Source organism: Periophthalmus magnuspinnatus, chromosome 5, assembly GCF_009829125.3.
Source record: "Periophthalmus magnuspinnatus isolate fPerMag1 chromosome 5, fPerMag1.2.pri, whole genome shotgun sequence".
Lineage (NCBI taxonomy): Eukaryota > Metazoa > Chordata > Actinopteri > Gobiiformes > Gobiidae > Periophthalmus > Periophthalmus magnuspinnatus.
Genome location: NC_047130.1, coordinates 16,940,421 through 17,398,936, shown reverse-complemented (window position 1 = coordinate 17,398,936; position 458,516 = coordinate 16,940,421). Strand labels below are relative to the sequence as shown.

Genomic DNA, 458,516 nt, shown 5'->3' with positions numbered 1-458,516 from the left:
TGTCTCCCGCCTCTCGCTCTCTCTCACCTCTCCCTCTGCCCCTCTACCACCCTCTCTCAGTTCCTCTCTCTCCCTCTCTTTCCCTCCCTCTTTCAGTCTTTCCCTCCTTCCTCCCTTTCTCTCTCAGTCCCTTCCTCTCCCTCCCTTTCTCTCTCCCTCTCCTTTCCTCTTTCAGTCCCTTTCTCTCCCTCCCTCTCTCTCTTCTTCCCTCTCTCAGTTCCTTTCTCTGTCCCTCTCTCTCCCCCCCTCTCTCTCTCAGTTCCTTTCTCTCCTTCCCTCTCTCTCTCCTTCCCTCTCTCTCTCCTTCCCTCTCTCTTCCTCCCTATCTCTTCTTCCCGTTCTCTCCCCCTCTCGCTCTGTCCCTCAATCCCTCTCTCTTCTTCCCTCTCTCAGTTCCTTTCTCTCTCCCTCTCCCCCCTCTCTTTCAGTTCCTTTCTCTCCTTCCCTCTCTCTCCTTCTCTCTCTCTTCCTCTCTCCCCCTCTTGCTCCGTCCCTCAATCCCTCTCTCTTCTTCCCTCTCTCTCCCTCTCTTTCCCTCTCTCCCTCTCTCACATTAAATCTTTGAGATAACACATGAGATCAGTTTAAACTCACAGGACGTGTGTAAATCTGCAGGTCTGATGTGAGAATCGTTCTTTCTTAAACTTTTTCGTTTCTCTCGTGAACATTATTACATTATTGACAGATTTGGCCGCTCTCCTCGTGTTTGGAAACCTTTCCTTTGGACTGAGCTGGGAGTATTAGTTTTCCTGTTTGACCAATGGGAGCGGCGTTAGTGGGACACACAGATGGATTCTGGGAACTGTGATTGATGATGTCATAGTGCTAGGGGCTTTGAGGAGGGAACTACAGCACAGTTACAAGTACATGGACTCACAAGTACATGGACTCACAGGTACATGGATTCGCAAGTACATGGATTCACAGGTACATGGATTCGCAAGTACATGGATTCACAAGTACATGGACTCACAAGTACATGGACTCACAAGTACATGGACTCACAAGTACATGGACTCACAAGTACATGGACTTGCAAGCATACAGACTCACAAGTATACGAACTCACAAGTACATGGACTCACAAGAACATGAACTCACAAGTATATAGACTCATAAGTACATGGACTCAGGCAGGTTTCTTTTACTATTCTAGTTATTCTCCTGTGTTGTTGGTAAAGTACTTAAGTAAAAGTACTGATAAAGAGGCAAAAAGGTACTCAGGTAAAAATATCCCATGAAAATCTACTTGAAGGGCCCATTTTACAGTGGTTTATGATCTCTGTTATAATGTTGTTTCCTCATCAGAAACAGACCTGGAGTTGTGTTTTGTTTCATTCACACATGTTTAACTCTTCTCTCAAACAGAAAACACTCTGTTCCACCAGGAAGTGCTCCACTGTGTTTTTAAACTCCATACAGTGTCACTTTCACTAGAATCATTTGCATGATTTCAGTCCTGGAATTGAAGGTTAAAGGTAGATGTGAACTTGAAAACTACCACTTCATGACATCACGGGGCGACAGTGGCTCAGTGGTTAGAGTGTTGGTCCCCCAACCCGAAGGTCGGAGGATCGAGTCCCGCTCGGACCAAGTTCTGTTGTTGTGTCCTTAGGCAAGACACTTCACCCACATTGCCTAGTGTGTGCACGAATGATAGGTGGTTGGAGGGGCTGATGGCACAGATGGCACAGATTTGACAGCCTCGCTTCTGTCCGTCTGCCCCAGGGCAGCTGTGGCTACAATAGTAGCTTACCATCACCAAGTGTGGAAATGAATGAACAATGACTATAGTGTAGCGCTTTGAGAGGCTTTGAAAAAGCGCATTACAAGTGTAAGCCATTATTATTATTATCACAAGGTGGAGACAGAGCATTTTGAGCTTTGAAGCTGTAGATAGACTAATAATAAAGTGTTACTCAAACATATGAGAATGAAGCAAAACACACTCTTTAATACCCCATAGAAGTAAGCCTCTTTAAACCCTGTCACATACTTTGAGCAATACTCAAACACAAACCTTTATACACATTTTCTGTTCTTGCCTTGTCTTGGCTCCTATATCTGAACTGTAGAGTGCACTTTGAAGTACTTCTGTGTGTATCTGTGTGTATGTGTGTGTTCTTGTGTATCTGTGTGTATGTTTGTCTCTGTGTGTACTCTTGTGTATGTGTATGCACTCGTGTGTACTCATGTGTACTCATGTGTACTCGTGTGTACTTGTGTGTACTTGTGTGTATGTGTGTACTTGTGTGTGTGTGTGTGCGTGATGGGTGGAGGTGGGCGAGGGGATGACGCAAACCCATCTCAGAGCTCAGTGACACAAACCAGATGAATGATGTTTTCACTTAATCCAAGAAAGATCCAGAAAAAACCCACCAACATGACTTCGAACTGGACCCATCCCAACACGGCTCTCCCAACACAACTCCAAACTGGACCAATCCCAACACAACTCTCTTAACATGGCTCCGAACTGGACCCATCCCAACACGACTCCGAACTGGACACATCCCAACACGACTCTGAACTGGACTCATCTCAGCTCGACTTTCCCAACACAGCTCCGAAGTGAACCCATCTGAACTGGACCCATCCCAGCACGACTCCAAACTGGACCCATCCCAACACAACTCCAAACTGGACCCATTCCAACACAACTCCAAACTGGACCCATTCCAACACAACTCCAAAGTGGACCCATCCCAACACGACTATTATTATCTAATTTTGATTTCATTTGGTGAAATAACAGCTGTTGTGAATATAAATGATAGTTTTACATCAATCAAGACATAATTTGTGAAGAAAAGTTCAAGTATATATTGAAAATTACAGGAAGTAGAGTCCCACTTTGATGACATCGCCCCAGGAGAATTTTATCCAAAAGTTCGGCACAATTTGTACAAAAATCACATTTTTTCATCAAAATAAAGGTGTTGTCTTATATTTTTACTTGCCAAATAATCATTTCTGTGTACATTGCAGGAGTTTGGCCCAGTGTATGGTGTGGTTGCTAGGTAACACTTCCCTAGAGTGATGTCACAATTTAAGGAAAAAGATGCTAATGTTTTTAGCTAAATTTTAAATATAATGATCTTAAATCTTTTAATGAAATGAGTCGCTCCACCTCTCATAGGCACTTTAATGTATTTATCCATAGGTGACTTTTGACTTTTTAAGGCTAAACTATGACCTTATAAGGCAAAAGTATGGCATTATAAGGCCAAAGTATGACCTCATAAGGCAAAAATTTGACCTTATAAGGCCAAAGTATGACCTCATAAGGCCAAAGTATGACCTCATAAGGCAAAAGTATGACATTATAAGGCCAAAGTATGACATTATAAGGCTAAAGAATGACCTCATAAGGCAAAAGTATGACATTATAAGGCCAAGGTATGACATTATAAGGCAAAAGTATGACATTATAAGGCTAAAGTATGACATTATGAGGCCAAAGTATGACATTATAAGGCTAAAGTATGACATTATAAGGCTAAAGAATGACCTCATAAGGCAAAAGTATGACATTATAAGGCCAACGTATGACATTATAAGGCCAAAGTATGACATTATAAGGCTAAAGTATGACATTATGAGGCCAAAGTATGACATTATAAGGCTAAAGTATGACATTATAAGGCTAAAGAATGACCTCATAAGGCAAAAGTATGACATTATAAGGCCAACGTATGACATTATAAGGCCAAAGTATGACATTATAAGGCTAAAGTATGACATTATAAGGCTAAAGAATGACCTCATAAGGCAAAAGTATGACATTATAAGGCCAACGTATGACATTATAAGGCCAAAGTATGACATTATAAGGCTAAAGTATGACATTATAAGGCTAAAGTATGACCTCATAAGGCTAAAGAATTACCTCATAAGGCTAAAAAAATGACCTCATAATGCTAAAGTATGACATTATAAGGCTAAAGAATGACCTCATAAGGCTAAAGAATGACCTCATAAGGCTAAAAAAATGACCTCATAAGGCTAAAGTATGACACTATAAGGCAAAAGTATGACATTATAAGGCTAAAGTATGACATTATGAGGCCCAAGTATGACACTATAAGGCTAAGTATGACATTATAAGGCTAAAGTATGACCTCATAAGGCTAAAGAATGACCTCATAAGGCTATAGTATGACCTCATAAGGCTAAAGAATGACCTCATAAGGCTAAAGTATGACCTTATGAGGCAAAAGTATGACATTATACGGCTAAAGTATGACCTCATAAGGCTAAAGTATGACCTCATAATGCCAAAGTATGACATTATAAGGCTTAAGTATGACATTATAAGGCAAAAGTATGACATTATACGGCTAAAGTATGACCTCATAAGGCTAAAGAATGACCTTATAAGGCTAAAGAATGACCTCATAAGGCTAAAGTATGACCTTATAATGCTAAAGTATGACCTTATAAGGCTAAAGTATGACTTTATGAGGCAACTGTGAATAAAACATGTGTTTTTCTTTTGACTTAAAATACAGAGAACTGGTCCAGAACTGTTGATGCAGTACGTTTATTTTAATTATAATATTGCATCAGCTAATATTGCCATATGGATATTGCACAGCACTAGTTACGTTGACAATTACTGGCCTACAAGTACCATAACTTTAAAAGGCTCTAGTTTGTAAAGCACTTGAATGTTACCTAAATATCAGGATGGGTCAAATGCAGATCTAAAAACATGTGTGTGGGCTGTCATGATCAAAGTGTCTCTTAAAAACTCTTTTTTCTTTTGCCTTTTTCTCACAATTTGAGCAGCAGACTCTGTTGTACATTGTGTTTGCAGTGAGTCTTATTTATCTTTAGTGAGGAGCTCCCCCTGCTGTTTGACTGAGTGTGTCACAGAGAAATACTCGAGAGATGTATTTCCAATAAATATTTTATTAAAAACTGTATTCAAGTTTTTGTAAATTATGATATTAACTCCATCTAAAGAACACTAATCAGGGAGGGTTTTTGTTCAAGTGTTCGACCTACACTTGCTATCAGTGTAATCATCCAAACAGTCTGGTTGTTGGAGGCTGTGCAAATATTAATATTAAGTAGAACAGCGCCCCCTAAAGGAAGAGCTGGCCACTTGTGTAAACCTCTTGTTAAACTTCACATAGCTGTGGTCAGTCTCTGCTTTTTTAGGGTTTTATTTTGAAAGTTTCTAAATGTATGTGTCATTCCTCCCGCTCTCTCTTTCTCTCCTCCCTCCATCTCTCCCTCCCTCCCTCTCCTGTCTCTCTATCTCCCCTCTTCCTTTCTTTCTCGCTTCCCTCCCTCTCACTCTATCTCCCCATTCTCTCTCTCGCTCTCTCTTCCCTCTAGCTGTCTCGCCCCTCCCTTTTCAGCCTCTCCCCTCTCTCCTCGATCTCTCGCTTTTCCCTCTTCCCTCTGCTTCTCTGCCCCTTAGCCCCCCTTCTCCCCCTTCTCTCTTCCCTCTCTCTCTTTTCTTTCTCTTCCCTCTGCCTCTCCCCCTCTCTGCTCCCTCCCTCCCTGCCTCCCTTTCCCTCTCTCCTCTCTCCTATGCCTCTTTCTCCACTCCCTCTCTCTCCCCCTCTCCATCCCTCTCCCCCTCTCTTACTGCCCTCCCTCTCTCTCCTCCCTCCTGTCTTTCTCTCCTCTCTCCCTTGTTCTCCCCTTCCCTTTTTTCTCCTCCCTCACCCTCTCTCTTCCTCCCTCTCTCTCTCCTCCCTCTTTCCTCCTTCCTCTCTCCTCTCTCTTCTCACTTTCTCCTTCTCTCTCTCCCTGTCTGTCCTCCTCCCTCTCGCCTCCTCTCTCTCTCCTCCTCTCCTTTTCTCCTCTCTCTCTCTTCTCTTTCTCTTCTCTTTCTCTTCTCTTTCTCTCCTCCCCCCTCTCTCTCCTCTCTTTCTCTCCTCCTCTCTTTCTCTCCTCCCCCCTCCTCTCTCTCCTCTCTCTCCTCTCTCTCCTCCTCTCTTCCCCCTCTCTCCTCTCTCTCTCTCTCTCTCCCCGCACTCTCTCTCTCCTCCGCTCTCTCTCTCCTCCTCTCTCTCTCCCTCCTCCTGTCTCTCTCTCTCCTCCTCTCTCTCTCCCTCCTCCTGTCTCTCTCTTCCTCCTTCTCTCTTTCTCCTCCGCTCTCTCTCTCCTCCCCTCTCTCTCTCCTCCTGTCTCTCTCTTCCTCCTTCTCTCTCTCCCCACACTCTCTCTCCTGCTCCTCCTCTCTCCCTCTCTCTCCCCACCTCCTCCCTGTTGTGTCTGTTTTGAGTTAAAGCAGAAACATAGGAGACGTTTTTGGGGCGTCTCGTTCTCTCAGTGAGAGTGAGCTTGTTGCTATGAGACCAGAGCAGAGCCGTTAATCCAGAAGCAGCGTGAGCCAAAACAAACGTATGGACGAATAAAAGTGAACCACGATAAATCCAACTTCACTCAATGTGTAGGAGCTGTAAAGGCCTGTATGAAACTCCACAGGGATCAGTGTGAGGGCCGCTGACGCTCACGCAGAGGACTGAACAACCTGAGACCATACTCAGACTCAAACTTTGATACTAAGCAATAGACTCGATACTCGATACCAATTCCGATGCCATTATGATGATAAAAACACTCTTTCTTTAGACAATAGAATGTAATTTTCCACATTAAATAGTAGCACATGTGTCTTATATCTGTGTAAATCCTCAGTCGTGCAGGTACATAATAACAGAGACCTTAAAAAAATGTAATATAGGCCCTTTAAAGGTGCACTATGTAACTTTTCTGGTGGGTTTGCTGATGTTATAGGTTTGCCTGGGATACTCCACTGTATGTTACTATTTTTTAAATTTATCATTTCAGTTACATGTGTTTTATTTTTCAAAAACACATGACAAAAACAAACATTCTCATGGTGAGTGTGGTGCTTCCCCACAGATCTGATCTGTAACTTGGTCACACTGTGTCCTGTGCTTGTTTCCATGGAGACAGACACATTTAATGCCATAGTGGTCCATGGGTGTATAGTAGTCTGTGTGTCTTATACTTTTTCTGATACAGCTCGACATCATTATAAAGATATTCAGGAAACATTCATTTCTGTCCCGTGAATGTGATTTTTTTTTTTTTTTTTGTATTGATTCCTGTGAAAAATTTGTACCTAGTTTCGATACTGGTTTTAGTATCGATTAGTATTTGATTCTTGATTCTTTTGACGGCCTTTGAGACACAGGTACACTTTGCATGTGAATAATGGGTCAAATGCAGAGAATAAATTTAAAAAGTATCCCTTTCTTTACTTTACCTTCCTACATAGCTGTCAGAATGCTCTGTTCCACCTTATGATGTCATGAAGTGGTAGTTTTCAAGTTAACATGTACTTTTTATCTTTTATCTTTTATCTTTAGTTCAGTAGAGTTCGGCAATTCCAGGGTTGAAATGATCCAAATGATTCTAGTGAAGGTGTGTGGAGTTTAAAAACACAGTGGAGCACTTCCTGTATTACCACATGATGACATCACAAGGTGGAACAGAGCGTTTTCAATCTGAGAGAAGAACTCAGCCTAAATATGCAGGGTTTGTGTGTTAAACATGTGTGAATGAAACAAAACACAACTCCAGGTCTGTTTGTGATGAGGAAACAACATTTGAACAGATCAGAAAACAGTGTGATATGGACCTTTAAAGTTATTTTATTAATCATCATATTATTATTTTCTATATAATTACACTGATTTTCCTTATTGTTACTTAAGTTAGTAGTTTTAATTTTTTTGTGTAATACCTCCCTCTAGTGTTCATTTTGTGTTAATGCTTTTGTATTTACACCTCTGTTCATGTCTGGTTGAGTGTTTAGTTCTGTTCTGATTAAATGGAGCCCAGTTGAGCCCAGCTTTTTGTTAATACTATTTTCATCATTTTGAGCCTTGGTAAATGGCATTTTTGACTTTATTAAATTTAAACTTATTTTTTATTCAATTTAAACTTATTTTTACACCTCTATCCTGATCATAGACTGTTTATATAAATGGACATAGCTAACCTGTTAGCCTCTGAATTCCAAATAGGAAGTGAACATGAACGCTCATCTGACTCCATCGACCCTGTCCTCTCTCTCTGTAACTGCTGCTGTCAGACTCGTCATTTTGGTCTTAAATGTTTGTATTAACCCGCTCTACATGATCCTGTTTTTTTTTTATTTAACGTTTGTATCTGTAACTCAAGATATGAACATTAATAACAGACAAATCAAGAACCTTCTTTTCTAAAGTTAGCTCCCGCTAGCGTTAGCAACAGGTTTAATAGAATTGCTAAGCGCCCGCTCCCTGTTAAACCAGCGGTGTGGGCGGGAAGGGGCGTTATCTTCAACAGCCTCACTCCGGATTGGCTCTTTGGTTGCTATGATACTCATGGTCGGAATTACAAATATGGAACTCAGCTCCAAATTGGCCCCTATAACTGCTCTAACCTCGATGAGCTTCATTTCACTGTAGCCAAACTCTGTGGATAACGTCACAGTCGCTCAGTCCTTTTCTTTATACAGTTGTCCCTCACTATATCGTAGTTCACCTTTTGCCGTCTCACTATTTTGCGTATTTGTTTTTGTACAGTTTTTCATGTTTTTTTTTACAGTGTATAAACGTGCATTGTGTTCTGCGTCCTGATTGGCTGAGGGACTGTAGACCAATGTCCATCAGTCTCCTCTGTGCCGTGTCTCCTGTACAGTACAGAATGTGTTCAGACAAATTTACATAAATGTTGGATCGCAGTGTGACTCTGAAGTGCTGTATGTTTGCAAGTTTTCTCCCCGACAAAACCCACAATGTCGATGAAACGTTCTGCACCGACAAAGGCATCAACGAAGGTCTGAACTTTGAGAGAGTTTAAACAAGTGTGAGGTGAGGGGTTTTACAGCTGCAAAACATATAGAATAATTGTAAAAAATAAAGCTGACTACTTCAGGGATTTCGCCTGTTGCGGGTTATTTTTAGAATGTAACCCCAGCGATAAATGAGAGGCCACTGTACAGACTATGGTCCTGACAAATACCATGAAATAAATCTTTATAATAGGATAACCATAAATTACCAGTTTGACCAACTCATTCTACTCAAATCTACTTAACACAAATAGATTTAACATTTTGCCAAAACATTGTGTAGTTTTCTATTTTTTGACAGTTTTGGTGAATCTATTGGATTTACATTGTAGAGGTAATTCCATAACTGTGACCTTTATTCTGCCGGAGGAACATTCAAACTGTCAAAAACATGGAATATATGGGTTTGGAATCCTGTTCTGTTGGAAGGAGTCCATCTATGTCATGCATGTTTTAGAACTTCCTGCAGTTTTCAGCTTTTCCTTCCAACTTTTCCTTAAACGAGCCACAAGACGGATGTAAAACTCTGATTCATATTTACCACACGCACACGTTGTCCCAAAAACCACGGCTTGATTAGAAAAAGATGAAAACCTCTGCTATGTACGGTACTTTAATCTCACTTATACATTTGGATATTTGGATGATTTCAGCCCTGGAATTGTCAATCTCTACTGAACTAAAGGTAAAAAAGGTAGATATTAACTTGAAAACTACCACTTTATGACATCACAAGGTGGAACAAAGCATTTCGAGCTGTGGTGATGTAGACAGACTATTCAGAAAGGGTTTTGCTTTGTTAAAATCTTCTCAAACGTCATCTTTGTTTTCAACATACGTGAGGAAATATACAAATTCTTGTGGATTTTATGGATATACATTGTTATTTGTTGACGGGAGTACACAGCACGAGCGACATGTGTGTTTGGGGTTGACCGATTTGGCGGAATATTGTCCTGCGGGCCACAAAGTATTGCCTCGCGGGCCGCAATTAGCCCCCGGGCCGTGACTTTGAGACTCCTGTTTTAAGGTGAAGCACATTAAAGTGTATTTGTTCATGCAGGGAAAGTTACCTTCTGCACTTTATATTACTTCTGTGCAGCAGTTTGAGCAGCCGGGGTTGTTTTACATTTGACTTGACCCGTGTCCAGACCTGGAGCCTAGTCTTGGTCAGGACTACCTCAGCCTACGGACCGTATACTCACCACCGTATACTCACCACCGTATACTCACCACCGTATACTCACCTCACCCACAGCAAGAAACATGCAAATTTAAAATACTTTGGTTTTTTGTAGTTTTAAAATGTTGGAGTTTATAATTTGACTTCCTGTTTGGACACGAGCTGCAGATCTGACATACTCTGAGGTAAGAGGGAGGGAGGAGAGAAAAAGGGAAGGGGAAAAAGAGGGAGACAGGAGAGAAAAAGGGAGGAGAGAGATGGGGAGATAGAGGGAGAGGGAGGGAGGAGAAAAGAGAGTGAGGGAGGGGAGAGAGGGGGAAGGGGAGAGAGAGGAGAGGGAGAGAGATGAAAGAGGGAGGAAAGAGAGAGGGAGGGAGGAGAGATGGACAGAAGAGGAGAGAGAGAGGAGTAGGGGTAAAAGAGGGAGGGAGGGGAGAAGAAGGAGAGAGGGACAGAGTAGGAGAGAGGGAGGAGAGAGAGGGTGAGAGAGAGAGAGGGAGGGGAGAAAGGGGGAGGGAGAGGAGAGGAAAGGGGCAGAGAGGCGAGAGAGGGGGGAGAAAGGGGGAGGGAAGGGAGAGGAAGGAGAGGGGTAGAGAGGAGAGAGGGAGGGAGGGAGGGAGGGAGGGAGGGGGGGAGAAAGGGAAGGGAGAGAGGAGAACGGGAAGGAGGAGAGGGGGAGGGGCAGAGAGAGAGGGGAGGGGGGAGAGAGAAGGAGGAGAAGGGGAGCTGAGGGGCAGAGAAATAGAGGGAAGAGGGAAGAAAGAGAGAGATGGGATAGTCTGAGAAGGGAGGAGAGGGGAGTAGTGTAGGGAGAGAGAGGAAGAGAGAGGCAGAGGGAAGAGAGAGCGAGAGAGAATGAGGGAGATAGAGGGAGAGAGAGGCAGAGGGAAGAGAGAGCGAGAGAGAATGGGGAGATAGAGTGAGAGGGAGAGGAGAGACAAGGCGAGAGGGGGGACCAGATAGAAAGGAGAGAGAAGGAGGGAAAAAGATGTAAGAGAGAGAGAAAGGGAGATGGCAACCATAATGTTAACAGGGGCCAAAACTCATCTAAATATCACAATAGTTATAATTAGATGAATAAAAATAGGTGGTAACTGCATTATTGAGTTAAATCAGTGTTGTGTCGTCTCGTGTGTGTCACATCCAGACACGGTTTGGCAGATAAGGTTGTACAGGGTCAGTGTGTTTCCTTTGCAGAGTGTTATGTCAACATTCCTCCACAAAGATCCCATTGTCCAGAGGCTACAGTGACATCATAGACCCACTAGGGGGCAGTGCTGTGTTGCGTTTTACTCTTAGGACAGCTCCATTTCAGTGTCTGGGGTTTCCTTCATGAATAAACGTGACTTCAGATATTCTGTTCAGTGACTGTGAAATGATGGATAAAGATTTATGATAAAAATATGATAAAGATGTATAAACGTTTACGGTGTTGTGATGCAAATGTTTCAAGACTGAAGGTACAGTGGTGCAGAGGAGGGACAGTGATACAAAGGAGGGACAGTGGTGCAGAGGAGGGACAGTGGTGCAGAGGAGGGACAGTGGTGCAGAGGAGGGAGAGTGGTGCAGAGGAGGTACAGTGGTGCAGTGGAGGGACAGTGGTACAGAGGAGGGAGAGATACAAAGGAGGGACAGTGGTGCAGAGGAGGAGAGATACAAAGGGGGGACAGTGGTGCAGAGGACAGAGAGTGGTGCAGAGGAAGGAGAGTGAATATGGTACAGAAGATGGACAGTGGTACAGAGGAGGAACAGTGAACATATGATGAAGGGAAGACTAAATATATGGTACAAAGGAGGGGCAGGGATGCAGAGGAGGACATATGGTACAGAGGAGTTAATAGTTTGTATGAGAATGAAGACATAGAGGAAGATTTCTGCCATTTTAACAGCAGCTGAGGTTCTAACCCGGTTCCCTGTGTGTTTAGAGTTAGTCCCATTGAAATCTAGAGAGAAAGGATTCTTCAAGTCAGTCTTTTTAGGACACTTTAATCATTCTTTGTAGGACACTCTAATCATTCTTCTTAGAACACTTGAATAAGTCTTTTTAGGACAGTTGAATCATTATTTTTAGGACATTTGAAAAAAGTCTTTTTAGGACACTTGCATAAGTCTTTTTAGGACACTTGAATATTTTTTTTCCAAAGGCTGATAATCTCTAAAGATATGGCCCCAAGTGTATTTCCAGCGAATGTGAAGAAAAGACTCAACTCTTCTTTAGAAATGAACAGCATTCCCAGACACAGTGTAGAACGACACATTCAGTTCCAGCTTTGTCTCGTGTGTACTGTTGTTGTGTCCTTGGGCAAGTCATTTATAGTCCACACAAATTAATGTGTATTGTGAGTGAGTGATGTGAGACCAAATTCAGTTCTCTTTAAATTTATTTCTATAGCACATTTAAAACCAAGATATCCTGTGTAGCTAGTGTTAAATGCCAGGGAGAAGAGGCTGTCTGTCTACATCTCCAAAGCTCAAAATGCTCTGTTTCACCTTGTGATGTCATAAAGTGGTAGTTTTCAAGTTAACAGCTTGCACCTAACACCTTTTTCCTTTAGTTCAGTAGAGATTTGGAAATTCCAGGGTTGAAATGATCCAAATAATTCTAGTGAAGGCTAGTTTGAAAACCCAGTGGAGCACTTCCTGTATTACCACTTGATGACATCACAAGCTGGAACAGAGTGTTTTCAATCTGAGATCAGAACTCAGCCTAAATATGCAGGGTTTGTGTGTTAAACATGTGTAAATGAAACAAAACACAACTCCGGGTCTGTTTGTGATGAGGAAACGACATTAGAACAGATCAGAAAACAGTGTAATATGGGCCCTTTAAAAGACTGACAGGCAGGTGGCGCTGTTCGGACGCTATGACATAACATTAAGGTTAAGGAGCTGGAGCAGTGGACGCTCATCTCCATCTCCATGCTTGGATAAAACGTCCCCATTTTGACAGTTAAAAGTTATGTTACCTGAAAACCTAATGATGTAAGCCAGGAGCAGCAGGGATTGTGGGAAACAAAATGGCGGCTAATTTTGGTGTATTTGTGGAGGGATGTAGTAAATTTGTTTTAGGTTTGTTAAAGTTTAGTTTGATTAGGAAAAGTTTGAAGGCCTTGAAGGGAGCGATTCAGGACGTAGCGGAAATTGTGTTCGAACATATGGGCAAGAAGGGTTTGTGTAATCATCTAAAGAATTAGAACGTATATGAGTTTACGCGAGGATAAACGGAGCCGAGGGGGTAAGAACTGAAGAACGCTGAGATGTAAAGGGACAAACACTGTTGGATTTAAAAGGAGCCATTTTTTGGGACAACACCAAGGGACAGTTTAGACAGTTTAGGTAAAGAAAGTTGTAACTGGATTTAAAGTTAATTTAGAAGTTCATTACGTGGTTTCAGTGGCGTGAATCTCAGGACATCAATACACCGAGGTACTGTCCATTCAAGCCTGGCTATGCTTCTGTTGTAGGGAGTATTATACCTGCCTATCAGATCCTCTCAGTCTTTTAAAGGGCCCAAATTACACAGTTTTTAAAAAAAAAAAAAATCTATGTTCTAATGTTGTTTCCTCATCACAAACAGACCTGGAGTTGTGTTTTGTTTCATTCACACATGTTTAACACAAAAACTCTGCATATGAAAACACTCTGTTCCACCTTGTGATGTCATGTGGTAATACAGGAAGTGCTCCACTATGTTTTTAAACTCCACACACCTTCACTAGAATCATTTGGATCATTTCAGCCCTGGAATTGCCCATCTTTACTGAACTAAAGGTGAAAAGGTAGATGTTAACTTGAAAACTGCCACTTCATGACATCATAAGGTGGAACAGAGGATTTTGAGCTTTGGAGATATAGACAGACTAACAATAAAGGATTACTCAAACATGTGTAAATGCAGCAAAAACACAATTCCAGGTGTGTTTTTGAGGAGGTAACAGTGTTATAACCTGATTTAAAGCTCACAAGAGTCCATTTTGTGTAATATAGGACCTGTAAGCTCTTTTTCGGACACTCGTGGACTTGTTCTGTGGTCACAACAGTGGCGTCTTGTGAGGTAAACTGAAGGAGACACGGCTCTGTGCCACTGGCCGTACCCGCTCGTCAATGCCCCACTTCATCAGATCTCAGACGCTCAGCAGGGCCGGGCCTGGTTAGAACTCGGATGGACGACTGCAGAGACGAGCCAGTCACTCTAGTGGAAACTGCTGCTGTGTCCTTCAGCAAGACACTTCACCCACATTATCTAGTGTGGCTCCAATTCCACAGATTCCATCAGTCTACCCCTTTGCCTTACTGTGAACGGCCTCACCTTTTCACAGATCTGACCTGTAACGCGCTATCATCTGCTTATCTCAGTGGAAATGGATAATGGATGGATTTAATGCCATGCTGTGGAACATTCTCGCCAAAGCAATAATAATGTCAATGGAAACAGGCAGGTGTTGAGTTCTCCATCAGAAAAGTGCCATAGTACAGCTTTAAGAGAGAAAATTATGTGAGGATTTGGGAAAAATGGAGAATGTAAGAATGTAATATGGCGCGTAATAAGCTGTAAGAGCCAGATTTAGGGTCATAGCCGGGGTTAAGGAGTCTGTCAGGGGTGTAGGACAGATTTGGAAGGTGCTTTCTAGTGCGCGCGGGGCAGGGGCGGGGGGTGTGAGGGCAGGGGCGGGGGGTGAGGGGGGGCGAAAGGGGGCGAGCCTGAGCGCCTCTGTGTGCCCACGTCACGGAGCTCTGAGTGGGACCGTACGAGCGCCTTCCCCCGGCTCCACTCTCCAAGCGTCCACCCAGCGGCGCGCACAGACAACACAACAAACCGCCTCCGAGTGCTCGTTCCCCCGGCGTGAGAGAACCACAACACCCCCGGGGCCAAGAAGAAGCGCATGCTCCCGTGGCACCGCCAGCTCCACCAGCTCCACCAGCTCCAGCAGCAGCCACACGTCGCTCCGTGCCTGCCCGTGGGCTAGCTCGATGCTCTGCCTGCCTGCTGGCCTTTGTGACGGGGCTGTGCGGGCATCCGAGCGGGCAGCCCTCACCCAAACGCGTGCATGGTTGTGGATACGCGGGGCTGGATTCCTCTGCGCTTCGTTTTTCGCTTTGACACCGGAGCAGGACTAGTGTGCGCGCAGAGTGGGCACTGGACAGCGGTTTTTACGCATCTTTCCTTGTGTTTTCCTCGGCTTGGACAGAGAACCCCAAAATCCAGGACGCAATTGATGACTAATTCCCCTTGATCCACGTAAAAGCCGTAGCGTTGCAACATGCTGGCAGCCGGGTTGGTCGTGTTTGGATTGTTGCACAGTTTTGAAGTAGTGGCTCCTGCAGTCTCCTCTATTGATGGTAAGATGAATGCACAACACAGGGTAATGTTTGTGGTCTGAACTCCCATTTGGATACATGGAAAAGTGTGTTTCCTTAAGCAGCGTGGAGGCAGAGACTGTGATGATGACAGGAGCGAGGCTATAGGAGCGCTCTTTTGTCTGTCTGAACGTGCCACATGTGAATCTTGCAATGTCACAGCAGTGCTCCCTCGCGCATGCATGCACGCACAACTGTATAATGTATAGACAGGCCCCATACACGTTACAACCACGTACACTGCACCATTATATTGCATTTTTGTATTTACGTGCTTAACACTAAATGGGTATTTCCTTATAATGGCTGTGTTTGTCTATTGGGCTGTGTTAAACCGAGGGCAAAATAATAACAGCTTTATAATGAAATTTGAGATTATTCTTGGTGTGGAAAGACTAAATCAGGACTAAACCCTAAAAGAAATATAGTAAAACAGTTGTCATTCCTGTTTATTTAGAGAGTAAATTTTGAGATTTCGAAATTAGAGTTCATTATATCCACTTTTTGTCCTAATTTGGATCAGTTTTTGCAGTGGAAATTATATAGTCCACTTTATAACCTGGTTTAGTCCTAGATTAGACCTGGAATAGTCCTGTTATAGACCTGGTTTAGTCCTAGATTAGACCTGGAATAGTCCTGTTATAGACCTGGTTTAGTCCTAGATTTGACCTGGAATAGTCCTGTTATAGACCTGGTTTAGTCCGAGATTAGACCTGAAATAGTCCTGTTATAGACCTGGTTTAGTCCTAGATTAGACCTGGAATAGTCCTGTTATAGACCTGGTTTTGTCCTAGATTAGACCTGGAATAATCCTGTTATAGACCTGGTTTAGTCCTAGATTAGACCTGGAATAGTTCTGTTATAGACCTGGTTTAGTCCTAGATTAGACCCAGAATAGTCCTGTTACAGACCTGGTTTAGACCAAGATTAGACCTGGTTTGTTCCTAGAATGGACCTGGAATAGTCCTGTTATAGACCTGGTTTAGACCTAGATTAGACCTGGTTTGGTCCTAGATTAGACCTGGAATAGTCCTGTTATAGACCTGGTTCAGTCCGAGATTAGACCTGAAATAGTCCTGTTATAGACCTGGTTTACTCCTAGATTAGACCCAGAATAGTCCTTTTACAGACCTGGTTTAGACCAAGATTAGACCTGGTTTGGTCCTAGAATGGACCTGGAATAGTCCTGTTATAGACCTGGTTTAGACCTGGTGGTACTCAGAAAACCAAATCTTATTAAAGACCAGTTTGAGCCACTGACTTAATAAACAGCACAAAAACATTCCTCCAGTTAGCTACTGTCTCTATAACTACATCTGAAATTACATAGTACAAGTTATAAATGTACTTTGCTTATAAATCAATATGGTTATTATTGTGACAGACTGATTTACCACCTTGTGATGTCATGAAGTGGTAGTTTTTAAGTCTTCTTTTACATTTAGTTCAGTAGAGATTGGCAATTCCAGAGCTGAAATGATCCAAATGATTCTAGTGAAGGTGTGTGGAGTTTAAAAACACAGTGAAGGACTTCCTGTATTACCACATGATGACATCACAAGGTGGAACAGAGTGTTTTCAGTGTGAGAGAAGAGCTCGGTCTAAATATGCAGGGTTTGTGTGTTAAACATGTGTGAATGAAACAAACACAACTCCAGGTCTCTTTGTGATGAAGAAACAACTTTATAACATAGATCAGAAAAAAGCCGCCGTTTCAGTTTTCTTAGACTTTCTGCTGCAGGAAAAACACAACATGAGACTACCTAAACAACTGAAACTCATACAGATCTGAAGCAATAGAAGTGCAAAGTGAAGCAGTGGCCTTGTGTTGTAAAGTCTATATGTGCTTGCAAATGTTTTTATAAGGAGCCATCTGTAAATCATGGCAACAGACAACAGATGAAAACTAGCCTTTTGGCTAATTCTGGCATGGTAAACAGTTACTGTTGGTCAACATGCACTGTCCGCTATAAATAAATAAATTAAATAAATAAATATGTCACTGTCTGCTTTTGTCCTGTCCCCTTTAAATAAACAAATGCATCAATAAATAAAGACCAGTTTAAATCCCAGACAGGCCTGTCACTAAAACCACTGTATCAACTCATCGTTCACTACATGAAAGATGGAACTGTATTTTTGCTGTCAGTATTTATCATGTGTACATTTTCTTTGCGCTACTTGGACATTTCTGGTTATTTTTTGGCGATATGATGGTTGATGATGATTTAAGCTCTAAAAGGTTGAATTATTAACGTCTATGACTCATTACAAATGAAAAATAACGACTAAAGTGTTTAAGTCTGCTGTTTATTTATTTCACCTCATGATTTTTAACAATATTGTAAATTTAGAATAGTTTTTGTGGTTTAAATCTGTTCTTGGGTTTTTGTGTCAGAGAAAAGAAAAGAGAAAGGGAGAGAAGAGCGAGATGGAGAGAGAAGAGAGAGAGAGTAGTGTGAGGGAAAGAGAAGAGAGGGAGAGAGAGGAGAGAGAAGAAAGAAAGAGTAGAGAGAGGGAGAGAGCATAGAGGGAGAGAGAAGTGAGAAAAAGTAGAGAGAGGGAGAGAAAAGAGAGAAAGAGTAGAAAGAAAGAGCGACAAGAGTAGAGAGAGGGAGAGAGATGAGAGACAATAGAGAAAGAGCAGAGAGAGGGAGAAGAGAGGGAGAGCGAAGAGAGAGAGTAGAGAGAGGGAGAGAGATGAGAGACGATAGAGAAAGAGTACAGAGATTGAGAGCGAAGAGAGAAAGAGCAGAGAGAGGGAGAGAGAAGAGAAGGAGAGACAAGAAAGACAATAGAGAAAGTGTAGAAAGAAGGAGAGAGAAGAGAGAAAGAGTAGAAGAGAGGGAGAGAGAAGAGAGAAAGTAGAGAGAGGGAGAGACAAGAGAGAAAGAGTAGAGAGAGGGAGAGAGAAGAGAGGGGGAGACCAGAGAGACAAGAGAGAAAAAGTAGAGAGAGGAAGAGAAGGAGAGAGAAGTGATGGAGAGAGAGAAGACAGGGAGAGAGAAGAGAGAGTAGAGAAAGGGAGAGAAGAGAGGGAGAGAGAGAGAAGAAGATGAGAGGGAAGGAGAGAGACAAGAGAGGAGAGGGAGAGAGTAGAAAGAGAGAAAAAAGAGAGAATAGCGATGGAAGAGATGGAGAAGGAGAGAGAGTAGTGAATGGGAGAGAGAAGAGAGAGAAGAAAGTAGAGAGAGATACAAACTAACGACTGACATGTTCCATTCAGATATTTATTTATCGCAGCTCATGATTTTTAACAGTATTGCAGATTTATAATAGTTTTTGTGGTTTAAATCTGTGTGTGTGTCAGTGACATAAGTCAGTTTCAATATTATCGTTTATTGTCTGCATTTACTTCAGCGATACATCAAACTTCAAAATGTATGATCGTGACAGGCCATGGCGCGTGAATCGGACTGATACCTCTCTATTTCAAAAACACAGAGGTATATATACGCTAAATGCTATGATGCTATTTCTTGTCAGACTCCAGGCTCCAACAGGTGAACTTTACTTTCCAGTTTCCAGTCGTGATTCAGTCCAGTCCCAGCTGAACCTCTGCTGTTGCTGTGACACACTTCTCCTGTTCAGTGTGATTGACCGTCAGACAGGGCTTTATTATGATGTCACCCGCAAAGTCAAATGAAAATATATCATTATGTGAAGAATTATGCAAGTCAAAGCAACACCTACACTTGTGTTCACTTTATGGAGCTGTTATGAGGGTCAGCACTGCACGATTGCACAACATGATGCAATATCAACCACAACACACAACTTTTAGTACGGAAAGTACTCAGGCCACGATGTCCCTGCAGAACACAGTGTGGAACTAGTTATATAATTAATTCTGTCAAGGGTCAAAAATCAGATACTAATCGATATGGAAACTAGTATCAAAACTAGAGACTCGTTTGAGCAAAAGGAGCATTTTTAATATTCATCGTGGTATCAGAATCGGTATTGAGTGACTCCTTAGTATTGAAATCAAGTTTGAAATGTTAGTATCGTGACAACATAGTAATTGTTTTGTCATAATAATAACCATATCACTGTACTGTGTCCTGTATGCCTTTATGGAGGTAACTTTTTATTTTTATTTAGTTTATTTGTAGGCTACTATATTAACATTTGAGATGTACAGGGTCAAATAATTCCAAATGATAGATACTAACTAAGATCAGGTATTTATGTGTATGTATATGTATTTATTATGTCAGTAAAGGTCCTATATTACACAAAACTGACTCTCGTGAGCTTTAAGTCATGTTATAATGTTATTACCACCTCAAAAACAGACCTGGAGTTGTGTTTTGTTTCATTCACACATGTTTGAGTAACACTTTATTATTAGTCTGTAACATCTCCAAAGCTCAAAATGCTCTGTTCCACTTTGTGATGTCATGAAGTGGTAGTTTTCAAGTTAATAGCTCCTTTTACCTTTAGTTCAGTAGAGATTGACAATTCCAGGGCTGAACTGATCCAAATGATTCTAGTGAAGGTGTGTGGAGTTTAAAAACACTGTGGAGCATTTCCTGTATTACCACATGATGACATCACAAGGTGGAACAGAGTGTTTTCAGTTTGAGAGAAGAACTGGCCTGTTTTTGATGAGGAAGCAACATTAGAACAGATCAGAAAATAGAGTAATATGGGGTCTTTCCACTTAAGTCCATATAGTGATTATTACAACAGGCCTAACCAAGAGAGACCCTTTTATAGCATTCAGTGTGTACCTCTATGTGTTTTTTATACAGAGAGAGTCAGTCAGTCTGGTCCCCACGCCCACATGCTCATCGTCCAATCAGATTTGTTTATTTCAGTGACTCATGTGAAAGAAAGGAGCTCATTGGTCTCCATCATTTACAAACAAAATCACATTTCTCTCCCGTCAGATTAACAGTTTACTTCTTCGCTCATTGATTTTCTTCTCGTGAGCAGCCATATTTGTTTTGATACAAATAGACCATGCATGTCCCTGATTGGCTAATCCACCTGTCAGTCACACCCATCTGGAAACAGGGAGATTCACTGGTGAACAGGTCCACAAGTGTTAAAGAAGTGTGTGTTCTGCATCGTACAGGTGACACGCTATAACTCCATCCTCAGACCCAATGCAATACAAAGAGAACAAAGAGAACAAAGAGAACAATAGGCCTAGCCAAGATGCTAATAGGTGTGAAATCACTCATTAGGGGCTTGAATGACTATGCTAAGAAGGATTCAGGCACAGTGCGCACTTAGAGTAACACAATAGACCTAGCCCACAAACAGAAACTGTAAACAAAAGCTGTTTCCAGGTTCAGTGTAGTTCGCTCCCTCCTTTCAGACAGTCAGCCAAACGTCTTTACTCCAACAACGATTTGTCCAGTTGACAGATTTTATTTTTGTTTTGCTATAGATCAGACCTGGACGACTGAGAGATTACACAGATACCTCCAGAAAGTTGCGTAATTTACCTTTAATACAAAAAAACAATTGTATTTTTTACTTCAATATTTTGGAGTAAAACCGTGATCCAAATGTTAAAACAATAATAATGATATAACGATAATCTTTCCTCATTTTTCTTACCAGTGTTAGCAAAAGGCCTTGTATCTCAGCCCGTTTAGCGCTAAAGCCTGATACGCGTTGCCTTGAGAGCTGTTGTTTACACTGGGTTCACACTGAGCTCACGTGGCTCCTCCTCTGACCTTGTTCTTGCACCTCACGACTTCTGGAAACGATTATGCTTTTTACAGTCTCGCTCTGCCCGTGTTAGTGTGAAAGAATTTACCCCAGTCTAGGTTTTGTTTTCACAAAATAGCAGACATCCTGGCTTTAAAACGTGTCCAAAAATGTGTCCGAACGTCTCGAATGTAAGAAAAAGTGCAACTACAGATCACCATTTTGGCCAAAATACCCCTGCTCTTTGAAGCCGTGGCTCCGTGTGTCTGGATCTGCGCTTTTCCAATGGCTCTGATGAGGGATAAAAAGCCTGGGTTCATGTAATGTCGTATCCTTTTAAACTGTCCGTAGTTCAAAATGGAGCTGGAGGATTCTATGGGAGGATTCTGGTGGACGCTGTAGTCAAAGGTGAGAGGCCAAAGGTCAAAGGCAATTTTGTTCAAATACATGCGGGAAAAACGCTTCTTGCCCAAGTACAGATCTATTATGTAAAGCAGCTCTTGAGGTCAATATAAGTCCACTGTGCACTGTCTGCATCTAAATATAAAACGTTTTACTGTCAGAAAGAAAATCAGAAAGTGCGCAGTTAGCATGCTAGTTGGTGTTAGTGTTACAGCTCTGGATCTGACCCAAGTGTACCCGCTGATACCAATACCAGACCGATACCGCATAGTGTGAAGAAGTAGACTGAGACACGTTTTAAGTTGTGTAGTTCTGATACCACTTACTTTGGATCTGATCCGATACCGATACTTGACCATAGTGTACGCGCTGATACCGATACTGCATAGTGTGAAGAAGTAAACTAAGGCATGTTTAAAATTGTGTTGTTCTGATACCACTTATGTTGGATCTGACTCAAAACCGCCACTTGACCTTAATATACTCACTGATACCCATACCAGGCCGATACCGCATAGTGTGAATAAATAGACTAAGGCATGTTTTAAGTAGTGTTTTTCTGATACCTTTTTTTTAATCCCATACCGATACTTGGCCTTAGTGTACTCACAATGCCAATACCTGACCAATACCGCATCGTGTTAAAAAGTAGACCAAGGCATGTTTTAAGCAGTGTTGTTCCGATACCTTTTTTTTAATCCGATACTTTGCCTTAGTGTACTCGCTGATACCGATACCAGTTTGACACAGCATAGTGTGAAGAAGTAGGCTAAGGCACGTTTTAAGTAGTTTTGTTCCGATACCTTTTTGTATAGATTTGATCTGATACCAAAAGTGCGCAGTTAGCATGCTAGTTGGTGTTAGTGTTACAGCTCTGGATCTGACCCAAGTGTACCCGCTGATACCGATACCAGACCGATACTGCATAGTGTGAAGAAGTAGGCTAAGGCACGTTTTAAGTAGTTTTGTTCCGATACCTTTTTGTATACCGTAAATTTCGGATTATAAGCCGCTACTTTTTTTCCACGCTTTGAACCCTGCGGCTTGTACAGCAGTGCGGCTTATTTATGGATTTTTTACTGGATAACGGCCCCTGGGTTTTATTTTCACGGACAAGCCTTCTACACGTGGCAGATAAATATGGCAAAAACAACTTAAGTGCATTAAAAAAATACAACTCACCATAGCGCTGCATCAGAGGGAGCCCTGCGCTGATTATGTGATTATGTGTACTCTGCTCCGCAGTTTCTTTCAAAAACTCTAAAGGCGTATCGTTTAATCCCAGGTGCTTATTCTCCATATGCCAAAGCAGTTTTGAAGGTTTCATTGCCTTATTTGCTTTTCCCGTATGTTACGCAGAGCGGACTGTGCGCGTGAGTCACCTGCAGCGACAAACCCAGGTTTTAAGTAGGCATTGTCTGTTAAATTTATCTTTCTTTTTCTTGGAGGTGTAGTCTCCTCTTCTGGCTCCTCAGTTGTCCTTTTACCCTTTGTTAAAAGCTCTCCAAAGACTTTTGTTTTGGCTCATTTTCACTCGCTTGTGGCTCTAGTTTTGTGCGTCGTGTCTGATGTGTTATACGTGATACGTCACCGCGGAGACAAGAGCAGATAATAAACTTGCTACTACATCAAATAGATTTCTGTGGCGATTTCCAGCAGGATTTTCATGATACATCTATGGACGAGCTTATTAGTGCGTCATTAGGGACGGGCCAAAGTTGCTCCTGACCCCTGTGCGCACAGCGTCTGAAAATCAGGGCTCTTTACGCAGGACTGTGAGCTGTGTCTGTGTCTGTGAGACGTGAGACGTGAGACGTGAGCGGTGTTTGTTTTGAACATTGTTCCGCGAGTGTGACGCTTATTTTGAGCAACGAAAAATAAGAAAATATAATTTTATTTTAAGATCATAATAATCTTCCAATTTAAACTACAACAAAAAAGAACTAACACAAATAAAATACACTTCAGCCACGCAGAGCCGCAGTATGAGGCTGAAAGAGGCGCATACGGCTCCGGAGCCGCGGGTTGCAGACTCCTGAAATAGAGCCACTGCACGTAAGCTCGACATCAATGAATCCAACTTGGTCAATGTAAAAGACGACAAAAGTTTTCAGAGGAAATAAAAGCAGATTTTCCGTTTTGGTGCAGTTTTATTTTCTAAACCTGCAGATGTGTTCATCCCGTGTTGTTGTCGTGTTGGTTCCAATTTTCAGGCACAGTTTAAAAAAAAAGCGTGTCAGTGCACCGTCTTTCTGTGTAAATATCTCATGTTACAATATGAAAACCTGCGGCTTTTATTCAGGTGCGGCTTATATATGTACAAAATTGATTTTCTCTTCAAATTTAGCTGGTGCGGCTTTTAATCAGGTGCGCTCTGTAGTCCGAAATTTACGGTAGATTTGATCTGATACCAAAAGTGCGCAGTTAGCATGCTAGTTGGTGTTAGTGTTACAGTTCTGGATCTGACCCAAGTGTACCCGCTGATACCGATACCAGACCGATACTTCATAGTGTGAAGAAGTAGACTAAGGCTCCTAAATTTTGCGGCAGGACAAGAGCAGACAATAACTCTAGTAAAAGTCTATCTCTAAAGCACATCTATGAGAATAAATGAGATTTTGAGACTAAAGTAACGATGGTGATGAGCTGTGCTGATTTAAGCGCTTTCTACTCGAGAGTGTGGATTAAAACAGCACGAGGTCCTTCGAAATATCTCAAACCCTCAGCCTGTTCACGTGAAACAAAAACTGGCATAAAGTCCAGTATCTTTACATGGTTGTATTACAGGATTTAGTCACAAAAAATCATTGTAGTTGGTCATACTTTTAAAGGTGCACTTTGTAACTTTTCTGGTGGAGAGTCTGCTACCTATTTGTCTCCATGGAGATGTTATTGCTTTGACAGGAATGTTTCACAGTATGGCATTAAACATACTCTGGAACATTCTCGCATACAGATAAAATGATCATTATCCGTTTATTTTAGGTTTCCACGATTTTGGGGGAAAATCGAATTGTTTGTTTGATTTTTTTTAAACAACTGAGATTTTGATCAGATTTGCGATTTTCAGAGATGTTAAATATGAACTGAACTCATACAGGATACAGTGGCTCAGTTGGTAGAGCATTTGTCTACTGAGCTGAACGTTGGCGCTTCCAATCCTGCTCTCGAGATAAACATCGTTGGTTGAGCGGTCAGATCCACTGAAACACAGATTGGCGGTGATATTATAGCTCCCACAGATGAATACTGCTGTTGTGTTATTGGGCAAGACACTTAACCCACCTCGCGCCAAGTGCCCGTGTACACTGGTGTGTGACTGTGTGTGTAAATGGGTGAGTGGTTCCTTGATGTAAAGCGCTTTGAGTGACTTGAAGGTGGAAAATCAGGCGCTATATCACAAGTTTGTAGAGCTGTCCAACTGGGAACAGCAAGATTTTGAAAAGACAAGATGTTTTGTTCTTCGCAGAGGACATAATGCCATCTAAATATATTTCTATAATGTAATGAACGCAACGTGTTTATGAAGGAGGCGTTAGAAGCAGCAGGAGGGAGTTTTCTCTGAGGGACGAGCAGAGATTTGAGAAAAGCTCCTTGCTGTGAACATGAAGCGTACGCTGTCACTTCAGATGTGTTACAAAAAGAGCAGAGGTGGAGGGTTTGAAGGACAATCCCAGGAGAACCAGACCTGTTACAAACAACAACATGAGCTTCAGCTGATAACAGACACGGTAAAGGAATGAGGACGTCTCGCAGCTCTTGTATCATGCTGGGGTAGTCTCTGAAGAGAAAACACATACCTCTGTTAACATTAAAGTAGTTTATATTAGCTGTAAGATTCATTGGATCGGTGCAATTCCAGCTCTCACAGATGAATGCTGTTGTTGTGTCCTTGGGCAAGACACTTAACCCCACCTCGCTCCCGGTGTCTGTGTGAATGTGTGAGTGGTTCCTTGATGTAAAGTGCTTTGAGCGACTTGAACGTGGAAAAGTCAAGCCAATCTAGTCATTTTTAGGCCAAATTGAGTATTCTGTATCTTTCTCTGGACCCTGCAGCATCTGTCGGCGTCATTGGCTCCTTCCTTGGCCAATCAGAAAGAGTCGTCAGCTGTTCATTTTTGTATTTTTCCGAAAACCCTGAAAAATAACAATTATGGGCAGACAGTTGCTATAAGGCTATAACAAATATGAATCAGTTAATAATAATAATAATACAGGCTTGTCAAAGCCTCTCAAAGCACTACACTATAGTCATTATTCATTCATTTCCACACTTGGTGATGTTAAGCTACTATATAGCCACAGCTGCCCTGGGGCAGACTGACGGAAGCAAGGCTGCCAATCTGTGCCATCGGCCCCTCTGACCACCACCTATCATTCGCACACACACCACTTTCATACTAGGCAATCTGGGTGAAGTGTCTTGCATAAGGACACAACGACAGAACTTGGTCCGAGCAGGACTCGATCCTCCAACCTTCAGGTTGGGGGACCAACACTCTAACCACTATCGCAGTTAAAGGTACAGTATGTCACTTTCAGGGGGTGGCGTGTCACCTGCATGATTCCATGGAAATAGAATAATGCAGCCAAAGTTTGGAACATTTTACATGGACATAGATATGTTTTATGCCATACTGCATTTCCATGGAAACAAGCAGAATAAGGCCCTCTTCCAGTCAAATTAGAGTCAGGTTTGTGGAGTAAGGACCATGTTTTTCTCTGTATTTCACTGCAATAAACAAAACCAAAGTGAAGTCTGTGTTTTGGCTAAAAAGTTCCATACTGTGGCTTTAACAAAGGATTCATAAATGGGCCCTGCATAGTATACTTTTCTCTAAACCCTAATTGTAACCGTAAACCCATAACCTAAATTGTAACGCTGCGTCTAAACTTCACTTCAAATGACCAAATGCAGCAGACTGTCCCCCCGGAGCTTACTGCACTGCTGTGATAAAGTATTTGCTCCCTTCGTAATTTCAGACTTTTTTGCATGTGTAACTGTTTCAGATCATCAAACAAATTTAAATATTAAACAAAGATAACCCAAGTAAACAGAAAATGCAGTTTTTCTGTGATGATTTTAAGATACTATGCAAATCTACATGATCCTGTGCGAAAAAGTAATTACCCCCCTTGTTAAATGATGAGGTAAATGTGATTAATCATACTGTGGAAATCTGAGTTCAGTTTCATAGCCACACCCAGGCCTGATGCTGCCAGACCTTTCAAATCAAGAGATCACTTAAATAAAACATGTCTGACAAAGTGAAGTCGGCCATATTGAACCCAAGACCTCCTGCCACGATCCAAAGAAATTAAGGAGCAGATAAGAAGAAAAGTAATTGACATGTTTCAAGCTCCCCTCCTATGCTCCCCTCTCGTATCCTCACACTCCTCCACTCATACTTCCGCCTCATACTTCTCCTCTCATATTCCCCCTCTCACACTCCTCTCATACTCCCCTCTCATAGTCCTCCTCTCTTGTCCCCCTCTCATACTCCTCCTCTCACAGTCCCCTCTTGCACTCTTCCTCTCATACTCCCCTCTCATATACCCCCTCTCATACTCCTCCTCTCACACTCCCCTCTTGCACTCCTCCTCTCATACTCCCCTCTCACACTCCCTCATACTTCCCCTCTCATTCTCCCCCTCTCATATATCCACTCATACTCCCCTCTCTTACTCCTCCTCTCATACTCCCTCTCTCACACTCCCCTCACTTACTCCACCTCTCATACTCCCCCTCTCATTCTCCTCCTCTCATATACCCCCTCATACTCTTCCTCTCATACTCCCCTCTCATATACCCCCTCTCATACTCCTCCTCTCACACTCCCCTCTCGTACTCCTCCTCTCACACTCCCCTCTTGTACTCCTCCTCTCATACTCCCCTCTCACACTCCCTCATACTTCCCCTCTCATTCTCCCCCTCTCATACTCCTCTTCTCATACTCCTCTTCTCATGTCCCCCTCTCACACTCCCCCTCTCATACTCCCTCTCTCACACTCCCCTCTCATTCTCCCCCTCTCATACTCCTCCTCTCATATCCCCCTGTCCTCTCCTCCTCTCATACTCCCCTCTCACACTCCCCCTCTTATACTCCTCCTCTCACACTCCCCCTCTCACACTCCTCCTCTCATTCTCCCCCTCTCATACTCCTCCTCTCATATACCCCATCATACTCCTCCTCTCATACTCCCCTCTCACACTCCCCCTCTCATACTCCTCCTCTCACACTCCCCCTCTCATATCCCCCTGTCTCCTCTGTCACGGCCTGCTCTTTTGGCCTGCAGCACACTGTCCACTGGCTCTGGTTTAATTGGACTCAAACTGCACTGAAAAACGCCTAATGGGGCTCCAACTAACAGCTCCTATGAAAAACCCACATAGATCTGCACTCTGCTCAAATCACTCTCAGAGAAGATCCAGGGCCATTTACTGTAGCGCCAAATCATCAATGAAAGACAATTTGAATCGTTGCAATCAACAAAGACCACAGACTTTGCTGTTCTTTTCAAAAACATAATCAAAATGGGTTTAATTGTTGATTAAGGATATAAATAAGGCAGATTTACACTTTGTGACATCTAACACAAAAAATAGTCAGATTACTTACTCCAAAAGATTATCATGGCCAAAATAACTGAAATAAACAATTATATTATTATTAAAGTGGCTAACAGTTAAAAAAAAAATGTTGTGGATATGAATAATTCTAATGTTTTTTAATGTTCTGAATAAGTTACATATTTAAACTTTTTATATAATTGTATTTTGTTATCAGTCAAAATAAGTACAATCTAGCGGAGAAGATTATGACTGAGCAGTCAACAGAAATTTGGGGGGCCGGGGCAAGAAGCTTCACATGGGCCCCCCTCTAATACAAATTAATAGGAAGAGAGTCCAATTCTGGGCCCCTAAGAGTCTGGGGCCTGAGACAACAGACCACTTTGTAGGCCTGCCGGAAAAATTACTATAATGAACAATAGTTTTTGGGGGTCAGTAATTTTTTTGTGAGGACTTTTTCTTTCAGACCATCAATCAGAAAGTCGCATAGTGCATCTTTATAGAAATACCATACAGTAAACAAAAAAACAAAACACAATATTTGTCAGATAAATTCCAAAAACTGATGACTTTCCATTTTTACTGCGATCTAAATCTTGATTTAAAGGTCCCCTATGTAACGTTTCTGGTCGGGGGTCCACCTGTTTGACTCTATGTAGATGTTGGTGCTTTGCCGGGGATGTCTCACAATATAGCATTAAACTTCTCTAAGACCTGACCTGTAACTTGGCCTGATGCTGTCACCTGCTTGTCGTCATGGAGATAGATGCGTTTAATACCATACTCATGGAACATTATGGAAAAAAGCTATAACATCCGTCTCAATATTTGTCCGATTAAAGTCACAAACACTTTCTGTTTACTACGAATTATCCACCCAGACTGTTCCTTTTTTGCTTTTTCAAATTTTCCCATTCACTGAACATCTGTGGTTTGAATCTCAGTTCCCCTCTCCTCTGTGCTCCTGTCTGCTCCTGTCAGCTCCACTCCCTTCCTGTCTGATCCTGTCTGATCCTGTCTGCTCCTCTATCCTCCTGCCTGCTCTTGTCTGCTCCTGTCTATTCCTCTCTGCTCCTGCCTGCTCCCGCCTTCTCACGTCTGCTCCTCTCTCCTCTTGTCTGCTCCTATCTAATCCTCTCTGCACTTGCCTGCTCCTGTCTGTTCCTGCCTCCTTGTGTCTGCTCCTGCCTCCTTGTGTCTGCTCCTGTCTGCTCCTCTCTCCTCCTGCCTGCTCCTGCCTACTCCTCTCTCCTCCTGTCTCCTCCCTGGACCCCTGATGGCTGCAGTTTTGGAGCAGATGAGCTGGGCTATGGTCTGTTGTTGAGGAGAGACTGTATTGTACTGGGAGACAGAGGAGTAAAAAAGGCTCCTCTGTAGCTTTAAACAGGCTGAGGGCAGAAGAGGAAGTGAAATGTGCAGAGAAGGGACCATAATCGGTTGCAAAACATTGTTCACTGCATCCTCCTTTATCTCTGTGCGTCAGATGCCCTTCCTTCTGTAATGGGGCGATTCAAAATTCTATTAATAGAATTTGCCTTAACCTGGTTTATGGTTAATATCTGTGTAAATACTGGGTCTATTCACATGAAACAAAAACTAGCTCAAAGTTCAATGTCTTCTGTGTCAATACTAGTTAATTAGCAAATAAATTTATACTATGCAGTGACAGCACTCTGGGGGTGTTCTGCCAGTATGCTTATGGCGGAATGTTCAGCAGTTACCATGGTGACACGAAAGAGTTTTAAGATTGTGTGAAAACATAAGAGAAAATACAGAATGGATTTAAACAACACATGTTCTGGAGTCTGTTATCAATGCAAATGTTCATGGTCCAGTTTGATAGCGACTGACTGGAAAACTGTTGGCTAATGCTAGCTAGCTTATGACTGTAACGTTATTTGAGAGGGAATTGTTTAACAGCACAACTCAGCTCACCTGTTTCAGTTCCTACTTGGATCTTTATTGTCAGATTGTAGTAAAATTAAGTTCAGACTAAAGTCGAACGGAGCTTCAGACAGACAGACAGAGCAGTGCCTACAGTTAGCGTCCCACACACACACACCTAAGGAATATTGCTATTGCTATAGCTGATGTCATAGCTATGGAATCTACCTGTGGAAAATCACCTTCTATCGTTTAAAGAAAGAGTGTTTTTATCATCACCGTGGTATCAGAATCATTATTGAGTATCGAGTATATTCCTTAGTATCGATATCGAGTTTAAAATTTTAGTATCGTGGCAACACTACCCAGTCTGAGACACTGAGAATCATTTGTAGTTAGTTGTAGTTTTTTAATCAATTTTTATACAAATATATTATTTAATAGGACTGAACACCTGGGAAAAATAACTCAGGTTTTGTGTTTTGAATAATATGAAAATTGTGATTGTTTTTCTGTTTTAAACATTGTTCATTCTTGTGTTTGCTCTTAGACGGTTGTGGAGTGTTTGGCTTTAGCTCACGTCTTTCTGCTGGCGCTCTCTGCCTCAAGTAGCTATTGTGTTGCTACTGCGGCTGCTGCTACCTTTTTGTTGCCAGTTTAGAAACGCTCAGAGTCTTTTCTTCTCTTTTCCAATGCTCAGTTTGAACTTTTGCTGGTCTGTCTTTACCATGACAAAAAGCCTCAGAATGTCAGTCATGTGGGTGGAAACGTATGGAAAACTATATGTTGTTGCATTGTCTTTAAGTGTCTTAAAGGCCCTTTTTCTTATGTATTTGAGCTAAATCGGTCTCACCCCATGTATCGCCTACTCATGTATATTTACAATATAATGTAGATACTCACTGCGCTAACTGCTAAGTGTGGGCGTACTTCATCATGGGCAATTTTTGACCAATATGGACAAGCTATACCTCTTGGAAAAGGTTAGTCTAGCTTTGTTTGTCAATTACAATAAGTCCAAATACATGCACAAGAAAAGAATCGCCTTAGCCACGTTAGCCATGTTAGCCACGTTAGCATGCTACTATCATAAACACAGCACTGAGCTGAAATCTGCTTTGAAATAAAGAAACCTTTAGAGTCCTAAATATTTTTACAGTTCATGTTCAGTCAGTATGATTAAAACTGATGTGCACAATAATTAAAGTGTTTGTTTATGGTCACCTCTGCTCAGGGCGGCTCTGCCCAGAGGAGCTGTGAGCGTCAAATTAAGACTTGGTGCAGTTACAGTGGTATCGGCTCTTGGTATTGGCAGCACATTGATGAGTACTGATATCTGGTATCAGACTTATACTCGATACTGGTATCGATGCATCCCTAGTACAAGCTTGAGGTCAAAATATGTCCGCTGTGTGCTGTCTTCATGTATTTATAAAGTAATTTTTTTACCAAATAATCAAGAAGTGTTCAAATGTTGTTGTTAGCATTACCATGATGGCAAAACTTCGCTCTGGCCTCTGAAAGTTCATCATCATGGTGAATAATTAGGATGTTCAGAATGAATAAGGTAAGTGAAGAATTACTTTGGACCACGGCAAACTTCATGTTTTAAGACAGTTAAAACCCAGTACAGCAACTTAAAGAAGTTTAAAAGCCAAGCCCAAGCAACAACATCTCCATGGAGACAAGCAGGTGGCAATCCCCCACCAGAAAAGTTACGTAGTGCTCCTTTAATAGCCTATTTGAGGACTGGGGATGGTCCAGTCTCTTGAGGACACGACTAAACATATTGTCCATTGGTTTCTATTTACACTGTTATAGAGGGATGGGATTTCACTGTAAGTTATTGGCATGAAAACTGGCCTGGGCGCTGCTGATTCTGCCAACAGGCTCTGAGTTGTGGCTCCAGCCGGATCCAAAATGGAGGATGTATTGAGCATAAAATGTGTTTAATGTTTTTTGGCAACGGAAAAGGCCAAGAACGATCACTGCAAAACTCTTATCAGTTATTCTATATGCCTTAAAGCTAGAAATATGCCCTCTTTATATGTGAACCCAAGCTCTGGAATACCATCAGCTCAGTTCAAAGGTGGACTCTGTAATTTATCTGGAATCTGTTATTGGATTGTCTGTAATCTTCCACAGATTGATATTAGACTTTATCTAGCATTTATTCAGTTACATATGTTTTATTGCTCTAACAGCACCTTGAAAAGCATGTATTCTTACTGTTAGTGTGTTGCCTCTCCACAGATCTGACCTGTAACTTGATCTGGTGATGTCACCTGCTTGTTGTCATGATATAAATGATGTGATGTTTTGTGTTTATTTCAGAGTTGACACCTTTTGTTTGTGTTTATTTGTTGTTGTTACCAAGATATCTGCTTTTGTATGGGACATTTGGTTGCTATAGCGACAAATTGATGTTATGGTTCTGTTGGTCGGTTACTGGTCTGTTCTGGAGACTGGCTCCAGTGAGTTGAGGCTTCTGTTATTTTGCTCTTGTGTTCGGCGTGTGTTACGGTCTACAGTAACCCTTGTGCTCAGTCAAACTTGTTATCTAAACCTTAGTCAGATCTGTGGAGAGGCAAGTCTGTTCACTTGATAAGAATGCATGTTTTTCAAGGTTATGTTGAACGAATGTTGGAACGTTCAAGGCAAGACGATAACGTGTTCAAGGAGAGAAGCTGAGAGTCCATCCTCCCTCCCGTTCACAGTAACAGTAAAAACCATATGCAGATAAAATGACTATTACAACATAAATGCCATTATGTGTTTCTATGTAAGACGACATCTGTGAAGAAGAGAGGTCACTACATTAAAGCAATAATACTAGTGTTAGAGATACTAAAATTTCAAACTCAATTTCGATACAAAGGAATGAAATCGAAACTCAATACTGATTCAGATACCAATGATAAATTAATGATTAATGATAATAAAACAAAAGTAATTGCAGGCAGTTTTTCTTTCTGTCTTAGAATTGTTTGGTGATAAAAACAATGTTGTGACATCCTGTTATTTATATCATTGAAACAGTAAAAAACACGTGATAAAGCATTGAGATCATTATTAGCCAGAGGTAAGTTTAGTTATGTATCGTCCGCGTAACAATGGAAATTATTAATATTTTGTTTTCTAAAAATATGACTGATTGGAAGCATGTTAATTGGTAACAAAATTGGACCGAGAATTGAGCCTTGTGGAATGCCACAAGAAAAGAGAGGTAAAGATGATGAGAATTGTCCCAATACAACTAAAAAAAACAAAACTTTTTGATTAATAAGATTCGAGCCATGTGAGAGCTGTGCCTCAAAGACCCATCCAGCTCTCCCGTCTCTCCCACAGAGTCTTAGGGTCGATAGTATCAAAGGCTGAGATCAAACAAGACTAAGATGGAGCTGTCCTCACTGTCTGCTGCCAGAAGCAGATTTTTTACTTTAATAAGTGCTGTCTTTGGACTATGGTTACTACAGAAACTAGATTGAAATTTTTCAAAATATTTCTTATTATCCATGTGGGCAATTAGAGGTTTTTCTCGTACTTTTGAGATAAATGGCAAGTTTGAAATAGGCCTAATTATTTAAGTCCATGGGGTCAAGTGTTGGCTTTTTAAAAACTGTTTGGACCACAGCCTGTAGAGAAGGAGCACTTCACAATGAGAACAAGTCAGGACCAAGTCTATGAAAAATGACTTTTAGGAGTTTTGGAGGTCCGACAGCTGACAGCCAGAGCAGCTTGTTCGAGTCATGAGGTTTTGTAACTCAGACGTAGTGATTTGGTCAAAAATGTCCAGTTTGGAGGTGGGCTCACACTAAATACACTCCACTGTGAGTGGAGTGATATTATGCCTTATCATCTCTATTTTATTTGTGAAATGGAACTGTTCACATTTTGCAGTGGAGGCATTAATCAACTGATCTGTGTGAGGGCTCATAATGGAATTTATTGTTTTGAAAAGTCATCTTGAATCGTGGCTATTGTGACGTCTCAGATCAGATTGATTTGCATCTTGTGCATATTTTACAGCTTGTTGATAGGCCAGTGTTTCATCTTTTAAGTTTTCGGGAAACACAAGATGATCGTTTTTCCACTTGCTGCATTGTGTCTGTAATTCTCTTGTGTGATCGTTAAACCAGGGAAGAAAACTGGATTCATGTTTTTTGGTTTTGAAAGGGACAATCTAATGAGGTGTCAAGACACATGTCTGTGTCAGGAGCCACGTCTGTGGAGGTGTCGTCTGAAACAGCCAAAAAAGTTCCATAAAAAGTCAGGTTGAATCTGGTTTAAAGGTCTTTGAGGGAGAGCCTGAGAGGCAGAGAATTCAAGTTGTATCTGACAGGACTTTGCGGTCAGACATAATCAGATCAATAAGATCTAAATGTTCAATTGAAATTTAATACAATAATATTAGATCAGGAGTCTGGAGCATTCACATGTTGAGTTAAATTAAATGATTCAACAATTTGAATAAAGTCAGAAGCTGTAAGGCAGAACACATGTATATTAAAGTTGCCAAGAACAAGAACTCTGTCATAGTTTGATAAAGTTTGAAAGAATCTCTGAAGTTTTGTTTGGAGGGTTTGTATGTTAAGTTGTTTTCCCATGTTCCCATAGATCAGGTTTGGCAGGTGCATCAACATGTAGACAGATTTGGACTGCACAGAGGGAACATCAGATATTCAGACAGTGAAAATGATTCAGTAGTAGTAGACTAGAGTAGTGCACTTTAGGTATTCTTTATAATCACAGCTCCACCATCACGACCATCACAACCAGACAAACAAGGCTGAAACATGAGTAATACAGAGGACATGCTTCATGTCTGCACGAGAGCCTCAAGTTTCACTCATGAAAAGCAGGTCAGTGTTATTAAACGTTACGGACTTGGTTGTTTTTACAGATAGAACCCTTCTGGTAGTACTTTCTTTTATACTCCCATCTATGTGTCTTATACCTGTTCTGATGCAGCTCAAGATCACTCTAAAGATATTCAGAAAGGTTCATTTCTGTCCTGTGAATGTGACTTTATTAGTATTGATACCTTCTTAAATCAGTATCTAGTTTAGATCTGATTTTCGATCCTTCTGACACTACATTACGCCTCCATTACAGTCAGCGTTAAACGGTTTGGAGTGTGATATACGGCTGAGGTCTCATGTATTTGCGTCTCAGCATCTGCAGCACCTGTCTCCAGGCAACAGGGATATTCCAGGAAACCACAGTGTCCACATTTATAACAACACGTTTATCATAATAATACACAGCGAGGGCCAGTAACCTGCTTAGTCACTGCGCACGCTTTATTTATCCAGGAAAACACTTCACTCTATGCTGTTGTGTTGTTCTTTCTTTGTTTGATGGGAATAACATTGGCGCCTACTGGTTTAAAACTGCATTATATTCAGCGCTGCATTTGTCAATCAATACAAAGACAAGCTGAATTTCCATAAAATGCCACAAAACAAAGACTAGGCTTGTCAAAAGTATTGGAATTGTTTATTTTATATTTTATTTTTTAATAAAAGTTAGGATTAGCTCTGAGGCGCAGTGAGCTAGCTGCTGCGTCGCTGTGTTGCACTGCTCTTGATTTGATTGTGAGATGCAAACTGTGAGTGTGGAGTGAGTGAATAAGGGATGGGAAACGTCTTTGAGTGTCTGAAAAAGTGTTGTATAAATCAAATGCACTGTTAGATTTTAAACTAATTATGTTGTAAAGGTCAACAAAGTCATTAAGAAAAATTGTGGGTTTTGTAAAGTCGCCAGAAGTGATATCTCCTGCATGGTTGACGCTAGCGCTTTTTGATCAAGATTATATTCATTTTACTTTTTATTTTATAATTTTGACTGTACACATTTTTTTTTTTTACAATTACAATACTTACAATTATTGATTTATTTTTTATCGAATTATTATTATTATTATTATTATTATTATTATTATTATTATTATTATTATTATTATTATTGTTATTATTATTATTATTATTTATTTTTTTACAATTTGGAAATGACTGTATTTATTGGTGAACAGTTGATGGATTATTGTCACGATACTGAAATTTCAAACACGATTTTGATACTAAGGAATAGACTCTACCATGTGTCTTATATCTGTGTAATCCCTCAGTGTCCAGTAGTGGTCCATGGTGTATACACGTCTATGTGTCTTATACTTGTGAAAAATACAGAGAGACATCATTATAAAGAGAAAAGGTTCATTTCCGTTCTGTCAGTGGACCTTTTTCATATCGTTACCTGCTCTAATGAGTATCTAGTTTCGATACTTGTTTTAGTATTTCTGTATGTTTGACCTTGCGTCAACACAAAATGGAGGTCACATGTGTAATGGCCCAAACTGGAACAGAGGCTGATTCATGGTGAAAATGTTAATCCCAAACACAAAGCTCTCAGCTCCATAACTGTTCTCAAATCCACAGACACGTGAGCCCAGGGCACCCAAGGCAACCAAGGCATCAAAGGACCAGGGCACCTTAGGAACCATGGCACCCACAGGACAAGGGCACCCATACAAACTAGGACACTCAAAGGACCAGGGCACCCATGGGACTAGGGCAGGCATACCCAAAGTCCGGCCCGGGGGCCAATTGCGGCCCGTGTACAAATTTCCACTGGCCCGCAGCCTCTGGAATAAAAATAATTATGTGTGGCCCGTTGCACTGTTGACCAACGTAAAATACACATTTACAAGCAATATTATATTTCACCAAGGATGGCAGCAGATCCGAGCCGTACTCCGAGGTCGCGCTCTTACTGACCTTTAATGACAATTGGATAAAGACATGTTTAAAGAAATTCGAACATTTGCTAAGAAAATGCTGAGTTTGTTTAGTTCTCGGTTATGAACTTTAACAAGAACCGTGCGAGGACAAGACTGACTCACCTGCGTGACATTTTGCGCATCCAAACCACCATCTTTGAGCCAGACAAGGCCTATTTACTACAGTCCAGATCTCAGTTTCAGTCCAGTCTCAGTTTGTTTGATGAATAAATTTGAAAATCTCAGTGAATTAATTTTAATGTGATAATCAAAACCACAGATTAAATGTTCACTTTTTCATATTTATAATCTGTGATAATTCATTTTGTTTTAGAAAGGTGAAAGCCAATTGCAATAAAAAGTAAATAAAAAATTAAATAGTTCATGTGCATTTAATATTAATGGTTTAAAGAATGATCAGGGTAAATGGTCGGCCCCCGCACCTTTTCACCTCACCAAATCTGGCCCTCATTGCAAAAAATTTGGACACCCCTGGACTAGGGAAACATGAGTTCCTATTGTGCACAGACTCGCCTCTCCTCATATCTTATCTGTACATAGGAAGTATCATATGTTTTTGTATTTATGCACTGTAGACTTGGTTTTGGTTATGGGAAGTAAAATAAACAACCAGAATATTCAGAACAGAATTGAATTTTTTTAACACACCATTTTTGTGGAGGTTTAAAAACCTTAGAAAATGGATGGATGGCTCTTATTATCTGTATAGTTGTTTTGTTTTTGTTGACAGCTCCTGTCGTAAACACTGGCTGTAGTGAGTGGAGGGGCCCTTGTGGTTGTAGTGAGTGGAGGGGCCCTTGTGGCTGTAGTGAGTCGAGGGGCCCTAGTGGCTGTAGTGAGTGGAGGGGCCCTTGTGGCTGTAGTCAGTGGATTTGTCCCTGTGGCTGTAGTGAGTGGAGTGGTCCCTGTGGTTCCTGTGCTGACACTGGCTGACATTCACACTGGACCGGTCCCACGTGGAGGCCCAGCTCCTGTGGTCTGACTGAGCCCAGTGTAAGTCTATTATTCATGTGGCACAGAAAAGAGCTTATCAAAGAACTGCCAACTGAATGAAACTGTCACTAAAATCCAAACTGTTTAAAGCGGTCAGAGAAATGACAAGTGTGCAGGCTGTGTTTGGGCGCGTCCTGGTTTGATCATGGTTTGATCCTAGTTTGGTTCTGTTTTTTGTCCTGATTTAGTTCTGGTTTGATCCTGGGTTGATCCCGGTTTAGCCCTGATGTAGACTTGGTTTGGTGCAGCACTTGTCCTGGTTTAGCCCCAGATTTGAGGTAGTGTAGAGCAGGTAAACCTTTGCTTTTGCACAGGTGACTTTGGTCTAGTTTAGTATAATGTGTTTGAATAGTAATTCACATCAATGTTAAAGATGCACTATGTAACTTTTCTGGTGGAGGATCCATTGACTACTTGTCTCACTGGAGATGTTATTGCCTCTTAACTTATGTATGGACGTGAGCAGGTGATGCCACAAGACCATGTCACAGGTTAGATCTGTGGAGAGGTGACGCGGCTCAAAGTAAGAATGCATGCATCTTGTTGTCATGGCGATGTTATTGCCTTCCCTTGAACCTTCCAAAATTAGGCCTTAAAGTGATCATGTATTTATTAAATGACCAGTGTTAAGCGATGGCCGATACACCTGTTCCAGCTGATACTGGCTGATACCAATATTTGATACAGATATTTTTTTGCCGCTGCCTCATTCTCTGTGTGCCCCTTTTTGAACAGAATGAATCCAAATGGAAATAGTGTTTTATGGCTGTATGTGACACAGACATGCAACCGATCACTTGATATTACAGATAAATGCATTTTGTTATAATTTTTTGTGAAAAGTGAATTTGAGATCTTTACTTCAACTAAAGATATGTATTTTAAAGTTCTTAGATTACGCAAAACTGACTCTTGTGAGCTTTAAGTCATGTTATAACATCTGCAAAGATCGAAATGCTCAGTTCCACCTTGTGATGTCATGAAGTGGTAGTTTTTAAGTTAACATCTACCTTTTACCTTCAGTTCAGTAGAGATTAGAAATTCCAGAGCGGAAATTATCCAAATGATTCTAGTGAAAGTGTGTGGAGTTTAAAAACACAGTGGAGCACTTTCTCCTTTTTACCAAATGACATCACAAGGTGGAACAGAGTGTTTTCTGTTTGAGAAAAGAACTCAGCCTAAATATGCAGGGTTTGTGTGTTAAACATGTGTGAATGAAACAAAACACAACTCCAGGTCTGTTTGTGATGAGGAAACAACATTAGAACAGATCAGAAAACAGTGTAACATGGACTCTTTAAAAGCGAAATATCAACATCAGGTTAAATATCGGCTCAAAAAACAAAAACACCCCTAAAAAACTAAAAAAACAACATATCAGCCTATCGCTACAGCTGTTACATTGCTAAAAGACAGTTCTAAAACACAGTAGTCCTCTTTGTCAGTGATGTTCAGCCATATTGGATCATTCAAATCAAAATCCTTCACCTTCAGTATTTGAACCATGATACTTGGATGTAATAATTACGGCATCAGGCCTGTAGTGTCTGTCAGCGTATAACTCTATTCACTTTTGCCGCAGAAGGTTCCAGAGACCCCAGCTCCTGCGTCACACTCTGTTTCCTCACGAAATGCAGTGAAGAATGCCCTAAGCCGCTTTAATCAGCGTTCCAGTGCGGCGCGTGCTAACAGGGTTTAATATGGCTTTGGTTCTTGCTTTGTACAGCCTATTCCTCTGCTACTGCTTACAATGAAGGATTACACCGCTGTGGTCGGAGCTACGGTGGCCCACGAGGTTCACCACATTTCCAAAACACGGGACAAAAGACAAATCGTTATTGGGCCGCAGTGGGATTCAAACAAACAAAACAAAATGCCTCTAAAACGGTTTCATTTTGTGGCTTGTGTGGTGCTAATTAAATTCCTTATTGTCTGAAACTTGGGTGAAATCGACAGAAATAAATCGTCTAGTTTTATTCCTAAGAAATATAATGAATATGTTATCATTTTTCTATCTCACTGAAAAAAACAAGCAAAATCTAAAACATAATTTGATTTCATGAGCAGTTATTTTCTGAGGAACTTTGCAAATTGTAAAAAGTAATAGTCAAACCAAAACATCGTCGTCTGGTCTGGCCTTGGTAATAATGACTCCAATATGAAACTTTTGATTAATATTGATTTGGTATAACTCTGTGGGAAATGGACTGTTTTTGAAAGAATATACAAACTTCTGAGCCACAAATGTTGAAACTTAATCTTATGGTTTAGTCCTTTCAACTGACAACACTCAGATTTGGGGTTGAATAATGGCTCTGCTTTCTAAAGACACAAAATGACACAAAATGGACTCTTATGAGCTTTAAGTCACGTTATAATGTTGTTTCCTCCTCAAAAACAGACCTGGAGTTGTGTTTTGTTTCATTCACACATGTTTGAGTAACACTTTATTATTAGTCTGTACATCTCCAAAGCTCAAAATGCTCTGTTCCACCTCGTGATGTCATGAAGTGGTAATTTTCAAGTTAACTATCTAGCTACCTTTTACCTTTAGTCCAGTAGAGATTGGAAATTCCAGAGCTGAAATGATCCAAATGATTCTAGTGAAGGTGTGTGGAGTTTAAAAACACAGTGGAGCACTTCCTGTATTACCACATGATGACATCACAAGGTGGAACAGAGTGTTTTCAGTTTGAGAGAAGAACTCAGCCTAAGTTTGTGTGTTAAACATGTGTGAATGAAGCAAAACACAACTCCAGGTCTGTTTGTGATGAGGAAACAACATTAGAACAGATCAGAAAACAGTGTAATATGGGCCCTTTAAAGGTGCAATATGTAACTTTCTGGTTAAGTGTCAGCTATGTGCTTGTCTCCATAGAGATGCTATTGCCTTGCCTAGAATGCCCGACAGTATGGCATTACAACTTAAATATATCCAAAGAGACAAGCAGATGAAGTGAGCAGGACAGGTTACAAGTTAGATCTGTGGAGAGGCGACCCCCCCCCCTCACAGTTGGAATATATGCGTTTGTTTTTTTCAAAGTAACACCTGTAATTCAATATATGTGAGATGTATATACGTTTAATGATGTCCTGCAGAACATTTTGGCAATAACATCTACATGGAGACTCTAAAGTGGCACCAGAAAAGTTACACATTTCATCTTTTACCAGAAAATTCCACCCTAGAGTTCTCACCTGTCCTCCAGCTCCATTTTTTAACTGGCTTTGCTCTATAGTTGAAATTCCATAGCCATATTGTTCCAGTGCCCTGAACTCTGTCTCAATCCAATCTGGGTTTAAATGGACAAAGTAATGAGATGTGAATTTAATTAAGAGCCGTTTGCGAGTGGGCTCCGGCCTGGCCCTGTCTGAACCCACAGTGTAATCAGCTGTGACTGCAGTTTGGATGAAGATGGAGGAGGAGAGACGACAAGCACTTTTACCTCCGCTACATCTACATAGGAATTACAACAACAGTGCCGCGTGTGTGTGGAGTTTAAGTTTGACGCCAGTGCAAAAAATACATGGACCTATAAGCACTGTTCCCTCTAAACTGCGCGCGTGCGCAATTGCGCACTGCTGACACGGTCTCCGCGCACAGAAAATCTGTGCTGCGCACAAAAAAATCGAACCGGAATTGAAAATAAAATAAACACACAGCATTCATTCTGCGCTATTTGTCAATGTGAGTCAGTGAGTGTGACCGGGGACGAGCTGCTCCAGCCACGTACGTATTTGTGCAGCTTATCCACGTCATTGACAGGCTCCTCATGCGCCGCTACCAGAGTTTTAACCGATGTGACCGACGTGGAGTGAAAACTCGCTAATGATGCTAATGATGCTAATGATGCTAATGATGCTAAGGATGCTAAGGATGCTAAGGATGCTAAGGATGCTAAGGATGCTAAGTGCTGTTTATCCCCTTAACGTTCCGACGGCCCGCGCTCTGGCGCACTGTTTTGTAGCAGTTTTGTGTTTTAAACATGACGAAACGGACAAAACAAAGGAAGTACGCGACCGAGGACACTGTGGATGTTTGTACAAGTTAAACTAGAGGCATCTCGGACCCGGAGCGGTTCGTGGAACCGAGTGAAGATCTCATGATGGACTCTGGAGTAGAGGACCTTATGTTTTGATGGACTGGATGCTGTTGCTGATCGGTAAGCGAGGTTTATTCTGCTATTGACTTAATTGTGGGTCAAATATATCATGCGTAATCATTAGCGTTAGCTAATCAGAAAAGACTTTTACATGTGCCAAATGCCAAAGTGTCTTGCCTAAGGACACAATGACGGAAGTTGGTCCGAGCGGGACTCGATTCTCCAACCTCTAACCACTGAGCCTCTGTCACAGACTGACTGTCACTGTCACATGTCCAGTGTGTTCTTAGTTTCCAATGTGTGTTTGTTTACATTTTGAAGTGTGTGTGTTTGTTCACTGTTTGCAGTGTGTGGTTTGTAAATATATATTTATTTTGACCCATACAACTTGTTTTGAATATATTTTATATACAAATACACATTATACATTGTGTTTTGATATGATATATAAATGTACAGTAATAGAGCAGCTGTGCAGATACAGATTCCTCTCAGTGTGTGTTGGTCATTGACTGTCATTAGTTTATGAGTTGTAAAAATCAAATGATCGTGTCATAAACTGAAAAAGAGTTATCGGACTGTCTCCCAGACACAGTAGGACAATCTCACTCAGTCACAGCAAAAGCTTCACACATTGGCTTATACTCATAATACAAGTCAAAGCTTTATAATACAAATTTTAAGTGTGTTTTGAACATTGGAGTTTACAGTTGGCTTGGTTTGGTTGAAGCTCATGTTTTGCCATAGTTAAAATTAAATATTTATACTTCCAATAGCATTAACATACTACACAGGTCATGAGCAAGATTTTTGTCATTTTCATTGCATAAGTGGCTAAAGCACTTAATTAAAAGTCTTATAACAGAAATGTAAATGCGGCAATTTGATTCTTTTAATAACCATTTAACTTGGATGGATTCGATGCAGCATGACCACAGTGCGCACGTCTGATGTCGCTCACACTGGTCCATGGGACTGCTCAGGGAGTTTGTGTGTTTGCTCAGACTCGTGAAAAATTAGAAGGAACATTGCCTATAAGTCAAGCAGTGGATTTGTTTCTTTTATTTTAGATGAGTATTGTGATTTAAAATGTGCAAATTCTAACATAATGATCCATGAGTGTCAGAAATTATAACTATAGAACAGACACAAGCACAGTAGGTTTGCTTTAACAATGTTTTGGGAAAATTTGGATGTTAGTATCATTAAAACAAGGAATATTAGTAATAGCTGAGTATTACTGTGTACTGTAGTATAAATACCTTGTACCTGGTTTAGTCTGAGTTAACTCTTTAAGGACTTAGCACACTATGGACCAGTATAGCTCACCTAGACTTCTTTTTTTAGCCATAAAAATCATGTTGAAGGAAGTATCAGAATTTACTGCATTTTTTCATACAACTACCTCTATTTTACACATCCATCTGTATTTTTTCTTTTACGCATCGAATAAATGACTGGGAAAATCCCCGCAGCCCCGCGCTCTCATTCGTCACCTTCGAGGGACAACAGAGGCAGATTACCGTAATGATGTTAAAATATTTAAATAGTCCCATTCCTCCGCTTTGAGACGCCGTTTGAATTTACATGAGAGCACGACTGGCTGCGGAGTTACACTGCTGGAAAGTCTGCAACCTGCTCTATCTGCGACAATAGCATCTGACGCAATAGGGTTAAAGATTTGTGTTTTCTCGAGACACAAAAAGGTTCTGAAGTCAGTATAAAGAGGTGGACGAAGTGAGTGTGACGTCACCCACAGCGTTCGGCTCCAAATGAAACTCATCAAGGCTAGCGGTTATGGTCCCAATTTGGAGCAAAATTCCATATTTGGAATTCTGACTGCGAGTATCATAGCAACCAAAGAGCCAATCTGGAGGGAATCCTATTGCTAACGCTATCGGGAGCAGCCTCGGGAAAAGAAGGCCCCATATTTGTCTGTTATTCATGTTCATGTGTTGATTTACAGACACAATAGTGAAATAAAAAACCCCGGATCATGTAGAGCGGGTTAATACGAACATTTTAGGACCAAAATGACGAGTCTGACAGCAGCAGTTACAGAGAGAGGAGCCGCAGTTTTCGAATGTGAAGGGAATTGGAGCCAGAGCCGATGGAGCTGGAAGTGCGCCTATGATCACTTCGGATTTATAACTTGTCGGCTAGCAAATTAGCTATGTCCATTTATTTATACAGTCTATGATGGAACCACTGCAGTACATCACAGTGAGTTTTATGTGGGGCTGTGTATTCGTAGGTCGTCGTTGTGTATAGCCTGCTCTGGTCCTCTGCCTCCTCCTCAGATCCAGCTCCACAGAACAGAAACTGTGTCGACTTCAGACTTGGCCAAGGCCGATGCGATTACTCAACCTGCTGTTTACCCTTGTGTTTATTCTCCAGCTTTATATTAAACATCTCTGTGTAAACACCCGGCCGCCATCAAGCTGCTTTACATCCATTATTATTATTATTTGGGCCATTCGTTCCCCCTGAGAACCACCTCCTCTGTTTTATGAGCTCAGAACATGCTATCTGTCATAGACTAAACATGTTTATCCAGCATGGCCAGGGAAACGTGTTTGAGTACACCGCCCAGACTCTAGGAACAAGTGTAGGAGGAGAACTTCTACCTGAGGAATATTTAAAGGCAATTTCGCACCATCACTGAAAAAAACATGTTTCTGCATTAACTGTTTGCCCCACCCACTCAGTCCCTTCTCTCATTCAGACGTCACAGGGAATAGACGGAGTTCACATGACTTTTTTGGGCAGATTGGTTTTCAAATACTTTCTTCATAATTTGTAAGACTTGCTATTTCTTCATAAAAAGGTGAATCTCCCATAGAGTTACACAGGCCCCAGCCCATCTGAAATTATGACATTATCAAATTCTACAATGTGAATGTAACCTATTGTTTCCACATGGTTCTCATCCAACAAAATATCTTTTAAAATGTATAATCATTCACTCTTATTCAATGTACAGTGTAGTTATTATGTCGGGATAGTCGTACCTGAATACTTAAAGCCCCAATATGTAATTTTTAGCCGTGTGTCGTTGATTGGGCTTGCATCTCCACAAACCTGACTCTTACTTAACCTAGAGGAGGGCCTCTTCTTGCTTGTTTCCATGGGAATGTTGTTCCTTGAGCCATAATATTCCACAGTGTGGCATAAGCGTGTCTGTCTCCATGGAGACTGCTCTGTAGTTTGGATATAACTGTTGTGTTGTTGCTTGAACTTATCTTCTTTGCATATTCTTTATAATATGTTGCTGAGTTTCGTGCTCGACTCCAGACGGGCCGTTTGTTTACGTGAGAGCTGGATGCAGCCCAGGGATTGTTGACTCAGGAGCAGATGTGAGCAGCTGCACTAGAGTAAACAACCCACTCTGAAAATGGACAAATAAATGATGAGGGAAACAGACAGAACTTTGGAAGAATATATAAAGACATGTTTTTCCAAAATTCTTCAGCCCTGGATACTCTTAGAGTTTTTATTTAGACTGGATGTTTTACTGTTTACAGAAGAAGTTTGTATTTTATTTACAGAACTGCAGCATTTTCTGCATTATTCACTTCACTAAACAGAAATTATATGGAGACGTACAGGGTTTGTACCACTTAAATCAGCACTGTGTAACGTTTCTGATGGAGATAATGCCAACTGCTTGTCTCCATGGAGATGTTATTGCTTTGCCTGGAATGTTCCACAGTATGTCATTAAACGTACCTATTTATTCAGTTGGGCATGTATTCAATTGCTAAAAAAACCTGAAGTCTTGGAGTTCGGCCTGGTGGCGTCAACTGCTTTTCTCTTTGGAAATGGGTGTTTAATGTTTAATGTCATGCTGTGGGACAGTCCATGCACAGCGATATCTCCATGGAGACAAGCAGGTGGTGTTTATCCTCAAGCAGAAAAGTTACATAGTGCCCCTTTAAGGACAGAGCAAAAAATACCCAAAACCTACAATTATGACTTTTCTTCTCCTTAGGACATTTTAAATGTTTTTTTTTCACTTTCAGAAGGTCCTGGTTTGAGCCCTAAAGATATATGCTATAATGGGATTTTTAAATTAAGTTTTAACCCCAAAGAGTATTTTGTCTTTGGCTGTGTCCATCTTATAATTAATACTTTGCGGTGACATCACACTGAGGGGCCTATGTGAATGTCTGTGGCTGAATGTTCAGCAGTTACCATGGAGACACAATGCACACATTAGCAAACGTTGAAGAAAAACTACAAAATGGATTAAACAGCAGATTTTCAGGAGCCTGTGATCAATCCGAGCGTTCATGGTCCTGTTTAGGACTTTGATTTTCAACAAAAACATGAGTGTGACTAACTGACAAACTGTTGGCTAATGCTAGCTAGCTTGTGACTATAATGTAATTTAAGAGGGACTTGTTTAACAGCACAAATCCACTCACCTGTTATAGTTCCAACTTAGTCAGTTCTTTTTGGTGAGACTGTGTTGAGTAGCAGAGCTTCAACCAGAACAGTGCCTCCAGTTAGCATCACACACCCAGGGAATATTGATGATATCAACTAAATGTAATGTATTTTTTACTTATAACCCAAAAGTAAGAACCGAAAGCAGCACTGTGATGGCTCACTGGTTCACCCCAGTTCCACTTCTGTATAAATGGATGTGAATATTAAGAACATGCCAAAGGGTTTGTGAGAGGGAGGAACTAGTTATTCTTAATGATCATTTTGTCTTTGCGGTTTGGAAATTGGTTGATGTAGCTTTAAGACAACGGCGTTGTAAATGTACTCTTCAGATTGACTTCTCCTTTCACTTCGGGTAATAATAGTAATAATAATGTCTTAAACTTGGTGATGTTAAGTTACTATTGTACCACAGCCACAGCTGCCCTGGGGCAGACTGAATGAAGCCAATCTGCACCATCGGCCCCTCTGACCACCAATTTTGGAACCAATCACATGTAGCATTATTAAATCCAGTATGTTTCAGACGCTTCAAGATGACTCCATGATCCACTGAATCAAAAGCTTTAGTTAAATCAATGAACAGAGCTACACAATCTTGTTTATCATCAAGGGCTGAGAAAATATCATTTAAAACTTTTGTGGTTGCAGTGACAATACTATGCCCTTTTCTGAAAACTGATAAGATTCAAAATGGGCAATTTAGTTAAATAAATTAACTTGATTTGCAACTAATTTTTCTGCCTTTCTAACTGCTGATAAACATTTATTTCTCTTTTTGCGAAAAAAAAAAAAATCCCAATCCATATCTGACCTAGTTGTGTGTGCAGTTTTCCAGACAGCATTTCTTTCTCTAATTAAACTTAATATTGCTGAGTTGAACCAAGGACTGTTATAGTTTTTCATTCTAAGTTTTCTTTTAGGCGCATGTCGGTCTACAATTTCATTAAATTTGGACCCAAACTGAACTCAGAAGACTACACCTGCAGGGAGAGTTCATGCAAAAACTAATATTTACGCAGAAAATAATTACTAGGAAGCTATGTATTTATATAAAGACAGATTAAACTGGTGATTCATGAGTTTAATCCATCGACTGTATATATGAATGGATAATCCGCTCGCCGTTGTGTTCCAAAAAGGAAGTATTCTGGCTCCAATTCACTTTCTATTGAAAAACTGTGTCCTCTCTCTGTAACTGCTGCTGTCAGACTCATCATTTTGGTCTTTAAAATGTTCGTATTAACCCGCTCTACATGATCCTGGGGTTTTTATTTCACTATTGTGTCTGAAACATTGAACATAAATAACAGACAAATTAGACGCCTTCTTTCCCCAGGGTCACTCCCGCTAGCGTTAGTAACAGGTTTGATTGACAGTGTTGCTAAGCGCCCTAAACCAGCTCCTTTCCGCCATTGTCTCGTATAAATCCTTATAATCTAAATACAATGATTAGTCGACTGATACAAACAGTGCTGAGCCACAGCTGTGTCTGAGCGGAGCTATTACGTCAATGAAGCAGGTAGGACACTGGGGAAACTCTATCTGTTATATAATATACGCACATTGGCGCTGCAAGATTACACACAATCAAATCGAAAGAACAGTTTGAATGGTTGCGGTTAGCTAATAGCAGAGTCAATTATTATTTAGGTAATACAGCATTCTCCACAAACAACATATTATCTCGTCTCCATAGGGTCTGATTCTGTGGAAAATGTGCTCACCCTGTAGTTTAGACCTCTATAAACACGCTCTGAAATGCACGCGACGCTTGTGTTGTTTTAGCAGTTCATATTTCAGTTTTCTCTCAAATGCGAGCGCAGCTGGATGTGAGGCGACAGTGGCTCAGTTGGTAGAGCGTTTGGCCACTGATCTGAAGGTTGGCGGTTTGACATAAACGCCATCAGTTGACCGGTCAGATAATTGTGTCCTTGAGCAAGACCTCGCCCCCAGTGTCTGTATACGCTGATGAATGAATGTGTGTCAATGGTTCATGGTGTTCAAAATGTGCACTGAAAACTTAATCTTGAATTTTAAACCAAATTTCAAAATTATTACAATTGTGATTTCTGTTATTAAAAACACAGCTTGATCTTTTAACGGTGCTGTACCTAATTTTTTACGTTTGCAGTGGTCCAGAGTTATTCCTCACTTACTTTATGCATTCCGAGCATCTTAACAATAAGCAGAGTTTTGCCTTCACGGTAAAGCTAACAACAACTAGCATTCTAATTGCACACTTCCTGCTTTTTGGAAAGTGCTATATAATTAGATGACAATTAGACCATTAGCTTGTTTGTTGTTTTATCCTTTTTCATTTTCATACAGCAGTGACTGGAGCTATTACTGAAGCTTCAAACTTTGCACCTTGACGTTAAACCTTATTGTCGCTGTTGGGAAATGTGTCCTGGTTTGAACTGGGATAAGCCTGGTAGGACAGTTGGCCATCCGGAAGATTATTTTGTTTTGATTTGTTACTCTCTATGACAACAGTCCTCACTTTTCATCATTCTGAATCCCATGGAATGAATTACATGATATTCTCAAAAGATTATCCACAAGTCTTGAACCAATTATTGATCAGAGTAGACCCTAGTACTCTCTAGATTATAAAAGCATCCATTTTACCAATATTCACTTTAGTAATACATTACGCAAACTCTATTTTTGTGAGCTTTAAGCCGTGTACTGTTACCTCCTCAAAAACATATCTAGAGTTCTAGATATCTAGAGTGCTTTGTTTCACTCACACATGTTTGAGTAACACTTTATTATTAGTCCAATGCTTCAAATGCTCTGTTCCACCTTGTGATGTCATGAAGTGGTAGTTTTCATGTTAACAGCTCCCTTTACCTTTAGTTCAGTAGAGATTGGCAGTTCCAGGGCTGAAATGATCCAAATGATTCCAATGAAGTTGTATAGAATTTAAAAACACAGTGGAGCACTTCCTGTTTTATCACGTGACATCACAAGGTGGAACAGCGTGTTTCAGTTTAAGCGAAGAACTCAGCCTAAAAATGTAGTGTTTGTGTGTTAAACATGTGTGAATGAAACAAAACACAACTCCAGGTCTGTTTGTGATGAGGAAACAACATTGTAACAAATCAGAAAACGTTGTAATATGGGCCCTTTAAATATTATCGGTCTATAGAATGTTGTAATACCATTTAATCTCTCCTATACTGCGCTGAAGGTATGCTCAGCAGCAGTAGTAGAAGCTGAAGTTTGGGTGGAGAGAGGTATGCGAAATCCATATTTGCTCCGACCACAAACCTCGGATCATTTCAGGAAATTGTCGCTCCGATTTCACCATTCCAGCGTGTGTGATTGTGCAGACCTGACCGAGTCCAAACACTGCAAAAAACGCTGCAATCTGGGACATTTCAGTCCACCAAATCAACTCGCTGCCCTCGGAGTTATGGAGTTATGTCATGTCATGAATATCTTTGTGCAATAATTGACTTTTCCTTAATCATGGTATAATCACTTAAAACAAAGCTCAGATTAAAGTGTAACTTGAGTAACAGAGCTTCAGGCAGAACAGTGCCTCTAGTTAGCATCACACCCCCAGGAGATGACGACAGTTGATGGAATCAGTATAAATTAAATATAATGTATTGAATGTATCTTATCGATTGGCCACAGTTTAGCGGTTTGCTCCAGTTTCACTTCGCTAGTTTATAAAAGTTGTTCTAAAGTTGTGCACATCTGAAAATCCATGCATGTGAATATTAACAACATGCTTGATTTTTGTGAGACCCAGGAACTATTTATTTGTAAATGGGTAATGTAGCTTTAAGACAACATGTTTATAAATGTATTTTTCAGGTTGGCTTCCCCTTTCCCTTTGTATAAGAACTGTTGAATGGTTTTCTGTCGCCCTCTGCTGGCAACATTTAGAAATGGAGCATGTAAGAAAAGCTATTAGCAGACTCTCGGCCGGAAAAGAGACATAGTTAAATGTGATTTCTCCTGGTTTGATCCAAGTTTAGTCCTTTAGTCCTTTAGACTTGGCTTGGTCCTGGTCTAGTCCTGGTTTGGTCCAATTTTATTCCTGATGTTTAGACTTAGTTTGGTCCTGTTCTAGTCCTGGTTTAGTCCTGATGTTTAGACTTAGTTTGGTCCTGTTCTAGTCCTGGTTTGGTCCAAGTTTAGACTTAGTTTGGTCCTGTTCTAGTCCTGGTTTAGTCCTGATGTTTAGACTTAGTTTGGTCCTGTTCTAGTCCTGGTTTGGTCCAACTTTAGTCAAATTTGTAGTAAGTTGCAAAAGTCCTTTTAGAGAGTAGTACTGGACGTAGTTTGCCTGGGATCCATAATACACCCTTCCAAAAGATGTGCGTCTGGTCATCGGTGAATCTCCCACAGTTCAGATGGGTGTGACTGACAGGTGGATTAGCCAATCAAGGACAAGCATGGTTCGTTTGTATCAAAACAAATATGGCTGCTCATGAGGGAAATAGAAAGGAACAAAATATCACATTGGGCTGAAAAAAATGGCGGATTTCTGTAGAATCAATGAGCGAAACACTAAACCCTGTAATCTGAGGTGAGGGAAATGATTTTGTTCAGTATGACGGGTGACCAATGAGCTCCTTCGTTTCACAAAAAAGAAATTTAATTGGACGATCATGTTTGGTTTTGGCTTGAGGCGTGACAGAGGGAGTGAGGAGAGATCATTCTGGACTTGAAGGAAGTAGCAGTGATATGTTAAATCAAAACGTCTTAATCTTTTATACCATAACAAGTAAGGCTGAAAATTATATCAAAAACTGAAATGAAAAAGGAAAAAAATCCAATGATATGACGGTTTTATGAGTGTAAACTAAACCAAACCAAATTGGAACAAGACCAGGACTAAACTAGGACTAAACCAGGACCAAACCAAGTCATCATAATTTGTGTCAACCCATCCTATTTTAGCATAAGCCTAAACAAAAAAATACTGTAATTCCATATAAAACAATAAACTAACAGGACCAAGTAAATCCACACTTTAATTCTGTGACTAATGCTGATTCAGTGCAGTTTCTCGTCATGTTATTTTTCTTCAAATAACCAGTCCTTCTTCTGGTTCTGCTTTCACTCCACTAAATAGTTGGTCTCAAAATGGCTGAGTTTCCCAGTTGGAAACGTCTAAAAAGGTTTGGCTGCACTGCTCCGGATGTGACAGGCACGGAGCAAAGGATTATAACAGAAAGAAGACGTTTATTTGCATGTCAGAAAGGATCACGTTTGTGCAGTTTCCATGTGGAACTGAAGGAAACATAGGAAAGGGGTTTAGAGGGACCTATTTTTAGCGACGCAGAGTGACAAAGTAGTTAACTGGTTTACCTGATACATACCTCCATCATGATCTCTGCGTTTTTAAAGGAAATGTTTTGCCAAAGTTACGTTTAAGAGCTTTGAAGCGTGTTATATTTGTTTACCCTTTCCCACAGACCCACTTAAAGTTGTATTAAGACTGATTCAAGCATGTTTGAGTCATTTTTATGGGCCCATATTTAGCTGTTTTTTTTGATCATGTGGTGACTGAGGAAGTTAATAGTTAATAAACTGTTACTCAAACATGTGTGAATGAAACAAAACACAACTCCAGGTCTGTTTTTGAGGAAGGAACAGCATTATAACATGGCTTAAATCTCACAAGAGTCAGTTTTGTGTAATATAGGACCTTTAAAGCTACCATTCGTACGTAGATTAGCGGACCCACCCGTGTTGCATTCTCACATGTCACCACTAGATGCTTTCCGTGTTATTGCTGTCTGAATTTGTGCAGGGCTCTTTTTTGACAGAAGAAGATCAGGAAGCATAGGTGAGCTTGAACAAAGGCCAGGTGAGGGAAAAGGGGGGAGGGGCCAGTGGAGATGGGAGGGGCCAGGTGAGGGGGGAGGAGGGGAACAGGTTTCACATCATCCAATTACTGGTAAAAAACAAAACAAAAAATAAAACCTTACAGATCGCATCTTTACGGCTGAATGATTTGGTACCAACATCTAATTGCGATTTTTCTGACAAGATTTACGACACATTTTAAACACGTCCAGAAGAAATGACGGAAACATTAAAAAACACAACTGACAAACTGATACAAGAGTCACATTTCACAGCATGTTCGTATAGACAGAAACTGCAGGGATAGCAGCGTTTTTTATGTGGAGTAAGACAGGATATTTAATGCCTAGAAAATGTTGATACTAAAAAAACTGTGGTCTTTGGTTTTGCTATTTGTGTCCATTCAAATTGCGATTTTGGTTTGATTTTGATTCATCTTGCAGCCCTTTTCAAGACGCCATTGCTCAGAAAATTTCCGTTTCGCCTTACCTACCATACGCAAACTGTTCTCAACCCTAAATTAGGTCAGATATAGTTCAGGTTTAGATCTGGTGAGACTCAGAAAGTTATTTTTTCCCTAGGTGGTAAAGTTTGAGAACTACTGGACCATTTCTACCCAGTATTTTCGCCTTCTTCAGCCTCTACATTCACTCTCTAGCTTTGGCACTCTGCTTGCTCCTTTGTCTCTCACCTCTCGACCTACTTCCACTGTGACGTGTTTCTACAGCTGTGTCTCTGCCTTTTTCTTCATTACAAACAACAGAGGGTCAAAACATGTCAGCATCAAGCACCGCCGAGCCTGCTAACCCCGCTCACCCGCTAATCTCGCTAACCCCTGCTAACACAGCGCCACAGCCAACCGCTACCTGCTGTGAGCGACAACAAACACTAACAAAATAAAAGATATGATAGGTAGATAGATAGATAGATACATAGATGCATAGATAAGATACATAGAAAAGGCAGCATAAAACCCTTTCACCATGCATCTGTCTAGGTATCATTAATACAGTACAGTATCCTGTCCGATTTTGTATAAAAAGATGCTAACCCTGTACACATTCAACACATTCAATTCTTAGTACAGTTGCTAACCGTGCGAACCATTTCTTTCATGAAAACAAGCCTTGCATTAAGTTAAATTTCAAATAAAGCAAATACAAACATGTGTTTATAATGACTGCACTTGAAGCCAAAAAGTGTGTCAAATCTTTAAAAAGTCTTAACTCCAAAGCAGCTCTCATAATCCACCTGCATCCACAGAGCAGAGGCTCTATGACTGCTCTGTTATGTTTGAATTTTACCTCTGAAAGTTTTGGGGGAGGAGAATTCCCGAGGGAGGAACTTAACGAGCCTTAAGACAGCTGCAGTACATCCAGAACACTGCTGCTCGGGTCCTGACTAGAACCAGGAAGTACTTCACACATGTGTCCTGTGCTCAGGTCTCTGGCTCCTGTGGCTCAGATAATAGACTTTAAAGCAGCTCTGTGTGTGAACAAGTGTCTCCATGGACCAGCACCAAAGAACATCTCCCACATGAGCCACATGAACCATCTCACATGAGGAGGACTAAACCAGGACTAAACCAGGACTAAACCAGGACTAAACCAGGACTAAACCAGGACTAAACCAGGACTAAACCAGGTCAAAGCCAGGACTCAACTAGGACTAAACCAGGACTGAACCGGGACTGAACCAGGACTAAACCAGGACTAAACCAGGACTAAACATGGGGAATCAGTGTTTCAGTTTTATGCAGTTAAAACCTGGAACAGTCTTCCTGAAGATGTGAGACAGTCCTCTACTTTGACAATGTTTAAATCCAGGCTTCATGTTTTCTCAGCGTGATTAAACATGCAGGTTAATCAGATCACAATGAAGCTGCCTTTGTAAGACTTAAACATGTTGGACAGTGAACTGTAAATAAATCATGTTAATGTTGTAAAATTAGTGTTTGCAATTTGAGCAGCCCTATGTGTTCACAGTGGAGATGATGTAGTCCACTTTTAGACATGGTTTAGCGTTTAAACCTGGGATAGTCCTGTTAGAGACCTGATTCAGATGTGACGATACTCAGGAAGCCAAATCTTTCCTTTGGTACTTGATGCGGAACGTTTGAGAGCCATTGAAATAGACAACTGCTTTGGCACAAATATAATGCATTTTACATATACATGGAGGAGTTTCATGCATAATTCAAAGATAAACGCTGCATGGTTTGAGCTCAGCAGCGTGGCGGCAGCTCACACGGAGCAGATAAGTGGAGACGGAGCGGAGGTAGACAGGTGTGTGCTCAAGCGTCATGTAGAATCAGTGATATTTAGGGTGAGTGGCGTTCACAGATCTGCCTCACAAGTCGCTGGCAGTGGTTATGTAAATACTGAGGCAGCTTTTGTAAACCTGTTGCTTCCGTTTAGCGTCATCTGGGGGAGGGTCTGTCACCTACTTGTGTCATAAAAAAAATGTTATTGCTTTTGCCTGGAATGTTCCACAGTGTTGCGCTATGGTATTAAACGTTTATAGCTTTAAAGAGCGGGTACTGTGTGTGAGTCTTTGGAGCTTATACCATGTTATGATGTTGTTTCGTCATCAAAAACATGCCTGAAGATGTTTTATATGTCATCCGTGCATGTTTGAATAATCTAGTGATCTCTCCCGCGCTCTATAGCAGTATACTGAGTTCAGCTCCACCTTGTGATGTCATCATGTGGTAATACAGGAAGTTCTCCGCTGTGCTTTTTAACTCCACACACCTTCACTAGAATCATTTGGAGCATTTCAGACCTGGAATTGTCAATCTCTACTGAACTAAAGGTAAAAGGTAGATGTTAATGTGAAAAACTACCACTTTATGACATCACAAGGTGGAACAGAGCATTTTGAGCTTTGAGTAATCCTTTATTATTAGTCTGTCAAAATCTCCAGACATGTGTGAATGAAACAAAACACAACTCCAGGTCTGTTTTTGAGGAGGTAACAGCATTATAACGTTCACAAGAGTCCACTTTGTGTATTATAGGACCTTTAAAGTCACGCTGCGCCTCAGTTGAGACAGTAGTTTACTGTTCATTTCATATCCAGACTTTTGCAGGGCTTTTCTCCATTGTGCTTTTCCTCTTGCGTCATCTGTTTTTGTGTTGATGAAGTAACTCTCTGGTCCTAATTAGAGCCTGTGTAGGACCCCATTGACTTCAACACAACAGGCTTCGCTCCTAATGAGACTTCAGGCCGAGGTCTGCACTTTGAACGAGTATTGGGAAAGGAACAAACTCAGATTATTATTGTGGTATTTTTGATGGGGCCATTGGGCGATATTGAACAAAAACATTTATTTAATTTCATGTTTTCAGATGTTGTTTTAGTAGTCAATCCACAGTGCGCTAAAACATACATGTGTACATCATAGCTAAAGGACGCTATACTATAAAAATCCTATGAAATGAATTAGATTTACCACTATAATCGAACACCTGTAAAAATAATGTCTGGTATCGGTGAAGTACTCAGTATCGGTGGAGTACTCGTACTCATTTTGCACAAAGTGGTATTGGTGCATCCCTAAAAATATCTTAAACCTGGAGTCGTGCTAATCTTTTGACACCCACTAACATGCTCTGAAATGTGATTCTTGTCTTAGTTTAATAATTCATATTTCAATCTACTCTCAAATGCTAAAGGTGCACTATGTAACTTTACTGGAGTGTACACTGCCTGTCTCCATGGAGAGGATGTTACTTTGCCTGTAGTGTTACACAGTATTAATCTTGTACACAGACGATGACGATACTAACAGTAGTGGTTGATTTGTGTGTTTGTTTCAGCCCCAAAGACGTGCAGCCCAAAGCAGTTTGTGTGTAAAGATGGAGTGACGTGTATCTCAAAGGGCTGGAGGTGCGACAGAGAGAAGGACTGTCCCGACGGCTCTGACGAGGAGCCAGATGTCTGTAAGTCTGCACCGCTCTGCACTAGGGATGGGACGATAATCAATAATATCGTTTATTGTGACAAAAAGGGCAACAATAATTGTTTGTGGGACGTTTTATAGAATCGTGAGAAACGCTAACAGAGATAATCGTCTTTATATCACCAGAATGTGCAGAACAAACCTCTCCATGACGATCTCCTCTGTATAAATATGGAACTTATTCATAATATTATGTTCAAATTATCATTATTCATATCCATTAACTTATCAACCTGTTACCAACTTTATTTTTAAACTGTTACCAACTTTAACTCTATACTGTTAGAAACCTTAACTCAAAACTTTTAGCACCTTTATTTTTAAAGTGTTAGCAAATATATTTTTAAACTGTTAGCAACTTTAACTTTAAACTCTTAGCAACTTTATTTTTTAAACTGTTAGCACATTCACTTTAAATTGTTAGCAGCTTTATTGTTAAACTGTTAGCAACTTTAACTTTAAATTGTTAACAACTTTAATTTTAAACTGTTAGCAACTTTAACCTATTACCAACTTTATTTTTAAACTGTTAGCAACTTTATTTTTAAACTGTTAACAATTTTAACCTATTAGAAACTTTATTTTTAAACTGTTAGCAACTTAAATTTTAAACTGTTAGCAACTTTAACTTAAAACTGTTACACATTTGTTAACTTTATTTTTAAACTGTTAGAAAATTGAATTCCAAAGTGTTGACAACTTTATTTTTTAAAGTGTTAGCACCTCTATTTTTAAACTGATAGCAACTTCAACTCTAAACTGTTTGCAACTTTATTTTTAAATTGTTAGCAACTTTATTTTAAAACTATTATCTTATATTCTTATTAGCAAGAGATTTTCTGTGTTCTTAGTAAAGACTGAATTTCATTGAGTTGTTAATTGGAGTTATTTTGTCCATGATAATCGTGACGTCCCATGTTTACACTGCACTGGGCTAACCTACTTTTCCCAAGGATAATGCTAACACTCTTACTGCTACTGTTTCTGTTGTTACCATATTTGTTGTTGATAATGTTGATAAAGATAGATAGACAGACAGATAGATAGATTGATTGATAGACGCCATGTTTGTTTTCACTGCCTATGACCCCCTTTTATGTTTGATGTGGACTTGATTTGTTCCTGTTCTAGTCCTTATTTAGTCCTAATTTAAACAGGTTTTAATCAAGTTTAAGTGTAGTTAGCCCCTATAGTGATTTCTGAAACCTAATGTGGAATTTCGTATTGTCATCTCATTTTGAACACTCTGTGGTATCCATTTGAATATTTTTAGCCGAGATTGAATATTTCGGAAAGTGGGGCAAAAATCAATGGGGGAGCTATGGAGAAGCATTGGCCATTTCTTTAGAGAGTTTATTTTTTTTTGCTTTTGTTTTAGTCTACTTCTTCACATTATGCAGTATCAGAGTGGTATCTGTATCGGCACATACGCTGAGGCCAAGTATCGGTATCGGATTCTATTGTTACCAGGGCAAGATGTTAGCTAGAGGAAAAGAGGAGAGGGGATGGAGAGTTTTGGGTTTGATTATAGACCTGTATCTGCTGTTGATAATGTAGATAAAGAGAAAGATTGATGCGCTTTGATTTTATGTGCTTCTTTGATTTGTAATCTGCTTGTCATCTGTTGGACTTTATGGAGACAGGATACGGTTCCAGACCATGTGCCTTTGTAGAGTGAAAGCATGTTGTCTTGGCCGGCCAGGCAAGAAGTAACACTAAAGACCCTGGAGTCTGTGGGGTTTGGTCCAGTCCAGTGGCCACTTCAACACAGCGGTGAGGAATTGTGCTCGGAATAGGAAAAGGCATGATGCATTTCACAGACTTGTTTTTGTATTATCCATCCATTTTCTTCCACTTATCCGGAGCCGGGTCGCGAGTGCAGCAGTCTAATCAGGGAATTCCAGACTTCCCGCACCCCAGACACTACCGCTAGCTCCTCCGGTGGGACCCTAAGGCGTTCCCAAGCCAGCTGAGAGATATAGTCCCGCCTGCGTGTCCTGGATCTTTCCCGGGGCCTCTTCCCAGTGGGACATGCCCGGAACACCTCCCCAGGGAGACGTCCAGTAATTGAACATCAGTGCTTTGCTAATCTTCCCTCACTGCGTTTTATCTTTAAACATTTGTTGACAGACGCGTTTATCACAATTACGTCCCATTTGCTATTTTCTGTTAAAGAGCGGGTTTATGCAAAATCGACTTATTGAAGCTTTGTTCCATGTAACGTTCCCTCATCAAAAGCATGACTCAAGTGGGTTTATATGTCATCCATCCATGTTTGAGTAATCTAGGGATCTTTTCCAGGTCCTATTCGAACTCTCCTTGTGGTTAGCAGTATAAGGAAACTCATTTTGGCTGCTTGTATCCGCCAACTTTTCCTGTTTCCTAGACATTTGGTCCTGATGTAGACTTGGTTTGGTCCTGTTCTAGTCCTGGTTTATTTGGCTCTTGTATTTATGGCATAGTCTTAGTTTAGCTGTTCAAGTTTCTAATGGTGATGTGTGATTATCTGCTTTTTTAATATTGTTTTGACATAGTAAATTGTATTCACATTTTGATCCTGCTTTTGGTTAGTCTTAGAACTGCTTTAGTCCTTTCCTAGTCCTGGTTTAGTACTACTTTAAATCGGTCCTCATATAGACCTAGTTCAGATCTGGTGGTTCCTGGATAACCATTTGTTTCTTGAAGATTTTAACTCCTGATCTAGAACAAATAGCTTTTTGGTTTAATGTTATTGTTTTGATCCTATTTCCTTTCATTCTTAACCCATTTATTTTCGGTTTCTATCTGATCTTAGCAAATGGTAGATATTTTGTCAACAAAGTATTCAAATCCGTGTGTCTTATTTCAATATATTAGCAATTTAAAGCAGTTGAACATCAGTGCTATGCTAATCTCCTCTCACTGCGTTTTATCTTTAAACATTTGTTGACAGACCAGTTTATCACTATAAGTTCCGTTTGCTAACTTCTGTTAAAAAAGGGGTTTATGCAAAATCGACTTTTTACAGCTTTGTGCCGTGTAATGTTCTCTCATCAAAAACATGGCTCAAGTGGTTTTATATGTCATCCATGCATGTTTGAGTAATCTAGGGATCTCTCCTGGGCCCTGTTCAAACCACACCGCAATTCTCCATAAATACACAAAAACATGATACAAAATGGAACACTACAACTTTAAAAACCTGAGTTTCAGTAGCAAAGCTGTGTTATGATTGCGCTCTGAAGGGGGTGTGACTTAGTCCGGGGAGCAAAGGGAGGGGGGGACTCAGAATACATGCATAATGCATTACTCTTATCCAGTTCCAGTTTACAATCCATCCATTTTCTTCCGCTTATCCGAGGTCAGGTCGCAGGGGCAGCAGTCTAAGCAGGGACTCCCAAATGTCCCTCACCCCAGACACGTCCTCCAGCTCCTCCGGTGGGACGCTAAGGCGTACCCAGGCCAGCCCAGAGACATAGTCCCTCTAGCGTGTCCTGGGTGTCCCCCGGGGCCTCTTCCAGGTGGGATCCCTCCGACCATCACCAACACACCACATTCATTCTAGGTCATGGTGGTATTGAAACTCCCAGATGTTGTGTCCTTGCCTAAATCAGTTTTTGCCACTGGGTCCTTCCTGTGGCCACTGGTATTCCCATTGGTCTCCCATCCAAATCCTAACCAGGCCCAGTCCTGCTTAGTTTCAGAGATCTGTCGAGATCAGTCACCTCCTTGTCAGAGCCTCAGCTTGTCAGAGCATCAAAAAACAAAAGTGAAACTATGTTAATACATTGTTTTGGTTGAATATAGTATTTTCAAAACAACAAAATGTCATGTGTTGTAGTTAATACCCCAAAGAGGAGCAATAATACCCCCTCTTTAAGACTTTATGTGCTTTTGTGTTTAGAGATGAGACAAAACAACAAAAAAATATCCAATTCCTCATTAAAACACAAAGTCTGTAGGCGTGTTCCCCGTGGAGAGCTTGAAAGCAGCCCCCGTGGTCAGCCTTTCTTTCAGATGGAGTAAACAGAAGGTAGGGTTAGCTGGAGGGTGAAGGAGAGGGGGTGGGGGGGGGGGGGGGGGCAGGTGGTAGAAGCGTCCCAGGACAGTGCAGTGTGTGTGGGGTGTGAGAGCTAGACCACAGTGGCTCTGGAAGTCATTAGAGTCGCGCCTGGAGCTATGAAGAAACCTGCTGTTTTTCACAACCTGATCGAGCCTCCATTTTGCTGTGTCCCTGAGGCTGGCTGTGTTTACGCTCGCTCTGATGTGACTGGACTGAAGTGGACTCTGTCTGTCTCATTAACACAGTGCTGCGTCTGCGTTCATTTAAGGCGATGGACCCTGTTTTCTTCCATGTATTTGAGCAAAATTAGTCCCGCCCCAGTTCAGATATACTGTATAAGGAGCTCTTGAGGTGAAAGTAAATCTCTGCGTAGTATCCGCATCTAATTACACAGCATTTTACTGACCGATAATCAGGAAGCGCGCAGTCAGCATGCCAGTTGTTTTTTTTACTTTACTGTGTACTTTACTAGTGGTGGAAGAAGTACTCAATTTTGTTATTTGTTACATGAAAAAAATCTACTTAAGTCAAAGTATTAAAGTACCCATCTAAAAATGTACTTAAAGAGTAAAAAGTAAAAGTATTTCGTGCAGATTTTGAGTCTTATAAAGCTTCAAATGTGGTGATTTTGATAAAGATTTGAGCTGAATTTTGTGCAACAGAATCAACTGAATCTATCATTTTTTTATTTGTATATTTTTGTTTTGCTCAAATTATGAACATGTTAAAAATAAATCCTCAGCCTTTTCAGCAGGTCTCACACAATAATAAAAAAACACTTTTACTTTTCGGTCCTGATCAAAAATGTAGTGGAGTAAAAGTAAAAAGTATCCACTGATAAATGTAAGTAAAGTATAGATACCTAAAAATTCTACTTAAGTACAGAACTTTACTTACTTTATTACCTTCCACCACTGCATCTAATTATAAAGCATTTTATTGTTTGATAACCATGAAGTGGGTGCATAGCATGCCAGTTGTTTTTTTTTGTTTTTTTTTACTTTGACAGCCTCTGAAAGTTTGTGAATAGTGCTTATAAACTCATCATGGTGAATAATTAGGATGTTCTGAATGCATAAGGCAAGTGAGGAGTAACTTTGGACCACTGCAAACCCTTTAAAATGAACTAGTTCTGGTTTTCTCATTCATAAGACAGTAAAATCAGATACAGCACCTTTAAGGTATTTCATTTCTATTACTAAAACTAAAATATGTCTTGCTCAATGACTCTTGCCATTAGCTGAAATTAGCTGTGCCATTAGTCAAATTTTCAGTCATTTCAAATGATCGATGATGAGTTTGGGTCTTTGTAGTGGAGAGGTCCATGGCCGCTCCTCACTCAGCAAAACCATGTGGTTTGGAGCAGAGTTCAGAGTTTGGAGAAAGAATTTTTTGTGTAAAATGGAATTGATTAAAAGTCTGTATTGTTAAAGGGCTAATGTAGAATTGCCGATCTCTACTGAAATAAAGGGAGATAGGAGCTGTTAACCTAAAAAAAACACCGCTTCATGACAACACAAGGTGGAACAGAGCATTTCGAGCTGTGGAAATGTGGACAGACTAATATTAAAGTGTTACTCAAACATGTGTGAATGAAACAAAACACAACTCCAGGTCTGTTTTTGATGAAGTAACAACATTATAACACGACTTAAAACTCATAAGACTAAATTTTGCAAAATATAGGACCTTTAATGTTCAGGAAATTAATATGGAAAGACATTTTTATTAGTTTTTAATAGGACATAATAAAACCAAACGGAAAATTGGCCCAAATAATAAAATACGTGATTAATATGTGATTTTAGTTTATGTATTAACCACACCAGCCTTTGGGTAAGTGGAACTGTCCAAATTTTTAAGTGATTGAAGTCAGTCATAAGGTGCTTCCTAAACAAACAAACAAAAACTTGGCAGTGTCAGCAGAAAACTAGAGCTTTTCTTAATTTACATATTTTACAAGGTACAAGTACAAGGTGCTGTTGAAGTAACATTTCCCAAGAAACACTGGAATGGTTTAAGTGCTTGGACCAAAAAATAAAGAAAACATGGAAAAGTACCCAGCCCTAATCCAGCATGATTAAGGATTAGCAGCTTTCATTTCCTTGTAAAAGAAAGTCTAAGATTGTTCTGCTAAAAAAAATACATAATATGACTGTAGTATGGCATTAGCTTTGTTGTTTGAAAGCTCAGACTGTATATATAAATGTACTTAGCTAACCTGCTAACCGCCGCGTTCCAAATAGGAAGTGATCATGGGCGCGCTTCCAGCTCCATCCACTCTGGCTCCAATTCACTTTCTACTAAAAAAATATGGCCCTCTCTCTGTAACTGCTGCTGTCAGACTAGTCATTCTGGTCTTTAAATGTTTGTATTAATCCGCTCTACATCATCCTAGTATTTTTATTTAAGTATTGTGTCCATAAATCAAGATATAAACATTAATAACAGACGAATCAAGCACCTTCTTTCCTAGAGTTTGCTCCCGCTAGCGTTAGCAACAGGTTTGATTGACAGTGTTGCCAAGCACCCGCTCCCTGCTAAACCAGTTGCGCGGACGGGAAGAGGCGTTATCTTCAACAGCCTCGCTCTGGATTGAGTGTTTCGTTGCTATGATACTTGCGATCGGAATTTCTAATATGGAAATTAGCTCCAAATTCGCCGCTAAACCTGTTCTAGCTTCGATGAGCTTCATTTGACTTGGGTAACGTCACACTCACTTAGTCCACTTCGTTATACAGTCTTGAAAGTTATAATCAAACAAGCACAGTTATACAAAGTTTTTTACTCTGCACTCTTCTCTTAATGTCTTTCTTATTCTGTAAAGCACTTTGAATTACTTTGTGTACCGATTGTGCTATACAAATAAACTTGCCTCGCCAATACACATTTCAATACATAAATAATATAAAAAAGTGCTGATCTCAGGCTGTACCTTCGCCTCAGTTTAAGTTGTGCTGAACGCCCAAAAGTGGCAAGAACCTGAGGCATGAGTCAGTCTTATCTGAGTGTGGGCTGTTTTTGTGAGGTCGATTATTACGCTGTACACGCCTGAGATTAGCCACTTCACATCACGCTAATCTCAGGCACAACTGCAGCCAATCAGAGACGTCACCGCTGTTTAGTCCAAAGACCTGATCCCGGAATGATTACGCTGCTTCAAAATGGGAACATGGTTTAGAAAAATACAAATTGTACCAGTGGAGAAAGACGCAAGCAAGTTTTTCTCGTTCTTAGTGTATTATTAGCGAATACTGCAGAAGGAGAAGCTGCACTAGCATGGAACTGGGGTTTAGGTAGTGGACAATCAGATCAGAGCGAGGGAGTTTAGGGTTAAACCAACTGGATTTCAGCGTTGAAACTGGCAGCACAAATGGGAGAGTCATGTGAGGCTTATTCTGCGTTCTGATTGGACGGGAGACAGTAGCTCAGTTGGCCGTATTTGAGTATTTTAATCGGTTCGAATGAATGTGTGAGTGGTTCCTTGATGTAAAGAGCTTTGAGTAAGTTTGTCACAATAATTAATAATCGTTATCGTTCAGTACATGAAAGCTGGAACAATATATTCTGAAAGTGGGGAGATTTTTGCCACTTTTATATAATAAGGTCAGATTTGAGCTGTCGAGCGTGGAATAGGTCACTTCTAAGGCTCATTATTGGTACATTCTGCAGCTCAGGCCTTTTAGTGATTCGTTTTATTTAAAGAATGGTTCACTGGGATTATCCTGCTTTATTTTAATTGTGTCAGTGGCATAAAGCAGCTTCACTATGGTCGTTTGTCGCAGTATTTCTCTGTAGCGACATATCAGGCTCATTCATTTCATTTTTCATTTATTAATTTATTTCGAGCACATGTATCCAGTTCACTTTCTGCACATTTCACAATTTTTTGCTTATTTGAGCTTGAAAAGGTGTGGGAACTTACTAAAACTTATTAAATCCCACCCCTGTCTTCCATTAGAACATAAATTAAATGCTTTCTATTAAAAAATGTTTAATTTGTTGTTGTGTTGTGAAGTCTAGTTTTGCCTTAAATCAGGGGTCTCAAACTCAAATTATCTGGGGGCCGCAGGAGGCAGAGTCTGGGTGAGGCTGGGCAGGTATTCCACAAAAAAAGCTTGGTTAAAATTTTGTCAAACGTCATCGCTGTTTTCAACATACATGATAAAATATGCCAATTCTTGTGGATTTTATGGATATACATCGTTATTTGTTGAATCTTTTGTGATGGGAGTAGCGTGTGTTTGGGGTTTACTGATTTGGCAGAACCTCCTACACACAAAATAGTTATACCACACTAACATTAAACTTTCATATTGTCCTGCGGGCCACAAAATATCATCTTGTGGGCCGCATTTGGCCCCTGGGCTGCGAGTTTGGGACTTCTGGTTTAAAGGTAGAAAAGAGCTATATATAACATGTGACCATTTACCATTACTGTCTTTAGACCCAAAACCATGTCCAGTGTTTTTGCAAATAAGAATACAGAATATATCATCATTTTAACTATCAGTAAAAGCTTTTTAAGGATGCAGTCAGGCCGAGTTTAGGAAATTTATAATCAAAATCTTACATACAGGTCCTTTTACAAATTTTTGTTGTACTGCCGTAATATCTTGCCATAATTTTTGGCCGAAAAACATTGAGAAGAATGTAGAATGTAGAATGTAGATTTTTTTTTTTTAAACGTGATGACTGAGATTGGACCAGTGCTAACAGTTTACACTTTGAACTATCTCAGTCTCTGTCACTGTTTGAAAAAAGTGGAAAATGGAAAAACTCATTTTTGCCACGATTTAGTTTTTTTTAAAGTTTTTTTCTTAAGTTTTTTTTTTTTAGCTCTGCTGTTTTTCCTACAGGAATAGCACTGACCCAATCACGCCTCGACTCCTCTGTGTCATCTGCTCTGATTGCAGCTAAAGGAGGAACGCTAACTCCAGTTCAACTCTTTCCATTTTGACCAAAGTCTGGAGACAGCGCCACTGGAAAATCTGCTCAGTCACTTTCCGAATATGATCTGGAGACAAAGCACATTTTATGGTTTAACTTTCTCAATATTTGGCGAAAATGGAACCATTTCACATAAAAAAAAACTAAATCTGCAGTTGAGTTTAGTTTAATCTGTGTTAGCATGTTAGCATCTGCCATCTGTTTGTTTCCATGGAGAGGTAATTGCTTTGCCTGAAATGTAAACTTTTATTAATCATATTTATCTCCATGGATATAAGCAGATATAATCTGGAAGCGTGCCCATACTCACTTCCTGTTTGGAAAGTGGCGGCTAGTGCGTTAGCTATGTCCATTTATATATACAGTCTATGCTTGTACCTGATTTACCATCTTAAAAACCATTAAAAAAAAAACACAAACTAGTTCATCAACAGTTTGCATTGGTCCAAAATTATTCCTCACTTACCTTATGCATTCAGAGCATCCTAATTACTGCGATGAATTTATAAACGCTTTCCACAACTCTCAGAAGCCATGAGACGTGATGGTAACGCTAAGAGCAACTAGCATGCTAACGCACTTCCTGATTCTCTGACAGTATATCGCTGTATAATCAGAAGCAGACAGCACACAGCAGACTTATTCTGACCTCGAGCTGCTTATGTAATAGATCTGTACTGGGGCAAGACACATTTTGCTCAAATATGGAACAAAATCAGATACAGGGCCTTTAATCAAGCTGTCCAAATCGAGTTAGCAAACGCGCTAGCCCTATTATAAACCTATGCATTATGTAGTTTGAGCACTGCCCTCTCTCTGCTCAAACAAAACTCACAAAACTGATCCTGAAAAGTTGTGACAGGCTGAAGCCCCGTGTTATATAATGCCGTGTCATGTCTCCCTGTTGATACGTTGGCTTGTTGTTGTGCTTAAATGTGCTCTTTGTCCTGCGTTTTTGGCATGAGCTGGTTTATTTATGCACTCATGTGGATGGTTCTGTGTGGCTCTGTGGGCTCAGACTGTCCACTGCAGCTGTAACCTCATCAATGATCGCCTTTGTGCTGACGGAGCGCGGCAAAGATAGACACCGACCAGCAACAAACATAACAAAAGACTTTATCAGTGTTTGGCTTGAACCGTTTGGGGAAAAAATATAGGACTGTGTTTTTTCTGGGAAGCATTGTGATTAGATTTGCGATTTACTTTTTTATTGTTTTCTATCATTCAAAACTTGTGTTGTCAACTTGATACTTAGGAATAGACTCAATGCTCAATACTTGATAATAAAAACACTCTTTCTTTAGACAATAGTAGGTTCCATAGTGGTCCATGGGCGTATACTGGTTTATATGTCTTATACTATCTGATTTCGATACTTTTGAAACCCTTGTGCATACTGTTGTTGCGTCCTTAGGCAAGACACTTCACCCAGGGCAGCTGTGGCTAAAATAGTAGCTTACCACCACTGATTATGGAGCGAATGAATAAAGCACGAAATTATACTGCGTCTGGAAAAGAGCTATATAAAACTATGGTATTATTACTTATGACTGAACTTTCATTTTCAGCATGAATTATGATGTTATACCAGCGGCATTTTAAATCATAAGACACATTTCACTCTTTTCCTTCACTCCTTTGTCGGCCTTGAAGTGGAACTAAACACTAAATCCACTTTTTATTGCTACTAAACTGAGTATATGATGTTTTAATAGCCTTATCTACGGTTCCAGGTCATTCTTTTTGGCAGCTTTAGTGCAAACTTGGAAAATTTGGAGCTTTCTTGTTCAAAACGCCTAAATCTAAGTGGGTGCTGCCTTCAAAGGACTCTGCACTTTCAAGTAGTTGGTGACATCACACAGGACTGCCCTGATTACAGCCAGGTGTTTCTGATTGCAAACACCTGACTGCAGGGGGCGGAGTTTGAAGTGTGGATGGCTGTTAGACCAATCACACTGTTCGTTATATGTCAAGACCCCGCCTCTCCTCCCCTTTTCTTCTCCCCTTTTCTTCTCCCCTTTAGTCCTCCAGACCCCACCCTGCCCACTTTATCAGCTGTATTTGAAATGTGTTTGGGGGCAGAGTTTAGGCGTTTAGTCGCACTTTAAATCATTTTTTTCTGGCCTTTACGCTGATGTGTCTGTATCAGTGGAGCCATCTGTCAGGTCAGATGGTCATCTACAAAGACAAAGTCAACACCAGGAGCCGGCGCCTCTTAAACGTGCGTATGACTGGTCACACTACACATTTAGCAAAATTATTGGCAGCATAATTAAATATAAGATTTTACTAAACAAAACAAAAAAATCTTGCCTAATTTTTTTTATTTGTGTGAAGGTTATATTTGTACTTCCTGGTTGGACACAGGCAGCAGATGTGGTACAGACGTTGCTTGATTTGGACCTTTGCCTGATTTGGCTCTGTTTTTCATACTTTGGTGCAGGTGCTGAAGTTGCTATAGTAACCGCACTTAGGACAAATCTACTTTTTGAGATTCATTCGATCAAGTTTACTGCAATATAAACTGTTTTACTGATAAATACTTGGTCAGAGCCTGATAAAAATTAGGTATTTAAACAGAGCAGAGCTGAGTTGACCCTGACTTCAGTAAATCAGCTAAGTTATTGTTAAAGACAATCACTTTTGTTTCTATTTCCAACAATAAACTGTGCAATGGTCAAACTTTGATGTGAATATGATTAAGTTTAGCAATAGGTGTGGCTCCAGCAGACCGAGCGCAGAGTAAACACATTGAAAAGAGTTAAACAAGTTCAATTTAAAAGATGCCAAATTTAGGTAATTTCATAACTGTTACCTCGCAACCAATGTAAACAAGGGCCAAAACATTTCGAAATCATACAGTTGGTAAGATTAGGCTAGTACAAATAAATATAACAAATTTATTTTGTTAAATCAGATCTATTCTGCTAAATTTTAAAGAACTTTTACCATCTTATAGTTGTTTCTTCTCATTGAGCCTCTGAAGTTGTGTTTGGAGTGATTCAAGTTTGAATAGTCTTTAATCGACTATTTTCAAGACGCCATCTTGTCGATCTGCCCCCGTTTTCACCTCCACTGATACACGCCCACTGTAACGTACACACTTCCTTCTCCAGTTTTATTTTTTTAATCGGTGATACTCGTAGGATTCTGTAGCATCGCGTAGTCATTTTGGTACAAATGAAAAAACGGCACTTTATTGTGATGATGTTTACGGCGGCGTCAGCTCCCGTTGGACACCTCAGATTTCAAACGCAAAAGTTGGCGGACATGTTTCTTTTATTAAGTCGTTTTAGATGAATATTGTGATTTAAAATGTGCAAATTCTAACATAATGATCCACAGTGTCAGAGATTATAACTATAGAGACACAAACAAAATAGGGCTGAAACATAAAATGCCTTCCCTGCATTTTGGATGTTTTCTATGTTCATTATTTGGGCAGAAAGAGCTCAGTGCTACTTCCTGTATTTTTGTGTTTTTGTTCTTAGCCTTTTACCACAAACAGGTACAATCTCAGGAAAAGCAAGTAATAACTGAAAACACCTGAAAACCTGTCACATGTACGTTAAGACGGCGTCCTGCTGACTCAAGCCTGTTCTCATTTATTCACACTTTGACGTAGATTTGTTAATGATTTTAATTATTCTATTTCAACTAATTGCTGTGAAATTTCACTTTGAAGTGGCACAATTATAAAATCTCAAAAGCTGCAGTTATGTTCATGATAAAATATCCAAAAACAACATGGAGGAGAGATTAGCCGACGTCATGTTTTACAGGGAGCCAACACAACTGTAATATTCTGACACCTTCAAGGATCAAAGGTGAATCACTTTGTAAAAACATTCTACCAGTCAAAAGTTTGGATACGCTTTTGGATTTCTCTGCTTTATTTTCCTGATTCCTGCATCGGGGGCAACAGTGGCTCGGTTGGTAGAGTGTTTGAGAGCCAAAGAGCCAAAGCGGAGTCTGGACTAGAGAAGGGGCAGAAGAGAGGAGCTAAAGGGGAATCAGGACCAGAGGGGGAGCAGAAGAAGAGCCAAAGAGGAGTCTGGACCAGAGGAGGAGCAGAAGAGCCAAAGAGGAGTCTGGACCAGAGGAGGAGCAGAAGAGAGGAGCCAAAGAGGAGTCTGGACCAGAGGAGGGGCAGAAGAAGAGCCAAAGGAGAGTCTGGACCAGAGGAGGGGCAGAAGATAGGAGCCAAAGGAGAGTCTGGACTAGAGGAGGGGCAGAAGAGAGGAGCTAAAGGGGAATCAGGACCAGAGGGGGAGCAGAAGAGCCAAAGAGGAGTCTGGACCAGAGGAGGAGCAGAAGAGAGGAGCCAAAGAGGAGTCTGGACCAGAGGAGGGGCAGAAGAGAGGAGCTAAAGGGGAGTCTGGACCAGAGGAGGGGCAGAAGAAGAGCCAAAGAGGAGTCTGGACCAGAAGAGGGGCAGAAGAGAGGAGCTAAAGGGGAATCTGGACCAGAGGAGGGGCAGAAGAAGAGCCAAAGGGGAGTCTGGACCAGAAGATGGGCAGAAGAAGAGCCAAAGGGGAGTCTGGACCAGAAGATGGGCAGAAGAAGAGCCAAAGGGGAGTCTGGACCAGAGGAGGGGCAGAAGAAGAGCCAAAGGGGAGTCTGGACCAGAGGAGGGGCAGAAGAAGAGCCAAAGGGGAGTCTGGACCAGAAGATGGGCAGAAGAAGAGCCAAAGAGGAGCCTGGACCAGAGGAGGGGCAGAAGAAGAGCCAGGGGACCACATAGCAGAAAACTTAGAGAAACTTATATTTTAGAGAACTATGTAACTTTTCTAATAAAGGTTCTACCACCTGCTTGAGATGCTTTGCCTGGAATATTCCACAGTATGGCTTTTAATTTCTACAGGGAGTGTTTACAATGCGACTCATCACCAATCTGCTAATCCCTTTTTCAGCATGTTTTTTTTACAGCTATGTTACCCAAACATGTAGGGGTCTGGGGTCCTCTCCCATGATTTTTTCACATATACAAACACATCCTGTATTCTGCTGTGTTATTTTTGACACTAAAAATGGGCCCATTACAATAAGTTGGTGAAACCTCATCTGTCACACGATACACACTGTACATCTACTAAACTCACTGACCTCACGGCTCGTCTTTGTTCAGAGCGGCTCCGTGAGTTCAGTGGTGTCACTGTGTGTTTTTACTAATTGCTCTGGTGGGATTAATAAAGTCGTCTGACTCTGGATCTAAATCAAACCAAAGGCCCGCGGCGGTCGTTCAAATGAAACCATCAATTTAAGTCAAATGTTTGAATGTGAATGTCCCACATTCACTAAATCTGAGTCTACGGCTGACAGGGAGATCCCCCGTGCCTCCTGACTGCATCTCCTCCTCTTCCTCCTCTCCCTCCTCTCCTCCTCTACCTCTACCTCCTTTCCTTCCTTATTCCTTCTCCTCTCCTCCTCGCTCTCCCCCCTCCTTATTCCTTCTCCTCTCCTTCCTCCTCATCGCCTCCTCTTATCTCCTTCCTCCCACATCTTTCCCCTCATGTATCTTTTAGTGGAGGAGACAGCAGACCTGATATAGACAGAGCTCCTCTCCCTCCTTCCCTTCCTCCTCTCTCCTCTCCCTCGTCTCATCTCCTCTTCCTCTCCCTCCTGTATCTTTCAGAGGAGCAGACAGCAGACCTGATACAGACAGACCTCCTGCTGTGCTCCTCTAGCTGCTCTGAGTGAGGAGGGGCTCATCTGCATGTCTCTGTCCTCAATGTTTCCTCAGTGTGTCCTGCCTGTGTCTGTATACTTCATGTACTGTGTGTACTTCATCTACTCCGTGTACTGTGTTTACTCCATGTACTGTGTGTACTGCATGTACTGTGTCTAGTGTGTGTAGTAAATATAGATTCATTATTGAAGACTCAGCTGGAACGTTTAACTTCGTCTGGCCTCTGCAGATTTCTTATGTCAATACTTCTATTCTCTCCCCCCTCGTTCTCTCCCCCTCCCTCACCCCTTCTTCTCTTTATTTCTTCTTTCTCTTCTCTCTCACCCCATCCACTCTCTTTCTTGCTCCTTTCTCTCACTCTCTCTCCCTGCTCTCCATTCTTCCCTCTCTCCCTTTTTCTCTCTACCTCCTATCTCGCTCTGTCTCCTCTCTCTCTCTTTCCCTTTCTCTACCCCATCCCTCTCTCCCTTTGTCTCTCTATCCTCCCCATTCCCCCTCTTTCTCTTTCTCTCTCCACTCTCTCAACCACCTTCCTTCTCTTTTTGGCTCCTTCTCTCCCCCTCTCTCTCCTGCTCTTTCTCTTTCCCCCTCTCCTTCTTCCCCACTCTTTCTCTCTCTCTCTCCCCCTCTCCTTCTCTCCGTGCCTCTGCCTCGAGCCTGTAGTATCATTTGCATACATTAGCTGGCGTGCTAATCTAATGGTGGAGTGTTTTTATGAATGGGAGATTACAGTATTATCTTTGTTTACAAGTGCTGCAGGTGCTCTTATATTATATTTAGGAGTTATCCACTCTTCTCCCATAATGCACCGCTGTTTAAGATTCGGTGTGATGTCATGTATCTACTTCTTTAGTTCTCACGAAATTAAGTTTTTTAGCACAAATTAGGTCTGAGTTTTTATGTTGTTTTTGTTTCATTTGGCCAATCCTCAGCCACTCCTCCAGGCAGACAGTGTTTGGCACGACACGTTTATTTATACAGCACAAGTGATACACAAGGTAATTCAAAGTGCTTTACAGATTAAGAAAGACATTAAAATCACAATACAACAAATCAAAACATAAATAATCATCGTAAAGTGAACATTAAAACAGAAGAGGCAGAGTAAAACCCTTTCAGTCATATGCGCAGCTAAACAGAACCGTTTGAGTCTGGATTTAAACATTGTCAAAGTAGAGGCCTGTCTCACATCTTCAGGAAGAATGTCCCAGGTTTTAACTACATAAATCACAAACACTTGATTCCCCAGGTTTAGTCCTGGTTTAGTCTTAGTTTAGTCCCGGTTTAGTCCTGGTTTAGTCCCGGTTTAGTCCTGGTTTAGTCTTAGTTTAGTCCTGGTTTAGTCCTGGTTTAGTCCTGGTTTAGTCTTAGTTTAGTCCCAGTTTAGTCCCAGTTTAGTCCCGGTTTAGTCCCAGTTTAGTCCCAGTTTAGTCCCGGTTTAGTCCCTGTTTAGTCCCGGTTAATTCCAGTTTAGTCCCTGTTTAGTCCCGGTTTAGTCCCGGTTTAGTCTTGGTTTAGTCCTGGTTTAGTCCCGGTTTAGTTCCAGTTTAGTCCCAGTTTAGTCCCGGTTTAGTCCCGGTTTAGTCCGGTTTAGTCCCGGTTTAGTCCCGGTTTAGTCCCGGTTTAGTCTTAGTTTAGTCCCGGTTTAGTCCTTGTTTAGTCCCGGTTTAGTCTTAGTTTAGTCTTAGTTTAGTCCCGGTTTAGTCCCAGTTTAGTCCCGGTTTAGTCCCGGTTTAGTCCCGGTTTAGTCCCGGTTTAGTCCTGACTCTGGGCTCCAGCAGAAGGTCGGTCCGTGTAGTCCTCAGATTATGAGATGGCTGATGTGGCACTGACATGTGGAAGATGTTTGCACCTGTACAAATGTGATTTAAGGTGTTTCATAATTCCTCACATACTGGGATAAGATCAGAAAGAAAACCTGAAGATCTTCCTCTGTTTGAAAGTCTACAGTTGGCCCTTTTGCCCATCCATATACCCATCCCTTTAATATGATACATTTTCTCATCACAAAATATGAATCCCTCAAACAAACTGCCCTTTAAACAGCACAGTCTTTTGGTCCAGTTTCTACATTTGGGCCTTTGCGTTTGTATATTGTGTAAATGTTTGAATGAGATTTAAGTCCCCAATAACTTCAACAATGGCCCTTTTTCTACTGCTAATCCTTCATCTTTTGTGTGGAAATCTGAACCAAATACTGGACCCTTCAAAAGAATTAGGAAACAAAAGAAGCACGGGGCTTTTGTATTTACACCAAAGGCCTTAAAATGGAACTAAACTTTAAACGAAACTTTATTTTACTACTAAACTGTGTATGTGGTTTTGCACAGTTCCTAGTCCTTATTTGTCATTTTTTGTGCAAACTAGGTCAATTTGCAGCTTTATGTCAGCTTTCTGTGCACTACGTGACATCACACATGACTGCCCTGATTAAAGCCAGGTGTTTCTGGTTACAAACAGATGGCTGCAGAGGTGGAGTTTGAAGTGTGGATACTTCTTAGATCAATCACACTGTTCTTTATATGTCCAAACTCCGCCCCCCACCTCTCGCCCTCTCCCCTTTAGTCCTCCAGACTCCGCCCCTCCTCCCCCCTCCCTCTCTCCTTTAGTCCTATTATGAGTGATGTAAGATGATTTTTTTTGTTTTTTTGTTCTCTGTTCATGAAAGGGGAACCGTGCTGATTAACAGTTTGTAATAGTTTGTAGTGGCTGAATCTAGTGCTTACTGATTGGATTGTCCCTGAAAGTGCTGGTGACCCTCACAAAGACCCCAACAGGGACCCTCACAGGGACCCTCACAGGGACCCTCACAGGGACCCTCACAGGGACCCCACAGAGACCCCTACAGAGACCTCCAGAGACCCCGACAGAGATCCCCTGAGAGAACCCCACAGATACCCTCACAGATACCCCCTGAGAGAACCCCACAGAGACCCCACAGAGACCCTCACAGAGACCCTGACAGAGACCCCGACATAAGAGACCCTGACAGAGACCCCCACAGAGACCCCCCTCAGGGACCCCCACAGAGACCTTCACAGAGATCCCCTGAGAGAACCCCACAGACACTCCCACAGATACCCTTGCAGAGACCCCCCTGAGAGAACTGCACAGACACCCTGACAGAAACCCCACAGAGACCAGGAGCAAAAATGGGCGTATCAGAGTCAGTGAAGACATGTCTGGTGACAAACACTGTGTCACTGCTTGTCTCCGTGGACAGGTTTATTTAAGGGGAAACACTACAGGCAAAACAGTTTCAGTGTTTTGTTTTTTGGTCAGTTTGGTCTCTTAGCAACAAGCTTCATGTGGAAACATCCAGACTGTCACTCTGCTCAGAGAGGCTGTAATATTTAATATAATCAACCTGCTCCATAGAGTTATATGGGACAGGGTCATTGTTTGTCCAAATGCATTTCCTCCACAGGGACATAAGGATCAGCTCTTAAAGTGGCACCGACACACACCAAACTTTACAGTCTTGGACTTAACAAGATTTTGACGAATCGTACAGAAGGATTTTGTGATATCTTATTCCAAGTCTGATTTATTCAAATTTTAACCAAAAAAATGACTTGAAATGAACATTTTTAGGCACATTTTCAAGCAAATGTAGTTTATTCAAATACAATTTATTTTGAAGGATTGAATTATTTATTTAGTTTTCAGTGGGACAGTGCACATTAATAACTAACATTAGCATTATTATAAAAAGCTAGTTTTCAACAGCCCCTCACAGTCCCCCTGAGAGAGTAATACACTCCCTAAAAGTTCAAAAGTTCATATAAAAATTATGTTGTTTTACTACTACTACTACTACTACTATTGCTGCTGCTGCTACTTCTACTGCTAGTATACTACTAGTATTGCCACTACTTATACTAATACAGGATAATCCTTTTTATAGTTTAGATGGAGGAAAATATTCTGTACTAAGGGATTTTTTAATTTAGTTTTTATCTTTAATCTAGATCAAATTAAATAAAAAGTCACTGAGGCCCAATATAACTTCTTCACTTATAAATAAATAATTCAAAACTACAAAAACGAGCCTGTTGTTTCTGTCCCAGCTGTTTCTCTGAGGGGCTGATTGAGTCCTGCTTGTCTGTGGGAGTTTGCGTTTTTGGCAGGTCAGACAAGACAGAGGTCAGCGAGGTCGTCGTCATGGAAACATGAGGTTCAGAGTCCCCAGGTCCAGTGCGGCTCAGTGACTCCCCCTGTGGTTTTAGAGGGCAGTAGTAGAGCGTCATTAGGAGTGGCTGTAAACTGGTTCAACCTGGTTTATTTATGAAGTGTATTTGTGGATCAACATGTGAATTATTGATGTGAAGATGTAGATTTTACTGTAGAACTGGACCAACTTTAAAGAAAAAACACATTTTAAAGAGCTCGTGTTATGCTGTTTTCTGTTTTTATCTCTGTTATAATGATATTTCCTTAGTAAAAACATACCCAGAGTTGTGTTTTGTTTCATTCACACATGTTTAATACCCAAACCCTGCATATTTAGACTGAGTTCTTCTCTCACACAGAAAACACTCTGTTCCACCTTGTGATGTCACGTGGTAATACAGGAAGTTCTCCACTGTGTTTTTAAACTCCACACACCTTCACTAGAATAATTTGAATCATTTCAGCCTCGGAATTGTTAAGCTCTACTGAACTAAAGGTAAAAGGAGCTGTTAACTTGAAAACTACCACTTGATGACATCACAAGGTGGAACAGAGCATTTTGAGCTTTGGAGATGTAACAGACTAATAATAAAGTGTTACTCAAACATGTGTGAATGAAACAAAACACAACTCCAGGTCTGTTTTTGGGGAGGTAACAACATTATAACGTGGCTAAAAGCTCATAAGAGTCAGTTTTGTATAATATATGACCTTTAACCCCATAACATGAACTCATAAACATGTCTAAAATAAGCATCTCTAAACATCTTAAATTTGAATAATCCACAAAAAAATGCATGCATGATAAATATTGACTCCTAAAAATTATTTCTGCTGTCACTAGGTCAAGTTACATGAGATCTGTGGAGAGGCAAGCCCACTCACAGTAAAAAATGCATGTTTTCGAGGTGTTTTTGAGCTATGAAAACACCTACACCTACATTCTTAAATATGATGTCACGTTCAGGTCCAAGACAGGCAGCACTGTGAGAATTTTTCTACATTTAACAACTCTATAATAAGACAAGTTAAATACTGAAAAAAAAAGCGTATCCTACTAGCGCTTTTTTCTGCATAAATAGTAGTTTTTGCATTAACTCCTCCTACAGGTGTAGTTTTGTGAGTGCAGTTTGGCTCAGATACACAGATATACGTAGTAGTTTTGAGAGCTTTTGCCACGCCCCCTTTTTTGTGTTGTATACTTTTCATGTCACTGTTTTCTTAAAGCCTATATGTCATAGTCAGTAGCTGTATACTACCTTTAAGAGTGAAATAAGGCTAGATTCTCCTTTTGAGAGTCCATACATCACACTTTGATTGGTTAAATTCACCTGTCACTCATTCAGAGACTGACCAATGAGAGGAGAGGGCGGGGAACAGAACCACATTACAAAGATAAGCACTAAGTTGCCATATAACTGTGTACTCACATCTAATTGGACTGGATTTTATAGTGATACAACGTCCATTCCATACTCCATACTTTTGTTTTGTTTTAGGTGTAAATCTCATAATTCCAACTTCTGAGTTTACCAAAGTCCCTAAGTATCGCATTAAACTGCCCATATCTCCATGGAGACAAGCAGGTGGCATCGAAAGTTTTTTTATTGATTTAATTTAATTTTTTAATTTGTATTTCTATTTGTATTTCTATTTTTATTTATTTCATTTTATTTATTAAGTTTTATTTTTATTTATTCATTAAATTTTTTTTCATTGTATTTCTATTTTTATTTTTATTTCTATTTCTATTTATTTCATTTCATTTCTTTTTTCATTTTTATTTTTATTTATTCATTTTTTATTTTATTTTATTTTATTTCATTTTTATTTGTGTTTATTTAATTTCATGCCATTTTTAATTTTTATTTCTATTTCAATTTTTATTTGAATTTTTATTTGAAGCATATTAACTAGAAGTGCTCTTGTATAATACAGCAGAGTTAGCCAAGAAGCCGTTGAGCTGAAATAACACTTGTAATTAAATAGATAAAGGATACAAGAACACAAACTGGGAACAATGCAGGAAAAGCAATAACATCTCCATGGAGACAAGCAGAAAAGTTACACAGTGCACCTTTAAATCAAACATAACCCTGTGTGATCCGTTGTATTCCATGTGTCTCAGGTCGGGCTCTGCTCTTAACACGTGACCTGCAGCTCCAGCCGATTTGTGTGATCCAAAACAATGAACCTCCCTCTCATGTGACTGTGCCAGGGCTCACGCAGGCCGAGGCCACGGGGAGCCGGGAAAAAATAGATCCTTAATAAGATTGAAATTCTACGTCTTAATGTTTCTGAATCGATTCCAGATCCTCAAAATAATCTATTGCAAATTATGTTAAATACAGTGTTTTTGCTGCGGTAAAATGCAACTGTTAAAACCCAAACAACCTCAACCCGTCATCAGCGACTGGGGAATGAGCCGTTTCTCTCTCTTTATTTATACAAGGGAACCCAATGAGTGCACTTGGGCTCTTTTTCATGGGTGCTCTGTTTAAAATGCAATATAAGCAGAAAAAAAAACAAGTATATAAGTTCATATAAAACATTAAAAACAGGAGCAAATGTGTCTACAGCAGGGGTGTCCAAACTTTTCTCATTAAGGGCCACATATAAAAACAGAGACAAAGCTGAGGGCCGATTGAGGGCCATAGACTGGTCTCCAATACAGTGAATACTTCAAATCTGTGTGTTTATTACAAGTTAGACTGAACCACTAGACCAGGAGTCGGGAACCTTTTTAGCCGAGAGAGCCAAAAAAGTCACATATTTTAAAATGTATTTCCGTGAGAGCCATACAATATTTTTTAACTCTGAATACAACTAAATGTGTGAATTTTTAAACAAGTCTCTGAATGTATTGTTAATATTTTTTTTAATAACATCTGTGGGAGCCAAGTTTTGGTTTACGTTTGGTAATGCATGCAAATTCTGACTGTTAATATTTTAATGTTAATAAATTATGTTTTATGTCAATATTTGATTTATATGTATAAGCTACACTTGTTTTACTACATTAATGTTGATTTTGGAAAATATCTTAGGATTGTCATTATTGAACTTTTATGTAAATATGTTACCGTCACTTTAAGAGCGATAGCGCGCACGAGGGAAAACAGCACGCGCTGTGACAACGTGTTAGTTGAGGCACTAGACCTTTATTCATGCACATCCTCAGTGGGACACATTAAATATTTGATATGGGCTTGTTAAAGTAGATTTTCAGAAATGTACAGTAAAAAGTAATGTTTAAGGTAATATGGGCCAATTCACCTGGAAGCTTGAGGGCTAAGAAAAATTGGTCCGAGGGCTGCATTTGGCCCCCGGGCCACAGTTTGAGCATGTCTGGTCAGTACAGTACAGTATCCAATTTTGCTTTTTTATTCCATTTTTATGAAGCAAAACAGCTAAAAAACTCTTTCTCTTCTCAGTTTTGGTGCAGCTAGCCTTATCCTTAGTGTGATCTGGTATTAAATGTTCTGGTGTCAATGATTAACAAGCAGGTGAGGGATTCTGGGAGTTTTTGAGGTAGTCCCTTATAGATACATTTCATACAGTGCTGTTCTCTTCAGACAGACAGCGACGGCCAACCCACTTTTCCACAGAGAAAACAGAGATGGGTTTAATATTCATCACCTGTAATAAAACAAAGGGCAGAGTGAAAGAGTGGATCCATCTCGGCACCGATACTGTATCATTAGCTGGATCAGGTATCGGTTGAATCTGTTAAGCCAATATCCTGGTTGGTTCTTGGGTCTTATGTGGGTATAATAACGATGAAGGATTTTGGCCTAGAATGTCTCATAATGTTGAACTTTTATCCATACAAAGTTCTTCAGTTCACTTTTTTCTCCATAAATAGTCGTTTTTGCATGAGCTCCCCCTGCAGGTGTAGTCTTGTGAGTGCAGTTTGGCTCAGATACATGGATATACGCAATAGTTTTGAGAGCTTTTGCCACGCCCCCGTTTTAGTCCATTGACCGAGAATTTCTTTAGTCGACTACAACCTCAAAAACATTATTACGGATCTGAAATGTGCTAAAGCTTTGCCGTGTGTTCATGCCTTGTTTACTTCTGAACATGGCAGCATCATTTCTTCCACATTGCGTGTTCTTCTTAATCCATTTCGCGTGTTTCTCTGATGCAAAAATGTAAAACAGACCAAAATAATCCAGCTTTTTAGATCTTCAAAAGTAAAAGCAGCTGGATTCCAAGAAGTACTTTTTCCTCTGTCAGAAGTTATAATACGTACAATACATCAGCTGTTTGAGGCTGTGATACGGAGAGGCTTTACAGTAAAACGCCGTGGTTATATTACATTTACATCTTACGGCGTTTTTAAATAGAGCTCAGGACTGTGACGTTACCCAGTGGAGATTTTGGCTGTGTCCAAACGTCCACGCTATTCCTACAGGGGGCGCTATTTTGGGGTCATGTCATTTTTAGTGCCGTCTAAATGTCTGATTAGTATTTATGACACAAATCAACTTTTATCAGTAGATTTTTAGGCTTTTTTTCAGCCAGACCGAGAGTCACATGGCCTGAAAGTAGTGAACCGCACGTCTGAATCTCTGTGAACGAGTCTCTATGGAGTCCACTAAAGAGTGAGAGCTGTGGAGTGAACGAGGGGAGAGGGACGCATTTACCAGACGTGACCCAGCACTTTTATTGAGTTGTTCCATCAAGATTTTGTTCACTTTTTAACACTGTTTTGGCTGATGTATGTCTATGAAAAGTCTACTTAAGTAAAAGTATTAGAGTACCCCTTTAAAAATGTACTTAAAGAGTAAACAGTAAAAGTATTTCACACAGATTTTGAGTCTTATAAAGCTTCAAATGTGGTGATTTTGATACAGATTTGTGCTGATTTTTGTTCAACAGAAACAACTCAATCAATTGTTGTTGTTTTTTTAATGTATGAACATGTTAAAAATAAACCCTCAGCCTTTTCAGCAGGTCTCAGACAATAATGAAAAACACTTTTACTTTTCAATCCAGTTCAAAAATGTAGAAATGTAAGTACAAATACTAGTGTAGGTAGTGAAGTAAAAGTAAAAAGTCTGTAAACAAATACTAAAAAATAAAGTACAGATAGCTGCTAGTTTTACTTGGTGACGTTTCTTCACTGGTCTATCAACATTTTGCACTGCTGCCACAAACATGGCGGATTTCCATGGTTAACGGACAGTCATTTTGGTAATTGGTACATTTTTGATGTTTCATCCCAAGTTTTATATAAACATGGAAGTGTAGTCCTGAGCCCAGTTTAGTCCTGACAGACCTGGTTCAGTTCTAGTTCAGGTGAAGTTCTGGGTTCAGTACAAGTGTGTGTGTTTGTGTGTGTGTGTGTGTGTGCTAAATGACTCAATATAACTCAAAAATGCAGAAATATCGCAAAAGAACAGATTGCAAAACATGAGACTCCAAATCACTCATTTCTGGTATTGCAAAAATGCGTTTATATCGATCACATCAGCATTTCCCTTTGCTGCCTGTGTCTGGTCAGTGTCTTTGGCTCTTATACTTTGGCATAAACAGAAAAACACAGACTGAAAGTACTGAGGGCTTAAATGGAAAGTGAAATGGGTCGGGCCGTTCCTTCGCTGGTGGGAGTAAATGATGAGGAGTCGCCAGAGCAGATTAGTCTGTCAGGATTGAACTTTACACAATTTTATTTTGACTCACTGGGACCAAAGGAAACACTGACGCACGTCCCTCTATCTTGACCAAAAGGAGGTTTGAGTTTAGGAACAGAGAAGGAACATTTTGGTGTGTGCAGACACATTTTGCCAAAAAAAAAAAAAAAAAAGGAAATCTGATTTGTTCTACCTAGGGATGGGCAGTGTAGTGTGGCTGTGGTAACAGTTATAACAGTGGCTACTGCAAAGATGTACTAAATATCAAAAGTTACTGCTCAAAATTACAGTGTTCCCTCGTTTACAGTGTTCCCTCGGGTTACGTTCCAAAAATAACCTGCAATAGGCGAAATCTGCGAAGTAGTCAGCTGTATTTTTTACAATTATATATATTTTAAGGCTGTAAAACCCCTCTCCACACACTTTTCTCACACAGGCATTAACATTTTCTCACATTTCTCTCTCGTTTAAACACTCAAAGTTCAAACCTTTGTAGATTTAAAAAAAATAAGCACAGTATTATAGAACAAAACCAAATACTACACTACACTGTAAATAAAAATGACAGCTTTTGGAAATACTCTAACACATTTAATTTTAATGATCAGCCTACGAGGTTGGACACATAAGAAATGATTAATAGTGACTCACATGTATTTCTCAGTTCCTCTTTGTCCTGGCGCCGCTGTAATGTCTCGTAATGTTCTTTTTGCTGCAGTCACTGATCCACAGCTAAAGCAGACGCCATCCACATGATAGTCCTGTTGCAGTTACAACCCTTTTTGCATCCTTGCTAAAACTTATTGCTGCTGTTGTCCTTATCTTATTTTCCTCTTATTTTATGTGACAAACTGAAAATTCATTTATTCCGTAATGGCCCTACAGCCGTGTAACTTCTACCCTCCTCAGCATGTCCAGAAGTCCAACTTTTTCTGCGATGATTAACATCTTCCTCGGCCTTTTGGGGGCGGGCGCAGGTGCCTTTGTCGGTGCAGAACGTTTCATCGACATAGTGGGTTTTGTTGTGGAGAAAACTTGCAAACATACAGCACTTCAGAGTCACACTGCGATCCAACATTTATGTAAATTTGTCTGAACACATTCTGTACTGTACAGGAGACACGGCACAGAGGAGACTGAGGGACAATGGGCTACAGTTCCTCAGCCAATCAGGACACAGAACACAATGGACTTTCATACGCAGTAAAAAAAAGCATGCAAAATTGCACTAAAAACAAATTCGCAAAACAGCGAGGCCACGAAAGCTGAACGGCGATATAGTGAGGGACAACTGTATACTGGAATTATATCTAACTATAGTGAGATGGAGATAACTAGATAGAGATAAGATTTACCACTGTAATGGGACCTTTTAAAAATAATGTATGGTATCGATACTCGTTATAGGCAAACGTGGTATCGGTTCATGTCTTTTTTCATCTCTGCTTTCTCCTTCAATTGTGCATTAAGTATTTTCGGTTTAAAGGTGCTGTTTGTGACTTTTTCTAGTTCATTTTAAACATTTTGCAGTGGTACAAAGTTATTCCTCACTTATGCATTCAGAATATCCTGTTTACTCACCATGATGAGTTTATAAGTGCTTTTCACAACTGTCAGGGGCCAGAGGAGTTTTTCCGTGAGGGTAAAGCTAATAGCAACTAGCATACTTATGTGCACTTCCTGATCACCTGTCAGTAAAACACATTCTAACTGGATGCAGACAGTACACAGTGGACTCATTTTGACCTCCAGAGCTGCTAAAGTTATGACTTGACTTTTTGTGTCATTACATCATAATTTAAAGCTGCACTGGGTAACTTTTCTGGTCGAGGGTCGACCAGCTGCTTGTTGCCATGGAGATGCTGAAGCTTTGCAAATGGGTAACTGCACCAGGCCAAGTTACAAATCATATCTGTTAATAAAAACACCTGTTAAACCTGAGTTAATGAAAGATAACACTGTGGAACATTCCGGGCAACAACATCGCCAAGGAGACGGGGATAAATGTTCCATAGACGAAATTATAATGGTATTTGAAAATTTGAAAGTTGCACAAGACCGTTTTGCAATATTGTGCAATGTTAGAACGTCCTCTTACACTGATGGTAAATGAGTCAGAGACGAGGCTCAGGCACAAGTCAAACATGAAACATCAATAAAGACAAGACTTTAGATACAATCAACACGGATGGACTTAAAGGAGTAGTACTAGGATTGTAGTAGTAGCTTCTTAGTAGCAGTAGCAGTAGACTTGTAGTAGTAGCAGTTGTGGTAGGAGTAGGCTCTTAGTAATAGGAGTAGTCATAGTAGTAGTGGGTTCTAAGTAGTAGGCCTAGTAGTAGTGGTAGTAGCAGTAGAAGTAGGCTCTTAGTTGCCGTATTAGTAGGCTGTTACTAGCAGTAGTAGTAGGCTCTTAGTAGGCGTAGTAACAGCAGTAGTAACAATAGCAGTAGATTTTTAATACTAATAGGCATAGTAGCAGCAGTAGTAGTAGCAGTAGGTTCTTAGTGTAGGCCTAGTACTGGTAGCAGTAGTAGTAGGCTCTTAATAATATGAGTAGTCATAGTCGTAATAGGTTCTTAGTAGTAGCCCTAGAACTGGTGGTAGTACTAGTAGAAGTAGGCTCTTAGTAGTAGGCGTCATAGCAGAAGTAGTAGTAATAGGCTGTTAGTAGTAGTAGGCCTAGTAGCTGTAGCAGGACCAGGCTCGTAGTAGCAGTAGTAGTCACAGTAGCCTCTTAATAGTAGGAGTAGTCATAGTCATAATAGGTTCTTAGTAGTAGCCCTAGAACTGGTGGTAGTACTAGTAGAAGTAGGCTCTTAGTAGTAGGCGTAGTAGCAGCAGCAGAAGTAGTAGTAGTAGTAGTAGTAGCAGCAGTAGTAGTACTAGGCTGTTAGTAGTAGTAGTAGGCCTAGTAGCTGTAGCAGGACCAGGCTCGTAGTAGCAGTAGTAGTCAGAGTAGGCTTTTAATAGTAGGAGTAGTTGTAGTAGTAGTGGGTAGTAGTAGGCCTAATAATAGTAATAAATGTACACCTTCTGAGACGTTCTCACACACCTGGAGCCTGATATTTGCTCGGACAAACTTTGGTCATAGTGTTGCCGTACGATGTAACTTCCTCACGTCGTGTAGTGCGACATCCAACAATCTCACAAGACGAAACACAACTGCTGCAGTGGAGCCCGGGCCTGAGACGCTCGGAGACACAAACCACACAGAACAATTACAAGTGGACCCTGTTGAGATGTACACAGCAGACACATCATACTCTGGATTACATAAGAGTGGATCTACGGATTTAGAGACCTCTGCTCTGGTTTGACCCACAGTTTGTGTGATGACTCACTTTGTTAAGCAGACATCTGGTCCACATTCCACTCACAGACAGACTCGGGATTCAAATGGAAAATACTGCTCCACCAGAGGAACTGCACTTTTGTAAACAACATGGCCACTAGTACAATGTGGACTTTTACATAGAGGATACTTTAAAGGTCCTATATTACACAAAATGGACTTTATGGGTTTATGCCACGTTTTAATGCTGTTAAATCATCAAAAACAGGAGTTGTGTTTTGTTTCATTCACACATGTTTGAGTAACACTTTATTATTAGTCTGTTTCATCTCCAAACCTCAAAATCCTCTGTTCCACCTTGTGATGTCATAAAGTGGTCATTTTTAAGTTAGCAGCTACTTTTTACCTTTAGTTCTGTAGAGATTGAAATTATGCAAATGATCCTAGCGAAAGTGTATGGAGTTTAAAAACACTGTGAAGCACTTCCTGTATTACCACTTGATGACATCACAAGGTGGAACAGAGTGCTTTGAGTTTGAGAGAAGAACTCAGCTTAAATATACAGGGTTTGTGTGTTAAACATGTGTGAATGAAACAAAACACAACTCCAGGTCTGTTTGTGATGAGGAGACAACATTAGAACAGATCAGAAAAGAGTGTTGATTTTTCTGAAGTTTTTAAAATGTCTGTATGAAATAAACTAAGATTATTTTGTGGTGAAAATGATATTCTGTTGTCGTAGAGTTTTAAAATTCGATCCATCAGAAGCTCCAGACAGTCTCTATTTCTGCTGCCTGCGTCTGTGGAACGTAGCCAACCATAAAACTGGACCAAAACCAAAATTGGACTGTTTTGTGGCACAGACTGCGGCTCAGACAGTGGGCCGCGGTGATAATGTGGGACGGGGCTGGTGCACTGTAAAAACAAACAGTCTAACGTTAAAGTTAAAGCGGCATTATGTAACTTTTCTGCTGGAGAGTCCGCAACCTGCTTTTTTCCATGGAGATGTTATCGCTTTACCTATGGTGTTCCACAGTTTGGCGTTAAATGTAGCTATCGTTATTGACACCAGCCATTGATACCACCAGGCCAAGTTACAGGTCAGATCTGTGGAGAGGCGACCTGCTCACTGTTAGAATTTTGTGTTTCTAGGTATTTCTTTTTAATAAGAAACAACACTTAAATGTGAGATAGAAATGCCAGGCTCTGAACCAAGTTACTGACTTCTGCTGATGTCCACGGAGATGTCATTTTGTTACTCCAGAAAGTTCCGAAGTATGGCATTAAACTTATCTATCTTGCATTTATTTCACTGTGAGTATATTTCATTCTCAAAAATACATTGAAAACCCTGCTTTTTTATTGCAAGCGGGTTTCATTTCCCCACAGATCTGACCTGTAACTTTCCCTGATGGTGCCACCTGCTGGTTTCCATGGAGATTCTAGTTTTAGTATCGATTAGCATCTGATTTTCGATACTTTTGACAACCCTACTCCTACAAATTTTACTTTAAAGCCTTGTTGTGCTTCATTCCAGTATAACATCTCCATGGAGACAAGCATGTGGAGCACCCCAAACCAGTAAAGTTCCGTGGTGCAGCTTTAAAACGAGCCGCGACACAGACTCCAGACGTCACCCCTCTGCTCGTGTGCGCCCACATAGAGACCTGAGTTTGGTGTTGTGTGTGATGGTTCTATTATATATTGACATCTTTGTGACAGACGCTCCTCTGGCTAAAATTGGTTTTGATTTTGTGGCTTTTCTATTATAGTGATAAGAGCAGAGAGGTGAGGAGGTGCTCTCAGGGACAGAATCAATCAGACCAGAGCAGCCCGCTCAAGAGGCTCAGTGTCTGGGAGCCGCTACCTGCGCTCCGGACTTATTCTCCTGTCTTCATTTCAAATACCAATGTTGAGTTGTTTTTTTTTCCACTGTCATATCTCAACTTTCTCTCATGTTTGAACTCCAGTAGTTTTGTCAAAAGTATCGAAAATCAGATACCAATTGATACTAACACTGGTATTGAAACTAGATACTCATTTGAGCAGGTATCAATACTAAAAAAGGCCAATTCACAGGACAGAAATAAACCTTTCCTGAATGTCTTTAGAAGGAGCTGTAGTATACACCATGGACCACTATGAACCTACTGGACACTAGGATTACACAGATATAATACACGGGAATAGAAAACAAAGTACTACCATTGAATGTGGAAAATCACATTCTATTGTCTAAGAGTGGTTTTATTATGATTGTGGTATCAGATTTGGCATTGAGTATTGATTCTATTCCTTAGTATCGTGAGCCTTTAAAGCACAAGTTGATGCAAAGACAAATATTGCAGTAAATCACACGTCCTGTGTTTTATCCAAAAATCTTCTGTCAAGTGTTTGTTTTACATTGTGCAGAGTGTGAACAGAATTCTACTTTTTTTCTCATAAATCTCAAACCTAATATATATATATTTATTTTCAAAATTGTGCAGGTCTCGTTCACACTTCATTAAACCCAGAGTGTGACTGCAGCCCTGGAGACTGAGGGGGTGACACATACTGCACCTGGATGCTGTTTTAATCACATTTTGGTCTAGAAACGCACCACATGAGGCTAAGGTCACACTCACACTAGGACTTTTGAACTGAGGCGTGCTCGAGCACGACTGTGGAGAGTTCTATGGCCCACACACACACCTGCTCTACTGAACGAGCCACGGCCCGGTGACATCATCATGCGGTGCTGTTTGTTTACATGTGACGCAGCAGATCTAATGCTTCAGTGGAGAAAATAAGACCAGCGGCATGAAATATATCTTAAACAGTGAGTCAGATATGAGTCCTGCTGTGAGACTCCCCTTTGAGTTTATGGATGAAACAACAGTGTGGAGCCGCGAGGACGACAGGAGACGAGGCTTCAGAGCTTCTGTCTGTCACAGTCCTGGCTGAAGCTGTGGATTCACCTGGAGTTTTAGGGCAGAATTCAGTCACTTTTTTGTAAACATAAATTGTGCGTGTTTCACATACATGAGCCGCCGTGCTCGAACCAGGCCAAAGTCCATCTCACACTGGACAAACGTGCGGTGCTTTGGGGGCTGTCGGAGCCCACGGTCTTATTGGGCCAGTGTGGATGCAACCTCATTTTAATGTTGTATTCTTTGTGTTTGTGTCCAGGTCCCCACAGCGCTGTGTCGCGGTGCCCCCCAAACGAGTTCCAGTGTGGGGGGACAGAGTTGTGCATCCACATGAGCAGACTGTGTGATGGAGCTCCAGACTGTACAGACGGATGGGACGAGGGCCCGCACTGCAGAGGTAACACTCCCTGAGCCGTCACGTTGAAGGACCTGGACCTCATATTAATGCATTCTTGTCACGAGGCTCTTTACATAGTTTGGTAAAAGCTGTTAGTGAAGAAGAAAATGAAACTGTAAAATATAATCTATTCATTTTACATTGAATTTCATAATGACTAATACAGACACTACTGACAGAGTCGCTTTTTTCCTCCAATCAGGCACATTGTTACAAAGAATCATGGGAAACCAACTTCCTGAAACTATCCCAGACACTTGATTCTGTATCATAGACTCTATAAGTGAGTGTGACGTCACCCACAGCGTTTGGCTCCAGTCACATGAAGCTCATCGATTCAATCCTGAGTGAGGCTGTTGAAGGTGACAATAGTGAAATAAAAACCCCAGGATCATGTAGAGCGGGTTAATACGACCATTTAAAGACCAAAGCGACAACATCAGTTACAGAGAGAGGGGCCACAGTTTTGGAGCCGGATGCACGCCCATGATCACTTCCTACTTGTAATGTGGCGGCTAGCAGGTTCGCTATGTCCATTTATATGTACAGTCTTTCTCTGGTCATGGTGCACTATCAGAATGGCAGAAAGGACTAAGTGGGCGGGGCTGACTCCTGACTCATGGTTTGAAATCAGGCACCAGCCTTTTAAACGCTCATATCAGCACAGACCTCTCACAATGTGTCATTACTGAAATGTCACAGATGCAGGAAATCCAGTTTGTCGATGCAAACACAACTCCGCTGTACAAATGCCATATGTGTATTAATAGAAGTCAGAGCTTTCGTTTCCTTCTGCAACAGTAATTCTGCTGATGACAGAAGATGATAATATAAACTGCAGAAGTGAAATGATTATAACTATATATTTAATGATGGAGCCAGTTTAGACTTGATTACTCTGGTTTAGACCTGGTTTAGACCTGTTTTTAATCCAGGTTTAGTCCTGGTTTAGACCTGGTTTAATCCAGGTTTAGTCCTGGTTTAGACCTGGTTTAAATCAGCTTTAGACCTAGTTTAGACCTGGTTTAGATTTGGTTTTGAACTGGTTTAGTCCTGGTTTAGTCCTGGTTTAGTCCTGGTTTAGACCTAGTTTAGACCTGGTTTAGATCTGGTTTTGAACTGGTTTAGACCTGGTTTAGACCTGGTTTAGTCCTGGTTTAGACCTAGTTTAGACCTGATTTAGACCTGGTTTAGACCTGGTTTTACACTGGTTTAGTCCCGGTTCAGTCCTGGCTCAGTCCTGGTTAAGTCCTGGTCTAGACCTGGTTTAGGCTTGGTTCTGTCTTGGTTTAGTCCTGGTTTAGTCCTAGTTTAGCACTGGTTCAGTTCTGGTTCAGTTCTGGTTTAGTCCTGGTTTAGACCTGAAATAACTGAATGGTTTGGACCCTGCTGCAATGGAAAGCACATTTGTCTTTGGGGGGTAATAATTTTGGTCCCGTTTGAGTTTTTCCTTGCTGAGGAGGAGGGTCTAAGGACAGAGGATGTTCCAGGACACTTCTCCATTTGCTTGTTTCTGTTGTTGATTTTCAAACTTTCTGTTGGTTAAATCATTTCTCATGTTCAGCGCTAAGATGCAACTGCTGCTGTGATTTTGGGCTTTAGAAAAATGAATTGAAACTGAACTGAATTTTGGTTTAGTCCTGGTTTAATCCTAGTTTTAGACCTACGGAGGCACAGATCAGATATCGGTCTCCAAATATGGGTTCATCTGACATGTGGGACCTGGTTTAGTCCTGTTTTCTGGTTTAGTCTTGGTTTAGTCCTGGTTCAGTCCTAGTTTAGTCCTAGTTTAGTCCTGGTTTAGTCCTGGTTTAGTCCTGGTTTAGTCCTGGTTTAGTCCTGGTTTAGTCCTGGTTCAGTTCTGGTTCAGTCCTGGTTCAGTCCTGGTTTAGTTCTAGTTTTAGTCCTGGTTTAGACCTGGTTTAGTCCCAGTTTTAGTCCTGGTTTAGTCCCAGTTTTAGTCCCAGTTTTAGTCCTAGTTCAGTCCTGGTTTAGTCACAGTTTTAGTCCTGGTTTAGTCCTGGTTCAGTCCTAGTTTAGTCCTTGTTTAGTCCTTGTTTAGTCCTGGTTTAGTCCTGGTTCAGTTCTGGTTCAATCCTGGTTCAGTCCTGGTTTAGTTCCAGTTTTAGTCCTGGTTTAGACCTGGTTTAGTCCCAGTTTTAGTCCTGGTTTAGTCCCAGTTTTAGTCCTGGTTTAGTCCTGGTTCAGTCCTGGTTTTGTGCTTGTTTAGTCCTGGTTTAGTCCTGGTTTTGTCCCGGTTTAGTCCCAGTTTTAGTCCTGGTTTAGTCCCGGTTTAGTCCCAGTTTTAGTCCTGGTTTAGTCCTGGTTTACTCCTGATTTAGTCCTGGTTTACTCCTGGTTTAGTCCTGTTTTAGTTCTGGTTTAGTCCTGGTTCAGTTCTGGTTCAGTCCTGGTTCAGTCCTGGTTTAGTTCTAGTTTTAGTCCTGGTTTAGACCTGGTTTAGTCCCAGTTTTAGTCCTGGTTTAGTCCCAGTTTTAGTCCTAGTTTAGTCCTGGTTTAGTCCCAGTTTTAGTCCTGGTTTAGTCCTGGTTCAGTCCTTGTTTAGTCCTGGTTTAGTCCTGGTTCAGTTCTGGTTCAATCCTGGTTCAGTCCTGGTTTAGTTCCAGTTTTAGTCCTGGTTTAGACCTGGTTTAGTCCCAGTTTTAGTCCTGGTTTAGACCTGGTTTAGTCAGTTTTAGTCCTGGTTTAGTCACAGTTTTAGTCCTGGTTTAGTCCTGGTTCAGTCCTAGTTTTGTGCTTGTTTAGTCCTGGTTTAGTCCTGGTTTTGTCCCGGTTTAGTCCCAGTTTTAGTCCTGGTTTAGTCCCAGTTTTGTCCTGGTTTAGTCCCAGTTTTAGTCCTGGTTTAGTCCTGGTTCAGTCCTAGTTTAGTCCTGGTTTACTCCTGGTTTAGTCCTGGTTTAGTTCTAGTTTAGTCCTGGTTCAGTTCTGGTTCAGTCCTGATTTAGTTGTAGTTTTAGTCCTGGTTTAGACCTGGTTTAGTCCCAGTTTTAGTCCTGGTTTAGTCCCAGTTTTAGTCCTGGCTTAGTTCCAGTTTTAGTCCTGGTTTAGTCCTGGTTTAGTCCTGGTTTAGTCCTGGTTTAGTCCCAGTTTTAGTCCTGGCTTAGTTCCAGTTTTAGTCCTGGTTTAGTCCTGGTTTAGTCCTGGTTTAGTCCTGGTTTAGTCCTGGTTTAGTCCTGGTTTAGTCCTCTCTTAGTCCTGAGGTTGCACATTTGACATGATTGGCCCGGGTTCTTGGCTGCAGTGAAAGCTCGTGTCTCGATGGGGGAGCAGCAGCTCTAATGGCCTCTCCGTGTGAAGTCGTGTTACAGAACGCAGAAGGACACAGGAGACATGGCATCAATCAATCCCGATCCATCAGCTTCAGCCCCACGTTTCTATAAATAACACAACGTACGGATAGAATTCTTGTCTTTTTCCCTGTCAACTAAAATTGCAAGATATATATCGCAGTCAAAATCACATCGAGATTTGAATTATCACGATTAGATAATGGTTAAAAGAACTGTATGTCAGATTTTGATTTTAAATTCAATAAATATGACCAAACTGTCCCAGAATTGGACTTTCTTCTTCTTCTTATTATTATTATTATTACTATTATTATTATTATTATTATTATTATTATTATTATTATGTATTTAACTATTTTTTATTTATTAATTTATTCTTTTTTTAAATGTATTTATTGATTTACAGAAACATTGGATTTGATGGCCAACATATTCATGTGTTGTTTTGGTTCTTAACGTGATTATCCAATCAGAAAGCAAAATGAGCCTCACATGAGTCTTTCTTTTGCGTTGCCAGATTCAATGCTGAAAGCCAGTTGGTTTGAATACTAAAAGGACGCTCTGATCTGAATCCTCACTACCTAAACCACAGCACCTGTAGCTAATAATTAATCAGTGCTTCTCCTGCTGCGGTGTAATCTTGTCCAAACTCCTCAATCTGCAGGTTAAGACACTGCCAACCCAGCTTCAGTGTTATTTATTTAAAACCTGCCAACCCTGTACTTTAGACCTTTACAAACATGTTCTGAAATACATTTTTGGATTAGATTAGCAGTTCAGAAATCTTATCGCAACATATTTACCCAAAGCTGTTGTATAGTTGCTTGAGAGATACATAACAGCTACATAACATAGTTAGATCAGTTGTCTCTAATTTTATTTAAAACCAAATAAATGCTGTTTTCAATCCCTGCTCTGGTATTCGTTGATATCGGTTACCGGCAGACACTTACAGCTATAGTATTGAAATCGGTATCAGAACTGAAAAAGCTGGATCGATGCATCTCTAGACATCTCTATAGTCGACCGAGAATTTCTTAAATCAACTAGATCGTTATTCACTGAAGGGCCCCCTTAGGGCTCCTCTGCCTCTTTTCATTCACCTATGCATTTCCACATCTCCACACTTCAACTTAGAAATGAGCAGAATCAAATATTTATTAAAGAAACATGGAGAGCCACAGGGAAGACTATGAAATTTTTATGTTTTTTTTCTGGCCCACTGCTGGACTTGAGGCAGATTAGACCAGTGTGTGTAAGAGGATGTGAGGGGCTCGCAACATGTACTCAAAAACAACAAAAGTACAGAAATAGTAAAGGATTCAAATGAGAGATGTTTTTGTATTTGTAGTAGTTGTAGTTTTGTAGTCAGGGGAGTCAACAGGAGGGCGACAAAGGGGTCTGTTGTTCCAGGAAAGGACCCTCTGACTATTAATTTATATTAATGGGGGGCCCACGTGACGCTTCTTGCCCCGGGCCTCCAAAAATCTGTTGATGGCCCTGGTTGTAGTTGTTCTAAACAGTTACATTTGCACTATGTAACTTTTCTGGCATTGGACATGTTCTTGCATTGCCTGGAGTAGTGTTGTTACCATAGATCCGCGTAAAAACACGAGACTGGATATAAAGATTACGCGCGCGTATTGCGTAATTTTACGCAGCAGTTTTGTGTTTTAAACATGACGAAACGGACAAAACAAAGGAAGTACGCAACCGAGGACACTGTGGATGTTTGTACAAGTTAAACTAGAGGCATCTCGGACCCGGAGCGGTTCGTGGAACCGAGTGAAGATCTCATGATGGACTGAGGAGTAGAGGGACCTTATGTTTTGATGGACTGAATGCTGAATGGTTTATTCTGCTATTAACTTAATTGTGGGTCAAATTAAGTTTGACCCCCCCACACCCCCCCCACCCACAGCGTTCAGCTCCAGTCAAATGAAACTCATTGAGGCTAGAGCAGTTATAGGGCCGATATTGGATTCATATTTGGAATTTCAACAGTGAGTATCATAGCAACCAAAGACACAATCCGGAGCGAGGCTGTTGAAGGTAACGCCGCTTCCCGCCCACACCGCTGGTTTAGCAGGCAGTGGGCGCTTAGCAACGCTGTCAGTCAGACTTGTTGTTAACGTTAGCAGGAATGACCTCAAAGAAAGAAGGTGCCTGATTTGTCTGTTATTAATCTTGAGTTACAGACAAAATAGCCAAATAAAACCCCAGGATCATGTAGAACGGGTTAATACGAACATTTTAAGACCAAAATGATGAGTCTGACAACAGCAGTTACAGAGAGAGGGGACACAGTTTTTCAATAGAAAGTGAATTGAAGCCAGTTGATGGAGCTGGAAGTGTGCCCATGATCACTTCCTGTTTGGAGGGCAGAGGCTTGCAGGTTAGCTATGTCCATTTATGGTTATCACAATACTAAAAATTCTTGATTTAGATACAAAAGAATACGCTTGATAATTAATACAGATGATAATAATTAAAAAAACAAAACAAATTCAAACAATAAAATGTTATTTTCAGTGCTCTTACCATGTAGTCAGTGTTACTGTGACTCCGGTCTCTGAAAGGTGTGAATAGTGCTTATAAACTCATCATGGTGACTAATTAGGATGTTCAGAATGCATAATGTAAGTGAGGAATAACTGTAAACTGCTGCTAACCTTTTGTTTTTCACATTTTAAGACAGTAAAAATCAGGTACAGTGTCTTTAAAGAGGTTAGAAAACTTCTACTACTATACAAATTTATATTAAACATTAAACAAAAGTATTTCTGTCATTTCATTTCTGTAAATATTTGTTCACGACCTGTATGGCCTCTTTTGTCCTATATTCTCTCCTGTTCTATCTTTGCGTGGGGCTGTTAGTTTGAGCCATTTTAGATCCAAATAAATAAACATCTTTGTGACCATGTTTACACTGTTGCCCACATCAGTTTTCCGAAGAATTCCAGAGCTGTTCGGAGCTTCGACTTGTTTTGGAAAATTCCTGGCATGTCCGTAATTTGAACTGTGGTTGCCCTGGACCGCGTTCTGGTTAAAGTCCTCACTTCCTGTCTGCTCTAAATATAAAATGGCTCGTCTGGTTGGCAGCTTGTCCGAATATATTGTTGTTTACACTGGAGAAGTGGTCCTATTCCGAGTTTGTTTTGTTGAATCTTATCCAGCCTGTTCCTGTATTCCACACTCTAAACTGACAACTTTCTGCTCACATTTATACTACCTTAGGTCAAATAAGTGTGGAAATTAGCTAAAGGTGCTCTATGTAACTTTTTTTGTAGAGGGAACACCACCAGCTTGTCTCCATGGAGACGTTCACGCTTTGTCTAGAATGTTTCAGAGAATGATCTTGAACTTATTTATCTCCATAGTTACAAGCAGGTGAATGTTGTTTTTTTTAATCAATAAAACACCTGTAATAGAATAAATGCAAGATAGAGCAGTTTAATGCCACACTCTGGAACATTCAATACAAAACAAGAACATCGCTAAGGTGGCAGCCCCCTCACCTTTAATGGAGCAGCAGTAGCTATAGCAGTAGTAGTAGCAGTAGTAGTAGTAGTAGTAGTAGTAATAGTAGTAGTACCAGTAGTAGTAACAGTAGTAGTAACAATAGTAATAACAGTAGTAGTAGTAGCAGTAGTAGTAACAGTAGTAGTAACAGTAGTAATAACAGTAGTGGTAGTAGTAACAGTAGTAGTAACAGTAGTAGTAACAGTAGTAATAACAGTAGTAGTAGTAGTAACAGTAGTAGTAACAGTAGTAATAACAGTAGTGGTAGTAGTAACAGTAGTAGTAACACTATGAATAACAGTAGTAGTAGCAGTAACAGTAGTAGTAACAATAGTAATAACAGTAGTAGTAGTAGCAGTAGTAGTAACAGTAGTAGTAACAGTAGTAATAACAGTAGTAGCAGTAGTAGTAACAGTAGTGTTACATTAGTACTGACATAATAGTACTTCTTTTGCCTGGGATACAGAATACACATTTCTACAGTACTTTACCAAGATGTGAGTCTGGTCACCGGTGAATCTCTTCGTTTTCAGATGGATGTGATTGACAGGTGGATTAGCCAAACAGGGACAATCATGGTCTGTTTGTAACAAAATAAATGTGGCTGCTTACAAGGAAAAAAGATCACAGGAAATGGAAAAATATTTGTGGATTTCAGCGGAATCAGTGAGCAACGCTCTAAACTGTTAATATACGTGAGAGAAATATTATTTTTGTTCAAAATGACCAGTGACCAATGAGCTCCTTCGTTTCACATGCCTCACTGAAAAAACAAAACAAATCTGAAACAAATCTGATTGCCATTTGGTTCTGGCTTGAGATACGGTGGAGAGTGTGGGGGCCAGACTGATAGTATTCTGTATTAAAAGTACAGAGAGAGTCAGGATGTACCAGGCAAGTAACTGTTACCAGCCGTTACAAAAGAACTATGCACTGGACTTATGCATTGGTACAGTTGTTGTGCATAGCTGTATGTTCTGTTCATTTCAGTTACTTCCAGTGAATGTTCCCTTGCCTCTCTTGTCTCCTCCTTCCTGATATTTGGAAAGTTTGAATATTGTTTTTTAGATTTTTTTTATGTGACATCTGTAATTATTGTATTTAGACATAATTCTTCATAAAAATGTACCTCAAATATTAAACCTGTTTTTTTTTTTATCAGTGATGAGGCCTGTCATTCAGCCAAAATCAGATCAAATAACAGTAATCATACCTGTTCTTTATTACTATTCATGCAATTTATTCTGTGAAATTACTTTTTCCTGTTATTAGAGCCATTTTGAATCCTTTTGACCATTCAAAAGATAAGAGGTTTGTTTTAAATTGTTTATAACCGTGACATTGGCATTTACAAGGCCTCATTTTTCATCTCTGCAAAACGTGGATAAAATACTGCAGCCTTGTGTCTTGTTTTAATGTAATCTGACTGAAGCTTAGAGGTAACTCCGTTTGACAGTATGAGCCGGACTCTGTGTAGTAGAACTGGAGGAGAGTGAAGTCCACGAGTATCATAGCAACCAAAGAGCCAATCAGGAGAGACGCTGCTGAAGGTATCGCAGGGATGTGATTTTCAACACAAAATTATACCACTTTCTTTGTCATCATGTGATCTTCCTAAAACGGTTCAGATATGTCAAATGTTTTTCTGTTTATGTATTTTTTAAGCATCAGTGCGTGTTCAAAAGAGTATCTAGTTTCGTCACTAGTTTTCGTTAACGATTATATTGTTTAAGCAGCTCTTGAGGTCAAAATAAGTCAGCTGTGTACTGTCTGTATCAAATTATAAAATGTTCTCATGCAGTGAAGTGCGCGCTTTGCATGCTAGTTTTGGTTAGCATTACCATGACGGCAAACTCCGCTCTGGTCTCTGAAAGTTGTGAAAAACCCTTATAAACTCATCATGGTGAGTGAATAAGTGAGGAATAACCTGCAAACCAGTTCTGTTTTTCACATTTTTGAATCCTCTTGACCATTCAAAAGATAAGAGGTTTGTTTTAACTTGTTTATAGCTGTGACATTGACAACGCCCCTCATTTTTCACCTCTGCAAAAACCCTTCAGGCTTCTATCTTGTTTTAATGTAATCTGACTGAAGCTTAGAGGTAACTCCGTTTGACAGTGGTATGAGCCGGACTCTGTGCTGTAGAACTTGAGGAGAGTGAAGTCCCTGAGCAGATATTGATCGTGAAAACACAGAAAGCTGCTTGGTGGTTTGGTGCTGTCAGTGGTCCGTATAATAGCGTTTGATCGTTCATGCATTCTGTGTACAAATTAATTGACAATATTTCAGAGTTATAGCATTGGACTGCAGAAACATGTGCGGGGTAGATATGTAGCAATTTAACACAAGATAGAAAAGCTGACTGTATGTTTTATCTTCAGTAAATGTATTTAAAGGGAATTTCAGTTTGCATTGTGTTCAACTTAAAGCTACAGTGTTAAACTTTTACAGCATAACAGGATCTTTCAGTCTTAAACTATTTTAAACATGCAACAAAAAGCGCAGAACACAGATGTGAGGAGAATCGGATGGGATTTTAAACCTCTGAGCGCAAAGGCAGCAGCGGGATATGGCAGTGAAGAGACTGTACACCACAAGCTTCAGCTCTTTACTGTCTATAGTAAAACAATTTTCTATGAGAAAATGTTCCAAAGATCAGGGTATTGCACTTTGACTTTCAATGTGTTGTGGTCATTGTAGCTAATCTGATCTGATCATCACTATGAGGATTTATGTAAACAGACACACGTGAGGACGACTCTCACCTTTTTACTTTTTAAAGATTGCTTCAAAATGGGTGTCATTATTTGCACAGGACAAATGGATAATATGGATAAGGGCCCATATTACATGATTATCTGATCTTTGTTATAATGTTGTTTCCTCATCAGAAACAGACCTGTAGTTCTTCTCACAAACGGAAAAAACACTCTGTTCCACCTTGTCATGTCATGTGGTAAAATAGGAAGTGCTTCACTGTGTTTTTAAACTCTATACACGTTCACTAGAATCATTTGGATCATTTCAGCTGTGGGATTGCCAATCTTTACTGAACTAAAAGTAAAAGGTGGCTACTACATGATGACATCACAAGGTGCATTTTAAGCTTTGTATATTTAGACCAACATAATAATACAGGGTTACTCAAACATGAATGAAACAAAACAGAACTCCAGGTCTGTTTTTGATGAGATAACAATATTGTCACATGGCTTAAAACTTACAAGAGTCAGTTTTATGTAATATAAGAACTTTAACTTTACGACGTTTGAGAGGAGAATGATAGATTCGCCTTATTATTTTTCACTATTTGTATAGGCAAATTATCCTATAGTGTTTGGCGGGGCTTAAGGCTAGCATGGTTATGTGTTATTAACCATGGAGTTCCACAGGGCTCAGTGCTCGGACCAATACTTTTTAATTGTGTTTAAATTTTTCGTTATGTCTGACCTTACCATGACTTTGACAATATTGTTGCTTTGTGGTTGGACAAACTATGGCACAAATTAGCATCTTGATACGTTGGCAGTAAAGTCTATATATGCTACTTTTCAGGTCTTTTTAGGTGAGCATAAACACGTATTTCATAAACCCATTGGTATAGAGAATGAGAAAATTGTGCTCTCAAGTCTTTGAAAAGGCTCTCCATTTTCTATGAGCAATCCAATTCTGATCTCCTCTCCTCTCATTGTAATGACTAAATTACAGTTTTGAAATGTAATAAATGGCTGTGTTTGAATGCCCGTATTATGTCACATCTTCAGCCTGTGCTATGAAATGTTTGACCTCACCTAACATAGTACACTTTTAAGGTTATTATGATTGAAATATATGCGGCACAGATAACTACTTGTAGGTCTGTAGCTTCTGAAAAGACACTGTTGGCGGCGAAGAGGAGGAGAAGCTGGTGGTTGCGCTGCTGCGGTGGAAAATGAGGCAGAGGAGAGTTTTGTTGTGTAGTTTAAATGCCTGGATGATGGAGTGGTGAGAGAGTGCATCTATATGGACGGTTTGAGAGGTTGAGAGTCAAAGGTAGCAGACTTGGATTGGTTGACAGTAACAGAATAGAAACTTTCCAATACGGTTATAACAATATCCAAATCTATCTTGCAGTATTTTTGTAATATTTTGGCCCGGTTAATGGTAGAAATAAATATATACATGTATAAATCCGACTTTTTCTGCCTTAGTGTTACATTCAACAGCGGTTTAAAAGTCGCTGCAGTTGATTTATGCAAGCTGCACTGAAACAAAGCAAAGGATCATGGTCTATGTAGTTCCATCTGTTTTTTTTATACCATACTACTTCAACCGAACAGTACATTTGGTCATAGTTGCTTGCAGTTTGATAATAATTGTGATATTGTTACAAACTATAATAATTCATATTAAAATGAAAACAACATTATGCAAAGAAATCTAACCAGTCCTAACCAGATGACACTGACTATACATAACACAGGCTTTAATACAATCTATACATATTTCTGCATTTTCCATAATCCATTCCGCACTTCACTGCCCACGTTCTGAGCCTCCTCCTGAGCTGTTCCTACTAAAGACACCTGCTTTTATTCACTTGAGGTGCTCTGAGCCAAAGCAATAATAAACCAAATCAATCACGCTCTCATCTCTTCACAGTCGAGTTACATAATTAACCTCAAATCCACCTGAAGCACTCAAGACACCACGGCAACGACCTCAAAAACAAGAAAAAGTCTTTATGGAAAGTAGGGCTGGGGCTTTCAATTCTTTTACAGTACTTGCTCTTCCTATTCTCAGTTAATTGTTATGTACAACAAACAAATAAAATAACAAAAATGTTCAGAAATACCATTAAATACTATTTCTGCAGTTTTTCGCATTCATTTGTGGTGACACTGCCAAGAAACTGTTTGTAGTTCTCTCTGAGCCTGCAGATTTTTAAAGATATTTTGATACCAGTCCCAGAACATAAAGTTTTTTGGATATCAGCAGTACCTTAAAGAAGACATAAATATGCTTTTTCAGGTATTTAGTATGAAACTTTAATATACACATTTCACATTTTGTTCATCAAAAACTACAATGCTGATCTAAAATTATTTGGTAACAAGGTTCATTCACTGTTAAAACTGCAGAATGTATGACCCGGAGTCGAATTTTTGGAATATCTGTAAAAAAGCACAGAGCAATGGGATGACACTCAAGCTGCAAATGTAGGACAATAAAGGATTACTCAAACATGCATGAATCAGTCGAAATACAACTTTGCTACTGCCACAATGTTCCTCGCGATCACAGTCTGAGGAGAAAAGGTGGCCCTTTTCATTAGAGCTGGGCCAATATGGATTTTTTTTTGAGCCGATACCGCTATCTGACATTTGGCCTGCTGCTGTATTGAGCTTTTAAAATCCATAGAAAAGCCCACAAATGTATATTTAGTTGAAGTAAACATCACAAATTTTGTTACTTTTTGTTAAAATAATATGTTCATCTGGGATTAAAAAAAACAAAAACATGAACATACAGAAATAGAAGGATCTTTTATGTCTATTTTTACTCATAAATCTGTAAACAAAAAACAAAAAACAAAAAAAACAAATATGATGCGTTGAGGACAATCTGGTAATGACACACGACACACAAAATGGGGCAGCAACAAAAAATATTGGTATTGGGTATTAATATCGGCCGATACGGATACTGGAACCAATATATCCCTACTTTTCATTGCAGACTGACAAGAGCAGTTAAATAGAGACCAGTGGTTCAAACTCTTTTCAAACTTTTAAACAAAGCTATACTTGTGGTCGATATAAATGGTTCATAACAGACGGCACATAATGGTCAAGCTGTTTCACAAATTGCTCCCTTAACAGCATACTCTTTGGGGACATTTTTCACAGGGTATTTTATTACTTGTACTTTTGTGTGTTTTTGCAGAGTTGATTTCAAATTGCAGTATCTGGGGCTGTCAGGAGCACTGTGCCGTCACTCCAGATGGACCGGCGTGTTACTGTAAGAACGGATATGAGATCAAACAGGACGGAAAAACATGCAAAGGTGAGTCATTCAAATCATAATTATACAAATAAATAGGTAGCAGAAATCTGTTTGTGATTGTGGGGGCAACTATGTAATATTTTAGGTTTTATCCATTGATTAGACTGAAATACAGAGTTCAAAAAGAGGGTAGGTAGCTAACGACAGAGAAGTCTGAACTGACAAATTATAACTTGGATACATTTAGAGGGCCCATATTACGTTGTTTTCTGATCTATGTTATAAAGTTTTTTCCTCATCACAAACAGACCTGGAGTTGCGTTTTGTTTCATTAACACACAAACCCTGCATATTTAGGCTGAGTTCTTCTCTCAAACAGAAAACTCTCTGCTCTACCTCATGATGTCATGTGGTCAGGAAGTGCTCCACTGTGTTTTTAAACTCCATACACCTTTATTTTGAGCTATGGAGATGTAGATAGACTAATAATAAAGTGTTACTCAAACATAAATGAAACAAAACACAACTCCAGGTCTGTTTTTGAGGAGTTAACAACATTATAACATGGCTTAAAGCTCAAAAGAGTATCATATAGGACCTTTAAATTTTGTATACTAACAGATTTGAATGTGAAAAATACAGACCTTTCAACTTGCACTTAAAATGGAATCTGTATGGTACGATTGGACACCATATGCACATGAATCATATTTCATAGCAGTAAACAGCAATCATCATTCAACACATGTCTGTTTGGCGTAGTTGTTTTGGTTTTCATGTGTGACTCCAATATTAAATGTTGTCATCTTGGCTGCGTGGCACAGCTTGTAAAACAGACTTGGATGATCAACACGTCTCTCCATCTGCGGCTCTATTGGCTCTGGCTCCCTTTAAACTCCTCTGGGACCGTCTCTGTGTGTGTTTCAGATTTTGATGAGTGCACTGTGTACGGGACGTGCAGTCAGACCTGTACTAACAGTGAGGGGGGCTACAGCTGCTCGTGTGTGGAGGGCTACCTGTCCCAACCAGACAACAGGTCGTGCAAGGCCAAGAATGGTAAAACACACATTACTGCACTACACAATAATCTAAGCAGTATAGTATGTACTTTTATTACAGATGGATTTGATGGATTTGAAACACATGACTGTTTTCTCTATGGAAAAGTGGGTTGGCCATCACTGTCCATTAAACGAGAACAGCACTGTATAAAATATATCTATAGGGGACTACTTCAAAAACTTCCAAAATACTTCACCTGCTTGTTCATCATTCATACGGGAACATTTAATACCAGATCACATGACTCACAAAGATGGAATACTCTCCAAGGAAAAGGAAAACTGGATACGTCGGTAACAAAATCGCAATTTATTAATCTGGTAACAAACTTTTATACACACACCTGCTCCTGTTTTTTGTTTTTTGTGGGCTTGTATACTTTTATTTGTTCTTCTGCTTGTATTTTAAACAGGGCGCTCATGAAAAAGAGATTAGGTTCCCCTGTATAAATAAAGATAAAGAAGAAATATTGACAAATCGGACTCATCTACCCAATCTAATACATAAATAGGGGAGAAATTCACTTGTTAAAGCCACAGTATGTAACTTATTTGGCCTGGAAGAGGGCCTTCACCTTCTGTTCCCATGAGGATTCAGCTATAATATTCTACAGTATGACATCAAACTCCTCTATCTCTATGGAGAATTTTCCGAAGTATGAGTTAACTTTGTTTCCGTGGAATCATGCAGGTCACTTCCCACCTCCAGAAAATTACAGAGAAGTCTTTTTCGAAATTGAGTTACTCATGTATTCTTACGTGTGTAGGGATTTTGTTTTTAAGTAAAAACCCATTACCCTGTTCCATTGTGCTATCCATGAGTTTCAGCAAGATGAGAAACTAAGACCGTTGCTATAGCGATTACCCATTTAAAACAAAATATTATATCTTTTGAATGGGACAAAGTCCTCAAAATGTTACTTATAACAGGAAGCTGAAACCTATAATTATGACGATTATTATGGTCACGACTTTAAACCTCAAAGTCTCAGAACTGCCCAGAACACAGATAGAACCTCATGATTTGACCTTATGATATTACCTGACGAGCCAAAACCACACGCTTTGAAAAAACTTCATGACCTCAAGATGTGGGTCTGAAACATTATCCAGTCATGCATCTCTCTGATCAACCAATCACAGAGATGCATGATATTTTATGTCAAAACAAACATTGTGCCTTACATTAGGCCTGTCACGATAACACATGTTGAAGTATTTTGCTGAAGTAAATAACGATAATATTTAAACAAATTTATTCCACTGACACAAAACCCAAGAGCAGATTTAAACCATAAAAACATTTCTAAATCTACAATATTGTTAAAAACCATGAGCTGCAGTAAATAAACATCAGAATGAAACACTTTAGTACTTAGTTTGCATCTGTAATGAGTCATACAAGTTATTCATTCAACCTTTTACGGCTTCAATTATTCTGTATTGCCAAAAAATAACAAAATATTTCTACAAGGAAGAAATGTTGAAAATCCTCTTCTCTTTCCCTCCAGTCCCTGTGGACCGTCTCCCCGTGCTCCTCATCGCCAACTCCCAGAACATCCAGGCCACATCCCTCAGCGGCACCACGGTCCATAGCCTTCTGTCCACCAGCACCAAGCAGACCACAGCCATGGACTTCCTGTACGCTCAGGAGACAGTCTGCTGGATCCACGTGGGAGAGTCGTCTGCCTCCACCCTCCTCAAGTGTGCCAAGATCCCCAACCTGAAGAGCTTCACCGAGGAGAGGGTCATCAACATCTCCCTCAGTCTGCACCGTGAGTCAAACACTGAGGGCTGTGATTTTTGTCCCTAGATATTCATACTCTCACTGATGGACTTCAGATGACTTCACAATATTCTATAGGCCAGTAATATTTCAGACAGATGGAGAGTGGCTAAAATTAATATTGCTAATCCATGGACATATTATTACTTTGCTGGGGATGTTCCATAGTATGCCATTACTTGTATCTATCTCACATGTATTCAATTTCAGTCATTTTTATTGCTAATAGATACGTGGATAAGATAAGACGAAGTTGATGACCGACCCTCCACGAAGAACGTTACATTGTGCAGATAATCAGGAAATGCACATTAGCATGCTGGTTGTTGAATAATTAGGATGCTCAGAATGGATAGAGTAAATGAGGAATAACTTTGGACTAAACCGTTTAAAATTAACTAGTTCTGTTTTTCAGTCATGCTAAAATACATATTTAAAAAAAAAGGCAGTGGACAGGGAGGTGCGGGTGGGTTAGGGGTCAGGGGTCAGAGGTTAGGGGTTTAGGGTCATACAGTGGACAGGGAGCTGTGTGTGGATGTCACTGACAAGAATGTTAAACACTGCACAAATAAAATGAATAGGTCACCAGAGACACTTCTGTGTTTAGAAAGAGACATGTTTGTGTCTCAGTGCTAACGCTATTACTAATTTTGAAGCATAATAAGTATCAAACATAGAGTGTGTAAAGAAGTGACTAAGCGAGTGTGACATCACCCATAGTGTTCTGCTCCAGTCAAATGAAGCTCATCAAGGCTAGCAGTTATTTGAATTCCAACTATGAGTATCATAGCAACCAAAGAGCCAATCAGGAGTGAGGCTGTTGAAGGTAACGCCCACACCACTGGTTTAGCAGGGAGCGGGCGCTTAGCAATTTTATCAATCAAACCTGTTGCTAACGTTAGCGGGAGCAACCTCAGGGAAAGAAGGCGCCTGATTGGTCTGTTATTAATGTTCATATCTTGACTCACAGACACGATACTGAAATAAAAACTCCAGGATCACATACAGCGGGTTAATACAAACAAGGCTCAGTGCAGGAGTTACAGAGATGGTGACAAATTTTCAGTGTAAAGAGAATTGGAGCCAGAGGCGATGGAGTTGGAAGTGCGCCCATGATCACTTCCTATTCGCGAGCATGTTAGCTATGTCCATTTATTTATACAATCTATGATATCAAAACGATGCCGCAAACTGAAGTATTTTACATTTAAAAACAGTAGGGTAGTCTTTAATTAAAATCATTTGAATATTAATAGGTTGTTTATTTTATATTTTAAGATTTGAATAAAAGGGACTGTTAGCTTTGAGATCCAGTGAGCTAGCTAGCGTGCGGTTGTGCACAGAGCCTATTGAAATTATGATCTAAGCACCAAAAACATTTGAATGGGCGTGGGAATTTGTTACCCAAGAACCAACAACAGCTCTTTTGTTGTCAGTGAATGTATATATATGAATTACTAATACTTCCCATCTCGCCCTCGTCATCCCTATTTCCAATTGGCTGACATTATGTAATACACATTTACAGGGTGAAAATGCCACAGCTTTACTCTAGGGCACTGGCATGTTAAGTACACACTCCAAAACCATAGAACATACCAAGCTCGTGCATAAAAGGGACCTTTATATTCCCTGAAATGAAAGAGTCCAAACCAGAAGTGGAAAAGCAGAAACTGTGGTCCAGAGGTGGGACACATCTGGAACGCACATCTGGAACCACGAGGTCATGACTCACCGCGCCACAGTGACATCACTTCCTGTTATGACCCCCCGGGACACACCCACCACAATGACATCACTTCCAGGATTACCCCCAAACCACTGGACTGTAGTGTGTTTATTGAGAGTTGTAGTACTGCTCTGACAGTAGAAAATTGTTACCATCTATCTACTACTACTACTACTACTGCTATTTCTACTCTAAATACAAAAGGTGCATTATATAACTTGGGTCCCCTACCTGCTTGTCTCCATGGTGATGTTGTTGTGTCATGATTATCATTGCGATTAAGGATTATATCACGATAATTATTAAAGTTGCTGACAGTTTAAAATGTTCTGGATATGAATAATTATCATTTTAATCTTGAATAAGTTTGATTTTACTGTTATAGTCTTGTACTTTGTCATCATGAAAACATCTACAATCTAACAGAAAATATTCTGGATGAGCAGGGCCGTCTACCTCTAATACAAATGAATAAGAAGAGAGTCCAATTCTGGGCCCCTAAACCCCGTTGACTCCCCTGTGGATAATTAGGCTTTTTTCTGCACATTCTGGTGATGTAACGGCAATTATCTTTGTTGCCGATGATCACGATTGTATAAAATCTCCCACGGATGATTATTGCGACTTTTTTATCACGTTAAATGATATTTTTATTTATTGTCCCATCCCTAGTTGTTGCATTGCAGTGGATGTCCCATAGTACGGCATTAAACGTTGTCAATCTTGCATGTAATCAATTTCAGTTTGATTTATTGCAAAAAAATAAGTTGGGGGAGATACATAGATAAGTTTAATGCCATACTGTGTAACATTCCAGGCAAAGGAATAACATCTCCGTGGACACAAGCTGGTGGTAGACCCATGTGAAAAATTACATAGCTCATCTTTAAAGTCCCTGTAACCAATGTATTTGATCAAAATGTGCCTTGCCCCAGTACATATATATTGTATAAGCAGCTCATGAGGTTAAAATGAGTCAGTTTTATTGTCTGATAAGCAGGAAGTGCATATTAGCATGGTAGTTGTTGTTAGCTTTACCATGATATCAAAACTCTGGGCTGTGTAAGCTGTGACAAGTGCTGTATAAACTCATTGCTGTGAATAATTACGATGTTCTGAATTCATAAAGTAAGTGAGGAATAACTTTGGACCGCTACAAACTGTTCACTAGTTCTGTTTTTCACGTTTTAAGAGAGTAAAAATCAGGTACAGCGCTTTTAAATTCCAGGGTACTTGCTGTGTATAACTCATTGTGTTTAAATGTGTCAAACTGACCCTTGGAGATAAATATAAGTCATTTGATTGGTTGGTTGTAAAACAGCGAGGCAAACCGACGCTGAAATACTGCTCTTGTCAAACGCATGTGTGGTTGTGTTACCTGGTCTAACCCCCCTCTCTCTCTCCTTCGCTTTCTTTCTTGCTGTTTTGATTGAAGTGGACGAGATGAAATGCCCGGCTCATCCCAGTCACTTCACTTTGAGTTCAGATCCATTCAACCCCCATTTATCAAAAACTCCTCTCCATCACCCCAAAATAACACAAAAACAGCAGGAAGTGGGAGCCAAAAGATGGCTTTTTTTTCCAGAGTGTGTGAACTTTGATGGAAGGGAACGTCTGCATGTTTTTAATTCCTTTTTTTTAATGTGGAGTAGATGTGGAGGTACAGGTGGCTCATGGTTCTGCTGCTGCGGTAGAGGAGAGTTGATGCACATTTGTAGCTGAAATAGCAGGATAAGAGAGGGGAGAGAGAGTGCATTCATATGAAGCACATATGTAACCTGTAAAAATACATTGAAAAACTGCATTTTTACTGTGATCAGCATCGCCCCTCCTCAGATTTGACCTGTAACTTGGCGTGCTGGTGTCACCTGTTTGTCTCCATGGAGATAGAAGTTAAATGCTAGACTATGGAACATCCCAGGCAAAACAGGTGGCTGACCCTTCACCAGAAAATGTTACATAGTGTGTCTTTAAAATGGCTAGAATTGTGAGCTTTATCTTGATTTCAGTGCATTTATACTGTATTTGAGTACAGATTTGTAGAAGTCTTGATAAAATGTGTGCATTTCAAGTCAGAATATACTCAAATTAAGGTTTATATTCAATTCAAGTTATTTCAACCTAATCGAAAATTGAAAATCGGATACTAACAGATAATAAAACTATTAATAAAACAAGATATATTACGCAGATGAGCTTTAAGTCATGTTATAATGTTATTACCTCCTCAAAAACAGACCTGGAGTTGTGTTTTGTTTCATTCACAGATATTTGAGTAACATTTTATTATTAGTCTGTCTATATGTCCAAAGCTCAAAATGCTCTGTTCCACCTTGTGATGTCATGAAGTGGTAGTTTTCACATTGACAGCTCCTTTTACCTTTAGTTCAGTAGACATTAACAATTCCAGGGCTGAAATGATCCAAATGATTCAAATGAGGGTGTGTGGAGTTTAAAAACACAGTGGAGCACTTCCTGTATTACCACACGATGACATCACAAGGTGGAACAAGGTGGAGTGTCTTCTGTTTGTGATGAGGAAACAACATTAGAACAAAGAAAATAGAGTAATATGGGCCTTTAAAATGTTGAAAACCACATTGTCTAAAGAAAGAGTGTTTTTTATCATCATCGTGGTATCAGAATCAGTATCAAGTATCAAGTCTATTCCTTAGTATCAAAATGTCGTTTTGACGTTGGCCTTTTCCTGATCCTTGTTCTTGATCCAGGTCATGTGGAGCGGAGCACTCACTCAGCACATTCTCTGAACCTCTGCAGCTTTTCTGCTTTGACTTACATTAACTCCCTCTTTCAGATACATGTGATGTGCGAGGGGAGCTAAGGCTAAGCTCCAACTTATTTTAAGCCCAAGATAGAAATATGCTCACGGAATAGTCCACTGCTCTCAACTCAGTACGACTGCCTCCTCTCTACACTCACCGGACCAAACCTGGACTAGAACTGGACTAAACCACTTAACGTACTACACAAAGGTCACAATAGCGTCATAAAAAAATTACTTCTTCTCACTTTAATAAAGGCGCACTTTGGAATTTTTCTGGAGCAAGCTCAAAATGCTCTGTTCCACCTTGTGATGTCATGAAGTGGTGAAGTTATTTTCAAGTTAACAGCTCCTTTTACCTTTAGTTCAGTAGAGATTGGTAACTCCAGGGCTGAAATGATCCAAATGATTCAAGTGAAGGTGTGTGGAGTTTAAAAACACAGTGGAGCACTTCCTGTATTACCACATGATGACATCACAAGGTGGAGCAGAGCGTTTTCAGTTTGAGAGAAGAACTGGACTAGACCCGGACTAAACCACTTTACATACTACACCAAGATCAAAATAGCATCATGAAAAAATATTCTTCTTTGGAATTTTTCTGGAGGCGGTTGCATGGAATATTTCACACACACATGGCATTAAACTAGTAGAAATACAGAAGTAGAAGTAGTAGTAAGTAACAGTACTAGCTGCAAATATTAATATTGGAGTGACAACACGAACAGTAGACAATAGCTAATAGCTAAATAGCTAATAGCTAAATGGACATAACTAACCTGTTAACCACCGGACTCCAAATAGAAAGTGATCATTGGCGTATTCTGGCTCCAATTCACTTTACATCGAAAAACTGTGTCCCCTCTCTCTGTAACTGCTGCTGTCAGATTCATCATTTTAGTCTTAAAATGTTTGTATTAATCCACTCTACATGATCTTGGGGTTTTTATTTCACTATTGTGTCTGTAATTCAAGATATGAACATTAATAACAGACAAATCAGGTGCCTTCTTTCAGCGGTGTAGGCGGGAAGGGGCATTTCCTTCAACAACCTCGTTCCTGATTGGCTCTTTGGTTGCTATGATACTCGCAGTTGGAATTCCAAATATGGTACTTGGCTCCAAATTAGCCACTATAACTGCTCTAGCCTTTTGCTGTTTCTTGCTGGTAATTTAATTATTTATCTGCATATTTGACATTTAAGTTTGTCGTTTGATTCCCTCTACCAGCATTTCATACTGACTGTATGAATGAGCAAGACACTTCATCCACCTTTCCTCAATAAAAATAGAAAAATACTATGAAAGAGGCTGTAATACTATGAGGTATATGTTGTCGTAGCAGTTAAAAGTTCTTAACCTGGATTTGTATTACTTTATCTGTTTTAGGGCTGTTAAAAGTATCGAGAATCAGATACTAATCTATACTAAAATGAGTAGAAAGAAAGAGAGGGAGGGAGAAAAGAGAGAGGCGGGGTAGGGAAAAAAGCGGAGGAGGAAGAGAGAGAATGTAAGAGGGGGAGGCACAAGAGAGGGAGGGAGAAAGAGAAACAGAGGGACAGGGGCATAAGGGATGGAGGAAAAGAGAGAGAAAGACAGGAGAAGGCGTAAGAGAGGGAGGGGGGAGAAGAAATGGAGAGAGAGGTGGAAAAGAGGTAGAAGAGAGCAAGAGAGAGGGAGGAGACATAAGAGGGAGGGAGATGGAGGGAGAAAAGGGAAGAAGAGAGAGAGACAAAGGGAGAACAAAAAGGGGTAGAGATGAGAGAAAGAGGAGAGAGGGGAGTCAAAAGAGAGGAAGAGGAGAGAGGGAGGGGAGAAGAGAGATAAAAGAGAGAGATTCCTTGTTGTAAAACGCTGTGAGTGCGTTGAAGGTGGAAAACCGCATCATAAAAATGTGACTATTTACCATTTACCAAGACCACATAGACTAGTACAGTAGATACATCTCCTCGTCTTCCCTCTATTCCTCCTCTTTCCTCTCCTCTTCCTCCCTCCTCTGTTTCCTGTTTACCTCCTTCCTCTCCCCCATCCCTCCCCTTTCTCTCTCTCTCCTCCTCTCTCTCTCATTTCCTCTTTCCTCCTCTCCCACTCTCCATTCCTTGACCTGTCTCCTCCCTCCTCTCTTTCCTCCGTCCCCCTCCTTCCTCTCCTCTTCCTCTTCTTCTGAGAGCAAGTATAAGACCATTTAACATTCTATTGTGGTATCAGAATCGGTTTTGAGTATCGAGCCTATTTCTTAGTATTGAAAGTTTGATGTTTTATTATCGTGACAACACTTCTTGTTAATTTTGAAATCCAATTATAATGTAGTGTCTACTCTTGAGTTATTTAGGCCTGTGTAAGTGTCTGTGCTGTAGCGCCTCCTATAGACCAAAGGCTTCAGTGTGATTCAGGTAAACACTGTTATCTGCTGCTCCCAGGAAACTACAGCCATCAGCCTGGATTATTATTACCACTGTTTATATATACAGCCCTGAGCCCAGGGAACAGGGCCAGTCTGAGTATATGGACCATATATGCACCAGAGGACACACGGAGGGACATGTGCACCAGAGGACACACAGGGGGACATGTGCACCAGAGGACACACAGAGGGACATGTGCACCACAGGACACACAGAGGGACATGTGCACCACAGGACACACAGAGGGACATGTGCACCAGAGGACACACGGAGGGACATGTGCACCAGAGGACACACGGAGGGACATGTGCACCAGAGGACACACAGGGGGACATGTGCACCAGAGGACACACAGAGGGACATGTGCACCAGAGGACACACAGAGGGACATGTGCACCAGAGGACACACGGAGGGACATGTGCACCAGAGGACACACAGGGGGACATGTGCACCAGAGGACACACAGAGGGACATGTGCACCAGAGGACACACGGAGGGACATGTGCACCAGAGGACACACAGGGGGACATGTGCACCAGAGGACACACAGAGGGACATGTGCACCACAGGACACACAGAGGGACATATGCACCAGAGGACACACAGAGGGACATATGCACCAGAGGACACACAGGGGGACATGTGCACCAGAGGACACACAGAGGGACATGTGCACCACAGGACACACAGAGGGACATATGCACCAGAGGACACACAGAGGGACATATGCACCAGAGGACACACAGAGGGACATGTGCACCAGAGGACACACGGAGGGACATGTGCACCAGAGGACACACGGAGGGACATGTGCACCAGAGGACACACGGAGGGACATGTGCACCAGAGGACACACGGAGGGACATGTGCACCACAGGACACACGGAGGGACATGTGCACCAGAGGACACACGGAGGGACATGTGCACCAGAGGACACACGGAGGGACATGTGCACCAGAGGACACACAGAGGGACATGTGCACCACAGGACACACGGGGGGACATGTGCACCAGAGGACACACAGGGGGACATGTGCACCAGAGGACACACAGAGGGACATGTGCACCAGAGGACACACGGGGGGACATGTGCACCAGAGGACACACAGAGGGACATGTGCACCACAGGACACACAGAGGGACATGTGCACAAGAGGACACATGGATGAGGACTTTATGTGTCCCATAGAGACAAACAGGTCTGTGAAGAAGAGAGGAGAGACAGGGACAAAGAGTCATACAACAGGCTGCTTTTATGACACACACAACTCCTGTAATGATTCATATGGACCTACACCACGAGGAGGAAGAGAGAGGGAGAGAAAGAGACAGAGAGAGAGAAAGACAGAGAGAAAAAGAGAGACAGAGAGAGAGGGGAGACATTAGAGAAGGAACTACTGTAATGGATTCATATGGACCTACACCTCGAGGAGGAAGAGAGAGGGAGGGAAAGAAAAAAAGAGAGAGAGGGGAGACATAAGAGCAGGAACTGCTGTTATGGATTCAAATGGACCTACACCTCGAGAGATAAAGAGAAAAGAGAGAGACAGAGAGAGGAGACATAAGAAAAGGAGATAAAGCGAGAAAGAGAGAGAGGATGACATACGAGAAGGAGGGAGAGAGAGAAAGGGAGTTGGGGCAAAAGAGAGGGAGGAAGAGAGGGAGAGAAACAGATGGTGGGAGAGAGAAAGAGAAAGAGGAGACATAAGAGAAGGAGGGAGAGAGAAAGGGAGGGGTGCATAAGAGAGGGAGAGAGAGTAAAAAGAGGGAGGGGAGAGAGAGAAAGAGAGGGGAGGCAGGAGAGGGAGAGGAGAGAGGCAGAGAGGAAGAGGAGAGGGAGGTGAGAGTCTTTCTTTGGGTTGTGTTGATCAGTGAGTTTATCACAGAAAGGCACTGCAGTATGAGAGACACAACACTCCATAGAGACACACTGATCTGATACCGGTATCAGATATCAACTTCCAAATATCGGTTCAGTCGATATCCTGGTTGGAAATATACAGTGATGTATATGATATGTTTACACGTCGTAGTCGCCCAGAAAGTCTCAGAATGTTTGAACTTTTATTTATACAAAGCTGTTCTGTCGTTACTTGGGAGATGCGTAACATGGAGATACAAAACACATCTGGATCAGTTTAGTCTTATTTTGTTTTTTTTTAAAGAAATTAAATACAATTTTCAGGCTCTGCTCTGGTATCGGTCGATATGGGCAGATACTGGAAGTTATAATATCGAAAGTGGTATCGGAAGAGAAGCTAGATGGAGGCGTCTCTCCGTACTTTTTATTTAAATGTTATTGGAAAAAAACATATTTTTCAGATTTATACTGTTCATTTTGAGTTTGGCCTCGTTTGTTCTTGATCCAGTCTGGTCTGGTAAAGAGTCTCTCATGATTCAAGACAATACTCTCAGTACAGTCACAGTACAGTGATGTAACAATACAACGTTATGGTGGTATTTTACAATGTAGACAGTACAAACATGTACTTATACTTCTGTGGGTCAGAGTGTTACGCCCCGTCTGCGACTGGACAAAGCTTCAGTCATAAGAGGCGGAGAGAAACCAGTTTTGTTTATAGGAAATCGAAAGTATGCGGTTCATGTACTCAACGTGAGTAGTAGTTGCAGTAGTCGCAGGAGTAGTAACAGTACTAACAGTAGTATCAATAGTAATAGCATTAGTAGTAGCAGTAGCAGTAGTGACAGCAGTAATAGTAGTAGTAGTAGCAGTAATAGTAGTAGTACAGGAGAGAGGAGGAACTATAGATAGACAGTTACCTTTACTGCAGATTTGTGGTCCATGAGCATAGTACTAGTAGGAGTATATAAGATGGGAGGAAGCTGCATTTATAATGAGTAGTGTAGAAGTAGTAATAGTAGTAGTAGTATGGGTTTGAACGAGAGCAGATGGCTTTCAGACACAGATGTCTTTCTTGCAGACTTGTGGTAGTACTAGCTGTAGTACTAGCAGTGGTAGTGTTTGAGATTGCAGTAATAGCAGTAGTAATTGTAGTACAGGATAGGGGGGAGTACATAAATGTATTGCAGACTCCTGGCCTATGAGTGCAGTAATAGTACTAGTATTAGTCCTCATAGTAGTACTAGTAGTAGTGTTTTTCGAGGGCTAAAAGCTGCGTTCATACTGGTCAGAGATGTTGTTTTGTTTTTAGGAAGTCAAAAGTATGCGGTCCACGTACCTGGAGTATTACTCAGAGTGGTACCCGAGAGGCAGCTGGACGTGTTTAAATAGAACTGTTAAAGTGACGCACACCTCTGGGAAATACTCGCTCTCCTCGTTTCACACAAAGCTCCCAGAATGCCCCGGGAACAAAGGCCAACTTTCCACAGGCCTCCACTCTCTCCCCCTATCTCCCCCATGCTGCTCGCTCGCCCATTTTCCCACTTTTACGTAAAACTGAAATATTTGATCTGGCTCCATGTTGTGCTCTCTCTCTCTTCTCTCTCTTCTCTTTCACAATGTCTGTCTTTCTCTGTCTTCTCCATCCATTTATGTCTCTCTTCTCTCTCACAATGTGTCTCCCTCTCTCATCCATCCAATTCTATCTGTCTCTCTCCATCTCTTTTCTCCCTCTTCTGTTTCTCTCTTCTTTTCATCCATTTCCTCTCTCTGTTTCTCCCCTCTCTCTTTCTGCCCTCTTTCCTCCTCACCCCTTTGCCATTGCTCTCTCTTTTGCACTGTATCTCTCTGCCTCATCTTGCCCTCCTCTCGCCCTCCTCTCCCCCCTCTTTATCTCCCCTTTACATGTCTCTCTTTCAGTTCCACTCTATTCTCTCCTCTTTTCTCTCTCTCTTCTCTCTCGACTTATTGGCAAACATCAGAATTACAGGTCTGTTTTTTATCCCATAGCTGCAATTTTTCACTACCCACACTTTTTATTACATCCCCCTCTCTCCATCTCTCACTCTCTCTCTATATATATATTCACCCTCTCTCATTCCATCTCTCTCTCATATCTATCTTTTTACCTCTTCTCTCTCTTGCCCCTCCCCCTCACTTTCTTTATTTATGTACCATTTTCTCTTTCTCTCTTCTCTCTCTCTGTCTCTCTCTCCTCTCTCCCCCCCTTTCTCCCCCCTCTGTCTATACTCGTTTCCTCCTCTCTCTCTCTCTCTCTCTCTCTCTCTCTCTCTGTCTCTCTCCTTCTCTCCTTCTCTCTCTTTAAACATACTCGTTTTATTTGACCGCTGGAATCTGCCTGGTCGTTTCCTCCTCTCTCTCTTTCTCGCTCTCTCCTTCTCTCTCTCTATACATTCTCGTTTTATTAGTGCACTGGAATCTGCCTGGCCGTTTCCTTCTCTCTGTCTCTCTCTTTCTCCCTTCTTCTCCCTCTCTCTCCTTCTGTCTCTGTCTGGTGTCCGTGTGTTTTTTCGCTCTCTCTCCCTCTCTCTTTCTCTCCCTCTTTCCCTCTCTCCTTCGCTCTCTCCTTCCTTCTCTGTCTGGTGTCCGTGTGTTTTCTCTGCCTCTTTCTCTCCTTCTCTCTCCTTTCCTCCCTCTTTCCCTCTCTCCTTCCTTCTGTCTGGTGTCCGTGTGTTTTCAGTTTTATCATGTGCTAAATCACATCTATGTAAAGAAAAACAAACTTTCACTTCACAGCTTAACAGGGAGAATGAGATGAGTAGCAGTAAAAGTGACTGGATGAAGCTGTAGAAGTACTGTGAGTAGTCGTAGTACTAGTACTAGTAGTAACAGTAGTAGTAGTAGTAGTAACTGTGGGAAAGTAGTAGTAATTTTACCAGAAGCTATGTAAAGTTTTATATAATCTTAATAATGTCTCACACTTGTAATGCCTGTCAAAGCCTCTCAACGTGCTACACTACAGTTATTATTCATGTTTGTCTAAGTAATAATAATAATAATAATAATAATAATAATAATAATAATAATAATAATAATAATACATAGATCTGATCATGACTGTGATATTAATTATGTTTCACTTTCACATTTACATTTGAACAAACTGAAAAAAAATACTAAAGAATTAAATAAATAAAAAAACTTGAAAAATTTTAACAAGCTCAAAGAATCAAATGAATGAAAAAAAAAAAAGATGTCAGATGTTACATTAAAAAATCCAAAACAAAACAAAATAGATGATAGATTTGACATTAACTATAATTTTTCACTTTGAATGAGCCTGAAGTGTGGACTGGACAGTGAGGCCATCTCTGCTCAGACCCCGCTCTGGATACAGAGGAATGAGATGGAGGGATGATGGAGGGATGATGGAGGGATGATGGAGGGATGATGGAGGGATGATGGAGGGATGATGGATGTTAGTAGTGTGGCCACATGAATGCAGCTGTTGAAGTTGTAGTAATACTTCTCAGTACTTTACAATACTTCAGTTCTACTCCAGAAACATGTAGTGAGTCCGTGTTCACATAACAGGTTTAAAATGCCTTTGTCCCTGTGTCTGTGTCTTGTTTTTAGCTCGATGTTTGGAGCTCTCCAGGGCCACAGCTGTAAAAATATCTCTTGTGGTTGTGAAGTCCCCTCACTCACTTTTCTCTCTCTTACCTTCTCCTCTTCCTTCTCTCTGTCTGTCTCTCTCTCTTTCCCTCTCCTCCATCCCCGCCTCTTTCTCTGTATCTCTCTCTGTTTCTCTCTTTCCCTCTCTCTCTCCCTGTCTCTCTGTCTCACACACACACACACACACTGCTCTCTCCATCTCTTTCCCTCTCCCCCCTCTCTCTCTTTCTCTCTCACTCTTGTCTCTCTCCCTCTTTCTCACTCTTCTCTCCCACTTTATTTCCTTCTCTCTCTCTGTCTCTCTGTCTCTGTTTATAGCTCTCTTTTCCCTCTGTCTTCTGTCTCTCACTCTCCCTGTCTCTCTCTCTCATTCACACTCCTCTATCCCCCCTCTGTCTCTCTCTTTTCCTCTCTGTCTCTTTCCCTTTTTCTCTTTCTCACTCACTCTTCTCTCCCTCTGTCTTTCCCTCTCTTTCTCTTTGCCTCTCTTCCTCTGTTTATCTCTCTGTCTCCCTTGCTCTTTCTGTTTAACATCTCTTCTCTTTTCTCTCTCTCCCTCTCTTTCATCCTGATTCACTTTACTCTAAAGGTCTAAATATCTCTAGTTTGATTCATCCTGTTTGTTGTTCTTCCATTCATCTTCATATTGTGCTCAGAAAATCTCCATTTTCACCTACCCCCTATCCCCGCCCATGGATCGGTGCTATGTCATTATTATTAGTGTGTTTTCTAATTAAGATGAGAAGGTATTATTTTAATTCAGAAAACTTATTTTAATGCTACAAGAATGCAGAATATATCCACTTTAAGTCAATAGAACCATTGTTTTAGCTCAATAAACTGATTTAAAATGAACACAGTGCAAACTAACACTCTCCAAATGGGACAAAAAGAGACTTAAACATTCTTTATTTATGTATTTATTCTTTATTTGTCAAGGACATTGTACAAATGCATTAAATAACAGTATAAGATCAGTTCAACATTAACAGTAGAAATAAAATACAATAAAATGTCCCCATGCCCAACACATAATGTGTCCTACAGTCCAAACACATATAAATATGGGCAGGTTTTTACAGTGAAACAGAATAGTACAAATGAACAGATCAGACATTGGCAAACTACGGCCCATGGCCCTTGGGGCGTATTAATCCAGCCCGCCAAATGTGACCAAATTATATTAAAATAGGTAAGGGTAAACCTTGTTCAAAGTTTTTCTGCTGTGTTTAACTGAAATTTAATAAATAAAAAATGAATTTAATTAATGCATTTGGAAAACAATTTGTACAATCATGAGCCAATGAGATATATATATATATATATATATATATATATATATATATATATATATATATATATATATATATATATATATATATATATATATATATATATATATATATATATATATATATATATATATATATATGGCCCTGCTCCTCTGTCAAATTTTACAACCCACCGTGGCCCTTGTGTCAAAAAGTTTGCCCACCCCTGACCTAGACTGATGTCGACACATTTGATGATCTAAAATGTACTTTTTCAATTTTCTAGTAAAATTATTCAAATCTACAGACAAATTCAGAGTCTGGGGCTGATTCTCTGTCTGATGGTTTGAAAAGAAAAGGCCGACTGAGCAAAGTTGGAGCTGCATTATTAATTTTGAATAATTTTCTTCAATTTGAATACAAAATGAAATTGTTGAAAAACATTTTGTATTTATTTCAGATATCACAGTGGTGATAATGTATATTTTTGAATGTACTACTTCTTCCTGTTCTGTTCTTGTGTCTAAACTGTGGAGGGTCTGAGCTCTGAAATAACTCCTGCTGATTTAACATCAACTCAGCCCAAGTCGTTTTAAAACAGCGTCTTGTCTTTGATTTGAACAATAGCGTCTGTGTGCGCTGGGTGCTTGTGGTCGGGGCGGTTGTTTGAGTAAAGGAAGGAAGTGGCTCCACAGAATGACCCAATGTTACAGCTCTATTAATGTCCCGTGTTGATTCTTTACCTCTTCCCCTGTGGTCCAAGCTGTGTTCTGAGGGGCTTTTCATGGAGGGGTTTGGTGGTCGCTCTCTTGTTGCCGTCTCGTCAGCGCGGCCTACGTTGGTGTGGTGGTGGTGGTGTTGGGATCTATAGGTACGGGCGCTGCTTCAGTGGGTGGGGCTACATATGGAAAATAGTACAGATCTTAACCTTTATAATGGCACTAAATGTGGTCAGAAATGCTTATGTTGGAATAACAACTGGTAAAGGCAGGTTGGCTACACAAGTGAATTCAATTTACAGCTTGTATTAGCATTAGCATTAGCATTAGCATAACTACTTCCTGTCTAATTATATCTTTGCGTTTTATGCAGAGTCACGCTAAAATGGATAAATATTTAAACATCAGGCAGTGGACAGGGAGAACTCTTCTGTGCTAACCTGCTAGCCGCTGCATTCCAAACAGGAAGTGAGCATGTGCGAGATTTGGGCTCCATCGACTCTGGCTCCAATTCACTTTCTATTGAAAAACTGTGTCCCCTCTCTCTGTAACTGCTGCTGTCAGACTCGTCATTTTGGTTTTAAAATGCTCGTACCCACTTTATATGATCCTGGGTTTTTTATTTCGCTGTTTTATTTCGCTGTTGTGTCTGTAACTCAACATATGAACATTTGTAACAGACAAATCAGGCACCTTTTCCCCGAGGTCACACCCACTAGTGTTAGCAATAGCTCTAAATGTGCCGCTATAACTGCTAGCCTCGATGAGCTTCATTTGACTTGAGCTGAACGCTGTAGGTGACGTCACACTCACTCAGTCCACCTTTTTATATAGTCTATGGTTTAGAAAGAGAGATGTTTGTGTCTCAATGCTAACGCTAATACTAATGCTAATTTTGAGGCATAATAAATATTAAAACAATGCCACAAACTGAATTATAATACATATAAAAATAACGTTGTAGTCTTTATTTTAATTAATCTGAATTTTAATAGGTTGTTTATTTTATGTTTTATGATTTTAATAAAAGTGATGTTAGTTTTGAGGCACAGTGAGCTAGCTAGAGTGCTACTGTACACAGAGACTATTGCAGTTTTCTGTTGTAAAGTATAAAAGCCTTTCCTCACTGCTGTCACTGTTCGGCAATTATTTTTAAGGATATCACAAAATGTCCGGAGAAAATGGTGCCCATCAATTTAATTGTCTAAAGTATTTTTATTCCAGCTGTGTGCAGTGTGTACTGTTGGTTTGTTCTTGGGCAAGACACTTCAGACTCCTTTCCTCTTTGCGGTGTGTGTGTTGAGTGTTGGTGGTGGCTGTGGTGACAGACATGGCTGACCTTCTTAAGTCTGGAGTAAATGAATAATGCACAAAATAATTAACCAGATGTAGAGAGACTTATCCATGCATTTGTCTCCAGTAGGTTAGATCACTGTAATGTCCTGCTCACTGGCCTCTCCACACGAGCCTTAAGACACTGCAGTACATCCAGAACACTGCTGCTCGGGTCCTGACTAGAACCAGGAAGTACTTCACACATGTGTCCTGTGCTCAGGTCTATGGCTCCTGTGGCTCAGAGAATAGACTTTAGACTAAACCGTAACTAAACCGGGACTAAACCAGGACTAAACCAGGACTAAACATGGGGAATCAGAGTTTCAGTTTTGTGCAGTTAAAACCTGGAACATTCTTCCTGAAGATGTGAGACAGGCCTCTACTTTGACAATGTTTAAATCCAGACTCAAATGGTTCTGTTTATCTGTGCATATAACTGAAAGGGTCTTTTAATATTAAATTTATGAATATTATTTATGTTTTGATTTGTTGTATTGTGATTTTAATGTCTTTCTTATTCTATAAATCACTTTGAATTACTTTGTGGACCAGTTGTGCTATATAAATAAACTTGCCTTGCCTTAAGCGACTGAGCATTTAAAAAAAAAAAAGTATGTTTTATCTGTTTCTAAATGTGTCTTCAGGACTAACATATGTTTGGAAATGGAGTTGTCCAAACCAAATTTGATTAGCTTTTTTTAAGAATGAAAAACAAACCAAAAACCAAAAGTATTGAATCAGAATTGAATCACGTCACACTGAAAGAGCTCTTCCTCCTTCAGACTTCCTTTTTTCTATGTTTAACTTTGATTTACGTCCGTGTTCTCAAATACAACTTCCTCTGGTGTGTCCATTACAGTAAACCGCCCGATGTTGACATCTTTGAATGTAATCTGTGCAATCAAATTCTACTTTTACCTCATAATAAAAGGCTTTTACTATGGATCAGACCTAGACGACTGGGGGATTACACAGATATTTACTTAATACTGTTTTAATGTCCTTATTTACAAATATTTGAGCTTGTGGTAATGTTTTGTTTTGTGAAGCGCTCCGACTTAATAAGTGGCTAATAAAACAAACATGGCTGTGACTTGGCTGCGTGCTGCAAACCTCTCACTGTGTGCCGGTCCTGTCCCTGTGCAGATGTGGAGCAGATGGCGATCGACTGGCTCACGGGGAACTTTTACTTTGTGGATGACGTGGATGATCGCATCTTTGTGTGTGACCGTGAGGGACAAACGTGTGTGACGCTCCTCGACCAGGAACTCTACAACCCAAAGGGCATCGCTCTGGACCCAAACATGGGGTCAGTACAACGCAAACACGCCATCGTAACATGCAAATGTTAATACACACGCAGATAAACACTTAAACTCCGCCCACAATCACATTTCAAATAGAGATGTAAACTGGGCGGGGTCTGGAGGACTAAAGGGGAGAGTGAAGGAGGAAGAAGAGGTGGGGTTGGGAGGATTAAAGAGGACAGTGAGGGAGGAGGAGGCGGTGGGGTCTGAAGGACTAAAGGGGAGAGTGAAGGAGGAAGAAGAGGTGGGGTTGGGAGGACTAAAGGGGGACGTGAGGGAGGAGGAGGAGGGGCGGGGTTTGGAGGACTAAATGGGAGAGTGAGGGACGAGGAAGAGCTAGGGTCGGGAGGACTAAATGGGAGAGTGAGGGAGGATGAAGAGGCAGGGTCGGGAGGACTAAAGGGGAGAGTGAAGGGAGAGGAAGAGTTGAGATCTGGAGGACTAAAGGGGAGAGTGAGAGGGGAGGAGGGGCAGGGTGTGGAGGTATAAGGAACAGTGTGATTGGTCTAACGGGTATCCAGACTCCGCCCCCTGCAGGCAGATGTTTGTAATCAGAAACACCTGGATGTAATCAGGCAGTTCTGCATGATGTCACATAGTAGTTGAAATTGCTGTCACCACTGGAGACAGCACACGCTTAACTGTTTTGACAAGAAAGCTGTAAATTTACCCAGTTTGCGCTAACATTGTGAAAAGGGACCAGGAAGAAAAAAAACAAAAAAAAACAACACCATATACAGAGTTTAGTAACAAAAAAGTTGCTGAGTTTCATTTTAATCCTAAAACCAAAACATATTCGTAAACTCCTCCCTTAAACGTACACATAAAGAGCTGTAATAACTAAATATATTTAAAGACACATATGAAGAAGCTTGTTGATATTTATGAGAATAGGACCTTTAACTTCCTTTTTTACGCAGTATTGACTCTTGTGAGGTTTACCCCAAGTTATAATACTGTTACCCCCTCAAACTTTTACCTTTAGTTCAGTAGAAATCGACAATTCCAGCACTAAAATCATCCAAATAATTCTAGTAAAGGTGTATGGAGTTTAAAAACACAATGGAGCACTTCCTGTATTACGCTTGTGCAATAAAAGTACACAGATATTTGTTGACCTCTTAAAATACCGTCCGATCTGTCAAGTCCATAAAGTAATATTCGTGGTAGTACAAAGCACCCTTTTTAATCGCGACCCCCAGAAGTTCTCAAAGGACATTGTGCAACAGTCCTTGGTCTTTTTTTTTTTTTTTTTTTCCACGGCAACTCTTAGAGGTCAAAGCTAACCGGAGGCGCCGCTCTGTCTGAAGCTCTGTTAATAATCTGGACATCCCTAATCCGAACCTGTTTTATTTACTCATATATTATAAACAGTATTTGCACTTGCCAAAGACGCGTCCCGGCCTGTATCTATAATAGTCTATATATTATAATTGGTTTAACAACAATGTCCCGGTTTGCTTCTCTACATCACTTCTCCTTTGGCCTTATCACAGTCAAAGGAAATGGGACTAAGTAATAATTTCCACATGCGCTGATGGAGGTTTTGTGCGGAGTTGTTGTGCCTGAAGCGGTCTCATCTCCACATGGTGTGAGTGTGTGTGTGTGTGTGTGTGTGTCTGTGTGTGTATGAGTGAGTGTGTGTGTGAAAGGCAAATGGACACCAAGGTTAATAACTTTAGGTGATTTGAATATTCCGGTGTGACGTGTTTTATTTATAGCCATTTTGGAAAATATGTGCATTTTTGTCAGGGTGTTTTCATGACCTCTATCCAGACTGCTGTTTAAAGAGGGTATTTTACTTCTGTGGGGTATTAAAGAGGGGTATTTTACTTCTACGTGGTATTAAAGAGGGGTATTTTACTTCTACGGGGTATTAAAGAGGGGTATTTTACTTCTACGGGGTATTAAAGAGGGGTATTTTACTTCTACGGGGTATTAAAGAGGGGTATTTTACTTCTACGGGGTATTAAAGAGGGGTATTTTACTTCTGTGGGGTATTAAAGAGGGGTATTTTACTTCTGTGGGGTATTAAAGAGGGGTATTTTACTTCTACGGGGTATTAAAGAGGGGTATTTTACTTCTACGGGGTATTAAAGAGGGGTATTTTACTTCTACGGGGTATTAAAGAGGGGTATTTTACTTCTACGGGGTATTAAAGAGGGGTATTTTACTTCTACGGGTTATTAAAGAGGGGTATTTTACTTCTATGGGGTATTAAAGAGGGGTATTTTACTTCTGTGGGGTATTAAAGAGGGGTATTTTACTTCTACGGGGTATTAAAGAGGGGTATTTTACTTCTGTGGGGTATTAAAGAGGGGTATTTTACTTCTACAGGGTATTAAAGAGGGGTATTTTACTTCTACGGGGTATTAAAGAGGGGTATTTTACTTCTACGGGGTATTAAAGAGGGGTATTTTACTTCTGTGGGGTATTAAAGAGGGGTATTTTACTTCTACGGGGTATTAAAGAGGGGTATTTTACTTCTGTGGGGTATTAAAGAGGGGTATTTTACTTCTGTGGGGTATTAAAGAGGGGTATTTTACTTCTACGGGGTATTAAAGAGGGGTATTTTACTTCTGTGGGGTATTAAAGAGGGGTATTTTACTTCTACGGGGTATTAAAGAGGGGTATTTTACTTCTACGGGGTATTAAAGAGGGGTATTTTACTTCTACGGGGTATTAAAGAGGGTTATTTTACTTCTGTGGGGTATTAAAGAGGGGTATTTTACTTCTACGGGGTATTAAAGAGGGGTATTTTACTTCTGTGGGGTATTAAAGAGGGGGTATTTACTTCTACAGGGTAATACAAGGGGGTATTTTACTTCTATGGGTACTAAAGGGGGTGTTTTACTTCTATGGGGCATTACAGAGGGGGTATTTTGCTTCTATGGGGTATTAACTACTAAAACATAACATATTTAGATCATAACATTACATTTTATTGTTTTGAAAATGCTAAATTCGCCCCAAAAAAACCTATTAACATGTTTATTAATAGGTTTGTTTCATGTTCATTTTTGACGGTCTGAATCCCCCTCCCTTTGCTCTCTATGCTAAGTCATTCCCCCTTCAGAGAGCTATCACAACACAATCAGCTGCATCCCACTAATGAAAATACTGCATCACATTGGGTTTGTGAAGTTGCAGTGTATTGTTTTGTATCATGTTTTTGTATATTTATGGAGATTTGTCGTGTGGGAGCATGGGTGATGTAGGCTTGTGGGCGGAGTCTTGGACTGGCTCGTACAGCTAACTGTAAGGAAGGTTCAAACAGGGTCCAGGAGAGATCGCTAGATTACTTATTTACTCAGTGGTGGATAAAGTACTCAAGTTTTATTACTGAAGTACAGATACAGAGGTAAAACTTTACTCACGTAAAAGTAAAAGTATTGTCTTAAGTAAAAGTATTGAAGTACCTGTTTAAAAATGTACTTTAAGAGTAAAAAGTAACAGATAGTATAAAAATGATGGATATTTTAATCAACAGCTGCAATATGAATCAGTGTCTTAACCTTTCTTATGAATTTTGTGTATTTATTATTTTTGTTTTGCTCAAAATAGAAGCTTGAACTTAAAAACTTTAGTCAGGATGTTTCCACGAAAATGGTAAAAATAAACCCTCAAATCATATGAAAAGTACTTTTTACTTTTCAGTCCAGTTCAAAAATGTAGTGGAGTAGAAAGTACAGATACTGCTTTCAAATGTACTGAAGTAAAAGTAAAAAGTATCTACTGTAAAATGTACTTACGTAAAGTACTGATACCTAAAAAGTACTTTGTTACGTTCCACCACTGGTCTCATTATATCGTAGCAATATCCTAAAGATGTAAGCTTAGATGAGTGAAGAAACATAATATTCTCATTTAAAACGCTCAGTTGACAGAATTCAGTGTTCGTTTGCCGTGTCCCCCACCAAGACAACTGAGACACGAGTACACAGATGTACTTTTTATACAAAGTCAAAGCTTCAATAACTTCCCTCTCTGTATTCTGTCTGTGTAGGAAGGTGTTCTTCACAGACTACGGTCAAATCCCCAAAGTGGAGCGCTGCGACATGGATGGGCAGAACCGGACTAAACTGGTGGACAGTAAGATTGTGTTTCCTCACGGCATCACCCTGGACCTGGTCAGCAGACTGGTGTACTGGGCCGACGCCTACCTGGACTACATCGAGGTGGTGGACTATGAGGGCAAGAACAGACACACCATCATACAAGGACTACTGGTGAGGGACTGCAGTATTTTCAACTTTATCTTTAATAATATTAATGGTGATGATAATAATAATGATAATAATAATGATGATGATGATTATGATGATAATAATTAATAACAAAATAAAATAAAAAAAATGATGATGATGATAATAATATGAATAATAATAATAAAACATATAATCGAATAAAAAATGAAAATAAATAAATAAAAAATGATAATAATAATAATAATCATCATAATAATCATCATAATAATAATTGGCCTAAATAATAATAATAATCAACAGCTAAAATGTGAGTGATTTAAAAAAATTAAAGCTGCACTACGTAACTTTTCTGATACAGGCAATCAGGTGATGCCACGTGGCCAAGTTACAAGTCAGATCTGTGGAAAGGAAATGCATTCTCACTGTAAGAATGCATGTCATTTTACAGCCAAAAAAAAGAAATCAATAAACCTATAATTGAATAAGAGCCAGATCAATTGATTTAATTCCATACTGTGAAGAATTACAGATAGAGCAATGATGTGACCATGGAGACCAGCAGGCGACAGAAAGGTTTCATAGTGCACCTTTAACCTATCTAGGACAGCAAGATGGATTCTCGTGGTATTTATGAGTTCACAATCTCACGAGATCCTCTGTTTTGAGATCCTCCAGCTGTGTGGTTCAAATGTGCCCAGCAGCTGGTCGACCAATCACAGAAGAGCACTGACAAATGGTGACTATGACTGATCGACCGCAGCCGACTTTAGTGAAAATACAGACCCTGTTTGTAAAAAACGTGCAGAAGGTAAACGCTTAGTGAACGCCTGTGCTTTTCTCTCTAGTATACCTTTGAGTTTTGCAATATTTTTTAGATGTTAAAAAGCTGCAGTGGCTGTTAAAGTTCAAGTCTGAGTCCATTATTACCCCTGGATTTCTAGCCTCATTTGAGTGTTTTAGAGCAAGATATAAAGAGAGATAAATAGCTATCGCTCCTTTGTATATCCCAAAATCTCCTCATGTCTCTGGTATTAAACCTGTGTTTCTCTCGTCTTGAGTTACGATCACAGACAAAGGACAACTTCCTGTTTCATTAGCTCTCCTGATGAATACTGTGTAATACTCTCAGTGTGGGGCTGCAGACACATCCTTAAACCTGTCCAAGTGCGTCCAACAGACAAGAGAAATAGGTTTAATTTAACTGAAGCCGCAAGTCACAGCGTAGAACTGGCTTTTATAGACGAGTCTGTGTGGAAAACCAAATTAGACTTGAGGTAAAGAGGTGAGGTGTGTTCAGTTAAGCAAAATAATTGTTGTTTAATATAGTAGACTCAATTACAGGTTTTATTAGATGAGTTTATCAATTGGAATAAGTCAGATACGGTGACGTCTCTCATGTTTCTTACCACATGCTAGCCTGGTCTGTCCAGCACAATCGATCCTAAAACTAGTAGCTGTAGAACCCCGGTTAACCCCTTGTCCTGTAGCGTACGCCTCTGTAGCCCGTTTGCCGTTGGCCTTCAGTTTCCCGTCTCTCTCGTCATGACAACTCCACAAAACATTGAATACATCCATTTAAACTGCACTTCCATTTTGTCTGCGGGGCTGTACGATGTTTTGTGAAATTGTTGCATCAGGTTTGAGTTTGAGTGAGGACACACAGCCACCGAATATGAATATGTTTCAAATGCAGTTTTGTGTTGTACTTTTACGAAATAAAGATGTATTTAGATGTAAACAGTTGTAGATATAGGAGGAACGTTCTGTTTTGAGTTGTAGAAAAGAAATGTTCCACCTGCCTTTGTTTCTATGTTAGATTCTGGAGGTTTAATCCACACGCAGACTTCAGCCTCTGCTTTGAAACGTTCAGATTCACTGTTTCACTCAGACCCTCGTTTCATAACAGACGATGATTTTAAACGCATCACTGTTCAGTCTGTGAGAAAGTACGTAGGTTAAACATCACATCTGTGAGAAGAACAACACTGAATACATGTATTTATGAAGGAATATAAGCACAGACTGAGTCAATATGTCACCTGTTTAGAGACGAGGAAGAGAGGGGGAGGAGGAGAGAGGAGGAGAGAGGGGGAGAGAGGAGGAGGAGAGAGGAGGAGAGGAGAGAGGAGAGAGGGTGAGAGGAGAGAGAGGGAGTGAGAGGAAAGAGAGAAGAGGACGAGAGGGAGAGGAAGAGGAGAGGAGGAGAGTGTGAGATAGAGGAGAGGAGGAGAGAGGAGGAGAGGGGGGGCGAGAGGAAGAGGAGAGGGGAGTGAGAGGAAGAGAAGAGGAGGAGAGGGAGTGAGAGGGAGAGAGGAGAAGAGAGGGAGTGAGAGAGGAAGAGGAAACGAGGAGAGAGGAAGTGGAGAGGAGGAGAGAGGGGGAGAGGAGAAAAAAGAGACAGAGAGCAGTAAGGAGAGGAGGAGAGAGGGGAAGACAGGTAGAGGAGAAAGGGAGAGAGGAAGAGGAGAGAAGGAGGAAGAGGTAGAACTTTCTCTCCTTCATATAAAATTGTTTATGTCTAAAAACTGGACAATAGAGAGGAGAGAGGGAGTGAGAGGAAGAAGAGAGGAGAAGAGAGAGGGGGAGAGAGGAGGAGAAAGGGGGAGATAGGACAAGGAGAGGGAGTGAGAGGAAGAGGAGGAGAGAGGGAGACAGAACAGGAAAGAGCAGAGGTGGAGAAAAACCTTTAATCTAAGCTCTCATGATTGTCTCTGTGTAAAAACTGTCCGCAGTAGAACTGAATGGGACTGAAAAATCTTTTGGTTATTTCACTTCCCACAAATGGAACACATCTGAAGGACATGAACAGTGAACAGAGCCACTGCAGAACTTTAATAATGTGGAGACAAACATTTATAATCACACCTGCTCCTGTTTATAATGTTTTAAATGGACCTATGCAGTTTTTTTGGGGTTTGCTTGGTTTTGTTTATATTGTTGTGTATTTGAACAGGCCTTTAGAAAAGAAGAGTCTGAGTGCTCTTGTTGTGTCTCCCTGTAGAAATAAAGATAAATAAATAAATAAAAATGACTATCCTTAACATAGAAAATTAGTTTAACATTTGAATATTTTGTCTGCTCCTGTTTGCATTATTTTGGGAGATTATATTTGACATTTTACAGTTTACAGTCCCCTGCAGTCTCCATGTTGATGCATTTGCTAATGGACTGACGTAGGTTTAGTTTTTGTCCTCCATTGGTTAAACTCAGGTCTTTGTCTCTGTCTCGTCCTGTCTGCAGATCGAGCACCTGTACGGTCTGACGGTGTTTGAGAATTACCTTTACGCCACAAACTCGGACAACGCCAACATGCAGCCGAAGACGAGCGTGATCCGAGTGAACCGCTTCAACAGCTCTGACTACCAGGTGGTGACGCGCGTGGACAAGGGCGGAGCTCTGCACGTGTACCACCAGCGGAGGCAGCCCCCCGGTGAGACGCTCCATCACGTCTTTAATTTTTGAAGGTGTCTCAGTTGGTAGAGCGTTTGTCCACTGATCTGAAGGCTGGTGGTTTGAATCCCGCTCTTGACATAAACGTCATTGGTTGAGCGGTCAAATCCACTGAGTGACCACTGATGCCCTCTGCTTTTCAAGGTGCATTGTGGGAAATTTTGAGTGCACTACTTTTTCACCAACTGGACATTCGGACACCACTAAAAATGGCGTGACCCCTAAATAGCGCCTCCTGTAGGAAATAGTGTGGAAATTCGAACACAGCCATGGATTCTTAAGGTGAATGCGGTGGCCTCTCCACAGATCTGACCTGTAACTTGTCCTGTTGGTGTCACCCTCTTGCCTCCATAGAGATTGAGGTAGATGTGAAGCAGGTGGTGGACCCCGATACAAAACTCCCACGAGAAAAGTTAGAAGAAGAATGTTCACTCACAGAAAAATAACATGTTCTCTCCGCCATCCTTCCCCCCTCACTCTCTCTCCCTCTTTCTTTCCCTCCTGTTTCGCTTCTTTCTCTCTTTCCCTCTCCTGCTCCCCCTCCTCCTTTCTTTTCCCTTCTCTCCACTTCCTGACCCAATCCCCTCTTCTTCTTACTGACTCCCTCTTCTCTCTCTCTCTCTCTCTCTCTCTTCTTTCTCCCTCCCTCTTCTCTCCCTCTCCTCTCCCTCTCCCTCATCTCTCCCTCTTCTCTCCCTCTTCCTCTTGTCTCTATCTCCCTCTTCTCTCTCTCCCCCTCTTCTCTCTCTCTCCCTCTTCTCTCCCTCCCCCTCTTCTCTCCTTCATCAGTTCGGAGTCATGCCTGTGAGCTGGATCAGTTCGGTAAACCCGGCGGTTGCTCGGACATCTGTCTCCTTGGTAACGGGCACAAGACTCGGACCTGCCGGTGCCGCTCGGGTTTCAGCCTCGGCAGTGATGGGAAATCCTGCAAAAGTGAGTCAAAAGTGTGACACAATTCTAGACAAACTGTGTGATTCAGTTGACAATTTGGGTTTTACAAATTTGGACTTATTTAATTTCATATTTTTGAACTTAACAAAAAGTATTCTTAAATGCACTTGTTCATTTTAAACCATTTGTAGCCGTTCAGAGTTATTCCTATATAATTCCTTACTCCTTTCCTAATTAGATGCAGACGGGACACAATGGGCAGATTTTAAGCTCAAGAGCAGCTGTATATCTGTAAACGAGCAAGAAACATTTTCCTTTAGTTCTTCTCTCAAACAGAAACACTGTATTCCACCTTGTGATGTCATCATGTGGTAATACAGGAAGTGCAGCACTGTGTTTTTAAACTCCACACACCTTCACTAGAATCATTTGGATCATTTCAGCCCTGGAATTGCCAATCTGTACTGGACTAAAGGTAAAAGGAGCTGTTAATGTGAAAACTACCACTTCACGACATCACAAGGTGGAACAGAGCATTTTGAGCTTTGGAGATGTAGACAGACAAATAATAAAGGGTTAATGAAACAAAACACAACTCCAGGTCTGTTTTTGTGCAGCTAACAGCATTATAACATGACTTAAAGCTCACAAGAGTCCATTTTCTGTAATATGGGATGTTTTAGTACTTGTTTCAAAAAACACCTTTTGTTTTACATACCAAACAAACTGAAGTGTACCCAGCCCTGTGTGTTAATATGGAAAAGTTCGTCATTTATTTTAACCACCAGAATTTAAAGCACTTTTGTTAATGGGTTTTTCCACTCTGACCATAAACAATCTAATCAGTTGTGAGTGTTTGTCTCCTTATAAAAAAACTTTGGGCGCCTGTCTGTATTGATCTAAAACCAAGGACGACCAAGGTTAGACTGTAGACGCGCGGCTGTAGAACAAGAACTCAAATATTCTGTGAAATAATTATAGAGTTGTATTGATCTGCTAAAAACGCCCTTGGAAATAACATGGCTGATTAAAGGCACAACATTTATTAGGGCAACAAACCGTTTTCCACCAATTTATCTAAACTACATAATCAGTCCTTCATGTTACCTCTGGGGCCTTGTCCTAAATGCATACACTGTAGTAGTAAGAAGTACATTCAAACTCGCATCGATATCTTGTTTTTCAAATGATCTTAAGGCTTGAAATCAAACCTAGAAGCAGTGAGCAGATGTCTAAGGGATTGGCGATACCAGTAATTTTTGTTTTGATCCGATACCTTGTAATACCATGACAATTAATTTTTGCTTTTTTAAACGTGTATTTGAGCAAAGTTTGCCTTCCCGCTGTACAGATATATTGTATAAGCAGCTTTTGAGGTCAAAATAAGTCTGCTGCGTGCTGTCTGCATCTAGTTATTAAGCGTTTTATTGTCTGATAATTCAGGATGTGCACTGTTGGCATGCTACAGCATTACCGTGACAAATGCAAAACTCTGCTCTGGTCTCAGAATGTTGTGTAAAGTTGTGTTATGATGCTCTGAATGCATAAGTTAAGTGAGGAATAACTTTGGACCACTGCAAACTGTTTAAAATGAGCTAGTTCTGTGTAAAAAAATCAGGTATAGGGTCTTTAAAATATACTGAAACTCTTCTACTACACAGAATTTCACATTGGCTTTTTTAACTGATTTAAAATGAAACAAACTAAAATAAACACATTTGCAATTTTAGTCATTTTGTATTTTTGTTTTAGAAAATTTGTAGTATCAATATTTTTGCATGAGAATCAATAGAATTTCTCCAATACCTCAGTCAATATCAATGTTTTTGTATTAATCTGCCCCTCACTACCAGCCAAATTGTGCAAAAACATGATCGGAACAAGTTTGGTGGAGATTTTTGGACAATAAAAACACAAGAAACATCATGGAGAATGACTTGTGTAACGTACAGAGAGGGAGACACAAAAGTGTCTATATTGCTGTTTGGCTGCAGAGCCCGAGCACGAGCTGTTCCTGGTGTACGGTAAAGGTCGCCCGGGGGTCATCAGAGGCATGGACATGAACGCCAAAGTCCCGGATGAGTACATGATCCCCATCGAAAACCTGATGAACCCGCGCGCTCTGGACTTCCACTCCGAGAGCGACTTCATCTACTTCGCCGACGCCACCAGCTACATCATCGGACGACAGAAGATCGACGGGACGGAGAGGGACACCATCTTGAAGGAAGGTTAGCTAACTACCTACAGTACCATTCATAATTCAGCTGATTGTGTTTAGCCCAGAATCATAACAGCTGACGGTTCGCAAGGCCAACAGAAGCCAAACAGTTATCTATGTCCATTTATATATATATTCTATGGTCAAAGGTCACTCTTATACAAGCTGGTTTCTTGTGACGAAATAGCCTAAACCGCTCATAGTTTGTGGTAGAATTTGCCTTTTAATGTCAAAATACAGACCTGGTTTATGGTTAATATCTCTGTCATTACTGGGCCCACCCACATGAAACAAAAACTGGCACAAAGTTCAATGTCTTCCATCAGAAAGGACTTTAAGTTATAGATTTAATATGACAAGTTTATGGACCCAAACTCTAACAAATAACAATGAGGTTCAACATTTGTGGATTTTCCTTTTAAATATTCTTTTAATGAAAATCCCATGCAATTGAAAGGGAAAATAGTCTTATTCTCCATCTGGGAAACATCACATCCGACGTACAAACAGTGTAAAGATATGACGTTTTTCATTGAGCCACTTCCTGTTTTGATCGACTTTTTGAGGACTTGCCCATTCAAATGACATAATATTTTGGTCACTGTGAAACCGATGCATAATCAATATTCAAGAAGATTATGTCATAATTTCAGGCGGTGGACGGGGGCTGATGTAACTGTGTGTACCAGTCATTGTTTTCTAAAGAAATAACCAAAATGAACTTTTGTAGAGACTTTGAACAGACTGTTTTGCAATCATGACGTTTTGAGTCCCATCCAGAAGCCATTTTTAATTTGTTGGAACTGGTTTGAAGCTCTGGGCTTTATCCTGCCCTGAGTCCAGCACCAAAAGGAGGAGTTTTAAAGTGAAACTGACCTGCCTTTGTTTACTTCCCAGCAACATTATGGGTCCCATTTAGGCCTTTTGAAGTTTGATATATTGCTAAAGTAAATATAGACAATTAATAATAATACTGGAACCAATTTATGCCACTGACACAATAACCCAAGAGCAGATTTAAACCACAAATACTATCCTAAATCTACTATCTAGTAAAAAAAAACAAAACTTTAGTACTAGTTTGTACTAAGTTTGCGTCTGTAATGAGTCATAGAAATTAATTTAACCTTTTTACGCCTTAAATCTTATCATATTGCCAAAAAATATCCAAAAACATCTCAGTAATGGAACGATAAATATTGACCTCCAAAATAATTGTTCCAGCTTCATATACTGATAAAGTCATTATCGTGACAGGCCTAATCCCAGTTCTTCATGCCGGTTCCATCAAATTTAAAATGGCTTCTGGATGGGAGCCGAAACGTTTTGATCGCAAATACAACTTCCAGATGACCACCGTTGAAGCTTTCTCTACATCGAGCCACCGCACGAATGTGGAATTACACCGTCTCAAACTGAAAACGATAATGTTGAGCCTGATTTGTTTGTAACTAGTCCCTTGAACTTGTTACGTTTGTTTAAAAATCTGCCTATTTACAGATGACATCACAACATTCTATAGGCTGATAATATTTATACAGATGGAGCAGCTACAATTTCTCACCAATTAATTGTCGTAATGATCTGGCACTCAGCATTAAGACACTTCCTGGTCTGGTTGTCATGCAGGTATTCACACAGTAGAGGGCATCGCCGTGGACTGGATGGCTGATAACCTGTACTGGACCGACGACGGGCCGAAGAAGACGATCAGTGTGGCCCGACTGGAGAAGGCCTCACAGACCAAAAAGACTCTGATCGAAGGAAAGATGACCCACCCGAGAGCCATCGTAGTGGATCCTCTGCACGGGTAAGAGAAGAGAACAAGGGGGGTAAGAGAAGAGAAGGAGGGAGGTAAGAGAGGAAGAGGGAGAAATGGGAGATACAGAGAGAGAAAGAGAGAGAGAAGGCCTCACAGACCAAAAAGACTCTGATCGAAGGAAAGATAACCCACCCGAGAGCCATGGTAGTGGATCCTCTGCACGGGTAAGAGAAGAAAAGGAGGGAGAAAGAGAGAGAGAAAGAGAGGAGAGAAAGAGAGAAGGCCTCACAAACCAAAAAGACTCTGATCGAAGAAAAGATGACCAACCTGAGAGCCATCGTAGTGGATCCTCTGCACGGGTAAGAGAAGAGAGGAAGAGAGAATAAGAGAGATGAGAGAGGGAGAGACTAGTATTAGAGGTGAAAGAGGGGGTTAAGGGAGAGGGGGAGAGAGAAAGAGAGAAGGCCTCGTAAACCAAAAAGATTGATAGAAAGAAGACACATCCAAAAGCCATTGTAGTGGATTGTCTGCACGGGTAAGAGAAGAGAATGAGGAAGAATGAGGGGGATAAGAGAGGGAGAAGGAAGGATAAAGAGGGGGGGTAAGAGAAGAGAGGAAGATAGAAAGAGAGGGGTGAGAGAAGAGAAGGAAGGAGAAAGGGGGGGTACGAGATGAAGAGGAGGAGAAAAGTAGACACATCTAAGGGCCATCGTAGTGTTTCCTTTGCATGGGTAAGAGAAGAGAGGAAGAGAGAATAAGAGAGATGAGAGAGGGAGAGACTGAGAGGGGGTTAAGAGAGGGAAAGAGAGAGAGAGAAGGCCTCACAAACCAAAAAGACTGATTGAAGGAAAGATGGCAAAGATGGATCCTCTGCACGGGTAAGAGAAGAGAGGAAGAGAGAATAAAGAGAGATGAGAGAGGGAAAGACTGATATTAGAGGAGAAAGAGGGATTAAGAGAAGGGTTAAGAGAGGGGGAGCGATAGAGAAAGAGAGAAGGGCTCATAAACCAAAAAGACTGATCGAAAGAAGATCAAACATCCAACATAACATCCAAAAGCCATCGTAGTGGATCCTCTACATGGGTAAGAAAAGAGAACGAGGGAGAAAGAGGGGGATAAGAGAAGAGAAGGAGATATAAAGAGGCAAGTAAGAGAAGAGAAGGAGGAGAGAGGGAGGGAGAAAAAGGCTCTGATCGAAGGAAAGAAGACACATCCAAGAGCCATCATTGTGGATCCTCTGCATGGGTAAGAGAAGAGAAGAAGAGAGAATAAGAGAGATGAGAGAGAGACTGATATTGGAGGAGAAAGGGAACAGGAACAGAGTAGAGGTGCCTCAGTCAGAATGCACTTAGAGCAATTGTGACTGTGGTGTTGGAGCAGTGCCACTCACATAAAGAGTGGAGCTGTGCTGTCGTGGTCACAGACTTTGAAACCTGGACATGTGAAACCACAAGTTCACACAACTAAAGATTTACTGCCAGAATTAAACCAGACGACTGCACCTCCTGTGAATTAGTTGCTCTGCATAAAGTCTGAGCGGGGGGAGAGAGATCTTTTTTAATTGTATAGACAGTACTTTTTATGCTCCTCCTAATTTGCTAATCTAAAATACAGAATCTTCAGAATATAAGTAGCTTTAAAAATGCAACAAACAGAGAAACACACAACAGCCTAAACGCCATCCATCCATTTTCTTCCTCTTATCCAGGGCTGGGTCACAGTTTAAGTAGGGACTCCCAGATTTCCCTCACCCCAGACACTTCCTCCAGCTCCGTTGGTACCCCAAGGTTTTCCCAGGCCAGCCGAGAGACTTTTGTTGCATTAAAAATCCAACAAACAGGCAAACACATGACAGCCGATACACATAGGACCTTAAATAAATGATCATCACCATAGTAACAGTTGAATTCACTGACAATCCCACCTGAATAATTGCTAAATCAGTACAAAATAAATGTGTATGACTCTCCCAGGTGGATGTACTGGACTGACTGGGAGGAGGACCCCAAGGCGAGTAAACGTGGTAAAATCGAGCGCGCCTGGATGGACGGGACAAACCGAAACGTGTTCCTCACCAGTAAAACCGTCCTGTGGCCAAACGGACTGAGCCTCGACATCCCCAAAGGAATCCTGTACTGGGTGGATGCCTACTACGACCGCATCGAGATGGTTTACCTCAACACGTCTGAGAGGAAGGTAAGATGATTAAAGTGGGACTAAATAGCTAAACTCTGCCCATGACCGTGACCGCATTTCAGATAGAGCTGCTAAACTGGGCTGTACCTGGAGGACTAAAGGAGAGAGTGAGGGGGGAGGAGGGGCGGGGTCTGGAAGTATAAGGAGCCGTGTGATTGGTCTAACGAGTATCTACATTTCAAACTCCGCCCCTGCAGCCAGGTGTTTGTGATCAGAAACACCTGGCGTAATCAGCAGTGTTGCCAGGTACACGGATTTCTCCAGAATTGGGCGGTTGTCTTTCACCTGAGGCTTTAAGAGCTGCCACAGGTGAAAAACATTGTGCTTGGCCAGAGCTGTAAAGACCTATTAAACTTATTGATTTTAAAATAATCCTAATGACAGTCAGGTGGTAAATCTTCATATCCAAAGCTCCACAGAGAAAGGGAAGGGGGCAGGTCTGTGTTACTGGAAGAACTCTACTTTCATAAATCCAGTAGAAAATACAGCTCGGTGTACGCTCTTGTGGGGGTTGGGTCGCTGAATTCTGGCAACCTTGGTAATAAGGGCAGTTTTGTGTGATGTCACCAAGTACTGGGAAATGCAGACTCCATTGAAGTCAGCACACACTTAGATTTGGACATTTTTGACCCGAAAGCTGCAAATTTACTTACTGTTACTTACTTACTGTTTGCACTAAAATTGCCAAAGTGACCTGGAATAGTGGATAATGCTTTTCAAAAAACATTTAGACAGTTTAATAGGAACACAGGTTTATTGTAAAAACAAAACTGTGACAAAAGACAAAAATCAGACTGCTATACGTTGTCATAATTTAATCAGGAAACATTTGATCGTTTGGCTCTGCTGCACAACTGCACCACTAGCATCACTACTCACTCCTGTCTAAGTGTATCTCTATGAGGTTTTTTGCTAAGTCACAGTGAAATGAATAAATATTTAAAGATGAGGCAATGGACGGGGAGCTGTGGATGGATGTCACTGACATGATGTTAAACACTACACAAATAAAATGAATACTTCTCCAGATACACTTCTGTGTTGAGAAAGAGACATGTTTGTGTCTCAGTGATAACGCTAATGCTAATTTTGACCCAAAATAAATATTAAAACACCAAAAAGGGAAGTAATCTACATATAAAAAGAATCAGGTAGCCTTTACTTAAAACACTTAACTTTTATATGTTAATTATTTTGTTTGTATTTTATGCTTTTAATAAAAGTTAGCATTAGCTTTGAGATACAGTGAGCTAGCTAGCTGAGTGCATGTTAATACTAGCAATGATGCAGTGCATGTTTAATAATAATAATAATAATAATACATTTTATTTATATAGCGCTTTTCAAGACACTCAAAGTCGCTTCACAATACATAAAAGAATAAAATATAACACAATTTACAACATAAAATCAAACATTAAAAGCAATAAAGACCTGGTTTAGTCCTAGATTAGACCTGGAATAGTCCTGTTATAGACCTGGTTTAGATCTGGTGGTACTCCGAAAGTCAAATCTTTTTTGTTGATACTTGGAGTGAAAAAACACCTCTGGGCTAAAGAACAACCAGCGTTATTAGCAAAAGTCATATCTGTGTAATCATTTTTTTCGCGCAGTGTAATTTCTTTACTCCCCTGACAGATGCGTTTGCTAAATCTAATCTAAATAAAATTAATGCAAAGAAGTAAGGAGTTCCAAATCATCCCAATGAACAAACACAGATATAATCAAATAAATATTACGATTTGAAGTCATTTCGTTTGGTGTTTTTGCAGTGAAGAGTTTTCGGCTCTGGTCTGAAAACAGGAGTTGTCGCTGGAGTGAACGGGATTGTTTTGACAGGGTTTAACCAGCAGAGACTGAGCTCATTACAGGCCTCAGTGGGTGGTCCTCCGCAGAGCAAAGGCTTGTTTTAGTTTATTAATGTTTACTCTGACTGTTATATGCACATAGAGGAAGCCAGTGTAGCGTTCATTTTATGTCATATTCTGATGGGTTTTTGAAAGTTTTTCTTCTTACATAAGCTAAACTCATAAGAATCAGTTATAAAACAAGATTACGACTTATACTTTGTTACGTTCTACCACTGGACTTTATACATTTTAGGTGTTATTGTCTATACGTCCATAGTTTGAGTAAAACAAAAATATGCAAATAAAAACAGCTAGAAAAAACGTTTTGAGTCCATCGATTCTGTTGAACAAAATTCAGCTCAAATCTTTATCAAATTCACCACATTTGAAGCTTTTTAAGACTCAAAATCTGCATGAAATACTTGAACTTTTTACTCTTTAAGTACATTTTTAAACAGGTACTTTAATACTTTTATTTGAGTAGATTTTTTCATGTGATACTTTTACTTTTACTTGAGTATCTGTAGTTTTACTCAAGTAACAGAATGAGTACTAGTTCCACCTCTGCTTAAGTCTATTTTTTGTTAATCTTTGATACAGGAACATTTAATACCAGGTCACATGACTGTATAGGTCTAAGGAACCGCACATGGACTGAGAAGAAAAAGGGCTTCTGGCTGTTTTACTTCACAAAAATAGAATATATTTTTCAAGGACAAACAAAACTGAATACTTTGGTGCCACAATCACATTTTTATAATCTGGCACTGAACTTTTATACACACACCTGCTCCTGTTTTTAATGTTTTATATGGACTTGTATATTTAAAAACAGTGACTAGAAAATACAGAGCAGCTTATGGCCGATGAGCTCTACAGACATTTTAGGGCCAATATATGGGGCCATTTTAGATTATTTTCCCCAAATGATGTTATTTAAATTGTCTAAAAACTCCCCCCAAGCCTTTTTTTTTTTTTTTTTTACCACAATCCCATAAGAGAGCTGTGTAGTCATGTTTTGTGCAGCTGTCTCTTCATATTAAAGTGTTAATATAAAGCTTTGTGTGTATTCTTTAAGCAGCAGATCGACCAAAACACTGCATATTGGCCTGTGATGGACATTTAAGGCCGATAACAGATACGCTAAAAAATCCAAATTTCGGTGCGATCCATTGGCCAGAACTACTTTTGTTTGTTTCATAGTTTGTTGTGTTGTGGATAATCTGATAATTGTTTTAATAACTTGACTCTTAACTTGGTATTGACAGAGTTCCTTAAGAACAAACTTGCCGACATAAATGTTTATTTTGATTGACTTATTTTTTATTATTATATTGTCCATTATATTGTCATTTACACGTTTTTATAGTTGAGAAATGGCTGTGAGACCATTTTAAACCCTACAAGTATGATCCAGAGTGGGCGGGGATAAGGGGTAGGTGAAAACAAATCATTTTCTGACCACTTAAGCCATAAATGACCGAATCACTCAGATATGCTGAATCAATCAAACTAAAACTTTGAGTAAAAGATAATGATGATAATGAGCGGCATAACACAGAATAAAAACATCTTGTCCCTCTTTCATTTCATTCAAAAGTATTTACCTGTAGTGACCATAGACTGTGTAAAGACGTGGACTAAGTGAGTGTGACGTCACCCACAGTGTTCAGCTCCAGTCAAATGAAGCTCATCGAGGCTAGAGTAGTAGTACTAGTAGTAGTAGTTATAGGGGCCAATTTGGAGCCAAATTCCATATTTGAAATTCCAACCACGAGTATCATAACAACCAAAGAGCCAATCTGGAGCAAGGCTGATTTAGCAGGGAGTGGGCACTTAGCAACTCTGTCAATTGAACTTGTTGCTAACGCTAGTGGGAGCAACTTTGGGGAAAAAGGCAGCTTATTTGTCTCTAATTAATGTTCATATATTGATTTATGGACACAATAGTGAAATAAATATATCAGGATACCAGGATGTAGAGCAGATTAATATGAAGATTTTAAGACCAAAATGTCGAGTCTGACAGTAGCAGTTACAGAGAGAGGGGGCACAGTTTTTCAATGTAAAGTAAATTGGAGCCAGAGTCGATGGAGCCCGAAGCACGCCCATCCTCACTTCCTATTTGAAACGCGGCGGCTAGCAAGTTAGCTATGTCCATTCATATATACAGTCTATGGTAATGACCCAGCAGCTTATCTGGTTGTTCCATGGCTCTTCTGTTTTACTTTTTACACTGTTTTAGCTAATGTTTCTTTAAGGACACTCTGAACTGCTGTGTTAAACATGGCGGGTTTCCATGGTAACGGTTGTTTGTTTCCTCTTGCAGACTGTGTACGAGGGTCAGGAGCTGAACCACGCCTTCGGCCTGTGTCACTATAAACACTTTTTGTTTTGGAACGAGTATCGGAGTGGGAGCATCTTCAAACTGGACACCACCACGGGCACTGCCACCCTGCTCCGCAACGAGAGACCACCCATCTTTGAGATCCGGATGTACGACGCCCAACAACAACAAGGTGCTCCCTCCCGTCACAGCAGAATACAACAGCACGGGGGCGCATATGAGTCATTCACAGAGTGTGCTGGGTTACACCTTATGGGCCAATGGGGCATCTAGAGTAGTCTAGAATAGAGTAGTATTGACCCATTTGGGGTAGAAACGATTATGCAAAATGAGACTTAGGTGACAGTTCACACGTCAGGTTAGCTCAGTGGATTTAACTAGTTTCAGTTTAGTTGTTTTTTCCCTTCAGACAGATATTTAAGGAGTACATATTATGCATTATTGTAGTTCTATTTTAAAGGTCCTATATTATGCAAAATTGATTCTTATGAGGTTTAAACCATATAATGTTGTTACCCGTCAAAAACATGCCTGGAGTTGTGTTTTGAGTAGCCCTTATTATTAGTCTGTCTGCATCTCCAAAGCTCAAAATCCTCTATTCCACCTTGTGATGTCATGAAGTGTTAGTTTTCATGTTAACAGCTCCTTTTACCCTTTGTTCAGTAGAGATTGGAAATTCCAGGGCTGAAATTATCCAAATGATTCTAGTGAAGGTCTATAGAGTTTAAAAACGCAATGGAGCACTTCCTGTATTACCACATGACATCACAAGGTGGAACAGAGGGTTTTCAGTTTGACAGAAGAACTCAGCCTAAATATGCAGGGTTTGTGTGTTAAACATGTGTGAATGAAACAAAACACAACTCCAGGTCTGTTTGTGATGAGAAAACAACATTAGAACAGATCAGAAAATACCAATAATATGGGCCCTTTAAACCTGTGTTTGGTCAGCTGGGGATAAGTATTTCACATTTTCTAACTTAAAATAATGTCAAAGTTTGGAATATATACTTTCATAAACTTGCCGTCTGTTTCCAAAGAGGCATTTAAGCATTGGAGCCCCCTCTGCTGTCAGCAACAGAAATGAACAATAGTGAAATGAATGATTGCGGTGATGGTTTATGGGCTTAAAAACAGCGTAAGAGAAGTCCAGTGTTTTACCTGTAACGAAACTAAACAAAATGCATTAATAGAGCATTTTTGAGGGCTCAGAAAAAATGACTTTGGATGAATGTGTTAATGAAACAAGCGTTAATGAAGCTAAAATACAACTCAAGGCATTTTTTTAACAAGAGGACAGCAATATAAGGGTTAAAAGGTCAAAAAATTCAACGTCGCCTTACCGTATATGAGTTCTTTCAAACCTGAAGAAGCTACTTGGATGAGTGTCTTTTGCCCAGTTGACAGAACCCAGTTTTATCCCTAGAAGTTCCCCATTTTAAATTCCATTCTGAACAATATCACTTTTCCATTGCTCAGCTCAGGTATATATTTAAGTATATGGACCATTTACTCTACTGTCCATGTTACCGCTGAATACCATCACACATGAATCATACTTTTACTGTGTGTTTTCCCGTGTTAGGGTCAAATGCATGTCGAGTGAACAATGGCGGCTGCAGTAGTTTATGTTTGGCCACACCTGAAGGGCGGAGCTGTGCCTGTGCGGAAGACCAGGTCCTAGACCCCACCGACAACACCAGCTGTAGAGGTACTGTTATGTCTCTGTGTTTGTTATAAAGATGCACAATATATCACAAAAGTATCGGTATCATACTCAACATATCGCAATAAGGCAAAGTCATATGCGCAGCTAAACAGAACCATTTGAGCCTGGATTTAAACATTGTCAAAGTAGAGGCCTGTCTCACATCTTCAGGAAGACTGTTCCAGGTTTTAACTGCATAAAACTGAAACACTGATTCCCCATGTTTAGTCCTGGTTTAGTCCTGGTTTAGTCCTGGTTTAGTCCTGGTTTAGTCCTGGTTTAGTCCTGGTTTAGTCCTGGTTTAGTCCCAAATGTGGGCATCAGCAGGAGGCTGGGACTAAACCAGCACTAAACCAGGACTAGACAAGTACCAGACCAGGACTAGACCAGAAGTAAACCAGGAAAAAAATACAGAATTTAACACAAAGTTCTCCATCTGATTAAAATTCACTGTTTGTTTTTTTAAAATATGATTTTCTATATAAAGTCCAAAATTAGCCTTGATTAATTCCTGGTTTTGTCTCTGTTAAGTTTACATTTTGACAAGAGTTTCAGTAGTAAAAAAAATGTTTTTTTATCTTTTTGTTTTTATTATAACTGAAATTATTCAGTCAAACAGTTTTAGCAGCCATATTGTATATCACAAAAAGTATATACATATATATATATATATATATATATATATATATATATATATATATATATATATATATATATATATATATATATATATATATATATATATATAATATAATAAAAGTTATAATTGTGTGACCATGGATAATGTTCTGGTCTTGACAATAAATCTACAAAATATATTTCTTTATGAAGTTTGGAAAGGTGAAAAAAACACTGGATATTTAACAACACTATTGCCGGGATGGACTGGGTTTTTTGTTTGTTTTTTAAAGGTGCATTATATAACTTTTCTGGCAAGAGAGTCTGCCACCTGCATTTCTCCATGGAGATGTTATTACTTTGCCAGCTCAATTTAGGTCTAGTTTATTGTATCTTTTATTTTTTATTTTATACCTTTATTTAACAAGGAAGTCGCATTAACATTCCGGATGTATTTTACAGGAGAGACCTGCCAAATATTACTTTATAAACACAATACCCACCAACAAAAAAAACATCCCCATGACACTTACAAAACAAAAGCAAAGTCAGATTTAAACCAGGTCTATAACAGGACTATTCCGGGTCTAATCTAGGACTAATCCAGGTCTAAACGTGCACTACATCATCTCCGCTGTAGTTCTAAGATCGGCAGCCCCATGCAAAATTATACAAACTGATTGATGATAACGGCACCAATGGCACAGTGTGGTGTACCCCAGGGGTCTGTTTCGGGTCCGCTGTTATTTTTATTATATATTAATGATCTACCCAGTACTTAAGTTAAACTATCTATAATCTTATTTGCAGATGATACAAGTGTATGTTACTCCCACAAGGACTTGAATGTTCTTATAAATATTGTTGAGGAACTTGTCAAATGGATTCATGGCCTCACTCCACATAAAAATGTAGTATTAAAACATAAAAAGAAAAGTAAGTATTTTTCCATAAATCAGATAATGATGAGATTTTGGTGCGCGTGTAAACATAGCCATGGAGTGTGCAAGTCTGAAGCTTAAATAACATCCAAATCGGCCACAGCGGCCTCTCCTGTTGGCCTCCTCTGCTGCAGTGTTCTGACATGGAGACAGTTCATTTCTACAGCTGTAGTTCTAAACAAGAAGTGATCCAAAGGAGAACAAAAGGAGTTTGCGTACCGCCAGTAGCACACATCTGATTAACACGGCTCTAAACCAACATAAAAGTGGACCAAAGTAAGTCCTCTCTGTACCGTCACACCCAGGACATGCCTGAGTTTTACCATCTGACCTCCTCCTGTTGAGAATCCTCCATAAACTTTCACCTTGACCTTTGCCCTCAGCTGTTTACACTGAGGAAGGACCACCTGTGGCTCCAGCATGAGAAATAATAAGACCTAACCCAGCTCCGAGGGTGTTTGGAGTGAACAACGCATTCACTCAAAAATTCATTCAATCAAGACGATACTTTTATGTAACAACATGGTTCGCATAAATCCAAAAAACGTTGATTTTGTGTTTGTTTGTACATTCGCAACTTAATGATACAGTAGGAGATGTATTTACCTTGTTCACATGAGCGCCGCTGCTGCCTCAGCCTGCCACAATAACAAATTGTGAAGTGCGATATATTGCTGACGTAAATATAGACGATAAATGATAATATTGAAACCACAGAATGTATATATAAATGGACATAGCTAACCTGCTAGCTGCTGCGTTCCAAATAGGAAGTGATCACGGGTGCGCTTCTGGCTCCAGTTCCCTTTACATTCGAAAACTGTGTCCCCTCTCTGTAACTGCTGCTGTCAGACTCATCATTTTGGTCTTACAATGTTGAATTGTGTTTGTAAATCAGCAGCCTTCTTTCCCCAAGGTTGCTCCTGCTAGCATTGGCAGGGGAGCGGGGGCGTTACCTTCAACAGATTCGCTCCAGATTGGCCGCTATAACTGCTCTAGCCTCGATGAGCTTCGTTTGACTAAAGCCGAACACTATGATGACGTCACACTCACTTAGTCCACTTCTTTATACAGTGATTGAAACCAAACCATAAAGGAGAATTATCCCTCAAAAAGTATTCTAAATCTACAATATTGTTAAAAAATATGAGATGCAGTAAATAAACAGAACGCAACAGTTAAGTAGTTAATTTTTGTCTATAATGAGTCATAGAAGTTCATAATTGAATCTTCTACAGCTCAAATCTCATCATTATGCAGAAAATTAACAAAAATGTTCAATCAATACAAAGAAAAAGTACCATAATGAATATTGACTGCTAAAAATGGTTGTCCCGTCTGTCCTCTGTTGAGTGATAAGTCAATATAGTGATTATCGTGACAGGCCTACTGTTGCCTGCTTGGAAACGAGAGAGGGGGAACTTTGCTGTCATTAGCTCTGATGAACTCAGACTTAAATCCCATCAACAACAACAGACGCTGCCTGACAGTGAAGTTTGAACATGTTTGTCCCTTTAGGATTAACTAACTTCTGCGGATTATGTTTAATCCTTTCTCCCTGTACAAGTCTACTTCTCTTGAGAGTGAAATGTGGGACTCATCTGCGCTGAGTTTCCTACTTAACAATGATCCAGACCGAAATTCTCTTTTACAGTTAAAACCACAGACTGGTTTTAAAGACGTGGACTAAGTGAGTGTGACGGCACCCACAGCGTTCAGCTCCAGTAAAATGAAGCTCATCGAGGCTAGAGCAGTTATAAGGCGAATTTAGAGCCAAGTTCCATGTTAGGAATTCCGACCACGAGTATCATAGCAACCAAAGAGCCAATCTGGAGTGAGGCTGTTGAGGTTAACTTGTTAACTGTTGCCAAAGCTAGAGGGAGCGACTTTGGGGAAAGAAGGTGCCTGATTTGTCTGTTATTAATGTTCATATCTTGATTTCTGGACACAATAGTGAAATAAAAATACCAGAATCATGTAGAGGGGGTTATTACGAAAATTTTATGACCAAACTGACGAGCCGAGAGAGGGGAGACAGTTTTCTAATGCAAAGTGAATTATCTTAGAATCAGGTATGACTTCCCTTCTACATTTTAATGTCCGTAGCCTCGCTAAAAATATAATGTCTTATCTGCTTAACTTGAAAATTTAGATTAAACTTTTGATGTGAGTGATGTTTTCAGATGTAGAGAGCGCAGGAGAGGTAGACGGGTGTATTTGTTTCTAAAGCCCAGGGAGACATGACACTGAGGAGTTATTTGACTCTGCCACTGAAGTCATAGCCATAGAAACTAGGCAGTCTCTATTCTTTGTATTTATCGGCCCCAGCCATTTTTGTCGTAAATGCTGCAAAACTGTACTTTCTTTGTGGAGCCACTTCTGGTCATTTCAATTTTAGAAAGGTTTTACCATTAAAGTCTGCTATAAAGTAGGTTGATTTGTGTAAAATGTTCAAAGTCTACAGGCTTTAAAACGACTCTGTAGTACCTGGAGAATGTATTTACAGCCAAGATCGGCAGCCCCATGCAAAATTATACAACCTGATTGATGATAACGGCACCAATGGCACAGTGTGGTGTACCCCAGGGGTCTGTTTCAGGTCCACTGTTATTTTTATTATATATTAATGATCTACCCAGTACTTAAGTTAAACTATCTATAATCATATTTGCAGATGATACAAGTGTATGTTACTCCCACAAGGACTTGAATGTTCTTATAAATGTTGTTGAGGAACTTGTCAAATTGATTCATGGCCAGTAAACTATCATTCCACATTCAATTTTAGTATTAAAACATAAACAAGTATATATTTTTCCATAAATCAGAAAAGATTTTTGGTGCGCATGTAAACATAGCCATGGAGTGTGCAAGTCTGAAGCTTAAATAACATCCAAATCGGCCACAGCGGCCTCTCCTGTCGGCCTCCTCTGCTGCAGTGTTCTGACATGGAGACAGTTCATTTCTACAGCTCGGCTCTGTTACACTCTGCTGTTGTTATTTCTCAGGCGCTCGGTGAAGATGACTCAGGACGGTGACTCTGACTCCTGGAACATTTTAAACCCATTCTGTCACGTCTCCTCTGCCAGACCTGCTTCATTTTGTCCAAACAGGAAAACAAAATGTTACAGTGTTTGTTTCTGTTTTTTAGCAAGACAAAATACAATTAGGAAATCTTAATTAAGTGATTTTGTTGTTTTCTATAAATGCCAGTTTAACCACAGTTTGGCGCAAGAAATAAAAAAGTTTGCCGTAAACCCCTGAATATAAAATATGTAGTTTCATTGCAAGATTGGATTCATGGCTCAAATACAAATATAGGACACAGCATTAGTTAGCAGTGCTGTGGCTAATATTTACTTTTAATACATCTCCAAAGCTCAAAATGCTCCGTTCCACCTTGTGATGTCATGAAGTGGTAGTTTTCAAGTTATGAAATGAAAAATAGAAGTACTTTTACTTGCTTTTAAACAGTTTGCAATGGTCCAACTTATTCTTCACCTTTCTAACTCTGTAATTACTCAATGAGTTTATAAGTGTTTTACAGAACTTTCAGAACAGAGCTTTGCCATCACAGGGAAGCTAAAAACAACTAGCTTGCTAACAGTGCATTTCCTGGTTCATGGTTGATTATAACAGGTTATTAGATGAGATATTTAGCCCCTTAGAGCTGCTTTATCCATATATCTTTACTGGGACAATATTAATTTTGCTCAACTAGATGGACAGAAACCTAGAAGAGCCACTTTAATGCCCTATACATAATAAAACATCAAGTCATCTTATATAGTGCTTTTCAATGCACTCAAAACCACTTTACAATATTGTGCATATTATTCATCCAGTCCCCTCACTCCCCATATTATTCTGGATCTCCATTAGTTATTACCACGGCAACAGTTATTCTTCCTGGGTCCTGTCTACAGTTTAAAGGGCCCATGTTACGCTATTTCATGATCTATGTTCTAATGTTGTTTCCTCATCACAAACAGACCTGGAGTTGTGTTTTGTTTCATTCACATGTTTAACACACAAACCCTGCATATTTAAGCTGTGAATGAAACAAAACACAACTCCAGGTATGTTTTTGAAGAAGTAACAGCATTATAACGTGACTTAAAGCTCACAAGTGTCCATTTTGTGTAATATAGGACCTTTAAATACTAATGTTTTGACTCTGTGTCTGTAGCGAACCCGTCGTACATCCCCCCTCCTCAGTGCCAGCCCGGGGAGTTCGCCTGTAAGAACAACCGCTGTATCCAGGAGCGATGGAAGTGTGACGGGGACAATGACTGCCTGGACAACAGTGACGAGGCTCCGGAGCTCTGCCGTGAGTTTAAGGACTTTTATTTATTTATCCATTTCCAAACAATACCACTTTGAACTGTCAAGGACTGTCATGATCCATGATGACCAGTATGGAAACTAACTGATCATCCCAAAAAACAAAAGGTTTGTATCTATAATGATTTTGTAAGTTATTTATTCAACCTTCTACAGCCCAAATCTTAGTACACATAATAAACATTTCTTAAATCTAATGTTACTCTGGATCATAGACTGTATAAAGAAGTGGACTAAGTGAGTGTGACGTCACCCACAGCATTTGGCTCCAGTCAAATGAAGCTCATCGGGGCTAACAGTTATAGGGGCTGCTAAACGTAACGCCCCTTCGAGCCCGCACCACTGGTTTAGCAGGAAGCGGGCGCTTAGCAACGTTGTCAGTCAAACCTGTTGCTAAGGCTAGTGGGAGGAACCTTGGGGAAAGAAAGCACGTGATTTGGCTGTTATTAATGTTCACATCTTGATTTACAGACACAATGGTGAAAGAAAAACACCAGGATCACGTAGAGCGGATCAATATGAACCAGAAGTAGCATAGTTTTCAATATTATAGTTCTACAGTATTATTTGCTTTGTGGTCTGTATTACTACTGCCAGGTTGCTTTCAGTATATTAACAGTACAGTTGTAAAATATCTGTATTATCAAGTTTACTGAGCACAGTTTGAAATACATGCTTCACACTGGGTTTTGCAATCCAGCTTAAATACCCAATTTGTATTGCATCGCCATAGCAACTAAAGGAAACATGACAAAAATTGCAAACTATTCTATTATACACTATAAGTCAAAAGTTTGGACACAATCTTTCACTGAATGTTTTTTTGTTTCCTTTATGTTTACTGTTTTCGACATGTTTTATACAAACAGAAGACATCAAGTATATGACACAGATATATGGACTTATGTAGTAAAAACAAAACAAAACCTTTAAATAGCTCTACTAAATAACTTAAATATTTTACATTCAAATCCTCAAAGTATCCATCCTTTGCTTTGTCGACCACGCTGCAAACTGTTCTTCTAAAATGGTTTTCACTTCACGGCTGTGCCAAACCCGGGTTCAAAGCAAAGGGTGGTTATTTTAATTTAAAAGTTGAGTTTGAGTGTTTTAGTTTGCTACATTACACATGTGTAATTCCTGGTTTTGATGCCTTCAGTGAGTCTACAATGTAAATAATCATAGAAATAAAGAGGAAAAATAAATGCACTGGAACTTTTGGCTGGTGGCGTATTTTGCACAGTTGTCACATACGTAAAATCCTCATAGAAACTGTTCTTTTTTGATCCCTTGTTGCCCTCTAAATGTCCTCTCCTCCTCTTCTCTCTCTTTCCTCTCTCAGACCAGCACACCTGCCCCACAGACAGGTTCAAGTGTCAGAATAACCGCTGCATCCCTCTGCGCTGGCTCTGTGACGGAGACAACGACTGTGGCAACGATGAGGACGAGTCCAACACCACCTGCTCTGGTACGGACTGCCTTATGCCGCCTTTTCACCAGCAGGGGTCGCTGTGAAGCTCAACAGTGAACACCCACGACTTGGTTCAGAAAGAAAATCTCTATTATTTTTAGGACATTACAAAAAAATATCGAAAAGAAAATCAGTGCAGGGCAAATCTGGATAATGAAATGGAAAACAATGCATTAGCTTTAGCATTAGCCTTAAACTCCACAGTCACACATTGCAGAAATGAAGGAAAAGAGGGTGAAGTGTTTTGCCCATGGACACAACTACAGCATTCATTCAGACAAGATACAAAAAGCTGATCATTCGGTTCAACCTACTTTACCCAAAGGTTTATTAGGAAGGACATCTGGCGTATATTCCTTTTTTACAGGAGCTAGATTAGTTAGATTTTATGTGGTAAACCCAGTCCAGGAGCTGATGACACAAAAATGATGTAATGAATGTGAAATTACCTACAGTTCTTTGTATTTCCAGCTCGTACCTGTCCTCCAAACCAGTACTCATGTGCGAGCGGGCGCTGTATCCCCCTCTCCTGGACATGTGACCTGGACGATGACTGTGGAGACCGATCGGATGAGCCAGCCTCTTGTGGTAGGTTCAGTCTTTTGTTTATGCTTGGCCTAGAATGTTCCGCAGTATGGCATTAAACCCATCCATCTTACATTCCTTGAACTAAATTAATTAAGGTGTAATAAGATAAAAAAAAAAAAAAAAAAAGTCTTCTGATTCTTACCGTGGGGTCGCTTCTGCACAGATCAGACCTGTAATTTGACTTGTTCTTGTCACCTGTTACGGAGATTGATAGGTACCATATAATAATAATAATAATAATAATAATAATAATAATAATAATAATAATAATAATAATAATAATAATAATAATAATAATAATAATAATAATAATACCATATTGTGGCACATTCCAGGCAAAGCAATACCATCTCCATGGAGACAAGCAGATGGGGGTGGATCCTCTATCAGAAAATGACATAGTGTACCTTTGATTAGTGACTTGCCTCCCTGTAATATGTTTGGATTTTACTGTGTCCTTTTATTAAATTAATAATAAAAAATGGCTTAAATCTTAATAAACATTGAATACCATGTAGTTTATATACACTATTATTGTTATATTCAGTTACTTTATGGCACTTCACTAATTATTCATTTATTTGTATGTATTTATTTATTTATTCATTTATTTTATTTGAATGGGGACAATGCCAGTATTTGCTATAGAGCTTGTTTCCAGCTGTAGTCCCCAGGAGGCATGAGACCATATTGGAATTTGGTATCACGATTTTCATGATCAAAATAATTGCGATTAACGATAATATCACGATAATCTGCAGCCTGCTCGTCTATGGGAGTGGATCTCTCCTTTACTGTGGTTATCCTTGAGGTTTCTCCTTTTTCTCACTTGTTTTTTTTTAGTTTTTCCTTGCCAAGAATAAGGGTTTTAGGACAGGGGGGCTCTGAGATAGTGGTTCCTGCAGGAGGAGAGTCAAAGGACAGGGGGCGCTCTGGGACACTTCTCCATTCGCCTGTTTTCTGTTGATTTATTTGCTTGTCTGTTGTTGATTTTCTAACTTTCTGTTGGTTAAATCATTTCTCATGTTCAGCTCTAAGAGACCACTGCTGCTGTGATTTTAGGGCTTTACAAAAATAAATTGAATTGAATTATTAGTTACTGTAATATTTAAACTGTTATGGACTTGTACTTTCACAACATCGTGGTGATATAATGGAGATGATCTTTGTTAGTGTTTCTCACGATTATATAAAATGTCCCTTTATATCACGAGAAACGATATTATTGTGTAAAATGCCATGTAATATTCAAATATGCGAGATATATGCAAATATGTATGAGAGTGTTCTGGAGGCTTAGTCAAAACCAGATGTTTTGTAATTTGTTTTTCCTTCGTATTGATCACTTGTATTTATTTTTGTGAAGCTAGTCCTGTCACGATCACACATGTTAAAGTGCGATATATTGCTGAAGTAAATATAGACGATAATCGATAGTATTGAAACCAAAACTTAAACCAAAATTATCCCCAAAAAGTGTTCTGTTTGTACAATATAGTTAAAAACATGAACTGCAATAAATAAATAAGAGAATGTAGCACTTCAGTAGTAAGTTTAAGTCATAGAAGATCATAATTCAACCTTCTACAGCTCAAATCTCATCATACAACACAAAAATAACCAAACGTTTGCCACTAGCGCAATGAAAAAGTCTCCATAAATATTGACTCCCATCTGCCATGTACTGAGAGAAAAGTCTATATAGTTTTTATTGTGACTGACCTATGTATAGCCCAAATTCAAACGCCGTAGTCTTAAAAGGGCTAAAAATGATTGAAATTGATAAATAAAAGACAAGCAAATTAACCAACATTCACTTATTAACACAATTTACATTTTCCCGTTGAAAATCTTGTTCAAATCTTTAACATTGTGAGTTCTGTTGTGTTTTCAGCGTATCCCACCTGCTTCCCTCTGACCCAGTTCACCTGCAACAATGGACGCTGCATCAACATCAACTGGAGGTGTGACAACGGTGAGTGTCGAGTTATTTTACGTCAATATTTTTCCTGTGTTCAGTTTAAAGTGGAACTAAACACTAAGTCCACTTTTTTAGCTGTTTATATGGGGTTTGAATAGCGTTACCTACTACTCCTGGTCCTTTTTTGGCAGCTTTAGTGTACAAACTAGGTCAATTTGCAAATTTCTGGTTAAAAATGAGTGCTGACTTCGGTGGCCTCTGCAATTTCACGTAGTTGGTGACATCACAAAAGACTGCCCTGATTAAAGCGTAGCTACAGGGCGGAGTTTGGAGCGTGGATACCTGTTAGACCAATCACACTGTTTCTTATACCTCCAGACACCGTCCCTCCTCCCCCCTCACGCTCCCCTTTAGTCCAGTCCCAGTTTAGCAGCTCAGTTTGAAATGTGTTTTTTGGCGGAGTGTATGTGTTTAGTCCCACTTTAAACCCCTCTCCTCCTCCTCCTCCTCCTCCTCCTCCTCTTCCTCCACTTCCTCGTCACGCTGCAGAGGTTCCCATCTGAGAACGCACTGAGCTCCAGATGATCCTGATGATGCACAATAGTCAGACGGAGGGCGTGACTTAAGCAGCAGCTCTGGGCGACTCATGACCAGTGTGGCTCTATAAACAAGGCCTCACTGTTTTGTTTTATCACAATTTCACACCAACGTCAATATATAGTTTCATATTCTTCGATCGAGGCTGTGGGAAAAGCTTCAAGACGATACCACAGTTAACTTTCCACATTAATCAGTTCTTTTTTATTGATTTTTAAAACTTTTAAACATACATAAACATTACACAAAAACACAACAATACAATAGAATGAATATAATAGTTGCATAAGTTAGCACAAATAAAAATAAGAAAATAAATAAAATACATTGAGATAAATACATAAAATAAATGAAATGTAATATATTAATATAAAAATAAATAAATTACATTAAAATAAATAAGTAAAATATAATGTATTAATAAAAAAACACATTGAAATAAATACATAAAATAAATAAATACACTCTTAATAAATAAATAAATATGTAAAATACATTCAAATAAATACATAAAATAAAGACAATATAATACATACAATAAAAAAATAAATAAATAAATAAATACTGGGAACTTTAAGAAGGTGAAATAAGTGGGCTATGCACTTCAGATCCAAAAAAAAAAAAGTGGAATGGCTGCCAGGTCTTTTGATAGTTTTGAAATGATCTGTTTACAGTATATCTCAAGTGTTCAACCTTTAAATGGGGCATGACTTCTTCCACCTGACCTGATGGTGGGACTGCTTTTTTCTAGCTAAATAGTATTAAGCAGCTTGTTGTCTTTGCACAGTAAAGATACTGATATTAAGCTTATATAATCTGTAGTACAGACCAAATTTATGTCTTTTGTATTTTTTTTCTAAGAGGAGATGGAACATAAGCCATCTGATCCCTGTAAGAGTTCATACTTCACTGTGATTGGTTATATCCACCTGTCACTCAAACGGAGCATGACAAAGGCTGACCAATAGGAGTGTGTTCAAGCATAGAGCGTTTTGGTCTTAAATTGTTCGTATTAACCCGCTCTACGTGATCCTGGTATTTTTATTTCAGTATTCTGTACTTGAATCAAGATATGAACATTAATAACAGACCAATCATTTTTTCCTGTTCAAAAAGATAAACTTGATGCACAAACTGGGAATGACTCTGGGACCTGAGCAGTGCATACAAAACATCAGTGCTAAATATAGATACTTTTTCAATATTACACTGGTATTGATATCTGGGGAAATCCTACTAGAACACAGGTACCACCGATAAAGTGGAATTGCTATTAGTAAGCAGCAGCGTCCCCAGCTTTGTTCAGTGCATCTCAAGGAGGCTGTTTGGTGTTCAAGGTGAAAATTAACATATTTATAACTTACTTTCTCATTGCCAAGGTTAGCATGCCGTGGTATGAAGAAATAAACAGCTCATGTAACAGACTTCATAGTGGTTCATGTTTAGAGGACATGGGGGAAAGGCTAATCCTCTTCATATAGTTAGGTCTTACAATATGCATGAACAAAAATGTAATGTAACCAACAAACGTATTCTCTTATTTCTATTGTACACAAAAAAGCAAATAAATCAGACTCCTTAAATACCTGTACTTTTTCTCAAGACAAACTTTTCCCATAGCCGAGATTGTGATGTGTCCGTGTAGCGCACAAAGATAGCTACTTGCAATTTACTTCTGCCGTGTTTACCGACTGTATACAACACTGCAAACCTTAAAGAGGGGGTAGTATGCCAAAAGATTTCTACCATGTTATAACGCCGTTCCCTCATCAAAAACATGTCTGCAGTGGTTTTAGATGTCATCCATGTATGTTTGAGTCATTTAGCAATCTCTCCCAGGACCTATTCAAACACTCCTTAAGGTAAGCAGTAAAACGCTATCCAAAGCTCAGCCCAAAACCCAAGACAATTTACTATAAATATACAAAAGCATGATACAAAACTATATACTACAACTTCACAAACCTGATGCGATGTGCAGTAGTTTCATCTGACGTGATTTTCCTGCACTTTCATTGATAATTTTACAGTCCAGACTTAACAAAAACATTTATATCACCCAGATTTGCCCATTCCTATTACAGAATGCTGTCTCTCCATCTGAATTTTGCATCACAACATCGATACTTTTCAGCTGATATCATCAAAGTTCCCTGGGGGTGTGATGCTAACTATAGGCACTGCTCTGTCTGAAGCTTTGTTACTCAAGTTAGACTTTAATCTGAGCTTTGTTTTAACACAATCTGACCAGAAAAAACTCACTTAGTTGGGACTACAACAGGAACAGGTGAGCTGATTTGTGCTGTTAAACAAGTCCCTCTCAAATAACATTACAGTCATAAGCCACAGCTAGAATTAGCAGACAGTTTTTCAGTTAGTCACACTCACCTTTTAGTTGAGCGTCAAACTCCTAAACAGAACCATGAACGCTCGGATCACAGCCTCCTGAAAACGTGTTTTTTAAATCCATGTTGTATTTTTTTTTTCTTGAGTGCTCAGACTGTGCTCATTTTGTCATCATGGAGATTGCTGAACATTCCGCCATAGACATAGATGCATAACACCCTCAGTGTGATGTCACTGTAAAGCATCAGTTGGATCATTCAGCCAAAATTTGACTTAAATTGAAGAAATTAATGGTAATTTGGGTACAGACAACAAATGGTAACCTCTGCTATATATGACCTCTTAAATATTGCGTGTCTGTCTTTTGCTCATCTCCCTGTTGTGTTGTTGTTGTTTTGTGTATGTTTTGTTTAGCTGTAGCCTGTTTTGTGTATTTGTGTGTCCATGTCATCCTCTTGTCCTGTTCTTTCCGCTGGTTTTGTGTTTTACAGAAAAGGATTGTGCAGACGGCTCTGATGAGTTGCATTGTCCAAACGTAACACCCGGTTAGTGCATAGATCCACATGCACCACCACAGCTGCGATGCTAGCTTTAGCTTTAGCGTTAACATTAGTCCCGCATTGGCCTTAGCTTTAGCCTTAGCCCTAGCATCTGCAGCCGGCATCTCTTGCAGCTCCTTGGGTAGGGGTGGGCTCCAGATGGGATATGCCAAAAAAATGTTAGCATGATTTTCACAACTGTTTAGCACATAGTATAAGTAGCGTTATACTGTGTACTAAAAGGAGAGGTAACGTAAGCCAGCCGCCGCTTGTGAGAGTTCATACTTCACTGTGATTGGCTGTATCCACTTGTCATTCAAACGCAGCAAGACAGAGGCTGTGTTTGAGCATAGAGCTAAATGAAACCACAGACTGTTTATATAAATGGACATCGCTAACCTGCTAGCCATCGTGTTCTAAATAGGAAGTGAGCATGAGCGGTGGTTCCATTTTGGATTTTTTTTTTTTTCATTTGTACCAAAATGACAACGTGACCTGCCGAATCCTACGAGCATCACCGATTAAGAAAGTAAAGTGGAGGTGAAAACGGGGGTTGATTGGCAATATGGCGTCTTAAAAATAAGCAATTAAAAATGACTAAAACATGCACGAATCACTCCAAATACAACTTTAAGAGGGTAAATGAGAAGGAAACAACTATAACATGGTTAAAACCTCTGAAAAGTCAATTTTACATAATGGGTCCGCTTTAATTCCAGGTCTTCACTGATGCAGATGAGTATATTGTTGGAAGTTGAACGCTGCTGCTCTTGTGTATATAGTCCCAGCATTAGCCTCGCTTCACTTTGCCAAAGATAAGCGATTCTGCTGAGTAAGGCATTATAAATGAGTATATTATAGGGGCTTAGTGCTGATAAATGCAGAGACATAAGTGAGAACATAAGCAGATTAAATGGTACAGATGCTACGGTGCCAACAGTGCAGACACATTGTAAATTAGCTGAATAATATTGGGGTTAATAGTTAAAAAAGTCCATTACGTTTGATTAGTGTTAAGCTGCTGCTGCTGCTGCCAATGCCCCATGTATCAGCGCTGGTACATTCTCGTGGTGCATGGAGGATCTATGCAGTTTCTGTCTCTCTCACAATCCATTTATGATTTCAGTGTTTTTGTTATTTTTAGAAATGATTGTACCTTAAATATAATGTTATTTTCTTTGAGTAGGCACACATTTACATGCACTCGATTATCCTGGTAATTTTTTTGAGGTTTGTTTTTAAAATGACATTGCAATAGTGATGTTCAGTGGATAATTAATTCGACAGTATGTAGGCCTACTCCATGCGGTTGTGCTAAGTTGTGCTAAAATACGTACAATACATTCTTACAGCACGTTAAACGCTTTACAAATGCGGGGAAAACTTCACTTGAGGACATCACCAGAGGTCTTTGTGTGTCTTTGCTAATGCTAATGCTAATAAATATTAAAGTAATGCTACAGGCTGAAATAATCTACACCTAAATATAATCAGGAAGTCTTTACTACAAAATTAATTCCGTTGTTACACACAAAGATGTACCTTTCTAAAAGCAGAAGTGCCCTCCGGACTTAAATTGTTCTCGTTTAACTTTAAACCAAACCAGGATACCCAGTGCACGTAAACATCTCTATATGTTTGGTAGATATTTTCTTATTGTTTTTCCTTTCCAGATAATGACTGTGGAGACAACAGCGACGAGGCGGGCTGCAGTCACTCCTGCTCCAGCGCTCAGTTCAAGTGTAACAGCGGACGATGTATCCCCGACTACTGGACCTGCGACGGAGACAACGACTGTGGGGATTACAGCGATGAGACGCACGCCAACTGCACCACACAGAGTAAGATGATCTATATCACACTGTACTAGACAATGATGGAGAGATACAGAGAGAGAGAAGGAGAGAGAGAGAGAGAGAGAGAGAGAAGGAGAGAGATACTGGACCTGTGACGGAGACAAAGACTGTGGAGACTACAGTGATGAGACGCACGACAACTGCACTACATAGAGTACAGGCAAGATGATGTGTACTACCCTGTACAAGAGAATGATGGAGAGAGAGAGGAGAGAGAGAAAGAGGGAGAGAGACAGTGAGAGAGATAGAGAGATACTAGACCTATGATGGAGACAACGACTGTGGGAACTACAGCGATGAGACACGCCAACTGCACCACACAGAGTAAGATGATCCATATCACACTGTACTAGAAAATGATGGAGAGATACAGAGAGAGACAGAGATGGAGAGAGAGACAGAGAGAGAGACAGGGAGAGATAGAGAGAGAGATACTGGACCTGTGACGGAGACAACTACTGTGGAGACTACAGCGAGTGATGAGACGCATGACAACTGCACTACACAGAGTAAGATGATCTATATCACACTGTTCAAGAGAATGATAGATAGAGAGATAGAGATAGATAGATAGATAGATAGATAGAGACACAGATAGATAAATAGATACTGGAACTGTCATGGGGACAATGCTGTGGGGACTACAGCGATGAGACGCACGCCAACTGCACTACAGAGAATACCGGCAAGATGATCTGTATTACACTGCACCAGAGAATGATGGAGAGATAGATGGGGAGATAGAGAAAGAGAGAGATAGCACCACACAGAGTACGGCCAAGACAATCTATTATACTGTACAAGAGAATGATAGAGAGATGGGAAGATAGATAGTTGGTAAAGAGGTAAAGAGACTGATAGATTACTACTGGGCCCGTGAAGGCGACGACGACTGTGGGGTTTATAGAGACCAGACGCACAACAACTGCACCACACAGAGGATGAGCAACACAATCTATCTATAACAGAGAGAGTGATAGAGATAGAGAGACAGATTAATAGAGAGGTAGATAGATAGAGAGAGATCGATTGATTCCTATTGGACTTGTGATGGAGACAACATGGATGGGTGGATTGATGGACGGACAACCAGAGGGACAGATAGTTAGATAGATAGATAAATAAACAGATAGACAGATAGATAGATAGATAGATAGATAGATAGATAGATAGATAGATAGACGGATGACCGGACGGACGGATGGGCGGACAAACTGGACAGATGGATGGATAGACGGATGGACAGACGACCAGACGGACAGACAGATAGATAGATAGATAGATAGATAGAAAGATAGATAGACGGATGGATGACCAGACAGACAGATGGATGGATGGACGGACGACCAGACGGACGACCAGACAGACAGATAGATAGATAGGTAAATAGATAGATAGATAGATAGATAGATAGATAGATACTTTATCAATGCCAAACAAATTCAAACAGAAACAGAAAAACGCAGAAACATTTGCGTTATATTTATTCAGTTAATTTGTGTGTTTGTATAATTTATATGTTAGTATTCAGTTTAATGTGTGTTTGGCTCAGTGGTGTTTCTGTCCAGAGTGTGCACGCTTCTCTCTGTGTCTTGGTTGTTTTCTTCCCCTTCAACCCAAAACTTGCACAACAGACATAGTTCTTCCAGGGTACACAAAGTAGTCCTGACCAGGACAGCTTCAACAAGATGGGTCCCTGCTCCTTAACCCAAGCAGTTTTAAAGTATTTAGCTGCGTCATTAAGATTATGAAGAAATATATGTTCCGGACTAGATTATGGCTAAAGAGCGAGTTTCCAGCTGCAGGCCCTGATTTGAAGGATTAAATTATACAGTGCAGTTACAAAGCAGAGAACGAATACTCCGGTGAGGAAATGGATACTTACATTAAACTTAAAGGTCCTATATTACACAAAATGTACTTTTGTGAGCTTTAAACCATCTTATAATGCTGTTACCTCCTCAAAAACAGACTTGGAGTAGTGTTTTGTTTCATTCACACATGTTTGAGTAACACTTTATTATTAGTCTCTTACATCTCCAAAGCTCAAAATGCTCGGTTCCACCTTGTGATGTCATGAAGTGGTCATTTTGATGTTAACAGCTCCTTTTACCTTTAGTTCAGTAGAGTTCGACAATTCCAGGACTGAAATGATCCAAATGATTCTAGTGAAGGTGTGTGGAGTTTAAAAACACAGTGGAGCACTTCCTGTATTACATCATGACATCACAAGGTGGAACAACTCAATATGCCTAAATATGCAGGGTTTATGTGTTAAACATGTGTGAAAGAAACAACACAACTCAAGGTCTGTTTGTGATGAGGAAACAACATTAGAACGCAAATCAGAGAATAGAGTAATATAACTTATATACTTTAATACATTTATATAACACATTTCAAGTGTTACTTTACAATGAATTAAAGTAAGTTGTTTTAAAAGTCATTTAAGAGGTTCAGTATTTGTTTTAGTGTGAAATAAGTTGAGAAAAAAGTGTTAGACTGAAAATGGCCCCCAACACCTGCTGCATGAATCACCTTTGTTTTTGTTTTATTAAATTAGCAGTGGACTAGCACATGTTTTAAAGATGCCATTGTGTGTTTTGTTACTAAGTTCATTCAACAAAGCATTAGACTAAAGACACTAAAGACACTAAAACTCTCAATGTTATGTATCTCTAAGTATCTGACCCAAACTGCACTCACACGACTCTACCTGCAGGGGGAGTTTATGCAAAAACAGCTATTTATGGAGACAAAAGCACAAGGAAACAATGCATTTATATAAACACAGATTAAACTTGTGAATTGTGAAGTTTAGTCTGCGTTTTTACATAAAATACCAAAAAATACTAAATCTTCAGCTGACTCACTCAACTTACAGACAAATAATATCTTTTATTTCAGTTCATATTTAATTTCTACTTCATATTTTTCATGTTTCCTCTCTCAGCTCGTCCTCCCGGGGGCTGCCACACAGACGAGTTCCAGTGTCGTATGGATGGGCTGTGTATCCCCTCTAGGTGGCGCTGTGACGGGGACACAGACTGCATGGACCTGAGCGATGAGAAAAACTGCGAAGGAGTCACTCACATGTGCGACCCGGCTGTGAAGTTCGGCTGCAGGGACTCAGGTGAGGATCGAGGTCAAGGGCGCTCCAAAATCGGACAGGCCTACGCCACTGATTGTACGTTCACCGTTGTCTCTGCGTTTACGTTACGATACTTACTTTACATCGCCCTAGCAACTGTGATGGCTGCTTTTTATTCAGAGTTTAATAGTTTCACGTAGTGCTGCTGTAGGTGAGGTAAATCAGTACTTAAAGTGCATACCGTAGCAGCCGCGGACTCCATTTTCTCCCGTAGAAGAAGTGACGCAACGGTGCATGATGGGATATAGAAGGGCACGAAGTCCGCTCGGATGTACCCTTCGTTCACGGCCGATCTCCATGGAAACACGGGGCACATTTTTTGGCCGCATTCATGGGAGCATGAAATGGGGCCGAACTTGTTGCGCCGGAAGTGACAGTCAACGAAGTGTGCAGCCGTGAAATTGGAACACGGCTAAAGTCTCTCGGCTGGCCTGGGAACGCCTTGGGGTCCCACTGGAAATGCTAGAGGAAGTGACTGGGGTAAGGGAAGTCTGGGAGTCCCTGCTTAGACTGCTGCCCCTGCGACCCAGCCCCAGATGAGAGGAAGAAAATGGATGGAGTAAAAAGTCAACGTATTTTGCACAGATTTTGAGGTCTCATAAGGCTTCAAATGTGGTGATTTTGTTACAGATTTGTGCTGAATTTTGTTAAATAGAAACTGTTTATTGGTTTTTATATTTTGCTGTTATGCCACTGGCCCTTCTTGATCTGCTTGTTATAGAAATTGGACAAGTACCTTTGCCCAACTCCAATGATTTTTGATTGAATTCAATCAAGGTTTTTTTGTTTTTGAGAGAGAGGTTGTGGAACCAGCAAGTGAAGGAGAAATATGAAAGGCTCTCAAAAAGACTGATAAAACAGAGAGAAAGTGGGACTTATTGAAAATGCATTTATGCAAAAGAAAAATTATTTCCTGGCTGCGTTTCATAAGAGCAGCAGTGTTTAAAGGTTCTATATTAGACAAAATGGATTCTTGTGAGCTTTAAGTCATGTTATAATGCTGTTTCCTCCTCAAAAACAAACCTGGAGTTCTGTTTTGTTTCATTCACACACATTTGAGTAACACTTTATTATTAGTCTGTAACATCTCCAAAGCTCAAAATGCTCTGTTCCATCTTGTGATGTCATGAAGTGGTAGTTTTCAAGTTAACGGCTCCTTTTACCTTTAGTTCAGTAGAGATTACAAATTCCAGACCTGAAATGATCCAAATGATTCTAGTGAAGGTTTATGGAGTTTAAAAACACAGTGGTGCACTTCTTGTATTACCGCCTGATGACATCACAAGGTGGAACAGAGTTTTTCAGTTTGAGAGAAGAACTCAGCCTAAATGTGCAGGATGTGTGAATGAAACAAAACTCAACTCCATGTCTGCTTGTGATGAGGAGACAACATCAGAACAGATATTACAACATTAAAAGAGCATAATATGGGCCATTTAATAGGTGTTAATTAGCGTTATATAACCGTTGGTGAGGCTGACCATTGACCACATAAATGCTGTGTCTGTGTCCTCAGCGCGTTGCATCAGTAAGGCGTGGGTGTGCGATGGCGACAGCGACTGTGAAGATAACTCTGATGAGGAGAACTGTGAGGCGCTGGTTTGTAAACTGTCTCACCATGTCTGCGCCAACGACTCCACCATCTGCCTGCCCCAAGACAAGCTCTGCAACGGCAAAGACGACTGCCCCGACGGGTCCGACGAGAAGCTCTGCGGTACGACAGAACATGACACATTTATGTAGACGTGTAAAGGTGGGCGATAGGTCTGCTCAAAATGTACTAAAATATCTGTATTGCACAAACAATGAACGCAAAAGGGCAACATCACTATAACTTTTCTGAAAGATTACTCTGCAAATATGCTTTTTCTTTTTAATCTGCTAGTTTTAGTTTAAAATATTGTACTAATGGCTTACACTTGTCATGTACTTGTAGTGGCTTCAAAAGTTTCTCAAAGCTCTACACTTTAATCATTATTCATTCATAGTAAACTGCTATTGTAGCCACAGCTGTCCTGGGGTAGACTGATGGAAGCGAGGCTGCCAATCTGCACCACTGGTCATTTTCTACCTCTATCTACATGAATTCAAATGATTTCACAGGACTGTCTACTCTATATACATGGATTTTGTGATGTATTTATTTCATTTTGTCACATCACTGTTCCACCATACAATTTTGAGTTCCATATATTGTACCGCCCTCATTTTAATGGAGACATATCTGTATTTTTGCAGACCTGTGCTCCCTGGACAATGGCGGCTGTAGTAACAATTGCACGGTGGCTCCAGGAGAGGGCGTAATCTGCTCCTGTCCTCTGGGGATGGAGCTCGGAGTGGACAATAAGACCTGTCAGATCCAGAGCTTCTGCGCCAAACACCTCAAGTGCAGTCAGCGCTGTGAGCAGGACAAGCTCACGGTCAAGTGCTCCTGCTACGACGGCTGGGAGCTCGAGGCCGACAAGGAGAACTGCAAGAGCACAGGTCAGAGGGTCAGGGGGGCAGAAGGTCAGGAGGTCAGAGGTTCAAAGGATCGAGAGGTCAGAGGGTCAGGATGTCAGAGGTTCAGGGGGGCAGAGGGTCAGGGCGTCAGAGGGTTAGGGAATCAGCGCGTCAGGAGGTCAAGGGGTCAGAAGGTCAGGGGATCAGAGGGTCAGAGCATCAGGGGGTCAATGGATCAGAGGGTCAGGGGGCCAGAGCATTAGGGGGTCAGAGGGTCAAGGAGTCAGGCGGTCATTAGGTCAAGGAGTCAGAGGGCCAGGGGGTCAGAAGGTCGGGGGATTAGAGCTTCAGGAGGTCAAGGGGTCAGGGGGTCAAGAGATCAGGGGGGCAGGGGGGATAGTATGAGGGTCCCTCGCCTGTTTTTTGGGCTAAAATTTAAAGGACTGGTGTGTTGAACTGTATTTGCTCTCACAGTTTTAGGAAAGGTGCTACATTCACAACTGAACCTGCGATTTCCAGAGTCTAAACCTGCAGATGGAGGGACACATACAGGGTTTTCTCAGTGTATGGACTGTATTTTGACTGTGTAAACTGTAGCCGCAGAGACCCTGATTCATGATTGTCTGCAGGTGCTGGGTTTTAGGTAGTGAGGATATAGATTAGAGACGGTCCTTTTAGGTTTCAACCAAACCAAATGAGAGACACATGTGAGGCTCATTCTGCTTCTGATTGGATAATCATCATGAGAATCCATAGACCAAATTATAACTTTTGACGTGTCCAGCTTTTGTAAGTAAGAATCGTCCTTTTTAAACACACTGTACCTGATTTCACATGAGTGTGATTGACAGGTGGATTACTCAGTCAGGGACATGCATGGTCTGTTCATATCTTGAGTTACGGGAACAAAAGTGAAATAAAAAACCCAGGATCATGTAGAGCAGGTTAATATGAACATTTAAGAGCAAATGACGAGTCTGAGAGCAGCATTTACAAAGAGAGGGGACACAGTTTTCTAATGTAAAGTGAATTGGAGCCAGAGTTGATGGAGCCGAAAGTGCGCCCATGATCACTTCCTATTTGGAACATGGTTGTTAGCGGGTTTGCTATGTCCATTTATATACACAGTCCATGGAAATAAACAAATCTGATTGGACGATCACATTTGGCTCTTGAGACGTGACGGAGGGCGTGGTGACCAGACTCGTATCAATCTGTATAATGAAAACACAGAGACATCATTCTAGTCTTGACAGGCAAATTGAAAATGTGGATTCACTGCCTGCTGCATCCTGAAAAATGGAGACAGATACGGTATGAAAATGGGATGTGGTTGTTTACATAAGCTGGTGAGTCAGGTCCAAAGGCAGCACAAAAACAAGCCCGGATCAGAGAATAGGTTTCTCAGGCTCCTGTTGTTTCATGAATACAGATCGGCTGAAGCGACAATGAATTATTAATGTAGAACCAAGTGTCCATTTAAATATCTTTTGTTCAAGCTCCACAAGGAGAAATAAGGCAGACCAAATGTTTAAACTTTTCTTCTCATTTTCTCAAGTTTAAGTTATTATTATTTAAATGATTCCCATACATTTTTGGTACCACCCAGATATTTCGCTGGACCGGGGCTAAAACTGGACCAGGACTAAAACTGGTAGCAAGAACTAAACCAGAACTAGACCAGGACCGAACCAGGACCAAACCAGGACTAAACAAGGGTGCCATATCATGACAAAATAAAGACTAAACCAGGACTAAACCAGGACTAAACCAGAACTAAACCAGGCGATTACAATTAAAGAAGCACTAGTTTGTAACTTGCGGAGGGTCTTCTACCAGCTTGTTTCCATGGAGATATACTGTATTTGCTTTGCCTAGACTTCCACAATATGGCTTTAAGCTTATCTATGTCTAAGGAGAAAACAACGGGGGACATCACAAGGCCAACATACAAGTCAGATCTATGCAAAAGTGATCCCACTCAAATGAATGCATGTTTTACCAGATCATCTGCATATGATAAACATCTTGTCATAATATGGAACATTTCAAGGCAAGAAATGACATCTCTATTGTGTCAGATCCATAGACTGGACATAGCTAACCTGTCTGTCAGACTTGTCATTTTGGTCTTAAAATGTTTGTATGAACCCGCTCTACATGATCCTGGTGTTTTTATTTGGGTATTGTGTCTGTAAATCAAGATATGAACATTAATAACAGACAAATCAAACGCTTACTTTACCTGAGGTCGCTCCAGCTATTGTTAGCAACAGGTTTGAGAAGGGGTATTAACTTTGGCGTACTCCAGATTGGCTCTTTGGTTGCTATGATACTCGTGACTCAGATTTCCAAATATGAAACTAACTGCTAGCCTCGATTGGCTTCATTTGGCCTTAGACAAACGCAATGGGTGACGTCACACTCACTTACGTCCACTTTTTTATACAGTGTATGGTCAGAAAACGTAACCAGTAACACCAGAAAAGTTACATAGTGCTCCTTTAAGTAACTACGTAGTAATGATTAAGTAATTGTTTATGGGCTAAATAAAAATGATTAGAAGCCATACTATCACATGTGTATCATTAAACGTTATCTCCAACATTTTAATTAAGAGTCCTACACAGGTCCAAACCCATTGACCATTATAATATTAAACTGTACTTTCCTCTCCCATCACGGCTCAGTCAGTGTTGAATCTGCAGATTAAACTGGTGCAGCCGCCTGTGAGCCGCAGATAATTCATATTTACACAGATTTTAATTAACTGGGATTACAGATTTAAACCAGGCTTTTGTTTAAGCCTGGCGTCGCTGTATCATATTTACTGTACAGCAGAGAGAACACCAGCCACCGTGTAATAAACTAATTAACCAAATGTAATTATTACTGGGGAAGTTAGCTAGCAATATAACTAACTATATGAGTCAGTGTTGTCTGTCTCAATCCATGAAGACCAACACAAACACAAAATGAGCTAGGATTTTAATATTTGTAGCATAGTTAAGGGTTTGAGTTAATATAATATAAAAACGAATTGAAAACACTGAGTAATAGGCTCCGTGTATGGTAGCACGCTAGCTAGCTCACTGTCTCAAAGCTAACAGTCACTTTTATTAAAATCATAAAATATAAAATAAACAATTCAAACTAATAAAAAAAAGACTACCCAATTATTTTTATATGTAGAATATTTCAGTTTGTGGTGTTGTTTTAATATTTATTATGCCTCAAAGTTAGCATTAGCATTAGCATTGGGACATTTTGTCAGTGACATCCACCCGCAGCTCCCTGTCCACTGTCTGACCCTAACCTTTGACCCCTGACCCCTAACCCGAGCTCCCTGTCCATTGCCTCATCTTTAAATATTTATTTATTTTAGCGTGACTCGGCAAAAGGTGGTCCAATGAAATATTATGTGTGTGACCTTTTTTTTTCGTGGTGACTTTTTTTTTGGCCAGGCAGTGTAACTTAATACAATTTGGATTTTTTGGGGGGGGGTTTGTATTTAAATGAACCCTATGTAAGACTTGTAACACCGCTTTTCTAACACTGATTTATTCTTTATTACGAAATCAGTGGAAATTATGCCACATTTATTTATGTTTAATTTGGTTTTTAGGTTCTCAAAATGATTATCCAATCAGAAAGCAGAATGAGCCTCACATGAACCTCTCATTTGGGTTTCCAGTTTCAATACAGAAATCCAGGTGGAGTAAACATAAAATGCAGTAAATCATTAATCAGTGTCAGTGCAGCCACTGTGTGTGAATGCATGACCTTTCCACATGCAGAGAAAAATGTGTCTGTGTCCTCTATCTTCAGGTTTAGACTTTTTAAAACAGTACAAGCGCAGGCTACATACAGCTCCTTTAAAATTATAGAACTTAAAGGGCCCATATTACACTATTGTCTGATCTATGTTATAATGTAGTTTCCTCATCACAAACAGATCTGGAGTTGTGTTTTTTTCATTCACACATGTTTAACACAAACATTGCATATTTAGGCTGAGTTCTTCTCTCAAACTGTAAACACTCCATCACCACCTTGTGATGTCATGTGGTAATACAGGAAGTGCTCCACTGTGTTTTTGAACTCCATACACCTTCACTAGAATCATTTGGATCATTTCAGCCCTGAAATTGTCAGTCTCTACAGAACAAAAGATGAAAAGAGCTGTTAACTTGAAAACTACCACTTCATGACATCACAAGGTGGAACAGAGCATTTTGAGCTTTGGAGATGTTACAAACTAATAATAAAGTGTCACTCAAACATGTGTGAATGAAAGAATACACAACTCCAGGTCTGTTTTTGAGGAGGTAAAAGCGTTATAACATCTCAGCTCACAAGAGTAAATTTTTTGTAATATAGGAGTTTTAAAAATGACTCTGGTGGTCCAGGTTCTTAAAATTAAGATTAAATCATACATTTATAGAACAAAAATAGTTTAAATCAACTTAATAATTATGAATATAGCATCAACTTATTGCCCTGACAAAATTACTTTACGGAGATCTAGATATGAAACCTCCCTTTGGTCTTGGGATTCTTTCTTTTCTAATACAAAGACATTTTTTATTTTTTTTATTTACAAATTGCAACATTTTGGATTTTTATTGTACTAAAATCTGAATCGTATCCATTTTTCCTCCAGACCCGTTTAAGCCGTTCATCATTTTCTCAAACCGACACGAGATCCGCAGAATCGACCTACACAAAGGAGAGTTCAGTGTCCTGGTGCCCGGCCTGAGGAACACCATCGCTTTGGACTTCCACCTCAGCCAGAGCGCCCTCTACTGGACCGACGTGGTGGAGGACAAGATCTACCGCGGGAAGTTGTCGGAGAACGGAGGTGAGGGTTTGAGAATGTCTGGGTGAATTATGCAAAATCACCTTTTTGGAGCTTTCTACAACGTTTGAGTAATTTGGTGATCTCTCCCAGGCCATATCTGAACCCTCCTGAAGGTTAGCTGTACGATTCTGTCCAATGCTCCGCCCACAAGCCTACCTCACCCATGCTCCCACACGACAAATCTCTATAAATATTCAAAAGTAGAATACAAAACAATAGACTACAACTGCACAAACCTGATTATAACAATACAGAGCGCTATCACATTAAAATCGGTGTGATTGTAATGTGATAGCGCTCTGAAGGGGGAGTGACTTAGCAGAGAGATGAAAGGGAGGGATGATTCAGAGCATCAAAAACTAAAGTGAAACTGATTAAACACGTTAATCTGTTGTTTTTCAGCGAATACAACATTTTCAAAACAATAAAAGGAAACATTGTGATCTAAGTATGTTAAGTATTAGCAGTTAATACCCCATAGATGTAAATACCTCCTCTTTAATACCCCATAGAAGTAAAAAACCTCCTCTTTAAAGTGCATTTTAATGATTTTCCAATTAGGACTTAGTTTGGTGGGATAGTACCTGTGCTAAATATTGATCAAAGTTTTACAAGTGGCAGTTTGGAAGAAAAGTACGACAACAGAGGAAGTAGAGGAGAGATCTAAAATGGAAGACCTCTACCATTGTTATCAATCCAGAAAATTCAATTCAAATGCAGGAACAGTTTACTCACAAAGATCGCATTTTCCGTCACTTTAAACCCTTATTAAACATTATGGTTGCCAGGTAACCATTATGGACATCTGTTGCCCGAGTCCAACCAGGAAGTAAAGTTTTTAGCTTCACCAAAATAAAAACAAGCTCTAGGCACAATTCCATGCAATGCGCTGTAAAATTAGCTATCTGTGAAAAGAACTTATATTGAAGATGACATTTTGTTAGATGAGAACCATATGGAAGCAATGGCCTGTGAGAATCATCTTTGCTATGTAAGCATTTAGTCGGGTGAGGACCATATGGAGGCAGCCTATTCTTCATGTGCCATTGTTCAACATCAGGTATAGATTCTCCAACTATTGTCTTGTTTTTGTCATATATATTAAGAGTGACAATGGGTAAGCATTTGTTAGTGCATTTACCCACCAACGTGAAGGTCAGTGGTTCAATCCTGACTCCAAATAGTGCATACTGCTGTTGTGTCCTTGGGCAAGACACTTCACCCACCTTTCCTGCATTTGAATGTGTTGTGTCAGTAGGATTTGTAGAGGTTTTTGTACAGTTTGTCATGGGCACAGATTGGTAGCCACATGTCTGTCAGTCCACCCAGGGCAGCTGTGGTTGCTGAATTATATAATCAGTGTATTTAATAACATAGCAGGTTGTGTTCACATTTGAGTTTAATGATGTCCACAAAAGTTGAACACAAACATCCCATATTTATCCACCTTTTAACTGAGAGCAATCATATATCTGGGGTTGAATAATGGCATAACGTCTGGGGGAACAAAGATACAGACTCGGAGTAAGGTTTAACAGTTTTTTACAAACAAGACAGTGTGAATGCCGGTTGGAGGAGCGGGTAGTAGGAAGCTGGGTCGGAGGCGGAGGTGCTTGAACCGGTCGGAGGCGAAGGTGCAAGGGGTCCAAGAAACGGGATCTGGCGAAAAACGAGAAACACCAACTGAGTACTGTGACCATAACCACAAAAAACAGACTGAGCCACGCAAATACAAAAGAATACACTACAACTTCACAAACTGAAGAATGTGCAGTAGTTTTATTAGCGGGATGCGTGACAGTTGTGTTGTGATAGCGCTCTGAACAGGGAGTGACTTAAGCAAAGGGAGAGAGGCTCAAAGCTTCAAAAACAAAAGTACCGTAAATTTCGGATTATAAGCCGCTACTTTTTTTCCACGCTTTGAACCCTGCGGCTTTTACAGCAGTGCGGCTTATATATGGAATTTTACTGGATAACGGACCCTGGGGGGCGCTCTCTAGCTGTAAACGTAAAAGTGAGACAGACGTGGGGAAAGATTCTGCTCTGAAGAATTCACTAGTTTTGATTTTGAACGATCATTTTGCGCATCATGAAATGGATATGATGCAGTTTTTAAGATAAAGAAACAGAAAGGAAACAGAGCAGGGGTCGGCCTTTAACACGCAAAGAGCCATTTGGACCCACTTTCCACATAAAATAAAACACTGGGAGCCGCAAATACTTTTTGACATCTAAAATGAAGATAACACTGTATAATAACAATAATGTAACGGAATAATGTAGGTTTTATTTTCACGGACAAGCCTTCTACACGTGGCAGATAAATATGGCAAAAACAACTTAAGTGCATTAAAAAAATACAACTCACCAAACCGCTGCATCAGAGGGAGCCCTGCGCTGATTATGTGATTATGTCTACTCTACTCCGCAGTTTCTTTAAAAAAAACAACAACAAAAAAACTCGTAGCGTATCGTTTAATCCCAGGTGCTTATTCTCCATGTGCCAAAGCAGTTTTGAAGGTTTCATTGCCTTATTTGCTTTTCCCGTATGTTACGCAGAGCGGACTCTGTGCGTGAGTCACCTGTAGCGACAAACCCAGATTTTAAGTAGGCATTGTCTGTTAAATTTATCTTTCTTTTTCTTGGAGGTCGTAGTCTCTTCTTCTGGCTCCTCAGTTGTCCTTTTCCCCTTTGTTAAAAAGATCTCCAAAGACTTTTGTTTTGGCTCATTTTCACTCGCCTGTGGCTCTACTTTTGTGCGTCGTGTCTGATGTGTTATACGTGATACGTCACCGCGGAGACAAGAGCAGATAATATACTTGCTACTACATCAAATAGATTTCTGTGGCGATTTCCAGCAGGATTTTCATGATAAATCTACGGACGAGCTTATTAGTGTGTCATTAGGGACGGGCCAAAGTTGCTCCTGACCCCTGTGCGCACAACGTCTGAAAATCAGGGCTCTTTACGCAGGACTGAGCTGTGTCTGTGTTAGTTCCCAAGCCACGCAGAGCCGCAGTATGAGGCGGAAAGAGGCGCATGCGGCTCCGGAGCCGCGAGTTGCCGACCCCTGAAATAGAGCCACTGCACGTAAGCTCGACATCAATGAATCCAACTTGGTCAATGTAAAAAGACGACAAAAGTTTTCAGAGGAAATAAAAGCAGATTTTCCGTGTTGGTGCAGCTTTATTTTCTAAACCTGCAGATGTGTTCATCCCGTGTTGTTGTCGTGTTGGTGCCAATTTTCAGGCACAGTTTAAAAAAAAGCGTGTCGGTGCACCGTCTTTCTGTGTAAATATCTCATGTTACAATATGAAAACCTGCGGCTTTTATTCAGGTGCGGCTTATATATGTACAAAATTGATTTTCTCTTCAAATTTAGCTGGTGCGGCTTATATCAAGGTGCGCTCTGTAGTCCGAAATTTACGGTAAAACTGTGAATACTGCTTTTGGCGAGTATAGCAATTTCAAAACAATAAAAGGAAACATGGTGATCTAAATATGTTCTGTGTAGAAGAAGTGTAATACCGCCTCTTTAAATCGATGAACAGTTTTAGAACAGATTGTAGTACATTGTGTTGAAAAGGGTCTGGGCTCTCCATTATTTCGATACAAGTGCCTTTGTGGAGGTCCTATTGTTGCAAGTTATAATCTCTGCTTTGAAAATTGGATTAATCCTTTGCAGATCAGATTAAATCCAAGCCACTTATGAACATGCACATGATTATTTTTGTAAATTAAAAGACTTTTTCACCAGTTGCTATGAGAATAATGAGATTTTAGTTTAGTCATAATTTAAATCAGACCCATACTGCGACATAGACTTTCAGAGCTTTTAACCATGTTCTAGTTGTTTCTTCTCACTGGGCCTCAGAAGTTGTTTTTGGAGTGATTCATATTTGAGTAATTTTTAATCACTTATTATTAAGACGCCATTTTGCAGATCAACCCCCGTTTTCACCTCCACTGGTACACGCCCACTGTGACGTACTTTCTTTGCTATTCGTTTTATTTTCTTAGTCGCCATTTTCTAACACAGAATTCAGCAAATTTGTTTCTTTTATTGAGTTGTTTTAGATGAATATTGTGATTTAAAATGGGTAAATTATGACATAATGAGCCATGAGTGTCAGAGATGAGAGCTATAGAGACACAAGCACAATATGTCTGCTTTAAAAACAAGCCCTGACGTCTCTGTGTAAACTATTGAAATGACTGTAGCTGCTGCCACTTGAAGCGTTCTGATTCTACACACTCACAACGAGACAAACGAGGCGTCTATTATACTGTTTTTAATTATGTGTTTTTAATCTGCTCTCTTTAACACAACTCATTCAAAACACGGCAGCCATTGTTCTCGGAGTAGCTTCACTTCAAATCCTCGTTATAGCACAGCCCAAAGTATTATGTAAAATCGACTTTTTAGAGCGCTCTCAGCCCTCTCCAAGTTGTATTTAAAGTGATTCATGGTTTGAGTAATCTTTATTCTCACATATTCAAGATGTCATTGCTCTGATCAACTCCCCTTTTCCCTCCGCTGCTGCATGATTATAGATTAGAGCTATAGAGCAGACACAAGCACAGTATGTCTCCTTTAGATGACAGGTAAACTGAACCAGCTCACTGCAAACTTAAGGCTGCGTTCACTTATTCTGATTTGCTTTTGGTTTGAGTTTAGTCCTGATGGAGAGTTTGTTTGGTCCTGTTCTAGTCCTGTTCTAGTCCTGGTTTACTCCGGGTTTAGTCTTGGTTTTGTCAGGGTTTAGTCTGGGATTAGTCCTGGTTTAGTCCTGATTTAGTGCAGTTTTAGTCCTGGTTTAGTCCAGGTTTAGTTCTGGTTTAGTCCTGGTTTAGTCCTGGATTAGTCCTTGTTTAGTCCTTGTTTAGTCCTGGTTTAGTCTTGATTTAGTCCAGGTTTAGTTCTGGTTTAGTCCTGGTTTAGTCCTTGTTTAGTCCTGGCTTAGTCCTGGTTTAGTCTTGATTTAGTCCTGGTTTAGTTCAGGTTTAGTCCTGGTTTAGTCCTGGTTTAGTCCTAATTGAGTCCTGGTTTAGTCCTGGCTTAGTCCTGGTTTGGTCTGGGTTTATTTTAGGTTTAGTCCTGGTTTAGTCCTTGTTTAGTCCTGGTTTAGTCTTAATTGAGTCCTGGTTTAGTCCTGGCTTAGTCCTGGCTTAGTCCTGGCTTGGTCCTGGTTTAGTTTTGGTTTAGTCCTGGTTTAGTTTTGGTTTAGTCCTGGTTTAGTCCTGGTTTAGTCCTGGCTTAGTCCAGGTTTAGCCCATCTTTAGTCCAGCTTTAGTCCAGGTTTAGCCTCAGTAGGGCTGCAGCTAACTATAATTTCAGTAGTCGAGAAGTCAAGTGATTATTTCTATTGTACACTGAGATTTTTAAAAACATTTTGTATTTTTGCCGTGTGTTTTAGCGTCTATAACATGGTCCAGTTAACAATTACTATTATCAAAATATGATTTCGATTATTTAAAGGCACACTATGTAACTTTTCTGATCATAGCTTTGACTCCATGCTGACTTTTTTGCTTTGCCTGTAATGTTCCTCAGTGTGACATTAAACTTATCCATTTGTCATTTAGTCATGAAGATCTTTTTATGTCTGAAAAATACCTTGAATAACATGCATTCTACTGAGAGCAGGGTTCCCTCTCCACAAATCCGACCTGTAACTGATGACGTGACTGGCCATGGAAACGAGCAGGTGATGGACACTCCACCAGAAAAGTTACATAGTGCACCTTTAAACTGTTATAAATATTCTGATGAATCACTGCAGCTCTAAGCCCCAGACCGTGTCATTAATACCCTCTTCATTTTTGATCTAACCTTCGCATTCATGTTTTCAGCTTCACATTTTGTTTTCTCTGCCTCCGTTTCGTCTGCAGTCCCTGTTTGTTCTGGGGGCAGTCTCTGTAATGACTCATCCTGATAATTAGTTCTGTCTGTGTGATTAGAGCGTTAAAGAGCTGTTCCTCAGACGCCTCATACAGACCGCGACAACGTGAGTAAACAAAGCCACTTCTGTTAATGAAACTGACCTCTGCGGGAACATTAACCCTATCCCGCAATGTAAAAAGACAATAAAACTCCTCACCCTGTAACTCTTTACCCTCTGCAAACCACACACTAGTCTCACGTGTTTCTTTGTGTGTGTTAGGTCAGTAGGGGACGACAGTAGCTCAGTTGGTAGAGTGTTTGTCCTCTGATCCAAAGGTTGGCAGTGCTGCTGTTGTGTCCTTGGGCAAGACACTTAACTCACCTGAACATTCCTTTTGTGTTTATTGGAAAATCTATCTTGCCCTGGGTTAAACTTGCTACACAGACTTAGAGATGCATAATAATTCTATGAGCTTTTGCCACGTCTCCTGTTGACCGAGTCTAGTACAGAGAGGAGGAGCCAAGATCACTGTAGTTTTTATTGTTGATTGGACGAATAATTCCAGAAAATCATCATCTAGAGTTTGTAAGAGAGAGGGATAGATGCTGCGGCCTGATCAGAGCGAGGGAGGAGAGCGAGGGCAGGCGGTACCACACACAAGAGACAGGAGGGAGGGGAAACGGAACTTTTAGTCAGATTATGCAGATGAAAATAATACAACCAACCAACATGAAAAAAACCCAAAACACAACATTACAGACAGAGGTTTTACTGTTTAATATTTAATAATCTGCGTACCACTTACTACTGCTATTAATACATGACCTTTTCTATTATTTTACTACATGTTAAAGGGCACATATGACGCTATTTTCTGATCTATGTTATGATGTTTTCTCATCACAAACAGACCTGGAGTTGTGTTTTGTTTCATTCACACATGTATGACACACAAATCGTAAATGCAAAATATTTAGGCTGAGCTCTTCTCTCAAACAGAAAACACTTTGTTCCACCTTGTGATGTCATCATGTGGTAATACAGGAAGTGCTCCACTGTGTTTTTAAACTCCACACACCTTCACTAGAATCATTTGGATGATTTCAGATTTTGGAGTTGCCAATCTCTACTGAAGTAAAGCTAAAAGGAGCTGTTAACTTGAAAACTACCACTTCATGACATCACAAGGTGGAACAGAGCATTTTGGGCTTTGGAGATGTAACAGACTAATAATAAAGTGTTACTCAAACATGTATGAATGAAACAAAACATAACTCCAGGACTGTTTTGGAGGAGGGAACATTATAACATGACTTAAATCTCACGAGTCACTTTTGCGTAATATAGAACCTTTACTTCTAGAGACTCAGTTTGTATATAAACTCAACATTATAGTTACTGTGTTTGCATTGGCGTTTTCTTTCACTCTTTCAGATTCTGTGATGTTTTTATACATTGTTGACTTTCCAGTTCTCTCAAACAGCATTGGTGTGTTTAGATGACTTTCTCAGCGTTGAGCTTTGCATTTAAACAAGCGCTAAACAGTGAAGCGGAGCAGAAATCCAATCTGTTACAGTGAGTCTGGGAGATTTGCCGTTGGCTCCGTCTCTTTCAAAAGCTTTTATTCTCACATTTCGTAATAATGTTTGAATTAATCATAAAGTGCCACAAGCAAAGTTTATTTTGTGAAGCAGAAAGTTGAAATATTAGCCCAAGATTCTTCTTCAGATTTAAACAAAGACTAATTACTCAAAAGAGAAATTCATATGAAACCAATGAATGAAACTAATCAACATGATTTTTAGGTTAAATGTTACAGTGAGAACAATTCGAGAGCTTGGATCAAATGGTAAGTGGGGAAAAAAATCATAGTTTTTATTATGACAACAACAGTAATTGAATATTGATGGTAGAGGGCACTGTTTCATACCCATATAATGCAGACAGAGGACCCATATAATGCAGACAGAGGACCCATAAAGTGCAGACAGAGGACCCATACAATGCAGACAGAGGACCCATACAATGCAGACAGAGGACCCATAAAGTGCAGACAGAGGACCCATAAAGTGCAGACAGAGGACCCATACAATGCAGACAGAGGACCCATATAATGCAGACAGAGGACCCATAATGTGCAGACAGAAGACCCAACGAGTGCAGACAGAGGACCCATAATGTGCAGACAGAGGACCCAACGAGTGCAGACAGAGGACCCATATAATGCAGACAGAGGACCCATAGAGTGCAGACAGAGGACCCATAATGTGCAGACAGAGGACCCAACGAGTGCAGACAGAGGACCCATACAATGCAGACAGAGGACCCATACAATGCAGACAGAGGACCCATACAATGCAGACAGAGGACCCATACAATGCAGACAGAGGACCCATATAATGCAGACAGAGGACCCATATAATGCAGACAGAGGACCCATAGAGTGCAGACAGAGGACCCATCGAGTGCAGACAGAGGACCCATACAATGCAGACAGAGGACCCATACAATGCTACAGAGGACCCATACAATGCAGACAGAGGACCCATACAATGCAGACAGAGGACCCATAATGTGCAGACAGAAGACCCAACGAGTGCAGACAGAGGACCCAACGAGTGCAGACAGAGGACCCATATAATGCAGACAGAGGACCCATAGAGTGCAGACAGAGGACCCATAATGTGCAGACAGAGGACCCAACGAGTGCAGACAGAGGACCCATATAATGCAGACAGAGGACCCATAGAGTGCAGACAGAGGACCCATATAATGCAGACAGAGGACCCATAATGTGCAGACAGAAGACCCAACGAGTGCAGACAGAGGACCCAACGAGTGCAGACAGAGGACCCATATAATGCAGACAGAGGACCCATATAATGCAGACAGAGGACCCATAGAGTGCAGACAGAGGACCCATATAATGCAGACAGAGGACCCATAGAGTGCAGACAGAGGACCCATAGAGTGCAGACAGAGGACCCATAAAGTACAGACAGAGGATCCATAAAGTGCAGACAGAGGACCCATAGAGTGCAAAAATGCCTATTATCTGACCACATAATACTAAAATTACATTGTGTACTGCTCTTCAATTAGGAAACCTGTCAAGAAACCTAGAGCTGTCATTCTTTATATACATATTTTGTTAAATTAAAGCTGCGCTATGTAACTTTTTTAGTTGAGGGTCTGCTACCTGATTATTTCCATAGAGATGCTACTGTTTTACTTCGAATGTCTCAGTCAGAGGAGTCAATGGGGGGGACAAAGGGGTCTGTTGTCCCAGGGTTTTAGGGACCTAGAAATGGATGCTCCTCCTATAAATTTATGTTAGAGGGGGGCCCATGTGAGGCTTCTCAACCTGGACCCCAGAATTTCTGCAGATGGACCTGGACATTGTATATACTTCTACATCTTGTTCAACTTCAGCATCACTGTTTAGACAATAAACAAGAACATAAGAATAAAAACAACAGTAAAAAGATCATTTCAGTTAAATAAAAATAGTGCGATGAGAAAATATGGTGCAGCAGCGTCGTTAAAAAAACGTCATTCCATTATTGTTTATTTCAAAGACCAGTGACTTCCATGGAGACGAGCAGGTAAAGTCACGACTCGATTATGTCTGTGGAGAGGTGACCCCGTTCTCAGTAAAATGCAATGTTATGTTTGAGCTCTGGAAATTAGAGTGAATGCAGTGCTGGTTACATAATGCTTTCCTGTACTATTGATGGGCCATATTGTTTTTGTAGTTGTTATTTTGCAAATTTCACAACATCTTACACATAATCTTCCTCAGCAAACTCCCATTGACGGATACCTCTCTCTCCTCCTCTGTCTCCTCCCCATCTCCTTCTCTCCTCTTTCTCCTCTTTCTCTCCCTTCTCCTCCCCCTCTCCACTCTCCTTCTCCTCTCCTCCTTGACCTCCTCTTCCTCTGTTCTACTCGTTTCCTTTCCCTTTCTCTCCTCCTCATTTTCTCTCTTCTTCACTCCTTCTCATCTCTTCGTGATCACCTATCGCTCCGCCTCTCCCCTTCTCCTCCTCTCTCCTCTCCTGTCTCCTCTCTCCTACTCCTCCTCCTCCTCTTTTCTACCCCTCCTCTCTATGCTCCTCTTCATCTCCTCTCTTTCCTCTCCTATCTCTCTCCTGTCTCTCTGCTCCTCTCTCTCTTCTCCTCTTGTCCTCTCCTCTCTCTCACCTCCTGTCCTCCTTCTCTCTCCTCCTCTATCTCCTCTCTTTCCTCTCCTCCTCTTCTCTCCTTCTCCTCCTTTTCCCCCTCTCCCCACTCCTCTATTCTCTCCTCCTCCCCTATCCTTCTCTATCTCTCTCCTCCTCTCCTCCCCTGTCTCCTCTCTCTTTCCTCTCTCTCCTCTCCTCTCTCTCGCCCCCCATCCTCCTCCTCTCCTCTCTTCCTCTGTCTCCCCTCTCCCCTCTCTCTTCTTCTCCCTCTCTCCTCCTTCTCTCTCTCTCTCTTTCTCCTCCTCCTCTCCTCCTTCCCTCCTCTCCTCTCCTCTCCACAGCTCTGACCAGTTTTGACGTGGTGATCCAGTACGGTCTGGCCACCCCCGAGGGTCTGGCGGTGGACTGGATCGCGGGGAACATCTACTGGGTGGAGAGTAACCTGGACCAGATCGAGGTGGCCAAACTGGACGGGACCATGAGGACCACTCTGCTGGCTGGAGAAGTGGAGCACCCGAGAGCCATCGCACTGGACCCACGGGACGGGTGAGGGGCATGTGAGGGGCGGGGACGGGGGGGGGGCGAGGGGTGTATAGCATTTTAAAAGGCCTATATTGCACTATTTATGTTCTGTCTTTTCCTAACTTTGAAGCTACAGCTAATATTGAAACTCGTCAGTGCACTAGTGGATATTGGAGACTTTCTATTGACAATTTAATCTGTACAAAATAAAAAATAAAGATATATAAAAAAAAAAGCAAGAACATAAGCAGTTCAATTGAGGCTAAAACAGCTGTTAACCTTAAAACTACCACTGAATGACATCACAAGATGAAACAGAGCATTTTGAGCTTTGGAGATGCAAACAGCCTAATAATCCAGGATGACTCAAACTTGTGTGAATGAAACAAAACACAATTCCAGGTATGTTTTTGATGATGTAACGACATTATAAAATTACTTAAAGCTCACATGAGTAAATTCTGTGTGATATAGAAGCTTTAACTCCTGATTTATACGTATACACAGTTTACAGGAAGTTACTGTCATGGAGATTCAATTAGCTCAAAAGTAAACAGAGACGGTGTACTCTAGATGTTTACTTTCTTTTTACCATCAGTACTGGACCCATAGACATGAGCACGGGTTAATACGAACATTTTAAGACCAAATTGACAAGTCTGACGCAGCAGTTACAGAGAGAGGGGACACAGTTTTCTATTGTAAAGTGAATCGAAGGTGGAAATGATCCACCCGGAAACATGCCCATGATCACTTCCTATTTGGAACACGGCAGCTAGCAGGTTAGCTATGTCCATTTATATAAACACACTAGGGTTAAAACATGTAAAATTGCTCAAAATTAGCCCATAAATATGCCGTTATATCACTTTATACTGTTATTTGGAAGTATAAAGTTGTTGTTTTTTTTTTCATTTTCATTCTTCTTGCAGTGTTTTTTTGTTATAAATATTCAAATTTTGCAAGTTGGAATAATTTAAACCCCAACAATTCCCAACATCTCACATCTGGTCTACACAGTTTAATTAAACAACTTTTACTGAGACTTTACTGTTTGCCAGATTTTAAAAAGAACATATTTTGAGATAGGACGATTGCATAAACACATTTTGAGTCCTGTTATGTTTGTGTTGTTTAGAATCCTGTTCTGGACGGACTGGGACGCGAGCATGCCCAGGATCGAGGCTGCGTCGATGAGCGGACAGGGCCGGAAAACCATCCATAAAGAAACAGGAAACGGAGGCTGGCCCAACGGACTCACTGTGGACTACCTGGAACGCAGAATACTCTGGATCGATGCCAGGTCTGACACGAGGCACCTCAGGCATCTCCATATAAGAGAAATACATAAAAAACATTACTTAAAATACTTACATAGAGTTATGAGTAGTCTTTCTGTCCCTAGAACATTTGATTTGCTGCATCATTGTCTGCAAGTATATCAGGCCAGTCACAATAACACAGGATATGTCCTTATTCACTAAAAAGAAATACGCTTACAAATTTGAGTTCTAATGTAGATTTGGTTTGGTCCCATTCTAGTCCTATTCTAGTCCTGTTCTAGTCCTTTTTTAGTCCTATTCCAGTCCTGTTGTAATCCTGTTGTAGCCCTTTTCTAGTCTTGTTGTAGTCCTGTTTTAGTCCTGTTCCAATCCCGTTGTAGTCCTGTTGTAGCGCTTTTCTAGTCCTGTTGTAGCCCTATTGTAGTCATGTTCTAGTCTAGTTGTAGCCCCGTTGTAGCCCTGTTCTAGTCCTGTTGTAGCCCTGTTGTAGTCCTGTTCTTGTCCTATTGTAGTCTTGTTCTTGTCCTGTTCTAGTCCTGTTGTAGACCTGTTCTAATCCCGTTGCAGTCCTGTTCCAATCCCATTGTAGTCCTGTTGTAGCCCTTTTCCAATCTTGTTGTAGCCATGTTGTAGTCCTGTTCTTGTCCTGTTGTAGTCCTATTCTAATCCCGTTGTAGTCCTGTTCTAATCCCACTGTAGCCCTGTTATAGCCCTGTGGTAGTCCTGTTGTAGCCCTGTTGTAGCCCTTTTCTAGCCCTGTTGTAGCTCTGTGGTAGTCCTGTTGTAGCCTTGTGGTAGTCCTGTTGTAGTCCTGTTGTAGCCCTATTGTAGTCCTGTTCTAGTCCTGTTGTAGCCCTGTGGTAGCCCTGTGGTAGTCCTGTTGTAGCCCTGTTGTAGCCCTTTTCTAGCCCTGTTGTAGCCCTGTTCTAGTCCTGTTCTAGTCCTGTTGTAGCCCTGTGGTAGTCCTGTTGTAGTCCTGTTGTAGCCCTGTGGTAGTCCTGTTGTAGTCCTGTTGTAGCCCTGTTGTAGCTCTTTTCTAGTCCTGTTGTAGTGCTGTTGTAGTCCTGTTGTAGCCCTGTTGTAGCCCTGTTGTAGTCCTGTTCTAGTCCTGTTGTAGCCCTGCTGTAACCCTTTTCTAGTCCTGTTCTAGTCCTGTTGTAGCCCCGTTGTAGTCCTGTTCTAGTCCTGTTGTAGCCCTGTTGTAGCCCTTTTCTCGTCCTGTTGTAGCGCGGTTGTAGTCCTGTTGTAGCCGTGTTGTAACCCTTTTCTAGTCATGTTGTAGCCCTGTTGTAGTCCTGTTCTAGTCCTGTTGTAGCCCTTTTCTAGTCCTGTTGTAGCGCTGTTGTAGTCCTGTTCTAGTCCTGTTGTAGCCGTGTTGTAACCCTTTTCTAGTCATGTTGTAGCCCTGTTGTAGTCCTGTTCTAGTCCTGTTGTAGCCGTGTTGTAACCCTTTTCTAGTCATGTTGTAGCCCTGTTGTAGTCCTGTTCTAGTCCTGTTGTAGCCCTTTTCTAGTCCTGTTGTAGCGCTGTTGTAGTCCTGTTGTAGCCCTGTTGTAGTCCTGTTCTAGTCCTGTTGTAGCCCTATTGTAGCCCTTTTCTAGTCCTGTTGTAGCGCTGTTGTAGTCCTGTTCTAGCCCTGTTGTAGCCCTGTTGTAGTCCTGTTCTAGTCCTGTTGTAGCCCTGTTGTAACCCTTTTCTAGTCCTGTTGTAGCCCTGTTGTAGTCCTGTTTTAGTCCTGTTGTAGCCCTGTTGTAGCCCTGTTGTAGCCCTTTTCTAGTCCTGTTGTAGCGCTGTTGTAGTCCTGTTGTAGCCCTGTTGTAGTCCTGTTGTAGCCCTGTTGTAGTCCTGTTGTAGTCCTGTTCTAGTGCAGGTTTAGTTCTGGGTTTAGTTCCAGTTTAGTTCTAATTTTGATAATGTCATCCTACAATTGTGAAGGGACGTTTGCCCTGTCTCCTCACTGCAAGACGGGCCTGTGTTTGATTCCATAGATAGATATGTTTAATGCCATACTATGGAATATTCCAGGCAAAGCAATAACTTCTCCATGGAGACAAGTAGGATTTTCACAGAAACTCCACCAGAAAAGGTAATAAAATAATAATGCATTGGATTTATGTAGTACTTTTTGGAAACTCCAAGGCGCTGCACAGAGTTATTCAGTCTGATGGACGTGAGGCTGCCAGTCTGCACCATTGGCCCCTCCCCTTCTGTCTATACTTTTATTTTTACAGACTGATTTCGATGCTTCTGACAACCCTGATACTACATAGTTACGCACAAAAGTTACCCTGTGTACTTTTATATAAATGTAAATATTGTATTTACATTTCTATTTTCTACAGATCTGACGCCATCTACTCGGCGAAGTACGACGGCTCCGGTCTAATTGAGGTCCTGAGGGGGCATGAGTACCTGTCGCACCCGTTCGCAGTGACCATGTACGGGGGCGAGGTGTACTGGACCGACTGGAGAACCAACACTCTGGCTAAAGCAAACAAATGGACGGGAAGCAACGTGACTGTGGTGCAGAGGACCAACACACAACCCTTTGACCTGCAGGTGTACCACCCCTCCCGGCAGCCGCAGGGTAAGGAAACATGACATCAGATTGACCTTATTCCACCACGCCCACTAAACCACGCTTTCTTTGTAGTAGGACTTCCAGTTAAATGCAAATCCTGTTCCTTTCAGTGGAGAACTTGGGAAAAGTTTTGCCGCTAAAATATTATATAAAGTAAAATAGTTTGTGTCAAATGTTCAATGTTTCTGTGCAACAACAAGTCAACACTGCACCGATTCTCTGGAGGCTTTAAAACGTCCCTATAGAACTTATTTGCTGTCAAAATCGGCAGCTCCATACAAAATAATACAACCCAAATGCCGATGGCGGCGCTCACGGCAACTTCCTGAAAAACTGTGTATGGTGGAGTTCAGCTTTTAATTTTTTTCATTTATTTAAGAAGTGAAAGAAACGTTTAAATCTGTCAACTGGACAAAAAGTTCATCCACCTCCTATTTATAACTCCATCCTTAGACCTAAATCAAATCAGAAAGAAACAATAGGGCGAGCCAGTATGCTACAAGGCAGTATGCTAATAGGTGTGAAAGCACCATTAGGGGCCTGAATGATTATGCTAAATATGACTCAGGACACACTGGAGGGACTATGTCTGGCCTGAGAACACCAGAGTCCCACCAGAGGAGCTGGAGGACGTGCCCGGGGTGTGGGAAGTCTGGGAGTCCCTGCTTGGACTGCTGCCCACGCGACCCGGACCCGGATAAACAGAAGAAAAAAGATGGATGGATGAGTCAGGCACAGTTAACACTTGGTGTAGTTGAACAGACCGAGATAACAAACAGAAAATGTAAACAAACAGGTGTGTTAGTTTCAGTGTGTTTAGCTCCTTCCTTCGGACAGATATAAGGCAGTGTCCAGCAGTAATCTGACCAGAACTGAAGAAGTGGCTTGGATGAGTAGCCAAGCGAGTTCACTCCTACAACTTTTTGTCCAGTTGGCAGATTTTAAATGTTTCTTTTAGATCTGGACGACAGAGAGTTTACACAGACTTCATTTAAGATATAAAATAGTAAATAAATGAATGCTTTTTGTGTGAAATGGGGGCAGATATTACGTTTGCTCTGTTTGATTCACACAGTTCCAACTTATTGAATCTACACAGCTCTGTATTAAAGTGACATTACACAATATTAAGTGAGCAGTAGTAATACACACAATAAGGACAGCTGCAGTTGGTGAGTGCATCAGGTTTAGAACTAATGGAATATCTGTGAGTTAAAGCTGCACTATGTAACTTTTCTGGTGGAGGTTCTCCCACCTGCTTGTCTCCATGATGTTAATTCTTCACCTGGAATATTTCAGTGTATGGTATTAAACTTAACTATCTATGCCACCAAGCAAAGGCAGATCTATGGAGAGGAGACCCTGCTCTCATAATGTTTTTTTAATACCTGTAACTGGATAAATTCAAGCAGGTTTTATTTAATGCTCTAGTCTGGAACATTCCAAGCAAACCAATAACATCTCCAGAGAGACGAGAAGATGTGAGACAATCCACCAGTAATTTAATTTTAATTTTTCCAATTTATTCAAAAACAAAAGTTTAAAATACCTGAAACAATCACAACTTCTCAAAATAACTTAAAACAAACCAAGATTAATATTTTGAATTGAATTAATTTGAAGTCTTTTGCAGTGTGTCTACAGCATTTGATTAATATCCACGGATAAAACAAGTCCGTTATGGAAACCCAAAGCAAGAAACTTTCTGCCAGGCTCAAGAATCAAAATATTAACAGAAATTACACAAGTACTGTCTGTTTGTCCCTCAGCTCCAAACCCGTGTGCAGCTAAAGACGGAAAGGATCCATGTTCTCATCTGTGTCTCATCAACTACAACCAGACCTTCTCCTGCTCCTGCCCTCACCTCATGAAACTGGGACCAGACAGACGCACCTGCTACGGTAAAATACACAAATATACAAACTACTGTAAACTACTACACAACTACTACACAAACTACAACCAGACCTTCTCGTGCTCCTGCCCTCATCTCATGAAACTGGGCCCAGACAGACTCACCTGCTACGGTAAAATATTGAAAATACAGCTGCAACATTAATCACAATTTGAATGAGCACAGTTTGTAAATAGTAAAGGCTGCATTTTTGAAGTACTTACTGAAGTCTTATTGTGTATAAAAAACTGCTGATCCTGTGGTTCAGATCTGTACAAACATGATGGTGTGATTCTTGTATTAGTTTGTCAGTTCATATTTCAGTCTTTTGTCACCTCTTCTGGATGTGTTTAAAGACTAATTGCAATTGAAATGCCCCAAATCGTTGAGTCCGCCTCCAAACACAAACACACAAATACATAAACGCACAAACAAACACACAAACACTGAGTAGCTTTATGTGTGACTTTAATATGAAGAGACAGAGACGTTTCCTGCTGCTTATCTCTGCAAAACTGTCTGAATGAGGCTTTTATCTCATCCCTCTGCACAACTCCCCCCGTCTGTGTTTGAGAATGTGTGAAAGAGAGAGGAAGAGAAGGAAGGAGAGAGAGGGGGATAAACAGAGAGAGAGATCTGTGTGTGAATTTGTGAAAGACAACACAGAGAGGGAGGGAGGGAGGGAGGGAGGGAGGGAGGGAGGGAGGGAGGGAGTGGGGGAAAAAGAGAGAGATCTGTGTGTGTGTGTGTGTATGAAAGTGTGAAAGACAACAGAGAGAGGGAGGGAGAGAGAGGGAGAAGGGGAGAGAGGGAGAAGGGGAGAGAGGGAGGGAGAGGGAGGGAGGGACAGAGAGAGCGATATCTGTGTCTGAATGTGTGAAAGACAACAGAGGGAGGGAGAGAAGGAGAGAGAGAGTAGGGGAAAAGAGAGAGAGATCTGTGTGTGTGAATGTGTGAAAGACAACAGAGAGTGGGAGGGAGGGGGAGAGCAGGAGCAAGAGAGAGGGAGACAATGTTCAGCGGTGTTCAGTCGTGGTTGGTGGGTTGTGTTCAGTGGCGTTGGTGGGTTGTGTTCAGTGGCGTTGGTTGTGTTCATTGGTTTTGGTTGTGTTCAGTGGCGTTGGTGGGTTGTGTTCAGTGGCGTGGGTTGTGTTCAGTGGCGTTGGTTGTGTTCATTGGTTTTGGTTGTGTTCAGTGGCGTTGGTGGGTTGTGTTCAGTGGCGTGGGTTGTGTTCAGTGGCGTTGGTTGTGTTCAGTGGCGTTGGTTGTGTTCAGTGGCGTTGGTTGTGTTCATTGGTTTTGGTTGTGTTCAGTGGCGTTGGTGGGTTGTGTTCAGTGGCGTTGGTTGTGTTCAGTGGCGTTGGTTGTGTTCAGTGGCGTTGGTTGTGTTCAGTGGCGTTGGTTGTGTTGTGTTGACAGCTGTATCTCCTGGTTTGGTGTTGTGTGTTGAAGCTCAGATAACGTGTGTTGATTGTTGCTTTGTGGGTTTGAGATTCAGAGCAGCTCCATTATCCTCAGGCTAAAGCCACGAGAGCCTCACTCTGCCAGACCAGACACACACCAACTGTCATCAGGGCTCTTCTCCTCCTTTTTCTCTTTGACTCTCTCTTGCTCTCCTCTCTCTATCTCTTTCACATTCCCTCTCTCTCTTTCATGTTCTCTCTCTCCCTTTCTCTTTATGTCACCCTCCCTTTCTCTCTCATGGCTCTTTTACCCGCTCTTTCCCCTCCTTCCCCTCTCACTCTCCCTCCTTCCCTCCTCTCTTATTCCCTCCTTCTCTCCTTCCCTCTCTGCCTTGCTCCCTCCCTCCTCTCTCTTCTCTCTCCTTCTATCCTCTCTCTTCTTCCTCCTTCCCTCCCTCTTCTCTTCCTCCCTCTCTGTCTCCCTCTCTCTTCTCCATCCTCTCTCTTTTCTCTCCTCTCTCCTTTCCTCCCTCCCTTCCTTCCTCTTTCCCTCCCTCTTCTCCCTTCCTTCTCTCTCTGTCTCCCTCCCTCCCTCCTGCTCTTCCTCTCTTCCTCCTTTCCCCTCCCTCTCTCCTCCCTCCCTCCTGCTCTTCCTCTCTCCCTCACTTCTTCCTCTCCCCTCCCTCTTTCCTCTCTCTTCTCCCTTCCTCCCTCTCTCCCTGCCTCCTCTCTCTCCTCTCTCCTTTCCTCCCTCCCTCCCTCCCTCCCTCCCTCCTCTCTCTTCTCTCTCCCTCTCCTCCCTCTCTCTGTCCCTCCTTCTCAGTGTCTCTGGCTCATGCATGTGTAATGTAAACGGCCTGAGTTCCTCCCCTCTCCTCTCTATGTCTCTGCTTCTCTCCTCGCTCCTCTCTACATCTCTCCCTCCCTCCTCTCTCTCCTCTCTCCTTTCCTTCCTCCCTCCCTTCCTCCCTCCCTCCTCTCTCTTCTCTCTCCATCTCCTCCCTCTCTCTGTCCCTCCCTCTCAGTGTCTCTGGCTCATGCATGTGTAATGTAAACGGCCTGAGTTCCTTCACTTGTTCTTTTGAGTTAATCCGGCTGCAGACCCACTGATCCCAGAGGAGTGATTGAATTTTTTTTTTCTTTTTTTCATTCAGAAGTAAAATGCATTTGACAGGTTTTCATGTTATTCAATTATGACTTGGTTTGGTGGGATAGAACCTGCGCTAAATATTTATCAGTCAAGTGTCAGTTTGAGGGGAAAAAACTTTGCCTCGCTAAATCCATATATCTGTGTCGTCACCGCAGAAAACTCCATCCAAAATGCAGAAGATTCATGCTCAGAGAAGACTTTTCTGACAGTTTAAACCTTCATTTAACAAAATAAAGACATGGCCGTTTATTTGTATTAGTCTAATCATAACTGTTGTTTATTAGACAATAGTCTCACAGCAGCACGCTAAGTAGCTCACTGTGTCTGACTTTTATTGAAATTGTAAAACATAAAATAAACAACCTGTTAAAAGGAGTATTTATTATGCCTCACAGTTAGCATTAGCGTTAGCATTGAGACACAAACATGTCTTTTTCTAAACACAAGTGTCTCTGGTGAAGTGTTAATTTTATTTGTGTAGTGTTTAACATGTTGTCAGTGACATCCACCTGCAGCTCCCTGTCCACTGTCTGACCCTAACCCCATAACCTCTGACCCCTGACCTCTAACCCACCTGCAGCTCCCTGTCCACTGTCTGTCCCTAACCCCATAACCTCTGACCCCTGACCTCTAACCCACCTGCAGCTCCCTGTCCACTGTCTGTCCCTAACCCCATAACCTCTGACCCCTAAATTATGGTTGCTAGGTAACATTTATAGAATTACCTCTACATGTGTCATATCTGCAGCTCATGTCCAACCAGGAAGTAAAATTATAAACTTAACGAAAATGAAAACATTCTTAAATTCTTAAATAGTATTATGTCACCTGTGTGTTTGTTAAATGAGTCTCTGACCTGTCAAACGCACTTTCAAATCCCTCTGGCCGTCGCTGCAGTCGGAGGCTTTCAGGCGTGTGACCCTGAGTTCAGAGACGAGTTAAACCCATAATTACGCTGCAGTTTTTGACGCGGTAATTTCCACATTTGGGTGAAGAGAGATGATGATGATGATGATGATGATGGAGATCGCTGGAGAGAGCAGATGATGGAGGGACACGACTGAGAACTTCAAATTGTTCTCACACATTTTCTACTCACAAAAATAAAGCAAAATGTATGACTATTTCCTTAAAAAATAATCAGATGTATTGTTGGACATAGATCGGACTCTGGGTCTTGATGGAGTTTTTCTATTGGGCAATTAATCGTTTTAGTTAGATTATAGTGATTTATATGGGACAACAGCAGAAAGGACAAGTTATTGAGTGAGTTAGCTAAAGATTTGGTGTTGTTTGATTAAACTTTAGGTAAATACATTAATTCCTTGTACTTTTTTCTGCATAAATAGTAGTTTTCATTCATATGCACAGATAAACAGAACCGTTTGAGCCTGAATTTAAACATTGTCAAAGTAGAGGCCTGTCTCACATCTTCAGGATTTCATGTTCAGCCCTGGTTTAGTCCTGGTTTAGTCCTGGTTTAGTCCTCCTCATGTGAGATGGTTCATGTGGCTCTAACATGTGGGAGATGTTCTTTGGTGCTGGTCCATGGAGAGACTTGTTCACTTCTTCTGCATTAAAGTCTATTCTCTGAGCCACAGGAGCCAGAGACCTGAGCACAGGACACATGTGTGAAGTACTTCCTGGTTCTAGTCAGGACCCGAGCAGCAGTGTTCTGGATGTACTGCATTTGTCTTAAGGCTTGTTTGGACATTAGTCAAACATACTGGAGACAAATGCATGGATAAGTCTCTCTAAGTCTGGATTTGACAGTTGACAGAGATTTTTTTAACATGTTTTTAGGTGGTAAAAAACTGCAGATTTTATTGATTTGATGTGGCTGTTAAAGTTCAAGTCTGAGTCCATTATTACCCCTAGATTTCTAGCCTGATTTGAAGATTTTAGAGAGAGAGACTGGAGGTGACTGCTAACACGTTCTCTGTCTGTGGCCAGTGATGACTTCGGTCTTGTCTGAGTTTAGCTGGAGAAAGTTGTTTTGCCTCCACACACTGATCTGGTGGATGCAGTGGCAGAGTGAATCCACTGGTCCAGAAAGGTTCATGTCTGTTCTGTGAATGGGATTTTTTTAATATCTAGTTTTGACACAAGATTTAGTATCGATTAGTATGTGATTTTTGATACTTTCCACAACCCTATTTGATCTGTAATCTGTTAGAAAAGCTAAGGGTAACTTTAATTTACCTAAAACAAATTCAAACATGTTTTCTAGCCCTAAACCAGCGGTCTCCCAACCTTTTTTTTTTTTTTTTTTTTTTTTTTCCAGTGAGCTACCATTTCAAAACAATTATGCCAGAGAGCTACTAATTTTAAATATTTTATATATTTTATAATGTCTGCAAGAAACTGAGCTAATTTAAGAGGCACAGTAAGCCTAGATGGGGTACAGTTGTATGTCTATAAAACATAAACCATTATCCATTTATTAGTGCACAAGTTAGGCATAAAAAAGATGCATGTATGGTGATAATTGGCACTTAATTAACCACATTTGGGCACAATATGTATAATTTAAAAATCCCCTGGTGAGCTACATGGAAAGGGGTGGAGAGCTACTATTAGCTCCCGAGCTACATGTTGGAGACCCATGCCCTAAACGAATATTTTTCTTTCATTTCTGTCTTGCAGAGTCCCGTCAGTTCCTGCTTTACGCTCGCCAGATTGAGATCCGTGGAGTGGACATTGATAACCCGTATTATAATTACATAATCTCCTTCACCGTCCCGGACATCGATAACGTCACTGTGGTGGACTACGATGCTCAAGAGCATCGCATCTACTGGTCCGACGTCAGGACCCAGACCATCAAGAGGGCCTTCATCAACGGGACAGGGGTCGAGACCGTGGTGTCTGCTGGTACTTTTTTCTTTTTTTTTTAGTATTTGCTGTGGTTCAGATGACATCAAAACATCTCAAGGCCAAAAATATTTAATACAAATGGGAACAGCTAAAATTAATATTGTTCCAGTGTAAAGAAGTGGACCAAGTGAGTGAGACGTCACCCACAGCGTTCTGCTCCAGTCAAATGAAGCTCATCAAGGCTGGAGCAGTTATAGAGGCTAATCTGGAGCCAAGTTCCATATTTGGAATTTTGACCACCAGTATCATAGCAACCAAAGAGCCAATCCAGAGCGAGGCTGATGAAGGTTATGCCCCTTCCTGCCCGCACCACTTTTTTAGCAGGGCGCGCGCTTAGCAACGCTTTCAATCAAACCTGTTGCTAACGCTAGCTGGAGCAACCTCGAGGAAAGAAGACGCCTGATTCATTTGTTATTAATGTTCATCTCTTGAGTTACAGACACAATGAGTGAAATTAAAACACCACGATCATGTAAAGCGGGTTAATACGAACATTTTAACACCAAAATGACGAGTCTGACAGCAGCAGTTACAGAGAGAGGAAGTGCGCCCATGATCACTTGCTATTTGGAACATGTCTAACAGATTACCTATGTCCGTTTATGTATACAGTCTATGGTTGTAATACAGTGAGTTAAGGGCTCACTAGCATGCAGCATATTTAGTTAAAACTTAATTCTTCACTTTATATTATTATTTTGTTCAATAATGTCTTGTATTTGTATTGCAATTCACAAGTTTGACAATGCGCTGTAAGCATTATTCATTCATTCTCTGCATAGACTGTGGTGGTACACTGTAGGTGAATCCGCCAATAGTAACCACCAATCAGATTATGTTCCTAGCCGTGAGAGCGTGAAGAGGAGAGGTGTGGGCAGAAGCTAACACATGCTAATGAGCTAATGAGGCTATTCTTTTTCCTCTTCAGATCTGCCAAACGCACACGGTCTGGCTGTGGACTGGGTCTCAAGGAACCTGTTCTGGACCAGCTACGACTCAAACAAAAAGCAAATCAACGTGGCCCGACTGGACGGCTCCTTTAAGAACGCAGTGATCCAAGGCCTGGACAAACCCCACTGCCTCGTGCTGCATCCGATCCTGGGGTACGGCCACTCACCCAAACGGGGCATCACTGAGACCCTCTGACACTCTTAGCCTCTGTGAAATAGCACAATAACACATTTTGAAGTGCAACTATAGGCTGTAACGCACGCCAAAACAACAGATGCGACACCTTAGAAAGTTCCACAGCATTGCCTTAAACACTTGTCGATCATCATGGAGACTAAAATGAAACTTTTCACAGCCATTTGACCCTAATTTGACTCTGTAAAAATGGCTCAAGATTTTTACTTTACCTTAAAAACACAAAAAAAATCTGTACTATTTTTTATGTAAATACTTCTTCTATTTTATATACTTGGATTATGTAATTTTCTAATTTCCTTCAAAGCCTTTTCGAGGAATTTGAATCCACTCATTGTAAACATGGGCTTAAATGAGACGCAGATGTCTGGTCCAAACATTGGCTCGTCTCCCAGAATGCAGTGGGGCAAACACAGGGGAGAAGGCCCATATTATTTGTGTGTTTTTCCTCTGTATTTATAGACATGTCCCGAGTAAGCGCTACAGAATGTTACACAAATACATTATATCAGATCTACTGGGTTTACATGGAGCTCAAATAAAACATTAAGAAATTAGTAATGGGAATTCATCTGCACCACAGCCGCTCTTAACATCAGCAAGCTTTCCTCTTCATAGATCTGACCTGTAACACTGTCTGATGGCCTCACCTACTTGTCTCCATGGAGATAGATAAGTCTAGTGCAGGGGTTGGCAACCTTTAACGCCCAAAGAGCCAATTGGACCCACTTTCCACGGAAAAAGAAAACACTGGAAGCTGCAAATACGTTTTTGAACTCTAAAATGAAGATAACACTGTATATATATATTTGTTTTACCTTTACGCTTTGTATAAACAACTATAGTATTTGCAAAATATCTGCAAAATATTTATTTTCTGTGTCTGCAAATCGGGCCTGTAGAAGTCACTTTAATCTTAATGCAGGACGTAGCTGTCGTCTGTGAGGCGTGAGCGGGGTTTGTTTTTAACATAGTTCATGGTGGAGAAGAGCTGCTCACAGAAGTATGTGGAGCCAAAGATCGTCAAGACTCCAAATGCAGATTTGTCGATAAATCCACGGCGTTTTGGCGGGTATACCGGCTTCTGCGAGTGTGACGCTTATTTTGAGCGACGAAAAATAATATAATTTTATTTTAATATTTCACGATCACAGTAATCTTCCAATTTAGAACTGCAATTAAAAAAAAATAAGTAACACAAATAAAATACACTTCAATTAAATACCTGTGGAACATTTTAGGCAAAGCAGTCACATCAGATGATGTTGTCATTCCCAAATTGATTATACTTTGCAGAATCCGTTAAAAATGTTTAGTTCACCAGTAATTTGAGTTAAAGAGCCCATATTACACTGTTTTCTGATCTATGTCGTAATGTTGTTTCCTCATCACAAACAGACCTGGAGTTGTGTTTTGTTACATTCACTGAGCCGCTCAGAAAACAAACTAAATATATGTATCGTTTGCTTTTTTTTTTAGGAAACTGTATTGGACTGATGGAGACAACATCAGCATGGCCAACACAGACGGAAGCAACCAGAGCATCCTCTTCACCAACCAGAAAGGACCAGTGGGTACGTGAAACTCTGTGCACTACATTACAGCGCCCCCTGCTGTCTGTTCTGCTCACTAGCGTTGTCAAAATCAGTTACTAAACAATACTGAAACTATTATCGAAACTAGACACTCATTTGAGCAGGTATCGATACTAAAAGAGCAACATTCACAGGACAAAAATGAAGCTTCCCTGAAAATCTTTAGAACGATCTTTAGCTGTATCAAATCTAAGGCTGGGTATCATTAAGATTTTGCTGATACGATATATACAACGATACATAGGCCACGATACGATACATATCTCTATACAGTACTTTTTCGATTCGATACAAAATGATATGATATATTTCAAGCTGATTCCATACGATTCAGTGAAAAATAAAGGTTTCATGACCCTTAATGATCAGCCCCATTTTCACAAAAAATAAACCTTAATGCTGCTTTTATCTTCTGTTTACTGAAGATGAATGAACATAAAGTGCATTTTGTTCAGTGGATGTGACAAACTAGAAGAACACATCAAACTGTTTCATTGGTCAATATTATCCATCCACAGCTTATACGAGCTCCACATTTACATTTACACAGGGACATGTGCAGTTTAACGGCTCTGAAGGATCACAACATATCGACTGAAACTACTGTGATACTAAAAGTTTTTGTTAAACCATTACCTGTGCAAAGCAACTATTTTAATCATCAAAAAAGTGAATCTATGTATCGCATAAACAGATTTCTTTCCTCTAAACAAGCCACACAACTGTAGTGCTGTGACAGAAAAATACATCGATTCAGCAGCCCACGATATCGATACTGTAGCACTAAATTAAGCTATATGATATATTGATATTTTGATATTTTTGCACACCCCTAATGAGAACAAGTATAAGACACATAGACTAGTACATGCCCATGGACCACTATGAACCTACTGGACACTGAGGGATTACACAGATATAAGACACATGGGAAAAGAAAACAAAGTGCTACCATTTAATCTGGAAAATCACAGTATGTTGTCTAAAGAATGAGAGTTTTTTTTATTATCATCACGGTATTGGTATCAAGTATCGAGTCTATTCCTTAGTATTGAAATTGTCTTACAGGTCTCTCCATTGACTTCGACACTGAGCAGTTGTACTGGATCAGCTCTGGGAATAGCACCATCAACCGCTGTAATTTGGACGGCTCTGGGCTGGAGGTGATCGAGTCAGTGAAGGGGAAACTGGTCAAAGCAACTGCTCTGGCCATTATGGGTAAGACCAGACATATGGAGTCATCTCGGTGTTAATGAACCATTTTAAATTTGTTTACTGAGCTCTGGGTAGTGTCTTATTATAGTCTTAAGTAAAGAGGCTGTACAAGAAAAGTTTTAAAACCCGACTGGCTATAATTTAAGTTTATACATTGCATTTGCATAAGGATTTAGTGTGACACATGTTCCAGGTTAATGTAGTGAAATAAAAACACGAGGATCATTCAGAGCAGGTTTATGTGAACATTTTAAGACCAAAATGATGAGGAGTTACAGAGTTGGCTAAAATGTCTCTTCGGGTGTTAAAGGTTACCGACCCCAGCTCTATGGTAACTACCCACCTCTTTAAATGTGCGGTTATACAGAAATAATACGAGGCAGTTCACATTGAAATTGTCACTGACCTTGGTCTCAAAATGATCCATGTTTGAATGTGCTGAGTCATACCACACATAACACGTTTTGTAAGGTCCTCTTCTCGCCCTCGCCCTTCTGCCGATTGTTACAAAGTGAATTTCTCAGAGCGAAATAAAAAAATATTCTCTGAAGTTGAAATGAAATTGTGATGAGTCAGATTGAAATAACCGTGGACAGAAACACCCGATAAATGGTCTTTTCTTTATCTCCTTCTCACCCAGACACAGCTATAAAACACATTACGCAACAGCCAGCTCCTTCTATCGACCCTCAGACTTTTCTTACATTTTGGTCATTGGAAACATCAGTTTATTTGGCCCAGAGTTTATTTTTTCAAAGAACCACAACATCTCTCTATCTATCTATCTATCTATCTATCTATCTATCTATCTATCTATCTATCTATCTATCTATCTATCTATCTATCTATCTATCTATCTATCTATCTATCTATCTATCTATCTATCTATCTATCTATCTATCTATCTATCTATCTATCTATCTATCTATCTATCTATCTATCTATCTATCTATCTAGCTATCTATCTATCTATCTATCTATCTATCTATCTGTCTGTCTGTCTGTCTGTCTGTCAGTAGATACATAGATCAATCTTTCTTTCTTTCCTTCCTTTGTTTCTTCCTTTCTTTCCTCTCTTTTGGGTCAATAGAATGTACATTAACCTCAATTTTGCATTTCTGTGTTGTTGTAGGAGATAAGCTGTGTTCTCCTTTCCTTCCTTCTTTTCTTCCTCCCTTCCTCCCTTCCTTTCCTTTCTTTCAGCATTAAACACTGGGTCAAATGCAGATGATACATTTCTCTTCTGGGTCAATAAAGTGGTCTCTTTCCTTCCTTCTTTCCTTCCTTTCTTTCAGCATTAAACACGGTGTCAAATGTAGAGCATACATTTCTCTTCTGGGTTAATAAAGTGGTATCGTTCCTTTCTTCCTTCCTTTCCTTTCTTTCAGCATTAAACTCTGGGTCAAATGTAGAGTATGCATTTCACTTCTGGGTCAATAAAGTGATCTCCTTCCTTTCTTCCTTCCATCCTTCATTCCTTCCTTCCTTCCTTCCTTTCTTTTAGCATGCAACACTGGGTCAAATGCAGAGGATACATTTCCCTTCTGGGTCAATAGAATGTACATTAATCTCAATTTTCTGTGATATTATTGAAGGAGATAATTTGTGGTCTCCTAATTCCTTCCTTCCTTTCTTTCCTTTCTTTTTTCCATTAAACACTGGGTCAAATGCAGAGGACACATGTCTCTTCTGGGTCAGTAGACTGTACACTCTGTACATTAGCCTCATGTTTCTGTGTTGTTGTTGCAGGAGATAAACTGTGGTGGGCCGACCAGGGGACGGACCAGATCGGAACATGTGACAAAAAAGACGGAGGAAACTGGAAAGTCCTGAGGAACAGCACGTCTCCCATGATGCACCTGAAAATCTACAACGAGACTGTTCAGAAAGGTACTGCGCTCTAGGGCTGTTGAGAGTATCAATTAGTATTTGATTCTTGATTCTAAGACTAGTATCGGAACTAGATACTCATTTGAGTAGGTATCGATACTAAAAAAGTCCCTACCTGGACCACTGAACACTCTTCTCTCTTCTTTGTCTTTCCTCTCTCCCCTTTCTCTCCCCCTTTTCTCTCCCTGCAGTCTTTACCCTCTTTCTTCCCCTTCTCCTCATCTTCCTTCTATTCCTCCTCTTTCCTCTCTACTTTCTTTCTCCTCTCTCTTTCTCCCCATTCTTTTACCTCCTTCCTCTCCCACTGTCCCTCCCCTTTCTCCCCCCCCTTTCCCTCTCTCTTCTCTCTCTTTTTCCTCTCATCTTTCTTTCTCTCTCTCCCTCTCTCCTTCCTCTCTTCTAACTTCTTTTTTCTTGTGGAGAATCACTTTCTCTTGTCTAAATAAAGAGTTATAATTCATGCATGTTGTAACAATCCTGGACATTTAATTATCCTCTTTCTCAGCCAGTTAAAACACTCTCTTGGTGATGTCATTAGGTGGTGTCCTCACTTTTTGACGTTTTCCACATTTTTCACTTTTTTTCTTCCATTCCATGCATCTTATTTCATATATTTTACGTCTTCATTCCTTAATATCTAAATGTGGTATCGTGACAACACGCCTAACCTCAACAACTGTTTAAAGCTCCTATACACTGTGCATTATTCAGACTTTTAAACCTCATTTATCCTCGGTATTTCCTGTAGTATCATTTGAATGTGGCTACTACATCTGCAGTTTGTATAAAGTGAACAATAATGGTTTCATCCAGGGCTGAAACATGTCAAATCACCAAAAAAGTATTGCAGTTACAATCAGATTTGGGATTTATATTTTAATAATAGGATTCTGTTCAAATTTCACATTTTAATTCACAGAAGAATTGACAAAAAGACAGAAATATGATCTGACAAACTAATACATGGGGTGAGTGTTTATCCACTGATCCGAATGTTGGCGGTTCAAATTCCGCTCTCGACATAAACATTCGTTGGTGGTGTGTTTCCAGTTTCCACAGATGAATGCTGTTGTTGTGTCCTTGAGCAAGACACTTAACCCCCCTCGCCCCCAGTGTCTGTGTACACTGGTGTATGAATGTGTGTGTGAATGTGTGTGTGAATGTGTGAGTGGTTTCTTGTGTAAAATGTTTTGAGTGACTTGAACGTGGAAAAGTGCTGTATAAAATGTGATCATTTACCATTGCATTGCATTTTTCTAATGTTTAATTTTTTTGTAGTTTTTATGTTGTTGTTGGGTTTTGTTTTTTTTTTTAGCAGTTTTTATGTTTTTAGAACTTATTTATGTTTTTTTTTTAGCACTTTTTATGTTTTAGCACTTTTTATGTTTTTTTTAGCACTTTTTATGTTTGGTTTTTTTAACACTTATGTTTGTTTTGTTTTTTTAGCTGTTTTTATCTTTTTTTTAAAGCAGTTTTTATGTTGTTGGGTTTTTTTTAAGCGCTTTTTATGTTTGTTATTTAGCAGTTTTTATGTTTTTAGTACTTTTTATATATTTTTTGAGCACTTTCTATATTTTTTAAGCTGTTTTTATGTTTGTTTGTTTTTTAGCACTTTTTATGTTTTTTTTTTTAAAGCTGGTTTAAAAAAAAATCTTTATGTTTTGATAAGCATACATTATATAACTGTTCACCTGTCAGTAAAACATAATTCAGACACGTTAACAACATTTGGGTTCTTGTTTAGAAGTGTTTATCTAAGCGTGGACACATTTATAAAACATTAGCTGACCTACTGTTTGATTTCTCTGTGTTTTGTCTTGTTTCTGGTGTTTCTAGGCACTAATCTTTGCAGTATTAACAATGGCGACTGCTCCCAGCTGTGCCTCCCCACATCTCCCTCCACCCGAGCCTGCATGTGCACCGCCGGGTACAGCCTGCGCCGCGGACACCAGTCCTGCGAGGGTAAGAACGGACACGTTAAAGAGGGGCTATTACACAGCTATGGGGTATTAACCTTTAGATATACCATTTGTTTCATAACAGGAGATGAATTTAAAACGCATCACTGTTCACTGTGAAAAAGGCTCTCGTTATCTGTCCTGGCTCAGTCCTGGTTTAGTCCTGGTTTAGTCCTGGTTTAGTCCTGGTTTATCTCCAGTTTAGACCCATTTTGATGCTGTGTGTACCCCTGAATACTTCCCATCTCTTATTGTGGTCTATGTTGTACTTCTCACTACACTGCACCACACACCAGCCCTTGGTGCTTATACCTAAACTGCTGTGTCGCTCCCCCTGCAGGCGTGGGCTCGTTCCTGCTGTATTCGGTGCACGAGGGCATCCGGGGCATCCCTCTGGACCCTGCAGACAAGTCGGACGCCCTGGTGCCAGTGTCAGGCACCTCTCTGGCTGTGGGCATAGACTTCCACGCTGGTAATCATCATTTCAGAACACAGTATCACTGACAGTGGCCTTGTTCAGCTTGGCCAGTGCAAAATTTGTTCAATTAGTTTTAAATGTTTTTAGTATGCTTTATTTTAGTCTGTTTTGTGGCTAAAAAGTTACATATTGTGGCTTTAAGTCCACTCAGTTACATCAGTACTACACACTACTGTCAGAAGAGGGTTAGTTTTAATCACTCACTTATATTGGCCTTGTTTGATTTGGCCAATGTATATCTGGTTTAATAACTTTTAAATAGTATAAAAAAAACATTATATTATCAATTTTTTTGGCTAAAAATTTACATATTATGGCTTTACATATTATGTAAAGCCAATTTGTAAATTACATATTATGACTCAGCTACATCAGTACTGCAGTAATTTTTGCTATTTCAGAATCTATAATAATAACAATAAATAATAACAATAAATGATGATGATAATAATAATAATAATAATAATAATAATAATAATAATAATAATAATAATAATAATAATAATAATAATAATAATAATAATAATATACAGTGTTATATTGCACTTTACATTCAAGAAAATCTTAAAGTGTTACAGGTACAAAACATTTTTCAACAGAAACAACTGAATCAGTCGGGGAGTTTTTTTAAGCTGTTTTTGTTTGCATATTTTTGTTTTGCTTAAATTATGAAAGTGTTAAAAATAAACCCTCAGCCTTTTCTGCAGGTCTTAGACAATAATAAAAAATACTTTTATGGAGTAGAAAGTACAGATCTCAAATGTAGCGAAAGTAAAATAAATAAATGCAGATACCTGCATTTTTTACTTAAGTACTCTACTTCACTACTTTTACTTTGTTACATCCACAACTGGATAAAGCATAGATCCAAAGGGAGCTGTTATAATAATCTTCACCACTCTCACATACTTCTCTACTTTTCCACAGCTCTTGTAATCTTATATTTCCCTCCTCAGACAACGACACGATTTACTGGGTGGACATGGGCCTCAGCACCATCAGCCGAGCCAAACGAGACCAGACCTGGAGGGAGGACGTGGTCACCAACGGCATCGGGCGAGTGGAGGGCATCGCCGTGGACTGGATCGCAGGTCAGAGCCGCTGCGGGAGGAGAATACAGACACGCCAGCTCTCAGTGGAGTTTAGACGAGGGCACAGGGACGGTCCAGTGTGGATTCTTGGAGCCGATACCGATACCCAGTGTTTGAGTTGCTGCTGTGGCCCATAATATGTCAGATTTGCAGATTCCTATATTAAGATTTTAAAATCCATAATGACAGCCATACACTTATGTCATGTTTATGTCACATGTTTATTTTCAAGATGCCATTTTGCTGATTTATCCCCGTTTTCAACTCCACTGGTGCATGCCCACTGTGACGTAAATGTACTCAAGTAACCATTTAAAAATGGACTTAAAGAGTAAAAGTAAAAGTATTTTGAGCAGGTTTTGAAATCTAATAAAGTTTCAAATGTAGTGATTTTGATAAAGATATATGCTGATTTTTTAGATGAGATGTTTTTATTTGTATATTTTTATTTGCTCAAATTATGAACGTGTTAAAAATAAACCCTCAGCCTTTTCAGCAGGTCTCACACGATCATAAAAGATACTCAAAAATGTAATGGAGTAGAAAGTACAGATACTGCTCTCAATTGTAGTCAAGTAAAACGTCTTCACTCCTACAATGTTTTGTCCAGTCACAGATTTGAAATGATCTTTTACTATGGATCAAACCTGGACGACTGAAGAATCCCACAGACTCCTTCACGTTTTGTTATTTTCTCCGTAACAGGAAACATCTACTGGACGGACCAAGGCTTTGATGTGATTGAAGTGGCTCGGCTCAACGGCTCCTTCAGATACGTGGTGATCTCACAGGGTCTGGACAAGCCACGAGCCATAACCGTTCACCCAGAGCGAGGGCAAGTGTTTATTTATTTATTTATTTATTTATTTATTTGACTGGGACGATGCAGACGTATGCCTCTGACGCCCTGTACTGCGGAACATTCCTGGTCTGTAATAACATCTATCTAATCTATGTATCGATTATATAGATTTATAATAATTTTACTTATTTTTAAATCTCTTTAAATGTTATTTCATAGTTTTTAAATAATCTAATTACTATAAAACACTGTAGATACATGACCAGTCAAAGGTTTGGACACACCCTCTCATTCAGTGTTTTTTTTTTTTTTCTTTATTTGACTTTTTACAAAGACGTCAAATATATGAATTTAGATATATAGATTTATGTAGCAAAGAAATATAGAAATATAGAAATAAATAACTCTACAAAATATTTTTTTTATATTCAAATCACCCTTTCAAGTAGCCACCCTTTGCATTGCCAAAAAATTTTAAGTCATTTTTAAGTTTTTTTTCTTCACTATATTATTACATATATTTTATTTCATATATTTGATGTTTTCTGTAGGTATCTAAAATGTACAAAATAGTAAAAAAAAAACAAAATAAACAAATGGATAAAATTAATTAAAATAAAAAACAAATACATAAAAAACATAAAATAAAATAAAAATAAAATAAATAAAATAAATAAATAACACTGAATGAGATGTTATGTCCAAACTGTTGACTTATTGTGTAAATATTTTAGGAAATCTAGGCCTTTTAATGAAGCAAGCCTCTTTAATATAATATAATTTAGCGTTCAGGCCTTATCATAATGACCTAATGAGCCACAATTATTTATGCTGTTTCTAAATTAAACAGGAGCAGACCACAGCCACAGTGGAGCAAACAGTGCCACCAAGTATTAATACTCATTTTATTATCATCTACAAACTCTAGTTGAGCTTGCTCCTGAGCTGGGACAGCAAAGTATGACAGAAGATATGGACCAGGTTCTGACAATAGGTGATTAGCGCTGTGTAACTTCATTGCCAAGGCAGTAAAAAGAGAGCGGAAACACTATAGCTTTAACAAAATACATTTCTCTGGCAAGTACAATTTGCTTACCTCATCAGAAAATAAGTCAAATTTGAGATAAGGCTGAAATATGAACTGCTACAATACAAAACCACATTTCAGGATATTTGAATTTGAATTTTGAATTTGAATTTTATTTGAGTATGTTCATAAATCATGTAGTACATGTCATTACAGTCCATAAAATAAAATAAATTATCTTCCACAAAAAACATTGAACATTCTCAAAAGGGATGTGGGAAGAAGTGTACACTTATTTAATCCCACCCCGATATGTTTTTTAGGTTCAAACTACACGGATTTTACAACTTTAATCACTATATCGACTCTTTGTTGTACATAAGAAAGTTGGAACAATATTTTTTGGGGGTCAGTTTTTATCGTGTGTCTTATTTCTTTGCTCTATTGGGACATTTTTGGTTATTTTTTGACAATATAAGATTTAAGCCTTAAAAAGTTGAATAAATAAATAAAGAACTAAAGTGTTTCATTCTGCTGTTTATTTCTTGCAGCTCATGATTTTATAATAATGTTGTGGATGTAAAATAGTTTTTATTTAACTCTGCTCTTGGATTTTTGTGTCAGTTGCATAAATCAGTTTCAATATTATCGTTTATTGTCTATATTTACTTCAGTGATATATTGAACATTTGTGCAATTATTTGGAGAAATTCATGTTTGCTAATTATGATCATTGTAATTTTGGTTCATTTTAAGCATGTTCTCCTTCTGTTTACTCTCTCCTTATTATTTGCCCTCTGTCTTGTTTGTCCCGGGGCAGGTACCTGTTCTGGACGGAGTGGGGTCAGTATCCCAGGATCGAGCGCTCTCGTCTGGATGGGTCTCAGAGGGCAGTCCTGGTGAACGTCAGCATCAGTTGGCCCAATGGCATCTCTATAGACTATGAGGTACTGTTTACTTCATCTATAGACTATGAGGTACTGTTTACTTCATCTATAGACTATGAGGTACTGTTTACTTCATCTATAGACTATGAGGTACTGTTTACTTCATCTATAGACTATGAGGTACTGTTTACTTCATCTATAGACTATGAGGTACTGTTTACTTCATCTATAGACTATGAGGTACTGTTTACTTCATCTATGGACTATGAGGTACTGTTTACTTCATCTATAGACTATGAGGTACTGTTTACTTCATCTATAGACTATGAGGTACTGTTTACTTCATCTGTAGACTATGAGGTACTGTTTACTTCATCTATAGACTATGAGGTACTGTTTACTTCATCTATAGACTATGAGGTACTGTTTACTTCATCTATAGACTATGAGGTACTGTTTACTTCATCTGTAGACTATGAGGTACTGTTTACTTCATCTGTAGACTATGAGGTACTGTTTACTTCATATGTAGACTATGAGGTACTGTTTACTTCATCTATAGACTATGAGGTACTGTTTACTTCATCTGTAGACTATGAGGTACTGTTTACTTCATCTATAGACTATGAGGTACTGTTTACTTCATCTATAGACTATGAGGTACTGTTTACTTCATCTATAGACTATGAGGTACTGTTTACTTCATCTGTAGACTATGAGGTACTGTTTACTTCATCTGTAGACTATGAGGTACTGTTTACTTCCTTTGTGGACTATGAGGTACTGTTTACTTCATCTATAGACTATGAGGTACTGTTTACTTCATCTATAGACTATGAGGTACTGTTTACTTCATCTATAGACTATGAGGTACTGTTTACTTCATCTGTAGACTATGAGGTACTGTTTACTTCATCTATAGACTATGAGGTACTGTTTACTTCATCTATAGACTATGAGGTACTGTTTACTTCATCTATAGACTATGAGGTACTGTTTACTTCATCTGTAGACTATGAGGTACTGTTTACTTCATCTGTAGACTATGAGGTACTGTTTACTTCATATGTAGACTATGAGGTACTGTTTACTTCATCTGTAGACTATGAGGTACTGTTTACTTCATCTGTAGACTATGAGGTACTGTTTACTTCATCTATAGACTATGAGGTAGTGTTTACTTCATCTATAGACTATGAGGTACTGTTTACTTCATCTATAGACTATGAGGTACTGTTTACTTCATCTATAGACTATGAGGTACTGTTTACTTCATCTATAGACTATGAGGTACTGTTTACTTCATCTATAGACTATGAGGTACTGTTTACTTCATCTGTAGACTATGAGGTACTGTTTACTTCATCTATAGGCTATGAGGTACTGTTTACTTCATCTGTAGACTATGAGGTACTGTTTACTTCATCTATAGACTATGAGGTACTGTTTACTTCATCTATAGACTATGAGGTACTGTTTACTTCATCTATGGACTATGAGGTACTGTTTACTTCCTTTGTGGACTATGAGGTACTGTTTACTTCATCTATAGACTATGAGGTACTGTTTACTTCATCTATAGACTATGAGGTACTGTTTACTTCATCTATAGACTATGAGGTACTGTTTACTTCATCTGTAGACTATGAGGTACTGTTTACTTCATCTATAGACTATGAGGTACTGTTTACTTCATCTATAGACTATGAGGTACTGTTTACTTCATCTATAGACTATGAGGTACTGTTTACTTCATCTATAGACTATGAGGTACTGTTTACTTCATCTGTAGACTATGAGGTACTGTTTACTTCATCTCTATAGACCATGAGGTACAGTGGGTTTACTCTGGGTTCATGTTTAAAATCACTTGTGTGTTTTGTTTCATCTTTACTGTGGGGTTTAGTTCATTTTAAACCTGTTTGGGAAGAAGACCCACTGCCCTTAGCTGTACTGACTCTATCTGGCAACAAAACAATTAGCAAAAGAAACAAAGAGGAAAGGAAGGAGAAAAGGGAGTATATATATTTTTTTTAATCAAAGGCAAAAACTGTATTTGACCCATAGACTGTATATAAATGGACATAGCTAATCTGCTAACTCCATCGACTCTGGCTCCAATTCACTTTAGCATTAGCAACAGGGTTGACTGACAGCGTTGCTAAGTGCCCGCTCCCTGCTAAACCAGTGGTACGAATGGGAAGGGGCGTTACCTTCAACAGCCTCACTCCAGGTTTGGCCCTATGAGCTTCATTTGACTGGAGCTGAACGCTGTGGGTGACGTCACATCCACTTAATCCACTTTTTATACAGGCTATGAGTTGACTACATTAACAAACTGAAGCTGTCCATAAAACAAAATTATTATGATCTCTGTATTGTAAAATGTGATGTTTTTGGTGCTATAATGTTTAAAACCTGTAAAAAACCTGTTTTCTTGTCTCTCTCTTAGGATGGGCTGCTGTACTGGTGTGACGCTCGAACAGATAAGATCGAGCGCATAAACCTGGAGACGGGAGAGAACAGAGAGATGGTTCTGTCCAACAACAACATGGACATGTTCTCTGTGTCTGTGTTTGAAGGATACATCTACTGGAGCGACAGGTCAGACGCTCTTTAAACACATCTACTGCAGCGACAGGTCACTTTAAACACATGCTGGAGCGACAGGTCACTTTAAAAACATCTACTGCAGCGACAGGTCACTTTAAACACATCTACTGGAGTGACAGGTCACTTTAAACACATCTACTGGAGCGACAGGTCACTTTAAACACATCTACTGCAGTGACAGGTCACTTTAAACACATCTACTGCAGTGACAGGTCACTTTAAAAACATCTACTGGAGCGACAGGTCACTTTAAACACATCTACTGGAGCGACAGGTCACTTTAAACACATCTACTGGAGCGACAGGTCACTTTAAAAACATCTACTGCAGCGACATGTCACTTTAAACACATCTACTGGAGTGACAGGTCACTTTAAACACATCAACTGGAGCGACAGGTCACTTTAAACACATCTACTGGAGCGACAGGTCACTTTAAACACATCTACTGGAGCGACAGGTCACTTTAAAAACATCTACTGGAGCGACAGGTCACTTTAAACACATCTACTGGAGCGACAGGTCACTTTAAACACATCTACTGGAGCGACAGGTCACTTTAAAAACATCTACTGCAGCGACATGTCACTTTAAACACATCTACTGGAGTGACAGGTCACTTTAAACACATCTACTGGAGCGACAGGTCACTTTAAACACATCTGGAGCGACAGGTCACTTTAAACACATCTACTGGAGGGACAGGTCACTTTAAACACATCTACTGGAGCGACAGGTCACTTTAAACACATCTACTGGAGGGACAGGTCAGATACACTCCTTAAACACAACTCTTATCTTTATATATTTTATCATGGTTTATATTTAACTTTTATTAGCATTTGCACCATGTTGCCAAGGTCATACATAACAGACTAAGATAAAAGCTTTTTTTTCATTTTGGATACTTTTATTGCACTGAAGCAAGTAGCAAACATGGTCCTTTCTGTGAGTAGGCTTGCATCTCCACAAACCTGACTCTTATTTGGCCTGGGGAAGGGCCTCCTCCTGCTTATTTCCATGGAAATGTGGTTCGTTCCCATAGACTGCATAAAGAGGTGGACTAAGTGAGTGTGACGTCACCCACAGAGTTCGGCTCCAGTCCAATGAAGCTTGTTGAGGCTAGCATTTATAGCGGCTAATTTGCAGCCAAGTTCAATATTTGGAATTCTTACCACGAGTATCATAGCAACTAAAGAGCCAATCTGGAGCGAGGCTGTTGAAGGTAACGCCCGCACTGCTGGTTTAGCCGGGAGCGGGTGCTTAGCAACGCTGTCAATCAAACCTGTTGCTAATGTTAGCGGGAGGGACGTCGGGAAAAGAAGGTGCCTGATTAGTCTGTTATTAATGTTCATATCTTGATTTAGAGACAAAATAGCAAAACAAACACACCAGGATCATGTAGAGCAGGTTAATACGAACATTTTAAGATCAAAATGACGACAGCAGCAGTTACAGAGAGAAGGGCCACAGTTTTTCAATAGAAAGTGAAGTGGAGCCAGAGTCAGTGGAGCTGGAAGGGGTCCCATGATTACTTTCTGTTTGGAACACAGCGGCTAGCAGGTTAGCTATGTCCATTTATATATACAGTCTATGTTCCTTCCACAGTATGGCATAAAACATGTCTGTCTCCATAGAGAATGTTCTAAAGTGTGATTGTATTTCCATGGAATCATGCAGGAGATGTGCCAGCTCCAAAATGTTACACAGTGTTGCTTTAATGACACAGACATCTTTTTGTTTCTAAGTGTGTTTATTTCTGTTGTGTTTTAGGACCCACGCGAATGGCTCGATAAAACGGGGAAGCAAAGACAACGCCACAGACTCTGTGTCTCTGAGGACCGGCATCGGAGTCCAGCTAAAGGACATCAAGGTTTTCAACAAGGCCAGACAGCAGGGTGAGAGGGCCGAGCACATCCGGAGAATTTAGATTTGTGTTGTTAATCGTATGCATCAAAACTAAGACTAAACTCGGAGCTAAACCTGGACTACACTGGGGCTAATACGAGACCAAATATATCCTTATATATCCTTTACCATGTTAAAAAGGGTTAACAATAATCGTTTGTGGGACATTTTGTATAATAGTGATAATCGCCAACAAAGACAATCGCCATTATATCACCTGAATGTGCAGGAAAAAAGCACTCCCCAGGGGAGTCGACAGACGGGGACAAAGGGGTCTGTTGTCCGGGGCCCCAAAATTGGACTCTCTTCCTGTTAATTTGTATTACAGGGGGCCATGTGAGGCTTATTGCCCCGGGCCCCCAAATTTAATTCTACTAGAGAATTTCATTCTCTGTTAAAGTTATAATTAACAACTTTAATCATTAACGTGATATAATCGTTAAGCGCGATTATTCTGGCCATGATGATCGTCACACAAAATTTCAATATCGTCCCATGCCTAGTTGTGACTGTAGTACCTTTTTTTTGCCACATAAAATAAAATTTAAGTAAAAGTTTTATATTTCTGTCAGTATTGAGAGATTTGCATATTATTCCATTTAACTTTACTGTAACCTTCATATTTCTATCCACAGGAACTAACGTGTGTAAGAACAATAACGGCGGGTGCCACCAGTTGTGTCTTTATCGCGGTAACGGAGCTCGGACCTGCGCCTGCGCTCACGGTATGCTAGCAGAGGACGGCCAGAGCTGCAGCGACTACGACGGATACCTGCTCTACTCCGAGCGCACCATCCTCAAAAGCGTTCACCTGTCTGACGAGAACAACCTGAACGCTCCCATCAAGCCCTTTGAAGACCCCGACCACATGAAAAACGTCATCGCACTCACCTTTGACTACAGAGGGGGAGGAGGGAAAGGGGCCAACCGCATCTTCTTCAGCGATATTCACTTTGGGAACATACAGCAGATCAGTGACGACGGATCGGACCGCAAGACCGTGGTGGAGAGTGAGTAGGATTTCTTGTTTTGTTTTTTATATTTAAGTTAGACACTGTACCCATTTTTTTCACATGTATTTGAGCAAAATTTGTCTTTCCCTAGTACAGATAAGTGTAAGCAGCTTTTGAGGTCAAAGTAAGTCTGCTGTGTACTGTCGGCATCTTTTTAGAGAGTGTTTTATTATCAGGTAATCAGGAAGTACTTGTTAGCATAATAGTTGTTGTTGCTATACTGTCATTGAAAACTTTTTTCTTTAGTAAAATATCTCTAAATGTCCATATAAACTTTTATAGCATATAATTAAAATTACATATAACATAATCGCTCATAAGATTTGGACTCTCAAAGTAAAGTGGTTGTACATTGCATCATTCACTTCCTCCACAGTTATAGTCAAATGCTACTGTAGCCTCCGCTGCCCTGGGGACCTGAGAGAAAGACCTGACTGCCAGGTAGCGCCTATAAAAGTTCTATATTATGCAAAACTGATTCTTAGACTTATGTAAATACTATAGGTATAGATACAATTGCACTTATACGCTTATACTCAACAGGGGCGTCAGACTGGGAGGGGGTAAACGGTACTATTTACCCAGGACCCAGTGAATGGAAGGGCTCCTCATAAAGTCTGTAATGTGTATTTTTCATTAGACAACATTCAGTGAGGGCCCACCAATATGATTTATACCCAGGGCCTAGAATTTGGTTCTACCTCCTTGATACTCGAGGTAGTTTTTTGTGCCTTTGCTTTTGTCTTGCTACTTTACTATTTCCACTAGGTTTTCTGGTTTGGGGGTTGTAAGTTCACACATGCAGTAACGTACTCATGCAGGAGAAAACTATAGACCTTAATGTCACATAGATTCATTGATTAATTGTAATTTTTCTTACTGCTACAACGCTGCAGAGCCGACTAGAGCACAGCGCAGAACCAGGACAGGATCAGTGTGGGTGACGGACTGGATTAGACAGGCCAAGTACGAGAGAATACACACTGGATTTCTATGAATACATTGTTTTCTTGTGGAGCGGTGGAACAGATTTTGAGAAGACGCTCAATTTGGCGATAGGTGATCAGCACCGCATAATTAGATTGACAAGGCGGGGGGACTGTTGGCGGGGCAGGGCCTCCTGTCAACATAATGGGATAGAAACAGTAATTCAATTGTTTTGGCAAATCTTATCCTGACTGTTTCTGCTACATGTTTTATTCAAACCAAAACAACTTCAACCAATGTCATTTGTTCTTTCATGTTTTATTGAAGCTCCAGGCGTCTCTTTCTCCCATTTTTAAAGAACACAATCCAGTGTGTAACATTTACAGTATTGATGTTGTGGTTGCTGATATCTAGAACCATAAATTCCCACTTTGCAGGAGCTCTGTAAACGTCCTTCAGACTCCAGTCTTATTAGCCATTCTGTTTATGTTTGTTCAATGTCGTCCTCTGTGTCTGGCTCTTTGTGAAGCAGGAGAAAAAACCTTGGTTAAAAAAAGATGAGACACAAATGCAGCATCAGCCACAACCTGACTCAGACTGGCACCGCTTCAGTTATAAGTTTGAATGTAAAACACCGACACCATCTTTGTATTTTCACCCTTTTAGCATGACATTTTGCAAACTAAAACCAAACAAAATAAATGATAAAATAAAATTGCTCAGTACTTTTATAGCATTAAGCTTTTCTAACTCCTTCGAGGCAAGCAGTTCCAGATTGCCCCAGACTATGTTACAAGTCAGATCAGTGCAGAGGCGAACCGGCTCACCGTAAGCTTTTGTGTTTTTCATAGTCATTTTAGCATGATATTTAATGCTCTAGTGTGGAAAATTCCAGGCATAGCTATAACATCTCCATGGAGACAAGCAGGTGATGGACCCTCGACCAAAGGTTACTTAGTTCTATCTACACTTTTGGTCATAATTCTTGTCAAGATTTTTTTTATTTTTTTATTTAGCATAACAAAAAAAATAAGTCTGTAACTGGACAAAAGTTTTAAATTGAAGATGTTTGCCTGCTCATCCAAGCTGCTTCTTCAGTTCTGGTCAGATTATAAGTAGACGCCGCCTTATATTTGTCTGAAGCAAGGAGCTAACTGCACTGAAGCTAACACAACAGTTGTTTACAGTTTTTGTTTGTAGGCTCGGTCTAATGAGCTACACTAATTGTGAATTGTCCCTGAGTCATATTTAGCATAATCGTTCAGGGCCCTAATGGGTGCTCTCACACCTATTAGCATACTGGCTAGACCTCTTGTTTTCCTTGTTTAGATTTACGTCTGAGGATGGAGTTATAAATAGGAGATAAATTATGTCCAAGGCCCTCATTCCACGAGCCACAAACAAAGCAATGTGGTCTACTCCGTTCAGTGTAGTGAAGACTGCAGTGAGCGTTATATCTGAGAAGAAAAAAAACAGCCGCTCCATAAGAGAATGTACCCACACCATCGCAGGAGCAGCTCAGGACCCCAATCTGCTGTCCATCTCCATCTCAAAAGCACTAACCACTCTTTTGAACATAGTGAGGTACAGATCTTAGCCAAAGTAAATGAAATTATTTGAGAGGAGAGTTAAAAGGGCCATTTCTATGAGGAAATACAATCCTTCATTGAACAGGAATGCAGTTCATTTTGCTGGCCTGGTGTTTTAGATTCATTCTTGATTGACTTAATTCAGAGCTCTCCTGAACTTGTTTAAAGTTTTACCTCTGCTTTTACGTTACATTTATAAGATCCCATTTTGTATCAGGTTGTTTATCCCAATGATATAAAAGTCCAATATAAAAGTCCAATATAAAGACGACCGGGAAGGGACAGCCTCATCTCCTCATAACAAAACACATGTGCTCTGTTAATGTTCACCTCACTCTTTACTTTGAACCTGTTTTACAAGGAAATCTCAGATCCTGGGCTGTAATGGCGCTTTCCTAGAAACTCAGTGTTTAAGGTCATGTCATGTTAAATTGCTTCTATTTCTGGGTTTCAAATGACATAACATTCTATAGGCCAGTAACGTTTAATACAGATGGAGGGGCAGCTAAAATGAATATTGTTAAAATGCTGTTTGTCTTGTTGGTGTAATACAAGAAGTTAATGGGTCTATAGTCACTGAAAGAAATAAGCAGATGAAACATTTGTGAATTTATCTTGTAGATATTTCATGGCAAAGTACAATGTAATCAATAGGGAAAGCTGGCTCTTCCCTCCATCTGCGAGTATGACATAATCTCATTTTATAATCTGAAAACCTCTAATAGCTGTAAACAGACACAGGGCCCATGCAAATCAATATGGGGATCTAAGGCCTAATGTTCATAGCCTGGCCTGACCCAACGATAGAAATGATAGATGGTAGAAATCCAGTCTGGTTTTGCTTGCTTTGGATGTAATTCCAAGGCGGGATTAACAGTGTAACCAAATCAGAGCAATGTGCATGTCTTATCTCCCAGAGCTCAAGTGGGACTGACTGACAGGTGGATTAGCCAATCAGAGAAAGGCATGGTCTGTCGTCATCAAAGTGGTGGTTTACAAGTAAAAACAAAGAATAAAAAGAGTAGCATAGGGGGCGGAGAAATATTACACATTTCCGCAGAATCAATGAACGAAACAGTAAACCCTGTTAATCTGAGATGAGAGTTTGATTTTGTTCTTAATGATAGTTGTGTTGATCTTTAAAATCATCATAACTGATTGTAAAACCGTATCTCTGGCTACGTTCACGCTTCAGGCCAAATCTGATTGTTTTACCCATATGTGACCAGTGTGTGATTTTTACATGTCAGTGTGAACAGCTCAAATCTGACGCAGGCCTCATTTGTATGTGTCATGAATCTGAATCGATAGTCCACATTAAAATCGTGTTTTGGTGAGGCACATGTTCTCCTGCTCATCCTAAAGTAATTTTGAAAGTCTGTGCGAGTGAAGCAGCTCACATCAGTGTCCCACGGCTCCGACTCCTCATCCACATGCTCCTCCAAATGGAAGTGGCAGAAAGTTCCCCACAGACTGCCAGAACCTAAATCCTTACCCTCTTCCTTCTTGATATGCTTCGCAAAATGACTTGATTAAGTAAATATTGGCTCTGATTGCCAAAATAACTTGAAACAGCCACAAATGAGTCAGGACTGAGATGAATTGGGACCATGTTTACTTCCACAAACATGATGCACTGATGTGACATTGTGTTCTGCAGTGTTTTGTTGTGTGCTGTTTTGTTCTGTTGTGTTCTGTGTTTTGCTGTGTTCTTTTGTGTTCTGCTGTGTTCTTTTGTGTTGTGTTCTGTTACGTTCTGCTGTGTTCCTCTGTGTTCTTTTGTGTCGTGTTCTGTTGTGTTCTGTGTTTTGCTGTGTTCTGTCATGTTCTGCTGTGTTCTTTTGTGTCATGTTCTGCTGTGTTCTGTGTTCTGCTGTGTTCTGTTGTGTTCTGTGTTTTGCTGTTATCTGTCATGTTCTGCTGTGTTCTGTTTTGTCATGTTCTGCTGTGTTCCTCTGTGTTCTGCTGTGTTCCTCCGTGTTCTGTTGTGTCCCTCCGTGTTCTGTTGTGTTCCTCTGTGTTCTGTTGTGTTCCTCTGTGTTCTGTTGTGTTCCTCTGTGTTCTGGTGTGTTCCTCTGTGTTCTGTTGTGTTCCTCTGTGTTCTGTTGTGTTCCTCTGTGTTCTGCTGTGTTCTTATGTGTTCTGTTGTGTTCTTCTGTGTTCTGCTGTGTTCCTCTGTGTTCTGTTGTGTTCTGTTGTGTTCTGCTGTGTTCTGTTGTGTTCTGTTGTGCACATGCAGGTCACATTATAGTTACATAGCAGTCACATTTTGTTGTAACGTAAACAATTACATAAAAAAATCGGATACAAATAAAAAATCTGAATTTGGACACATGCTGCAGTGTGAACGCAGCCTTTGTATTCCCTCCCGTTCAGGATATACTGTAAACGCCTCATATTGTTCTGGGAGAACTCCGGCCAACAGACTGTGTTCACATTATATCACAACAGAATCTCTTTAGTTTAACATTGAGCTGGAGACAGGGCAGAATTCTATGGTGGAATTTGCTGTTTACCTGTCAGATTTCAGATGTGTTGACCTGAACTGTGTCTGAATGTGCACACTATTCCCCTGGTTAAGGCACTGTTTTGCTGTTTGTGCTGTTTGAATGTCCAATTGGTGAAAAATGCATTGGAAAAACATCAGTGGACAGAGACAGGTCTTTAAGTGGACACAACACGACTGAATGAAGCAAAGAGAAGCTCTGGTTCATCTCACTGTTGATCCTGATTATGAATAAAACACTATTAAATAAACCGTTGATGTGTAACGTTGCTACCGTTAGCTGCTTATCTTAGCTTGAACTGTGAACAGAGGGAGAATTTCCACATCTCATTTAAAAAAAAAAATCTGTTTACGTGAGATCCATCTTGACATAAACTTGTGTGATTATTATTAGTCCATAAAGACTTGTGCCAGTCCAATCTGATCATTATTTATGACACAATTCAACTTTTATCAGACCCAAGGTCACATGACCTGAAAGTAGTGAGCTGCACGTCTGAATCTCTGTGAACGAGCCTCTATAGAGTCCACTAAAGAGTGAGGGCTGTGGAGTGAACGAGGGGTGAGGGGCTGAGAGAGACATTCAGAAACAGCCCTGGATTATGGTTAATATCTGTAATTACTGGGCTTATTCACATGATACAAAAACTAAAAGTTCATCATCTTCTCTGTCAATGTAAATAAACAAAAGTGAAATTTCTCATAAGAGCTTCATAAAGTGGAGCCAATAATCAATGCCAAATATGTGATTATTTTGAGTTTAAGACTGATTTGGCAATATCGTATCAAATAACGATAAGCTTCATCTTAATATTTGGACATTTCTTCCAAAAACAGCAAATCTCCCATAGTGATGTCCAGACCCCTGCCCTCCATCTGAAATTATGACATCATCAAATTCATGATGATGTCACTTCCGGGTCCAACCAGAAACTTCACATCTGATTTCCAGCTTTGTTTTTGTTCCTTATTCATCAAACAAGACACAGTTCACTTTCATAAGTCTATGTTTAACCATAAACTGTATTAAATATGTAAATATATTCATAAGATAGCATGACATAGGATCATCACCGCTAGCTTAGCGTAGCCTAGCTTATTTTCTCAACCTCCCTCATATACTTTCTTTCAGTTATAACCATAGAGCCATAATTTTAACCTTGTTAACTTTTAACGACTGCAATCTTTTTTAATGTGAGATGTGTCAGCTGATGAACCCGGAGGTGACATTATACTTAACCACTAGAGCTAGCATAAATGTTGTCATGTCGTAGGCATAGAAACCACTCCATTGTCCTCCGGTCCTTTCTTCTTGAACAGTTTCACCAAGTCCTCTCTGAACTTTTGAGACATAAGCACATATAAAATGGGGTTAACTACAGTTGAGGAGGTGGCCATGAGTCTCGCGAACACGCTAAACGGTCCATATCGCGGTGACGTCCCAGTAGCTCCTGACGCCTCATCTGCTACGAGTGCTAGCGTTAGTCCGTAGGAAGGCAACCAGCAAACCGTGAATGCCAGCACCAACATGGCTGACGTTTGGGTTACTTTACTCTGATAGCGTTCAACTTGTGGAGCTCTCGTTTGATGTCTCGTAACCCATAGGAACATATAGATACCGCTATACGCTACTGCAATCGTAAACAGTGGTAGTAAAAATGCTACGACAAAATGAACTAGCCCGTAGATCATTTGTCCTTTATGGGATAAGAAGGAAAAGCAAACAAGCCCATCTGGAGTGCTTTTGGGAGTGCCTACATATCTGAATATCAGCTGCGGTATGGCTAATCCACAAGCAGGAATCCACAGAAGACATGCTACCAAAGTTACGCGCTTTGGAGAAAGTAGGAAATACGCTTTCGCTGGCTTGACGACAGTTAGATAGCGTGAAACGGCTAAAGCGGCTAGCGTAAATACAGAAGCAGAGGTGCAAGCTGATCCAAGAAACCCAACCAGTCTGCACATAACATCTCCGAAGGGCCAGTGTTGAAGAGCGGTCGCTGCAGTGTGAAATGGAAGCACGGAGAGGAGCAAGAGATCTGCAGCGCTAAGGGCCAGCAGCAAGATGTCCGTCCCAGTCCCGGTGACTGAATTCTGGGGAGAGGATCCAGGTGGTCCACGCCTTCGCCTTCCACACAGGATCACTATCACCATGCTGTGTCCGCAAATACCCAAAGTCAATATGAAGGCGTCCAAAATAGGGACCAAGACTCGCTCCACCTCCCCCAGACCAGAGTGGCTGCTGTTCCCATCTGGAGAGGTGGAGTTCCAGTGGTGCATTTTACCCACAGAGGAGTGAGAGGGGTGGGGAGGTCATGCTGCGACTGCGGGTAGAAAAAAAGAGCAGTTAGGGTCAGTGTGTGGTGAGCGTTTGTGTAGAGATAAGAACAATATCTTAGAGACAAAGATGGGAGAGGCATTTTAGGATGGTCTGTAAGAGTTAAGATTGCTGCAGCTTCTGTTAAACGTTCTATTTGGTGTTTAAGGGTTTTATTTTAATGCTTTTGGACACATTTACTTTGGTATTTTACATTGCAGTGGGTCATTTTATTGCAGTGTAGTCACATGCTAAATCTGTTTAATGTATTTTATTATATAACTCAGTTGGTAGAGCGTTTTGTCCACTCATCTGAAGGTTGGCTGGTGTTGTGCACAGAGCCAGTTGTTACAAATCTGCAGTAAAAATCCAGTACAGCACCTTTAAAGTTCACCTTTCTCATATTGTTTACTTTATCTGTACACGGCCCCATTTGAATGTTATTTAAAGTGGATTAGATGCAGTTTAAATGTTTCAGTCCCGCTGCTTCATTTGCTACTGTAAACAGATAAAACAATAGAGCCGCGTGTTCAGTGTTGTAAATGTGCAGATAACACCAGCCTCAGTGACGAGTCAAAGGTCAAACAGTCCACACGGAAATGCCTGCACAGATTCACACAAGCCATAGTCATAATGTACCTCTACTGGGGGGTTTGGTCCTGGTTTAGATCTGGTTTGGTCTTGGTTTAGTTCTGGTTTTGATCTGGTTTGGTCTGGGCTTGGTCCTGGTCTGGTCCTGGTTTAGACCTTGTTTGGTCCTGGTTTAGACCTGGTTTGGTCCTGGTTTGCTCCATGTTTGATCCTGGCTTAATCATGATGTAGACTTAGGTTTGGTCGTGGTTTGATCCTAGTTTGGTCCTGCTTTAATCCTGGTTTGATCCTGCGTTAATCCTAATGTACATTTGGGTTTGGTCGAGTTCTAATCCTAGCCTAGTCCAGGTTTAGTTATGGGTTTAGTTCTAGTTTAGTCCCAGTTTTTGAGGCTCTGTGTGTTCAAGTGTGAATGCAGTATAAATATAAATGATAATATTTGTGTTAAACATTAATAGAAGCAGATTTTTTTCTGAGAAACAAATATTATGCAAGTACAAATATGAAGTAGTCATTATACAGAAGTTTGGATGAAATAAGTGTTTGGTTTTACAATGGCATGACCTGTTTGATGTTAATATTAAGAAGATTTAACATGGTAAACATTGTCTGCACGATGAACAGAACAGTATTAAAGTGAATAGCTTTTCAAAATAGCAAAATACTTAACACTTTTGAAACAAATATTAGTACAATTTTGTATTAAAGGGCCCATGTTACACTATTCTCTAATCTGTTCTAATGTTGTTTCCTCATCACAAACAGACCTGGAGTTGTGTTTTGTTTCATTCACACATGGTTAACACACAGACCTGCATATTTAGGGTGAGTTCTTCTCTCAAACAGAAAACACTCTGTTCCACCTTGTGATGTCATTAGGTGGTAAAACAGGAAGTGCTCCACTGTGTCTTTAAACTCCACACACCTTCACTAGAATCATTTGGAAGATTTCAGCCCTTGAATTGTCAATCTCTACTGAACTAAAGGTAAAAGGAGCTGTTAACTTGAAAACTACCACTTCATGACATCACAAGGTGGAACAGAGCATTTTGAGCTTTGGAGATGTGACAGACTGAAGAGCCAATCCTCTGTCTGTAAAAGCATGTGGTCTGGAGCAGATTTCAGACTTAGGAGGAAGATATTTTACTATTTTTGTCTTAAAAAATAATTATTCAAAATCAGGAAATATACTAAAAATTAATCAAAACTGTGATAGATGAATAGGAGGCACAAAAAGCAGCCCTCATTAAATATACGTCACAATAAAACCTATTTACAGAGCAATTAAAGCTACAGTATGTAACTCTCTGGCGGTGGCACGTCAACTGCCCGATTCCATGGAAACAGAAAGTTAAAACCATACTTTGGAACATTCCCCATAGACATAGATTTTATGCTATGCTATTTATCCTATGCCTTACAGTAGAAGAGAATAGCCTAAGGAACAACATTTCCATGGAAACAGCAGGTGGAGACCCTCGTTTAAGCCAAATAAGAGTCAGGTTTGTGGAGATGCAAGCCCGCTCAGAGTAAGGACGCATGTTTTTTGAGCTTTTCAGTGGAATAACCAAAATCTAATTGTAAAAAAAAAAAGCTTTTGTTTGTGTCTGTTTTTCGGCCAGAATGCTACATACTGGGGCTTTAAATATAGGCACAGCAAGGCAATTTTATGTCTATAGCACAGTTGGTACACAAAGTCATTTAAAGTGCTTTACAGAAAAAGAAAGATGTTAAAATCAGACAAATTAAAACAGAAATAATCACAAATAATCATCATAAAACTAAAATAAAAAAATATACACGTTGTGATCAATTATTCTTGCCAATATAAGGTATCCAGGTATTCGTACTTAAGTAGATTTTCACGTGAATACTTTTTACTTTTATTTCACAACATTTGAGAGCAGTATCAGTACAATAAACAGAAAAAACTACTTTAGTGTGAATCTGTTTTTGGCCAAACTGTTACATACTGTGGTTTTAAATATATACACGTTGTAATGTAAATTTTTGCCAATATAATACAAAAATCTGATCAACGACATTTCCCAACCATGTGAACCTGCAGACTTAGACTTTTCACTCAGTGCAATCACTACTGGCCCAGCTAAGAGAATGTCCACTGATTTCACCATAAAAAATCACTGACTCCAGCTAAATAGACACAACTCTAAGATTTTTTTTTACCTCAAAGCAGCCGACGACTCCTCACTGTTCCTCAATCAAACCCATTCATGATCCACACGCTCCAGCCTCCAGAAAACACACAGAAGAGAGAAAAATGTGGAGAGAATTGTAATAGGTTTAAAGACATAAATGTAATGAGAAGCCGAGAGAAAAAGAGGGAGGGAGAGAAAGACAGAAACTACGCTGAACTCTGGACTCATGACTGAAGCTGCTGCGTGATTGGCTGACGTGTGCTCATGGGGCGGGGCTACGAAAGACAGAACACAGTCTTTCCCCTTTGTAATGTCATCGCTAGCTGGGTGAAAGTAACTAGATACTTTGGATTTCAGTACATTTAAGTGAAGTATATGTAGTAGTAGCAGTAGTAGTAGTGGCAGCAGTAGTAGTGGCACTAGTAGCAATAGAAGTAGCAGTACTAGTAGTAGTAGTAGTGGTGGTATTGTTGGTTGTACGAGTAGTATCGATTAATTAAATTAGTTGATTTACTTTAGGTCAAACAATATTCTTTATTGAACCATTGCAGTCCCATTCTAATAGTAGTAGTAGTGGTGGTGGTGGCAGTAGTAGTTGTAGTGGTGGTAATAGCAGTATTAGTAGTAGTAGTAGTAGCAGTGGTAAACATTTGGTGGACTCACCTGCTTGTCTCCATGGTGATTGTTTTAAGTTTTATGTCATATTGTGGAACATTATACACAGTGGTGGAATGTAGCTACTGTACCTAAGTATAATTTTAGGTATCTATAATTTACTTTATTACATTTTAATGTGGATACTTTTTACTTCAGTACATTTGAGAGCAGTATCTGTACTTTATACTCCACTACATTTTTGAACTGGACTGAAAAGTATTTTTATTATTGTGTGAGACCTGCTGAAAATGCTGAGGGTTTATTTTTGACATGTTCATAATTTGAACAAAACAAAAATATACAAATAAAAAGAGAAAAAAACAATAGATTCAGTCGTTTTTGTTTGAGCTCAAATCTATATCTAAATCACTCCATTTGAAGCTTTATTAGACTCAAAATCTGCACTAAGTACTTTTACTTTATACTCTATATCTGTGCATTTTCAATTTCAATTTTTTCATATGATTCTTTTACTTTTTGCTCTGGTATCCGTAGTTTTACTCAAGTAAGAAAATTGAGTACTTCTTCCACCACTGAGCAACAGTGCCATCATCCGTTTTCTTGGGCTTATCCGGGACCGTGTCGCGGGGGCAGCAGTCTAAGCAGGAACTCACAGACTTCCCTCACCCCAGACACTTACTCCACCTCTTCCTGTGGGACCCCAATGCGTTCCCAGGCCAGCTGAGAGACATAGTCCCTCTAGTGAGTCCTGTGTCTTCCCCGGGGCCTCCTCCTAGGCAACAGTAGAGCTTGTACTTTTATCTGCCATATATTACTCTGCGGGAATACTTTCACTTTAACTCTTCAATGTATTTATGTATTAATAGCCCCATGAGATCAAACATGTCTCTGTGAAGGGGGTGTTGAACTGGAGTACTTCTGCATTCATTATCGCTCTAAAACCAAACATTAAAAGATATGGAGTGTGTGGACAAATAGAACTTCATAAGGAGGAGAGATAGTGTGCGCTGGGAGTACACGCTGTTGTCACAAACTGCAGATAATTGTAATAAAAATACACAAGGGGCAGTATAACGAGCAGAGTTCAAGAGCTGTAAATCCCTTCATCACTGATATTATGAACAGGACGCAGAGAGTACACAGAGAGGACCCCACTCAGGCCCGGCTCCACTCTCCAGTGTAAACACGGCAATAACAGCAATAACAGGAACTTCAGAGCAGAGGTGATGGATGGTTCATTAATAAAGCCTTGATAAGTGGATTTAAAGCTGCAGTATGCAACATTTCATTGTCATACATGAAATTAAAGATTGCACTTATATTTGGTATTAACTGTTAACTAGGCATGGCATGAAATTTTGTGTGACGATTTCATGGCTAAAATAATTGTGATTAACGATAATATCACGATTAAAGTTGTTATGGATATGAATAATTATATCTTTACCAGAGAATATTGTTAGGGTCCAATTCTGGGCCCCTAAGACCCTGGGGACCCAACAAACTGACCCCTTTGTTATGGCGATTATCTTTGTGGCTGATTATCGTGATTATATAAAATATCCCACAAACGATTATTGTCGACCCTTTTATCACGATAAATGATATTATATGTTATTGTTTATTGTCCCATCCTTACTGCTAACACATGACATATTTAGATCACCATTTTACCTTTTATTTTTTTGAAATTGGTGTATTTACTCTTTTGTACTTCATACTTAGAGTCAAACAATCAAGCAAAAATGTGTTTGTTAAAGGTACAGTGTGTAACTTTCATTTTTAACAATATTTCATTCACTGATGGTTTTACATAAATTCAAACAATTAGCAATGCACTAGTAGTAGTTTTTGCAGCCACAGTAGTAGTAGTAGTAGTAGTAGTAGTAGTAGTAGTAGTAGTAGTAGTAGTAGTAGTAGTAGTAGTAGTAGTAGTAGTAGTAGTAGTAGTAGAGGTGGTTGGTTGAACAAAACTCAGTTCAAATCTTTATCAAAATCACTAAATTTGAAGCTTTATAAAACCTCAAAATCTGCACAAAACACTTGTAATTTTTACTCTTTAAGCACATTTTTAAACAGGTGCTTTAATACTTTTACTCAAGTGATACTTTTACTTTTATCTGAGTAATTTTTGCACCGGTATCTATACTTTTACTTACTAAAATTGAGCACTTCTTTCATCACTGGTATTAGTATTAGTAGTGGTATTATCATCAGGAGGTCAATGGTGGGGGGACGAAGAGGTCTTTTGTCCCATCTCTTAGGGGCCCAGAGCTGGACCCTCTTCCTATTCATTTATATTAGAGGAGGGACCCGGATCTGCAAATTTCTGTTTACAAGCCTGATCAGTGGTAGTGTTTGTAGTGCTATTATCAGTAGTAGTAGCAGTACTCAAATGCTACTCAAAAGCTGTAGAATATGAAGTTAAATGTTTTTTATGAAATAGGAATGGAAAAATATTTGAAAACTCTGCCATACAAAAGTAAATAGTGTGTATCTGATTTTTTTTTTTCATGTTCGTGTCCATTTTGCCTCCTTCTACAAACACATATATAGTATTTCTTGTGCGTTCCTCAGTATTCACCCCTCTGCTCTGTTTGTACAGATGTGGGCTCAGTGGAGGGCCTGGCGTACCATCGGGGTCTGGACATGTTGTACTGGACCAGCTACACCACCTCCACCATCACACGGCACACGGTGGAGCAGAGCCGCTGGGGCGCAGTGGACCGGCAGACTGTGGTCAGCATGTCCGGAGATGACCACCCCAGAGCCTTTGTGCTGGACGAGTGTCAGGGGTGAGACAAGATGGACACAAGAGAGGAAGTAGGAGTGGTAGGAGTGGTAGTGTTAGTAGTAGTAGTAATAGTAACAGTAGTAGTAGTAGAAGTAGGAGTAGTAGGAGTAGTGGTAGTGGTAGTAGTGGACGAGTACCAGGGGTGAGACACGTTGAACTCAAGAGATGGTAGTAGTAGTAGGAGGAGTGGTAGTGTTATGTTAGTAGTAGTTGTAGTAGTAGTAGTAGTAGTAGTAGTTGTAGTTGTAGTGGTATTTGTAGTACTGGATGAGTACCAGAGGTGAGACAGATTTAACTCAAGTGATGTTAGTAGTAGTAGTAGTAGTAGTAGTAGTAGTAACTGTAGTAGTACTAGTAGTAGTAGTAGTCGTAGCAGTATTAGCAGTAATAGTAGTAGTAGTAATAGTTCTAGTGGTAGTAGTAGTAGTACTGCATTAGTGCCATGTGTGAGACAAGTTTAACTCAAGTGATGTTAGTAGTAGTAGTAATTATAACAGTAGTAGTAGTAGCAGTAGTAGCGGTGGTAGTGGTAGTAGTAGTTGTACTGGATGAGTGCTGGAGGTGACAGGTTTAACTCATGTCATATTAGTAGTACTAAACCCCCTGCTCTGTCCCACAGCCTGATGTTCTGGACCAACTGGAACGAGCAGTACCCCAGTATCATGAGAGCCACTCTGAACGGAGGAAACGTCATCATCATCATCGGCTCAGACGTCCGGACTCCCAACGGACTCGCCATTGATCACCGAGCTGAGAAACTCTACTTCTCTGACGCCACACTGGACAAGATCGAACGCTGCGAGTACGACGGCAGCAGACGCTATGTGAGGACACGCCCTTTGGTCTAGAGATCGAGCGACATGGGGTTTTTCATGGATGATGCCGATACCGATTGTTTGGAATCCAGAAAACCCAGAGGCTGATGAACATATTTTTAGGCCAATATGTAGGACCAATTTGGATTATTTTCCCCAAATTTTAATATACTACAAACTCACCCACAGCCATTTTGACTATAAACTTATAATGAAGCTGTGTAGTCACGTTTTCTGCAGTTATCTTTTGGCACTAAAGTTCAAAGTTCAAATTCAAATTAACTTTAATGTGTGCTCTTTAGGCAGCAGGTCAGCCCAAACAAAATGTCAGAATGTACTGTAGCAGCTCTTGAGCTCAAATTATGTCCTCTGAGTGCTGTCGGCATCTAATTATAAAGCTTTATACGTTTTATTGTCCCATAATCAGGAAGTGCGCATTAGGAAGTGCTAGATATTGATAGCATTACCGTGATGGCAAAACTCCACTCTGGTTTCTGAGAGTTGTGAGAAGTGCTTATAAAGTCATCATGGTGAATCATTAAAGATGTTCTGAATGCATAAAGTGAGGAATGACTTTGGACCACTGCAAACTGTTTAAAATGAACTAGTTCTGTTTTTCACATTTTTAAGATGGTAAAAATCAGGTACAGAGACTTTTAGGGTATAAAGTGTTAAACAATTTTTTTTTATAGTTGTGCTGCCCCCTGCAGTTTGTTTGCACCAAAAATCTTTCAAAAGAAAATAACTTTCAAGGATATTTAATAAATCAGACCTATTCTGCAAAATTGACTTTTCAGAGCTTTTAAGCATATTATGGTAAATGGTAAATGGTCACATTTTTCTATAGCGCTTTTCTACCTTCAAGGCACTCAAAACGCTTTACATATTACAGTTGTTTCCTTCTCATTCACACTCTGTTGTATTTGGAGTGATTCATGTTTGAGTAATATTTAATTGCTTATTTTCAAGATGTCATTTTGCCAATTGATTCACATTTTCTCCACCACCAGTACACGCCCACTGTGACACGCCCACTGTGACACGCCCACTGTGACACGCCCACTGTGACACGCCCACTGTGACGTACACACTTCCTTCTCCAGTTTTATTTTCTTAATTGGTGATACTCGTAGGATTCAGCAGTGTCACGTAGTCATTTTGGTACAAATAAAAAAATAAAATAAACGCTTCTTGCTAGTGTGATGTGCAGCTGTCCATAGGGGGCGCCCAAAGCTCCATTACTTTTTGTTGTGATGACATTTACGGCGACGTCAGCTCCCATTGTACACCGCAGTTTTCTTACATGTAAATTAGCAGACTTGTTTCATTTATTAAGTCGCTTCAGATGAATATTGTGATGTAAAATGTGCACATTATAACATAATGATCCACAGTGTCAAAGATTATAACTATAGAGTGACAAAAGCACAATAGGTCTGCTTTAAGTGTTCTGGTTTATATTGATCTTAGTATTAGTACTTGCACACACGTTACATCACATCACAGTATCTCTCTGGCTTTGTGTCGCCCCCTGCAGGTGGTGTTGAAGAACGAGCCGGTGCACCCGTTCGGGCTGGCGGTGTACGGGGACTACCTCTTCTGGACTGACTGGGTGCGCAGGGCGGTGCTGAGAGCCGATAAATACACAGGAGCGGAGATGAAGGTGCTGAGAGCCGACATCCCACAACAGCCGATGGGAATCATCGCCGTCGCCAATGACACCAACAGCTGTGAGTGCAATATATCGCAGTATTGGCTGATGCAATAATCAATATCGCAACACTAAGTTCTCCATTTTACAAAAGACAAAAACAAAACAAATACAATGTAAGACAAGAGACAGCTCCTTTTACCTCCACATAACATCACAAGGTGGAACAGAGCAGGGATGATATAGAAATTTTGCGTGACGATTATCATGGCTAAAATAATTGCGACTAACGATTATATCACGATAATGATTAACGTTGTTATAGATATGAATAATTATAACTATAACAGAGAATATTATGGATAAAATGGGCCATCAACTGATTTTTTTTATTTAACTGAACTTGTAGAGGTAAAAAGTCAATTCAAATATTGCAGTACTTTCATGATCGCAAAAAAACCCAAAAAAACTTAAAGTTAATAAGAATATTGCATCTTTTTCTCATATTGTGTGGCCCTGATCAGTATTTTCACTGTACAAATGGCTGTGTTTTAATAAGGCAGGTGGCGTCCTTCTCTCTGGTTTAGTCTTGAACCAGTTATTAAGGTTAATGTCTTATGTAACTAATTAAAACCGTTTATGCCTCAGACCAAATAATTTTTTTTCTCTATTCAAACTATGAGGAGCAATATAACATCAAGAGCCTCTTAAGACTGTGTCCTGCTTTTGAAAGTCTGGAGAGGAGCTAAGGTCAGATATGGTCACAACAGAACATACAGAAGCAGTAACTCTATTTACTGCTCACCAGCCCATACTGCCCCCTTGTGGTGCAGTTACATTAAATTCAAGAAGCGTCACATTGCGTTTCAGTAGCAAGGACCACGATAAAGATATTTATTTATGATATGGATAGATGTGGAGGCTGGGGAGAGACGCAAGGATAAGGGCTCTGTGTCAGGAGGTTAGCCCAGCCGATTCAGGACCCTCCCTCTCTTTGAAGATGGTGAGGTCTTCAGGCTGAGAGATGAACAGTCGACACAGGGAGGGGTCGAGAGAGCGGAGACAGACGTGTTTGGCAGAGGGTGATAGGGCTTCTGGGTAATTAAAGGTGTGGTGTTGCCGGGATAGGCTTGTAAAAATAGGGCTTCTGGGTAATTAGAGGTGTGGTTGAGGTGAGCGGTGGTTCGATGGAGAGGAGCAGGAGGAGGCTGAGGCTTGGTCCTGCTCCTGAGTTAATCATATTAACTCCACATACTGATGCACTTTGTATTTTATTAAAAGTCTCCTGTTGGACTAGTGCCAGTTTGCTGTTTGTTCCCACATTAAACGCTGTGATCAGGAACTTTGTAAATATTATAATTTATAATGTAAATTTATGATGCGCCTTGAGGACATAATGACATAATGAAGTGAAAAGTGTTTGAATGCTGCCTGAGCAGAGCAGTGTCAGTTTGACTTCTAAACCTCTGATATCTTTATATGGATTGTAGATTAGTAACATATTTTAGGTTTATCTTAAATCTAAACTATTCCACTTCCACCACTGCCCGTCCCAACCCTCAACCTTTGCACTGACCTGGCAAATCCAGAACGACATTTCTCTATATGTTTTATACAGAGGGATATCGAGCCAGAACCAAACAAGGGGCTCATTGGTCACCCACTAGTTTGAACAAAATCACATTTCCCTTGCCCCAGATTTACAAAGTTATAAGCTTCTCTCTAGAAATCTGTGATGTTTTTCAATCCCTTATGATATAGTTTCCTTTCTTTTTTCCTCTTCATAAGCAGCCATATTTGTCTATACGGATGGGCTGTGCATGTCCCTGATTGGCTACTCCACCTGTCAATCACACCCATTTGAAAACTCTAGACGTGTGTATTCTGTATCCCAGGCAACCGCTGCCCCGCTCTCTTTTTCTCCAATTAAACACTTGTTAGCTGCACATAATTGAAGAGGAAGAATAGCTCGCCATCTTTCCTGCATGTTCTGTTCTTTGGTAATTTAAAATAATTGGTTTTCATTTGGTATTTTAGAATGTGGTCTATAGTGAGAGAAACAATACATTTTTTTTCTCTTTTTACAATGTAATTAAAGGGGCCGTATTACACTGTTTTCTGATCTTTTCTAATGTTGTTTCTTCAGCACAAACAGACCTGGAGTTGTGTTTTGTTTCACTCACATGTTTAACACACAAATCCTACATATTTAGGCTGAGTTCTTCTCTCAAACAGAAAACACTCTGTTCCACCTTGTGATGTCATCATGTTGTAATACAGGAAGGGCTCCACTGTGTTTTTAAACTCCATACACCTTCACTGGAATCATTTGGATCATTTCAGCTCTGGAATTGCCAATCGTTTCTGAACAAAAGGTAAAACATAGATGCCAACTTGAAAAATACCACTTCATGACATCACAAGGTGGAACAGAGCATTTTGAGCTTTGGAGATGTGACAGACTGATAATAAAGTGTTACTCAAACGTGTGAATGAAACAAAACACAATTCCAGGGCTGTTTTTGATGATTTAACAGCCTTAAAACATGGCTTAAACCTCAGAAGAGTCCATTTTGTGTGATATAGGACCTTTAAACGCATTGTAAAGAGTTTAAGAAAAAGCGATTGATTGTGATGGTCCACGGTCTGAAAAAGTGGAGTTCTAATTCACTTTATGTTTTATCTCTCCCTAATGGAACATAACAAAGCGCTGGTGTTGTTCAGGCCCAGTGGAGCTGCTAATGAAGTGACATCTGGAAATTCCACACGCACCGTTCTGGCTCTGACTCAAAAATATGAATGAACTGATGTTTGAGGCTCCATCTCTCTGTTTATCAATATTGATACTTTGCAGCTGATGGCATCAACATTCCCTGGGGGGGTGGAGCTAACTATAAGTATTGTTGTGCCTGAAGCTCTGTTACTCAAGTTAGACTTTTTAATCTGAGCTTTTGTTTTAACACAGCCTGACCAGAAAGAACTGACCAGTGGTGGATGAAGTACTGAATTTTGTTACTTACCCGTTTAAAAATGTACTTGACGATTAAAAAGTAAAACTACATCACGCAATTGTTAATTTGTTAAAGTGTAAATGTAGAGATAAAGATTCAAAATGAGACATATTTTGGTCAGCAGCAGCATTACGAATCAGTTTTTTTTTCATTTTTCTCATGAATTTTGTGTATTTCTTTTTGTTTTTCTCAAAGCCGAAGCTTGAAGTCAAAAACTTTAGTCATGATGTTTCCACAAACATGGTAAAAATACTCCCTCAAATCATCTGAAAAGTAATTTTTACTTTTCAGTCCTGTTCAAAAATGTAGTGGAGTAGAAAGTACAGATACTGCTCTCAAATATAGTGAAGTAAAAGTAAAAGAGTTTGCTAATGTGTGTCATGTGCATCGTCACCATGGTAACTGCTGAACATTTTGCCATAGACATCAAAGCAGAACCCCCACCGTGATGTCACTGCAAAGTATCAACATCTGACACATGCCCAAGGGTGCAAATTGTGAGCCCTACCTTAAAATCATCTTGGAGGGGCCCCCACTACATTTTGTCTATTGGAAAATGCATATTACAGAGTTAGTGAGGGGCCCCTCGCTGCACGGGACCCTGGGTAAACTGTACTCTTTACCCCCCCCCAGTCCGACACCCCTGCACATGCCTTACAAAAGTCAAATAAAATTACTGTTTCATGAGTTTTGACCCCTCTCCTCTGTGCAGGCGAGTTCTCTCAGTGTCGGGTGAATAATGGCGGCTGTCAGGACTTGTGTCTCCTGACCTCTGATGGAAGGGTCAACTGCAGTTGCCGTGGAGACAGGAAGCTCCTAGAGGATAACACCTGCATCGGTAAAGTACAGTGGAACTTAACACTTCAGCAGAATGTTCTTGTTAACAAAATGTGCTGTTTTATTAAGAGTATCCATGTTCAGTTTTATTGTTAAGAGTGGGATGGGACAAGGCAACTTGTAACTTTTTAAATCTGAAAAAAAGTCTCTCAGGACAGAAACCTTCCCTGAATAGCTTTAGAATGATCTTGAGCTGTAGCAGATGCAAAGTAGGAGCTTATTTTTATTCCCCCCAGATATTTGTGATAAAATAACAGGACAATACTCAGGGCTTTTATGTGTCTACCTGCATGTGTGACTTAACATTGCATTTAATTAACTGCATGTAAATTAAAATGAAAATTTAATCACATTTTATTAAATATTATTTCATTTGTGCCGACTAAATGCTGAGGTGCTCAAACTGTCCAGTAGTATCAGTACTTTAAAATGATCACGACTCACACAAAGGCTTAATATTTGTGCTTCTAATGTCACTCTCACTCAGTCCACTTATTTACACAGTCTACGTTCTAACCCCAGTGATGTTTGTGTTTCTGTCTCAGCCCTGAACACGACCTGTAACAGCATCGACGAGTTTGAGTGTGGAAACGGAGACTGTATCGAGTACGTCCGGACCTGTGACGGCACGCCTCACTGCAAAGACAAGTCTGATGAGAAGCAGTCCTACTGTGGTACGCACTACTACACAAATACACCTCTGCATGTGCCTCTAAGACCTGTTCAAGTGTGGATAGAAGTACTGCGTTATACCCTTTCTATTATGTTAGAAGGGGCAGTCGTGGTAGTAGTAGTAGTAGTAATAGTAGTAGCTCTAGTAGTAGTAGCAGCTATAGCAGTATCTGTAGCAGTAGCAAAGACTGTAGCAGTAGCAGCAGTAGTAATAGTAGTAGCTCTAATATAGTAGTTGTAGTAGTTGTAGTAGTAGCCAGGAACCCATATAACTGAAAAAGGAGACAAGTATTCAAAATATTTCAAATATAATGACTTTGATATTCTTGTTGACTTTTTTTTTTTCAAAGCTCTTTTTACTACAGTTTAGCAATATAAAAAATAAAATAAAAACATGGGCTCCAATAACGTATTGTTAGTTTTAGATACCTATAGGACTGTCTCAATGTTAATTTACTATTAAAATAATAAAAGTTGCCAGATTGTATAAAAAGCTCTTGTTAGTACCTCAGTTGTTGTTGACATTTGAATCAGTGTGATGTTTTCATGTCTCGTCCGCAGCTAACCGTGTGTGTAAGAAAGGATACCGCCGCTGTGTGAACGGTCGCTGTGTGGGACACGGCTCCTGGTGCAACGGCCACAACGACTGTGGAGACAATTCAGACGAGCTCTTCTGCAACAGTGAGTACAAGTAGTACTGTTGCTAGTAGTAGTAGTAGTAGTAATGTTAGAAGTAGAAGCTGTATTTTTGAAGTTGCAATGTTGTAGTATTAGTTCTAGCACAGTTCATGTTTTGAATGAAACCTCTTGTACTTCCTGTCTCTGTTTTAATTCCACTGCTCCTCCGTCTCAGCCACTCTTTGCTCGGCTGATCAGTTCCAGTGCAGAGACGGAAGCTGTATCTCCAACTCCAGTAAATGTAACCAGAAAGTCGACTGTGACGACGCCAGCGACGAGACCAACTGCAGTGAGTTTACTTTACTCTGTCAACTCGGGGCCAAGGCAATGGTCTGGTTAGCTTTAATTTTATTACTTTTTGGTTTAGTTTATTGATACTTCTACAGCTGACGTCATCAACATTCTCTCGGGATTTGATGCTAACTGGAGGCACTGCTCTGTCTGAATCTCTGTTACTCAAGTTAGACTTTAAAGGTCCCAGATTACACAAAACTGACTTTTTAAGTAGATGCAGACAGTACACAGCGGACTTATTTTGACCTCTAGAGCTGCTAAGACAATATATCTTTAATGAGACAAACCTTTAATTCAAGAAAAAAAAAAAAATTAACTGCAACCACCTTACACAACAGTAATAAATGAAACAATGCATTTCTGTTTGAAGCAATTTTGCCAGAAACTTGGATTTTTTGGCTGTAAACTTAAATATGTCTGTGTTTTGTGTCTCAGCTGCCACCGACTGCTACAATTACTTCCACCTGGGTGTGAAGGGCGTGACCTTTCAGAAGTGTGAGTTCACTACGCTCTGCTACGCCCCTTCCTGGCAGTGCGACGGCGCCAATGACTGTGGGGACTTCTCTGACGAACGCAACTGTCCAGGTATCTCAGACATGTAAAACTCTGGACTGACTCAGATAATAAAGATGTACATAAAAAGTATCAGTAGTTTCACAAATGGTATTTAGAGCAAAACCACCAAACTTTTATTTTTATGAATGAGAAATTAGAAAGAAGAAATAGAAAGAGTATGCGTAGTGATAGCTACAGTAACACTAATTGTTTGAGTAGTTTAGAAGGAGTATTTGAAACAGTTATGGCAGTAGTCAGACAGGGCTAAGAATATTAAATTTCTAAAGTAGCAGTAGTAGTAGCAGTATCAGCAGTAGCAAAAATAGTAGTAGCATTAGTAGTAACTTAAGCTGACCACATAGAGGTAGTAGTAGTAGTGTTAGTAGTAATAGCAGTAGTAGTAGCAGTAGCAGTAGCAGTAGTAGCAGTAGCAACAGTAGTAGTAGCAGCAGTAGTAACTTAAGTTGACCACATAGTGGTAGTAGTAGCAGTAGTATTAATAGTAGTAGGAGATGTTGTAACTTAATTAGTAGGAGCAGTAATTGTAACTAAAATATTACATAAGTGGTAGTGGTTGACATAGTAGTTGTCATAGTAGTAGTAGTAACTTAATTTGGACACATTGTAGTAGTAGTAGATGTTTTGGTAAAAGCAGTGTGTGTATTTTGCAGGAGGAATAATAGTAATAGTAGCAGTAGTAGTAGTTGTAGCAATAATAGTGACAGTTATGGTATTAGCAATGACTACACTAGCGTAGCAGTACAAGTAATGGAGACATTTTAGTCTTTTCTCAAACTGTGACAAAAATAAATCCCAGTTAATTCTTATGTTTGAGAGTCAAAGCCGTTTCGTATTTCCGTCCATTTCTCTGTGTTTGCCGAGCGTCTGGGAGCAGGTTTCGTTTGACTTTGTGCTTAAGTTTTAATTTGAATGTCTGCTCTGTGAACCTCAGGGAGCGAGAAGGTGAAGTGCCAAGCTCCGTTCTTTGCGTGTCCCAGCGGCCGATGCATTCCTATGAGCTGGACCTGCGATAAAGAGCACGACTGTGAGGACGGGGCGGACGAGGCGCACTGCGGTCAGTCAACAACCAGTATATGACAATACAATACAACACAAAACAACACAATACTTTTAATCAAATATGTGAAGGACTCCTTAAAGTGGAATTACCATAGACTGTATAAAGGAGTGGACTAAGTGAGTGTGACGTCACCCACAGCGTTCAGCTCCAGTCAAAAGAAGCTCATCGAGGATAGCGCAGTTATAGGGTGAATTTGGAGCCCAGTTTCATACGTAGAATTCCGACCACGAGTATCATAGCAACCAAAGAGCCAATCCGGAGTGAGGCTGTTGAAGATAATGTCCCCTTCCTTTAGCAGGGAGTGGGCGCTTAGCAACATTGTCAATCAAACCTGTTGCTAACACTAGCGGGAGCGACCTTGGGGAAAGAAGGCAGTTGATTTGTCTATTAATGTTTATATCTTACACAATAGCAAAGTAAAAAAACCCAGGATCACAAAGAATGGGTTAATATGAATATTTTAAGACCAAAATGATGAGTCTGACAGCAGCAGTTACAGAGAGGACACAGTTTTTCAATGTCAAGTGAATTGGAGCCAGAAGTACACCCATGATCACTTTCTAATTGTAATGTGTCAGCTAGCATGTTAGCTATGTCCATTTATATAAACAGTCTGTGGTAATTACCCACTACTCTCTTTGATTAAAAAGCCCCACTGTGCAACTTTTTAGGCAAAAGATATATATATATATATATATATATATATATATATATATATATATATATATATATATATATATATATATATATATATATTTCCCTTTTGGGAGCTTTTTATTGCTCTGAAAACATATTTATTTTTTAAAAGAACATGTTTTTACTCTGCGTGGGCTTGCATCTCCACAAACCTGACACATTTTATTTATATAGCGTATAACCTCTTCCTGCTTGTTTCCATGGACATGTTGTTCCTTTGGCATAAAGCGTATCTATCTCCATGGAGAATGTCCCAAAGTTTGGTTTTAACTTTCTGTTCCCATGCAATCATGCAAGTCCATGCCACCTTCAGAAAGTTACATGATGTTGCTTTAACATTTAGTAGGTAATGATCCTGTTGATTCAGCGTCAGCTCATTCACAAGTTCAGTGAAGATAGTCAAGATTTTTTCTCACTTTTCCCACTGCTGACAATAAAAGCAGATACCCCAACGATGACGAGTAAAGTAAAAGTAAAATGCTGTATATTTTAATTTAGTTGTACTTGTGTAAATCTAAGCGACTGTGCCGCTACATAGACCTGTCACAATAATCACTATATCAAGTTATCGTTCAAAAGTGGGGAGATTTTATTTTTGTCATAATACAATTAGATTTGAGCTATGGAGGGTGAATAAGTCCCTTTTATGGCTAATTATTGGTACATTCTGCTGTTTGGTTCATTAAAAGACATGAGCTGCAACAACTATTCTATTTAACAAGGGTTTACTGGGATTATCTTGTATTATTTAAGTCTTAATTAGTGTCAAAGTAGTAAAACTTGTTATTGTGACTCCAAAGTGTTTAGTTCAGATTTGAAAATGTTCGCCTGTTGGTCTAAGCTCGTTTTTTCTTCTGTAGATAAGTTTTGCTCCGGCTCTCAGTTCGAGTGTGGGAACCATCGCTGTATCCCGAACCGCTGGGTCTGTGACGGCGCCGACGACTGTGGAGACGCCAGTGACGAGGGCAGCCAGTGCAGTGAGTCACTCCAGATTAAATATGACCTGTTTATGTAATCTATCTGGGATGTCAGATTATTCATTATTATTATTCAGAATTTATAATGACACCCTGAGCAAACGTCTGGATACAGATGATGAGAGATTGGAGCGCTCTCCCCACCATAATTTAGGCTGAGTTCTTCTCTCAAACTGAAAACATTCTGTTTTACCTTGTGATGTCATATTGCAAGCCTGAGAACACCATCCCAATTGTGAAATACGAAGGTGGCAGCATCATGTTTTGGGTTGGGGTTTTTTTTGCTGCAGGAGGGACTGGTGCACTTCACAAAACATATGGCATCATGAGGAAAGAACATTATGTGGAAATACTGAAGCAACATCACAAGACCTCAGGCAGGAAGTTAAAACTTGAGCGCAAATGGGTCTTCCAAATGGATAATGACCTGAAGCATGCTGCCAAACTGGTTACAAAGTGGCTTAAGGATAACAAAGTCAATGTTTTGGAGTGGCCATCCCACAGCCCTGAGCTACAAACCTGACTCAGTTACACATCTGTCAGGAGGAATGGGTCAAAATTCCTGCCAACTATTGTGAAAAGCTTGTGGAAGGATATTCAAAATGTTTAACCCAAGTCACACAGTTTAAATGCGATGAAACCAAATACTAATGAAATGTTTGCAAACTTCTGATTTTGAAGAAAGTCATGAAAAATCGTCTAAAAAAAATCCTTCTCTCATTATTCTGGCATTTATCAAATAGAAATAATTTTGATAACGCTAACTGACTCAAAACAGGAAAAGTTTAATCTGATTTCATGTCAGACAGTGAGAAAAAAGCTATGTGTCTTTTTATATAGTGTATGTAAACGTCTGATTTCAACTGTGGACCAGAAAACAACGTAGTAAAGGACCTTTAAGTCACAATGATACAGTACAAATTTGTAGTAGAGATTGGAAGAAAGTTTATAAGTAAAAGTGAGGGTTCTGTACTAACCTGGCTCGCCGTGCAGTTGGAGAGACACTGTTTGTTGTCTGCAGCCAGGTAGAAGTTGGTGGGACAGGCGCATTTGAACTCTCCTCCAGGAAACAGCAGGCACAGGTTACTGCAGCCACCATTGTTGATCTGGCATGGGTGTCCCTCCACTGCAAAACACACAATATCAGTCAGGAAATGTAATTATGTAATCCTGGGATAACTTGATGGAGTATAGTTTAAATTTAAATAACTTTTTTATACTTTCATCCTTCTGCCTGTCGTTATGTTATTGCATTCGTATTGTAATCTTACACAAGTGTCTAAATCCATTATGTTTTTTTTCTTTTCTTTCTAATGAGCTTTATATTTGCGTCTGCAGATTAATGGAACAGTTGATTCTAACCGTTTTGTTTTTCCATTTCCATTTAAATCCCTCAGAATTAATTTTATATTCCTTTCTTCTGAGAGCTCTTGAAATCCAATTATAGAACCAGACAAACTGTTTGCGTCAAAGATATTTTAAAATAATTGAATGGAGGACAAGGATAAAACCAAAATTTTACGAGCTAAAGTTAATTAAAGGTCCTATATTACACAAATTGACTCTTTTTGAGCATATGCAGGATTTGTGTGTTAAACATGGGTGAATTAAACAAAACACAACTCCAGGTCTGTTTGTGCTGAGGAAACAACATCATAACAGATCAGAAAGCAGCGTCATATGTGCCCTTTAAAGTTTTACACATACATGTGACTCTTTGTATTACAGAGACAAAGACGTGCAGCCCTGAGATGTTCCACTGCCCCTCGTCTCACGTGTGCATCCCTCAGAGGTGGAAGTGCGACGGGGACAAGGACTGTCCAGATGGAGCCGACGAGAGTGTCAAGGCTGGATGTGGTGAGAGAGAGTTAGACACGACACTGTACAAAAATAGCTATATGTGCTAATGAAACCACAACATTAATTGTATTTTTGTAGATTAAGTACTGGTTTATTTACTTATTGACCACACACATTTATTTACTTGTAAAAAAGTATTTCATATAACTTTTGTGCCTGAATTTGGCACTTTGAGTTTATTATTACTACATAAGGATTTTCGAGATTTTTTTTACCTCTTTAAACATCTTGAAATAAAGATGATGATTAAATAATAAATAATTGTGTTTAAATGTTTTCTTTCAGTTTTCAACAACACGTGTAACAGTAATGAGTTCATGTGTCAGAATCAGCAGTGCATCCCCAAACACTTTGTCTGTGACCACGACCGGGACTGCAGCGACGGCTCCGACGAGTCTCCAGAGTGTGGTACGGAATACACAAATAGAGCTTTAATGCACTTTAGGTTTTATGTTTGTTTTATATATTTTTTAAGACTTCATTTGAGATTGGTTTTCATATAATACAATAACATGTCCTGGAACCCACTCCTCATTGTTTTGGTCCACTCTACATGATTGAACCTGCTAAACCAGTGGTGCAGGCAGAAGGGGCGTTACCTTTAACTGCCTCACTACAGATTGGCTCTTTGGTTGCTATGATACTCGCACTCGAAATTCCAAACATTGAACTCGGCTCCAAATTCGCCCCTATAACTTCTCTATCCTCGATGAGCTTCATTTGGCCTGAGCTGAACGCTGTGGGTGACGTCACATTCACTTAGTCCACTTCTTTACACAGTCTATGGTTTTAACATCATGACTTTGTTTCAGAGTACCCGACATGTGGAGCAAACGAGTTCCGATGTGCAAACGGCCGCTGTTTGATCCAGAGCTCGTGGGAGTGTGACGGAGACTTCGACTGTCACGACCGCTCCGACGAAGCGCCAAAGAACCCACACTGCACCGGGACAGGTGAAAAACCATTACAGTTAGTGAATTAAAGGGCCTATATTACACCATTCTCTGATCTCTGTTCTAATGTTGTTTCCTCATCACAAACAAACCCGGAGTTGTGTTTTGTTTCATTCACACATGTTTAACACACAAATCCTACATATTTAAGCTGATTCTTCTTTCAAACTGAAAACACTCTGTTCCACCTTGTGATGTCATGTGGTAATACAGGAAGTGCTCCACTGTGTTTTTAAACTCCACACACCTTCACTAGAATCATTTGAATAATTTTAACCCTGGAATTGTCAATCTCTACTGAACAAAAGGTAAAAGGAGCTGTTAACTTGAAAACTACCACTTCATGACATCACAAGGTGGAACAGAGCATTTTGAGCTTTGGAGATGTAAACAGACTAATAATAAAGTGTTACTCAAACATGTGTGAATGAAACAAAACACAACTCCAGGTCTGTTTTTGAGGATGCAACAACATTATAACATGGTTTAAAGCCAAAAGTCAATTATGTGAAATATAGAACCTTCAAACAGTTTTCTTCAAAATGGACTTGATGTTTTGAATATTTGACTGCACAGCTTAGTACTACTTTAATTGTACTGAAATAATTTATTTGTTTGTCACAGAAAAGAAATGCAACGGCACTGCCTTCGCCTGCACCAATGAAAAGTGTGTGAACGAGACACTGCTGTGTGACCATAAAGACGACTGTGGAGACGGATCAGACGAACTCAACTGTTTCATAAACGAGTGTCTGAACAGCAAACTCAGCGGCTGCTCCCAGCTCTGCCAGGACCTCAAGATCGGGTTCAAGGTAAGGCTCAACCCGGGTGAACTAGGTTCAAGAGTATATTAAAAGAAATCTAAAACTGTTAAAAAAAAAGGTTGTTTTCAGACTAGAATGTGATAATGTCATACTCCCAAAAGGGGGCGCAAGAGCCACTTTTCTCTATTGATTGATGTACTTTGCCATGAAATATTCAAAAGGTCAATTCACAAGTGTTGAACCTGATCATTTCTATTAGTGACTAGACCCAAGAATTCACTGTATCACAACACAAATCTGCATTTTAACAATATTCATTTTAAGTACCTCCATCTGTTTATAATATCATTGGCCAAAGGAATGTTGTAATGTCGTCTGAAACCCAGCAATACTATATTTAAGAAACAATCTATGTGAAGAGATGTAAAGCTGTAAAAAAAACAAAAACATTTACATATAATACAGTATAATCAAATGTTCTTGTTGTTGTCAAGATCAGGTTCAAAGTAAGCATTAATATGGTTACCCGGGGTTCAAGAGTATAGCCAAAACAAACATGGACCATAGACTGAATATATAAATGGACACAGCTAACCTGCTAGCCGCCGTGTTCCAAACACTTTCCTAGCACTTTCGATTTAAAAACTGTCACTCCCCTCTCTGTAACTGCTGCTGTCAGCCTTGTCATTTTGGTCTTAAACATGATCATGGTGTTTATTTGGCTATTTTGTCCCTAAATCAAGATGTGAACATTAATAACAGACCAATAAGGCGCCTTCTTTCCCTGAGGTCACTGTCACTATCATTAGCGACAGGTTTGACTGACAACTTCATTGCTAAGTGCTCGCCCCCTGTCAAACCCGGGCAGAGAGCAGGAGGGAGCATGCACCTTCAACAGCCTCGCTCCTGATTGGCTCTTTGGTTTTGCAGTCAGATTTCCAAGTATGGTCCCTGGTTGCAGAGTAGCTCTGATCTGCTACCAGATCTGCTAGCCTCGGTGAGCTTCATTTGCTTGCCGTTCAACACTACGTCACACTCCTATCCCCTACATTGCAGTCGTCCAATGAGGTTCATCTTGTCTTCTCATCATTTATTTAAACACTCTTTTTTCAGACTAAGGTTTAGTTTGTTTGGATTGCTCATGCTCTTCCTCAGGTGATGGCACTGTCTTCCTACCGGTGAAAGCAGGAGGACAGCACCATCTGCAGTCCAACTCTTTGAGGACAGTATCTCAGGTGTGGGAGAGTAAAAAGGCCCCTTCGTCCTGGTTTAGGCACTGCTAGGAACACAGCGCCAAAACCTGTTTAAATCAGCAGACTGGACACATCACAGCAACATCACATGACCACTCTGAGGAAGAGCGTTCGTGAGCATTCCAAACAAACTAAACTGTGGTCTGGAAAAGAACCTATTCAAATAAAAAAAATACTACTATGTGTTGCCCTTTTGGAACCTCTAAATTACCCCTTACAAATAAACTGGATTGTATTAGTTCTATCTGGTCTTTATACTGTTGTGCATTGTGGCTCACAGTGCAGATGCCACCCCGGTTTCAGACTGAAGGATGATGGGAAAACGTGTGTGGACATTGATGAGTGCAGCACCTCGTATCCGTGCACCCAGCGCTGTATCAACACCCACGGGAGCTTCCACTGCCTCTGTGTCGACGGCTTTGAGCTGAGCCCCAACAACCCCACCATCTGCAAGTCCACTTCAGGTGAGGACACGAGCAGCGAGCAACCATGTGGGAAAAATGTCTAGTTCTATTTGTCTGACATTGTTGCAGTTGTGTTTAGATTAGTGGTTTATGTTTTTATAATGGGGTTTGGTTCAAAGTTCACATTTTAAACCCGACCAGAAGAATTGACTGAAATATGAACTAACAAACAAATGCATGAATCACATTTCAGAACATGTTGGTGCTGATCTAAACTACAGGGTTAGCAGCTTTTATGCAGAATAAGACAACAAAATGTGTTTATTTTGTTGTTTTTGGAGACAATTGTGGTATTTCTAAAACTGTAGTCTTTGTGCTTTGCGCACATTTGATTTAATAACTATTTACACTGCAGCCCTAAACATGGGACATACGGTGGTTTTGGTTTGGACGGATTGCTCTACTTACATGCGCTCAAGACCAGAAGTGACAGAGGCTTTTCTGTGGCAGCGCTCAGACCATAGAAGAGCGCCCTCTGCCTGTCAGATCATTCCTTTATTCATTTTATTTATTTATTTATTTCAAACAGATTAATGAACACATGTATCCAGAGCACTTAATGCACATTTCACAGATTTTTTCATATTTAAGCTCAAAAAGGACTGGGAAGAAAAAAATCCTGTTAAATTCCACCCCTGCCTTCCTTTAAAACATAAATTAAATGCTTTGTTTAAGCTTCCTGTCAGTTCCTCTCAGTCTTTAACACAGTTTAAGACTTACCTGTCAGGTCAGAGCCACACTCTTTGATAAAACATTACAAAGACGAGTGGATCTGGAGCCGTGTCCTGTCTCCCTGATTTCAGAGAGTATGATTGACAGGTGGATTAACCAATCAGAGGGACGCATGGTGTGTTCATGTCAAAAACAAACAGGTCTTTAAAATACAATCCTCTACTTCCTGTAATTTTCAGCATATGTTTTTACTTTTCTTCTTCATTGGTGTACAACTATCATTTATGTTTACAATAGGTATTATCTCATAAAATAATGTAGAAATGAAACAATCATAAAAGCCATACGCACTGTAATGTTTGATTTAAGACCCGAATTTCTAAAGTCATGATGCATTTACATAGAGACACAAGTTTGTTTTTTTCCCACAGATGAAGAGCCTTTCCTAATCTTTGCCAACCGGTACTACTTAAGGAAACTCAACTTAGACGGCTCAAACTACACACTCATCAAACAGGTGAGAAAAGCTACAGTCTCAGGGCCCATTTTACACTATTTTCTCTCTTTTAATGTTTCCTCATCACAAACAGACCTGGAGTTGTGTTTTGTTCACACATGTTTAACACACAAACCCTGCATATTTAGTTCTTCTCTCAAACTGAAAACACTCTATTCCACCTTCTGATGTCATCATGTGGTAATACAGGAAGTGCTTCACTGTGTTTTTAAACTCCACACACCTTCACTAGAATCATCTGGATGATTTCAGCACTGGAATTTCCAATTTCTACTGAACTAAAGGTAAAAGGAGCTGTTAACTTGAAAACTACCACTTCATGACATCACAAGGTGGAACACAGCATTTTGAGCTTTATTAGTAGACAGACTAATAATAAGGAGTTACTCAAACATGTGTGAATGAAACAAAACACAACTCCAGGTCTGTTTTTGAGGAGCTAACAACATACCCCCTCTTTAATACCCCATAGAAGTAAATACCTCCTCTTTAAACACTGCCTGACTCCTGATGTATTTCTGTGTTTTTGTAGGGACTGAACAACGCCGTGGCTCTGGACTTCGACTACAGACAGCAGATGATCTATTGGACCGACGTGACCACTCAGGGCAGTATGATCCGGAGAATGTACATGAACGGCAGCGACGTGCAGGTGTGTTCTGTGACAACTCGGTAAAAAAGAAATAAAATCTAATTAAAGTCTGTGAAGGCAGCTGGTGAGAGTTGTTTGGCAATTTCGCATCTGGTTAAGTCATAAACCATCTGCTTAAGTTTGCTAATTAAAGTTCCTCGGAGATTCTGTGGTATCCAAGTTTACTTCATTTCAACTTTACATTCATATAGTTTAATATGTGTATTTTTATTATATTAAAATTAATTCTGCCTTTAGTCTTATTATTCTGAGATATTTTTTACTGTTTTTTTTTTTTTTTTTTATACCAAAGAAACATACTTTATTTTACTTACTATTTTACTTACCGATACTTTATTTACAGCTATGTTTACATTTATTTTATTTATTTTTTGCATAATATTTAGTTTAAAAAAAAACAAAAAAACAGTTTCTCTCATTTGATTGTCCCAAGGTGTGGTATTTATAGGTTTCAGAGTGATGAAAAACCAGCACTGTCATTGCAATTCACTTTTAAATGGCGAAAAGTCCTCAAAATGGCGGCTATAAATAGGAAGCTATAATCCATGAATAACAAGAAAGAAAATATTTAACTTTCCATTATCCTAACTTGTGTGATATTGATTATATTGCTTTATCGGGTCTTACACTGGACGTCCCTGAGTAACCCAGACAGTGAATGATGAAAGTCTTAAAAATGGCGCCTATAAACTATCTAAAAAGCTATAAACCCATTAATAACGGGGAAAAAAAAACATAAAACTTTGTACTGTCCAAACCATGTGATATTGATAAGTAGTATTTATCAGGTCTTAACACAGGACCACCCTGAGAAACCCAAAGAGTAAATGGTGAAAGTACTCAAAATGGCGCCTATAAACAGGAAGCTTTAATCCATGAATAACAAGAAAGAAAACATAAAACTATATATTATCCACACCGTGTGATATTGATAAGTATGATTTCTCAGGTCTTACACCGGACGTCCCTGAGTAACCCCGATGGTCTGGCAGTGGACTGGGTTGGAGGAAACCTGTACTGGTGCGACAAAGGCAGAGACACTATCGAAGTGTCCAAACTGAACGGAGCTTACAGAACCGTGCTGGTCAACTCAGGCCTGAGGGAGCCTCGGGCCATCGCTGTGGACGTCAGATATGGGTATGCACTTATAAAATTATACTGTTAGCAAGAGGAAGATCGTTTATTTTGTATGAATCAACCAAGTGCAGGTGTGCTAGGGGTGGAGTGTGACAAAAAATGTAAATGCTCATATTCTGAAATAGTTATATACCAAAGTAATAAGAAATGCCACAGCTCCACACACACACACACTCTTTCCTCCTCCCATCTTCCATACTTGCACCTTCAAATGCGAAAGGTCGGAGCTTTGTGCAACAGTCTCACAATTTTGCACACTGAAATACAACTTTGCATAATTATATTGACTAGTTTGAGGTTAGGCAGGTATAATCCGCTCCACTTTACAGTATGTCTAATAGTAGTTGTAATTCTCTCTGTCTCTCAGGTACCTGTACTGGTCGGACTGGGGGGACAGTCCTCACATCGGCAGGATCGGGATGGACGGGAGTAACAGGAGCGTCATCATAGAGGACAAAATCACATGGCCCAACGGTCTCACTCTGGACTTTATCAACGATCGCATTTACTGGGCCGATGCCAGGGAGGATTACATCGCCTTCGCCAGCCTGGACGGCACCAACAGACACATAGGTACAGCAAGTTGAGATGTTGATACTAAAACTAGTATCAAAACTGCGTACTCATTTGAGGAGGTAGCAATACTAAAAAAGTCACATTCACAGGTAGACACGGGATGATTTTGAAATTTGAGAGTCCAATTCTGGGCCCCTAAACCCCGGGACAACAGACCCCACTAATAGAAACAGAAATTCTGAACTGCAATGACAGGGCACCAGAGGCAAAACTGTTGTTATGTCCTTAGGCAAGACACTTCACTCACATTGCGTAGTTTGAATGAGTGGTGAGTGTTGATGATGATTGGAGGGGCCGATCACACATTTTTAAAACAACTTGATCTGGAAAAGAGCTCTATAAGATGAATACATTATTATTATTATTATTATTATTATTATTATTATTATTATTATTATTATTATTATTATTATTATTATTATTATTATTATTATTATTATTATTATTATACATGTATAAAATTAGATAGATTTTTGAAACAATTTTACATAAATATTTTAGACATGTTTATTTCACAAATGACAAATTACCTGGTGTTAAATTGTCATTTTTAGTTACTCTGCTCAAGTAATTTCCCCCTATGAATCTATAGAGTTTGTCTTAGAAATAAAATAAAAATCACCTAAATCTCCTAAATAGACTTAGTTTTTTTTAGTTTTAACTCAATATAAGTGCTTTTTGTGCCTGCCCTCTTTCAGTTCTGACTCAGGACATCCCTCACATCTTTGCCATGACCCTGTTTGAAGAGTTCATCTACTGGACCGACTGGGAGACAAAGTCCATCAGCAGAGCCCATAAAACCCAAGGCATCAACAAAACCATGTTGATCAGTACTCTCCACAGACCCATGGACATCCACATCTACCACGCCAGCAGACAGCCTGAAGGTACAGCGCAAAAAACACAACGAACAGACACGAGAATGTTCAGGCTCCTGATCGTCCACTTTATACGGTTAACAAGGCTTTATTTAAACTAATCCAGGACTAACTCAAAAATATGGACTTACTTTAATATATGATAGATTTGGGAAAATACTAGAAACATTTGGGGCTAAACCAAAACTAAATCAGGACTTAGTTATGTATAACTTAAAGTCACAGTGAGTAACTTTGTCACCAAAAAAAGATGAAAGAAAAACTTACTCTGAGCAGGCTTGCTTCTCCACAGACGTGACTCTTGGACTGGAGGATGGCTATAATACTCCATAGTACAGCATTAAACCTGTCTATCTCCGTGGAGAATGTTCCAAAGTATAGTTTCTTTTTCCATGGAAGGTGACATGGTGCCTCTAGAAAGTTACACAGTGTACCTTTAAGACAAAACCAGTGCAAATGCAGCCCCAAAGACAAAGTGAAAAATCATGCTTTTATTTTTTGTCCATTTTTGGGGAGGCAGGGGCAAAAAATACACAGTGGAGCTTTAAATAAGGCTGACTTGGAGTTAGCTACTTTTGTGAAATTGCCCAAGAACTAGCCAAAATCACTCAAAAATGACCACCACCTGAACACCTTCGAGGGTCTCCACATTTTGAAACCCCAGATCTGTTACTCGTTTCCAGCCTGTCAGCTCTGCCCTGTGCTCAAACCATAATTACATTTCCTGACTGATATTGTGTGTTTTGCAGTGGAGGGACACCCATGCCAGATCAACAATGGTGGCTGCAGTAACCTGTGCCTGCTGTCTCCTGGAGGGGGGTTCAAATGCGCCTGTCCCACCAACTTCTACCTGGCTGCAGACAACAAACAGTGTCTCTCCAACTGCACGGCGAGTCAGGTTAGTACAGAACCCTCACTTTTCCTTATAAACTTTCTTCCAATCTCTACTACCAATTTGTACTGTATCATTGTGTTACAAAAAGTTCCACACTCGCTGTTTTCTGATCTATGTTCTAATCTTGTTTCCTCATCATAAACAGACCTGCAGTTGTGTTTTGTTTCATTCACACATGTTTAACACACAAACCCTTCATATTTAGGCTGCCAACCCTGGCCTGACGTGATTCAATATTTCCATTGTGACATTGTAGATAAAGGTTTCTGTCTCATGTTAAGTTTGCAGGGGGCGCTGGAGAGCCACTAACAAACAAAAAAAAAGTCAACTTCACACCTCGTTATGTCCAGATTGATGAAATACACAAACACCACATAGGGTCCATCTAGATTAAATGATGTTTGAAAAGGTTACAGGGATTTATATACTTTCAAAATGTCTGCTTCTTTAAAGGCTCATTATGACCACACACTGAGGCTTAAGTAAATTCTTTTAACAACTTTTGATCCCAGATAAGTCCTGATGATGCTGCCTCAGTTTGGAGTCCGTCGGGTAAAAACCTCAGGACAAGTTAAAGTACGAGGCTAGATTTTTCTTATCAGCAGAATTACGAGGTGTTTTGGCACAACAGTGGTCAGAAAATCATCTAATCACACAGTTTATTGTCCAAACTGGCTTCGATATCCAAAACCAGTGTCGCATCGGTGCATCCCGTGACTGAGTGTAGCAGCTGTACTCTGACCCAGTATGAGTAAACCAAAATTACTTGAACTTTTTATTTCCAAATAAACAAAATACAGCAGTTCCACATCAGGTCAGACTCAGATCACAGATGAGTATCATGATGTGGAGCAGGTGTAAATACTGTACATAAACTTACATTTCTAACACAAATGTAAAACCAGTGTTACAAGTGCATTTAAACACCAGAGATACCGAGGTTCCTTGAGCTGGAGACGCCGTTGATTGAACATATGACCAGTAAGGCGGCCACTTGCTGTTATAATCATCTGCTCTATTCAAAAGTCTGTAAAATAATCCCTCTAGAGATGCTAGCTGACCAAGAGAAGTACACCAATGAGGAAAAGATGGGACTGAAGGGGCTTTCCACTCACTTACCAATCATTTCCTTCCCAACATAATGGCTGTCTGGGCCCACCGTGAAAGAGATGCAGGCAAAACACTCATTATCCAGGTGTCCCGTAAACCAAAATCCATTTAAAATAAAGCAAATATTTGTGAAATAGAAAAAAATTGAGATTCTTTTTCCTTGACAAGTATTGATTTGATTTGCAATTGGGATTTGAACTCAGGATTCAGTTTCCATTTTTCAGTTTTAATAGTAAAAAAAATTGAAAGTGTAATGCTGGCGTCTCTCTTTCTTGCAGTTTGTGTGTAAAAATGACAAGTGCATCCCCTTCTGGTGGAAATGTGACACTGAAGACGACTGTGGAGACAGATCAGATGAACCTGCAGACTGCCGTGAGTCGACACAACTATTACACACAAAATCAGTCAGGATTTTTCTAGCAGTTTTAATCTTAATATAGAATTTGATGTCAGGGGCTTAGAAAAGATGTATTACCGGTACTTTAGAAATAAATGACCAAACTAAAAATCCAGAAATGTTTTTGTTAAAGATTGGCTTCACAACTCAGGGATCACGTCTTTGGGGTTGAACAATGGCACCATTTTCTGAAGCTATTGTGAAAAAATAGTTTAACTTTTGTTTATTTACACTGACTATGTGCCAGTTTTTGTTTCATGTGGATAGGCCCAGTAATTATAGATGGATATTAACCATAAACCAGGTCAAAACATCTGCATTTCCACAATAAAACTCCATATTACCAAAGTATTCTGACCCGTCCTCCAGCTCAGTTTCAAACTATGTAAACGTTATGATTTAATGATGTCAAATGAGCTCAATCTATGGCATTGTCTTGTGTTTTTAGCTGAGTTTAAGTGCAGACCAGGGCAGTTCCAGTGTGGGACAGGGATCTGCACAAACCCTGCTTATATCTGCGATGGTGATAACGACTGTCAGGACAACTCAGATGAAGCCAACTGCGGTATGACGAGATACACACATGCACATTTTTAACATCAGAGCTGCACGGTTTTGGCTGAAAATGTGGTACAATTTGTGATTTTATGTTTTAAAATGAGGATTCAGTTCATGGAGCAGAGTTTTAAATCAATCCAGAGACATTCAAATTTGAGAAAACACTTGAATCCGAACAGCTACTTAACAATTTTAAAATCAAATTTGGATTGATTAGAAATGCACCGGTGCTCATCCAGGATGTTTTGCTGGACCTGGGCTCCATGGTAACGGTTAAGCCGATATCTTGGTTAGACTTTAATTGGAAGTTTATTTATAAAGCAAATTTAAAACAACTTCAGCTTCAAGTGCTTCACATGAAAGTAAAACAGAAAACAAAACAAAAAACCCCAACTTATATACAGATAATAAGATGCATAGAAAAAGAACATTAAAACACCAAGATATAGTGTCTAGCTTGTATTAAATGCCAGGGGGAATAGTGTGTATTAAATGCCAGGGGGAATAGTGTGTATTAAATGCCAGGGGGAATAGTGTGTATTAAATACCAAGGAAAATAGTGTGTATTAAATGCCAGGGGGAATAGTGTGTATTAAATATCAGGGGGAATAGTGTGTATTAAATACCAAGGAAAATAGTGTGTATTAAATGCCAGGGGGAATAGTGTGTATTAAATGCCAGGGGGAATAGTGTGTATTAAATGCCAGAGGGAATAGTGTGTATTAAATACCAAGGAAAATAGTGTGTATTAAATGCCAGGGGGAATAGTGTGTATTAAATGCCAGGGGGAATAGTGTGTATTAAATGCCAGGGGGAATAGTGTGTATTAAATATCAGGGGGAATAGTGTGTATTAAATACCAAGGAAAATAGTGTGTATTAAATGCCAGGGGGAATAGTGTGTATTAAATGCCAGGGGGAATAGTGTGTATTAAATACCAAGGAAAATAGTGTGTATTAAATGCCAGGGGGAATAGTGTGTATTAAATGCCAGGGGGAATAGTGTGTATTAAATGCCAGGGGGAATAGTGTGTATTAAATGCCAGGGGGAATAGTGTGTATTAAATGCCAGGGGGAATAGTGTGTATTAAATGCCAGGGGGAACAGGTGGGTTTTCATTCTAGCCTTAAAAAACACAGATAGATTAAATTCTTCCAGTTAATCAAAATTCAGCACAAATCTTTATCAAAATCACCACATTCGAAGCTTTATTAGATCTCAAAATGTGTGTGAAATACTTTTACGAAGCTTTATTAGATCTCAAAATATGTGTGAAATACTTTTACTTTTTACTCTTAATGTACATTTTTAAACAGGTATTTTAATACTTTTACTTAAAATTTTCAGGTGATAATTTTGCTTGAGTATTTTTTGCTCCGGTATCTTTACCTAACTAACAGCAGCCATTGAAAGTTGTTAACTATGACCATTAACATTTTGATGCAAGATTCTCCCACATTTTAATACTTATTTTTTCATAAAGTTTCCATTTCAAGTCTAATATTTTTCCTGTCCATTTGCAGATATCCATGTGTGCCTGCCCAGTCAGTTCAAATGCACCCATCCGAGCCGCTGTATCCCGGGAATATTCCGTTGTAACGGACAAGACAACTGCGGAGACGGAGAGGACGAGAAGGACTGTCGTGAGTACAGAACACAGCACAGGGATGATGTAATGCTCCCCCTACTGGCCGCAATGTATTTTCATAAGAAATAATCTTAAAGGCCCATATTACTCTGTTTTCTGATCTGTTCTAATGTTGTTTCCTCATCACAAACAGACCTGAAGTTGTGTTTTGTTTCATTCACACATGTTTAACACACAAATCCTGCATATTTAGGCTGAGTTTTTCTCTGAAACTGAAAACACTCTGTTCCACCTTGTGATGTCATGTGGTGATACAGGAAGTGCTCCACTGTGTTTTTAAACTCCACACACCTTCACTAGAATCATCTGGATAATTTCAGCCCTGAAATTCACAGAGAACAAAAGGTAAAAGTTAACTATTAACCACTTCATGACATCACGAGGTGGAACAGAGCATTTTGAGCTGTGGAGATGTAGATAGACTAATAATAAAGTGTTACTCAAACATGTGTGAATGAAACAAAACACAACTCCAGGTCTGTTTTTGAGGAGGTAACAGCATTATAACATGGCTAAACGCTCACAAGAGTCAGTTTTGTGTAATATATGACCTTTAATATAAATAAACATAAATTCCTGTTTTCATGCTCCCATACCCATTTTCTGTAATTTGAGGGAGATTTTTACTTTTTAATTTGCACAAATAATGGCACTAATTTTGACTAGTACTACTCTTTAGACAAACAAAATACTTACCTTTAGCCAGATTTACCCAGATGATAATTTTAGGTTTGTGCAAGTTTCTTCAAATATACCAGTATTATGATATATATTGATTTCTTTAAATAAAATAATGGATTTAATGAGGATTTTTATCACATTATATTAATCATATCTGTCAATGCAAATGAGCTAAACTGACTTTATACTGTTCTCTGTTCATCTAAAAGTTGTGTCTGATCACAAAGGTGGTGTTTTAGACAGTAGCTGGAATATTAACCATCACATTCATATTCTGTAGTAAAGCCCCTAAAATCCCCAAACATGAAACAATGAGGTTCAACATTTATGAAAATCAGGGTGAATCCAAATCCATTTTTAAGGACATCTTTTTGTCCAAACTCCGTGACATGTAAAATGCAGCGCTAAATGAGGCTATTATTAAAATCATTTCAGACCTCGTCCCCATCGCCCTGAGAGTCTCCTGACCTTTACCTTCAGCCAAAACCACAAAATCTGCACAAAAATGATCGCTGTGACATTTTATAGAACCATTAATCTTCCACTGGGACGTCACCTGCACCTGTCACACCTGCTCACATGTTAGCCCTCGGCCAAACACGTTAAGAATAGAATAAAAAACTACGAGTTCATCATTTAGACGAGTAAGGTGAGAAGCAACTACCGTAAATTTCGGATTATAAGCCGCTACTTTTTTTCCACGCTTTGAACCCTGCGGCTTTTACAGCAGTGCGGCTTATATATGGAATTTTACTGGATAACGGACCCTGGGGGGCGCTCTCTAGCTGTAAACGTAAAAGTGAGACAGACGTGGGGAAAGATTCTGCTCTGAAGAATTCACTAGTTTTGATTTTGAACGATCATTTTGCGCATCATGAAATGGATATGATGCAGTTTTTAAGATAAAGAAACAGAAAGGAAACAGAGCAGGGGTCGGCCTTTAACACGCAAAGAGCCATTTGGACCCACTTTCCACATAAAATAAAACACTGGGAGCCGCAAATACTTTTTGACATCTAAAATGAAGATAACACTGTATAATAACAATAATGTAACGGAATAATGTAGGTTTTACTTTCACGGACAAGCCTTCTACACGTGGCAGATAAATATGGCAAAAACAACTTAAGTGCATTAAAAAAATACAACTCACCAAACCGCTGCATCATGCATCGCGCTGATTATGTGATTATGTCTACTCTACTCCGCAGTTTCTTTAAAAAAACAACAACAAAAAAACTCGTAGCGTATCGTTTAATCCCAGGTGCTTATTCTCCATGTGCCAAAGCAGTTTTGAAGGTTTCATTGCCTTATTTGCTTTTCCCGTATGTTACGCAGAGCGGACTCTGTGCGTGAGAGTCACCTGCAGCGACAAACCCAGATTTTAAGTAGGCATTGTCTGTTAAATTTATCTTTCTTTTTCTTGGAGGTCGTAGTCTCCTCTTCTGGCTCCTCAGTTGTCCTTTTCCCCTTTGTTAAAAAGATCTCCAAAGACTTTTGTTTTGGCTCATTTTCACTCGCTTGTGGCTCTACTTTTGTGCGTCGTGTCTGATGTTTTATACGTGATACGTCACCGCGGAGACAAGAGCAGATAATATACTTGCTACTACATCAAATAGATTTCTGTGGCGATTTCCAGCAGGATTTTCATGATACATCTACGGACGAGCTTATTAGTGTGTCATTAGGGACGGGCCAAAGTTGCTCCTGACCCCTGTGCGCACAACGTCTGAAAATCAGGGCTCTTTACGCAGGACTGTGAGCTGTGTCTGTTAGTTCCCAAGCCACGCAGAGCCGCAGTATGAGGCTGAAAGAGGCGCATACGGCTCCGGAGCCGCGAGTTGCCGACCCCTGAAATAGAGCCACTGCACGTAAGCTCGACATCAATGAATCCAACTTGGTCAATGTAAAAAGACGACAAAAGTTTTCAGAGGAAATAAAAGCAGATTTTCCGTGTTGGTGCAGCTTTATTTTCTAAACCTGCAGATGTGTTCATCCCGTGTTGTTGTCGTGTTGGTTCCAATTTTCAGGCACAGTTTAAAAAAAAGCGTGTCGGTGCAGCGTCTTTCTGTGTAAATATCTCATGTTACAATATGAAAACCTGCGGCTTTTATTCAGGTGCGGCTTATATATGTACAAAATTGATTTTCTCTTCAAATTTAGCTGGTGCGGCTTATATCAAGGTGCGCTCTGTAGTCCGAAATTTACGGTAAACTATTTTTAGTGTTGCAATTTTCAGCTTTGCACAAACTTTTACTTAGAAAACAACGCGTCCAACCCATAGACTGTATAAAGACGTGGACTAAGTGAGTGTGACGTCACCCACAGCGTTCAGCTCCAGTCAAATGAAGCTCATCGAGGCTAGAGCAGTTATAGGGTGAATTTGGAGCCAAGTTACTTATTTGCGAGCAACCTCAGGAAAAGAAGGCATCTGATTTGTCTGTTGTCAATGTTCATATCTTGATTTATGGACACAATAGTGAAATAAAAACCCAGGACGATGTAGAGCGGGTTAATACAAACATTTTAAGACCAAAATGATGAGTCTGACAGCAGCAGTTACAGAGAGAGGGGACACAGTTTTTCAATGTAAAGTGAATTGGAGCCAGAGTCGATAGAGCCGGAAGCGCGCTCATGCTCACGGCCCATTTTGGAATGTGGTGGCTAGCAGGTTAGCTATGTCCATATATATAAACAGTGTATAGCTGGACCTGCGTTTTACTGCATAATATGTATGATCTTTGGAGTTGTCTCAGTATCAGAAATACTACAGCTAGTATTGAAACTCATTTAAACAAGTATCAATTCTAAAAACAGAACAAAACACATAAACAGTACAAACCTGACCTTTGACCTTTCCTTCATCCATAGTAATAGACTACATGGTAATTAAAGAAAATACTTTTATCTTATGTTTAAAATTACACTTTATTATCATTATGGTATTGAAATTCATGTTAATTATTGAGACACTTGTACACAGTATGTTTCAGTCACTCTGGAGTAATTCTGTTCCTCAGTGTTTGTTTACATTATTTACATGTTGTTTTTCAGCGGAGGTGACGTGTGCTCCAAACCAGTTCCAGTGTTCCATCACCAAACGCTGCATCCCCCGAGTCTGGGTCTGTGACCGCGACAATGACTGTGTGGACGGCTCCGATGAGCCCGCCAACTGCAGTAAGAAACACTCTGAAACAATACAAAACTGTAGGAAGAAACACCCTACATGAATACGACCTGGAGTAAGAAACACACTCTGAAATACAGTTGGCCCTCACTATGTCGCGGTTCACCTTTTGTGTCCTTGTAATTGTACATGCTTTTTTACAGTGTATAAACGTGCATTGTGTTCTGTGTCCTGATTGGCTGAGGGACTGTAGAGCATTGTCCATCAGTCTCCTCTGTGCAGTGTCTCCTGTACAGTACAGAATGTGTTCAGACAAATTTACAAAAATGTTGGATCACAGTGTGACTCTGAAGTGCTGTATGTTTGTAAGTTTTCTTCCTGACAAAACCTACATTGTCGATGAAACGTTCTGCACCGACAAAGGCGCCTACGAAGGTTTGAACTTTGAGAGAGTTTAAACAAGAGAGAAATGTGAGAAAATGTTTATGCCTGTGTGAGAAAAGTGTATAAAGTGTGTGGTGAGGGGTTTTACAGCTGCAAAACATATAGAATAATTGTAAAAAATAAAGCTGACAACTTCGCAGATTTCACCTATTGCGGGTTATTTTTAGAACATAACCCCGGCGATAAATGAGGGACCACTGTAATACGAAACAACCTGGAGTAAGAAACACACTCTAAAATAATACCAGACTGGAGGAAGTACAACATCTAAAAACATTGAAAACATTGAACTGGATTATTAGATTAGACATACACGTACACCACCGGTCAAAGTCTGGACACATACACACTGAAGGCATCACATACATGAAACAAGATTTTAATATCTTAGTTTCAAAGCTTATATATGGAATTTTTTTTGGAAATCACTTATACATTTTGCCAACACAGCGATACAGAAAGTGTGCAAAGCTGTGATCAAAGCAAGTCGTTCTTCTGTAATTCTGTCTGGGTTCATTGAGTCATTGTAGATTGAGAAAGTTTGATGCTAAATTATCATAAAAATATAGAATATACCGATGCCGATACTTGATACTAAGGATATCAGCTGAACCGATGTTTTTGAACCGATACCTGAATCATCAAATTATCCAGGATCTGTACCAATATCCAGTATCGGTTCATCCCTAGTACTTTACTAGTGAAAATGTGTATATTAAGTCCACTAGTGTTACACTGGTACATTACTTCAAAAACATTAGTACTAAAGAATATATATCACTGAGTTTCATAAGTGTGTGATAATAACGTTGTCCTTTGTGTGTTTAGCCCAGATGACGTGTGGAGTGGATGAGTTCCGGTGTAAAGACTCAGGTCGCTGTATCCCGGCTCGATGGAAGTGTGACGGAGAAGACGACTGTGGAGACGCCTCAGACGAACCCAAAGAGGAGTGTGGTAAGAGCGCACTTCAGCTGTTAAATATTATTTTAGCGCTTTTTTGTTAGGAAAGATAATCCATCTTTGAACAGGAATGTGGCCTTAGACATCATCTATCTCCTATTTACAACTCCATCCTCAGGCCGTAATGTAAACAAGGGAAATAATAGGTATAGCCTGTGTGCTAATAGGTGTGAGAGTACCATTAAGGGCCTGAACGGTTATGCTAAATATGAATTGAATTTTAATGTTTGTATGGTCCACAGATGAAAGGACATGTGAGCCGTACCAGTTTCGCTGTAAGAATAACCGCTGTGTTCCCGGGCGCTGGCAGTGTGACTATGACAACGACTGTGGAGACAACTCAGACGAAGACAAGTGTGGTATGGGTCTATGTTTTATTATGGATTATAACAGAGCTCAAAATCACTATTTGACTGGATCAAATTGGCACATTGCAAAGGCTGTTATTTTTTACCAAGGTTTCTTTCCTGTAGTTACTTTAGCCTGAGTATAACAGACAAAAACATTACTCATATTCAAGGATAGTAGTAGTAGTAGTACCAGCAGTAGTAGTAGTAGTAGTTTATGAAGTAACATTAGCTTTTGAGTTTTCCTTTCACCTCTGGTTTAGTGTTGTTTGAAATATTTTTACCGGCGAAGCGTATCTTCTGTGTGTGTATGTGTGTCTGGTTCTGTGTGTGTGTGTGTGTGTGTGTGGTATTTTCTGTGTATGTGTGTGTGTGGTTGTTTGTGTTTGTGTGTAATATCTTCTGTGTGTGTGTTTTTGAACACATTACGCACTTGTCTCATTCACTTCACTTCATGTGTTCATCTCATGTTTGTTTTGCATCTCTCTGGGCTGTGGCAGAGGTAGGTTTTCAGCTCCACCAGGCTCTTTCTCTCTCCTCTCTCTTTCTCCTCTCTTTATCTCTGTCTCTCTCTTCTCTCTCTTTATCTCTCTCTCCTCTCTTTCCCCTCTCTCCTCTCTCTCTGTCTCTCTGCTCTCTCTCTCTTTGTCTTTCTCTCGCTCTCCTCTTTCTCTCCGCTCTCCTCTCTTTCTTCTTTCTCTCCCCTCTCTTTCTCTCTCTCTCTCTCCACTTTCCCCTGTCTCTCTCCTCTTTCCTCTGTCTCTCCTCTCTCTCCTCTCCCTTTCTCATCTCTCTCTCTTTCCTCTCTCTCTCCTCTCTCCTCTTTCTCGTTCTCCTCTCTCTCTCTCTCTCTCTTCCTCGTCCCTTATGTCTGATACTCTCTCGGCCTTTGCTCGCCCTGTTCATCCCAGTAGTTCCTGTTCTGTAGCCTGTCCAGCTCATTTAGTCTCTTTTCTACACAGAGTTGGTCTAATTCTTATCTTTTAGTCTGGATTTTCTGTGAGAGCGGTGGTTCCAATCCCTCTCTCGACATAAACATCACTGGTCGAGCGATCAGATCCACTGCCCCACAGACTGGCTGTGCGATTACAGCTCCCATAGATGAATGCTGCCGTTGTGCCTTTGGGCAGGACACTTAACCCACCTATGTCTAACCCTGCCAAGTATTCATCCAGATGTACCCATGTGCTGGCCAGGCTACTATATTTTGTACCTCTTCCAGTTCTTTACCTGTGCTTTTGTGGCCTCTACTTCAAACCTTTTACTTGAATAACTCCTTTTTCCTTGTATTTCTATGAAGCCCTTTGGTTGCAGTTTACTCCTCTATTCTTTCCTTGCATTTTCCCACACCTCTCTGCTCCATCTTGACTTTTATCTGTCCTTTAAATCTGCTAACATCCCCCTCTGTCCCCCAGTGCCTCGTCAGTGTTCGGAGAGCGAGTTCGCCTGCACCAATGGACGCTGTATCGCCGGGCGCTGGAAATGCGACGGAGATCATGACTGCTCAGACGGATCAGACGAGGTAAACCATCGTGTTTCTATTTTCTGCTTGGCTTGGTTCACTCTGGCTGTAGATTTGTGGAGCTAAAGGAGGCAGTGTTGTTAGGATACAAAAATGTTCAAAATGTTGATACAAATGAGTAGAGTTAGTTATGTCATTTATATTTACAGTCTATGGGCCTTATATCTGTGTAATCCCTCAGTGGTCCTGGTAGGTCCCATAGTGGTCCATGTGTGTATATTATTCTATACTTGTTCTGATACAGCTCAAGATCATTCTAAAGCTTCATTTCTGTCTTGTGAATGTGACTTTTTTAGTTTTGATACCTGCAAAAATGAGTCTAGTTTCAATACTAGAATTTGCGATACTTTTGACGACCCTAAAAAGAGGACGTGTTGTTTTTATTTATTTTTTTGCAGAATGGTTGTGATCTGAAGTGCGACAGTGACCAGTTCCAGTGTAAAAGCGGACACTGTATTCCCATTCGCTGGAGATGTGATGCAGATCCAGACTGTTTGGACGGGAGCGATGAGCAGCAGTGTGACAGCGGAGGTGAGCAACATACTTCGTGAGAGGCTGTGTCTGAATGTCCACACTCTTCCTACAGGGGGCACTATTTAGGGTTACGACATTTTAGTGGACTCAAAATTTCCCACAATGCACTTTGAAAAGTAGTGGGCATCAGTCCTCACTAGAGCTTTCAATATAGACCATCATGCACTGTGAGAGTTGGATAAACAACAGGGGACAGAGACAGGTCTTTAACTGGACACAACACGACTGAATGAAGCAGAGAGAAGCTCTGGTTTATTTCACTGTTGATCCTGATTATGAATAAAACATCTTAACATAAACTTGTGTGATTATTATTAGTCCATAAAGACTTGTGCCAGTCCAATCTGATCATTATTTATGACACAAGTGGAGTGAACGAGGGGTGAGGGGCTGGGGGAGACATTCAGACACAGCCATGGTTTATATATGTACGGTAGCCCTGAAGTGCACAATTTTAAAATCTATTTTAATACCTAGGAAAAGTTTAGAAATTTGGAATCCACAGTTTTGATTATTTAAAACATACAAGTTTCAACTCAAATTGTGATCTTATACTAGATCCTTTCTAAAAATATTCAGGAAAAATCCAGCTGTTTTACAGTAATATTTAGTCACATTCATTGTTAGTTGCTGCTCGCAAAGCAAAGTCTTGTTTAAAGGTCCATGTTACACTATTCTCTGATCTCTGTTCTAATGTTGTTTCCTCATCACAAACAGACCTGGAGTTGTGTTTTGTTTCATTCACACATGTTTAACACACAAACCTGCATATTTAGACTGAGCTCTTCTCTCAAACTGAAAACACTCTGTTCCTCCTTATGTCATCAAGTGGTAATACAGGCAGTGCTCTACTCTGTTTTTTTTAACTCCACACACCTTCACTAGAATCATTTGGATCATTTCAGCCCTGGAATTGCCCATCTCCATTGAACTAAAGGTAAAAGTAGCTGTTCACTTGAAAACTACCACTTCATGACATCACAAGGTGGAACAGAGCATTTTGAGCTTTGGAGATGTAACAGACTAATAATAAAGTGTTACTCAAACATGTGTGAATGAAACAAAACACAACTCCAGGTCTGTTTTTGAGGAGGTAACAGTGTTATAACATGACTTAAAGCTCACAAGAGTCAGTTTTGCATAAATTGGAGCCTTTAACCAAAGGATAAAACATGTGGTGAAGGCCTCACTGAAAAATCTGAACTAAAACATGATCACATAACAGCTCTCCTAAATACTGTACAACTAAGTCCACATCCCTTTCATCTTTGTAGTGGATAGACACTGCCCCCTGGATGAGTTCCAGTGCAACAACACCTTGTGCAAACCTCTGGGCTGGATGTGTGATGGAGAGGACGACTGTGGAGACAACTCTGACGAGGACCCAGAGCAGTGTGGTAAGAATCACTGTGCAATCACATTCATCTTATAAATGATCTTTAATCGTATTAATCTATGGCTTAAATGCGTGGTTATATTTACTGTTCTTTTACCCCTCAGTGAGGTTCCAATGCCCACCCACGCGTCAGTTCCGTTGTCATAACGACCGCGTGTGTCTGCCTGTGTCCAAACGCTGCGATGGAGTCAACAACTGTGGAGACAAGAGCGACGAACTCAACTGCTGTACGTCATATGAGTCACACTGTCCTCGGTGGTCCCAGTTTGACCCAGAGCTAGTGTTTTAGACCCGCTTTAGTCCTGGTTTAGGGCTGGTTTTAGTCCTGGTTTAGTCTTGGTTTAGTCTTGGTTTAGGGCTGGTTTTAGTCCTGGTTTAGTCCTGGTTTAGTCCTGGTTTAGTCCTGGTTTAGTCCTGGTTTAGTCTTGGTTTAGACCTGGTTTAGTCCTGGTTTAGTCCTGGTTTAGACCTGGTTTAGTCCTGGTTTAGTCTTGGTTTAGACCTGGCCTAGTCCTGGTTTAGTCCTGGTTTAGCGCTGGTTTAGTCCTGATTTAGTCCTGGTTTAGACCTGGTTTAGACCTGGTTTAGACCTGGTTTAGACCTGGTTTAGACCTGGTTTAGACCTGGTTTAGACCTGGTTTAGTCGTGGTTTAGACCTGGTTTCTCTATTTTAAAAGCAGCATTACCCTTTAAAACAAAATGTTCATAATGTTCAAGTTCATAATTTCATCTTGATTATCGGGGGGATGTCCCACACTGGTCATGTTAACTCCGCCCCCTCTCTCTCTGCCCCCCGCACAGTGCCCCCCTCCCCTCCCGTCTGCCATAAGGACGAGTTCCAGTGCTCGAGCGGCCGCTGCATCAGTGTGAACCTACGCTGCAACTATTTCAACGACTGCGAGGACTACGGCTCCGACGAGCTCAACTGCAACAAGCAAGGTCTGCTTATGTAAAATGGAGGTTAAAGGTCATATATTACACAAAATGGACTCTCATGATGTAAGTCCTGTTATAATGCTGTTCAATGCTCTTCAAAAACAGACCTGGAGTTGTGTTTTGTTTCATTCACACATGTTTGAGTAACACTTTATTATTAGTCTGTTACATCTCCAAAGCTCAAAATTCTCTGTTCCACCTTGTGATGTCATGAAGTGGTAGTTTTAAAGTTAACATCTTCCTTTTTACCTTGAGTTCAGTAGAGATTGGCAGTTTCAGAGCTGAAATGATCCAAATGGTTCTAGTGAAGGTGTGTGGAGTTTAAAAACACAGAGGAGCACTTTTTCCTGTATTACCACATGATGACCACAAAGTGGAACAGAGTGTTTTCAGTTTGAGAGAAGAACTCAGCCTAAATATGCAGGGTTTGTGTGTTAAACGTGTGAATGAAACAAAACACAACTCCAGGTAAGTTTGTGATGAGTAAACAACAGTAACTGATAAAAAATAGCACGATATGGGCCCTTTAAAATAATCTTAGTTTGCAGACAACTTTTATGAGACATGTTGCAGATTCTGTATCATAATATTTTGATTCTGTTTCTTCACCTGCTGTTACTTTTGGAATTTCTCATTGCGCATAAATGTTCTCTTATCTTATTTTTCCCCATTTCTCTTCTCAGATGGCGCTCTGAACGACTGCCGCAGTAACAGCTCCGTGTGTGGAGACGGAGACGAGGCTCACTGTGTTATAAACGGCACCGACTCCTTCTGCTCATGTAAACACGGGTTCAAATCCGTCGGACACAACCGCTGCCAAGGTACACACCCAAACATAGATATTTACAATAAAAGACGGGTTTTGGAGGGTTTCGAGGTTGATTGCAGTTTGAATAGAGCTGATGGTAAAGGCTGTAGTGATGAGGTATGAAAATATCTTCTGCAAACAGCTGGATGCCTTTCCTTTGTTTCTCCAGTATTTTGCGGCCTTGTTCTACATGTACATTGGACGGGTCATGTTCTGTCTCCAGGCCTGTGACCGTTTTGTTTTGTTTGCAGATAAGAATGAATGCAGTGAGTTTGGAGTCTGCTCCCACATCTGTAACAACACCAAAGGCTCTCACAAGTGCAGCTGTCACAAGTACTTCAGCAGGATCAACGACACGTGCAAGGCCGACTGTGAGTACACGCTTTTTTTATAATATGAGCTACGCTAAGTGTGAACTGTGCCTGAGTCATATTTAGCATAGGCAAGGCAAGTTTATTTCTATAGCACAATTGGTACACAAAGTAATTCAAAGTGCTTTACAGAATAAAAAAGACAACAGGAAATCACAATATAACAAATCAAAACATGAGTAATCACAAATAATCAACATAAAGTTAACATTAAAAGAGAAGAGGCAGAATAAACCCTTTCAGTCACATGCACAGCTAAACAGAACCACATAAATGCTCTACTTCAACCTAAAGGGACCTCCCATACTATTAGCATACTGGCTATTAGCATGCTATTAGCATACTGGCTATTAGCATGCTATTAGCATACTGGCTATTAGCATTCTATTAGCATACTGGCTAGCACTATTGTTTTCATTGGTTTGATTTAGGTTTGAGGTTGATCTCATGTAAAATATGACTCAGGCATAGTGCACACTTAATGTAGCTCATAAGACTGAGCTAACAAACAAAAACTGAAAACAACAACTGTTTACAGTTTCAGTGTAGTTAGCTCCTCCCTTCAGACAGATATAAGGCAGGGTCCACCAGTGATCTGACCAGATCTGACGAGCAGCCAGACATCTTCACTCAAATTTTGTCCAGTTGACAATATATATACATATATGTATGTATATATACATATATGTATGTATATATATATATATGTATGTATATATACATATATGTATGTATATATACATATATGTATGTATATATACATATATGTATGTATATATATATATATATATATATATATATATATATATATATATATGTATATATATATATATATATATATATATATATATATATATATATATATATATATATATATATATATATGTGTGTGTATATATATATATATATATATATTTTTTTTTTTTATTTTTTTTTTTTTTATTATTATGGATCAGACCTGGAGAGATTACATAGAGAGTAGTGTCAATAATAGTATAAATGGTATATATTGTAGTGGCAATGTTTTTGTACAGGCTTGCCAGATAGATAGATAGATAGAGATAGATAGATAGATAGATAGATAGATAGATAGATAGATAGATAGATAGATAGATAGATAGATAGATAGATAGACATGGATAGATGCAGATGGAGAGAGATAGAACAAAACACAATGAAGCACAAATGAAAGAAGAAGGTAAAAGGGTGATGGAGTTTTCAGTTTTGTCGTTTAAGTCTCTTTCCTGCCTCCAGTAAAGAAAAGGACAAAACATTTATCAGAGCCAAAGTAATAAAAAAATAAAAATCCTCCAGCTAAAGTCCTGACCCTGTGACATTTCACACAGGGACATTAAAGTGCACCTTAATCTTAAGTATTGTGAGAAAAAATATTATAAATATCATTGCAGTTACAGAATTACATTTTTTCTTTTACTATGGATCAGACCTGGATGACTGAGGGATTACAGTAGACAGTAGTATTTATAATTGTATAGTAGTCAAAATGTCTATATTTCAAAAAACGTTTCCAGATTTGGCCATGTTTTTGTACAGACTTGTCATATCAAGAAAAGTCGTGAAGTCATATTTTGATCTTCAATTAAAACTGAAGTTCAAATTTTCCACACGGACTGTATCCTCTACATCAGGCATGCACAAACTGTGGCTCGGGGGCCAAATGCGGCCCTCAGACCAATTTTTCTTGGCCCTCAAGCTTCCAGGTGAATTGGCCCATATTACCTTAAACATTACTTTTTAATGTACATTTCTAAAAATCTACTTTAACAAGCTCATATCAAATATTTAATGTGTCCCACTGAGGATGTGCATGAATAAAGGTCTAGTGGTTCAGTCTAACTTGTAATAAACACACAGATTTGAAGTATTCACTGTATTGGAGACCAGTCTATGGCCCTCAATCGGCCCTCAGCTTTGTCTGTGTTTTTATATGTGGCCCTTAATGAGAAAAGTTCTACACCCCTGCTCTACATTAATACTCTGTTTCTGTCTCTCTCAGCTCTGCGTCAGGTTTTGTACATCGCCGATGACAACGAGATCCGGAGCCTGGACCCGGGCGTGCCGAGTTGGAGGTATGAGCAGATCTTTCAGGGAGACGCCAACGTTCGGATCAACGCCATGGACGTCCACATCAAAACCAACAAAGTGTACTGGACCAACTGGCACACGGGACGCATCTCCTCCTACGACCTCCCGTCCACATCCTCCTCCCCCAACAGCAACCGCAACCGACGCCAGGCCGAATCCAGGGTCGCACATCTGGAGGTACGTTTGTGTCTGGAGGTGCGTTTGTGTCTGGAGGTGCGTTTGTGTCTGGAGGTGCGTTTGTGTCTGGAGGTGCGTTTGTGTCTGGAGGTACGTTTGTGTCTGGAGGTACGTTTGTGTCTGGAGGTGCGTTTGTGTCTGGAGGTGCGTTTGTGTCTGGAGGTGCGTTTGTGTCTGGAGGTACTTTTGTGTCTGGAGGTGCGTTTGTGTATTCTTGCGTAGGCTGATGCTTTGTTTAGTTTTTTTCTTTTTTTCTCTCAGGGTTTTATCCAAATTATTGTTATAAGCTCTAGCAAAGAAAGAGAAAAAACATTCAGAAAAGTATTTAGAGTAAATAAGTGTGTGTTATTTTATTTTTAATCGATATATAGATCTATACATAGATACACTGATAGAGATAGATGCTTAGAGATAGAGATGGAGAGAGAGAGAGATAGATAGATGGATAGATAGATAGATAAAGAGATGGAGAGATAGAGAGAAATTGAGAGAGATAGGTAGATAGATAGAGATGGAAATAGAGATAGAAAGAGATAGATACAGGTGCAGAGAGAGATGGGTAGATGGAGAGAGATAGGCAGTTAAAGATGGAGACAGAGATGGATGGAGATGGAAAGAGATAAGTAGATAGATAGATAGAGATGGATAGATGGAGATATGGGGAGAGATAGAACAAAACACAATAAAGCACAAATGAAAGAAGGTTAAAAAGGAGTTTTCAGTTTTGTCGTTTAAGTCTCATCCCTGCCTCCAGAAAAGAAAAGGACAAAACATTTATCAGAGCCAAAGTAATAAAAAATTAAAATCCTCCAGCTAAAGTCCTGACAGGTTTCCCCTGTGACATTTCACAGAGGGATATTAAAGTGCACCTTAAACTTAAAGCCACAGTATGTAAGTTTTTACTAGTGAAATAACAGCATAATTTTACATTTTGGTTGTGTTGCAATGAAAAACTTGAGTAATTCTAATCTTTTCCTCCAACTTGTCCCTGGAACATCTTAAATCTGAAATAATGTTATGAATGAATGTTTGTGTTAGATCCCTGACCTGAAGATGCCGCGTGGCATCGCTGTGGACTGGGTGGCCGCTAACCTGTACTGGACCGACTCAGGGCGGGACGTGATCGAAGTGGCTCAGCTGACCGGAGGACGCCATCGCAAAACCCTGATCTCCGGGATGATCGACGAACCCTACGCCATCGTGGTCGACCCACACAGAGGGTAAGTGAGGGAGGACGTGGACTGTACTCATACTGCTGTACAAACTGAGATAAAAATGATGTTCTTGTTACACCTGAAGGAGCAGTTGTGATAAGAGATGGCTACATATGCATCTGACGTTCATGGTTGGGTCTAAAAACACAATTTTTTAAGTCAACGGTCAAAATGTAGATGTTTTCACCTGTTTTATGGTTAATATCGCTGTAGTTACTGGGCCTAACCACATGAAACATAAACTCGTCTGTACATTTGTCGACCCAATCCCCAACTAATAACTTATAAGCTCTATATTTGTGGATTTGCTGATAGAGTTTATATTAAAGTATTTATTTTCATTGGACAGAAAAATGTACTGGGCCGATTGGGGAAACCATCCTAAGATCGAGACGGCTGCGATGGACGGCACCATGAGAGAGACTCTGGTGGAGAAGAACATCCAGTGGCCAACAGGTAAAATACAACTGCAACAGGTTAAGTACATGAAGTATTCTGTATATCTGAATATTATTAATACTAGAGCTGAAACTAATGCAAAAATGTTTTCAAATAACAAATAGTTCATGGCAAAAATATTTAAAAAATGACAGAAACATTGCTACCATCCAAGACTAAATATTTTTAGTCTAATTTGCAGAGAGGTAACAAGGAGAGAACTTATCATTTGAGAAGTTATGGACATTTTAGCGTACCTACTGTTCGAACCACTTGATATACAACAAAAGTAATGCAAACGTTTTCATAAAGATTTCTCCATAAATACCTGGTCTGGTCTGATACAGAGAGAGACCAGTTATATGTATTGTCATGTTGTACTTTCTCCGTATCAGTGTTGGTTCCACTTTATACTCATTGTTTCCGTACCATCGCTGTATTCTTGTTCTGGCCATTGTTAGGATGTTTTTCTTTCTGTTGCAGCCTAAAAATGCCTAATGGTTATTATAGCAACACTGTACATCGAAATTATTACTGTCAATGAACCTTTGATGCAAATACTGTCATGAATAGAATTTATTTATATATATATTTTTGTTCAACTGAAAAGGAAGCTTCAATTTAATTAAGTTTTATTTATACAGCACATTTAAAATACTGCATGGATATATACTGACGTCTTGTGTTCATTAATCTGCTCTAAATAAATAAATGAAATGACATGTGATTTGGACCATTCTCTCTGTGGTCTGGTCCCAGATGAACTCGATCAAGTTCAGGACAAACAGTGAAGTTTTGATGTTATTTCTAATTCTATCTATAATTATCTGTATGTTATTTATATCCTCCTTTGCACAGATGCCATGTTTGTGTTCTTGTTTTTAATGTATTGTTTCTAATATGGTTTTAGTTCTTTTAGCCTGCACTGTTTTTTTTTTAAAGCCTTTGTTATTCTGTAAAGTACTTTCCTATACAAATACACTTCCCTTGTCTTGCCTTATTTATGGAGAAAGTTTATTTTATTTAAGTAAGCCAAAGTTTATTGATTGTTGTTCCAGGTTTGGCTGTGGATTACTTTAATGAGCGTCTGTACTGGGCGGATGCCAAACTCTCAGTGATCGGGAGCATTCGACTCAACGGCAGTGACGCTGTGGTCGCCGTCAGCAGCATCAAGAATAGTAAGAATTTATATTTTTAAATCAGTTAAAGTTTTATTATCAAATTAAAGGAACTGTATGTGACCTGCACTTGTAAAGTTTGAAGAGATAGAAATGTCCAGAGCCTTAACCTGCAGATAGAGAGTTTCTCATTCTCAGCATATGGACTGTTTACCTTTTATTGATAAGCTGGAGGCCGTGGTGGAAGGTAACTGAATAAAAGTAGTAAAGTATCTGTACTTTACTTAAAGATCCTATATTACACTTGTGAGCTTTAAGCCATGCCATGATGCTGTTACCTCCTCAAAAACAGACCTGGAGTTGTGTTTTGTTTCATTCACACATGTTTGAGTAACACTTTATTATTAGTCTGTTACATCTCCAAAGCTCAAAATGCTCTGTTCCACCTTGTGATGTCATGAAGTGGTAGTTTTCAAGTTAGTAGCTCCTTTTAACTTTAATTCAGTAGAGACTGGCAATTCCAGGGCTGAAATGATCCAAATGATTCTAGTGAAGGTGTATGGAGTTTAAAAACACAGTGGTGCACTTCCTGTATTACCACATGATGACATCACAAGGTGGAACAGAGGGTTTTCAGTTTGAAAGAAGAACTCATCTTACATCTGCAGGATTTGTGTGTTAAACATGTGTGAATGAAACAAAACACAACTCCAGGTCTGTTTGTGATGAAGAAACAACATTAAAACAGATCAGAAAACAGTGTAATATGGGCCCTCAAAGTACATTTTACAGTGTGTACTTTTTACTTTTACTTCACTACATTTGAGAGCAGTATCTGTACTTTCTACTTCACTACATTTCTGAACAGGACTGAAAAGTAAAAAGTGCTTTTCATATGACTTGAGGGGTTATTTTTTACCATGTTCCTGGAAACATCCTGACTAAAGTTTTCCAGTTCACGCTTCGGCTTTGAGCAAAACAAAAATAAATTCATAAGAAAAAATGAGGAAATCAATTCGTATTGACACTGTGACCAAAATATGTCTCATTTTGAAACGATATCTCTGCATTTACACTTTAACAAATCAACACTTGCGTGAAATACTTTTACATTTTACTCTTTAAGTACATTTTTAAACAGGTACTTTAATACTTTTACTTGAGTAACTTTTTACCTCTGTGTCAGTAACAAAATTAATTACTTCATCCACAACTGGCTGTACGTACTGACGTTTAGGTAGTGAGGATTCAGATCAAAGAGTCTTTTTAGGTTTAAACCAACTGGATTTCAGCGTTGAACCTGGCAACACAAGAGAGTCATGTGACGTTCATTCTGCTTTCTCATTGGATAATCGTCTTGCACCAAAACACCAAATTATAACATAAACAACTTGGCATCATGTCCAGTGTTCTAGTAATTATGAATAAACAGTATTACAGTTGTTATCATTAAAAGTTATGTTTGATTTGAACATGTTTACCTCATATTTTCTTATTTTCAAATAGGTCAAACTTATGGACAGGTCAATCTTACACAGTTCCTTTAAATATCAAACACATGAATAATATTTATACTACTATAAATACTATTTTTTCTCTCTCTCTCTCAGAAATCCACCAGCCGTTCAGCATCGACGTGTTTGAGGACTACATCTACGGCGTCACCTACATCAACAACTACGTGTTCAGGGTGAATAAATTTGGCAAAGGTCCAGTTGAGAATCTGACCACAGGAATGAACCACGCCACAGACCTGGTCCTGTACCACCGCTACAAGCAGCCCGAAAGTGAGTCCAGAACCATCCTGCACGGCCCGTACTGCGTTATAATGTTACCTCCTCAAAAACACACCTGGAGTCAATTTACATCTCCAAAGCTCAAAAGTGGTAGTTTTCAAGTTAACAGCTACGTTTCACCTTTTGTTTAGTAGAGATTGGCACTTCCAGGGCTGAAATGATCCAAATGAGTCTAGTGAAGGTGTGTGGAGTTTAAAAACACAATGGAGCATTTCCTGTATTACCACATGATGACATCACAAGGTGGAACAGAGTGTTTTCAGTTTGAGAGAAGAACTGAATATGCAGGGTTTGTGTGTTAAATGTGTGAATGAAACAAAACACATCTCCAGGTCTTTTTTTGAGGAGGTAACAGCATTATAACATGACTTAAAGTTCACAAGAGTCAGTTTTGTGTAATATAGACCCTTTAATATACATTCAATAACTAAACTCTGCTGCAGACATGTGCAGTTATACTTTACCTTTACCTTATGTCTATCCACATTCTGTACTTTGTATGTAGATGCTTAAAGGTGCACTGCGTAACTTTTTTGGGACAGGTCCACCTCCTGCTTGTCTCTATTACTTTGCCTTGTATCAAACTCTAAGCAAGATAAGCAGGTGGCGTACTCGCAACAAGAAAAGTTACACAATGCTTCTTTAACGCTTTATCCTTATACTATATAGAGTTAGTATGTTTACAACTAATGCAAGAACCAATATAACATGACTCATGCCAGTACTCCTACTTGAAGCTGATTGGCTGGAGCGTCACAACAACAACAACAACATAATAATAATAATAATAATAATAATAATAATAATAATAATAATAATAATAATAATAATAATAATAATAATAATAGGCTGAAGTATCTCTCTCGGTGCCGCCATGTTTGTTTTGGTTTGTTTGGGAGCTTGTAATCCACACTACAAGCTTCACCTTTGGCATCCAACCAAACATCAGTGCTGCTCTGTGATTGGTCCAGTCCTGTCACGCCAGCGGGATCATGCCACATTAATATCACAAGAATTTATTTAGCTGCACAAGTTTAAGAAGCATACGCCTTTCAGAACACGTTTAGGTCTAAACTACAGGATTGGCAGGTTTTAACATAACACAGGAGAGTTTGATGTTTGGGAAGGAAATTGTGTTACTTCTAATCTGCAGGACTGTTCAAATTTTGATTCTCCTGCATAATCTGTGACGATACTTTGTGTTTCCAGTGACAAACCCCTGTGACAGGAAGAAGTGTGAGTGGCTGTGTCTGCTGAGCCCCAGTGGCCCTGTGTGCACCTGCCCCAATGGAAGAACACTGGACAATGGCACATGTGTGGAGCTGCCCACTCCCACCCTGTCCCCCATCTGTGAGTTTATACAGGCAGTTTAACAGGACACAACTCTTTAAACAACTCACTCTGTCCATCTGAGGATCTACAAAACTAAAGGCAAAATGACGTCATATTAACCAACTTTTTCCTAAAATATAAATCTCTATTTTTACTGAAAGAAATTGAAAAAAATGCAAAGTACAAAGATCCTTACTTCTCTGTTTATTGAATGAATATGCTAGTAAGAAATATTATCCCAACATTTTTGAGTTAAGGAAGGAACCTTAACATTTAAAGTGGGACTAAAAACACATTTCAATTAGAGCTGCTAAACTGGGCAGGGCCGGGGGGGAGTATAGGGGGGAGTGAGGGGGGAGAAGGGGCGGAGTCTGGAGGTATAAGGAGCAGTGTGATTGGTCTAACAGGTATCCACACTTCAAAATCAGCCCCTGCAGCCAGGTGTTTGTGATCAGAAACACCTGGCTTTTATCAGGGCAGTCATGTGTGATGTTACACAGTACTTGTATTTTCAATGGCGACTGGAGCCAGGACACACCCACTTTTATACATGACCTGAAAGCTCTAAAAATAGCCAAAAAATGACTCGGAATACTGGAGTTAATGATCTGCTGTGAGTTTTGACTTCAGAAAAAATACATTGAATTAAATTTAGCCTAAACACAAAAAGTCCCATCATCAGGAGCTCACTTCACAACTCCACTTTTACTCCACAGCGCCCCCTAGCGGCCCATGCCTCGTGCAGTGTCTGAACGGAGGCAGCTGTTTCCTGAACGCTCACAAACAGCCCAAGTGTCGCTGTCAGCCAAACTACGGAGGAGATCGCTGTGAACTGGACCAGTGCAGAGACTACTGCAGGAACGGAGGCACCTGCACACCGTCCCCTACAGGTCAGACACCAGTACTGCACCTCTCTATTGGTGCTAGTACAAGATTAATTGTAACTGTTTGGACGTCATATTTGGTGTACAATCTTTAAATGTTTTTTTTTTATTCTTAAAAACATGAAAAACAGAACTAGTCCATTTTAAAAGTTATTCCTCACTTACCTTATGTAGTCTAAGCATCCTATTTATTCACCATGATGAGTTTATAAGAATTTTTCACAGCTCCCAAGAACACCTAGCATGCTAACAGCACACCACCATCACTGCCTGGTTCACAGACACTAAAACATTTATGTAATGAGTTGTGTCTTGTCCCCAGGCTCCCCCACCTGTCGCTGCCTCACCGGGTTCACGGGCCCGACCTGTAACCTCCGCACCTGCAGCGGCTACTGTAAAAATGGAGGGACGTGTTCGGTTACGGCGGGCAACCAGCCGACATGCCACTGCCCCCCGGAGCACCTCGGGGACCAGTGCCAGTACAGTAAGTCTATACGATTTCAGCCATTAAAATCATCAAAAAATTACAACTGTTTTATTAATTTATTTTCAAATTTGTAGTGTGTTAGTAGAAGTAATTAAAACAGCTCCACAACCAAACCATCTGACACTAAACCAAGCAGGTTCACCCCATTTTACATTTAAAGCTCCACTGTGTAACCTTTTAGCTACACCATAGACTTAAAAAACATGCTTTGACATTTTAGATGTCTTTGAATGACATAGAAAAACATGCGTCCTTATTGTGAGCAGGCTTGCATCTCCACAAACCTGCCTCTTATTTGTCCTGGAAAAGGAAATAATTCAATTTTAAACCAATATGCTCAAAAGCTCAAACAATGCATTATGCAGGACCTTAAAAGTTCCTGTGTATTTCTGTGTGCTGCAGCCAGCTGTGAGGGCCACTGTCAGAACAGGGGCACGTGTCTGCAGAGCTCCGACGGCTCCAGGAGGTGTCGCTGTCTCCCTCAGTACACGGGAGGCCAGTGTGAAGTCGACAAGTGTCACTACTGCAGAGACGGGCGCTGTATCCCCAACAATGGCTTTGGGTCCATCCCCGAGTTCACCTGCATGTGAGGAAACTCGGCTTTTTCCACTGTCAGCACATTATAGTACAGTGTTATTATTAAAGTGTGTTCTGTCTGTTTCAGCTGCTCAAACGGCCGAGTCCAGCCCAGCTGTTACACATGTGACACCAACGAGTACTGCGCCAACGGACAGTGTTCAATAAACTCACTCACACACCTCCCAGAGTGCAGGTGAGGGAAATGTATTTACTACTACTACTGCTATTATTATTAGTAGTATTATTATTACTATTATTATTGTTATTATTGTTGTTATTGTTATTGACCTAATTCCACTCCACCCACTTTTGCCATAAATGCTCCTAAACAGCGTTTTCTTTGTTCTGGCATTTTTAGTTAAGTGGGAATTCGAGAAAAGTTTCAATGCAAAAATATTATATATATAAAACATAATTACAGTATTTTACAGACTTTAAGTCGCATTTTTTGCTGGTGTGACTTTTATTCCAGAAAATAATTCTCTGGAGGCTTTAAAACGGCTCTGTAGCCCCTAAAGAACTTATTTGATGAGCATGTTAACCTGAGTAGTTTCCTATGTATATTGTCAAACTGATGCGTTTCTTGATAAAAAAAAAACTCAGTGATGAAAAATAAAATAAACAAATATTGTATTAGAACATGAAACTTTTGGTATCAAGAATGAGCATATTTAAAATTCCATCTTGTTCATGTTACAATTCCCTGATGATGACCCTCTAACATAATCTCCTGTTCGCAGATGTTCATCGGGCTGGACAGGACACAGGTGTGCAGTACTGGCCCCTAGTGGTGAACCAGGGACAGGCGGACGTGAGTTTCACTTACATTTTAACACAGCATGTTTACATCATGTTTATTTCCTTGTCTCTATTAAACCTGATGTTTTTGTTCAGGCACGGCGTCCATCGTGATCCCGGTGGTGCTGCTGCTGCTGCTGGTGCTTCTGGCTGTGGGGGCTCTGCTCTGGTACAGACGCAGAATGAGAGGGTAAGACTCGGACACAAGGGGCAGTGTGGAGCTGACGTTTTACACTGCTGGTCTCATATTTACATGTTAAACTTTTCACAACTTTCGGAACCCAAACTACCTATGAAGAAATAAATATGAACAACAGTCATCCAAATCATCCAATGTGTTTTTACAGATGGAGTTCTTGTAGTTTTTGTATACAATGGTAGCTCACCGTGTATTTAATGCAGGACTACTTATTTTTAATTTCAGTTGTCCCTTTACCTTGATAAGACAGAGAGTCGGCTCATAGACATGTTATAACAGTGTTCCTCCTTCATTACTGTACTTATCTCACACTGGTATTTTGATTGATTCATGATGTTTAAGTGATTCTGTGGGATTTTTGATGTTGTGCTCAGAAAATTAGTTTCATCTTCCCTTTTACTTATTCTTGAACATGCCCCAATGTTTCATCTCTCTTTCACTTTCCTCTCTCCTCTCTCTCCTCCCTCCTTCTCTGCCTTTTTCTTTTTCCTCCCTCCTTCACTCCTCTCTCTCCCTTCCCTTTTTCTCTTTCTTTCCTCCCTCGCTCTCTCCTTCTCTCCTTTATTTCCTCCCCTCTTGCTCCTAATGTCCTCTCTCGCCCTTTTCTCTTTTTCTCTTTCTCTCCTCATTCTCTCTCTCCCTCTCTCCTCCTTCTCTCCTCTCCCTCTCGTCCGTTTCTCCTGCCTCTCTCCTCCCTCCTTCACTCCTCTCTCCCTCTCTCCTCCTTCACTCCTCTCTCTCCCTTCTCTCTTTTTCTTTCTTTCCTCCCTCTCTCATTCTTCCCTCCTCTTTCTTTCCTCCTTCCCTCTCTCTACCACTTCTTTCTCCTCCTGTCCTCTCTCACCCTCTTCTCTTTTTCTTTCTCTCCTCATTCTCTCTCTATCCCTCTCCTCCTTCTCTCTCTCTCCCTTTTTCCTCCTTCTCTCCTCCCTTCTTCTCCTCCCTCTCTCTGCCTCTCCTTCACTCCTCTCTCTCCCTTCTCTCTTTCTCTCTCTCCCTCTCCCTTTCTCATTCTCTCCCTTTCTCCTCCTCCTCTCCTCTCTTTCTCTTCCTCTGTAACATTCTTTCCTCTGCTCCTCAGGTCTAGCCGACTGGGAAAACCTGGCTCTAAACGTCTGGGGTAACTTTAACCAGGATGCCCTCCCCATTGTCATTGACTCTCATATTACGGCACATTTCTGTATAGATATGACTGTGTTTCAGCTGTTGTGGTGCTGGCTGTGCAGTGTTACCGTGGTGACCAGAGTGTGGCTTACATTGGCCCTGTGATGTGCTCGGATCTATTAAAGCTACAGTCAAATAGATCTGTCTGTGTATTTAAAGCTGCACAATGTAACTTCTCTGGTGAAGCGTCCTCCGCGTGGAAACAAGCGGGTGACAGATATTCTACCAGAAAAGTTCCATAGTGCATCTTTTTAACAGGCCAAGCTATTGAGCCGTTGCAGTTATTGTTTTGTTTTTATCGTAGTGTGGTATTGTTCTGTACTGTGCTGTGACTTTGTGGTTTTAATGGTTCTGATGAGGACATTCGTACAGGCTGAGAATGCATCCATAAACCCAGCATTTCAAATACATTATGACAAGTGTCTTAACTGGATCAAGTCCATGTAAAACAGTGGTTCTTTAGCTGTTTTTGCTTTCCAAGAACTCAATTTCAATACCAAGTTATACACTCGATACTCAATACTGATACCGAACGTTATTTTCAGCATTAAATGGTAGTACTTTTTCCTGTTCCCATGTGTCTTGTATCTGTGTAATCCGTCAGTGTCCAGTAGGTTCATAGTGGTCCATGTGCGTATACTAGTCTATGTGTCTTATACTTGTTCTCATACTAGTTTGAGTATCAATTAGTTTCTGATTTCTGATACTTTTAACAATCCTAATTTGAATATGATCGCTGAACTAGACTAAATCACTAGACGATCATGTGTTAAAGTCTGTGCCAAGCGGCTGAAACATATAAATGAGTGTAGGCTCCCAATACAGTCGGATTAAACAATGGGCAAATTCCACCTGCAAGATCTGAGCAAGAGAGAACCACTGATACAGGACTGCTGTGTAAATGCTGGGTTTGTCGTCGTTGTTGTTTGCTCTTGTTCCTTCAGCTGCCGTGGTGATCAGAGTCATGTGACACTTCATAATAATCAACTGTTTACATGTTGGACTTATGGAGGACTGACTGTTTGTATGTTTATGTTTGTCCAGGGCCAAGGGCTTCCAGCACCAGAGGATGACCAACGGAGCCATGAACGTGGAGATCGGAAACCCCGCCTACAAGATCTACGAGGGCGAGCCGGACGATGACGCGGGAGAGCTGCTGGACGCAGACTTCACTCTCGATCCAGACAAGGTAACATACTCACAACAGACGAGGTAACATACTTGTAACAGACGAGGTAACATACTCGTAACAGACAAGGCAACACACTCGTAACAGACGAGGTAACACTCAGAAGAGACAAGGAAACACACTCATAACAGACAAGTTAATGCACTCATAACAGATTAGGTAACACACTCAGAACAGACAAGGTAACACTCAGAACACACAAGGTAACATACAATAATACAATATTCCAATACATTTTGTACCATAAGATATAGATGTGTTTAGTTATTAAAAAATTAAAATGATCTAATATAAACTGATCGATATGGATTTTGCAGACGGAAAAACTCATTAACATCGTACAAAAGTTCAGATTTTTCTCTCTGATGTGTCGGCTGTAAACCCACCACTATATTCTCACAAATTTCTTGTTTTCACTTTTAATCCTTTTTTTTGTGTTTGCAGCCGACAAACTTCACAAACCCGGTGTACGCAACTCTGTACATGGGAGCGCACAACAGCAGGAATTCTTTGGCGAGCACCGACGAGAAGAAGGAGCTGCTGTCCCGCGGAGACGAAGAACCGCTGGTCGACCCGCTCTCCTAAAGACTGGCCCCTCCCATCTCCTTCAATGCCTTTAGACCAATACAAACCACATCCAATCAAGTGTGAACACTGTAAAAATGTACAAAACGAAGGACTACTTTTGTATGTGATTGCAGTATTATATTTTTTTGTTCTTTTCAGATTTTTTCCTCTGGTCAAAAACGAATAACATTTTCTATGAGAGAGATTTTTAATTTTAACTTTTCCCTTTCACCCTTTACCTAAATAGCCACTACCTCTGTGAACACAAGGAGAACAGAAATCAGATATGATGTGCGATCATTGGAGCGAGTTACACAATTTTATTTTTGTATGAATTGTATAGAAGAAAATGGGACGTTGTTCCATCTCACCAGTGCCAAGTCGTGTTTGTTGTCTGAATTTAAGCAGGAAAAAGTTGGTACATGTTTGTTTCTTTTTGAATTTTGTGGGATAGATTTGTTAATATAAGATGTAAATTGTGGATACCATATACTGCAGTTCGGGCTGGGTGATGTGCTCTGAAAGTATTTTTTAAAAGTATTATAATAACTGTTATAATAACTTTTTTTAGCAGATCCATTCAAGTCAAAATTTTAAGCTTAAAACATAGTAAACATCATTATATTTAAAATTTGACTAAAAGCAACTCCTATTTTTTGTTTATTATTATTATTTTTAAGTTTATTTTACTTCCTTGGACATTAATTATGACACAGAAGTAATTCCATAACTGTTACTTAGCAACCATAATGTAAACAAGGGCCAAAACTTGTATAAACGGTACAATATTTATGTTTAGATTAATACAAATTAATGAAAACACCCTTTACCATAAACACAGGCACTATTCCACAAAACGAAGTCATAATTCAAAAACCATGAAAACCGTTGTGTTTCGTTTTACTTCAGAGGCATCACCCAGCCCTGACTCCTGCAGTATTTCTTTCCCATGTGTTTTTTTTTCTCATAGACCCATGTCATGACTGATGGTTGCGTCTTCCTTGCACAGATTTGCCAGTGTAGTGCTGTGGGCCCTACGCTGTGATGTGTAAAGCAGGTATTGTGTTGATCACTTTGTTTGACAGTGTTACGTGTCAAAAGAATGAGGCACTTTGAATTTTTTTACTGAAGAAATGTTGAGTCGGGTTAAACATTCCATTTGGAGATGTTTCCGTGTTTTTGGTCCGGTGATAGGTTGCATTCATGACATTGTAAAAAGGCAAATTTGAAAAGTTATAATTTGAGATGGAGGGCAGGGGCGTGCTGATACTTTGCAGCTGAGGCCATGTGTAATGCTAACTAGGGGCACTGCTCTGTCTCAAGTTTGGTTACTCCTCCTGGACACGTCTTGTTTTAAATCCATTTTGTAATTTTTTTCTTGAGTTTTTAAACAATCTTAAATGGCAGTGTTTGTTAATGTGTGCATCGGTCACACATTGTCCACGGTAACTGCTGAATATTCCGCCATAGACTTGCATGTAGAAACCCCCATCCCCCAGCATGACGTCACTGCAAAGTATCAATACCTGTTAACAGGATGTTGTTAGGGATTGGTTTCGCAAATATCCCTTGTGAAAGTAATATTTTAAAGTTCTTTCAACTAAAAACAACGCTGTCAGGACCCAAGATCTGATTTATAATTTAAAGTTAATGTAATGTGAAGGATGAAACATGACGTAATGCACAAATCTGGTGTTCAAATCATTTCATATTCTCGACATAACGCTTTTGTGTGGGAACAGTAACCACAACTGGAGTAGGAGTAACTGTATGCTGCTAGAAAAGTACTCTGAAAAGTACTATTTTTTAAAAGTTACTTAAGTAAATGTAACTGAGTACTACCCTCCTCTGCATAAACCAGGTCAAAGCATCTGCGTTTTGACAGTTAAACAGCAACTTCAACCATAGATTTCTGACCTGTCCTCCAACTCAGCTTCAAATGTTACGACGTCACGTGAACCTATTAAAACATACAGGGCCGTAGAAGGTACAGGGGACGTCTTGTTGCTCCATTCAGTTGCCTGTAAGTGTCTTCCTCCAAAGGCAAGTTGCGACTGCGTTAAAATCAGAGGAAGAGAGTTCTCGATATGTTCTTTTGTGTTTTTTCCTGCCAAATTTTGTGGTTCAATTTTGAAATTTTGTCCACAATTAAGTGTATTAAGTGCATTACTTTGTTGATGTTGTGTTTTAGGGCTGCACGATGATATAAATAGATCGTAGAAAAGTTGAATGTTGCAATATTTTGAACCAGGCAATATCGAAATGATTAATGTTAGAAGTGTTAAATCCAAAGTATGTATAAAGTCTTGTCAGTAGGGTTGGCAAAAGTTTCAAAAATCAGATACTTATCGATACTAAAACTAGAATCGAAACTAGATACTCATTTGAGCAGGTACTGATACTGAAAAAGTCACATTCACGGGACAGAAATGAACTTTTCCTGAATATGTTTAGAATGATCTTGAGCTGAATCAGAACAAGTAGGACGTAGTGGGAATATAAAAGAAAGTTCTACCATTTAATGTTGAAAATCACATTCTCTTGATCTATCTAAAGAGTGTTTTTTAGCGTCATCGTGGTATCGGAATCAGTATTGGGTATCGAATCTATTCCTTAGTATCGAAATTGTAGTATCGTGACAACACTACTAGATATGATTTGGAGAAAAAGCATATGATAATTGCAATACATTTAGTTTCGTGTGAGAATAATACTGAGTACTGCATCTGCCAATTTGAGATTTGAAATTCGCAGTATTTCGTGCAGCCCTGTGTATTTCCCTGTTTTGTGTGGTCTGCTGCTGCTAACTGCTACCATTGTGGTCGCTCTGTGTCCTTAGCCTGTGTCCCAAAAATGCTGCTTTATGTGAAAATAGGTTGTGTTCACGACTTTAGAATCTGACGTTGAGATTGCAGATGGAGGGCAGGGGCCTAAACAGGAAAACATGATCCAGAAATATGCATTGGATTTATACAGCGCCTTACGTTGCAGTACTCTCTGTTAAGCTTCTATTATAGTCAGTCATAGCTGTCCTGGGGCAGACTGACAGAAGCGAGGCTGCCAAACGGCCCCTCCGTCCTCCAACACATTCATCCTCAGCAATGTGGGTGAAGTGTCTCCCATCCAAGAGAAAAGGCTGCAAGTTTTTAGTTTTATTTTTGTACCCAAAGCGCATTGGGTGTTTTGTCTCTGGCGCCCCCCTGTGGCTCCTGGTATTCCCTGCGGTCTCCCATTGAAAATAAAAGGCTAAAAGTCCGTTCAAATGACAACAGTTACTTCAGTTCCTCTTGAAGCTATATTAAAATTTTACTTTAGTCCATTTATATTGAGAGAAGTTGTTTTTGTAGATAGACCCAGTAATTACAGATTTCTGCCCCGTCCTCCAGCTCACTATTAAACGACGGCATCACGTGAACCCAACCTATTGAACCATCAGCCATATTAAAATGCATGTGACAAGTACCACCACACATAATGTACCTTGAGTAAGTTTTGTGTCTTATTTTAAATCTGTCTTTAGTCAAACGAAAAGTACAATCATTTTAAAGAATCGTAAATGCGTTTGAGACTTGTTTTTGATCCTTGTGTTTTTTAATGAAACCTGACACATAGCTTTTTGTAGTACACGATGCATGGAGGCGCAGACTTTCTCCTGGAAAAACAGTATTCTTTCATTCGCTGGAGTACTTTACAAACTAAAACAGATATTGTTATAAATAAAGTTTTAAAATTGTACAGAAAAAATGTCCAGTTGATTTGTATTCATTTATTTAAAGACAATGCAAGATTTTCCATAAATACAAGTGATTTTCTCCATAAGTATATGATGTAATTATCGTGATCTCTTTCAAAGTTATGGTATGTAACCTTCATGAGGTGGCCAATGACGTCACCTTCATAATTCCACAGAAACAGAAAGTTAAAACCATACTACGGAACATTCTCCATGAACACAGATACATTTTAAGTCTTACTGTGAGAGGTTATAGAGTTAAGTGTGATGTCACTTCTGGGTACATCAGCTGATTCAAAACAATGAGCCCATTTTTTTAGCGATGACGCAACTCAAGATTGCAGTCGTTTAGAAGGTCAAAGCCATGGATCTATGGTTATAACTGACAGGGAGTTTACCAGAGAGGCTGAGGTAAGAACAGACTAGATTTTGACATTAAAAACAACAAAGCCAAAAGCAAAATCTCATCTGCGTGTTGCAAGAGTTCCTCAGGACCCCAGTCTGCTGTACATCTACATCCCACTGACCACTCCTTTGAAGATAGTGAGGTACAGATCTTAGCCAAAGAAATGGTTTGAGAGGGGAGTTAAAGAAGCCGTTTTTGTTCGGAAAGAAAATGCATTATTTGAACAGAAATGGGGGCCTTAGACATCATCTATCCCCCATCTATAACTCCATCCTCAGACCCAAAGCAAACAAAGGAAACAAAAGCTAGCCAGGATGCCACTAGGTGTAAAAAAAAAGCACTCATTAAGAGTTGTATTAATAGCTAAGAATGTCTCAGGCACAATGCACACTTAATAGACCTAGCCTTCAAACAGAAACTAAACAAAAGCTGTTTCCAGTTTCAGTGTAGTTAGCTCCTCCCTTCAGACAGATATAAGGCACTGTCCAGCAATAATCTGACCAGAACTGGAGAAGCCTCTTGGATGAGCAGCCAAACGTCTTCACTGCTACCATTTTTTGTCCAGTTGACAGATTTCATTTTTAGCTTTTACAAGGGATCAGACCTGGACAACTGCGGAATTACACAGACAATAAAAACTGGGACACACCGGGTTGAAGTGGTTGGTAATAATAAACTTGTGAAAAGACCATGTTATTAAGAACATTATTAAGCTAACATACATGACCATTCACACAGACAGTGGCTCCCTCTTTTCTGAACCCCTGAAAGAAAAACAAAAAACTAAAATCTCTGCCCATTCTCAGCTCATCTATGAATCAGGTTATAACTTTAGTCAAATTTAACATCAGTATGAAACATGAGCGACTTCTGTTACTGTAACTAGGGGAGATTTTGAAGCTCTGTTTTCTGTATTTGAAGATTTAATGATATATTACCATTTTTACTTTTGGCGAGGATCAAATGGGTCAAAAATATAGGACATCTGGGACATTTCTTGTGTAAAACTAAGACAAGCTATATGGTTTTGGATAAATCCACTGGGACATGGGACAAATGGCTCAAAACTGCGACTGTTCAGGGTAAATAAGGACCGGTTTGTGAGACTTATACATTGGTAATCCTGTGTTACGATAAGATTATTGCAACATTATTTACATATTTGGTACAGTTTTGAAAAGGAATTGTCTCGGATTTGATGAATAAAAACAAAAAAATTGGAAAAAAAAAGCTGTGAAATTTCTGGTTGGACCCGGAAGTGACATTATAACTTAACAACACTACAGAAAAACAAAATTTCCATGGAAACAAGCAGGAGGAGTCAGGTTTGTGGAGACGCAAGCCCGCTCACAGTAAGGACACATGTTTTTTGTTATGTTATTTAGTGCAATAAAAACAACAAAAATTATAATCTGGTAGTAGCACTAGACTACCAACATTTAAAAAATACTCTTACAGCGATTACGTAAACCTTAACCTTTATGATTTTATATGTCTCTGAGCTCTTGGACACGTTAAACTGTGACATTCTCTCAGATCCATTAAATGTTACAGATTTATATATAAACTGTGATGTAATCTAAAACCCACCAAGTATGTTGTTAAACTTGGCACGTTTCTATTCATGGGTTTCAGACAAACAAAGTCTTCCTGATTCAAACGACCCATAGAGCATCTTTCTCCAATCAAAGGATAGAACATTTTGATTTGAATTGCTTAATCGCTATGACCACAGAGGACGGCGCCGTAGCTTGAAAAAAAACAACAACCCATGAACAGGAACAAGCTTTAGGCAACACTATAGTCAAAATATTTAAACAATAATTCTGCATTTACAAACTATAATGTACTTAAAATAAACATAGACTGATTCGTAGTTTTTAGACACAAAATTACATCAAATCTTGTCAATTATATTAAAGTGGCTGTACTGTACCTGATTTTTCCCCATGGTATCCCCAAAATGTTTCTTACCCCAGCACAAACGTATCAGACTGTTTGAAGGAATGGACTGATTTGTCTGTTATTAATGTTCATATCTTGAATCACGGACACAAAATAAAAAGAGTGGGTTAATATGAACGTTTTAAGACCAAAATGTTGAGTCTGACAGCAGCAGTTACAGAGATAGGGGACACAGATTTTAAATAGAGAGTGAATTGGAGCCAGAGTTGATGGAGCCTGAACTGCACCCATCCATTTATACATACAGTCTATGACATATATTATAAAAACAGCTCTTCATACGTCAAACTGCTGTGTGTCGTCTGCATGCTAGTTATTGTTAGCATTACAGTGACAGCAAAACTGGTCTCTGAAAGTTTTGAAAAGTGCTTATAAACTCATCTTGGTGAATAATTAGCATGCTCTGAATGCATAAGCTAAATGAGGAATAACTCTGGACCACTGCAAACAGTTTAAAATGAACTAGCTCTGTTTTTTCATGCTTTTAAAACAGTAAAAATCAGGTACAGCACCTTTAAGATAATATTGAAGTGTTTCTGATAAATGTGGCGATCACTTTATGCCTTTTGCCTTCAGCTCCTCTTTGACTCTGCTCAGGTAGTTAGGATCAGGATAACCAAACCTGGAATGACAAAGACAGATATTGTGTTTTTAATCATGTCATGTTTTAAGACTGAACATTTCCCTCACCTCTCTGGTCCCCCGTGTGTGCTCGTCTTGTGGTGGATGTCATTCCATGTGACCATGTTGTTGGCTCCGGTGGTCCGTGACGTTCCCACAGTAAAGATGAGTTTTTGGTCGAAGGCTCTCTTCAGCAGATGCAGAACCTCATTACCCTCTCTGTTGTCTGGTAGATACGCACTTCTGCATAAACCAGTATACGTCTGTCCAGGACTGGGGTGTTTATCCTGAGAAGAGTTTAAGAGATTAATGGGTGTATGAATGAATCTGAACACTTTTGTAATGTATTGTCTAAATCTGCTGGGATGCTTTGGCACAGGATGCAGGCATCATCTCCAGTGAATGTCCTCTACATAAGACTGTGGCTACACAGAACAGCAGAGGGACCTAACATGGAGGTTAGAAACACGGCCCCCTGTCAAATTTTTAATAATTATGTAATAATAATAATAACACTGGGTTACAAAAAAAAACATTTTTGAAAGTTGTCTGTGTTTTTTCAACTGAATTAGGACCATTTTGCACTGCAGAATCCAAAAATGATATCCATTTTTTGCAATCAGGTCAAGTTTTTAATGCTAATTTGATTTAGAAAAATCCAATCTTCTGACTAAATTGATTACAATTTTGTGACATTATCAGTTGATTTTCTTTAATATTTGTCATCCAAAAATGTTTTAGGAGATAAAAAAATAGTTTTCTAACAGAATGTATTAATTAAATGTTACGTTATGTTAATTGATAAAGGTAAGTACATGTAAATTTGAAAGTTACTTTATCATTGTGCAAAATTCAGGACATGAACTTCCGTTTCTTTGAACCCCTTGAATGCTCAGCAGCAGGGATGTCTCTCTTCAGAGTCCAACAGTAATCAGCCATCGTGACTGCATCCCAGCGTCCCTGATACGTGGTCTCCATCTCTTTTATGTCCTGATGGAATCTCTCCCCCTGCTCATCACTCAGTAATCCCAGATTCTCAGGAAACCAATCCATATGTGAGAATAAGTAATGCATTTTGATACTCATGTTGCATCCAAGGTTTCTGAAAGCAGTCAGCATATTGGTGACAAGTTCTGCATAGTTCCTGGCCTTGTTGTTGCCAAGAAAGTTCTTCACGACCAGAACAAAAGCCTTCCATGCTTGCAGTTCCACTTCGTTCATTGAGTTTTCAAACTCAGAATCTCTGATGAGCTGACGGATTTGAGGACCATCAAAGATGCCAGCTTTCAACTTCTCTATGGTTAATCCTGGAAAAGCATGGCACAAGTAAGTGAAGCTGCCACCATCCTTGTCTAGAGCTTTGGTGAACTGTTTAATCAAGCCGAGCTTGATGTGCAGTGGTGGAAAGAGTATCCTGTCTCTGTCTACCAGAGGATGGTTGATGATGTTCCTTGCTCTGCAAGGCACCAATTCCTCCTGCACAGGCCAGTCCTGCTTTGTATAATGCTGAGCAGTGTCTCTACTATCCCACATGCAAAGAAAGCATGGGTACTTGGTGAAGCCAGACTGTTGTCCCAACAAAAAATTCACCATCTTCAGGTCAACACAAATAAGCCACTCATGCTGATCATAACAAATTCACATTTGTTATGATCATACTTCACCACTTCATACTTCTCCTTCATTGTAGTCGAGTGAGCAAGGGGTACAGTGGCAAACTGGTTGCCATTGTGAAGCAGAACACATTTCAGCGATCGCTTGCTGCTGTCAATGAACAGTCTCCAATCTTTGGGTTCATACTGTGGCACTCCAAGCTTATGCAGAAGCTGAGCAATATCTGTACAGTACACCAAGTCCTTCTCTTCAAAGAAAAAACGGAGGAACTCTTTATGTCTATTGCGGTAAAAGGTTATGCGAACACTGTCAGAGAGGAGGTTCTTTTCCTTCAATCTGGATGCCAATAGCTCAGCAGAGGACTTTGATAAGCTGAGATCGCGAACTAGATCATTTAGCTCCTTTTAGGAAAAAGGATGTGGGGCATCATCATTAAAAAACACTTCTTCTTGTTCTTCATCTTCTGGAACACTGGAGGAACCTTTGTCACTGATGTCAGGAACTTCTTCAAAGACAGGTACTGGAATTTCATCACAGTGAGCTACAGGACGACGTGCTGATTCAAGATCAGGATACTTGAGGCTGCTTCGGTTCTTTCTGTTGATCCCAGTCACATCAATATCCCAGAAGTAGCAGTCAGGCTTGTCGGCTCTCTCCAAACCATGGGAATTTCAAATTTCAGGCAACTCTTCTTGCCTTTAGTCCACTGACGCAGACACTCGGTGCATGACTTGCATACCATGTGTGGCGCCCAAGCTTTATCTTGGTCACCAAATTTAATAACAAAATAAGCATGGTAAGCACACTTTATGAAACTTGTGACTTGATTCCTGTTAGGAACATTGGTGTATTCACCGCAGATGTAGCAGAATATGTCAGGCTTATTTTTGCAAGATCTTCTAGTCGAAGCCATTTCATTCACTTGTAATATAATGTCCTATAAACTACAACAGAAAGTGTCCTTTATGTAGGTAATTCAGAATATGGTAAATCAGGGAATAAACAACTGAGGAATGTCTTATTTAATATCAACGAAAATCTCTTCCACACAGGGGATTCAATAAGGGAAACAGGATGGGGAAAATAAACTCAGGAACAGGTCACTCAAACAGAGACAAATGCAAGATCAGAATTGCAGAAATGCAAACAACAGAGTATTTCAGATGAGCATCAACGTTGCTCTTGACTGGTCAACCATCTAGCAAAAACTAACTAAACAGAAGCAGTATATATAGGCTACCCTGGGCTGATTAACAAAACGAGAGGCAGCTGCAGGGAAACCAGGGAGGGAACAAAAGAAGGGCTGGAACAGGCTGAAAAACGGAGCCGGACTGAGGAAAAAACATGCAAACAGGTAGAACTATATACTCATACATGTAAACAAAATCGTCAAAAAACAAATATGTAGCTTAGTTCAGAAAGCTGACCTGATTGAGCAAAACCAATGTGATTTTTGGATTCAGCACATCAAAATGATCCTAAATCAGCTAAAAAATCTTAGACAATAAATTTAGTGTTGACCAGTGTAATAATACATTTTATTTGAAAGTGCCTTTCAGGACACTCAAGGACACTGTACAAGACAAAGTTAAAAATACAATGTCCTGTGTAAATCTGGAAAACACTTGAATTTACCTGCCGGGATGAAGTATCGTTCTTTAGCTGTTGTACAGATTTATGCTGACCTCAGTCAAACAGGGGCTCAGTGCTAAGTAAGGATGGGACGATATTAAAATTTAGACTCAATTATTGTGACTAAAATAATCGCGATTAACGATATCATAATTATTAAACCAAGGCAGTATAATGTCCTCTTATGTGGACACCAGGACCTTGTCAAGAAAAAAAATATATTGTGGCCTAGACAACCCAGAATGTATTGTCCACATATGTAGACGCCAGGTCCCAGGAGGTTTTTGTTATTCAGATTAATTCATGGTTGTTGTAAAATCATGCGCTGCTCCTAGCAAGCTGTGCAATCAGCTGTGCAAAATGCTGTTCGGCTAGCACTAAGCTAGCGATAGATAAGATATAAATATTCAACTTTACTCTCAAAATGTGACCTTATTTTTCTGGTTTCGAATTCAAGTCTAATGTGAATATTTAAGGACTTATTACCCATAATCCCTGCATATTTATTTATTTTTTAGAAAATGATTTACTATTTGCAAACATAAATAGACACATAAAAGTAAGTTACCGTCTGAATTCCATCTGGGATGTCATAGATGATCTCTATTGAGTCCCAGCCCTCGTATCCAGGGAGGGGTGTGTAACGTTTACGTGACGTCATCTTCCCCGGGGGCTGGTCTCCTTCCACCAAACCAAACACGTCTTTACACACTGGACAAATGGATCCTTGGGTTTTCACCGATTGCTCCAGACACTCCTCACAAAACTCATGTTTACATCTGAGTTGGGTCTTTTTGGTGAAATTATCCAGGCACACGGGGCAGATATCGTCTTTCTCATCCTTCTTAGCTTCAGCAGCACTTTGGTTTTTCGCAGCGCCCCCTTCTGTCCATCCATTGGTATTACTTTTCTCTTTTGGTACGTAGGTTTTGCCAGCAGCTCCTTTTGGTTCATCAGGGGAACTGTACAGATCTTTTTCATCATCACTTTGATCATCATGAAACGTCCCATTGTTTTTCAAGAATTGGGATGTCGCCACCTTCTGGTAGAGTCGCAGCAGTGCTCTAATGGCGTGGCTTTCCATTTGCATGTTTCCTTCCATTGTATTGTAAAAAACTTTGATGACTTTTTGGCCTGGGGTGGTGTCAGCATCTTTAACACAAACATTAAACTTGTCCTTAATACGATCTAATTCTTTTCTGTACTGGTCTTGAAGTAGTTTCCAGTAATATTCTTCAACTTGCAACCCATCCGTGACAAACGAATCTTTAATGCTTGAAGTTATTTTAATTCGATTTCGATTTGCATTTCTGTGGTCTTCGTTGTAACGGCTGGAAGACGTAGCGCCCTGAGTTATACTGTAGTCATCCTTTCTTTCTTCATCAGTTAAATTTGTGCTAATTTTGGTGCGTTTAAGGGACTTCAAGATGGCGGTTTGATATTGCTGCGGTCCAAAAATAGTAATTTGGTCAGCCGAAATCGTGATCTGACATTTGTGCTCTGTTGCTTGGAGGAATTTCAGTGTATCCCTCCACTCTTGGGGGCCTATATCTTTGAGAGGGATTGATAAACCATTGGAGATATTGAGGCAAGACTGAACAAGCTCAGTAAACTCATCTGATGCCTTTTTGGGATCTGCGCCATGTTTTTCGGCGTTGATGGAGACTGCCACGTTTTCGGTGATTCTGACACCATTTTGTTTCTCGATGCGCTCTATGTCGTCTCTGTGAATGTTCTTCATGTACCAATATGGGCCCAAAGCTACGAGAGTTTTTTCACTGTCGTCATTGGCAGGAGAATCTTTATTACCCAAATCCACTGAACCCTGTGGGGGGAAAAAGTTTTTAAAAATTTGTATTATTATTTTGTTTTCCAAATGGATTTGATCTGCACCTACATTGTGCGCCTTTTGCAGTTTGAGAGAGGAATATTCCCCTGAAGATTTCTTGTCCTCCTGACTTTGTTCTTCTGCTTTAATTGGAGTTATTGAAAATGTCTTTTTTTCTTTGGTATTCAGCTCTTTTCCACTGATGTTCAGCAGCTCTTGAAGGGCTTTTAAAACAAACAAAAAAAACAAGTTATTCAAAATCTACTTAACTTGACCCTGAGCAGTCAGTCCCTTCTACCTTCTGTTTGAATCCAGAGGAGTCATAGTGACAAACCTCCAGCCAAACCATAGACTGTTTATATAGATGGACTTAGCTAACCTGCTAGTCTCCACGTTTCACATAAGAAGTGAGCAGGAATGCGGGAGAGGTCTAAATTTAGTGCAGGTGCTGTTTTGGAAAAATGTTAGATTTTTGTTGAAGCTCCAATGAGCCCAGTCATTTTCCCCATTCATTTCAATGGGATTCAGTGAATCCTGCTTATGTTTGTGTTTAGCCTTTCAGACAAACTTCTTTCAAACCCCAGACTGACAATTCTATGAAATATACATCTCACCATTCATCATTTACATTAATATTTACTTGATTTTGGATTTATCCTTTTTTTTCATAATTTTAAGGCCTAAAACCTCTGCAAAAACCCAGTGTTTACATATAGCAAGATGGTGGCCTTTCCTCACAAAGCTTTTTAATTCAATTTTCTTCAAAACTCATTGAAAACATAATTTGCATCTTAATTTATGACATCTGATGAAATGATTGAATATTCACAGGAATTTGAGGCCAGCTCGTGTTTGGAGCCATTTAAGTCTATGGAAAGTGGAACTAGGCTTTGTCGAATCTGTCGACCAGTGAAAGCTCTGTGGGTTTGAATTGTGTGTTTTCACCACCTGTTTTCACTTCCACCGGTACACGTCCACTGTTAGGTACACACACACTGTTAGGTACACACCCACTGTTAGGTACACACCCACTGTTAGGTACACACCCACTGTTAGGTACACACCCACTGTTAGGTACACAAGCACTGTGACGTACTCGCCCACTGTGTCGTACACGCCCACTGTGTCGTACACGCCCACTGTGTCGTACACGCCCACTGTGTCGTACACGCCCACTGTGACGTACTCACCCACTGTGACGTACACACCCACTGTGACGTACGCACTTCCTTCGCCAGGTTTATTTTCTTAATTGGTGATACTCGTAGGATTCAGCAGCATCGCGTAGTCATTTTGGTGCAAATGAAAAAATGCGCTGCTTGCTAGTGTGATGTGCAGCTGTCCATAGGGGGCGCTGACAGCATGCGGTGCTTTGTTGTGATGACATTTACGGCGACATCAGCTCCCATTGGGCACCGCAGTTTTTTAACATGGAAGTCAGTGGATTTGTTTTTATATTGTAATTTAAAATGTGCTAATTATAATATAATGATCCAAGAGTGTCGTAGATTATACCTATAGAGCAGTGGTTCTTAACCTTGTTGGAGGTACTGAACCCCACCGGTTTCATATGCACATTCACCGAACCCTTGTTTATTGAAAAAAAAATAATTATATATATATATATATATATATATATATATATATATATATATATATATATATATATATATATATATATATTTTCAAATTCAAGACATATGGATGTTTTACTGGTGCACAAAATGAACCCTGTATTAACATCACTGTGTTCAAAGAATAAAACCAATAAAATGCATGAACTCACAACAAATTACATACATACCTTTTTACAAAGACATGACCTTTTTTAATTCTACCACACTGAAATTATTTAAATTTTTAACCTTATGTATTCAATAATGAACTTATTGTATTTATGCTATTTATTATTTTTAACATTTTAACACACAACCATCACCTAATTTCCATCACGCTACAGGGTCGGCAACTTTTAACACGCAAAGAGCCATTTGGACCCAGTTTCCACGGAAAACAAAACACTGGGAGCCGCAAAAAACACGCAAATACTTTTTGACATCTAAAATGAAGATAACATTCTATGTAATTATAATAATAATGTAACAGAAAAATTTAGGTTTTATTTTCAGGGACAAGCCTTCTACACATGGCAGATAAATATGGCAAAAATAAGTTAAGTGCATAAAAAATACAACTCACCAAACCGCTGCATCAGAGGGAGCCCTGCACTTGTGTCTTTGGGATGAGGTGGTCCCATCGAGGAGTGATGAGAGACAATAACACCCGCAGTGTGATTATGTCTAGTCTGCTCTGCAGTTTCTTTCAAAAAACTCTAAATCTTATCTTTTAATCCCAGGTGCTTATTCTCCATGTGCCAAAGTAGTTTTGAAGGTTTCATTGCCTCGTTGGCTTTTATTACACAGAGCGGACTCTGCGCGTGAGAATCACCTGTAGCGACAAACCCATATTTTAAGTAGGACTCCTGGTATTGTCTCTTAAATTTAACTTCCTTTTTCTTGGAGGTCGTAGTCTCCTCTTCTGGCTCTTCAGTTGGCCTTTTCCCCTTTGTTAAAAAGCTCTCCAAAGACTTTTGTTTTGGCTCATCTTCACTCGCTTGTGGCTCTACTTTTGGGCGACGTGTCTGATGTGTTATACGTGATACGTCATTGCGGAGACAAGAGCAGATCTATCACAGATATAATAAACTTATTACTACATCAAATAGATGTCTGTGGCGATTTCCTATCAGGATTTTCATTATACATCTACAGACAAGCTTCTTAGCGCGTCATGAGGGACGGGCGAAAGTTACGTCCTCCTGATCCTCCTGTTCCTGCGCACAGCGTCTGAAAATCAGGGCTGTGTCTTTACGCAGGACTGTGAGCTGGGAGCAGTGTTCAAACGGCTCATTTAAGTTGGGCAGGTACTTCGATAGACACGTCAAAGGGTACATTTGTTGAATTGGGCCAACATCTGGAGACGCTCACAGTCCGCTAATCATATTAGTTGGGTGCGTGTTTTGACCTCCGCCGAACCCCTGAGACTGACTCACCGAACCCCTAGGGTTCGATCGAACCCAGGCTAAGAACCACTGCTATAGAGCGACACAAGATGAGGTTCATATCTGTTTTAATAAAAAACTATTGAAACAGGTGATACATTTTTGGTCATGTCTCTCAACTGTACTTTACCTTCAGCAGGCACAATCTTTATCACAGCTGTCTTCCCGTCCTCAGAGATCTCAGTGGCTGTAAACTCTCCCCTAATGCTATTCTTGGCAGCCCAGCTCTGCAGAGTCTTGGTTATTATCGACTTAAATTTTTTTGGTTCAAATTCTTCAGCCGTCGACAGTGACACTTTGAGTTCAGCCACATCTTTCTTCTATAACAAGCATAAAAAATACAATTATGTTTAACACGTTCAGTTCACTTATCACTCTGCCACAAATCATATTTCTCTGCATTTTGTCAATAATGGATTAATAATACACAGGCCTGTCATTCATAAATCCAATGTGAACAGCCTGAAACAAATCCCGAGATCTGTCAGCTAAAGATAAGATAAGATATGCCTTTATTAGTCCCACAGTGGGGAAATTCCAGTATTGCACTGCACAGTTAAAGAACAGAAGGAAAATGGTACATGCAATAAAACAAGATAATAGATAAATAGTTTAAAATAATTAAAAAAAATATACTCTGGTCCTGCTACCTTCCTGGGTCTGATCTTCTTGAGCTCCAGTCTCACCTGGGCTGAAGAAAGTAAAGCTAAACTAGCTTCTTCAGATGTGGAGGAGCAGCGACTCTACCCCAAGCTCTTCACCGCATCTCTGCGTTCACACTTCCACATATATAACACCAATATTAGGACAAAACTGGGATTAAAGCTGAAACTAAACCTGGACTAAGACTTAGGGTCGTCAAAAGTATCGAAAATCAGATACTACTACTTGATACTAAAACTAGTATCAAAACTAGGTACTCATTTGAGCAGGGTTCAATACTAAAAAAGAAATATTCACAAAACATAAATGAACCTTTCCTGAATATGTTTATAATGATGTTGAGCTGTATCTTTCACAAGTATAAGACACATAGACTAGTTTACACCATGGACCACTATGAACCTACTGGACACTGAGGGATTACACAGATATAAGGCCACATGCTGAAAATTACATTCTATGAGTGCTTTTTATTATTGTGATATCAGAATCAGTATCAGTTTTAATCAGTCTATTTCTTAGTATAGAAATCAAGTTGTAAATGTTAGTATCGTGACATCACTACCAAGACTAAAACTGAACTAAAACAGAACCAAATCAAAGTCATGACTTAACTGGGATCAAACCAGGATTAGAAAAAATTTGAGAGTTAACATTTTAATCAGCTCTAGTGTAAACTTAATTTTACACCCTCATAAAATCCATGAATATTCACGTCCATGTGAGTACAGCCCTTAACTTGAGTGATTAATATTAGATGAAACATAAAAAAATGATAGTAGACATAAATATTTAATTAATTATGAGTTTGTAATAGAGTTTGTCTCTATTCGTTGACACTTACAGCTGAAAAGTCACTCTGTTTCGCCAGCGGCCCTTTGTCCTGAGTGTCCTAAAAAAACAAGAATACAGCTCTTTCAGATAGGTTTGAGGAAATGTGTACACGACATCAGTGGTGGAATGTAACAAAGTAGTAAAGTACTATATTTAAGTACAAATTTTAGGTATCTGTACTTTACTTAAGTACATTTACATACTTTTTACATTACATTTAAGAGCAGTATCTGTACTTTGTACTAAATTACATTTTTGTACAGGACTGAAAAGTAAAACAATTTTTTATTACTGTCTGAGACCTGCTGAAAAGGCTGAGGGTTTATTTTTTAGATCAAATCTTTATCAAAATCACTAAAGTTGAAGCTTTATTAGACCTCCAAATCTGCACAAAATACTTTTACTACTTGTGCTTACTACTGGTACTTTAATACTTTTAGTTAAGTAGATTTTTTTCATGTGATAATTTTACTTTATGGTATTTTACTTCAGTAACAGATCTAAGTACTTCTATAACGAGTAATATCTACATTACCTTTTACTTTCACTTTAACTTGCAGGCTAATCATTTTAGCACAGATCCAAATACTCACACAGTCCATAGGTTCTTCCTCGTTGCTCGCCATTTCGTCCAACTTAAGAGACAAAAACGACACAAATTAACACTTTTTACACGTTTTAATCTTTATCTTAAACTCGACGTCTCTTCACATTTAGACCTGTCCAAACACAGCCTTAACAAACAGCTACGAGATGCGCGTTATTTGCACTTTTAACTTTAAGAAACACTTGTCATGACTTTAAAATGTCCCGGGAAAACACTTTATGTCAGAATATTGTGGATTTGCGTGTTTATTTTGAGCTCACCTTACGCTCGAGACACGCAGCTCCTTTTCCGCAGACACGAAACTGAAACTGTGCTGCGTCATGACGTTTACGTAACCTGCTACGTCACGGACCCTTTAAAAAAAAAAAAAAAAAAAAATTGTAAATAAATCTAATTATTATTTATTATTTTCTACTTTTAAATGTGTGTAATAAATAATTCCCTCTTGTGTAATAATTCTGTTGATGTAATTATAGACAAAAATATCACAGATTAGTCCGGTTTGTTTTTTATTCTTGCTAATAATTTTAAACTAAAACCCAGTGGTGGATGAAGTACTCAGTTTTGTTACTTAAGTAAAATACAGATATTGAGACAAAACGTTACTCAAGTAAAACTAAAGGATCACATGAAAAAAAAAGTAAAAATATTAAAGTACCTGTTTAAAAATGTACTTCACATATAATTTTAAAAAGTGTTTATTTGTTAATGTAAATGTAGTAATATTGATTTTTTTAGTATATTTTGATCAATAATGCAAATCAATTTCTTAGTTTTCCTTATGAATTTTGGGTATTTATTTTTGTTTTGCTCAAAGCCGAAGCTTGAACTGGAAAACTTTAGTCAGGATGTTTTCACAAACATGGTAAAAAATAACCCCTCCAGTCATATGAAAAGTACTTTTTACTCTTCAGTCCTGTTCAAAAATGTAGTGGAGTAGAAAGTACAGATACTGCTCTTAAATGTAGTGAAGTAAAAGTAAAAAATATCCACTGTAAAAGTAAAGTACTTTGCTAATAAAAATATTCTTGTTTTGTTCCTCACTGAGTTTGACAGTAGAGCAGGTGGACAGTAGCAGAGTGGTTAGTTCTGAGTCTGTGTGGCGCGTGTCCTCTCTCTGCTTTTGTCCCACCATATTAAAGAGTGTAGTTGGGCAGTGGCTCACTTCCTTATATCACAGAGTGGGCTACACTAAACAGCAGGACCCAGGTAAAGTATTTGATTAACATAAAAAATAACCACAGTCTCAAAATGAGTATGCAATTCACTTTTATTTTGTTAAATTCCCCTCAGAAAAGAGCTTCTGCTGCACAATCACAATCTGATCATGGCTGAGTTTTTCATATATATTTCTCATTTCTCATCTCATTCCAGTATAATATATAAAAACATCTCATCCACTGAACTACTCTACACCCATGGTAATAATTAGATATAATTTAGCAGCAAAGTGACCTACAAACATGTGACCTGAAAGTGACCTGAAACTGTTATGGCCCACAATTCAGTGCAAAGAAATGTTTATTATTTATGTCTGTGTACTCCCTTGTCCCAATATGATCCATAGTAAACAAAACATAATAAAAAAATATATATATTGCTTTTTTTAATATTATGATAAAATTGTGAAGCTGAAACATATTTGTTGTGATAATGATTTGCATTAGTCAAAATGTGTAATATTTTGCCCCTCATGATTCAGTTTGATATCTTTGTTACAGGCCCAAGCCTTCGACTCTTTCCCCTTGTAGTATTTGTCTGTTATATTTGTGAGGTTGAATCCTGTCCCGTTTTCTCATGGAATCCTGGCTGTGAGCGTTCGCTGTGAATCGGAGGACTGTTTTCCCACCTGGTCAATCCTGCGTCTCACTTGCAGCCACCTCCCTTTTAAGGAGATTGTCCACACCTGCTTGAGGCTGTAAGTGTCTCAGTTGTGTCAGTCCCTGTTGTGTCTGACTTTGTGTTTGAGACACTACTTTACTGTTTATTTATGCTTTATGTGTCTCGTGTTCACTCGTTTTTGTCTCTCCATTCTGTTTATAGGCCTGTGTGTCTCATTAAAGGGGAGAGTGAGGGAGGAGGGGCGGGGTCTGAGGAACAGTGTGGTTGGTTGAACAGGTATCTACACTTCAAACTCTGGCCCTGCAGCCAGCTGTAAACAGGGCAGTCATGTGGAATGTTACATAGTACTTGAAATTGCAGAGGCAGCACACACTTAGATTTAGGCAGGAGTTTTTTTTTTTGTTTTTTTTTTATCTGAACATTTTTTTAGCTGCAAATTTACCTAGTTTGCACTGAAGGTGCCAAAATATGTAAGAAAAAAACATAAACACAGTTTAGTAGAAAAAAAAACTCGAAACAAGAAATAATAATAAAAAAAAAATCAAAAATAGGTTAATTTGGTGAAAACTACCAAGCATGTATATATATTGTAGTGCATGTGATAAATGTGGCGATCACTTTATGCCTTTTGCTTTCAGCTCCTCTTTGACTCTGCTCAGGTAATAAGGATCAGGATAACCAAACCTGGAATGACAAAGACAGACAGTATTCAGGAGATTATTTGTAAAAACATAACATTATGGGACTCAACTCTCACCTCTCTGGTCCCCCGTGTGTGCTCGTCTTGTGGTGGATGTCATTCCATGTGACCATGTTGTTGGCTCCGGTGGTCCGTGACGTTCCCACAGTAAAGATGAGTTTTTGGTCGAAGGCTCTCTTCAGCAGATGCAGAACCTCGTTACCCTCTCTGTTGTTTGGTAGATACGCAGTTCTGTGTAACCCAGTATACCTCTGTCCAGGACTGGGGTGTTTAGCCTGTGAGGAGATGATATTTATATGGTTCACTTAATCTCAGAGGCTTCACTGTTTTCCCAGTATTTCCCTGTAATAGTCATTAAACGGTGTACTGTGTAACTTTTCGGGTGCAGGGCCAGCCGCTTGCATAGCCTGTATGTATAAATAGACATAGCTAACCTGCTAGCCACTGCGTTCCAAATCTAAAGTGCTCATGGGCGCACTTCCGGCTTCAACAACTCTGGCTCCAATTCACTTTCTATTGAAAAACTAGCGACAGTGTTGACAGTGTTGCTAAACCAATGTGAGCAGGAAGGGGCGTTGCCTTCAACAGTCTTGCTCCTGATTGGCTCTGTAGTTGCTAAGATACTCAAAGACGGTATTCCAAATATGGAATTCTGCTTCAAATTAGCCGCTATAACTGTTAGCCTCAATTAGCTTCATTTGGAGCTGGACTCTGTGGGTGACGTCACACTCACTTAATCCACTTCTTTATACAGTTTATGGATGCTTGTCTCTTTGGAAATTATTTTGGCCCATATGTTCCAGTGTGGCATTAAACTTTTCTATTTTGCAATTATGCATTTGTGTGTTTTGTAGTGTGATAATATTACTATGATAAAAGTAAAAAAGTTACCGTCTGAGTTCCACTTGGGATGTCATAGATGATCTCTACTGTGCCACAGCCCTCGTACCCAGGGAGGGATGAGGGACATGTGACCCAGGTCATCGTCCCATGGGGCTGGTTTCCTTCCACCAAACCAAACACGTCTTTACACACTGGACATACGGCTCCTTGTGTTTTCACCGATTGCTCCAGACACTCCTCACAAAACTCATGTTTACAGGATCTGAGTTGAGTCTTTTTGGTGAAATCATCCAAACACACGGGGCAGATATCGTCTTTCTCATCCTCCTTAGCTTCAGCAGCACTTTGGTTTTTCACAGCGCCTCCTTCTACAGGACCGACTTCATTGAGAGTAAAACCACTGAATTCACCGAGGCAAGACTGGACCAGCTTCATAAAGTCATCTGCCGCCTTTTGGGGGTTTCCATGTTCCTCGTCGACTTTGAAGGACACTGACACATGTTCAGTGATTCTGACGCCATTTTCTCTCTCGAGGCGCTGTAGTTTGTCTGTGTGAGCGTTCATCATGTAACAATACAGGTCCAAAGGTACAACACAAGATTCATTTTTGCCACCCTAGAGGGAAAAAATGTATAAGTGAAGTGTTTAAACCAAATAGGAAGTGATCATGGACTTTGCTTCCAGCTCCATCGATTATGGCTCCAATTCACTTTATATTAGAAAACTGTGTCCCCTCTTTCTGTAACTTTCTGTAACTCATTATTTTGGTCTTAAATGTTCGTATTTATTCCAATATTGTGTTTGTAAATCAAGATATGAACATTAATAACAGACAAAGATTATAAACCACTTCACGTTCATGTTATATTGCTCATTAATTGTCCTGTATTTTCGCTCCTGCTCAGAGGTTTGGGGCATCTCCAAGCACCACAAAACCTTTGTTCTTATGGCAAGAAAAGCAATACAAATAATGGACAAAAAAAGTCTTTCAGAGAGCACAGCGAGTATCTGTTTGTTAAATCTAAACAACTTCACACTGGCTTTTTACTTTCACTTTAGTTTAATGTTGTCATAGAATTGATCCAAATACTTACATGTCTGAACTTCCTGGAGCTGCCTTCCATTTTGTCAGACTCTAAAGACGCATAAACAGCACACAGTAAGTCAGGGGTAGAACCTAACGAAGTACAAGTACTAAAGTGCTAAACTTAAGTACAAATTTTACTTTTCTTAAGTACATTTTAAGCTGGATGTTTTTACTTTTACTTCAGTACATTTGAGAGCAGTATCTGTGCTTTCTACTCCACTACATTAATGAACTGGACTGAAAAGTAAAAGTATTTTTTATTATTGTCTGAGACCTGCTGAAACGGCTGAGGGTTTATTTTTAACATATTCATAATTTAAACAAATAAAAACAGGGAAAAAAAGATTGATTCAGTTGTTTCTGTTAAACAAAATTTAACTCAAATCTTTATCCAAATCACCACATTTGAAGCTTTATAAGACTCAAAATCTGCACGAAATACTTTTACTTTTTACTCTTTAAGTACATTTTTAAACGTGTACTTTAATACTTTTACTCGAGTACATTTTTATGTGATACTTTTACTTTATTTTTTTTTATATTTTATTATTATTTTTTGCTCCAGTATCTGCACTTTCACTTAAGTAACAGTATTAAGCTTCCTCTTCCATCACTGTAAATAAACATCAGTTTTTAATCAGTTTGAGTTTTCAGTGTTTTTTAAGGTGCGTAACTCGACGTGTCCGTGTCTCTGCTTTAACAAACATCTGCTTGATTCACTTATTTCCGCACTTTACCAAACAATGTCCTGATTTTAGACATAAACTGGAGCAGAGAAAACATAAAACAAACACTGTAGATCATAAATAGGTGGAGGAGATCTCACCGTGCGCTGGAGTCAAGCAGCTCCTCTGTTTCTCAGTCAGCTCATACTTTCACTTTCACTGTGCCAGAAAACCAGCGTTGCCAGGTCTACCAAAAAAAACAAAAAACACAAAAAAAAAACACACAAAAAAAAAAAGCCCTTGTGTGCTCCCAAAGAAGTAAAATTAATATATATATATATATATATATATATATATATATATATATATATATATATATATATATATATATTTTTTTTTTAATTTATTTATTTTATTTAAAAATAAATAAATAAAATCAAATAGAAAATAGCCCAGTGTGCTCCCAAAAAACGCCAAGAAAATGTAAAAAAAAAAAAGCCCAGGGTTTATATATGTGTATTTATATTTTTATGTATGTATGTATTCATCTATCTCTATTTCTATATCTCTATCTAATTTAATGCCATTAAATTATATATCTATTTTTGTTGCAGCTTGTGATAAAACATTCACATTGGCCTAACAATCTACTGTGACCTGTTGAATCTCTCCTGTACTCTCTTCTTGTCTTGTATATTTGTTCAACAGACAATTAGTTTTTTTTCTAGCTGTTTTATTTGTGAATTGTATGATTAAACCATCAGCCTTTTCAGCATGTTTCAAACAATATTAAAAATAACTTTACTTTTCAGTCCAGTTCAAAATGTAGTGGAGTAGAAAGTACAGATACTGCTCTCAAATGTAGTGAAGGAAAAGTAAAAAGCATCCACTTTAAAATGTACTTAAGTGAAGTACAGAAACCTAAAAATGATATTTAAGTGCAGTACTTTACTACTTTTACTTACCTTCCACAACTGATTGTAGCCACAGCTGCCCTGGGGTAGACGTGCAGAAGCGAGGCGGCCAATCTGCGCCAACAGCCCACGACCAACACACACACCACAAAACTCACACTAAACAGTACACTAAACACCAGAGACGGTATAGGTGACAAAATACATGAATAATAATTAAAGTAGTAATAAAGCACTAACAAAATGTGTGCAAATTCACGTTTATTTAGTTTGTTTCCTTCAACAAACCCAGTCCACGTTCACAATCCAACCACTGTCATATTTTCTTCATGACCAATATACACAAAACTCACATCGGCTTTAACTGTAAAAGAAAATGCATTGCAAACGTATTCAAAGTGTAATATATAAAAACAATCCTTCATCTACTTTACTACTTATACATAAAATACTGAACTGGTAAAAATATTTAGCATTTTTAAAAATTTTGAAGCTAATTAAATACACGATTCTTGTCATTCTTGTTATTATTTCTTCATGTCAAATCTTCAGTCTGTGTCTTTCCTGAACAGTTTGAACTTCGTACGTCGTATATGGAGAGCGTGGTTATCTTTGGTGAGGAATACTCTAAGTGTACACCGGACGGACACGTTATTAGGTACAACTGGGCACTGTGAACAGGTCAATCTGTATTACAGCTCTCAGAGGACTAAAGCTGGACTAAAGCAGGACTAAAGCGGGACTAAAGCGGGACTAAAGTGGGACTAAAGCGGGACTAAAGCGAGACTAAAGCGGGACTAAAGCGGGACTAAAGCGGGACTAAAACTGGACTAAACCAGAACTGAACCAGGCCTAAACGAGGTAAAACAGAGCTTAACCAGGAGGGAAGCAGGGCTAAAACAGGGCTAATCAAGGACTTAACCAAGACAAAACAGGACTGGACAAGGAACCAAGACTAAAACATGACTATATCAAGGCTAAACCAGGACTAAACTACATATTTTAGTCCTGGTCCTGGTGTAGTCCTGGTGTAGTCTAAGTTTAGTCCTGGTTTAGTCCTGGTTCAGTCCTGGTTTAGTCTTAGTTCAGTCCTGTTTAGTACTGTTATAATCCTATTATAGTCCTGGCTTAGTTGTGGTTTAGTCCTGGTTTAGTCTTTTTTCGGCCCTCTTTTAGTCCTGTTTTAGTTCTGGTTTAGTCCTGGTTTAGTTCTAGTTCAGTTCTGGTTTAGTCTTGGTTCTTACGTGGTTTAGCCTCGTTTCAGCCCTCTTTTAGTCCAGTTTTAGTCCTGGTTTAGTCCTAGTTCAGTCTTAGTTTAGTCCTGGTTTCAGCACTCTTTCAGTCCCGTTTTAGTCCTGCTTTAGTCCTGCTTTAGTCTTGGTTTAGTCTTGGTTTAGTCTTGGCTTAGTCCTGATTAAGTCCTGATTAAGTCCTGATTAAGTCCTGATTAAGTCCTGATTAAGTCCTGATTAAGTCCTGATTAAGCCCTGCTTTAGTTTCCTGGTTTAGTGCTGCTTTAGTCCTGGTTTCAGCCCTCTTTCAGTCCTCTTTTAGTCCTTAAATAGCCAGAAACCAAAACAATTCTGAATTTAACATTTTAACTCATCCAAAACTGTTCACAAATTTGAAGCTGACACCTTGACCTCCGTCGAGTAGCCAACGACGCGGCCGCTCGGTGTACGTGCAGAGAGACAGGTAAGGCTGCTGCAGACTCAGGCTGGAGGAAAGGCATCAGTGTGAGTGGTTGTAGGCGCAGTGCAACGTTACAATACAGCATTGATAAAAACAAAAAAAAAACAAAGAAATCACTCAGCTTCATCCTTCAGAGTGAACCTGGGAGACAAAGGAGAGAATATGTAAGTAAATGCACGTAATAGTATGGACAGGAATCAGGCTATTTGGACGCTGTAATCAGACATGGGTGGTACTCAGTTACATTTAGGGTGACCAGATGTGCCGTTTTGAGGGACTAAACAGCATATTTAACTCAAATTCTGCATCAGGCAAATTGGGGCTGTGTCTCGCATTTCACCGTCAGCTGCAGAATCTTTATTTTCGTGAGCAAACTCCGACTCTGTGAGGAGCGTCTGTCTGCGGCCGACTCGTGCTTTCTCTCCTCTCTCGTGTTTCTCTCTGTTTAACTGATCCTGAAAAAGTTCCTGCGATGTTTATGCATGTTAAGGCGACGCTTATATAGCATATGACTTCCCATAAAGCTTTCAAAATAAACTCTCTACATTTACCCATTGCTGAACGAGCCTTATTGTGAAAACACTGACACTGCACAGACTCAAACTGCACAAATGTCAGGCCATAGAGTACTTTTACTCTATTTCAGTAGTTTTGGTTACTCTCCCCACTGTGACTTGAGCTTTATGTCAACAGTATGAAATCATTTGAACGTTTTGAATATGTGGTTTGTGCACTGCTCCTTCAAATATGATTTAGTTTGTCTCATTTATGTGTCTGTCCTTTGAAAATACCAGATTTTGAGCATTATTAATAATTAACTTCAAATTATAAATCAGATTTTACATCTCAACAGTCACTCTTTAAGTTACTCTTTAAGTCACTCTTATTCGAGTAGGACGTTTCCCAAATACTTTTCTATTCTTAAGTAATTTCTTGGACTTTCTTTACACTTCTACTTGAGTAACATTATTTTGAAGTAATGTTACTCTTACTTGTGTACATTTTGGTGACTCTACCCACCTCTGATAGTAAACATTTTAAACCAGAAGCATTTACATTCGAGAGACTGAAATATGAACCACTAAACTGATACAAAACTCACCTGCTCTCCACAATACATGATACACTACCAAATTATAACAAACAGCTTGTCCGTCAAATCCAGTGTTTTTGTAATTAAGAATAAACCAGTACATGTTGTATTTGATTTAAACATGACCTGTGTCCCCAGATATGATGTAGACATGTTTATGAAATTTTAAATCTAAATCTTACATAAAGTTCATTTGAAATACAGTATGACACGTGTCACATACAGGACATGTGTGTGAAACCTGCGAATGACACATTTTAATCTGTTGTTTTAGTTTGGTTTTAAATAAAGTCTGACTCTTACCACTGAGTAACTCCAGACTCCAGGTTTACTTCAGCCAACTCGATCTGAACCTGTGTGAACAAAGGCAACACTTTAATAAGACCCCTGCATGTTTATCTACATTAGAGTGTGTTGTGTTGTGTTGTGTTGTATTGTATTGTATTGTGTTGTGTTCTATTTTAGTTGTACCTGTCCAATCACATCAGGTCCTCTAAAAGATGAGCTGTTCTTCACCGACACAGACAGATGGCGCTGTTTAACCTCCTCCAGCGACAAGTCAAACTCAAATCTGTAGCAGAATCACAAACAGGAAATGAGTTTGGTTGAAAACAGGAAGTAAATATGTAAATATGTGCAAAAACTGAACATTAGAACTAAAGTTGCACTGTGGAACGTTTTATGCTGTAGCCACCTGCTTATCTCAATGTAGATGTTATTGCTTTGTGTAAAATATATGATATGACACTTGTATACCTCCATGGAAACAAGCAGGTAATGGTACCAGGCCTCATACAAATCAGATCTGTGGTGTGTCCCCTCATAGTTAAAAATATATTTTTTTCCCAATAATTTTTAACAATAAAAACTCTAATTGACAAACAACACTAGAGAGATACGTTAAATGCCATACTGTGTAACATTCACAGCAAAGCAATGCCAAGTCAATTGTCAAAGTTACATAAAGCATCTTTAATCCGGCATTTAGAATATTTTCTATTTGGAGCGCGGCCTGTATAAAGAAGTGGACTAAGTGAGTGTGACGCCACAAGGCACGGGACGATATTGACATTTTGTGATTAACACGAATATCATGCCCAAAATAATTGCAATTAACAATTATATCACATTTAAAGTTGTTATGGATATGAATAATTATAACTTTAACAGAGAATATTATGGATGAGCAGGGAAAAATTAATAGTTTTCTTCTTCCCACTCCTTTTCGAGCTTGTATTAGGACTAATTTGTGAAATGTGCTGTAAGTGTACCTGATGCATGTGCTCAAAATAAATAAATAAATGAAATGAATTAATAGGAAGAAAGTCCAATTCTGAGCCCCAACAGACCCCTTTGTCCCCCCCGCTGACTCCCCTGTGGATAACTCGTTTTTTTCTGTATATTTTGGTGATATAATGGTGATTATTTTTGTTGCCGATTATCTTAATTATATAAAATGTCCCATGAACAATTATTGTCGACCCTTTTTATCACGATAAATGATATTATTATTTATTGTCCCATCCCTAGACGTCACCCACATCGAGACTAGAGCAGTTATAGGGGATTTGGAGCAGAGTTTCATATTTGGAATTCCGATTGCTAGTATCACGGCAACCAAAAAGTCAATCTGGAATCTACGTTATACCAAATCAACAAAACTGAAACAGGAGAATTGCGTCTTAAATGACCTCTCGTTGAACTCCGGGTCGAGCACTTTCTTCTTCACGGCCGTCTTCTTCTTTGTAGATTTGTGTTTGTCCGGGAGCAGCGCCAGCGACACGTAGCTGTCAACACCGTCCTTACTCTGAGACAACAGGTCCCTGCAGAAAAAATACATTAGACACTAGACTTGCTTTGGTCCTGTTCTAGACTTGGGTTGGTTCTGTTCTAGTCTTGGGTTGGTCCTGATCTAGATGTTGTTTAATTAGCTCCAAACAGACCTGCATTCATGTACGATGATGCTGAGTTTCCTCTCTGGAGTTTGGTAAAACAGAGTCATTTTGACCTGACCGTTCCCAGAGGCCGAGGGCAGAGACCCAGCGAGCATCAGATCCACCAGTCTGGAGTCCAGGATCTATTCAACAAACAACAGAGAAAACAGAACAAACATGATGTAATATCCACATCTACAGACTGGTAACAGAGTGATGGTTTCTGTGGATATTTCATGACAAGGGAAGCTACTCATTCCACATTTGGGACTCTCCATATTGACATAAAAACCTGCACAGATCTGAAAGAATTTTTAATAAATGGTGTTTGAATCAAAAAAATAATATGAAAAAAAGGAAAAAAAACTCAATGTCCTTTCAACACTGCAAACACACATGCAGATACCAGTGGAGCTGATAAACGAATGCAAGAATCAGAAGAATCACAAGAATCACAAGTCTGTGTGCAGAGGTCTAAACTACAGGGTTAGGTGTATATTTACTTTCCATAATAAAACAGTCCTGGTTTAGTCCTAGTTTAGTCCTGGTTCTGTCCTGGTTCTGTCCTGGTTCTGTCCTGATCTAGTCCTAGTTTAGTCCTGGTTTAGTCCTGGTTTAGTCCTGGTTTAGTCCTGGTTTAGTCCTGGTAGTGTACCTTGAGTTCAGCCCTGAGCAGTATCTGGCTCTGTGGTGCGGCTCCGTCCAGAGAGAGCCACTGATCCAGAACCAGACCTGGTCCAGAGAGCAGAGACCGGACCGGGACCACCACCGACCCCATGGGCTGCTCCCACCCACTGGACAACTGCAGGGGAAAGTGAACACGTTTAGTTTGAACTAGTGTTGTCACGATACTAAAATTTAGATTTCGATACTAAGGAATAGGCTCGATACTGATTCTGATACCATTTAGCCTTAAATCTATAGGGCCTTTAAAGGTTCTGGTGGGTTTGCTGATGTTATGGGTTTGCCTGGGATATTCCACTGTATTTCTCAAAAACACATGACAAAACAAACCTTCTCATGGTGAGTGTGGCAGCTTCTCCACAGATCCACATGCTTGTCTCCATGGAGATAGACAAGTTTAATGCCATAGTGGTCCATGGGTGTACACTAGTCTATGTGTCTTATACTTGTGAAAGATACAGCCCAACATTATTCTAAATATATTCAGGAAAGGTTAATTTCTCTCCTGTGAATATGACTTTTTTAAGTATCGACACGTGGTCAAATGAGTATCTAGGTTCGATATCGATTAGTGTCTGGTTTTCGATATTTCAACCCTAGTTTGAACAAATATAATCAAAGTGTAACATAATAAACCAGGGATACGTACCTTCACAACCAGCATGTCGTTTTTAGGGTTTTTGATGTTAAAGTAGAAAGACTCGTTCCACTCAGGGTTGGATGTGCGCTCACACAACTACAAAACGAGAAATTACGAAAAAAATAAATGATATTAATTGGATTTATATTTTTGCATCAGTAAAGAGCAGAGTTGGTGCAGGTCCACAGCCTTCACAGGGCAACTTATTGGAATATGCTGTTTTTATGATCTGTTCTAATGTCATTTCCTCTTCACAAACAGAACCGGAGTTGTGTTTTTGTTTATTTATTTTTAATACACTGTAAATTCAATCTATTTATGGTCATTATTAAAATCATGTATGTTCCCAGGAGTTTTACCTGAGTTTTATATGAAGTTTGTCCCACAGCCAGCTCGGCTCCAGCTCGAGGCTCCTTTCCACTTTTCTTCAGCTAGAAAACAGTAAAATAACAATGAACGATACATTAATGACAACTATAAACATACAAAACAAAAAACAGCTTGGATTTTTAAATCTTTGACTAGTTTTGACCAGTTTAGGTTTATTTAGTTGGTAGATCTAGATTTTTCAATATATTTCTATTGTCGTTTCAAGTTAAGAGTCTTGTTTTGTGATTCTGAACAGGTGCCATTCATTCCTCACTTATGTAATCCAAATTCGTGGACATGGACATTTTATTGCTTTGCCTGGAATGTACCACAGTAAGGCATTCAACGTATCTATCTCCATGGAGACAAGCAGGCAAAATCGCACTCGCCAAAAGAATGTTTGTTTTGTCATGTGTTTTTGAGCAATAAAACAAATGAAAGTAGATAGATAAGTTTGAAAATATACAGTGGAATATCCCAGGCAAACCCATACCATCTCCATGGAGACAATGCAGGTGTCAGACCACCAGAAAAGTTACATGGTGCACCTTTAAAGCGCCCATATTACACTATTCTCTGATCTGTGTTTTAATCTTGTTTCCTCATCACAAACAGACCTGGAGTTGTGTTTTGTTTCATTCACACATGTTTAACACACAAACCCTGCATATTTAAGAATTCTTCTCTCAAACAGAAAACACTCCGATCCACCTTGTGATGTCATGTGGTGATACAGGAAGTGCTCCACTGTGTTTTTAAACTCCACACACCTTCAATAGAATCATTTAAGTGTTCAGCCCTGGAATAATCTCTACTGAACTAAAGGTAAAAGGAGCTATTAACTTGAAAACTACCACTTCATGACATCACAAGGTGGAACAGAGCATTTTGAGCTTTGGAGATGTTACAGACTAATAATAAAGTGTTACTCAAACATGTGTGAATGAAACAAAACACACCTCCAGGTCTGTTTTTAAGGAGGTAACAGTGTTATTACATGGTTTAAAGCTCACAAGAGTCAATTTTGTGTAATAAAAAAAGAAATTCCATGTCGTCAGAACTATGCCATTTTACTTACAGGAAGTGAATAAGCTCTCTCTAAGTGGACAAAGAGCAGAGCGGCCGATAGAACGGTTTTGTTTTGATAAGTTTGCAGAGACTGGAGCTGAAGAATCTGAAAAAACACAAAAATTCAGTTTAATAAAATGCGTTTCATGAGTCTTGCGTGTAGGAATGTGGCCAGATAACAACATATCTACAATATTTGAACAAGGCTCAAGTTTCGAGGAGACAGCAATGTTACATAGTGATAAAAATGGAAGGTAAGATCCAAGGATTACTGATACTTTGCAGCTGATGTCATCAACATTCCCTGAGGATGTGATGCTAACTGGATGCACTGGTTTGTCTGAAGTGGTGTTACTCAAGTTAGACTTTAATCTGAGCTTTGTTTTATCACAATCTGACCGTAAAGAACTGATTTATCTGAACTACAACAGGTGAGCTGATTTGTGCTGTTAAACAAGTTCCTCTCAAATAACATTACAGTCACAAGCTAGCTAGCATTAGCCAACAGTTTTTCAGTTAGTCACACTAAGTTTTGTTGAAACTCAAACTTCTAAACAAGACCATGAATGCTCGGATTAATCATAGGCTCTCGAAAATGTGTTGTTTAAATCCATTTTGTATTTATTTCTTCAGTTTTTAGACAAAATGTGTGTTTGCTAATGTGTGCATTGCTATTGTACTGTAACTGCTACACATTCCTCCATAGACATGCATGCAAAACACCCCCAGTGTAATGGCACTGCAAAGTATTAATGAACGAACCTGGTCCAGTCGCGTCGGGTCGGACACTGTAGGGACCCACTCTAAAATCAGGTGAATGCGTCCGGACTTGACGTCGTTTAAAGTGAACCACTGTAAAGAGAGAGATATTAAGACTTACAATTATGTTTATAAAAATGCAAAAAATACAATGTCACATGACTTCACTGACCTGGTCACTGTACTGGGACCTGATCAAATCCTTCAGTTTGATGCTAAACCTGTGATAAAAATCGATATTTAAGTTAAAAAACACAACCATAAACACAACCATTTGAAACCATAGCAGGTATTGACCGTACTTGGCCCCGCCCACTTTTGCCTCTAAATGCTCCAAACTACTTTTTCTTTGTGGTGGCTCTTCCAGTTAAGAGGGAATCCCATTCTTTTCTATGGTGAATTCGGGAAAAGTTTGACCTCAAAAATCTGATATAAACTAAGTTTGTTTGTATAAAATGTTCTTTGTTCATGTGACCAACGAGCCAACACTGCCCCCTGTCTCTGGGAGGCTTTAAAACGGCTCTGTAGTCCCTATAGTAATAACTTATTTGCTGTCAAGACTGCCAGCCCCACGGCAACTTCTGGAATAAGGTGAATACACTTTTTTCTGTTTTTTTTTTCTTTTTTTTCCTCCTGCTCCACTCCATCGAACCACAGCTCACCTCAACCACACCTCTAATTACCCAGAAGCCCTATTTTTACAAGCCTATCCCGGCAACACCACACCTTTAATTACCCAGAAGCCCTATCACCCTCTGCCAAACACGTCTGTCTCCGCTCGACCCCTCCCTCCCCGTGTCTCTTGTTCATCTTTCAGCTTGAAAACCTCACCATCCACAGAGAAAATGTGAGACAAGCCTCTACTTTGACAATGTTTAAATCCAGGCTCAAATGTTTTGGTTTTTTTTTATCTGTGCATATGACTGAAAGGTTTTATTCTGCCTCTTCTCTTTCTTTCTCTGCCTCTTCTTTTTATGAGAACCGGAACTAGCGTGAAAAGGGCCTATTATGCAATATATCAAACAGGTCAAACCATCTGCCATTCTGAGGGAGACCAGACGTCCCTTTTGAGCCCTGTGTCCCCTGTCCCAGCAGATCTATCCAAAACCAGTGATTTGTCCCAGTTATATAAAAGAAATATCCCAGATGTCACTATTTTTGAGCCATTTGATCCCTGACAGCAGTAAAGAGGGTCATATATTGTCATTTGTCTAGTTTAAATGCAGAAAACTGAGCTTGAAAATTATCATAAGACATAAAGAATGGACACGTTAAGCATTTTCATGATTTGGTTTATGCTACCACTCCCAACTCAGATGTGTCTCAGAAAGTAAACTCCTTTCTGACAACAATAATGCCTGTGAATGAATAATGCCATGTTGTAAAACTATATTAAGGCACATTTAACTTTAGTTTATGTGTGCCGATAAAAAATAAATGGAACTTTGAGCCAGTTTTTGTTTCATATGGATAGGCCCAGTAAATACAGAGATATTAACCATAAACCAAGTCAAAACATCTGCATTTAAAGAATTAAAAGTTCATCCATAGAAGTCTGACCTGTCCACATATCTTCACAAAAGATTAAACTCACCTGTCCTCACATCTTCACACAGGATTAAACTCACCTGCCGAGGAAGTCGTCAGAGTCCAGATCTTTATCAAACGCCTCCACGTGGATCTCCTGTGTACTGTCTGCTTTTAACACCACCTGGAACAACCACAAAAATCTCACATTTTACCCATTTACAACTAATAAAAGTGCAGTATAGAACTTTTCTGGTGCAGGCGCAGCACTAGCTAGTCTCCATGGATATGTTATTGCTTTGCTTAGCCTGGAATGTTCCACAGCATGGCATTAAAACTACTGTACTCAAATTTCTTCTCATGTATTTTGAGCACAATTTATTTTGCCCCAGTACAGATATATTGTATAAGCGGCTCTTGAGATGAAAATAAAACCGCTGTGTGCTGTCTATATCTAATTAAAATGTGTTTTGTCCATCCATCAATTTTCTTCTGCTTATCTGGGGCCAAGTCATGAGGGCAGCAGTCTAAGCAGGGACTCCTTCACCCCAGGCATGTCCTCCAGCTCGTCCAGTGAGACAAGGTCAGCCAGGAGACATAGTCTTTCCTTGGGTCTCCTCCGGAGCCTCCTCCTGGTGGGACATCCCCGGAGGCGGCCAGAGAGCATCCTAAACAGATGCCCAAGCCACCCCAGCTGCTCCTCTCGACGTGGAGGAGTAGCGGCTCAACTCCGAGCTCCTCCTGTGTGACTGAGCTCCTCATTCTATCTCTAATGGAGGACATTCATTTCGGCCGCTTGTATCCGCGATTATAAAAAAGTTTTATTGTCTGATAATCTGGAAGTACACTGTTAGCATACTAGTTGTTGCTTTACGGTGACGGCAAAACTCTGCCCTGGCCTCTGAAAAGTGCTTATAAACTCATCATGGTGAATCATTAGCATGCTCTGAATGCATAAAGTGAGGAGTAACTTTGGTTCACTGCAAACTGTTTAAAATTAACTAGTTCTGTTTTTCATGTTTGTAAGACGGTAAAAATCATGTACAGCACCTTTTCACTGTTAAAAACTACCTTGAAAAACATATACAAGATTGACACACTGCGGAGCATTCTAGACAGACAGTAATATCTCCATAGAGTCGAGCAAGTGTTAGACCCTCCATTAGAAAAGTTAAATAGAGTACCTTTAAATGTCCTTATTAAATATACTCAAAGTGGCCGCTCATACCTCGTACATCTCGTTCCAGGTGGGGTTGAGGTTCTCCTTGATCACATGACTTTTGAATGCAGTTTTCCCGATGGTGATGGTCACATAGGGGTCGCTCTTTCCTTTCACCATCCCACCCATCAGATTATCTTTGGCCACCAGACTGCGAGCTTCCAGCAGGTAAATCCTCAGCAAGCCCTAAACAATGGAAAAAATATATATATTATTGTGATTATAAAGTTTATAACACGTTTTTATTAATTAGACTGGACCATAATGAACGTGAAAGGGGGTGAAGAGTGGGGAGAGACTTTCAGACAAACCTCTAGGCCACTGAGAAACAACCTTGGACTGCATATATAAATGGACATTGCTAAAGCTGTGGGTGACGTCACACTCACTTAGGCCACTTCTTTATACAGTTTATGGTAACGACTCTAGTGGCCTGTATGCTGCTTGTTGTCACCATGGAGATTTAAACATGGAGTTTAAGTGTTAATGTGGAGCTTTCCAATCAAAGCAATATCATCTCTATGTTGAATTGTAATTAAAAAGCTAATTTTGGGTGATAAGAAGAAGGTAAAAGAGTCAATTTCTACCATCTTATTTTAGTTATAAAGACCACAAACTTGAAATTCAGCTTTTTCATCCTTAAGAAAAATATTGACCAAAAATGATAAACAAAACCTGTATTTACCTCTGTGGCGAAGTCGTGGTTTGGAGTGGTGTTTGGAGGCAGAACTTCAGCAGGTTCTTCAGGGAGACCAGTGACTGTGGACTGGACTAGATCCTCCAGACCAGAACTGGAGCCAGAGAAATAAGAACAAATGTAATTTTTGATTAAAACAATTATTAATATTCTGAAATACAGTCAAATGCATAAGACTAATACATTTCACAAACAGGCTGCTTGTAAACAGAAAAATATTATTGGTTTAGTTGGTCTAGGTGGAGGGGGTATTAAAGAGGGAGTATTTTACTTCTATGGAGTATTAAACTGTATTAACTGTAACACATAACATTTAGATCATCATGTTTCCTTTTAATGTTTTGAAAATACTGTATTCACCAAAAACAACTTATTAACATGTTTTAACTTTCACTTTCATCTTGATGCTCTGCGTCCCCCCTCCCCTTGCTCTCCGAGCTAAATCACCCCCCCTTCAGAGTGATATCACAAAACAATCAGCGTGCATCCCGCTAATGAAGCTCCTGCACATCACATCAGATTTGTGAAGTTGTAGTATATTTTTTGTATCATGTTTTTGTATATTTATGGACTTTTGGGTGGAGCCTTGCACAGAACAAATAGGGGCCAGAGAGAGATTGCTAGATTACTCAAACATGGTTTAGCCCTGATTTAGTCCTGGTATAGTCTTGGTTTAGTCCTGGTTTAGTCCTAGTTTAGACCTGGTTTAAATCTGGTTTAGTCCTGGTTTAGTCCTGGCTTAGCCCTAGTTTAGACCTGGTTTAGATCTGGTTTAGTCCTGGTATAGTCTTGGTTTAGTCCTGGTTTAGACCTGGTTTAGATCTGGTTTAGTCCTGGTATAGTGTTGGTTTAGTCCTGGTTTAGACCTGGTTTAGATCTGGTTTAGTCCTGGTATAGTCCTGGTTTAGTCCAGGTTTAGTTCTAATTTAGTCCTGGTTTAGTCCTAGTTTAGACCTGGTTTAGATCTGGTTTAGTCCAGGTTTAGTTCTAGTTTAGTCCTGGTTTAGATTACTCAAACATGGATGACATCTAAATCCTCTTCAGGCATGTTTTTGATGAGGGAACACCATTAGAACATGGTAGAAAGCTCACAGAAATTGATGTTTACCCCCTCTCTAATGAATAAATAACCTTTTTGCAAACATGTAAGCGTCACGATGTGGAGTTAGGGTTTAATTCAATACATAATGATCCATAGACAGACACAAAATAAACCAAAACTCACCCTTTCGTGTCTCCCATCGGCTTTAAGCACTCCGTCGCTGTAGGCCCTGAGTGAATGAGCGGTTCTGTCTCTTCTTGCTCCTCCTCCATCTGTGAGAAAAGTGTTATGGATCAAATAAAACAAACTTAAGTGGCCATTTTGAACCTGTTTAGTGTTTTTATCTCACCTCAGCAGCAGGAGGAGCAGACGGTAAAATGTGAGGAGAGATATGCGTCTCGTCTGGTTCCACATCTGCTTCTTGGACCTGAGGCATCGACTCTGAAACAGGACTGACAAAACACAGAACGTTGGATGGATTTTGGCTAAAAAAACAACTTAAAACTATCTCTATGATCTGACCATATATTTGACCCAAAGTAAACTAACAAAACAAGACAAGAACATGTAGATTGAGAACAGTAAATCTCCATTTTACTCAGATTAAACTGTATTAATAGCTCCGTTTCAATTCCCTCTCCTTTCGGCTGATATAAGTGTAAATGTTTTAAAATCCCAATGACGTAATTAGTCAGCTATTAAAATATTGCTAAATTAAGACATGATCAACAACTAAAGGCCTACAGCTCTGAAAAGTAAGTGTAAGTGTTTAATAAAAGCAGCTTTTTCAGATGGTAAAGTGAAGAAGGGAGTGGATTTGAAGCATTTCTTTCTGTACAGCTCCGTCTTCCAGGTGTGTATCAACTTGAGGGGGAAAACTACATTCACTCACTTACAAGAATTACGTTGTATAGTCTTATATCAGCCTCTAAAAACACTCACTCCTGTTGCAGAGGTTCTGGGGGGTTCTGGTCTTCAATCACTGCTTTAAAAGTGGGTTCAGTTTCCTCTGCTCCAGGGACAGACAGCTGTGGGACCTCAGTCAGCTGTGAGTCCAGGATCTACAAAATACATGAATAAAACAGGTAATAAAACAGGTATGCGAGAAAGGATCGATATTATGATTTGATTTATTTGGACAAACATTTTATTTAAGTAATTTAATCGCAGTTGTAAATCACGTTGGGTTATATGCGATGAAAGCAGCATGTAAACTAACGATTTTTTCCCCCGGTACTGATCGATCTTGAGGGTCGATTCGATCTTCTTCCATCTTATTGAAAACAGACAGGTGGACTTCAGGTGTAGAGGGTGGCAGGATCACTACAGTTTTTTATTTAATGTTGATAAGACTAATAACTATGGTTAAATCCACGTTTAAAGTTTAGAATAAGTTTGTACAATAAATGAAGCCTAGAAACGTGAGCATGTCCTGACCTTGAACTTGGCCTGGAAAAAGTTAGATTAAATCCATACTGTAGAACATTTCAGGAAAAAAACTATAACATCTATGCAGAGTCAAGCAGGTGGCAGATCCTCTAAAAATGTTACGCAATGCACCTTTAAATATCAAATGTAAAAATCTCACCTTGAGTTCGGCCCGCAGCAGGATCTGACTTTCAGGTGCAGCTCCGTCTATACTCAGCCATTTGTCCAAAACCAGCTGAGGCTCGGACAGGAGGTCTCTCACAGGGAGGACGAGAGACCCAATGGGCTGGTCCCAGGCGCTGGACAGCTGCAGATGGGACGGAGACAAGGATACGATTATGTGATTTTAAAAAGAATGTAGCAATGTTTTCTGATTTATAGATTCTGTTCTGTTTGTTCATGACGAGGATGGAGAAGCCTCTTAAAACGCAGCGGTAGAGTTTGATCATAGCTGCAAATAAACATGCTCAAATTGTAAAAAAAAAATTGACTAGAAACAGTAGAGATTTAGTTGATTTAGAGTTAATTTCTAAGTTAAAGTGTTTAGAACATTAGGTTAGATGTAGGATTATCAAACGTATTGATACTACTCATTTAAACCTAAAAAAATCACATAAATAGGACAAAATTCTGAATAGTTTTAGAATGAGCTGGATCTATATCAGAACTATTATGAGATCACATTGTAAAATTAAAAAAAAACATTACTTCGAACCGTTTTTTGTGTTGCATAATTCAGTATGTCTTTATGGACTTGAAGTTAGTTGGTGTGAGGCATGAGGATGCAGAGTGAGCATTGAAATAAAAAAAAAAAAACAATAAACAAAAAGAACAAACTAACCTTCAATATGAGCATTTCTTCAGTTGGATTCTGAACCAGGAAGTAGAACGACTCTTTCCACTCTGGAGCTCTGGAGCGGTCACACACCTGAACACACACAACAAAACAATGTGTCAGTGGGAAAATATCTCTGTGCTGTTGTTTTCAGTTTCACCATAAGGGGGCGTCGCTGTTGCATGTGATTCATTTTCTCGTGTAATTACATACCTTGGTTTTGTGGCTTGTCTTCCCAAGTACCAGCTCCACTGCAGGCTTGGGCTCCTTTCCACTTTTCTTGAACTAGAAAATCATTCACAAAAGTTAAAAATAAACCTTTACAATGAAAGTTATTTAAATAAACTATGTAACCTACACCACCACAGTTATAAAAAGGTACTGCAGTCAACTGAACCTGTGTGTCCAGAGTCTAAACCTGCAGATAGAGATATAAACAAGTGTTTCTCATTCTCAGTTTATGGACAGGCCTCATGTGAACGTAACGACCCAGCTCGTCTACGGTCAGGGAAGTAACAAAAACCAAGATGAAAAAATGGTGAAATAAAGGAGTAATTTAATGTACAGGGTTGTAAAAGGGAAGAGTAACAAAGAGTAACAAAAGTGTCAATGGGGAAAAGGGGATAGATTCAGTCACATAATAAACATAACAGGCAAAAACTAACAAAAAAAAAAGAACTTGAGGCCTCAAATAAACGATTTAAAATGTAATATTGAGAATCAAATAAGAGCCATAAGCCTGGAAATGCTTTCAAATGTTATGCAAAGTGTGTTGGATCGGGCTATTCAGTGTGAAACCGAAAATGGTGGACACTTAAAAACATTATTTTTAAACATTAGGTCATTTTTACTTCCCCTAGTTTAAGTAGTGATAAGTTCAAGTGTAAGTGAACAATTATAACTGCATATATACCAAAAATATCGGAAGGTTCAGTTTACCTACTACCTACTGAGTACAACTTAAGAATTACAGTAGCTATTGAAGATTTAAAAGTGTCAGTGACTTTTGGGCTGTTACAAGCTGTATTTGATTTGAACATGTTTAGCTCATATGTGGCGACACTGTTAGGTCAAGTTCACGGACTTTAAAATCTAAATCTTACGTACAGTACAGTACAGTTCCTTTACACAAGAGACATTTTATTTTCTATATATTTAACACTTACTTTTAAATCTTTTATAATTAATATGTTCAAGCCTACTGTAATGTGGCCACTTGTTGTTGCAAAGCTGCTTTTTATACATTTATATTTTTAACTGAAGAAGCCTCTTGGATCAGTGGCGAAACGTACTCACTCTTAACAGCTTTTGTCCAGTTAACAGAATTCAATTTTTGTTTGTTTTTCTAACAGTGCAAATAGCTTGTCTTTATCTAACAGTGAGTCCTGTGTAGACTGTGGAGTAGGCAGTTGTTTGGTCCATAGCTTAAGTAGATTTGGTGTGTGGTTAAAACAACATGTTTTTTCTTACAGGCAGAGAATGAGCTTGGTCCAAATAAACGAAGAGCAGAGCCGCCGTGGGAACAGCCTTGTTTTTGTACGAATGGAGAGACTGCAGCTGCATCACCTGATAGAAGAAGAACAAACAAAACACAATTACAGGGACGTGTGATATAAACATAGACTGTGTAAAGAAGTGGACTGAGTGAGCGAGACGTCACCCACAGCGTTCGGCTTCAGTCAAATGAAGCTCATCGAGGCTAACAGTTAAAAGTGAGTGAAATAAAAACCCCAGGATCATGCAGAGCGGGTTAATACGAACATTTTAAGACCAAAATAACGAGTCTGACAACAGCAGTTACAGAGAGAGGGGACACAGTTTTTCAATAGAAAGTGAATTGGAACCAGAGTCGATGGAGCTGGAAGTGCATCCATGATCACTTCCTGTTTGGAATACGTCGGCTAGCAGGTTAGCTATGTCAATTTATACGTATATACAGTCAACCACAAACGTTTTTGCCTTGGATTGCCTTGGTTTCATTTTATATGAGTTATGATTAAAAAAATATACATATAAATGAAAAAATAAACACTTCATTAAAGCCGCAAGCGGCGATGATGGCCCTCGCCCCCCGCGCGACCGCCCCCCCATGCGACCGCCCGGGGCCGGCCACCGCCCCCACGCACCATTTTCCCCGCCTGGCCACCCCACGGCCGCAATCCGCCCCCTTCACACAATTTCTATATAAATATGTGTGACCCACACATTATAATGGAGGTCCACGGCGTTGAACCGGCAACCTCGTGCACAATACAGGCATGGTGTAATGGACTTTTTTGCCTCTTTTGAGGTCCACAATGATCTCACCAACTTTCATGCCAATCGGACAAAGTTGAGTTTTTTACCTGTACAGTAGGGGGCGCTATGGAGGTCACTGGCCACATGTTTATAATGGTTCTCTATTCACAGTTTTAATCCGCATCAGTGATTAGAATTTGAGCTTTTTAGTCTGATCCATGTGTCTGTGAGAGGGAATCAAATATGCAGGAAAGCAGTCATATTTTGACAGTGTGCTGTGCATAAACCAGAAAGAATATCCCCAAAATGTGGATGATTATTGACAATAATCATGTGTACATGCTGTATGTGGAGTTTGAGGAAATTTGGATGAAAAACCTAGGACTAGAGAGGTTTCATTTGCACTTAAGGAAAAGTCGTGTAGGAATTTAAATCCAATTATGAAGTCATATTTTGAGGGCATCCTACTCATGAACCATAAAGAATATCCCCAAAACGTGGATGATTATTGACAATCGACATATGTACATGCTGTATGTGGAGTTTGATGTAATTCGGATGAAAAACCTAGGAGTAGATATAATTCATAGACATGCAAGTCAAAGTGCCAAGTGCCAATTTCTTTTCAATTCATTGCGCCCCTGGTGGCCAACAGTGGAAAATAACCCATGGCCATAATGTAATTTTTTGTTTCTTCTGAGACCCTGAAATGATTCCAAGAATTTCGAAGGAATCCGATAATGTTGGCGATTCACCCCTATGGTAGGGGGCGCTATAGTGTTCATTTTGATTAAAATTAATATTGCATTTCATTCATGCCCCAATCTCGCATATGTGATGTGAATGTGAGCTCTGTAGGGCAATGCCTGTGGTCGTGAGAGGACATCGAAAAAACAGGAAACTAAGGCGTTTTTCGGTGGCGCCGTCCGGGCGAACCGTGTGGAATTTGGAGAAAACGTGGATAACTTATGAAAACCCATATGTCTGAATGTGGCATGTGAAATCTGAGCTCGTTTGGACCAAAAACCTGAGACTAGTAGCGTTTTGAAAACACGCTGCGAATGAAGTGGCGAATTTTCGATTCAATATAGCCGACTTCCTGTCCGTCCGAGGGCCGCACTATGATTGGCTTTTTTGCTTGTCTCCATGAGCTCTATCACTGGTGTGAATTTCGTCAAGCTAGGGCGAAAAATGCGTGTCGGCTCCCAATTCATTTCAAAATTTTGAATTTTCTAGGTGGCGCTGTCGAGCCGGTGTGCTTCGGACATTGTCGCAATGCCAATTTTATGAAATTTTTCGCCGAACCGGTCGATCCTATACCTATATGTGGGACTTTTCGTCGACGTTCAGGGGGTGAAAAATGCGATTGTTTTGGCGGAAAAACGAAGAACAATGTTAATATGCAGTGTGGGCCTGGGCTGTGTGGCCCTGACTCTATATGAGAGGGGTCTGTGGCTTTGTACCGGCAACCGTGTACATAATACAGGTATGGTGTAATTGACTTTTTTGCCCCTTTTAATGCCCACAATTATCTCCCCAAGTTTCATGCCAATCGGACAAAGTTGTGTATTTTACCAATACTGTAGGGGGCGCTATAGTGTTCATTTAGATAACAATTAATAGTGCATTCTATTAATGCCTTGATATCACATGTGTGATGAGAATTTCAGCTGTCTAGAACCATGTATGTGCGTGTAAGAAATTTTTTAATGATTTTTTTTGTAGTATTTGCACCCCTGGTGGCCAACCGTGGAAAATGACTAATGGCCACTATGTAATTTTTTGTTTCTTGTGATGCCACTGATTTATTCCCCGAATTTCGTAAGAATCCGATAATGTTGGCGTTTCACCCCTATGGTAGGGGGCGCTATAGTGTTCATTTTGATTAAAATTAATATTGCATTCCACTCATGCCCCAAACTCGCATATGTGATGTGAATGTGAGCTCTGTAGGGCAATGCCTGTGGTCGTGAGAGGACATCGAAAAAACAGGAAACGAAGGCGTATTTCGGTGGCGGCGTACGGGCGAACCATGTGGAATTTGGAGAAAACGTGGATAACTTCTGAAAACCCATGTGTCTGGATGTGGCATGTGAAATCTGAGCTCATTTGGACCAAAAACCTGAGACTAGTAGCGTTTTGAAAACACGCTGCGAATGAAGTGGCGAATTTTTGATCCAAAATGGCCGACTTCCTGTCTGTCATAGCGCAGTGCTTCAATTCATATTTATGCTTGTCCCCCCATTCTCTATCACTGTTCTGATTTTTGTGTATGTTTTCCAAAATAAACCAGGCTCCTCTTCCATAGGGGTGAAATTTTAGGTGGCGCCGTCGAGTCAGGGGGCATGGAACATTTTGGCGACACCAATTTTATGAAATTTTTCGCCGAGCCGGTCGATTCTATACCCCCATGTGAGACTTTTCGTGAATGTTCAGGGGGTGAAAAATGCGATTGTTTTGGCGGAAAAACGAAGAACAATGTTAATATGCAGTGTGGCCCTGAGCTGTGTGGCCCTGACTCTATATGAGAGGGGTCTGTGGCTTTGTACCGGCAACCATGTACATAATACAGATATGGTGTAATTGACCTTTTTTGACCCTTTTAATGCTCACAATTATCTCCCCAAGTTTCATGCCAATCGGACAAAGTTGTGTATTTTACCAATACTGTAGGGGGCGCTATAGTGTTCATTTAGATAACAATTAATAGTGCATTCTATTAATACCCTGATATCACATGTGTGATGAGAATTTCAGCTGTCTAGAACCATGTATGTGCGTGTAAGAAATTTTTTTATGATTTTTTTTTTTAGTATTTGCGCCCCTGGTGGCCAACCGTGGAAAATGACTCATGGCCATAATGTAATTTTATGTTTCTTCTGAGACCATGAATTGATGCCCCAAATTTCATAGGAATTGGATAATGTTGGCATTTCACCTCTAAGGTAGGGGGCGCTATAGTGTTCATTTTGATTAAAATTAATATTGCATTCCATTCAAGGCCCAATCTTGCATATGTGATGTGAATGTGAGCTCTGTAGGGCAATGCCTGTGGTCGTGAGAGGACATCGAAAAAACAGGAAACGAAGGCGTATTTCGGTGGCGGTGTACGGGCGAACCGTGTGGAATTTGGAGAAAACGTGGATAACTTCTGAAAACCCATGTGTCTGGATGTGGCGTGTGAAATCTGAGCTCATTTGGACCAAAAACCTGAGACTAGTAGCGTTTTGAAAATACGCAACGAAAAATTTGGCAAATTTTCGATTCAATATAGCCGACTTCCTGTCCGTCCTAGGGCTGCACTATGATTGGCTTTTTTGCTTGTCTCCATGAGCTCTATCACTGGTGTGAATTTCGTCGAGCTAGGGCGAAAAATGCGTGTCAGCTCCCAATTCATTTTAAAATTTTGAATTTTCTAGGTGGCGCTGTTGAGCCGGTGTGCTTCGAACATTGTCCCGACGCCAATTTTATGAAATTTTTCGCCGAGCCGGTCGATTCTATACCCCCATGTGAGACTTTTCGTGAATGTTCAGGGGGTGAAAAATGCGATTGTTTTGGCGGAAAAACGAAGAACAATGTTAATATGCAGTGTGGTCCTGAGCTGTGTGGCCCTGACTCTATATGAGAGGGGTCTGTGGCTTTGCACCGGCAACTACGTACATAATACAGGTATAGTGTAATTGACTTTTTTGACCCTTTTAATGCCCACAATTATCTCCCCAAGTTTCATGCCAATCGGACAAAGTTGTGTATTTTACCAATACTGTAGGGGGCGCTATAGTCTTCATTTAGATAACAATTAATAGTGCATTCTATTAATACCCTCACATCACACGTGTGATGCGAATTTGAGCTGTGTAGACCAATGCATGTGCGTGTCAGAAATTTTTTTATGATTTTTTTTTTAGTATTTGCGCCCCTGGTGGCCAACCGTGGAAAATGACTCATGGCCATAATGTAATTTTTTGTTTCTTCTGATGCCACTGATTTATTCCCCGAATTTCGTAGGAATCCGATAATATTGGCGTTTCACCCATATGGTAGGGGGCGCTATAGTGTTCATTTTTATTATAATTAATAATCCTTTTTATTAATACCCTCATATCACACGTGTGATGTGAATTTGAGCTGTGTAGACCAATGCATGTGCGTGTCAGACATTTTTAAATGATTTTTTTTTTTTGTATTTGCGCCCCTGGTGGCCAACCGTGGAAAATGACTCATGGCCATAATGTAATTTTTTGTTTCTTCTGATACCGCTGATTTATTCCCCGAATTTCGTAGGAATCCGATAATATTGGCGTTTCACCCCTATGATAGGGGGCGCTATAGTGTTCATTTTTATTACAATTAATAATCCAATTTATTCATACCCTCATTTCACACGTGTGATGTGAATTTGAGCTGTGTAGACCAATGCATGTGCGTGTCAGACATTTTTAAATGATTTTTTTTGGAGTCTTTGCGCCCCTGGTGGCCAAGTGTGAAAAATGACCTATGCCCGTAATATTATTTTTTGGTCCACGTCATGCCCCCAATTTATTCCCCGAATTTCGTAGGAATCCGATAATGTTTGCGTTTCACCCCTATGGTAGGGGGCGCTATAGTGTTCATTTTGATTAAAATTAATATTGCATTCCATTCATGCCCCAATCTCGCATATGTGATGTGAATGTGAGCTCTGTAGGGCAATGCCTGTGGTCGTGAGAGGACATCGAAAAAACAGGAAACGAAGTCGTATTTCGGTGGCGGTGTACGGGCGAACCGTGTGGAATTCGGAGAAAACGTGGATAACTTCTGAAAACCCATGTGTCTGGATGTGGCATGTGAAATCTGAGCTCATTTGGACCAAAAACCTGAGACTAGTAGGGTTTTGAAAATACACAACGAAAAATTTGGCGAATTTTCGATTCAATATAGCCGACTTCCTGTCCGTCCTAGGGCCACACTATGATTGGCTTTTTTGCTTGTCTCCAAGAGCTCTATCACTGGTGTGAATTTCGTCGAGCTAGGGTGAAAAATGCATGTCGGCTCCCAATTCATTTTAAAATTTTGAATTTTCTAGGTGGCGCTGTCGAGCCAGTGTGTGTGGGTCATTTTCGTGATGCATATTTTCTTGAATTTTTTGCCAAGCCGGTCGATTTGATACCCCCATGTGAGACTTTTCGTTGACGTTCAGGGGGTGAAAATTGCGATCCCAGGGGGAGAAAAAAAATAATAATAATAAGAAGAAGAAACCCAGGAAGAACAATGCCCCTCGCCATCACTTCGTGAGTGGCGAGGGCCAATAACATGCATTAGGAATCAAAATGACTTCCACAGGGGGGAAAGTTGCAGAAATGGAACTTTGAGATATTGTTTACACATCTGAAATGAGGTTTTTGTTGTATACATTTATCTAAATATCTAAACCTTTATTCAGAGCCACAAAAAGTTATTTAAAATGGACTATGTTTGTTTAAAGTTTCATGTGAAGTTTGGTTATATACAGCTCTTATATCAAGTGTTTGTCCCAAGTCTCCCTCTGTACAGGTGTATTTTTCTAGCAGGTCAACTATGTTCATTAATATAAACAGTCTCTGGATATAAGTTATAACAGAAGAATAGCTGCACTTACTCTGGCCAGTGCTGCATGATGGGAAACGGTCGGGATCCACTCCAGAATCAGACGAACTCTACCGGATTTAACATCATTTAAGGTGTACCACTGAAAACAAAATAAAATTATACTTGGGAAAATTTAGTTTTGCTTTGAATATGATAAAAGATTTGCAAGAAAAAGTACAAACCTGGTCTGAGAACTGTGAGCCGATGATGTCGGCCACACTCACTTTGAACCTGTTTACAGTAAAGAAAAGAGTGACTTATGCATGAACTTTACCATTTTCAAGGTGCATTACATAACTTTTCACGCCTGCTTGTCTCCATGGAGATGTAATTGCTTTGTCTGGAATGTCTCACTGTATGGCATTAAGCATATCCATCTAGGTTTTTTCCCATAACAGTGTTTTTTATTGCTCAAAAAAAACCCAAAAAAACATGGAAAACACTCATTCTTTCACTCATTCTTATTTGTAACCTGGCAAAGCAATTACATGCATGGAGAGAAGAAGGTGGCATTCCCTCCACGTCAGAAAAGTTGCATATTGGGGCTTTAAGTCACAACTTTATGCGATTAAACGGTTGTTGTGATATCACCTTTTTTTTACTAAATCTAAGCAAAATTTAAAAAGATAAAATAAAACAATAGCATTGAGAACTGATTATCACGTCTTTTTATACTTAAAGCATTAAATTAAAGCATTGAAAAAACAAAATAAATGTGGAACAAAACATCACATTAAGAAGATAAAGAGGTGAGTCCACGTCTGGAGTTATAATTATATCAGCCCATAATGACACAGACTGAACATTGTGTCAGCTCAGGTGGATCAGACAGAACCTCACCTGCCCAAGAAGTCGTCTGAGTCCATGTCTTTGTCAAACAGCTCCACCTGCACCTCCTGCCCCGCCTGGGCCCTCAGCACCACCTAAACAAACACACAACATAAAAGAGCAGTGCGTCAAGAAATTTAAACTACTATTACTACTACTGTCAGACTAAAGTACTACCACTATCGAGCTCAACAGTGACCATCCTCACTCTGGTTCTGGAAATACATTTATCATAAATTTTTCCCATAGATGTTCCTAAAAAAAAAACCAAGAAAAACAACAACAACAACAAATAACAACAACTACCACTACTACTAAGGTCACATTCTGGAGCATGGCGAGTGCACTGTGAACGCGTCCAATGTACACGGTCTGTGGTGACAGTAAAAATCCTTGGAATTGGGCAAAAAAATGCTTGGATCCCATATATTTCTATGAACAGGCGCTGGAGCTGATGTTTGGATGCGTTCGTCTGACGAGGCAGTTTGGATCAACTTAAAATCAGCCACAGTCTCCGCCTGCCTCTGTCTGTGCAGGTGAGTCTGTGTCTGTCTGCGCAGGTGAGTCTGTGTCTGTCTGCGCAGGTGAGTTTGTGTCTGTTTGCGCAGGTGAGTCTGTGTCTGTCTGCGCAGGTGAGTTTGTGTCTGTTTGCGCAGGTGAGCTCGATTCTGTCTGCGCAGGTGAGTCTGGGTCTGTTTGTGCAGGTGTGTCTGTTTGCGCAGGTGAATCTGTGTCTGTCTGCGCAGATGAGCCCAGGACTGTCTGCGCAGGTGAGTCTGTGTCTGTCTGCGCAGGTGAGCTCGAGTCTGACTGCGCAGATGAGTCTGGGTCTGTCTGTCATTCCAAAAGCATTTTCTCCACCAGCCCTTACAGCCCTCACGCCATATTAAGCCACAGGTGAAAGGAAAGCCCACTGCGTACAGGGGAAGCGAGCGTGTGTGTCCATATTCACGGGGCTCTGTTGCTTGAAGTGTGTTGTCATGGAAATACGTTTGGTGATCAGCTGATGGACTTTGGCGTGGCTCATGGTGTTTGGGGTGAATGACGAGAGAACTAAATTTATTGCCACTGGGGTCGGTCCCCCGAGACACTGATGTGTGAAAACGACCTAACACTACAACAATAACTACTATTACTACTGCTATTACTCCTGCTCCCTCCCCCTCTCACTTGGTACATCTCGTTCCACACGGGGTTGAGGTTTTCCTTCACGACGTTGCTCTTGAAAACAGATTGTCCCACAGTGATCTTGGCATAGGGGTCGCTCTTCCCCTTCACCATTCCCATCACTTTATCTTTGGCCACCAGACTCTGAGCCTCCAGCAGGACGATCCTCAGCATCCCCTACAGGAGGAGCACAACAAAACACCACACAGAAACAATTAAGGAGATAAAATGTATTTGTAATGCATCAACTACATTGACTATATTTTGGGTTCAGTATTTATCAGGCCTACCTTTTCTTTTATGTCTTAAGTTTTGAGCTGTTGAGGGTCTAAATAAATAAAGGTCCTATATTACGCAAAAGTGACTCTCATGAGCCTTAAGTCATGTTATAATGCTGCTCCCTGCTCAAAAACAGACCTGGAGTTGTGTTTTGTTTCATTTACACATGTTTGAGTGACCGGAAAAAGGTGGGTTGCTCTCTCCGGGTGGGTGGTGAGTCTCTGCCCCAAGTGGAGGAGTTCAAGTATCTCGGGGTCTTGTTCACGAGTGAGGGAAGGAAGGAGCGGGAGATTGACAGGCGGATCGGTGCAGCGTCTGCAGTGATGCGGTCGCTGTATCGGTCCGTTGTGGTAAAGAAGGAGCTGAGCCGGAAGGCGAAGCTCTCGATTTACCGGTCAATCTACGTTCCTACCCTCACCTATGGTCATGAGCTTTGGGTAATGACCGAAAGGACAAGATCGCGGATACAAGCGGCTGAAATGGGCTTCCTCCGCAGAGTGGCTGGGCGCACCCTTAGGGATAGGGTGAGGAGCTCGGTCACACAGGAGGAGCTCGGAGTAGAGCCGCTGCTCCTACACGTTGAGAGGAACCAGCTGAGGTGGCTCGGGCATCTGCTCAGGATGCCTCCTGGACGCCTCCCTAGGGAGGTGTTCTGGGCATGTCCCACCGGGAGGAGGCCCCGGGGAAGACCCAGGACACGCTGGAGGGACTATGTCTCTCGGCTGGCCTGGGAACGCCTTGGGGTCCCACCGGAGGAGCTGGAGGACGTGTCCGGGGTGAGGGAAGTCTGGGAGTCCCTGCTTAGACTGCTGCCCCCGCGACCCGGCCCCGGATAAGCGGAAGAAAATGGATGGATGGATGGATGTTTGAGTGACACTTTATTATTAGTCTGTCACATATCCAAAGCTCAAAATGCTCTGTTCCACCTTGTGATGTCATGATTCATTAAACAGACTAATTCAAAACTTAAAGAGGTTTAAGTTTTTAAGGAAGATTTTATGTCAGAGCAAATTTGAGCAAATTTGAGCATGAATCAAAGATCGCTGATGCAAAGCTGTGGCAGGGATCCTTCCCCTGGCCTGGGAGTTTTTTTGAAGCCCCTGAAGAAGAAAGAATTTGTGGTTTGTGTGAGTTGGGAGAAGTGTAAAGTGAAGCTCATTTTTTGTCGTATTGTCCATTTTATGATGAATTCAGAAATCCTTTATTTGATGAAATGTTCACCCAATGTCCTGATATGTTCTGGTGTAATGATGGCAACAAGATGAAGTGTAATGTTTATAAGTTTGCATCATTTCTCTGCAAAGTCTGGAAAAAGCTGCAAATGAGTTTATTTAAATAACACACGTCTGGAAACTGGCATTCTGTATTTGATTATATTTTGTTAATGGTGTCTTATAAGGCCATTAAAGGGCTCGGCATATTTGTATACAAGACACAATAATAAAATAAATTCAAATTCAATTCATTCAGTAGTAGTAAATATCGACTGCTATTACCGATTTCTGTAAAAAATAAGTTTTGAAGTATTTGCTCTACACTGACAACACGTTAACTCCATTCAAAACGAGCAGAGCTGCTTTAGAAATACTTTTGTTCTGTTTCACACAAACCTCACTGGCGAAGCTGATATCTGGAGAGGTGTGGGGCGGGAGGGTGACCACAGGGACCTCTTCCTCCTCTTCCTCCTCCTCCTCTTCCTCTTCCTCTGCTGCTGTTGGGGCTTCTGCAGCTTTAACCTCTTCCTCGTCTCTCACCAACACTGAGGGAACGAGAGTCTCCACTGGAGCAGGATCCACAGAGCTGGATCTGGGACAGAATAGAGAAAATCAATAGGTTATTTTCATATTATTTTTGAATTTGATGTAACGATTTAAGCTGGAGGGCAGACGCCAATATAAGCCACAAATATTTAAACTTATTGTCATTGAGCCATTTAGAGGACAGTTGATTATTCAAAACATATAATATTTACTTTGATTTGGTATTTTTCATTGTTCTGAAACCAGTGGATAGTCCTAAGCCACAACAAGTAAAACATGCAGCAGTGACATTGTCTTTATTGAGTCATTTTCAGAGGGTGTGTTTTTGAGGCAGTGCTGAAGGTCTGAGAGCAGGTGAGCCCCGCCCAGATACAGACTTTTAAAAATGTCAGTTTATCAGGAAATACGCAGTTACACAGACATATTTTTTACATCTATGAAAATGCATATGTCATATTTGTAACTTGAATAAGTAATAAATACAGAAACAGTTATTTAACAAGTTAACAACAGCGCAGTAAACGGTCGCTCCGAGTGAGGTGAGCCTGTGTCTGTCTGTGCAGATGTCCATCTTAAGACAGTTGAAGCTCATTCCATCATAGAGTTTTGATCTGTCCTCCAGCACCACGTTAAACCACGGGCTCTTTAGAGTGTTGTAATGTCATGTGACAATAATCAATAAAAATAAAAATAAACAAACTATATAAATAAATAAATAACAGTGACAGAAGTGGGTCTTACTTCAGCGCAGGGTCAGTCTCCTCTCTTCTGGGGGCAGGCGGAGGACCCGATGGAGCAGGGACACTCACTTTGGGCTCTTTGGGCACTGGACATTTGGAGGGAATCAACATCTGAAATAAAATCACACAGTGTAATTTAACTTGTAATAAATGAATGTATTATTATTATTGTTATTATTATTATTATTATTATTAGTAGTAGTAGTAGTAGTAGTAGTAGTAGTAGTAGTAGTAGTAGTAGTAGTAGTAGTAGTAGTAGTAGTAGTAGTAGTAGAATTCCTCTAATTATCCTAAACACATAAATAAGCATATTGTAATTATTGTCAAATCTATCCTACTATAACAGAAAATAATACAGGCCAGACCCACTACTGCAAAGAAATGAACACATGATAAATACTGAGCTGATACAGTTGATGGATTCAAAAGGTGTGAACCTATCAACAGTAATCATCATGACAGGCCTAACTGAAATACTGTACTTAATTGTGTAAACACCACAGTCCCTTTACCTTGAGTTCGGCCCTGAGTAGCACCTGGCTGTCTGGGAGACCTCCGTCCAGATGGAACCACTGATCCAGGACCAGCTCCGGCTCCGACAGCAGCTCTCGGAGGGGGATGACCAGGGAGCCGATGGGCAGTGTCCAGCTATGGGACAGCTGACGGAAACATCCGAGAGTTTAACTGTGGTCACTGTGGCTTTATTTGTTATTTAATTTGTCCTATAGACATTAAAGTGGGACTAAACAGCTAAACTCCGCCCACAACCACATTTCAAATAACGATAATACTGATAAACTGGGCAGTACCTGGAGGACTAAAGGGGAGAGTGACAAAGGAGGAGGGGTGGGGCCTGGAGGTATAAGGAACAGTGTGATTGTTCTAACAAGTATCTACACTCTGCCCCTGCAGCCAGGTGTTTGTGATCAGAAACACTTGGCTGTAATCAGGGCAGTCATGTGTGATGTCACATAGTACTTGAAAGTGCAGACGTCACTGGAGTCAGCACAAACTCAGTTTTTCACTCTTTTTGAGCACAAAGCTGCAAATTAACCTAGTTTGCACTAAAGCTGCCAAAAAATGATGATTAAAACACCATGTACACAGTAGAAGACTTGATTTAGTGTTTAGCTCCAGAGCCTCATCGTCTGGAACCTAATGACCATGATGCAATTCTGTTAAAGCAACACAGTGTAACTTTTTGATGGAAGTCCGTCACCAACACGACTCCATACTTTGGAACATTTAAAGTATGGTTTAAACTTTCTATTTCTAAGTGTCAAGCCACCTCCAGAAGGTTACATAGTGTTACTTTAATGTTGTTCAAAATAGGTAGATGGTGCATTGTTACCTTGACAACCAGTATGTCCTCTCTGGGGTCACGAACCAGGAAGCAGAAAGCCTCGTGCCACGCGGGAGATGTAGTTCGATCACACACCTGCAAATTTACATTAAGTTATTTATATCAGAGTGAATGTGTGAAATGATGATAAACTTTACTAAATGAACTTACTGTTGTTTTACGAGACTGTTTATCCAGCCTGATTTCTGCTCCCACTTTAGGATCTTTACCGCTCTTCTTCACCTGAAAAAAACATTGTATGAAAAAATATATATATACTTAAGTATTGTATTGACCTTACTCTGCCCACTTTTGCCTCTAAATGCTCCTAGTTCCACTTCTGGTTAAGAGGAATCCCATTCATTTAAAAGAAGAATTTTGCAGCCAAAATCTGATATAAAGTAGGCTGATTTATATAAAATGTTCTAGCCCTGGTGTATTCCTGGTTTAGTCATGCTTCAGTCCTGGCTCAGTCCTGGTTTTGTCCTGGTTTAGTCCTGGTTTAGTCCTGGTTCAGTCCTCGTTTAGTTCCGGTTTAGTCCTGGTTCAGTCCCGGTTTAGTTCCGGTTTAGTCCTGGTTTAGACCTGGTTTAGTCCCGGTTTAGTCCTCAGTGTGAGATGGTTCATGTGGCTCATGTGGGAGTTGTTCTTTGGTGCTGGTCCATGGAGAGACTTGTTCACACACAGAGCTGCTTTAAAGTCTATTCTTTGAGCCACAGGAGCCAAAGACCTGAGCCACAGGACACATGTGTGAAGTACTTCCTGGTTCTAGTCACAACCCGAGCAGCAGAGTTCTGGTTGTACTGCAGTGTCTTAAGGCTTGTGTGGAGAGGCCAGTGAGCAGGACATTACAGTAGTCTAACCTACTGGAGACAAATGCAGGGATGAGTCTCTATAAGTCTGACTTTGACAGTTTACCTTTGATTTTTGCAATGTTTTTAGATGGTAAAAAGCTGCTGATGTTATTGATTGTTATTGTTTTTGATGTGGCTGTTAAAGTCAACATTGCACTGATTCTTTGGAGGCTTTAAAAGAGTTCTGTCCCTATAGAACGTATTTACTGTCAAGATCAGCAGCCACATGCACAAAAATACAACTCACATGACCCGGATGTGGTTTCATACTCACTGGTAAACCATCGGCCTGTTCTATTAAGACAAAGAGAAGAGCTGCAGCGGGAATGGCTTTGTTCTGGTACGACTGCCTTGAGAGAAAGTTAAGAACCTAAAACACAAAATAATAAAGAAATATAATTATGCAAGTCTTGTGTTGGATTATTAATTTGCATCCAGGCCTGTCACAATGAATACTACACCGACGTTAAAACCAAAAATTGCATTAAATGAAAACGAATATGTTATGTTTTACCTGGTCGACGTGGTTTGACTCAGAGGAAGTTGGGACCCACTCCAGCACCAGATGGACACGACCAGACTTCACATCGTTCAGCGTGTACCACTAAAGGCAAAACAAATCAAACGTAACGGAGCTGGTTTTATATAAACTTTGATTATATAAATTAAACTTTGCAAACTCATGAGAATCGATCTTGAGACGCACCTGCTGCAAGTCAAATTTGACTAGCAGGGCACCGACCAACCACAGAGCAGAAGCAGAAGCCAAAGGTGAAGAATCCAAATGAACCAAAACAAACATGGCGATACCAAAAGATGAACAGCCAATTTTAACAAAAATACAGATATCTTGTTTTTGTTTGTGCTTTTCTCTCAACTGGATTTAACAAGTTAGATTTTTTGGCTTGTTCCACTGTTCGACCAATCAGATTAAAATATTCGTCATAGTGTTCTACTTTTTCCCGACACACTTTCAGCTTGAGCTGTTTCAGAGTGGTAAGATGTGTACCATATTTTAAGGACTATAAATCACACTTTTTTTCATAGTTTGGCCGGGTGTGCGATTTATACTCGGCTTATATGTGAAATTATTAAAATATTTCACATCTTTGTTATTCTCACACTGAACTCTTGTGAGGGCATTCTAGACTTGTGTACCTATGACAGCCAGGAAGAGGAAGCATCTGCTCTTGGTCATGTATTTTGTGAAATTAATTTCCCAAAAAATGTGACTAATATTATTATTTTTTTCATTATTATGCATTTTTTGGCTGGTGCGACTTATAGTCTGGAAAATATGATAATTAATATTTAGGTATTTTCTTAAGAAATGTGTAAGATATGTAGAACTTTAAGCTATATCTTGATAAATCCAACGTGAGCCAAGTTAGTTTTTACACTTTGCTGAATGGTTCCTTCATAACTCACCTGATCTGTGCACTGAGACTTGATGATGTCTTGTAGACTTATTTTCAGCCTACGATGAGGGAAAAGTAACATTAAAAACAGAACTATGAACCAACAGACTTTCTTTGTAAAGTATATTTTATGTAAAGCACACTGGATTTAACAGAAACTAGATGCTGCCTACCTCCCCATGAAGTCGTCCTTTACATCCATGTCTTTATCAAACACCTCCAGCTGCAGATCCTGACCGTGAAGTTGAGTCAAAACCACCTAATTCAGGAAAATGAAATTACACACATACACATAAAAAATAGAATTGCTATTTGAATGGTCACAACCAAAACTAGAGGTAAGATAATTTGTGGTGTTCCGCAGGGCTCCATTTTGGGACCTCTCTTATTCATAATTTAAATTAATGATCTAAAAAAAGTTTGTAAAAAGGTGTTGCCCTTCAGGTTTGCAGGTGATTCATGATGTCTATTATATCATTTGACTCTTGATAGTCTGATAAGAAAAGCAAATGAGGACATCGATCATATCTCTGAGTGGTTTAAAGCAAATCAACTTTCTTTAAATATACAAAAGGCAGATGTTATGATTTATATATAATCAAGATGTTACAATATCTGTTGACGATATCATGAAAGATTGTGGATCAAAAAATGAACTAGAAATATCATATCCAACATGTTTGTAGAAAAAATGAAATCCATTGGTATTTTGAGTGAAGTTTGTTCCTCTATAAATGTTTGTGCATGATGACACTATACTTTACTGTATCATCACATCATGTTTGTGTTGTAACATGGTTTGGGGGACTACATGCAACACACATCTCAACAAGAGTTTATTCTTCACACAGACTGTCCTCATCTGCTCCTTTGTTCAGAAAATACAATGCAAATACACTACACATATGTATAAGTGTCATGTATGTGCATTTGTCCAATGTTTTACCCAGATCTTATGAAAACGTTGAAATGTCCTTCACCTTAGACTTTTATGTTCCCTTGTGCAGAACCAAGGGCCTACCGTCTGGAATAAATTATCCACTATTCTTGTCTATTTCCACACTGGATTGTTTTAAAAGTCAATTAAAACACATGTGGATTCATACAAATGTTTAATATTTGAACTATTGTGAGTAAGTCAACTTGCCTGTTCACGTCTGTTGTGCTACAAACATGTTTTAGGGGAGGTGAAAGACAGTTATGGTCTCCACACTCTCCCCTCTGCAGTAAATTTGATGTTTTGTGTCTGTTAGCACTGTTTTTACTTGTATGTGCAAATAAAATGTAGTTAAGACCTCTACAAACATGTTCTGAAATGCATGGAATTGTTGTATTAGTTTAGCAGCTCATATTTCAGTTTCTCTCAAATGTGGTTCTGGGCCTGTTTAAAATGTGAGCTGTGAACTGAAACTTGATTTAAAAATGTTAAAAATAATAATGTTGTTAAAGTCTCTACCTCGTACATCTCGTTCCAGGTGGGGTTGAGGTTGGCCTTGATGACTTGGCTGGTGAAAGTCTCTCCTCCGATGTTCATTTTGACATAAGGATCGCTCTTTCCTTTCACCATTCCTCCCATCAGGTTATCTTTGGGTACCAGGTTTTGACCGGCCAACAGGTGGATTCTGAGCAGGCCCTGGAAACAAAAGACAATTTGTATTTAGCGAGAAATGTGGGGTATGTACTGACTGGCAAACTCAGAATGGTATGTCTCTGTATTTTTTTTATACAGAGGGATATGAGTGTGGACTCGAGCCAGGCACAAACAGGCCCGTCCAATCAGATTTTTTTATTTCAGTGACACATGTGAAACAAAGGAGCTCATTGGTCACCCATCATTTTGAGCCAAATCAAATTTCTCTCACCTCAGTTTACTGCTTCACTCATTGGTTCCACTATGTGATTTTTTTTCCCTATGATTTTTTCCCTCGTACTGCGTAGAACCATCTTTGAAATTTGAACTTATTGTGGAAAATTTAGATCAATATTGAAAATGACAAACCACAGACTGTATAAAGAAGTGGACTAAGTGAGTGTGACGTCCCCCACAGCGTTCAGCTTCAGTCAAATGAAGCTCATCGAGGAGAGTTATAGGGCCAATTTGGAGCAGTTCCATATTAGGAATTCCGACTGAGTATCATAACAACCAAAGAGCCAATCCGGAACGAGGCTGTTGAAGACAACGCTAGTGGGAGTGACCTTGGGGAAAGAAGGCGTCTGATTTGTCTGTTATTAATGTTCATATCTTTATTAACAGACACAACAGTGAAATAAAAAACCCAGGATCATGTAGAGCGGATTAATACGAACATTTAAGACCAAAATGACGAGTCCGACAGCAGCAGTTACAGAGAAAGGGGACACAGTTTTCTAATGTAAAGTGAATTTGAGCCGATGGAGCCAAAGTGCACCCATGATCACTTCCTATTTGGAACATACAGTCCATGTGACAAACTCATAAAACTAAATATTTAATCACCACCAAGCCCAGTGTCCCCAGCAACCTTCAAATCACTCAAAATGTTTTACGTCAAGGAACCACTCACCCATTCACACACACGTTCATACACCAGTGTACACAGACACTGGGGTGCGAGGTGGGTTAAGTGTCTTTCCCAAGGACACAACAACAGCATTCATCTGTAATCTTCATGTTGAGAGTGAGATCTGAACCGCCAACCTTCAGATCAGCTTGTTTACCTCAGTGGCGAAGCTGGAATGAGGAGAAGTCTGCTGGGGGAGCTGTTTGGAAACGCCTTCTTCGAGTTTGGACGAGGCATCTGCAGTGATACGCTCTTCGTCCAACCACAAAACCTGGCACAGAAGAAGAAACACACATCACATTCATTTATACAGTGGGTTACAAGGTGTTACCTAATTTCTTCCCATAAATTTGATAAATTTAATAAAAATGACTTTGACCCAGTACAGATATAGCGTATAAGCAGCTGTTGAGGTTAAAATAAGTCTGTCTGCATCTAATTACAAAGCGTCTTCTTGTTCGATAATCAGGAAGTGTGCTAGCTGTTGTTAGCTTTACTGTGATGACAAAACTACTGGCTTCTGAGAGTGGTGAAAAACACTTATAAACTCATTGTGGTGAATAATTAGGATGCTCTGAATGCATAAGGTAAGTGAGGAGTACCTTTGGATCACAGCGAACTGTTTAAAATGAACTAGTTCTGTTTATCATGTTTTTAAGATGGTCAAACTCTGGTACAGCACCTTTTAGATGAGTTATTTAACGCTGTAGTCGTTGTTGATAAATATTACATGGGGCTGTCAGATGGGATTTAGAAGAATTTGCATCATATGGTGAGACAGACGTGGTGTGGTCAACTGTATTCAAACGAAAATGTGAGGCAATGACCGACAGACACACAGGATTATACGGCAACATCTATGTGCATTTTCCATAGTTTAAACGTAATATCAACATCACTCGTTATCAACATCACTGCATCTGATTTTTATATCCAGTTCATTTTTATATTATGGCACTAACACTCAGTAATATGTGAATGTAATAATAGCATTTTTTGTTTACTTAAGCACATTTTACAGTGGATACTTTTTACTTTTATGTCACTACATTTGAGAGCAGTATCTGTATTTTCTACTCCACTACATTTTTAACTGGACTGAAAAGTAAAAGTATTTTTTTATTATTTTTTACTATAGTTTGAGACCTGCTGAAAAGGCTGAGGGTTTATTTTTAACATGTTCATAATTTGAGCAAAATAAAAATATACAAATAAAAACAGATAGAAAAAAAAGATTCTGTTGAACAAATTCACACAAATCTTTATCAAAATCACCACATTTGAAGCTTCATAAGACTCAAAATCTGCGTGAAACACTTGTACTTTTTACTCTTTAAGTACATTTTTACAGAGGTACTTTGAGTTTTTTGCTTTTACTCTAGTGTTTCTTGCTCCAGTATCTGTACTTTTACTTAAGTAATAAAATTGAGTACGTCTTCCATCACTGCTTAAAGCTACAGTATGTAACTTTCCGGAGGTGGCACATCACCTGAATATATTTCCATGGAAATAGCACGTTAAAACCATACTCCGGAACATTTTTCATGGAGATAGATATGTTAAATGTCGTACTGTGAAATATCATAGCCAAAGAAACAACATTTCCATGGAGACAAGCAACTGAGGCCCTGCTCAAAGTCAAATAAGAGTCAGGTTTGTGAAAATGCAAACCCACTCAGAGTAATGACATGTGTTTTTCAGTGCAATAAACATAACCAAAAAAAAAAAAAAAAAAAACATGCTTTGATTTTAATATATTTTCTGGCTAAAAAGTTACACACTGTGGCTTTAATCATAGCTATCTCATAAATTCCTAGATAAACCATTTCACTGTTGCCTCACCCGGAGCACAGAGTGGATGTAGATGCGACTGGCTGATCCTGAGTTCTCGAGTTGGAACCACTGATCCAGACACAGGTTTGAGTTTGAGAGGAGCCGAGACAGAGGGATGGAGAGGCTCCCCAGAGTCTGCACACGGTCAGCATCTTTCACCTGCAACAACACTCAGGTTACACAGTGAGTCTCTATAGTTCTCATCTCTGACACTCATTGATCTTTTTGTTATAATCTGCACATTTAAAACAATTTCATAAAAGAAACAAATCCGCCTCTTCCATGTTAGAAAACTGAGGTCCAATGGGAGCTGATGTTGCCATAAACATCATCACTACAAAACGCTGCATGCTGTCGGCGCCCCCTATGGATAGCTGCACATCACACTAGCGAATAGCGGAGTCATCTGTACCAAAATGACTACGCAACACTGCTGAATCCCACAAATATCACCGATTAAGAAAATAAAACTGGAGAAGGAAGTGCATACGTCATAGTGGGCGTAGCACAGTGGGCGTGTCACAGTGGAGGTTAAACGGGGGTATAACGGCAAAATGGCGTCTTAAAAATAAGCGATTAAAGATTACTCAAACATGAATCACTCCAAATACAACTTCAGAGCCTCAACAAGAAACGACTAGAACATGGTCTGAAAAGTCATTTTTTTACTGTCAAATTAACTAATGTGTTTGAAAAGTCATTAGTTCAGAGGCCGACAGCTGTAACGTTGTAATATCAATGTAAATACCAGACTCTTTTTGATGGTAACGTTAAAAGGTTAAGCTCATGTGTTGGTTGTCATGTAATAAACAAGCTAAAAGACTAAATGAACACAATATATTCATAGTTAGCCAGGCACAGTCACAGCTATCATATTTAGCCTTTTTTTAACTGCGTCACACCTCAGTACCTGTAGAATGCTCTAAAATCCATGCTGAATTGTTTTTCATATACACACATTCAATATAAGCTATCGCAAATTTTGTACTGTTGAGCACACCTCTTCTTTTTACATCGACTAAGTTCTTCTGCCACCTCCAATGTTGCATCATCGATTCATTGATGCCAAACTTACGTGCTGTGGCTCTATTTCCTTCTTTAAGGCCAAACTTACGTGCTGTGGCTCTATTTCCTTCTTTAAGGCCAAACTTACGTGCTGTGGCTCTATTTCCTTCTTTGAGGCCAAACTTACGTGCTGTGGCTCTATTTCCTTCTTTAAGGCCAAACTTACGTGCTGTGGCTCTATTTCCTTCTTTGAGGCCAAACTTACGCGCAGTGGCTCTATTTCCTTCTTTAAAGCCAAACTTACGTGCTGTGGCTCTATTTCCTTCTTTGATGGACAGATCCATTGCCTTCATGTATTTTCCATGATGAGGGTGTGTGCATGATGTGCAAAATGACGGTTCAAAATCAAAATAGTGTGTTCTTCAGCGCATAATCTTTCCCCACGTCTGTCTGACATTTGCATTTACTGCTAGAGAGTGCCCCCCGGTGGCAATTAGCAGCGCCGTTGTATAAGTCGCAGGGTTCAAAGGGAAAAAAGTAGCAGCTTATAGTCCGAAATTTAAGGTATTTTGAATGTAATGTAAATGTGAAATACTAATTCTTTATCAGTTTTATTACTGATCACAGGCCCTAACTGATTACTATACAGGCCCTAACAACTCACCTGTATGTCAACGTTTTGAGTGCGTGGATCTTGAATGAAAAAGGTGAATGCTTCCTCCCATTCTGGATTAACAGTGGTGTAACAAATCTGGAAATAAATACAACTGTGAATGAATGTGCTTATCATAAAACAAAAACACATGTTCATTTTGTCCATACCTTGCTCTCTCTTGTTATGTCCTGGACCGACAGCTGCACTATAGGATTTGGCTCCTTGTTCCCTTTTTTCATCTAAAGAAAATGAAATATTTCCACAGTTATTTAAATATGTTCATGATTAATACAAGGTAATATCCGCTGTTAATTCGCCATGTGGTTAGTGCGACGGTTGCCATGACGATTATGGGTAAACTGGCAAAAACAGGAAGTAAAAACAAGCCCAAACCAAACCACAGTTTCACTAGAGTTTCATGTGCTCCTCTTAGTGTTTAATGAAACTGTAGCATTTATAACTCGGTATCACGCAGGTAAACTGGACTCAAACGCAACACAGAATACAGTCAAACGTAGTTGTAGTAAATTCAACCGAGTGTGCTTTAAACAGGTAATTCTTAACATGACAAATCAGGCACTAAACAACTGAGGAATGAATGTCTTAATTAATATCAACTAAAATCTATTTTATCAGGTTAAATCTATGCCACTTTGAGGAATCAGTGTGGGAAACAGGCTGGGAAAATAAACTCAGGAACAGGTCCGTCAAACAGGGATTAATGCAGATTTAAAATACAAAAACACAGAAATGAAAACGACAGAGTAGTTCAAATGTAGAGCTTGAGTGTGTCTCTGGGCTCTGAGGGAGTGTACGTGAGCCGTGTCCTAATTCCACGGCTGCATTTGAGGGCCACTTATGTCACTTCCGGTGCGACAAGGCCTGTCCCATTTCATGCAACCCACGAATGAGCTCTGCGTTTCCATGGAGATCGGCCGTGAATGAAGGAAACATCCGAGCAGACTTCGCGGCCTTCTATATCCCATCATGCACCGCGTGTCACTTCTTTTACGGGAAAAAATCGAGTCTGCGGCCTCTACAAAATGTACTTTTAAATGTAAGTACTGGTTTACCTCAGCTACAACAGTGCTACATGAAACTGTCTCAATTCAACGGTTGCACACTTCGAAGTACCGTAACCGTTATGTCTCCTAGCAACCAGGCCACTGACTAATGAGCCAAATGTTTAAAATAGACTCCGAAATAATTACAGTTTTACTTTGAATTATTTATTATTTAATAGAAGAAGAGTCATGGAAACACTGGAAACATTTGGGCACATTGCACATTTGTCGGGTGCATTCGTGGGGAGCATGAAATGGGACAGGCCTCGTCGCGCTGGAAGTGACGTAAGTGCTCTTCAAATGCAGCCGACGAATTGGGACACGGCATGTGACACTTGGTATAATACGGTTTACTTTCCATATAATGAACAGTGAATTATTTTTGGTTCATTCGCGCGTTTCAGCTTCCTGTTTATAGGTGACATTTTGAGGACTCCTGCTCATTGAAAAGATGGAATATTTTGGTTTGAATTGTTAATTGCTATGGCAGCGATGCCAACCCGTGGATACTTTTATCATGGCTGTAATTTTTGTACTGATTTATATATATTCCCTGTTGCCTTGTACATTAAGTAGCTTTTACCTATTACTTTAAGCATGTTTTTAAATCATATCTTACTTTCAACTTTTAATTAATTAATATTATTACTTATATTTACAATTTCTATATACCTCTTTATTAAATATAAACAAGTAAATCTAAATCTTGAATTCAAACTTGTCCAGATTTCGTCTCTAAAAATTCCAATTCAAATCTTTCTCTGTTCATTTTTGGGCTAAACTTAGCAGCAGTGCCATGTGTGTCTGGTATTTTCAACAGCTGCCCTTGAAAATCTCTGACCACAGACAGGAAGTGATGAGAGGGCGTGTACTGTGGTCTCCATGGAGATGTTTTGGTTTACCTGGAATGTTCCACAGCAAGGCTCATCTATCTAAACTAACTATCTTGCAACTTCTCAATTAAGTGTTTTCTTGCTCAAAAAGAGACTGGAAATAACAAAAAAAATAAAAGAAAAAATAAATAATAAAATAAAATGGAATAGAATAAATTAAATTAGAATAAAACAGAATAGTATAAATAAAATAAAATAAATTTGAATAAAACAGAATAGTATAAATAAAATACAGGAAAAAACATGCATTTTTAGTGTGAGCAGAGTCACCTCCTCACAGATCAGACCAGTAACTTTGCCTGAATGTGTCACCTACTTTTCTCCATTCAGATAAATAAGACAAATTGTGCTAAGTTCCAGGACTTGCTGGAGCGATTAACAATAAAAAATAAATAATTATTATCTTTTGAATGGGAAAAACTCCTCAAAATGTTGCATGGGAACAGCAAGCTTAAATCTACGAATACAGGGTGAAGATTTCAGACAAAGTAATAAATAAAAATCCCCATGGAGACAAGCTTATGCACAGAATCCACCCGAAATGTTCCATAGTGTAGCTTAAAATGTCAAAACTTCAGTGTAAATTTGTTCATCCTGATTAAATAAAGCTAGTCACATGATAAAGTGTGGTAATCTGAGAGAGAAGGGACATGACTCACGGGGAGAGCTTCAGCCTTGTCCAGATACAGCACCAAGATGGCCGACGAGGGCGGGTCTGCCGTCTTACTGCTGGCGACACTGATGTTCTTACTCAGGACCTGTGCACAGATTTGAACAGATCAGATAACAGTGACCACAATGCAAGCCCTGCAGAATATTACACGCAACAAAACTGATTTATCGCTTCCTTTCTGACTTAACCATAGAAGAATGTGTCGACGGGGGGTTGTCCTGAATGGAAACCTCTGCCTATTAATTTATATTAGAGTGGGACCCATATAAGCCTTCTTGCCCCGGGCTCCTGAATATGTGTCGATGGGCCTGTACATCTGTTATGTAAACATACAGTATAGGGTTGTGATGGGCAATAAATGTACCATAGTTTTGAATCTAAGCAAAACTGAATACTGTCTACAATACAAAGCTGAAAAATGTCTGATTAAATAAAATAAACCTGCAGTATTTTACAAACAAGGATGTAATGTGACACTCTGTTCTTTTTACAACTTATTAATGCTTCATCCAACACTTAAAGGGGGACGGGTGAGCGGAGTGGTCAGGTGTTGGGAGGGGGAGCAGATGGCAGCTTTATTATGGGCACATATCTGATGGAAAACTAAAATATCCTAATTAATGAGAGAATCTAAAAAATTCTACAGCTGTTTCATTTCTGGGATGAGAGACCATCTCTGTAATATACGTGATATGTGACTGGTAGAAGATGGCAGAAGATAAATTATGCAGCACAATAAGTCCTCACCTCGCTCCAGACAGGCTCTATGATCAATATAGAGACAGACAGGGAGACAGACAGAGGCAGAGACAAAGACAGAGAGAGAGACAGACACAGAGAGAGACAGACAGAGAGAGAGAGACAGACACAGACAGAGAGAGACAGAAATAGAGACAGGGGCAGAGAGAGAGAGAGACAGAGACAGAGAGACAGAAAGAGAGACAGGGAGAGAGACAGAAAGAGAGACAGAGACAGGGGTAGAGACAGAGAGAGGGACAGAGACAGAGAGACAGAAAGAGAGACAGGGGTAGAGACAGCGACAGGGACAGAGACAGCAGGGCAGAGAGAGAGAAAGAAAGAGAGAAAGAGACAGAGACAAGGGCAGAGACGGGCAGAGAGAGAGAGAGAGACAGAGAGGAGACAAAGGCAGACAGAGAGAGAGAGAGAGTCAGGGGCAGAGACAGGGCAGAGAGAGCGAGAAAGAGACAGGGGCAGAAAGAGAGAAAGACAGAGACAGACAGAGAGAAGAAGAGAGAGAGAGACAGGGGCAGAGACAGAGAGAGAGAATGACGGGCAGAGAGACAGAGAGAGAGATAGAGACAGGGGCAAAAACAGGGGCAGAGAGAGAGAGAGAAACAGACCCAGCGAGAGAGACCAAGAGAGACCCAGACAGAGATAGAGAGACAGAGAGAGAGCGAGACAGACAGCGAGAGAGAGACAGACAGCGAGAGAGAGACAGACCGACAGAGAGAGGGAAAGACAGAGACAGAGAGAGACACAGACCTCGTCCAGTTTGTCGTTGGTCGGCAGCAGTTTGAGCCACTCCAGCCTGAAGTGAACTCGTCCTGACGGAGTGTCCTTCAGAGTGAACCACTACAGGGACAAAAGCAAAACTTCAATGTACAAACTTCAACTCTCAAATACAACGAAAAGGACAGTATCACAGTGTAAAGAAATATAAACAAACACTCATCCTGAATTTAAAAACACTTCAGTTTATTAACCACATGCTAATGGCGAACTTACATAACAGCCATGTTAAATAAACAGTTACTTAGATCTTTGTTGGTCCTGGTTGATCAATGGCCAAACTCCAAATGGATATCACAGATTAATACGCTAAATATATATAACTAACATACTACTGACCAATTAGTTAGCAATTAATATGTGATCCTTCAAGTAAATAAAATAAATACATGTAAATTTATATAATTATATCTCCATGGAGGTGTGACCCTGCTCACTCTAAGAATCCATGTTTTTGTTTTTTTTGTGTTTTTTTTTAGCTATAAAAAATTTACAAGTTTAGTGCCATACTATGCAGCCCTCCAAGCAAAGCTATTTCATCTCAGTGGAGACAAGCAAGTGCCACCGGACCTCTACCAGAAAAGTTGCAAAAGTCAGATTATTTTTCTTACATCATCAACAGCTGTGGATTTCTTCACGATGCCCAGATCCACCTTGACCCTGAAAGACACAAACTCGTCTGTTAAGGTAAAAGTCAACTTAAATATATAATGAACCAGACTTTATGAATTTAGATACATTTATTAAAACACAAAATGAACAGAAAGTGAAGTGAATGTGAAGTGAATGTGAAGTGAAAGCACAGACTCAGGCTGGAAATACCTTCCCAAGAAGTCGTCTTTATCTGTGTCTTTGTCATAGACCTCCACCTCCAGCTCCTGCCCTGGAACTTCATGGACTATCACCTGATCAACACAACACACGCACATACGCACACATATATACACACACACACACACGCAAACAGAGACACACATAGAACAATGAGGTGATAAACACATGGATGCTTCATGTGGACTGTGTCTTAATGAGGCCTGTCACAATAATCACTGTTTCCACTGATCTATACAATGATGATGGAACAGTACTTTCACTTTAATGACGCAGTTTAGTGAGGTACTTTTCTGTACTGTAATAAGATTCTCTTTACTCCTGCCTGCTCCTGTCTGCTCCTGTCTGCTCCTGTCTGCTCCTGCCTGCTCCTGTCTGCTCCTGCCTGCTCCTGTCTGCTCCTGCCTGCTCCTGTCTGCTCCTGTCTGCTCCAGTCTGCTCCTGTCTGCTCCTGCCTGCTCCTGCCTGCTCCTGTCTGCTCCTGTCTGCTCCAGTCTGCTCCTGTCTGCTCCTGCCTGCTCCTGCCTGCTCCTGCCTGCTCCTGTCTGCTCACTGCTCTGACTCAGCACAGACATTTTCTTGGCGTAGCTGACTCCTTTCTGCTTGTCAGACTTGTCCTGATCTGGACACAGCTCCTATTTAAATGCTTACTCGAGTAGTTATTGACCGCTGCGTAACAAACAGCATCACCTTGCGAAAATAAAATTATTATCGGAGTTAATCGGAGTTTGAAAATGGTTTCAGGATTTGGCTCTGGCTCTGAAGGCCCTGAAGACCTCTGACAGGGTTCAAAGTTCATGTTCTTACCTCATAGATCTCCCCCCACTTGGGAGCGTCTGTGTTGTCGATGTGTTTGGAGGTGAAGGTCTGGGGTCCCACTCTGAGGATGGTGTAGGGATCGGACAGTCCGGCCATGACGCCTTTTACATAATTATCTTTAGCAACCAGATTCTGAGCCTCAATTAGATGGATGCGAACCACTCCCTGATAAAGAGCACAGGACGTTTGTTTAGACAGGCTTTCAGTACAATAACCTCTAGTCTACTGTGTATCTGACAGGATAAAGCACTCATTTCACTAAAACATAATTAACATCATCATGAATTAATAGTATTTAACTGAAAATCATTTTTTTTGTGTGACCAAATGTTTGTGTTGATACCATCTGCAGTTAAATAAGTTAGAGTTTGATTACATTTTTACCCCTTTTTAAACCTCACACCTCCCAGCTTTTTTCCCCAAGATCCACTTTCGATGGGCATATACAAAAAATAAAAAAAATAAAAAAACACTATAAGGATAAAAAATATACATAATAAAATAATAATAAAATAAAGTAATATATAAAGTAATAAATAAAATGTAATAATAATAATAATAATAATAATAATAATAATAATAATAATAATAATAAGTTCACAAAATCATGCCAAACAGACAAAAGGATTATAAAAAAATATATATCAAAAATATCCATAAACACATACATACATAAAATTAAAAAAAATAATAAATAAATAAAAATAGGCAGGATTTTCAGTTAAAATATATTTTTTTATGATTTAACTGAAAATCCTGCCTATTTTTTTATTATTTTATTATAGTTTTCAAGTTCACTTCCTGGTTGTATGTAGGCAGCAGATAAGACATGTGCACATGGCCAGTCAAAAGTTTGGACACACCCTCTCATTCATTCATTCATTCATTCATTCATCTTTTTCTTAATTTTTACTACTTGCTCTGCATTTTATAAACACACAGAAGGCATTACGTATATGAAGTACGATATATGGAATTATGTAGTAATGAAAAAGTATTTTTTGACTTTTAAAGTTACAGTTTTTACATAGTATTGCCATGGAAACAAACAAACAAAAAAAACATATATTCTGGCATTGAGGTATTTTTAAAGGTACACTATGTACCTTTTCTGGTCTCATGGAGATGTTATTGTTTGCCTTGAAAATCATAAAGCTTTAATGCCATACTGTGGCATTAGAGCTATATGTACCCTCCCCCAGAAAAGTTACATAGGGCACCTTTAATGTATTCAGTTTTGTTTTGGGGAGGTTAAGATGAAATAAAATACTTGTGTGGATGCATTCAGTGTTTTTTCCCCCCTACTTTCTACATTTTATATACAAAGAAAAGACATCAAATAAATGAAGTAAGATATATTACTTTTTTTAATTAATTATGTCGCAGAAAAAAATTAAATAACTCAACAAAGTATTTTTTAACAAAATGTAGAAACTAGTTAAAAAGAAAAGAAAGAAAAAAACTTTTGTCTGGTAGTGTACATAAATGTTTAAACTTTAATACTTTAAGTAGATTTTTTCATGTGATACTTGAGTATTTTTTGCTTTTGATCTCGCCCCTCTGTCTGCCACAAAGACACTGAACTGTTATCTTTCAGGTTAATGGGTAACCGCTGTACCACTGAGCCACCGAGCCTCATGTAATTGGATCACTGAGATGGTTCATGTTGTTTTATGTTGTTTTAATGTTGTTTAATGTTGTTTTATGTGTTTTTACCCTGGGCAGAGGAGAGCGCAGCTGAGCCACATGGAGCCCAGGGACCAGAGGAACCACCAGACGATTGGGCAGAACCAGGAACGAGGCGATGGCGTCCATGATCATACTGTCGGACATCACACTGAGAGACGGAGAGAAGAGAGAGAGAAGAGAGAGAGAATACCATGATCATACTGTCGGACATCACACTGAGAGACGGAGAGAAGAGAGAGAGAAGAGAGAGAGAATACCATGATCATACTGTCGGACATCACACTGAGAGACGGAGAGAAGAGAGAGAGAAGAGAGAGAGAATACCATGATCATACTGTCGAACATCACACTGAGAGACGGAGAGAAGAGAGAGAGAAGAGAGAGAGAATACCATGATCATACTGTCAGACATCACACTGAGAGACGGAGAGAAGAGAGAGAGAGAAGAGAGAGAGAATACCATGATCATACTGTCGGACATCACACTGAGAGACGGAGAGAAGAGAGAGAGAGAAGAGAGAGAGAATACCATGATCATACTGTCGGACATCACACTGAGAGACGGAGAGAAGAGAGAGAGAGAAGAGAGAGAGAATACCATGATCATACTGTCTGACATCACACTGAGAGATGGAGAGAAGAGAGAGAGAAGAGAGAGAGAATACCATGATCATACTGTCAGACATCACACTGAGAGACGGAGAGAAGAGAGAGAGAGAAGAGAGAGAGAATACCATGATCATACTGTCGGACATCACACTGAGAGACAGAGAGAAGAGAGAGAGAGAAGAGAGAGAGAATACCATGATCATACTGTCGGACATCACACTGAGAGACAGAGAGAAGAGAGAGAGAGAATACCATGATCATACTGTCGGACATCACACTGAGAGACAGAGAGAAGAGAGAGAGAGAAGAGAGAGAGAATACCATGATCATACTGTCGGACATCACACTGAGAGACGGAGAGAAGAGAGAGAGAGAAGAGAGAGAGAGAGAATACCATGATCATACTGTCGGACATCACACTGAGAGACGGGGAGAAGAGAAAGAGAGAAGAGAGAGAGAATACCATGATCATACTGTCGGACATCACACTGAGAGACGGAGAGAAGAGAGAGAGAGAAGAGAGAGAGAGAATACCATGATCATACTGTCGGACATCACACTGAGAGACAGAGAGAAGAGAGAGAGAAGAGAGAGAGAATACCATGATCATACTGTCTGACATCACAATGAGAGATGGAGAGAAGAGAGAGAGAGAGAAGAGAGAGAGAATACTATGATCATACTGTCTGACATCACAATGAGAGATGGAGAGAAGAGAGAGAGAGAGAGAAGAGAGGGAGAATTTAGGGGAAGGGAGAGAGGGAGGGGGAGAGGGAAAGAGAAATCAGGAGGGGGGAGAGAGAGAGAGGGAAAGAGTGAGGGAGGGGGAGAGGGGGAATACGGGGGAGGGAGAGGGGGAATACGGGGGAGGGAGAGGGGAGAGAGATTGAGGGGGAGAGAGGGAGAATACAGGGGGAGGAGGAAGGGGGAGAGAGAGAATGCGGGGGGAGGGGGAGGGAGAGAAGAGAGGCAGACAGAGAGAGAGAGGGGGGAGGCTGGGTTCAAGTTTTTACTCAGTTCTGTCTTGGGGAGGGAAAAGGAAAAACACAATACATTTTAACCAAAAGAGAAAAGTTTAGTCTGATTTCATGTCACAGAGAGAGAAAGAAGCGTATGTGTCTCTTTTCATAAATGTTTACGCCCAAATCCTCTTTAAGATGCATTTTTAACGTTATAATTCACACCATACAAGGGCAAAATCGATATGTGACCCGAGCTCTGGCTTAAAATAGCAGCTCTAATCAAAGTCTTTTCTGTATTACTCACTTCAGTCCAGGAATATCTAACAGATTAGTGAGTCCAGTCCAGTTTATGTCCAGTTTCTGTGGAGAGATAAGAAACAAGAAAGTGTGTTTCTCAATAAATCAATCAGGACAGACAAAAAATCCATTCAAATACATTGGACAAGAAAACCAGTACTATCAGATTACTTCATAAACAGTGGGGGTAGATAAAGACACAAAATGGAGGATAAACGTGGGAGTAAAACAGGACACAAAATGGAGGGTTTAACTCACAGGTCTCTGGATGAAAAACATAGTCACTGCTCCGACAATGGGAACGTCTCCAATCAGAGGCTCCAGGATCACCCTCATCATCCCATGGAGCTAAAAATGAAAAGAAATAATTGTTGAAACACACAAGAACAGTTCTGAAAACAGTGTAAAATGGGCCCTTTAAATAAAATGCTTAAATGTGCTGTTCTGGACTTTATAGACTTGTTGCAAGGTATTTTTGTATCAATATTTACTTTTTTGGGCTTGCATCTCCGCAAACATGACTCGTATTTGGCCTGGACGGGGGGCTTTGTTTGTTTCCATGAAGATTTCATTCATTTGGCTTCCATGGTATGGCATAAAACATATATATCTCCAGGGAGAATGTTCCAAAGTATGGTTTTAACTTTCTGTTTCCATGGAATCAGGCAGGTGTCATGCCACCTCCAGAGAGTTACAGACTGTATCTTTATATGAATGAGTTTTAACAGATAATTTTGCTGGGAAAAAGAAAACATTGTTGAAACCTGCCAGAAGGGCCTTGAAGCAAATGTGAAACTACCCAGAATGACTTAATCAGATCTGTTTGAGCCTCTGAAGTTCTATTTGGAGTGATTCATGTTTGAGTAATCTCTAATTTCTTAATTTCAAGATGCCATTTTACCGATTTAGCCCGTTTAACCTCCACTGGTACACACCCACTGTGCCACGCCCACTGCGAGGTACACGCCCACTGTGACGTACGCACTTCCTTCTCCAGTTTTATTTTCTTAATCAGTGATACTTGTAGGATTTGGCAGCGTCGTGGCGTCATTTTGGTACAAATGAAAAAGAAAATGCTGCTTGCTAAGTGTGATGTGCAGCTGTTCATAGGGGGCGCTGACAGCTCCACGGCTCTTTGTTGTGATGACGTTTACGCCGACGTCAGCTCCCATTGGGCACAGCAGTTTTCTAATGTGGAAATTAGCGGAAATGTTGCGTTTATTAAGTAGTTTTAGATTAATATTGCCATTTAAATTGTGCAAATTATAACATAATGATCCACAGGTGTTGCAGATTGTAACTATAGAGACACAAGCACAATATGTCTGATTTAAAATGAATATAAAATCAGCAAATGACAGTATTTGTACCTTGACTCAGACAAGGCTGATGGGTTTACCTGGATTCCTTTGACTCCAGCTTTGCAGAAGTACCTCTTCACCTCAACGTTGATCTCAACATTGCCGACATAGCTGTGAAAACACATTATTATAAACATTATTCTTTACGTCTTAAAGTCTGATCTGAAACGCCTTCTTACCTGATGTACAGATCGAGCAGCACTTGGCCCTTGTCGTTCTCTGTGTGAGCCTTGATGCCGACAACCTTCATGGCCTGAAAATCAATAACATTTCATTTTAAAATGTGGACGGGAGAAGAGCTTTTAGTGATCACATGACCAGGCTCAAGGACAGTGAGGTCAGGCCATAGTCTGTATAAAGAAGTGGACTAAGTGAGTGTGACATCACCCACAGCGTTCAGCTCAGGTCAAATGAAGCTCGGTTACAAGTTCCATAGTCTCCACTTTAAAGGGCCCATATTACGCAAAGTTTGATCTGTGTTAAAATGTTGTTTACTCATCACAAACAGATCTGGAGTTGTGTTTTGTTTCATTCACACATGTTTAACAGAGAAAACCTGCAAATTTAGGCTGAGTTCTTCTCTCAAACAGAAAACACTCTGTTCCACCTTGTGATGTCATCATGTGGTAATACAGGAAGTGCTCCACTGTGTTTTTAAACTCAAAACACCTTCAATAGAATCATTTGGAATAATTTCAGTCCTGGAATTGCCAATCTATAATAAACTAAAGGTAAAAGGAGCTGTTAACATGAAAATTACCACTTGATGACATCACAAGGTGGAACAGAGCATTTTGAGCTTTGGAGATGTAGACAGACTAATAATAAAGTGTTACTCAAACATGTGTGAATGAAACAAAACACAACTCCGGGTCTGTTTTTGAGGAGGTAACAGCATTAGAACATGACTTTGTGTAATATCGGACCTTTAAATGGTTAACACAAATAAAATAAAATAAAACAGATGGAGGTGAAACGTTACCTTGTCTCCCATGTCGACTTTGGTGAAGCTGAGCGTTTGGAGGTGAGTGCTGGAGGCTCGGATGGATGGAGCGATCGTCTCCACCAGAAGTTTCTCCAGATACTGTCCAACGAACGGCCACACCTGCTGCAGCACCTGGACACAACAAGACATAATGCCAAACGTAAGAGACACCATCAGCAGTAATAATCCCATGATCTTAATAGCTTCTGATCTATTCTACAATGATTTATGGACACAAAAGCGAAAAAAAAACAAAAACAGGATCATGTAGAGCGGGTTAATACAAACATTTTAAGACCAAAATGACGAGTCTGACAGCAGCAGTTACAGAGAGAGGGAACACAGTTTTTCAATAGAAAGTGAACTGGAGCCAAAAGTGCTCATGATCACTTCCTATTTGGAACGCAGCGGCTAGCACGTTAACTATGTCCATTTATATAAACAGTTTATGGCTGTACCTGATTTTTACCCTCTTAAATCTCACTTCCTGATTCTCTGACAATAAAACGTTTTATAATTAGATGCAGACAGAACACAGTGGACTTATTTTGACCTCCTCTGCTTATACAATATAACTGTACTGGGGCAAGACACATTTTGCTCAAAAACATAGGGAAAAAAAGATACAGTGGCTTTAAATGAATATTTTTGCAATGAGCGGTGGGTAGCATGTTGGTTATGTCCATTTATATATACAGTCTATGGTTAAATCCAAGATAAAGTTAACAACAGGGACAATACTGCATACTTTACTATAGTGTTACTGTCGCTTGGTTAAAGTGCATTAGACAGGTGAGACTGTCCATTTCACTAAAACACAGTTAACATTATTATATTTAAGTATTTACGACAAATCTTGGCTAGGTTATTCTAGTTTTTCATTTTGGTGAAGTTTATAAATTCACTTCCTGGTTGGACACGTGCAGCACATACATGAGTGACATAAGTACAGGTAATTTCATCACTGTTACCTAGCAACCATAATGTAAACAAGGGCCTAAACCTGACTAAATTACACAATAGTTATGATTAGACTAATACAAATACATTAGAACAACAGGAAAATGTCTTCTTTGTCCCTGAGTGTTGTTGATGACATACTGGAGGTAGAGGGATTCTGTTTATGAACCCAGCGCTACTTCCTGTATTTCTGTACTTTTATTCTGGATTTTTTTCCTACAAGTCATAAGTAGAAAAACACAACACTATCATAGCACTTCAAAGAGCAATTTCACATATTTCCACAGTAAGATGTTGAGTAACTCCTTATAATTTTTCTGCTGTAGGAGTTTATGACGTCGTTTCAAAGGTCAGACAAAGATGGTTGATTTAAGTCTCAGAAACAGACAGGGATGACTGCACAAGAATAGGCCATAGCAGGACTTTTATCACGCATGTTGGACAGTCGTGTGTCTGTTTGTAGAGATTTTACAGCATTAAAACATATATAATAATTGTAAAAAATAAAGCTGACTACTTTGCGGATTTTGCCTTATTTTTAGAACGTAACCCCCGCGATAAACAAGTGACCACTGTACACTCATTGCACAGTTCCCATTATTGCACCATTCAAAATATTGCACATCTAGCCCTGTCATAAACACATGTTGAAGTGTGACATACATTGAAATTGCCCTTAAAAACTATTGTTTAAAGATATGAGCTGCGTTAACGAAACAGCTCAATGAAACATATGAAGGAGCTGTACTATAATGATCTGATACTTGTGTTTAGTTCAGAGTTCACACCTTTTGTTGTTCTTGTGAATGTTTTTGTGTTGTTGTAGCTGCTTTTGCATGTGTCACTTGGTTGCTATACCGACAAGTAGATGTGAAGATTCTTTTCGTTGGTTACTGGTCTGTTTTTGGCTCTAGTGAGTTGAGAACATAGACGGTTTATATAAATGGACACAGCTAACCTGCTAGATGCCACGTTACAAATAGGAAGTGATCATGGGCGCACTTCCGGCTCCATGAACTCTGGCTCCAATTCACTTACTATGTAAAAACTGTGGCACCTCTCTGTAACTGCTGCTGTCAAACTCATCAATTTGGCTCTACATGATCTTCGTGTTTTTATTTCATCACTGTCTGTAAAAAAATATGGACATAAATAACAGACAAATCAGCTGCCTTTTTTCCGAGGTTGCTCCCACTAACATTAGTGGCACGTTTCCTTACATTATGAAAGAACTGTGTCTCCACATATGAGATAAACATGTTTAAATCAAATACAGCTTTTACTGATAACAATTCTAACGCTGATTTATTCTTAATTACAAAAACAATGGACATTAATGTTATAATTTGGTGTCTTGGTGACTATTATCCCATCAGAAAAGCAGGATGAGCCTCACGTAACTCCTTCATTTGTGTTGCCAGATTCAAAGCTGAAATCTAGTTGTATTAAACCCAAAATGCCTCTCTCTGATCTGAATGGTCACTATCTAAACCCCAGCACCTGCAGCCAATCATGACTCAGTGCTAGTGCAGCCTCTGCAGCTCAGTGAGTGAATTCTGGAGGTTCTGATGTTCTTTCACCTGAGACCAGTCCACACACAGAGATAAACTTGTGTGTCTCTCTGCAGGTTAAGGCTCTGGACACACAGGCTCAGCTCCTTTAGGACAAAATAAAATCCAAAATTGTGATCAATCAAGAAAAAAGTGATATATTTTTGTGATATCCTGAGTCCTACTTTGAGGTGCAGAAAAAGACAGAAACCTCACTATTGTAACTACAGAGGAACTGACACATTCATGTGGCTCTGACTCATATTTACATAACATCGTTGTGTAAAAATGCCCTTTCTTTCCCATGTGCTGCCTGTATAAGGACTAGCACCGCTCTGGCCCGGCTCACTGGGAATAGGCAATTTATGTTTAGTGGTTTAACTTTGGCATAGCTGTGGAGTGAGTCACCGGACACATGCTACTGAACAAATGCCTTAAAGCTACAGTGTGTAACCTTTTAGACTAATATAATAAATCATGTTGTTTTTTCGTGGTTGTGTTTACGGCACTGAGAAACTCTCTGTGGGCTTGCATCTCCACAAACCTGACCTCTTCCTGCTTGTTTCCATAAAAATGCCGCTCCTTTGCTTATAACCTTCAACCGTATCCATATAAAAGGTATCTATGTCCATGGAGAATGTTCTGAAGTGCTGTTTTACGTTCTGTTTCCATGGAATCATACAGGTGAAAATCACCTCCACAAAGTTACACACTAAACCTTTTAAGGACATAAAAATCTGCTGATCTCGCTGCAGTCTTTGTTTTGTGTTTAAATCTCATGATCATGTTGTAATGGCCTGAATACTTAAAAGCATGAAAACATTTGTCTCCCTGGTGTTGGGGGCTCAAATGGCAGCAGGGGGAGGGGCTTCAACAATAGAGCAGCTTTATATAGTTGTGAGGGGGAACACGCTAAGCCCCGCCCCTTCCTGTGTGCTAGTCTGAAATGAAATGGAAAAGTTGAGTGGGCTGTCTGCTGGAATCCTTGAAACACAGAGATTACACACAGAGGCTATGGCTGCAATGTGAAACAAAGGATGTCAAAATAATCAAAAATCAGGTAATCGATGCTAAAGCTAGTATTTTGGTACTAGATACTCATTTGAGCAGGTATTGATACTAAAAAAGTCTCAATCACAGGACAGAAATTAATCTTTCCTGAAGCTTTATAATAATGCAGAGCTGTATCTTTCACAAGTATAAGACACATAGACGAGTACACACCATGGACCACTATGAACCTACTGGACACTGAGGGATTACACAGATATAAGACACATGGGAAGACAAAACAAAGTACTACTATTTGAAGTTGTACTGTGTAACTTCTCTGGTGTGGGGTCTGCCAACCAGCAGCCATGTGTCACCAGCGACTAGACTGACAGAGTGTAAGGTGTTAGAGTCTGTGGTTAAGAGCCCAGTGTTCATGTGTTTAGTGTCGAATTCTTTTATTGCCATTTTCTACACCAGCACAACGGACAAAAACCGTATGTCTCTACTTTGTAGCACTGACACATCCTTAATTAGCCCTTAAATAGGCGCACCTGGGCACACCTAGCAAGACCAAACAGGAAGTACAGTGACACACAGTGGCTGGTGGTGCAAACATATAAAATGGTCTCAAAATGGCTCTTACAATTAGTGTTTTTCCTTGATTATTCCACAGTATGGAAATACACTTATCACAATGGACACAAGTTAATGTGTGGAACTTTCCATGGAAAGAAATAACATCTCCATGGAGACAAGCAAGTAGTAGACCCTCCACCATAGACGTTACATAGTGCACGGTTAATACTGAAAATTACATTCTACTCTTTAAAAAAAAATTATTATCATGGTATCAGAATCGGTATCGAGTATCGAGTCTATTTTTAGTATGGAAATTGAGTTTTGAAAATCTGCAAATGTATCTGAATTTGAGTTGGTTAGTTTAAATTAGTGGGATACATGAATATATCACTGGATTATGCAGCTTTTCTGGTTGAGATTCTGCCGCGGGCTTGTCTCCATGGAGATTTTATTGTTTTGTCTGGAAAATTCCACAGTATGGCATTAAATTTGTCTGTTTCCATGGGGACGACCAGGTGATGCAACCAGGCCAAGTTACAGGTCACATATGCAGAGGAGTGACCCAGCTCAGAGTAAGAGTAAATGTTTTTCAAGGTATTTCTTAACTACAAAAACATGCAAGATTAATGCCCTACTGTGGAACATGATAGTCAAAGCAATGACTTCATGTCAACAAGCATCTTAGCCAGAAAAGTTACAGAATGCACCTTTAATATAACTGTATTGATAGATTGCAGCTATAAATATATTTTGCCTATAGGATAAGAAAATTGCGAAAATTGCCCAGATTTCAGATACATTTTCTTACTTCACACTAAATTATCCTGAAGTCAGGCCCAAATTTTACAAAACAAATTCAATATTCTTTATCATATCAGCGGTTAATTAATGTAACTTAGTGAAATACTCAAATCCACCTCGCATTCTGAATTCAAACCACTTTAACCAAAGCTCCATGTTCATTTTTGCAGTGTAGTTCAAAGGGGGTGTGGTCTAATGGAGCAGAAAAGACAGCATGCTAACGACTAAAGCTAGCAGCACAGTGTCCTTCAGCACAACAGCTGAGCCAATGCACATGTGGACAAACGGATAAACGGACACAAGCGCTGAGAGACGGGTGTGATACTGTAAACAAAGAACGAAACATGCACAAAATGTACCTTGTTGAGCCATTCCACCTTCTCCACATCTGGAAAATTCACCTAGAAAAAAAACAACAAGATGGAAAAATAATTAAATTGAATTCCAGGATACAGGAAGTGAGCGAACAGAGCTAAATGTGGGAATGAGGCTGTACTTTGTAGATTCAAGGACAGAAGAAGCATTGTGAACTAAGTCAACTATTAAATCTAAAACAACTTAAGGCACATTCTTTCACATGTTTCTTTAACCCTTTATGGAACTTTATTTTAGAGACGTTATACCCAGAAGTTTTATTATATCAGTGTACTTCTTTAAGGTTTTTTTTTTTATATGTTAAGCATGCATATTTATTTCATTTTCGCAGGACATTAAGTTAATGAAAGTCTGAAGCAGTTTATTTATAATTTTGACTGGGTTTTACAGACAGTGCTGTAAATTTGCATTGTAACAAATGTGATTATAATAACATAATAAAAATAAAACCATATACTTCACAATGTTATGTTAATCTAATTGATAAAGATGCATTTTAGCTGTGAAACAAAATATAACTCAAGATGTAATGTTTTGCGGTCCTACTTTAGAGTTAGCATTAAAGTTAGCATGAAGATTAGCATTAACATTAGCATTAACATTAGCCAAGTATTTTACTGATGCTCAGTGAAGTACTAATTCCTTATAAACTCTTTTAGTTTTTTTATGTTAGTTAGATCTGTACTAAAGCAGGACTAAACTGGGACTAAACCAGGACTAAACCAGGACTAGACCAGGATTAAACCAGGACTAAACCAGGACTAAACCAGGACTAGACCAGAACTAAACCAGGACTAGACCAGGACTAAACCAGGACTAGACCAGGACTAAACCAGGACTAAGCCGGGACTAAGCCGGGACTAAACCAGGACTAGACCTGGACGAGACCAGGACGAAACCAGGACTAAATCAGAACTAAACCAGGACTAAACCAGGACTAGATCAAGACTAGACCAGGACACATGTGCCTGCAACTGTAGTGTTGTGTTATTGCTGTTGTGTTGTTGATCTGCAGTTGTAGAGTTGTGTTGTTGCTGTTGTGTTATTGCTCGTTGTGTTGTTGATCTGCAGTTGTAGAGTTGTGTTGTTGCTGTTGTGTTATTGCTCGTTGTGTTGTTGATCTGCAATTGTATAGTTGTGTTATTGCTTGTTGTGTTGTTGATCTGCAGTTGTAGAGTTGTGTTGTTGCTGTTGTGTTATTGCTCGTTGTGTTGTTGATCTGCAGTTGTAGAGTTGTGTGTTCTGTTGTGTTGTTGATCTGCAGTTGTAGAGTTGTGTGTTCTGTTGTGTTGCTCCTCTGCAGTTGTAGAGTTGTGTGTTCTGTTGTGTTGTTGATCTGCAGTTGTAGAGTTGTGTGTTCTGTTGTGTTATTGCTCGTTGTGGTGTTGATCTGCAGTTGTAGAGTTGTGTTATTGCTCGTTGTGGTGTTGATCTGCAGTTGTAGAGTTGTGTGTTCTGTTGTGTTGCTCCTCTGCAGTTGTAGAGTTGTGTGTTCTGTTGTGTTATTGCTTGTTGTGTTGTTGATCTGCAGTTGTAGAGTTGTGTTGTTGCTGTTGTGTTATTGCTCGTTGTGTTGTTGATCTGCAGTTGTACAGTTGTGTGTTCTGTTGTGTTGCTCCTCTGCAGTTGTAGAGTTGTGTTATTGCTCGTTGTGGTGTTGATCTGCAGTTGTAGAGTTGTGTGTTCTGTTGTGTTGTTGATCTGCAGTTGTACAGTTGTGTGTTCTGTTGTGTTGCTCCTCTGCAGGCTGACAGATCTGAGGCCTTGTTTGGGTGGTGCTGTACATTGATTTCTCCATTTTAGGAGCAGAGCTGCTGTAAACCTCTGGGTTCGACTGGAGACTGCAGTGGACTTAGAAATGCTTTGTCATGGTACAATAATAAGGTTTATTTAATTAGAACAAAAAGAATGTGGGCAGGCTAACAGAAGCTAGGCTATTTTTATGTGCATGCCTCAACAAGACCAGAGTGTGAATGGGACTTTGAAGCAACTTGAAAACTATGCTATTGCTGACCTAAGCAGTAACTTTACAGCATAATAGTAGTACATGTTATTCAATAGATATTAGCTGTACATTCAAATTTAAATTACTTTTAAAAGAACAAAACTGATGTGATAACCTTTTGTTTGGGATTTAAACATTATAATTTGCTTTAAAATAATTTGCTCTGAGCACAACAGCGCCCTCAACCTCTCTGTTAGCGTCACTACTTCCTGTCCTGTTTTATCTCTGAGGTTTTTGCTGATTCACTTTAAAACTAATAAATATTTAAAGATAAGGCAGTGGACAGAGAGCTGCGGCGGGATGGCACTGACGTTAAAACTACACAAATAAAATGAATGCTTCACCATAGGACAGTTCTGTGTTTAGTTTATCTCAATGCTAATGCTAACGCTAATTTTGAGGCATAATAAATATTAAAACAACACCATAAACTGAAGTATTCTACATATAAAAATAATTGAGTAGTCTTTGTTTTAATTCATTTGCATTTTAACAGGTTGTTTACTTTGTTTTTTTTTCTCATTTTAATAAAAGCGACCATTAGCTTTGAGACACATTGAACTAGCTAGCGTGCTACTGTTCACAGAGCCTATTAAAATGTTATAATTACTTTTTTAAAATAAATATGCAATAACAACATTATCATTGTTACTAAAGATTAATGGGGTTTTGGCCTTGTATTCTTCAGTTTTTGTGTTTAATTTTCATCGTACGCTGTTTGTGGCTCTGCTAAAACTGAGCAATAACTAACCCCATTATAAAACCCACACATTACAAAATACATAATTGTAGGCCATAGTATAATTACATGGCTGCAGTAAGTTCAAGACCACACTGCAATCAGTTTGTCTGTTTTAGCAGCTTAATCTTTTTAGCGTGTTTATCTCACATTCTTTCATTCCATTTTTGTTTTTTAATGTTTTATGGAGCACTTTGAGCTTCTTGCACATGTTTTTCAATATGTATTTTTAGCTATAATTGGTAAATAAACTAAACTAACCTAACGTAATTATGTCATAGAGATGCAATGTTTCATATAGGGCTTTTGTTGTTATAAAAAGTTAAAATGCAGCGCATGGAGTGTATGTTATGCAGGGGCGACATTTTGGGCTGAAGGGGCTAAGCGGGGGCTAAGGTTCTCAATAGGGGGGCTCACTTAAAAAGTTAATTTAGAGCACATGTGTCAAACTCAAGGCCCGCGGGCCAAATGTGGCCCTCATCATTTTATGTGGCCCTTGACAGGGTAAATTAAAAGGTATAATGGTCTTAAAATGTAATTTTATCAGGAGATACATAGTTACACAGCCATATTTTTACATCTAGACAAATGCATATGCAATATTTGTAACTTGAATAAGTAATAAATACAAAAAAAGTTAATTAACAAGTTAAAAAAGTACTTAAAGTTATTTTACATCTGGCCCTTTGAGAGCAGCCATTTTGCTGATATGGCCCTTGGTGAAAATGTGTTTGACGCCCCCGATTTAGAGCCTTTTTAACAATGGTGCCCCTGGTGTTATGCATATTATCTATTACACTATGTTAATACATGGCAGTTATTTCACTGTTTGAATAGTAGGTTTTATGATTAGTTCATTCATTCATTCATTAACTTGAAATTTACACAGAAATGGTTGTTGAACTTGGCAACTTTGAGCCTTAAAAGGGAGCAATAGACTGGGAGACAAATGGGCAACTGTATAAACAGATGTTAATGCCAAAATCTAACCATATAAAGAAGTTGTGGCCCACATAACTATAGGCAGTGTAATCATTGTTCATAATATTTTTTTATTTATATTTTTCATGTTTTTACATAACTTTTTATTAATAATTTGTGCTTTAGTGATGCTTTTTACATAAACCTGACAACTTTTCTCTTTGTTCTTAGTAGCGATGTTGTAAAGTGCTGTCCATGGGCTTCAGAATGATCAGAAAGATCATTCTTGTGTGTAGCACTGTTAATGTTATGGCAGGACTTTTGTCCATTCAAACGGTGTGAGAATGTGGAAATTGTTAATTGCTATAATTAACAATTTACAAATTATAACTTTTGAATGGTCCTCAAAATATCTGACTGATTTAGGTTACACTGATCATTTTGAGTGTGAGTTTTATGTATGTATCCACGTATGTGTATCTGTCTTTTTTGAAAAACTGTAGGTTTTACTTTTTCTGTACCCTATCATTTTTGACTCATAGATTGATAGTAGTTTAGGCTTGAATAACCTGGGCAGTGCTTGTGTGTTCCACCTTTGCCCCCCACACGCCCTGATCTTACCCAGGCTGGGAGCTCTCTCTTCAGTCTGCTCACTCTGGTGGTCATCAGCTCGTCCTCGTCACTGAACAGCTGCAGCGCTGACCTGAGCCGCGCCTCCTTCGCCTCCCTCGCGTGCTTCCAGCCCGTGTACACCATCATCCCGCACACCAGCAGACTCGTGCTCACGCGGTAGTACCCGGCCAGGTAAACAGGTAACAGGGCACCCAGACACTTCCCGAACGTCCACAGCACGGCCACTGCGCTTATGCCCTTCGGTTTTGGAGACTCTTCGACACTTTGCGCTTTCTTCACCGTGTCATCCGGACGCTCTTGTGCACTCTTCTCCTCGCCTTGCTCCTGTTTCTCACTCTTTTCCATTTTTAAATCGATTAAAACAATCTAAACTTTTGTTACAACTGAGATTTTAGAACCAGGACCACTTGACTAAACTTGTTTTCATTCCTAAACCCTTCCAAAGCGACAAACCTAGTGCGTAAAAACGACCTGCCTAATGCGTAAACGTTGCGCTCTTTACGTATTGTCCAAAAAGCATGGTAATTCTCGCACGAAACTGCAAATTTGGGTTGTTAAACGTGGTCCTGTAGTGAGTCTTGCTGTGTTTGGTTGGAGAGGAGGAAGAAGAAGGCACCACCACCAGTGCCCCCGAGCCAGTCCCGTTATGTGAGAGAAAAACACGCCCCCTGGAACAAATTGTGCATCGTTGACTCTTTCAATGCTGCAGTCACGCTCGTGCTATGACTTTGCATCTTGTAATGTTGGGGCTTTCGGCTCTTTTACGGGATTCAAATCGTTTGGATGCGTTCTTTGTAAAGAACTGTTCAAAAGACTGGCTCTTTTATGGCTTAAATGTGTTTAAAATGGTTCAAAATGGTTCAAAATAGTTCAAACTGAGAGCTGAAGTGTGGTTACTGTTTCAAATCATGCAGCATCTAAATAAAACGTAGCAGTAAAATAATAATCATTTTAAAAGTAACCATTAAAATGATGCCAAATATGTTTTTTGTGCACAAAGGTCTCACTCTCCTGTGATGATTCTGTTGGTTCAGTATAATAATCAGTATAAAAATGCTTACAATTTAGAAAGATAAAGATTCTGCTCTTAAAAAAAAGTATCCGGTTTGTTCAATTTAAATAGACTAAAATAACTCAAATCTTGGTGATTAAGTCAACATTTTGCGACCATCACTGCTAGGGTGAACGATTTCATTCCCAAACTGATCTATAACACCGTGCGTAATAGTGCGTAAAAGAAACCATTCTTTCTTAACGCTGTGGTCACGGATGGCACAAGTGCTATGACATTGTTTAGTTTTATCTTCATTATCATCTGATTTGACAAGGGAAAATGGAAAAGCAATTTTTCGTTGTTTTTTTTTTTTTATTTATATAACCTGTCTATGTCCAAAACCATTGTGGTATATTGTCTACTTTGAATATTACGCAAATTACGCACGTGGCTCCAACCCATTCAAGAAGTGCCATAGTGAGCCTTATGTATAAATGTGTAACTACATGGTGCAAATTGTTTAGCCCACAGGATTCTTAGACAATCACCACATCAAAATAAGATGAGGACCAAACCTGGATTAAATCAGGACTAAAATAGGTCTAGAACAGGAGCAGACCCGGATAATGTTGAATTGAAGTAGCAAAGGGTTTAAATACAAGTTTACACAATGTTACTCCACCCAATTGATCCAAGTAAACAGCTGTCTGTGTGTATAGGCGAGACAGGCAGCTGACAGCAGTACTGAAGTGAAGAATAACTGTTTTATTTAAGCGCCTTAAGTATAATTATCTAAAAATAACAGAAAATAAATGGTATAAAGGGTGCATCTGTACTATTTAGCTGATTTTTGTGATGTTTTAGCCATGTTAGAATGTTGTTACCTCCTCAAAAACAGAACTGGAGTTGTGTCTTGTTTCATTCACACATCCTGAGTAACCCTTTATTAGCCTGTCTACATCTCCAAAGCACTTAGCGTTCCGACGGCCCGCCTTTACGTTACAACTTTACAGCAATGTACGTGTATTTCTCCGTCACCCACACAAACAATCTACACATCAAATGAAAGCTACGGCATTCATCTTTCTGAATATGTAAACCATTTACACCTCTAATCACCACAGTGCTGACAGGAAAGCCGTTTTTACAGAGAAGTCAGAAATGTGGATTTGGACTTCACTTACCATTGAGCGCTCTGGTTCTGTCAAACATCAACATATTCACACAAAGTTGGTCTCATTCGTTCCGTAAAGGTCCAGAGAATATAATCCAGTCAAGAAATTATGTCCACAAAGGAAGTTAGAGCCTCCATGTCCAATATGCCGCAGGAAAGTGAAATCTGTTCCGTCGCTTCTCTGCATTTCTTTTGTCAGTTTCAGGCTTAATAAACTTCTGACAGCGCCAATTTTGTTCCTCAGCGCAAAACAAACTTGTTAGCTTGTGATTGACACCAAAGTTGGCCAATAAGGTGGGGGCTGTGGGTTACTGGAGCGGACGCGGACAGTGAATGAGAGCTACAGATGACTGGAGAATCAAGCTGTTACATTACACACGTTTAGTGATGTTTTCCTCTTAAAGCCCATGAACTGCGGAACACGCCGATGCGTGACATGCAGTGGTTTACTGTAAACAGACGGAGTTTGCTGCGCGCGTAACAGACGAGACTGGATATACAGATCCGCGCGTAAAATTACGCGCGCGTATTGCGTAATTTTACGCAGCAGTTTTGCGTTTTAAACATGACGAAACGGACAAAACAAAGGAAGTACGCGACCGCGGACACTGTGGATGTTTGTACAAGTTAAACTAGAGGCATCTCGGACCCGGAGCGGTTCGTGGTGCCGAGTGAAGATCTCATGATGGACTGAGGAGTAGAGGACCTTATGATTTGATGGACTGGATGCTGTTCCTGATCGGTGAGCGTGGGTTATTCTGCTATTCACTTAATTGTGGGTCAAATGTGTATCATGTGTAATCATTAACATTAGCTAATGCCAATCTGCGCCCCCGATTACCACCAATCATCACGCACTTGGGCGAAGTGTCTTGCCAAAGGACACAATGACAGAAATTGGTCTCGAGTGGGACCAAAGCTCTAACCATTGAGCCACTGATGCAGAATGACTGTCTCACTGTTTACATTTTGAAGTGTGTGTTTGTTGATTGTTTGCAGTGTGTGGTTTGTAAATATATATTTATTTTGACCCATACCATTTGTTTTGACTGTATTTTATATACAAATATACATTTTATATTGTGTTTTGATATGATATATAAATGTACAGTAATAGAGCAGCTGGGTGTGCAGACTCTCAGTGTGACTTTTCAGTAGAGCCCTCACTGATGTCTGTGGGTTGAAACATTCAAAAGTTATTGCACTTTTTCCAAACGTTCTCCAAATGTTTTCATTCGGATAGGTTTGGAGAGGCCTGGACTTACTCATGATAAAATGATTGTAAAACTCTCATTTTTATAGGTATTGACCTCAAATTTGAAATGTAAGTGGTCAACAATCTTGTCAGTTGAGATATAGTGTATTTTTGGCCCCAGCTCCCCACTGTAGCTTTCTACACATTCATTTTCACAAAATGTTTTTGGCGAGGATGAGAATTTTTTTTTTTTATGTGTGTGTTCCAAAGTGTATAAATGCTCAGCAGACAAACTTACAGTAATTCTGACACCTGTGGGTAAAACTATAGGGTGTTACCTTTACAAAGACCCCAAACTTGTGCATTTACTACTGAGGGTTCAATAATGGTGATTATTTTAATTTGGAGAGGTCAGAACAAAGGCAATTTCACCAAAATGACACGGAATGCTAAGGGGATGCTCTTTTCCCCCTTGTGATGTTATGAAGAGGTAGTTTAAGTTAACAGCTCCTTTTACCTTTAGTTCAGTAGAGAATGGAAATTCCAGGAGCTAAAATCATCCAATTGATTCTCGTGAAGGTGTGGGGAGTTAAAAAAAACAACAGTGAAGCACTTCCTGTATTATCACATGATGACATCACAAGGTGGAACAGAGTGTCATCAGTTCTAGAGAAACAGTATATGGACAGGCATTAGAATTGTTATCATTAAAAGTTATATTTGATTTGAACAGGTTTACCTCGTATTTGGGGAAAAACTTTTAACATGTTTATGAAAAGTTACATCAAAATCTTACACTGCTCCTGTAAAATAACAGGAAAAGACACATGAAAATAAAATTAGACTTTTTTTTTTGGCAATGCACAACGTACCAAAGTTCAACTGCAAAAAACAAAAAAAAAATATTGACAAACGGCTTCAGTTTTCAGTTTGTATTTCTAGACACGCTTCATAAGAGGAAACAGGGTTATTCAGTTCAAAGTTTTGTTCATGTTTATAACGTTCATTTATAATCCCTTTGGTGCACAGATTTATGCCAACAGCAGTGTCCATGGCTACTTCAAATCTAACATCAAGGAACAGGCCTAAAATGTTCTCTTGCTGCCCTCTAGTGGCCAAACAGGAAAGGTTGATTTTTGTTTGAATGTCTCCAAGTTGCACTGATTTCAGCATTTTCCCCAATGACTTTGACTCATTTTGTGAAACCACTCAACACATGTACCATAGTTAGAATTGGCACGATAGAACGACTGCATAACACAGCATTTTTACCCTATCACAAAACCCAGGAACAATATTAAATAAATTCTATAATAAAATAAATACACGATGAAAAGTATATAAACTGTATTGGGATAATGATTAGAATTAGATTTGGTCCAAAAATTAATTTTCAAATCGGGATGAACCATTTTAGATCTTATTTTCCTTAGAACAACTTGATATTTTGTTGTTTGCTTTGTACGGCTGAATGTTTTGGTAAAAATATGTAACTGCCATTTTTCAGACAAGATTTGTGACTTAAGATTCCGTTCAAAGTTCACATTTTAAACACCTCCAGAAGAATTGATGAAAAGACTGAAATATGAACTGACAAACACAAGAATCACAGCTCTAAACTACAGGGTCAGCAGTTTTTTCGCAGAATAAGAGGAGAATTTGTTGCTTGTGGTGGAAATGATGGTAATTTAAAAATTGCAGCCTTTGCGATTTGCTAACAGCATCCATTCAAATCACAATTTCACTTTCCATTAAAAGGCCCTATGTTACACCAAACAGACTCTTGTGAGGCTTTAGCCATGTTACAATGTTGTTACCTCATCAAAAACATACCAGGGGTTGTGTTTAGTTTCATTCACACATTTTTCATTAATATCTCCAAAGCTCAAACTGCTGTCTTCCACCTTGTGATGTCATGAAGCGTTACTTTTCAAATTAACAGCTCCTTTTACATTTAGTTCAGTAAAAATTGACAATTCCAGAGCTGAAACCGTCCAGGAATTCAGCCTAAATATGCAGGGTTTGTGTGTTAAACATGAGTGAATGAAACAAAACACAACTCCAGATCTGTTTGTGATGAGGAAACAACATTAGAACAAAGGTCGAAAATCAGTACAACAAAGGGCCTTTAATCTTGCTGTCTTTTTGTAGAGGACAGACTGAGTCGTCAAATGAGCCGGTCATTGAGAAAAACGCATTACAAATAAAATCCGGTTCTGTGTACCAGTCTCAGTGTGGCAGAGTGGTTATCCTCATACTCTGGCTGGCGATGGGGTACGACACCATGGGGGTCGTGGCGTGGCTCATGGTGATGACCGGAAGAGCCTGGGTCATCGACACGGCAACTGGCGCTATGGAAACTGCTACTGGCGCCATGGAAACGGGAGGAGCCATGCCCTGCGCGATGGTCTGAGCCAGAGCAGCAGACATAGGAGCGATCTCTGGATTCATGTGAGGTGGAGGGGCGGAGGGCGGAGCTGCGTTTGTGGGTGGGGCCGTCGGAGCGCCCGTGGGAGCTACCAGGTCTTGTTGGGTGACCGGGCGCGGTTGGAGTCCGGCGCTGCTCAGGGTGGTGTGCGTCTGAGCGATGCTGTGGTTGTAGGAGCTCACTGCACCAACAGGGGGCGCCAGGCTCTGCTCTGAAGGGGCCGGGGTGGAGGAGAGGGTCATGACTTTGGCCTGGCTGCGAAACTGGGCGTTCTGCTCCAGGAGGACTTCGTTAGTGGCGATGAGGTTTGAAACCTGAGGAGAAAAGACAGATTAAAACGGGTTTAATTCAGAGCTAGCATTTTTTTTCACTTATCTGCAGTCGTTTTTAAAGCAATACTACCAAAATTTGCTTTGACTCCATCTCCATCTAGCTTTTAATGCAACTACACCTGTGTAATGTGTTCTTCAAGAATTGGAAAAACAAATGGGTACAAAAGAACTTAAAACAGAACAAAAATACTTTTAGTACTTTCATAAATAAACATATTTTAGAAGCTATTACCTCAACACAACACTTGGTGACAGTGGTTAGAGCAGCTGTCCACCAACCTAATGGTCAAAAGTTCAATTCCCACTAGTGATCGGACAATAAACAATGTCATTTATCGTGATAAAAAAGGGTTGACAATAATCATTCATGGGACATTTTATATAATCCTGATAATTGGGGGGGGGGTCTGTTGTCCGGGTCTTAGGGGCCCAGAATTGGACCCTCTTCCTATTCATTTGTATTACAGAGGGGCCATGTGAGGCTTATTGCCCCGGGCCTCCATATTTCGGTTGATGGCCCTACTCATCCATAATATTCTCTATTAAAGTTATAATTATTCATATCCATAACAGGTTTAATCATTATTGTGATATTCAATTCATTTATTTTTGTAACGCCCAAAATCACAACAATAGTTGTCTCGAAGGGCGTTCATGTTTTGGTTGATGGGGGAAACCGGAGTACCCGGAGGAAACCCATCCAGACACGAGGAGAAACATGAAAAACTCCACACAGAAAGGCCTGGTGACTCAGGGATCGAACCAACCTTCTTGCTGTGAGACATGAGTGATGCCACTCAGTCACCGTGCCGCCAAGACACAAAAAACAAAACAACAGGAAAAATCAGACACATAATAATATAATCGGTAATCACAATTATTCTGGCCATGAAAATTGTCACACAAAATTTCAATATCGTCCCATGCTTAATTCACACTCCAATAGAGTCCTGCTGTTGTGTCCTTAGGCAAGGCACTTCACCCACCTTGCCTGTGTATGAATGTGGTGGGTGTGTGAGTGAATGGTGGTGGTCGGTGGGGCTGATTGGCAGCCACTCCAGTCTACCGTCAGGGCAGCTGTGGCTATATTAGTAGCTAATACAACAGTATGGAGTATGGGCTAAATGAAAAGGCTTTAAAGCGCATCACAAGTGTGTAAGGTGGAGATAGACAAAGACGTTTGGTGGGCTGTACAATATTGATTAAGTCAAAATTTAAATCTACAAAACACAATGCACATTGTTAATAGTAGTAGTAATTTTGAGACACACCTGTTTCTTAAGCTCCTCCACTCTCTTCCTCAGCAGAGCGTTTTCCTCCTCCAGAAACCTGTACTCGAGCGGGCGTGGCTGTAACGCTGCCTGCACCCCCAGGTCATAGTGCCCCCCGCTGCTCCCATCGCTCAACCTCAACCCATCCAACCTCCTCCTCTTTATCTGCAGAGTCGTGTGGTCCATCGAAGCCTCCAGCGAACCCGCATCGAACAGGCTACTTTCCAAAAGAGGATCGTACACGGAGCTTCGATCATATCTCCTTTGTCCCGATGAAGTCAGTGACAAACACCCGCTCATCCCTCCTCCACTTACACCAACCCCGGACATAGCTGGGTCCCTGCATCCACCCATACTCGCACACCCCATTCCAATTATGTTATTGGCACTTCCTCCAACCAATCCCTGCATTCCTCCATAAGTCCCGCCCCCAACTCCTCCCATCCCGCCGACGCCATTCACCATCATACTGGCGGCGGACCCAATGGCGCCACCTACTCTGCTCGTATCATACTCAAAGTCTTTTTTAACGTGACGAAATTTACACTTGTTTCCTCTCTGGCACTCTCCTTTCAGAAAGTCTCTGCAAATAGGGACTTCACCGCGACTGTGGGGGAGGTCCATAGGGGACAGACCAAGCCGTGCCGCTACTTTCCCTCTCAATCGCGGTGGTAGCTCTCCTGTTTTCTTATAGTAATCTTCGTCATCTTTTGAGCCGTGGACGAAGCGGCAGTTCGAGCGAAGGCATTCTTTATTTTGATGATCGTGGCAGAAAATAAACTCATTTTTCTGCACACCCAAATCAGGGACTTTGTTGATTTCGGGGTGTCTGAATCTACAGCGTTTACCTCTCTTGCAAACATTCCTTATAAAGTCTCTACAAACTCCATCCAGTCCTTGTCCGGTGCCTTGCCCCCGGCTCTCTCCATTGCTACAGCTGTTCCCGTTGCCTAGCGCCCCTCCACCCCCCATCCCCCCAGAGCCCGTCGCTGCTGCTGAACCCCCTGCCCCCGACACAGGACCCCCCTCGTCTCCCAGAGTCCCCCCGCTGCTGCTGCCGCCGGACAGGTAGGAGCTGTCCCGGTCAGGCATAGCGCTCCGACCGGCACCGGGAGGAATGCGCACTCATTGAGAGGCGTGGGCAGACCCTAAAAGAAAGACAAATATCAAAAGATGAGTAACTAATTAAACAGTGACAGAATGATAACACAGTGTTTGCTAAATGAAACGGATAAGATAATGTTACTAACGAGTGTTGCAGCTCAGCCTGTCATGATAATCACTATATCCACTTCCTTTTCCATATATAAAACTGGAACAATATATTTTGGATGTACAATTTCTTTACAATAGAGAGGAGATTTAAGGCATTTTAAGCCATTTTTTGTAGAGTAATATATTTGAGCTGTAGAGTGATGCATCGATCCCGATTTTGGTACTGCAGCTTTAAATATCTGCAGATAACCGATATTGACCGATACCAGAGCAAAGATGATAACAGAATTTATTTCCTTTAAACAAAAATAAAATACGACAAAACTGATCCAAATGTGATGTAGGTGTTATCTTTAAAGCAACCATAAAACAGCTTTGTAGAAATGAAAGTTCAAACGTTACAAGACTTCATGGGACAATTTATTACATAATTTTTTAGGCCCAAACAGAATATCAGCTGAACCAATATTTGAAAGCTGATATCAGATCCAGCAGTTTTTACAATACTGGCACCAATATCCAATGCAAGCATCAGGTTGGTGCTTCCTCTAGTACAGGGTAGAATAAACAACTTCTAAGGTCAGTTATTGGCTCATTCTGCTATTTACTGGGTTTATCCAGCTTTAATGTTATTGTGTCAATAATGTAAAGTAGTTTCCGTATTATCATTTATCATATTATGATGTTATCATGACAGGCTGAGTTGCAGAAGTATGCTAAAAAAGCAAAGAGAACCACTACTTCCTCAAAACCCTTTGCCCTGTTTCAGTGAAGAAATTACTGTTATAAAAGACTTTAAATCCTATTAAAGCCAGAGTATGTCACTTTTTTGCCAAAGCATAAACTAAAATAAAAAAAACATGAAAAACGTGCATCCTAACTTTGAGTGGGCTTGCATCTCCACAAACCTGACTCTAATTTGGCATGGAGGAGGGCCTCTTTCTGCTCATTTCCAAGGAAATATTGTCCTTTGGCTATAATATTCCATAGTATAGCATTAACCTATCCATCTCCATAGAGAATGTATGATTTTAATTTTCTGTTTCCATAGAATCATGCAGGTGAAGTCCATGCCACCTCCAGAAAGTTACATGCTCTAGCTTTAACCTTGAAAATATGACAGTAATAACTAGACTAAACAGTTGTGAAAATATTTTAAAATGAAAAAGAAGAATTTCCCAAGTTTTATGTAAAAGAGGCATCATCTGGGGATTTCTGTCCATAAAATTAACTGCCAATATAAGCTTTACAGCATAAATGTAGTTTGTTTAAGAATGCAAAGGCTATTATTATAGACTCCTACTGTGGGACTTTGATTTATTTAAAAGTTAATAAGAATTTAAACATCTGCAGACATTTAGAATAATAAAACTAGTGAATGTAAAGCTTTAATCTGCTTGTTGATGGTGTAATTCCACTTTACAAAGGGAAATATACACATGTAAACAATAGCACGTGATCGAAAAATAGTTTTGAATCGCACAAAAACAGATTAAAAACAGATTAGGCGTTTGTCATCGTAGTAAAGTACAAAATAAAACTAAAAACTTGATATTACAACATGGGTAGACGTTTTGGACAGTAAAACACCTGCAAAGCTGATCTGACTGATGTTAGCATGCTAGCGCTAACCCGATGCAACAGAGATGCTAAATGCTAATATTGTCTTACCGAATGCAAACAGCGGGGTATAAAACAGCAACACGGCGAGGCACAAAGTCACTTAATATCTCCAACTTGATCCAATACAAATAATCCAGTTAATAGCACAAATATATGCGCTATTTGGATGTTTTTTCCAGGCCCTTAGCTGTTTGTTGTCACATTTCCCTGCGCGAGGCGTCCATGACGAAAGACCAAGCTCCTCCCCCACCTCAGCGATCCGAAAATAAAATAAATAAAAAAATAAAAATAAAAGAAACTGAACAATAATTGTATTTAAAACGGATAAAATATTACACATTTAAAAAGTAAGTAAATAAATTAATAAATCACACGTAAAAATGTGTAAAAGAGAAAAATAACAAAGCTAAATTACTCTATCTTTCTCTTATATTTGCATATAAAGGTGCACATTAGCAGCGTGCAGTTTACCGGGTGAAAATGCGCGCATGCGTGGTTGCTCTGCTGTGCCTATCTGCATGGGCGAGTGGATCCATCAATGCAAAAAGAAACATCTACGATACCCTGGACGTGGATCCCAGCGCCACACCGAGTCAGATCAAGAAGGCTTTCCGATCTTTGGCGCTCAAGTATCACCCGGATAAAAACAGGGGCGCAGAAGCAGAGGGGCGCTTCAGGGACATAGCAGAAGGTACCACATGGCCCATCTACAATCTGACACGTGCTTGGGGTTTTAAATATTATTGGGGCCCATCAGCACAAAAAGTATGAAGAGTTTGGTTATAAAGGGTGTTAAAAAACAAACTGAGTGGGCCTAATCTTGACTTGCACACATTAGCCAGTGTTGGAGTAACACATATCCCAACAATATGTATCCTGAATAATTCTAGTACTGTTATTTTTCAAAAATTAAGGGAATACAGGCGGTGTTTGATCATGTGATATAGGCAAACCAAAGCAAGTTTATTTGTACAGCACAATTTGTACACAAAGAAATTCAAAGTTCTTTACAGAAAAAGAAAGACATTAAAGTCACAATACAACAAATGAAAACATTAATAATAATTGTAAAGTCAACATTAAAAGAGAAGAGGCAGAATAAAACTCTTTCAGTCATATTCACAGCTAAACAGAACCATTTTAAGCCTGGATTTTAAACATTGTCAAAGTAGAGGCCTGTCTCACATCTTCATGAAGACTGTTCCAGGTTTTAGCTGCATAAAACTGAAACTCTGATTCCCCAAAAAGCCCAATATCCCTCTGCTCATGTGGTGAGGATGTGTGAAATGCTTTAAAATGGTGGAACAAACATAAAGCTTTTTGCATTTTAACACTATAATTTAAAGGAAACTCTGCCTGAGAGTACTACATTCTGAATACTTAGAGTAGAACATGTAACAAAACATGTTACAAAATGTATTTGAACGTAAATATTCAATATTCTGTAAATAAATACTCTTCTTCTCTTCTCTCCTCTCCTCTCCTCCTCCTCTCCTCTCCTCCTCCTCTCCTCTCCTCTCCTCTCCTCTCCTCTCCTCTCCTCTCCTCTCCTCTCCTCTCCTCTCCTCTCCTCTCCTCTCCTCTCCTCTCCTCTCCTCTCCTCCTCCTCCTCCTCCTCCTCCTCCTCCTCCTCCTCTCCTCCTCTTTGCAGCCTACACAGTTCTGTCCAGTCCAGAGAAGAGATCCTTGTACGACCGTTTGGGACATGACACGTTTTTGAAGAATTCGTGCGGTTTCCATGACGACAAGCCAAATTTTGATGATATTTTTAATTTTTTTGAAGAGGATTTTTTCGACACTGATTTCATGTGGACATTTCCTGATGACACTTTTGAACATTTGAATTTTCATGATCCTGAGTTTTCATTTTCAGACGCTGAAGATTTTGAAAAAGATATTTACTTTTGAATTGAAGATATGTTATAAATATATTAAAGATGTTTGTGTGATATATTTCCTCCTCTTCTCCCTGTCTCCTCCTCTTCTCTCTTCCTCTCCTCCACTCCTCTCCTCCTCTCCTCCTCTACTCTCCTCCTGTCCTCTCCCCCTCTCCTCCTCTCCTCTTCTCTGTCCTCTCCCCCTCTCTTCTCCTCTCTTCCTCTTCCTCTCCTCTGTCTGTCCTGTGTCAGTGGAGCTGCTCTAGTGTGAACTGTGTGAGTCACATTCTGCAGAACAATGCAGCAGATTCTCAGCATTGACCTGACGTCTGTCTGCTCATTAAACTGGATGTGTTTCATTTGTAAATTCTAATAAAGTCCAGTTTAAGTTTTGCAGTTTTGTATCAGTTATTGTTGTATTCCAACAATGTGATCCTGAGTGTACTTTTCATGTACTACAGTTTTTATAGCAGCAGGAGCAGTAGTTGTTGTTGTATTCTGTCATATGTAACTCCTCCATACTTCGAGTGATACTGATTGCACTTTTACAGTTTTTGTAGTAGTAATAGTAGTAGTAGTAGGGTTTAGTATGGCTCAGGAGGCTTCTTCAGTCCTGGTCCGATGCTGGTGGACAGTTGTTTTGTGGTTTACACTTTACTTCTGTGTTTTCTGCTTAAGTTGAGCTGCTCTAAGTGTGAAGATAAAAAGTGTGAACATAAAAAGTGTGAGTCACATTCTGTAGAACGACGCAGCCAAATGTCTTCACTCTAAAACTTTTGTCCAGTCACAGGATTGAACTGTTCATTTGATACTTACTCTTCATGTGTTTCATTGTAAAATCTTACAAAGTCCAGTTTTACTCAGTTTTGCCGTTTTATTGACAGTTTTGTTGACAGTTTTGTTGACAGTTTTGTTGACAATACTTTTGCTTCAGATTTTTTTATCTGTACTTTTACAGTAGTAATAGATTTCACAGAGTTGAACCTAGGGTTAGGTTGACTACAAGTACTAACGCTTCAAAAATTGCAGTTATTCTGAGTATACTTTTCATGTACTACAGTTTTTGCAGCAGTAGTAGTCAACCTAACCCTACATTTACTCCTTCAACATTTTACAGTTGTATTAGTAGTAGTTGTACTCCAGTGATCCTGAGTACTTTTACTGCATTTCTGACCTGGTACCATGGCTGTGTTAGTAGTAGTAGTAGTTGTACTTTTACAGCATTTCTGGCCCAGTGCCATGGCTGTGTTAGTAGTAGTAGTTGTACTTTTACTGTGTTTCTGGCCCACTGCCATGTGTAAGTAGTAGTAGTATTAGTAGTAGTAGTTGTACTTTTACTGTGTTCCTGGCCCGCTGCCATGTGTGTGTTAGTAGTAATAGTAGTAGTAGTTGTACTTTTACTGTGTTTCTGGCCCGCTGCCATCTGTGTGTTAGTAGTAATAGTAGTTGTACTTTTACTGTGTTTCTGGCCCGCTGCCATGTGTGTGTTAGTAGTAATAGTAGTAGTAGTTGTACTTTTACTGTGTTCCTGGCCCGCTGCCATGTGTGTGTTAGTAGTAATAGTAGTAGTAGTTGTACTTTTACTGTGTTTCTGGCCCGCTGCCATGTGTGTGTTAGTAGTAATAGTAGTAGTAGTTGTACTTTTACTGTGTTTCTGGCCCGCTGCCATGTGTGTGTTAGTAGTAATAGTAGTAGTAGTTGTACTTTTACTGTGTTCCTGGCCCGCTGCCATGTGTGTGTTAGTAGTAATAGTAGTAGTAGTTGTACTTTTACTGTGTTTCTGGCCCGCTGCCATGTGTGTGTTAGTAGTAATAGTAGTAGTAGTTGTACTTTTACTGTGTTTCTGGCCCGCTGCCATGTGTGTGTTAGTAGTAATAGTAGTAGTAGTTGTACTTTTACTGTGTTTCTGGCCCGCTGCCATCTGTGTGTTACAGCAGTTTCCTCTCGGGGGCGTGTCCTGAGTTACTCACTAACTCTGGCCTCTCTTTTTCCTACAGCAGCATTTTTCACCTCAAACTGACTTTTGTTTTGCCGTGAGCACATCAGGCCGGAGGAAATCCTGTGCCGCTTCAGCAAAACACAAAATCTACACACAAAAGACAAGAGCTCAGCGTTTACCAGCCACATCTACGTTTGGGAGAGCGCACTGGCAAAATGATGGTAAGCCAGTCTTGATATGGTTTTAATGTGCAGCTTATGGTCATGTGACTGTAGTGTCATACAGAGAAAAGGCTCGTGTCATATTTACAGCAACAAAACTGAAAAACTCATGTACTATGTCACTTGAGTGGTGCGTAAACTTTGAATGTTCTTTTCAAATATGTAACAGATATAAACTACATGAGCCGTGTTTATCTCAGAACTGTTCCTCCCGACTCCACCTCACCCACACCCTTATATTCACCCCAGTACTTTGAGATAATTTGAATGAAAAGCCAATGTAGTGCAATGTTGGAAAGTACAAGTGGTAAAGTACTGTACTTAAATAGACTTTTCAGGTATCTGTGCATTACTTTGGTGCATTTTACTTTTGACTTTTACTTCTGTACATTTGAGGGCAGTATCTGTACTTTCTACTCAACTACATTTTTGAACTGGACTGAAAGTAAAAAGTACTTTTCATATGATTTCAGGGAGTATTTTTACCATGTTCGTGGAAACATCCCGACTAAAGTTTTTGAGTTCAAGTTTCGGCTTTGAGCAAAACAAACACACAAAATTCATGAGAAAAAATAAGAAACTGATGTGTATTGTTATTGTTCGACCAAAAAAAGTGTCATTTTAATCAGTATCTCTACATTTACACTTTAGAAAACACTTGTGTGAAATACTTTTACTTTTTACTCTTAAAGTACATTTTTAAACGAGTACTTTAATACTTTTACTTAAGGTTCTGGTCTAATGCTGTTTCCTCATCACAAACAAACCTGGAGTTGTGTTTTGTTTCATTCACACATGTCTAACACACAAACCTGCGTATTTAAGATGAGTTCTTCTCTCAAACTGAAAACACTCTGTTCCACCTTGTGATGTCATCATGGGGTAATACAGGAAGTGCTCCACTGAGTTTTTAAACTCCACACACCCTCACTAGAATCTTTGGATCATTTCTAGTCTGGAATTGCCAATCTCTACTGAACTAAAGGTAAAAGGAGCTGTTAACTTGAAAACTACCACTTCATGACATCACAAGGTGGAACAGAGCATTTTGAGCTTTGGAGATGTAACAGACTAATAATAAAGTGTTACTCAAACATGTGTGAATGAAACAAAACACAACTCCGGGTCTGTTTTTGAGGAGGTAACAATATTATAACATGACTTAAAGCTATAAGAGTCAGTTTTGCGTAATATAGGACCTTTACGTAATATGATTTGATTTTTTTTTTTTTTTTTTCATAAAAATGAAAAATGAACCGGTTCTGTCAATAGATGTTTCATACTATTTTTTATAAAGAAATTACAGCGTCTTTGAATACTCCCAAAGCGCTTTACTCAATATTATTAATTCACTACTACATTCATACTAGACAAAATGAAACAACAGAAACGGGTCTGAGTTTTCAAATACAATTCCTGATATTATTCACATCTGTTTTGTTTCTCTCCAAAAAGTGATGAAAGGTTTTTGTGTTTTTCTTTTGTTTTTTTGTTTCGTATTAGGAGGAGGTTAAGGATGGCGCTGTCCTGAGTGTCCACGGCAACCGTATCAAGGTGACGGAGGTGGTGAGAGATGGAGACAACCTCACCTTCATCATCATCTCACAGAAGGTATGGACAGAACTATGCTAGAAGGACATTTGAATTTATTTATAGCTACACAGTCTTCTCTTATTCATCATGGGGCCCCCTAGTGGCTAAAGGCCCCCTGTGCATATACCCGGTATTATGTTATAAGGTGATTTTATTTTATTTATACAGAAAGAGTTACGATAAACATAACACTAAGTAGAGTAGAGGTGCCGCTAAACAGTCTTTTCTTATTTATCGTGAGGCCTCCTAGTGGCTAAAGGCCCCCTGTGCATATACGCAGTATTATGTTAGAAGGCTGTTTTATTTTATTTATATAGAAAGAACACAGTTAGAGATACGAGAAAGCTATCAGACATAAACCTGAGGGATAAAGGTGAAGCTGAAAAGTATTTTCTTATTTATTATGGCGCCCCCTAGTAGCTAAAGGCCCCCTGTGCATATACCCATTTTGCATATATCTAGTAACGGCCCTGAAAAGGACACATTAACTGGGTTAGGAGAAATTCCTTAAATTGATCAAAGCAGAAAGACTGGAAGAATATGTCTTTTTTTTTTTTTTATAAAATATGAGATATATATAATATATTACATATTTTCTATGTTGAAATAGCCTAATAATAACAATGACTTAATGGTAGAGCTATGTGATTGGGACAAATAGCACTGGCGCCTCTTGTGGTCCATGGATGAACAACATCAAACATTCACAAGGAGGGGCAGCTTTAAACTATGTCAAAAATGTCTGGAATTCTACATAAACAAGTAAAACATTGGTCTAATATTTAACAGCTCCCTTTGCCTGTCAGATCCTCTCAGACTGAACCACCTCTCCTCCCTGGTATTTAACACTAGACCCACCTCTCCTCCCTGGTATTTAACACTAGACCCACCTCTCCTCCCTGGTATTTAACACTAGTCCCACCTCTCCTCCCTGGTATTTAACACTAGTCCCACCTCTTCTCCCTGGTATTTAACAGTACGCAGGATGTCGGGGTGTTTTCTTGTTATTTTCCCATGTATCGTGTGATCTGTATATATGTATATCTGAAGTTGTTTTAAATGTGCTATATAAATAAAGTTGACTATAATAATAATAGTTTTGTGATGTTCGCGCTCAGCTCTCTGGGACGGGCGAGTACCATGTGGCTCGCTCCTATGACGACTTCGACTGGCTCCAGCAGCACCTGTTCTGTCAAGAAGAGGTGCCCGGGATACAGGGCATCATAGTGAGTATGACCAGCAGGAGGATTGATTTCACGTCAGTCTCACAACAGTCTCTGGGGGTGTGACGTTAACTGGAGGCACTGCTCTGTCTGAAGCTCAACTCTGAAACCAACTTTCAATTATAGAAAAAACTCATATTTGTTGTACTGTATATGCTCAAATCATCATTTATATCTTCCATTTTATGTCAACTTTTGGCTCAATGATCCAGTTGATGCTTTGCAGTGACATCACACAAGGGGTGTTGTTCATGGATATTTATGGCAGAATGTTCAGCAGTGTCCATGGTGATTTACTCAAGTTAGATATTTATCTGAGCTTTGTTTTAACACAATCTGACCATAAGAAAACTGACTTAGTCCCTCTCACATAATATTACAGTCACAAGCTAGTTAGCATTAGCTTTAGCCAACAGTTTTTCAGTTAGTCACTTTCACCTTTTTGTTGAAAATCAAACTCCTAAACAGGACCATAAACACTTGGATTGATCACAGGCTCCTGGAAATGTGCTGTTTAAATAATTTTTTTATTAAAGTTTTTCAGGTATCCACGGTAACTGCTACACATTCTGCCTGTAGACATGCATGCAGAACACTCCCGTGTGACTGCAAGTACTTAAAGTTGCACTATGTAACTTTCCTGGTGTAGGGTCAATCACCTGCTTGTCTCCATGGAGTTGTTATTGTTTTGTGTAGAATATTCCACAGTATCGCATTAAACTAGATGATGCCACAGAGTTACAGGTCAGATCTGTTAAGAGGCGACACAGCTCACTGTAAGAATGCATGTTTGTCCATGTATTTTACACCAGTAACTGAATAAATGCATGATGGTTAAGTTTAATGCCACAGTCTGGAACATTCCTGGCAAAGCAACATAACATCTTCACCAGAAAAGTTACATAGTGCACCTTTAAAGTAACAATGTACCATACTCAGATCTTTCAAGGTTTATCTAGAAAAATATGTGGCACCGGGTCTAAACCAAACTTTTTTAAAAATCATTAAGACAAATAATAATAATGATGATGATGATGATGATGATGATGATGATAATAATAATAATTGTATAGGCCTAACACTTTACAAAACATCCAAAATATGGTAAGAATTCATCATTATCTAAATAAAGCAGTTTAAATGAGGGTAAAAACAGTCGCTGCTGGCTTCATAAACAGTTCTAAACAGCACAGTGAATGATGCAGAGTGGTAAAGTTTGAAAAGCATCTGCCAGAGCTGATTCTGAAATCTTTGTTTTTTTATACAAAAATATATTGCAATCAACACTGTATATATAAATGGACATAGCTAACCTATTAGCTGCTGTGTTCCAAATAGAAAGTGATCATGGGCGCACTTCTGGCTCCATCAACTGGGCTTCAGTTCACTTTCTATTGATAATCTGTGCCCCCTCTCACTGTAACTGCTGCTGTCAGACTTGTCATTCTGATCTTAAAGTGTTGATATTAACCCGCTCTGTATGATCCTGTTTTTTTATTTCACTATTGTGTCTGTAAATCAAGATATGAACATTGATAACAGACAAATCAGGCGCCTTCTTTCCCCGAGGTTGCCCCCAGCTAGCATTAGCAGCACCCACTCCCTGCTAAATTAGCAGTGCTGGCGAGAAGGGTCATTACATTCAACAGCGTTCCAAATCTCTCAGTTCCAAATATGGAACTGTGCCCCAGATTGGTCCCTATAACTGCTTTAGCCTCGATGAGCTTCATTTGGAGCTGAATGCTGTGGGTGACGTTACATTCACTTAGTCCACTTCTTTATTCTGATTGCAAAAAATAAAAAAAATGAAAGTACCGTATTGAATCTTTTTTTTCTCTCTCCAAGTTCCCTCCTCTTCCAGCCAAAGCTCAGGTGAACGCTTCAGCCAAAGTCGTCAAACAGCTGGGTAAGATCCTGTTGAATCTCCCGTTTTACAGACAGATTGTAAATAACTGCGTCTCTTTGTGCTGTGCAGGTATTCTGGCTCTGGGAGACTGGAAGCCCTACGGCGCTGCACTGGAGCGCTTTCTCCAGCAGGTGGCGTCTCACAGCGTCCTGAGCAAAAACAAGGCAGTGGAGGACTTCCTCACCAGCTCAGAGGTAAGCAGACACACTTGCAGTCATATTTTATTTAAAGTGTATGTATATCAACCAGGGAAGCACCAACACACAGGGGCATCGGACTTGGGGGGTGTAAAGGGAACTGTTTACCCAGGACCCTGTGCAGGTGGGGGCCCTTTACAAAGTCTATACCGGGCATTTTTCATTAAACAGCATAGTGTGGGCCCAACAAGATGATTTGTACCCAGGGCCCAAAATACGGTGCTACACTCCTGTCGATATGATGCTGTGATATCGGCTTCCAAATATGTCAGTTCAGTCAATATCCACTTTTGGTCTACATGATATGGTATATATGATCTACATATATATAAATTGGTATAAAATGGCCCAAAATGTCTCATAATATTAAACTTATATTTTTACAAAGCTCTTCTGCTGTTACAAAACACATTAGGATCATTTTTTTACCTCCTGCTGTTTGTGTTTAAATTAAATAAATGCTTTTTCAGTCTGTGCTCTGGTGTCTGTTGATATCGAGGATCAGCAGAAACTTAAAGCCAAAGTATAAACATTGATACCGGGACAGAACAGCCTGGCTCGATGCGTCCCTAACATAAACAGAAGCCGTTCCAAACTGATATCACAGAGCTAACAGGTGCTCATAATCTGGAATAATCCATACTCTCCCTTTACACGACAGAGTTGGTTTGTCTATAATGTTCTATAAGCACAAGTCAAGCACATGTATTTAACCATGTGAGAGGTTCATCTACTGCTGTGTGTGTTTCCTGTACTCTGCATATGTATTTATTTATCTATTTTTATTATTATTTTAAATTCATGAATTCATTGTGTGTATTTGTAGCCTCCGGGTCGACAGAAAACCAAGAAGAACATTTTCAACCGTCTGAGCCAAGCCGTGGAGGGGATGAGGAAGGAGGGACATAAGGTAAACAGCTCACTCTAAGAACACAACGCAGGAATAGAACAGGACTAGAACAGGACTAGAACAGGACTAAAGCAGGACTAGAACAGGACTAAAGCAGGACTAGAACAGGACTAAAGCAGGACTAGAACAGGACTAAAGCAGGACTAGAACAGGACTAAAGCAGGACTAGAACAGGACTAGAACAGGACTAAAGCAGGACTAGAACAGGACTAAAGCAAGACTAGAACAGGACTAAAGCAGGACTAGAACAGGACTAAAGCAGGACTAGAACAGGACTAAAGCAGGACTAGAACAGGACTAGAACAGGACTAAAGCAGGACTAGAACAGGACTAAAGCAAGACTAGAACAGGACTAAAGCAGGACTAGAACAGGACTAAAGCAGGACTAGAACAGGACTAGAACAGGACTAAAGCAGGACTAGAACAGGACTAAAGCAGGACTAGAACAGGACTAAAGCAGGACTAAAGCAGGACTAGAACAGAACTAGAACAGGACTAAAGCAGGACTAGAACAGGACTAGAACAGGACTAAAGCAGGACTAGAACAGGACTAAAGCAGGACTAGAACAGGACTAAAGCAGGACTAGAACAGGACTAAAGCAGGACTAGAACAGGACTAAAGCAGGACTAGAACAGGACTAAAGCAGGACTAGAACAGGACTACAACAGGACTAGAACAGGACTAAAGCAGGACTAGAACAGGACTAAAGCAGGACTAGAACAGGACTAAAGCAGGACTAGAACAGGACTAAAGCAGGACTAGAACAGGACTAGAACAGGACTAGAACAGAACTAAAGCAGGACTAGAACAGGATTAGAACAGGACTAAAGCAGGACTAGAACAGGACTAGAACAGGACTAGAACAGGACTAAAGCAGGACTAGAACAGGACTAGAACAGGACAGAAGAGAGACTATTACTTTTACCAACTAATAATAACTGTTTTTATCCATGTGCATGTCCTAATATTTGTTTTATTTTCAGGACGTGGAGGATTTCTTCCAGACCGAGCGAGACTTGAACCACACTTTGACCAGCGGCACTAAACTCGTGGCAGAGGTGAGAATGTTGTCAGTCACTATTATCTTCTGGAAGAAAACAAAAGGCTGAAAACAAACTCCAAATCATATGCATTGTTGTCTATGGATGTATTTGAGGCATTTTAAATGCAAAGAGCTGGATTAAGGTCTATAGTAAATTATACAAATATAAGATCTCTTATTTATTAACAAACAAGCCAGTTCTTCACACATGAGACTGTCCATGTGTCTGTCTCAGAATAACACTTTTATATATCATTGATGTTTTTGTTTATGTAAAAGGTTTAATGTTGTTAAGCAAATGTAAAAAAGTCACTATGGAAATAACGGAAAAGCAAGATCACTTTTACTAAATATGTATCCATTATAAACTGTATCAAAAATCTATGAAAAATGTGTCTTTCAGAAATTTCTGGATGTGGTGCAAACAGAACAAAGTAAGTACATCTAATTTCCTCAGAGCTAGCTGTATTTTATTTTAATTTTTAAAATGTTTTATTTAATAATTTTTCATTTTTATTTAATTGTTTTTTTTATTTTTATTTTATTTATTTTTTTATTTAATTTTTATTTTTATTTAAATCATTTTTTTAAATATATTTTTTGTGTTGATTTTACTTTATTATGTATATATGTATTTTATTTGTACTTATTTATTTATTTTATTTATTATTTATATTTTTATTTAGTTTGCTGTATTTTTCTTATATAAACAGTGTTTTTTGCGTGCAGAGATCTCCGTGGCCTTGGGACACTTCTCGGCGGCGCTGCAGATGTGTGTAGAGTCTGGAGACGACCCGGACAAACAGGCTTTCTCCAGGTCAGTCACATGACTCCACTTTTTATGGGACAAAAGTCTCAAAGTGAATGTATAAAAGACATGTGACACTGTGGACTTTGTGCTCACAGGGTTTGTAAAAATCTGTCTGAAGTCTTCAACTCGATGGGGGTAAGTGACCGGGACATTTAATGATTAAGCGAAACTCATCAGAGTGAAATAAAGAGCCAATGTTACACTGTTCTGATCTGTGTTATTATGTAGTTTACTCATCACAAACAGACCTGGAGTTGTGTTTTGTTTCATTCACACAAACCCTGTATATTTAGGCTGAATTCTTCTCTCAAACTGAAAACACTCATGTCATCATGTGATAATACAGGAAGTGCTCCACAGTGTTTTTAAACTCCACACACTTTCACGAGAATCATTTGGATAAATTCATCTCTGGAATTGTTAATCTCTACTGAACTAAAGGTAAAAGGAGCTGTTAATGTGAAAAGTACTACCTCATGACATCACAAGGTGGAACAGAGCATTTTGAGCTTTGGACATGTCGACAGACTAATAATAAAGTGTTACTCAAACATGTGTGAATGAAACAAAACACCAGATATGATTTTGAGAAGGTAACATCATTATAACATGACTTAAACCTCACAAGAGTCTTTAGTGTAATATAGGACCTTTAAAGTAAAAACCAACCACAGTCATTTGCATAGTATTTGCTCTAAAGTGATTCTAGACGAGTGGTTCTCAGCCCTTCTCCTTTGAGTGATCTGATAATGAGATGCAAAGCCACACTCTGAAATGTGGAACACTGGTCTCTTGTGTTTTGTATAAACTATGGACTGATGTTAACAGTGAAAAAGGTGCAAATGGTATAATATGTTTTTATAAGATGAAACTATTTAAAAATCCTATATTACACAAAACAGACTCTTTTGAACTTTAAGTCATGTTCTAATGCTGTTCCTTCCTCAAAAACAGACCTGGAGTTGTGTTTTGTCTCATTCACACATGTTTGAGTAACACTTTATTATTAGTCTGTTACATCTCCAAAGCTCAAAATGCTCTGTTCCACCTCATGAAGTGGTAGTTTTCATGTTAACAGCTCCTTTTACCTTTAGTTCAGTAGAGATTGGCAATTCCAGAGTTGAATTTATCCAAATGATTCTAGTGAAGGTGTATGGAGTTTAAAAACACAGTGGAGCACTTCCTGTATTACCACATGACATCACAAGGTGGAATAGAGTGTTTTCATTTGAGAGAAGAACTCAGGCTAAATATGCAGGGTTTGTGTGTTAAACATGTGTGAATGAAACAAAAACACAACTCCAGGTCTGTTTGTGACGAGGAAACAGCATTAGAACAGATCAGAAAACAGAGTAACATGGCTCTTTAATGACTGACTTTAATTCTAACATAAAAATAATGAAACATCCACAGCTCATATATTCTGAAGTCACAAAGCTTAAACATGTGGATGTGTTTCAGAAGCACATGGGGAGTGTGGCAGAAAACAACATGAATACTCTGGGTCTGGGGCTGGATCTGGAGGCTCGATACCAGGAGGCGGAGAAGGTACGAGGAGAAAACTGCGACAAACTGTAGAAAACTGTAGAAAACTGTAGAAAACTGCAGGCTGTTTGGGAAATTCAGGAGGTTTTGTTTTGTGGGTTTTGGTTTTGAGTAGATTTTTTTTTAAGGTAATTTTATTTTTGGAGAAATTATACTTTTTTGTAGATTTATGGGGATAATTGTACTTTGGAGTAGATTTTTGGGGGTAATTATACTTTTTGCATTGATTTTTGGGTGGTAATTGTCCTTTTTGACTATATTTTTAAGGGTAATTGTACTTTTTGCATTGATTTTTGGGTGGTAATTGTACTTTTTGAGTAGATTTTTTGGGGTAATTGTACTTTTTGGAGTCGATTTCAAACTTGTACTTGTATTTTAATATAATTCTATAATTCTAAAGTTTGACATCGCCTGCTCTGATTGGCCAGAGCTCAGAGATTGTACAGACTGTGGTTTGAAATGACGCCAGCTTTAACCTTTTCAATAGATATAAAATACTGAGTAGTATTTTTCACGTGTACTTTTTACTCTTACTGAAGTACAATTTTAGCAGTAGTTCTTGTAATAAAGTAAAAGTACAGTTTCATGGCTAAAGATGTACTCGAGTACACATTTGCAGTACTTTAACCTCTCTCATACATTCTGTTTCATATCCTTTTGTTTTTGCTGCTGTCTAAACTTTGACTCTTGCGCCCCCTACAGGAAATGCTCTTCCGGAGAACGTGTAAACTGGTGGAGTTAGAAACAGCCAAGAGAAACGCAGAGAAGGCCAAACCTGTGAAGAAGCCCCTGGTAAACAAAAATACACAGAAAAGTACACAGAATATGTCAAGGATTAATTTATGTGTGGTTCCCAAATCCATCCAGCAGAGGGCGGACTTGCACAAGTTAAAATAAATCCACTTTTTTGCACAAAGGAATCCACAAACATTAAAGTAAAAGAAAAAATAAGCACTATAGCACTATTTGGATTATATCAAATTCAAACATTTTGGCATCTCCATGGAAACAGATCAGTGTCTCTGTGGAAAAGTGTGGAACATTTCATGCAAAGCCACAATATTCCCATGTTTTATAACAGAAAAACACCACAAAAGTTCCATAATGCACCTTTTAATAACGTCTGATGCTGATTTCTGCTTTGACCAGATGGAGGAGGTGAAGAAAACGACAGAGGCAGAGTTCAGTCAGATCAGCGCGATGGCCAAACAGGAGGTGAACGCTCAGCTGCAGAAAGGCTGTTTCTCACATTTTGAACACACTTTCACTTTAATAGGTTACATTTATGTGTTAGAATTGTAAGTTATAATTTCAGATGGAGGACAGATGCTTTTATAACTCTATTTTTGAGAAGAAATATCCAAACTAAATCCACAAATGTTTAATCTTCTCATTATTAGTTTGGGATCCACTCCACAAACTCATATTCTTCAGTCTCATGTCTTTAAGTCATTTCAGCAGACGACACTCATGTTTTTGGGGTTGAATAAATGCTCCACTTTCTGAAGCTGCTGTGAAATAAAGTAAATCCGTTTAGTTTGTTCATACTGACAGAAAAGACCCTGAACTTTGGGCCAGTTTTTGTTTCATGTGGATAGGCCCAGTGATTACAGAGATATGAACCATAAACCAGGACTAAACCAGGACTAAACCAGGACTAAACCAGAACTAAACCAGGTCTAAACCAGTACTAAACCAGGACTAAACCAGAACTAAACCAGGTCTGCAGCTCAATGTTAAAATATTGATACTCTGCAGCTGATGCCATCAACATTCTAACTGTAGGCACTGCTCTGTCTGAAGATCTGTTATTCTTTAATCTAACACAATCTGACCAAAAAGAACTGATTTAGCTGAAACTACAACAAGTGAGATCATCAAACTCCCAAACAGAATCATGAATGCTCAGACTGATCACACATGTCGTTTAAATCCATCTAAACACATTTTTGACAGCGTTTGCTAATGTGCGCATTGTGTCTCCATGGTAACTGCTGAACATTCCATCATAGAGATACACGTGGAACGCCCCCAGCCTGACGTCACTGTAAAGTACCGATAGGGCTTCCAGGATGTTGATATGTCACGTGAACGAAACCTGAATCTGAATCATAATTTTAACCTCTGTGTTTGTATGTTTTTGATATTTTTGCAGATTAAACACTTTAAACAGGCGCGTGTGCAGATGTTGCAGCAGGCTCTGGTTCTTTGGTGCGAAAAGCAGCTCGTCACAGCCAGAAAAAACACAGAGCAGCTGAATGTGCATCTGGAGACGGTCAGAGGGTTGGCCTAGTCCTGCCCAACGACTCTCTGCTCTTTAAGTTTGATGTTATTTCGTACTAACTGGACCCACCCTACTCTGCAACTCTAGCCTGGCCAGCCCAGACTACACACTTTTCTTTTCTATTCATATGGAGCACAATAGTCTCACTCACTCCGAAACCTGGTTCTGCAAGTAAATTTCCCATTAATTTTTCCCATAAAAAGTTTAAAGTTCTGATATTACGCAAAATTGTAGTGGGATTCTATATAACAAACCTTCAAATTCTTATACTTATTTCGATTTTTTTGTAAAGTATGGGAAAAATGAATGAAAAGTCCTTCCAGAAGTGGTGGGCAGACACTGTTCTGATTGGCTTGATTGACAGATGAACTATCCAATCAGAGAAACACATGGTTAGTATCAAAACAAACATGGCGGCTCACAACATTTAAAATAACATGAAGTGCTGAAAAACAGTGTGGATTTTTGCAGAATCGATGACTGAACAACTAAACTGTTAAAGTTAATGTAGAGTTTAAGATTTAGTTCTGGATGATGTGAGATTATTTGATAGAAATTGTCTTCTGCCATTAAGACATGTGACGCTAACAGAGCTCAGGATTGTGTCGCCTCAGACTAATGTTAAAACTATGAGATTTTAAAGGTCCTATATTACACAAAACTGACTCTTGTGAACTTTAAGTCGTGTTCTAATGCTGTTACCTCCTCAAAAATAGACCTGGAGTTGTGTTTTGTTTTATTCACACATGTTTGAGTAACACTTTATTATTAGTCCATTTACATCTCCAAAACTCAAAATGCTCTGTTCCACCTTGTGATGTCATGAAATGGTAGTTTTACCTTTTGTTCAACAGAAATGGGCAATTGCAAGGCTGAAATGATCCAAATGATTCTAGTGAAGGTCTGTGGAGTTTAAAAACACAGACCTGGAGTTGTGTTTTGTTTCATTCACACATGTTTGAGTAACACTTATTATTAGTCTGTCACTATTTTTTCCTTTAGTTCAGTAAAGATTGGCAATTCCAGAGTTGAATTTATCCAAATGATTCTAGTGAAGGTGTATGGAGTTTAAAAACACAGTGGAGCACTTCCTGTATCACCACATGATGACATCACAAGGTGGAACAGAGTGTTTTCAGCTTGAGAGAACAACGCCAAAATATGCAGGGTTCGTGTGTTAAACATGTGTGAATGAAATAAAACACAACTCCAGGTCTGTTTGTGATGAGGAGACATAGATCACAAAGCAGCGTCATATGGGGCCTTTAAAATTCTAAAATGCTAAATAATCACCGTTTTGATTTTTTGTAATGTTTTAAATTCCTGTGTGTTTGCTGTGAATGTGACAATTGAACACTTCAGAACTCAGGTGACCTAACGAAGCGTCTGCTGCTGCGTCGCTAGAGCCGATTCTGTGTCCTGTTTGAACCTCACTCTGAATAAACTGTGATCAACTGTAACTGTCCCACTGCTGCCTCCGTCAAATCACACACACCATTAACCCGACACTCCGTGGGTTTACACTGTCTGCAGGGCCGTGTAAAGACGTCTGCAAGTCTGTTTCTATAGTCAGATTAAAGCCCCACTGTGTAACATTATAGGCAACCATTAGACTAAATTATCAGTTTTTATTTTAGTGTGTTAAAATATACATTGAAAACCTTGCAATCTTACTGACTGGGCCTCGCCTCTCCATGAAGACTGATAGAAGAGGGGGTAATTTACTTCTATGGGGCATTAAAGAGAGGGTAATTTACTTCTATGGGGCATTAAAGAGAGGGTAATTTACTTCTATGGGGCATTAAAGAGAGGGTAATTTACTTCTATGCGGCATTAAAGAGAGGGTAATTTACTTCTATGGGGCATTAAAGAGAGGGTAATTTACTTCTATGGGCTATTAACTGTAACACATAACATATTTACCATGTTTCCTTTTATTGTTTTGAAAATGCTATATTCACCCAGAACAAAGTTTCGCTTTTGTCTCCTCTCTTTGCTCTCTGCACTAAGTTACTCCCCCTTCAGAGCGCTGCCACAACACAATGAGAGTGCATCCCTAATGAAACTACTGCACATCACATCAGGTTTGTGAAGTTGTAGTGTATTGTTTTATATCATGTTTTTGTATATTTATGGAGAATTGCCGTGTGGGACCATGGGTGATGTAGGCTTGTGGGCGGAGCTTTGGACAGAATCGTACAGATAACTGTAAGGAGGGTTCAAATGCGTCTCCATCTTGTCTCCTCAACTCTGCTCCTGCCTGTGGCCTCCATCTTGTCTCCTCCTCAGTCCTACTATTATCTGTAGCCTCCATCTTGTCTCCTCCTCAGTCCTACTCCTCTCTGTAGCCTCCATCTTGTCTCCTCCTCAGTCCTATTCCTCTCTGTAGCCTCCATCTTGTCCTCCTCAGCTCTGCTCCTCTGGGTCACATTTTGTCTCAGAATCTTGTAGAAGTGAATTTGCTTTTGTCATTTGTCACCTCCCTCTGAATCGAGTTTCACAGTGATACTGCTGCCAATTAAAGAAGAGACTGATCGCTCCCTATCCTCCTCCTCTCTCCCTTTCTCTTCTTCTCTCTCTCTCTCTCCACCTTCTTGTTCCTGTCACACTCTCCGACTCTCCATCCCTCTCTCCTTCTTTTTCCACTCCCTCTCTCTGCTTCTCCTCTTCTCTTTCTCACTTTCTCTATCCCGCTCTCTCCCTCTGTCCCTTCCTCTCTTCCTCTATGTCTCCATAGATTTCTCCGTCTCTCCTTCTGTCCCTCTCTCTGCTTCCCTCTTTCTCTAACCCCCCCTCACCTTGCCCCCTCTCACTCCATCTCTCTCTCTTCTCTCCTTCAGTTTCTGTGTGTCAGACTGGGCTCTTCTCCTCATTAAATCTAATCGTTGCTGTGTTCACATAAGAGCCGTTAGCCACAGATAACACTGTTTATTTGAAGCTACAAAAAAAAACATAACAAAAAAAACCCCAAAACCTTCAAATTATTCATCAGTGTTTCCTTTCAGTGTCACTATTTCAGATACATCACCACATTCTACAGGCCGCTTATGACTCCCTCGACTCTGGCTCCAATTCATTTTCCATTGAAAAACTGTGTCCCCTCTCTCTGTAACTGCTGCTGTCAGACTCATCATTTTGGTATTGAAATGTTCGTATTAACCCTGTTTATGTGATCCTGTTTTTTTTTTATCTCACTCTTGTGTCTGTAAATCAAAATATGAACATAATAACCGCAATCGCTTCCGCTGGCATTAGCAACAGGTTTGCTTGTCAGGGTTGCTAAGCGAACAGTGTATGTTCCGCTAAACCATGAGCTCAAAATGTTTCTGATCAATAAAAATACATTATGTAAATCAATAATCTGTATTTGGGGCCACAGCGTTACTTTTGGAGCTTTTGTTTTGTAATGGAATATGGATTGTGAATAAAAATCTATGTTATTTTCTCTGGTCCTGGTAATATCTGTTGTGAAATAATTCCAGTGGCTGAAGAGGAGTAAAGCTGTAAAGAGGCAGTATATGTACCATCACTCCACACACAGAGGTGGTTGTGTCCTTCATCTCACCATTCCACTCAAGTTTCCTCCATTAACCTAAAACATTATGAAAATATGGTGAACTCCTTCATCTAAAGTGATCCTGACCAGGTCTAGCTCAACTTTTCAGAGGCTGGTTTATGATTCAGATCAGTGAGTCTTTTGAAGTTTAAACCAGCTGGATTTCAGTATTGAATCTGGCGACCCAAATGAGAGTTATGTGAGGCTCATTTTGCTTTCTGATTGGACAATCGTCTTGAACCAAAAAAACAAAATATATCATAAACAACTTGTCCATCAAATCCATTGTTTTTGTAATGAAGAATAAATCAATAAAGCCAGTATTTAATTTTGAATATGGTTCTCTCTCTTCTCTCACTCTTTCTCACCCTCACTCCCTCCCATTTCTCTCACTCCCCCTCTCTTCATCCCTCTCCCTCCTCCTCCTCTTCTCTCTCCCTCTCTTCATCCCTCTCCCTCCTCTTCTCTCTCTCTGATGACTGCATTGGGGGTGAATTAGACTTGCTAATGGAGTCCATTTCTCTGTTACCCACTAAAAGATCCATAAATATTAATACATTATACCTCCTCCTCTCCCTCTCCAACACTCCTCCTGCAGCTTCTGTCAGGCTCACAGGGACCGTGCCACTCCGCAGACGTTATTAGGTTAGTACAGATAAACAACAGGACGACAGAGGTGAAGACTCAGCTGTTAGATTTAATGTCTGACACAGGTGTGAGTGACCCGGGGGAGTGACCCGGGTTAATACAGGAATTTTATTAGCTCCTCTTATTTGATATTATCTTTAATAGTATTATTGTGGTACTTTTTTATATAATTTCATAACTATAATTTAGCTGATATATACATGGCTAGATGTAGAATGAATAGACCAGACACCAGCAACTCCAAAAAATTATGTGGGTCTTCTTATTTCCCAAGTATCCTCAGCAGGAGAAAAGCATTAATCACAAAAACAGTTTCAAAGTCCATAAACAAATGTCAGGAATCTAAGTATTCAGCTTATTCCAGGATTCAGTCTTTTCCCGTCTTTTTGTAATAATCAAAAGTTTCTCTTTCAAAAATAAAATATTAATAATAAAACATAAAAGACAAAGGATTAAAGACAAGAGTAGTGGGCATATCCTAGAATAAAACTGATAATAAACACAACCTAGTTTACATTTAAATTGCAAAAGTACAATAATAATGAATTAAACAGTGAACTTTAGCTCACACAAAATGGCGGACAGACTGCTCTGAATAACCCAGCGCGCACTGAAGGACCCTGGACACTGCCATCTCCCCTCTGAATTAACCACAAATGTACAAAATTGGTCACAAAACAATAATACATGCTTAAACATTCTTTACAATTGCGTTTGATTTGTATTTAACACTCACTTCCCTACCTGAGCCGTTACAGTTTTCAGAGCATTCACTTCAGTCTACTTTTTTATACAGTCTGTGATCAATAGAAGAAGTTTGGCTCGATATATTCTGAGCACAGCCCCAGTCCAGATGAAGGTCATATCTCCAGCTCTGTGGTCACATGAAACTGACCTCTCCTCCGTCTGCTTCAGTAACAGGTGAGTCTGGTCCAGCTGTGTGAGCATCTGTCCGAGTGGCTCCTCCGCACGGCTCTGCTCCTGCTGCCGAGGCTCATGGCTTTTGCTGCTTTTGATCTGCAAGAAAACTCCAGAACTCAACCCTCAAATATAAAAGTGGTGAAGGTTCATTCTGGCTCATGTTTTTCCAGACGGTGAAGCACAAAAGTTTTTTTTTCTAAAAACTAAATGGAGCTCAGGTGTTTATACTAGACTAACTATCCCTCTTAAATGATTAGATGTGTTTTATTTCCAGTAGCTAAATATGTGAGGTCTACATGTTTTGGGCAGTGTGTGGACAGCTGTTTACATATACAGAGCAATGATTAGATCCACTTTAGATTATGGCTATTTTGTTTATGGGGTGGCAGCCAAAACAAATCTCCAAAAACTTGATAAAGCCCAGACTAGAGCCCTGAGAATCTGTAGCGGAGCTTTTTGGACTACTCCTCTTCTGGCACTTTTGGTTGAGACTGGGGAGTCTCCATTGTATATTAGAAGACAAAAACTGGGATCTTCAGTACTGGGCTCGTTTGGCAGGGCTTAAGCATGACTCATCTGCAAAATGTCTGTTAAATGACTATTGGGAGTTTGAAAAGAGAGAGGATAAGTGCAATTTTTTGTATCTTATCAAAGGAATTGTTAAAAAGGAAGGTCTTGTAAACAATGTTATAGGTATACTCTGTCCATCTCTTCCTTTTTGGAGGATGCCTGAACCTGAAGTCCAATTGGATTTCTTAGGAATGGATAAGTGTCTAACAAGCAGACAAGTAAGTGAGGTTATTGCTGAAAACAAAGAGAATATAGTTCATGTCTTCACAGATGGGTCAAAAGACCCAGGCTCTAAGCAGGCAGGATTTGGAGTATATGTCATCAATACTGAATACAGTTATAGCTGCCGAGTGAGTGATTCTCTTTCTATTTTTTCGGCCAAACTTCTCGCCATTTGGTGGGCTCTGATATGGATTGAGGAGAACAAACCTAGGGTTGTTCATATATATTCAGATTCAGCAGCAGCACTACAAGCCATAACAAAAGAACTCACGAAAGGAGCCCGTTCAGACCTGGTGTTAGAGGTACTGTCCTCTCTACAACGGATACAGTCAGAAGGATGGAAGAAAGCTTTATATGAGTGCCTGGGCACTGTGGCATCATTGGCAATGAGATTGCAGATAAGTTAGCCAAAGAAGCTCTTAATAGGGAAGCAATCGACGTTAATGTTCCTTTGGGTAAGAAAGAGTGCATTAGCATATTCAAAAGCATTGAGGGTCATATGTGGCAGCGTGAGTGGGAAAGTGACCCAAGGAGTAGGCACTATTTTAGCTGTCAACCCTCTATAAGGAACAAAAGGCTCTCACTAATGGGTAACCGCAAAGACCAAGTGATTATAACAAGACTCAGGCTGGGGCATTGTGGGCTGGCAGAGTGCCTTAAAGTTATCAAGAAACATCCTAGTGGAATGTGTAGTTGTGGGCAGCCAGAGACAGTTAAACATGTGCTTTTATTTTGCCAGGTTCATGCAAGAGAAAGAAGAAGCCTGTTCATTAAATTGAGTTAGGACTAAAAACATTTTCAATAGCTACTATTTTTTCTGAATCAAAAATTTCTTACTTAATCGATAAGGCAATAATAAGTTTCCTGCTCTCCACCGGGCTCTACCATAAAATTTAATTGCAACTAGTGTGAACTGTTCCAACCTGGAGGTGGCAGCATTACGCTCTGGTTGCGTACAGCCTGCCGGAAATAATTAGAAGAAGAAGAACAAGACAGCTGTTTACACCGGTGTGAAGGACACTCCCCTCAGGTGTGCTCTGGGAGCGCTGAGGCAGAGGGACATTTGGGTGTTTTACAGACTAAAAGTTAGTGAAGTTCAGTTTATCTAAAATTCAGGACAATGTATGAAGACCCAAGAGGAAGATTGTTTTGGGGAAAGAGGGACTCGTCAGAGAGGACTCGAAATATGTCACCATTTTACTTCAGTGGACCTGCAGAGAAAACAGTGAAACTGGATGTGTATAACTGTACAGACAGGACACACCTCAGAGGGACAGAGGACACACCTCAGAGGGACAGAGGACACACCTCAGAGGAACAGAGGACACACCTCAGAGGGACAGAGGACACACCTCAGAGGAACAGAGGACACACCTCAGAGGGACTGAGGACACACCTCAGAGGAACAGAGGACACACCTCAGAGGGACTGAGGACAGACAGGACACACCTCAGAGGGACAGAGGACACACCTCAGAGGGACTGAGGACAGACAGGACACACCTCAGAACGGGACAACAGGTGAGTCCGTTTATTACACTGGCTGTTTGTGGTTGTGACTCATCCTTTTGTGGTAATTTATTTAGATAAGCACTTGACTTTAATATTTACCACTTTCTCTATTCAGACTGCGCTCCGAGCTAACTGCTAACATGCTAACTGCTAACATGCTAACTGCTAACGAGCCACTGTTAGCATAACAGTGACTGTTGTGTTACTTTTACCACGGCCACACTTTGATTATAATTATAATGAGTTACAACGCAGCACAAGCAAATAATCACCAGGGCCACTTAGCAACGTTAGCACTGTGCTGATATCTGTGAACTATAACGAGTTTAGAGTCCATATTTAGGACTTTAGAGTCCTAAATATTTGTATATTTCATGTGACAGTCACATGTGATTACAGCTGTGCTTAATGTGCAGAACAGAGAATGTGCAGCTTTATATCCTCTGTTCACTGCTCTGCTCAGAGTCACTGCTCTGTGGAGAGATGAGCTGTGAGGGTCAAACAAGAGGCAGCACAGTTACAGTGGTATCGGCTCTTGGTATCGGCAGCCCATTGATGAGTAGGAGCACTGACACCTGATACTGGTATCGATATCTGTGCATCCTACTCATTAATATGCACATTTATGTGAAATAACAGCATCCAAAGCCTCACAATAAACACAAAAATGATATCGTAAAATCCTCTCTTATTGTCTTATGTTCAGTGCTTCCAAATGATCTGATGATTATAAATCTGATGTCATGTCCAGGCTGTTTCTCTTATGCAACTCTTAACTTGGATCACTACTTTGTACTTCTTGAGTGATATGATGTTGAAGTAAGTGTACTCGTGCTTAAATACATCGTTGGGCTACTCTATCCAATTCTGCATTTTATGACATAAAGAATTGATAAATGTAAGCCCACTTTAGTCAACTGGAACACATTAAAATGCATCAGAAACCAAGAAAAAATATGTCCAGAATTTTACATTTTTTTGGCAGGCCCTCTTCCTTACGTGGTTATACTGTTATACTTGTGGTTACTGCTGTTGTGAGCCTCCAGAGTTTGCAGTCTTTATATTTGGTTGTGGTTCTGATGATGTCTTAATGTTGTTAAATATGAACATGTGACACTGAAGTGGTGAGGGCCCCAGAGGGAAAACTCGGCTTAGGGCCTCCTAAAGGCTCCTAAATTTCATCCCTGGCCCTGCCAGGGATGAAATTATCTGAATGATTCTAGTGAAGGTGTACAGAGTTTAAAAACACAGTGAAGCACTTCCTGAATTTCCACATGATGACATCACAAGGTGGAATTCAGCCTAAATCTGCAGGGTTTTTGTGTTAAACATGTGTGAGTGAAACAAAACACAACTCCAGGTCTGTTTGTGATGAGGAAACAACATTAAAACACAGATCAAACAACAGTGTAATATGGACCCTTTTAAGTGCATTTTTAACTTTATTACTTTTACTGAAGTAGATTTTTTTCATGTGATACTTTTACTCCAGTATTTTTCCCCATCTCTGTACTTTTACTCAAGTCACAAAACTGCGTACTTCTTCCACCCCTGACTATTACCAGTACTCATATTGTATCATGTTTAAAATGTCTTCACTTGTGTTGCCAGATTGTTAACTTACTTTATCTTCCCATAAAGGCCTGAACCTGTCGATATAGTGCCCCCCGCTCATACACTAAACCTGTTATGTAATCCCATTGCTTTGTATTTCCATCCTAGCACATGTCTCTGTCCTCTCTGTGTGAGCACATTGTCGGCCATGTTGTGTCTGTATAACATAAACGAGGTCAGGCGGCTCCATGTGAGTGCGTCTGGTACAGTACAGTCTGAAGCCCATGGAAAAACTGATGGATCGATGGAGCTGTAATAGCTGCAGTAACATTACAGACCTGGACTCTGACGTGGGCTTTATGAACGATCACCATTGGTTTTTCAATTGAACCGAATCACATTTATGGTGTTTATATCGCGATAAGTTAAAGAGCCCATATTACACTGTTTATGATCTGTGTTATAATACTGTTTCTTCATCGCAAACAGACCCAGAGTTATGTTTTGTTTCATTCACACATGTTTAACACACAAACCCTGCATATTTAGGCTGAGTTCTTCTCTCAAACTGAAAACACTCTGTTCCACCTTGTGATGTCATCATGTGGCAATACAGGAAGTGCTCCACTGTGGTTTTCAAACTCCACACACCTTCACTAGAATCATTTGGATCATTTCAGCCCTGGAGTTGCCAATTTCTACTGAACTAAAGATAAAAGGGACTGTTAACTTAAACTACCACTTCATGGCATCACAAGGTGGAACAGAGCATTTTGAGCTGTGGAGATGTAGACAGAGTAATAAGAAAGTGTTACTCAAACATGTGTGAATGAAACAAAACACAACTCCAGGTCTGTTTTTGAGGAGGGAACAACATTACAATACGGCTTAAATCTACAAGAGTCAATTTTGTTTAATGTAGGGCCCTTTAATCTTAGTATGTGATTAGATAACTACAGTTACATTTGTATTTAAACCTAGTGAACCTAATAAACTGCGCTGTGTCTAATTCTTACTCAAAACTTGTCTATATACTTCACATATGTCTATAACTCCTGTTCCTCCGCAGCAGAAGCCTGTCTGTGCCTCTTACACTGCAGAAGTCCACTCTGCTCAAGGACGCCCTCTGCAGCCTCAGCCCCAGGGCCCTAATTAGAGCTTTTATTTTGAAGGGCACTTTGCACAGGCTCCGTCCTCCCTCCTTTCATCCCGGCCACACTCAAGGACTCAGAATCAAGAATCAAACCAACGCATCCCACAGCAGAGAGTTGATACGTCCAGTACAAGGGGAGTCCATGGGCAGAGGTAGTTTACATTTGCTTTATCAGTATTTCAGAGTGTTTACTGTACTTTTTACTCTTTCTACTGGAGTAATATTTTGTGAACTAACTGTACTTTTACTTAAGTAAAAGTTTTGATTTATCTTCTGACTCTGAATAAGTTTGTAAGTGACAAAGCGTTATGTTGAGGTCCCATATTACTCTGTTTTCTGATCTGTTCTAATGTTGTTTCCTCATCACAAACAGACCTGGAGTTGTGTTTTGTTTCATTCACACATGTTTAACACACAAACCTGCATGTTTGAGTTCTTCTCTCAAACTGAAAACATTATAACTTAACTTCTGTGAGGTTTAAAGTTCACAAGAGTCAGTTTTGTGTAATATAGGACCTTTAAAATCTCATTATTTTAACATTAGCCTAACTGAGGCAATGCAATCCCAAGCTCTGTTAGCATCACATGTCTTAATGGCAGAAGACAATTTCTATTTAAAAAAAAAAAAATTTCCATCATTCAGAACTAAATCTTAAACTCAATATTTACTTCTATAGTTTAGTTGTTCAGTCATCGATTCTGCAGAAATCCGCACTGTTTTTCAGCACTTCGTGTTATTTTAAATCTTTACTCGGCCGCCATGTTTGTTTTGATACTAACGGACCATGTGTTTCTCTGATTGGTTAGTTCATCTGTCAATCAAACTAGAACAGTGACCGCCCACCACTTGTGGAAGGAATTTTCATTCATTTTTTCCATAGAAAAAAAAATTAAATAGAATAAGAATAAGAATTTGAAAGTTTGTTATGCAGAATCTAACACCCACAAGACTGAACAACCACATTATGGACATTAGCTCTGCTCTCAAACAGAAAACACACTGTTCCACCTTGTGATGTCATCATGTGGTAATACAGGGAGTGCTCCACTGTGTTTTTAGACTTCATACATCTTCACTAGAATCATTTTAATCATTATTAGCTCTGAAATTGCCGATCTCTACTGAACTAAAGGTAAAAGTAGCTGTTAACTTGAAAACTACCACTTTATGACATCACATGGTGGAACAGAGCATTTTGAGCTTTGAAGATGTTACAGACTAATAATAAAGTGTTACTCAAACATGTGTGAATGAAACAAAACACAACTCCAAGTCTGTTTTTGAGGAGGTAACAGCATTATAACATGACTTAAAGCTCACAAGTTTTGCCTCCTTCAGACAGTATTTTGCCGTTTTCCCCACATATTTGAGCAAAAACATGCCTGACCCAGCACATATATTATATAAGCAGCTCTTGAGGTCAAAATAAATCTGCTGTGTGCTGTCTGCAACTAATTAGCAAGAGTTTCATTGTCCGAGAACCAGGAAGTGACTGCAAAACTCCGCTCTGGTCTCTGAAAACTGTGAAAAGCACTTATAAACTCATCATTGTGAATACTTATGATGCTTTGAATGCATAAGTGCAGTGGTCCAAAGTTATTCCTCAAACTGTTTAAAATGAACTTGTGTTTTTCACTTTCTGCTACAGCCTTTAGCTGTTATAAAGACACATGGGCCCATTACGTCTGCAAACACAAAATTGGAGTTTAGAAAATGAGGATTTATGAGTTTTAAGATTTATTTTTATACAAAACGAAATAAAGCAAAGAAATGCACTTGTTTTTGTCATCACAGAAGAATAAGAGAGTGGGGAGTTAAGCTGATTTCTCCCATCTCTGTTATTACGATGGGACAAGATGGATGCGCCACAAGATCGTTTTTCCAAGTGTCTGTTTTTGATGTTTTTGCCACAGATGCTGCAGAGTAAACAGAGTAAACATATTTATTTCTTATTTTTCTGTCGGGATTATTTTAGTGCAAAACAAACGAGTGCAAAAATATGGAAATAATTGCAGAGTTTGAGGGCATCCTTTTATATTCTCCACTTTTCCTGGATTACATTATGGAGGTGAACAATCCAAGACGAGATGATGTGACTTCCTTCAACCAGCGGAAAACACTGGATGAATATACTTTAAAGCTGCACTGTGTAACTTTTCTGATGAGAGGGTCTGCCACCTGGTTGTCTCCATGGGGGATGTCATTGCTTTCCCAGTAATATTCCAGTATGGCATTAAACTTATCTATCGCTGTTGCTGTTTAGGCGTCCAGTTCTTTGTCAGTCCCAGGGCAGCTGTGACTACAACAGGTTCATGCACCATATGTCAGACTAAAGCTGCACTATGTAACTTTTCCGGTGTAGTCTTCATCACCTGCTTGTCCCTAAAGATATATTACTGCCTTGAATGTTCCACAGTATAGCATTAAACAACTATCTTGCATTTATTCACTTATGTTTTTAGGGCTCAGTAATACTTTCAAAAACCTGTAACCTGGTCTGGTGGCGCCACCTGCTTGTCTCCATTGATATATAACTTTAATGCCATACTGTGGATCATTCCAGTCAAAGAAAATAAAATCTCAATGGAGACAAGCTGGTAACAGACCAGTGCATCTTTTCCAAATGGAGTTTCTTTTTAACAGACCATATGTGGAACATTAAACAGAGCAGTTTCAAGTAGTAGGTGACATCACACAGGACTGCACTGATTACAGCCAGGTGTTTCTGATTGCAAACACCTGGCTGCAGGGGCGGAGTTTGCAGCATGGAGACCTATTAGACCAATCACACTGTTCACCCCCCACACCCCCCCACACCCCCTCACTCTCCCCTTTAGTCCTCCAGACCCCGCCCCTCCTCCCCCCTCACTCTCCTCTAAACTCTAGAGCCTCTCCATAGACCCGGCTCGTCCTAATCGAGACCTGATTTATCGTGTTTGTTTTTGTCTTTATTAGAGGCAGATCCACTCAGCCCCTTTTATCCGTCCTCCCAGATCCAGACTGTGGCCTTATAAAAGACATGAGCTGCTTTTATAACCACTAATGTAAAGTTCTGTACACGAGACACAACAGAATGTCTTTGTTCACTTATCATGGCACTGCATTAGCTCAATAGTGTCTGCAGAAAAAACTCAAAGACCTGGTTTATGGTTAAAACTGTAATTCCTGCACCAAAACGAAACAAAACTGCAACAAAAGTTAAAGCTTTACCTGATTTTTACCATCTTAAAAACATGAAAAACAAAAGTGGTTCATTTTAAGCAGTTTGCAGTGGCCCAGAGTTATTCCTCACTTATCTTTTGCATTCAGAGCATCTTAATGATTCACCATGAATTTATAAGAGCTTTTTGCAACTTTCAGAGACGAGGGCAGAGTTTTGCCATCACAGTTAGCATGCCAACAGTGCACTTTTTAATTAAAAAGTTTCTAATTAGATGCTAAAAGAAGACAGTGGACTTATTTTGACCTCAAGAGCTGCTTATACAACACATCTGTACTGAGGGAGAATGCGTTCAGCCTAAATACATGGGAAAAAAATCAATCGTTAATATTTACAGAAGTACTGGTTCAGATCATGTCTCACTGGTCGTGTTTTTTGTACAGTCTGAGCTTGTCTTCTTTCATTTGATCTGGTTAAACAGTTATAGATTATTCTAATTAGAACAACCAACAGTCGTAACTGAAACCTGCAAGAAACACGTTATATTTTAATTTTTGTAGATTTTGAATAGTTCTGAATGTAGTCACCTGACAAGAGACATTTCTTTTTATTTAAAGTATAGTGTCTTCCTGTTGGCAAGTTATTACTATTTTTGAACAGTTGCATTTTGATTCAAAATGTACTTAAATACAGTTAAATGCTACTTCATTCAAGACACTAATTTAAAGCTGCCACCTGTAATTATGTTGTATGAGGGTCCAGGTGAGGGGGGAGGAGCCAGGTGAGGGGGAAGGGGCCAGGTGAGATGGAGGGAGGCGCCACTTTAGGGGAGGGGAAGGGAGAGGTGAGGGGCCAGGTGAGGGGGGAGGTAAGAGGGGAGGGGCCAGGTGAGGGACCATTTGAAGCAGGAGGGGCCAGGTGAAGGGGAGACAGTTTTCACATCTGCCATCTATTCGTAGAAAAAAAATGTAACAAACTTACAGTCTAAAGGCTTGTACTTGATTTGCTCTCATGTATTTGAGCAAAATGAGTCTTACCTCAGATCAGATCTATTGTATAAGTAGGTCAAAATAAGTCAGCCGTGTTCTGTCTGCATCGGATTATAAAGAGTTTATAAAGAGTATCTGAAGTGCACGGTTATCATGCTAATTGTTCATTGATACCATGAACTGCGCTCCAGTTTCTGAAAGGTGTGAAAAGCTCTTATAAACTCATCATGGTGAATAATTAGGTTAGTGAGGAATAACTTTGGATCACAGCAAACTGCAAACTGTTTAAAATGAAGTAGCTCTGTTTTTCACATTTTTATATGGTAAAAATCAGGTGCAGCGCCTGAAACTCCTGTGATAATAGTTCTTATAGGTTAAACAACACTTACTAATGTTCTCCCTCCAGACACTGAATACCTCTAGTTGCTTTATCTCATTTCACAATATGCACAGTTTGCAATATTTAGTGTCTGCTTTTCCCAGTGGCACAATACAGATCTAATCTCATTCACCGGTGGAGTTAGAGATATAAATGTAATACTGGGGATTTGGTACCACCCAGACCGCGTTCATTTTTCCGTTCAACTTGCAGCGCGGTGGGTCGGTTTTGCCCAGAGGAGACATTTTGTGGATTAAGTTGGTGGGCGGTAAAAGCCTAGAAGATCAAGGCTTATCCAGTGCACCAGACGAGAGTGGACCGTACCATCTCCGTTAATGAAGAGAGATAGAAACATGGTACGGTCCGATTCTTAACTGTCAGGAGATAAAATGTCCGCTCCACCGCAGACTGGTGGAGTAAATGAGTTTGAGATTTGAGATTCTCCAGGACCGTCTTTGAAGCTCGGGGTATTTTTATCACACAAAGATGAAGAAGATTTGTTAGTTCAAGAATTTTTTTTTGGGGGGGGGGGTGATCGGACAGTTAATTATGTGAAGGGGGTGATGTGGAGTTTACTGGGACTGCACACACACACACACACATATATATATATATATATATATATATATATATATATATATACACCCACACCCATACTCCCACACACACACACGTACACACCCCCACATATATATATATATATATATATATATATATATATATATATATATATATATATATATATATATATGACAGACTGCAGAGGGAAAATAGCTGTAGCTAAATCTGGTACAAATCATCTTTTCTTTTGTAAGATTAATGGATTTGTACATGGTCCCTGACAAATAAAGACAAAGAAAGTTATTTGATGTCTTCTGAGTGTATAGAAAACGTTGAAAGCAGTAAAAGTAAAGAAAACACTGAATGATTCCCTGATTCTCATTCCCTGAAGCTAACTGTAAGCACTGCTCTGTCTGAAACTCTATTACACTTTAACACAATCTGATGAGAAAGAGCTGGTTTAGTTGGACCTTGAACAGGTGAGCTGATGTCCTTTTAAATGCCCTAACAGGAGAGGCCAGTGAGACCGTGACACAGCTGTGGATTTGGTTCAATTACTGCAGCCTGTTCTCTTATTCAATTTTATATTCAGTTATGCCTTAAAGGTGAATTGCGTAACATTTCCAGTGGAGGGTCTGCAGCCAGTTTTTCTTGATTAAGCTCATTTATTTCCATGAGGACAACTTGGTCAGGTTACAGGTCCGATCTACAGAGCGGCTACCCCATTTACAGTAACAACGCATGTTTTTTTCTTTGCTTTTTAAAAAATGTGTGTGCAAAAGGCCCATATTACGCTATTTTCGGACTGGACCTGCAGTTGTGTTTTGTTTCATTCACATATTTAACACACAAACCCAGCATATTTAGGCTGTGTTCTTCTCTCAAACAAAAAAAACCCCACTCCGTTCCACCTTGTGATGTCATAATGTGGTAATACAGGAAGTGCTCCACTGTGTTTTTAAACTCCACACACCTTCACTAGAATCATTTGGTAGATTTGAGCCCTGGATTTGCCAATCTCTACTGAATTAAAGGTAAAAGGAGCTGTTAACTTGAAAACTACCACTTCATGACATCACAAGGTGGAACAGAGCATTTTGAGCTTAGAGTAACACTTTATTATTAGTCTGTCTACATCTCCAAACATGTGTGAATGAAACAAAACATTACTCCAGGTCTGTTTTTGAGAAGGAAACAACATTCTAACGCTCATGAGAGTCAGTTTTGTGTACTATAGCAGTGGTCCCCAACCACCGGGCCGTGGACCGGTACCGGTCTGTGGATCAATTGGTACCGGGCCACCGGCCGTCCAAGAAATAATTATTTCCATTGTATTTATTATCCGAGTCTGAACAATAATTTATTTAGAAAAATATTTTATTTTGAAAAATGACCGGATTCTCTCGGTTACATTTCCGTCACTTGAGCGCCGACAACTTAACCCACAAATTAGCAAAATGAGTAAAAAACAGACGTCTTTGGAAAGTTTCTTTTCGAAGGGGAAAAGGCCCAGTGAAGAGACAGAAAAAGAGCCAACTTCCAGTAAAAGAAAGCTTTTAACAGACAATACCAAGAGTTCTACTTGAACTATGGATTTATCGCGACAGGTGATTCCCACAGACCAAGTCCGCTCTGCATAATATGCGGCGACCAGCTCTGTAATGAGGCAATGAAGCCTTCAAAACTGGTCCACGGTAAAATTTTCAAGCGTTGGCCGGTCCGCGGTGATAAAAAGGTTGGGGACCACTGTACTATAGGACCTTTAAACAACAGAAACTAATAATGAATTCCAGTCAAAGCAATAGCATCTCCATGGAGAAAAGCACCTGGAAAGTTACGCAGTCCACCTTTAAAATACAACTTTAGATTGTACTTGCTGAACCAGTGTCTGCTAAATAGAATTGTAATATTACATAAACTTATGGACGTCTATGGAGACTATAACACTGGTCCATTACTATCTGCGTCTATAGGGAATTTCTGCATAAAAATCCTGTTTTATTCATCAGGGTTAAGAGCATTAGAGGAGCCACAGACACAGTTAAACATGTGGAGGAGCGGTGGGGTGGAAGGGTGGAGGGGTGGATGTAACATGCTCAGGGCAGGAGTCTGGGGATCGGACACATTTGCATAGAGACAAGAGACGAGCTCGTTCTCATACGGAACAATGGAGGACAGAATGTTCTACTGTTAAACTGAAGACTGAAAAGTGAAGAGGCAGCTCTAAAAGTATGAACACAGAGACATGGGTTTGTTTAGATCAGAGGGAAGTAAATGGTTGTAGTCTCAGAACCACAGATTGTTTATGTAAATGGACATAGCTATTCTGCTAGCCGCCACCTTCCAAAATGGAGGTGCTCATAGGCGCGCTTCCGGCTCCATCGACTCCAATTCACTTTATGTTGAAAAAACGTGTTTCCTCTCTCTGTAACTGCTGCTGTCAGGCTCGTCATTTTGGTCTTAAAATGTTCATATTAACCCGCTCTACATGATCATGGGGTTTTTATTTCACGACTGTGTCTGTAAATCAAGATATGAGCATTAATAACAGACAAATCAGGCACCTTCTTTCCCCGAGGTAGCTCCCGTTAGCTTTAACAACAGGTTTGATTGACAGCGTTACTAAGTGCCCGTTCCTTGCTAAACCAGCGGGAAGGGGCGTTACCTTCAACCGCCTTGCTCCAAATTGGCTGTTGGTTGGCTATGATACTTGCGGTTGGAACTCGGCTCTAAATTTGCCTTTATAACTGCTCTAGCCTCAATGGGCTTCATTTGACTGGAGCCGGACGCTGTGGGTGACGTCACACTCACTTAGGACACTTCTTTATACAGACTGTGCTCAGAATAGATGGGATTATATGGTAATAAAAAACGTTATCCATTAAAATGTGAAAGTCCATTTTAGCAGCAACACAAAATAGAAAAAGACCTGTATTATTCAATTGGTTCATTCATTTTATAAAACATTCATGAGGTTCTTAGCCTCTTGTCTCCATGGCAATGCTAATGCGATGCTAGAAAAATTCGACAATACAGTGATTTTATTGTTGTTTTTCTGTGTAATGTGTTATCTGTATAAGAATTTTGTGTTGACTTTTATTGAAGCACTTTGTTCAGCTGAAGGTGTTTTAAATGTGCTGTAGAAATAAGCTTGAATTGAAAATGTAACTTTGCAAGCAAGACAAATCCTTGCGATTTTTGCAAGTTCAGAAACTCCATGAGAATCCATGTTGTTTGACTCCAGCTGGAGCGTTCAATTGTAATAGGTCTGAGATTGACCAGTCACAGAGCAACACTGCGGTTTGGACCGAAGTCAGGGCAGAACAAACTAAAACAAACACGGTGACGCCGACAAATGTACTTGATTGTTTGTGAAAATCATGTAGAGAGAAGAAGAGCATTATGCTTTTGTGGAGGGTAAGACGCCCGAGATTTTCTCTCAAGTCATTTTACAGTAACTAAAGTTTGATTTCTTGACTTGTTCTGCTGTTGTGACACTTTGACCAATCAGAGTGAAGTATTTGTCTGAATGCTCCAATCATTGGTTCCAACTGGCTTTGGGTGAGAGCTGTCCCAGATAGAGCCATTTTAGTAAAAATGCAATAACATCTCCATGGAGACAAGTAGGTGCTGTCTTCTCCTGCCTCTTTATAATCGTACATTTTTTAGTAATGGACTGACACAATAAACACGCAGTCCTACTTTCCATCATTAGCGACACTTGAGAAACTCTGCATCTCCTCTGCATCTCGCTGCTCCTAATTGGGCCTGATTAATATGAATGAGGAGATGGATATTATGGGATGGCACACATGAATATTGATAGAGCTGCAGACTCTGATGTTATGAGGCCTTCAAGTGGAACCAATCCATCACCAGAGACAGGGCACCCCATATTTGGTCCTGAGAGAGGGCACCGGGCTAATGCTAAGAAGATAAGGTTAAGTTTGACCTCTGCAGCAGTTCTAAGGGTAAAAGAGTACACGGTCACTCACTGGTCCAGTGGTGGCACAGTTAATCCCAGTAGAATAGAAATAACTCGTAATTTGAGTGGCATAGTTAGCATTTGTTTGGGTAGTAGAATATGCTATGCTAACAACACAAAATCCAGTTTTTTAGGGACAAACAGCTCATTTTGTAGTTTAGACCTCTACAAACATGTTCTGAAATGCGTTGGATTATAGTCTTATTTCAGTATTCACTCAAATGTTTAAAAAACATACAGATAACATGATACGCTTAGCAACACTGTCAAACGTGTTGTTAGCTCTAACGGGAGCGACTTAGAGGAACGAAGATACACAGACAAAATAGTGAAATAAAACCCCAGGATCATGTAGAGCAGGTTAATACAAACATTTTAAGACCAAAATGACGAGTCTGACAGCAGCAGTTACAGAGAGAGGGGACACAGTTTTTCAATGTAAAGTTAATTGGAGCCTGAGTCGATGGAGCAGGAAGCGAGGCTGTAGGAGCCATGCTGGTGACTGGTTGCTATGGCAGTGCCTAAGGGGCGGGTTCACATGGGCAAAGGTGATGCGCCGGTAGTTTGAAAGGCACCGGGCTTCCTGCTGTCTGGGAGTGGGGAGGGGAGACAAAAATAGTATGGTAACAAGCAAAACGAAGCAACAAAATAAAACTGCTAAAAAAATACAGCTACCCGGCAGGCCTCCATTATACCATCCGTGTGTGTGTAACCTGCTTAAGCTGCTGTTTTATTAAACCACCGGAAAATGCATTATACAACTCAGTCTGCTTTTCATAAATGGCAGCGTGCCAGACAAAGGTACTGAGCCCGATCTCCTCTCTAAGTGACAAAGGCTCAGGGTCGCTACAGAGGCCTTGATCACTTCCTATTTGCAACGCGATGCCCAGCGCTTTAGCTATGTCCATTCATACAGTCTATGCACAATACACAAGAAAAGTACAATAAAACACCAAGATATTCTGTCTAGCTAGTATTAAATGTCAGAGAGAGGATGTTAAAATGTTAATTCTGCTGAAGATGTTTAAAATTCTCAGTTCTGCACATTGATCTGGGATGACTCTCGCTGAAAAAAATCAGGACAAATGATTGGAGTGTTCAAACATATACTTCACACTGATTGGTGGAAGTGTCACAACAGCAGAACAAACTAAAAAATCAAACTTAAGTTGAATCCAATTGAGAGAAAAACATGTTGGCGTCTTTCCCTCCACAAAGGCACAAAGCTCTTCTGCACAATTTTCACAAACTAAATCTGCTCAAACAGGCTTTTCGTGTGTCGGCGTTGCCATGCTTGTTTTAGTTTGTTCTGCGCTGGCTTTGTCCCAAACCGCAGTGCTGCTCTGTGATTGGTCAGTCTTGGACTTATCATCAGTGACGACTTGCTCAGGTTCTGGAAGTAAATTTTACATTAATTTTACCCATAGACCTTTGGAAAAATTCTAATATTAAGAGTTCAAAGGCATCGCGGAGGCTAACGAGCTACGTGCTAACCAGCTGCATGCTAACTAATATACATAACGTGGTTGTTTTAAGTCCAAAAAGCAAGTTTAAAATGCAAGATTCTCTGACATGTTTTAATAATTTGGCTGTTTATAGAGTTTCAGATTTTAAATACAATTCTAGGTCTTGTGGTGTTTAGTTCAGAGCTGATTAGCCCTGAGCAAGCTTTGAAACTTTTAATAGGATTTTTTTCTGAAACTTTCTGAAAGTCCTCTAGCTGGTGATGAAATGTCCACAGTTAAAACGTGTCTGGAGTGAATTTATCCTGCGCTGATGTTTTAAAGCTGAAAATGAATGATGATGTGAGCCTCCGCTGGCCTGGTGGTGTTACTGCATGTATTAATTCAAATTAATACGTTTAATGCCATACTGTGGAATATTCAGGCAAAGAATATCCTCATGAAGACAAGCAGGTGGCTGACCCTACAACAAAAAAGTTTCATAGTGCAGCTTTAAGAAAAAAAAAATCTATGAAAATAAATGTTTTCAGCGTTTCAAAATGTTGCATCTTAAACAGCTCAATCTGTATAAAGCAGTATAAGTGTATTGCTCAAGGGTTTGTTGTGGTGAGCAGAATACAACCCTCACGTTAATGACATATGAAGTCTATGTTTGGATACACGTAAATCACATGTCAATAGCTAGTTCCACTCATGTGTAAGTGAAACGAGTCAATCAGACGCCGCAAGAGCACTCAGAGGTTAAAGGGCAAAAAGGCACTTTGACTTAAGAATCAATCAAGTATGACAGAAATGACAGCCCTCCGCCCACATCAGGACTAAACCGGGACTGAACCGGGACTGAACCGGGACTGAACTGGGACTGAACCGGGACTGAACCGGGACTGAACCGGGACTGAACCGGGACTGAACCGGGACTGAACCGGGACTGAACCGGGACTGAACCGGGACTAAACCAGGACCACTGACAGGACGGGAAAAAATCTCAGATGTCTCACCGCAAGAACAGTGTTTTATATATTTTTTCTTACTGATTCTGGGCAGTTTGAGCCTAAACTTTGTGATCAAGTACTGTAGTAACACACACACAAACACGCACACGCACACGTACACGCACGCACACACACGCACACACACACCTACAAGCGCACACCCACACACCAACGCACGCATACGCACGCACACACACACACACACACACACACACAGACGCTTATTTGAACTGGTTTATATTGAAAAAACTTAAATAGGCCAAAATTAGACTTTTCCTGAGTCTGTGACATGAAAAAAACAACGAGCTGAAAATGACAATAATCACACTATAAACACTGTGTTGTATTTGGTATTATATTAGTTTTTCCCAAAATATGAGTCAGAATCTAATAATAAATGCCCCTCTTCCTCCTCCTCTTCCTCCTCTTCCTCCTATGTGACAAAAGTATGTTCTCTGGCTGTATAGTGTTGACATCCTGATACCTCCTCTCCTCCTCATCTATCTGTCCTGTCCTCTACATTCTCCTCCTCCCCCTTTCCTCCTCTTCTCTTCTCTTCTCTTCTCTTCATCTCCTCCTCTTGTATCTCCTTTCCTCCTCTTCCTCCTCCTCCTACGTGACAAAAGTCCTTGGCTGCATATTTCTGACATGCAATCCCCAAATATCTCCTCTCCTCCTCCTCCTCCTCTTCCCTTTCTCATCCTTTTCTCCTTTTCTCTGTTTCTCCACTTTTCCTCCTCTCCTCCTACATGATAAAAAGTGTTATGGCTATATATCACTGACATATAATACCCAGATATTCTCCTCCTCCTCTTCTCTTCTTCCTCTCCTCTGTTTCTCCTCTCTTCCTCCTCTCCTCCTTTTCCTCTATCTCCTTTCCTCCTATGTGAGAAAACAATGTTATGGCTGTATATTATATTGCTGACATGTAACCCCCAAATACCTCCTCTCCTCCTTCTCTTCTACCTCTCCCCCGCCTCCCCTTCCTCTACCTCCGCTCTCTCCTCATCCTCTCTGTCTCCTCCTCTTCTGTCTCCTCTCCTCCTGCCTCCTCTCCTCCTGCGTGACAAAGGTGTGTTCTGTGGCTATATAATGCTGACATGTAATCCCCAGATACCTCTTCTCCTCCTTCTTGCCTCCTCCTCCTCCTTGCCACCCTCTCCCTTTCTCTATCTCCTCCATTACCTCCACTCTCTCCTTGTCCTCTTCTTCTCCTCTTCTTTCCTCTCCTCTTCCTCTAAAGTGTATTCTGTGGCTAGACATTGCTGACTTGTAATCCCCAGATACCTCTCCTCCTCCACTCCTCTTCTCCAGTCCACTCGTTCTCTCCATCCAGTGTCACCCTTGTGTCTGACACGTCCCTTAAGCCCTTTAGTACGAGCTGAAGACACTTTAACATCTGTGTGCATGTCTTTAAGTCCCACAGAGCGCAGGAAGCAGAGAGTGGAGCCACTACATTAAACCAGAATGCTTAATGAGCTCCTATTGTGCGGCTAATTAGCTCCTGATTCATGGACATCCAACAGAAGTCCTTCGTCTCCCGGGTGATGGTTTCTTTGTGTTTTTTTTGTTGTTTTTTTTACATAAAGTTTAAAGCTTTTGAATACGACACAATTTGCACATTTAAATCCATTGTGAGGTTCATAATAGGCCTCATGTTCACTCTTTGATAATAACGTTTAAATCAACATCTGTCAGTCAGGAGTTTTCACTAATTGTTCTATTGTCGACTAAACACTGAGTGTCGAGTGTGAAAAGACGGGGAGAGTTGTAACTGGAAGGGCATCCACACGCAGAGGGCAAGGTGGGTTAAGTGTCTTGCCCAAGGACACAGCACCAACCGGTTAGTCAGTGGATCTGACCGCTCCAGCAGTGACGTGCTGGTTTCTGTTCTGTTGCATGAAGAACAGGCGCAGAGGCACAGGAATCGTTCTGTAGATCTTTATTGTCAGTTACAGCAATACAGTTGTGTTAAAGGCAGCGACCAGCAACATTCAAAGCAGAGTCTAAAGTGGCAGTAGCAGTAAAATAATAATAATAATAATGCCTTACACTTGTAATGCTCTTTATAGGCTTGTCATAGCCTATTAAAGTGCTACACTATAGTTATTATTCATTCACTTCCACACTTGGTGATGGTAACCTACTATTGTAGCCACAGCTGCCCTAGGGCAGACTGATGAAAGCAAAGCTGCCAATGGGCGCCATCGGCTCCTCCGACCAAATACAATAAAATGTCTCCATGTCCAATACAGTCCAAAACAATATAAAAAATCATCATCATATGTACAGATTTTTACATTAGAACCGCCAACTGTTGCTAACGCTAGCAGGAGCGACCTTGAGGAAAGACAGCACTTGATGTTCATATCTTGATTTACAGACACAATAGTGAAATAAAAAAAAAAACAGGATCATGTAGAGCGGGTTAATAGGAACATTTTAAGACCAAAATGATGAGTTTGACAGCAGCAGTTACAGAGAGAGGGGGCACAGTTTTTCAATAGAAAGTGAATTGGAGCCAGAGTCGATGGAGCTGGAAACGCTCCTGTGATCATTTCCTGTTTGGAACGCTGTGGCTAGCAGGTTAGCTATGTCCATTTGTCCATATGTCCAGCCTGTGGTTTTAGGGGTTACAAAGTGTTAAAATTTTATAAAACCAAGACACTAGATTAGTTTAACATCCCATGCAAATCAATAACATCTCCATGGAGACAAGAAGGTCCATGAAAAGGTCTTTCTGAGAAGTTACGCAGTGCACCTTTAATATAGAATACCCTAAATATCGCACAATATGTCTTCTGTAAACAGCAGACAGACAAAGGCTCATAAAACAACATTCCGCTTGCAGTTTCGCCCTTAAATCCTCCTTCTCCTCTGTGTTTGTCCAATTAGTCAGATGGATGAGCAGCATTATGTGTCTTAAGGCGCGCTTCCACACTTACGAGCCTCGGCGTGGTGCAAAAGCCTGACATAACATTAGTAATAAGCCTCCATGGAGAGAATGGCGCCCCCCACAGCAGGGGAAGAGGGCGGAGCAGAGGTGACTTCCTGTGCGTCTGTGTGGCTCTAATCACATGATATTGTTCAGTAGCATTGGGAGAGAGTGAGTGCGAGTGAAAGCAGGTTTGATTTACAGCTGAATCAATTTCCATGAGTAAACGGCATTTCCGAGTTTCAGTTTTTAAAGTGGTGATATCCTTTCATGTTTTCAAATCAACATATTTCACTATGTCACTATGGTTTTGATTGGTGAACACTGCAAAGCTACCAAAATCTTTTCACATATAGGAATGGATTCATCTTCAGCAAATTTCTAGAATGTATTTGTGACATTATAGTGATGTGATATTTTGTGTTTGGTTCAGAGTTGATGCAATAGACTCTATAAAGAACTGGACTAAGTGAATGTGACATCATCCATAGCGCTCAAATCTAGTCATGAAGCTCGTCGAGGCTAGCAGTTATACCAGCGAATTTAGATTTCCATATTTGGAACTCCGACCGCGAGTATCATAGCAACCAAAGAGCCAATCCAGAGCGAGGCTGAAGGTAACGCCCCTTTCTGTCTGCACCACTGGTTTAGTAACGCTGTCAATCAAACCTAACTAATGGGAAAAACTTCGGGGAAAGAAGGCGACTGAATGTCTCTTATTGATGTTCATATCTTGATTTACTGACACAATAGTGAAATACAAACCCCAGGTTCCTGTAGAGCGATGGCTAGTGGGTTAGCTATGTCCATTTATATATATAGTCTATGGTTGACACCTTTTGTTGTACTGGTAACTGTTTATATGTTGTTATTCTGTTCTTGTTTTGGCGTGAGTTACGACCGAGAGTAGTGCTTGTGTTCAGAAAATAAACAACCAAAAGAAATTTGGCGTGATTCCTTTCACCGAACACTAAATTAGCAAAACAACAGCAGTTTCAACTCACTAGAGCCAGTCTCCAAAACAGACCAGTAACCGACCAATAAGACTTTCACATCAGCTCGTCGTCATAGCAACCAAGTGTCACATACAAAAGACACACAAACAGTTAAGAACAACGAAAGGTGTCAACTCTAAACTAAACACAGTATCAGATCATTACTTTCCACTTTCCTACTTCACATCAGGGGCCACAGTGGGCCGTCAGTGGCCAAACCGCTATTGTGTCCTTGGGCAAGACACCTCACTCAGACTGTCTGGTGCGAGTATGGTGTGTGAGTGAATGTTGGTGGCTATCAGAGCGTCCTGTGGTGCCCAGCCCCAGGGCAGCTGTGGCTACAATAGTAGTTTACCGCCATTAAGAGTGGAGTCCATGAATAATGCACAGAATTGTAATGTGACTCAATTATTGACTAAATGTTGAGAAAAGCACTATGTAAAACAGATCCATTATTTATCATTGTTCAGTTTTAAAGGTGTAAAATCTGTTGGTACCAGTACAGAGCCTTGAGGGACTCCATATTTCTTAAAGCAAAATAGATTTTTTTTTAAACTTTCTGCCATGTTATAATGCTGTTCCCTCATCAAAAACATGCCTGAAGAGGTTTTAAATGTCATGCATGCATGTTTGAGTAATCTAGCGATCTCTCCCAGGCCCTATTCAAACCCTCCTTACTGTTAGCTGTGAGATCCCGTACAAAGCACCGCCCATAAGCCTACATCACCCATGCACATGATGTGATGTGCAGTAGTTTCATTAGTGGGATGCAGCTGATTGTGTTGTGATAGTGCTCTGAAGGGGGAGTGACTTAACGTGGGGAGCACAGAGACGGGAAACTCAGAGCATCGAAACAAAAGCGAAACTCATAAAACATGTTAATACGTTGTTTTAGGTGTATATAGCATTTTCAAAACAATAAAAGGTTCTAAATGTTATGTGTTACATTTAATACCCCGTAGAAGTAAAATACCTCCTCTTTAATACCCCATAGAAGTAAAATACCCCCTCTTTAATACCCTATAGAAGTAAAATACCTGCTCTTTAATACCCCATAGAAGTAAAATACCCCCTCTTTAATACCCCATAGAAGTAAAATACCCTCTTTTATGTTGACAAAGGCAGGTACTCCGTGGTCTTAAATGCAGCCCCGCGTTTCACCTCGGCTCGTGTTTGCTTCATGATTCCGAATTTGTTTTATAAAATCCGCAGTATTTCATCATGTTATCTGTTATGTTTGGGTCTGTGGTTAACGCTGAGTGCGGAGAGTCTCTAGACCATGTTTTCTTAAAATGTCAAAAAATAAAAAAAATTACAGACTCCTTCCTGAATAAATCGACATCATTAAAGCGGCATCACACTGAGCTCCGCCTGATGAACAGATGAAGGATTTTACCAAAGACTCACAAACGCCCCAGAGACCTCACCACGTCAGACTGTGACAGCTGCAGATTTTAAAGGTCCTATATTACACAAAACTGACTCTTGTGAGCTTTAAGGCAAGTTCTAATACTGTTACCTCCTCAAAAACAGACCTGGAGTTGTGTTTTGTTTCACTCACACATGTTTGAGTCACACTTTATTATTAGTCTGTCACATCTACAAAGCTCAAAATGCTCTGTTCCACCTTGTGATGTCATGATGTGGTAGTTTTCACATTAACACCTCCTTTTACCTTTAGTTCAGTAGAGATTGGAAACACCAGGGATGAAATGATCCAAATGATTCTAGTGAAGATGTGTGGAGTTTAAAAACACAGTGGAGCACTTCCTGTATCACCTCATGACATCATAAAGTGGAACAAAGTGTTTTCAGTTTGAGAAAAGAACTCAGCCTAAATATGCAGTTTAATTAATACACTATAATGCTGATGATTACACACACACGTATAGTTTTTGAATCATTATGAGACTGGGGTTGAATCATTTAAACTAAATAAATAAATGTAAAAAAATCTATATTGATGTAATGTATGTCTTGATTAGCTGCTAGCTCGATTAGCAGCACAAAGCCACTTCTCTTGACAATCTAGACCTTTGTAAAACTGGGAAAAGGCTCAAGCTTCTTCTACACTTGATCATGTGAACTTTCTGGTGCTCAACAATCTGTATTTTTCAGATTCTACAATGTGATGATGTCATACTCCCAGATGGGGGCGCAAGAGACAGTTTTTACTATTGATCACATTGTACTTTGTTTTGAAATATCCAAAAGGTAAAAGCACAAATGTTGAACCTGATCATTTCTATCAGTGACCAGGCCCCAAAACTCAGCATGTTACAACAAAAAGATCATTTTTAACAATATTAATTTCATCTGTGTTAAAAAAATATTAGTCTATAGAATGTGGAGATGTCATCTGAAACACAGCAATAACCCACAACCTCTGAAACTCACAGAAAGTTTGTTCATTATGGCCAACGTTGTTAGTTTCTATGGAAATTCTCCGGCTCTATCTCTGCCGGTCTGGGATTTGGAGGTGCATGCTGGGACTGGGAGATGACAGCTGCAGGAGCTCTATGGATAGCTGCACATCAAACTAGCGAGCAGTGGATTTCTTTTTCATTTGAACCAAAATGACTACGCGACGCTACCAAATTCTATGAGTATCACCGATTAAGAAAATAAAACTAGAGAATGAAGTCTTAAACACGCGGACTATAAACACTCTGGAAAGTTGATTTTGCAGTTTATATAGCAATATTTCCCAAACCACTGACTCAGACGTAATTAGCTAATGTTGCTAGCTCATCAGTTTGTAGTTTTTGTCACCCAAACAGTCTCAGCCCCGCCCACTTCTCTCACATGTTTTGTCCCTTTAAACCTCAGCTGCTCCGGACATGTGGGGCAGATATTGTCTTGCAGAATGTCCCAGAATAATCAAGCATGGTAACCGCGGAGACGCCCGGCCCACTGCTCCCTGCTCCTGCGTTCTCACACGTCCTCCATGTTGGATGCCTTCACTGGGGGACTGTGGAGGGCTGCGGAGGAGGGAGGGGGTCCCGGTGTCCTCCTCTGTGTCCCATTGTTGTGTTGAAGAGGAGAGGTCAAAGGTCAGATCCTAAGAGTTCGCAGGTCAAAGCTCAGCTCATGAATATGTAAGTTCTGCGCCAGGCGAGCCATCTGCTGCAGTCTAAAGGAATCCAGGCAAACAGACTGTGAGGAGAGAGTTCCCATGATTTACACATCCAGACCTGGAACTGAGCCCAAGTCCTGGTTTGATCCAGGTTTGGTCTTGGTTTAGTCCTGGTTTAGCCCTGGTTTGGTCCTGGTTTAGTCCTGGTTTGGTCCTGGTTTAGTCCTGGTTTAGACCTAGTGTAGTCCTGGTTTAGACAGACTTTTGTCATGGTTCCGTCCTGGTTTAGACTTGTTCTAGTCCTGCTTCAGTCCTGGTTCAGTCCTGTTTTAGTCCTGCTCTGGTCCCTGTGGTGTGTCCCACTGAGTCTGCAGGTGGAATCCTGGAAATGAGGCCAAGTCCTGGTTTGATCCATGTTTGGTCCTGATTTAGTCCTGGTTTAGCCCTGGTTTGGTCCTGGTTTAGTCCTGGTTTAGTCCTGATTTAGTCCCGCATTAGTCTTGGTTTAGTCCTGGTTTAGTCCTGGTTTAGTCCTATGTTAGTCCTGCTTTAGTCCTAGTCTAGTCCTGGTCTAGTCCCGGTCTAGTTCTGCTCTGGTCCCTGTGGTGTGGCCTGCTGAGCCTGCAGGTGGCGCTGTCTAAACGCTCTGCTGGAGTCTTTAAATGAATCGAATATAATCCTTGTGTAATTGTATCCTGACTTTGACTGACGTGTTTATTCTCAGATATAAGTGCGTGCGCTCAAAGCCAGTCGCTGCATAAAAACACATATTTATGGGTTTCAATCTGGCAACGCTCTCCTCCATTGTTATGGCAATTATGCAATTCTAAAGTCCTCACAGAGCTCTTCAAATCAACAAGGAGTAATTTGCTTTGTGCCTGGCATCTGAAACAATAGAACAGAAAATCTATGTTAGTGTAGCATAGCAGTGTTTTATATGAGATGGACCTTTTATGCTTTATATGTAAAGGTCCTATATGATGCAAACTTGACTCGTGTGAGCTCTAAGTCATGTTATGTATGTTGTTCCCTCCACAAAAACATACCTGGTGTTGTGTTTTGTTTCATTCACATGTTTGAGTAACATTCTATTATCAGTCTGTCTACATCTCCAAAGCTCCAAATGCTCTGTTCCACCTTGTGATGTCATGAAATGGTAGTTTTCAAGTATCAGCTCCTTTTACCTTTAATTCAGTAGAGATAGGCAATTCCAGGGCTGAAATTATCCAAATGATTCTAGTGAAGGTGGAGTTTAAAACACAGTGGAGCACTTCCTGTATCACCACATGATGACATCACAAGGTGGAACAGCATGTTTTCAGTTTGAGAGAAGACCTTTGGGTTTGTGTGTTAAACATGTGTGAATGAAACAAAACACAACTTCAGATCTATTTCTGATGAGAAAACAACATTATAAGATCAGAAAATCACTCAAAAACACCAAGGACAGAGCAGCACTGAGCTATGGATGCTATAAACACAACCCACGTTAGCTTCACGCCGGTTGTTACTGAGCCAACAAGACCCTTTCCCATTAACCCTCATGACGCTCACCGCTCACGATGCCCGTGCACAACACCCACACACGACACGAGACAAGAGACCTGTCCCCGACCTGAAGGTGTCGCAACTCTCTCGTTCATCGGGGTGAACTCCAATACGTGGTGGCTGAGCTGTGGGGCAATAAGCAAGCCCACACCAGCTCGCCGCTGCTCCCTGCGAGCAATGCCAGAGAAATGGAGAGTCCAGCCCCTCTCAAGGAGTTGGGTTCCAGAGCCCAAGCTGTGCGTTAAGGTGAGGCCAACTATATCTAGCCAGTAATGCTCAACCTCCCACACGAGCTCAGGTCCCCAGAGCCAGTCTCCATGTCCGGAGGTCCAAAGCCCCCGCCTTCGACTGCCGTCCAGTTCTCTCTGCACCAGCCCCTGACGGATCCTCCCGCAGGTGGTGGATCCACGGGACGTTAGCCCCACAGCTCCTTCGAGCTGTGCCCGATTGGGCCCCACATCGAGCACCCACTACAGGCCTGTCTCCACGCTGGGGCCCCTCTGACCCATCCCCCAGGACCTGTTTGCCATGGGGGGCCCTAACAGGGGCATGAAGGCCTCAACAACATGGCTCCCAGGATCATTTGAGCGCTCAAACCACGTTAAGGTGGCGGTAGATTAGCAACATTAGCAAATACATATTTTCTGTGCTTGCATTCACAACTAGTCACTATTAGAGGCTACAGATTTTAACACTTCATCCCTGTTTTGATGATTATATCCCTTAAATAGAAAACACATGGAAAATACTAATAACAACAGAGTGTAGATCAGTAGAAGACGGCCTTTCTTATTTGAACATGAGCCGTGCAGTTGTGCTCCTCATAAACTGACCTGTACTTTGCAGGACGGGCTCTTTGGAGCTGGTTTATATTAGCGTTTAGGATTGAATGAGGCACATTTTCAAGTTTCATGTTAAATGAACATGATGAATATGACCAATATCTACTTTTAAATCTAATCCTTATCTTTCCCGGGTCCATTTTGTGACCATTCATGAGTCCACTGGGTCACAAAGAAACCCATGTAAATGTATGAATAAACTAACTGGAAATGTAACCCACTTTTCCATGATCTTGGTCAGAATCTGATCTAACAAAGGCTTTCACATGTCCAGCTCCTCCTCCACTCCTCCAGACCTCCGTCAGGTAACCCATCCCACTGCGCCCTTTCAGCAGGACTGCTGCCGACTGCAGATTTCAAAGCAAGATTCAAAATGGCTGATACCGTCTTTTCATTTTAGCTCTCTGTAAAAGCTTATCCTGCAATAAAATTCACAAAGTAATGTTATGGTTTTGTCCCAGGAGGGAAATTGGTCTTGCTCTTTATTAAATACAGATACAGGATAGGGTCACTTTAAACAGATCTAAAGTCATGATCTCTCCAGAACAACATGCTTAAGATTATTATGTGGCCTCAGCTCATCACGTTCCTCCTTCAATCTAAACCATGCCAAAAATACACAAGAAATATCAGTTATATGTAGTTATATTTAGATTATATTTACTGCTATGGTCTTGGTTGATTAAAATTTTTCAAAATTCATAAAAAAATATTAAAGGGCCAATATTACACCATTGTTTGATCATCACAAACAGACCTGGAGTTGTGTTTTGTTTCATTCACATGTTTAACACACAAACCTGCATATTTAGGCTCAGTTCTTCTCTCAGACTGAAAACACTCTGTTCCACCTTGTGATGTCATGTGGTGATGAAGGAAACAGGAAGTGCTCCACTGTGTTTTTAAACTCCACACACCTTCACTAGAATCATTTGGATAATTTCAGCCCTGGAGTTTCCAGTCTCTACTAAACTAAAGGTAAAAGGAGCTGTTAATGTGAAAACTACCACCTTATGACATCACAAGGTGGAACAGAGCATTTTGAGTTTTGGAGATGTAGACAGAACAATAGTAAAGTGTTACTCAAACATGTGTGAATGAAACAAAACACAACTCCAGGTTTGTTTTTGAGGAGGTATCAGCATTATAACAGGACTTAACGGTCACAAGAGTCAAGTTTCCGTAGTATAACACCTTTAAAGTTCTTCACATATATATTTTAAGGTTTGGTTTGGTAGACGTTTTAGGTTGGTAAAACAAATTTCCAGATTCCATTGAGTTCTGAGTGGTCATAACTTAAAACCTCAATATCTCAGAACTACCCAGAACTCATAAAATCGTATAATTCTGAGTGAACAAAATTATAATCTCCCTCATTCACAGTCACACAGCAGACTTAATACTGTGTGAAGCTGGTTAATGTGGTTTCCAGGACAACAGTGGCTCAGTTGGTAGAGTGTTTGCCCACTGATCCAAAGGTTGCCAGTTTGAATTCTGCTCAACATAAACATCATCGGTAGAGTGGTCAGATCCACTGACACACAGGCTGGTAGTACGACTCCACAGATGAATCCTGTTACTTTAGCCACCTCGCCCCCAGTGTCTGTGTACACTGGTGTGTGGATGCGTGAGTGGTTCCTTGATGTAAAGCGCTTTGAGTGACTTGAAGGTGGAAAAGTGCTGTATAAAAAACATTTACGAACCAGCCTGTATAAGCCCCATGCGTGCGCGCACACACACATACACACACTTCCAGTACATGAGAGGAGCCTGGAGCGTGACTGTCAGGCAGAGCCACACAGACACTCCACATGAATAAATGAGCAGAGTTTGACCCATTTCAAAACCAAATGAAAGTCCCACTGCATAGAGACATGCACTGGGACACGCTCCGACTACTGTGAATACACCCTTCATAGAGACAGAGACAGGGGACGTACAGGGCCTGGAGGACAGCTGGTTTGGGTCCTAGACTCAAATGAAGCTCATCGAGGGCCAATTTGAAGCAGAGTTCCCTGTTTGGAATTCTGACCACGAGTATCATAGCAACCAAAAAGCCAATCTGGAGCAAGGCTGTTGAAGGTAACACCCCTTCCTGCCCGCACCCCTGGTTTAGCTCGTTTAGGGAGAGGGCGCTTAGCAACGCTGTCAATCAAATCTGTTGCTAACCCTAGCAGGAGAAACCTCGGGGAAAGAAAGTGCCGGATTTGTCCATTATTAATGTTCATATCTTGATTCATAGACAAAATAGTGAAATAAAAACCCCAGGATCATGTAGAGCGGGTTAATACGAACATTTAGGACCAAAATGACGAGTCTGACAGCAGCAGTTACAGAGAGAGGGGCCAGGGTCAATGGAGCTGGATGTGCACTCATGCTCACTGTTGATTTGGACTGTGCCAGTTAGCACGTTAGCTATGTCCATTTATATATAGAGTCTATATACATGGTTGAGTGAGTTGTGGAGGTTTAATGATTCACACTTGCACTTTGCCTGGTCAAAGATTGATACAGATTGATACCAGTGATGCATGTTGAACCAAGGAGCTCATTGGTCACGTATCATTTACAAACAAAACCACATCTCACCTCAGATTCAGGGTTTAGTGCTTCACTCATTTGAAACCCACTGTGTTTTTCAGTTCCCTGTGGTATTGTTTTTCTTGTAAGCTGCCATGTTTATTCTGATGCCTATGGGCCATGTGTGTCCCTGATTGGCTAATCCACCTGTCAGTCACGCCCATTTGAACTGGGATATTCAACAGTGACCAGACTCACATCTTTGTAAAGTATTGAAGAGGTGCGTGTTCTGGATCCCAGGATATCGTGCTCTCCAAGGAGTGGGATGATACTGTTTAACCAATAAATAAATAAATAAATAAATATATACTCATAAATATATACTGAAAAGCTGTTAGAGAAAGTTCAAGGTCTTCTCTGTTCTGAGGCACATTGTAGGAAAATGCAGGAAATACAGTGTCGTCATTAATTGAAGTAAAGATTTAGTCCATAACTCAGCTCTCTGCATTATTTAAACCCTGGATGTTTACAACTGAACTCAATTACACTGCAGACAAAGAGATGTGTGCCACTCTGCTCCTCCTCTGCTCCTCCTCTGCTCCTCCTCTGCTCCTCCTCTGCTCCTCCTCTGCTCCTCCTCTGCTCCTCCTCTGCTCCTCCTCTGCTCCTCCTCTGCTCCTCCTGCTCCTCCTGCTCCTCCTGCATGATCCTCCCTGAGTGTATACTCTGTGTATACTGTGTGCACTGTGTGTCCTTTGTGTCCTTTGTGTCCTTTGTGTACTGTGTGTAGTCATGTCTCAGAGGCTCTTTAATATTTCATAACATGCTAATGTAAATTTGACATGAATCTGTTCTGTGGGATTCTGCTCAACATTATCCTCGGCTTTTGCTGCAGGTGTGAGCACATTTTTCACTTAGACAAGTCACAAAAGAAACATGAGTTCAGTTACACTTTCATTTCCCCAATGTGAACTATACCACAGCTAAACCAAGACAATGAATGGAAAAGATCCCAAACCGGGACTAAACCAAAACTAAACCCGAACCAAGGACTACACAAAGACTAACCCACTGTCTGTACTGACAGGAGGGGATCAGCTAAACCCCATGATAGATCAGGGTTTTTTGGTCACATGACAGAAGAGGAAGAGTCATCTGGGATTAAAAGTTGTTAAAAGATTTTACATACCGTAAATTTCGGACTACAGAGCGCACCTTGATATAAGCCGCACCAGCTAAATTTGAAGAGAAAATCAATTTTGTACATATATAAGCCGCACCTGAATAAAAGCCGCAGGTTTTCATATTGTAACATGAGATATTTACACAGAAAGACGCTGCACCGACACGCTTTTTTTTAAACTGTGCCTGAAAATTGGCACCAACACGACAACAACACGGGATGAACACATCTGCAGGTTTAGAAAATAAAGCTGAACCAACACGGAAAATCTGCTTTTATTTCCTCTGAAAACTTTTGTCGTCTTTTTACATTGACCAAGTTGGATTCATTGATGTCGAGCTTACGTGCAGTGGCTCTATTTCAGGGGTCGGCAACTCGCGGCTCCGGAGCCGCATGCGCCTCTTTCCGCCTCATACTGCGGCTCTGCGTGGCTTGGGAACTAACACAGACACAGCTCAGTCCTGCGTAAAGAGCCCTGATTTTGAGACGTTGTGCGCACAGGGGTCAGGAGCAACTTTGGCCCGTCCCTAATGACACACTAATAAGCTCGTCCGTAGATGTATCATGAAAATCCTGCTGGAAATCGCCACAGAAATCTATTTGATGTAGTAGCAAGTATATTATCTGCTCTTGTCTCCGCGGTGACGTATCACGTTTAACACATCAGACACGACGCATTAAAGTCGAGCCACAAGCGAGTGAAAATGAGCCAAAACAAAAGTCTTTGGAGATCTTTTTAACAAAGGGGAAAAGGACAACTGAGGAGCCAGAAGAAGAGACTACGACCTCCAAGAAAAAGAAAGATAAATTTAACAGACAATGCCTACTTAAAATCTGGGTTTGTCGCTACAGGTGACTCACGCACAGAGTCCGCTCTGCGTAACATACAGGAAAAGCAAATAAGGCAATGAAACCTTCAAAACTGCTTTGGCACATGGAGAATAAGCACCTGGGATTAAACGATACGCTACGAGTTTTTTTGTTGTTGTTTTTTTAAAGAAACTGCGGAGTAGAGTAGACATAATCACATAATCAGCGCGATGCATGATGCAGCGGTTTGGTGAGTTGTATTTTTTTAATGCACTTAAGTTGTTTTTGCCATATTTATCTGCCACGTGTAGAAGGCTTGTCCGTGAAAGTAAAACCTACATTATTCCGTTACATTATTGTTATTATACAGTGTTATCTTCATTTTAGATGTCAAAAAGTATTTGCGGCTCCCAGTGTTTTATTTTATGTGGAAAGTGGGTCCAAATGGCTCTTTGCGTGTTAAAGGCCGACCCCTGCTCTGTTTCCTTTCTGTTTCTTTATCTTAAAAACTGCATCATATCCATTTCATGATGCGCAAAATGATCGTTCAAAATCAAAACTAGTGAATTCTTCAGAGCAGAATCTTTCCCCACGTCTGTCTCACTTTTATGTTTACAGCTAGAGAGCGCCCCCCAGGGGTCGTTATCCAGTAAAATTCCATATATAAGCCGCACTGCTGTAAAAGCCGCAGGGTTCAAAGCGTGGAAAAAAAGTAGCGGCTTATAATCCGAAATTTACGGTAAGTCCCCGGGTGTGGTCATAACGAGCTCTTAACGAAGCGGACATTTTGAAAGCTTAAAAATCTCTAACTTTTGCAAAAATCATGGGATTTAAATGGACCCAAATAGCGTGTGTGTATTTTGATGACCTGGACATGATGATATGTGAATTATATGTTTAAGAATGTCTCTCCAGCGCCCCCTGCAGATAAAATGGGACCAAAAGACTCATCTCCAATGTGACAGTGACAATTTCTTATCAAATATCAGGCCAGGGTTGACAGAAAGCCCTGACACTGTAGCGCCCTTCTGCCCGTCACACACAGGACACTATTACCAGAGGTGGAAGGCCATGAAGTAAAGTACTGTAGTAGAATTTTTTGGCATCTGCACTTTACTTAATTCACTTTTACTGTGGATACTTCAGTACATTTGAGAGCAGTAGCTGTACTTTCTACTTTTCATATACTTTATTCATATTTGAGGGGTGATGTTTGTGGAAACATGTCTAACTGTCTAAACGAACTTACATGAACGTGTGATGTAACCATGGTGATGGGTGTCATGTGATCACTGAACTAAAAGGAGGAGGGTCCACATACGGTTTCTTCATCTTCCTTTTCAAACCATTGTTCTGAGGATACCTATGAACGAATATGTGATTGTTTTTATCCTTGTTGTGTTTGAAGTAAATGTAACCAAACCAATATATTTTCTTTAACAATAACACCAACACATAAGTATAAAGCACCACATGAAACATAATTTTATTTATTTTTTCTTAGCATATTTTTCACCTCCACACAGTCATCCATCTGGTCACATGACTCCTCCTCCTCCTCACAGACCTCATCATCACTGTGACAAATGAAATCTTATTTTTGTAGAGTCTTTCCCCTGGGCGTTGCATAGACACAGAGACCCAGCCCCTTTGACTGATGAGTATGTAGGACGCTTCTTTATTGGCTGTTTTAGTTGTGTGTTTTTTGTTGTTTTTTTTATGAAAATTTAAAAAGGCATTGTTCAAATTCCTGGTGCAGGTTAAACTATTTTTTTCCATGGATTGAAAATAAATAAATATCGGCTGATTTTTTAAATTCTTTTTAAGCAGTTGAAGGCATTTTGTTTAGAAAATCTTTTGGTTGCCTGGATCAACTAAACCAGAACTAGATCAGGACCAAACCAGTATATGTAAAAGTACCAGGAGGGCATAGTATTATAAACATGTTTCACTATTTTCATTCTGTTTTATATTGTTAAAAAATCTTCAAGTATAAATGAAATACCTTCAAAATCCAACCCTTCTCTATTATCTTTTGTTTTGCGAGATTTTCACAATTAAAGCTAGAGTATTTAAACTTTCTGGAGGTGGGACGTTACCTGCCTGATTCCATGGAAACAGAAAGTTAAAACCATACTTTGGAACATTCCCCATAGATAGATTTTATGCCATACTATGGAATATAACACTTTTACACTCCTTTAGGCCAAATAAGAGTCAGGTTTGTGGAGATGCAAGCCCGGTCAGAGTGAGGATGCATGTTTTCCAATGCATTAAACAAAACACACTTTACGTTAGTCTATTTATCTTTTTGGTTACACACTGTAGCTTTAAGTGTACTGTACGTCTTCTCTTACCAAACATCATTCTATCTTTGTCTCCTCTCTGTCCACACTGATGATGTGACAATAAACAATAACGTTTATCGTGATAAAAGAGGTACACAATAATCGTTTGTGGGACATTTTATATAATCATGATAATCGGCAACAAAGATAATCGCCGTTAGATCACGAGAATGTGCAGAAAAAAGGTACTTATCCACAGGGGAGTCGACGGGGGGACAAACGGGTCTGTTGTCCCAGGCCAGACGGTCTTAGAGGGCTAGAACTGAACCCTCTTTCTATTAATTTGTATTAGAGGGGGGCCCATGAAAGGCTTCTTGACCCGGACCCCCAAATTTGTGTTGACGGCCCTGCTCATCCATAATGTTCTCAGTTAGATGCTAATTGTTTTCACTGATAACAAAGTGTGGTTATATAAAAGTTGTTTAAACGTGGAACTTATTCATAACATTATTTATATGATTATGAATAATTATAATTGTTCATATCCGTAACATTTTTAAACTGTCAGTAACTTTAATCATTATCGTATTATTGTTAATCGCTATTATTTTGACCGTGATAAATGCAACACAAAATATCACATGCCTCGTCCACACACACACACACACACACACACACACACACTCCTATATAACATTAGCTTGAGGTGGCGTTTGCTTCTCACTAATTATGTGTGTATTGTTAATTGCTTCTTCTCTTGCTGCTTTGAAAAACTCTGTGATGAATCCTCGGGGAATTTTAATTACTTCAGATACAGTTGGTCCTGGAGCTGCCTCGTCTGCAGTCCATAAATCAGGACATTAGACAAACCTTTGACTTCCCACATTTATAATCCTCCAAATCCACTTTTCAGCTGAACAAACACAACCCGCACACTCGTATTGACTCGTTAATTACAATGTTTTTACCTAAATCTGGTCTCATCTCTCTAATGGGCATTTTCAAGCTAATTATAAAACTTGTAGGATAAAAATCGTTATTGTTTTTGGTAATTATTTAAAAGGTCAGTGTCCGGAGTCAGTGTTATGCAGCTAAAGCAATACTGCGGGACATTCAAGGTCATGTGGCGAAGACCAGAGCAGCAGGTACAAACAGGGTGCAGGTTGCCTCTAGGATAAGTTACGAGTCAGGTTTATGGAGAGGCAAGTTGGCTCGTAGCAAGTACCCATGTGTTTTTCAGCTCTAACACACATTTAGTATCGTTACTATGTGAAATGTTCTGCAGTGGGGCTTTAAATAATGTTGTTACCTCCTCAAAAATGCCATCAGGTCAACTCACAGGTCAGATCCGTGCAGAGGCGAGCCCGCTCACTGTATACATGTTTATCAACATATTTTTGAATAATGAAATATAATGCATTTTAAACAATGATAGATTTAATGCTGTACAAGCAAAGCCATCAAATTTCCCTGACGCAGACTTCATCATTTTTACAGAGGTGCTTTTGGCTCCTCACAGATATAAAGCTGCTCTGAAACGGCTCCTTTCTGTTGAATCGACAGGGCTTTAGTCCTGGGACAGTGCCTCCTATTGATTATGTCATTATGTCTTCACTGTACCTCTGTCTCTGTACTTCCTCATCATTAAAATGCACTTTATGTCTCCTTCAGATACCTGCAGCGACACATCCTGGTTATCTGCTCCAGTCTGCTCCTCCCTGCTCCTCTCTACTTCTGTCTGCTCCTGTCTGCTCCTCTCTGCTCCTCTCTGCTCTTCTCTGCTCTTCTCTTCTCTGCTCCTCTCTGCTCATGTCAGCACCTGTCTACCCCTTTCCACTCTTACTTGATCATCATTTAACTGCACTTTATCTCTCCTTCAGATACCTGCAGGGACAGATCTCGGTTATCTGATTGTCTTGGTTACTCTTATTTGCTCTTGTCTGCTCCTGTTACCTCCTCCTCTGGTCTCACTTAAGGTTAACGATCCTCCCAGGCCTTCACGCTCCTACCTCCTCCTGTCTGCTCATGTCTACTCCTTTCTGCTCTTGTGTGCTCCTGTGTCTGCTTCTCTCTGCTCCTGTCTGCTCCACCTCTCGTCTCATTTATAAGGTTTACAGGCCCCCCACACCTTCACGCTCCTCTCTGTATCTGCTCCTTCTTGCTCCTGTCTGGTTCTATCTGCACCTGCCTGCTCTGGTTTGATCCTGTCTTCTCTCTGCTCCTCCTTACATTTGCCTACTCCTCTTTGCTTCTCGCTGCTCCTATCTGCTCATTTTTGCTCCTGCCTTCTCCTCTCTGCACCTGTCTGCTCCTCCTCTGGTCTCATTTCCAGGGTTTACGAGCCCCCCACACCTTCACGCTCTTTAGTTCTCCATCAGTGGCAGCAGTGAGGCAGGAAATGGCCCTAAATAAGCCATTCACCTCAGACTTTAACGGGGCGGATTTATGTTTTATCTTGTGCTCCACGCCCCACACGCCTCTAATGACTCACGCCACAATGAGCCGTAAATGTAATGGGTCTGTGGGTCTGTGGATGTCTGCATTTGACCTTTAAATAAGACGTAGCATCTTTATTTCTGCTTTTAAAGACGGGGTATTATTCGAAATCAGCTTTTTGCCGCTTTCTACCCTGTTCTAACATTGTCCTCTCATCAAAAACACGTCTGAAGAGGTTTTAGACGTCATCCATGCATGTTTGAGTAATCTAGCGATCTCTCCCAAGCCCCATTCAAACTCTCCTTACGGTTAGCTGTAAGATTCCGTCTAAAGCTCCACCCACAATCACCCAGACTCCCACATGACAATTCTCATACAAAAACATGATACAAAACAATACCCTACAACTTGACAAACTTGATGCGATGTGCAGTAGTTTCATTAGCGGGATGCACGCTGATTGTGTTGTCATAGCGCTCTAAAGGGGGAGTGACTTAGCACAGAGAGCGGGGACTCAGACCGTCAGCAACAAAACTTAAACTTATAAAACTTGTTAATATGGCTCCAAATTGGCCCCTATAGCTGCTAGGTCAAGTTGTTCTTCAAAGATGTCGTACATGTAGCTTCTCCTCCTCTCCCTCCTCTTCTTTTCTCTCCCCCTCCCCCTCTCACTCCGTCTCCTCTTCTTTTTCTCCCTCCTCCTCCTCTTCTTCCTCCCGTTCTGACAAGTTTAACCTAAGGATGGATCTAATGCAGAGGACATATTTCTTTATATGGGGATAAAAAAGTGTACCTCACTCTTAACAACTAAACTCCGCCCACAATCACATTTCTAATAGCGATCCTGGAGGACTAAAGGAGAGAGTAAGGGAGGAGGAGGGGCGGGGTCTGGCGGTATAAGGAAAAGTGTGATTGGTCTAACAGGTATTCACACTTCAAACTCCAGCCCAGCCCCGCAATCTGGGCAGTCTTTTGTGATGTCACCAACTACTTGAAATTACAGGAGCCACTGAAGGCAGCACAGTGTCAGTTTTTGAGAGTTTTGGACCAGAAAGCTGCAAATTGACCTGGTTTGCACTAAAGTTGCAAAAAAATGACAAGGAACAGTAGATAATGTGATTAAAACACAGTAAAAAACTGTTTAGAAGTAAAAACAAGTTGATTTAGAGTTTAGTTTCACTTTAACTGGAGATTCAACTTTAACTGGAGCTTTTGTGAAAACGTTTTTATTGTAACCGAACATAATCACAGTTCGTACACAAGAAGAAAAGTGCAGAATAAAAAGCTGTGGAGGACAAACTTTAGAAATCTAGAGGGTAACACATGGAGGCAGCGTGTAGATGAAGTCGGACCAGTGACGATCTCTGGGACAGTTTTGGCAGTTACAGGTGCAAAGTGAGTCAGCTCTAAGTGTCTCGGTGGCTGCATAACTCTGCACTGAACATAACGCTGCACAATTCATTTGTTTTTATCTGTGGTACATCTTAGGCTGGTTATAACAAAAGAACGTTTCAGCAATTTGTGTCCACAGAAACACAGAACGTAGGTGTAAGACTGATACAGACAAAAGAGCTGGATGTCGGCCAGAAGTCTCCCTCCTGCCCCTCCTCTCCTCTACCTCCTCCCCACCCTCCTCTTCCCCTTCCTCCCCTTCCTGTTTTCCTCCTTCTCTCCTCCTCTTCTTCCTCTTTCCTTTCCACCTCTTCCTCCTCCTTCTCCCTTCTCTCCCTCCTGTTCTTCTCCCTCCTCCTCTTCTCTCCCTCTTCCTCCTCCTCCACCTCTTCTTCTTCCTCCTCTCAGAATAAGCACTCCCCCCCGGGGCCAGACTGCAGACTGTTCATGTGATATATCTGAGTGGAGGTGTGGAGAAGGGTGGGCTTTCCATCACTCTTTTTCTCCTCTAATTCTCTGACCCTCTCTCTACCTCCCTCTTTTGCACTCTCCCTTGTTCTCTTTTGCCCTTTGCCTCTCTCTCCTTTATCCTTTACTTCTCTCTCCTTTGCCCTTTCTCTCCCTCATCTGTCCCTTTTTTACTCTCTCTCCCTCTCTCCTTTCTCTACCTCTCTCTCTCCTCCTCTTCCTCTCCACCCTCTCTCTCCTCCTACCTATCTCTCCTGGTGTCTTTCCCTTTCCTCTCTCCTCCTCTCTTCCTCTTCTTCCTCCCCTCCCTCCTGCGCTTTCTCTCCTCCTTTCTCTTCCTCCCCACAGAACAAGCACTGCCCCCGGGAACAGACTGTTCATGTAATTTATCTGAGCTGGAGGTGGAGGTGTGTGCAGCGGGAGGGCATCAGGGTGGAGGGGTGTCTGTGAAGAGAGAGAGAAAGAGAGAGAGGGGGGAGGGAAGGGTGGTACCGCGGGTGGGCATTCCATCACTCTTTTTCTCCTCTAAGTCTCTGATCGTCTTTCTTGTCCACCTCTTTCTGACTCCCTCTTTTCTTTTTTATCATTTACATTTCTCCATCTTCCTCTCTCCCCTCTCTCTCTTACTCTTTACCTCTCTTTCCTTCTTTCTCCCTCTCCTCTCTTTCCTTTCTCCTCCTCACCTTTTTTTCCTTTCTCTCTCCCTCTCTATCATTGCCTTTCTTTCTCCTTACCTTCTACCGCGCTCTCCCTCTCTGTCACTCTTCTTCACCTCCTTTTCTCTCCTTTCCTCTCTCTTTCCTCCTTCTATCTCTGCCTCCCCCTCTGTCTCTCTCCCACTCCCTCCCTCTCTCATCATTCTACCTCCCATTCTCTCTCTGTCTCTCTCGTACTCGTCTTCATGTTAATCCTTCCTCTCTCTTCCTCTCTCTCCTCCCTCCCTCTCCTCTTTCTCTCTTGCTCTTATCTTCATGTTAATCCCCCTCCTCTCTCTTTTTCCTCTTCCCCGCTCTCTCTCCTGATCTTGTCTTCTTGTTAATCCTTCTCCTGCTCTCTTTCCCTCCCTCCCCCTCTCTCTTGCTCTTATCATGTTAACACCCCCCTCTCTCCTCTTTCCCTCTCTCTCTGTCTTGTACCTGTCTTCATGTTAACCCCCTCTTCCCTCTATCCCTATCCCTTGCTCTTATCTTCATATTAATCCCTCCCTCCTCCTTCTCTCTCTTTCTGTCTTGTACCTGTCTGTCTTTTTCCTTCACCCCCCCCCCCCTCTCTGTCTTGTACCTGTCTTCACGTTAATCACTGCCCCTTCTTCTCTCCCTCTCTCTTGTACCTGCCTCTCTCCGTTGTACTGCTTCTCTCCCTCCTTCTCTTGTACCTGCTTCTCTCCCTTCTTCTCTCCCTCTCTCCGTTGTACTGCTTCTCTCCCTCCTTTTCTTGTACCTGCTTCTCTCCCTTCTTCTCTCCCTCTCTCTGTTGTACCTGCTTCTCTCCCTCCTTCTCTCCCTCTATCTCTTGTGCCTGTCTTCATGTTAATTCCCCTTCCTCCTCCTTCTTTCTCTCTCTCTCTTGTACCTGTCTCTCTTTTTCCTTTTCTCCCTGTCTCTCTCTTGTCTTCATGTTCTTGTCTCCTCTCTCATTCTCTCTTGTTCTTGTCTCCTCCCTCCTTATCTCCCTCTCTCTCTTGTTCTTCATGTTCTTGTCTCCTTCTCTCCCTCCTTCTCTCTCTCCTTCTCTCTTGTACGTGTCTTCTTGTTAACCCCTCCTCTCTTGAGCTGTTGGTACAGTCCTGTCTCATTTACATACAGATCAACACAGACTGTCAGAACACACACAGAACCAGTGAGAAGGAGAACATGCAAACTCCAAACAGACACAGGAAGAACATGCAAACTCCACACAGACACAGGAAGAACATGCAAACTCCACACAGACACAGGAAGAACATGCAAACTCCACACAGACACAGAGGGAACATGCAAACTCCACACAGACTCAGGAAGAACATGCAAACTCCACACAGACTCAGGAAGAACATGCAAACTCCACACAGACACAGGAAGAACATGCAAACTCTGCACAGACAGAGAGAGAGAACATGCAAACTCAACACACACACAGGAAGAACATGCAAACTCCACACAGACACAGGAAGAACATGCAAACTCCACACAGACACAGAGAGAACATGCAAACTCCACACAGACGCAGGAAGAACATGCAAACTCCACACAGACAGAGAGAGAGAACATGCAAACTCCACACAGACAGAGAGAGAGAGAACATGCAAACTCCACACAGACACAGGAAGAACATGCAAACTCCACACAGACACAGGAAGAACATGCAAACTCCACACAGACACAGGAGGAACATGCAAACTCCACACAGACACAGGAAGAACATGCAAACTCCACACAGACAGAGAGAACATGCAAACTCCACACAGACACAGGAAGAACATGCAAACTCCACATAGACACAGGAGGAACATGCAAACTCCACACAGACAGAGAGAGAGAACATGCAAACTCCACACAGACAGAGAGAGAGAACATGCAAACTCCACACAGACACAGGAAGAACATGCAAACTCCACACAGACACAGGAGGAACATGCAAACTCCACACAGACACAGGAGGAACATGCAAACTCCACACAGACACAGGAGGAACATGCAAACTCCACATAGACACAGGAAGAACATGCAAACTCCACATAGACACAGGAGGAACATGCAAACTCCACACAGACAGAGAGAGAGAACACGCAAACTCCACACAGACACAGTGAGAACACGCAAACTCCACACAGACACAGAAAGAACATGCAAACTCCACACAGACACAGGAAGAACATGCAAACTCCAAACTCCACACAGACACAGAAAGAACATGCAAACTCCACACAGACACAGAGAGAACATGCAAACTCCAAACTCCACACAGGCACTTATTTTCAGTCACTTTGTCTCTTTTCGCTCTATTTTTCATCAGTTTTTGGCGTCCATCTTTTACAAGACTTTGAAGTTTAACGGTGCTGTGTTTAATTACAGCAGAAGTATCTGGGACATATATGCACCTGATCTCAGCCCTGCACTCCTCCTGTCTCCACACCTCTGATCCTCAGGATGAAAGCTCCGGCTCACCGTGAAAGAACAACTCTCTCTCTCTCTCTCTCACTCTCTCTCTCTCACACTCTCTCTCTCCCTCTCCTCATTCATGATGAAAGCTCTGACTCTGCTCACTATAAAAGCACAACGCTCTCCCTCCCTCTCTTCCCATTCCTCTCTTTCTCTCTCCCGAAACCATGAACACCCCCCCCCTCTCTCTGTTTCTCTTTCCTCTCGCTCTCTTCCCCCTCTTCATGATGAAATCCTGGGCTCTGCTCACTGTAAAAGAACAACACTGTCACTCTCTCTCTTCCCATTCCTCTGTCTGTCTCTCTCTCTCTCTCTCCCCTTCATGATGAAACTATTGGCTCTGTTAACTGTAAAAGAACCCCTCCTCCCTTCCTCTCTCTCTCTCCCCCCCTCTCTTCTCTTCATGATGAAACCATGTTCACTCTGTTCACTGTAAAAGCACAACACTTGTGCTTAGATCATCTTTCTCTCTCTTACCTTCTGTCCCTCTTCTCCCCCTTTCTGTCTCTCCCTCCCTCCAACCCTCCCTCTCTCTCCCTCCTACCTCTTATCCCCCTCTCCTCCCCACTCTCTCCTTCTCTCTTACCCCTCTCTTATGACTTTCTCCTTCTCCCTCTCTTCCTTTCTCCTTCTTCCTCCCTCTCTTCCTCTCTCTCTCTCTCTTTCTTCCTCTGTCTCTTTTCCTCACTGTAAAAGACCGGCGCTGTGTTTATTAGCTCGTGTCATTCTGAGTGCAAAATAAATTAAAAAATAAGAAATAAAAACTAAAGGTGTTTCAGAGAGAGCATCTGCGGCATTCTGTTCATCCCTCGACTCAAAGAGAAAAAAAAGAGCACAAAAACAAAACAAAAAATTACCAAAACAAAATGGAGGAGTTTTTCAAAAGTCTGACCGAGGCCAAACATCAGCTCTGAGAGGAATTATTACTCCTCCTCTCACAGGTGGAGAGATAGAACTTAAACATAAGAGGGGGAAGAGAGAAAGAGAGAGGAGGGGGAGAGGGAGGAGGAGGTGTGTGAGAGAGAGAGAAAGGGGCTTAGAGGGGGAGTGAGAGGAGAGAGAAAATGGAACACGGAAAGAGGAGGAGGGTAAGAGAAGAAGAGAGAAGGAGAGAGGGGTGAGTGAAAGGGGCGAAGGGAGGATGGAAGCAAAGAAAGTGGAGAGACACAGAGTAGGGAGAGAGGGGGGGTAAGAGAAGAAGAACAGGGAGAGGGGGAGATAAGGAGGGTAAGACAAGAAAAGAGGAGAAAAGGACAGAGGAAGGGGAAGAGAGAGGGGAAGAGAGGAGGGGGTAAAAGAAGAAGAGAGAGGAAGATGGGAAGAGAGAGAGGGGATAAGAGAAGAACCCCACTCTCCCTCTCTCTTATGCCATCTCACTCCCTCCTCCCTCTCTTTGCCCCCTCTTTGTCCTTCTCTTACCCCACTCTCCCTCTCTCTTTTACCCCACTGTTACTCTCTTGCCCCCTCTCTCTCTCCTCACTGTCTTCTGTCTTTGCAGCTTCTTTATCCCTCTGTCTTAACCCTCTCTCTCCTCACCCTCTCCTCTCTTTGCCTCCTCTTTATCCATCTCTCTTACTCCCTCCCTCTCCTCTTTGCCCCCTCTTTATCACTCTCTCTTACCCCACTCTCCCTCTCTCTTTTACCCCACTGTCATTCTCTTACCCCCTCTCTCTCCTCACCCTCTTCTCTTTTATCCCTCTTTTTTACCCCCTCTCTCTCCTCACCCTCTCCTCTCTTTGCCTCCTCTTTATCCATCTCTCTTACTCCCTCCCTCTCCTCTTTGCCCCCTCTTTATCACTCTCTCTTACCCCACTCTCCCTCTCTCTTTTACCCCACTGTCATTCTCTTACCCCCTCTCTCTCCTCACCCTCTTCTCTTTTATCCCTCTTTTTTACCCCCTCTCTCTCCTCACCCTCTCCTCTCTTTGCCTCCTCTTTATCCATCTCTCTTACTCCCTCCCTCTTCTCTTTGCCCCCTCTTTATCCCTCTCTCTTACCCCACTCTCCCTCTCTCTTTTACCCCACTGTCATTCTCTTACCCCCTCTCTCTCCTCACCCTCTTCTCTTTTATCCCTCTTTTTTACCCCCTCTCTCTCCTCACCCTCTTCTCTTATCCTCTTTTACCCCCTCTCTCTCCTCCCTCTCTTCTTTGCCCCCTCTTTATCCCTCTCTCTTACTCCCTCCCCTCTCTCTTTGCAGCCTCTTCATCCCTCTCTGTTACCCTCCCCTGTCCTCCAATAGGGCTTCTTTAAAAAACCCAAACTTCCTAAAATATTCCATAGTGGGGCTTTACAATGGAAAAGAAGAATGATTACCAACTCAATCACTTTTTTTTTTAGTACAGCACAAACTGTCTGAGCCATAACACACTGGATCTGCTGAAGGACAAATCCATTTAGAGGAAGGAGCAGGGCTGATATAAAATAAAAAACCCAATCTCCCATAACGGCCTCACGAGAAGTTTGACCCTAGCGAGGCCCCGTAATCATGTCTCTGTTTGTGCAGGTGAGGCTGTGTTTGAGCGCGTCGTCCCGGGGACTTGTGGCTTTATTTCTAAGAGCAGGTGATGATTTGTTTTGTGTCCTTGTCAAATTAGACCCAGGAAACAGATTAAAGATGTTTGTTTTGAGAGGGTTTATGTCTGAGTGTGAGGCTCGTGTCTCACTTTGTGTCAGGAGATAAAGTGGAGCTCCTCCTCATCCCCCTTTTCTTCTCTCTCTCCTCCTCTGTATCCCTCTCTCCTGCTCTTCTTCTCTCTAACCTAAACTTAAGCAGGACTAAACTGAAACTGAAACAAATAAAAAATAGACCAGGAAAAAATCCGAACTGAAACAGGACTAAACTAGGACTAAATCAGGACTAAACTAGGACTAAACCAGGACTAAACCAAGACTGAACCAGGACTGAACCAGGACTAAACCAGGACTAAACCAGGACTGAACTAGGACTGAACCAGGACTGAACCAGGACTGAACCAGGACTGAACTAAGAACCAGGACTGAACCAGGACTAAACTAGGACTGAACCAGGACTGAACCAGGACTGAACCAGGACTAAACTAGGACTGAACCAGGACTGAACCAGGACTGAACCAGGACTGAACCAGGACTAAACCAGGACTGAACCAGGACTAAACCAGGACTGAACCAGGACTGAACCAGGACTAAACTAGGACTGAACCAGGACTAAACCAGGACTAAACCAGGACTGAACCAGGACTGAACCAGGACTGAACCAGGACTGAACCAGGACTAAACCAGGGCTGAACCAGGGCTGAACAAGGCCTAAACTAGGACTGAACCAGGACTGAACCAGGACTGAACCTGTCTAAAGCAACATCCTAATGACTCACCATGATGAGTTCATAAGTTCTTTTCACAACTTTCAGAGACCAAAGTGGAATTTCCCGTCATGGTAAAGCTAACGACAACTAGCATGCTAACCACACACTTCCTGGCTCTCAGACAATGTAATGTTTTATATTTAGATGCACACAGTGGATTATTTTGACCTCAACAGCTGCTTGGACAGTAGATCTGTACAGGAGCAAGACACGTTTACATGGAAAAAAATCAGTTTTCTCGTTGTTTCTTCTCATTGAGCCTCTGAAGTTGTATTTGGAGTGATTCATGTTTGGGGAATCTTTAAGCTCTTATTTTCAAGACGCCATTTTGCCGAACGACCCCCGTTTAACCTCCACCAGTATCACTTTGACGTACACGCTCACTGTGACACGCCCACTGTGAAGTACGCGCCCACTGTGACACACGAAAATATACTAAGATAATTTTGGGTGTGTTTATTGCACTGAAATACCTGTATCCTGACTGTGAATGGGCTTGCATCTCCACAAACCTGACTTGTTTTCACGGAAATGTTCTGTTGGCTATAATCTTGTCCTGACATAAACTGTACCTGTCTCATTTTGTTATTGAATCAGTTGCCTGCAGTGGATTGATGCGTTCAGGGGAAGCTCGTTTCTTTGCGTTTCTCCGCCGTGACCTGCCTTCTCCCGGCTGACCGCAGATCTAATAAACCCCATATTCGCCGCAGCAGAGGGAGCCGTCGCCATGGAAACGCTGCCCCGAAGAGCTCCGCAGGTTGCGTTAAACAGGAGAGGGACGGAAATGATAGGGCTCCAAAAGCGACGTTTGAAATGCGTGTTTTGGATTACAGGGTTTAGCCGCGAGTGAGTGGCAAAAGCTTTTGGTACAGCGCTCATACAAAGACGCTGATAATGAGTTTGGATATTGAACTGAACCGGAGTGACTTCCTGTTAGAAAAAGACAAATGTGAAACTCAACACTGTAAAAATAAATATGTAAACGCTGGGTTCGTGTAATGTCATAGTCGTAGCATAGTCACGTCAAAGCCAATCGCCAGCCTCGCCTCTGTCTGCACCATACACTGTTTATATAAATGGACATAGCTAACCTGCTAACCACCACGTTCCAAATAGGAAGTGATGATGGGCGCACTTCCAGCTCCATTGACTCCCCCTGACTCCTGTTCACTTTCTATTGAAAAACTGTCCCCTCTCTCTGTTACTGCTGCTGTCAGACTCATCATTTTGGTCTTAAAATGTTTGTATTAACCTGCTCTACAGCTGTGTCCTATTTCAACAGCCACACCCTTCGAACGTCAACCTCTGTCTGTGAGCTTATGTTACGTCACTTCCATTATGTCACCTAGCAACTGTGACGGCTGCTTTTTATTCAAATTTTAATAGTTTCACGTAGCACTGTTATAGGGGAGGTAAACCAGTACTAACATTTAAAAGTGTATTACGTAGCAGCTGTGGACTTGATTTTTTTCCGTAGAAGAAGTGATGTGCGGTGCATGATGGGATATAGAAAGGCGCGAAGTCTGCTCAGAACACGCTTTGTTCACGGCCAATCTTCATGGAAACGCAGGGCTCATTTGTCGGCCATATTCATGGGGTGTGTGAAATGGGACAGGACTCTCCAGTCGCACCGGAAGTGACGCAAGTGGCCTTGAAATGCAGCCGACCAAGTGCGCAGCTGTAGAATGGGGACACGGCATATATGATCCTGCGTTTTTTATTTCTCTATTGTGTCCACTACTTAAGATACAAACATTAATAACAGACAATAATAACTGCTCTAGCCTCGATGAGCTTCATTTGACTGGAGCCAAACACTGTGGGTGACGTCACATTCACTCAGTCCACTTCTTTATAAAGTCTGTGATGTGGAGTGAATGACACGGAGCTGACTTTTAAGTGTAAGACATTAATATTATCATTAAACTTCCCAATGGGGACAATAGTTTACCTCATCCCCAGCCTTGTATCATCCATAGACTGTATAAAGAAGTGGACTGATGGACGTGAATGTGACGTCACCCACAGCGTTTGGCTCCAGTCAAATGAGGCTCATCAAAGTTAGCAGTTATAGCGGCTAATCTGCAACCGGGGACCAGATTTGGAAATCCGAGTGTGAGACCAAAGAGCCAATTCAGAGCAAGGTAACACCCCTTCCCCCCTGCACCACTGGTTTGGCAGGGGGCGGGCACTTAGCAACAAAGCTGTCAATCAAACCGCTTGTTAATGCTAGTGGGAGTGACCTCAGGGAAAGAAGACACTGTATGTTCATATCTTGATTTACGGACATAATAGCGAAATAAAAACCCCAGGACCATGTAAAGTGGGTTAATACAAACATTTAAGAGCAAACTGACAAGTCTGACAGCAGCAGTTACAGAGAGAGGGGACACAGTTTTTCAATAGAAAGTGAATTGCAACCAGAACTTGAAGGAACCACATCGCGCCCATGCTCACTTTCAAATTGGAACACGGCGGCTAGCACGTTAGCTATGTCCATTTACAGTTGTGCCTCACAATAACAGTTCACCTTTCGTGACTTTGCTGTTCCGTGGATTTTTTTTGTACAATTATTCATGCTTTTTTGCACTGTATAAACGTGCATTGTGTTCTGCGTCCTGATTGGCTGAGGGACTGTAGACCATTGTCCATCAGTCTCCTCCGTGCCGTGTCTCCTGTACAGTACAGAATGTGTTCAGACAAATTTACATAAATGTTGGATCGCAGTGTGACTCTGAAGTGCTGTATGTTTGCAAGTTTTCTCCCTGACAAAACCCACAATGTCGATGAAACGTTCTGCACCGACAAAGGCGCCTACGAAGGTTTGAACTTTAAGAGAGTTTAAACAAGAGAGAAATGTTAATGCCTGTGTGAGAAAAGTGTATAAAGTGTGTGCTGAGGAGTTTTACAGCTGCAAAACATATAGAATAATTGTAAAAAATAAACCTGACTACTTTGAGGATTTCGCCTATTGCAGTTTATTTTTAGAACATAACGCCTGCTATAAAAGAGGGACCATTGTATATATATATATAAATATAAATATATATATATATATAAATATAAATATATATATATATAAAAATATATATATATATATATATATATATATATATATATATATATATATATATACACAATGGTCCCTCTTTTATAGCAGGCGTTATGTTATATATATATATATATATATATATATATATATATATATATATATACACAATGGTCCCTATTTTATAGCAGGCGTTATGTTATATATATATATATATATATATATATATATATATATATATATATATATATATACACAATGGTCCCTCTTTTATAGCAGGCGTTATGTTATATATATATATATATATATATATATGCATGCATGCTGTGGTTTCATCTTTGTCGTATTTCTCAGTGACATTAACCTGAGACTGTGGACACAGGTGAGGTCTGATCTGATTCAGCTGATTTGAGTGGATCATTGTGTGCTCCATCTGCCTCCGGCTCCTGAGAGGAACAACGCCATGTTTCAGTTTGACACAGACCGGCCCCTGCCAAGGCACTGCTCACAAACTCGAGGGAGGACACGGACTACACTGCCAAACATGAGAATATTCAGCAGGGGTTAAAACGAGAGGGATTAAGGATGCACTGTGACAATTTTGGTAGAGGGTATGCAGCCTCACTTACCTTCATAGAGATGTTATGAGTTTGCAAAATAAATGTTGCACAATATGGCATTTGACTTGTCTATCTCCATATTTATGGGTCCCAGCTTCCTGTTTATAGGCAGCGTTTTGAAGACGCCACTCAAAAGAGTTGAAAGTTGTTGCTATAGCAATCATCCATTTTCCGGGGCCAGGTCGCGGGGCCAGCAGTCTAAGCAGAGACTCCCTCACTCTAGACATGTCCTTCAGCTCCTCCGGTGGGACCCCAACGCTATAGCAACAATCCTAATTTTTCATCATTCTGAAACCCATGGATATGTGTCTGTTTAATTTTTATATATAGATCTGACCTGTAACTTGACCTGGTGCAGCAGCCTACCAGTTTTCATAGAGATGGATGAGTTTAGTGCAATGCTGGCATTAAGGCAAAGCTCTAATACTTCTAATATGTATCCACTGAAAAGTAGATTGACTGGTTTAGATTTGCCATTGTAGAGCTTGTTGCTTGTTGCATTTTCTGGTAAAAAAAAAAAGGGAGCCGTTCCAATCCTTATTCCCTGAGAAAGAGACTATCCATAGAAGGCTGCTCCTATAAGGGCTTAAACTAATTTTACATACTGTCCGTACAAGGTCATAAATGGATATACTGTTAACTGTTCACAGGGAGGTAGAATACGTCACTTAAAAGATGGTTTCAGTCACTGAAGATGGATTACAAGGCCTCTTGTCAACCAAAAGATGAATAACCGTATCATTTAACCGAAGTAGCAGATTCCAGTGTCGCACTCTTACTGAGAAACAAGTTCACCTCAATGTTTGTAACACATAGTATTATTGTAACACATAGTGTTCAACACAAGGTTTAAGAGTAAAACAAATGAAACAAAAATCATGCTTTCAGTAAGTCAATGCACCTGTCCATGCTGCCGTTAAATGACAGTAAAAGAGGCTGTGTGCTGTTGTAGTGTATGACGGACTCTTGCACCTTTTGTATTGCGCTTAAAACTCTGGAGTGTTTGAAGCTTTAAACCTCATTTTGTTGACAGTAATATCTTAAACGGTGGTGTATGAGTCCTGTGGTGTATATGATGTATGGGTCATCTTTATTTGAGGGAGTTACTGCAGCTCTATGCTCCACCCAGAGCCCTGAGGTCAGCTGACTCCTGCTCCTGCTTTAGTCTTTTAGGCAGTTTAACACCAGGGGCGGTGCCGGGGGGCTTAAGGGGGCCCTAGCCTCCCCTAGAACAGCCAATCCTTCCCCACACCTCCACCAAAGATTTCTGCCCCACTTTCACGGCACATCCGACTACTCAACTAAAACTATTCAAATGCAGAGTGTTCAAAATGAGACCACAGTAAGAACAAGATACATATTACATTTTATCTTTCATAAATAACTACAGGGGCTGATTTAAAACAGTAAAGTAAACACCGTTTCAAAAGGGGGCGCCATACAAGACTCTCAATTAACATGTTAAATAAGCACCCCCATTGAAGAAGTTAACACCCCCAGAGCTCGTCCAACCAAAAATGTGTGGGACCACCCCTGTTTCAGACTAGACTGACCTCTTCTCCCTGGCATTTAACACTAGCAGCTACACAGGACATCTGGGTGTTTTATTGTTGTTTTTTTCTTCTACATCGTGGCATGTGTTTATCTGTGTATGTTTGTTGTTGACTTTTATGTGAAGCACTTTGGTCGGTTCAAGTTGTTTTAAATGTGCTGTAGAAATAAACTTACTTTTTTGTCTCCGCTGCTGTTATGAGAAAAATCATCTCTTTTGACTCTGTGTTTTATGAATATTTAAGAGAACATGGAGAACTCACCACACCTTCATGTCGCTGATGATAGGGAGAAAAAATGAAATCAGGAAAGATGGAGAGATGGAGATGGAGAGATGGAGCAATAGAGTGATGGAGATGGAGAGATGGAGCAATGGAACTTTGGAGCGATGAAGCGATGGAGCATTGGAAAGATGGAACGATGGAGTGATGGAATCATGGAGCGATGGAACAGTAGAGAGATAGAATCATGGAGTGATGGGGTGATGGAGCGATGGAACTTTGGAGCAATGGAAAGATGGAACGATGGAGTGATGGAACTTTGGAGCGATGGAGCGATGGAACGATGGACCAGTGGAACAATGGAGCGTTGGAACAGTAGAGAGATGGAATCATGGAGCGATGGAACGATGGAGCGATGGAACAGTAGAGAGATAGAATCATGGAGTGATGGGGTGATGGAGCGATGGAACGATGGAGCGCTGGAGCGATGGAACGATAGAGTGATGGAGCCATGGAACAATAGAGTGATGGAGCGATGGAACGAGGGAGTGATGGAGCCATGGAACAATAGAGTGATGAAGCGATGGAACGAGGGAGTGATGGAGAGACGGAACAATGGAGTGATGGAGAGATGGAACGAAGGAGAGATGGAGAGATGGAACAATGGAGTGATGGAGCAAAGGAACGATGGAACAATGGAGTGATGGAACGATGGAGTGATGAAGTGATGGAGAGATGGAACGATGAAGCGATGGAGCGATGGAATGACAGAGTGGTGGAGCAAAGGAACAATGGAGCTAGGGAATGATGAAGCGATGGAGCTATGTAACTTTTGAGCGATGGAGCAGTGAAATCACATCTGCTTTAAAAACGATTTCATATAAAAATGTGATTAATAATTCACAGAGAAAGCCTTACATCTCCCCCAACGTTCAGCCATGACACAGAACTGTCCAGAGGAGAGCGGTCCGTCTGTATTCAGTCAAATGGAGCTAAAATGGGTGAGTTTTATGCTCCAAAAAACGGGGTCAGTGTATTTTACACTGTTAAAACCAAATCTGAACTCTAATATTAATTTCAAAAGCTCGAGGACTTTATTTTAAAGGCACTGTACCTGATTTTTACCGTCTTAAAAACATGAAAAACAAAACTAATTCATTTTAAACTGTTTGCAGTGATCTAAAGTTACTCCTCATTTACCTTATGCATTCAGAACATCCTAATTACTCAATTCAATGACTTTACAAGCACTTTTCAGAACTCTCAGAGAGAAAGCCAACAACAGCTAGAACTCTAATCGTGCACTTCCTCATTCTCGAACAATAAAACACTTGCAAACAGGACACAGAGGACTTATTTTGACCTCAAGAGCTGCTTATACAATAGATCTGTACTGGGGGAGGACACATTTGCTCATTTTGCTCAAATAGAGGGGAAATAATTGGATTCAGAGCCTTTTACGGGTAACAAAGATTTACTGTCTCCATATAAAGAATGTGCTCTATACACTGGGGCAACCGGGTTAGTCCTAATGTTTAAAGTTGGATCTGAATTTCATGTTTGCACCAAATTCGCTGAGGTAAGATAAATACTTTACTATATATACTTCCTATAGGGATGTTTGTCTTCTGCATTTGACCCATCCTTAAATGGGTTAAACAGGAGCATCTTGAAGTATAGTTTTGATGAGACTTTTACCTCAGGGTTTCTGTGAGCCCTGCGTGTTTTTATTGTGTCTTATATAAGGTCATTATTTGGCTGTTAAAGCTGTTATTGTGTGATGAAGCCTGTCATCGCATTAGCAGGAGGTGATGGATGATGGGCCATATGGTGATTTACATGTTTTAGGGACTCCTCTCTCTCTTTCTCTGTCTCTTTCTCCCTCCCTCCCACTCTCTCTCCTCTCCCTCCATCTCATTCTGTCTCTCTCTGGCCCGCCCTCTCCCTCTCTTATACCCCACCCCTCTCCTCTTTCTCTGTCTCTCCCTCTCTTATAATCTCTCCCACCTTCTCTCTCTCCCTCCATCCCCCATCTTTCCTCTCCCTTCCTCTCTGTCCCCTCTCTTTCTCTGCCTCTCTCTCTTATACCCCCCTTCCTGCATCTTTGCCTCTTTCCCTTTCTTTTTCTCCCTTTCCTTTCTCACCCTTTCCTTTTCTCTTCTCTCTCCCTCCCTACCCCATTCGACTCTCTCCTTTTCTCTCTCCATCAATCCACCCCCCTCTCCTCTCTCCCTCTCCTGCTCTCTCTCTCTCGCCATCCTCCCCCTCCTTACCTCCTCTTGCCTCGCCCTCATTCCCTCGCTTCCCACCCGCCTTTTCTGCCTCTCTTTCTCTTCCTCTTTCTCTCCTTTTCTCGGTCTCTGTCTTTTTCTCCCTCTCTCTTCTTTCATTCTCTCTCCCGACCTACCTCCTCCCACTCTTTCTCAATTCACCCCTCCCTCCATGCACCGCCATCTCTCTCCTTCTTCTTACACCGTCTTTCCTCTCTCTCTCTTATGCCCCTCGCCCTCCCTCTTTGCCTCTATCTTTCTCCTTCTCTGTCTCTCCATCTGTCCCTCTTCCTCCCTCCGTCCACTCCCTCTCCTTCCCCTTCCTCCCCCTCTTTCCTCTCTCTCCCCCCGTCTCTTTACCCGCTTTGCTCTCGCTCTCTTATACCCCACTCCGTCCCTCTTTGCCTCTCCATCTCTCTCCTTCTCTCTCCCTCCTCCTGTCCTCTTCTCTCCTCTCCCTCCCTCCACCCATCCCTTGCTCTCTCCTTCCTCTTCTTCCCCCCTTTCCTCTTTCTCCCTCCCTCTCTTTCCCGCCCCTCTCTCTCTCTCTCATACCCCACTCCATCCCTCTTTGCCTCTCTATCTCTCTCCTTTTCCGTCTCTCCCTCTGTACCTCGTCCTTTCCCTCTCTCCCTCCGTCCATCCACCCGCTCTCTCTCCTTCCCCTCCTTACCCCCTGTTTCCTCTCTCCCCCTCCCTCTCTTTCTTCACTTCACTCTCTTTGTTACACCGCGCTCCCTCCCTCTTTGCCTCTCCATCTCTTTCTTTCTCTGTCCCTCCTCTCGCTCTCCCATCCCTCCCTCTCTCTCCTTCCCCTCATTACCCCCCGTTTCCTCTCTTCCCTCCCTCTCTTTCTCCACTTCTCTCTCTCTGTTACACCCCGCTCCCTCCCTCTTTGCCTCTCCGTCTCTCTCACTGTCCCTCCTCCTGTCCTCTCCCTCCCTCCACCCATCCCTTTCTCCATCAGAATCCCTCTCTCCACTTGCGCCAGAGCGGAGGCAGCTGCTCGCTCGTGCGCAGCGTCTCTCCTCCTCTCCTCTCCTCCTCTTCCTCTCCTCCATCTCTCCTCTTCTCTCCTCCAGACCCGGGACCTCGTACACTATGACACGGCTCCCTCGCGCTCCTTCCCCGGGGCTGCAGTGACCGTTTCACCGGAGAATCCTGCGCTTTGGCTCCGGGACGCGGTTATTTGGAGGTAAGACACGAGCTGCTCTGTTTGTTTAACGTCCCCATCTTTGTAGAATACCGATTTCCCCACGTAAGCTGCACTACACCGGAGATTTTTTTGTTTTTACTCGTGCAAAAAGTGCATAGATCCTTTACGAACGCGCTTTAGCAGTGCGGAGGACAATTACGCACGTTACGCATGCTTTGATTTTGAAGCGAGGCTTGCAATTTGCACCAAGAGTGAACAAAACATGCAAAATATCTTAAGTAAAACCCCCAAAATGTTACTATATCCAGCCAAACAGCACTGCATCCTCTTGCCTTTGTGTTATCTATGAACTGCTGCGTTTTGGTTTTACTTTAAACTTATATTTACGCATGGATAGCATAGTAACCAAAATATATATATATACATACATGAGCCATAAACGAAGGCTATGGACCGTTACCACCGGTCACCTCTGGAAAACTGCGTTGTGCGTCTTTGTTACGTCGATAATATTGATAATTTAAGAGGAAACGTGCCTAATGGTGTTTGTACACAAGACAAACGTGCTGCAAGGAATCAACATGGATCCACAGCACGGGCAGCATGTGCATTTGTATTCAGGAGCACTGGTGTCTCTGTGCGTAAAGGTCTAAACTGCAAGATAAATGATGTAGCATTAGTAGTTGTAGTAGTGGTAGTAGCAGCAGCAGTAGTATTAGTAGTAGTAGTAGGGGTCAGTGCAAAGGCAGCTGTTTCCAAATGGAGCGCACACAAAAGAAAAGAAGTTGGTGGATCCATTGTGGGGGTCACCTTTGTCTCACTGCTGCAGTACAACACCACCTGTTACTGAGGGACGAGGGACACGTGGTCTAAAAACGTCCTATATTACACAAAATGGACACTCTGTTCCACCTTGTGATGTCATGAAGTGGTAGTTTTCACATTAACAGCTCCTTTTACCTTTAGTTCAGTAGAGATTGGCAATTCCAGGGTTGAAATGATCCAAATGATTCTAGTGAAGGTGTGTGGAGTTTAAAAACACAGTGGAGCACTTTCTGCATTACCACATGATGACATCACAAGGTGGAACAGAGTGTTTTCAGTTTGAGAGAAGAACTCAGCCTAAATATGCAGGGTTTGTGTGTTAAACATGTGTGAATGAAACAAAACACAACTCCAGGTCTGTTTGTGATGAGGAAACAACAGTAGAACAGATCAGAAAACAGCGTAATATGGACCTTTAAATGTTTTTTTTTTTTTTATTTCAGCCAAAATATGAAGTAACAGGACGATTCAGGTCAGCTATAGAAACATTTAATACATACAAGACAGAAAAAGGTAAATAAAACAGGCCTGTTTATCCTAAAGTACTTTTTCATAAGAAGAGACAGATTATATACATCCATCCATTCACCAAATACATTTTTTTATTCACACTTTTAAGTTTAGTTTTACATTTTAAAGCTCTTACATTACACAAAACTGACTCTTGTAGCTTTAAGTCATGTTATAATGTTGTTCTCTCCTCAAAAACAGACCTGGAGTTGTATTTTGTTTCATTCACACATGTTTGAGTAACACTTTAGTCTGTTAACATCTCACATACATCACAAAAAAGCTTATATGGCCTCTTTAATCCTTTACATTATTTCACGTGTTAAAGAGGCACTATGTAACTTTTTGGTGAAGGGTCCACCTCCTGCTTGTCTCCTTATTGCTTTGCCTGAAGTGATCCACACTTTGACATTAAAGTAATTATTCACTTATAGTTGTTATTCCTCAAAATCCTTGAAAAATGTGCATTCCTCTCCATAGGTTTAGATCTGATGGTGTCACCTTTTTTACGTTTAATGCCATATTGTGGAACAGTCCAGGCGAATCAATAACATATGGATAGCTGCACATCACAGTTAGCGAGCAGCACTTTTTTCATTTGTACCAAAATGACAACGCAACGCTGCTGAATTCAATGAGAAGAAACGACTACAACAAAGATCATTAAAAGATCTGAAAAGTCCATTTTGCTGAATTTCCAAGTCAGCCTGTAGTGATCCACGCAAGTTTCATAGTAAAAATAATGCTTCAGAAAGTAGTAACGTGAACTAGGTTTTGAGTTAACGATAATTTATCTCACAATTTATCTCCATCTCCACATGGCGTGCGTGGCTGGTGTGGTCTCAGACGGGGGTTTTATTGTGTTGATATTGATGTAGAGGGTCATTTGAGTCAGAATCAATAAGACGAGGTGCTGCCGTCGATCATCTGACAGAACCAAACTCTTCATCATCTTCAGACGTTTAGTGGTTTAGTCCTTGCCTTGGTTTACTCTAGTCCGGGTTGGAACTGTCAAAAGTATCGAAAGTCAGATGCTAATCTATGCTAAAGCTAATGTTGAAAGTAGATGCTCCTTTTTCCCAGGTATCGATACTAAAAAAAAGTCACATTCACAGGACAGAAATGAACCTTTCCTGAATGTCTTTAGAATGATCTTGGGCTGAATCAGAACAAGTATAAGACACATAGACTAGTTTTATCATGGGTTTTTGAGCAATAAAACACATGTAACTGAAATTATATATAGAAAAAGTTAATAACATACAGTGGAATATCCCAGGCAACCCCATACCATCCCCAACCCACCAGAAAAGTTACATAGTGTACCTTTAAAGGGCCTAAATTACACAATTTTCTGGTCTCTGTTATAATGTACCTGGATGTCTGAAGGATTACACAGATATAAGGACACATGGGAATATAAAGCAAAAGTACTACCTTTTAAAAGTGCACTGCGTAACTTTTCTGATGGAGCATCTGCCACCTGCTTGTTTCCATGGAGATATGACTGTTTTGCCTTAATTATTCCACAGTATGGAAATAAACATGGTTATCACAATGGAGTTAAAGTTAATGGTCAGATCTATGGAAAAATTGAGTCTATTCTTTAGTATCAAAATCAAGTTTGAAATTTTAGTATCGTGACCTGGTTTAGTCCTGGTTTAGTCCTGGTTTAGTCCTGGTTTAGTCCTGTTTTAATCCTGGTTTAGTCCTGTTTTAGTCCTGGTTTAGTCCTGGTTTAGTCCTGGTTTAGTCCTGGTTTAGTCCTGGTTTAGTCCTGGTTTAGTCCTGTTTTATTCCTGGTTTATTCCAGGTTTAGTCCTGTTTTAATCCTGGTTTAGTCCTGTTTTAGTCCTGGTTTAGTCCTGGTTTAGTCCTGTTTTAGTCCTGTTTTAGTCCTGGTTTAGTCCTGTTTTAGTCCTGGTTTAATCCAGTTTTAGTCCTGGTTTAGTCCTGTTTTAGTCCTGGTTTAGTCCTGGTTTAGTCCTGGTTTAGTCCTGGTTTAGTCCTGTTTTAGTCCTGGTTTAGTCCTGTTTTAGTCCTGGTTTAGTCCTGGTTTAGTCCTGTTTTAGTCCTGTTTTAGTCCTGGTTTTGCCCTGGTTTATTCCTGTTTTAGTCCTGGTTTAGTCCTGGTTTTGCCCTGGTTTAGTCCTGGTTTAGTCCTGTTTTAGTCCTGTTTTAGTCCTGGTTTAGTCCTGGTTTAGTCCTGGTTTTGCCCTGGTTTAGTCCTGGTTTAGTCCTGGTTTAGCCCTGGTTAGTCCTGGTTTAGTCCTGTTTTAGTCCTGGTTTAGTCCTGGTTTTGCCCTGGTTTAGTCCTGTTTTAGTCCTGGTTTAGTCCTGGTTTTGCCCTGGTTTAGTCCTGGTTTAGCCCTGGTTAGTCCTGGTTTAGTCCTGTTTTAGTCCTGGTTTAGTCCTGGTTTTGCCCTGGTTTAGTCCTGGTTTAGCCCTGGTTAGTCCTGGTTTAGTCCTGTTTTAGTCCTGGTTTAGTCCTGGTTTTGCCCTGGTTTAGTCCCAGTTTAGTTTCATTTTGATGTAGATACTTGAGTTTTCAAAGGATCTCTGTTTTTCAAATACATTTACACAGGGACATTTGTGTGTCAGATGTCCTCCCTGTGTATCAGATGTCCTCCCTTTTGGTGAATTCTTCTGGATGTTTTTAAAATAAAACTTTGAGCAAAACTTTATTACTGAAACACAAATTGCAAATCGAATCACAGTCACAAAACGCTCGTCAGATATTTTCCTCAAATCGTTCCGCTCCATATGCTTCAGTCCCAGCTTCAGTGAGAGCTTCTGGGATGACATCTGGCTTAAAAACACTCGCTAATGATCATTAGAGCTGTTATGATCTCAGCAGGGGCAGATGCAGAGAGGAGAGGTCAAAGGTCAAAGGGGAACCACCGTGAGGAATCTGTGACGAGTCTGAGGAAAGTGAGTGGGAGCCATTGTCCAAACAGAACTTAAAGGACAAGTACCAGATTATTCCCATGTATTTAAAGGACCCATGTTACACTATTTTCTGATCTGTTCTAATGTTGTTTCTAATGTTGAACAAAACAAAACACAACTCCAGGTCTGTTTTTGAGGACGTAACAACATTATAACATGACATAAATCTCACAAGAGTCAGAGATATTGTATAAGCAGCTCTTGAGGTCAAAATAAGTCCACTGTGTTCTGTCTGCATCTAATTAGAAAGCATTTTATTGTCCGATAATCAGGAAGTACATGTTATAATTAATTACTAACTGTTTAATCTTTACTCTGGTCTCTGAGAGTTGTGAAAAGTGTTTATAAACTCATCATGGTGAATTAATTAGGATGTTCTGAATGCATAATGTCAGTGTGGAGTAACTTTGGTCCACTGCAAACTGTTTAACCTCCTGAGACCCGAGCTCTTGCAGGACTTTATTTGCAAAAACTATTAAGAGCTTGAACACATGCATTGTAAAAAACAAAATGAGAAACAATTGTGCCTCTAGGATCAATGTGTCTCATTTGTGCTGCTGACAGGAGCAGGAAGACATGTGCCTTTAAATAAAAATAAAATAAAAATAAATCAATCAATAAAAATTAAAATACAATAAAAAATAATAAAACAAATAAAAATACAAAAATATAAAATCAAATAAAACATAAATACAAAAATAAAATAAAAATAAATGAAAATTAAAAAAAATAATGAAAATACAATTTTAAAAAATCAAATCAAATAAAAGAAATATTTAAAAACCATAAAAAAATCAAATCAAATAAAAATAGATAAAAAATAAAAATAAATGAATAAATAAATAAATATTCTAAACTCCTAGAAATATTCAAAATTGAACATGTTCTTGTTGCTGTTCTTCTAAAAATTTGCACTGTGGCCTAAACAACCCAAAATGTGTTGTCCACAGATGAGGACACCAGGTCTCAGGAGGTTAAATGAGCTAGTTCTGTTTTTCATGTTTTTAAGATGGTAAAAATCAGGTACAGTGGCTTTAAGAAATATCTATCCCTCAGTCAAATATCCACTGTTGTTATAACAATTAACTATTGGAAGCTAAAACTAAATGATCTTGTTTTCTCTACTAAATATAAAACTTGTGAAGAGGAAAAGTCTTTGCATATAACAAGAAGCTAAAGTCTTGAATAAATAGACTTAAATCAGCCCTATTACGCTTGTGTCTCTATAGTTCTCATCTCTGACTCTGTGGATCATTATGTTAGAATTTACACATTTTAAATCACAATATTCATCTAAAACGACTTAATAAAAGAAACAAACCCGCTGACTTCTGTGTTAGAAAACTGCGGTGCCCAATGGGAGCTGACGTCGCCGCAAACATCATCACAACAAAGAGTCGACATGGTTAAAGATCTGAACAGTCCATTTTGCAGAACACGTCTGATTCAATACGACTTCAGTACAGCTAGTTTGACTGACAGGCTCCCAGCGAATGAGAACTAAGAGCTTTTTGTAAACCCATCAGGACTGGAAAGGTCACGGTCTCTTTGCATCACGTCAGGACACGTTTACACGACACGCCGCTGAGTCTGAGCTGTGTTTTGTTTTCATTGAGCCGAGGACGATGAGTCGATATTTGAGTGGCGTCCATATTGGATTTTCAGATTGAAGCACTCGGAGGGATTGATGAAACATGAACAGCGCCGTATATGAAGAAAAATGATGTGGTCCACAGCCAGTCGTACAGGGAAATAACCCACAGCATGGCTTTACAGTGGAGGACATCACTCACTCGCAGCTGGTTCTTTAAAGGCGCTGTACTGTGGAAAAACAATACAGAGCTAGTTCATTTTAAACAGTTTGCAGTGGTCCAAAGTTACTCCTCACTTACCTTATGCATTCAGAACGTCCGAAGTATTCACCATGATGAGTTTATAAGCACTTTTTACAACTTCCACAGGCTAGAGCAGAGTTTTGCCGTCATGCTAGGTGGGTACAACGTCTTTAAGGTGAAAACATGAGGGTGGCAAAATGTACTGTTCTGTTTTGTTGTTGTTTTCTTTTGTTTTTATCCTTAATATTCCACAGTATGGCATTAAACTTAACATTTTCCATGGAGAGGCCAATAACATCTCCATGACGACAAACACGTGGCAAATCACCATCAGAAAAGTGACAATGCACCTTTAAGTTTAACATGTATTCAATTGCAGGAGTTTTAAAGACCAAAAACTAAAAATTAAACAAAAAACTAACAAACGAAGAAAAAAAAAAAAAAAAAAAGACCTACTCTCCACCTGTAACTTGGCCTGCTGTTTTTGCCTGCTTGTCTCCATGGAGATTGATATGTTTAATGCCATACTGTGGTGCATTCTAGGCAAAGCAATAACACTTTTCATTAAAACAAGCAGGTGGGGAAATCCTATTTGAACCAAAGTGCATTTTTAACTTATTTATTCTGAATTTAAGTGATTTTTACTTTATGGATATAGCTATATACAACGATTTGAGAAAAAATATTGAGTCACCATTTTTCTGACGTATTTTAATGTTGGGATTCTGTTCAGACTTCACATTTTAAACACGTCCAGAAGAATGATCAAAAACACTGAAATATGAACTGACAAACTAACGCAAGAATCACATTTCAGAACATGTTTGTACAGATCGAAACTACAGATTTAGCATCTTAGAATAAGAGGAGATTCTGTCGTTTATGGAGGAGATGCTGGTCCTTAAATTTGCGAGTTCGATTCCTGCCGCACTCGTCTCCTCGTTCTCTGCAGTGTGTGGAGTGTGTTGTGGTTCCTCATCAGCTCCACAGCCCGAGTGAGTGTCCGAGTGATGTGACGAGTCGTGTGAATACTAATGTGAGCACAACACAAACCCTCTCTGAGCCAAACAGCTGCAGTGTTACATAAGAACGTCAATACACACCAACCGACAGGACAGAGATCGGCCACTTTATTATGACCACTGGATTCATCATAGTAACTGTCTGAGGTATACAGTATAAGGCAGAGTGAACATTCTGTCCTTTTGATGTGGTAGACGATTATTCAAAATTGACCTTTTTGAGCTTCATTTGCATTTTGCCAGTTTTGTTGCATTATAGACAAAACTCCAGACATTATAAAAAATTGACTTTTTTGAGCTTTCAACCATGTTATACTGCTGTCCCTCATCACAAACATACCTGGAGCACTTAAAATGCCAAGTTTGCAGTTTTGTTGCATCATAGATAAAACCCCAGAATTCTCCTATGATGTTTTTAAGGCCAAAAATTCTGCAGTCAAATTGTGTTCACAGCAAACGCATGGCTGTGTTAGCAAAGCATTTTTGGGGAATGGGACTTTACGTTTCATTGTTCATTGTATTCCAGTTTCTGACAGCAGAGGGAGCTCAACCTCTAAATGGCTCATTAGAAACACAAGTGGAGTTTATTGTGTTTTCCAGATGCAGATGTTTTAAAGGCAAAAGAATGTTTACTACGTGTCCTTTAAAGCAAATGTGAAAACTAGACCACAGAACCCCTCCAAAACTGCAGTGTATGTTGTCAGCATTAAAGTAGGTTTAGACCTGGTCTCAGTTTAGGCCTGGATGTAGTCCTGGTTTAGACGTGATCTTGGTTTAGTCCTGCGTAAGTTTTGGGTTAGACCTAGTCCTGGTTTAGTCCTGGGTTCGACCTGGTTTAGTCCTGGTTTAGTCCTGGTTTAGTCCTGGTTTAGTCCTGGTTTAGTCCTGGTTTAGTCCTGGGTTAGTCCTGGGTTAGTCCTGGTTTAGTCCTGGTTTAGTCCTGGTTTAGTCCAGGTCTGGTGCAGTGTTTTATGAGGATTTATATTAACCTCAGGAGAAAGAAGAATCCACAGTTATTGCACAGCCAGTTTCCTCAGATTTTTCACACAATGGGGCACTTTTCTAGTTCTTCTCTGTTACATAGAACGATCCTAACTCTTCTGAGAGCTTCTGCCAGACCACGCCCCCTTTTACCTGATGAGCTCATCCTGAGGGACAAGAATTGCTGTAAATCAGACCTGTTCTGCAAAATCTTCTAGTTGTTTGTCACCATTAACTCACCTGATGTTGTATTTGGAGTGATTCATGTTTGAGTAATCTTTAATCTCTTATTTTCAAGATTCCATTTTGCCGATCGACCCCAGTTTAACCTCCACTGGTACCCACACACTGTGACGTACACGCTCACTGTGACGTACACACTTACTTCTCCAGTTTCATTTTCTTAATCAGTGATACTCTAGGATTCGGCAGCGTCGCATAGTCATTTTGGAACAAATGAAAAAAATGGGCTGCTCGATAAGTGTGACCTGCAGGCTCTTCGTTGTTATGACATTTAGGGGCGACGTCAGCTCCCGTTGGGTTTTCTACCGTGGCAGTCAGCGGACATGTATCTTTTATTAAGTTTTAGATGAATATTGTGATTTAAAATGTGCAAATTATAACATAATGATCCCCAGGTGTAACAGATGGGAACTATAGAGACACAAGCACAGCGTGTCTTCTTTAATAAATCCACACCTGCAGAGGACACCACAGTTTGGAAACACTAATTCATAGAATGACATGTATTTTAGGAGCAGTGTTGGCTCTGACACACACACTCATCTTCACTCACATGACAACATTAGTTACAATGAGGTTATGTTTAATTATCTTGGAGTTGGAGGAGACGGGGCCGTTAGCATCCTTGTATCTGGTTGTCTTCAGATTTCTCTATATTACATTCAGGAAGTCTGTTAGCATGTTTCAGACAAGCTAATTATTCCATTTCCTCATCTGATGTGAAGCAGGAGCTGGTGATTGTGGTGCATTTCCTGATATGAGCCTGAGACGTGTGTTCTGCCCCATGTGTCACATTAAACCTGCTGAGAGCATCAGTGAATCCCAGAGGCAGAGACAGAGACTGTGGTGTCACGATACTAACATTTCAAACTCAATTTTGATACTAAGGAAGGCAAGGCAAGTTTATTTGTATAGTATAGTGCCGGTGTAGTCCTGGTAGCTTAGTCCTGGTTTAGTCCCAGTTTAGTCCCGGTGTAGTCCCGGTTTTTGGTCCTGGTTCAGTCCTGGTTTAGTCCTGGTGTAGTTCTGGTTTAGTCCTTGTTCAGTCCTGATTGAGTCATGATTTAGTCCTGGTTTAGTCCTGGTTTAGTCCTGGTTTAGTCCTGGTTTAGTCCTGGTTTAGTCCTTGTTTAGTCTTGGTTTAGTCCTGGTTTAGTCCTGGTTTAGTCCTGGTTTAGTCCTGGTTTAGTCCTGGTTTAGTCCTGGTTTAGTCCTGGTTTAGTCCTCACTCTGGGCACCAGCAGGAGGTCGATCCCTGAAGTCCTCAGAGTGTGAGATGGTTCATAGTGGTCCATAGGTGTACACTAGTCTATGTGTCTTATACTTGTTCTGATTCAGCTCAACATCTTTATAAAGATACTCAGGAACACTTTATTTCTACTCTGTGAATGTGACTTTTTTAGTATCAATACCTGCTCAAATGAGTATCTAGTTTCGACACTGACTTTCAGTGCTTTTGACGACCTTAAGAGGAGCTGGTGATTGTGGTGTACTGTGGAGTAAATCCCAGAGGCAGAGACAGAGGGAAGGCTGGGGGAAGGCGGAGCAGATCCCTGTCACAGCCATGGAAAACTGCCAGATTAAGTCAAACTGGGAAGAGTTTGTGTGAAATTCTAATCCATGTAACAACACTGTCAGTTTGGCTGGAGCTTAAAGTCCATATGACAGGTGCGACTGCTCCTGTCACAAAAACGCCAAGTTAACGTCATTATATTTAAGATTTGACTAAAAATCTTGCCTAATTTTTTTCTTTTTTACACAAATGGCAGATGTGACACACGTACACGTAAATCCATAATGGTTACTTAGCAACCATAATAAAACACAACATCTTTTCTCAACTGAATGTTTAAAGGGCCATATTACTTGTTTTCTGATCTAATGTTTCTTCATCACAAACAGACCTGGAGCTGTATTTTGTTTCATGTTTAACACACAAACCCTCCAGATTTAGGCTGATTTCTTCTCTTAAACAGAAAACACTCTATTCCACCTTGTGATGTCATTGAGTAGCGATACAGGAAGTGCTCCACTGTGTTTTTAAACTCAATACACCTTCACTAGAGTCATTTGAATAATTTTAACCCTGGAATTCCCAATCTCTACTGAATTAAAGGTAAAAGGAGCTGTTGACTTGAAAACTACCACTTCATGACATCACAAGGTGGAACAGAGCATTTTGAGCTTTGTAGATGTAACAGACTAATAATAAAGGGTTACTCAGACGTGTGAATGAAACAAAACACAACTCCAGGTCTGTTTTTGAGGAGGAAACAGAATTATAACATGGTTTAAAACTCAAAAGAGTGAACTTTGTGTAATATAGGACCTTTAAACTGTCAGAAAAATGTCTTCCTTCTCTTTAAATCGTCACGGAAATTTGTAGAGGCATTCTGTTTTGTTCCTGCATTTTTGTACTTTTCTTCTCAACTGTTTCTCCCACTAACTGCCTCTTAACTGATGGAAAACTGTGATAAATGTTTAGCACAGATTCTATCCACCAGACCAGGTCATAACAGTGTGCAGCATCATACGGACTTTGTGCAGAGAGTCAGAATTAAAGAACAGGCTCATATCAGGTAGAAAAACTCCTGCTTGAGAGAATTCAATTGGCTTTTGGTCTGCCATAAAAATCTCCATATTAACAAAAGCACAATTACCTGCCCCCGTCTTTATTAAATCAGACCTATTCTGCAAAATGGACTTTTCAGGGCTTTTATCCATGTTGTAGTCGTTTCTTCTCATTGAGCCTCTGAAGTTGTATTTGGAGTGATTCATGTTTGAGTCATCTTTAATCGATTTTCAAGACGCCATTTTGCCGATCTGCCCCCGTTTAACCTCCAGTGGTACATGCCCACTGTGACGTACGCACTTCCTTCTCCAGTTTTATTTTCTTAATCGGCAGCATCGCGTAGTCATTTTGTTACAAATTTAAAAACCGTGCTGCTCTATTGTGATGTGCAGCTGTCCATAGGGGGCGCTGACAGCACGCTCAGCTCCCATTGAGCAGCATGAAACTCAGTAGATTTGTTTCTTTTATTAAGTTGTTTTAGATGAATTTTATGATTTTTAAATGAGCAAATTCTAACATAATGATCCATGAGTGTCACAGATTATAGTGTCGGTACTATTTTTGGCTCCTCTGCTCGTTTCACCACCAGAGGGAGCAGCATATGTGCCCAGCAGGAGAGGTCAGAGGTCAGAGAGGACAGGTGGACCCCCCAATGCACCTACACTGTAAAAATATCTAGTCTTAAAATGACTAGAGATATAATTCAGAACAATAGATTTTAGCTGTGTTGACTACAAAACAAGGTTAGACATTTAAAAGGACTTACATTATATTTTTGTAAGTATTTTGTACAGGCCAACATAGACTTGTTTTTACATTTTGTGAGTTGCAAAGAGCAGTATTGATCTTAAATGGCTTAATACCATGGAAACAGCAGGTCCGTTGACGTCCTGCACACTTCATGGGCCTCTTCATATAGTGGGATTTTACTGCAGCAAGCAGCAGCATCTTTTCATTTTCACTTGTGGTAGGTGAAAAGTGATATTTTCTGAGCACTTGAGCATCATCTGCAGGACACACTCTACATTGATTAACGATTATATCACGATAATGATTGAAGTTGTTATGGGTATGAATAATTATAACTTTAACAGAGAATACTATGGATGAGCAGGGCTGTCGACTGAAAATTGGAGGCCCGGTACAATAAGCCTCACATGGCCCCCTGTAATACAAATTAACAAAAATTGGACAAGAGAGTCCAATTTTGGGCCCCTAAGACCCTGGGGCCCCGAATGATTATTGTCAACCCTTTTATCACGATAAACGATATTATTGTTTATTGTCCCATTCCTAGTCTCAACACATTTCTGACTAGTTACAATAACATAACTTTACAATGATGTCTTTTTATTTATTTATTTTTATTTATTTGCTCAGTTTGTCGTGGAATAAAAATGCAATGTTAATGAACCAAGTCAGAAACATTTTGAAACAAGGAAAATAATCTATCAAGAAAACACATCTAGTCAAAGATGCTCAGATTAGTGTTCTGAATAGTCTGTGTGCACAACAGCGCCCCCAACCTCTCTGTTAGTGTCACTACTTCCTGGTCAGGTTTATCTCTATGAGGTTTTTACTGAGTCACGCTAAAGTGGATAAATATTGAAAGATCAGGCAGTGGACAGGGAGCTGCAGGTGGGTTAGGGGTCAGGGGTCAGAGGTTAGGGGTTTATGGTCAGACAGAGGACAGGGAGCTGCGCGTGGACGTCACTGACAACATGTTAAACACTACACAAATAAAACACTTCAGCAGAGACACTTGTGTTTAGAAAGAGACAGGTTTGTGTCTCAATGCTAACGCTAATGCTAATTTTGAGGCATAATAAATATTAATAACAAACTGAAATATTCTACGTGTAAAATAATTGTGTATTCTTTAGTTTAATCAATTTGAATAGATTAAGAGACTGTTTATTTGATGTTTTATGTTTAACAAAAGTGACTGTTAGTTTTGAGACACTGAGCTAGCTAGCGTGCTGCTGTGTCAGAGCCATTGTCATTCAAGTCATTTTAACTCCTCGAGCTTTCCATGGGTTTCAGAATGACAAAAAGTTAGGATGGCTGCTATAGAAATTATCATTTTAAAGCAAATATTATATCTTAAATGAATGGTCAGCAGTCCTCAAAATGGCGCCATGTATCAAGAAACTGAAACACATTAATCATTTTATTTTTTTTCCCTACTATGGTTTATGGTTCAGTGCATGAAAAATTGAACAGTTATTTTGGGGGTTAGTTTTTATGGTGGGACTTTTTCTTTGGACGAGTGGGAACTTTTCTGAAGCTGTGAGCTGTAGAAGGTTGAATAAATCACTTCTGTGCCTCATTAAGTGTTTCATTTATTTCTTATTTTCTTGCATTAATTAACAGAACTGTACATATTGATTCATATTTGGGAGATAACCCTGCTATAAAGAGATTGTTCCAGTGGCAAAATGTTTTTTAATGGTATCGTTTATCGTCTATATTTTCTTCAGCGATATATCGAACTTCAAATTTTCTTATTGTGACAGACCAATGTAGAGCCCATAGACTGTGTATGTAAATGGACATAGTTAAACTAAATGTCCCACGTGTTAGTTGCCAAAGAACTAAGCCAGGACTAAACTAGGACTAAACCAGGACTAAACCAGGACTAAACTGGGACTAAACCAGGACTAAACCTGGACTAAACCAGGGCTAAACTGGGACTAAACCAGGGCTAAACCAGGACTAAACCAGGACTAAACCGGGACTAAACTGGGACTAAACCAGGACTAAACCTGGACTAAACCAGGGCTAAACTGGGACTAAACCAGGGCTAAACCAGGACTAAACCAGGACTAAACCGGGACTAAACTGGGACTAAACTGGGACTAAACCAGGGCTAAACCAGGACTAAACCGGGACTAAACCGGGACTAAACTGGGACTAAACCAGGACTAAACCAGGGCTAAACTGGGACTAAACCAGGGCTAAACCTGGACTAAACCTGGACTAAACCGGGGCTAAACCGGGACTAAACCAGGACTAAACCAGAACTAAACCAGGACTAAACCAGGACTAAACCAGGACTAAACCAAGACTAAACCAAGACTAAACCAAGACTAAACCAAGACTAAACCAGGACTAAACCAGGACTAAACCAGGGCTAAACCAGGACTAAACCAGGGCTAAACCAGGGCTAAACCGGGACTAAACCAGGACTAAGCCAGGGCTAAACTGGGACTAAACCAAGACTAAACCGGGACTAAACCAGGACTAAACCAGGGCTAAACCAGGACTAAACCAGGGCTAAACCAGGGCTAAACCGGGACTAAACCAGGACTAAGCCAGGGCTAAACCAGGACTAAACCAGGACTAAACCAGGACTAAACCAGGACTAAACCAGGGCTAAACCAGGGCTAAACCGGGACTAAACCAGGACTAAGCCAGGGCTAAACTGGGACTAAACCAAGACTAAACCGGGACTAAACCGGGACTAAACCAGGACTAAACCGGGGCTAAACCAGGGCTAAACTGGGACTAAACCAGGACTAAACCAGGACTAAACCAGGGCTAAACCAGGACTAAACCGGGACTAAACCGGGACTAAACCGGGACTAAACCGGGACTAAACCAGGACTAAACCAGAACTAAACCAGGGCTAAACCAGGACTAAACCAGGGCTAAACCGGGACTAAACCAGAACTAAACCGGGACTAAACCGGGACCAAAGCAGGACTAAGCCAGGGCTAAACTGGGACTAAACCAGGACTAAACCAGGACTAAACCAGGACTAAACCAGGACTAAACCAGGACTAAACCAGGACTAAACCAGGACTAAACCAGGACTAAACCAAGATTAAACCAAGACTAAACGTGGGAAATCAGTGTTTGAGTTTTGTGCACCTAAAACCTGGGACATTCTTCCTGAAGATGTGAGACAGGCCAATGTGACAATGTTTAAATCCAGACTCATATGGTTCTGTTTATCTGCGCATGTGACTGAAAGGGTTTTATTCTGCCTCTTCTCTTTTAATGTTCATTTTATGATGATTATTTATGTTTTGATTTGTTGTATTGTTATTTTAATGTCTTTCTTATCCTGTAAAGCACTTTGAAGTACTTTGTGTATGTACTATACATATAAATATTGTACTGTACAAATACACTTGCCTGGCCTTATTTTAATGTCTTTCTTACTCAGTGAATCACTTTGAATTACTTTGTGGACCATTCGTGTTGTACAGATAAACTCGCCTTATGGGTCCTATGCATTTGAATAACATTACACACTTGGATACAGTTGGAGATACAGTGGGGTTATGCAGGATTTTGTATGTCAGATAAAAATGTTTGTTGTTGAGTTAATAAACACAATCGCATACGTGAGCTTTGGAAACACACGCAGCTTTGGTCCATTATGTAAAGTAACGGGTTGTTTTGAAGTCTGGTGGAGATGGCTCTAAACGTGGCTCTGCAAAAGTTTCTATTTTAGTCAGAGCTCCATGACAACACACTCAGAGACAAACGCAGTGCAGAGGAAACGGCTCCTGTTCATTTCATTAAACGTGAACGTAATTTACTCAAAACAAGGCAAGGAAAGTTTATTTGTAAAGCACAATTGGTTCACAAAGTAATTCAAAGTGCTTTACAGAGTACGAAAGACATTAAAATCACACAAATCAAAACATAAATAATTACAAATAATCATCATAAAATTAACATTAAAACAGAAGAGGCAGAATAAAACTCTTTCATTCATATGCACAGCTAAACAGAACCATTTGGAGTCTGGATTTAAACATTGTCACAGTAGAGGCCTGTCTCACATCTTCAGGAAGATTGTTCCAGGTTTTAGCTGCACAAAACTGAGATGCTGATCCCCCACGTTTAGTCCTGACTCTGGACACCAGCAGGAGGCCGGTTCCTGAGTGCGAGATGGTTCATGTGACGCTTACATGTTGGAGATGTAATACAAGGCTGATTCAATACAAAATAAAATAGAAAATAGACAAAACTGCTGATGGTCTATATTACACAAAACTGACTCTTGTAGCTTTAATCCATGTTAAAATGTTGTTCCCTCCTCAAAAACAGACCTGGAGCTGTGTTTTGTTTCATTCACACATGTTTGAGTAACACTTTATTATTAATTTGTCTACATCTCCAAAGCTCAAAATGCTCTGGTTCACCTTGTGATGTCATGAAGTGGTAGTTTTCATGTTAACAGCTCCTTTTACCTTTAGTTCAGTAGAGATTAACAATTCCAGGGCTGAAATTATCCAAATGATTCTAGTGAAGGTGTGTGGAGTTTAAAAACTCAGTGGAGCACTTCCTGTATTACCACATGATGACATCACAAGGTGGAACAGAGTGTTTTCAGTTTGAGGGAAGAACTCACAGTAAAAATCAGCTGTGAAGTTGCTGGTTAGACTCCAAAGTCAGAAATACAGTGTGTGACATCATCACTTCAAAACCCCATAGAGAATGTTCTAGAGTTTAGTTTAATGTTTTATCTATGTGGAAATGTGCAGGTGCTTTGCCCGTCAACAGGAATATTACACAGTGATACTTTAAAGCTACTGTACCAGTTTTCACTGTCTTAAAAAATGTGAAAAACAGTTCATTTTAAACACTTTGTAGTAAGTCCAAAGTTATTTCCACAGACTGTATATATAAATGGACATAGCTAACCTGCTAGCCGCCACTTTGCAAATAGGAAGTGATCATGGGCGCACTTCCAGCTCCATCCACCCTGGCTCTAATTCGCTTCACATTGAAAACTGTGTCCCCTCTCTCTGTAACTGCTGCTGTCAGACTTGTCATTTTGGTCTTAAATGTTCATATTAACCCGCTCTACATGCCCCTGGGGTTTTTATTTCACTATTGTGTCTGTAAATCAGAATATGAACATTAATACGAATATTCTTTCCCTGAGGGCGCTCCTGCTAGTGTTAGCAACAGGTTTGATTGACAGTGTTGCGTGCTAAGGAGAGTTACCTTCAGCAGCCTTGCTCTGGATTGGCTCTTTGGTTGCTATGATACTCTCAGAATTCCCCTGTAACTGCTCCAGCCTCGATGAGCTTCATTTGATTGGAGCTGAACGCCGTGGGAGACGTCACACTCACTTAGTCCACTTCTTTAAACAGTTTATGGTTATTCCTCACTTGCCTGATACGCGTTTCACAACTCTTAGAGACGAAAATTTGAGTTTACAGTGGCAGTAAAGCAGCACACGTCCTGATTTTCAGCCAATAAAACTATGCAGACAGAACACAGTGGTCTTAGTTGGACCTAAAGAGCTGCGTACACAATATATCTGAACTGAGACGAGACCAGTTTTGCTCAAATACATGGAACACATCTAGTACAGGCTCTTTAATGTGACAATTTACTGCTTATTTATTTACAACACAGTGAATAACTTGATTAAAACGTCTAGAAGGCATCAAAAGTGGCTATAACTTCTCGTATCCAACTTGCTGACTTCAAACTAAAACGATCCAACCCTCTGTCAGCTCAGGCCTCTGGTTTTCTGCTGGCTGCATTTTTCTTAAATCTTGCCCTACTTTTGTGTTTGTGTTTGTGCTGAGTGCTCAAAGTCTCTGCTCGATGCACAAAAGCAGCTGTGACAAGCGCAAACTTAAGCTCAAACCAGTGCATTCTGGGACAAAAAGAAACGTGCAATGTAAAGCAGATGTTTTGACCTGATTTATGGTTAATATCTTTGCGTTTAAAGGCACTCTACCGGATATTTCCTTTTAAAAATGTGAAAAACAGTTCATTTTAAACAGTTTGCAGTGGTCCTGTAATCCTAATTATTCCTCGCAATGGGTTTACAATGCGTTTTTGTCAGCAACTTACATGCTAACAGCGCACTTTCTGATTCTCGGAGGATAAAACGTTATAGAATTAGATGCCGGCAGTACACAGCGGTCTCATGTTGACCCCAAGAGCTGCTTTTATAATATATTTGTGATAGTATCAATCTATACATCCAGTTTTAACATTGCCCAGACTATAGAATTTGACAGAACATTTACCCATTAACTAGTACATATACTGTTTAAAGCTGCAATATGGAACTTTTCTGGTGGGGTATTACTTTGCCGGCATTTTCAACAACACAGTATTAAAATTAATATTGATTCAATGATGTGTCATTGAATTGTATGCACCAGTAATTTGGCCTGATGAGGTCACCTGCTTGTCTCCATGGAGATAGACGACTTTAAAGGTCCCATATTACAGCATTTTCTGATTTGTTCTAATGTTTCCTCATCAAAAACAGACCTGGAGTTGTGTTTTGTTTCATTCACACATGTTTAACACACAAACCCCATATATTTAAGCTGAGTTCTTCTCTCAAACTGCAAACACTCTGTTCCACCTTGTGATGTCATCATGTGGTGATACAGGAAGTGCTCCGCTGTGTTTTTAAACTCCACACACCTTCACTAGAATCATTTGGATCATTTTAGCCCTGGAATTGCCAATCTCTACTGAACTAAAGGTAAAGGGAGCTGTTAACTTAAAAAATATCACTTCATGACATCACAAGGTGGAACATAAAGTGTTACTCAAATGTGTGAATGAAGCAAAACACAACTCCAGGTAAGTTTTATATTTTTTATAACACGGCTTAAAGCTCACAAGAGTCAGTTTTGTGTACTATAGGACCTTTGATGCCATAATGTGGAGTATTCCAAGCAAATCTCCATGGAGACAAGCAGGTGACAGACCCTCCACCAGAAAAGTTCCATAGTCCACCTTTAAATGTGTCCTCAGATGAATCTGCCGGTGCGATGTTCTGTTTTGTGGAGATTTTCAGGAAACAAAACCTGTTTGTTCCTGTTTTTTCTTTGGTTACTGTTCTAACGTTTCATCTTTGTCTCTGTTTGTTGCAGGTGTAATCCGCTACTGAGGTGTGACGCCAGACAACAAAAGCTTATCTCCGAACAGCTTGGACCAGATGCTTTTCGAGCTCATCAACGCCTACATAAGTGCCAACAATACCCAGGGAAGATACGGCTACTAATGCGAGCAAGATTTCCTGAAGTAAAACAAGCTCTCTTCTAAGCTACAAGAGAGCTACCAAGATGGCGTCCCGAACCATGTTTTGGCCTTCGCTAATCTGGCTTCAACTCGGATTATTTTGGGCATTTTTGGCGCCAGTTTACGGCAAAGAATGTCCAAGATTGTGCGTTTGTGAAATTCGCCCTTGGTTTACTCCTCAGTCAACCTACAAGGAGGCCATAACTGTAGATTGCAACGATCTAAGGCTGATGAAAATACCTGTAAACTTGTCGCTAGATACGCAAGTGCTGCTCCTTCAAAGCAACTTGATCTCACACACGAACGGAGAACTGGAGGCGTTGGTTAACCTGACCGAGCTGGACTTTTCACAGAACAACTTCAGCACAGTGGAAGCGGTCGGACTTCGAAGCATGAACCACTTAACGACGTTGCATTTGGAAGAAAACCAGATCACGGAACTGCCAGATTTCTGCTTGAAAAACCTCTCCAATCTTCAAGAGTTGTACATCAACCACAATAAGATCAGTTCCATCTCCGCCCATGCGTTTGGCGGTCTTCACAACTTGCTAAGGCTTCATCTGAATTCCAACAAGCTACATGTTATAGATAGCCGCTGGTTTGAAGAAACACCCAACCTGGAAATACTCATGATTGGTGAAAACCCTGTAGTTGGACTTTTGGATATGAATTTCAAACCTCTTGGAAGTCTTCGGAGTCTTGTTTTGGCTGGTATGGATCTTACAGATGTTCCAGCTGATGCCTTCATAGGTTTGGAGACCCTTGAAAGTATTTCGTTTTATGACAACAAGCTAGTTCGAATCCCGCAACTCGCGCTCCAAAAAGTCCCCAATTTGAAGTTCTTGGACTTGAACAAAAATCCCGTTCAGAAACTACAAGAAGGAGATTTCCGTAACATGTTGCATCTAAAGGAATTAAGTATCAACAACATGATGGAGCTGGTTTCTATTGATCGCTATGCTTTGGATAATCTTCCAGAATTCACCAAACTGGAAGCAACCAACAACCCCAAGTTATCGTACATTCACAAGCAAGCCTTTCGAGAGCTACCATCTTTGGAGAGCTTGATGCTAAACCACAACGCTCTAACCGGGCTTTACCAGAGTAGCATCGACGCATTACCAAATTTGCGTGAAGTTAGCATACACAGCAACCCGCTACGTTGCGATTGCGTTATTCAGTGGATGAGTTCAAACCGCACCACAGTTAGATTCATGGAGCCGGCTTCCATGCTTTGCTTCTCCCCACCTGAACTTAAAGGTCAGAAAGTACGAGACCTGAAATTAGTTGAAGCAGCGGAGCAGTGTTTGCCGTTAATTTCTCATGACACCTTTGCGAGCCATTTGAATCTAGAGCTAGGCATGAGTGTTAGCTTGGATTGTCGTGCTATGGGTGAACCTGAACCGGAAATCTATTGGGTAACTCCTTTGGGAAACAAGATAACGCAAGACACCGATTCGGAACGCTATCATGTGAGTAGCGAAGGGACTTTACATTTATCACATGTCCAAGTGGAAGACTCGGGGCGGTATACGTGTGTGGCACAAAACACTGAAGGCGCGGATACGAAGGTGACTACGATGCGAGTGAATGGGACCTTAATCGAAAGTGCCCAAGTTATGAAAATCTATGTAAAACAAACAGAGTCTCATTCAATTCTAGTTTCGTGGAAGGTAAACTCAAACGTTATGACTTCAAATCTAAAATGGGCATCGGCTACTATGAAAATCGATAATCCGCACATTACGTACACAGCTAGAGTACCGGTAGACGTCCACGAGTACAATTTAACGCATCTCCAACCCGCTACTGAGTACGAAGTGTGTCTCACTGTTTCAAATATCCACTTACAAACCCACAAATCTTGCGTAAACGTAACGACAAGAAGCCCCACTTTCTCCTTGGACATTTCAGAGCAGCATCCTAGCGTAGCCGTGCTAGCTGTGATGGTAACGGCGTTAGCGTTCATTAGCCTAGCCACAGTCGCAGTCTACACGGCGAAAAAGTGGAGAAGGAAAAACTACCATCACTCGTTGAAGAAATATATGCTTAAAACGTCTTCGATTCCTTTGAATGAGTTGTACCCGCCGCTTATCAACTTGTGGGATTCAGACCCGGATAAAGACGCCACGGATGGGATCGGGAAGCCTTCTCCGGTTGATACCACGCGTAGCTACTACATGTGGTAAAATGCTAACAAAAAAAAAAGCACAAAAAGACACAACTTTTGCCATTTTTTGAGGCAAAGGTCCATGTCGCTAATGTTTTTGTATTCCCTGCTTTGCTAACTCAAGGCGGAGGAATCAAGGACAGGTTTTTTATTAGTATAGCGTATCGCCTTTCGTTCTTGTGTTTTGTACTCTCCAAGATGGCAGCTGTATTAAGCCTACGGTAATTCTTTATAATTGCTATATATTGCTGTTTTTGTGGTGCAAGTTTGAATGACTCTATGCTAAAGCAACATTATGTAACTTTTACTCTTAGATATAAATGGGATTGTTTGGTGTTTTTTTAAATTGTTTATATATATATATATATATATATATATATATATATATATATATATATATATATATATATATATATATATATATATATATATATATATATATAGTCCTTTGAAGTCACCAGCTGTTTTTTTACATTTATTTGGAATATGTAATACTTTAGCTTACAAAGGCAATTGTTTCAAAAGGCCTATTATGATCTTTTTTTTTATTTTTTTTTATTTTTTTTCTTTGTCACAGTTTTTGTCCCTCATTTTTGTCTTTGCTTCATAGACTGTATATATAAATGGACATAGCTAACCTGCTAGCTGTTGTGTTCCAAACAGGAAGTGAGCATGAGTGCGCTTCTGGCTCCATTGACTCTGGCTCCAATTCATTTTCTATTGAAAAACTTTGGCCTGTCTCTCTGTAACTGCTGCTGTCAGACCCGCTCTACATGATCCTAGCATTTTATTTTGATATTTTGTTCTTAAATCAAGATATGAACTTTAATAACAGACAAAATCAGGCGGCTTCTTTTCCCGAGGTCACTCCAGTGACTCTGGGTGGGAAGGGGCGTTATCTTCAACAGCCTGGCTCTGGATTGGCTCTTTGGTTGCTATGATACTCGCGGTCGAAATTCAGCTCCAAATTGGCCCCTATAACTGCTCTATCCGCGATGAGCTTCATTTGACTGGAGCCAAACACTGTGGGTGACATCACACTCACTTAGTCCACTTCTTTATACAGTCTGTGCTTTGCTCTTTATAATTTGTCCTTCATTATGTTTTATTTGTTTGTTAAACTTTTCTATGAACCATGCAGCACTAGTGATGGATGGACTGATACCAGGATATTAATATTTGATCTGATATCGAAAAGCCTTCATTCACATTCTTAAAAATTCTCAAAAAATGCTGTTTTTAAACCAATTCATTCATATTTTGGTTTCCCTGCATAGGTTTGCAAATATTTTTCACTCACAGTTTAAGGAGCACAAGAGAACATTTAGCCCTACACCTACACCGCATCTATTATCATTATTTCAAATTGTATTAATTTTTATTATTTTATTATTTGCATTATTTTATTTGTATTATTTTTTATTTTATTTATTTTTTATTTTATACATTTTATACAGAACACAGCAGTATCGATATCAGATCAATATTGCAATTCTAGACCTAATATTAGGTCTCGGTGTCGGATCAAAACAAAAGTCATTGCTGTCCCATCAAAATTAACTCCATTATTTCAACGTTTAGCCGCCATATTGTGAGAAAAGTTCCCCTGTGTTGCTTTAGCGTGCATATTTCACAGCAGACCCAGCGGCTCCTCTTGCTAATTAAGTAGAAATGAATGTTTCTTTTGCTTCTGTGAAACAGTTTTTTGTGCACTGACTGAAACGGAGTTGGTGAGATTTTCCCGTGAAGCTGACAGCGCTTTGTTTAATGAGGAGTGTTAGCGACTGTGAGGTAATGTTGTATCAACTAAACTTTTGGATTTTTCTTGTTTTTCTCATAGAAGTAAGACTTTTGTTTATTTTAGGTGTAAATTTAGACGTACAATTTAATGTTTTGTTTTTTTTTCTTTTATTAAGGTGCACTAGAAATTGTGTTTATTGATACTTTGCAGCTGATGTCGTTAATATTCTAACTGTAGGCACTGCTCTGTCTGAAGCTCTATTACTCAATTAGACTTTATTCTGAACTGTAACACAATCTGACCATAAATAGTTATTTAGAATTACAAAGGTGAGCTGATTTGTGCTGTTAAACAAGTCCCTGTCACGTAACATTACAGCCAAAAACTAGCTAGCATTAGCCAACAGTTTTTAGTCACTTTCACCTTTTTGTGTAAAATCAAACTCCTAAACAGGACCATGAACACTCAAGTGATCACAGGCTCCTGAAATGTACTGTTTAAATCCATTAAGTATTTTTCAGACAGTGTTAAACATTTTTGACAGTGTTTGCTAATGTGTGCATTGTGTCACCATGGTAACTGCTGAACATTCCACCATAGACATACACATACAGTCACTGCAAAGTATCAGTTTCTTTATTATTGGTTAATTATGTTAATTATTATAAGCTAGAGTTCTTCTGTTGTTTGATTAGCTGATTTCTTTCTGCTGTAACATGTAAACACGATAAATCGAAATAAATACTTTTTGATCATTTTGCACAATATTGTTCTTTTCTTCTCAATATTACAAAAGTTTGAACTCTTTTTCTCAATCCTCTTTCTACAAACTGCACTGGAAGTCTGCTAGTCCGCTATAGGGTTTTAAAGGTGAAACTAGGCCAGAAATTATATCATGAAATCATTTTTAAGTTGAGAAAAATGCAGTACTTTCTAGGCACAGGATCATACTGCCCTCTAGAGGCAAACCACTGAAATGTAGTGTCT

The 458,516-nt window shown here is 40.2% G+C and overlaps 8 protein-coding genes across 12 annotated transcripts; 3 read left to right on the top strand and 5 right to left on the bottom strand.

Annotated features, from left to right (window-relative positions):
• Positions 1-14,800: 14,800 nt before the first annotated feature.
• Positions 14,801-273,578, top strand: LOC117371683 (low-density lipoprotein receptor-related protein 1-like). Of its 4 annotated transcripts, XM_055222032.1 has the most exons (89): positions 14,801-15,353; positions 55,899-56,021; positions 87,001-87,138; positions 99,897-100,016; positions 100,884-101,012; positions 102,529-102,792; positions 119,689-119,851; positions 123,856-124,078; positions 127,298-127,487; positions 128,297-128,440; positions 130,393-130,629; positions 132,249-132,429; positions 134,355-134,577; positions 138,757-138,946; positions 140,360-140,485; positions 146,231-146,371; positions 147,728-147,853; positions 148,328-148,444; positions 150,339-150,419; positions 155,521-155,688; positions 158,657-158,836; positions 160,371-160,568; positions 161,093-161,338; positions 165,960-166,157; positions 176,568-176,772; positions 177,887-178,051; positions 180,374-180,618; positions 182,382-182,513; positions 187,706-187,933; positions 188,865-189,039; positions 190,562-190,656; positions 191,746-191,895; positions 193,642-193,782; positions 195,619-195,744; positions 196,081-196,212; positions 197,175-197,309; positions 198,015-198,144; positions 199,959-200,085; positions 202,478-202,629; positions 204,412-204,536; positions 205,182-205,556; positions 218,872-219,061; positions 219,680-219,884; positions 221,413-221,605; positions 225,250-225,375; positions 225,920-226,048; positions 226,608-226,727; positions 226,900-227,013; positions 227,454-227,603; positions 228,526-228,648; positions 230,211-230,327; positions 232,056-232,184; positions 232,473-232,595; positions 233,000-233,140; positions 233,765-233,952; positions 235,438-235,621; positions 236,725-236,810; positions 237,343-237,462; positions 238,412-238,599; positions 238,967-239,172; positions 239,874-240,062; positions 240,803-240,951; positions 242,337-242,430; positions 242,904-243,020; positions 244,536-244,655; positions 248,396-248,518; positions 249,741-249,866; positions 250,115-250,231; positions 251,635-251,741; positions 252,140-252,272; positions 253,550-253,672; positions 253,776-253,898; positions 254,473-254,610; positions 255,291-255,428; positions 255,667-255,786; positions 257,804-258,069; positions 259,108-259,289; positions 259,633-259,739; positions 260,780-260,899; positions 262,450-262,626; positions 263,845-263,985; positions 264,684-264,857; positions 265,174-265,335; positions 265,741-265,924; positions 266,003-266,110; positions 266,658-266,728; positions 266,812-266,905; positions 269,123-269,267; positions 269,712-273,578. In XM_055222032.1, exons 1-89 carry the CDS (start codon positions 15,275-15,277, stop codon positions 269,850-269,852), a joined length of 13,644 nt encoding a protein of 4,547 aa, XP_055078007.1. In that variant the 5' UTR covers positions 14,801-15,274; the 3' UTR covers positions 269,853-273,578. The 4 variants fall into 4 exon arrangements, with proteins under 4 accessions (XP_055078007.1, XP_033823275.2, XP_055078009.1 ...); XM_033967384.2 differs by lacking the exons at positions 14,801-15,353; positions 55,899-56,021; positions 87,001-87,138; ... (7 more) ...; positions 130,393-130,629; positions 132,249-132,429 and adding an exon at positions 132,658-132,740; XM_055222034.1 differs by lacking the exons at positions 14,801-15,353; positions 55,899-56,021; positions 87,001-87,138; ... (7 more) ...; positions 130,393-130,629; positions 132,249-132,429 and adding an exon at positions 133,250-133,259.
• LOC117371690 (delta-type opioid receptor) lies at positions 211,785-215,815 on the bottom strand. Its single transcript, XM_033967391.2, has 2 exons — positions 215,677-215,815; positions 211,785-212,905 (listed from the first exon to the last, which is right to left on the bottom strand). The coding sequence occupies exon 2, from the start codon at positions 212,859-212,861 to the stop codon at positions 211,845-211,847; it is 1,017 nt and encodes a 338-aa protein (XP_033823282.1). The 5' UTR covers positions 212,862-212,905; positions 215,677-215,815; the 3' UTR covers positions 211,785-211,844.
• Positions 273,579-273,586: 8 nt separating the features above from the next.
• Positions 273,587-287,104, bottom strand: LOC117371684 (E3 ubiquitin-protein ligase DTX3L-like). The gene is made up of 8 exons (XM_033967385.2): positions 287,059-287,104; positions 286,785-286,826; positions 286,202-286,249; positions 284,825-285,014; positions 281,703-281,857; positions 280,374-281,630; positions 276,629-276,846; positions 273,587-276,560 (listed from the first exon to the last, which is right to left on the bottom strand). The coding sequence occupies exons 2-8, from the start codon at positions 286,815-286,817 to the stop codon at positions 276,491-276,493; spliced, it is 1,971 nt and encodes a 656-aa protein (XP_033823276.1). The 5' UTR covers positions 286,818-286,826; positions 287,059-287,104; the 3' UTR covers positions 273,587-276,490.
• A 946-nt stretch (positions 287,105-288,050) lies between these two features.
• Positions 288,051-292,153, bottom strand: LOC117371691 (E3 ubiquitin-protein ligase DTX3L-like). The gene is made up of 5 exons (XM_033967392.2): positions 292,097-292,153; positions 291,278-291,318; positions 290,232-290,798; positions 289,398-289,615; positions 288,051-289,324 (listed from the first exon to the last, which is right to left on the bottom strand). Exons 2-5 carry the CDS (start codon positions 291,305-291,307, stop codon positions 289,255-289,257), a joined length of 885 nt encoding a protein of 294 aa, XP_033823283.1. The 5' UTR covers positions 291,308-291,318; positions 292,097-292,153; the 3' UTR covers positions 288,051-289,254.
• Positions 292,154-293,093: 940 nt separating this feature from the next.
• Positions 293,094-351,742, bottom strand: esyt1b (extended synaptotagmin-like protein 1b). The gene is made up of 52 exons (XM_055222040.1): positions 351,360-351,742; positions 347,058-347,099; positions 341,813-341,947; positions 341,010-341,083; positions 340,869-340,941; positions 339,728-339,817; positions 339,477-339,532; positions 337,629-337,749; positions 335,901-336,077; positions 335,085-335,167; positions 334,874-334,922; positions 334,236-334,325; positions 332,719-332,817; positions 330,270-330,341; positions 330,112-330,198; positions 328,452-328,601; positions 326,767-326,880; positions 325,526-325,702; positions 324,243-324,328; positions 324,080-324,128; positions 323,166-323,255; positions 322,926-323,021; positions 321,969-322,040; positions 321,807-321,893; positions 320,968-321,114; positions 320,457-320,566; positions 319,566-319,761; positions 317,680-317,853; positions 316,522-316,604; positions 315,864-315,912; positions 315,692-315,781; positions 309,307-309,402; positions 308,050-308,121; positions 307,843-307,929; positions 307,162-307,308; positions 306,516-306,634; positions 305,923-306,025; positions 305,757-305,845; positions 304,520-304,625; positions 303,844-304,020; positions 302,717-302,799; positions 301,261-301,309; positions 301,092-301,181; positions 300,340-300,435; positions 299,252-299,323; positions 298,902-298,988; positions 298,224-298,370; positions 297,578-297,711; positions 297,326-297,457; positions 296,106-296,205; positions 295,938-295,987; positions 293,094-294,682 (listed from the first exon to the last, which is right to left on the bottom strand). Exons 1-52 carry the CDS (start codon positions 351,714-351,716, stop codon positions 294,655-294,657), a joined length of 5,439 nt encoding a protein of 1,812 aa, XP_055078015.1. The 5' UTR covers positions 351,717-351,742; the 3' UTR covers positions 293,094-294,654.
• Positions 351,743-355,522: 3,780 nt separating this feature from the next.
• Positions 355,523-361,836, bottom strand: zc3h10 (zinc finger CCCH-type containing 10). 2 transcript variants are annotated; one of them, XM_055222084.1, is made up of 4 exons: positions 361,652-361,836; positions 358,766-359,913; positions 356,959-357,476; positions 355,523-355,537 (listed from the first exon to the last, which is right to left on the bottom strand). In XM_055222084.1, exons 2-3 carry the CDS (start codon positions 359,855-359,857, stop codon positions 356,964-356,966), a joined length of 1,605 nt encoding a protein of 534 aa, XP_055078059.1. In that variant the 5' UTR covers positions 359,858-359,913; positions 361,652-361,836; the 3' UTR covers positions 355,523-355,537; positions 356,959-356,963. The 2 variants fall into 2 exon arrangements, with proteins under 2 accessions (XP_055078059.1, XP_033823278.1); XM_033967387.2 differs by lacking the exon at positions 355,523-355,537 and having other exon boundaries at positions 356,098-357,476.
• Positions 361,837-362,085: 249 nt separating this feature from the next.
• si:dkey-28n18.9 (uncharacterized) lies at positions 362,086-378,747 on the top strand. Its single transcript, XM_033967390.2, has 15 exons — positions 362,086-362,294; positions 365,478-365,640; positions 367,144-367,251; positions 368,352-368,459; positions 370,302-370,362; positions 370,432-370,556; positions 371,386-371,469; positions 372,454-372,528; positions 372,916-372,946; positions 373,242-373,329; positions 373,419-373,458; positions 374,785-374,871; positions 375,571-375,660; positions 376,018-376,083; positions 377,024-378,747. Exons 2-15 carry the CDS (start codon positions 365,635-365,637, stop codon positions 377,159-377,161), a joined length of 1,107 nt encoding a protein of 368 aa, XP_033823281.1. The 5' UTR covers positions 362,086-362,294; positions 365,478-365,634; the 3' UTR covers positions 377,162-378,747.
• A 55,873-nt stretch (positions 378,748-434,620) lies between these two features.
• On the top strand, positions 434,621-456,074 carry LOC117371180 (leucine-rich repeat neuronal protein 1-like). Its single transcript, XM_033966805.2, has 2 exons — positions 434,621-434,698; positions 453,471-456,074. The coding sequence occupies exon 2, from the start codon at positions 453,663-453,665 to the stop codon at positions 455,805-455,807; it is 2,145 nt and encodes a 714-aa protein (XP_033822696.1). The 5' UTR covers positions 434,621-434,698; positions 453,471-453,662; the 3' UTR covers positions 455,808-456,074.
• The last annotated feature ends 2,442 nt before the right edge of the window (positions 456,075-458,516 follow it).

Bases quoted from the DNA above. Each gene is read 5' to 3' on its own strand.
- esyt1b (XM_055222040.1), bottom strand. From the start codon at position 351,716: ATGGAAAAGAGTGAGAAACAGGAGCAAGGCGAGGAGAAGAGTGCACAA. The intron at 320,567-320,967 runs GTAAAGGGACTG...ATTTTATTTCAG, and splicing joins TACTCAGGGCCGAACTCAAG to ATGTTGATTCCCTCCAAATG. The intron at 298,989-299,251 runs GTAAAACTCCTG...CTCGTTTTGTAG, and splicing joins AAACTTCATATAAAACTCAG to TTGTGTGAGCGCACATCCAA.
- LOC117371690 (XM_033967391.2), bottom strand. From the start codon at position 212,861: ATGCACCACTGGAACTCCACCTCTCCAGATGGGAACAGCAGCCACTCT.
- LOC117371684 (XM_033967385.2), bottom strand. From the start codon at position 286,817: ATGGCGAGCAACGAGGAAGAACCTATGGACTGT. The intron at 281,858-284,824 runs GTAAAGTACAGT...TTGTTTTAAAAG, and splicing joins AAAGATTGTGCCTGCTGAAG to CCCTTCAAGAGCTGCTGAAC. The intron at 276,847-280,373 runs GTAACTTACTTT...AACTCTTCTCAG, and splicing joins TCCCAGATGGAATTCAGACG to GATAAACACCCCAGTCCTGG.
- LOC117371683 (XM_055222032.1), top strand. From the start codon at position 15,275: ATGCTGGCAGCCGGGTTGGTCGTGTTTGGATTGTTGCACAGTTTTGAA. The intron at 227,014-227,453 runs GTGAGTTTACTT...TTTGTGTCTCAG, and splicing joins CAGCGACGAGACCAACTGCA to CTGCCACCGACTGCTACAAT. The intron at 263,986-264,683 runs GTGAGTTTATAC...TTTACTCCACAG, and splicing joins TCCCACCCTGTCCCCCATCT to CGCCCCCTAGCGGCCCATGC.
- LOC117371691 (XM_033967392.2), bottom strand. From the start codon at position 291,307: ATGGAAGGCAGCTCCAGGAAGTTCAGACAT. The intron at 290,799-291,277 runs GTAAGTATTTGG...TTTTCCCTCTAG, and splicing joins GCTCCAGGAAGTTCAGACAT to GGTGGCAAAAATGAATCTTG. The intron at 289,325-289,397 runs GTGAGAGTTGAG...TTGTCATTCCAG, and splicing joins ACACACGGGGGACCAGAGAG to GTTTGGTTATCCTGATCCTT.
- zc3h10 (XM_055222084.1), bottom strand. From the start codon at position 359,857: ATGCCTGACCGGGACAGCTCCTACCTGTCCGGCGGCAGCAGCAGCGGG. The intron at 357,477-358,765 runs GTGTGTCTCAAA...TTTTCTCCTCAG, and splicing joins TGGAGGAGCTTAAGAAACAG to GTTTCAAACCTCATCGCCAC.
- si:dkey-28n18.9 (XM_033967390.2), top strand. The intron at 370,363-370,431 runs GTAAGATCCTGT...TGTGCTGTGCAG, and splicing joins CAAAGTCGTCAAACAGCTGG to GTATTCTGGCTCTGGGAGAC. The intron at 372,529-372,915 runs GTGAGAATGTTG...TGTGTCTTTCAG, and splicing joins GCACTAAACTCGTGGCAGAG to AAATTTCTGGATGTGGTGCA.
- LOC117371180 (XM_033966805.2), top strand. From the start codon at position 453,663: ATGGCGTCCCGAACCATGTTTTGGCCTTCGCTAATCTGGCTTCAACTC.